The sequence below is a fragment of the Scyliorhinus torazame genome, chromosome 15, assembly GCF_047496885.1.
Source record: "Scyliorhinus torazame isolate Kashiwa2021f chromosome 15, sScyTor2.1, whole genome shotgun sequence".
Lineage (NCBI taxonomy): Eukaryota > Metazoa > Chordata > Chondrichthyes > Carcharhiniformes > Scyliorhinidae > Scyliorhinus > Scyliorhinus torazame.
In genome coordinates this window covers 168,161,162-168,737,877 of record NC_092721.1, presented here as the reverse complement: position 1 = coordinate 168,737,877, position 576,716 = coordinate 168,161,162, and the positions used below count along the sequence as shown (strand labels likewise).

General features: G+C 47.9%; 2 protein-coding genes, 1 non-coding gene and 1 pseudogene across 4 annotated transcripts; 3 read left to right on the top strand and 1 right to left on the bottom strand.

The window, feature by feature from the left end:
* Positions 1–93,899: 93,899 nt before the first annotated feature.
* cog6 (component of oligomeric golgi complex 6) lies at positions 93,900–271,753 on the bottom strand. The gene is made up of 19 exons (XM_072477070.1): positions 271,550–271,753; positions 258,049–258,192; positions 249,036–249,107; positions 244,066–244,124; positions 153,712–153,823; positions 153,543–153,625; positions 151,356–151,426; positions 149,020–149,113; positions 136,557–136,685; positions 136,385–136,476; positions 134,216–134,280; positions 118,136–118,227; positions 116,189–116,306; positions 112,597–112,728; positions 107,484–107,651; positions 102,817–102,924; positions 102,664–102,717; positions 97,851–97,930; positions 93,900–94,909 (listed from the first exon to the last, which is right to left on the bottom strand). Exons 1-19 carry the CDS (start codon positions 271,682–271,684, stop codon positions 94,762–94,764), a joined length of 1,956 nt encoding a protein of 651 aa, XP_072333171.1. The 5' UTR covers positions 271,685–271,753; the 3' UTR covers positions 93,900–94,761.
* Positions 95,232–95,422, top strand: LOC140392189 (U2 spliceosomal RNA). Its single transcript, XR_011935261.1, has one exon. It is a non-coding gene; the product is annotated as a U2 spliceosomal RNA (small nuclear RNA).
* Positions 271,754–310,352: 38,599 nt separating the features above from the next.
* LOC140391967 (LHFPL tetraspan subfamily member 6 protein) lies at positions 310,353–555,261 on the top strand. Of its 2 annotated transcripts, none has more exons than XM_072477068.1 (4): positions 310,353–310,701; positions 311,136–311,655; positions 547,875–547,973; positions 550,564–555,261. In XM_072477068.1, exons 2-4 carry the CDS (start codon positions 311,268–311,270, stop codon positions 550,680–550,682), a joined length of 606 nt encoding a protein of 201 aa, XP_072333169.1. In that variant the 5' UTR covers positions 310,353–310,701; positions 311,136–311,267; the 3' UTR covers positions 550,683–555,261. The 2 variants fall into 2 exon arrangements, with proteins under 2 accessions (XP_072333169.1, XP_072333170.1); XM_072477069.1 differs by having other exon boundaries at positions 310,358–310,443.
* On the top strand, positions 379,898–380,741 carry LOC140391452 (HAUS augmin-like complex subunit 2 pseudogene; annotated as a pseudogene).
* Positions 555,262–576,716: the final 21,455 nt, after the last annotated feature.

The window sequence follows — 576,716 nt, the reverse complement described above, 5'->3', positions numbered from 1 at the left end:
CTAGCAAACCTCAGTCCTCAACAGGATAATACACAGTCAGCCTGTGCCTGCGGAAGAAAAAATAGATTAGCTCTCACTGAGGGGGCCTTCCTTGAACATAGTGAAGAACAGAACTAATCCTAACAACCCAAGTCCTCCACCCCTCCTCCCACCCCCGCTGCTCATCAACAACATCGTGAGCAGCCATCCTCCATCGGAACACACCACACCGTCGGGACGAGAGGTCTCCCAAGAGCAGTTTGGTTGGAAATGAGAAAGCCCCAACCCCAACTCTTTCCAGCCACCATGAAGCAACGAGGATTTAAACATTTGTATCCACTCAATATTGCTGAAATATTGGCCAACAAACCTTGAGTCATAGTAAATATATGTATGCCAGCAAAAGACATAAAAGAAATGCGCAAACAGATTTTAAAAACGGGTTAAAAGAAGAGCAGAGTTGGAGCTCACGATTGATTGATTGACTGATTATCACGCGAACCGAGGTACAGTGAAAAGTATTGTTCTGCATACAGTCCTGGCAGGTCTTTCCATACATAAATGCACAGAACGTAGGATAATAATTAATAATTATAGAACATTCTATAATAACAGTTATAAAAGATGTAGGAAGAGGATCTGCAGGGGAGAGCTCGCAGAAACCCCCCTACACAGATGCCACATCTGTGCTGCTCTCTGAGATGCCTCCCTCTGCGATGCTCTGGTCTGTGGTCTCCAGAGGGCGCGAGGATTGTCCTGGCTGCTTGACTGATTGCCCTGCAAGGGAAGGGAGCTGGCATTAGTACATTAAGGGATATAAATGATTGGACAATGATTATCACATGAGGCTTGAAGTATGGCTGTGTGTCTTGACGGTTGTCACTCTTGTCTGCTGCTCCCACTTCACCCTCTGCATAGGTGTGGTCCTGCTCCTCACCAGCCAACTTAAGACCGTGAGGAATCTGAGGTTGGGCATGACTCCAGGTGACTGTGCCCATTCGCCGTTTATGGTCGCATTTGTCCTGCAATGAGACAGATGGAGGGGCCCGATCTACCACCCGCGTTGCACCCAAAAGACAGTGCGCTGCTGCCAGTAGTTGCCGAGAGTGAGACATAGAACATAGAACATAGAAAATACAGCACAGAACAGGCCCTTCGGCCCACGATGTGGTGCCGAACCTTTGTCTAGATTAATCATAGATTATCATTGAATTTACAGTGCAGAAGGAGGCCATTCGGCCCTTTGAGTCTGCACCGGCTCTTGGAAAGAGCACCCTACCCAAACTCAACACCTCCACCCAACACCAAGGGCAATTTTGGACACTAAGGGCAATTTATCATGGCCAATCCACCTAACTTGCACATCTTTGGACTGTGGGAGGACACCGGAGCACCCGGAGGTAACCCACGCAGACACGGGGAGGACGTGCAGACTCCGCACAGACAGTGACCCAAGCCAGAATCGAACCTGGGACCCTGGAGCTGTGAAGCAATTGTGCTATCCACAATGCTACCGTGCTGCCCTTAAGAACAAATAAATCTACACTTTATCATTTTACCGTAATCCATGTACCTATCCAATAGCTGCTTGAAGGTCCCTAATGTTTCCGACTCAATTACTTCCACAGGCAGTGCATTCCATGCCCCCACTACTCTCTGGGTAAAGAACCTACCTCTGATATCCCTCCTATATCTTCCACCTTTCACCTTAAATTTATGTCTCCTTGTAATGGTTTGTTCCACCTGGGGAAAAAGTCTCTGACTGTCTACTCTATCTATTTCCCTGATCATCTTATAAACCTCTATCAAGTCGCCCCTCATCCTTCTCCGTTCTAATGAGAAAACCTCAACCTTTCCTCGTAAGACCTACTCTCCATTCCAGGCAACATCCTGGTAAATCTTCTTTGCACCTTTTCCAAAGCATCCACATCCTTCCTAAAATGAGGCGACCAGAACTGTACACAGTACTCCAAATGTGGCCTTACCAAAGTTTTGTACAGCTGCATCATCACCTCACGGCTCTTAAATTCAATCCCTCTGTTAATGAACACGAGCACACCATAGGCCTTCTTCACAGCTCTATCCACTTGAGTAGCAACTTTCAAAGATGTATGAACATAGACCCCAAGATCTCTCTGCTCCTCCACATTGCCAAGAACTCTACCGTTAACCCTGTATTCCGCATTCATATTTGTCCTTCCAAAATGGACAACCTCACACTTTTCAGGGTTAAACTCCATCTGCCACTTCTCAGCCCAGCTCTGCATCCTATCTATGTCTCTTTGCAGCCGACAACAGCCCTCCTTACTATCCACAACTCCACCAATGTTCGTATCGTCTGCAAATTTACTGACCCACCCTTCAACTCCCTCATCCAAGTCATTAATGAAAATCACAAACAGCAGAGGACCCAGAACTGATCCCTGCGGTACGCCACTGGTAACTGGGATCCAGGCTGAATATTTGCCATCCACCACCATTCTCTGACTTCTATCGGTTAGCCAGTTCGTTATCCAACTGGCCAAATTTCCCACTATCCCATGCCTCCTTACTTTCTGCAGAAGCCTACCATGGGGAACCTTATCAAATGCCTTACTAAAATCCATGTACACTACATCCACTGCTTTGCCTTCATCCACATGCTTGGTCACCTTCTCAAAGAATTCAATAAGATTTGTAAGGCAAGACCTACCACTCACAAATCCGTGCTGACTATCCCTAATCAAGCAGTGTCTTTCCAGATGCTCAGAAATCCTATCCTTCAGTACCCTTTCCATTACTTTGCCTACCACCGAAGTAAGACTAACTGGCCTGTAATTCCCAGGGTTATCCCTATTCCCTTTTTTGAACAGGGGCACGACATTCGCCACTCTCCAATCCCCTGGTACCACCCCTGTTGACAGTGAGGACGAAAAGATCATTGCCAACGGCTCTGCAATTTCATCTCTTGCTTCCCATAGAATCCTTGGATATATCCCGTCAGGCCCGGGAGACTTGGCTATCCTCAAGTTTTTCAAAATGCCCAACACATCTTCCTTCCTAACAAGTATTTCCTCGAGCTTACCAGTCTGTTTCACACTGTCCTCTCCAACAATATTGCCCCTCTCATTTGTAAATACAGAAGAAAAGTACTCGTTCAAGACCTCTCCTATCTCTTCAGACTCAATACACAATCTCCCGCTACTGTCCTTGATCGGACCTACCCTCGCTCTAGTCATTCTCATATTTCTCACATATGTGTAAAAGGCCTTGGGGTTTTCCTTGATCCTACCCGCCAAAGATTGTTCATGCCCTCTCTTAGCTCTTCTAATCCCTTTCTTCAGTTCCCTCCTGGCTATCTTGTATCCCTCCAATGCCCTGTCTGAACCTTGTTTCCTCAGCCTTACATAAGTCTCCTTTTTCCTCTTAACAAGACATTCAACCTCTCTTGTCAACCATGGTTCCCTCACTCGACCATCTCTTCCTGCCTGACAGGGACATACATATCAAGGACACGTAGTACCTGTTCCTTGAACAAGTTCCACATTTCACTTGTGTCCTTCCCTGACAGCCTATGTTCCCAACTTATGCACTTCAATTCTTGTCTGACAACATTGTATTTACCCTTCCCCCAATTGTAAGCCTTGCCCTGTTGCACGCACCTATCCCTCTCCATTACTAAAGTGAAAGTCACAGAATTGTGGTCACTATCTCCAAAATGCTCCCCCACTAACAAATCTATCACTTGCTCTGGTTCATTACCAAGTACTAAATCCAATATTGCCCCTCCTCTGGTCGGACAATCTACATACTGTGTTAGAAAAGCTTCCTGGACACACTTCACAAACACCACCCCATCCAAACTATTTGATCTAAAGAGTTTCCACTCAATATTTGGGAAGTTAAAGTCACCCATGACCAAGTCACCCTGTGACTTCTGCACCTTTCCAAAACCTGTTTCCCAGTCTGTTCCTCCACATCTCTGCTACTATTGGGGGGCCTATAGAACACTCCTAACAAGGTGACTGCTCCTTTCCTATTTCTGACTTCAACCCATACTACCTCATTAGGGTGATACTCCTCGAACTGCCTTTCTGCAGCTGTTATACTATCTCTAATTAACAATGCCACCCTCCCCCACCTCTTTTACCACCCTCCCTAATCTTATTGAAACATCTATAACCAGGGACCTCCAACAACCATTTCTGCCCCTCTTCTATCCAAGTTTCCGTGATGGCCATCACATCGTAGTCCCAAGTACCGATCCATGCCTTAAGTTCACCCACCTTATTCCTGATGCTTCTTGCGTTGAAGTATACACACTTCAACCCATCTCCGTGCCTGCAAGTACTCTCCTTTGTCAGTGTTCCCTTCCCCACTGCCTCATTACACGCTTTGGCGTCCTGAATATCGGCTACCTTAGTTGCTGGACTACAAATCCGGTTCCCATTCCCCTGCCAAATTAGTTTAAACCCTCCCGAAGAGTACTAGAAAAGCTTCCTCCCAGGATATTGGTGCCCTTCTGGTTCAGATGCAACCCGTCCTGCTTGTACAGGTCCCACCTTCCCCAGAATGCGCTCCAATTATCCAAATACCTGAAGCCCTCCCTCCTACACCATTCCTGCAGCCACGTGTTCAACTGCACTCTCTCCCTATTCCTAGCCTCGCTATCACGTGGCACCGGCAACAAACCAGAGATGACAACTCTGTCTGCCCTGGCTTTTAACTTCCAGCCTAACTCCCTAAATTTGTTTATTACCTCCACACCCCTTTTCCAACATATGTCGTTGGTACCAATGTGCACCATGACTTCTGGCTGCTCCCCCTCCCCCTTAAGGATCCTGAAGACACGATCCGAGACATCCCTGACCCTGGCACCCGGGAGGCAACATACCTTCCGGGAGTCTCGCTCGCGACCACAGAATCTCCTATCTATTCCCCTAACCATTGAATCTCCTACAACTATTGCTTTTCTATTCTCCCCCCTTCCCTTCTGAACCCCAGAGCCAGACTCAGTGCTAGAGACCTGGTCGCTAGGGCCTTCCTCCGGTAGGTCATCCCCCCCCAAAAGCATCCAAAACGGTATACTTGTTTTGAAGGGGAACGGCCACGAGGGATCCCTACACTGTCTGCCTGTTTGTTTTTTTCCCCCTGACTGTAACCCAGCTATTCTTGTCCTGTACCTTGGGTGTGGTTACCTCCCTGTAACTCTTCTCTATCACCGCCTCAGCCTCCCGGATGATCCGGAGTTCATCCAGCTTCAGCTCCAGTACCCTAACACGGTCTTTGAGGAGCTGAAGTTGGGTGCACTTCCCGCAGGTATAGTCAGCGGGGACACCGGTGGTATCCCTCACCACCCACATCCTACAGGAGGAGCATGCAACTGGCCTAGCCTCCATCCCCTCTTACCTGACAGAATATAGCTGCCCTGTGGACTAACTAGATCTCCGCCCTCTGACTCTGCTCCCAGTCAGCTACACTTTCTGTAAACTCCTGGCTCTCTTCTCACTCTTTACGGAAATGTCGGAAACAAAATGAAAGCAGCACCTTACTCCCTCCTCACCTAACTCCCTCGGTCACCAAACTCTTACTATAGCACTCAAAATGCACCAAATTCAACACTCAGTGCAGACCTAGACAGCTAGTATCATTGTAATATGCAATCCCCTGATCTACCTGAGGTGTTGGGATCTAACCCCTTCGCCTCAGAGACCTTGGACGAGCGCTGTTCAGTGCTGGTTTCCACAAACGGGAACTAGATGGAACGGCACTCGTGGGGGTCTCCCAGGAGATTGGGAATGGGGTTTAGCATTTTGGCCATCCATTGCCGTCGGGAAACCCGCGGGCGTGATGCCAGCGGACCGGAGGAACCGGTGATGGACAATTCCAATGATTTTGTTTTCAAGAAGGAGTTAGATATAGCTCCTGGGGCGAAAGGGAATCAAAGGATATGGGGGGAAAGCGGGAACAGGTTACTGAGTCGGATGTCCAGCCATGACCATAATGAATGATGAAGCAGGCTGGAAGGACCGAATGGACCCTCCTGCTCCCATTTTCTCTGTTTATGTTTCTATATTGGCCTATCCTTGTTCTTAAGAATTCTTAAGTTTTTACATCCCCACGATACTTTGCTGGTTTTGTTTTCATTTTCCTCGGCCGTCACTGCTACAATGCATTTTTTATGTCCTAAAATTTCTTGCAGTATGAACGTTCACCTCTAAGTCGTGGCAGTGTCAGCTTCAGTGTGCATGTCATTTTACCGCAAGGAATTTTATCGCGACTAGGGGTGATGATGAACCAGCTTTATCTGGTGTAAAATGCTATTAATGTCAACCTGACCGCATGTCTTCCCTATTAAAATATAAAACTCCCACCTGTTTTGGATGAAAGTTTCCATTGGAAACTTGGGTGTGAAGCAGGCTTGGTGAGTAGCCAGCACAATGACCACCTATTTATGTGTTCCATTATGCCCTCTCTACATTTGCATCTGTAAAAGATATTAAGCTAATTTGAGGTGATAAATGTTAAAGAGAATTTTGATTCCACTTCTCAACTGTGTATTTATCTACTAAATTACTTACAGGAAAGCTTTTAATAGTCTCCTCAAAACATCCTATACTGCAAGTTGCACCCGTGACCCAGCTCCATGGGCTGTTATTTTAACTTCTGTTTTCTTTCCAAGCCAGACTTTCCTACATTAACTCATTTTGCACACCCACTATCCATGATGGTGCTCAGTCTTCTATGTAGCCTTTGATTTCCATGTTTTTTATGGCACGCACCAGATGTCTTCTCCTTACTCATGCTTTGCTCAGTTTTGCTTGAGGAAAACATCTGTGAATGCCTGAGCAGAAACTAAAGAATTCTATTTCTTATCTCTATGGAGTTGCATGTCCACTGCAAAATTCCTATGTTTTGTCCAGTTTCACACTATTTTTCAAAACTTGCCTATTATTGCTATTCCACCCCCAGTCTATTTCAGTAAAACTGGCTCACTTTACATTAAATAATACCCTTCCCGTCAGGCACTGCCTGTGCACTGTGAAATATTCCTTTGCCACCAGCATTATTTACCAACTTATTACAATTCTAACTGTTTTTTGAGATGATAATGTACAACCTGCCCTTGTTAAATTAGTCTTTTTGCTTAAAAAAATCAAATGATCTAAATAGTACAAATTAAGGCATTTGAATTAAACAGCAATGAACCGTTTAATGCATGATTTCGATTCACATCGATAGATAACCGAGTAAAGGGAGTTGGCATTAGATGTATAATTGCATGCTTATCAAGAATCTCTTCCCTTGTAAAATGTAGTGCAAGTGAGATAGATCTGTTTATTATGTTTATTTACTTTTTTCTGAAGGAACACTTGTCATCCTGTTTAAGGCTGACTGGACAGTACATCATTGAGCGTGATTCTCCATCCAGTGACACCGGAATTGCGAAACGCGATCGGACGGAGAATTGCACATCAAGTGCCGGGCACCCAACGGAATGCCATGTTCCGGCACCTCAACAGCACCTCAAATGCATTCCATGCCGCACGCCAGCTTGGGCATGCAAATTGTACAGTCACGGCCGTTAGCATATCAGTAATGGGCCTGACACGGTATTATCCAGTCTCCATGCCTATGGCTGGGGGGGGGGGCCGTGACCCGCTTGGCAGCCAGTTGGCTGCACACTCCACTGACTGCCCACTGTGCCATCCAAATGTCACATGGGTGCCGCCTCCCCCCAAGACAGACGCCACACCAGTGGCACCACCAGCCATCCCAACCTGCAGGAATACCAGCTGCCACCAAGCCCCACCTGCCCAATGCGCCCCAGCTCCCACCCACACCACCCCAGGACAGGATGTCACAACCAGTGTGCTGTCCGCAGGACCCATGGTACAGCAGAGCCAAGATACCCATGGGTGCCCACCAACTCCCAACCAGGCACCACCCACGTGGCCAGCCCAAGAGGGCACCCAGGTCAGACCACGTAAGGCTGACAGGGATGGGTGGCAGGACTGGAGGCTCCCTGGTGACAACGCTGGTGGGGCTAGGGGTGCGGTGCAGGAGGTAGGGCGTCTGGGACAACGGCTGGAGGTAGTGCTAGGACAGGGAGGGGGGAGTGAATGGGGGTGTGGGATATGCGGGGGGCAGGGGCTGCAGTGCAGGATCTGGCTGGGCACGGGTGTATGCTCCATGCCAATATGTCAGCCTCTAACCCCTGCAGAAAATGGATTTCAGATTAGAGCCAGACAATGTTGGCATCTGTTGTGCCGCTGCAGCCCTGGCAGATGCCCTGAGGCTGCACGAGCAGAAGTGCTCAGGAGGACCCTGCAGAACAGGAGCCTGTTCCAGAGGCGCAGGAGCCAGTAGGTGATGATGGAGAGCTGGCCGCCCAGCAAGCCGAAGGGGGGGAGGGAAGGAGGCGCCACATCAGGCCTCGTGTATACCGGCAGCGCCTGTTGTTCGAGGACCTGCTGAAGACTCTGGTTGAGCCAGGACGCTGTGCACCACCTGTGTCGAGTTATGCCGCATCTGCCACCGTGGGTGCAAGGTGAGAGCATCCGCTCCTGGGCGCCATCAAGATGACGGTTGCCCTGAACCTCTTCGCAACGGGGTACTTCAGGCGTCGAGTGGAGACCTGTCAGGGATCTCCCAATCCTCCGTGCGCAGGTGCATCGCGCTGTGACCTATGCCCTGTATGATGGGGCAGCGCATTACATCACCGAGCCCACATGGTTGCCCGGGCAACGGGATTTGGCACCATCGCCGGCATGCCCCAGGTCCAGGGGGTGATTGAGGGGTCACGTGTCCCCCTGTGGGCACCGGCACATGAGGGGTGCCCTTCATCTATACGAAGGGATTCCACTCCCTCAACGTGCAGCGAGTGTGTGATCACCACATACACATTGTGCACGTCTGCGGCCGATACCCGGGGGCAGCACGCACGATGCCTTCATCCTGGCGCTTTCATCGGTGTCAGAGACATCGAGGTGCCTCCCCCCCCGGATGAGGGGCTGGCTGCTGGGCGATAGGGGTTATCAGCTACTGCCGAGGCTGATGCGCCTATCTGGAGGCCACAGATTATGTCAGTGACATAATCATTTGGTCCCGCAGGAGCAGGTCAGTCGCCTCCAGCACGTGTTCAAATGCATACGTGAGCAGGGCCTACTCCTCAACAGGGCCACATGCTCTTTTGGTCAGACGGAACTCAAGTTCCTCGGGGACCATTGATGCGGAATCAATTACACTCAAGACAAAGGCAACCGACTGTTGGTCTGTGAGGAGAGTAAATCTCATGCCGGCCAGGTAATGCCTCCAATGTCTCACAGCTTCTACTATGGCTTGTGCCTCTTTTTCGACCGAGGAATGGCGAATTTCGGAAGCATGGAGGTTACGGGAGAGGAAAGCTACGGGCCTGCCCACTTGGTTGAGGGTGGCCGCCAGAGCTACGTCGGACGCTTCGCTCTCGACCTGGAAGGGGAGGGACTTGTTGATGGCGCGCATCGTGGCCTTTGCAATGTCTGCTTTGATGCGGCTGAAGGCCTGGCGGGCCTCCGTCGACAGGGGGAAGGTTGTGGACTGGATCAGGGGTCAAGCCTTGTCTGCGTAGTTGGGGACCCACTGTGCATAATAGCTGAAGAACCCGAGGCAGCGCTTCAGGGCCTTGGGGCAGTGAGGGAGGGGGAACTCCATAAGGGGGCGCATGCGTTCAGGGTCGGGGCCTATAACTCCACTTCGCACTACATAGCCTAGAATGGCTAGACGGTCGGTGCTAAACATGCATTTATCCTTATTGTATGTCAGGTTAAGGATTTTGGAGAAATTTGCGGAGGTTGGTGTCGTGGTCCTGCTGGTCATGGCCGCAGATGGTGACGTTATCCAGATACGGGAACGTTGCACGTAAGCCGTACCGGTCAATCATTCGGTCCATCTCTCGCTGGAAGACCGAGACCCCATTCGTGACACCAAAGGGAACTCTTAAAAATTGATAGAGCCGCCCATCTGCTTCGAAGGCAGTGTATTTGCGGTCACTATTACGGAGGGGTAGCTGGTGGTAGGCGGACTTGAGATCCACCATGGAGAAGACCTTGTATTGTTTACCTGTTTACCAGGTCATCTATACGGGAGAGAGTGTACGCGTCCAGCTGCGTAAACCTGTTGATGGTCTGGCTATAGTCAATGACCATCCTATGCTTTTCCTCGGTCTTTACCACCACTACTTGAGCTCTCCAGGGACTGTTGCTCGCTTCGATGACCCCTTCCCCCAGCAGCCTTTGGACCTCTGACCTGATGAAGGTCCGGTCCTGGGCACTGTACCGCCTGCTCCTGGTGGCGACGGGTTTGCAATCCGGGGTGAGGTTCGCAAACAGGGAAGGCGGGTCGACCTTGAGGGTCGCGAGGCCGCAGACAGTAAGGGGAGGTATAGGGCCGCCAAATTTAAAGGTCAGGCTTTGCAAATGGCATTGGAAGCCCAGCTCCAGTAGGGTAGCTGCGCAGAGGTGCCGCAGGACATACAGGCAGAAATTGTTGAATTTCCTGCCTTGGACAGTGAGGTTCGCTAGGCAGAACCCCTTTATCTCCACCGAGTGTGACCCGGAGGCCAGGGAGATCCTTTGATTTACAGGGTGGGTTACAAGTGAACAGCGCCTTACCGTGTCGGGGCGAACAAAGCTTTCCGTGCTCCCAGAGTCAATCAGGCAAGACGTCTCGTGGCCATTGATGAAGACCATCGTTGTAGCTGTTGCGAGTGTCCGCGGTCGACTTTGGTCCAGTGTCACCGAGGCCAGATGAAGCAATTGCGAGTTCTGATCGGGCAGCGTGTAGTCGGCCGTGCTCGGGGCCTGGGGCCCCATCCAAGATGGCTTCACCCATGGATCGCACATGGTGTCGAGGGTTGAACAAGGTGGCGGTTGGGATGGACAAAATGGCGGCACCCACCCGTCCAGCGTGGCGTCCGGGGGGCAAGATGGCTGCGCCCGTGGGTCGCACGTGGCCCTAGGATAGGGGGGTGGCGGTGAGCGCTGGCCGGTCAGGGCCTGAAGGGGGGGTTGCCGTGGCGGTCATAGTCGCTGGAGACCGCGGCCACGGCGCGGGCCTGGCAGACCCCCACAAAGTGGCCCTTCTTGCCGCACCCTTTACAAGTGGCGGTGCGGGCAGGGCAGCGTGTGCGGGGATGATTCGGCTGCCCGCAGAAGAAACAGCGGGGCCCGGCGGCGTTAGCGGGCCGTCTCGTAGCGCAGGCCTGCGGGTTCAGGGGGAAGGTCTGTGGGGCTGCCGCTGCGGGGTGCCACGCAGCCTAGGGGGCCGCCGCGCGGTCGGGCGCATAGGGCTGCGCGTTTCTGTAGGCAACGTCCATGGACCCTGCCAGGGCCCGTGCCTCTCTAAGTCCCAGAGTATCCCTTTCTATGAGTCTTCGGTGGATATCTGGGGAGCTCATTCCTGCTACGAAAGCATCCCTGATTAAAAGTTCCGTGTGCTCGTTCCCCGACACTTGCGGGCAGCCACAGTTTCGGCCCAGCACCAATAGCGCCCGGTACAAATCTTCCAACAATTTTTCGGGGCTTTGCCGTCTAGTCGCAAGCAGGTGACGAGCGTAGACCTGATTTACAGGGTGGATATAATGTCCTTCGAGCAGTTCGATCGCGGCATCATAATTCTCCGCCTCCTCGATAAGGGGGTAGATCCCAGGGCTGACCCTTGAGCACAGGAGATGCATTTTCTGTCCTTCTGAGGGGGTGCCTCCGGCCGTCTCGAGGTAGCCGTTAAAGCACGCCAGCCAGTGTTTATAAATTGCAGCTGAGTTCTCCGCGTGGGGGCTGAGTTGAAGGCAATCCGGTTTGATTCGGAGATCCATCCTTCCAGCTTAAGTCTCATGGATTAAATTGATGCGCAATCAATTACACTCAAGACGAAGTGATTTCATAACTAATAGGCTTTAATCTACTAGAACCTGTTCCCCAGCAGCTTCGATACAGAAAGTGAAGGCTGCTGGGATGGCACCCTCTCTTATACTCCGCCTTCAGGGCGGAGCTACGTAATACAGCCAATGGTAGACTCCTGGGTCTAACCAATGGTCATCAGCCTCTCAGGTACCGCAATACCTGGTACTACCACAACCACATCTCCCAGTTGGGTGTGCGGCCGGATGCGGACAAGGTGGATGCTATCACAGCCATGAAAACGCCAGAAGACAAGAAGGCAGGCCTACGATTTCTGGGCATGGTCAACTTTTTAGGGATGTTCATCCCTAACCTCGCCTCTCATACCACGGTTCTCAGGTACCTGGTCAGGAAGACGACAGACTTCCAATGGCTCACTGCCCATGACCGCGAATGGAGAGAACTCAAAACCAAACTCACCACGGCCCCGGTCTTAGCTTTCTTTGATCCAGCAAAAGAGACCAACATTTCGACCGATGTCAGCCAATCCGGCATTGGGGCAGTACTCCTGCAACGTGATGAGGCCTCATCATGGGCACCCGTTGCATATGCGTCACGTGCCATGACCCCCACGGAACAGCGCTACGCGCAGATAGAACAGGAGTGCCTGGGCCTTCTGACCGGTGTGGTTAAGTTTCACGATTATGTGTACGAACTTCCTCAATTCACCGTCGAGACCGACCATCACCCGCTGGTCAATATAATACAGAAAGACTTGAACGACATGACACCTCGCCTCCAGCGTATTCTTCTCAAGCTCCGGCGAAACGACTTCCAGCTGGTATACACCCCTGGCAAAGACCTCATAATTGCCGATGCTCTCTCCAGGGCAGTCAACACTCCATGTGACCCAGCGGGCTTCATCTGCCAGGTTCCAATCTACCTGCCACGGATGAACGCCTCGTCCAAATTTGCCACGAGACGGCGGCTGACCATTTGCTAGAGCGTGTCATGCGCCACCTAACAGACGGGTGGCTCAAGGGCCAATGCCCTCTGTTCTATAAAGTCAGAGATGATCTGGCGGTAGTAGACGGGGTTCTCCTGAAACTGTACCGCATTGTCATCCCGCATAGCATGCACCAGCTCATCCTGGAACAGCTACACGAGGGCCATCTTGGCATGGAAAAGTGCCGCCGACGGGCCCGAGAGGCAGTGTACTGGCCCGGCATTAATGAGGACATAGCCAACACAGTGCTCAACTGCTCCACTTGTCAGCGCTTCCAGCCGGCCCAACCATGTGAGACCCTGCAGCCCCATGAATTGGTCACGTCACCTTGGACCAAGGTGGGCATCAACCTGTTCCACGCGCTGGGCAGAGACTATGTCCTGATTGTGGACTACTTTTCAAATTACCCGGAGGTGATATGGTTGCACGACATCACATCGTCTGCAGTAATCCGTGCCTGTAAGGGCACCTTTGCTCGACACGGCATCCCACTCACGGTGATGTCGGACAATGGCCCCTGCTTCGCAAGCCAGGAATGGTCCAGCTTTGCCAGGTGGTACAATTTTGCACATGTGACATCCAGTCCCCTGTACCCCCAATCCAATGGCAAAGCGGAGAAGGGCGTCTACACAGTCAAACGACTCCTCTGCAAGGCTGCCGATGCTGGGTCCGATTTCTACCTCGCCTTGCTGGCCTATCGCTCCACCCCACTGTCCACTGGCCTGTCGCCAGCCCAGCTGCTCATGGGTCCATTCACATCCCAGACCTCGACCACATTCCGGTCCTTCGATGGATGCAGCTGTCTCGTGCACAGCACAAGGCGGCTCATGACTCCCGTGCAGCTAATCTCCCTGCTCTGGCTCCAAATGACAACGTCCGCATCCATCTTCCGGATGGTGGTTGGTCTGCAACTGCTGTGGTTCTTCGGCAGGTGGCCCCCCCGCTCGTTCCTGGTTCGTCTACCGGATGGTTCCATTCTGCGCTGCAATCGACGTGCCCTTCATCTCATTCCGTGCTCGCTACGTGATCCTCCACTGTCGCCTCGCCCTCCTGCTGACTCTGCCATGGACTATGCAGAGATCCCAGTCACTCTGCATCCTCCTCACTCTGACGCAGTCCAGCCCGCGGCTCCCGACCCACCCTTGAGGCGGTCAACCAGAATTCGTCGCCCACCTCAGAGACTTAATTTGTGATCTTTGTGGACTTATGGACTTTCTGATTTGTTCTGTTCTTCCGTTTAATTGTTTACGTGGTTTGTATATAGTGTTCATCTCGTTATTCTTGTTGCATACTGTTTTTCTGCACCAGGCACCTTCCCATGTAAATAGCTTAGTACTCATGTACATAGTCCTGTAAATATTTCGCACACACGTAGTCAGGGACATTCTCACCATACACTATTTATTGGCACACAGGTACATTTTTTATAAAAGGGGGGATGTCATAATATACACCAGTATATCATGGTGCAGACACACACTGATGGACACACAGTGGGACCAATCAACACACACAACACCGCAGCCAATCACCAGTTAGAGCACACGCACTATAAAGACAGGGGCATCAGAGTTCCCGGTCATTCGGGATGCAGCTAGCTAGGAGGACAGAGCTCACAGCCTGCAGCACAGACATTCACCATGTGCTTAGTGCATTGACTGGTTAGGACATGGCAAAGGTCTTTAGTTAAAGCTAGTATCGTATTAACCCACAGTCAGAGTATGTTAAATAGTTAATGTTCAATAAAATAGTGTTGCACTATATCAAGTGTTGGTGACCTGTATGTGATCCAGAACACCCAACACATCACTCCCTGGGTCAGGGTTCGGCTGGAGCAAGCTCCGAGGCTCCTCCGCTGCCTGGTTTTGCCAGTCCTGGGTGTTTCGCTCATGCGTCGAGCAGGGTCTCGATGTTCTTAGCCATAGAGTACAGTGACTGGGCCACGTCCCTCTGGGACTGTGCCAGGTCCCTCAGTGACTGTGCCAGGTCAGGCAGCGGCCAGCCACTGCTTTCGGCATTCACAGTCATGTTGCATTGTGACTGGACCATGCTCTGCAATGTGCAGCAATGTCCAGCTGCCTGTGTGATGGGGCCCCCCTGCCCTGTGCCTCAGCCGCTACTTGCACACTGTGCACCAGACCTCCGACATTCTGACCCATGGTCGGTACCTTCGCATCCTAGGCTTCCACCATGCGTGCCACACGTTCAGTGTTGGCTTGGGTAGCACACATGATCAGCACCACCTCCTGCCCTGCAGGGTAGTGCCAGGGGCATGTGGGTAGTGGCCCACCCGGGCCACCCTGAGGAGATCGTGCAGCTTCTACCTGCACTTCTGCCCAGTCCTGACGGTGGGTCCATGGCACTCACGGCCTCTGCCACCTGTGTCCAGGCCCAGTTGACATCCGCGGGTTGCAGCCCCATTCTTAACCAGACAACAGGGTGTCCCTCCTCTCCTCCACAGCATCCAGCAGTGTCTTGAGCTCTGCGTTGGCGAACCTCGAAGCTGCTCTTCGGGGTGCTATCTTCTTGGCTGGAATGGAAGTGTGCAGGGAATGGGGTGCTCATACGCAGCTCCAGCTTGTCAGGCTCTCTAGTGCCAACACCACACCAGCAAATTCGATGTCGGTGTTGGTTGGAATTGCACGAGTTCCGCGTGGCTCCGGTGCGGGCCAATTTTCATGCCCTGAATTGCTCCAGGACCGGCATCGTTAACGGGATCGTAGAACGCCAGTGACTCAGTCCCAGTGTCAGCACCTAGTCTGCAGAACGGAGAATCCAGCCCATGATTACCACATCCTCGCTCAATCTCACTTTAAGCGAAGAACATTTGAGTCACCATTTTATGGAAAGGAAGGATTTATATTTATATAGCGCCTTTCAAGCCGATATCTCAAAGTACTTCACAGTTGACAAATTACTTTTGAATTGTTATCACCGTAGACAAATGCAGCACACAGTTTGAAAACATCAACATTCTACAAATCTGACGAACAAGCTTGATCTAGTTTTGTCACAGTGTTAGTTGACGGATAAATATTGGCCAGGGCACCTCCTCGGCATATCTTCAAAATTTGCCTCGGATCTTTTACTCTACCTGAACATGTAAACAGATTGGAGGCCCTAGGCTGAATTCTCCGGTCACGGACGTCAAAATCATTGTCGGCGACTGGCCGGAGAATCCAAGTTTACGACAGAATCAGGGGCGGCGCTGCTTTCGCGATGCTCCACCCCTTCCAAAGCAGCGTACTCTAGGAGTACGCCGCCCCACGTATCAACGGCCTCAGGACATTGCCTGAAGCCCGCCCCATGATGCTCCACCCCTGACCGGCTGACTTCCCGACGGTGGGGTCTCTCATGGTCTAACCCGCCGGGTTCTCGGCATAACGGCAGCGGACTCTGTTCAGCGCCGCCATAGTCGGGGGAGGGCCGATCCGCGGGCAGGGGGGGACATTATTTGGGGCTGGGGGCACTGTGGGGGGGTTGTCTGGGGCGTGTGAGCCGGCCGAAGGGGGAAGCTATTTCGCCGGCTGGGTCTACGAGTGCCTTCCACCATGAAGCAAGGCACAGCCGCTGCAGGTTGTTGCCATGCGCATGCGTGGCCACGGATACGGCAACTCGCCGGGGCATATCGGCAGCGAGAGCCGGGTACTCTACTCTGCCGGCATGCTAGCCACCAGCAAAACGGGGAATCGATGGTCGTTTTGCGCCAGTTTTCCTGGGCCAGTTTCCACTGTTCCCACTGTCGCCCATACGCGAACTCGGCCTGGTGCCAATCCGGTGTCCGCAAGGATGGGAAATGCTGGGTTCGGGGGCAGGACTTTGAATTTTCAGCCATTTTCAGGATTTCCAACACTCAGTCGGGGAAAAAAATCCAGGCCCTCGTGTATCTCTTAGAGAAGATCACAATTTATGGTCAGAACACGGACAGACTCCCTGCAAAGTTCAACTTGTCCAAATATCATTCATCATAGCCAGCACAGCACAATGGGCCAAAGAGCCTCTTTCCATGCCACACGCATGATTCTATGATTACCTTGTCAGACTGAGTGGCATTTGGGATATTCAATCAACGCACTGTGCACATTTCTACATCCAAGAAGGGGAATACAAGGGTCAAACACAAAACAGAACAGATATGCATCGGTGAGTGACGTCTAAAATAGCAAACTCGACCACAGATTTATTTACTGGCAAGAGCCACTACATTTCTCATTCAAAAAATAACATAAGGTAATCGTTATCCCATATCTTGCTTCTTGCAGAGCAGTTTTTAATACAAAGTGTTGTTTGAATGTGTAACTTTTTCTTTGATAATTATTTGTTTTTGCAACTATTGCGTGGATACGGAATCGTGATACAATAACTGGTGTTACTTTCTCAATTTGCATTAAATGAGAGCCTGCCAAATAGAACACAATCAGTGCCCTGTGGATGACCCTGGCAGCGGTATGTATGCTGGTGTTCAGTGTGATTACTGGGGGAAGGAGATCAGAGGATTATTATTGTAAGCTAGCTCGGCCGAACTATACTGAGTCCTTGTTGGCTTATTTGAATTGATTTGGATATCATGTGTCTTTTTAACATTTGCAGTGTGGGGGTGGAAGTGGGTGTAGGGGTGGGGTGAGGCTGTACATGTTGTCTTTGTACACCCCAATCAACCATTCTGTGATTCTGTGAAAACTGGCAAAACCTATCCAACAGCATCACGAAAGCTGACACAATCCCATCCCCTTGCTCCTTCCCCCACTCCCCCTGAAAAGCTGGTAACCTTAGAATGGCCTTGATTATAAGCCTACGACTTGTGAACATTTTGTGCTGAATTCTCCAATCTGAGACTAAGTTCTGTGGTGAGGACTGGAACGTGGAGTGTTTCCCGCTGCCGAGGCCGGCGGGACAATACACTAAATCTTCCAGCCCCGGCTTCATTAATTAGACCACCGGGTGTTTTGCGCCATATTCAGCGGTGGGGCAGATCCGGATGGTGCGTAGTCCGCCGTCCTATCTGGGTGCCATATTGAAAAGGCGCCCAACATCACTGACCCACTATTGAAGAAAGAAGGAGGACCTCCTGAGAATGAAGATGGATCTCCAGAAATATTTTGAGGCTAGGAGATGGGCCCCCTCCATGACACCCAATCTGGAAGATCCACCTGCAGTTGCTCCACCCACCCACTGCTGTGGTGGGTTGCTGATGGCCTCCGTCCTGAACCCTGGGCATTGTTTAGGTGAGTCCGGACACCAGCACGCCATTTTGTTTTCGACGTGTTTACCGCTGACAACGCAGCGAATCAGGCATGAGTCATTGGCCCTTCATCCGCATTCTATTAATGGGATGCAAATCAGTCTCACACTGGCCTCCAGCAGATTCCCCGAGCTGTCATGTTGGGCATCAACTGAAGATCCCACCATAAATTCACGTTGGTATGAAATTCAGTTTAGAACGTCCCGCCAAATTTTCCCCCAGACCCCATTTACCATTGGACCTGCTAGCGGGGACTTGGGAGAATTCTGCTCTTTGTAACTTATGCACTGGACATGCCCAACATTTCTTCAGCTTTATTGAAGGGGATAAAAATAAATATATGAGAGGCCAATGGAGGAGGTCCAAAAGCTAAAGGCACAACATTGACCTGTCCATGAAAATGTTGTAATTTTTACATTATAGATGGTTCACATTGCATAAATAAGCCTAAAAGAAAAAATGAAGTAACATTTATACTATCAACAGACCAACCAGACCATGATTAAATTACCTTAACAGTCACCCTGCTGCATCCAACCCCTGTCTCTCTTACGAAGGCAAAGTCTTTATCCTCTCCAGATCTAATTCACAGAGACCCTCAGAGATTCATAACCCATCTGGCAACACGCCCTTTAACAGAGGTTCTCATCGTCAGCAACACTTCCACTTCATCACATTCCCATTTTCCTGATCCAGACAAGAGACTGCACAAAACCCAGAGAAGTTGATGATTAGATTTACTACAGCTGACAATTCAGAACACATTGTAAAACTGAAAAAGGACCTTGAGTAAAGTCCTGTGGCCTAGGCCTCTGCTTCAAGATAATTGAAGAAAGTAAATTTAATTATATTACTTGAATGGAAAGATTTTTATTGGTATTTTGTGATCATGTTTTGCAATTTTGTTTGTTTCATTTCTGTGAAAAGTAAAATTCAATGGCTTTATGTACGGCATATCTGCTATGTTCTTTGTATTAGCAGCAAAGAATCAGAGGGTACCAGGCTGGCAGTGCTAGGGTGCCTTGCTGGTCCCAGCAGATCTCACGAGTCATTGCGGGCTGGGTAGATCCCGGAAGCGAGGTTTCCTGGCTATTCTCGGCACGCTGCGCTGCGACAAGCTGCTTTTCGGGCACAGCATGGCCATTCGATCACGTCCTGGGACAACATTCACTGTCTGTGCGGAGTCTGCACATTCTCCCCGTGTCTGCGTGGGGTTCTTCCCACAAGTCCCGAAAGACGTGCTTGTTAAGTAATTTGGACATTCTGAATTCTCCCTCAGTGTACCCAAACAGACGCCAGAATGTGGCGGCCAGGGGCTTTTCACAGTAACTTCATTGCAGTGTTAATATAAGCCTACTTGTGACAATAATAAAGATTATTATTTTAACTGGCTTTTAAATCTCAACACTGGTATTTGAGTGAGATGTTCAACCCAGGTCCCAGCTCCCCTCTGAGGTGGTTGTAAATAGAGTAGGGGCGTTCGCTCCATTGTCGGTGTGTTAGCAGGGCTGGTTTAGCTCAGTGGGCTACACACCTGGCTTGTGATGCAGAACAAGGCCAGCAGCGTGGGTTCAATTCCCATACCAGCTGAGAATTCTGAATTCTCCTTCTGTGTACCCTGAATGTGGCAACTAGAGGCTTTTCACAGTGACTTCATTGCAGTGTTAATGCAAGCCTGCTTGTGACAACAAAGGTTATATTTAAATTGGCTGCTGATTTTCCTGCATTAAATCAGTGACACTTCAATAAAGTAGTTTGCTGGATGTAAAAAACTTTGTGGTGTCCAGAGGTTGTGACACGTGAATGTTCTTCCTTGATTTTATCCAATCAGTACTTCCTAATTTATTGTGTCTTCTTTTCAAAGAACAAAGAAAATTAGAGCACAGGAACAGGCCCTTTGGCCCTCCCAGCCTGCGCCGATCCAGGGGCGAAATTCTCCTGCCCGCCCCGCCACATTTCTGCCCCGACCGGCCGGCGGGAGTCTCCGTAACACCGGCCGGTCAATGGGGTTTCCCATTGTGGGGCAGCCCCACGCCGTCGGGAAACCCCCGGGCGCCGGCAAAACGGAGACACCCGCCGGCGGAGAATGACGCCCCAGATCCTTTATCTAAACCTGTCTTCTATTTTCCAACGGTCTACTTCCCTCTGTTCCCCGCCCGTTCATATATCTGTCTAGATGCATCTTAAATGATGCTATCGTGCCCGCCTCTACCACCTCCGCTGGCAAAGCGTTCCAAGCACCCACCACCCTCTGCGTAAAAAACTTTCCACGCACATCTCCCTTAAACTTTCCCCCTCTCACCTTGAAATCGTGACCCCTCGTAATTGACACCCCCACTCTTGGAAAAAGCTTGTTGCTATCCACCCTGTCCATACCTCATAATTTTGTAGACCTCAATCAGGTCCCCCCCTCAACCTCCGTCTTCCCAACAAAAACAATCCTAATCTACTCAACCTTTCTTCATAGCTAGCACCCTCCATACCAGGCAACATCCTGGTGAACCTCCTCTGCACCCTCTCTAAAGCATCCACATCATTCTGGTAATGTGGCGACCAGAACTGCACGCAGTATTCCAAATGTGGCCTAACCAAAGTCCTATACAACTGTAACATGACCTGCCGACTCTTGTACTCAATACCCCGTCCGATGAAGGCAAGCATGCTGTATGCCTTTTTAAAAAAAATTTTTTTAATTTAAAACAGATTTGTAACATTTACAGAGAAAAAAGGCCATATACAAAAGCCTTAACATATTGAAAACGAACAGTGGGAAATAATAAACATATTAGTAAGGCACTTCCCCTATCAGCTCTGTTTGCCCATGCCCCACGTGTTCAACTAAACTAAACTAATGCGGCTCTAACCCCCCCCCCGCCCGGGTGCTGCTGCTGTCGGTTTCTTACGCGGTTCCCTGCAAGCGACTTTCTCCCCCGGGGGATCCCTGGTCACCCCCCCACCACCACCTTGCCCTCAAGTCTTCTCTGCGCTCTTTCCCGGCTGCCCCCCCTCCTGCCCCCCCTCCCCCTCCCCGGTGCTCCCCCCCCCCCCCCCCCCCCCCGAGGCCTGACCTGCCAGTCCGCCCTGCGCTTGGCCCTAGCCCGCCCCTTCTCCTACTCTCCCTGGTGCCCCCTGACCTACGCTAGCTACGCTGAACCCTGACCTTGGCGCCCGACTGTCTCCCGCCCAAATGCTCGGGCCCTCCCCACACACACCAAGGACCCATTAACCTGATTGTATCTCCCCGTGCCCTTTCAAGTCCCTTAACCAGCCCCGAGCCCATCCCCCCATCAGAGGCCCCGATCTCCCGCCAAAAGATACCAAGTGCAGGGCCCCCCCTGCAGGGCCCCTCTCCGCCCCCCCCCCCCCCCCCCCCTCGTTACAATCTCCCAAAATCACCCTAAGAGGTGCACCCTCCAGCCCCCGCTCTCTGTCCAGGCTGAAAACAATCTTAGATAAAACATTACAGTACAGGATACTTTAACAGACCGCTGCCAAACAAAAGCTCTGTGAGCCCAGAGTCCTTTAGTTAAAGTCCAGCTTCTTCTTTTAATAAAAGTCTGTTCCTAGTCAAAGCAAGTTAGAACACTGAAAAAACTAAGTGCCGTTAGTTCAAGTCCAGCTTCTTCTCTTTAATAAAGGCCCAAACCTGTTCTGGTGTCTCGAAGTAGTGATGGAGTTCCACAAATGTAACCCAAAGCTTTGCAGGGTACAGCATTCCAAATCTCACCTCATTTTTGTAGAGGGCTGCCTTTACCATGTTGAATCCTGCACGCCTCTTGGCCAGCTCCGTTCCCAAGTCCTGGTAGATGCGCACCTCGCAGTTCTCCCATCTGCTGCTCCTCTCCGCCTTGGCCCATCGCAGCACACGATCCCTGTCAGCAAGCCGGTGAAAGCGAACCACCAAGGGCCTCGGTCAGTCGCACGTCCTGGGCTTCCTTGCGGGGGCTCTATGCGCCCCATCCAACTCCAGGGGTCGAGGGAAGGCCTCCGGTCCCATCAGCGTTCCGAGCATACCCATCACGTATGCGCCCGCATCCGATCCCTCACAGCCCTCGGGGAGGCCCACGATCCTCAGGTTCTGCCTCCTGGCTCTATTCCCCAGCTCTTCGAGCTGCTCCTGCATCCTCTTCTGGCGAGAGTTCAGCTCCTCCACCTTGTGCTCCAGCTCCGTTACCGTGTCCGCCTGCTGGAGAGCTTCACTTCGACCTCCCTTAGCGCCTTCTCTTGGACCGCCTGCGCCTCGACCATTTGATCCATCACCGCCCTCATCGGGTACCAACGTGTCCCTCCTCAGTTCGGTGAAGCAGCTCCTAAAAAACTCCATCTGCTGCTCCCTTGGCCAGTGAGCCTCCGCTCCCTGGTCCCTGCCTTCCGCCACGCTTCGCCGCCCGGCCTGGGGTCCCCGCAGCTCCTGCTTCGAACTTCGCCGCTCCACTCGACCACTTCTGGTCCAACTGTCCATACCCCGGGGGGGGGAAACCTCTTCCTTTTGTCCTCTCCACAGATTCAGGTCGCCAGGTCCCAAAACAATCCTGCGAAACAGGTCCGTTTGCCCATCGCGGGCGAGAGCGATCCGACCTGCGATCTGCTTCCTCGAGGGCGCCACCGGAAGTCCTGTATGCCTTCTTGACCACTCTATTGACCTACGTTGCCACCTTCAGGGTACAATGGACCTGAACTCCCAGATCTCTCTGTACATCAATTTTCCCCAGGACTCTTCCATTGACCGTATAGTCCGCTCTTGAATTAGATCTTCCAAAATGTATCACCTTGCCTGGATTGAACTCCATCTGCCATTTCACTGCCCAACTCTCCAATCTATCTATATTTTGCTGTATTCTCTGACAGTCCTCGCTATCTGCAACTCCACCAATCTTAGTATCATCTGCAAACTTGCTAATCAGACCACCTATACCTTCGTCCAGATCATTTATGTATATCACAAACAACAGTGGTCCTGCTTCAGAACCACTGAAGGTTTCTGCTTCAACCCAGGTGATGCCCGCAATTTAGCCCTTCAAACGTAACAATATCCCTCTCCAGAGGAAAGCCTTAGACTACAGGGCGAGATCGATGGGCTGGTTAGATGGGCTGACTAGTGGAGGGGTCGATAACCGGGGGGGCCTAGATTTAAGGTAAGGGGCAGGAGGTTGAGAGGGCATGTGAGGAAAGACTTTTTCTCCCTGAGGGTGAATGGAATCTGGAAAACCCTGCCTGAAAGGGTGGTAGAGGCAAGAACCCTCTCAACATTTAAAAAGTATTTAGATGGGCATACAAGGCTGTGGAAGTCTGTATTAAGGGTATTACGGTACCTAGGTTGGAGGTACCTGATACTGTAAGATCATTGGTGTTGGAGGTACCTGATACTGTGAGATCATTGGTGGAGCCTGCCTGCTGGTTCCGCCCAGAAAGGCGGAGTATAAGAGTCTGTGTTTCCCTAGCAGCTGCATTCTGTACCTGCGCTGCTGGGGGAAACATCTAGTTCAATAAAGCCTTCAATTGTCCTACAATCTCGCTTCGGGAGTTGGAGATCGTGCATCAATTTATTGAACTAGATTTGAAGAATGGAGCTCCGCATCAAGCCGGAGTGCATACAACTTAGCCCCCACAAGGCAAACTCAGCGGCGACCTTTAAACACTGGCTGGCGTGTTTCAACGGATACATCAGGACGGCCACCACTACACCCACGGAAGACCAGAAACTGCAGGTTCTCCACTCAAGGGGGAGCCCAGAAATCTACACGGTTTCGAGGCCGCAATGACCCTGTTAAAAGGACACTACATTCGCCAGTAAATCAGGTTTACGCCCGACGTCTCCTAGCTACCAGACGACAAATTCCGGGGAAATCGCTAGACGAATTCTACCGCGCATTGCTAGTACTAGGTAGGAACTGTGACTGTCCGCAAGTTTCAGCCAACGACCACACCAAACTTTTAATCTGGGACGCCTTCGTTGCAGGTATGCTGTCCTCGCAGATCCGCCAGCGGCTGCTGGAAAAGGAGATGCTGGGTCTCAAGGAGGCACGGACACTCGCAAGCTCCTTAGACGTAGCCTCCCGCAACGCACGAGCATACGTCCCCGACCGCGCGGTATCCCCATGGGCAGCGTGGACCCCACCCGCAACCGATCCCGACGCATCCCCCAACCCCCCACAAGCTTGTGCCGCGCAGCTGCCAGGCAACCCCGGGGGGCCCCGATGCTATTTTTGCAGTCAAGCCAATCACTCCCGGCAACGCTGCCCAACCCATTCAGCAACTTGCAAGGGCTGTGGGAAGAAGGGGCATTTTGTGGCGGTATGCCAGGCCCGGTCGGTCGCCGCTGTCTCCGCAGGTGAACCGGAGCCGCTGCCATTCCCCTCCTCACAGGCCCGTGGGCGCCGCCATCTTTGGTCCCGCGAGCCACGTGCAGACCCCGGGCGCCGCTATCTTGTCTCCCAGAGGCCACGTGCAATTCATGGGCGCTGCCATCTTGCCCACCCACGGCCACGTGCAACCCGTGGGCACTGCCATCTTGGCTGGAGTCTCAAGAACCCGATTCGGATGACCGCACACCGCCCGAGGAAATCCATCAGCTTCTGTCACGATTCGCCTCGGTGACACTGGACCAGTCTCGGCCCCGAACCCTTTCGACCGCTACGACGACAGTACTCATCAACGGACACAAGACATCCTGCCTGATCGACTCCGGGAGCACGGAGAGCTTTATCCACCCCAATAAGGTAAGGCGCTGCTCCCTCTATACACCCAGTTAACCAGAAAGTCTCCCTGGCCTCCGGGTCTCACTCTGTGGCGATCAAGGGGTACTGCATAGCTAACCTCACAGTCCAGGGAAGAGAGTTTAACAATTTCCGACTCTACGTCCTCCCTCACCTCTGCGCTGCCACACTCCTGGGATTGGACTTCCAATGTAACCTCCAGAGCTTAACTTTTAAATTTGGTGGCCCTATACCCCCTCTCACTGTCTGCAGCCTCGCGACCCTCAAGGTCGACCCACCTTCCGTGTTTGCAAACCTCACCCCCGATTGCAAACCCGTCGCCACCAGGAGCAGACGGTACAATGCCCAGGACCGGAACTTCATCAGGTCGGAAGTCTAGCGGTTATTGAAGGAAGGTATTATCGAGGCTAGCAACAGCCCCTGGAGAACTCAAGTGGTGGTTGTAAAGACCGGGGAGAAGCACAGGATGGTCATCGATTACAGCCAGACCATCAACAGGTATACGCAGCTCGACGCGTACCCTCTCCCCTGCATATCTGATTTGGCCAATCAGATTGCACAATACAAGGTCTTTTCCATGGTGGACCTCAAATCCGCCTACCACCAGCTCCCCATTCGCCCGGACGACCACAAGTACACTGCATTCGAAGCAGATGGGCAGCTCTACCACTTCCTGAGGGTTCCCTTCGGTGTCACAAATGGAGTCTCGGTCTTCCAATGGGTGATGGACCGAATGGTTGACCGGTACGGTTTGCGGGCCACGTTTCCGTGCCTCGATAACGTCACCATCTGCGGCAACGACCAGCAGGATCATGACACCAACCTCCGAAAATTCCTCCATACCGCAAAAATCCTTCATCTAACCTACAACAAGGACAAATGCGTGTTCAGCACCGACCGTCTAGCCATCCTCGGCTACGTAATGCATGATGGAGTCATAGGCCCAGATCCCGAACTCATGCGCCCGCTCATAGAGTTTCCCCTCCCCCACTGCTCCAAGGCCCTGAAATGCTGCCTGGGATTTTTTTCATATTATGCCCAGTGGGTCCCCAACTATGCGGGCAAGGCCCGGACACTAATTCAATCCACGGTTTTTCCCCTTTCGGCAGAGGCCCGCCAGGCTTTCAGCCGCATCAAAGCGGACATTGCAAAGGCCACGATGCACGCAATCGATGAGTGCCTTCCTTTCCAGGTCGAAAGCGACGCATCCAACGTAGCTTTGGTGGCCACCCTCAACCAGGCGGGCAGGCCCGTGGCCTTCTTCTCACGCACCCTGCATGCCTCCGAAATCCGTCATTCCTCCGTTGAAAAGGAGGCCCAAGCCATAGTAGAAGCTGTGCGGCATTGGAGGCACTATCTGGCCGGCAGGAGATTCACGCTCCTCACTGACCAACGGTCGGTAACTTTCTTGTTCAATAATGCACAGCGGGGCAAGATAAAGAACGATAAGATCTTACGGTGGAGGATCGAACTCTCCACCTACACCTGTATCATCCCGGGAAGCTAAACGAGCCTCCTGATGCCCTATCCCGCGGCACATGTGCCAACGCACAAGTGGACCGACTCCGGGCCCTCCACGAGGACCTCTGCCACCCTGGGGTCACTCGATTCTTCCATTTCATTAAGACCCACAACCTGCTCTACTCCATCGAGGAGGTCAGGACAGGCACCAGGGACTGCCAAATCTGCGCGGAGTGCAAACCGCACTTCTACCGGCCAGAGAAAGCGCATCTGGTGAAGGCTTCCTGCCCCTTTAAGCGCCTCAGCATGGACTTCAAAGGACCCCTCCCCTCCACTGACCGCAACACGTACTTCTTGAACGTGATCGATGAGTAGTCCCGGTCCCCATTCGCCATCCCCTGCCCAGACATGACTGCAGCCACCGTCATCAAAGCCCTCCACAGTATCTTTATACTGTTCGGTTTCCCCGCCTACATACATAGCGATGGGGGGTCCTCCTTTATGAGTGACGAACTGCGTCAATTCCTGCTCAGCAAGGGCATTGCATCGAGCAGGACGGCCAGTTACAACCCCCGGGGAAAGGGACAGGTAGAGAGGGAGAACGGAACGGTCTGGAAGACCATCCTACTGGCCCTAGGGTCCAGGAATCTCCGAGTCTCCTGCTGGCAGGAGGTCCTCCCGGATGCTCTCCACTCCATCCGATCACTGCTATGTACCACGACCAATCAGACACCTCACGAACGTCTCCTTGTCTTCCCTAGGAAGTCCTCCTTCGGGACCTCGCTCCCAACCTGGCTGGCTGCTCCTGGACCCATCCTGCTCCGCAAACACGGCGGGCGCACAAGTCGGACCCATTGGTCGAGAGGGTCCATCTCCTCCATGCTAACCCTCAGTACACCTACGTGGTGTACCCCGACGGCCGACAGTATACCGTCTCCCTACAGGACCTGCCGCCCGCTGGATCCCCACACACACCCTCACCATCAATCCCACCCTCCCTCCCACCGGCGCACCCCACAGCTGCCCCCTTCCCAGGTGTGTCGGTTCTCCCACTGGTCCCTTCTAGGGATGATGAAGCTGCCGAAGAAGCCGAAGTCCCGCTCCCGGAGCCACGGATGCCCGAGCCGGCGCCTGCATCACCGCCGAAACTGCGACTATCGCAGAGGATGACCAGGGCCCCCAACCGACTAATTGTTTCATTTTGAATGTAAATAAATACTGTAAATAGTTGCGACATGTAACGAGGCAAAACTCTGTACTAATGTATACTGGGTACCATGGTTGCTAACTTTTGGTTGGTTCAATTGGCTCTGTCTTATAACCTTTGCTCTCGAGTCGCCAGGTATCTTTATGATACCGCCACGAGGTTCAAGTTCAAGTAATGATCAATAACTCTATATACCATTGATTCAAATCAAAGCACATTTATTATACAGAGTAAATCACTACTCATGCATAAATTCTACTTCTAAGCTACTTCTACAACTAACAGGTTGATACTTAGCTTTGGACTGGCCCACCAGGTCAGGGGAACAAAAGGCCTTTTGTTTGGGTTCTGAGTCTGCGGGATTCAAAAGCTGGTATGGACTGGTAGCTAGGAGCACCTATCTCGTAGCGAGCGTTGACTTAAAACTTACGTTCTTTTGGCGGCAGCTGAACAGGTCACAGTCAAGGGTTGGTTCACGTTGCTGAGTGACCCTGTCAAGGATGATTTGAACTTGGGGGCTTAACTTTATAGTCCCCAGGGGCTTCCCGCCTTTCGGGGCGGACCCTGTACCTGGTTCCAAGTGATTGGATTTCTCCAATACTGGAGCGGTTCCCTGATCGATGGGCGGTCTTGAGGTGTCCGTTAACCTCTTTTGTGTTGTCTCCTACTGGCGCCGAGGGGTCTGGCTTGGCCTTGTTTATCCCAAATGTTTTGATTGTTCCCGGGGATCGCTCATTAGTATGTAGATGGCTGCTACATTATTATGCAGATGGCTGCTTGTATCGATGCTGTCTGGGTTTTTGCAGAGTTTAATGCACAGTAAACTTGCTACACCACCATAACCTCTACCACTGTATAACGCGAGACCACCACACCCACCGGACTGTTTTTTTAACAGGGGGTGAATGTGATAGTCGGTATTAGGGGTATTACGGTACCCAGGTTGAGGCTGTAAGATCATTGGTGTGGGAGGTACCTGAGACAGCAATATCATTGGTGAAGCCTGCCTGCTTGTTCCGCCCAGTAAGGCGGAGTATAAGAGCCTGTGTCCCCCTAGCAGCTGCATTCTGTACCTGCGCTGCTGGGGAAACATCTAGCCCAATAAAGCCTTCAATTGTCTTCCAATCTCGCTTCTGGAGTTACTGATCGAGCATCAGGGAGTTATTGATTGTGCATCAAAGGCTAAGTGCTGGAAAATGGGATTAGAGTAGATAGGTTCTCTTTGGCAGGCGTGCTGAAGTGCTGTAAAAACTATATGACTATAATTCTAAACAGTTTATGGTTAATTTCATTTCTTTATAAATCCATGCTGTGATGATATAAGGTGTGTTAAACCATACCACCCAGAATGATTTGGACTTAGTGTGGTAAACACCACTGGTATCACATTGCATGTATTACGGTACTGCCACTGTATTACAGGTACCACAGTAAATCCCAGCCTGCTGACTCCTCCCAGCAGGCGACGTATAAAAGTGTCTGCTCTCCTGCGCTGCTCCCATTCTGGTTCCAGCTGCAGGAAGCACAACATCCTGTGCAATAAAACCTCGATTGTTTCACCATTCTCGTCTCGTGGTAATTGACGGGTCATCAATTTACAGATTCTCGGTAGGAACTGTGACTGCCAGGCAGTTTCGGCAATCCAACACACCAAACTACTAATCAGAGACGCTTATGTCACGGGCATTAAGTCTACGTATGTTCGCCAGCGACTATTGGAAGGGGATACGCTCGATCTTGCAGGGACCGTGCAGCTTGCTAATTCCCTAGATGTGGCCTCCAGATTACACCTCCGACCGCGCGGCACCCTCGTGGGCATCGTGGGCCCCACCAGCTGCCGATTCGAGTACACCGCAAGCCTGCGCCGCGCGGCAGCCAGCCAACTCCGGAGGGCCCAAATGTTATTTTTGTGCCCAGAGCAAACATCCCAGGCAATGCTGTTCGGCGTGGAGCGTGATCTGCAACAGGTGCGGGAAGAAGGGCCACTTTGTTTCCGTTTGCCAGGCCCGGTCGGTCACTGCTGTTACCAGGCCCGGCATTGCTACACCCCCCCACGTGCGATCCAGGAGCGCTGCCATCTTCTCCACCACAGGCCACATGCGGCCCGTGGGCGCCACCATAGAACATAGAACATAGAATATTACAGTGCAGTACAGGCCCTTCGGCCCTCAATGTTGCACCGACCTGTGAAACCACTCTAAAACCCATCTACACTATTCCCTTATCGTACATATGTCTATCCAATGACCATTTGAATGCCCTTAGTGTTGGCGAGTCCACTACTGTTGCAGGCAGGGCATTCCACGCCCTTACTACTCTCTGAGTAAAGAACCTACCTCTGACATCTGTCCTATATCTATCTCCCCTCAATTTAAAGCTATGTCCCCTCGTGCTAGACATCACCATCCGAGGTAAAAGGCTCTCACTGTCCACCCTATCTAATCCTCTGATCATCTTGTATGCCTCAATTAAGTCACCTCTTAACCTTCTTCTCTCGAACGAAAACAGCCTCAAGTCCCTCAGCCTTTCCTCATAAGATCTTCCCTCCATACCAGGCAACATTCTGGTAAATCTCCTCTGCACCCTTTCCAATGCTTCCACATCCTTCCTATAATGCGGTGACCAGAATTGCACGCAATACTCCAAATGCGGCCGCACCAGAGTTTTGTACAGCTGCAACATGACCTCATGGCTCCGAAACTCAATCCCTCTACCAATAAAAGCTAACACACCGTACGCCTTCTCAACCTGGGTGGCAACTTTCAGGGATCTATGTACATGGACACCGAGATCTCTCTGCTCATCCACATTGCCAAGAATCTTACCATTAGCCCAGTACTCTGTTATTCCTTCCAAAATTAATCACCTCACACTTTTCCGCATTTAACTCTATTTGCCACCTCTCAGCCCAGCGCTGCAGCTTATCTATGTCCCTCTGTAACTTGTAACATCCTTCCGCACTGTCCACAACTCCACCGACTTTAGTGTCATCTGCAAATTTACTCACCCATCCTTCTACGCCCTCCTCCAGGTCATTAATAAAAATGACAAACAGCAGTGGCCCCAAAACAGATCCTTGTGGTACACCACTAGTAACTGGACTCCCGTCTGAACATTTCCCATCAACCACCACCTTTTGTCTTCTTCCAGCTCACCAATTTCTGATCCAAACTGCTAAATCACCCTGAATCCCATGCCTCCGTATTTTCTGCAGTAGCCTACCGTGGGGAACCTTATCAAACGCTTTACTGAAATCCATATACACCACATCAACTGCTTTACCCTAATCCACCTGTTTGGCCACCTTCTCAAAGAACTCAATAAGGTTTGTGAGGCACGACCCACCCTTCACAAAACCGTGTTAACCATCTCTAATCAAATTATTCCTTTCCAGATGATTATACATCCTACCTCTTATAAACCTTTCCAAGACTTTGCCCACAACAGAAGTAAGGCTCACTGGTCTATAGTTACCGGGGTTGTCTCTACTCCCCTTCTTGAACAAGGGGACAACATTTGCTATCCTCCAGTCTTCTGGCACTATTCCTGTAGACAAAGATGACTTAAAGATCAAAGCCAAAGGCTTAGCAAACTCCTCCCTAGCTTCCCAGAGAATCCTAGGATAAATCCCATCCGGCCCAGGGGACTTATCTATTTTCACACTTTCCAGAATTGCTAACACCTCCTCCTTATGAACCTCAAGCCCTTCTAGTCTAGTAGCCTGAATCTCAGTATTCTCAACAACATTGTCTTTTTCCTGTGTGAATACTGACGAAAAATATTCATTTAGCACCTCTCCTATCTCCTCGGACTCCAAGCACAACTTCCCGCTACTGTCCTTGACTGGCCCTACTCTTACCCTAGTCATTCGTTTATTCCTGACATATCTATAGAAAGCTTTAAGGTTATCCTTGATCCTACCTGCCAAAGACTTCTCATGTCCCCCCCTGGCTCTTCTTAGCTCTCTCTTTAGGTCCTTCCTAGCTAACTTGTAACTCTCAAGCGCCCTAACTGAACCTTCATGTCTCATCTTTACATAAGCCTCCTTCTTCCTCTTGACAAGTGTTTCGGCTGCTTTGGTAAACCACGGTTCCCTTGCTCGACCACTGCCTCCCTGCCTGACAGGTACATACTTATCAAGGACACGCAGTAGCTGTTCCTTGAACAAGCTCCACATTTCCATTGTGCCCATCCCCTGCAGTTTTCCTCTCCATCCGATGCATCCTAAGTCTTGCCTCATCGCATCATAATTGCCTTTCCCCCAGATATAACTCTTGCCCTGCGGTATATACCTATCCCTTTCCATCGCTAAAGTAAACTTAATCGAATTGTGCTCATTATCACCAAAGTGCTCACCTACCTCCAAATCTAACACCTGTCCTGGTTCATTACCCAGTACCAAATCCAATATGGCCTCGCCTCTCGTTGGCCTATCTACATACTGTGTCAGGAAACCCTCCTGCACACATTGGACAAAAACAGACCCATCTAAAGTACTCGAACTATAGCGTTTCCATAACAACTACCCTGTTGCTTTCGCTCCTATCCAGAATCATCTTTGCAATCCTTTCCTCTACATATCTGGAACTTTTCGGAGGCCTATAGAAAACCCCTAACAGGGTGACCTCTCCTTTCCTGTTTTTAACCTCAGCCCATACTACCTCAGTAGACGAGTCTTCATCAAACGTCCTTTCTGCCACCGTAATACTGTCCTTGACTAACAATGCCACCCTGTGGTAGTATGTATTACGGGTCATGTGGGACTGTGAAGCCGTGATGCTATTGGCTGACAGATCCCGGGTCCTGGTTGGCTGTTGACTCCTGGCTCCGCCCTGATGGCGGAGTATAAGAACCCGAGCTTCTCCCCGCCGCTCCATTCTGTTGCTGAACTGCTGGGGACAAGTCTCGCTTAATAAAACCTCATCGACTTCATCTCTACTCGTCTCTCTCGTAAGTCATTGTGCGCTACAATTTATTAAGCGAGCTTAAAGGACTATGGAGCTCCGGATTGCCCTGGAATGCCTGCGGATCAGCCCCCACGCAGCGAACTCGGCAGCAGTTTTTAAACACTGGCAAGCTTGTTTTGAAGGCTACCTCCGAACGGCCCCCGGCCGGATCACAGAAGACCAGAAAATGCAGGTCCTGCATTCGAGGGTAAGCCCGGAAATTTACCCTCTCATAGAAGACGCACAGGATTTCCCGACGGCGCTCGCAGCACTGAAGAGCATCTACGTTCGCCCCGTGAACCAGGTCTACGCACGCTACCAACTCGCAACGAGACGGCAAAGTCCCGGAGAATCGTTAGAGGAATTCTACGCCGCGCTGCTAATTTTGGGACGGGGCTGCAGCTGCCCACCGGTGAACGCGATTGAACACAGGGACATGCTAATTCGCGATGCGTTTGTGGCAGGTATGAACTCTCCCCAAATCCGCCAAAGACTTTTAGAAAGAGAGTCGCTAGGACTCTCAGAGGCACGGGCCATTGCAGCTTCCCTAGATGTGGCCTCGCAAAACGCCCGCGCCTACGGCCCCGACCGCGCGGCAGCCCCTTGGGCTCCGTGGACCCCTGTTGCGACAAACAACCCCCCTCCCTCACAGGCTTGGGCGGTTAAAGCGCCAGATCATCCCGGGGGGGCCCGCTGCTATTTCTGCGGGCAAGCGAAACACCCCCGACAGCGCTGCCCGGCCCGCGCAGCTATTTGCAAAAGCTGTGGCAAGAAGGGCCATTACGCGGCTGTGTGCCGGGCCCGGGGGGTCGCCGCAATCCCCGGAGAAGAACGAGCCCAGCGCATCCCAAACGCTCCCCAACCCCCCCAGCGCCCCATGTGCCCCCATTTTGGGTCCCGGGCACCACGATGGGAGGATGGGCGCCGCCATCTTGTGACTCCCCAGCCACGTGCGATTCATGGGTGCGGCCATTTTGTCCACCCCCGACCACGTGCGATCCATGGGGGCGGCCATTTTGTCCACCCCCGGCCGCGTGCGATTCATGGACGCCGCCATCTTGGATGACAACAAAGGAACCCAGCATCGACGGCTCCACGGGGTCCGAAGAAGACACCGAGACACTACGACCACGACTGGCTTCGGTGACGCTGGTTCAATCACGGCCCCGGACGCTCCAGACGGCGACAACAACGGTGCTGGTCAACGGACACGAGACATCATGCCTGATCGACTCCGGGAGCACCGAAAGTTTCATTCACCCCGACACGGTAAGACGCTGTTTTCTGACCATCCATCCAAGTACGCAAAAGATTTCCCTAGCTGCAGGATCCCACTCCGTAGAGATCAAAGGGTTCTGGATCGCGAACCTAACGGTGCAAGGGAGGGAGTTTAAAAACTACAGGCTCTACGTCCTTCCCCAACTCTGCGCGCCTACATTACTGGGATTAGATTTCCAGTGTAACCTGCAGAGCCTAACATTTCAATTCGGCGGCCCAATACCCCCACTCACTGTCTGCTGCCTCGCAACTCTCAAGGTTGAACCGCCGTCCTTGTTTGCAAACCTCACCCCGGATTGCAAACCCGTCGCCACTAGGAGCAGACGGTACAGCGCCCAGAACCGGATATTTATTCGGTCTGAAGTCCAGCGGTTGCTGAAGGAAGGCATAATCCAGGCCAGCAATAGTCACTGGAGAGCCCAGGTGGTAGTAGTAAAGACTGGGGAAAAGCAAAGGATGGTCATAGACTATAGCCAGACCATCAACAGGTACACACAGCTAGACGCGTACCCTCTCCCCCGCATATCCGACATGGTAAATCGGATTGCCCAGTATAAGGTTTTCTCCACCGTGGACCTCAAGTCCGCCTACCACCAGCTCCCCATCCGCCCAGGTGACCGCAAGTACACAGCCTTCGAGGCAGACGGGCGTCTATACCACTTCCTAAGGGTCCCATTTGGTGTCACGAACGGGGTCTCGGTCTTCCAACGGGAGATGGACCGAATGGTTGACCAGCACGGGTTGCAGGCCACGTTCCCGTATCTCGAACCATCTGCGGCCACGTTCAGCAGGACCACAACGCCAACCTCCAAAAATTCCTCCAGACCGCTAACACCTTGAACCTCACATACAACGAGGAAAAGTGCGTTTTTAGCACAAACCGGTTGGCCATCCTGGGATACGTAGTGCGCAATGGGATAATAGGCCCCGACCCCGAACGCATGCGCCCCCTCATGGAATTTCCCCTCCCCCACTGCTCCAAAGCCCTGAAACGTTGCCTGGGGTTCTTTTCATATTACGCCCAGTGGGTCCCCCAGTATGCAGACAAGGCCCGCCCGCTAATACAGACCACTACCTTCCCCCTGTCGTCAGAGGCTCGCCAGGCCTTCAGCCGCATCAAAGCGGATATCGCAAAGGCCACGATGCGCGCCATCGACGAGTCCCTCCCCTTCCAGGTCGAGAGCGACGCCTCCGACGTAGCTCTGGCGGCCACCCTTAACCAAGCGGGCAGATCCGTGGCCTTTTTCTCCCGAACCCTCCACGCCTCAGAAATCCGCCACTCCTCAGTGGAAAAGGAAGCCCAAGCCATAGTGGAAGCTGTGCGACATTGGAGGCATTACCTGGCCAGCAGGAGATTCACTCTCCTCACCGACCAACGGTCGGTAGCCTTCATGTTCGATAATGCACAGCGGGGCAAAATTAAAAATGACAAGATCTTAAGATGGAGGATCGAGCTCTCCACCTTCAACTACGAGATCTTGTACCGTCCCGGAAAGCTGAACGAGCCGTCCGATGCCCTATCCCGCGGCACATGTGCCAACGCACAAATAGACCGTCTCCAACCCCTCCACGAGGACCTCTGCCACCCGGGGGTCACTCGGTTCTACCATTTTATAAAGTCCCGCAACCTCCCCTACTCTGTGGAGGAGGTCCGTACAGTCACCAGGAACTGCCACATCTGTGCGGAGTGCAAACCGCACTTTTTCAGGCCGGACAGAGCGCACCTGATCAAGGCTTCCCGCCCCTTTGAACGCCTCAGTCTGGATTTCAAAGGGCCCCTCCCCTCCACCGACCGCAACACATACTTCCTGAACGTGGTGGACGAGTACTCCCGTTTCCCCTTCGCCATCCCCTGCCCCGACATGACAGCGGCCACAGTCATTAAAGCCCTTGGCACCATATTCACACTGTTCGGTTGCCCCGCATATATCCATAGCAACAGGGTGTCCTCCTTCATGAGTGACGAGCTGCGCCAGTTCCTGCTCAGCAAGGGCATAGCCTCGAGCAGGACGACCAGCTACAACCCCCGGGGGAATGGGCAAGTAGAGAGGGAGAACGGCACGGTCTGGAAGACCGTTCTACTGGCCCTACGGTCCAGGAATCTCCCAGTTTCCCGGTGGCAGGAGGTCCTCCCGGACGCTCTCCACTCCACCCGGTCGCTTCTGTGTACCACCACTAACCAAACGCCTCATGAGCGCCTCCTTGTCTTCCCCAGGATGTCCTCCTCCGGAACGTCGCTGCCGACCTGGCTGGCGGCCCCAGGACCCATCTTACTCCGGAAACATGTGCGGGCGCACAAGTCGGACCCGTTGGTCGAGAGGGTTCACTTCCTCCACGCGAACCCGCAGTGCGCCTACGTGGCGTACCCCGACGGCCGACAGGACACGGTCTCCCTGCGAGACCTGGCGCCCGCCGGCAACACACACACACCCCCGACACCGATCATCCCCTCCCTGCCACCGGCGCACCCCGCGACCGCCCCCTTCCCGGGAGGATCGGTCCTCCTCCCGTGTCCGCCCAGGAGTGAAACAGGAACAAACACCGAAACGTTCCCGGAGACGACAACGCCGGAACAAGCACCTGCACCACCACCGGGGCTGAGGCGATCGACGAGGAAGACCAGACCGCCCGCTCGACTCGTGGCATCGGCGTGACACCAAGAATGTTGTTGAACTGTAACAAAAAAAAAATTCTCTTACTAATATTGTAAATAGTTTCACAAACCTTGTACATAGCCCAGTGTAAGGCTAAAACTGTAATGACATGCCCAAAATTTTCCTCCCAGGACCAGCCTTGTAAACCCCTACCACCATGCGAACCACCACCCCGCCGGGTTCATTTTTAACACGGGGTGAATGTGGTAGTATGTATTAGGGGTCATGTGGGACTGTGAAGCCGTGATGCTATTGGCTGACAGATCCCGGGTCCTGGTTGGCTGTTGACTCCTGGCTCCGCCCTGAAGGCGGAGTATCAGAACCCGAGCTTCTCCCCGCCGCTCCATTCTGTTGCTGAACTGCTGGGGACAAGTCTCGCTTAATAAAGCCTCATCGACTTCATCTCTACTCATCTCTCTCGTAAGTCATTGTGCGCTAAACACCCCTCCCCCTCTTTTACCACCTTCCCTGAGCTTACTGAAATATCTAAACCCCGGCACCTGCAACAACCATTCCTGTCCCTGCTCTATCCATGTCTCCAAAATGGCCACAACATCGAAGTCCCAGGTACCAACCCATGCCGCAAGTTCACCCACCTTATTCCGGATGCTCCTGGCATTGAAGAAGACACACTTTTAACCACCTTCCTGCCTACCGGTACACTCCTGCAACTTTGAAACCTTACTCATGACCCCACTACTCTCAACCTCCTGTATACTGGAGCTACAATTCAGGTTCCCAAGCCCCTGCTGAACTAGTTTAAACCCTCCCGAAGAGCATTAGCAAATTTCCCCCCCAGGATATTGGTACCCCTCTGGTCCAGGTGTAGACCATCCCGTTTGTAGAGGTCCCACCGACCCAGAATGAGCCCCAATTATCCAGAAATGTGAAACCCTCCCTCCTGCACCATCCCTGTAGCCACGTGTTCAACTCCTCTCTCTCCCTATTCCTCGTCTCGCTATCACGTGGCACGGGTAACAACCCAGAGATAATAACTCTGTTTGTCCTAGATCTAAGTTTCCACCCTAGCTCCCTGAATTCCTGCCTTACATCCCTATCCCTTTTCCTACCTATGTCATTGGTACCTATGTGGACCACGATTTGGGGCTGCTCCCCCTCCCCCTTAAGGATCCCGAAAACACGATCCGAGACATCACGCACCCTGGCACCTGGGAGGCAACACACCAACCGCTCTCTCTCGTTCCCGCAGAATCTCCTATATATCCCCCTAACTATGGAGTCTCCAATACTCCTCTCCCCCCTTCCCTTCTGAGCAACAGGGACAGACTCTGTGCCAGAGACCTGTACCCCATGGCTTACCCCTGGTAAGTCCCCCCCCCCCCCCCCAACAGTATCCAAAGCGGTTACTAAGGGGAACGACCACAGGGGATCCCTGTACTGACTGCTTCCTCCCAGCCCCTCTCACCGTCACCTATCTATCTTGAGTTTGGCGGTATGGAGGAATTTTTGTAGGTTTGCGTCGTGGTCCTGCTGATCATGGCCGCAGATGGTGACGTTATCTAGGTACGGGAAGGTGGCCCGCAGCCCGTACTGTTCAACCATTCGGTCCATCTCTCGCTGGAAGACTGCGGTGCCGCCGAAGACCGATTGGTGCCGCCGAAGGGAACTCTGAGGAAATGATAGAGGCAGCCATCTGCTTCGAGCGCAGTGTATTGGCAGTCCTCCGGGCAGATGGGGGGCTGGTGGTAGGCGGACTTTAAGTCTACTGTGGAGAAGACTCGATACTGCGCATTCTGATTGACCATGTGAGATATGCGTGGGAGGGGATACGCGTCGAGCTGCGTGTACCGGTTGATGGTCTGACTGTAGTCAATGACCATCCTATGCTTCTCCCCAGTCTTCACTACCACCACTTGAGCTCTCCTGGGGCTGTTGCTGGCCTCAATGATCCGCTCCCGCAGGAGCCGTTGGACCTCCGACCTGATAAAGATCCTGTCCTGCGCACTGTACCGTCTGCTCCTCGTGGCAACGGGCTTGTAGTCTGGGGTGAGGTTCGCAAACAGCGAGGGTGGATCGACCTTAAGGGTCGTGAGGCCGCAGATGGTGAGGGGGGGCAGGTGTCTGCCGAATTTGAAAGTAAGGCTTTGGAGGTGGTATTGGAAATTAAGGCCTAGTAACAGGGCAACGCAGAGGTGGGGGAGGACATAGAGCCTGAAGTTGCTGAACTCTACGCTCTGAACGGTGAGGGTCGCGATGCAGTACCCCCGGTTTCAACGGAATGGGATCCGGAGACCAGGGAGATTTTCTGGGGGGCAGGGTATACCGTGAGGGAGCAACGCCTTACCGTAGCAGGGTGGCTGAAACTCTCTGTGCTCCCGGAGTCAAAGAGGCAAGTCATCTCGTGCCCGTTGATCTTCACCGTTGTCGTAGCGGGCGTGAGGTTGCGGGGCTGAGACTGATCCAGGGTGACAGAGGCGAGCTGCGGAAGATGCTGGGAGGTCCCGGGCTGATCAGTGGTGGCGGAGGTATCAGTAGGCAGCGAACGGCCTGACGAGCAGGGGTCCTGAGGCGCGGTCCAAAATGGCGCCCATGGCGGGCGGCATCAAAGATGGCAGCACCCACAGGCTGCACGTGGCTTGCGGTGGAGAAGATGGCGGCGCCCCTGGATCGCACGTGGGGGGTGTAGTAATGCCGGGTCTGGAAATAGCGGCGACCGACTGGGCCTGGCAAACGGAAACCAAGCGTCCCTTCTTCCCACACCCATTGCAGGTCGCGCTCCGCGCCGGGCAGCGCTGCCTGGGGTGTTTGCTCTGTCCACAGAAATAACAGTTGGGCCCCCCGGAGTTGGCTGGCTGCCGCGCGACGCAGGCTTGCGGTGAGCTGGAGTTGGCAGCTGGTGGGGCCCACGATGCCCACGAGGGTGCTGCACGGTCGGGGTTATCGGCCTCCAGATTACGGGAGGCCACTTCTAGTGAATTGGCAAGCTGCCTAGTAAGATCGAGCTTATCCCCTTCCAATAGTCGCTGGCGAACGTATGTAGACTTCATGCCCAGACTTCATGCCCAGACTTCTTACCCTTCAAAGCAGGCTAGCCAGTGCTTGAAGCGGACGTGGTGTTGGCTACGTGAGGGCTCAGCTGCAGGCGATCAGGCTTGATTAGGAAGTCCATCTTTTAAAATCTTGTGCAATAAATTGATGTACCGTCAATTACCACGAGACGAGAATGCTGAAACAATCGAGGCTTTATTGCACAAGGTTGTGCCTCCTGCAGCTGGAACCAGAATGGGAGCAGCGCAGGAGAGCATACACTTTTATACGCCGCCTGCTGGGAGGAGCCAGCAGCCTGGGATTTACCGTAGTACCTCTAATACACAGGCAGTGCCGTAATATATACAATATATCACTAGTGGTGTTTACCACAACAAGCTACACATATTCGTACCTGCATTTTGTATCAGGGTCTTCCAATTGACATAAATCAAAGATTTGCATAATGAAACTGCAAAAATATGCCCATGCTCCTCATCTTAGGTGGATTGGCCATGATAAATTGCCCTTAGTGTCCAAAATTGCCCTTAGTGTTGGGTGGGGTTACTGGGTTATGGGGATAGGGTGGCGGTGTTGACCTTAGGTCGGGTGCTCTTTCCAAGAGCTGGTGCAGACTCGATGGGCCGAATGGCCTCCTTCTGCACTGTAAATTCTATCTGACTTCAACCAGACTCAATATGGCATCAGTTGAACTTGGGATGTGAATGAAATTACTGAATAGCCCATCCAATTTCAGTGACTGCTTCCTGTTTCCAGGCACAAAATGGACAGCTACGAGTTAAATTTCTCTTTTAAATGGTCTGTGATATTTCAAACAAAATTCGCCTTTGGCAGTTCACACACTGGTCTTATTTGGAATTTTACTTTCAGCCTGTTCTATGCAAATACACAGAAAGCCAAATGTCTGATGTATAATTCTTTTTGGCACCATTAAGACATCATTTCCTTCGCTACTGTTACCTGGGTTACATGTGTTTTACTTTGTACATGATAGCCGACCACTTCATAGCCATTTATTTTGCTTTGCTCTTGCAGATGGCACTGAGGTTGGTTATTGCTGAGAACCATTCAATGACCTGATATTATTCTCCTGTTGTCACTAACTGGATGGAACCTCACTTCGGGCCATTATGGCTATCCCCCACTATTACCAGCACTGTAGTAACCCTTCAATACTAAATCCTCGATTTTAACTCTGGGGGGGTTTTGGGCAGAAGGGTAGCAAGCTGAGTTCAAAACTTTCCCGTTGCCTCGTCCCAAGAACAGGCCTGGGATACTTTAAATCGCAGACCTTGTTAAAATTGGACAGACTGATTTTCACTGAGCTACCCACTTTGTCAGCACAGTTTCTGGCAACTCAGCCAGGGGCCTATTAAAAGCCAGAATATACCCCTTAAAGCAAGGTTGCAATTCCTTCTGCACAATTTTGTTGAAGGAGCAATGGAGCGTGACCGAGCTAGTAGGCAAGTCCCCAGTTTCTCAGAGATCTCCCTGAAGAGGTGGGTGTGTACTGTAATGAGAATTCCTGCTGGAAAAAAATCAGGGTGTGGATAGAAGTTTTCTTTCCAGTCAGTGAGAGGTAGATCTCTCGACACTGTGCACAGGGAATATAGAGAAATTGTTGAAATTGCCAGCTCCAGAAGCATCCTCACCTCCAGCGACCGCCCCCCCCCCCCCCTCCCACCCCCGCCTCTACCGCTTCCACAGTTCCTAGATGCAGTGCTGGAAGAACTTCAACACCTTACAAGAGTGGTAAGGATGTGTACAGCTCCACGACTTTATCTCTTTCCACAGCATGTGTCACTTTTCCTCTTGCCCTTCCCTCGCACTCAGCATTTCCTTCCTCTCTCACAGGCTCCACGAGCATAACTACACCACCTCTCTCTCTCTCACACACTCACCTCTTCCTTCATAACACAAAAACAGAAAATATTGGACAACCTCAGCAGGTCTGACAGCACCTGTGGAGCGAAAAGGGGAGCTAACGTTTCGAGTCTGGGTGACCGTTTGTCAAAGCCTTCTTCCTTAATCTCTGCACCTCACCCACTTGCCAGCATTCTCTTCTCAATTGGCAGATTTCTTATGCACAATTACCGCTTCTTTCACACTTTACACTCTCTGCCCCCTTTGCATTTTACCTCTAAAACCCCTTTTGTACCTGCATAACAAGCAGAAACCCCTCCAAATGTGTGCATCCTATTTTCTAAGAGACACTCTTTGGTGGTATGTATTAGGGGTAATACGGTACCCACCATGAATGCCGAGGAGCTATTGGAGGACAGATGCTGGGTCCCGATTGGATCTGCCGCCTACTGGGCTCCACCCAGATAGGCGGGGTATAAGAACCTGGTTTACTCCCCGCAGCTGCATTCTGTGACTGAGCTGCCGGGGAACAAGTCTGAACAAGTCTGCTCAATAAAGCCTCGATTGAAGTTCTCTACGTCTCGCCTCGTCTGCGATCGATGGTGCTACAATTTATTGAGCAGACTTAAAAAGGAATATGGAGCTCCGGATCGCCCCGGAGTGCCTGTGAATCGGTCCCCAAGCAGCTAACGCAACATCGGCGTTTAAACACTGGCTGGTGTGCTTTGAGGGGTACCTCCGAACGGCCCCCGGCAGACCAACGGAAGACCAGAAGATGCAGGTCCTGCATTCCAGAGCGAGTCCCGAAATCTACGCACTCATCGAGGACGCGGAAGAATTCCCAGCGGCGATCAACTTGCTGAAACAGACCTACATTAGGCCCGTCAACCAGGTCTATGCACGCTACCAGCTCGCGACGAGACGACAAATCCCCGGGGAATCGCTGGACAAATTCTTTAATGCGCTGACGATCCTGGGAAGAAACTGCGACTGCCCAGCGGTAACGGCGAATGAACATACGGACCTCCTGATCAGAGACGCTTACGTAGCAGGTTTGGCATTGTCACAAATTTGCCAGACTTTTAGAGAAAGACTGTCTCGGACTCACAGAGGCACGGGCCCTCGCAGCCTCCCTCGACGTGGCCTCCCAAAACGCCCGCGCCTATGGCCCCAACCGCACTACAGCCCCTTGGGCTTCGTGGACCCCCGCCGCGACCGACCCCCGCACCCCCCACCCCTCCGCAAGCGTGCGCGGCCAGAAACCCAGACCACCCGGGGGGGGGGCCCCGCTGCTACTTTTGCGGGCAGCCGAAACACCCCCGCCAGCGCTGCCCGGCACGCTCGACCACCTGTAAAAGCTGCGGCAAAAAGGGGCACTACGCAGCAGTGTGCCAGTCCCGTGGGGTCGCCGCTATCTCCGGGGAACAAACGGGACCACGGGCTCAACCCCCCAGCGACCCACGGGCGGCCAACGGGCGCCGCCATTTTGGACCCCGGACACCACGAGGGGGGGATGGGCGCCGCCATCTTCCTACCCACGGGCCGCGTGCAATCCATGGGAGCGGCCATTTTGTCCACCCCCGGCTGCGTGCGATCCATGGACGCCGCCATCTTGGCTGACAGGCAAGGACCCCAGCGTGGTCGGCTCCACACTGCCTGAAGACAACGATCTGATGCACCAACCACATTTGGCATCGGTGACCCTCGACCAGTCGCGGCCCCGGACGCTCCAGACGACAACGACAAAGGTGCTGGTGAACGGGCACGAGACGCCGTGTTTGATCAACTCGGGGAGCAAGGAGAGTTTTATTCATCCAGACACGGTGAGACGCTGTTCCCTGGTAATTCGGCCAAGCACCCAAAATATTTTCCTGGCGGCAGGGTCCCACTCCATTGAAACCAAAGGGTTCTGCATCGCAAACCTAACGGTGCAGGGGAGAGAGTTCAAAAATTACCGGCTGTATGTCCTCCCCCATCTCTGCGCTCCCACTCTCCTGGGGTTGGACTTCCAATGCAACCTTCAGAGCTTAACATTCAAATTTGGCGGCCCTATACCCCCACTGACTATCTGCGGCCTCGCGACACTCAAGGTCGAACCGCCCTCCTTGTTTGCGAACCTCACCCCGGATTGCAAACCCGTTGCCACTAGTAGCAGACGGTACAGCACCCAGGACCGGACATTTATCAGGTCCGAAGTCCAGCGGCTGCTGAAGGAAGGCATAATCCAGGCCAGCAATAGTCCCTGGAGAGCCCAGGTGGTAGTAGTGAAGACAGGGGAGAAGCAGAGGATGGTCGTAGACTACAGTCAGACCATCAACAGGTACACGCAGCTAGATGCGTACCCTCTTCCCCGCATATCCGACATGGTCAATCGGATTGCACAGTACAAGGTCTTCTCCACCGGGGACCTTAAATCCGCCTCCCACCAGCTCCCCATTCGCCCCGGTGACCGCAAGTGCACTGCCTTCGAAGCAGACGGGCGGCTATACCACTTCTTAAGGGTTCCATTCGGCATCACGAACGGAGTCTCGGTCTTCCAACGGGAGATGGACCAAATGGTTGACCAGCACTGTTTACGGGCCACGTTCCCGTACCTCGACAATGTCACCATCTGCGGCCACGATCAGCAGGACCACGACGCCAACCTCCGCAAATTCCTCCAGACCACTAACGCCCTCAACTTCACCAAAAACGAGGAAAAATGCATGTTTAGCACCGACCATCTAGCCATCTTGGGCTACGTAGTGCGTAATGGAGTGATAGGCCCCGTCCCTGAACGCATGCGCCTCCTCATGGAGTTCCCTCTTCCCCACTGTGCCAAAGCCCTGAAACGCTGCCTGGGCTTCTTTTCTTATTACGCCCAGTGGGTCCCCCAGTATGCAGCCAAGGCCCGCCCACTAATCCAGTCTACTACTTTTCCCCTGTCGACAGAGGCCCACCAGGCCTTCAGCCGCATCAATGCAGATATCGCAAAGGCCACGATGCGCGCCATTGACGAGTCCCTCCCCTTCCAAGTCGAGAGCGACGCAGCCGACGTAGCTCTGGCGGCCACCCTCAACCAAGCGGGCAGACCCGTGGCCTTTTTCTCCCGGACCCTCCACGCTTCAGAAATTCGCCACTCCTCAGTAGAAAAGGAGGCCCAAGCCATAGTGGAAGCTGTGCGACATTGGAGGCATTACCTGGCCGGTAGGAGATTCACTCTCCTCACTGACCAACGGTCGGTAGCCTTCATGTTCGATAATGCACAGCGGGGCAAGATAAAGAACGACAAGATCCTGCGGTTGAGGATCGAACTCTCCACCTACAACTATGAGATCTTGTACCGTCCCGGAAAGCTGAACGAGCCGTCCGATGCCCTATCTCGCGGCACATGTGCCAACGCACAAGTGGACCGCCTCCAAGCCCTCCACGAGGACCTCTGCCACCCGGGGGTCACTCGCTTCTACCACTTTATAAAGGCCCGCAACCTCCCGAACTCCGTCGAGCAGGTCTGAACAGTCACCAGGAACTGCCAAATCTGCGCAGAATGCAAACCGCATTTTTTCAGGCCAGATAGAGCGCACCTGATAAAGGCTTCCCGTCCCTTTGAACGCCTCAGTCTGGATTTCAAAGGCCCCCTTCCCTCCACCGATCGCAACACGTGCTTTCTTAACGTCGTTGACGAATACTCCCGTTTCGCCATCCCCTGGCCCGACATGACCGCGGCCACGGTCATCAAAGCCCTCTGCACCATCTTTACCCTGTTCGGTTTCCCCGCCGACATCCATAGCGATAGGGGGCCCTCCTTCATGAGTGACGAGCTGCGTCAATTCCTGCTCAGCAAGGGCATAGCCTCGAGCAGGACAACCAGCTACAACCCCCGGGGGAACGGGCAGGTAGAGAGGGAGAACGGAACGCTCTGGAAGACCATCCTACTGGCCCTACGGTCTAGGAACCTCCCAACTTCCCGCTGGCAGGAATTCCTCCAGGATGCCCTTCATTCTATCCGGACCCTGCTGTGCACCACCACGAACCAAACGGCGCACGAGCGCCTCCTTGTCTTCCCTAGGAAGTGCGCTTCTGGAACGTCACTTCCGACCTGGCTGGCAGCCCCGGGACCCATCCTGCTCCGGAAACATGTGCGGGCGCACAAATCAGACCCACTGGTGGAAAAGGTACATCTACGTCACGCCAACCCGCAGTACGCCTACGTGGACACGGTAGACATACGTAGACGGCCGAGAGGACACGGTCTCTCTGCGGGACCTGCCGCCCGCCGGAGCTCCCCACCAATCACCACCCCCTCACTCCCACCGGTGCACCCCACAGCCACCCCCTTTCTGGGGGGATCGGTTCTCCTCCCAGGCCCGCCCAGGAGTAAGGAAACAGAGAGGGACAGCATGATGCTCCCAGAGTCGACCGGACCCGAGCCAGCACCACCACCACCACCACCACCACCCGGGCTGCGACGATCGGAGAGGGCGACCAGAGCACCATCTCGACTCATCGAGTCGACTTGAGATGTATAGAATTCAGTGGCCCAGTGAAGCGGCATTGTTGTAAATAGTTAACGCTGCTAATCGGGTAAAATGTGAATAATTCAGTGGCCCAGTAAAAGCGGCATGATTGTATATAGTTCAATGGTTAAGGCACCGACCCTATAAACCCCGACCACCATACCACCCACCACCCCGCTGGGTTCCTTTTTAACAAGGGGAGAATGTGGTGGTATGTATTAGGGGTAATACGGTACACCATGAATGCCGAGGAGCTATTGGAGGACAGATGCTGGGTCCCGATTGGATCTGCCGCCTACTGGGCTCCACCCAGATAGGCGGGGTATAAGAACCCGGTTTACTCCCCGCAGCTGCATTCTGTGACTGAGCTGCTGGGGAACAAGTCTGAACAAGGCTGCTCAATAAAGCCTCGATTGAAGTTCTCTACGTCTCACCTCGTGTGTGATCGGTGGTGCTACACACTCATTCTCCTCCTGCATTGTGTCTGGTGCAAATCTCACAATGTCGGCAGAATTGCAGGAGAACCCCGAAACACCGCTCGCAATCAGTTTCCGATTTTCCCGGCCCATCTCCAGCTTTGGCGTCCTCCCCACAGCGGGAAATCACCCGGACGCGAATCACTACTGGTCCCTAAAAGTGGGGAGCAGGAGGTGAGTAACCCTCTCCATTTGCTTCCAGAGAGCACAAGGGCACAGCAGCTGCTGGCCAGATGCCGCGGGGGTCCTTCAAGGGAGCTGGGTGTTAGGGTCTGACGTGCGTCCTAAAAAGAGCATGTGCGCAATCTGAGTACTTTTTTTTTAGACTGGATATTTTTCAATCTCTGATGCCTGAACAACATGCCTGCACTGGGGGAATCGTCCCACCATACAAACAGCTGCCACCACTCAGACATTGAAGTGCAAGGTTCCTCAATGAGGACCTTCTCACAGCCACTGTTGAATTCATTGGATTTACCAGATGACCACACCTGGGGAGGGCCATAGGCCTTTGTAGAAATATGGTTAGAAACATGGCTGGACAGTGCCCTGGCAATGTCCCTGACACCTCGGTAGTGCAAACCTGGCAGTGCCAATCTCTGAGAGCCATGTTGGCACTGCCAGCATGCCAGGAGCAGTGCGGGGTTGGCACTGTCAGGAAGGGACCTGAAGGAGGGCAGAGTGGGGTGCTGAAGGGGGGCACCTAAAGAGGAAGTTTGAAGGGTGGGGTGCTTGAAATGAAAGCCGGTGAGGTTGCATGATCCCTGAGGGGGGACCCTGAAGCGGGGACCTTTAGCGACCTCATAGTGGGGTGTCGTTCACTTGCTGGATGGGGGGCTGATGACAGCAACTGGGGGGGGGCATCTTTCTGGCAAGAAGGGGTGGGGGCCTTTGCTGGTGAGAAGGGAAGGTCAAAATGGAAACCCGTTGGAAGAGCCCCGATGCTAGCAATTCTTGCGGGGGTGAGGGGGGTGAGAGGTGTTGATGCCAATGAGGATTGGTGGGAGTGGGCACTGAAGCCCCAATGCCGACTATGTTGAGTGGGGGGGGGGGGGTAGTTGCCTGGACTGTCACTTTGAGATTGGGGTGCCTCGGGGCATGATGTAATGATTTGTCGCGTCCAACACGGGACCAGCCAAGGTCCTTAAATCTCACAAGAGGTGTCTTGTGAGATTTACAACACTCGTTAGATCTCGCGAGGCGTTGCGGTCAGGATCCCGCCCTCAGTGGGCGGGATCCAAATTTGCAAATTTCAGTGTGCAGTTAAGCTGGAGTTACCCAAGGCGCGAGGCCTAACAGTCTCGCCTCGGAGACACAGATTGGCAGTGCCACTTGGGCACCCTGGCAATGATACCTTGGTGCCACTGGTGTGCCAAGGTGGCACTGCCAGGATGGCATGGGCACTGCCAGGGTTGTCCTGTCCTTATGAGGTGGGGTGCGGGGGTTCTAATTGGTAAGTTGAGGTGTTAGGGGAGTCCATAGGCCATGGCGCAGTCCAGAGGTCCATTTTTATATGGTGCCCCGATCTCTTCCTGCACTGGCGAGGGTTTCTCTGAACAAAGTCACTGCTCGTTACTTGCATCCCTTCCAGAGCCTCACTACACTAAGCTTCATTGAGATGCCAGGCATCTGTTACTGCCCAGCCACTAAATGCCATCCTTACTTTCGTCCCTTTTCTCTTTTCTCCAAGTACTTCTCAGCAGCTTCAAATTACAGAAGTAGATACCTCCGGGGAGGAGAGTCCTTCTGAGGAGCTGTTTTCACTTGCTGTACTACGTTGCTGGCACTGGCATCCAAACTGGGCTGGAGGGTAAGTTAAAAGTATCTGCACATGGTGATGCACCCAGAACCAGTGAGAAGCAGCTGGGATTGGTGGCGGAAGGGACAAACCAAGGAACAGCCTGTGGGTTGTCCTCTCTGAGCTCCACCAACGATAGGACTTCATGAGGCCACCAATGTGAAGGAAACTGCTTATCTCTCACGAGCAGTTACATCAGGCATTGGAAGATCTGCCAAGGAGTTTCAGCAGCATGACTGACCACATGGAAAGGTCAGCTTTTAGCTTGTGCTCTGTCATTTTCAGCATTCTTCAATCTACTTTGAAGTGTGTTTATACTTGCGGGACACTGCAGTTGGGCCAGTGGTGGGTAGCCTGTGGCCCAGGATCCACGTATGACACATCTGGGTTCTGAGTGCAGCCCAGAGACACTTTTTTGACGATTGCCCACGCACAGGTTTGCCACATTTCGCTGATTTCCATCCACATTGTTTTTTTTCCTACCGGTATGACTGAAGCGGTGCGCACATAAAGCAGCGGCAAGTGAAGTGAGGTGCGTTCTGATTGCTCACAACATTGACTGTGAGAGCCATGCGCTCCCTCTGCATCCAAAGAATAAATATTTATTTTGTTTATACCATTTGAGGTTGATGATATTCTATTAATATATAAATGATTAAGCATTTTCTACAACTTGGTATGAAATATTCAGTGTGCATTAAATATATTCAATCTTATTTACGGATCATAGTTGGTGAACATGCCTGATTTTCACTGAGATGAAGGAGGGCCACACATGCAGCCCACTCACTAGCCTAGGTTGTCCATCACGGAGATAGGCCCTCACAATGAAAGTCAATGCATATAGCCTTTGCAGCTTTGGCGTTTTCTCAAACAGCTGCCATGCGTACGCTGAAAGACAAATGCCCACTATGAAGAGATTAGTCAAAAAGACAGAAGCTTTGGAGGAGTTACACATCTTCTCCCACAGGTCCAAAGATCCTCTAAGTCTAATCTGTCGGTAAGACATTGAGATGAAGATGGGTTGAGTTAAAACTAGGACCTTAGTGTATTTGAAAGAAAGAAGTGAGGGATATTGTCAAAATTTGGCTCCAACTCCATCTACACGTTTGCTGACGACACAACCATAGTGGGTTGGATCTTCAACAACGATGATTCAGAATACAGGAGAGAGATAGAGAGCCTAGTGGAGTGGTGTAATTACACCAATCTCTCCCTCAATGTCAGTAAAACTAAAGAGCTGGTCATTGACTTCAGGAAGCAAAGTACCATATACATCTCTGTCTGCATCAACAGGGCCGAGGTGGAGATAGTTGACAGCTTCAAATTCCTAGGTGTGCACATCATCAAAAATCTGTCCTGGTCAACGTACGGCGAGGCTACGACCAAGAAAGCACAACAGCATCTGTACTTTCTCAGAAAACGAAGGAAATTCAGCGTGTCCACATTGACTCTTACCAACTTTTACAGATGCACCACAGAAAGCATCCTATCTGACTGCATCACAGCCTGGTATGGCAACTGCTCAGCCCAAGACCAGTTGAAACTACAGAGAGTCATGATCACCGCCCAGTCCATCACACAAACCTGCCTCCCATCCTTTGACTCTGTCTACACCTTCCGCTACCTTGGGAAAGCGGGCAGCATAATCAAAGACCCCTCCCACCCGGCTTACTAACTCTTCAAACTTCTTCCATCGGGCAGGAGATACAAAAGTCTGAGAACATGCACTAACAGATTCAAATACTGCTTCTTCCCTGCTATTACCAGACTCCTAAGCGACCCTCTTATGGACTGGTCTGATCTCTTCACACATCTTTTCTACTGAGTAGTACTACACTCCTGGATGTTTCATTCGATGCCTGTGTCTACGTATTTATATTGTGTATTTTATGTTTGCCCTATTATGTATTTTCTTTTCATGTACAGAAATGATCTGTCTGAGTTGCACGCAGAACAATACTTTTCACTGTACCTCGGTACAAGTGACAATAAACAAATCCAATCCAAACAAATCCAATCCAATCTTTTTATTTGAATTATTTACTTTGTTTAGTGAATGAAAATCCCCAAATAGAAAAATGCAAAGCGCATTGCAACCGTTACAATTCTGCTCCGCCCGACAGTTCAATATCAGTTATTTACAATGTATTAAAAAATGAAAACATGGGCGCAAGGTGGCACAGTGGCTAGCACTACTGCTTCAAGGCACCAAGGACCCGGGTTCAATATCGGCGCTGGGTCACTATCCATGTAGCGTTTGCATATTCTCCCCATGTCTGCGTGGGTCTCACCCCACAACCCAAAGATGTGCAGGGAAGGTGGATTGGCCACGCTAAATTGCCCCTTAATTGGAAAAAGAAATGAATTGGGTACTCTAAATTTATTTTAAAATATGAAAAAAGATGTGTTTTTATTTCCCTATTTGATGTTCCTTACTCTTGTTGATCATGGTATGTAGATAGAGATAGCAGACAGGTAACATGTTTCAAATCCTCTATTGACTTACCTACCAAGATTTGTGTGAGAGCAGCCTGTGATGACATGCACTCCAGTTTCTCTTTCTTCGCTGTGGACCTTTAATCTGCATCTTTCCCAAAGGCACACAAAGAACTACAGGCATGAATCCATGTTACGCCACTTAACAATGTGTTGGAACACACCCTGCTATGTTACCTCACCATCAAGGTATTTCACTGGTTCAATTAATTGTTAAAATGAAAAATTCAAAGAAATGCAACTCTCAAATGATTAACCAAGGCAAGATATGTGGATTATGACTTATAACAGATCAAAAGTGCGATAGGTAAGATAATCCATCACACTTGATCATAGTGACCTCAAAAGAACATGCACAAGGACTAGTTGAGACAAATAGCATAGATGCATTTAACAGGAAGCTAGATAAGTGCGTGAGGGAGGAAGGAACAGAAGTATAAGCTTATAGGGTTCGATGATGAGGGGTGGGAGGAGGTTTGTGTGTAGCATAAACACCAGCTCGTGTACTAAACCAGTTGGGCCGCATGCCCGTCCTTCTGCGCATTTGCCTCAATGTAGCTGGATGCCATTATTCTGCAAACATAGAACATAGAACATAGAACAATACAGCGCAGTACAGGCCCTTCGGCCCACGATGTTGCACCGAAACAAAAGCCATCCAACCTACACTATGCCACTATCATCCATATGTTTATCCAATAAACTTTTAAATGCCCTCAATGTTGGCGAGTTCACCACTGTAGCAGGTAGGGCATTCCACGGCCTCACTACTCTTTGCGTAAAGAACCTACCTCTGACCTCTGTCCTATATCTATTACCCCTCAGTTTAAAGTTATGTCCTCTCGTGCCAGCCATATCCATCCGTGGGAGAAGGCTCTCACTGTCCACCCTATCCAACCCCCTGATCATTTTGTATGCCTCTATTAAGTCTCCTCTTAACCTTCTTCTCTCCAACGAAAACAACCTCAAGTCCATCAGCCTTTCCTCATAAGATTTTCCCTCCATACCAGGCAACATCCTGGTAAATCTCCTCTGCACCCGCTCCAAAGCCTCCACGTCCTTCCTATAATGCGGTGACCAGAACTGTACGCAATACTCCAAATGCGGCCGTACCAGAGTTCTGTACAGCTGCAACATGACCTCCCGACTCCGGAACTCAATCCCTCTACCAATAAAGGCCAACACTCCATAGGCCTTCTTCACAACCCTATCAACCTGGGTGGCAACTTTCAGGGATCTATGTACATGGACACCTAGATCCCTCTGCTCATCCACACTTTCAAGAACTTTACCATTAGCCAAATATTCCGCATTCCTGTTATTCCTTCCAAAGTGAATCACCTCACACTTCTCTACATTAAACTCCATTTGCCACCTCTCGGCCCAGCTCTGCAGCTTATCTATATCCCTCTGTAATCTGCTACATCCTTCCACACTATCGACAACACCACCGACTTTAGTATCGTCTGCAAATTTACTCACCCACCCTTCTGCGCCTTCCTCTAGGTCATTGATAAAAATGACAAACAGCAACGGCCCCAGAACAGATCCTTGTGGTACTCCACTTGTGACTGTACTCCATTCTGAACATTTCCCATCAACCACCACCCTCTGTCTTCTTTCAGCTAGCCAATTTCTGATCCACATCTCTAAATCACCCTCAATCCCATGCCTCCGTATTTTTTGCAATAGCCTACCGTGGGGAACCTTATCAAACGCTTTGCTGAAATCCATATACACCACATCAACTGCTCTACCCTCGTCTACCTGTTCAGTCACCTTCTCAAAGAACTCAATAAGGTTTGTGAGGCATGACCTACCCTTCACAAAGCCATGCTGACTATCCCTGATCATATTATTCCTATCTAGATGATTATAAATCTTGTCTCTTATAATCCCCTCCAAGACTTTACCCACTACAGACGTGAGGCTCACCGGCCTATAGTTGTCTCTGCTCCCCTTTTTGAACAAAGGGACCACATTTGCTGTCCTCCAGTCCTCTGGCACTATTCCTGTAGCCAATGATGACATAAAAATCAAAGCCAAAGGTCCAGCAATCTCTTCCCTGGCCTCCCATAGAATCCTAGGATAAATCCCATCAGGTCCCGGGGACTTATCTATTTTCAGCCTGTCCAGAATTGCCAACACCTCTTCCCTACGTACCTCAATGCCATCTATTCTATTAGCCTGGGGCTCAGCATTCTCCTCCACAACATTATCTTTTTCCTGAGTGAATACTGACGAAAAATATTCATTTAGTATCTCGCCTATCTCTTCAGACTCCACACACAATTTCCCATCCCTGTCCTTGACTGGTCCTACTCTTTCCCTAGTCATTCGCTTATTCCTGACATACCTATAGAAAGCTTTTGGGTTTTCCTTGATCCTTCCTGCCAAATACTTCTCATGTCCCCTCCTTGCTCGTCTTAGCTCTCTCTTTAGATCCTTCCTCGCTACCTTGTAACTATCCATCGCCCCAACCGAAACTTCACACTTCATCTTCACATAGGCCTCCTTCTTCCTCTTAACAAGAGATTCCACTTCCTTGGTAAACCACGGTTCCCTCGCTCGACGCCTTCCTCCCTGTCTGACCGGTACATACTTATCAAGAACACGCAGTAGCTGATCCTTGAACAAGCCCCACTTATCCAGTGTGCCCAACACTTGCAGCCTACTTCTCCACCTTATCCCCCCCAAGTCACGTCTAATGGCATCATAATTGCCCTTCCCCCAGCTATAACTCTTGCCCTGCGGTGTATACTTATCCCTTTCCATCATTAACGTAAACGTCACCGAATTGTGGTCACTGTCCCCAAAGTGCTCTCCTACCTCCAAATCCAACACCTGGCCTGGTTCATTACCCAAAACCAAATCCAACGTGGCCTCGCCTCTTGTTGGCCTGTCAACATATTGTTTCAGGAAACCCTCCTGCACACACTGTACAAAAAACGACCCATCTATTGTACTCGAACTATATCTTTTCCAGTCAATATTTGGAAAGTTAAAATCTCCCATAATAACTACCCTGTTACTTTCGCTCATATCCAGAATCATCTTCGCCATCCTTTCCCCTACATCCCTAGAACTATTAGGAGGCCTATAAAAAACTCCCAACAGGGTGACCTCTCCTTTCCTGTTTCTAACTTCAGCCCATACTACCTCGGCAGAAGAGTCCCCATCTAGCATCCTCTCCGCCACCGTAATACTGCTCTTGACTAGCAGCGCCACACCTCCCCCTCTTTTGCCTCCTTCTCTGAGCTTACTAAAACACCTAAACCCCGGAACCTGCAACATCCATTCCTGTCCCTGCTCTATCCATGTCTCCGAAATGGCCACAACATCGAAGTCCCAGGTACCAACCCACGCTGCCAGTTCCCCTACCTTGTTTCGTATACTCCTGGCATTGAAGTAGACACACTTCAAACCACCTACCTGAACACTGGCCCCCTCCTGCGATGTCAAATCTGTGCTCCTGACCTCTATACTCTCATTCTCCCTTACCCTAAAACTACAATCCAGGTTCCCATGCCCCTGCTGCATTAGTTTAAACCCCCCCAAAGAGCACTAACAAATCTCCCCCCCAGGATATTTGTGCCCCTCAGGTTCAGATGTAGACCATCCTGTCTGTAGAGGTCCCACCTTCCCCAGAAGAGCCCCAGTTATCCAAAAATCTGAATCCCTCCCGCCTGCACCATCCCTGTAGCCACGTGTTTAAATGCTCTCTCTCCTTATTCCTCATCTCACTATCACGTGGCACGGGCAACAACCCAGAGATAACAACTCTGTTTGTTCTAGTTCTGAGCTTCCATCCTAGCTCCCTGAAAGCCTGCCTGACATCCTTGTCCCCTTTCCTACCTATGTCGTTGGTGCCAATGTGGACCACGACTTGGGGCTGCTCCCCCTCCCCCTAAGGACCCGGAAAACACGATCCGAGACATCACGTACCCTTGCACCTGGGAGGCAACATACCAAACGTGAGTCTCTCACGCTCCCACAAAATCTCCTATCTGTGCCCCTGACTATAGAGTCCCCAATTACTAATGCTCTGCTCCTCTCCCCCCTTCCCTTCTGAGCAACAGGGACAGACTCCGTGCCAGAGGCCCGTACCCCATGGCTTACCCCTGGTAAGTCGTCCCCCCCACAAGTATCCAAAGCGGTATACTTGTTTCTCAGGGGAACGACCGCAGGGGATCCCTGCACTGACTGTTTTTTCCCAGTCCCTCTTACAGTTACCCACCTATCTCCAATCTTTGGTGTAACTAATTCCCTGAAGCTGCTATCTATGACCCCTTCTGCCTCCCGAATGATCCGACGTTCTTCCAACTCCAGCTCCAGTTCCCTAACTCGGTCTTGGAGGAGCTGGAGATGGCAGCACTTCCTGCAGGTAAAATCAGCAGGGACACTAACTGCATCCCTCACCTCAAACATCCTGCAGGAGGAACATTGCACTCCCTTCCCTGCCATTCCTCTAACTTTCTACCAAGATCTGGCTAAAAAATAATAATAATATAATAAAATATGGTACTTACCTCAGACCAATGGGTTTTATTATTAGGTTAGAGGAGGAGGGCGGGTGGGAGACACTACACGTGTAGTGTCTCGGGTTTCCTCTCCACCAGAATTTATTGGGGAGGGTCTTCCCAGACGTCCGCGGGTCGACTTCCTGTTCCCGCCTAAGAAACTAATTTAAAATAAAAAATAAAAAAAAATTCTCAGCTCCTGCTGAAATTGACTAACCAGCCAGCTGTTCTCACGCCGCCGAAATCGACTGGCCTGCCCCTGCAAAGACAAGTGCTTTTAAAGGTTGACTTACCTCCCAGCAACCTCCTTCCGCAATGCTCCCGCTGAAACTGACTCACCACTCACCAGCTGTTCTCCCGCCGAAATCGACTGGCCTGCCCCTGCAAAGACAAGTGCTTTTAAAGGTTGACTTACCTCCCAGCAACCTCCTTCCGCAATGCTCCCGCTGAAACTGACTCACCACTCACCAGCTGTTCTCACGCCGCCGAAATCGACTGGCCTGCCCCTGCAAAGACAAGTGCTTTTAAAGGTTGACTTACCTCCCAGCAACCTCCTTCCGCAATGCTCCCGCTGAAACTGACTCACCACTCACCAGCTGTTCTCCCGCCGAAATCGACTGGCCTGCCCCTGCAAAGACAAGTGCTTTTAAAGGTTGACTTACCTCCCAGCGACCTCCTTCCGCAATGCTCCCGCTGAAACTGACTCACCACTCACCAGCTGTTCTCACGCCGCCGAAATCGACTGGCCTGCCCCTGCAAAGACAAGTGCTTTTAAAGGTTGACTTACCTCCCAGCAACCTCCTTCCGCAATGCTCCCGCTGAAACTGACTCACCACTCACCAGCTGTTCTCACGCCGCCGAAATCGACTGGCCTGCCCCTGCAAAGACAAGTGCTTTTAAAGGTTGACTTACCTCCCAGCAACCTCCTTCCGCAATGCTCCCGCTGAAACTGACTCACCACTCACCAGCTGTTCTCACGCTGCCGAAATCGACTGGCCTGCCCCTGCAAAGACAAGTGCTTTTAAAGGTTGACTTACCTCCCAGCAACCTCCTTCCGCAATGCTCCCGCTGAAACTGACTCACCACTCACCAGTTGTTCTCACGCCGCCGAAATCGACTGGCCTGCCCCTGCAAAGACAAGTGCTTTTAAAGGTTGACTTACCTCCCAGCAACCTCCTTCCGCAATGCTCCCGCTGAAACTGACTCACCACTCACCAGCTGTTCTCACGCTGCCGAAATCGACTGGCCTGCCCCTGCAAAGACAAGTGCTTTTAAAGGTTGACTTACCTCCCAGCAACCTCCTTCCGCAATGCTCCCGCTGAAACTGACTCACCACTCACCAGCTGTTCTCACGCCGCCGAAATCGACTGGCCTGCCCCTGCAAAGACAAGTGCTTTTAAAGGTTGACTTACCTCCCAGCAACCTCCTTCCGCAATGCTCCCGCTGAAACTGACTCACCAGCTGTTCTCACGCCGCCGAAATCGACTGGCCTGCCCCTGCAAAGACAAGTGCTTTTAAAGGTTGACTTACCTCCCAGCAACCTCCTTCCGCAATGCTCCCGCTGAAACTGACTCACCACTCACCAGCTGTTCTCCCGCCAAAATCGACTGGCCTGCCCCTGCAAAGACAAGTGCTTTTAAAGGTTGACTTACCTCCCAGCAACCTCCTTCCGCAATGCTCCCGCTGAAACTGACTCACCACTCACCAGCTGTTCTCACGCCGCCGAAATCGACTGGCCTGCCCCTGCAAAGACAAGTGCTTTTAAAGGTTGACTTACCTCCCAGCAACCTCCTTCCGCAGTGCTCCCGCTGAAACTGACTCACCACTCACCAGCTGTTCTCACGCCGCCGAAATCGACAAACAGCTTGACATACGATTTTTAAAAAGGCACGTTTACTTCAAATACTTAGGGCGCAATTCTCCCATCGGGAAACTAAGTCCCGACGCCGGAGTGAAAACCGGGGTGTTTCACTCCGGCGTCGGAGGCCGCTCCCTGCCCCCTATTCTCCCGCCCTCGGGAGACTAGTAGCAGCATCGCGTCATTTGCGCGCGCCGGGCCATGGCGCCGCGTAAAAACGGCGCCGCGTAAATGACGTCAACTGCGCATGCGCGGTTGCCGTCCTCCCCGAGGCCGCCCCGCAAGAAGATGGATGGATCTTGCGGGACGGCGGAGGAAAGGAGCTCCTCCTTCAGAGAGGCCGGCCCGCCGATCGGTGGGCACCGATCGCGGGCCAGACCCCTTTTGAGGCCGCCCCCGATGCAGGAATCCCCCTCCCCCCCACAGGCCGCCCCCCCCCAGTATTGCCGCGCTGTTTCCGCCGGCAGCGACCAGGTGTGGGCGGTGCCGGCGGGAAGCCGTCGTGTTGGGCAGGACGCTCGGCCCATCGGGGCCGGAGAATTGCCGCTCGCCCATTACAAACGGCGAGCGCCGATTCTCCCAGCGGCCAGCCGTGATTCTCGCATCGCCGGTTTTGGGGGGGGGGGGGGAATCGAATGCGGGTGCCGGGGCGTCGTGGCGGGACTCCTACGGCGCCCCAGCGATTCTCCCACCCGGCGTGGGGGGGGGAGAATTCCGCCCTTAGTTCTGCAGAGCAGAGGCAGCATCCAAAATTGTGCAGTGTTCGGGTCAGATGTGTACCGTTGTCACAGCGTGTTGCCAGGCTCCAAGCTGTCTGTGGTCCTTTGTAACAGCTATGTGTACCAAAGAATGAAGAATGAATACACTCCAAATGATATTAGGCTCATGTGTAACAGCAATGTTGAGAGTGTAAATAGAGCAAGAATGCTGTGGGTTTCATAATAAGTATCAGTACGGGAGAGGAAGCCAAAGGAAACATTTGAAACTAATTCCTTTTTTTAAATGCCACCTTTGCCAATGTAATCGATTCCCTTTCTGGGGGGAGGGGGTGGGACGGAATTGGGGGTCCCACCCCCAATCCCGTGGAGGTGGTGGTGGTGGTGGGGAGGGGTGTAATATGATCCGTTACATTTTAAAAGTCACTCCACCCCCTTTCATATCTCTCACCATAGCCATCACAAACCCACAAAATAATGGCATGGTTTGAGCAGGGCCATTGAAGTAGTTCTCTCATTTGCATACAATACTCCCAGTTCATATAACAGCGAATATCTTGTACACCTGATATTATTTCCAGTGGAAAATCCCAGAGGCAGTAGCAGTGAGCAGGTGGAGCGGTAATCAAAAAAACTCCCACTCCAATCCACTGGAGTTATGCCAGCAACTCAAGTGGAAAATCTAGGCTTTAATTTATAACATAATAAACAGGCAAATAACAATTCTCAAAAGGAATTGCTAAACTTAGTTATGTTAGAAATACCTGTAATTTTCTATGCATGGGCCTATCCCTTTTACTTGGGACCACTGATGGCACTTCAGCACATTTCTCGATAGTTGTGCTGGGTTTTTCTGAGCACTTAACAAGCTACACTTTTATTCAAATAAAAGCAAAATACTACAGATGCTGGAAATCGGAAATAAAAACAAAAATGGTGGACAAACTCAGCCGGTCTGGCAACATCTGTGGAGAGAGAAACAGACTTCATGTCAAGTCCACATGACCCTTCTACAGAAGCTCTGTCGAAGGGTCACATGGACATGAAACATTAACTCTATTTCTCTGTCCGCAGATGCGGCCAGACCTGCTCAGTTTATCCAGCATTTTCTGCTTTTACCTTACACTTTAATTCAGTCCTTTTCTGTAGCTTGTGATAAATAGGAGGCTGCCATTTTTATTCCTGGCAAAACGAGAGAAAAATCACACTCTCCACAGCAAATATTAATACATTCCAACGTTCTTGCGGGGAAGTTTATTTAAGTTGCTGCTGCCCAAAGAAAGAAAATGTGTTGCAAAGTTATGAAGTGGATTAACAGGCAGTGTTCTTAATCTGTCACCAGATGTTTAAATTACTAACTTGCACAGTCATGGTTGAGACCAGAACGCAATGACATCAAATCTGTAATAAATAAAGCATGGGAAATTGCAAACAATCACAAATAATTCCTCTGACTGGTTAAAAAACATCCCCGATTTGATCCAATGGCGCCTTCGGTTGCCAATTCCCTGATCTCTGGAATTCCACCTCCAGAACTCTCAGCATCTCCACCTTGTTTTCTTCCTTTAAGACATTCCTCAAGAACTGTCTAATTGACCAAGCTTTTGGTCATCTATCCTGGTATCTTGTTGTGTAGCTTGATGTCATATTTTGTGTAATAATGTCTCTGAGAAGCGCCATAAGAGATTTTATGACATTAAAGGTGTGATTTAAAACAAGTTGTTGTCGGGTTTTTCATAGGAAGTCTTTTGGAACATACTAAGTCGTAAATGTAATACAAAGTGTGCAATACTGGATTTGTTAGTACATTGTGGACATTTTTTTAACCAGTCAGAGTAATTATTTGCATTTGTTTTCAATTTCCCCTGCTTTATTTATTACAGATTTGATGTCATTGTGTTCGGGTCTCAACTATGACCATGTTGCTTCCTGATTTCCAACTTTGGATTCACACCAACTTCCCAGTTCCCAACAGAACCACACAGATCCTTCGTAACACTTTTTCGATTTTGCCCCTTCGGGACATCAATAATAATCAATTCAATTAGAGTGCAAACAACACAAACAGTAGGAAGTACAAATTAAATTGTATTTTGTCAATAATATTATTGTGATAATGCATGTTATTCAAAGTCTGAAGTCTATGTTAATCAAAGACTTGCCTCTGTGTGGATGTGACTGGCTGTGATACAGTACTTTAGTGTTGTAGAGTTCCCTGGACCAATTGAATCACTGAACTAGGAACCATTACCTATTCAACAAATTGTCTGATCGTCAGTACTGATCGTTTACAAATCAGTTGATCCTACTGTTGGGCGCGATCTAACGGCCTCGTCATGCCCAACCCGGAACGTGACAAGGCCGGTAAATCTCGCGAGAAACCTCTTCCTAGTCTAGGCTGTCTACAATGCCACCTAACCTTGTATCATCCGCAAATTTGGATATGTGACTTTCTCTGCCATCACCCAAGTCATTAATAAATAGTGTGAATGATTGAGCCCCCAACACAGATCCCTGTGGTACCCCATTAGTCACCCCCTGCCAAATTGAGTAATTACTCATTATCCCCACTCTCTGTTGCCTGCCATTCAACCAGTTTCCAAACCATAAAAACTCTACGGTGTAGAAGGAGACCATTCAGCCCATCAAGTTGGCACCAATCCTCCAAAAGGGCACCCTGCTAAGGCCCTCGTCCCTGCCCTATCCCCTATAGCCCCACCTAACCTTTGGACACTAGCACAGTGGGCTAAACAGCTGGCTTGTAATGCAGAACAATGCCAGCAGCGTGGTTCAATTCCCGTACCGGCCTCCCCGAACAGGCGCCGGAATGTGGCGACTAGGGGCTTTTCACAGTAACCTCATTGAAGCCTACTTGTGACAATAAGCGATTATGATTATATTAAAGGGCAATTTAGCATGGCCAATCTACCTAACGTGCACATCTTTGGACAATGGGAGGCAACCGGAGCACCCGGAGGAAACCCACACAGACATGGGGAGAATGCGCAAACTGCACACAGTCACCCAAGGCGAGTGTCCATGGCGCTGTGAGGCAGCAGTGCTAACCACTGTACCATTGCACTATAATTTGCTCTCAACTCCGTAGGCTTCCACCTTAGTTAACAGTCTCTTGTGTGGGACTTTATCAAATGCCTTCTGGGAGTCCATATAAATGACCTCCACAGACATTCCCCTGTCCAGTACCTTAGTCACCTCCTCAAAAAATTCAGAAAGATTAGTTAGGCATAACTTTCCCTTCACATAACAATGCTGGCTCTCCCTGATTGACCAAAAGTTTTCAAGGTGTTCAGTTCCCCATCCCTGATTATAGACTCCAGTAATTTCCCCACCACAGATGTTGTGCTAACTCACCATAGAATCCATACAGTGCAGAAGGAGGCCATTGGGCCCATCGAGTCTGCACCAGCCCCTGGATAAAGCACCCTACTTAAGCTCACACCTCCACCCTATCCCCGTAACCCAGTAATCCCACCAACCTTTTTGACACTAAGGGGCAATTTAACATGGCCAATCTACCTAACCTGCACATTTTTGGACCATGGGAGGAAACCAGAGCACCCGAAGGAAACCCACACAGGCATGGGGAGAAAGTGCAAACTCCACACAGTCACCCGGGACTGGAATTGAACCGAGAACCCTGGAGCTGTGAGGCAGCAGTGCTAACCACTGTACCACCGTGCCGCCCGTACTGGTCTGTAATTCCCTGGTTTCCCCCTTTCACCCTTCTTGAAAAGTGGGGTGAAATGTGCAATTTTCCAATCCAGAGGGGCGACTCCTGAATCTCGGGAACTCTGGAAGATTACAGTTGGGGCATATTCAATGTGCTCCTCTACTTCCGTTAACATCCTTGGATTGAAACCTTTAGGTCCTGGGAATTTGTCACTCTTTAGTTCCATTAATTTCCTAGTTAGTAGATCTGTACTTACGTTAATTGTATTAAGTTCTGGTCCTCTATCAACTATTATATTTTTACGGGACTTCCAGCAAGTTATCCTCCTATTCTACTGTAAATACTGAGGCAAAGTATTTGTTCGACATGTCTGCCATTTCCCCATTATCACTGACAACCTCCATTTCCAGCTTTTAGTGGGCCCACATTGTTCTTCACCACCCACTTTCCCTTTATAGAACCATAACATTTCTTCTTATTGCTTTTGATGTCCCTTGAAAGTTTTCTTTCATAATCCCATTTAGTAGCTCTCATAAGCTCCTTTGTGCCCCTTTGCTGGTCCTTGTACCTATCCCATTTGTCCAGATCTGTGCTATGTCTTGCATTTTTGTAAGCCCTTTCTTTTAGTTTTATGATGTCCCTAACCTCTTTAGTTATCCTTGGCTTTTTTTGTGTGAAACGGAGCCTTTTCCACTCAGGGGTATGCATATACTTGCTCTGTATCTCGTTAAATGTTTCTTTAAATATTCCCCACTGATCTTCAGTCATTTGACTCATTAACAGATCTTCCCAGTTTACCATGGACAGTCTCTGCCTCATCCCGTTAAAGTCAGCCTTCCCACGTCTAAAATTCTAGTATCTGAAACGTGCTTTTCACTTTCAAACGCTACACTGAATTCAATCATGTTGTGATCACTATTTGATAAATATTCAAGCACAGTTAGGCTACTAATTAAATTTGGCTCATTACTCATAGCTAAATCTAATATTGCTTGTCCCCTTGTGGCAACCAGAACATATTGCTGCAGGAAACGATCCCGGACACATTCCAGAAATTCACTACCTTTCTGACAGGTGTTTGTCTACCTCTTCCAATCTATGTGTAAATTAAAATACCCCATTAATACTACTCTGCCTTTGCTATACACTTGTCTAATTTCTGCCTTTATACAATCTGGCACCTCAGAACTGCTACCAGGGGGTCGATACACAACATCCATTACAGTTTTAGATCCTTTTGAGTTCCTCAGTTCCATCCATATGGTCTCCACTGGATGCTTTCCCCTCATCGTATTCTCCCCCACCATTGAGGTGACTGTACGTCTAATCAGTAAGCCAACTACACCCCCTTTGTCACCTTTCCTGTCCGTCCTGTAAATTTTATAACCAGGTGTATTTAGATCCCAGTCCCAACCATCCTGCAGCCATGTCTCAGTAATAGCAGCTACATCATAACCTTCAATTTGCATTCGTGCCTGCAGCTCATCCATTTTATCCCTTACACTCTGCGCATTTATATATACAATTCTTAATTGGGCCATTCCCCTGACCTGTCCCTCAGCACTGATGTTTTATTTGGTTGTTTATTTTTCTCTTTTGGTTTAACCCAGTGTTCTTCAAACTTTTTTTCCGGGGACCCATTTTTACCAACCTTCGGGACCCCCGCCGGCCGACCTTCGCGACCCACCATTTTCTCTTACCTTGTTTGCTGCTGACAAAAATGGAGGAAATGGTTTTGGGTCCCTTTGGCCCTCGTACACGCTCCTCCAATGGAACCTGTTGGATGAAGGTGAAGCCTTCCGGTGTCGGAAAGTATGGAGTCTCCATCTGTCCAAAGTTCTGCATTTTGTTCCTGTAAACTTTTATCAAATAAAACCCCCCTGAACTTGTGAAAAAAAATAAAATGAATAAAATAAATGAAAAAAGGAAAAATTAAATGAATAAAATAAATGAATAAAATGAATAAACCCTCCCCCCGAATTTGTAAAACAAGAAGCTGCAACCGTTTAAGAAAAAACGGCTGCATTGTGCATGCGTGCCCATCATCGGCGCGCTTGCGCATAGTTTAGCGCATGTGCGCCGATGATCTGGCACGCATACGCAGTGTGGCTGCATTTTTTAAAACATGTTCGTGGCCATTTTGAAGGCCACTTGCAGCCGGCGTTATTAACAGCTGGCTGCTGCGGCTGTTGCGCGCAGATATGTGCGATCGGGAGCACCATGACGGGCGACTCCACGGCCCGACACCCGCCCGTGACCCACCCTCGAGTTTGACAATGCCTGGTTTAACCAGTATACTTGTAGTTTTGCCATTAGCCACATGTTTACTTCCCTAATTTCCTCATCCTTAAACCAATTTACACGTGGCTTGGGTAATAATCCAGAGATCAGAATCCTTGAGGACAGCTTAGATGAAATAAAATTGCAAGGAGATATTGACAGAGCAGAGTACTTTCTAAATGGAAAGAGGTTCGGTGCAGTGGATGTTCAAAGAGACTTGGGGGTTCAGGTGCATAGATCCTTAAAATGGCAGGAACAAATGCAGAAAAGAATCAAAAAGGCGAATAGAATGATAGCCTTTATATCTAGAGGATTGAAATATAAAGACACAAGTTATGCTGCAACTATATAAAACTCTGGTTGGACCCCACTTGGAGTACTGTGAGCAGTTCTGGGCACCACACCTTGCAAAGGACATTTTGACCTTGGAGGGAATGGAACGTAGATTTACAAAAATGATACCTGGATCACAGGAGTTGAGTTACAAGGAGGGATTGCTCAAATTAGACCTGTTTTCGCTAGAAATTAGAAGGCCAAGGGATGATCTGATCTAATGTTCAAGATATTTATAGGCAGGGTGGATAAAGATAAACTATTCCCACTGGTTGGAGATTCTAAAACTAGGGGACATGATCTAGGACGAGACCATTCAGGAGAGATGATAGGAAAAACCTCTTCACTCAAAGGGTGGTAGAGGTTTGTCCAACAAACAGTATTTGAAACTAGGTCAGTTGTTAATTTTAAATAAGAGATAAATAGATTTTTGTCAAGCAAAAATATTAAGGGATATGGGCCAAAGGCAGGTATATGGAATAAGGTCACAGATCAGCCATGATCTCGCTGATTAGCAGGACAGGCTTGAGGGGCTGAATGGCCTACCCCTGTTCCTACCTGTTATCATCTTATATACCTCAATTAGATCTCCTCTCATTCCTCTTAACTCGAGAAAGGAGAGGCCTCAACTATTCAATCTCTCCTTTCACATTGCATGCGGAGGGGCTATCACTAATTAATTATATTTTCACCCCTCACCTTTCGTTGCTCCTGCTCTCTCCACTTTACCTCTGGAATGTTGAAATTTCACTTGCTTCTTGAAGGTTAGAATACTGAATGTATTAAAATATTGCGTACATTGTGAAATGCCTGGGTTTTATGAGGAATGCTAAGTTAGACTGCATTTGCCAACAAAAGACAGTCTTTCAATGACATTCTATAGCAAATAATCAGGAGATTTAGATTCACCCTATGTTCGCCATCGTGAATACCTCTCTATCAGTATTGCTAATACTACAATTTGGGTTGAACAGCTGAGATACTTTTTCTCTGTTCAGCCCAGTACAATGCTGCCAATTCCAGAACAACGCGCAGAGATTGTGCTGAACATTCAATACAATTAATGTTGTGTGAACTGCATAGAGGACCACAGCAAAGTTCTTTGCTTACTGCTATGATGACAGCGAATTTAAATTAAATCTAATAAAAGCGGAGGAGGCTGGGAGGAAGGATAGTTAACTCTGAAAATAATCTGTTGAAGGGGTTCACAATTGAGTCGTGGTGGTCCTCCAACGCTTCTGTAAAGCATTGAACAAGCCAGTTTCAGCCATCTGTACCTTTGTACTGTTCACAGATAAAATTACAGGTGGTACTTCTTTTCAAAGGACCGAGCAGAGAGTGAGTCTCTAAAAAAACAAAATGTTTTTTGAAAATAGACCGAGCATAATGTCACTAATGGTCGGAAATGTCCGTGCTCTAGGGGGTAGGGGGTGTATACGGGTTGCCTTTGGCTGATGTTGTTGGATTACATCCACTTCACTGCCATTGAGCAAATGGAGAAACTAATTAGGTTCTACTGGGACTTTCAATTGTCATTATTTTTTGACATTTTTCAGGGGAGGGGAGCGTAATTATCTCGGGGTAAATACTTCATTTTAACAGTACATATCCTTTGTTGAGACTACAATCTTTCTGGCTTCCTCACCTCACATTCTTACTCCGCTCCATGGACAGACAGAGTGAGACGATTATGATTATTGGTTAGTGGGAAAGACCTACTGGGTTCTAAACTCAATCCCAAGACTACACTGCAATCAAATTACATGTCCGTCTCGTTTATTGAGAAAATAAGGCTCTGCGTAATTTTTTTTTCTCACAGTATATATATTAGGATTTTACATTTTAGAAATTGACGCAACAAAGTTACAAAAAATACCAAAGATAAAAAGAAAGCAAACAAAAATAGAACAGGGAATCAGTATCTAACCCACGCCCCCAATTTCCTTGTCAGCCTCCTGAGACACGCCAATGAGGAGGAGAGCCAGCCACCATTCAATAAGGGAATCAGACCTACCCCAGGGGGAAAAAAAACAGGATATCTATCTATTACGTACAGCGCTCAGCCCATCCACAAATTGCCATGCACCCCAGGACTAAACCCAGACTCTCCAGGCCCCCCTCCCACCCCCCCACAGACTCCCTCAAAAGGGGCACCTCCGATTCTTGGGGACAACAGGATACCAACCATGGCACGGGGCCTGGCCGAGCCCAGCACCATCCAAAAGGAAAATTCAGGAGATTATGTCCCTAGGACCTCCCACACATCCCCCAAACCCACACCCCGCCGAGTCTGCACCCTCCCAGTTAAGTGCAGTGCTCCCACTCACGGAGCGGAAATGGCACTCGCCAGCCAGGAGTGGATCCCAATCCAGGTGAAGGAGAACCCTCAAGCCAACCATCATTAGGGCATCCTGGGAGGGAGGGCGGGGAGGCTCGCCCTCCCCCGAGAACCCCCACCCACTCCACCGGGCCTGACCAAAACCAATGCTCACCCAGATGTCCCACCCTAGGGACATAATTTCCTGAATTTTACGTAGATGGCACCGGAGCGAAGCGACTTTCTGCGAGCTCTCCCCAACAGATCCACTTTTTACTTAACTTACAATCGTTCTAATCTTTTAAAATTTAATTCTAAGATGAACATTATTACTAACCACGACCTAGAAGCAGATCAGGCCCAAACCGGAAGTGAAGCCCCAACCTCGATTTAGAGCTGACCCGGAACTCGGAGCTCCCAACCCGGCCTAACAACCGACTCCAGCCCCGGATCGCCTGGCCTAGTCCCGGAGCTCCCGGCCCGACCCCCGGCGACGGGACCCGGCCCAACTCGACCCCGAAAGGCCCGCCCAGCGACACGACCCAGGGAGGCCTGCCCAGCAACCCGACTTATTTGGAGATGGAAGAAAGAAAGATCCACTTGGAGGCCCAACCGGGTTTACTTCAAGACCCGACCCCAGGAGCGCCCAAGGAGGGGACAGACCATGGGATACATCCAAAACTGCCTCAGGAAGTCCCTGCCCACGACCCAGGACCCCCAAAATGGCAGAGACCCCACGCGAAGACCCGATCACGCTGCTAGGTATTCCCGTGCCCGCAGAATGCTGGGACCCGTCTGGATCGCAAACATGCCCCCCAGCAACCCTTCTACCTCAAACAGCGCCCGGGACCCTGCCAGACGCGACCCCGGGAACGGAACCAGTGCCCTGGTCCCCGCCAGCGCCCTGGACCCCGCCAGACGCAACCACCTACCTTCCACAAGGTCAGACTGCTCCCATCGGATCCCAGGACCATCCAATCACAGGCCGCCGACCGAGGAAGTGAGGGAAACGCGGCGGTCTGCAGGTTAGACTGAAGCAACGCGGTTTCAAGACCCCTCTCCCCAGCATACTCCTGGCAAACGTCCAAGTGATCGAAAACAAGCTGGATGAACTTAACGCTAGACTTACCTCTCAGAGGGAAGCAAGAGACTACTGTGTGCTCTGTTTCACAGAGACATGGCTCACCCCCGCCTCACCGGACTGTGCCATACAACCTGAAGGCTTCTCAATTCACCAGACGGACTGCACCGCGTCATCTAGCAAAGCAAAGGGTGGAGGGGTTTGCCTCCTCATCAACTCCTCCTGGTGCTTGGATGTGGCGACCCTGGCGACCTACTGCTCCCCAGACCTGGAATACCTGACCATGAAGTGCTGCCCATACTATCTTCCACGTTGGTTCACTTCAGCCATTATCACAGCGGTCCACATCCCACCCCAGGCAGAAGTGAGGAAGGCGCTGGACGAACTATACACAGTAATAAACAACTACGAAACAGAACACCCGGAGGCCTTGTTCATCGTGGCCGGAGACTTCAACAAGGCCAAAATTCCACCAGCACATCTCCCGTCCCACCAGGGGCGACAACGCTCTTGACCACTGCTACTCAAAAATCAAGAGCACCTACCGTTCCATCCCCCGACCGCACTTTGGGAAATCAGGCCATAAGACAGTGCTCCTTCTCCCGGCATACAAGCAGAAACTCAAGCGGGCGAATCCAGCTAAGAAGGTCGTGCAGTGTTGGTCCGAGGAAACAGAAGAGCTCTTACGTGACTGCTTAGAGACAGTGGACTGGTCCATATTTAAGAACTCAGCGACCAACTTAAATGAGTATGCCACCACCGTCACAGACTTCATCAGCAAATGTGTGGACGACTGCGTGCCAAAGAAAGCAGTACTTACGTTCCCCAACCGGAAACCATGGCTCAATCGCGAGATTGACTCCCTACTGAAGGACAGATCTGAGGCGTTCAAGTCAGACGACCCTGACCTATACACAAAATCCAGGTACGACCTCTGCAAAGCCATCCGAGATGCCAAGAGAGAATATCAAACCAAGCTAGAGTCACAGACAGACTCTCGGCGGTTGTGGCAAGGACTAAACAACATAACGGGCTACAAAACGAAGCCGAGCAGTACCTCCAGCAGCAGCGCACCGTTCCCCGATGAACTCAACGCATTCTATGCTCGGTTCGAGCAGGAAACCAACAATCCGCTGTCGAGTGCCCCAGCAGCCCATAACTCACCCAACCTACCATCACAGCTTCCAAAGTCAGATTGGCCTTCCTGAAAGTGAACCCTCGGAAGGCGACGGGCCTGGACAGGATCCCTGGTTGTGCACTCAGAGCCTGCGCGGACCAGCTGGCAGAGGTGTTCGCGGACATCTTTAACCTGTCTCTACTTCACTCTGAGGTCCCCGCCTGCTTCAAGAAGACCATCATCATACCGGAGCCAAAAAAGAACCAGGCAACGTGCCTCAATGACTACCGTCCGGTGGCCCTGACTTCAGTCGTAATGAAGTGCTTCGAGAGGTTGGTCATGAAGTGCATCACCTCCATACTCCCAGAACGCCTTGATCCACTGCAATTCGCATACCGCTGCAACCGGTCTTCAGCAGTCGCCATTTCCCTGGCCCTACACTCATCCCTAGAGCATCTCGACAACAAGGACTCCTACATCAGACTCCTATTTATTGACTGCAGCTCCGCCTTCAACACCATAATCCCAGCCAAGCTCATATCAAAACTCCAAAACCTAGGACTTGGCTCCCCACTCTGCAACTGGATCCTCGACTTTCTGACCCACAGACCACAATCAGTAAGAATAAACAACAACACCTCCTCCACAATAGTCCTCAATACCGGGGTCCCGCAAGGCTGCATACTTAGCCCCTTATTCTACTCCCTGTATACACACAACTGCGTGGCAAAATTTGGTTCCAACTCCATTTACAAGTTTGCTGATGATACGAGCATAGTGGGCTGGATCTCGAATAACGACGAGTCAGAATACAGGAAGGAGATAGAGAACCTAGTGGAGTGGTGCAGCGACAACAATCTCTCCCTCAATGCTAGAAAACTAAAGAGCTGGTCATTGACTTCAGGAACCAAAGTACTGTACACACCCCTGGCAGCATCAACGGGGCCGAGGTGGAGATGGTTAGCAGTTTCAAATTCCTAGGGGTGCACATCTCCAAATATCTTTCCTGGTCCACCCACGTCGACGCTACCACCAAGAAAGCACATACTTCCTCAGGAAACTAAGGAAATTTGGCATTTCCACATGAACTCTTACCAACATTTACAGATGCACCATAGAAAGCATCCTATCGGGCTGCATCACAGGCTGGTATGGCAACTGCTCGGCCCAGGACCGCAAGAAACTTCAGAGAGTTGTGAACACAGTCCAGTCCATCAAACGAACCTGCCTCCCATCCATTGACTCCATCTACACCTCCCGCTGCCTGGGGAAAGCGGGCAGCATAATCAAAGACCCTCCCAACCGCTTACTCACTCTTCCAACTTCTTCCATCAGGCAGGAGATACAGAAGTCTGAGAACACGCACGAACAGACTCAAAAACAGCTTCATCCCCGCTGTTACCAGACTCCTAAATGACCCTCTTATGGACTGACCTCATTAACACTACACCCTGTATGCTTCATCCGATGCCGGTGCTTATGTAGTTACATTGTTTACCTTGTGTTGCCCTATTATGTATTTTATTTTATTCCCTGTTCTTTCCATGTACTTAATGATCTGTTGAGCTGCTCGCAGAAAAATACTTTTCACTGTACCTTGGTACACGTGACAATAAACAAATCCAATCCAATCCAAAAGGAAAAAAGATACCCCCAGATAGAGTATACCAATCAACTCAAAATAACCATCGTCAAATGAAGGATACCCAGGGCTACTCACATCCCCAATCCTCAGCCACGAATACCACTTCCACTTCAGCCTGCTCTAAAAAAAAGGCAAGTTTAAATTCAAATGTAAAAGAGAAAGGAAAAATCCGAAACGGATCAGCTCCAACTGGGAGGGCTATCCCCAATCACAGTGAGGACGAACTAACCCGACCAACCCCAACCTTGCATCCCTCTTACGCTCCAGCTCCACCCATCTTCCTTTTAAATGAGACGGGACTGATAACGAAGAATCCCTCCTTCCCGCAATCAAAATAATTGTAAGACACTATATGGCATAATTACAATTAGGAGTGGAACTGTGCACAAATCCCATTTCCCATTTGCTTAATCAGGAGAACCAATGGTACCAGCCATCACATCCCTGTTTCACACTCCCCTGTAGGAAAAGGCAGCATCAAGAAAAGAACAACAGGGTGTAATGTTCAGGATAACAGATGAGTTGCAGGGCACTCCTCAGGATAAAGACATGTTCCCTGTCACATGAAGACAGCTAAATCCAAGGATAAAGCAGGATCAACGGGCACTCTTCATCACCTCTCAGGATTCTGGTGATCAAAGCACAAGACATCATTACTTCCACCATGCCATCTCACCAACACCCAGGCAACCTGTGTGTGTGGGGGGGGGGGGGGGGATGTCTTGACCAGTTTGGTCACCTCCAACCCCTCATAATGAACATCAGGAACTGGACAACACAGGACCAGCGATCCGTGGGCCAGACCGACCCCTGACCTGGAAGATAGGATGCGTCGTGCTCCATCGAATCTGATCCAAGCAGCCGCAAATCAAGATTACCGAAACATGGGAGACAATTTTCAAAGTCACTCAGGAACGCCTCCGCCACCTCTTGCTAGGTCCAGAGGTGCACCCTGCTCGGTCTCTCCTTCCCCCGAACTCTTCAGGCTGGAAGACAAACCATGGAGAAGGATCCTGACAACAGGAGGCAGATCCCACCAGGGAAAGTGCTCTCTCAAATACAAGAACCTCTTCGTGATCATCGATCATCTCCATAAAAGTACCCCGCAACTCTTGGTAATGAGCCCTGACTCCCTGCACCGCAGAGAAGAGATGTTCAGCAAAGAAAATCTATCCGTTAAAGCCATCATCCGATGCACTCAGCACCGCTAAGGCGAGAGTCCGCGCAATGGCAACTGCACCACTGCAAGCAGCGCCCCACCCCACCCTACTTCAACCGCCATGAGTAAACGAGGATTTTAGCATTTTCTCTCGGCTCATTCTCACCAAGACACAAACCAAACAAAGCACAAGCCATGGAACTCAAGAAAAGACAATTAAGAAATATGCACCAGGATGTAAAGACAGATTAAAAGATGTGCAGAGCCGGAGCACGCGGAAACGCAGCCGCTCCCGCGTTCACATCACGTGATCCCCGGTTCTGTGTAATATTAAAACCACCGATCCAAAATTTAGATGAGTTTTCCTTTTGTAAATAATAAATGAAACACATCCCCGTGGATCTACTGATCAAAGCCCCAGTTAAACCTGTATTAACTGTGGTACTCCACTGAAATGCGTACATTTAGCAAGATGATACACTTAAGCTAAACATAGAAATATAGTCATGCTCTGGGTTATGTCACGCAAAACAACTTGCATAAGAGATAAAATGCATCATCTAGGTGCCCTCTAGTGATACACACTGCATGAAAAATATTGATTGCAATATGTATTTAGTAGCATACATTTTGAATGAGAGTTGAAAGAATCTAAGGAGGTGCTGAAAGAAATGCGCAGGATCATATACTGTGTGAGGTGTCTTTAAGTGTCAAACGCACCTTTAGATTATGCAGCAGAATTCATGCATGCTCCCATCGCAAGTCTCCAAACAAATTACCTGTGCGTGTGTTTGTATGTATTATTATACACCTTCAGCGTGCAGTCATCGGCAGGGAATTCTCAGCTTGAGAGATGGCTAGCGGGACCGAGGCTGATGATGATCCGGGGGAATCATAGATTTGAGCTGGGGAGGATGGATGCGAGGTTACAGGGGATGGGAAGAGAAGGGGGTGAAGAAGATGAAGGATTTGTTTGTGGAGGGGCGGTTCTTAAGCTTGGAGGAGTTAAGAGGAAAATTTGGGTTTTCACATGAGGAGGGTTTTTGGTATATGCAGGTGGACGAGGACTTGCGAACAGGGTGGGAGAGGCCCAGCTAGCCATTTGCACATGTTCTGGTTCTGCACGAAGTTGGAGAGATTTTGGGGGTCATTATTTAGCACCATGTCGGCGATCTTGCATGTGGATTTGGAGCCGTATCCCCTGGGGGCCTTATTTGGTGTGATGGACCTGCCAGAATTGCAGACGGGAGCGGGAGCAGATGTTTTAGCCTTCACCTCATAAATCGCTCGTAGGTGGGTTGTTAGGGTGGAGGTCAGCTTCTCCATCCTTTCCTCGGCTTGGCTGGGGAATCTAATGGAGCTCTTACATCTGGAGAAGGTAAAATTTGCCCTAAAGGCGGCACATGAGGGGGGGAATTCTCCACCCCCACGCCGGGTGGGAGAATCGCATGGGCGCCGCGTGAGTCCCGCCACGTCGTCCCGACGCCCGCACGCGATTCTCCCACCCCCTCCAAACCGGCGCGGCGTGAATCACGGCCAGCCGCTGGGAGAATCGCCGCTTGCTGTTGGTAATTCTCCGGCCCGGATGGGCCGAGCGGCCTGCCCAACACGACAGGTTCCCGCTGGCGCCATCCACACCTGGTCGCTGCCGGCGGGAACAGCGCGGGAACGCTGGGGGTGTGGCCTGTGGGGGGGGCGAGGGGGGTTCCTGCACCGAGGAGGGGGGCTCAAAAGGGGTCTGGCCCGCGATCGGTGCCCACCGATCGGCGGGCCGGCCTCTCTGAAGGAGGACCTCCTTTCCTCCGCTGCCCGGCAAGATCGATCCGTCATCTTCTTGCGGGGCGGCCACGGGGAGGACGGAATCCGCGCACTTACGTCATTTACGTGGCGCCGGTCGCGTCATTTACGCGGCGCTGCTTTTACACGGCGCCAAGGGCTGGCACGCGTAAATGACACGGCACCGCTCCTAGCCTCCCGGGGGCGGGAGAATAGGGTGCTGGGAACGGCCTCCAACGCCGGAGTGAAATACTCCGGTTTTCACTCCGGCGTCGGGACTTAGTCTCCCGATGGGAGAATTGCGCCTGAAGAGTTCCACAAGAGATGGGATTTGTTCATTTTGCATTTTGAAGTGCAGGTTACCGTCAACTGTTATTGAGGGTGGGGGTTGTGGGGGGGGGGTTTTGTGCAGGGTTTATTTTATTTGGGGTATAATGTTTTTGTTTTGTTTTGTAAAATATTAAAATGCGAAAAATGTGAATAAAAATACTTCTGAAAAAAAAACTTGAGACGTTGGCTTTTTAAAACAAGGGGGGTCATTCTCCGACCCCCCCCGCCGGGTCGGAGAATGGCCGTTGGCCGCCGAGAATCCCGCCCCCGCCGAAGTCTCCGGTACTGGAGATTGGGCGTGGGCGGGAATCGGGCCGTGCCAGTTGGCGGGACCCCCCGCTGGATTCTCCGGCCCGGATGGGCCAAAGTCCCGCCCAGAAATTGCCTGTCCCGCCGGCGTAAATCAAACCTGGTATTTACCGGCGGGACCAGGCGGCGTGGGCGGGCTCCGGGGTCCTGGAGGGGGCGCGGGGCGATCTGACCCCGGGGGGTGCCCCCACGGTGGCCTGGCCCGCGATCGGGGCCCACCGATCCGCGAGCAGGCCTGTGCTGTGGGGGCACTCTTTCCCTTCCGCCACGGCCTCCACCATGGCGGAGGTGGAAGAGACTCTCCTCACTGCGCATGCGCGGGAAACTGACAGCGGCCGCTGAAGCTCCAGCGCATGTGCCGGGAAACTGACAGCGGCCACTGACGCTCCCGCGCATGCGCCGCATTTCCGCGCCAGCTGGCGGGGCAACAAACACCATTTCCGCCAGCTGGCGGGGCGGAAATCCCTCCGGCGTCGGCCTAGCCCCGACATTGAGGGGCTAGGCCGCCAAAGATGCGGAGCATTCCGCACCTTTGGGCCGACGCGATGCCCGTCTGATTGGCGCCGCTTTTGGCGCCAGTCGGTGGACATCGCGCCGTTGGGGGAGAATTTCGCCCAAGATTTCAGCTCATACACTGAGACTGGGAGAAACACCAAAGATCAAATCGATAATATTGGCAAAATGCTTCAAGCAAATCCTAAACAACAATAAGTAGGTTGAAATAATACTTCTAGCGGTAGCACGGTGGCTAGCACAGTTGCTTCACAGCTCCAGGGTCCCAGCTTCGATTCCCGGCTTGGGTCACTGTCTGTGTGGAGTCTGCACGTTCTCCACTTGTCCGTGTGGATTTACTCCGGTTTCCTCCCACGAATCCCGAAAGACGTGCTTGTTAGGTAATTTGGACTTTCTGAATTCACCCTCTGTGTACCCGAACAGGCGCCGGAATGTGGCGACCAGGGGCTTTTCACAGTAACTTCATTGCAGTGTTAATGTAAGCCTACTTGTGACAATAAAGTTTATTTATATATTATACAGTTCCTTCCTTCTCCAATCGTCTTCTCCTCTATTGTCCTCTCATATTTTACTTTGCATTATTTTGTATCTACCTTTTCTGTTCTACTTTATTGCCTATCTGCATTGTATTCGCAAATCTATTTGCTTTCTTGTCACATATCTGAAACACTTTTGAGCTGACTCAACAGTCTCATGGCAGAACAAAGCTGTCGGTGGATTGATTCAGATGTGGGCTAAGGCAGACTGAGTTAAATTGCCAGTGGTGTTTCAAAGATTAAGCAATGTTTGCAGAATTTGGTGACATAGATGATATGCGGCCCAGTGGAGGGTGCAGGAATGAATAGCTGTCTGAGCCTGACGGATTTCAGGGGCCTAACTGAAGTCAAACCAGAATCGGTCGGGTGAGAACAGTCATCTCTTCCAGACCTGTACATTCCTGCACTTCTTTACCAGTGGGGACTTGCATCCTCTTGAGTCTAGCTGACTAAGGGGTGATTTATTGGACGCCTTTCAAATGATAAAGAAATTTGATAGGCCAGATACGGCGAAACGATTTCCTCTCGTGAAGGAGTCCAGAAGGGGTGACATGGTGGCACAGTGGTTGACACTGCTGTCTCACAGCAGTGAGGAACCTTGGGGGACTGTCTGTGTGGAGTTTGCACTTTCTCCCTGTGTCTGTGTGGGTTTCCTCTGGGTAGTCAGGTTTTCTCCCAGTCCAGAGATGTGAAGATGGTTGTGTGGATTGGCCATGCTAAATTGCCCATTAGTTGCTAATTTTCCCCATAATGTCCAAAGATGTGCAGATTTGGAGGGGTTACGGGGATAGGGTGGGGAGAGTGGGCCAAGGTTTGGCTGCTATTGCAGATGGTTGGTGCAGACTTAATGGGCTGAATGGCCTCCTTCTTCACCAGAGGAATTCTATGGCTTTATAACCCTTGACATCAAGGCAGTATTTGACCGGTGTGGCACCAAGGAGCCACTTGGAGTCAATGGGAATCCAATTGGAGCCAACTGGAGTCAATAGGAATCAGGGGGGAAACGCTCTGCTAGTTGGAGTCCTACCTGGCACAATGGAAGGTGGTTGTGGTGGTTGGAGGTCGATCATCTCAGCTTCAGGACATCACTGCTGGAGTTCCTCAGGCTAGTGTCCTAGGCCCAACCATTTTCAGCTGCTTCATCAATGACCTCCTTTGCCATCAAAGGCTAGAAATCCAATGGCGAGTAACTCACCTCCTGACCCCCCCAAACCTGTCCGCCATCTAGAAGGCATAAGTCAGGAGTGTAATGGAATACTCTCCACTTGCCTGGATGAGTGCAGCTCCAACACTCAAGAAGCTCAACATCATCCAGTACAAAGCAGCCTGCCTGATTGCTTCCCCTTCCACAAACATTCAAACCCTCCAGCTCCAATGAACAGCGGAAACCATGCTTACCATCCACAAGATCAACTGCAGTAACTCACCAAGGTTCTTATAGAATAGAATATAGAATAGAATTTACAGTGCAGAAGGAGGCCATTCGGCCCATCGAGTCTGCACCAGCTCTTGGAAAGAGCACCCTACCCAAAGTCAACACCTCCACCCTATCCCCATAACCCAACCCAACACTAAGGGCAATTTTGGACACTAAGGGCAATTTATCATGGCCAATCCACCTAACCTGCACATCTTTGGACTGTGAGAGGAAACCGGAGCACCCAGAGGAAACCCACGCACACACGGGGAGGACGTGCGGACTCCGCACAGACAGTGACCCAAGCCGGAATCGAACCTGGGACCCTGGTGCTGTGAAGCAATTGTGCTATCCACAAGGCTACCATGTTCTATGAGACAACACCTTCTCGACCCACGACCACTACCATCTAGAAGGACAAGAGCAGCAGATACCTGGAATCCCCACCACCTGGAGATACCCGTCGAAGTTACGTACCACCCTGACTTGGAAATATATCTCCGCTCCTTCACAGTCGCTGAGGCAACACCCTGGAACTTCCTTCCTAACAGCACAGTGGATGTACCTACACCTCAAGGATTGCAGCAGTTCAAGAAGGCAACTCACCACCACCTTCTGAAGGGCAACCAGGGATGGGCAATAAATGCTGGTCAAACCAACCATACCCACATGCTGTAAATGAATTTTTAAAAACTTAAAAATAGAGCCTTGTGTGAAATCAGGAAGCATCTTTTCATATAAAAGGATACTGGAGATCTGGACCTCTTTTTCCCAAAAGGCCATAAAAGCTGGATCATTAGTAAGTTTCAACACTGAGATCGACAGCTTTTTAGTAGGGAAGGGTATTAATTGAAAATTAAGTTAAGGTACAGATCAGCCATGATCCAATTGAGTGGCAGAACAGGTTTGGGGAGGCCTGAATGCCCCACTTTTATTTCTATGTACCTATGGTTCAGTGGGTTATCAGTGTCCTTTAAAGTAACAATGGTCAATTGAAATAAATTATACTGTCTGTATGTTGTGTCATTACTTAGTTAGGTAATAAAATAAATACAAAATGCTAGGAATCTGCATCTGGTTAGTTAACTATTACAAAAGAATGATTGGTTGCATCCAAAATATTACGTTTTTAGCAGAACAGACCTTACAGGTGAGTATCTATTAGATATCACACTTTTATAAACAACTGATAGTTCAGCTGGACAGGCAGCCAAATCCATTACTTGGGCCATAAACCATATTTTTTTGGATGCCTTGACCACTGGTCAAATTTCTTGGGGGAGAACTTCTGTTTGTGTGTACACAATTGGGAAAATGTGCTCAAAAGGCGCATGGAATGGTTATTAGGTTAGGCTACAAAGCCGTGTCTGCTTGGGTTTCACCCCCAGAACTCAAAGATGTGCAGGGTAGGTGGATTGACACTAAATTGTCCCTTATTTGGAAATAAAAGGTTAGGCTACAAGTTTCGGCTAAAATACATTTGCATCATCACAAATCTTCCATGAATGTAATAGAAAGTAATATGCTTTACCTTTCCATTGTGACATATCCATTGATGTATTAGAGAACTGTAATGTACTGCAGTTTTGTTAATACAGTTGAAAATGGCTTTAACACCAAAAATTATTTGATTATATTAAATATTTGATTTAAAATGTGCTTGAAAAAACGACACTGAACCATTTATTAGCTTTTTGGTGCACATTAGTCAATTGCTTGGTAAATTAGATATATTTTTTGATGTGAGTAAAGTTTTAAAACATGCCTGCTAATGCCTGTGTGGATACCGAAGAAAAGGAGTGCAATTTCAGTAGCATTCTTCAACCAGGATTATTGTGGCTACAAGATCAGATTAAAGACTGGGAATTCTGAGGCAAGTAACTGTCTTCCCAAGAGCTTGTCCGCCAAGGCAGGAGGGCCTGGATGAGTACGACTCTAACAACACTCAAGAAACTTGGCATATTATCCTGGACAAAGTAGCCTGTTGCATCGGCACACCATCTACCATCTTAAAAATTCACACCTTCCACCACAAATGCATAGTGCCAGCAGTGTGCACCATATACAAGATCCACTGCAGCAACTCACCAAGGCTCCTTTGACAGCACTTTGCAAACCCACAACCTCTACCACCTAGAAGGGCAAGAGCATCAGATGCATGGGAACACCACAACCTCCAAGTTCCTCTCTAAGTCACATACTAACCAAGGAACATCACCACCTGTACGATACCCCCAAGTTACATACCATTCTAACTTGGAAATACTTTTCTGCCTTTCTTTCACTGTCAATGGATTCAACTCCTGGAACTCTCTTATTCAGAGCACTGTGTGAGTGTACCTAGGTTCACCTTCTCAAGAGCAATTAGGGGCAACAATTGCTGGCCATGCCAGAAACTCCCATATCCTAATATAACATTTTTTTTTAAAGCTTCCTCTGCAAAGACTCAACACTAAGGGGCTGGTTTAGCTCACTGGGCTAAATCGCTGGCTTTTAAAGCAGACCAAGGCAGGCCAACAGGATGGTTCAATTCCCGTACCAGCCTCCCTGAACATGTGCTGGAATGTGGCGACTAGGGGCTTTTCATAGTAACTTCATTGAAGCCTACTTGTGACAATAAGTGATTTTCATTTCATTTTTTTTCACTGTGCCTCACCCCAAATTCAAAGACTGCATCAATGTGGTTTCTTCCATTTCCCACACTAATTCCTTTAAGTGAGTTGTCCAAATAATACAAACTGGGAACTGATTGAACTGTCGGCCCAAGCTTACTTAGAACGGGATTGAAATGTCACATTTCATACAGGATCCTTTAAGGTAGAAGCAGCTTTATTGTAATCAATTTTTGTTGGATTTACCAAACATGCATTACCAGCTTATCTGTGGACCCTGTCCTATCACTATCTAGGTGAGGCACTCAGCACATGGTGAATGTCTGAGAGGCAGGCTGTGAGCTCTGTGCTCTGAGCTGGCTGCTGCTAGAATGAGCGGGAACTCTGGTGTCCCCTGTCTTTATAGTGCGTGTGCTCTCACAGGTGATTGGCTGCGATGTTGTGTATGCTGGTTGGTCCTACTGTATGTCCATCAGTGTGTCAGTGTGTGTGTGATTGCACCATGATATGCTGATGTATATTATGACATCCCCCTTTTCGCAAAGAATATGTGCCTACATGAGAATAAATAAAGTGTAATGAGTGTGTCTGATCATGTGTGTGCATTATTTACATCAATATGTACATGTGGCTATGCTATATACACGGGAAGGTACCAGGTGCAGAGGAAAACTATGTTACACCAAGAACGAAACAAATGCTATTAACAAACGATGAAAAACTCTTAAACAGTACGGCAGAACAAGTCAGTGAGTCCAATAGTGCACGGTTTATAAATCAAGTCTTTGAGGTGGGCGACGAATTTGGGTTGACCGCCTCAAGGGTGGTTCAGGATCCACCGGCTGAGAAATGGGCCGGGCCACGGTTGAGTGAGGAGGAGGCAGGGTATCCGGAAGCTCAACAAAGTCCATTTCAGGGACAACAGGAGGGCGTGGCACCGGTGCAGAATTTCGTAGCGAGCGTGGAACCAGACGAAGGGCACGCCGATTGCGGCGGCGAATGGAGCCATCAGGCAAACGAACCAGAAACGAGCGGGGAGCCACCTGTATAAGAACCACAGCGGTTGCCGACCAGCCACCCTCTGGAAGATGTATGCGGACATGATCTCCAGGCACCAGGGCAGGAAGATCAGTCGCCCGAGCATCATGAGCCGCCTTGTGTTGCTCACGCTCTTGTTGCATCTGCCCAAGTACCGGAGCATGGTCAAGGTCTGGGATGTGAATGAATGGCACAGTGGTCCTGAGGGTGCGATCCATAAGCAGTTGGGCTGGCGATAGGCCCGTGGATAGTGGGGCCGAGCGATAGGCCAGCAAGGCAAGGCAGAAGTTAGATCCTGCATCAGCAGGCTTGCAGAGGGGCCTTTTTACAATGTGGACGCCATTCTCTGCTTTGCCATTTGACTGAGGGTGCAGGGGACTGGACGTCACGTGTGTAAAGTTGTATGCACTAGCGAAGAAAGACCATTCCTGACTCGCGAAGCAGGGGCCATTGTCTGACATCACGGTGAGTGGAATGCTGTGGCGAGCAAAGGTCTCCTTACAGGCCCGGATAACAGCCGATGACGTGGTGTCGTGCAGGCGTATGACCTCTGGATAGCTGGACAAGTAGTCGATGATGATGATGTAGTCCCTGCCGAGCGCATGGAACAGGTCCACGCACACCTTCGACCACGGGGACGTGACCAACTCATGGGGCTGAAGGGTCTCACGTGGTTGTGCCGGCTGGAACCGCTGACAGGTGGGGCAATTGAGCACAGTGTTGGTAATGTCCTCATTTATTCCCGGCCGTATACAGCCTCTCGGGCCCTCCGTCGGCACTTCTCAACGCCGAGATGGCCTTCGTGCAGCTGTTCTATGACAAGCCGGTGCATGCTGAGTGGGATCACGATGCGGTCCAGCTTCAGGAGGACACCATCCACGACTGCCAAGTCGTCCTGAATGTTGTAAAACTGTGGGCATTGTCCCTTGAGCCACCCGTCCGTCATGTGGCGCATCACACTTTGCAGAAGGGGGTCAGCCGCAGTCTCACGGCGAATGTGGGCAAGGCGTTCGTCAGTGTCTGGCAGATTGGCAGAAGTGAAGGTTACATGTGCGTCGACTTAGCCAACGAACCCCTCTGGGTCGGACGGAGAGTCGACTGCCCTGGATAGAGCGTTTGCTATGATGAGGTCCTTACCCGGGGTGTATACAAGTTGGAAATCGTACCTCCGGAGTTTGAGCAGAATGCGCTGGAGGCGAGTGGTCATGTCATTAAGGTCCTTTTGGATGATGCCAACCAGCGGGCGATGGTCGGTCTCCACAGTGAACTGGGGAAGGCCATACGCATGGTCGTGGAACTTGTCAACGCCAGACAACAGGCCTAGCCACTACTTCTCAATTTGCACATAGCGCTGCTCTGTGGGGGTCATGGCACGTGACGCATAGGCGACAGGGGCCCATGGTGAGACATCATCTCGTTGCAGGAGGACCGCCCCAGTGCCGGATTGGCTGGCGTCAGTCGAGATCTTCGTCTCCCTTGCAGGATCGAAGAACGCCAGTACCGGGGCGGTGGTAAGCTTGACCTTGAGCTCCTCCCATTCACGCTGGTGGGTGGGAAGCCACTGGAATTCAGTTGTCTTCCTGACAAGGTGCCGGAAAGCTGTGCTGTGGGAAGCGAGGTTAGGGGTGAATTTTCCCAGGAAGTTGACCATTCCTAGAAAGCGTAGCACCGCTGTCGGCTTCTGCATAGCCGTGATGGCTGCCACCTTGTCGGTATCCGGCTGCACACCCAACCGGGAGATGTGGTCCCCCAAGAACTTGAGCTTGGTTTGGCCAAAAGAACATTTGGCTCTGTTAAGGCACAGGCCCTGGTCCCGTATCCGTTGACAGACACGTTTGAGGCGACTGATATGCTCCTGCGGTGTGGTAGACCAAATAATGATATCATCCACATAGACGTGCACGCCTTCGATGCCCCCCATCATCTATTCCATGATGCGATGGAAAACTTCAGAGGCCGATATGATTCCAAATGGCATCCTATTGTAGCAGTATCTGCCAAATGGAGTGTTGAAGGTACACAGCTTCCTGCCGGACTGATCCAATTGAATCTGCCAGAAGCCCTTTGAGGCATCAAGCTTGGTGAATATTTTTGCCCGAGCCATCTCGCACGTGACCTCCTCATGTTTGCATATAGGGTAATGTTCCCTCATTACATTGCGATTTAAGTCTTTCGGGTCAATACAGATCTGGAGCTCGCCGGAAGGCTTCTTGATGCACACCATGGAGCTGACCCATGCAGTTGGCTCCGTCACCCGGGAAAGCACTCCTTGGTCCTGAAGGTCCTGCAGCTGCTGCTTGAGGCTGTCCTTGAGGGATGCTGGGACTCTGCAAGGTGCATGAACTACCGGGGTGGCATCCTGTTTGAGCAGGATTTTGTATGTGTAGGGCAGTGTACCCATGCCCTCGAAAGCATCCTGATTGAGAGAGGATTGAGTTTAGTTGCGCCCTGAATTCCGCATCTTGGAAGTCAGACGTGCCTTCTGGAGAGAGAGTGTACTCGCTGAACGAGGTGGAGGAGTTTGCACGCCTGTGCGCCTAGCAGAGAGTCCTTTGAAGAGCCCACAATCTCGAAGGGTAGGATGGCTTTACGCGAGTTGTGCGTCACTTCGAGTTGGCACGACCCCGTGGCGGGGATGACGTTGCCATTATAGTCGACCAGTTGACAGATGGATGGAAGAATTGCTGGCTTGACCCTCAGGGTTTGAAGTGCTGACCATGCGAGGAGATTTGCGGAAGCACCCGTGTCCAGGCGGAATGTGATCTGGGATCGGTTGACCGTCAGGGTGGCACACCACTCGTCGTCCGGATCAATGCTGTGCACCGACGGTGGCTGGTGCGTTCGACTCGGGGACAGCCTGTTCTTGTTGATGACAGAAATGCGGAAAGGCTCCCTGTCCTCAGTGTCACTGGTCTGTTTGATGTCAGGATCGGACTCGGTGAACGTGGGTAGAATTGCCCGAACATTTCTGCGAGGCTGGTTAAAGTGTTGCGAGTTGGCAGGCTGAGGTGCTCAACAGCAGGCAGCATAGTGGACAAGCCTGCCACAGCGTAGGCATTGTCGCGCTTTGGCCGGACATTGCCGCTTTAAATGGGCGAAGCCACAGTTGCCGCACGTCATGGCGTCAGTGCGTTCGTTGCACCACCGCGCATGTGTGGTGCGGTCTTAAGTGCACTCCTGCGCATCACGTTCCTCCGCATCAACGTCCCCTCTTTTGGCGTGTACAATCGCGGGAGGCCTCGGAAAGCGCGCGAAACGGCCGCCCTCCTCCGGGCCGCGGGCCAGGAGGTACTCGATCGTCTGGACCTGCTCTGCCTTGTGGGGCCCCTGCCGCGCCGTTTCAGCCGCCTAGGTGTGTGAGTACCGGCTGGTGGCCTTCTCATGCAGGACGCAGGTCTCGATGGCCGTTGCTCGGGTGAGTTGCTTGATTTTAAGGAGCTGCTGGCGCAGGGTGTCCGACATGACCCCGAAAACTATCTGGTCGCGTGCCATGGAGTCAGAGGTGGGCCCATAGCCGCAGGACTGTGCGAGGATGCGGAGGTGCATTAAATAAGACTGGAAAGGCTCGTCCTTACCCTGGAGGCGCTGCTCGAACAGGTACGTTTCGAAGCTTTTGTTAACTTCAACGCTGAAGTGTTCATCAAATTTTAGGAGCACCATCTTGTATTTTGTTTTGTCCTCGCCGTCCGCGAATGTAAGGGAGTTAAAGATGTGGATGGCGTGTTGCCGTGCCGTGGAGAGAAGAAGGGCAATCTTCCTGGTGTCTGATGCATTCTCCCTGTCTGTGGCCTCTTGGTAGAGCTGGAAGCGCTGTTTAAAAAGCTTCCAATTCACCCCGAGATTGCCAGCGATGCGTAGCGGCGGTGGTGGGTTGATGTTCTCTCTGCTGTAGGATGGCAGATTGCTAATAAGATGCAGGTAGGTCTCACAGGGGCTAGTATGCGTCCACTCCTGGAACCATGTCGTGTTGGGTGTTCTGGTCTACAAACAGGTCAACACGGCTGGAGATGGTGTAACTCTATTTTATTAATAACTCAACTGTAATAACATACTGTAAGCATGGGTATGTGCATTACCAGCTTATCTGTGGACCCTGTCCTATCACTAGCTAGATGAGGCACTCAGCACATGGTGAATGTCTGAGAGGCAGGCTGTGAGCTCTGTGCTCTGAGCTGGCTGCTGCTAGAATGAGCGGGAACTCTGGTGTCCCCTGTCTTTATAGCTCGTGTGCTCTCACAGGTGATTGGCTGCGATGTTATGTATGCTGGTTGGTCCTACTGTATGTCCATCAGTGTGTCAGTGTGTGTGTGATTGCACCATGATATGCTGATGTATATCATGACAATCCGCAAATCCAGTTACATTTTTAAGCCCTCGTACAAACATGACCAGTCTGTCCCTTCGTTGCTCTTGTCTTCTGTGTTTTAAATTTAGGTCTGAGTTTTACTTTGTTGGCTAGTTGTATGTGACATGCTGAAAATCATCACCATGCTTGGGTTTTCAAGGCAAAGGAATGAGGATCCTACACAGGTACTACTTGTGTTTATCTGATATAGTGTGTACTCTCTCTTGCGTCGAGGGCACACTCCCAAGTCCAGAGTGCTGACGTAGAAGCCAAGGTTTAAGAGCCACCAAGTAGCCATATGGATATCACTAAGGTTTAGTCAGCCAAATCGCTGAAACCTGCATGCAGAGAATACTGATTAGTTTCCCATTTGTCCAATCAGGACAATTTTGTGATTGTGACCCCTTGTTCTAGGTTTGCCACTAGAGATAATAGTTTACTTGTATCGCCCCTATCAAATCCTTTTATCATTTGAAAGTTTTATTAGACCACCCCTGTGGGCAGCATGGTAGCACAGTGGTTAGCACTGCTGCTTCACAGCGGCAGGGTCCCAGGTTCGATTCCTGGTTTGGGTCACTGTCTGTGTGCGGAGTCTGCACGTTCTCCCTGCTCTGTGTGGGTTTCCTCCGGGTGCTCCGGTTTCCTCTCACAAGTCCCAAAAAAGATGTGCTGTTAGGTCATTTGGACATTCTGAATTTTCCCTCAATGTACTCGAACAGGCGCCGGAATGTGGCGACGAGGGGCTTTTCACAATAACTTCATTGCAGTGTTAATGTAAGCATACTTGTGACAAAAAAGATTATTATAAAACATTCTAAATTCAAGGGACTATATATGAATTATATGCAACAGATCCTCAGAATTTAATTCTGTAAGCCTCTGAATTATTTTAGTGTATCTATGTTTTAATATGCCAAGGCTAAAATTTATCTGTAATGACTCCACAATCCCTTTGCCCTCTCCAGATTCTAGTCTATTGAATTCAAAGTAGATAACACCATTGAACTATGGATTTGGCACTCTCTCCCATTATTTGTTCCTATACCCAGCTGCATAACTAACTGTATCCCCCCGATTCAGTGCCATCTACACACTTGGATATAGAACTTGTCGTTCTTTTATCCAAGTTCTTCACTTGGTTATTCAGTCTGGTAGTAAAAAAAAAGAAAACTGAACAGATGTAAAACTTTTAAATGTTGATGTTACTGTGCATTCTTTACTGTTTCATGGAATGTGGGGGCCGCGAGCAAGGCTAGCATTTGTTGACCATCCCTAATTTCCCTTGAGCTGAGTTGTAGTTGAGAGTCAACAGCATTATTGTGGGTCTGGAGTCACGTGTAGGCCTTACCAGGACAGCAGATTTCCTTTAGACAACCAGATAGGTTTCTACATGGTCCTCATTAGCCTTTTAACTTCAGGTTTCACTATCCACTGTGATGGGATACAAACCCAGGTCGCAAGAACATTACGCTGGGTCGCTGGATTACTAATCCAGTGACAATACCGCGATGCCACTGCCTTCCCATTGGAGGGCATGTAGGAACAGAAAGCTATTAGGAAGGCAAATGACATATTGGCTTTTGTTTCAAGGGATCAGAGAAAGAATATGGAAATCTTGTTACAATCTTGTTATAGGACTTTGGTGAGACCATGCCTGGAGTAGTGAGCAGCTTTGTGAAAGGATATATTTGACTTTGAAGGATTTCCATAGAATCCCTACAGTGCAGAAGGCCATTTGGCCCATTGAGTCTGCACCGACCTTCTGAAAAGGCACTAGTAGCGAGGCCAACTCCCCTGCCCTATCCCCGTAACCCACATGCATTGATCATCTCCAATCCACCTACCTGGACATCGAGGCCCAATTTAGCATGGCCAATCCACCTAACCTGTACATCTTTGAACTGTGGGAGGAAACTGGAGCATCCGGAGGAAACCCACGCAGACACGGGGAGAACGTGCAAACTCCACAGTCACCCTAGGTCAGAATTGAACCCTGGTGCTGTGAGGCAGCAGTGCTAACCACTGTGCCACTTTTGTTTGCCCTACTTTCCCCGTTCAAAGGAATATCCCTTGCCTATTTTTAAAAATTCATTGATGGGATGTGGGCGTCACTGGCTCGGCCAGCACTTACTGCCCATCTCTTATTGCCCTTGAGAAGGTAGTGGTGAACTGCCTTCTTGAACCACTGCAGTCCATGTGGTATAGGTCCACCCACGCTGCCACTGTGCATCAGTGCTGGAGGGAATGAAATTTTGTGGATGGTTTGCCAATCAAGTGGGCTGTTTTGTCCCGAATGGTGTTGAGCTTCTTCAGTATTGGGGCTTCACTCATCCAGGCAGGTGGAGAGTATTTCATCGCAGTCCTGATGTGGGCCTTGTAGATGGTGGACAGGCTTTGGTGGGTCAGGAAGTGATTTACTCAATTGCTAACCTCTGATCTGCTCCCATAGCCATAGTATTTACATGGCGAGTCCAATTCAGTTTCTGGTCAATGGTAATCCTCATGATATTGACAGTGGGAGATTCAGCGATGGTAATGCCATTGAATGTCATGGGGTGATGATTAGATTCTCTCTTGTTGGAGATGTTTATTGCCTGGTACTTGTGTGTCATGAATGTTACTTGCCACATGTCAGCCCAAGCCTAGATATTGTCGAGGGCCTGCTGCATTTGAACATGGACTATAAGTATCCGAGAAGTTACAAATTCTTCTGAACGTTGTGCAATCATCAACAAACATTCCCATTTCTGTCTTTATGATGGAAGGAAGGTCATTGATGAAGCAAAGCAAGATGGTTGGGCCTAGGACACTATCCTGAGGAACTCCTGCAGTGATGCCCCAGTGAAAACAAAAAAAAAATCTCACATCCCAAACTTCACCACAGGTGAAACCACCCAACACATCGAAATGTGGTCCCACAGTCCATACTTCTTGGTAAAGCTGTTCACCAATAATGGTTTCTAGCCCCATACATGACCCACAGGCGGGCCAGGTGCACCCTCCCTAATTTTAACTTTGCTCTTATAAAGAGCCAACTTGGCCTTATTAAAGACGGCTTGCCTTTTCACCAGCTCTGCTCCCAAGTCTTGGCGTGGCCTTCCCATCTGCACTCTCGCATCTCCTTCACCCATCTCAGGATCCTTTCTTTATCCAAGTAACTGTGGAGTTGGACAATGATCGCACGCAGTGGCTCCACGGTCTAGGCTTCTTCCTCAGTAACCGATAGGCCAGGTCCACTTCAGGAGGGTGTGCCAAGACTCCTTCCCCCACCAGCTGCCCGAACATCTTTGCCACCTACTCTGTGGCCTTCGCTGCTTCTATGCCCCTGGGAAGCCTGACGGCCCTCAAACTTTGTCGTCTGGAGCGATTTTCCACATTATCAATCTTTCCTTTCATTATCTTTTGCCTGACTGCAATTATCATCACCTCTGCTTCCAAGGAGGCAATGCAACCATCATAGAAATATAGAAAATGGGAGCAGGAGGAGCTATTCGGCCCTTCAAGCCTGCTCCGCCATTCATTATGATCATGGCTGATTATTCAACCCAATAGCCAAATCTTGCTTTCCCCGCACACCCTTTGATCCCCTTTACCCTAAGTGCTATATCTAACTGCTTCTTGAAAACATACAATATTTTGGCCTCAACTACTTCCGGTGGTAACGAATTCTACAGGCCGACCACAGGTGAAGAAAGTTCTCATCTCTGTTCTAAATGGTCTACCCCGTATCCTCAGACTGTGACCCCTGGTTCTGGAACAGCCACCATCATCAACATCCTTCCTGCATCTACTCCGTCGCGTCATGTAAGAATTTTACAGGTTTCTACGAGACCCTCCCTCATTCTTCTGAACTTCAGCGAATACAATCCTAACCAATTCAATCTCTCCTCATACGTCAGTCCTGCCATCCCAGGGATCAGTCTGGTAAAACTTTGCTGCATTTTCTCCAGAGTAAGAACATTCATCCTCAGATGTGGAAACCAAAACTGCACACAATACTCCAGATGTGGTCTCACCAAGGTCCTGTATAATTGCAGCAAGACATTCTTGCTCCTGTACTCGAATCCTCTCATTATGAAGGCCAACATACCATTTGCCTTCTTTAGCGTCTGCTGTACCTGCATGCATACCTTCAGCGACTGGTGTACGAGGACACCCTGGTCTAGTTGCACATTCCCCTCTCCTCATTTATGGCCATTCAGGTAATAGTCCGTCTTCTCATTTTTGCTACCAAAGTGGATGACCTCGCATTCCTCCAAATTATACTACGTCTTCCATTAATTTGGCCACTCACTCAACTTACCCAATTCATACTGAAGGATCTCTGCATTCCCCTCACAGGTCACCCTCTCACCCACTTGGTGTCATCTGCAAATTTGGAGATATTACAGTTTGTTCCTTCATCTAAATCATTAATATTGTGAACAGCTGGGGTCCTAACACTGATCCCTGCAGTACCCCACTAGCCACTGCCTGCCAATTTGAAAAAGGCTCGTTAATGGGCAGCACAAGTGGATAGCACTGTGGCTTCACAGCACCAGGGTCGATTCCCCGCTGGGTCACTGTCTGTGCAGAGTCTGCACGTTCTCCCCGTGTCTGCGTGGGTTTCCTCCGGGTGCTCCGGTTTCCTCCCACAGTCCAAAGACGTGCAGGTTAGGTGGATTGGCCATGCTAAATTGCCCTTAGTGACCAAAAAGGTTAGGAGGGGTTATTGGGTTACGGGAATAGGGTGGAAGTGAGGGCTTAAGTGGGTCGGTGCAGACTGAATGGCCTCCTTCTGCACTGTATGTTCTATGCTCTAATTCCTACTCTTTGTTTCCTGCCTGCCAACTAGTTTTCTATCCTTCTCAATACACACCTAATCCCATGCGCTTTAATTTTACACATTAATCTCTTATGTGGGACTTTGTCAACGACTCTACTAGGTACATCCTCAAAGAATTCTAGTAGATTTGTCAAGCATGATTTCCCCTTCATAAATCCATGCTGACTCTGTCCGATCCTGCCACCATTTTCTAAGTGCTCAGCTATAAAATCTTTAACACTGGATTCTAGAGATTTCCCCATTACTGACATCAGGCTGACTGGTCTATAATTCCATTTTTCTCTCCACCTCCCTTTTTAAATAGTGCAGTTACATTAGCTACCCTCCAATCTGCAGGAACTGTTTGAGCCTATAGAATCCTGGAAGATGACTACCATTGCATCCACTATATCTGGAGAATTCCCTTAGGAATACTTAGGAAAATTCCCTAAGTATTCTGGGATGTAGATTATCAGGCCCTAGGGATTTATCAGCCTTCAATCCCAACAATTTCCCCAACACCATTTCTCAACTAATATTTATCTCCTTCAGTTCTTTCCTCTCACTAAACCCTGCAATCCCCGGCATTTCTGGTATCTGATTTGTGTCCTCATTTGTGAAGACAGAATCAAAGTATGTGTTTAGTTGCTCAGCCATTTATTTGTCCCGTTATACATTTCCCTGTTTCTGACTGTAAGGGACCTATATTTGTCTTCAAGTACCTATAGAAACTTTCAGTCAGTTGTTATGTTCCCTGCAAGCTTTCTCACATACTCTATTTTCCCCTTCTTAATCAATCCTTTGTCTTTGCTGAATTCTAAACTGCTCCCAATCTTCAGATCTACGGCGTCATTCTCCGACCCCCCGCCGGGTCGGAGAATGGCCGTTGGCCGCCGTGAATCCCGCCCCCGCCCCCGCTGATGTCTCCGCTCCCGGAGATTGGGCAGGGGCGGGATCCGGCCGCGCCGGTTGGCGGGACCCCCCGCTGGATTCTCCGGCCCGGATGGGCCGAAGTCCCGCCCAGGAATTGCCTGTCCCGCCGGCGTAAATCAAACCTGGTATTTACCGGCGGGACCAGGCGGCGTGGGCGGGCTCCGGGGTCCTAGGGGGGGGGGCGCGGGGCGATCTGACCCCGGGGGGTGCCCCCACGGTGGCCTGGCCCGCGATCGGGGCCCACCGATCCGCGGGCGGGCCTGTACCGTGGGGGCACTCTTTCCCTTCCGCCTCCGCTACGGCCTCCACCATGGCGGAGGCGGAAGAGACTCTCCCCACTGCGCATGCGCGGGAAACTGACAGCGGCCACTGACGCTCCCGCGCATGCGCTGGGAAACTGCCAGCGGCCGCTGACGCTCCCGCGCATGCGCCGCATTTCCGCGCCAGCTGGCGGGGCAACAAACGCCATTTCCGCCAGCTGGCGGGGCGGAAATCCCTCCGGCGTTGGCCTCGCCCCTCAATGTTGGGGCTAGGCCGCCAAAGATGCGGAGACTTCCGCACCTTTTTGCCGGCGCGATGCCCGTCTGATTGGCGCCGTCTTTGGCGCCAGACGGCGGGCATCCCGCCGTTGGGGGAGAATTTCGCCCCTATTGTTTTTCTTGGACATTTTGTATGCTTCTTCCTTGGAAATAATACTATCTCTAATTTCCCTTGTAAGCCATGGATTGGCCATCTTTCCCGTTTTACTTTTGTGTCAGACAGGAATAAACAATTGTTGCAGTTCCCCCATGCGCTCCTTGAACGTTTGCCATTGCCTATCCACTGTCATCTCTTTAAGTAAAGTTTCCCAATATATCATAGCCAACTTGCGCCTCATGCCATTGCAATTTCCTTTATAAAGATTCAGGACCCTAGATTCAGAATCAGCTACTTCACTCTTCATCTTGATGAAAAATTGTCACTCACCCCCAAGGGGTCTCACAGATTGTCAATGATTCTCTTCTCATTATACAGTACCTAGTCTGGGATGGCCTGATCTCTAGTTGGTTCCTCATGATCCGAGATCGTCTCCTCCACCTTCTGATTGACGAGTTCTATTCCTCCAACCCGCTGTCCCACCCTTTCCAGAGCTGCCCGAATTGGCTAAGTCAGATTTGCCAGATTGTCCATGACCGCCGGTGTCTGCTTTCTAAATTCCCCCGTCAGAAACTCCACCAACTTCTCAGTCGACCACTGAGCGGGTAATGACGCCACAGGTTCTTCTGCCATATTTTTCCCTCCTGCGCCACCCGTGTTTTCTGAGTCGGATGAGAGCGCTTTACTCGGCAAACTCCTAGTCTGGCAAGCTTTAGACATCCCACACCATAGGAGGAATCCTAACTCTTCCACTATATCACTTTTTCATCTGCACAGCACCCGATAAATGGGCTAAAAGGGCCAAAAATCAGCTCCGCAGGAGCCCCTTATGGGCGACCACGCACTTGGGGCCGGGATTCTCCGAATTCCCGGCTAAATATTGACGCTGGAGTAAACACCGGAGTGTTTCACTCCGGCGTCAACAGGCCTCTTGGCCCAGCGATTCAGTGGCCCACAGGGGTCCAGCACGGCGGCGGAGTGCTGCACGCAGCTCCCTCGCCGATACACGGCCCTGCACTGCCGGCACGGGTTTGCGCATGCGGGTGGTAGCCTTTTCCGCACGGACACCGCGCAACATGGCGTAGCGACACAGTGGGCCCGCGCGGAAGAAGGTAGGCCCCCCCCCAGATCGTGCGCGCCCACTGATCGGTAGCTCCCGATCGCAGGCCTGGCCGTCGTGGAGACCCCCCCAGAGTCTGATCCCCCGCCCCCTCATCAGGACGACCACTGCAGCCACGGATCCGAGCTCCCATCGGTTGGTGCCATACGTGAACCACGCTGGTGGAACTCGGCCGGTATACCGCGGAGAATCACCGCGGGGGCCACTTTCAATGGCCCCCGACCGGCGCGCAGCGACTGCCGCCGATTCTCCGGTCGCCAGTGTCAGAACGGTGTGGCAGGAATTTTCGGCATCAATGCCGATTCTCCAGCCTGGCGCGGGCTCGGAGAATCCCGGCCCATGGCTGCCACCGGAAATCTGATCCCATGGAGATCTATGGCGTTTTAATTGGTTCGTTGCCTCACTGCCAGGAAACCGGCTGTAGATTCTACCAGCAGGAAGGGCAGGTAAATCCTGCCTAATATCTTGATCAATATGATGGATGACATTATATACGCTGACAATTCCGGTCTATCCTAAAATGTTGCAGCACTTCTTTTAACAGATGATGTTGTGTTGCTGGTAGCATTAGCCAGCAATCTAGTCTCAAAATCAAACTACTTGGAAATGAGTTTCTGTTTGCTGAATATAGAATGTGCTCACTCTTACCTGGTAAAAGAAAAAGGCTTTAATTTATTTTATACCTTTCAGATCTTCAGCTTCAGGATGTCAGTCAAGTGCTTCACAACCATTTAAGGACTTGTGAAGTGTAGTCACATTTGAAAGTAGGATGAACACATCTCACCTAGCTTATGCGCAAACCCTTAAGTGTGTGCAAGGGTAGTTTGAGGTTAAATCAGCTAAAACTACACAGTTGGCCAGTACAGATTACTGGTAAGCTACCTGTTGTCGGTCCAGCAAGGACTACCTCAGCCATAGGGCCACTGGCTTGGAGCCAGATGGCAAAAATCTGAGTCCCAAGTGCCAACCATGACTTAATTAGTAGGATTCAGTTGGTGAAGGATCGAGAACCGGAGGACACCAATTTAAGATGAATGGCAAAAGAACCCAACGGCAACATGAGCAATATCCCTTGTATGCAGAGAGTGTTTGGATCTCTAAGCATTTCCCGAGAGTGAGAGTGTGGGGAAAGCATATTCAATCACGGCTTTCAAAACAGAACAGGAAAACTTTCTGCGCAGAAAAAATGCAGGGCAATGGGGAAAGGGAGAGTGGGACTAGCTGAGATCATAGAATCATAGAATTTACAGTGCAGAAGGAGGCCATTCGGCCCACCGAGTCTGCACCAGCCCTTGGAAAGAGCACCCGTCCTAAGACCACACCTCCACCCTATCCCTGTAATCCCACCCAGCCTTTTTGCTCACAAAGGGCAATTTAGCTTCGTCGATCCACCTAACCTGCGCATCTTTGGACTGTGGGAGGAAACCGGAGGACCCCACACAGACACGGGAAGGTGCAGAATCCGCAGTGACCCAAATGGGAATCGTACCTGGGACCCTGGCACCGGGAAGTGACAGTGCTAACCACTGTGCTACTGTGCTCTTGCAGACAGCCAGCATGGAAAAGACAGGCAGAATGGCCTCCTTCTGTGCTGTACGTATTCTATGATTCTAAATGTATCATCCATGAGCTAGTCATTGGACTACACTGATGGACCGGCAAAAAGGTTTGCTGCTTAGAGTGCCCCATCCTTCAAGGTGATAGTGATGAAAAGGCAGAAAATTAAATAAAGGTAAATTAAAATGACATAATTTTTAAAATTCCAAGTTACCTGTAGGAGTAAAATATCTCAGGCAATAGAGACATTAGCATAAATTTAGATATTCTTACAAACTTATTTTTTACAAAAATGTTCCTGTTATGAAACTTTTCACACCAGTATTGCCTGTGAGGATGAGAAAATAAAATAGACATTTATTCTTGAACAGTGCTAACTAGCAACTGCTTTTGGAAAGGACGAAAACTGGTTTTGATTGTTACCTCTAATCAAGCAAAGTTTCAGCAAGACAATTAATTGCCATTTAGACAAATAACGGGCATTTTATCTGCACATATCAGCTGGATTTAATGGTTTTTCCATTTCTTGTCTTTGCCAACCCCCCAATCCCACCCGCCTCCAATGCCACCACCACAACTCCCCCGCAGTCCTTCCCAACTAAGACCCCAACATCCCCCACCAAATGCACTGCCCTTCCCCTCCCCCTGCAGAAGGCCCCTTCAACTCTGTTTCCGCTTTCTTCGGAAAACATAGGAATGAAGTCATATATTCCGACATTCAAAATACTGTTTAACGTTGTGGACAAACTTGACAGGGTAAATACCGAATGTATTTGCTTAACCAAAATTTTAATTTAAGATTTAAGGCAGATTTTTTACCAGATACTATACCATCACCTAATGCAAGATACAAAATACTTCTGTCATTTCAAATCCTGAAGATAACCATTTTAAACAAGAACATTGAGCCCCTTTTACTCACAATATATTTTCTGTCTTTCTTTCTACACTACTTTTAAACAGGAGATTTGAAAGATGCATATCATCTACAAAATGGCCAAATCATTTGGGTGAAAAGGATTTTTTTTTTCTTCTGGTGGAATATATAACCATTTCTTTTGGTTTCCTTTGTTTTATCATATGCATTATATATTCCAATGAATTTGCAAACGGTTCCCCCTCCCTTTTTAGCCAATGAGGTCTCTTGCATTCTGTTGAAGTTTGTAGTTGTACAGTTTAACACCTTTCCTCACTTAAAACCCAATAAAACAGCAAGCGTAGATTATACGTTCGCTAGTTTAGTACTGAAGCAAAATTGCAGCATGACAATTAAATGCCAACTACACAAAAAACTGTATAGTTTTGAGGGCATAAATGTTTCCAGTCACAGAGTCACCTGCATAGTAGCAGGAAAATGGTGCAAAGCACTTTTTAGTATAAATTGCACCAGATGCATAGTAATCTGAAAACTCTTCCCCTCCAAATACATATCGTTTTGAAAATCAGATCATGATTAAATCCATTCTCTCTCCTCCTGTGATATGAAGTTATTGATATTAGCTGGATATTGATCGCAAATACATAAAGGAAACATGTTAACAAAATCCAAAGCAAATTTTGATAGATTATAGAGGGAAAACAAAACACATTATGTACAGTGATTGGGGTGAACTAATCCTGTTGGAATTGTTTAAGACAGCAACGTCTGCACTTGTTGTGGAGATCTTTGCAGGATTGTTGCTGGTTCCTTGTACTCATTGGTTGGGTTCATAACCGCTGTGTAGATGTTGCTGTAGGCACCACACACCAGCTCTGTGGATCGCTTGAAAATTTTCTCCCTGAATGTTAGAGCAAAAATGGTCAAAAATTGAAATATCATATCAAAGTATGATCAGACTATATGACTTCAGTTATACCAAGAGGAAAAATGGCTACACGGATGAAAACCAGAAGAATATGGCAAATCTGAGCTCAGGCGACGATCAACAAACGTCTTGTGGGCCGCACTCAGAATCCTGGTAAATACAGGTATAATTGTGCCAGCAGCTATGCAATATTGTAATACCTTTGCTTTTGGAATATTAGTTTTACTAAATGAGCCAAGCTATTGATCCCGGGCAGCAGCTGAATATTCTAAGCTCCATAAGAGTATAAGCAGCAATCGCTTCTCAGCCTTTTGGCTAAGATTAAGTGTAGTATCTGTTCTTATCAGTTTAATATCTGATACGTCTCTTATCTGGGGACCATATATTAAATTGATTTTTGGAGCAGGGTGGTGGAATAGGGACGTGCTCCGCCCACTCCACGCATCGACCCGGCATTGCAGTATCTCCGGGAACGGTGCAAACAAAAAAAGAAAAAAAAAGAATAGAAGCATGAGTTGGCCACGTGGCCCACTGAGCCCGCTATGCAATTCAATGCGATCATGGTGAACTTGGACTTCAACTCCATTTTCCTGTCCGCTTTCAATATCCCTTAATTCTCTGACAGACCAAAAATCTGTCTTCCCAGCCTAAAACATATTCAACAATGGAGCACCTGGGTGGAGAATTCCAAAGATTCACAACTCTTTGAATGAAGTAATTTCACTGCATCTCAGTGCTAAATGATCAGCTCCTCGGGCGCGATTCTCCGACCCCCCACCGGGTCAGAGAATCGCCGGGGGCTGGAGTGAATCCCGCCCCGCCGTGTCCCGACTTCTCCACCACCAGAGATTCGGCGGGGGCGGGAATCGCGCCGCGCCGGTCGGCGGAAATCACGCCAGTCGGCGGGCCCACCCCCGGCGATTCTCCGGTCCGCGATGGGCCGAAGTCCCGCCGCTGTCAACCCACGTCAGCCGGCGTGGATTGAACCACCTTTCGAACGGCAGGACAAGGCGGCGCAGGCGGGCTCCGGGGTCCTGGGGGGGGGGCGCGGGGCGGTCTGGCCACAGGGGGTGTCCCCACGGTGGCCTGGCCCACGATCTGGGCCCACCGATCCGCAGGGGGGCCTGTGCCGTGGGGGCACTCTTTTCCTTCCGCCTTCGCCATGGTCTTCACTATGGCGGAGGCGGAAGAGACCCCCTCCACTGCGCATGCGCGGGGCTGCCGTGAGCGGCCGCTGACGCTCCGGTGCATGCGTTGCGCGGCAAAGTCATTTCCGCGCCAGCTGGCGGGGCGGAAATCAGTCCGGCGTGGGCCTAGCCCCTCAAGGTGAGGGCTCGGCCCCTCAAGATGCAGAGAATTCCGCACCTTTGGGGCGGCGCGGTGGCGGACTGATTCGCGCCGTTTTTGGCGCCGGCCGGCGGACATTGTGCTGATTGCGGAGAATCCCGCCCCTCATCCTGACACTGTGCCCCCCACATTTTAGATACTCCAACCAATGGAAACAATCTCTCAATCTCTATCAAGTCCTTCAGAATTCTGTAGGTAAGAATGAGATCTCTTTTTATTCTTCTAAACTCCAGGAGAATATAAACTCAACTTACTCAGCCTCTCATTATAGGACAACCCCCTCATCCCTGGGACCATTTTAGTGAACCTTCACTGTACTGCCTCCAATGCAAGCATATGCTTTCTTAAATGTGGAGATCAGAACTGCACACAGTATTCTAAATGTGATCTTTAGCTACTCTCTTCCTTTTTAGAAACTTAGAAAAGCTCTTACAATCTGTCTTTTCTTTTCCTGGTTAGTTTACTCTTATTTTCTATTTTTCCCCCTTTTTATCAACTTTTTGGTGGCCCTTTGCTGGATTGTAAAACACTCCAAGTCCTCAGATTTGTTACTACTTTTTTAGCAACATTGTAAGTTTCATCTTTTAATCCAATACAGATGGACAACCTAGGCTAGTGAGTGGGCGCATGAGTGGCCCTCCTTCAACTCAGTGATCTGTAATATTGAAATCGGGCTTGTTCACTAACCGTGACCCTTGAATAAGATTGAATACAATTAATACACATTGAATATTTCATAAGCTATAAAAAATGCTTAATCATTCATATTATTAGAACTGTCATCAATTTCAGGTGGTAAAAACAGAAGAAATATTTACGCTCGATTGGATGTAGATGGAGCGCATGGCTCTCGCAGTCAATTTTGTGTGCAATAAGCACGCACCTCACTTCACAAGCCCTGCTATATGTGCGTATCACTTCAGTCATACCGAGAGGAAAAAAGGCTACACGGATGGAAACCAGAAGAATATGGCAAATCTAAGCTTAGGTGACGATCACCAAATGTCTTGTGGGCCGCACTCAGAACCCTGATAGGCCGCATGTGGCCCCTGGGCCACAGGTTGCCCGCCACTGACCTAATACTATCATTAACTCCCTAAGTGAGCCATGGATGAGTTCACCTTGCAGAGCTTTTGTTCTTCAGAGCAATGTATTTTTTAATAAATATTTTGAATTATTTTTTTAAATGTTTCCCACTGTTCATTCACCTCCATTCCTTTCAGTCTACTTGCCCAATTAACCTTAGCCAGTTCTCCGCTCATACCTATGTATTTGGCTTTGTTTTAGATTTTTGTTTGTGATATGGAATATCCCTGTTCAAATCGCTCGTCTATTTTTCACCTTCAGATTTTGGCTGACCTGCTGTGCATTTCCAGCATGTTTTGTTTTTATTTCTGATTTGCAGTACTGGTTCTTTTTTGTAGCCTTATCTATATTATAACAGTGTACGTGAACTGCTTTCCACTTGGGTCATAAATTTCCATTCCCCACCAAAAGGCTTAAAATCATTAGCATGAGTACTAATACATTTTCAAAACATTGCTGTGAATCTTTCACATATACTCACTTTAGTGTTCCACTCAAAATGAAATTCAACTGTGGCATTAATAGGCTATCTGGAGAGGACAGATAGCGATCAAACTGGACCTACAAAACACATTCAACCAATTCAATTAGTCATAGATATTCAGAAGTTTGCACTAATGATTTCACAATAACTGAAGTAAAGGATTGAATTTTCTTAATTTAGCTAGATAGGTGGAAAATAACTTATTCACATCAATACTGATTTCATAACATTAGAAGTAATATGTGAAAAAAAATCTATATGAAGGAGAATTTGTGTTGGTAGTTTTGTTGTGCTATCATAGGCAGTATATAGTCTCCTACTGTGCATTGTTATTCTATGAACCAGGGAGTGAGGGATGTCAATAATAGGAAATTAACATTCTCCCAGTTTCAATGTCAATATCAGGGAGATCCAGCTCAACTACTGCTCATATCCCGGATGTAGTGTCAAGCTCCTCTATTTCATCATTACTGTACCCTAATCACAAACTCATAAGAGTGATTTTTATTCCACCAATGTTAATACTGTAAATTCCTAGAGTTGCTACTGTGATGGCCACGGATTGTAATTGGTACAGTTGTAAATTGTTGCCAGTATTTTGTTGCGGGAGTGAGAAATTATTTCACTTGGGACCCTTAAGCCAGCAGAGAAAGTGAGAGGTGATTAATTCAACAGTCTTTTCCTGAAAATATATCCCAACAACTGCTGTCTTCCAAATCCCTGGAAGACTCAAATATTCTCCCACAAGTCTCCCAGCCTTTTGGTCACTGCAATCAGACAGCCATTGTTAGCTCTTCAAATCAATGATGAAGAACTCGCTACTCACTAAGGTTCACTCTTATCTCGACTTTTTCCAATTTTATTAGCTCTATCGAGAAAATAAATACTCAAAATATCTTTTTAAAAATAGGACCCCTTGTTTGTTGTCTTTTCCTATGACAAATTACACAAATTGCTTATGTGTAATCTATTTTCTCTTGTGCAATCTTGCTCCGGAGTCATGCAGCAGAGATATGATTCTATAATGTTAATAGAATTCAAACCTTTTTATGGGTTTACCGTACTGCTGTTTGCTTTACAGCACATTCTGGAGATAAGGTGAAACTTGTGTAATGAGCACATACTTTCAAAATTAAAAGTCAGAGTTTGTATAGGTACATGTCCTTTTCAAAAACACAATCATGCCCAGCCTTCAGCTGGGCTTCTGCTATTTGTAAATTTATAGCATATGCCTTGTTGAATTTTAAACTCCTCATTTACATTAAGTGCTTAAGCGGAAGTATTCGTTGATGAAGGATTGAGCAATTTTCAACTTAAATTGTGACAAATACAATTTAAGGGAAAATCAGCAAGGTGGTTTCAATGCTGAAAAGGGCTCCAACTCTGACCTTCATGGCTCTTCAATAGTGGAAGGACAAGTAAATAGAAACATGCCAGAGTTGAGTTGGGAACCGAAGTTGGTATAGCTCGTGAAGGGACTTGTGTTGTCCTTGGCATCGTTTTTTCAGTAGCTCTGCAAAGCACCAGCTCATTGTGGTTTCAAACAAAGATCCCAAAAATGTAATGAGAGTGTCTGATTCCTCTGTCATCTAATGAAAGGAGTCCACTTTGACTAGCATTAAATATGTCAAATCCTCATGAAAAAATGCCTGTCTTCCCAAACTTGGGAACCAATTAACGAGGCAACATAACCCATTCAATGTCTACACATGTAAAAAGGTAACCCCATTAAGTAAACACGGTAAAAGAATGAGTGACCTTATTTAACTCAGATTTCCCTTCAGTGTTTTTGTGTTGACATGCTGGAATTCCAGCAGAGACGTCAGGAAGGAAATGGCCTCATATGGCACAACACAGTTGCTGAAGCCATTTCCTCTTCACAATGACTAGACAAGTGCTTTGTATATTTTGTGAGGTTAGGTTAGATTTTTGATAGCTGAGAGAATAAAAACATACTTTACTCATCTTAAGTGGCAATATTTGACTTTATAATTATTAAAACTGTGTTCCACACAGAAAGTGATTCATTAACATTGCCTGCTGTACAGTAAATAGAGTGGGGTAGGTGGGTAATGATCTGTGTCACAGCAAAATTTGTTGCCATCTTAAAGCACAAAGGAAACACATTTTAATCATGACACAGATATAGTGACCTGGCTCACAGGAGCATCCCCTTTTCATTTTTTTTGCTCAGCTTTCCTGTAATTTATTTTTGGATGGGGAATGCTTTGTAGCTGAACCATTTTCAGCAAATTACCAAAAAAACTTCATTTTGGGATAGAAAAGAACTATTCAATGGAAGTCAAAGAGGTATCTGCTTCAGTTGCCACATCACAAGGTGAAAAGGAAGCTGGCCAATTCTGAATAGATTTGGAGACATGTTTCTATGCAGTTATCACACAATGAGATTCATAAGTACCTCACAGGGCCAACTGGCAAGGCAAACCACTGTACCTTTACCACTGCTCCTGAACACATTCCTGCATGATACTGTAAGACAGGGGATGTGCCAAAATCCCAATTTTATCCCTGTAACCATATCTGTGTGAAATGATTCAAAACTGAGCTAGCACAAACAGTTAATACAACTGCTGATCAGAAATATGTGTGGTGTGGTCTTTATTCAATATGTGTCATACTGTAAAGAGCTTGTCGTATGAGGAACGGTTGAGGACTCTGGGTCTGTACTCGTTGGAGTTTAGGAGGATGAGAGGGATCTGATTGAAACTGACAGGATACAGCGAGGCCTGGATAGAGTGGACATGGAGAGGATGTTTCCACTAGTAGGAAAATCTGGAACCAGAGGACACAATCTCAGACTAAAGGGACGATCCTTTAAAACAGAGGTGAGGAGGAATTTCTTCAGTCAGAGGGTGGTTGAATCTATGGAACTCTTTGCCCCTGAAGGCTGTGGAGGCCAAATTACTGAGTGTCTTTAAGGCAGAGGTAGTCAGGTTCTTGAATAATAAGTGGATCAGGGATTATGGGGAGAAGGCAGGAGAATGGGGATGAGAAAAATATCAGCCATGATTGAATGGCGGAGCAGACTCGATGAGCCGAGTGGCCTAATTCTTATGGTCTTATGGTCCTGCACCAAATCTTTGGACCCACTAAACCTCAGACTTGGCTCAGTGGTGGAAATCTTGCCTCGCAGTCAGAAGATTGGAGTTCGAAAATCCACACCAAACACATTTTTCAGTGCAAGTTTGAGAGTGCACTGCACTATCATAGATGCCTTTTTTCAGATGAGACATTAAACTCTGGCCCCATCTGCCCTCCCTGGTAAATGTAAAAGGTTCCACGGCATTATCCACTGAACAGCAGAGGAATTGGACCAATACTTATCTCTCAACACCATTCCTAAGGCAGGTTATCTGACAATTAATCCCCTAGTGTTTGTCGGACCTTGCTGTACATTGGCTTCCATATCTCTTTACATTGGAACACTGGTTACACTGCATGATAGCTAATTGGCTGTACAGCATTTTGGGATGTCCTGAGGTGTGAAAGGTTTATGTAAATATAAATTCTTTATTTATTACCTGTAGTAATCTATTGTGAAAATTCCACTAAAATGTTTATTAATTAAAAAATGTAGGGCTTACATTAATACTTAAAAATTGATTTCAATAAACTTGTACCTAAGTATTCAAACTATTAAACTTAAAAACTGTCAAGACAATGATTAATAATATTTACTTCCTTGAGATGTTATTTTGCTTGTTTTACGAAGTGACATGAAACATAAGCCAAATTAAATGTACTTTTGCTATGTTCTGAAACATAGAAAACAGTAGTATTCTGCACATTGGTTTAAAAGATATGGTTATTTCTTCCCTTTCGGGTTAACTGAACTTAGTTTCAATCATCCTTTTAGTCTAAAAGTTATTATTTAAAAAAACATTTTCACAAAAATAATGTTGCGATCCTGTGTTGCTGGTGAAAAGATGGAGGAGGAGCGCAGTCGTGAAAAGATTGAATTGTGATTGAATATTCTGGAGCTTCACTCATTTACCTTAGGAACCCAATAGGAATTCTGCAAAACTACTGCATAGAAAATTTAACAGGGAAGAACGAAGAAAAGAGTCATGAAGCTGCAGCTTGTACATTGTTTGCCGAAGGAATGGGCTCGATGAGCTGAACAATCTTTTATCACTCCATTCATTCTAAAGTCAAATTCTTTTAACAAGTATAATTCATACTTTAGCAAAGCATGGAATATGATATAGCGCATCAACCTTTAGTTCGCAATCTTCAACAAAATAATATCGCTAACCTGCACAACAAAAAAAGAAATGAATTCCAGGGTGAGAATGGATAGAGATTTGAGTTGAGACAGATTATAGTTGCCTTGCAAAATATGATGCAAATACATCTCTGCGATGAACATGTGCTGTAGAACGTTGATTTTGATTTATTTACTGTCCCATGTAACGAAGTACATGAAAAGTATGTTTCTGCAGGCAAGGAAACATACACAGTAGAGAGGAAGAAATAGTAGATAGTTACAGTGAATGCAAAAAAGTACACAGTACATCTACAAATAAATAATCAGTTACAGTATGGAACAAGGGCAAAGTGACAAAGCAAATATGACATAAGCAAGAGTAGCATAGAGCGTCGTGAATAGTGTCTTATAGGGAACAGATCATTCCGAAGGCGAGTCGTTGATGAGTCTGGTAACTGTGGGGAAGAAGCTGTTTATAAGTCAAGATTACGGGTCTGCAGACTTCTGTAACTTCTGCCTGATGGATTGCACTATTCTATTGCTCATCAACAATAACAATTTTGTTTTGAACTTCACACTTACCATGGCAGCTTTCAGTGACCCGCCATCCATGTTAGGAAGATTGGATAAAGGACCCTAGCACATGGAACAAAATGAAAGTTTTGAAATGTGACATGTACAGATGTCCTGGTCTGGCATGAATTGGAGTAGCCAACTGCGTACACAGGTATTTACCTGCTCTGGTTTGTGTTGTTGTACACTGTTGTAAATGTAACTCAATCCTGCCCTGGTTAATACAAACGAAGCCTGTTCATTTATTAAAGTATCTAAGTGAGCTTCAATCTGCAGAAAGAAATGAAAAACACGTAAACACATTTTTAACAGGGGCCTGAATCTCCTCTACAGAGTATTAAGAATAAAGCATATGGATTGCCAAGATGCGATCAAACTTGCATTCCATGATCATATCAGTTAAATACTTTTCAGATCATGTTATGGGAGCCGTCCATGCATGCCCTCCAAACAGCTCCATTCAATAGCAGAGAATGTCCTGAGCTGAACTATAAAGTGTGAGCAACACTCAAGTTCGTAGCAGATTTTTGGAGCCTCCTCAGCTAACCCAGCACTTTAAGGCACACTCTGATTGTATTTGTGACATAAATTAGTCAGATGATTCAGATGAGAAAACAGATTTAACATATTTATTTCTTCTGAAATGGATACTCAATTAAAATAAGTACAGTTTCTACCAATTAGGAGTTATCCTACTTAAAGTAAGTAAAGTTGCCATAGTCCCAGATGATCATAAACTGCTTTCCCCTTTGGAAGAGAGAGCTGGCTGGTGGTGATTTAATCTGAGGATCACCACACCTCAGGCGATGGGCAAGGTTGAAAAGGCAGGACCTTCATGAGTAACCTCAGCCGGTACGGGATTTGAACCCATGCTGTTGGCCTTGCTCTACATCACAAACCAGCTGTCCAGCCAATTGGCTGCCATTTCCTACATTACAAGAACGACTACACCTCAAATGAACTTAAATACTTGTAGTGCATTTTGGGATCCTCTGTGATTGTGAAAAGTGCAATAGAAATTAAAGTCTTGAGCCGACCAAGGAACAGGCTTATTAAGGCCTGGTAATGTGTAATGAGAAATGATTAATGATCTCATAGTAAAGGATCCTGTAGGTAGGAGTGATCACAGCATGACAGAACAATATCACATTCAGTTTGGGGGTGAGAAATCTGGGTTTGAAACTAGTGTCTTAAACTTAATTAAAGGTAAATACAGAGTTGGCTGTTGTGGGCTGGGAAAATAAGTTAAAAGGTAAGCTGATAGATAAAATTTGGCAGATATTTAAAAAGATGTTTCATATTACTCAACAAAGATATATTCCATTAATAAAGAAAGACCCTATAAGAAGTATGTACCATCCATGGCTAACTAAGGAAGTTAAGTCAAATTGAAATAAAGGATGTGCGATGTTGCAAAGATTAATGGTAGTCCAAAAGACTGGGACAGTTTTAGAAACCAGCAAAGGATGATTATAAATAATAACGAGTAAGAAATTGGAGTGTCAGAGAAAACTATCAAAAACATTTAAAACAGATGGTAAAAGCTTCCGCAATGGATGTGGGAATTGGTTCCTTATTCAGATGAGACTGAGGAATTAATAATGGGAAACAAGGCAAGGGGCAGAGACTTTGAACAAGCAGTTTGTATCTGTCTTCACAATAGAGGACATAAAAAGCATCCCCAAGAATAGTTGAAAAGCAAAAGGAAGAAAGAAACAATCATATTCACGAGAGAAAAAGTACTAGGAAAACCTAGGCTGACAAGTCCCCTGGATGTGATGGCCTGCATCGTAAGGTATTAAAAGAAGTGGATGCCGAGATAATGGCTGCATTGGTTTTAATTTCCAAACTTCATTAGATTCAGGATGGGTCCCAGCGGATTGGAAAGCCACAAATGTAACACCACTAATCAAGAAAGGAGAGAGACCGAAAGCAGAAAACTATTTGTCTAGTAAGTCTAACATCTGTTATTGGGAACATGCCAGAATACATTATAATGGAGGTAATTGTAGGACATTTAGAAAATCATTATACAATCAGAGTCAACATAGTTTTATGGAAGTGAAGTCATATGTGACAAATATATTAAAGTTCTCTGAGAGCGTAACATGCATGATGGATAAAGTGGCTACCACATGATGGATAAAGACAAACAAATAGATGTACTTTATTTGGATTACCAAAAGGTGTCACATAAAACACTACTGCAGAAGACACTGCTCATTATGTCAAGGATGATATATTCGCATGGATAGATGATTGGCTGACTAACAGGAAATAAGAGTCAGCATAAATGAGGCATCTTCAGGTTGGCAAGCTGTAACTAGTGGAGCCCCACATAGATTAGTGCTGGGGCTCAACTATTAATGATCTATATTAATGACTTGGATGAAGGAATTGAATGTATTATAGCTAAATTTGCCGAGGGTACAAAGATAGGCAGTAAACCAAATTGTGAATAGATACAAGTTGTGAAAAGGATCTGCAAAGGAATATCGGTAGGTTAGGTGGGTGGGCAAAAGAATGGTAGATGGAGTATCATGTAGGAAATTTGAGGATGTCTACTTTGGCAGGAAGAATAGAAAAGCAGAATGTCATTTAAATGTAGAGAAACTACAGAATGCTGCAGTACAGAGGGATCTGGGTGTCCTTGTATATAAATTACAAAATGTTAGCATGGAGGTACTACAAGTAATTAGGAAAAGTAGGGATTAGGTAATTAGGAAAAGTAGTGCAGTCCTACAACTGTATGGGGCATTGGTGAGACTGCATCTGGTGTCCTGTGCATAGTTTTGGTCTCCTTACTTAAGGAAGGATACACTTACATTGGAAACAGTTCAGAGAAGGTACACTGGGCTGATTCCTGGCACAATTGTCTTATGAGAGAAGGTCGAGCAGGTTGGGCCTATGCTCAGTGGCGTTTAGAAGAATGAGGTTACCTTATTAAAACAAATAGGATTTTGAGGGAACATGACAGGGTCGATACTGAGAGGTTGTTTCCTCGAGTGGAGGAAGCTGGAGGTAGGGACTAGTTTTAGAATAAGAGGTCTCTCACTTAGGATGGAGATGAAGGGAATTTCTTCTCTCAGAATGTCATTCCTCTTTGGAATTCTCTTCCACATGGAGCAGTGGAGGCTGGGTCATTTGAATATATTCAGGGTTGAGTTAGACAGATTTTTAATTTACAATTAGACAGATTTTTAATTTACAATAAGTCAAGAGTTATGGAGTACAAGCAGAAAAGTGGAGTTAAAGCCACAATCAGTTCAGCCATGATCTTATTGAATGGTGGAGCAGGCTTGATGGGCCGTCTCCAGTTCCTATTTCTTATTATCTTAAGTCTCCCTTTCTATCAGAATACCTTTGAGCTCGGTACAATTACAAAGTGCAAAAAGAGGAAATGTGTGGATGCTATTTCTGGGTGTCTACCAAAGCCAAACATTTCAATTTAATTATGGCAAGGCAAAAATAATTGATAAGTGTAATGCTTTGGAATAACAAACCGTCAGATTGTGAGGATAGTATTGAAGACCTGGTAAAAATATCAAAGAAAAATTTGCTAATACATAAAATAAGTGGAAATGCACAACCTTATGTGGAATAAAAGTATCGCTGGGACCAGGGGTGCAGTTGAATGAGTAAATCATTAAAAATGCAAAACTAGTCAGTTGGGGGATAACGTCAGTTGGGGGATAACTAAGCACATTATCATTTTCTGTAAATAATACACTCGAGAGGGCAACACAGTAGCACAAATGGATAGCACTGTGGCTTCACAGCGTCAGGGTCCCAGGTTCGATTCCCCGCTGAGTCACTGTCTGTGCGGAGTCTGCACGTTCTCCCCGTGCCTACGTGGGTTTCCTCCGGGTGCTCCGGTTTCCTCCCACAGTCCAAAGAAGTGCAGGTTAGGTGGATTGGCCATGATAAATTGCCCTCAGTGACCAAAACGATTAAGAGGGGTTATTGGGTTACGGGGATAGGGTGGAGGTGAGGGTTTAAGTGGGTCGGTGCAGACCCGATGGGCCGAATGGCCTCCTTCTGCACTGTATGTTCTACGTTCTATGTTGAGAGGAGGGGGAGAAAAGTAATCTCAGTCCCTAACACTCTGAGACACCAATTCTTCACAATTGTGATTTCTCCACCAACTCGATTTCTCCACCAACTCCCTTGCTGAAAGGCTTTCCTGGCCCAATCCATGGGGCTTTTGGGTGCCCCATAGGTCATCCCCAAAATTCAAATGAAGTCAGGACCTCAAAATTACAAGAGTCTCTTCCACACCAGATGAAGGTTGACCAGCAGCGTGCCTAAAAATCAAAATCAATTGCATCTTCGGTTTTGATGCTAAGAGGAACCCTGAATGGCTTTGTAAAAGTACGACAGGTTTTAAAAGCCTGAAACTTTTGATTGTATTAGTAGATTTCCAAAACATAGTTGCACACCAAAGTCTCAAAGGAGGTAAAATGTGTGATTTTTGGTGAAGTATTTATCTCAGCTGAAAATTGCAATGGTGTAGGGAAATATGGTTGCAAATAAATAACAGGTGGAATTCCACAGGGCCTTCTGCATTAAAATGAAAAACATGAATCATGGAAATATGATATATAGGCAGAAAAGGCATGACATGCAAATCAGGTTAATTAACAAGCATCCAAGAAAGAAAGAATAGTTATTGCCTGACGCTTTGAGTGTAATGTTCTGCAGGCCTACTACATTGTTGCCTGCAACTTTAAATGCAATTCTCTAATATAGGTTTAGCCTAAAATGACAACTCTAGCAGAACTAAAATCTCCCCTAATTACAGTTACCTTTCAGAGCACTGAGAGACATACCTGAAATTGAAGCATTTCAAGCCGCTTATCAGTAAATTCAAAGAGGGACAAAGTTGTCTTCATCATGTATAGAGAGTTTACCATGTAGGTTGCCATGTCTGCGGTGTCAAGGTTACTTGCAGACACAGTGCACAACTGTAATAGTGGGTCCATTATGCAGGAAAGTACCTGATTGCAGAAAGTAAAATACTTTAACACATTAATAGATAAACAGCCTAAATGCTGTTCTACATCATCATAAAGTTTTCAGAGTTGACTTGTCACTATTCCTGTCTTCTTTTAATGCACCAGATTGTCTCCTAAATTATTTTGTAACCATTCATTTGTTGGTTGCCCTTTTTTTTTTGCAAGCAACGTGCCCTCCAGAACAGTTTTGTGCCTGTAAACTTTGCCTTGATTTTTAAAATCTTAGCCATGGTAGTTATGAGAGGCACTGAGTGGAGGCTGATTGAGTCCTTACATTTCCATTGAGAAGCAATGCAAGTGAGTGAAGCAGAATCATAGAGAATCATAGAATCCCTACAGTGCAAAAGGAGGCCATTTGGCCCATGGGTTTGAACCGATCCACTCCACCCCATACCCGTAACCCAACTTGCACATCCCTGGACACTAGGGGGCAATTTAGCATGGCCAATCCACCTAACCTGCACATCTTTGGACTGTGGGAGGAAACCGGAGCACCCGAAGGAAACCCACGCAGACATGGGGAGAACGTACAAACTCCATACACTCACCCAAGGCCGGAATTGAACCCGGGTCCCTGGCGCTGTGAGGCAGCAGTGCTAACCATTGTGCCTCCTGAATCATTATGTCTGCTATCAAAGAAGTAGTTAGATATTGGAGGAGATCCGGGAGTAGAACAGCAGCCCACCCTTTCGAAATTACTGGTGGCCCAGTAAAAAAAAACCTTGTGAAACTGTTAAAAGAATTAAACAAAAAGCAGACTTTAAAACTGCTTGTCTGCTATGATTCAACTCCACAGCTTTCACATTTCATTTTGCAACTTTGATTTAGTTCAACCTTTAAATTTGGAATTGCACACAGCAGCGAGTAGAAAATAAACTCTCTCAGGTCTTAAACAGTCAGCAAATGATAAAAATACTAGTCGTAAAAGTTAAACTGCTGAACCATAGAGAAGTGAATTTAAATTGGTGGTAATGTAATGCTTGATTAACTAAACCTTTATTGCTTGCAACAAGATGAAAACTTGGAACCTTGGGCTGGAGTTTCCTATGGGCTTGAAAAAACCTGAAATCTTATGAAAGGCACACCCAACCCATGTGTTACTTTGCCCATGACTTGTCTTTTCACACAGGGGTCAGGGTTGCAGTAAATTTTGAGAACTACAGTGTAATGCATGAGGAGTGTGGGTATGGAGGGGTCATTTAAAAGATCTGCCTCTTTTCATAAAAACAACAGCCCAGCTCCCAACGTTTATAGATCCTCTAAATCTCATCCCTCTTCGCCCTCACCCATCCACCCACTTCCATTCCCCCCTCAGGTCGTCCATGCCACGTCCATCTGCTCTACTTACACCCCATGCCACCTTCATGCCCCCTATATACCTTTGTCATGCTCAGTACAAGCATGAGGATATTGGATAATATGGGCTGTAAGATCATACTTTGTGCAAGTGACCACAAAACCTGTTATGTTTGTTATGAGAGGAAGATATTAGGGAAATGGGTCCAGACTGAGGGGAAAAAACTGTTAGCACGGAGCAGAGGGATACGCCCACGCCTGGCCTGAGTTACATTGTCCCATTCAGACTTAAACACGTTAGTGGGAGTACACGGGATGCCGCTGTTCAGCAAGGGTGATTCACTGGAGATCCATTGTCATTCGGGACATTCCTGTCTGACCAGCCATTAGCTCATTAGAGTCTGATGGCCTCCTTGTCCATCAATGGGAGGTTAGTTGCATATCAATAGCGTGGCTTTGGTCTTTTGTATAAACGGGAGTGGGAAATCAAAAAGCCGATATAACACTGATGGGTTCAAGTCTGGGCATCCCAGGAGAGAACCTTTGTTTAAGGAGCTGGGGAGAGCTCAGAGAGTGATAGCGAAAGAGTCCTATTTTGAATAGGAGAAGGATTTGAAAAGCCGAGAGAGGTCATGAAAAACAATCCCAGAGACAGGCTTTCAAAAAGGGTTCTAAAGAAACTTGACGAACAGCAGAAAATTGCTTCATAAATACAAGTATCATCTTTGCCTGCCGATGTAAGTGGAATGAGAGCTGTAAATTCACTTAAAGTGCTGTTTAATCGGAATGTGTGTGTTAGGGTTAAGGAACTACATGTAATCTGTTATTGTTGGGGTTGAAGTTTAAAAGTTTAAATAACCAGCCCTATTTCTTATATTATAATTTCTGGAATTAATTGATCTTTCTGCATCCCCGTAAAAGCCTAAAAATATTATGGTTCTGGTCCAGTCTGCTAGCCGTTGTTGAGGGCTAACAAGACATCCTTAACAAGCTAGCTGCAATTTAAACAGTGGACAGTATTCAATTCTGTGGCCAATATTTATTTAACATGAATTGGAAGAGGGAACTTCGCAGCCATTTGTGAAGTTTGAACATGTTACTTAAGAACGCATTTATGGGATGTGGGTGTCACTGGCTAGATCAGCATTTATTGCCCACGCTTAATTGTCCTTGAGAAGGTGATGGTGGGCTGCCTTCTTTAACCACTGCAGTCCCTGTGATGTCAGTGCACCCACAGTGCCGTTAGGGAGGAATTTTGACCCAGCAACAGTGAAGGAAAGGCGATATATTTCCAAGTCAGTGACTTGGACGGGAACTTGCAGGTGGTGGCATTCCTGTGTATATGTTCACTTGTCTGTTTAGATGGTAGTGGTTGTGGGTTTGTAAGGTGCTGTCTAAGGAGCCTTGGCAGGTTTCTGCAGTGCATCTTGTAGGTGGTCCACACGGCTGCCACTATTCATCGGTGGTGGAGGGTTTGAATGTTTGTGGAAGGGGGAGCAATCAAGCAGGTTGCTTTGTCCTGGATGGTGTTGAGCTTTTTGAGTGTTGTTGAAGCTGCACTCATCCAGGCAAGCGGAGACGGTACACATTGCTGTCACTGTTTGTCGGTGGTAGAGGAGTGAATATTTATGGATGGGGAGCTAATCAAGTGGGTTGCTTTGTCCTGGATGGTGTCGAGCTTCTTGAATGCACTCATCTAGGCAAATGAAGAGTATTCCATTTCATTATTTCATTCTTGACTTGTGCCTTGTAGATGGTTGACAGACTTTGGAGAGTCCGGAGGTGAGTTACTCCCCAATGGATTTAGGTCCCTGGCCTGTTCTTGTATGGCTAGTCCAGTTCAGTTTCTGGTCAATGCTAACCTCAAGGTGTTGCTAGTGACTGTGATTGTTTAAGGATGAGCCAGTATTTGAAGAATATCCGATCTTTAGACTGTTGGTCTCCCAGTGCCATATTGAACAAAGGAGAACATTTGAGTTCAGGATGGGGCAGAAATAAGAATGAATGACCATTGTCAACTTTATTGTATCATGTTGATCTGGAGCCCAGAAGTGTTAATCCTGCAGCCATGTGGCTAAAACTAAATTCCAGGGTCTGCCATTTACAATATCCCAAACAATGGTCATTCATTCTTATCTCTGCCCCATCTTGAGCCATATCTCCTGTCCAGAGCATAATTAATTATTCGTCTTGGGGTTTTGCGCCGCCTTCTCTGACGGGATGGGCTTGATTGCGTGCTTCTCACCAACATATCTGGGTGCATTATTTAAACGGTTGCCTATTTCACTGACTTGCCATTGAAGAAAGAATATGGAACTCCAGGAACACTCTGAGACTGGAAGATGAACCTCCTCTATGACATTGAATCCGGAAGATCGACAGCATGGGAGGATTAGGCCCATAGGTTTCCAGCTATGTTGCTCAAAACTGACAGAACAGAACAGAATGGTGTCGAATGTTTACCAAAATTGAAAGTTCCTGTCAATCAATAGAGAGGAACAAGTGTGGAGATTTTTTTTAACTTTCAAAGGCAGCTTTTTTAAACAGGCAGAGCTGTCAGTCAATAGAAATCACACCACAAGACATGGCAATAGAGGCTGACAGTATTTATTTTACATTTTACAAAAATTCATTATCGCATTTCCTGCACTGAAAAATTACATGCCTGTAATGCCTGTCAACACTGAGACAATAGTGATCAATACAAGGGTCAACTTACCTTTGGAGGACAGATTTTTATGATGAATCACTAAATTAAAAACTCATTTATTTTACAATTACAAAACAGCATCTCATGATATTTGAAGGGATCAAAACATTTTACACTTACTTTTCAGAATGTTCCCGACCCCTCAGCAGGCTTCCCCCAGTGGTCACAAACTCTCCAAGGTGGTGCTTTTTAAGGGCTTCCAAAGCCCACACTATCACACGAAAACTGTATGCAGGAGAACTTATAACTTTTCTGTGGTCATCACAATGGGGACCTCAGCCTCTGGAGAGCTGCTTGTGGGTCTAGCACTCAAGGTCCTCCCAACCCACGTGAAGGCTGCACGAAAATGGTGTGTGGTTGGGAAGACAGAGAGAAATTGTTTTTTACTTTGCTGAAAAACTAAATTCAGTGTTTTGCGACCCAGGTCGCACTCCATTAAGAGACAGAAATCCGGTGCTTGGATTTCCATTCCTGATGACCCAAGGTTTAAAATGGGAATGGTGAGGCTCATCATCTTCATGGCTCATTGAGTGCATCCCCACTCCGCAAGTTGCAGATACCGACTAATCTTGATGCTGCTATTGAAAGCTATTATCCACGAATTAAACAAATAATAGTTCTTCAAAACCTCCATGAAATTCACTCAAATTCAAAACATGAATGAAAAATAAGTGAAATCAGAACAGTTGGCTGGGCTGTTGGACATCCTGGATTAGAGAGGTAGAAACCTCTTTAAAGAGCAAATAAGAGTGAAGTGTATGAGACTAATGTGCTGAAAATTATGAACGGATATCAACGTATTCAAAACGAAGCTCTTGCCAATTCAAGAGCAGTATTTCTGCGTACATATTACTGGGGAAAATTGATACATTTGAAGAATTTCAAAGCTTTTGACTACATTTTTGGTAAGTATCAATTTACCTGGACAAAATCAGCTTGCCGTGCATCTAACGGCACAACTGAGGAGTCATGGCAGGAAAGAACTTCACGCAACAGAGACAAAGTGTGATTCAGTGCAGTAGTAGGTCCTAGGTCAGGAGGAGGGAGTTCAACCTATGTGAATTGAAATTCAAGCATTAGTTTCTTCCTTAATGGCCACTATAACAACAACAATATGCATTCACATAACACCTTTAATGTAATAAGATGCTTAACTCACTTCGCAGGAGGATTTTGAATACAATTTTGGCATTTGGATATTAGAACAATTTTGTCAAAGAGGTAAGAATGTCTAAAAGTAGGAGCGAGAAGTATAGAGGTGGTAGGTTGATGAGGAAATTCCAGAACTTAGAGCCTCAGTTGCTGAAGTCATCGCGAATAATAGAACATAGAACAGTACAGCACAGTACAGGCCCTTCAGCCCACGATGTTGTGCCGACCATTTATCCTAATCTAAGATCAACCTAACCTACACCCCTTCAATTTCCTGCTGTCCATGTGCCTGTCTAAGAGTCGCTTAAATGTCCCAAATGACTCTGACTCCACCACCTCTCTGGCAGTGCATTCCACACACCCACCACTCTGTGTAAAAAACCTACCTCTGACATCTCCCCTAGACCTTCCTCCAATCACCTTAAAATGATGTCCCCTCGTGACAGCCATTTCCACCCTGGGGAAAAGTCTCTGGCTATCCACTCTATCCATGCCTCTCATCACCTTGTACACTTCTATCAAGTTACCTCTCTGCCTTCTTCGCTCCAGTGAGAAAAGCGCTAGCTCCCTCAACTTTTTTTCATAAGACATGCCTTCCACTCCAGGCAGCATCCTGGTAAATCTCCTCTGTACCCTCTCCAAAGCATCCACATCCTTCCTATAATGAGGCGACCAGAATTGGACACAATATTCCAAGTGTGGTCTAACTAGAGTTTTATAAAGCTGCAGCAAAACCTCGCGGCTCTAAAACTCAATCCCCCTGTTAATGAAAGCCAACACACCATACGCCTTCTTAACAACCCTATCAACCTGGGTGGCAACTTTGAGAGATCTATGTACGTGGACCACAAGATCCCACTGTTCTTTCACACTTCCAAGAATCCTGCCTTTCAGCATTCAAATTCGACCTTCCAAAATGAATCACTTCACATTTATCAAGGTTGAACTCCATCTGCCACTTCTCAGCCCAGCTCTGCATCCTGTCAATGTCCTGTTGTAACCTGCAACACCCCTCAACACTATCTACAACTCCACCAACCTTCGTGTCATCGGCAAACTTACTAACCCACCCTTCCACTTCCTCATCCAAGTCATTTATAAAAACCACAGAGAGCAGAGGTCCCAGAACATATCCCTGTGGGACACCACTGGTCACCGACCTCCAGGCGGAATACTTTCCATCCACTACCACTCGCTGTCTTCTTTCGGCCAGCCAATTCTGTATCCAGACAGCCAAATTTCCCTGTATCCCATGCCCCCTAACTTTCTGAATGAGCCTACCATGGGGAACCTTATCAAATGCCTTACTGAAATCCATATACACCACATCCACTGCCCGACCTTCATCAATGTGTCTCGTCACATCCTCAAAGAATTCAATGAGGCATGTGAGGCATGACCTGCCCCTCACAAAGCCAATCTGACTATCTTTAATCAAACTATGTTTTTCTAAATAATCATAAATCCTATCACTCAGAATCCTTTGCAATATTTTGCTCACCACAGACATAAGACTGATGGGACTATAATTCCCAGGGATTTCCCTATTTCCTTTCTTGAATAGGGGAACAACATTTGCCTCCCTCCAATCATCCGGTACTACTCCAGTGGAGAGTGAGGACGCAAAGATCATCGCCAATGGCGCAGCAATCTCCTCCCTCACTTCCCGTAGTAACCTTGGGTATATCCCGTCAGGCCCAGGGGACTTATCTATCCTGATGCTTTTCAAAATTTCCAGCACATCCTCCTTCTTAATATCAACCTGTTTGAGTCTAGTAACCTGGTTCACACTGTTCTCATGGGCAACAAGGTCCCTCTCTCTAGTGAATACTGAAGCAAAGTATTCATTTAGGGCCTCCCCATCTCCTCAGACTCTAGGCACAAGGTCCCTCCACTATCCCTGATCGGCCCTACTCTCACACTGATCATCCTCTTATTTCTCACATAAGTGTAGAACGCCTTGAGTTTTCCCTAATCTTTCCTACCAGGGCTTTTTCATGCCCCCTTCTAGCTCTCCTCAGTCCATTTTTGAGTTCCTTAAATAATGGTTGAGCGGATGTACAGCAGGCCAGAATTGGAGGAGCAGAGGTCTCAGGGAGTTGTACACATTGTAGAATTTGCTACCACAGAAAGGAGTTGAGGCCAAAACATTGTATGTTTTCAAGGAGTTAGATATAACTCGAGGTGAAAGGGATCAAAGGGTATGGGGGGGAAGGAGGGAACAGGCTATTGAATTGGATAATCAACTGTGATCATAATGAATGGCGGAGCAGGCTTGAAGGGCTGAATGCCCTCCTCCTGCTCCTATTTTCCATGATTCACTGTGGCCACACAGCAGGGCAGAGCTAATCACATCGGGGACAAACAGGCCACACACAAGAAGCAGTCTCTTAAAAATTTACAAAGATGGAGAGTTCAAAGCCATGGAGGGATTCGAAAACAAGAATCATAATTTCTAAATCAGCGTACTACTGGACCAGTGTGCTCGAGGGTGACAGGTGAACAGGATGGGGATTTGACGTAAGTAATGATAGGGGCAGCAAAGTTTTAGATGAGCTCAAGTTTACAAAGGGTGCAATGTGGATGGTTTGTCAGCAGAGCTTTCTAATAGCTCAGTTCAGAAGTAACAAAAGCATGGATCAGATGTAAGCAGCAGAACTGACACAGGGGCAGATACAGGTGATGTATGGGGGTGGAAGTATGCTTAAAAATCACTTTTTAAGTGAAATTTCTAAACAAAGCAGTCACAATTGCTCTGACCCTTTAAAAATTTTTACTTGTTTGAGTAAACAAAAATGCTCCTTTATCCTAACGTATGTTTTCATTTACATACAGTAATTAAGAAATAATTTTCTTAGTTAACACTCAATAATCACAATTTTACAGAATGTAGCTAATTTGCTGGATAATTTTAATAATTATAGAATGCAGAAAGGAGGACAGCCCATGCCGGATCAGAGGATTTTGGATATATTACACATTATTACTATGAGTAAAAGGTGTGGTCAAGAATGTGACATTAAAACATTAGGACTTGTTCATTTCAGAGATTTTAAAAAGTTTGAATGGAAAATGGACATTATCCAAAATGAACTTCAGACCTTTTCGAAAATCTTGATTGAGTATATTACATGTAAAGTTAAGATTAGAGCTAAATTCCTTAAACTATCCCTTCTAATCTTCCATCTGCTCCCTTACAAAAATGTGTATTTTGGCAATAGAACTGAAAAGAATGCAAGAAGCGGAGTATAATTCCAAAGCCGCACACAGCTAGTTATTTTCTTTTGCCATCAGTTGATTTATACTGGAAGAGGATCTACTGAAGGTAACTGCAAAGATTGATGTTAGTTCTACAATTCACCTTATCCATTAATTTACTGGCATGAAGACCGAGGCTATTGAAGAACATTTTCTTGCTGAGGACATGCATTTCTTCGATTGTGGTCAGCAGTGTGGCTGCACAGTTTCCAACAATTCCACTGTGGAAAGGAAAGGAAAGTAATCAGGACTGCAAGTTTTGGTTGAATATTATCCATGAATTAATGGGTAAATGCACCATGATGTGATCCCATGCAATTAGGAAAGATTCCTAGTTGATACTGATAACACAGCTCGGGGTAGGACGGCAGTAGGAGCACTCCAATGGCACCTCAGCCACACTCGATCACATCGCTGCAATCACTGTGATGCCACTATAATTGGATAGATGACATATATTGTCTAGGCTTGCACAAAGAGTAACAGCTCAGAAGATTAAGTCTAAGGGCCATAGAGACATGAAAAGTCCCAGCTTTAAATCACATTTTGCTCAGTTACTTAAGAACATAAGAAGGAGGACAGGCATAGATCATATGGCTTCACACGCCCACTCCACCAGTTAGTAAGATCATGGCTGTTTTGATCTTGGTATAATTTTATTGCCTGTTTGTCATAACCCACGACTCCCATTCAGATCAAGGAACTGTCTATGCCAGCTTTGAATATTTTCAATGACCCAGCCTCCACAGCTTGCTGGAGTAGAGAGTTCCAAAGAATCATGACCCTCGGGAGAAGATATATTCTGGGCGGGATTTTCTGGCCACCCAGTGGTGTGTTTCTCGGCGGTGGAAGGGGGGTGCTTCATTCGCTGGCGGCAGGATTCTCTGTTATCGCTGCTATTAATGGGAATTCCTACTGAAGCCAGCCCACATCGCAGTGAAACCCATTGGGGGGGGGGGGGGGGGGGTTGCGGTCAGCGGCACCAGAGAATCCCACCGCCAGCAAACGGTCGATGGATTACGGTCTCTATCTCACTTTCATCCTAAATGGAAAACTCATTATTCTGAAAATATGCCCCTTCAAAAACGGAAACCAGTTGTGATGGCCATGCCGGGGGACTCGGAGGCCATTGTAGCCCTCCGGTGGTTGGGGAAATGGTTCAGTTCTGCCCTGGCACCTAACAGCACCAACCTGGTAGTGTCCGCACTGCCAGACTGGTATTGCCAGGGTGGCACTGGCAAGCAATGCAGTCCCTGAAGGGGGTGGTACCTTAGGCGACCTCATAGCGGGGTATCATTCACTTGGCGTTGCCCCGATGTCCCAATACCGTGGAGGATGGATAGAGGGAGTGTCGCCCTTATGTCTACGTTTGGAAGGGGGGGGGGGGGTTGACCCGGACATTTAGTGATGAGGAAGGGGTGAGGAGGTTGCCCCCCTGGGTTGAGGGTGTTGCCCATGACTGCGGGGGGAGGGGATCGCAATGTCCTTGGACCTTAAACTTAACTTTGAGATCGGACACCCTTTAAAATGCCGCCCTGATCTCTGAGGAGCTTGTCTTGCCGGCATCATTTCGTCCCCAGTCCAAAAAAATTCTAAACATGAGTGCTTTGCGGTTGGAATAGCGCTGCAACAGCCGGCAGGATTCTCATCGGTTTTCCCGCCCAAAATGATACTTAGACATTTTGGGGAGAATTCCAGCCTAATCTGCTCAGCCTTTCCCCATAAGACACTCCAGTAATCAGCCTACTGAATCTTCTCTGATCTGCTTCCAAAGCAAGTATATCACTCCCGATGCAAGAAACCAAAACTGCACACTGTACTCCAGGTATAGTGTCATCAATGCCCTGTTCAGTTACAGCAAGACTTCCCTACTTTTATATTCCAACCCCTTTCCAATCAAGGCCAACGTTCCACCTGCCTTAACTACTTGCTGTATTCTGATGCTGACTTTGACTATTAAACTTATGTTCCAGATTTGCAGTTAATTTGACTGCTTTTTAAACCTTCTTTGAATTGGTAACTAAATAGGATATCTTGTTTTCTTGCTTACCTGATGGTGTGGTGATAAAATTTGAGTAGATTGGAGAGTTTGTACAGCAGAACTGCACCTGGTTCTGCTACTATAACCTGTTCAATACGCACCTAAAACAGCATCAGACAAACACACCGAATAAATATTGCATCAGGTTTCTGTAACTAACTTAATGAAACAGTTACTCTAACCAAGGGCGAACCCAGGATTGTGGAATGAACCCCATGATTTTTCTTTAAACACTCAGATATGAATAACAAAACATTAAAGGTAAAAGAGGGGTCTCACATAATTCTTTGTTTTACATGTGATAATACAAAATACTGATAATAGAACTGAAATATTTACACTTCATTTAGTATGTGCATATTTATTTCAAACAGGGAAGCTACCAAGAGACATTTTCTGCTCATGAAGCTAGAGGAGGCAGAGCAACGAGTACATCCTGATGGGTACAGGTAGAGCTAAGATAATGCAATGTCTCTGAAGTGGATTACAGAGAAGAGACACAATGGAGGATCAAATATTCAACAGTGTTAAAGGTGGAGAAAGGGAGAACCACCCAGTCAGGTCACAGTGCTGTGGGTAAAGACTGATGCCATTTTAGTATGACCTGAGCCATACATAGTTGTTGGCAAGATAGAAATAGAGGCATCAAGAAAGAAACTTGGAGATAGGATCAAACCAGGATAAGAAGGGTAGCTTAAGAGTGTGCCTGCTAAGGAAAGGGAGTGATAATAGTGGTTATGAATCAGGTAGAGGTAGCAATAAGGTATAGAGATGGGTGGTTACGTTGTCAAGCATAGCTCAAGGATTCCTTCAGTAAGGCTTTTGAGAAGATCCCACATGGGAGACTGATAGCGAAGGTAAGAGCTCATGGGACCCAAGGAAATTTGGAAACTTAGATCCAGAATTGGCTGAGTGGCAGGAAGAAGAGGGTGATGATCGAGGTGTGTTTTTCTGATTGGAAGCCTATGTCCAGTGGGGTCCCGCAAGGATCAGTGTAATAATAATAACTGCTTATTGTCACAAATAGGCTTCAATGAAGTTACTGAGAAAAGCCCCTAGTTGCCACATTCCGGCGCCTGTTCGGGGAGGCTGGTACGGGAATTGAACCCGCGCTGCTGGCCTTGTTCTGCATTACAAGCCAGCTGTTTAGCCCACTGTGCTAAACCAGCCCTTGTTGGGGCCCCTTGCTGTTTGTGGTTTATATAAATGATTTAGACAGGGCAGCGCGGTGGCGCAAGTGATTAGCACGGTTGCCTCACGGCACCGAGGTCCCAGGTTTGATCCCGGCTCTGGGTCACTGTCCGTGTAGAGTTTGCATTCTCCCCGTGTTTGCGTGGGTTTCGTCCCCACAACCCAAAAGCTGTGCATGGTAGGTGGATTGGCCATGCTAAATTGCCTCTCAATTGGAAAAAATGAATTTGATACTCTAAATTTTTTTTTAAATGATTTAGACATGAATGTAGGTCAGATGGCATTGTAACTGAGTTGCTTAAAATGCCTGTCTAATAAACGGAAGATCCTGAGTTTGTGTATCAACAGTTTGGTTAATGAATGTAGGAGGGTTAATCAATAAGTTCATAGGTGATACAAAAATTGGTGGGTGGTAAATATTGAGGAGGATAGTCTTTGATTATGGGAGGATATAGACGGGCTGGTCAGATGGTCCGATTATTGGCAAATGGAATTCAATCCGAATAAGTGTGAGGTGATGCACTTGGGCATGACAAACAAGGAAATGGAATGTATAATAAACGGCAGGACCATGGGATGCACCAAGGATCAGAGGAACCTTGGTGTGCATGTACACTGGTCCCTTAAGGCAGCAGGGCAGGTGGATACAGTGGTTAAGACGACATATGGTATTGTTATGTGTCAGGAATTAGAGAATCACAAAGTGTATCATGGAGTTCACCTGACCCACAACTTTTAATAGATTGTGGTATGGGGAGCACACGGCCCACTCCATAAGTGTGGTACTTCAGAAAGGGAAAAGTTCTTTTTTAAAGCAAAACAATGTTTATTCTATGAACTCAAGTTAATCTTTCTAAAACAAACAGTGAACATCTTAGCAACCAGTAAATCAAATACACCCCCCAAAGAATGCAACACTAAGTAACCTGTATGCTGTCCTTTTACACCCAAAAGACTTATCAAACCTTTAAACAGAAGCACATCAGGGTTTACATTTAATACTGAAAACATTTAGAATTCTGAATTCACCAAATGATTACGAGATAGTCCTTCATGGCAGAGGGCTCAACAATACAGCTGCTTTGCTGACTTCAGCTGCAACACACTGAAAAACGAAACCAAAAGACACAGACACACCCAAGCTTTTCTCAAAATGAAACTATAAAGCAGAACCAGAGCTCAGCTCCACCCACACTCTGACATCACTGCAGTAACATGAGCAGCTAACCATTTCTTAAAGCGACATTCTCATGACAGTATACTTGTTTTCATTACCTGAGGCATAGAATTCAAGAGCAGGTAGGTTATGCTGGATCTGTATAAAACATTGGTTCGGCCACAGCTAGAATATTGTGTGCAGCTCTATAAGCCACACTGGGCAGCACGACAGCACAATGGTTAGCACAGTTGCTTCACAGCTCCAGGGTCCCAGGTTCAATTCCCGGCTTGGGTCACTGTCTGTGTGGAGTCTGCACGTTCTCCCCATGTCTGCGTGGGTTTCCTCCGGGTGTTCCGATTTCCTCCCACAGTCCAAAGATGTACAGGTTAGGTGGATTGCCTATGATAAATTGTCCATGATAAATTGCCCTTTGTGTCCAAAAATGTTAGGTTGGGTTACGGGGATGGGGTGGAGGCGTAGGCTTAGGTGAGGTACGGGCCGGTGCAGACTTGGTGGGCTGAATGGCCTCCTTCTGCACTGTAAATTCTATGATTATAGGAGAGATGTGATCGCACTGGAAAGGGTACAGAGGAGATTTACCAAATGTTGTCTGGGCTAGAGAGTTATAGCTATTAAGAGAGATTGGATAGACTGGGGTTGATTTCTTTGGAGCAGAGGAGACTGAGGGGGGAACATGATAAGAGATGTATAAAATCATGAGGGGCGTAGATAGTGTAGACAGGAAGAAGCTTTTCCCCTTGGTGGAGGAATCAATAACCAGGGGACATAGATTTAAGGTAAGTGACATGAGGTTTAGAGGGGATGTGGAGGAAAACATTTTCAGCCAGAGGGTCGTGGGAGTCTTGAACTCAATGCCTGAAAGGATGGTAGCCATGATGTGGATCTTTACAGATCCAGAGAGAGGGGTAATCACAGGTTAAAGAATTGTGAATTGTCTCAAAACAGGACAGTTGGTAGGATTGAGACAGTTGGTCCTGGTTTGAGACAATTCACACCTCTTTAACCTGGGATTACCCCTCTCTCTGGATCTGTAAAGATTTAATTACCTGCAAAAGCATTGTCTTGCATCTTTGACTTTGTTTATATATATGTTTCTGGAACCTACCTCTTCATTCACCTGAGGAAGGAGCAGTGCTCCATAAGACCATAAGACATAGGAGTGGAAGTAAGTTCATTCGGCCCATCGAGTCCACTCCACCATTCAATCATGGCTGATTTCAACTCCATTTACCCGCTCTCTCTCCATAGCCCTTAATTCCTCGAGAAATCAAGAATTTATCAACTTCTGTCTTAAGGACACTCAACGTCCCGGCCTCCACCGCCCTCTGTGGCAATGAATTCCACAGACCCACCACTCTCTGGTTGAAGAAATTTCTCCTCATCTCTGTTCTAAAGTGACTCCCCCTTTTATTCTAAGGCTGTGCCCCCGGGTCCTAGTCTCCCCTGTTAATGGAAACAACTTCCCTACATCCACCCTATCTAAGCCATTCATTATCTTGTAAGTTTCTATTAGATCTCCCCTCAACCTCCTAAACTCCAATGAATATTGGAATACTCCGAAAGCTAGTGATTTGAAACAAACCTGTTGGACTTTAACCTGGTGTTGTAAGACTTCTTACTGAAAGGATGGTGGAGGCAGAGACCCTAATAACATTTAAGAAATATTTAGATGTGCATTTGCGATGCTAAGGCAGACAAAGCTATGTTCAAGTGCTGAAAAATGTGAATAGAATACTTAGGTGGGTGTTTTTGACCAGCGCAGACACGATGGGCTGAAGAGCCTTTTCTGGGCTGTAGATTTTTATGGCTCAGTTATAGTATTGATGCATTGGAAATATACTCAACAGTTAAACTGAGAAAAATATCCCATACCCGATATTAGTATGAGCTTTTGCTATCTACTTTAGACTTCATTGTGGCCTCAGAATGTAAATTATAAATTAGTGCTTATATACCCAGCAGAATCAAGAACAGAATTTTTTTTGCCAGTTCAGCAAGACGACTCGCGGACTATCTTTCGACCCACCCCCCTCAACGGCCCCACTTGTTGGGGGGCTGTTGACCCCCCCTACACCAACTTGCCTCTTCCGGGGTCCTCGTGCCGCCCCTCACCCCACTTCTTATGGACATGGTACCCTGGGCCCCAATCCCTGGCACAGGCAACCTGGCACCTGGGCACCATGGCACTATCAAGGTGCCAGGCTAGCAGTATCAAGGTGCACAGGTGCGAGCAGGAGAGCTAGGATACCACCCTGCCCAATGACTGATACCTGGAGCTCCCCAATGGCCTGGGAGACACCCCCAGCTGCTGTTACGCTTTCTCCAAGTTTGTGTGGACCAGTGCTAAATGTCACTCTTACACGGTCTCCCAGGTGCCAGCAGATGCAGGTGCAAGCATATGAGGCTCTTTCAAATGAGGCTCATTTAAATATGCTAATCTGGATCATGCCAGTGAGGGCGAGGCCAGAAAATCGCACCCATTGTCTATTTTGTCACTTTATCTTTAGATGTTCAGTGTCATAGATTCATTCATTTCAAAACAGTAACGCATTTTCACTGACGTACATTTTTTTTTTAGGAAAGAATGAATACAATGAAATTGACATGTCAGAATATCTTTACAACAAATCAATAGATAAAAAGAAAATTAAAATTATTTTCCATTTTCTACTAGAAAATTCTAGAAAATACTAGAAATATTCAACATGTCTGACAGCATCAATGGAGTGAAAAACAAGAATTAATGATTCATTTCGATGACCTTTCATCAACATTTTTTCTCATGGTGCAAAGACAAAGGAACAAGTACAGAAACAACAGGTAGAACCTTCTCTGGCTGAGGCAGGAAGACCAGCGTGCAGCTCGCTGGCTACACAGTCAGCTTTTCCTGCCACATCGTGCAGCACTATAAAAATCAGTGAAGTGGCCCACGCCATGAGGCTGGAGGGTTAGCGGGGCCGGAAAAACTTGCAACACCAGGAATTCTAGGAAAGTGCACTTTATCTTTGAAGAAAAACAGGAACCGCCCCCCACGCATATGGGGAAGCCACCTATATGGACATGAGGGCAGTGCCAGGGTTCCTTGCCAGGGGCAATACTGGAGCAGAGGCAGGGTCTGGCATGTCTCCCGCCACCCCCACCCCAGGGGCTATACTTTCACAGCCAGCCCTGGCGGGTTCCCACCACCTGGTTCCTGTTTTTAAAAACTTGAACGACATGACGTCCCAATGTGGGAACACAGTGCGGAAGCCTTTAGTGACAATATTGTCGTGTTAATCACCCTGGGGTAACACGGACTGCAACTGGATGCAGTTGTACTTGAAAGTAGACTCCAAACTTTGGTGTTGGTTCAATACGCTTTATTGAACTTGTTAAGCAGTGCACACAGTTCGCTGTGGGTTTGACACTCTACTAATCTAAGCGTGCTTACTATAACTAACTAGACCAGACTAGCTCTGAGCCACGTGTAGAAGGTGCTAACTGATATATACACCCTGATTGTCACTCCAGTTGTCACCAGTGGAAAGAGGCAGAGTGTTGATGCCTCATGTGTTTTATAGTGGGAGACCGCCTTCTAGTGTTCTGCCTGATGATTGGTTGTGTTCTGTCCTGTGTGTTGATTGGCTGTACTGGGTGTCTGTCACTGCCTGTCTGTATCTCATTATGTGCATGAGTGCATATCATGACAATTATAATTTCTTTAAATTAGGTTCCCACTCTTGCTGGGTGGGAACCTCATTTGTCACTGGCATGGGCAGGAAAAATCTTAAAACGAGCTCTCACCAGCGAGATTTCTGTTTTCTGTTTCTTGGGGGATTTTGCCCCCACGTCACAGTTTGTGCCTGCAATTGCCACAGGCAAAAAATCGCCGGCCAATGTGTCTAGAGGAGGTGTGAATGGCAGGACCCCAAATAGCTGCTGTCCAGTCTTGAACTGGAAAATTTTGTTGACTTTGCTTCCAATTTCAACTTTTCTCTTGCATTTGTTTTTTAAATTCATTTTTCTTACAGGATGAGGGCTTCGCTAGCTAGGCCAGCATTCATTGTCCATCTCCAATTGCCCTTGAGAAGGTAGTGGTGAGCTGCCTTCATGAACCACTGCAGCCCATGTGGCGTAGGTAAGGAGGGAGTTCCAGGATTTTGACGCAGCGACAGTAAAGGAACGGTGATATATTTCCAAGTCAGGATGGTGAGTGAATTGGGAGGAACCTCCTGGTGGCGGTATGCACATGTATCTGCTGCCCTTGTTCTTCTATTTGGTTGTGGAAAGTGCTGCCTAAGGAGCTTTGGTGAGTTCCTGCAGTGCATCTTGTAGATGGTACACACTGCTGCTACAGTGTGTCGATGGTGGAGCGAGCGAATGCTTGTGGAAGAGGTGCCAATCAAGTGGGCTGCTTTGTCCTGGATGATGTTGAGCTTCTTGGATGTTGTTGGAGCTGCACTCATCCAGTCAAGTGGGTAGCATTCTATCACACTCCTGACTTGTGCCTTGTAGAAGGTGGACAGGGTTTGGGGAGGTGAGTTACTCGCTGCAGAATTCCTAGTCTCTTTGTGACCACAGTATGGCAATCACCAGGATGTTGATTGTGGGGGATTCAATGATGGTAATGCCATTGAATGTCATGGGGCAATTGTTTGATTCTCTCTTATTGGAGATGGTCATTGCATAGCACTTACTTGGCGCAAATATTACTTGCCACTTGTCAGCCTAAGCCTGGATATTGTCCAGGTCTTGCTTCACTTGCACCTGGATTACTTCAGTCTCTGAGGGGTCGCGAATGGTACTGAACATTGTGCAATTATCAGCGAACATCCCCACATCTGACCTTACGTTGGAAGGAAGGTCATTGTTGAAGCAGCTGAAGATGGTTGGGCCTAGGACACTACCCTGAGGAACTCTTGCAGTGATGTCCTGGAACTGAAATAACCGACTTCCATCCACCATAACCATCTTCCTTTGTGCTAGGTATGACTCCAACCAGTGAAGAGTTTTCCTCCTGATTCCAGCTTTGCTGAGGCGCTTGATCAAATGCTGTCAAGCACAGTCACTCTCACCTCAGCTCAGGAGTTCAGTTATTTTGTCCCTATTTTAACCAAGGCTGTAATGAGGTCAGGAGCTGAGCAACCCTAGCAAAGCCCAAACTGAGTGTCAGGGTGCAGGTCATTGCTTAGTAAGTGCTGCTTGATAGCACTGTTGATGGCCCCTTCCATCACTTTACTGATGATTGAGAGTGGACTGGAGTGGTAGTTGGCCAGGTTTGATTTGTCCTGCTTTTTGTGTACAGGACATACCTGAGAAACCTTCCACGTTGCCGGGTAGATGCCAGTGTTGTAGCTGTACTGGAACAGCTTGGCTAGGGGCGCAGCAAATTCTTGAGCACGTCTTCAGTACTATTGCCGGAATATTGTCAGCAGTACCTTCAGACATTTCTTGATGTCACATGGGGTGAATTAAATTGCCTGAAGACTGGCATCTGTGATGCTGGGGACCTCTGGAGGAGACCAAGATGGATCATCCACTCGGCACCTCTGGCTGCAGATTCTTGCAAATGCTTCAGCCTCGTCTTTTGCCCAGATGTGCTTGGATCCTCCATCATTGAGGATGGTGATATTTGTGGAGCCTCCTCCCCCAGTGAGTTGTTTAATTGTCCACCACCATTCACGACTGGATGTGGCAGGACTGCAGAGCTCAGATCTGATCCGTTGGTTGTGGGATCACTTAACTCTGTCTATCACTTGCTGCTTATGTTGTTTGGCATGTAAGTCGTCCTGTGTTGTAGATTCACCAGGTTGACACCTCATTTTTCGGTATGCTTGGTACGCTCCTCGCATGCCCTTGCACTCTTCATTGAACCAGGGTTGGTCCCCTTGTTTGGTGATAATGATAGAGTGGGGGATATGCCGGGTCAGATTGTGGCTTAGTACAACTGAAGATGAGGTCTTGAATGTTTTTCTCTCTGGTTGGTACTCTCAGTACCTATCACAGACCCAGTCTAGCATTATGTCCTTTGGGATTCGGGTAGTGGTGCCTCCGAGCCACTCTTGGTGATGGACATTGAAGTCCCCCATCCAGTGTACATTCTGTGCCCTTGCCACCCTCTGAGCTTCCTCCAAGTGGTGTTCAACATGGAGGAGCACTGATTCATCAGTGGATGGTGGCCAGTACGTGGTAGTCAGCTGGAGGTTTCCTTGCCCATGTTTGACCTGAAGTCATGAGCCTTCCTGGGGTCCGGAGTCGATGTTGAGGACTCCCAGGGTAACTCCCTCCCGACTGTATACCACTGTGCCGCCACGTCTGCTGGTCGTCCTTCCGGTGGGACAGAAAATACCCAGGGATGGTGATAGTGGAGTCTGGAAGGTTATGTGTAAGGTATGATTCTGTCAGTATGACTTTGTCAGGCTGTTGCTTGACTAGTCTGTGAGACAGCTCTCCCAATTTTAACACAAGCCCCCAGATGTTAATAAGGAGGACTTTGCAGGGTTGACAGGGCTGGTTTGCTGTTGTCATTTCCAGTGCCTAGGTCGATGCTGGGTGGTCCGTCTGGTTTCTTTCCTTTTTATTGACTTCTTGGCAGTTTGATACAACTGAGTGGCTTGCTCGGCCATTTCAGAGGGCATTTAAGAGTCAACCACATTGCTGTGCATCTAAAGTCACATGTTGGCCAGACCAGGTGAGGATGCAGATTTCCCTCCCGAAAGGACATTAGTGAACCAGCCAGATTTTTTCCGACAATCGACAATGGTTTTATGGTTATCATTAGACTTTTAATTCAATTACCACCATCTGCTGTGACGGGATTCGAACTATTACCCTGGGTCTCTACCACTAGACCACCGACTCCCCTTCACATGGTCTATCGCCAATTCTTTCATTACTTTTGTATTACATTTGAGGTTGTTGTTGTGTTGTTGTGATAAAGAGTATTGAAACAATTACATGAAGAAAACCCAGGTATAGTTTGAATGAAGGAACCCACGAGGAGCTACTTTTGGTGGCCAGGAACCGATGCCCAGATTGAGGAAAAGGCAGGACTGTAAAAATCATGTGTGCGGGTAAGGAATGCACCGCTGTTGTCCCCATTGCATCCATGAGAGTGGCGTAAAATGCCTTGGCAACGCCTACGCATTGACTTTGCAAGGCCATGCGAGAAGCGCATGTTCATGGTTGTCACCAATGCACACTCCAAATGGCCTGAGGTGGTCCTAATGAACAACTGCAGAACAAACCACCGAAAAGCTTGATGAAACTTTCGTCAGGTTTGGGAAACCAGGACAGATTGTGAGTGATAATGGTCTACAATTCAAGGCTCAGGGTTTAGGAACTATCTAAAAATGAGTTGCATCCAACACATAAAATCAGCAAACTCCACCCATTCACGAATGCTTTAGCCTAAAGGTTTGTCCAGTCCTTGAAGCATGCACTGAAAGCCTCTAAGGATGCAGGAGACATCCAAGATAGTAATTCGCAATCAGCAGTCGCAAATCTCAAGAGAAGGTAATTCCAAAAGACGTCTGTTTCGACAAGGAGAGCAAGTTTTGTTGCGCAGCTATACCGCCAATAAGAAGTGGGTTCCTGCAACTGGCTCCTCCCACTGCGCAAGGCAATAGTGCGCTGAAGCCTCTGGCGGGGGATCGGAGGTCATTAAACCTGTTTTACGGGGAATGTCCATTCCTGCCCGATTGGGAATCCCGATTGTAGCGTTGGGCAATGGAGAATCCACCCCAACGCCTTTTCTTTATTTCTGTCTCCATTTATAGGGGTAGCTATTAACAAATATTCACGTAACCCTGCTGACTCCCATAGCTACCTTGATGACACTTTCTCACCTACCATTTTCCTGCAGGAACTCTATTTTATTTTCCTGGTTTCTTTACCTCTGCCACATCTGGTCTGACGATGCAACCTTCTACATGGGTGCTTCTGATATATCTTCCTTTTCTCTCAACTAAAGACTCCTCTCCCACCCTCACAACATGGTTGACAGGGGCCTTGTTTTTGCACATTTCTGCTCTCATCCCATCTCCTCTCTCCAAAACCAGAATAGAGTTCCCCTTTTCCTCACCTTCCATCCCCCACCAGTCTCCATATGCAATGGATCATCCTCCGCCACCTCCATTGTGAAGCCACCACCAAACACACCTTCCTCTCTCTCTTCAGCATTCTCAAGGAATCATTCCCATGTATTACCCTGGTCCACTTCTCAGTCACCACCAATACTCCCTCCACCTCCTATTGAATCGTTCTATGCAAGCACAGGCGATGCAGTACTTGCCCTTCCTTTAATCTCCTCCCTTCTCACAGTGCAAGGTTTTAAACATCCTTTCAGATGAAACAGCAATTTTCTTGCATTTCTTTAAATTTAGTATATTGCCTTGCACAATATATTCGGAGGCTCGATCAGTAAAACTATTACAGAATTGTTACAGCGCAGAAGGCCATTCGGCCCATTATGTCTGCCCAGTTCTCCGAGTAAGCAATTCACCTAGCTCCAATCCTCTCACTCCTTCCTGGAGCCCTGCACATTCTTCCTTCACAGATAATAATCCAATTTTCTTTTGAATGCCTCAATTGGAACCTGCCTCCACTGGACTTTCAGGCAGTGTATTCCAGATCTTAACCACTCGCTGCGTGAAAGGTTTCTCCTCATGTCTCCACTGCCTTTTTTTTGCCAATTACCTTAAATCTGTACCCTCTAGTTTTTGATCCTTCCACCAAAGAACAATACAGCACAGGAACAGGCCCTTCAGCCCTCCAAGCCTCTACTGGTCATGATACCACCCTTGGCCAAAACCCTAAGGAACAAAGAACAATAGAGTACAGGTACAGGCCCTACTAGTGGGAATGGTTTTCCCCTATCTACTCTATCCAGACCCCTCCTGATTTTGAATACCTCTTTCAAATCTCGTTTCCACCATCTCCTCGCCAAGGAAATCTAAGACAAACCAGATGTGCAGCCAGAAGATGCAAAACAATAGTTTGAGACCATTGTGTTAAAGAGAGGGGGAAAGCAATGAAATGGAATACAACTATTTTTAGCGCTGCTGACAACTTGCAATTCTCAAAGGGGTGAAACCGGTGTCTAAGTGAGAATCTTTATGTGCACTGAAAAGGTGCTGAACATGCCTTAGCGCTACCTCAAGGTGCCTGTTTTGGTGTTGCACAGGATTCCCTTTGAGAATTGATAATGTAGGCTCTGCTACACTGTAAACAAGTTCTATTAATGCGATTCCCCTCATTGTTCTCCTTTTCGCTTCATGCAAATACTTCATTCCCTGCTAAAGAGAAGGGAAGATTACTCTCTCTCATTCCTTCACTATTAAATTAAGAGGCACAGGGGAAAAAAAGGCTAAATACACACGGCTCCTAATTTTCTATTTATCTTCTTCTGCCTCACCAGCAGCCCAGCATTAATCAGGAACCTATCACATGTAGAATCATGAAATAAAATTGTGTCAATCGCTCTTTCACGCAGTATGTGTTTGCACCAATGTACCAGCCAGTCAAATTGCAGTATATAAATGGGTGCTTCGGGTCCCATTAGTATAGGTTACTTAATTTTCAAAAAAGATCTGACCTTTCTTGGGGTTAGAGATAAAAACCTATTCATTTTGCTCAAACTCACCAATTGCCTAAGCAATCGTAAAATAGCACTGACAGTATCTATTGGTACTTTATTGCTTCAATGTCACAATGGACAAGAGCACAGACATAAGTATTGGTGAAGAACAGGAGAAAATAAGCAAAACATCAAAATCTGAATCTGTTGCAAAGTAATTGCTTAAGGGGTGAATAAATTGCCATTACTCATGATTTAAAATGTCAACGTCTATATAAACTATTAAATCCCGCTGCTATTCAGCAACATTACTCAGAATGGAACATAAAATTTACCGTTATATATGATTTATTTATATACTCCTTTTCTTTAAATGCTCTTTACACACAAGACGTTATGAACGTTTTGAACAACAATGCCTTGGCCATTACTATGTGTAGAATCTGTTCCTGAAATTAGCTAGTTTTGCTCAATGAATGGAAGGTTAATTTCTAAATCTATAGCATTTAAATATTATGTAAGTATTAACTTAGAAACTTACCAAAAGCCAGAACAGAAATATACTTATTGTGAGTAGCATAAGTACAATATATAGAAAAAAGAGTCTACTACAACAATTTAGCACGTTGAGTATCCCCTTCTTGTAAAATATTTTTCCTTTCTTACTTATTTCCCGACAAACCTGCTTTGGCCTACGGCAGCCAGACAACTTGCTTCCAGACATCATAATTTCACCTCTACTGAGCTAGAATAACAGCAAAGCAGGGTGACTGACTTTCCTCCTAAATTCTTGGGCACGAATTTCCTCTCTATCTCCACACAGTATGTTTCTTGGCGACAAGGAGGCACCTAGCCACTGGTCGGCAGCAGATCTTCGGGCCCGGCCGCTGTCAATGGGATTTCCCATTGAATCCATGCTCTGCCGCTGGGAAACCCGTGGTGTGGGTTCGCTAACGGTGGAACCGCATGATCCCGCTGGTGGGAATGGCTGGAAAATCCCCTCCAACCCCCACCTTTGGTTCAAAACACAAGTCTAAATATTTGCTTTCTCATCATCTTTTTCTTGTCATGTTTCCTCCTTGCCCTCCTGGAGGTGCTTACTGCTTAGTAGGATATGATCTCGCTAATGTTTGAGGATTTGGGAATTTTTTGAGGATGTAACCAGGTATGTAGATGAGGGTAGTGCAGTTGATTGGATTGGATTGGATTTGTTTATTGTCACGTGTACCCAGGTACAGTGAAAAGTATTTTTCTGCGAGCAGCTCAACAGATCATTAAGTACATGAGAAGAAAAGAGAATAAAAGAAAATACATAATAGGGCAACACAAGGTATACAATGTAACTACATAAGCACTGGCATCGGATGAAGCATACAGGCGTGTAGTGTTAATGAAATCAGTCCATAAGAGGGTCATTTAGGAGTCTGGTGACAGTGGGGAAGAAGCTGTTTTTGAGTCTGTTCGTGCGTGTTCTCGGACTTCTATATCTCCTGCCCGATGGAAGAAGTTGGAAGAGTGAGTAAGCCGGGTGGGAGGGGTCTTTGATTATGCTGACCGCTTTCTCCAGGCAGCGGGAGGTGTAGATGGAGTCAATGGATGGGAGGCAGGTTTGTGTGATGGACTGGGCGGTGTTCACGACTCTCTGAAGTTTCTTGCGGTCCTGGGCCGAGCAGTTGCCATACCAGGCTGTGATGCAGCCCGATAGGATGCTTTCTATGGTGCATCTGTAAAAGTTGGTAAGGGTCAATGTGGACATGCCGAATTTCCTTAGTTTCCTGAGGAAGTATAGGTGCTGTTGTGCTTTCTTGGCGGTAGCGTCGATGTGGGTGGACCAGGACAGATTTTTGGAGATGTGCACTCCATGGAATTTGAAACTGCTAACCATCTCCACCTCGGCCCCGTTGATGCTGACAGGGGTATGTACAGTACTTTGCTTCCTGAAGTCAATTACCAGTTCTTTAGTTTTGCTGGCATTGAGGGAGAGATTGTTGTCACTACACCACTCCACTAGGTGCTCTACCTCCCACCTGTATTCGGACTCATCGTTATTCGAGATCCGGCCCACTATGGTCGTATCGTCAGCAAACTTGTAGATGGAGTTGGAACCAAGTTTTGCCACGCAGTCGTGTGTGTACAGGGAGTAGAGTAGGGGGCTAAGTACGCAGCCTTGCGGGGCGCCGGTGTTGAGGACTATTGTGGAGGAGGTGTTGTTGTTCATTCTTACTGATTGTGGTCTGTTGGTCAGAAAATCAAGGATCCAGTTGCAGATAGGGGAGCCAAGTCCTAGGTTTTGGAGCTTTGATATGAGCTTGGCTGGGATTATGGTGTTGAAGGCGGCGCTGTAGTCAATCAATAGGAGTCTGATGTAGGAGTTGATGTAAGTTGATGTAATTTATATGGATTTCAGCAAATTCTTTGACAAAGTCCCACATGAAAGACTTTTAAGAAGGCAAATGCACATGGTATTCAGGGTAATTTGATAAGGTGGATTCAAAATTTGCTTAACTGTAGGAGACAGAGGATGATGACAGGCGATTGCTTTAGTGTCCAGTGGCATACCACAGGAATCTGTACTGGGCCCCCTATTATTTGTTATTTATCTAAATGACATAGATGACTATGTGGGGGGTAGGATCAGTAAGTTTTCGGGTGACACAAAGGTTGGCCGGGTGGTTAACAGTTATGTTGCGTGTCCTGGGTTACAGGGAGAGATAGGCAGGATGGTCAAATGGGCAGAAAAGTGGAATAGAAGCAGATGGAATGTAACCCAGAAAGGTGTGAGGTGATGCACTTTGGAAGGAGTAATTTGTCAAGGAAGTATTCAATGAGTGACATGACACTGGGAAGTTCCAAGGAACAAAGGGTCCTTGGTGTGTTGTCCATAGATCTGTGAAGGCAAAAGGGCAGGTTAATGGGGTGGTGAAAAAGGCATATGAGACCTTTATCGATCGAGGTGGGGGTGGCACGGTTGCACAGTGGTTAGCACTGCTGCCTCACGGCACTGAGGACCCGGATTCAATCCCGGCCTCGGGTCCCTGTCCGTGTGGAGTTAGCACATTCTCCCCGTGTTTGCGTGGGTCTCATCCCCACAACCCAAAGGTGTGCAGGTTAGGTGGATTGGTCTTGCTACATTTCCCCTTAATTGGAAAAAAAAAGAACTCTAAATTTAATTTTTTTTAATCAATTGAAGCATGTTTACAAAAGCAAGGAGGTCATGTTGGAGTTTTATAGAACTTTGGTGAGGCCACAGGTGGAGTACTGTGTGCAATTCCGGTCGCCACATTATAGGAAGGATGTGATTGCACTGGAGGGTGTGCAGAGCGATTCACGAGAATGTTGCCTGGGATGGAGCATTTAAGTTATGAATAGAAGTTGGCTAAGCTCGGGTTGTTTTCGCTGGAGCAGAGAAGACTCAGGGGTGACCTTATTGAGGTGTAAAAGATTATAAGGGGCATTGACAGGGCAGATGCTGTTCTCCTTAGTTGAAGGATTAGTCATGAGGGGACACAAGTTCAAGGTGAGGGGCAGGAGGTTTAGGGGAGATTTGAGGAAAACATTTTTCCCCAGAGGGTGGTGACGGTCTTGAATGCACAGCCTGTGAGGGTGCTAGAGGCAGGTTGCCTCACATCCTTTAAAAAGTACCTGGGTGAGTACTTGAAATGTCATAACATTCAAGGCTATGGGCCAAGTGCTGGCAAATGTGAGTAGGTAGTCAGGTCAGGTGCTGACTCGAGGAGCCGAAGGGCCTCTTCTACACTGTATTATTCTGTGAACTTTACAGTAACTATTTCAAGAGTCAATTATTCCCATTAAACACACTATAGGCAGTAGCGTCATAGCCAGCCAGATGCACATGCACACACGCTTCCAGCAAATGCAACTGGTTAGTGATGAGAAGCAGGAAATTTGGTCAATGTTTCCTCCTTAATCCAGGAATGCTGAGGCTAAATGTACTGAGCCTAGCAATAACCATAGACCACGCTTCATCCAAATGTGTCTTGTATAGCTCAGCTACTCACTCATCAAACCCAAAGCTATCAGGAAGCCCAATACCTTCAAAAAATTGGAAGTCTGTGCCTTTCAGATTACATAAAATCTTAGATCTTCAATGCATTCTTAGCTCAAATGTATCAGATCAAGCATCTAAAAATTCAATCTGTACCTTTAAAGGTCTGCACACCCCTTCAGTGATGTGTCCTACCACCTGCTGAATATTATCCTCCACACCTGTAATAATAAAGAATGTCTTACTTTAAAGTACAGCTTACCTTAGCTGTAGCAAACCTTTTATTAACGTACATCTCTTCCATGATCTCAGCAGAAACCACATTTTTGGCAGAGGAACAGTTTATACCTCTGTGAGATGAAGCTCTGGAAAGAAAAGCTCCTCTGTACTTCCTTACATTTGTAATCACAATATTTAATTTAACCCAGTGTTAGTATTGAAATCAGTGCTGTATTGGTCAATGTTTGACTGCAAAACAGTGTGACAGTCTAAATAACTAAAATGGAGATGGAGAATAATTGTAACAAGAAATTGAAAATGAGCCTAATGGAAATACGTGGGTGATGCCATTTCATTGCAGATATAGTTCAGCCAACAATTGTTTCCAGGCTCAAGAGGTATTTCCTTCATTTGTGATGTTACAGGAGTTCCCTGCAGTCTTTGGAAATTTGACATTTATTTTAAGACTTATTAAGAAACATGTTTCGAATTATAATCTTTTTTGATAAATATTCCAAAATACCAGCTCCATGAACAAAAGGTTCCTATGACTTCTGCTGCACTTTTCTTTTCCTTAAAGCCAAGATTTCTGACTTTACAAAGGCACTTGAGTATCTATCACTGCAGGCCACCTAGAGAGTTTAAATTAATTTTCTATTTGCTAAAATCTTAAGCTGCAAACATGTCGTGGTATTCTGATTTAGGATTCATCAATTGAGCAACCAGGCCAAGATCTGCCCTTAACCAGCCTTTAGGCCACTGAAGTTTAAATGGGACAAATGGTAAGAGATATCAGCACAAACAGAACAGTTGTTTGGGCTTCAGGAGCTAGTTTCTCCTAGCTTACTTACTCCTGCTTCAAAGGAAAAATTTCTTCCCACACAGAATGACAAATGTGTAGACTGCCATCTAGTGTAATAAATTTTGAGTCAGCTGCAGTGTTGAAAAGGGAATTGGATCAACTCAGTTCAAGAGAACATTCTGAGCACGGTGTTGGAAAAAAAGGATACCAGTCACCGTCTATCCAGAAAACGTCATGCAACTCACATTGGGTGACAGTTGAAGCTTGAATACCTCATTTTAATTCCTACATGCATTGCTGATCAATAAATATATGAACACAGAATCCATATTTTTCTGTTTGGTCAATGACCCAGACTCTTGTAATGCTCTCTTAAATAAAGATAGTGAAGAGGAATTTTAAAATAAGAATTTATCACTAAGTGATGGAAAAATTCACAAGAATAAGTATTTAGCATTATATTCGGGCCTGCAGCACTCTGCATTTCAAAACGCTAATTACTCATTTTTCCACACCTCTGGTGCTGTGATTGCATCTCATTCTGCTACAGCTTCATATGGGCAGCACCGTAGCACAATGGTTAGCACAGTTGCTTCACAGCTCCAGGGTCCCAGGCTTGATTCCCAGCTTGGGTCACTGTCTGTGCGGAGTCTGCACGTTCTCCCCGTGTCTGCGTGGGTTTCCTCCGGGTGCCCCGGTTTCCTCCCACAGTCCAAAGATGTGCAGGCCGTGCAAAATTGCCCTTGGTGTCCAAAAAAAGGTTAGGTGGGGCTACGGGGATAGGGTGGAGGTGTGGGTAAAGGGTTAAGGTATGGGCTTGGGTAGGGTACTCTTTCCATGGGCCGGTGCACACTCGATGGGCCAAATGGCCTATTTCTGCACTGTAAATTCTATGATTCTATAATACATTTTTCAAAAATCTATCATTTAACATATTTTTAATAAGTACTTTCCTCATTCTTCTATAGGTCTATTTTATACTCTACATTTTCAGGGGTGCTAACTGATATTTGGCCTGTTCCCCAGTTCCCGGCAAATACTAAAAGAAATACCAAACATAAAACTTCCCTTTTTACATTTAGTGTAATGGAAAAATTGCTTTTGAGCTAAGATTAATTCTATATTTTGTTGGATATAACGAACACCTCACGATCAAGAACAAATCTGATGTCTGTGTAGAATTCTGTACAGCTTGTCATGGAAATTTACCTTGAAGTGCCATTAAATTTTAGGGATTGAATTATACAAATGGTTTCTGCATAATCATGGGAGAAGGCAGTCCACTTAAAGGATTAAACAATTACCTTGCATAGTTACGAGCTTCAGTAAAGCTTCAAGATGCTCTTTTTCTGAAGCAGCTGCCTGATGTAACCATGCCAACATATCCCCAACATACCTGAAAGTACAAGGTTTACTCAAATCAGGTTTAAGAAAACACTATTACCACACGTAAATTCAAAGTAACCAGTGATATACCTTAAAGGGTCATGCGAATGCATTTCAATTGGCCGTGGAGTTCCACCAGGCCCACCTCTGGTGAGAGCGTCTATAAAACCACGAACCACTGCACTCCTCCTGGCTGTGCCAAACTCATCAAGGATGTAGCTAGGGCAATAAATGCATATGCGAAATGTGAGAAGGGAATATAAAAACAGTGGAAAGGAGAATTAAATTTATAAAGCAAGTACTCATTGCTAAGCAGGCACCTTCATTTTCTAAAAAAAATTCTACATTAAGAAGGCTTTTCTACAGAGCCACAGAATCTTCCATTGGATCCATCCACAAGAGCAAATGTGCAAAAACCTTGGGGTGATGGACAGGGTAAGACATTAAAGGAAAAACCTGCTTTCTAGCATTAGTATTGATTAAAAAATATATCTTACTGTCCTTGATTGTGGAGAAATGACAACATAAATATTTTAAGTGGTGACTTACATTCAGGAGGTGAAAACAAATCAGCCAATCACATGAACAGCAAGGTTCTGAAGCAAACAATCCTCAAGTGAGTTCTCCTAAGATTATACAAACTCGCACCACGTCCAGGAAGGATAATTAGAATATGCAGAACACCTTCTTTTCTCTACCATAGAATTAGATAAAGATCATCTATTTGTCAGATGATAGATATTTTGAAACAAAGGCACCTTTATCTGCTCCTTGTGACCTAACAGGCTAAGATCCTTCACGGGAGTTTCTCACTTGATGATTTTAAGTAGCTATGGCTTCATACCTACAAATTAACACATTTGCACACCCCTGTCAATGAATTCACAATCTTAACCAGGCCGTCAGAGGAACATGTCAGGCTGTAGCAAGATGTTCCTTTAATGAGAGAGAAGGAAACCTGCCACTTTCATCTCCCACTTATTAGCTAGCTTCTGGGATAACCATATCTACACAACCTCCTGTTTGGTGCGTTGTACAGACATGGAGAAGGTAGAACATTCACTTTTCATCGCGGGGAAGTAATTCAAATCAGAAACTTGAGAAAGCAGGAATGGCATTTGAGAACTATTTGCTCTCTAACACCACAAATTCAAGACAGAAATTTATACAAATATTTCCTCACATCAGAGAATCTAGAATTAGGGGTCGCTTTCGAAAAATAAAGGGTCGCTCATTTAAGACACAAACGAGGAGAGCTTTTTTTTCTCAGACGGTCATGAGTCTCTGGAGCTCTTCCTGAAAAGGCAGTGGGAGCAGAGTCTTTGAACATTTAAGAGAGAGCGTGAAAGATTCTCAATTAACAAGTGGGTGTAAGGTTATCTGGGATAGGCAGGAATGTGGGGTTGAAATTACGAACATATCAGCCATGATCTCATTGAATGGCAGAGCAGGTTCAAGGGGCCGAATGGCCTACTCCTGCTCCTAATTCGTATGTTCGTATTTTTGTTGTGTCTAAGTGTTTAGAGTTTAACTCTACATTCATATTAAATGCTGGCAGTTTATGCCAAAAATAAATTGTAAATTTCTTTACATGATGGTTCCACCAGCAATTGACTATTTTATTATATAGTTCACCAGCAAGATTTAATATCAGCAAGCCACCAAAATGATTAGAAATTAGAAAATTATTGTAAATTGCATGCAAAACAATGCTGCTAGCTCTTTTGCACAAAATTACTTTTCTTCATCAGGCCTTTTGGGTGGTATTTATTTATTTCTAAATTAAGAGTACCCAATTTTTTTTCCCAATTATGGGTCAATTTAACATGGCCAATCCACCTATCCTGTACATCTTTGGGTTGTGGGGATGAGACCCACGCAGAAACAGGGAGAACGTGCAAACTCCACATGAACAGTTATCTGGGGGCTGGGATCGAACCCGGAGCCTTGGCGCCGTGAGACAGCAGTGTTAACCACTGCACCGCCGTGCCACCCCACTTAGGGTGATATTTAAAGGGGCTTGCAAGAGCAGGAAATGTGGTGCGTGGGGGAATCTTAATTAGGCGGGAGCCGAAATCTTGGTTTCCTGACGTCTGGTTGAGTTAGTGAGATAATGTGGCCAGCTGCAGAGCGACCCAACATGTCGCCAAGCACTGGAAGCCTATTTACCATTTATTTGCATACAATGAATACTCATTAATTGGGAAGCACACCCAACTCAGTCCTACCTTCAACATTGTCAGTGGCGCACAGGAAACTTGCTTAAAAATGGCAAGCACCAGGTGGGGTTGTTCAATCTTTGGATCTGAAGTGAGGTTTTGTCTTTGTCTAACTCAGCAGCAGAGGGGATGTTAGGCGGGGAAAGGATGAGTCGGAGGTGAAGGGTGTGGTGCTCGGGTCCTCAAGCAGCAGGACAGTAAGACACTGGGACAATTTAGGGCTGGGAGGCAGGAGGTGTCTGAAGAGATTCAATTTCCCCCTTTAGGGCGTGGTCCATTGTTGCAGTGGTCTTGTCCTGTGCTCTTGCGGGTCAAAGCCAGGGAAGGAACGTTGAGTTTGAAGCATGGCTGGTCCATCTGCACGTGGAGCAGGTCAATTGTCTCAGAGGGCGAGTCTAGATGAAGGCAGGTGATGGCTTGATGCTACAGGATGATTGGGGAAAGGGGTAGGGTAATATTGGGATGACCAAGGGAAATTGAAGGAAGTTCAAGGATAACAAAGGGGGGGTGGAGGTGGATGGGCTATAGCTAAAGAAATCGCAGTGCTAATGTTCATCGGCATAGCTGCTAAGAAACTGCTACCTTGATGGAGATCAGGTGCAGTCAGGAAACTTTTATCTCACAGGGAATCAGGTTGTTGTGGAAGGAAGGATTGGAGGAGTTCTTAGTGTGACTCATGGGACGGTCAATTCCCACTGGTCAACTGCAGCTGCACTAGGAATGAAAGCAATGTCAACATGAGCTACTCATATTATTGCTTGCCTTCCTCACAGTTTGCTTTGTGAATGAGCAATGTGTCTCACACATTCAAACAGGATGGAATTTTACCATAATCTGGCAAAGTGTCAGACTCAGACTGAAAACTGGAGTGAAACTCTTTTTTAAAACAAATTAAGGGGCAATTTAGCATGGTCAATTCACCTACTCCTCGACAAACTGATGTGTAACTCCCCATTTGCAAACACCAACACCAGATAGGGAGGCTCTTTAAAAATGAGAGGGCGTGATATACGCCATCACTCTGGCGGGGCGGAGATGGATAGAGCCAGGTGCCCGATCAGCACTACAACCTAACGGCCCCCAGCCTCCACCACAGAGGCACCAGGAGCTCTTCCCCCCGACAATCAGTGCCAGCATTCCAACCCCCCCCCGCCGCGGACGTATCACCAGCACCATTCCCGCCGCCCTCCCCACCTTCCAGTAGTGCCTGATCTCCCTCCCTGCCATACATAAATAACCCTTCCCCATTGGGTTCCGACTAGGCCACCCCCAGGCACAGACTGGCACTGCCAGGTTGCATGCTGGTTTTCTCATCTCAGCCAGCACTCTGTGCACAAAATGGAAAATTCCTCCCATAGAGAAAGAAAATTATTCTTAATTCATAAATCACTGGTTAAGTCTCAGCTGGAATACTGCGTAAAATTCAAGGCAACTTTAGAGTCACACAGTACAGAAGAGGCCCTTCAGCCCATCACGTCTGCACTAACATAGGGCGGCACTGGCGCAGTGGTTTGCACTGCCGCTTGAGGATGCTGAGGACCCGGGTTCAATCCCGGCTGGGGTCACTGTCTGTGTGGTGTTTGCACATTCTCCCCGTGTCTGGGTGGGTCTCACCCGCATAAACTCTAAGATGTGCAGCATAGATGGATTGGCCACCCTAAGTTGCCCCCTAATTGGAAAAAAAGGATTGGGCACTCTAAATTTACTTTAAGAAATATTCTGCACTGACAACATGACACTAAATCTACACTAATCCCACTTTTCAGCAATTGGCCCACAGCCTTAAATGTTATGACATTTTGAGTGCTCATCCACAAACATTTTAACGGTTGTGAGATATCCCGCGTCTACTGTCCCAGGAAGTGCACTTTGGATTCCGCCACTCTCTGGGTGAAAAACTCTTTCCTCAAATCCTCTCTAAACCTCCTGCCCCTCACCTTAAAGTTATGTCCCCTCATGTTCAACTAAGGGGAACAGTTGCTTCCTCTCCACCCTGCCCATGCCCCTCATAATCCTCTACACCTCAATCAGATGCCCCCTCAGCTCTAAAGAAAACAACCCGAGCCTATCCAGCCTCATTATATAGCTCAAATTCTCCATCCCAGGAAACATTCAGGTCAATCTCCTCTGCATCTCTCCAATACAATCACACTCTTCCTAAAATGAGGCGACCAGAACTGCACACGGTACCCCAGCTGTGGCCTAACCAAAGTTTTGTACAGCTCCAACATAACCTCTCTGCTCATATTGTCTATGCCACGACTGATAAAGGAAAGTGTCCCGTGTGCCTTCTTAACCATCCTATTAACCGGTCTGCTGCCTTCAGGGATCTGTGATCAAGAACCCCAAGATCCCTCTGTTCCTCTGAACCACCTAGCGCCCTGCCATTCATTGAATACGCCCTTGTCTTGTTACTCCTTCCAAAGTGCACCACCTTGCAATTTTTCTTTATCACTATTAACCATCATGCCAATCTTTGTGTCATCCGTAAGCTTACTCATCCACCCCCCAACATTCTGATCTATATCATTTACATATATCATGAACGATAAGGGACCAGCATCGATTCCTCTGATACGCCACTGGAAACCGGCCTCCAGTCGCACAAACAGCCTTCTACACCTCCTTCTGTCTCCTACCACTAAGCCAGTTTGGATTCAACTTGCCAAGTTATCCTGGATCCCATGTGCTATTGTCTTCTTTATCAGTCTCCCCTGTGGGGCATTGTCAAATCCATTTAACCTGTAATTTAATCTGTAATTCCCTGGTTTATCTCTTATCACCTTTCTTGAAAAGTGGAACCACATTAGCTGTCCTCTAATTCTCTGGCACCTCCTGTGTGGCCAGAGAATATTTAAGAATTTGGATCAGAGCCTCTCTAATTTCCTCCTTTGCTTCTCACAGCAGACTAGGATACAACTTATCCTGATCTGGGGATTTGTCCACTCTTTAGCCCGTCAAAACCTCCAATGCCCCCTCACTCAAAGGCTAAGAGGAGGTGCAGAAGAGAATTACATAGAATCATAGAAGCACTACAGTACAGGAGGAGATCATTTGGCCCATTGAGTCTGCACCGACTCTCCGAAAGAGCACCCTACCTAGGCCCATGCCCGCACCCTATTCCCATAACTCAGTCACCTCACATAACCTATCATGGGGCAATTTAGCATGGCCAATCCACCTAACCTGCACATCATTGAACTGTAGGAGGAAACCGGAGCACCCGGAGAAAAACCCATGCAGACACGGGGAGAATGTGCAAACTCCACACAGATAGTCACCCAAGGTCAGAATCGAACTCAGGTCCCTGGCGCCGTGAGACAGCAATGCTAAGTAACCATTGTGCCACCGTGCTGCCCTACAGAAATGTTACTGTGATGATGGACTTCAGAATAGATAACTCAGGATTGTTCTGCTTAAAGCAGAGAAGGGCAAGAGGCGATTCAAGAAAGGCGGTCAAAATTATGGGGCGTTTTGATCGAAAACTGTTTCTATTGACAATTAGGGGCTCAGTAACCAAGGGTCAGGATATAAGGTAATTGACAAAAGAATAAGGGAGATGAAGAAGGCAACGGCTGAAAATTCAACAATAAATTTCAACGGGAAAAATTTACAGGGCTATGGGGAAAGAGCAGGGGAGCAAAACTAATTGTATAGCTATATCAAAGAGCCAACAGTTACCATGGACCAAATGGTCTCCTCCTGTGTTGTATGATTCTATTAAAAGCCAGTTTTGACAGTCACATAACAAGAATATTGCAGATATAAAGGAGATACTCAATGTTGACCTCTAATATATCATAGAATTTCATAGAATTTACAGTGCAGAAGGAGGCCATTCGGCCCGTCGAGTCTGCACCGGCTCTTGGAAAGAGCACCCTACCCAAGGTCAACACCTCCACCCTATCCCCATAACCCAGTAACCCCACCCAACACTAAGGGCAATTTATCATGGCCAATCCACCTAACCTGCACATGTTTGGACTGTGGGAGGAAACCGGAGCACCCGGAGGAAACCCACGCACACACGGGGAGGATGTGCAGACTCCGCACAGACAGTGACCCAAGCCGGAATCGAACCTGGGACCCTTGAGCTGTGAAGCAATTGTGCTATCCACAATGCTACCGTGCTTCCCTATGGTTTTCTATGGTTGAAGTGGAAATGTCAGTTGCGAGTAATTTTACCAGTCAAAGTAAATATAGGGGGCGATTCTCCGATATGGAGACCAAGTGCCCACGCCGTCGTGAACGCCGTTGCGTTACACGACGGCGCGAACGGGCCTACGCCGCGGCCAATTCACTGCCTAAGAGGGGGCCAGCAGCGGCGCCGCGAGGAACCCGGTGTTCAGAGCGCTGGAGCGGCGTCGGCATCGCGCGACGCCACGGTGATGCCGCACCACGTATAAGGAATTGCGCAGGGCGCACAGAAACATCGGGGGACGACATGGAGGAGCCCCGTCACGCCGCACCCCGCTTCAGGGACAGTGACCTGGAATAAGCCTACTTGTGACAATAATAAAGATTATTATTATTCTTAATAAGAGATAGGCAATATTATTGCTGCTACTAACCCACACAAGGAGTGGTATTTAATGGGGCATGTAAAAGTGGGAAACACTAAAAGGAGATTTTACTTAGGTGAAATCGCGGTTTCCAGGCAGCAGGTTGAGATGCAGAGATTAAGTCAGTGGTGATGTGCTGGGGAATTAAGCCGCACGCCAACCAGTGGGGGAGGGAATTCCTATATTCATTTGCATCCAACTAATGCTCATTATCTTAACACTTTTTTGAATTAAGTCCCACTTTCATGATTCAGTCAGTAGGCACGGGAAACTCGAGCTTCCTGTTTTAATTAAAGGTGTTGTTTAAAGGTGGTGCGCACCGGTTGCGCTTGTGAATTTGGATCTGAGGTGACTGTTTTAATGGAAATTTCCAGTGGGGGAGGGGTGCACCATGCCGGCTTGGATGGAGGGTCAGAAGCGACAAGGGCAAGTCACAGGTGAGAAGGTTGGGACGGGACATCTATCTGCAGGGGTCAGAGATCTTCGAGGAATGGGAGCCGTGTTGTTGAAGCGTAGAAGTGCACAGCAGGAAGGGGCTGTCATCTTGGGTGCGGGATCACAGTCAGGAGATGCAAACCAAGGGGCCGAAAGGGAGTGTTTAGTACTGTACAGTTAAGTGAGGAAGCTGTCTGTCATGGGGATGGTCCACAATTACAGGGGAGTTTGATACAGCAGGAGGGCAGGCCCAGTCAGAGATGAGGACGATGGAAGGTCTCAGATGGTGAGACAAAGTACATTTCAAGGCTAAAGCGGGGATCAGAGGAGAAATGTCTACAGTGAGGGAGGGTAGGGGGTGAGATGGCATGTCCACTATCACAGGTTCAAGGATGGTGGTGGGAGGTTTGAAGATGAAAGCACATAGGGAAAGGTTCTGAGATCATGGCTCAAATTAAGAGGTGAAGGGGGATGGGCAGTGATGGGTTCCAGGTGGGCCCTAGCCATTGCTCCAAACTTATGATTAAGCTGGCAGGAGTCCAAGTGAGAGGAAGTCACTGTATGGGTGTGGGGGTTTGCAATTTTGGGCATTGCTGTATGGACAAAAGCCATGAACAGAGACGCTCATATCACTGCCTGTCTTCTTCACAAAGTTAACCTGCTGGATTCACTATGCATCTGACACAAACTTGCTTCTTACAGTCTCGGGAACTGGAGGTTAAGTTATAACAAAGGAGGGCTGTTTCCATCCAACAACACAGGCTGGGGGCCAGCAGCAGGCAGTACCAGATGGGGACGTTGGCCTGGAAGTCAGCATGCAGGATGTGTAATTGCATGTCCACTACCGCCCAACATACAAGTAGAAGTGTCTCCACGTCCGGTTCTGCCACAGGAATTCACATTCCTTTTATTCAATTCTACAAAGGAGTGATGTTAAAGATCACATTTAGACAAAGGAGATCTATATTCTAGTGGTTTATGCTCAGTGGTCGCGTGTACAGCCCTACCTAGAAGTGCACTTTTACAGTGAATGTTGTCAGGAATGAAGAGAACCAATTGTTTCTCTATACTGCATAATGCACATGATTTTTGTTCATGCGTTTTTATCCAGATCCTGCTGCAAATCCTTTTAAAAGCTACTTCGATCATGCTCTTTAAGAGAAACAAACAAATAAAACATTAATTTCCTTACAGGAATAACTGGTTAATACTCACAAGAATCACCTATAACCAGGCTGAGTTTTGGCCTTTAACCAATTTGGTCACTTGGCTCACTCAGTATATGGTATCAAGACATTAACATATCAGATTTAGCCCAGTAAGCAGTCTTTTTCTTATGTGACACTCAGTTAGTTAGCCCAAGTCACTTTCAGTGCTACTGCTATCTGCACTATAACTCATCTCATGAGATCTATTTTACCAGAATCACCACCTAGTGTGGAGCTGTATGGAAGCACGAGTCTCAGAATTAGCTTCTTAGTATAATAGCCCTAGTTACAATCCATATTCCATGCTCAGTACCTCACTTCACATAATTATCTCTACATCCAAAGGCTCGTTCCAGATATAGCTCAGGCTATAAAGTACAAATGAGGTTTATTCGACATAAACATTAAACAGTGGCAGAGAGTCAACACAGCAGATTTCACTTAATTACAGAATGTTTAACTAGACTCCCTTGGGTACAAAGTAATAAAGGACGTGACAAATCTCAAATTTTGTTGATAAAGCTAAAGCTGGATCAACTTCCATAACACATAATTTATACGTGTGGTTTCTTCCATCCACCATGGAGTTTACACATGCCCACTCAACATGAAATGCAGTACCAATGCCCAGGACAAACTTGCTGCTGGGTGCCTAAAATACGCTCCTCACCTCAAACTGGATCAACAATAATCCAGACTTGACAAAGCTTTCAAAATAAAATGACACGACCTGAACTTCAGCAAGATGTTGAGGTTCAGACAATCTTCCCCAATTCTATTCCACATATTCTATTCTTATGGACAGAATAGGAAATCACTCATATCTCAAATTGTAAACATCCATATTTTTAATATTGTGAAAGATTATCTTTAATTGGTTCCAAACTTCTTCATCTTAAAAAGTCAATCCTGTAATCTGGGACTGAATTCATGTGTCGATCAGGCTGGGTGAAATGGTGTGGTTACTTTCCTGCAGATCATTAGCAACCTAGTCGAGTTTTCACAACAATCAGACAGCTTTCATGATTGTTTCCTGTGATGACGGTCACACATTACCATTTTTATTGAATTAAATTTCACAATTTTCTCTGGTGGGTTTTCAGCTCGCAACCTCTAGTTTGCTGGTCCAATACAATAGCTACTAAACTATCTGCACATTTTGTCAATCCGAACCAGAGCGGTTGTCAGCTTATTTTATTCTGGAGTGCATCAGAGACAATAACAACCCTGTTCATAGAGTACAATATTCAAGGGGCGCTGGATAGCTTAAACCAGGTCCTGGTTCTATCATTCCCTTGTTAAAAGGAGCTAAGGCTAATTGTAGCACCCTTTCGTGTCCCTAAAGAGCCCAGTTAGTACAAGGGCATCAGCCTCTTAGTTAAAGAATGTCCTTCTGCATTTAATTCCAACTCCTGCCAACGGAGTATAAAATTGCAAATTGAACAAAAATGATATTTCTAAAAGTATTGAAAACAGATGACACTCCAGTACTCTGATTTGTGTTACATGCAGGAGTCTATTTCTATCTTTCATTGTTCAAATAATGCTTCACAAAGATTGCCATTCTCCTTGAAGGCTAGTTGGGATTAGTATGGTTGTATGCTTCTGATCACCTGAAACCAACTCAAATTCATAATTGGCACATGGTCAGAGAGAATAAATTTAACATCATGATGTGACCTTTACGTGACACATGGATGAAGATGGGTCTACAAAGTTGAAGTGGTTGAACTAAATGTGCTCAGCAAATACCTAAAACAAAATTTATTTTTCCTTTTGCAAAATTAAACACAACATATGGCTGACCACTTTTAACAAAAGCATATTTTTTCAGCTACACCTTATAACTGTCTGCAAGAAAATAACATTCATAATTTGGATTTTTCTTAGAAATTGGTGGTTCAAAATCTGGGGCGAAATTCTCCGTAATCGGCGCGATGTCCGCCGACTGGTGCCAAAAACGGCGCAAATCAGTCCGGCATCGCGTCGCCCCAAAGCTGCGGAATCTTCCGCATCTTGAGCGGCCGAGCCCTAACCTTGAGGGGCTAGGCCCGCGCTGGACTGATTTCCGCCCCGCCAGCTGGCGGGAAAGACCTTTGGGTGTCCTGCCAGCTGGCGCGGAAATGACATTGCCGGGCGGTGCATGCGCGGGAGCGTCAGCGGCCGCTCACAGCATCCCCGCGCATGCGCAGTGGAGGGGGTCTCTTCCGCCTCCGCCATGGTGGAGACCATGGCGAAGGTGGAAGGAAAAGAGTGCCCCCACGGCACAGGCCCGCCTGCGGATCGGTGGGCCCTGATCGCGGGCCAGGCCACCGTGGGAGCACCCCCCGGGGCCAGATCGCCCCGCGCCCCCCCCCAGGACCCCGGAACCGGCCCGCGCCGCCTTGTCCCGCCGGTAAGAGAGGTAGTTTAATTCACGCCGACGGGACAGGCATTCTAGCAGTGGGACTTCGGCCCATCTGGGCCGGAGAATCGCTGGGGGGGGGGCCCCGCCAACCGCCGCGATTCCCGCCCCCGCCGAATCTCCGGTGCCGGAGAATTCGGCAACCGGCGGGGGCGGGATTCACGCCAGCCCTTGGCGATTCTCCGACCCGGCGGGGGGTCGGAGAATCTCGCCCCTGATTTCTCTCCTACCTCAACCAAAAAAGATACACTATCCAGACTAACATGAATCTTCAGAGATTGTGAAATATATTTCACACAAATTGACATTCTCATCATTGCAAAGGTCAGCAACTTCTCTGAAAAGAGCACTAGACAAGATAAATATGTTTTCGCTTTAAACATAAAAAAGCACTTTCAAAGAACAAAGAAAAGTACAGCACAGGAACAGGCCCTTCAGCCCTCCAAACCTGTGCCAACCATGCTGCCCGTCTAAACTAAAATCTTCTACACTTCCTGTTCCGTATCCCTCTATTCCCATCCTATTCATGTATTTGTCAAGATGCCCCTTAAATGTCACGATCGTCCTTGCTTCTACCACCTCCTCCGGCAGCGAGTTCCAGGCACCCACTACCCTCTGTGTAAAAAAACTGCCTCGTACATCTCCTCTAAACCTTGCCCCTCACACCTTAAACCTACGACCCCTAGTAATTGACCCCTCTACCCTGGGAAAAAGCCTCGACTATCCATTCTGTCTATGCCCCTTATAATTTTGTAGACCTCTATCAGGTCGCCCCTCAACCTCCGTCATTCCAGTGAGAACAAACTGAGTTTATTCAACCGCTCCTCATAGCTAATGACCTCCATACCAGGCAACATCCTGGTAAATCTCTTCTGCACCCTCTCTAAAGCCTCTACATCCTTCTGGTAGTGTGGCGACCAGAATTCAAACCTATACGCCAAGTGTGGCCTAACTAAGGTTCTATACAGCTGCAACACGACTTGCCAATTCTTATACTCAATGCCCCGGCTAATAAAGGCAAGCATGCCGTATGCCTTCTTGACTACCTTCTCCACCTGTGTTGCCCCTTTCAGTGACCTGTGGACCTGTACACCTAGATCTCTCTGACTGTCAATACTCTTGAGGGTTCTACCATTCACTGCATATTCCCTACCTGCATTAGACCTTCCAAAATGCATTACCTCACATTTGTCCGGATTGAACTCCATCTGCCATCTCTCCGTCCAAGTCTCCAAACGATCAACCTTTGATACTTTCATCTTCCTTAAATGTAACCTTTCCTTCGAATATAAGACCGTCATTATAAACGAAGGCTAGAGGATTAACTTGTATCTCTCCATTGCGTAGTTCTTGATTTCCAAATCCACATTTTAAAAAAATGTTCAAGGAGCCCTCTACAGGAGGCCACACTGAAATTTTGGATATGCTGAAGAAAACGGTGGATTTGAGAGAAGACGACAGGAAAGAGAAAGGTTGAGGGGGAAGGAGAAATGAATATGCTGTCTAACCTCCTGTTTACACAACGTTGGACGTTATTAAACTGAGTGGCTCAAAATAAGATGCGAGTCTGACAGTGCATTTACCACAGAAGCAGCCAAAAGATTAATCTGAGTTTAAAGAAAGGAATTCAGGCAATAATTGAATATTTGTTTTACATTTCAAAAACTTAGTTAAGAGTAACATAGTGAATTTAAATTAGAGCTAATTACATAAAACAGTACTAACTTGTAGACCACAAGCCTGTCTTGCAGAGCCTCCATAGCTTGAGTTTGTGCTGGTGAAATATCACAAGATTCCTGAGTCAGGGTTCTACATTCAGCTGCAAAGAATTTTTTTAAAAATCAAAACTTTTTCATAGTTTTATTGCTTGAATTTTAAAATTCAATACTCACATAATTGTCTGAGCAGGCCATTCAGCCCAACAGGTCCATGCCATGACCTGCATGCGTCCTTCCACCCAACCTAACCCCATCAACATATCTTTATATTCCTTTCTCCCTCATGTTTATCCAGCTTTCATTTAAATCTTCCAATATTATTCGACTCAACTGATCCTTGCGGTGGTGGTGTGTCCCAGATTGTAACCACTCTCCAGGTGAAGGGATTTCTTCGAAATGGCCTACTGGATTATCAGTGGCTGTCTTATATTTATGTCTCCTGTGTGAACTGGAGATGTCCTGGCCGAGATATTAACTCAGCATAGACCAGGGATGAAACAGGAGGGGCGGGATTCTCCGAAATGGAGGCAGAGTGTTCGCGTCGTCGTGAACGCCGTCGAGGTTCACGACGGCGCGAAACGGCCCCTATCCCGACCGATTCAGGGCCCGATAATGGGCTAGGAGCGGCGCCGCGTCATTTACGCGCGCCAGGCCTTGGCGCCGTGTAAAGGTGGCGCCGCATACATGACGTGGCTGGCGCCGCATAACTGGCGTCACCCGCGCATCCGTGGTTGTCGTCCTCTCGGAGTCCGCCCCGCAAGAAAATGTCTGACGGATCATGCGGGGCTGCGGAAGAAAGGAGGTCCTCCTTCAGAGAGGCCGGCCTGACGATCGGTGGGCACCGATCGCGGGCCAGACCCCATTTGTGGCCCCCACCGGTGCAGGATCCCTCCTCGCCCCCCCGCAGGCCGCCCCCCCCAGCATTCCTGCGCTGTTCCCGCCGGCAGCGACCAGGTGTGGGCGGCGCCGGGGGGAACCTGGCGTTTTGGGCAGGCCGCTCGGCCCATCCGGGCCGTAGAATCGAGGGGTAACGGTGAATTGCCATTTTGGCTGTCTCGGGCGATTCACTGTACCGCGCCGCGCAAAACGCGATTGTGCCGATCTGGCCGCTTCCGTGAAAATTTGGCGACCCAGGCAATTCTCTCAACCGGCGTGGGAGCGGAGAATCGCACCCGAGGTCTTTCGGCCTTACATTGCTCAGTTTCACTCTGGGCAGAACATTAACCGACTCAACCACTGGGGAGTTCTCTACAAATGTGCTGAAAGAATAAAGAATGTCCTGGTGGAGCTCCTCCAACTAACCTTGTCCCAGAAATGAACATGAAACTTCTAATGGTATCTGATCACAAGATGCAACAGACAAGCTGGCCACATCTCTCTGCTGCAGAGAATGATTTCCATTCCTTCGTTGATCTGAAATATTTTGTACTGTAGTGATTCCATTAAAAATCCTCTTCAACCCAATTTCTGGGGAGTGAGAGGCTTTGTAGAACATTGAAATTACTGATGACGAGTAGGGCTAGGCGCTCTTGAGAATTTCCCTCTTATCAGCATATCCAGACGTCTCCCTTTCTACAACACTGATTGCATGGGATTACATAGATAGAATTTACTGTGCAGAAGGAGGCCATTTGGCCCATTGAGTCTGCACCGGCCCTTGGAAAGAGCACCCCACTTAAGCCCACACTTCCATCCTATCCCCAGTAACCCCTCCTAACCGTTTTGGACACTAAGAACAATTTAGCATGGCCAATCCACCTGACCTGCACATCTTTGGACTGTGGGAGGAAACCGGAGCACCCGGAGGAAACCCACGCAGACACGGGGAGAATGGGCAGACTCCGCACAGACAGTGACCCAAGCCGGAATCGAACCTGGGACTCTGGAGCTGTGAAGCCACAGTGTTAACCACGGTGCTACCGTGCCGTACGAAGTTAAGAACTTGACTGTCTAAACGGAGAAAGTGTGCATCACCTTTCGGAGTAGAGGTGAATGGTTAAAAGCCTACCTTCAAAATTATTAACAGTATTGTTGCTGGAACTAGCAGCCATAATCAAGAGAACTCAGTAGAAAGGATAAGCAACTGAAATGATCTGACAATGGTAAAGTTGCAACTACAGTACAACTTTGAGATAAGCACAGCAAACTGCCTCTCATTTCAGAAATTATTCAAAATTATTCATTGTGACTCACTTATGAAAAGCAGGTTTCAATTAATTTTTGCCAAACATTATTGAGAATTCGTAATGTTTGAGTTCTCTACAGTAGATGGATGCATTCTTCATAATGCATACAGAACTTTGCAATTCCTTGCATCAGAAACTTATTGGACTGGTGACATACCTTGTGCCCATCTGTAAAGCTTTTCATACGATGTCTCTTGGAGGAGTGCCATCTGTTCCATGATTTCCAAACTTTAAAACAACAGAGAACGTAATTTATTATTCTGAAGCACTTACTGTTATTATGGACTTATTTTGCTGATCACTGTATGCCACCCACTAGAATACAATATTCCATGACAAAGTACTATATTTACACGTACCGTGTTCATAGCTTTGTAACGCGATCAACTTTGGCTTAAGGTATTTTCTGCCTGATTAATTGGCAAGCTATATTTGTATGATCATCTAGTGAACAATGCAATATACCACTTCAAAGCAACTTTCCAAGAACCTGGATGAAAACTTCAAGCAACCAGCAATTTTCTGATTGACTCAGCCTCTAATTCAGACTAAATGCTAATGGAATTTAAATTTTGGTAAATTCCCAAAATAAATCTTTGGAAATGTCAAATTCCTTATCATTCAAATTGTTTTAATGATTTTTACTTTGAACAGTTACTGAAAATTCAACGGCAGTGATTGTTTGAGAATTTTATTAAAAATGTGGTTCAATTTTCAGTAGCACAGAGCAGGGAACTTGTCTGGTGAGTAAGTGGGCAGGATTGAGTTACCAGTTACTGGTAACTAATTCAGTACCAGTGCTAAGCTAAAGTTGGATCTTTACTAATTTGCATGGCTTTAGTAGCACAAGAGGTAGTATTGAGTCCTGAGTATAGCTACAGTCTTCTGAAATTAATTAGAATCAGGTACTTAGTTCCCCTTGAAATGAGAATGAATCTTATGGTGTTGAATGTATGGAGTGCAACACTGTTTTCAATTTTGAACTTCCAACAAGCAACCCTGAGTAAATTAATCTGTTTGAGATTACCAGTGGGATAACAAATGCACAAATGATGGAATCAGTGCTCAGAAAATAAAGGCAATTAATACTGTTGAAGGTAGGTTTTTAACCATTAACCCCTACTCCTAAAGGTGCACACTTTCGCCATTTAGACAGTCGAGTTCTTGGCTTGCTAATCCCATGCAATCAATGATGAAGAAAGGGTGGTGGCCGGACATGCTGTTACCAGTCATCAGTGTGTCATGAGTAAAATTATCTTAACAGCCTTCACATTCTGTCTTATGGAATGAAAAGTTGGCCAGGATTTCTGATCTCGATGCAGTAACCCCTGGACATAGATCCAGAAACAGGCTTGGTTGTGAAGTTACTCCAAATATCCTTATTTTACTGATTGTTAATGAGTGAAATGAGAAATTAGGCAGAAGCCTAACCAGTGAGGTCAGGTTTAGGCGGGAGGCTCAGATTCCAATTTTAAAAAAAGAGTAAAGATTATATCCCAGCTAACGGCATCTTTATCAACTGTGATCTGTTCCCTTGGCCTCAGCCCGAGATTCCATCCCCACTTCCAGCTCTAGAAATACTTTCCCTCTCAGGGGAGGCGGTGTCATAATGGTATTGTCACTGGACTAGTCAACCAGAAATCCAAGGTAATGCTCTGGTGACCCGGGTTCAAATCCCACCACGGCAGATGATGAAATTTGAATTCAATGAAAAATCGGGAATTAAAAAGTCTAATGATGATCATGAAACCTTTGTTGATTGTCGTAAAAAAACATCTGGTTCACTAATGTCCTTTAGGGAAGAAAATCTGCTGTCCTCACCTGGTCTGACTCCAGACTCCAGACTCTTAACTGCCCCCAAGGGCCATTAGGGATGGGCAATAAGTGCTGGGCCAGCCAGCGAAGCCCACATCCCATGAACGAATAAATAAAAAACCTCAACCCAACTAGCTCTTCTGCAGCTTTACACTCTGAATTTGCTTTCCTGTGAGCATTCTGGGCCCTGGAATTTCCTGTTAATTAACACCTCACAGGAAATCGGTAGCATTCCATTCCGGTTTCACTTCAGGCTTGGAGTCTTATTCCAGCTCCCATCAGACTGCTTTGTTACCCAGCTCCAAGCCGTTTCACCACTCTGCTCTTACACTTGATGTCTGTGTGCTCTACCTCTCTCCCAAATATTCTGCTCAAAAGCTTACACTCAAGATTGCATTTAAACGGTGGCATAACAGTTGGAATAGTTAACAACTATCCTCATTGCTTCCTGAACTCAACCTATGCTTACTACAAAAGTTACAGAAATAAGAACACTTCTGCAGGGGGGCAGTTTAAAAATATTCCTTACCCTGCAGTTTGCTGGTTCGTTCGTAACAGAACCTTGACGTCATTGTGAATTAACTTTACTTTTCCAAGTGCTTTGAAGAAGTCCTAAAAGCATATGAAGGGTTATAGATTTTGCGAGTGCAATACAGTGATTCTTCTACACGACAGGAGGCTGAAGGGCTGTGGATTACCTCTGTGATTGGTCCCTCTCTTGGACGTCGGAGGATATTCAATTCATCTGCATTTAGTTGAAACTTGGATAAGAAAGCATTTGCTACCTCAGCTCGGATTTCTAATCTTTGGCTGTAATGAAAAGAAAAAGTAAGATCAGAAGAAATGACTTTCTACTGCTTCCAAGTTTGCAGCTTAACTTACAGCCTTCAGCTTACCGGACAAACCCAACACACCATACGAATGAAAATAATTTGATCATGTCAGGCATGATTTGCTATAAAGTTGGTTAACAGTGTACCCACTATCGTTGAGGTGGTGGTATTGGACAAACCTGAATTGAAAATGATGGGGTTGGTATTCTCTTGACTAGTGGGTGTATAAATGGCAGTTGTCTCCCATTAAAATTGCAAACAAGGTTACTGCATTACGTGAACTGGTGTCTGCAGGTTCTGGGTTCCACCTTGGAGAGACAGCTGTACACCTTGGACAGGCTAAATTGTCAAGGGCTTTCAAGAAGCTGTTCATCTTCTATAGTCTGCTGACTTGCAGATCAACGGAAGAGATGATGCTCAGTCCCATAAGAATAACGGTGGTGCAATGGGACCATTATGTTTTGCTGTCTCACAAATTCCATTCTTTTGCCACCCCCTCAAATAACACCCATGGAGCCAGTACGTCAGCTGAACCAGACTGTTCACACAACAGCCGAGGTGAAACAGTCAGCAGCTAGGGCCTCGCAAGCTCAGGAACACAGAGGCCATCGGCCCTAGGCCTCTCAACGATCCCCACATGGGGAACAGCAGCTTTTCACTAGCTTTGCTGAGGCCACCGAGAGAGAACCGGTTAGGAGTAGCAGGGTTAGAAAATCTTCTTTCAAGAGAAAGCACCATGGGTGAGAAATGAATGAAAGTCATTTATTATGTCTGCAGTTTCATTCATCACTTCAGTCTGCAGTGTAAATGGAAAAAAAAGACTTTCATTTTTAGTGTCTTTCATGACCGTAGCAAGTTCCAAAGGCTTTTAAAGCCAATGAATTAGTTTGAAATGTAGTCAGTGTTGTAAGGCAGACTCAGTATAGGCAAGAATAAGTCAGTAATGTAATAGCAAATACCAAATGAGCGGGATTTTCCACACAACTCGTCGTGAGATGGCCTGCCATTGGCTGCGGCGGGATCTTCTGGTCCTGCCACTGTCAATGGTGTTTCCCGTTGAGTGCACCCTTCGTCGCCGGAAACCCCGTGGTGGTGGGGGGGGGTGCCGGCAGAACCGGAAGATCCCGCTGGCTTGAACAGCCAGAAAATTCCAGCTAATAGCTTTATTTTAAATATATATTTTTACTGGTTTTATATATATTGATAATAACATTCGCTAGGGCTATCACACAATAAAAAGGAATCTACAAAAATGGATATACAAAAAGGAAAAAATAAATGACAATCAAACAGGTACACAACCAAGAGTCATAAATGAACACGTGTGGGGCCCCTATTCTTGTGCCCCTGGTGGTTGGTTTCTGCAACCGCACTGTTTTAATTATGTACATGCCGCTTCCTGGTTCTAGAACATACATGGGGCTCATTTGGCGCTAACCGGGTGTGCCTTGGCATTGCTGTTGTGGTCATGCCCATGCATGTCCCAATTGCTTGTTCCTTTTGACTTCCTGCTTCTCCTGTGTTTTGCTTGATGTCCTCTCTCTTCCCCTCATATCTTCCCAGCCACCCCCACTGCCCCCCCCCCCCCCATCCTTTTCCTTCCCCTTCCGTTGTCCGTTTTGGCCCTCCCCTTCACCCCTCCGTCCCTATTTGTTGCTGCTGGTCACAAACAGGTCTTGGAATAGGCTGGTGAATAGCCTCCATGTATTGTGGAAGCCTGCCTCCGATCCCTGAATTAAGAAATGTATTTTTTCCCAATTTATGGAATTCTGGGAAATTGGACAGCCAGTCTGCGGCCTTGGGTGGTGCTGCTGATCTTCAGCCGAGCAGGAACCTCCGGCAGGTTATCAGGGAGACAAAGGCTAGGGCACCTGCCCCTCACCCTGTAAAGTGTTCTGGCTGGTCTGATACCCCAAAGACCCTAGTAGGCATGGCTCCACCCTCATCTCCAGCACCTTAGACATGGCCTCGAGAAAGGCTGTCCAGTACCCGACGAGTCTGGGGCAAGACCAGAACATATGGGTGTGGTTGGCTGGACCTACCTGGCACCGTTCGCATTTTTCCTCCACCTCCGGGAAGAACCCGCTCATGCGTGTTCTGGTTAAGTGTGCCCTGTGCACTAACTTTAGTTGCGTTAGGCTCAGCCCTGCGCTTGAGGAGGTGGAGTTTGCCTGATCCAGAGTCCTCCTACTATCTCCATGCCCAATTTCTCCCCCCCACTTCTCTCGTGTCTCATCCAGTGGTGACTGTATCACCTCCAGTAGTCGTCCATATATGTCTGCACAGCCATCGTCCCTCAGAGGTCTGTCCAGGAGGGGGTGTCCTGGTTGCTGGGGGAGTGTTGCTGTCTCCTTGTGGAGGAGGTTCCTTGTCTGTATTACCAGAGCTCGGTCCCTTTCATGAGTTGGAGCTTGTGCGTACGCTCCCCCAGGATCGCTACTCTGCTGTCTACTTATAGGTCCCCTACCGTCAGTACCCCTTCGTCCTGTCTCCACCTTTTAAAGAAGGCATCCATTGTCACAAGGGTGAATTTATGGTCTTGCCACAGGGGACATTGCAACCAGACCAAAGTGGTGTCTAAGTTGGTTCCACGTTCTTAGCACGGCCACTATCACTGGGCTTCTTGAGCACCTGAGTACCTGGCTGGGGGAAATGGGAGTGGGGCAATGGCCAATGGTCAAAGGGACATCCCCGCCCAGGGGTTCTCCTCCATTTTTACCCACTCCGCCCCCAGCTCTTTGACCCACCCCCATACTCTTACTGCAGTAGCGGTCCAGTGGTAGAATAGGAGGTTCGGGAGGCCCAGGATCCCCATATTCCTCCTTCTCTGACATACGCTTTTTTTCGGATAGTTGGGGATCGTTCCACCCCCCCCCCCCCCCCCCCCCCCGGCACAGAGTGAGACTCTGGGCTCCCTGTCTCCACTCTGGATGCCTCTCCACCCCTTTTCCACTCTAAGAGCGATAGTCAGTGGTTCGATAGCCAGTGCAAGTAGCAGCTGGGACAGCCGGCATCCCTGTTGGGTGCCTCAGTGCAGCCAAAGTATTCAGAACTGATGGCGTTTGTCCATACGCTCGTTGTGGGAGCGACGTACATTAGTTTCACCGACGAGGTGAACACTGGGCCAAACCAAAACTGTTCTAGTACCGAGGGTACCTCCATTCGATTCTGTCCAAGACCTTCTCTGCTTTGAGGGAGATGATCACTTCTGGTGTGGGTCATGACCACATTCAGCAGACGCCTGATAGAACATAAGAACATAAGAACTAGGAGCAGGAGTAGGCCATCTGGCCCCTTGAGCCTGCTCCACCATTCAATGAGATCATGGCTGATCTTTTGTGGACTCAGCTCCACTTTCCTGCCCGAACACCCAACCCTTAATCCCTTTATTCTTCAAAAAACTATCTAACTTTATCTTAAAAACATTTAATGAAGGAGCCTCTACTGCTTCACTGGGCAAGGAATTCCATAGATTCACAACTCTTTGGGTGAAGAAGTTCCTCCTATACTCAGTCCTAAATCTACTTCCCCTTATTTTGAGGCTATGCCCCCTAGTTCTGCTTTCACCCACCAGTGGAAACAACCTGCCCGCATCTATCCTATCTATTCCCTTCTTAATCTTATATGTTTCTATAAGATCCCCCCTCATCCTTCTAAATTCCAACGAGTACAGTCCCAGTCTACTCTACCTCTCCTCGTAATCCAACCCCTTCAGCTCTGGGATTAACCTAGTGAATCTCCTCTGCACACCCTCCAGTGCCAGTACGTCCTTTCTCAAGTAAGGAGACCAAAACTGAACACAATACTCCAGGTGCGGCCTCACTAACACCTTATACAATTGCAGCATAACCTCCCTAGTCTTAAACTCCATCCCTCTAGCAATGAAGGGCAAAATTCCATTTGCCTTCTTAATCACCTGTAAACCAACTTTTTGCGACTCATGCACTAGCACACCCAGGTCTCTCTGCACAGCAGCATGTTTTAATATTTTATCATTTAAATAATAATCCATTTTGCTGTTATTCCTACCAAAATAGATAACCTCACATTTGTCAACATTGTATTCCATCTGCCAGACCCTAGCCCGTTCACTTAGCCTATCCAAATCCCTCTGCAGACTTCCAGTATCCTCTGCACTTTTTGCTTTACCACTTATCTTAGTGTTGTCTGCAAACTTGGACACATTGCCCTTGGTCCCCAACTCCAAATCATCTATGTAAATTGTGAACAGTTGTGGGCCCAACACTGATCCCTGAGGGACACCACTAGCTACTGATTGCCAACCAGAGAAACACGCATTAATCCCCACTCTTTGCTTTCTATTAATTAACCAATCCTCTATCCATGCTACTACTTTCCCCTTAATGCCATGCATCTTTATCTTATGCAGCAACCTTTTGTGTGGCACCTTGTCAAAGGCTTTCTGGAAATCCAGATATACCACATCCATTGGCTCCCCGTTATCTACCGCACTGTTAATGTCCTCACAAAATTCCACTAAATTAGTTAGGCACGACCTGCCCTTTATGAACCCATGCTGCGTCTGCCCAATGGGACAATTTCCATCCAGATGCCTCGCTTTTTCTTCCTTGATGATAGATTCCAGCATCTTCCCTACTACCGAAGTTAAGCTCACTGGCCTATAATTACCCGCTTTCTGCCTACCTCCTTTTTTAAACAGTGGTGTCACGTTTGCTAATTTCCAATCCGCCGGGACCACCCCAGAGTCTAGTGAATTTTTGTAAATTATCACTAGTGCATTTGCAATTTCCCTAGCCATCTCTTTTAGCACTCTGGGATGCATTCCATCAGGTCCAGGAGACTTGTCTACCTTTAGTACCCATTAGCTTGCCCATCACTACCTCCTTAGTGATAACAATCATCTCAAGGTCCTCACCTGTCATAGCCTCATTTCCATCAGTCACTGGCATGTTGGAAATGATGTTCGCTATTAGTTGTCTGCCCTTGATAAAGCCCGTCTTCTGCTATCTGGCCCAAACTACCTCCAGCAGGCAACTCTCCAGTCGTCTCGGCAGGGCCTTCGGCAGAACTTTCGCGTCAGTGTTTATGAGTGGGAGGGGACTGTACGACCCACACTCCGTCGGGTCTTTGTCTTTTTTTAGGATTCAGTGATATCGAGGCCTGTGGCACCGTGGTTGCAGGGTCCCTCTCGGTAGCAAGTCATTGAACATTACCGCAGGTGCAGGGCCAGAGCTGTTGCAAAGTAGTTTTATAAGTCCACCAGGAATCCATCCAGACCCGGTGACGTCCCTGACTACATGGAGTTGATATTGTCCATGACTTTCCCCAGTTCTAGTGGTGCTTCCAGACCCTGTTTCTTTCCCTCCCCCACAACTGGTATGTCCAGCCCGTTGAGGAACCGTTTCGTCTCCGCGTCTCCCTCTGGGGGCTCGGAAGTGTACAGCGGTTTGTTGAAGGTCGCGAAGATCTAATAGCTTTATAATGTACTTTTGTAGCACGGTAATATTGCAAAGAATCCAGAAGGTGGCAGCAATGATCAGCACATTTCCAAACTTTACTCCTAAACAAAATGCAGCTTTGACCAATAAAAGTGCACTAAAATATGACTGCAAATTTGTGTTTAATTTAAGGCTGTCTTTATTAGTTCGCATTTTTCTTTCCTTAGCACCACATTTGCTCCTTGACAGGTGTCTAAAACCTCTCCTCTCCATCTCCACCCTAAGGACCTCACTCAATTGGATTTGTTTATTGTCACGTGTGCCGAGGTACAGGGAAAAGTATTTTTCTGCGAGCAGCTCAACAGATCATTAAGTACATGAGAAGAAAGGGGAATAAAAGAAAATACATAATAGGGCAACACAACATATACAATGTAACTACAAAAGCACTGGCATCGGATGAAGCATACAGGGTGTAGTGTTAATGAAATCAGTCCATAAGAGGGTCATTTAGGAGTCTGGTGACAGTGGGGAAGAAGCTGTTTTTGAGTCTGTTCGTGCGTGTTCTCAGACTTCTGTATCTCCTGCCCGATGGAAGACGTTGGAAGAGTGAATAAGCCGGGTGGGAGGGATCTTTGATTATACTGTCCGCTTTCCCCAGGCAGCGGGAGGTGTAGATGGAGTCAATGGATGGGCGGCAGGTTCGTGTGATGGACTGGGCGGTGTTCACGACTCTCTGAAGTTTCTTGCGGTCCTGGGCCGAGCAGTTGCCATACCAGGCTGTGATGCAGCCTGATAGGATGCTTTCTATGGTGCATCTGTAAAAGTTGGTAAGAGTCAATGTGGACATGCCGAATTTCCTTAGTTTCCTGAGGAAGTATAGGCGCTGTTGTGCTTTCTTGGTGGTAGCGTCGACGTGGGTGGACCAGGACAGATTTTGGGAGATGTGCGGTATAATGCGGTATAATTCTGATTAGACAGTGCTGCTCAACAACCCAGCCTAATTTTGTCCTTGTAATAACCCCCACAAGGCCCATTGGGAAATTGCAATTGATCTCCCCGTGGGGCTCGTGGAATATGAGTTTTCCCAGTAGTGGATGGAGGTTCACCCAGCTGGGGCTCGTAAGACTGAGCAGAAAAGCCAGCCCGAGCAGCATGTTGGTTATCCCAACGGGGACTGTGATTGTATATAGTTACAGCCATGGACAGACTTTATGTTACGTTAAATAAATCCTTTGCGCTTCCTATCGCTGGCTTCCTGGTCATTAAAGTCCTCAACCAACATCCCCATGCACATTGAAAAAGGGCAGGAGTATGAATCATGGCACCTTTTCCCCCATAAAGCAAGATGTGAATGCCTATAGCAGACTGCTCCAGTGGTTCAAGGGTGGAACTTGTGATTTTTCTGCATGGTATCATTGTGCATTTATTTAGCCAGGGCATCATGAGGGGATCTTTAGCTTCCATTTTTGTTATTCCTGCATAGTATTTTCTCCAAAGTTAAAGAGGACACGGTAGAATTTCACCAAAAAAAAGAGCTACCCTACCTAACAGCAATCGATCATAGCCAATACCACTAGTTTGCAGGATGCCTTTTCACAATCCAGAAACCCAACTGAATCCAGACCAAAGGGCTATATCTGATTAATTTTTCCCCTGCCCAAGTGCATGATATGGTGAAACATTCTTCCTGCAGAATACACAGTGACTTCTCAGCTATATATGAGAGTATATTATCCATATAAATTTTTACTGCTAAACATACAATTCAAGCAAATACAAAACTGTGCATATTAGCTTTTAAAATATAGGTGATAGCTTCATAAAGCATAAATATACTTCCCTTAGAATCTGATGAACAAATTAGGACAATCAGCTCCAGGTCTATGATTTTAACATAGAATCTCCAAAATATGCAGATAGAAATCAAAATCCTAACAGCATATCAGAATATCCAATTGATAGGTATAACATTTCTATATGCGACAAGGTAAGTATGACAATAGACTGGAAATTTAAAATGAATGCTATATAAATGTTGGTCTTTCCTAAATCTGGATTACTTCTGGATTCCAAGCATTGCTACACTGAATGGTAAAACAGATCTACAGCTACAATTTCTCAGACAGAAGGGGTGGTGGTGGCGCAGTGGTACTGTCACTAGACTAATAATCCAGGGACCCAAGTTAAGATCTGGTGACCCGGTTTCAAATCCCACCATTGCAGATAGTGAAATTTCAATTAAAATTTCAAAAAATCTAGAACCATTGCCGATTGTTGTAAAAACCCATCTGATCCACTAATGTCCTTTAGGGAAGGAAATCTGCCATCCTTATCTAGTCTGGCCTGCATGCGACTCCAGATCCTCAGAAATGTGGTTGTAGCGCAAATACCCTCTGAGGTGGATCTGAAATGGAGGGTAGTTAGGGATGGGTAATGAATGCTGGCCCAACCAGTGACGCCCACATGTCGTAAATGAATTTTAAAATAATACACGTTTTGGTGGGTTGTTTGAGGCATTCTCACTAACATCTTAGCTAGTTATTGTATGATATTCACAGAAACCAGGGAGAAAACATTCTCCCAGCCTTCTTAGACTACTTAGAAACTAAAAGACACACCTAGCTATCTGGCCCAAACTGCCTGTGTTAGTGTTTACTCTCCACATGGGCAAAAACTGTGCGCAGTCAGAAAAATGCAAAGAAAATGTCATCATTTCAGAAGTTTGATCATCACATCCACATTGCTGTTTGTGGATAATTGAGTAGAGAATTTGAGGGAGGGGAGGGGGGGGGGGGTTTAGCCCAGAGCTAAGGACGCAAGGGAAGCCTGAGTCAGGGCTGGGGGGGGGGGGGGTGGGGGGGGGGGGGGGGGGGGGGGGGGGGGGGGGGGGGGGGGGGGGGCAGGTGAAAGCTAAGGATCCAGGCATTAGAAAGTGAGATACACAAGGAACATCAAGAATCTGCTGAAAATTACTGGTGGAGGTTAGTTGTGATTTATCTCTTCCCTTCTTTAAAACTGTTGGATAGGCCGCAGAAATTGTAGCCGGAAAGCAGCTCAAGGGAATCATTTTCCCTTCTACTATCCGATTGTTACTAGTAAGAAAAGCAACCAATCAGAAAGCTCGGCTTCATCTGAACCGATTGGTTTATTGTTACTAGTAAGAAAAGCAACCAATCAGAAAGCTCGGCTTCATCTGAACCTATCAAAAAACTTGAACATGAGCCAATAAAGACACAAAAAAAACTGAACTACAAAAGTTTATGTGGCCTATATTGGCTTTGTGACCTAATCAGATTAAAAGAACATATTTTCCTCTAATCATAAATGGCAAAAAAAGACATGATTAGGGCATCTCAGCCATCTCCGTCATAAAGGAACATTTCAGCATTCAGTTTGTTCTCACACAATCTTTGTGGAAATGAATGAGAATGAATGATTTAATTAGCAAAAACAAATATCCTCTCATTTCATATGAACCAAGGAAAGCTTCATAAATAATAATTAAACGTTGATTCTTCCTTGTGACTATGCTTTAATGCCAAAAATACTCAATTCTCTGTTCTTTTTGACAAAAGTGCATTTTAACTGTTCAGCAGGTTTTTAAAGATAATGCAGTCACATTAAAATTACATCCTTCCATGGAGACAAACCTGTCTTTCATAGTGTGCCCTTCATACATAAACAAAAACGTGCAGAACATGGGAACTCGAGACAAAACTACCGCCCCGACACAGGAATGAAGCTGGAACACAAGCCTGCTTTATATTCCCAGGAGGAGTCCAGTGGAGCCAGAGAGCCAAACTATAATAGTTTCCAAGGCAATTGAACTTCAGTGAGAGGGCACTCATTCTGGAGTTGTTGCTAATGCCAGGCGTTCTTTCTCCTTTTGCACAATACAAAAGTGAACTGCTCTTTGGGATTATCACCCAGGTGCCTTGACGTTTAACAAAGAAAAGCGACTTTGCCCTCAACAAGAAAGTACTGGTAATTGTAATGTTCATTGTAATGTTGTCTTGAGTTTTACTTGGTACTTAAGATCTCAAGATGTAATGCTATGGAATACAGTGCTCTGACTTTGCTATATTAGGAGATAATAAGTGTTAAGTGGTATATTTTGGTAGGAAAAATGGGGAAAGTAAATATAAAATAAAAGGAGACAATTCTAAAGGGGATGCAATGGCCGAGGGACCTGGGGGTAAACATGCACAAATTATTGAAGGTGACAGGGCAGCGTGTCACGTGGCAAATAAAGGAGATGTGATCCCGAGCTTTATAAACTGAGGGATGGAGTACAAAATTTATAAAACACTGATTTGGTCTCCACTGCAGTATTGTATCCAATGACCGATACACAGTGGCAGTAGTGTGTGTCATATACAGGATGCATTGCAGCAACTTGCTATACCTCCTTCAATTGTACCTTCCAAAATCACAATCCTCCTAGAAGGACAGGGGCAGCAGATGCATGGAAACACCATCTCCTACAAGTTCCCCTCCAAGCCATACACCATCCTGACTTGGAACTATAAGGCCGTTCCTTCATTATTGCTGGGTCAAAATCTTAGGACCCTCTTCCGAACAGCACTGCAGGGAAAACAAAACTAGATGGGCTACGGCGGTTCAAGAGGCACTTCACCACCACATTCCTGGGGGCAATTAGGGATGTGCAATAAATGCTCGTTTTGCCAGTGGTGCTCACATCCCAAGAAAGAATGAAAAAAAATACTGGCAAAGTTGGAGTGTTCTCCTTAAAGAGATTACAAAGAAATTTCATACAAGTAGTAAAAATCATTAGTCTGAAGAGAGTAGTCAACATGAAAATATCCCCATTGATGTAAGGATCAAGAACCAAAGGACAGCAATTTATGGTAATTGCCAACAGAACCAGAGGCAATCTGAGGAAAACATTTTTTTACACAGCAAGTGGTTAGGATGTGGATTGTATTGCCTGATAGTGTGGTGGTGGCAGGGAGTGTGGGAATAACTGTGTTGCTATGAACATGGAACTAGCACAGACACAACATAAAGTTGTAACCCTTCTACGATTCAATTTGTCTGCAAATCTCTTGGATGATAAACTGTTCTACAATACAATCAAAAGTGACAATAAAAGATGGAAACAGCGTATGTGATAAAACCAAGAAACACATTTTCTGTTTGCTAGCATATGGCACAGGTGGCATTTATTGAAAGAATTAGTCCCAGTTAGAAATAATGTAATTATGGGATAATCCAAGGGTTGGGGAAGGAAGGAGGGAGGGAGAAATTAATTATATAATAATCTTTATTAGTGTCATAAGTAGGCTTACATTAACACTGCAATGAAGTTACTGTGAAAATCCTCGAGCCACCACACTCCGGCACCTGTTCGGGTACACTGAGGGAGAATTCAGAATGTCCAATTCACCCAACAAGCACTGGGAGAACATGCAGACTCAAACAGTGACCTGGGAATCGAACCCAGGTCCCAGGCGCTGTGAAGCAACAGTACTAACCACCGTGCTACAGAACCTGATTTGATCTGAAGATTAGCACAATACAAAAATGTTCTTGTTACATGTTCTTGAATGTACACCAACTATTTTGAGTGTACAATTTTGTATGCTTGCAGAGATAAAAAAGTTATAGAATAAAAATATTTTTACTCAATTTTTCCAACTGTACATCATTCCTCAGGATTTTCTTTGTGAATATTTTGCCATCATGAGTGCAACATTGAAGCACCAGTGTGTAAAGCTGCCAAATGCTGCTCACAGCATCTGCTGAGGGCAGATGTGCAAGTTGATATCCGCTGCAGTCCAGCTGGCGTAACTATGCCAACAGTGCTGTTAGCTGCATAACTACCATCATCAAAGAACATCAGGTCAAACTTGCTAGATATATACATATCCATTTAGCAAATAGCAATTAAAGGATGCTGCAATTATCCATGAATTTCTTTTTGTTCTTACTCATGCCAAGATGTGTCTGTATCACTGGCCTGGCCAGCATTTGTTGCCTATCCCTGATTGGCAACACCCTGCAATCAGGGTGGTGAAGGTGTTCCCGCAATGTTGTTAGTGATTACTAATGTATTTTTAAGTTTGTAACCACACACAAAAGCTATTAAAGTTAGTACCTATTTAGCATTTGATATTGCACCATCATTCAAAGTGTAACAATAGAAGGAGATTAGAAATGCAGATCTACACAGTTTAAAAAGCGAGGCATGAAATGGTTTAAAACATTTTAATCCCTTGCTCTCCACTGAAATCTGATAAATGGACCTCAGGGTCCTACTAACTTACACTTGTATTATTTTTTCACCCTCTTCCACCAAATAAATACATTTGGAATTAAAATTGCAAAGGTTTGAGAAAAGGGAAAGAACTTGGAATAGCCTCTTGCACAAATCTGGTAAGACAGTAATAAATAGAATGGATGAGATCTTCTGGTTGTTCACGCCAGCGGGATCTTCCGGTCCTATCAATGGCGCTTCCCTGCTGCGGGTTTCCCGGTGATTTGGGATGGATTCAATGTTTAATTGTATGCAGCTGAAAGACATTAGTTGGGATTTCAGTTGGGACACAGAAAGAGCATTTTCCGGCACGATTTTAGCGGTTTGGATCAGAAATTGGCAAGCTGTAAGAAGACAGAGGGTGGTGGTTGATGGGAAATATTCAGTCTAGAGTTCAGTTACTAGTGGTGTACCACAAGGATCTATTTTGGGGCCACTGCTGTGTGTCATTTTTATAAATGACCTGGAGGAGGGCATAGAAGGATGGGTGAGTAAATTTGCAGATGACATTAAAGTCAGTGGAGTTGTGGATAGTGCGGAAGGATGTTGTAGGTTACAGAGGGAGATAGATAAGCTGCAGTGCTGGGCTGAGAGGTGGCAAATGGAGTTTAATGCAGAAACGTGTGGGCTGATTCATTTTGGAAGGAGTAACAGGAATACAGAGTACTGGGCTAATGGAAAGATTCTTGGTAGTGTGGATGAGCAGAGAGAACACAGTGTCCATGTACATAGATCCCTGAATGTTGCCAACCAGGTTGATAGGGTTGTTAAGAAGGCGTACGGTGTGTTAGCTTTTATTGGTACAGGGATTGAGTTTCGGAGCCATGAGGTCATGTTGCAGCTGTACAAAACTGGTGCAGCCGCATTTGGAGTATTTAAAAAAAATATATATTTTATTCAAGATTTTTTGGCCAAACATAACAGTACGTAGTGTTTCTTTTACACAACAATAAAGCAATATAAATAACAGTGGCCAGTTTTAAACAAATAAATAAATAATATATGAACAGAAACAAAAATCAAACTAAATGGCAACTGCCTGGTCAAAAATAAATACTCTCCAAAGATACAATCCAACAGTCCAATATACATTACCTAAAACAAGTGCCTATACATATACAATAACATCCCTGAGAGTCCGTCCGATTCCTCCCCCCCACCCCCTGGGTTGCTGCTGTTGTCTTCTTCTTTTCCATTCCCTGTATCTTTCTGTGAGGTAGTCGACGAACGGTTACCACCGCCTGGTGAACCCTTGAGCCGAACCCCTTAGAACGAACTTAATCCGTTCTAACTTTATAAACCCTGCCATGTCGTTTATCCAGGTCTCCACACCCGGGGGTTTGGCTTCCTTCCACATTAACAATATCCTGCGCCGGGCTACTAGGGACGCAAAGGCCAAAACATCAGCCTCTCTCGCCTCCTGCACTCCCGGCTCTTCTGCAACCCCAAATATAGCCAACCCCCAGCTTGGTTCGACCTGGACCCCCACCACCTTCGAAAGCACCTTTGCCACCCCTACCCAAAACCCCTGTAGTGCCGGGCATGACCAGAACATGTGGGTATGATTCGCTGGGCTTCCCGAGCATCTCGCACACCTATCCTCTACCCAAAAAAATTTACTGAGCCGTGCTCCAGTCATATGCGCCCTGTGTAACACCTTAAATTGTATCAGGCTTAGCCTGGCACACGAGGACGATGAGTTTATCCTACGTAGGGCATCAGCCCACAGCCCCTCTTCAATCTCCTCCCCCAGCTCTTCTTCCCATTTCCCTTTCAGCTCATCTACCATGATCTCCCCCTCGTCCCTCATTTCCCTATATATGTCTGACACCTTACCATCCCCCACCCATGTCTCTGAGATCACTCTATCCTGCACCTCCTGCGTCGGGAGCTGCGGGAATTCCCTCACCTGTTGCCTCGCAAAAGCCCTCAGTTGCATATACCAAAATGCATTCCCTTGGGGCAACCCATATTTTTCCGTCAGCGCTCCCAGACTCGCAAACGTCCCATCTACGAACAGATCGCTCAATTGTGCTACCCCTGCTCTTTGCCATGCTCCAAATCCCCCATCCATTCTCCCCGGAACAAACCTATGGTTATTTCTTATCGGGGACCGCACCGAGGCTCCCGTCCTTCCCCTATGCCGTCTCCACTGCCCCCAAATTTTCAATGTAGCCACCACCACCGAGCTTGTGGTGTATTTCTTCGGTGAGAACGGCAACGGCGCCGTCACCATAGCTTGTAGGCTAGTCCCACTGCAGGACGCCCTCTCCAATCTCTTCCACGCCGCTCCCTCCTCTTCTCCCATCCACTTACACACCATTGAAATATTGGCAGCCCAGTAGTACTCACTTAGGCTCGGTAGTGCCAGCCCCCCCCTGTCCCTACTACGCTGCAAAAATCCCCTCCTCACTCTCGGGGTCTTCCCGGCCCACACAAAACTCATAATACTCTTCTCAATTCTTTTGAAAAAAGCCTTCGTGACCACCACCGGGAGGCACTGAAACACAAAAAGGAATCTCGGGAGGACCACCATTTTAACCGCCTGCACCCTCCCTGCCAGTGACAGGGACACCATGTCCCATCTCTTAAAGTCCTCCTCCATCTGTTCCACCAACCGCGTTAAATTAAGCCTATGTAATGTACCCCAATTCTTGGCTATCTGGATCCCCAAGTACCGAAAGTCCCTTGTTACCTTCCTCAACGGTAAATCCTCTATTTCTCTGCTCTGCTCCCCTGGATGCACCACAAACAACTCACTTTTCCCCATGTTCAATTTATACCCTGAAAAATCCCCAAACTCCCCAAGTATCCGCATTATCTCTGGCATCCCCTCCGCCGGGTCCGCCACATATAGCAACAAATCATCCGCATACAGAGATACCCGGTGTTCTTCTCCTCCCCTGAGTACTCCCCTCCACTTCCTGGAACCCCTCAATGCTATGGCCAGGGGCTCAATCGCCAGTGCAAACAATAACGGGGACAGAGGACATCCCTGCCTCGTCCCTCTAAGGAGCCGAAAATAATCAGACCCCCGTCCATTCGTGACCACGCTCGCCATCGGGGCCCTATACAGCAACTGTACCCATCTGATATACCCATCTCCAAAGCCAAATCTCCTCAGCACCTCCCACAAATAATCCCACTCCACTCTATCAAATGCTTTCTCGGCATCCATCGCCACCACTATCTCCGCTTCCCCGTCTGGTGGGGGCATCATCATTACCCCTAGCAGCCTCCGTATATTTGTATTCAGCTGTCTCCCCTTCACAAACCCAGTTTGGTCCTCATGAACCACCCCCAGGACACAATCCTCTATCCTCGTTGCCATTACTTTGGCCAGAATCTTAGCGTCCACATTCAGGAGGGAAATAGGCCTATAGGACCCGCATTGCAGCGGGTCTTTTTCCTTCTTTAGGAGGAGCGATATCGTTGCCTCTGACATAGTCGGGGGCAGCTGCCCCCTTTCCCTCGCCTCATTAAAGGTTCTCATCAGTAGCGGGGCCAGCAAGTCCATATATTTCCTCTAGAATTCAACTGGGAATCCGTCTGGTCCCGGGACCTTCCCCGCCTGCATGCTCCCAATCCCTTTCACTACTTCCTCCATCTCAATCTGTGCTCCCAGTCTCGCCCTCTCCTGCTCCTCCACCTTAGGAAATTCCAGCTGATCCAGAAAGCACATCATTCTCTCCTTCCCATCCGGGGGCTGAGCTTCATATAATCTTTCATAAAATGCCTTGAACACTCCATTCACTCTCTCTGCTCCCCGCTCCTTCTCTCCCTCCTCATCTCTCACCCCCCCCTATTTCCCTCGCTGCTCCCCTTTTCCTCAGTTGGTGGGCCAGCAACCTGCTCGCCTTCTCCCCATATTCGTACTGTACACCCTGTGCCTTCCTCCATTGTGCCTCTGCATTACCCGTAGTCAACAAGTCAAATTCTACATGTAGCCTTTGCCTTTCCCTATACAGTCCCTCCTCCGGTGCCTCCGCATATTGTCTGTCCACCCTCAGAAGTTCTTTCAACAACCGCTCCCTTTCCCTACCCTCCTGCTTTCCTTTATGTGCCCTAATGGATATCAGCTCCCCTCTAACCACTGCCTTCAGTGCCTCCCAGACCACTCCCACCTGAACCTCCCCATTATCATTGAGTTCCAAGTACCTTTCAATACACCCCCTCACCCTTAAACACACCCCCTCATCTGCCAATAATCCCATGTCCATTCTCCAGGGTGGTCGCTGTTCTTTTTCCTCCCCTATCTCCAGGTCCACCCAATGTGGAGCGTGATCCGAAATAGCTATCGCCGTGTACTCCGTCCCCGTCACCTTCGGGATCAGTGCCCTTCCCAAAACAAAAAAGTCCATCCGTGAATAAACTTTGTGGACATAGGAGAAAAACGAAAACTCCTTACTCCTAGGTCTACTAAATCTCCAGGTGTCTACTCCTCCCATCTGCTCCATAAAGTCCTTAAGCACCCTAGCTGCAGCCGGCCTCCTTCCGGTCCTGGACCTCGATCTGTCCAGCCCTGGGTCCAGCACCGTATTAAAATCTCCACCCATTACCAACTTCCCCACCTCTAGGTCCGGGATACGTCCTAACATACGCCTCATAAAGTTGGCATCATCCCAGTTCGGGGCATATACGTTCACTAAGACCACCGCCTCCCCTTGCAATTTGCCACTCACCATCACGTATCTGCCCCCACTATCCGCCACTATGGTCTTTGCCTCAAACATTACCCGCTTCCCCACTAGTATAGCCACCCCCCTGTTTTTTGCGTCTAGCCCCGAATGAAACACCTGCCCCACCCATCCTTTGCATAGTCTGACCTGGTCTATCAGTTTCAGATGCGTCTCCTGCAGCATAACCACATCTGCCTTAAGTTTCTTTAGGTGTGCGAGTACCCGTGCCCTCTTTATCGGCCCGTTCAGCCCTCTCACATTCCACGTGATCAGCCGGGTTGGGGGGCTCTTTACCCCCCCCCCCCCCCCCTTGTTGACTAGCCATCTCCTTTTTCAATCCAGCTCCTCACCCGGTTCCCACGTAGCTGTATCCCCCCCAGGCGGTGCCCCCCCGCCCCGACCACCCCACCCCATACCAGCTCCCCCTTCTCTCCAGCAGCAGCAACCCAGTTAACCCCCCACCCCCCCCCCCACCCCGCTAGATCCCTCACTAGCGTAATTGCACCCCCCATGTTGCTCCCAGAAGTCAGCAAACTCTGGCCGACCTCGGCTCCCACTGTGCGAGGCCCCCTCCTTCCTGCTTCCCTGTTCCCGCCATGATTACCATAGCGCGGGAACAAAGACCGCGCTTCCCATTTGGCCCCGCCCCCAATGGCCGGCGCCCCCAGCTCCTCCTCCTCCCTCCCCCCCCTCCCCCGCGACATGGGAAAGAGAGAAAAGTTACAGGGTCGCGGGGTTAACAACTTGGGAAATCATCTCTTCCCCCTTTTCCCCCTCTTCACCCCACATATTCGCCCCACCACTTTGTCCCAATCGTTCTTTTTCTAGCCCGCTTATTCCAGTTTCTCCTCGACAATAAATGTCCACGCCTCTTCTGCCGTTTCAAAGTAGTGGTGCCTCCCTTGATTTGTGACCCACAGTCTGTGCAGCACCGCCTTGGCCCGATTAAAGCTTGCCCTCCTTCTCGCCACCTCCGCACTCCAATCTTGATATACGCGGATCACCGCGTTCTCCCACTTACTGCTCCGAGTTTTCTTTGCCCATCTGAGGACCATCTCTCTGTCCTTATAATCGGAGAAATCTCACCACTATGGCTCGAGGAATTTCTCCAGCCCTCGGTCTTCGCGCCATAACTCGATAGGCTCCCTCCACCTCCAACGGGCCCGTCGGGGCCTCCGATCCCATTAACGAGTGCAGCATCGTGCTCACATATGCCCCGACGTCCGCCCCTTCTGCACCTTCGGGAAGACCAAGAATCCTTAAATTCTTCCTCCTCGCATTGTTCTCCAGCACCTTCAGCCTTTCCACAAAACTTTTGTGTTGTGCCTCGTGCATCTCTGTCTTCACCACCAGGCCCTGTATGTCGTCCTCATTCTCAGCAGCCTTTGCCTTCACGACCCGAAGCTCCTGCTCCTGGGTCTTTTGCTCCTCCTTTAGCCCTTCAATCGCCTGTAATATCGGGGCCAACAGCTCCTTCTTCATCTCCTTTTTAAGTTCTTCCACGCAACGCCGCAGGAACTCTTGTTGGTCAGGGCCCCATATTAAACTGCCTCCTTCCGACGCCATCTTACTTTGTGCCTGCCTTCCTGGCCGCTGCTCTAGAGGATCCACCACAATCCGGCCACTTTCCTCTCCTTTTTCCATCCGTGTCCAGGGGGGATTCCCTTCTGGTTTACCGCACAGTGTTTTTAGTCATTAAAATTGCCATTGGGGCTCCTATTAGGAGCCCAAAAGTCCTTTCCACCGGGAGCTGCCGAAACGTGCGACTTAGCTGGTCATCGCCGCACACGGAAGTCCGCATTTGGAGTATTGCGTGCAGTTCTGGTCGCCGCATTATAGGAAGGATGTGGAAGCATTGAAAAGGGTGCAGAGGAGATTTACCAGGATGTTGCCTGGTATGGAGGGAAGATCTTATGAGGAAAGGCTGAGGGACTTGAGGCTGTTTTCGTTAGAGTGAAGAAGGTTAAGAGGTGACTTAATCGAGGCATACAAGATGATCAGAGGATTAGATACGGTGGACAGTGAGAGCCTTTTTCCTCGGATGGTAATGGCTAGCATGAGGGGACATAGCTTTAAATTGAGGGGAGATAGATATCGGACAGATGTCAGAGGTAGGTTCTTTACTCAGAGAGTAGTAATGACGTGGAAAGCCCTGCCTGCAACAGTAGTGGACTCGCCAACATTAAGGGCATTTAAATGGTCATTGGATAAACATATGGATGATAATGGAATAGTGTAGATTGGCTTTAGATTGGTTTCACAGGTCGGCGCAACATCGAGGGCCGAAGGGCCTGTACTGCGCTGTAATGTTCTATTATGCACTTTAAAGTGATACACAGAGCCCACCTGACTAGAACCCAAATGAGCAGGTTCTTCCCGGAGGTGGTGGACAAATGTGAACGGTGCCAGGGAGGTCCGGCCAACCATGCCTACATGTTCTGTGCCTGCCCAAGACATGTCGGGTTCATATGGGGAAGAGGGCCGAAGCCCTGGCCTTTGCATCCCTAATCGCACGCCGGAGAATCCTGCTTGGCTAGCAATCGGCAGCACCACCCACAGCTGCAGACTGGCTGGCAGACCTGACGGAATTTCTCCATCTGGAGAAGATCAAGTACACCATCTGAGGGACGGACGAGGGCTTCCACAAAGCATGGAGGGCATTCACCAACCTGTTCCAAAACCTGTTTGAGGCAAACTAGGAAAAGGGGGGGGGGGGAGGGGGGAAGAGAGAGAGAAAGACAGGGAGGACACGTGCACAAGGTTTAACTCATTTGACTAGGTAGCTGGTTATTGATGCAAAGTGAGGCCAACAGCGTGAGTTCAATTCCTGTAAATGCCCCGCCTTCTCAACCTTGCCCCTCGCCTGAGGTGTGATGATCCTCAAGTGAAACCACCACCGGTCAGGTCTTCTCCTCAAAGGGGAAAGCAGCCGATAGCCATCTGGGACAATGCAACTTTACTTTACCTCGTGCTTTACTATTTAGACTGAGCCAACTTGTCATGATCTACATTACCTCGTCACTGTAGAATCCTAAAATCCTAAAAACAGTATTTATGTCACCTCAACCTTCTCTTTTCAAGTGGGAACATATCCAATTCGCAAAATCGATAATCAGAATCTAATCGCTCCATCCCCTCAATTATTTTGATTGCCTTCTGTTTGTTTTCAATAGTTGCAATTCCTGTCTTGTGCCGTGGTGACCAGAACTATACACAGCACTATTTGTGCAGTTGCCGTATTGATTTGTAAAGTGGTGGATGTGCTTCACTCTTTTGGCTCAATATTGATCTTTCAATACATATGCTATGCTTTACTCACTGCAACTGATAATTGTGATAACTTTGATATGTCAAACAGGACACGCACCTCTCGTGGACTTTTACTTACCTGGTTTATGACAGCTTGTGCCATAAGAAAGGAGGCATGGCCTCCTTCCCTTCAATGTCAGCTGCACTTATAAGCTAGGCCCAAGGGACGCACTGCACTGCCTGGATCTCCGTGGCCTGGATCTTCATGGCCTGAGTCGGAAAATCAGGCGAGAAAGGCTGGAAAAATAATTAAGTAAGAAAGAGGGAACAGGGTAGCAACTTGACACTGATTGCCACTCTGAGGAAGTTCAGGCCCATCGTTTCTTTTGGTTTAAGTAATAATAATTCCTCCCATATGAAGAATTATGCATTATTCAACATTGAAGTTCATCTACTTACTGCATAATTTCTTAATTATATTCAAATCCTCCTGTAGCTTACTCTGTTCAGCTTTGAAGTCTCCCACCTTAATTATTTTTTAATCACCTGCAAATGTAGCCACAGTACATGTGACCAATGTTCCCTCTAATGTGTTTTTTTCCTGAGTGTGTGGGTGTGGTGGTATGTATTAGGGGTAATACGGTACACCACGTGTCGACAGGCTATTGGTGGAGGGATGCCAGGTCCTGATAGGATCTGCCACCTACTGGACTCCACCCAGAAATGCCGGTATAAGAACCCAACTTTTCCCTCCATTTCCCTCAGCAGCTGCATTCTGTAACCACGCTGCTGGGGATAAAGTTCTGCTTAATAAAGCCTTCAATTGACATTACTTCAACCTGCCTCGCGTCATATTGACGTGCTACAGTGGGCAATTTCTTTAAGTGAATGGCCTCTTTAATTATTTTTGCACAATCGCACATGTGCGATAATTACAAGAGGCTGACTTGGGCATGGGCTGCTCATGGACATAGAAACATAGAAAATAGGAGCCTGCTCCGCCATTCAATATGATCATGTTTGACCCTCGATCTCAGTGACATATTTCCGCTTTCTCCCTATACCCCTTATGGGTGTGAGGCTGTCATTGCATCATTGAAACACATTTTGCCTCACGGGGGATTCTAGACTTGGCCATTTCAGACAATGGTGCCCTGTTTGCTAACGAATACTTCAGGGAGTTCACGGAATCTTATGGGTTTGTCCACATGACAAGCTCGCAAGAGATACACACAAGCTAATAGTGAGGCTGAAAGTGGAGTGATAACGATAAAGGTTCTATTAAAAAGGGACAATTACATTATCTGGCACTGTTACGTTATCGTTCTACCCCGCTTCAGAATTGTCTGATTTAGTGTGCCCCCCGATCGGCCGTGCGCCCGAGGATTCTTCCGGCCCAATCGCTGCCCCAGCCGCCCATAATGCCCCCCCGGGTGCTTGATCCCCCACCGATCCCCCCACCAGGGCTGCCACGGACTGAGTCCACAGCAGCCACGCAAGAGTACCGACCAGCCATACCACATTAGTTCCACGCCATCAGGAACTCGGCCGGTTGGGAGCGGAGTATCGCTGGGCAGGCCTCTGTGAATGGCCCCCTAGCCGCGCGGCGTAATTTGCGGATGCGCGGATATTCGGGGCCCGGAGAATCGCCGGATCGGCGCTGGACCCGATTCAATCGGGAACTTTGATTCTCCTCCCCCGCGCCAAACACGATTTTGGCGTGGGGCTGCGGAGAATCCAGCCCATAGAATTTACAGTGCTGAAGGAGGCCATTTGGTCCATCGAGTTCGCACCGGAAAGCCCAACCCACCTAAGCCCATACCTCCACCCTATCCCCACAACCCAGTAACCCCACCTAACCTTTTTGAACACTATGGGCAATTTAGTATGGCCAATCCACCTAACCTGCACATCTTTGGACTGTGGGAGGAAACCGGAACACCCGGAGGAAACCCACGCAGACACGGGGAGAACGTGCAAACTCTGCCCAGACAGTGACCCAAGCCGGGAATCGAACCTGGGACCCTGGAGCTGTGAAACAACTGTGCTAACCACTGTGCTACCATGCTGCCCACTTGTAGAGAAAGATGTCACTATAGTCTGCAGGAACAGGGAAGCACTAGTTTATACAAGAGTCAACCTTCTATTGAATCGAGTTGATCAGTTCTTCAGGAGACCTGGAAGATGGCCTTGACGGTGAACTGGTATCCTCTGACAATTCTCATTCTGCCCCACAGAGTTTGAAAGAATGCATGGAGAGCTCGAATTCTTAATTCTCTCCCAAAGGAGGGGAGAACATGATCGGGTAAACTGGTGAAATCCACATTGTAGTTCTCTCATGAATTAGAGATTAAGTCAGAGACTTAGGGGAGTTATAGTGTAAAGGGTTATCATGATTGGGTTCACTCTGCAGCTCTATGGCAAGAAGGAAGTCTCATTCTAGATGGAGTCATTCTTTGTTAAGTTTTGGATAAAGTTGATGTTAAATCCTACTCCTCAGACTTCAACAATAGTCAGTAACAATACCTCAAACACAAGAATATTAGAGCAATATTGTGTGCAGTTTTGGTTTCCTTATCTGAGGATGTTCTTTCTATAGAGGGAGTGCACCGAAGGTTTACCAGGTTAATTCCTGGGATGGCAGGACTGGCGTATGAGGAGAGATTGAGTAGCTGCATTATATTTGCTGAATTAGAAGAATGAGGGGGGGAATCAGGCTACTGTATTGGATGATCAGCCATGATCATAATGAATGGTGGAGCAGGCTCGAAAGGCCTACTCCTGCTCCTATTTTCATATGACCATGTAAACATTTTATCTTTATCCATCTTGAGTACCAATATCAAAAATGTTTTCCTTCCGAATTCAATAAGATCCATCACAAGATGTCCCATGGTCTGGATGGAAATGACTGCTCCTGGCGATGGATCACACAGGTAATGCAATTAGATAACATCTCTTCTAATGATTTGAAGAGCTCTGGACACCAGGCAGAATTTCTCACTCTGGCACAGCACTCCATGTTACTCAAGTGACCTTGATGTAACCTCTGAAATATATGAAGTTGTAAGATTCTAGGTATAACCGGTCTCTCATAAGTCAGTAAGTCATCTACACTGCGCCATATTCTTTGCCTCCAAATAGAATATTGTGGTATACATTGCACTATCCTCTGGCGCAGTACTCATGATTTGATTTTGTTGAAGTTTAGGATTGTAGCTTGTAGATATTTGGTCATTAGTGAAGTAAAGATCGCCACGTCTTCAACAAAATTTATATCTGCTTGTTGCAACCTTGCTACAGGAATACACGTTATAATCTACTTCTTCCCTTGCACATACTCAAATGTAGCATCAAATCTTATCGATCTCATCTGAAATTCTTGCACACTTAGTGACATCTTTGTTAATTCCTTCGCATTGAACAGAGTAACCAAAGGTTTATGGTCAGTCTCAATTGCGAATTGAAAACCCATGACATCATCTGCAAACTTCTCACAAGTCCAGGTTGCAGCTAAGGATTCTTTCCCAATACTGCATACCTCTGTTCTGTTTCAACCAAAGAACGAGATGCATTGTATACCGGTCTGGGTTTACCAGCCTCCTGAGTCTGGAAAAGTATAGCCCCCAATTCAGTCAATGTTGCAATGTGGCAACAATCGTAGGTAGCTCTGGATTATAATAAGCCAATATGTCTGGTGGTATTAACATTTCCTTGATCCTTTCAAATGATATCTGTTGGGCTTTTTCCCAGCACCAAGCCTGTTCCGGTCTTAGCAGCTGAATTAATGGTTCATTCGTGTTTGCTGAATTGGGTAAGGGCTTTCACCATCCCCATAAGCCGCTGGAGCTGTGGCATTTCAAGGAGGTGGAAATTCTTTGATTGCTCTATTTTCTTGAGGATCTGCAATGACACTAATGTCATGTACAATTTGCCCAAGGAATTTAATAGTTGATTACGGGAACTCACATTTGTTATTAAGGTAAGTCCTGCTTCTTTTTTTAAATAAATTTAGTGTACCCAATTAATTTTTTCCAATTAAGGGGCAATTTAGCGTGTTCAATCCACCTACCTTGCACATTTTTGGGGGCGAAACCCACGCAAACACGGGGAGAATGTGCAAACTCCACACGGACAGTGACCCAGAGCCGGGATCGAACCTGGGACGTCGGCGCTGTGAGACTGCAGTGCTAACCCACTGCGCCACCAAGCTGCCCATAAGTCCTGCTTCTTGTAGACATAGCACCATTCTGACTCTAGCATGATGTGCAGTTATAGTAGAACCCTGGATTAGGACATCATCCTTCTGGCAAATTACTCTCCCTCCAATCATTCCCGAATACATATTATCATCCTGTGCAAAATCTCAGATGCAGACACATGCCAAAAGGTAATCTGTTCAAGCAACATCTCCAAAATGGTGTAATAAAGGTTGTAAATAATTTGGATTCCTCACAATACGATAGCTTAGTGAATATTCAAACCTCTGCACAGCTTGCCAGACTCTCATCCACAGACAACATTGGATGAATTTCTCTTTCCCCATATTTATTCAACTTTGTGAGGTCTACACAGATTCTTGTGATCTACTTGATTTTGGACTGGACCATACCTGAACACCAACTTGTGGGTTTTGTTACAGGTGAGATTATTCCTTGCTATAACATTGAGTCAACTTCTTGCTTTACCCGCTGGAACTTTCATCAGTGTAAAGACACACACTGGTTTTGCTTTGGGTCTCAAGGTGATGAGATAAGCTGTTTTTAGCTTCCCAAGCTCTTTGAACAATTGTGGAAAGCCAGCTCTGAAATCTTTAGGCTGCTCGTGATTTTCTAATTCCTCCGGTCTGTAAAGCAATTGTAAATTTGTACAAGCTCTTCTGCATAAAAGTGAACAATCCTGGTTCTGGATTACGTATAAGATGTCACTGATTCCTGTGTCTTTATATTGAAGTGTTGCAGTCATCTGTCCCTTTAAGTAGCATGTCTCTTCGTCCATGTAGTTGTACACGGATGGTTGAAATGATGTGGAGATGCCGGCGTTGGACTGGGGTGGGCACAGTAAGAAGTCTTACAACACTAGGTTAAAGTCCAACAGGTTTATTTGAAATCACTAGCTTTCAGAGCGCAGCTCCTTCATCAGGTGAGGCTCTGAAAGCTAATGATTCCAAATAAACCTGTTGGACTTTAACCTGGTGTTGTAAGACTTCTTACTGATGGGTGAAGATCTTGCTCCAACCAGAATCAGAAAGAAATTTTAAACACGAGCTCCAGTGTCCAGTTTAAAACATGCTTTAGGTCCACCGGCTAAAATTTCAACACTCAAAAGCTTTTTTGAGTAGAGACCTGTTATCATAAGATGTCTGATATCTCAAGGAGATATGTGCAATGTTGTCATCAGGGCAAGCAAAGTGTGGCTCTTGACCAATCAGACCAAAGAATGCTCACTGAAGCACGCATAACCTAAACCAGGAAATAGAACATTTAATTCAATTTAAAATCATATGCAGAAAGTGGAATGAAGACAGTGAAAGAAAGATGATATTAAAAGAGAGAGATATAAGGAGTAGACAGACAAGTTAAATAAATGTATTTTTATTTTTTAAAATCTGCACCACTAATAAAATCCTGAAGGAACAAGACTCCACACTTGTAAAGTTACTTTCCTGTGCTAAGAGGTTATTTGGTAGTAACACACCATAACAAATTCATGTGCCCCTGAATACACCAGCCCCAACTTGTTTCTGGGTAGGCAGTATTATAATTTTACTCCTTTGCTAATTTCAGTGCTGAGTCTATCAGCGAGGTACCGGTACATCAGAACCTACAAAGGAGCAGTGTAACACAGATTGCAACTTCTAGATTTCCCTATTTAACCATGCACATGCATACTCTGAAGCTACTTCCTGATTTCCTTCATAGTAATAATTGAGTGCTGCTAACCTTCACTGTTACTCTCAAAACAATATCAAAAGTCTACCTAGATGTTCCACAATTTTATCTTTAATAAGGACTTCCATAATTTACATGCAATGAAGACCCACCTCATTGGTCTATCTTTTTCTATCTTTATATGTGCATATCAGGTCGGAGATATGATTAGGCTTGAGTGCAATTACTTTCAAGACTGAAAAGAATAGCTTGTCAACACACACAGGGCGCCATCTACCGTCCCTGTTGCGCCCGAATGGGAGCGTGACACGGCCAGTAGATATCGGGGGAGGCCTCCTGCAGGCATCCAGAGAACCAGTAAGAGATCTACCCAGGTGTTGCGAGGCGTCACGATCAGGATCCCACCCACAATGGGTGGGACCAAGCCTTGCACACTTAAGTAGGTTTAAAATCCATTTAGACATGTTGACCCAGGATTTATCGGGCTATTGGCATCTACCGGCCTTCCCAGGGATTCCTGCATTATTCAGTACTGGTCCATACAAATGTTCATCAGGCGGAACGGCACCCGGGGGCCATCGGAGATCTCTGGGTGGTCAGGGACAGGACAGGGTGGTCCCCTGGCCTTCCCTCTTGAACAAGGGAACCTGGCAATGCCAGTCTGGTTTGGCACCACCAAGGTGCCCGGGTGGCACTGCAAAGCCAGCAGGGGTACTTCCAGGGAGGCCAGTGCCAGGGTGACACTGCCAAGGGCCAGGGCCTGAGGGGGACTATGCACATGAAGGGAGGGTGGAAGCGGGGTATGAAGGGGGGGGGTGAGGGTCAAGGGTGGATGTGAAGGGGCCTCTGGAAGGTGGAGGGTATTGAAGGGCGGGGGGGGTTCCTGGAAGGGAGGGGGCTTGAAAATGGGTGTGAGAAGGCCTGAAAAGTGAGCCCCCAGTGATCCCATAGCGGGTGTCATCACTTGGGGTGTGTAGGGTAATGCCCATGTTTGTGGGGGGCTGACATTGCCCACGGGTGGGGGTCTGGGGGACTCCCAGGCCCACAGGGCACACTTTTAAAATGATGGCCTGATCTCGGAGGAGCCGGTATAGTCAGCGCGTTCAGATCCCCAGCGATGAAAATAATTCCAAGTGTGGGCTTGACCGGGGAGAAACATCCCAGGGCCCAAGAAAGTGACGAAGGTGTGGTTAGATGGCAGTGGGGAACTTGCCAACAAAGCCGGGGTGAAACACCCGGCAAAACCAGCCATACATGACAATTAAAAACATTTCCATTAGATCACGCCCACTGATTATGTACATGTGCAAAGACTGGCTTTGCAAGCTATTAGTGGAATGATACCACTAATGGAACCAAATCTCTGTTTACAAGAGGGAAACAAAAAATAAATTATTGCAAGTTTGTTTATTTTTTGAATTTCAAATCCAGAATAAACTTGATTCCAATCTGACTTCTAGCTTTTCTTTTCAATCAACGCAGATATTATCATAGAATTTACAGTGCAGAAGGAGGCCACCCGGCCCATCGAGTCTGCACCGGCTCTTGGAAAGAGCACCCTATCCAAGGTCAATCACCTCCACCCGATCCCCACAACCCGGCAACCCCACCCAACACTAAGGGCAATTTTGGACACGAAGGGCAATTTAACATGGCCAATCCACCCAACCTGCACATCTTTGGACTGTGGGAGGAAACTGGAGCACCCGGAGGAAACCCACGCAGACACGGGGAGGACATGCAGACTCCGCACAGTATATCTTTGATTAAAAATATATGGCATATTCGTAATCTTTGTTCACCGTATATACAAGTAAGAAAGTAAGACTCAGAGAACAATTTACATTTTTACACTTTTTTGTCAAGAGGTTAGGGTTTATTTTAATATTTCAAACTTAATATTCAGATTGGGTATTGCATTGCAGAATTTTTTTTAAAATATTTTTTATTCTCCTTTTTCATTTTCTCCCAAATTTACACCCAACAATAAACAACAATCAGTAACGAATGGAATGTCAATCCCCATATCAATAATAACAATCCCATCCTCCCACCAGATCCCAGACATTGGCCCGCATGTTAACATAAATAAATGACAAAAAGGAATCAGGAATCACCCATGGTCACCATTAACACATACAGTCCCCTCCCCGCAACCCTCCCAGCCCCCATGTTCGATGTGATCCAATTCTCGAAAGTGCATAATGAATAACGCCCATTAATTGTAGAATCCCTCCATCCTTCCCCTCAGTTCACATTTGACCTTTTCAAGCGTCAAGAATTCCAGCAGGTCCCCCGCCACGCCAGGGCACAGGGTGGAGAGGTTGATCTCCACCCTAACAGGATCTGCCTTTGGGCGATCAATGAGTCGAAGACTACAACATCTGCCTCCGCGCCCGTTTCCAACCCTGGCTGGTCCGACACCCTGAATATGGCCTCCCGAGGGCCCGGGTCCAGTTTCATGTGCACCACTTTAGAGATTACCCTAAACACCTCCTTTCAGTAATCCTCCAGCTTTGGACAGGACCAAAACATATGAACGTGGTTTGCGGCCCCCCCCCCACACACAAGGTTCACACACATCTTCTACCCCCTCAAAGAGCCGGGTCATCCTCGCCCTTGTAAGGTGCATTCTATACACCACCTTCAGCTGTATCAGCTCCAACCTTGCACTCGAGGTGGAGGCGTTCACCCTCCGGAGCACCTCACACCAGAACCCCTCCTCCATACCCTCTCCCAACTCTTCCCCACTTTGCCTTGATCTCTTCTAGTGGCGCCTTCTCCAAAAGAAGAAGAAATTATTGTAAACAGAAGGAAAAATAAACAATTATTATTTGGCAATGTGAAGCTTATACAGCACATGCCTTTTTAATTCAAAACATGTGAGATTTTCAGACAAGAGGAACAGTAAAACTTTTGGCACAGAGTTCAAGGAACTACGAAACTGAGCATGCCAACTGTGGAACTTTGATCAAGTTTGAATGGAGACAACAAATGACTCCATTTCTAGATCTACATAAATATGAGGAACAAAATACAACTGTTCACCAACTGCTTTTTTATCCCCACCTTAAGACGAGTTGATTTCCCCATAGTGCTGCTCACTAGAGATAAATAATTGTCTTTAATTGTAACAGCCTCTATGTTTATCTGGCAAAGTCTAAATTTGATGACTGCACATTTATAACACTGGCCTTGAAATTACATTGTGGATTAATAGTGTATGAATACTTAAAAGTGTTTATCTGAAACTCCACTCTTGCTTTAATGGATAAAATAATCAATTTACAATAATTAGATTACAGTTCCATTAAAATACGCAGAAAAGGGAATTTCAGACAAATCTACTATCCTTTCAAGGTCACTGTACTTAAAATGGAGTTCATAAATCTTGATAATGTAAGAAACGAAAATACAGCATTTAAAAATAGTAAAGAACATTATTACAAGGGCGGTGTGAGTGGAAAACAAGAAGTGACAGAGACAGCTGAACAAATTGCCTCAATCTTAGTGGCAAAGAAGCTCTTGAGTCCCTTGCACTTGCTGAAGGTGATAATGAAGGACACAGGGGAAGAGTGGTTTCAGAAGACAGTGTTGCAGATGAGAGCAGGAGTAGACAATAATTTATATAGTCCAACCAGATCGGACAGTGAATGAGTAAACCAGCTGTCCACCACCCTATTCATGTCTACATCCCTTGGACTTGAGAGCTGGGGGGAAATGGGCCAGTATGAGAAGGAACAGCTATGGTGAGAAAAGTTAATGGTTTTGGCGTCGATGACGGCATTGGAAATGGAGGTGAGGGTGTGATGGAACTGATTGGAAATGCAGAAAAGTCATGGCGCAAGGTGCCACTGACTCCGTGACACCTTCACTAATGGTGCCGACATCGAGCATCAGGCTCTCCACTGTGGTCGCCACCCTAGCAGTGATGGCCTCGGTGCCACACATTGCCAGCGACATCTCCAATGCCAGTAGTCTCTGGGACTCCTCCAAGTGGCTATGGGCCTCCTGGAGTGTTGCCCTTTGAGCGTCCCAGCTGCTCCTCATCATCTCCATCAGCTCCGGGATGATCACTTCCACAGGCTCAGTATCAGGCTGGACCCAGCTGGGTCCTGGGATCCAGCAGACCTCTGACTGCTGTCTCTCCTGGGGGTTCCTGCCTCTACCTGATGTGCATCATCAGATGTCTGGAGCTCACCAGATTGTGGCCCCGGAGCCTGTCCACTAACATTTTCCACCAAGCTGGTTGGAGGGTGGGATGACAGCTGTGGCGCAATTATTATGATGGCATCCATGGAGCTCTCCTCCGAGGTGTTCTCATAGGAGACGGGAGAGGCTGCTACCCGAGGATGGCCGGTGCCGTCGGCTGGAGGACTGCGGGAGAATGGACATGTGGTCAGTGGGAGGGAAAGGTCAGTCAGTAAGGGATAACAACTCACATGTGACAGGTCCTTTGGCTGCGGCCGATGGTTCCTCACCTCTGCGACGTCCGCCGGCCTGCTCATTGGTGACCACTCTGTCCTCAACCACACCAGTCACCTCCAGGGTCTGCCCCTCAAAGGAGGTGAGAATTCTGATGTCCGGCACACCACCGCCAGTCTGGGCTCTCTCCCGGCGATTGTGGGAGAGTTTTTCCTGATGCAACACAGAGGGCATCATTAGCCACATGCATGGTTCACAGTGGTGGCTGCAGGGGAGGGGTGATGGAAGGGTTGAGGGGGTTGAAGGGGCAGGGGGCGGCAGGAGGGTTGGGGCTCGCATGGAGAGTTGGGGTGGATGCTCACATGGGGGCGGAAAGGTCTCGGGAGTGGGGGGGTTGATGTCTACTCACCCGTGTAGGTCATTGACCTTTTTCCTGTACTGGAGGCCAGTTCTCCTGGTCACACTCCCGGCGCTCACAGCCGCCGCCACCTCGTCCCAGGCAGCACAGGCTGCCCTATGGCTGATCCTCTGGGACCCTCGGGGGAACAGGACCCTCCTGACCTCCACTGCGTCTAGGAGCCTGGCCAGATCTGCATCCCTGAATCTTGGAGCTGTAGCCATCTGGGATGGCCACTTCCAGAATTCAAAATGGATGATCGCAAAGACTGTAGGGAACTATGGACAATGTTAAGAAAGCAAGCAGGCACAGAGCCTGTATGCATATTGAAGAAACAGCTCCCAGACGGGACTGAAACTGTAGGGCAATTAACATATTGATGGTCCATCTCCGAGAACAAAGGAAAGACACTCAAGCAACCGATACTGTTTCAGACATATGCGGCGCCAGTTCCCCAAACCGAAAGCATAAAGAAAGCAAGGCCAACGGCCACATAGGACCCGCCCAGCCATCAGGGCACCACCCCTTTATTGGTCAAGATCAATACGAGTGACCAAGATACGGCCAAATTAATTGGGGCCAAGTTCAAGGCCCGCCCAAAACCCCTTCAGGTATACGAAGAAGGCCCCGAGAGAGAATAACTCTCTTGGAATTGGCTCTCCAAAAGTGGGGAGACCCTTCCACTAGCTGCACCAGAAGCAAGTAAGTCCAAGGTCAACGCTCGCTACCAGACGGACGACCTTAGCTATTCTCCTGTACCACTTCGAACCCAGCAGCCTCAGATCCAAACAACGGCCATTGTTGCTCTGACTGAGTGGGCACCCGAAGCTAAGTATAGGCGTTAGCGTTAGAGATAGTTTAGTTTGTAGTATTTTGTGCATGAGTAGATATTACTGTGTGTGTAAATAAATAGTATTGACTTTGAACTAACTAACTGGTGTATCGGCTCTTTGATCAGTATTCGGGTTTGAACCTTGTGGCGGTATTGATAGATACCTGGCGACTTAAAGCAAACATAATTAGGATTAAGGAAGGCGACCATATTGACTGCCATATTTAGAACCAAATAAAGATAGCAACAGGACCGCTCTCCTGGGTGCCATTGTTGCGAGCTGGTTGGGGTTGGCTGAACAAGTGCTGCTCGACCTCGTTAGCGGGGGGCTGGCGAGCACGGTGCCGGCGAATCGGCTGGCGAGCCTTCATTTGCAGCAAGAAGCTGCAAAGGCCTTGTTAAGTTTACCAGTTAACAATGAATAGTCACCTCACAAGGCCGAGTGCCAGGAAGCTCGCGGCACTTCCCGCTCGCTACCACACTTAGAAATCTTTCCGGAGAATCGCGCCCTTGAGAACCCCAAGAGGGGCATGGAGGGGAGTTGCTGGCTTACTCCCAAGAAGGAATCATGCCTGGAACAGCAGCAGGAGAGGATGAGGTCAACAAATCTGAAGGCTTGAAAAAGGTTGGGAGGGCAGAGAATCCAACAGGGGAGATACAAAAGGGGCATTATGACAGCAAAGGTCTAGGAGAGATAAAGAGAAAAGAAGTAAAATAGAGCAAAAATTTGTGGAAATGGAAGAGATAAGGTCAGGCTCCGGAGTGCAGCCATATCACATGCGAAAGGACACAGGAAAAACTTAGCTTTAAACATCTGGTTATATAGCAATGATTAGGATACATACATTGTGGTGGTAAACAGAGTACAATGAAGAAACAATAGGAGGGAGACAAGAATTAAAGTCAGGGGTCCTAAGGTGGGATAAAGCTGAAATGGGTGGACTCATCATAGAGATCGATGTAATGCTGTTCATCTTCGGTGAGCGAGTGAAGTCCCGAAGATATTTGAAGAGATGTTGGATTTAAAATCAGGATGGCACGCAAATTGATCACAGGGCAGGAAAAAAAACCGGTGGTGTGGTTGGAGATCTTCGTAAGATCCAGAAGCAGCCCGGGGAAGTGAATCTTTGGCCAGGAACAAAACCAATGCTAAAACTGAATACTAATAGAACCAGTAGGCCAGTCACAGGCTCAGTATGAAACAGGAGCAGTGGAGAAAACACTGGATGTTGATAAGTTACTTTAAGTTTTAAGCGGCAGACCAGAGGATTAGAGACACAGTAACTGAGCCTTATGGTATAATCTAGTGCAAAAACAAAGTCTTTGATGACCAGAAAAGCCAAGGAATTTGAAAGCCAAGTTTAAAAAAAGATCCAGTATTCATTGAAGAAGGCAGTGACCAGCAATGGTCTGGACAATGTTAGTTTAAACTGGCATTAACTTATAGTTAGAGCTAAAGCCAGGGGCACTTAAACAGTGGAAAAGAGGAGATTGGGGGAGAAGGGGCGACATATGGCAGAGGATTGCCAAGGACATAGATGCACAGTAATGAGCTCGCTGGGGAGCTGACTGACCAGGAGTCATCTCAAAAGCCCAAAAATGTTTACAATTACATTATGTGCAGCCGCATGCTGGCGCACCAGCTACAGAAGCAGGCTGCGTCCAGGGAAATATTGAAAATACGGACTGGGGCTGGTGATGTGGTTTCAGAGCCAGGGATGATAAATAAGACATTTAGAGAGTACTACCAGGCACTTTACAAGGTGGACCCAGGGGGAGAGGAGGGAGACATGGGGTGGTTTCTGGACGGCTGGAATTTCCCCAGGTGGATGAAGCAAAGAGGCAGGCGTTGGAGGAGCCCATGGGGCTGAGGGCGGTGCTGGATAGTACCAGGGGTATGAAGTCGGATGGGTACCCGGCGGAATTTTATTAGGAATTTGCAGCGGACCTGGCACATCTGTTTAATGAAGCACTGGAGATGGGGGAGTTCCAGAGACAATGACGCAGGCAGTAATCACACTAATCCCCCAAAAAGAGAAGGACCCGGTGGAATGTGGGTCGTATAGACCCACATCACTATTGAACATGGATGTGAAAGTATTGGTTAATTTGTTGGCGGGGAGGATGGAGGACTGTGTCCCGGGGGTGGTTGCAGAAGATCAAACAAGCTTTGTGAAGGGCAGGCAGCTTGTAAGTAATATGAAACGGCTGTTGAATGTGGTGATGAATCCGTCAGGGGCTCTGGTACCGGAGGTGGTGGCGTCCATGGACGCAGAGAAGGCATTTGATCGGGTGGAGCGGCGGTGCTTGCTCGAAGTTTTGGGAAGGTTTGGGTTTGGGCCGAGATTTGTGGCAGTTGCTGTATGTGGCACCAAAGGCGAGGGTGCAGATGGATGATATGAGTTCACAAAGCTTTGACTCACACAGGGGTACAAGGCATGGGTGCCCACTGTCGCCGTTGCTATTTGTGCTGGTCATAGAGCTGTTGCTGATGGCTCTCAGGGGGTCAGCGGAGTGGCAGGGGATTAGAGGGAGCATCGGGTGCCGATCTATGCCAATGACCTCTTGCTGTATGTTTCAGGTCCGTTGGCGAGTATGGGAAGGATTATGGGCCTGTTGGGGAGGTTTGGAGGGTTCTCGGGTACAAACTGAATGTAGAGAAAACAAGGTATTCCCGGTGAATGAGTTGGGACTGCGGGCTAATTTTGGGGGAATGCTATTTACGGTAGCGAGGGATAGGTTTATGTATTTGGGGATTCAGGTAGCTAGGGAATGGATGGGACTCCATAAGTGGAACTTAACGAAGCTGGTGGAGGAGGCCAGGGAAGTTCTTAGGAGGTGGGTACACTGCACTTAACGTTGGTGGGGAGGGTCCAAGTGGTGAAAATGAATATTCTGCCGAGGTTCTTGTTTATCTTTCAGGCTCTCCCGGTCTTTTCACCAAAGGTCTTTTTTCGGAAAGAGGACACGATCATCTCGGACTTTGTATGGGCGGGGAAGGTGCCGAGGGTGGGGAGGACCCTGTTACAGAGGCAGCAAGGGGGGGTTGGTGTTGCCGAACTTGCCAATGGCTCCAAGTAGTTATTCAGGGAGCCCAGTGGTGCAGTCTACGGTGTAGATATGGAATCAGCTGAGGAGGCATTCTAGGATGGAAGGTATGTCGGTGCTAATGCTGCTGTGCGAGAATCATGGGTTTTGAGCCGGGGGGATGGATAGTGTATTCAGAAGGTGGTGGGAAGTGGGGCTGGTCAAGGTGAGGGATTTGTATTTGGAGGAAGGATTCGCCAGTCTGGAGGAGCTAAGGGGGAGAGTAAAACTGCCGAGGATATGAGTTCAGGTATCTGCAAGTTAGGGACTTTGCACAAAAGATTTGGAGGGTGTTCCTTAGATTGCCGGGATACACCCTGCTGGAGCGACTGCTGCTTCCGGATATGGAAAGGGAGGGACGAATTGGGGATATATACAAGTTGTTGGGGGAGCAAGGAGGCGATCAAGTGGTTAAGTTCAAGGAGAAACAGGAAGCGGGGTTGGGAATGGAGATCAATTGGGGAGTATGGAGTGAGGCACTGCAAAGGGTAAACAGGACTTAGTCTTGTGCAAGGATGAGCCTGATACAGTTTAAGGTGGTGCACAGGGTGCATATGATTCGGGCGAGAATGAGTGGGTTCTTTCAGGGGGTACAGATGAGTGTGAGAGGTGTGGGCGGGGGCCAGTGAATCAGGCGCACATGCTTTGGGGGTGCGAAAAATTGGGAAGATTCTGAGCGGGAGTGTTCGTGGACTTAGCCAGGAGGAGGAGGTGGATTTGGACCCTTTGGTGGCGATATTTGGGGTTTCAGAGAAGCTGGGGCTCATGGAGAGAAGGAAGGCCGATGTCATTGCCTTCACCTCTCTTGATTGCATGGCGGCGCATTTTGCTGGAGTGGCAGTCGGCATCGCCACCGGGGATAGCGACATGGTTGGGTGACCTGTACGACTGCCTGTGGTTAGAGAAGATAAAGTCTGAGTTAAGGGGTTCAGCAGGGGAGTTTGAGAAAAGGGGATATTTGTGACTGTGTTTGAGGAGCTGTTCATCGCAGGAGGGTGTGGTGGGTGAAAAAGGGGGAAAACTGTGCAGACTGTATACTTGATTGTTGGGAAGCATGTTTCCCGGGTTGTTTATTTGCTGTAACCTGCTTTGATACATGTTTGCAACACAATACATTTTTTTAAAAACAATTACATTAGTGCATACTCAGCTTTTTTACCAATTGGGATCTGCTAGAAATGTTAAAGTCACAAATCGTTTATGTTACTTTTTATTCCAAAAGTATACTTGATTCATGAAATTAATAAAAGTACATGACAGGACTGTTCAAAGTTGGCATTAGATAAGGTGCAAAACAAATCAGTTTCTTCCAATACTGTATTTTAATCATTAAGTTTACAATGACAATTAATATTTACAATACTTATTACATGTCCCTTTTTTTTTTAACTGTTTCCAGCCCCTGGGTGTACTATGGCTGAAGGGTCTTAGACAGCAGCCTTTCCCCATTGCGCCTTTGTGGCAGCTGCCCCAAGCTTTAGTACATAAATCAGCACAGAGACCTGGACCTTGAAATGTGGTAGTCTGCAACATTTGGTCAACTGTCTGCACCGGAAGAGTAATAAAATTCCAGAATATTTTTCACCAAGTTGATAGTGCTGCAGCAGCAGCTAATGTCTGTAGTTCTACAGTTACTGCCTGCTCACCAGCATCTCATTTAAATGACCATAGTTTATTGGTAAGCCCACTAACTCTCTGACCATAGTAATGTCATCACAGCTGAGCTCAGCAGTAATCTCACTTGAAATTCACATTTAAACAATTTGCTACATTATGTATAAAAATGAATTTTTAAAAAGCTCTTAAAATTATTAAGGTAAGTATGATGAGGGGACCCTTTAAGCCTATGTGGTTTATCCTTCTACAACCAGTGTGTCAGCTGTGACTCAATTGCATGCACTCTCGCCTCTGAGTCATAAGGTTGTCAGTCAAGTCCCACTCTAGAACTTGAGCATAACAATCGGAGTTAACATTCCAGTGTAGTACCGAGGGAGTGCTGCTCTGTCAAAAGTGCCGGTTTTCTGTTCGCCCTCTCAAGTGGATGTGAAAGATCCCATGATACTATTTCAAAGAAGAGCCAGAGAGTTATCCCCCGTGTCCTGGCCAATATCTACTCTTTAATTTGTTTAATCAACATCACAAAAACACATTATCTTGACATTTGTGGAAATTTGCTGTGTGCAAATTAGCTGCCGCTCTTCCGACATTATAACAGTTGCTGTACGTCAAAGTACTTCATTGGCTTGTAAATCACTTTAGGGCGTCCAGTAGTTATGCAAAATGTAATATAAATGCAAGTCATTCTTTACCAATAACCTTCACTAATGGTTTTGGTAAACAATTGCCTTCTCTGATACAGCGCATATAAAAATAATTGAACTCAAGCTTGAAATTTTTCTTAAAAATCCACAACTTAATTCAAATAAACAAAACACGTTCTTTTTTTTAAAGTCCAGTTTCATACTTCTATTATTCTGCTAGCGAAATATGAGGGATTTGATTTATACATGGGTCGTGCTACATAACTGTGATTGGCAAATATTCATTTCACTTTCAGAGATTAGACTTCCATTCCATCTGTTTGGATGGAACTCCTATCCAGGTCCCAGGGCCAAATGAACTGTGTCAAAGTATCCTATGCCATTAAATCATTCAGTTTAATAAAATATCTGAACGATGCAGATTAAACGACAACTGTCTGCTTATAACCCAAGGAAATACTTGTCTGTAAAGTCAAATCTATAGGATTCCAATGTAACAATCTTCAACGGTGAAGCAATTCCTACTTTTCAACAAATTCAATTACTGAAAGGTTTAACAGAAAGAGCAGAACCCTGTGTGCTTATTTTGTGGGCAGCTCGCTACCATTACTTTCCTAACACATTTAGATTAGCAAATGATGACAGGCTGATGGATATTTATTTAATTCACACAACACAATGTGTACAAAGTACTCCCACTAACAATTTCTCACAGCTGACATTAACAGCGAAAGTCTAATAAGGCAGCACTCATTATTTGACAGGCGTATACTTCAGCCAAACAACAAAGCAGGGTGTAATTAAGCTGGACCCAAGTCGCTGACTGTGCTCTTGGTGATATCACCAGCTTTTATTAATACACTGTCAGAAGATAATGATGACAGATATTAGCTCTCTTTCCAAAAAAAAGGTTTCAGCTTCAAATTCCATTTCTTTCACTGAATACTCAATGTTAGGCTGATTAACACTGCTTATACTAGAGCCTAGAATACTACGTATTTATTGTATGGAGAACTTCTATTGAGCTAATGGTTGAGCTGATGAGTCAATAAGAACATTGGTCAGTGCAGGGTATTTTCAAAAGAAAAATCAGAGCTTGGATTTTAAGGTTCAATTTAAAAAATGGTACAGTTCCTGAAGAAATTATATTGGATAATAACAATGCCCAATCAGCATCCTCAGCACAACAAAAAAAATCAAAGGTTCAATCTCTGGCCTGTCCAAGTCAACTGATCCCAGTGGGTTGGAAATGGAGGGGGGTTTAAAATGCTTTATAATTGGTCTCAGTGATCCCAAATTTGAGAGACAATGAATAAACGGCCATATTTCCCCACTGTTACCAGACTCCTAAACGACCCTCTAGTGAACTGACCTGATTAACACTACACGCCTGTATGCTTCACCCAATGCTGGTGTTTATGGAGTTACATTGTGTACCTTGTGTTGCCCTATTATGTATTTTATTTTATTTTAATGTACTGAATAATCTGTTGAGCTGCTCGCAGAAAAATACTTTTCATTGTACCTCGGTACTCGTGACAATAAACAAAATCCAATCCAATATTTCCGTTAATTTCCTACTAGGTAGTGAACTTCGGGTAGGGCAGGATCGGGTTTGGCTGATGAAATCTCTGGATACTTACAACTTGCAGTATATAGCATCTTTAACACAGTAACACAGTCAAACAGTAACACAGGGCAGCACAGTAGTTAGCACTGTTGCTTCACAGCGTCAGAGACCCGGGTTCGATTCCCAGCTTGGGTCACTGTCTGTGCAGAGTCTGCACGTTCTCCCCGTGTCTGCGTGGGTTTCTCCCGGGTGCTCCAGTTTCCTTCCACAATGTACCCGAACAGGTGCCGGAGTGTGGCGGCTAGGGGATTTTCACAGTAACTTCATTTCAGTGTTAATGTAAGCCTACTTGTGACACTAATAAACATTATTAAAAAACAACATTTCAAGGTAATTCCCAGAGGTATTATGAAGTAAATTTTGACACTGAGTCACATAAGGAGATATTAAGGGTAGGTAAGCAAAGGCTTGCTCAAAGAAACAGATCTTAAATAGCATCTTAAAAGAGATAGGGGTAAAGAAGTGTTGCACTTTAAAGAGTCTAAGACCTTGGCAATTGACAGTATGACTGCCAATAGTGGAACAATTAAAACCAGAGGTGCAGACAATGTCAGAATTCAAGGAACACAGATACTTATGAAGAAGAAAATAATTTTAAAATGAAGGTTTACTTAACTGGGAACCGATATAGGTGAGGAAACACAGGGTTGATGGGACTTGGTGCGAGTTAGGACACAGACAGCAGAATTCTGGATGACCTCAAGTGGGAGGCTGGCCAGGAATAGCATTGGAATAGTAAAGTCCAGAGGCAACAAAGGCACAGATGTGGGTTTTAACATCGGATAAGCTGAGGCGGAGATAGCAGTTGGCTAATGTTAATGGAGGTGGAAATAGGTGCCTTGCCGATGGTGTGGATGTCTGGTTGGAAGATCATCTCGGGTCATGAACAATCGGGTTTAGCTTCAGACAGGGGGCTAGCTCAGTGGGCTAAACAGCTGGCTTATAATGCAGAACAAGGCCAGCAGTGCGGGTTCAATTCCCTTACCGGCCTCCCCGAACAGGCGCCAGAATGTGGCGACGAGGGGCTTTTCACAGTAACTTCATTGAAGACTATTTGTGACAATAAGCGATTATTATTATTACAGTTCTCAGCAACAGATGCAGAATTGTTCGCTAGGGAATGAAGTTTTGGACGGGAATCAAACACAATGGTTTTGATCTCAAAATATTGGAGCATATTTCTGTTGGAAGATTTACAAATTAGAAAAAGTGGAGAGGTTGAGAGAAGTGATGTGTGCCATGAGCATCGATGTGCAAATCCATGCCGTGTTTCTGGATAATGTCGCTGAGGGATAATGTGTAAATAAGAAATAGGAAGGCGCCAAAGATAGATCCTTGCGAGAAACGAGAAGGAATGGAATGGAGCAGAAAAATAAACCATTGCAGGTGAGTTCTTAGCTATAACTGGATGGATAAAAATTGAACCAGACGAGTACAGTCCAATTCAGTCAGAAGATGGTAGAGAGGCACTGAGGGTGTGTTCAACCAAATCATTGGCTGCAGGTAAAACAAAAGGACAAGGGGGTACAGTTAACTTTTTTGACAGTCACATAGGATATCTTTGGTGACTTTGATAAAAAGCTGTTTGTTTCTCTGGCAGAGGTGGAAACCAAATTGGAGATAATCAAACATGGAGTTCCAGGAAGGACAGTCATGGATTTGGGAGGTAACAAGCTCAAGGCCTTGGTTCACACATGATAAATAATTGATACAGTGAAATAATGGAGGGCTGTTGGTGCATTTGAAAAATGCAGACACATAAGCTGCAGGACAAAGTAGGCATGCATTTGAAATTAATTTACAGGGTAATGAATCCATTAACATCCTACTTATTACAGTACTTTTTACTCTTCAGCTCTAGGGCTAGATTCTATAGTTCCCCAGCTGCATGTTTCTCAGTGACATGCTGTTCGCTGGCGGTGGGATTCTATCTTCCTGCTGCTTGTCAATGGCATTTCCCATTGAAACCACCCCACGTCGCTGGGGGGGCACTGCCGGCGGGAAAAGTGAATCACACCGGTCGGAGAATTCCGACCCTTATTTGTTATTCTCTACTCTCTTCAATCACATAAAAGAATGCTTTCTGACTGATCCTAACAGAAATGAACATATCATTCACTTTCAGATGCTGAATGACTTGCTGTTTTTAGCATATTCTGCTCTTATTTCAGATATTTTGGGATTTGTAGTCTTTTTTTAATCTTCTGGGGCATATTGAGGGTGAATATCTCGATCATAACACAAGTTATTTGCAAATTGACAGCCTGATTTACATCCTGTTTGATTTTCTTTTCCAGGGTAGTCAGTGAAAAATCATCCAGGGTATAAAATGAGCAGGCAGGCAATTCACTACTAACCCTTTCCTGAATTGTCGAAGACCAAGTTCACCCCTGCTGATATTACATCTGTAAACTAGGATCAATGCTGTTGTACTAGAGGCTGGAATTACAATAGTTTCAGAAGGTAGTTCTTGCATGTAAGCTTATTTCAATTTTATATCGCAACAATGGTTTTTTTTGTGTTTTCCTATGTAAAGACTGTTAACAAGTTAACAGATGGACTTCTGGTTGCAGCTATGCAGAGCTAAGTCGCACGTTCGGCAGCTCCCGCTTGGAACGGACTTTTGGGCTCTTTTCAGGGCCCCCAACGGAATTTTTTTGACATTTCCCGGTGTGGGAAGAAGACTGCAATATTCCCCGACACTGTATGGCTTGGACCAGGAGCGGGCGACAAAAAAAGTGGTGGGGAAGCCAAAGAAAGTGTGAGGGAAGAAGAGCAAGATGGCGGCGGGTGGGGACCAGGCAGCGTGGATGCAGTGGGCACAGGAGCAGCAGGAGGTTATCCAGCGCTGCTTCAGGGAGCTCAAAGCGGACCTGCTGGAGCTGATGAAGGCTTCTATCAACAAGCTGCTGGAGACCCAGATGGCCCAGGGGGGTGACGATCCGCGAGGTTCGACAAAAGAACTCCGACAACGAGGACGAGATCTTAGGCCTTGCGGTAAAGGTGGAGGCGCACGAGGCGCTCCACAAGAAATGGTTCTAGGAGAAGGAGAATCGGTCGAGGCGGAAGAATTTGCGGGTCCTGGGCCTTCCGGAGGGGCTGGAGGGGCCGGACGTGGGGGCCTATGTGATCACCATGTTAAACTCGTTGATGGGAGCGGGGTCCTTCCAGGGGCCCCTGGAGCTGGAAGAGGCCCATAGAGTGCTGGCGAGGAGGCCCAAGGCTAACGAGCCGCCGCAGGCGGTGCTGGTGCGGTTTCATCGGTTCGCTGATCGGGAGTGCGTGCTCAGGTGGGCCAAGAAAGAGAGGAGCAGCAGGTGGGAGAACGCGGAAGTTCGAATATATCAGGACTGGAGTGCGGAGGTGGCGAAGAAGAGGGCCGGGTACAACTAGGCGAACGCAGTTCTGCATAGGAAGAGGGTGAAATTTGGCATGCTGTAGCTGGCGCGACTGTGGGTCACCTACAAGGACTGGCACCATTATTTTGAGTCCCCGGAGGAAGCGTGGGCCTTTGTTCAGGCCGAGAAGCTTGACACAAACTGAGGGTCGGGATGGGTGGTCGGGGATTGCTGTTGGTGTGTTACATTTTGAGGGGGGTTTCTTTTCTCTTGTTTCTTTTTGGTTTGGTGTGGGTGGTTAGGGTGGGTTGGGCACTGTTTTGGTTGGGTCTGTCGGGTGAACTCTTGGAGGGGGGTAAGTAAACGGGGTAGGGGGTAGATGGCCGGTAGGGGAGATGGGGCCCCGCGGGGGAGGGTGTGGCCCGAGTCGGGGGTGAGAGGATTGGGCCTGTAAAAGGAGCTGCGTCAGAGGTGGCGGGGCTGAGCAGGGGGAAAAAGGAGTCGAAGGAGAGGCGGGAGTGGCCAGGGTCAGCAGGAGTCAGCTGACTTGCGGGAGTGCAATGGGGGGAGCAAAGCAGCTAGGAGGCGTCCTAACTGGGGGGGTGGGGGGCGGGTTGCTGCTGGTATGGTCAAGGGGGAGCTGGCGCGAGTAGAGGGGGTTGGGACGGGGTTCTGCCGCCGTGGGGGAATGAGCCGGGCGTGGGGTGCGGGCACGTGGCTGGCCGAGGAGGGGTTATGGCTAGTCGGCGGGGGAGGGGGGGCGGGTAGCCCCCTGATCCGGCTGATAACCTGGAATGTAAGGGGACTGAAAGGGCCGGTCAAGCGGGCCTGGGTGTTCGCGCACCTGAAGGGGCTGAAGGCGGATGTGGTCATGCTCCAGGAGACACACCTGAAGGTGGCAGACCAGGTAAGATTGAGGAAGGGGTGGGTAGGTCAGGTGTTTCATTAGGGGCTGGATGCCAAAAATCGGGGGGTGGCGATCTTGGTGGGAAAGAGGGTGTCGTTCGAGGCGTCGAGCATTGTGACAGACAATGGCAGCAGGTATGTAATGGTAAATGGTAAGCTGCTAGGGGAGAGGGTGGTGCTGGTCAACGTGTACGCCCCGAACTGGGACGATGCGGGTTTTATGCGGCGTATGTTGGGTCGGATCTCGGACTTGGAAGTGGGGGGGCCTGATAATGGGGGGGGGGGGCTTTAACACGGTGCTGGATCCGGCACTGGATCGCTCCAGGTCTAGAACGGGTAGGAAGCTGAAGTGCTGAGGGGGTTTATGGACCAGGTGGGAGGGGTGGACCCATGGAGATTTACAAGGCCGGGGGCGAGGGAATTTTCATTCTTCTCGCATGTTCATAAGGCTTATTCCCGGATCAACTTTTTTATTATGAGTAGTTCACTGATAGCGAGAGTAGAGGATACCGAATACTCGGCGATAGCCATTTCGGATCACGCCCCGCATTGGGTAGACCTAGAGCTGGGGGAGGAGAAGGACAAGCGCCCGTTGTGGCGCTTGGAGGTGGGGCCGTTGGTGGACGAGGAGATGAGTGAGCAGGTCCAAAGAAGCATAGAGAGATACCTGGAGGCCAACGATAACGGGGAGGTCCGAGTGGGGATGGTCTGGGAGGCGCTGAAGGCGGTGGTTAGGGGAGAGCTGATCTCCATTAGGGCCCACAAGGAGAGGAGAGAGCAGAGGGGTGGCTGGTGGGGGAGATGGTGAGGGTAGACAGGAGGTACGTGGAGGTGTCGGAGGAGGGACGGTTGAGGGAGAGGCAAAGCCTCCAGGCCAAATTCGACCTGTTGGCCACCAGGAAGGCGGAGGCGCAGTGGAGGAAGGCCCAGGGGGTGATTTATGAGTATGGGGAAAAGGCAAGTCGGATGCTGGCGCATCAGCTTCGGAAGCGGGACGCAGCTAGGGAGATCGGGGGAGTTAAGGATAGGGGAGGGAATGTGGTGCGGAGTGGGGTTGGCATCAATGGGGTCTTCAGGGGCTTTTATGAGGAACTGTATCGGTCCGAGCCCCCACTGGAGGAGGGAGGGATGGGCCGCTTCTGGACCAATTGAGGTTTCCGAAGGTGGAGGAGGGACTGGTGGCGGGATTAGGGGCCCAGATTGGGCTGGAGGAGCTGGCCAAAGGGATAGGGAGCATGCAGGCGGGGAAGGCACCGGGGCCGGATGGTTTCTCGGTCGAATTCTACAAAAAATATGTGGACCTATTGGGCCCGTTGCTAGTTAGGACCTTCATGGGCGGGCCTTGCCCCCGACGATGTCCCGGGCACTGATCTCCTTGATCCTGAAGCAGAACAAGGATCCCCTGCAGTGTGGGTCTTACAGGCCGATTTTGTTGTTAAACGTAGATGCCAAGGTGCTGGCGAAGTTCTTAGCCATGTGAATTGAGGATTGTGTGCCGCAGGTGATCCACGAAGACCAGACGGGGTTCGTGAAGGGGAGGCAGCGAATGTGCGGAGGCTCCTGAACGTTATTATGATGCCGGCGATGGGAGGGGGCGGCGGAGATAGTGATGGCGATGGATGCTGAGAAGGCCTTCAATAGGGTAGAGTGGGGGTACTTGTGGGAGGTGTTGAAGAGGTTCAGGTTTGGGGAGGGGTTTGTCAGGTGGGTTAGGCTGTTGTACGAGGTCCCGATGGCGAGTGTGGCCACGAACAAGAGGAGGTCTGAGTACTTTCGGTTGCAACGAGGGACGGGGTAAGGGTGTCCCCTGTCCCCACTGCTCTTCGCACTGATGATTGAACCCCTGCCTATGGCACTGAGCGAGTCGAAGAACTGGGGGGGGTTGGTGCGGGGTGGGGAGGAGCATAGGGTGGCGCTCTATGCGGACGACTTGCTGCTATATGTGGTGGACCCGGTGGGGGGAATGCCGGAGGTAATGAGGATCCTCAGGGAATTCGGGGATTTCTCAGGGTACAAGCTCAACATGGGGAAGAGCGAGTTGTTCGTGGTTCACCCAGGAGAGGGGGACTAGCGAGCTCCCACTAAAAAGGGCGGAGAGGAGCTTCAGGTATCTGGGGGTCCAGGTGGCCAGGAAAAATAGACTTAATTTCACGAGGCTAGTGGAGCAAATGGAGGAGGAGTTTAAGAGGTGGGATGCGTTGCCGCTGTCCCTGGCGGGTAGGTTGCAGTCAGTTAAGATGACGGTGCTCCCAAGACTTTTGTTCCTGTTCCAGTGCCTCCCCATTCTTATCCCGAATGCCTTCTTTAGGCGGGTCAACAGGAGCATAATGGGGTTTGTGTGGGCGCGAGGGACTCCGAGGGTGAGAAGGTGTTCCTGGAGCGAAGTAGGGATGGGGGGCGGCTGGCACTGCCCAACCTCTGTGGGTACTACTGGGCCGCCAATGTGGCGATGGTGCGCAAGTGGGTGATGGAGGGGGAGGGGGCTGCATGGAAGTGGCTGGAGACGGTGGCTTATGAGGGTACGAGTCTGGAGGCGCTGCCGCTGCCGCTCCCTCCAATGAGGTATACCACGAGCCCGGTGGTGGCGGCTACCCTTAAAATCTGGGCACAATGGAGGCGGCACAGAGGGGAAGTTGGGGCCTCGGTGTGGACCCCAATAAGGGGGAACCACCGGTTTGTCCCAGGGAGAATAGATGGAGGGTTTTCGGGGTGGCACAGGGCAGGGATAAGAAGGTTGGGGGACCTGTTTGTGGATGGGAAGTTCACGAGCCTGGGTGAGCTGGAGGAGAAGTATGGGCTCCCCTCGGGGAACACCTTTCGGTATTTACAGGTAAGGGCGTTTGTCAGGCGGCAAGTGGTGGAATTTCCGCGGCTGCTGCCACGCACAGTACAGGACAGGGTGCTCTCGGGGGGTGGATTGGAGAGGGGAAGATCTTGGCAACTTACCAGGTGATGCAGGAGGAGGAGGAGGCCTCGGTGGTGGAGTTGAAAGGTAAGTGGGAGGAGGAGTTGGGGGAGGAGATCGAGGAGGGGACGTAGGCAGATGCCCTTGGGAGGGTGAACTCTTCCTCTTCGTGCGCGAGGCTCAACCTGGAGTTTAAGGTGCTGCACAGGGCACACATGACCGGGACAAGGATGAGCTGGTTCTTTGGGGGTGAGGACAGGCGCGTTAGGTGCTCAGGGAGCCCAGCAAACCACACCAATATGTTCTGGGCATGCCCAGCGCTGGAGGAATTTTGGAAGGGCGTAGCGAGGACGGTGTCGAGGGTGGTAGAATCCAGGGTCAAACCGGGCTGGAGGCTCGCAATATTTGGGGTTGCAGGGGAGCTGGGAGTGCAGGAGGCGAAAGAGGCCGGTATTCTGGCCTTTGCGTCCCTGGTAGCCCGGCGAAGGATTCTTCTTCAGTGGAAGGATGCGAGGCCCCCAAGCGTGAAATCTGGATCAACGATATGGTGGGGTTTATTAAATTGGAGAGGGTGAAATTTGCCTTAAGCGGATCGGTGCAAGGGTTTTGCAGGCGGTGGCAACCGTTCTTGGACTTCCTCGCAGAACGGTAGACAATGGTCAGCAGCAGCAACAGGGGGGGAGGGGGGGGGGGAATCTGAGGGGGTGTATATATTTGCTATGTTTGCTATGTGTTAATTCGGGTTAATTTATTATTTGTGTATAGGGGAGGGGGGCACGGGGGTTGTTTTATTTTGTTCTGTATTTAATCTATTGGGTTCCTTTTTCATTTTGTTGTTGATATTTTGTAAAAACCTCAATAAAAATTATTTTTTTTAAAAAACAAGTTAACAGATATGAAAATTATGCAGTGAGCTATAGAATTCATACATTAATTGATGCTTTTCCTCCTCTAATTTTTCTCTTTTCTTAAAATAAATATTTTATGGATGTATTTTTGGTACAGTAACAACAACCAAATAAACAATATACATGAAACCATAAACATAGTGCAAAAGCCATTGACCTCTTGTACAGGTCCCAACCTTATTAACCCCCTACTCTAATCTAAACTACTCTTCCCCCCTGTCTGCTGACGATTAATTTCCCGCAAAGAAGTCGACGAACGGTTGCCACCTCCGGGTGAACCCTAACAGTGACCCTCTCAAGGCGAACTTGATTTTCTCCAAACAGAGAAAGCTCGCCATGTCCAATAGCCAGGTCTCCGACTTCGGGGGCTTTGAGTCCCTCCATGCTAATAGCATCCGTCTCCGGGCTACCAGGGAAGCAAAGGCCAGAACATCTGACTCTTTCTCCTCCTGGATTCCCAGGTCTTCTGACACCCCGAAAATCGCCACATCGACTCGACGCCACCCTTGTTTTTAACACCGTGGACATGACGTCCGCAAACCCCTGCCAAAATCCCTCAAGCTTTGGACATGTCCAAAACATGTGGACATGTTTCGCGGGTCCTCCCGCACATTTGCGCACCTGTCCTCCACCCCAAAGAATCTTCTCATCTGGGCCACTGTCATGTGAGCCCGGTGAACAACCTTAAATTGTATCAGGCTGAGCCTGGCACATGTTGCGGACGCGTTGATTCTACTTAACGCGTCTGCCCATAGACCATCCTCTATCTCACCTCCCAGCCCTCCTCCCACTTGCGCTTCAGCTCCTCGGTCTGCGTCTCCTCCGACCCCATTAGCTCCTTATAAATATCCGAGACGCTCCCTTCTCCTACCCACCCTCTGGAAACTACCCTGTCCTGAATCCCCCTTAGTGGTAGGAGCGGGAAGGTTGACAACTGTTTACAAAGGAAGTCCCACACCTGCAGATACCTGAACTTGTTTCCCCTCGCCAACCCAAACTTTTCCTCCATACTCGGAAAGCTCCCATCTATGAACATATCCCCCATCCTCTCAATCCCTGCTCTCCGCCATAACCGGAACCCCCCCGTCCAAACTCCCCGGGGCAAACCGGTGATTATCACAGATTGGAACCAAGACCGATGCTCCCACTGCTCCCACATGCCGCCTCTACTGGCCCCAAACTCTCAGGGCCGCCACCACCACTGGACTGGTGGAGTACCGTGCCGGCAGGAATGGCAGAGGCGCAGTTACCAACGCCCCCAAACTGGTGCCCTTACATGAAGCCGCCTCCATACGCACCCATGCCGACACCTCCCCCACCACCCACTTTTTGATCATGGCTATATTAGCCGCCCAGTAATAGTTGCTAAAATTTGGCAGCGCCAGCCCGCCCTCTCCCCGACTCAGTTCAAGCATTACCTGCCTTACTCGCAGGGTCTTGCCCGCCCAGACGAAGCCCGTGATCACTCTGCTGACCCGCTTAAAAAAGGACCGTGCAATAAAGATGGGGAGCCACTGAAATACAAATAGGAATCTCGGGAGGACCGTCATCTTCACCGTTTGCACCCTCCCAGTCAGAGACAACGGAAGCGCGTCCCATCTCCGAAAATAGTCTTTCATTTGGTCCACCAGCCGGGCCAGATTCAATTTATGCAGCCAGTCCCATTCCCGCGCCACTTGGATGCCTAGGTACCTAAAGCTTCCCTCTACTAATCTAAACGGCAGCTCTCCCAGTCACCTCTCCTGTCCCCTCGCCTGGACCACAAACGTCTCACTCTTTCCCATATTAAGCTTATACCCCGAAAACCGGCCAAATTCCCCTAAAGTCCCCATGATTTCTTCCATCCCCTCTGTTGGGTCCAAGCAGGTCATCCGCATAAAGCGAAACCCTGTGCTCCTCCCCCCCCCCAGACCAGTCCTCTCCAGCCCCTCGAGGCTCTCAAGAGCACTCCGAAAACCGGCCCAATTCCCCTAGAGTCCTCATGATTTCTTCCATCCCCTCTATTGGGTCCGAAAAATACAGAAGCAGGTCATCCGCATAGAGCGGAACCCTGTGCTCCACCCCCCCCCCCCCCCCTCCACCCCCCTCCCCAACCCCCCGGACTCCTCTCCAGCTCCTTGAGGCTCTCAGAGCAATTGCCAACGGCTCTATAGCCAGCGCAAACAACAGTGGGGAGAGGGGGCATCCCTGTCTCATCCCCGGTGAAGTCTAAAATAGTCCGATGTTGTCCTATTCATCCGTACACTTGCCACAGGAGCCTGATACAGCAACCTGACCCAGTCAATAAAGCCCCGCCCTAATCCGAACCGTCCCAGTATTTCCAACAGATAGTCCCATTCTACCCGATCAAAAGCCTTTTCTGCATCCATTGCGATCACTACCTCCATCTCCCTACCTTCCGGGGCATCATGATCACATTTAACAGCCTTCTTGCATTGGCCACCAACTGCCTACCCTTAACAAACCACATCTGGTCCTCCCCAATAACGTCCGGAACACAATCCTCGATCCTGGAGGACAGGGTTTTGGCCAGCAACTTGGCATCTACATTCAACAGGGAGATCGGCCTGTAGGACCCGCACAGCTCCAGGTTCTGGTCCCGCTTAAGAATCAGTGAAATGGGGGCAGCACGGTGGCGCAGTGGGTTAGCACTGCGGCCTCATGCCGCCGAGGTCCCAGGTTCGATCCCGGCTCTGGGTCACTGTCCGTGTGGAGTTTGCACATTCTCCCAGTATTTGCGTGGGTTTCACCCCCACAACCCAAAGATGTGCAGGGTAGGTGGATTGGCCACGCTAAATTGCCCCTTAATTGGAAAAAATGAATTGGGTACTCGAAATTTATAAACAAAAACAAAAAATTAGCAAAATTGTTGCCTGTGACATCGTCGGGGGCAACACCCATCTTTCCCTTGCCTCATTGAACATCCTCAACAACACCGGCCCCAATATACCCGAGAACGTTTTATAAAACTCCACTGGGTACCTGTCTGGACCCGGGGCCTTACCCGCCTGCATGGCCTTCAAGCCCTCCACCATCTCGTCCAGCCCGATTGGGGTCCCCAGCCCTTCTAGCCGCTCCCCGTCCACCTTTGGGAAATTCAGCCCCTCCAAGAAGTGCCTCATCCCTTCCGGCCCAGTAGGGGGTTCCGACCTGTCAGCCTCCTGCAGAAATCCTTAAACGCCTTATTCGCCCCTACTGAATCACCAACCAGGTTCCCATCTCCGTCCTTTACTTTCCCTATCTCCCTAGCTGCCTCCCTCTTCCTAAGCTGCTGTGCAAGCATTCTGCTGGCCTTCTCTCCATGTTCATAGATCGCCCCCCCATCGCCTTTCTCAGCTGCTCCACCGCTCTCCCTGTTGTCAGCAAGCTAAACTCCACCTGTAACCTCTGCCGTTCCCTTAAAAGCCCCTGCCTCTGGGGTCTCCTCATACCTCCTATCAATCTGTAGTATCTCCTTTACCAGTCGGTCCATCTCTGCCCTGTCCACCTTCCCCCTATGGGCCCGGATCGAGATCAGCTCCCCCCTGACCACCGCCTTCAGTGCTTCCCACACCACCACTGCTGAAATTTCCCCCGTGTCGTTGACCTGCAGGTAGTTCTGAATACATTTCCTCAGCCGCTCGCTCACCCCTTCGTCAGCCAAAAGTCCCACATCCAACCTCCAGTGCGGGCGCTGGTTACGGTCTTTACTAACTGCAGGTCAACCCAGTGCGGAGCATGGTCTGAGTTTGCAATCGCCGAGTACCCCGTGTCCACCACCCCAACCAGAAAGTCCCTGCTCAAAATAAAGAAATCAATCTGGGAATACACTTTATGCACGTGTGAGTAGAAGGACTCCTTCACCCTCGGCTGCCCAAATCTCCATGGATCCACACTCCCCCCACCCTCTTAGTTCCTTTGCCATTGCTGGCACCCTGCCCGTTTTCGAGCTTGACCGGTCTAATCCAGGGACCATAACTGTGTTGAAGTCCCCTCCCATGACCAACCTATGCGAGTCCAGGTCCGGTATCTTCACCAGCATCCTCTTTATAAACTCCACATCATCCAAATTTGGCGCATACACATTTACTAATACCATCCATACCCATAATCTTCTCTCTTTACGAGTCTCGTTCTATGGTAACTATTAATGCCTGGGTGTGGCATGGATTCACACCCACCAACTCATTGCCCAAGTGGCAGCTCTTCTGGCAAGAACTGGACAAGTGCTGTGTGTGATTCACTACAGTGAAACATCACAGCTAAGCTTGATTCGTCCTTACACAATATCTAAAACTCAAATTTCCAGCAAGGCTACCTAACAGCAATCTGGAGTGGCACCCCTTTCTCATTCTTCCCCTATCTAACTGGAGAACAAAGAGAAAACTGCTTGCTCTGGTGCTGGGATCAGAGCAAAGTTACTGCCAGTGATTCTCTGGGAAAGCTGAGGTAAGAATGCAGCTATATGAGTGCCGTGTGATTACATTTCAGAAGTATTGGCTGTAAACACTTTGGGGCATTCTGAGGCTGTGAAAGGCAATGTATGAATGCAAGTTTTTTTTTCTCTATAAATTCTTTATTATAAAGATGGTAGACTGGCAAATTGTAAATGTGTGAATCATGCACATGAGGAGTTATCCACCAATACCACGGGTTGAATTTGACAGAACAATGCAAGTGGTTCTGTAAGACACAGAGCACACCATTTGGCGAGTGCAATAGCTGAACGGTGAACTCAGACCTCTGTAGTATTCGGTCATCGAGTTTGAGGAGCAGAAGCCTTCAAGTTTAAACTCATTATGATCTACTTGGAGAGCTTTCCTTCATTGCAATAACGACTCAGTTTCATTGGCTGCAAAGTGCTCTGAGATATCCAGCGGTCTAAAATTTGTGAAAACTATTCTTGTTGAACAGCTAGATTTATGCACATTTACAAGATTGAACACTGGAGTAGCCCTTAGCTTTTTTTTAGACTATATTGGCTTTTAAAAATATTTTTAAAATAAATTTAGAGTACCCAATTCTTTTTTTTCCCCAAGGGGCAATTTAGCGTGGCCAATTCACCTACTCTGCACATTTTTGGGTTGTGGGGGGTGAGACCCACGCAGACACGGGGAGAATGTGCAAACTCCACACAGACAGTGACCCAGGGCTGGGATTGAACCCAAGTCTATGGCGCCGTGAGGCAGCTGTGCTAACCACTGCACCACCATGACACCCTTCCTATATTGGCATGATGATGGCTATATGTCATACAGCAAATTTAGGTCAGTTTATACAGTTTATGACTGGCGGACTAGTATCCCTGGTTTCTGACAATCTGAACAACTCCAGCAGTAGCTGGAAAAGACAAATTTCCTTGGTGAATTATTTGGGATGTTGCAGAATACCCAGAAATCTGTAAGAATCAATGAGACTAAGTGATCATTACTGTTGACTCAAGTTTCATTACTAAGGATAAAAATGAATCACTTCAAACAGTTACTGTAACAAAACCACCTGTCCAATTATTTCAACAACCGTTTAATTGCTGTTTTGATTTGCACAGTGCGGTATTTAAATTGTTTTCAATGTGAATTGATCTAGTGGATGAGAACAAACCAGAATCCAAACAGTTATGTGGTGGTACTCTTATGTCAAAGCACAATTTTAATTTTAATGTAAATTAACCGACAATTTAAACTAAATGCCATTTCTTGCAACAAATTAACGAGTCCATTTCAATGACTACAATTCACATGCAAGAATGAACTTGCATTTGGGAATCTGGGCGGTGGCATAGTGGTAATGTAACTAGGCTAGTAATTCAGGTCCCAGACTTATCATTTAGGGATATGGGTTTAAATTCTACCATGGCAGCTGATGGAATTTAGATCTTGAATATAAAGCTGGCATTAATGCAGTTTAGGGAAAGAAATCTGCTGGCCTTAACCTGGTCAGGCATCCATACGATTCGCGACACACAGCAGTAAGGTTGACTCTTAACTGTCCTTTGAAATGGCCATGCAAGCCTCTCAGCTCAAGGGCAACTAGGAATGGGGAAAAAATGTTGGCCTTGCCAGTGACACCCACATCCCATGAAAGAATATTAAAAAATTACCCTCCCATTGTCAATGAATACTTATTACCCAGATAAATACTGGCCTAGCCAGCAACACCCACATCCCGTAAATGAATTTTAAAAAGAGGAAGTTAATTAAATGATTTGTTTTGGTGGTGTAAAATTTGAGGTTTAACCTTTGCCGTGGCCACTGCCAAAACTTCCTGTCATTCTAAAAATATGCAATGAGCTCTTTTCTATTTTTCCTTTTCAAAATCTTATCCAATTCCATTTTAAATTATGTAATAGTGCCTGTCTCAATGGTCAGTTGTGTTCGGTAAAGCATTCCATGTTCGGGCAGCACAGTGGCACAGTGGTTAGCACTGCTGTCTCATTTCGCCGAGGACCCGGGGTTCGATGCCAACCACGGGTAACTGTCCATGTGGAGTTTGCACAGTTTCCTCGTATCTGTGTGGGTCTCGCTCCACAAACCAAGGGTAGGTGGACTGGCCATGCTAAATTGTCCCTTAATTGGAAAAGATGAATTGGGTACTCTAAATTTATTTTTTAAAGCATTCCATGTTCTAAAAACCTTCTTGGTGAAAGGTTCTTACCTTACCTCTTCATTTTCAGTTTTCAGCTTATTCGCTCCTTATTACTAGCTCACTCACCAGAGGAAACAATCTTTTACCAACTCAACTTTCCAAAACCTCTCGATCTTTATTCTAAATATCAATGCAAGGTAAAAATGAGTGACTTCTCACTCCAATGCTGTCAGTTGTATAACATATTTTCCACTGATTTAAAGTCTGATATTGATGTTAAATGAGTAGCATGTCCCAGCTGCAAAAGTGTCAAACAGATGTTGCTTTGATTTGCAAATAAATTTGTAATGCTTACTCTTTTATCTCCGGTGAGAGGTGCTTGTTATTTGTTATACTTTACAATCACCGTAATTCCGTTTTTCCTGCCCAACCATGACTTATTCTTTAGTGTCAGTCATGTTTCAGCTGGAGCCAACTGTGCACTAAAATCTGATGATGCGAGTGTAATAATAATTCATTTTCACACTAGATGGAATCTGTGTGAAGTGAAATTTTAGAAACTGTCCTACTTTTATAATTTTTTTTAAAAAATATTGGTAGGGAGTTGCCAGCTCTATAGTAAGGTTAAAGTGTTACTGGCATCTTTAACTTCAGAATCTAGTTCTGGGTATGTTGCTTATATTCCTATACACTGCTTCGCTCTGCTGGTCGCACATAGTTGACTATATAAAGTGAGTCTGCAGTACTTGAGACAGATCTGGATCAAAACCAGTAGCTGCATTATAACTGCACCTCACCCTAAAGCAAACATCAGTCCAGGTATGAACATCATAAATGATCAATGTCGTCATCTGGCAGTTCCTACCAAATGGATTCAATTAAAGGGCAGTTCAAAAGCAGGGTGTCAGTGTGGACCAACATTTCACTCATTAAAAAAAAACACTTGGGTTGATATTACACCTTTCCCAGCCACAAGAAATCACAAAGCATTTTACAACAAATGAAGCACTTTTGTAGTGTACTTACTGACTGTTGTAAGGTATGAAATGTGACAGGCCGTCTCCACATAGCAAAGTCCTACTGACAGCAATGTGATAATAACTAGATAATCTGTTGTTGTGATGTTGATTGAGGGATAAATATTGGCCAGGACATTAGGGATACCTCACTTCCTCTTCTTCAAAATGATGCCATGGAATCTTGTCAAACTAGATTTTCGATTTCAAGTGTTGGAGTAGGATTTAAACCCACAACCTTCTGTTTCGGAGTTGAGAGTGCTACAATTGACATTGAAGGGCAAGTGATTGCAGTTAGTAGATGTCATACTTGGGCACGAGAACAACGGCATGGAGATGGAGAATACATTAATGGAGAAGTCCAAACAAAGAGCAGCACGGTAGCACAAGTAGATAGCACTGTGGCTTCACAGCACCAGGGTCCCAAGTTCGATTCCCCGCTGGGTCACTGTCTGTGCGGAGTCTGCACGTTCTCCCCGTGTCTGCGTGGGTTTCCTCCGGGTGCTCCGGTTTCCTCCCACAGTCCAAAGACGTGCAGGTTAGGTGAATTGGCCATGCTAAATTGCCCTTAGTGTCCAAAAAGGTTAGGAAGGGTTTTTGTGTTACGGGAATAGGGTGGAAGTGAGGGCTTAATGTGGGTAGGTGCAGACCCGATGTGCCGAATGGCCTCCTTCTGCACTGTATGTTCTATGTTCTAATGGAAGTATCTTACACCTCAAATTAAGGAGTAAGTAATGCACCTTGATTAGCAAATTGAGCAGAAAAACCTGCAGTCCGATGTCAACTCTAAGTCTCACCTTTAAAGTTCCACAGTACTGCATTTGAATTATAAATTTTATTCTGGAAGTTAACTCACATGAAAGACTGACTTTGGAATAAACTACTGAAAAAACCTTGGAATAAAGACTTTCAGAACTCTCTCAATTCAATTTGTAAAGACAAGCATAATATATTCCTGAATTATAGTGCACCACATGGTGCAGTTAATGAAGCAGTGAGCAGGAGACATGACTGGACAGCCAGTTATACTTCTGGTACACAATACTCTTCTCATTCTTGAAAACAGTGATCGATTGATACACATAATTGCCCTTCTAAATCATGTAGAGTTAAATGATTTAAAAGACAACTCTAAACCAGCAGTATTGGCAAACTAGATTGCCCTGACCATGCAGTTTATCTAGTAACATCAAACTGGGAATCTTTGAGAAACTGACAGCATCATACCAATAATTTGCCATTAGTGTGGTGTTAAAAGTTTGTGCCATACCATCACCAAATTAACTATATATGCATTAGATTATCTCATTTAATAAAGAAGCATGAATTATAGAAGGTAACACACAGAAGGAAGAAATTAGCTGCTGTCAATACATTATCACCACACGCACTACATAAATCACTGTAGTTTGAGCAGGATTTGTATTCATTACCTTAACTGTTTTGTCGTTTTTGATCATTATGTTAAACGGTGAGATCAAAATTATGCAAAGTAACCTAAACAAAGAAATGCTCCTAATATTTGTTTTTGTCTGTCTGATGTGCAAAATAGGTATTATCTTGATTGCAAACCTACTAAAGGAATAGCAGCTAAAAATCTAAAAACAAATTACACATAAAAATTATACATTCATCATGATTATGTGGGAAAAGTAGAATCATCAGTCGAGCTACCTAGCACAAAGGACAACCCCAGGATATTGCTGCAAAAGCTCCTCAAGAAAGTGATCTAGAGGGCAGCACGGTGACGCAGTGGTTAGCATTGCTGCCTCACGGCACCGAGGTCCCAGGTTCGATCCCGGCTCTGGGTCACTGTCAGTGTCGAGTTTGCACATTCTCCTAGTGTTTACCTGGGTTTCGCTCCCACAATCCAAAGATATGCAAGGTAGGTGAATTGGACATGCTAAATTGCCCCTTAATTAGAAAAATTGAATTGGGTACTCTAAATTTTTTTTTTAAATAAAGATAGTGTCCTAAGCCTGTCAGCTGTTTTGCTCCATCACAAGGTCAGAAGTGAGGATGTTCACTGATGATTGCACGATGTTTGGTACAACTTGTGACTCCTGAGATACTGAAGCAATCTGTGTCCATATGCATCCTGTAGGTAAGCACAACCTATTACCCTAGTGTTTAATGGTGTTCCAATCAAGTGGCTGAATCCTGAATTATGCCAAATTTGAGTGTTCTTGTAGCTGCAACCCTTCAGGCAGGCGCAGAGTATTCCACCACACTCGTGACTTGTGCTTTGTAAGTGTAGATGCTTTGAGGACAGAGGTGAGTCTTGCATTCAAAATATCCAGTAATGCTTTGAAGTTGCAAGGAGTTCCTTAGGGCATCTAAAGCATTGCAAATATATCGCAAGCTGGTTTCATAGTGACAGCAAGCTAAGAACTAGGAAACAGTAAAACATCTTCAGGCAGAGCTCCCAGTCCAAATTAGTATTCAGTGCCTGATATATGTTATGATGTGGCAATGCCGGCGTTGGACTGGGGTGAGCACAGTAAGAAGTCTTACAACACCAGGTTAAAGTCCAATAGGTTTGTTTTGGATCACTAGCTTTCGGAGCACAGCTCCTTCCTGAGGAGAAGGAGCTGTGCTCCGAAAGCTAGTGATCCAAAACAAACCAATTGGACTTTAACCTGGTGTTGTAAGACTTCTTACTGTGATCTATATTAGGTGAGGTTAAGCTCATTTCACTAATGCCCTCCATTGTAAAATAATATGTTGATACTCACTGTCTAAGCACAAATTAAGACAAATTCAGAGAGGTGGCAGAACAAGATAACAAGACCTTACAATGTGACATTTGGTCACATCTGAACTTCATTGTGGTGTAAATGCTTCAAACTTCCACATTATATGGATGGTAGCCACATTATATGGATGGTAGCCACATTATATGGATGGTAGCCACAATACATTATGGTGGAAAGAAAAATTGTAACGTATTACTTCAAAGTTTACTATTCAAAATCCAGTCAGAATAAATAACAGTAGAAAAATCCCTGATAACCTTCAAACCTATTGCAGGAATTCAGTTAACATGGAAAGTAGGTTAGTTTTACATTCTGAAGATAACAGGGGCACACCTTCATAAATAAAATGCCTGTCTAAATCTGATAACATTACGACATCCTGTAAGTCATATTTTGAAAGGTTATAGTCCATAAATAACTATCGCCTTGATCAAAAGGAAACCCTCAGTGGTGATAAAATACCAAGTATGTTTCTAGATGAGCAATCATCAAGATTAAAGGGCATTAGAAATTGGAAAATTGAAGACCAAATAATGGGCAAGCAACAGATACAGCTGTGGGGCAAAGGACTTCAACGACTCTATGAAAATATAATGCCTGATAACACTGAATAATTTTTAAAGATTGTAGAACTATACAGAGCGAAGTGCAAATAACTCCATTTCTCAAAGTTCTACCAATTTAAGTTCCATTAAAAATCAAGGCTAACTGATCACTCATCAACAGTGACATAAGAATTCTACAAGTCTCCCAGGTAAGTCTATGAGAGTTGATTAAGTTTCTAACTTCCACTGCCAGCAATGCTCTTTTGGGACCAACTCTACCCTTCTACATTTCCTGCTCTTTTCAGGATAATAATATTCTTCCACTAATTCCTAGTCAAGGGTAGTCAGCGTACCAAATTTCATTCTTCTATCACTTAATAACCCAAAGCTAGTTTGTGTAAGAGACATGCATGGATTGTTATTCTCTAAATATCTGCCTCTAGGTTGAGAGGCAGTGAACAATTAATGCTGACATGAGTATGATTGTTCAACTTTTTTCAAAAAATGGTGCAATTGGGATTCACTTCTTGGGCGGTTAGCAGTCTCGCCCATCAGTCAGGTGATTGTGGTTTCAAGTCCAGTTCTCACCTGAGCATATATAGCTGGATGCTGTGCTTCAGAGGTGACATCTTTTGGCTGGCATGGAAAACTTTACCTCTGCCCTTGTATAAGGTTGCAGTCCTCAAAGAACAGGAAGTTTTCCTTTCTCCCAACCAATATTGATTCCTCAAACAACATCACCAAAACAGATTTACTGGTCATTTGTGGAACCTTGGTATTAACAATTTGTTGCCACATTGGCCTACACAGCAACATTGGCTGCCCTTCAAAAAAACAATTGATTGGCTGTGCAGGTTTTGGGGTGAGATAATCTCCATGGTATTGCAAATCTTATATAATTAATTCAAAGGAGAAAGTTTTGCAAAGTCTTGTTCCATGCTTTGCTTCATGTACACAATACTCCAATTGTGGTCTCACTCGTGCCCCGTACAACTGAAGCATAACCTTCCTACTTTTGTATTCAATTCTTCTCACAATAAATTAGAACATTCTATTTGCTTTTGGCTGCACCTCCACATTAGCCTTTTGTGACTCATGTTCCAAGACACCCAGGTCCCCCTGCATCTCAGAGCTCTGCAATCTCTCACCATTTAAGTAATACGCTTCTCTTTTTTCCTTCCGGCCAAAATGAATTATTTCACATTTTCCCACATTATACTTCAATTGCCAGATCTTTGCCCATTCACTTAATCTACCTATATATTTTTGTATCATCCTCCTTTCGTCTTCTTCGCCGTTTATTTTTCTAGCTATCTTTGTGTTGTCAGCAAATTTGGCAACCATCCCTCCAGTTCGTTCACAGAAATTATAGAATACCTACAGTGCAGAAGTAGGCCATTCCAGCCCATCAAGTCTGCACCGTCCCTCTAAAAGACCCTTACCTCGGCCCACTCCCCCGTAACCTCACCTAACCTTTGAACACTAAGGGACAATTTAGCATGGCCAATCCATCTAACCTGCACATCTTTGGACTATTGGAGGAAACCGGAGCACCCAGAGGAAACCCACGCAGACACGGGGAGAATGTGCAAACACCACAAAGACAGTTACCAGAGGCTGGAATTGAATCGGGTCCCTGGCATTGTGAGGCAGCAGTGCTAACCACTATGCTACCTTCATGCAAGTCATTTATAAAATTCGTAAACAGTTGAGGTCCCACCATTGATCCTCATGGCAGACCACTCGTTACATTTTGCCAATCTGAAAAAGATTCATTTATGCTTACTGTCTGTTTCCTGTTAGTCAGTTAATCCTCTATCTCGGCCAATATATTACCCCCTACAACATGAGCTTTTATTTTCCACAATAACCTTTGATAATGCTTTTCATCAAATGCCTTCTGGAAATCTAAGTACAATACATCCACTTGTTCCCCCCTTTATCCACAGCACAGGTCACTTCCTCAAAGAACTCTAATAAATTGGTTTGACATGATTTCCCTTTCACAAAACCATGTTTACTTGACCTGATTAACTTGAGCATATTCACATGCCTTGCCATAACCTCTTTAATCATAGCTTCTAATATTTTCCCTATGAAAGATGTAAAGCTAACTGGCCTGTAGTTTTCTGCATTCAGTCTCACTCACTTTTTGGATAATGGAGTTACATTTGCTCTCTTCCAATCTAATGGGGCTTAACCCAAATCTGGGGAGTTTTGAGAAATTAAAAGCAATGCATTAACTATCTCACTAAACATTTATTTTTAGGCCCTAGGATGAAGTCCATCAAGATGAAGACTCTTATCAGCACGTAGTTCCAATCATTTATTCGGTACCACTTCTCTGATGACTGTAATTCTCCTGGGTTCCTCCCTCCCTTCCATTTCCTGGCTTAGTTGCTTCTGGAATGTTATTTGTACCCTTCAGACTGATGCAAAATACCTGTTCAATTCATCCCATTCTTTTCCATTATTAATTCTCCAGACTCACTGTCCATAGAACCAACGCTCACGTTGTTAACACTTTTCTTTTTTAAAATATTTATAAAAACTCTTACTATCTGTTTTTATATTTCTGGTTAGCTTTCTTTCGTACTCTAATTTTTCTCCCATTAATCTTTTAGTCATCCTTTGCTGTTCCTTATATTCTGTCCAATCATCTGACCAGCCACCTGTCTTTGCTCAATTATATGCTTTTTCTTGAAGTTTGATATTATACTTTCCTAGTTAACCATGGATAGTGAGTCTGCCCCTTGGACTTTTTATTACTTGTAAAGAAATTGTTCCTAACATATAGTAAAAGGTGGCAATGTTGGTTATATGAATCTACAATCATTCAAAATAAAACTCAAAATTAAAGGAATTGTTTTTAAAAAAATTAGAACAGGGGAAAAAATTAAGAAAGATTGTTCCCTGATATACTTAATCTCAAAGTAATTAAGTTGGCGTAAATTAAAGCTGCACAGTCTGGTACAATACAAGGATGTGCAGATTCGAAAAAGCTCGCAATGGAAAAACAATTAAAATCAGCCGAAGAAAGAAAATGCATTATCCATGAGAGTCTTATGAGTAAAAGTCACATAAAGCAACCTGCGAACACGTCTGTGCACCAGATCTACAATGTTTTTCTTAGCTGCCAGGAAATATAAAAATTTAATTTTTATAGCATTCTGAGTTCCACTGGATAATTATTTTGCAAGCTATTTATTACCCTTTTAAATGAGTGCGTGTGAAAATATAGCATGAAAAATGTTTCTCCCGGCCACAGTGCTTAAAAACTAGTATTTTTTTTATTTTAAAAATTGTCATTTGTACATGAAAACCAATAGTGCCTTTCTTCCACCAACTGCTATCGAACACATTGTCAGACATATTTATTGTATGCCAGAAAAAATGACTCTAAAGATGGCCCATTTTACTACCCTTATTTAAATGGAAGTAGTCCATTAATTAACAGGTTGCTGGGTACGATTTTAAAATAGAATGCAAATTGAATCCTCTGGTTCTACAAGGCATTTAGTAAAAGGCAATTCCATTATTTTGATTGCTCACATATGCTTAAGGGAGAATGAATAATAATCACAATATTTTTTACACCATTTGCAGGCTGAACATTTCAACTCAATCTTTTAGGCATTCTGTAATATTGGCCCGGGTCCTCCAATCAGTGTTGGAGAGGGTGCACCCAATGCTGACTCCAATTTAAATTGCCCGCTTACCATTTTACGTTGGAGCCTTTGTACCTTCCGATGCTAGCTCCAGCAGGGATACAGGAGCTAATATTATGGGCCAGGGTTTAGAGAAGTATATCATGGAGTTCACCTGACCCACAACTTTTAATAGATTTTGGTTATGGGGAGCATAAGGGCCCACTTTACAGGTGTGATGCAACAGAAAACTAAAAGTACTGTGAAACAAAAACAATGTTTATTCTATGACTCCAGTTAACATTTTATAAACACACAGTAAACAGTTTATCAAATACCAACCTGACCATCCCCCAAAACATACAGTATTCTATAGATCAGGCATTGTCAAACTCGGGGGCGCGACCCGCGGGTGGGTCGCGAGCGTGTGTCGGGAGAGTTGCGGAGCCGTCCGTCGCGGCGCTCCCAATCGTGCAAATCCGCGCGCAACAGCCGGCTTTTAATAATGCCAGCTGCAAGCGGCCTTCAAAATGGCAGGAACAGATAAAGAATATTCGGCCACACTGTGCATGCGTGCCTGATCATCGGTGCGCACCGCATTTTTTTTTATATGGTCGCAGCCTTTTTTTTTCCAAGTTCGGGGGGCCAAAGGGACCAAAGGGACAAAGGGACCATTGGGGTCAAAGGGACCCAAAACCATTTTCCTCATTTTTGTCAGCAACAAACAAGGTAAGAGAAAATGGTGGGTCGTGCAAGTCGGCCGGCATGGGTCGCGAAGGCCGGCCGCTGTGCGTTGCGAAGGTCGGCCTGTGTGCGTCGCGAAAGTCGGCTGGCGTGGGTCGCGAAGCTCGGCTGGCATGGGTCGCGAAGCTCGGCCGGGTTGGGTCCAGAAGGTTGGCAAAAATGGGTCCCCGGAAAAAAAGTTTGAAAAACACTGCTATAGATAACCCTTAATAACTTCCCAAACAACATCCATAAGTTAAACCCTTTTTAAATAAAGACAGCAGGTTTAAATTCTCTACAGAAACAGGTATTATTTTGAAATCATCAAGTGATTTAGAGACAGTCTTTAGATTGCAGAGAGATATACAGCTTCTTGTTTGAATGCAGCTCTCCAACTCTGAAAACAAAACTAAACACACACTGCAGCTGCCAGCTCAAAACAAAAGTAAAAAGGAGAGCAGAGCCCAGCTCCACCCACACAATGACATCACTGCAGCCATTTGATGAAACACACTTTTCTTAAAGGAACTCTCACATGACATAATACAATCAAGAGGCAATCTTTTTGGGTGTAAATCCAGTGCAGACACACCCCTTTTTTCCTGTCATGAACTGAAGACACATACTGTTATAACCTGCCTACTTACCATTGGCTGGGGACTAATGACAATCCCACAATCCTGTGGGAGTATGAGCTTCCCCAATGAGGGGGGCGGAGAAGCCATTAGTAAACTCCAAGTATAAATAAAGCTGGCCAGTTTGGAAACAGCAGGAAGGAGTGTGCAGCAAGGGAAGTTGCTGCTGTTATATATGTTATTGTAAATAAATGTTATTACTTTGTATCCTTAAAACTCATGCTGGATTCTTCGTGGCCCTCACAAAACTGGTGACGAAGGTTAAAGTGAATAGCTGTCTACACTGCTGAAGCCACCTCCCTGAATTTTGTTGGATACAGGTTGGAAGTTGTTTTCTATTATACCATGCCTCTGTACGGATGTTTGGATGTTTTTGATGCTGCGCTGGAAAGCTGGAACCAGTACACACAACGGATGCGTTACTATTTCCGGGCAAACAATATCACCGAAAATGAGCGCCAGGTGGTCATATTGCTCACCGCCTGCGGCCCGCATACATTTGGGGTGATTAGGAGCCTTACGAACCCAGCTGTGCCGGACACCAAAACGTTTGATGAACTTGTGAATATAGTGGGGCAACATTTTAACCCAACCCCGTCCACGATAGTCCAGCGTTACCGATTTAATACCGCTGAGAGGACCCCTGGAGAATCCCTTGCCGATTTTCTATCCAGGCTACGCAGGATTGCGGAGTACTGTGACTATGGTGAGACCTTGTCAGAAATGTTACGCGACCGCTTGGTTTGCGGTATTAACAATGCGGCCACCCAGAGAAAGTTGTTAGCTGAGCCAACATTAACTTTACAACAGGCCATTAAAATAGTATTGTCCCGAGAGAGCACAGAACGAGGAGTGCAGGAGCTACAGGGAATGGAAGTGCATGCCTTGGGGCGCAACCCCTTCCGTCCGAAAACGCCCCCCCGCACTCCTGCGGTACCTTGGGCGAGGCAACGTCCGGACCGACGCCAGTGGCCGTCGGACATTCCTCCCCGAAGGGAGCCTTCTCCAGAACCAATGGATGAGGAGCCATGTCCGTGTCAGACTTGTAGGCGCCGACCCCGTCGCGGACGGCGGTCCTGGGGGCGCCAGAGGCGCCGTCGTTCCGACCGAAACTGGGACCAGCCCAGGGGCCGTAACTGGGACCAGCCCAGGGGCCGTACCTTCCATGTGGATGAACCTGCGGCGACTACTCCTGAGGACGTGGAGACGGAGGACGACTGCCTGCAGCTGCATTGTGTTGCAGCTCCCCGTGTGGCCCCCATTAAGGTGGCAGTACGGGTCAATGGCCACCCGCTTGAGATGGAGTTGGACACTGGCGCAGCAGTCTCCGTGAATGCCCAGAGGACATTCGACCGCATCAAGCAGGGTATACAGACTCACAGGCCATGTTGGCCACCTACACGGGGGAACCACTGGACATTGCAGGAACTACAATGACCCCTGTTGTTTATGGACGCCAGGAGGGGCGTTTCCCACTTATCGTGGTGCGCGGCCATGGGCCCAGCCTGTTGGGTCGGGACTGGTTGCGCCATTTGCGGTTGCAATGGCAGCACATCCTCCAAACAGTTTCTGAAGGGTTGACTGAGGTGCTAGGACGATACCCAGATGTATTCCAGCCTGGTTTGGGGAAAATAAAAGCGGCCGTAGCCCGTATCCAAGTCGAACCAGGAGCCACGCCGCGCTATTTCCGAACGCGCCCGGTGCCTTACGCCTTGCTCAAAAAGGTAGAAGGGGAGCTCACTCGTTTGGAGAGTTTGGGTATTATTAGGCCCGTCCGTTTTGCTGACTGGGCAGCACCAATTGTACCTGTAATGAAGCCAGATGCCACAGTTCGCTTGTGTGGCGACTATAAACTTACAGTGAATACGGCTTCCCGACTCGACCGATATCCAATGCCTCGCATAGAGGATCTCTACGCGAAGCTTGCGGGTGGACTCTCGTTCACAAAATTAGATATGAGTCACGCCTACCTGCAGTTGGAGCTGGACCCTGCCTCCCGACCATATGTAACAATTAATACACACCGGGGCCTGTATGATTATACACGGTTGCCCTTTGGAGTATCCTCTGCCTGCGCAATTTTTCAACGTGTTATGGAGGGCATTTTGAGAGGTTTACCTCGTGTTGCTGTCTACTTAGATGACGTTTTGATTACAGGGACGTCGGAGCAGGAACATTTGGAAAATCTGGAGGCTGTCCTTAGATGCTTTTCGAAGGCTGGAGTCCGTTTACGTCGCACAAAGTGCATATTTCAGGCAAAGGAAGTAGTCTACCTAGGTTATCGGGTGGACCGCGAAGGTTTGCACCCCGTCGCAGAGAAGGTGCGTGCAATTCAACAGGCCCCCGCCCCGACTGACACTTCGCATCTTCGTTCTTTTCTCGGTCTCGTAAACTATTACGGGAAGTTCCTCCCCAATCTGGCAACTACGCTGGCTCCTTTGCACCTTCTGCTAAAGAAAAATCACACCTGGGTTTGGGGTCAGCCGCAAGAAACCGCTTTCCGGCGGGTAAAGCAACAATTGTCGTCGTCTGGGTTACTAACCCACTGTGATCCTGGAAAGCCTTTGCTCATCACACGTGATGCATCCCCGTATGGTATTGGGGCCGTCCTGTCCCACAAGATGGAGAACGGGGCCGAGCGACCGATAGCTTTCGCCTCCTGCACATTGACTGCAGCGGAGAAAAAGTACGCGCAGATCGAGAAGGAGGGCCTGGCAGTGGTTTTTGCGGTGAAACGCTTCCACCAGTACTTGTATGGCCGCCATTTCACTATCGTGACTGATCATAAGCCTCTGCTGGGACTTTTCAGAGAGGATAAGCCAATACCGCACATTGCTTCCGCACGGATCCAGCGCTGGGCTTTGTTGCTTGCTGCATACGAGTATTCTCTGGAGCACAAACCAGGTACGCAGATAGCAAATGCCGACGCACTGAGCCGATTGCCTTTATCGACCGGCCCCATGTCGACCCCCACGACCGTTGAGGTGGTTAAAACCCTAAATTTTATGGACACCTTGCCTGTCACGGCATCACAGATCAGTGAGTGGACCCAGATGGAGCCAGTCCTGTCAAAGGTTCGGCACATAGTCCTGTATGGTGGGCAGCATAGACAGCTCCCAGGCGAGTTGCGGGCATTTTCCTCCAAGCTGTCAGAATTCAGCGTGGAAGACAGCATCCTCTTGTGGGGGACACGTGTGATTGTCCCGGAAAAAGGCCAGGAGCTGATCCTAACGGACTTGCACAATGGGCATCCAGGTGTGACCAAAATGAAAATGTTGGCCCGGAGTTATGTCTGGTGGCCAGGCCTCGACACCGACATTGAGAAGGTGGCCCAAAACTGCTCCATTTGCCAGGAGCATCAGAAGCTTCCGCCGGCCGCGCCCCTACATCACTGGGAATGGCCAGGGCGGCCTTGGGCACGCTTGCATGCAGATTTCGCATGCCCTTTTCAAGGATCCATGTTTCTTCTATTAATTGACGCCCAGTCTAAATGGCTAGAAGTGCATAAGATGCAGGGGACAACGTCCTGCGCAACAATTGAAAAGATGCGTTTGTCGTTTAGTACGCATGGCCTCCCAGAGGTGGTCACGGATAACGGCACTCAATTCACGAGTGAGGAGTTTGCGAGGTTCACGAAGATGAACGGCATACGCCATATCCGCACTGCCCCTTACCACCCGGCTTCAAATGGGTTGGCAGAGCGCGCAGTGCAGACATTCAAAAGAGGCCTAAAGAAGCAGTCTTCCGGATCAGTGGACACGAGACTGGCTCGCTTTTTGTTTACGTATAGGACCACCCCCCATGCGGTGACTGGGGTAGCTCCCGCAGAACTCCTAATGGGCCGGAGACTTCGCACCCGCCTTAGTATGGTTTTCCCGGACATTGGCGCAAAGGTACGCCGCACACAAGAATAGCAGGGACAGGGATTTTCTCGGCATCGGCCGATTCGGCAGTTTGCGCCCGGTGACCCAGTGTTCGTTCGGCATTTTGCTGGTGGTGCCCAGTTGGTTCCTGGTGTATTCTTTCGCCAAACGGGCCCTATATCTTACCAGGTGCAAGCCCAGGGTCATTTCCAGCGCAAACATGTAGACCACGTTCGGTCCAGAAGACTATCCCCTCAAAAGATTCCCCGCCCCCGGAGCTCATTTCTACAGCCGCAGAGACCAGAGACAAGGGAAGGTAGTCCTCACAATCTTCCACTGGTGCCTCACTCGAAGCCTGCGCAGGTCGTTACAGAACCGAATGGAGATAGAGACGCTGACATGACGGAGGCAGCAGACTCTGACTCCGAGATGGAGACACAGGATGCATCAGAGGGGGAATCCTCGGGTCCACGGGCCGTGGATGTACAACCGTTGCGCCGTTCATCATGGAAGCGCCGGTCTCGTTACACGCCGCCTGATCCAGCGCCGCGTGCAAATGGTGCCCGGCCTGCGGCAAAACGAGTCCGACGCCCTCCTTCGCCAGGGTCTTCGGTGGATTCCTTGGACTTTGGGGGGGGAGGGATGTTATAACCTGCCTACTTACCATTGGCTGGGGGCTAATGACAATCCCACAATCCTGTGGGAATATGAGCTTCCCCAATGAGGGGGGCGGAGAAACCATTAGTAAACTCCAAGTATAAATAAAGCTGGCCAGTTTGGAAACAGCAGGAAGGAGTGTGCAGCAAGGGAAGTTACTGCTGCTGTTATATATATATATATATGTTATTGTAAATAAATGTTAAACATACCTTAAGGCCTATCTTCAGTTAGTGATTTACATTAATTTGGTATTTTAAATAGAGCGATGGGCAGCAACACTACACAGCCTCACCCTCAACAGTATTCATCTCCACTCTCACTCTCAAAATTGTTCACCACCCTCCTTCAGCCCCTCAACAATGTTCACGCCTCATACCTCACCCCTATCATTGTTCACCCTCTTCTCTCACTCCCTGCAGTGTTCACCACCCCCCCACCCCCAATGAAAGCACAAAAATGCTCAACACTTATGTTGACTCTTCCGACATTGGCCCTCAGAGACAGGGATTCGGCAGATGAGTCGAGAGAGGCGGTGCAGAAGGAAGTGACCGTTGTTTGGGGTGCAGGGGAGGGTGAGCACTGTCTGGCAGGGGTGAATTAGCATCTTCTGGGTATGCGGAAGGGGGGTGGGCAGGAGGATGAACATGGTCAGGACAGGCGAGGGGGGGCGCAGTGAACATTGCTGGGACAAGGGCTGAAAAGTGCTTTGGGTTCTGGAGTGCTTTGACAACTAATTAACATCAGTTTCACTGGTTTTATACCTACGATAGAAAGTTCTTAATAAATCCATGTAAAAATCAAGGTATGTATAGTGCGAACAGCAAAACAGTTGTTCTGGCCATCTGATCCCAATGCTGTTGGAATCACAGAGCAGTCCAGGCAGGTTAAAACCAGCAGTCAGAACTTTAAACATTCCGTGTAAGTATCATGGATATGCATGTGTTAGGACTTCTCCGGGTCCTGAAGCACATCTCCAATGCTGAGTCGGAGGCCTCTCCCTATATCAGAAGATTTGTACTATTGGGCTGGATAGGCTGCGGCATGTGTGAAACTAACAGAAAACACTTGACTTGGGGTGGGCCAGGAGCTGTCAATCAAAGCTTGATATTTATAAACATTGGGGTTAGTTTCATAACTGACTACTTCAAAGCCACTCAAGCATGAAGGGAGATGAAAGGAACAGTATAGACAGTTGGGTGTGTGTGGAAGCTGTCAATCACACCCTAGTAAAATCAATATCAAAGAGAAATAAATAGGGGTGGCATAGTAGCGCAGTGGGTAGCACTGCTGCCTCACGGTGTTGAGGACTTGGGTTTGATCCCGGCCCAGGGTCACTGTTCTCCTGGAGTTTGCACATTCTCCCTGTGTTTGCGTGTGTCTCACCTCCACAACCCAAAAATATGCAGGCTAGGTGGATTGGCCACGCTAAATTGCCCCTTAATTGGAAAAAAAAAAGAATTGGGTCATCTAAATATATTTTTAAAAAAGAAAAGAAATGAACAAATGGGCTGGGATTCTCCCCTACCCGGCGGGGCGGGGGACTCCGGCGTAATGGAGTGGCGGGAACCACTCCGGCGTCGGGCCGCCCCAATGGTGCGGAATTCTCCGCACCTTTAGGGGCCAAGCCCTCACCTTGAGGGGATAGGCCCGCGCCGGAGTGATTTCCGTCCCGCCGGCTGGCGGGAAAGGCCTTTGGCGCCACGCTAGCCGGCGCCGAAAGGACTTCGCCGGGCGACGCATGTGCGGGAGTGGTAGCAGACGCTCATGGCATCCCCGCGCATACGCAGTGGAGGGGGTCTCTTCTGCCTTCGCCATAGTGGAGACCATGGCGAAGGCGGAAGAAAAAGATTGCCCCCACGGCACAGGCCCGCCCGCTGATCGGTGGGCCCCGATCGCGGGCCAGGCCACTGTGGGGGCACCCCCGGGCCAGATCGCCCCGCCCCCCCCTCCCCCCAGGACCCTGGAGCCCGCCCGCGCCATCTGCCCCCACCAGTAAGGTAGGTGATTCAATCCACCCCAGCTGGCGAGGGTTGACAGCGGCGTGACTTCGGCCCAGCGTGGGCCAGAGAATCGCCGGGGGGAGCCCGCCGACCGGCGCGGCGCGATTTCAACCCCCGCCGATTCTCTGGTGGCGGAGAATTCGGGACACGGCGGGGGCGAGATTCCGTCAGCCTCCGGCGAGGGGTCGGAGAATCGTGCCCATGGTGTGCCAATCAAAGTTCTGAGGAGGTTTAAACCCAGCTGACTTGTTTCCGCTTTCCAGGAATTGACAGGTGCTGCTTCGATGGGCCTGGCTGCTCGGCGGGCGTGCTGGACGGCGTGGTGCTACCCTGACCTGCCCGCTCCCCACCAGATGCGCCAGGGACGGAACGGGGGAGGCCGAGTGTACCGAGACGTCCCTTGATGGAGCTACCGGGACGGGCCCAGAACCTCCTCCTCCCTTGGGGAGCCCGGTGGCCCCCGGGCCTCACTGTGGGACGGAGATGCGCTCGGAGACATGCCCCGTCGCACCACCGACACTGGCGCTGCCAGTCCTGGAGGCCTGCAGCGGTATCGACCACGGTCCGAATGTTCGGCGAGACGGAGCCCAGGGAGTGCCACGTTCCTGCCAAGGACTGTGCGATCTCGACCTGTGAGTGCGCGATGCCATCCATCAGGTGCGCCAGGCGGTCAATGCTCTCCGCGACCGACTGCTGGGACTGTGCCATCGCTTGCTGGGACCGGGCCATGGCATGGTGAGACTCAGCCAGGGCCGCGAGAGCGGCGGCAATGTCCTGTTGGCTCTGTGAGCTGGCTGCCTGTGAGAGGGCAGCCCTCTCCTGGGCCATGGATGACGCATGTACGTTAAGCCCAACGCCTTGCAGAACCTGACCCATGGCCAAAACCCTTTCAACCATTGCCTCCACCGCGGACGCCACCCGTGCGGTGTCGGCCTGGGTGGCTGCGATGAGCGGCACCACTCCCTGCTCCTGGACGCGGATAGACTCCTCCAACTGCGTGTGCAGGTCCTGGAAGATGGCCCTCATCCCGTTATTCAGTCCCTGGGTGTCCACATGCATCGGTTGTCCGGGTGGGTCATCCAGGAACCCGGGAACCGTCTGGGTGGCAGCTGGCTGCTGGACCTGGGCTGCCCTCCGACCGTCCAGCCCCTCAGCTGCTCCAAATCCACCTGCTGTACCGGCTCGGCTGTGGGGTGTGCACCAGACAGTGACCCGGGAGCCTCATCACTTATATGCCCAACCGAGGTGGGTGTCTCTGTGATGGTGAACGGTGTGGGAGACAGCAGTGCCGCAAGCTCGAGGTCATCATCCGTCAGGAAGTCTGGTGTGTACTGGTCCCCCTCATGGCCCGGCGCAAGCTCCATGCGGGCCATGTCGTCTTGACCTCCAGGTGGATCCAGCGGGTGTGTGGTCGTGATGTGCGCTTCGACATGACTATCCACCCTGTGCCCCTCACTAATGTCTGTCTCGGTGGTCTGAGCGTCCCGGTCCTGCGTCCCAGACTGAGGGGTCTGCCCTCCTGTCCGACCGACTGCCAACCTCTGGCTTGCGGCCCTGAGTGCAGTTGCGGTTGGTGATGTTGCGCTGTTTCCTGGGCGAGATGACCCTGAAGGTTCGGCGGGTGGCTCTGGGGAACATAAAGATTTGGGGTTTGTTAGACACGGTGGGCCGGGTGTATGGTGGTGGTGGGTGCACAGTGTGAGGGGGGAGGGGATCGGTGGTGCAATGGCCAGAGTGTGAGGGGGGATGGGATCGAAGGTGCAGTGGCCAGAGTGTGAGGGGTGCGATGACGGGTTGGGGGCGGGGAGGACATGCAGGGTTCTCTCACTTGCTTCTGCGCCTCTGACCTGGCATGGCGCGACCTCCCGGGTGGCGGATCCCCCAGCGAGGTCCAGGGTCCTCTGCTCGTGAACGGTTATGGGGTGCAGGACAGGAGAACCCCCTCCGGTTCTCATGCGCTCACGCTGGTTGTGCGGGGTCCTGGAGCTCATGTGGGTCGAGTAGATAGTTGGGCACCATGACCCCCCCCCCCCCAACCACCACCGCCCCTGATGTCCCCCCACCACCGCCCCTGATGCCCCAATCCCCCCCAACACTCCCAACCCCCCCCCCCACAACCGCCCCTGATGCCCCAATCCCCCCCAACACTCCCAACCCCCCCACCACCATCGCTCCTGATGCCCCAATCCCCCCCAACACTCCCAACCCCCCCTGACCCCCTACCACCACCGCCCCTGATGCCCCAATCCCCCCCAACACTCCCAACCCCCCTGACCCCCCCCAACACCGTCCCTGATGCCCCAATCCCCCCAAACACTCCCAACCCCCACCCCACTTTCCCCCCCGTGCCGGGGGGGGGCCTGGGGGCACCCTCATGGCACTTACCCTGGCAGCCCGGGTGAGGTCGTGCAGCTTCTTGCGGCACTACTCCCCCGTCCGGGGGGTCTGCCCCACAGCACTGACTGCGGTGCCAACCTCCCGCCAGCCGCGCCGGATGGCTGGCGATGCCCACATCTTGGGCAGAGGGTGCCCTTCTCTGTTCCCACCTCACCCACCAGGGTGTCCAGGTCCGTGTCCCGGAACCTCGTGCGGCTCTTCGGGGCTCAGCCATCTCCTCTCTTCTCCTCCAGGTCCTCTGTGCACGGATCGCGCCATTTATGATGCAGTGCCGCGTCATTCGGGCGTCGCGCGGTGACGACGCGGCCATCGCGACACTCCCCCCAGAGTTTCTCACGGCCCCGATCCTAGCCCATTTTCGGGCCCTGAATCGGTCGGGATTGGGGCCGTTTCGCGCCGTCGTGAACCTCGACGGCGTGGGCACTTCGGCGCGGGAGTGGAGAATCGCGCCCAACATCTTTACTTTTGAACTCTATACCTTTATCAAGAAAAGGCCTTTGATATGCCTTTCTTTAAAACAGCTTACTCAACTTGTCTTTCCACCTGCAAAGGCTTACGTATGTATTCCTATTAGGGTCTCCCTGATCCTGCACCCCCTTAATTGTTGTTAACAAAGGTTAATCTGCGCTGTGTTTGTCTATCTCACTTGTCTGTCTGTCCTCCTGAGATCTGTTACTATCCTCCTCGTGGTTTACCACATTTTTAACTTTTGAGTCAACTACAAACTTTGAAATTATGCCCAAAAGTGTTTCCAAGTGAGAATTGCAGGATCGTATGGCAATTGCCAGGGAGTGCAAATTGTCCTAACTGTCCGAACCCCAGCCCCACCCTACCTGTCTGACACAAACTGTCCTAACTGTCCGACCCCCAGCCCCCACCCCACCTGTCCGTCTCCCCTCTGACTGTCTGATCCTCTGACTGTCCGAACCTCCTCCACCACCAATTGTCCGGCCCGCATGCCCTGTCCCCCTGACTGTCAGACATCCCCATAACTGTCCTTCTCTCCCTCTCCTCACCGATTGTCCTCCTCTCCCCCCACCCAATGTTCCACCCCCCCCCCACCACCACCAAAACCTCTAACCACTTATCTGACAAACCTACCTCCTCCCTGCTTTGAAAGTGGCTGAATCTTTAAACGTACCAATTTATGGCAGTCAATACCATAAAAAAGAGGCCTGTCCTCCTTCTGTCCAATTCTGCAGCACTCAACAGGAGGCCATAGTAGCGTACTGCCCTGAACAGTCCTCGCTCAGCCCGAGTTAGATCAGGCGTGACAGGATCAAGAGGATTTCCAGGTAAAAAGATAGGAGTGTCAACCTGACTCTGATTGCTTCTCCATGGAAGTTCAGGCCCGATGTATCAAAAAGAGCAATGGTCCTAACACTGACCTTGGGGTCAATCCATACTTCTCTTCAGTTTGAAAAACAGTCTTTCAATCTACATTCTGCTTTCGCTACCTTCGCAAACTTTATATCAATGCAGACACTGCCCGTTTAAACCCATGGGTTTCAATTTTGCTATCCATTGTGTTGTACTTTAACATCATCTTTTGAAAGTTCAACATAACCGCACTCACCCACTGTATTACTTAATCAAAGAACTCAATGAAGTTAGTCAAACAAGATTTGGCTTAACAAATTCTATGCTGCCCTTCATTTGTTAACCAATATTTTTCCAAATGCAAATTAATTTTGTTCCAGATTATTGTCTCTATAAATTTCCCCAACACCGATATTAGGCTGACTGAACCTTCATTGTCGGATTTATTCCTCACCCCTTATTTGAACAATGATATAGCACTTGCAATTCTCCTGTCCTTTGGTACAGCTCGCAGGAGGATTGAAAGTTGTGGGTGATAGAGCCTCTGCAATTTCTATCATTACTTCTGGCAGCAAACTAAGAGGAATCCCATCTGCACCAGAGTTTTCTACTTTGAGCACCATCAGCCTTTTTAGTACTTCTCCTTTATCTATTTTTATCCCATCCAATTTCTTTACTGTGGCATTGGCAGCATGCTCTTATTTTAATGAAGACAAATGCAAAGTAGTGATTTAGTGCCTCAGTCATGCTTTCTCCCTCCAAAAGATGATCTCCTTTTTTGTCAGTAATTAATCCCACCCTTCCTTTAACTACCCTTTCATTATTTGTATGTTTTAAGAAGGTTTTTGGTTCTCTTTTATGTTACCCGGTAATCTATTCACATATACTCCCTTTAGTTTTCTTTTTCAATTCCCTTCTGTACTTTTTATATCCAGCTAGCTTCTATGGTGAATAATTAATCTGGCATAAGCCATAATGACAAGCCTCCTTCTTTTGTCTTATTTTAATCTCTTTAGTCATTCAGGGAGCTCGAGCATTGGATGCCCACCCTTTCCCCCTCGTGAGAATCAGCCTAATCTATTTCCTCTGAACGTCTCCCATTGCTTATATACAGTTTTACCTACCAATTTTTGATTCTAATCCACCTGGGCCAGATCCGTTGTGAACTCTCCTGCAGTTGAGTACTTAGATATTTACTTTGTTCTAGCCCCTTTTTCATAACTAATCTAAACCTAATGATATTGTGATAACCTTTTCCCAAATGCTTCACCACTTGCCTCACTTTATTTCCCAAAACTAGATCCAGCACTGCTTTCTTCCCCTTTGGGCTAGAAAAACAATGTTGAAACTCCTTTTGTACCTCTTCCAGGAATTCCTCCCTTTCTTTAGCCTTTTACAACATTATTTTTCCAGTCTAAATTAAGATATTTGAAGTGCCCCAATATCAATACGCAAAAGTTCTTGCATCTTTCTGCAATCTGCCTGCCAAATTGCCCCTCTATCTCCTTTCCATTATTGTATACACACAGCAACATAAGGGCTGCTCTACTGTTCCTTAATTCTAAGCAAATAGATTTTGTTTACAAATTCTCACATGCATCATCCTTTCCCAGCTTTTTGCTCTCCCGTCCAGTAATGAATGTTGAGCTACAATAGCATCCTTGGATATGAGAATGATATTCCAGCCCTTGATGCCCTCAAAATTCAAAGTCAAGAGGTACCATCCATTGTGGCAATAGCTATACAGAACAAAATGCCCCACCACCACCGCCCCTACGGTCTATGCTGACAAAGCACATTTTAGCAAAGATAGTAGATAAGGCACCTGAATTGGGTTCAGTGAACTACAAGGTTCTAAGCAGTCAGTTTCTTTGCTCCTGATTGCAATGTATTCATTCTTGTTGGAAAGCGACCATGTGCAGACCTGAAATGAGAGCAAGATGATCGCTCACTTGTGATATCCCCACAGTTTATTAGCCTACTGACACTCAGACTTGGATTTTCACAACAATGGATTGTTGTGAAAGTGGCAGAACAGACTCAAGTCCAGAAGTTCCAACCCCAAACATGGCGCCTACCATTTACGCAGGAGTGGGAATGAGCCCAGGTTGGGATTTGTGCATTTCGCAGAGCAGCTGCCTAGAAGTCAGCAGCTGCCTCCATTTGTGTGATTTTGGTGGCCCACGTGTGCAAAAATCGCATGTGCAAATTAGATCTGGTAGGAGGTCTGAATCTTGTGGGTTCATTTGGATAGTCGAGGGTACCCTTTCAGAGAGATGTGGATGCTTCTTTGGATAGAGTCCTGGGACATCTTTTGGGGAGGTCAGATGACCTTTGGGAGAGTTAAGGGGCCCTTTGGGATTAGTAAAGGTAGGCATGAATGTGTTTTAAAAATGCACACATTCAATGGAACTGTGAAGCTCACAAAAACTGTCCACACAACTGTCAAGCTTCAAGATGAACTGTGAAAAGGATATATCAAAATATACTGCAGAATGTGCCACGTTGAACTGTCAAGCTATCAAGGCATTTAAAACTTGCGCCCTTTAACACTGGAAAAAAAACTGGAGTATTAAAAAAATGACTATTTGCTCTTTCCTTCTGTCTATTGACATAAATCCTAGGACTGCTTTTACTGGATTAGTGCTTCATGACTCATTTCACAACTGCCCATTATCATAACAGGGTGCTTTCCTTTTCAGTTTGATTGACAACCCCAGGTGATTATAAACTCTTTGAAGTGGGACTATGAATTCCACCGCTTGTTTTATAAGGGATTATGCAATTGAATGAAACATAAGTGTAGTAAATTTGTTTTCATGAATGTGAGTGTTTTGCTTTTAAATAAAGTCTGCATTAGCCACTTGGAACTTTTATTTAATCTCAGCATAGCTCCTGAGGTCTGACCATGGTAGATACTGAGTGAGTTGACAAAGTAAATGTGAGATGAAGATTGGTGGGTGGGGTGGTAGAAGTTAGTACTAAGTTGGAATAAAGGCAATAAAGGGCCATGGGGGTTGATGGGGAGGGGGGGGGGCGGGCTAGGTTGGATGGAGGGTGTGAGGAGCTATCGGAGTGGGCAGAAGGGCAGATATTGGCAATGGGAGTATAAGGGGCCCTTGGAAGTGGGTGGGGGCATAGGTTGGAATGTCATGGATGGGACATGGAGAGTTTGTGGTGACGGGGTGTGGAGGACTACTTTGTTTTTCTGGTAACTTCAATACAATATCGGTGCACGGAGGCTCTTCCACCCAGCCCATCTCCATGCCTGGCATCATTCTGGAGTCACCCGACCCAATTCTTGGGGAACACTGCCATCTTGGAACGAACATCCAATACTCTGGACCATTTTCTCCTGGTCCAATTTGCAGAGTCAGGAAATGTTCCAACTCCACGCTCCCAACCCGGGAGCGAAATCCAGGCCTCAGAAAATCTGGGCCCACACAGGAATAATGGATGGGACTCACCCATCCCGCGGCAGAGTGTCCATGGCGTCATAAGCTCCGTCGCGTTTTACGACGGCGTGAACGGGCTGCTGCCAGGACTAATTCTGGCCCCTACAGGGGGCCAGCACAGCGCTGGAGCAGTTCACGCCGCTCTAGCTGCCGATCCCAGCGTGAACTGGGCGCCGCGGGATCCGCGCATGAGCAGTGGCCTCCTTCAACGCACCAGCCCCAACGCAACATGGCACAGGAGTACAGGGGTCGGCGCGGAAGAAAAGAGGCCAGGGGACAGAGAGGCCGGCCCGCCGATCGGTGGGCTCCGATCGCGGGCCAGGCCACATCGGAGGCTCCCCCCCTTCCCCCCACACAGGCCACCCGACCCTTCCACGCAGAGTTCCTGCTGTGAGCAGGAGTGGACGGCGCCAGCGGGACTCAGCGTTTTCACTACGGCCACTCGGCCCATCCCGGGCCGAGAACAGGCAGGCCGGCCGCGTAGAGCGGCCCACGATCAGCGCTGCGCCAACCACGCTGGCACCAATGGCGCCGATTCTCCGCTTTGCAGAGAATCGTGTGCCACCATCGGGGGGGGCGTGGCTCGGTCGCGGGGATTCTCCGGCCCGGCCCTGGGCTGAGAGAATCCCGCCCAATATGTAATTGGTCATACAGGGCTGCCAGTGGTTAGAGAGCCTCGCTGCAATATGAGCCATGCCGCCAAACAAACTGAGATGCAAGTAACAAACTTCGCTGTGAGAAGCTAATAAACATCTCTTGAATTCACATGAAGGCACTTTTCCTTTTGCAATCAATTTTAAATGCATTTATTTGGTTTGTATGGGATGATATACAAAATCCTAAATCTTCCCCCATAGCATTCTGATTTGTGAATTGACCATTTACAAGTCAATGGTTATACATAGATACATAGAAGATAGGAGCAGGAGGAGGCCATTCATCACGATTATGGCTGATCATCCAACTCAATAGCCTAATCCTGCTTTCTCCCCACAGCCTTTGATCCCATTCTCCCCAAGTGCTATATCCAGCTGCCTCTTGAATATATTCAAAGTTTTAGCATCAACTACTTCCTGTGGCAATGAATTCCACAGGCTCACCACTCTGTGTGAAGAAGTGTCTCCTTATCTCTGTCCGAAATGGTTTCCCTGAATCCTCAGGCTGTGACCACTGGTTCTGACACACTTCCCTGCATCTACCCTGTCTAGTCCTGTTAGAATTTTATAAGTCTCTATGAGATCTCCCCTCATTCTTCTGAACTCCAGCGAAAACAATCCCAACATAGTCAATCTCTCCTCATATGACAGTCCCGCCATCCCTGGAATCAGTCTGGTAAACCTTCACTGCATTCCCTCGAGAGCAAGAACATCCTTCTTCAGAGAAGGAGACCAAAACTGCCCACAATACTCCAAGTGTGGCCTCACCAAGGCACTGTACAATTGCAGCAACACATCCCTGCTTCTATACTCAAAACCTCTTGCAATGAAGGCCAACATACCATTAGCCTTCTTTACCGCCTGCTGCACCTGTATGCTTACTTTCATCAAATGATACACAAGGACACCCAGGTCCCACTGCACACTCCGCTCTCCCAATTTACAACCATTCAGGTAGTAATCTGCCTTCCTGTTTTTGCTTCCAAAATGAATAACCTCACACTTATCCAAATTATACTGCATCTGCCATTGGTTTGCCCACTCGCCCAACCTGTCCAGGTCTTGCTGTAGGATCTTTGCATCCTCGTCACAATTCACCCTCCCACCTAATTTGGTATCATCTGCAAACTTTGAGATGTTACATTTTGTTCCTTCATCCAAATCATTAATATATATTGTGAATAGCTGGGGTCCCAGCACCGATCCAAATGCATTTGTAAAAATAAAAACTGATAGAAATTAATTATAAAATAATTTAGCATTTATATCACAATTGAACATGTAAAAATTTGAATATTTTAAAATTTGGAATAGAAAATGGAAATGACCAGAACAAAACTAAAATGCATACAATATCAGGAATATGAGCAGTCTTCTGCTGGCAATATAATTCCAAAACTCTGAAAGTTAGGAGTCATATTAATTATTTGTTGTTCTCAATGACCAAAGATGTGCAGGTTAGGTGGATTGGCCATGCTAAATTGCCTTTAGGTTAAGTGGGGTTACTGTGGAGCTTGGGGTGGAGGTGTGGGCTTAAGTGGGCCGGTGCTGACTTGATGGGCCAAAATGCCTCCTTTTGTACTGTAAATTCTATGATTCTATTTTATCAGCAATGAAACCTGCACCCTGTCAGTGGTGGATGCAGTAGCAACTGCTCCTCACAAATGTCATGGGAATGTCACTTTAAGAAATGTTTGTCTTCTCAAGTAGCTGCAGTGATGTCATTGTGTGGGTGGAGCTGGGCTCTGGCTCTGCTATTTACTTCCGTTTTGAGCTGGAAGCTGTTTTTGGCTCTGAGTTTTAGTTATGTTTTCAGACGGAGAGCTGCATTCAAACCAAGGAGGTGTATTTTGGTCTTTCTCTCTGCATGCTAAAGAATGTCACTTGATGATTTCAAAGTACACAGACACACAGACACAGAATTTACAGTGCAGAAGGAGGCCATTCGGCCCATCGAGTCTGCACCAGCTCTCGGATAGAGCACCCTACCCAAGCCCACACGTCCACCCTATTCCCTTAACCCAGTAACCCCACCAAACACTAAGGGCAATTTTGGAGACTAAGGGCAATTTAGCATGGTCAATCCACCTAACCTGCACGTCTTTGGACTGTGGGAGGAAACCGGAGCACCCGGAGGAAACCCACGCAGACACGGGGAGAACGTGCAGACTCCTCACAGACAGTGACCCAGCAGGGAATCGAACCTGGGACCCTGGCGCTGTGAAGCCACAGTGCTAACCACTTGTGCTACCGTGTTGCCCTTAAAACTCTGAAAGTTAGGAAAGTAATACCTGTTTCTGTAAGGAATGCAAACCTACTGTCTCTGTTAAAAAGGGTCTTTGATTTATAGATGTTGTTCGGAAAGTTACTAAGGGTTACCTACAAAGTACTGTATCTTGTGGGGGGGGGGGGAATATCAGTGTTGGTAGTTGATAAGGTGTTTACTGTGTGCTTATAAAATGTTAACTGGATTCATAGAATAAACATTGTTTTTGTTTAAAAAGTACTTTAGATCTCTGCTGCATCACACCTGTAAAGTGGGCCCTTGTGCTCCCCATAACCAAAATCTATTCAAAGTTGTGGGTCAGGTGAACTCCATGAAATGCTTTGGTGTTCTCTAAACCCTGGCCCATAATACATACATCCAGCTTTCACATACTCCTAGATATAATCACAAAACCATTAGGATCTGATGAATTTGACTGTGACAGCCTCAGATATGTTAAAGCGAACTTTTCATTTTTGGATCTGACTCATAGAATCCCTACAATGTAGGAGGCCATTCAGCCCATTGAGTCTGCACCGACCAATTGAAAGAGCACTCTACCCATGTTCACTTCCCTATCCACCCTCCCTATCCCAGTAACCCCAACCTAACCTGCACATCCCTGGGCATAAGGGGCAATTTATCATGGCCAATTCACCTAACGGACACCTCGTGGGAGGAAACCGGATCACCCGGAGGAAACCCATGCAGACACCTACTAATTGAGATTATGTTCAATGTGAAAAAAGAACAGATCTTAAAACATAGAAACGTCAGATGAAATAAATTCTGAGGGTGGAGTGAGTGAGTTTGGGAATCAGTGCTGCATTTCAACAAGGCCTCGGTGACCTTGGGCGAACGCCATTTGGTACTGGCCGCCACAAACGGGAACCAGACAGAACGGAACTCCTGGGGGTCCCCAAAGGGAATGGAGGACCCCAGCTGCATGCCCTTTGGGCAGGGTAGTGCCCTGGCATTGCTGGAGCCACCTGGCTACCCTGGAAGTGCCAGCCTGGCACTCTGGCTGCCAGTCTGGCACTGCCAAGGTGCCCAGCTGGCATTTTTTGTGTGCCGCGATTGGGCCAGGGTTGCCCACTGTGGGTGTTGGGGTCTGTGAGGGGGGAGCCCGGTGACCCTCCCATGTTGCATAGGAGCTGAGGGGAGGTTGTTTTTTTTTTTTGGTGGGCCTTGGAAAAAAGGGGCAGCACGGTAGCCTTGTGGATAGCACAATTGCTTCACAGCTCCAAGGTCCCAGGTTCGATTCTGGCTTGGGTCACTGTCTGTGCGGAGTCTGCACATCCTCCCCGTGTGTGCATGGGTTTCCTCCGGGTGCTCCGGTTTCCTCCCACAGTCCAAAGATGTACGGGTTAGGTGGATTGGCCATGATAAATTGCCCTTAGTGTCGAAAATTGCCCTTAGTGTTGGGTGGGGTTACTGGGTTATGGGGATAGGGTGGCGGTGTTGACCTTGGGTAGGGTGCTCTTTCCAAGAGCCGGTGCAGACTCGATGGGCTGAATGGCCTCCTTCTGCTCTGTAAATTCTATGATAATCTATGAAGGCAACTTTCCAATTCGATCTTACTTAACTCAAACTGTAACCACGTCACTCAATTAGCTGAAAATAAAAGCAAACAAATGCTGGAATAAAAGCAGGACAGGCAGCATCTGTATAGAGAAACAGAGTTAACATTTCAGGTTGCTGATCTTTTTTACCTCAGTGCACCCTGAGATTAGGAGAAAACATGAGAATTCATTCACAACTCTGTTGTGTAGCAATTCCTGCCGTAAAGCAAATGTTCATGGCCGCTAAGGAGAAGATCAAACACCATTCAGATATTCCCCACAGTTAAATAGTCTGTCAATACTTACCGTGAAGGTTTACACATGAAAAATTGTGGCTTGGGTGAGCTATCAAAATATGACTTGCATCCATGCAATCACACCCCAGCAAAGGGTAAATGCATTTTAAGGAGCAAGATGAGAAAAATTGACAACGACATTAGAAGGCTGCGCCATGCCAGAATAATAGGTACAGCTGGTCATAGTAAAGATTTAATGCTTAGCATGACCATTAAAAGAGGAACTTGATGGCCACTTAAATTAATGATCCATTTAAAAAAAGGAGCTGATTGTCCTATTATGACTCAATCATTGTTTCACCCCTCAAACTTCATTATGAACATCATAGAGCAGTTCAAATAACTGCAATTATGCAACTGCTTTCAGATCAAGATGATGTAACAGAAGAGCATTGGGTGTACATTGCAAAAGCATTAATGAAGTTTGGAAGTCAGGCACTGATTGGCCTGAGGCAAGTAAATGTTAGGTTGCCTATTGTAGCTCAGTATGCTAGAATAAGCTAGTGTTTTCGATCAACTGTTGTGTAACTTCAGCCTGGCATGGAGCCAAGATTCAATGCTGAAGCGATCTCTTGAACACATTTATGTTGGAGTTGTTTTGAGTTTGGTGTAAGCCCATGCTTTCTTATTTATAATTAGCTGGCTGAGGCGGTGATCAATGTGCATCCACCTTTGCTCTCTCTTTGCTAGGCAGTCCATATGGTGCAGCATTGTACACTTGTCTGTCTAATAAAAATCTGCTGCTCGTGCACTGCACTTTAAAGATACTGGGACTGGGCTGAGACTGACAGAAAAGTGTCAGTGCAGTATCACAACAAAAACAAGACAACAGTGTGTATCAACAATAAATTAATCAAGTTCAGTATAATAAGATTTTCTGGAACATCGCCATTTCTGTTCAGATTAGACCCATCACAAAAGCCATGGTTTCAGTTCTAATCTCTGCCAAGTTAGCTGATCCTAGCTGGGACAGTACCCAGGGTACTGCCATTCCATAAAATTTTATTGTTAGGAAAACAATGATGGTTTCAAGGGATTTAGATTTGTATTGGTAAACATTAGAAATAAGGTATAGTTTAAAGTGGGTTTAATTTAATGATTCAGTTCCTGGAAGGGTAGAAGCTATGGTTAGATTCATGCTGAACAAAGGTATTTGTATGTGAGGGGATTGGTTTCAATTCCAACTGGGATTCTGTTATGTTTAAAGAGTGCTACGGTGTGAAGACTAAAACTTAGCAACTGGGGCCTTGTAACGAGAGAAGCTTTTTTTAAACTACTTTTATTCAAACAAGAGTACACATAAACATGAACACATAACATTGCAAAAATATAACACAATTCCCACAGTTTGACATTTTTCCCTTTTTCTCCTCTTAACACATCTCACCTGCTGGCAACAAACAAGTCCTCAAACAGGAAAAAGAACAACCTCCATCTCACCAAGAGGTGGAGAAGCTTACGTTTTAGTTTTGCTATTTTGATTGCAGTTGGACAGGGGTAATGAGAGAGAAGGCAGCTCTTACAGCTCTGCTGGAAGCAATTGGTTTTCGAAGGCTAAAGAGGAAACAATTCTTGCAGCCTTGCTAGCAGAAAAGCCATTTGTGGAGTAATGGCTAAGAGAACAGATGCCGGAAATCTAAAGTCCAGCTAATTAAGGAAACTAGAGAAATGAAGAGAAATTTTCAAGATGGCGAGAATTAACGGAACTTAGGAAACTAGAAACCAGAACAGATTACTGTTCAGTACAGTCAAAGTAAGTTGAAAAGGCATTGGATCGTGAGAGGCCAGAAAGATATCTGCAGTAGTGTTAAGGTTGATGAGAAATTACTACCGTTTGGGAGACATTATTTGAAATAATTGTGGAAATCGGTGGCTGGACCTCGGAGTTTGTATAAAAGCCTTTAAGACAAAGGAAATCTGAAGTGAGAGGTGTAAAATCTGAAAGTGAAACTTTGATGGATGCAGCAGAGGGAGAGCATAATTTAAAAGAAGATTTGAAAGTGTGACTTTTGAAAGCAGAATTTGAAATCACTCCTGTGAAATGAAAATTGCTTATTGTCACAAGTAGGCTTCAAATGAAGTTACTGTGAAAAGCCCCTAGTCGCCACATTCCGGCGCCTGTTCGGGGAGGCTGTTACGGGAATTGAACCGTGCTGCTGGCCTGCCTTGGTCTGCTTTCAAAGCCAGCAATTTAGCCCTGTGCTAAACAGCCCCTGTGGAAGCTGGAGTTCAGTGAGACAAGGTGGCTCATGGTATTTTGAGGAGAAATCCACAGACATTCACTTGGATTCAGTCTTACCACAGTCATCTTGCGTGCTTAAAGGGACTTTGTTAATGAGACCATTGTAGCTTAAGATGTACTTTGCAATCTATGTTAATGTTAAAATCTGTGTGTAATTGTTAAGCTAAGGGGGGAGTAAAGGAGTATCACATCATAATCCAATTTTTTCATGTTTACTAAATGTTTTTTTTCCTGTTGGTAAAACTAATTCGCAGTTTCATAGAATCATAGAATTTACAGTGCAGAAGGAGGCCATTTGGCCCATCGAGTCTGCACCAGCTCTTGGAAAGAGCACCCCACCCAAGGTCAACACCTCCACCCTATCCCCACAACCCAGTAACCCCACCCAACACTAAGGGCAATTTTGGACATTAAGGGCAATTTATCATGGCCAATCCACCTAACCTGCACATCTTTGGACTGTGGGAGGAAACCGGAGCACCCGTAGGAAACCCACGCACACACGGGGAGGATGTGCAGACTCCGCACAGACAGTGACCCAAGCTGGAATCGAACCTACCTCTGGAGCTGTGAAGCAATTGTGCTATCCACAATGCTACCGTGCTGCCCCAGTTCTGTGACTCTGTTCCCCACATTTTATGAAATAAAGTAAAAATAACGGTCTTTCAGCCAGGGTTCCATTCTGGGATCTTCCCATTCAGTGATAACATCAACTGGGATTGTAACATTATCCTCCCTTCAATTTACTCATTGTCCCTATAGGGACTGCTGGTTTGGTCACTCGAGACATGATACAATTAAGCAGAAGTTGTGTATTGCAATTTCTGCCTACCTATATGTAAATTTCAATCAGGGACATACAACCAGTGTGAGATACCTCCTTTGCTCATGCAAGGCAGCCAAGTCTTGTATCAAGAGAATGCCCCAGACACTTAAAAGTCACCAGTTTCTAGTTGGCATCTGGCACATTTTAGAGCCATACTATGTGCAGAAAGTCGTTCGCTGAAACTCATTTCCCAAGCTTCCCTTTGTGGCCAAAAGACCAGTGAAACAATGTTTAATTTCTCCACCATCAGAACAAGTAACAACAATTTTTTAGAAACAAATTAAATTAGATTTACAGATCACAGGAGGAGTGAGGCATAAACTCTGACACGGAGGCAAGAGTGAAATTACTAAGCTGGGGCTAACACCAAAAGTATTAAAGTATTTTAGGACCTTCCCTGCTGTATAGTTAACAGAACAGGATTGCTCTGCACTAGCGAGCGAGTCACATATTTTATGTAAAAAGTTGCAATTTGATAGAGGTTTATTACTTTTATTTTGATCAGGATGTTTGCCAAGACCCTAAAACTTTGGTCCAAATAGCAAATTTCAATACTAAATTTAAATAACATCACCCACTTAAGGGTCATACAACACAGAAAAGGACAACCGTACCATTGCCTCTGCACCAGTCAAAAGCAACCATCTAATTATTCTAATCCCATTTTCCAGCACTTGGCACATAGCCTTGTATGCCTTGGCACCGCACATCTAAATGCCTCTTAAATGTTATGAGGGTCTCTGCCTTCATCACCCTTTCAGACAAAGTTCCAGACTCCCACCACCCACTAGGTGAAAAAGTTTCCCCTCACATCACCTCTAAACCTCCTGCCAATTATCTTAAATCTATGCCCCCTAGTCATTGATCCCGCCACCAAGGGGAAAAGTGTTCTCCTGTCCACTCTCTATAGTGGGTGAACTTCAGGAAATGTCTGAACTGAAAATTCTATAGATTGTTGTGTGTCCTGGGTTCTAGTTATGTAAATATGTTAATATATCACAGCAAAATTGTACACACAATACAGTTTCTTCATTCCTTCCTACGTGCTTTTAATTGGCAAAAACACAGTGCCAGTCTACACATATATATATTTCTGAAAATTTAGATTCAGACACAATAAATGTAACAAAGTACTGAAATTACTTAAGTGTATAGGATTTAAAAAGAGCAACAGAATTCATTTTATTCCATGTCCAAACTGTTGCTCTGTGCATTTCATGGGATTTATTTCAACATAAAGTAATATTTGAACATAACATTATTTAAAATTTAAAGATTGCAATTTCTGGCTTTGATTTAGTAATTTAATTATTTCCTGCTAACATGCAACTGAAGGATAAATATGTGTACAGCAAATCCTATAAACAAACTGTGACATTTTATGAAAATACAGGCCAGTTACATTACATCTGTTTTAGGGGAAATGGCTGGAATCTATTAAATATTCACAGAATCCCCACAGTGCAGAAGGAGGCCATTTGGCCCACCGAGCCTACATTGACCCTCTGAAAGAGCACCCTACCTAGGCCCACTCCCCACCCAATCCCCGCAACCCCACCTATCTTGCGCATCTTTGGACACTAAAGGGCAATTTTAGCACGGCAAATCCACCTAACCTGCACATCTTTGGACTGTGGAAGGAAACCGGAACACCCGGAGGATACCCGCAGACACGGGAGAATTGTGTAAACTCCACACTCACAGTCACCTAAGGCCGGAATTGAACCCAGGTTCCTGGCGCTGTGAGACAGCACTGCTGCCGCACTGTGCCACCGTAGGAGGTTAGTGAGGCATTTCAGAAATCTCAATGTAATCAGGCAGAGTCAACATAGTTTGCAAAAGGGAAAACATGTTTGACTAATTTATTCAAATTTTCTGAGGAAGTAACAAATAGCGTGGATAAAGGGGAACTTGTGGATCCACTATACTTAGATTTCCAGAAGCTATTTGGCAAGGTTCCTTGTCAAAGTTTACTGAGTATTACAGGAGCTCATGATGTAGGGGGTAACATATTAGCATGGGTAGAGGATTTGTTCGCTAACAGGAAACAGAGTAGGCATAAATGGGTAATTTCTAGGTTGGCAAGATGTGATGTGTGGAGTGTCACAGCAATCAGTGCTGGGGCCTCAACTCTTAACAATTTCTATCAATAACTTGGATGAAAGGACCAAATGTATGGTTGCTAAATTTGCTGAAGACACAAAAATAGGAGGAAAGTAAGTTATAAAGAAGGCACAAGGAATTTGCAAAAAATTGAATGGGCAAAGATTTGGCATATGGAGTGTAATGTGGGAAAATGTGAACTTATCCACTTTGGCAGGAAAAACAGAAATTATTTACTAAAGAGAGATTGCAGAACTCGGAGATTGAGGGACCTGGATGTCTCGATGCATGAATCACAAAACGTTAGTATGCAGGTGTACAGCAGGCAAATGGCTGTTATTTATTGCAAGGGGAATGGAATATAAAAGTAGGAATGTTTTGCTAACAGCATTGGTGCAACAATATCTGGAGTATTGTGCACAGTTTTGGTATCCTTATTTAAGAACAGATATAAATACTTTAGAAACAGCTCAGAGGACGTTCACTCAACTGATAACTGGAATTGGGGGAGTTACCTTATGAGCAAAGCGTGCACTGCATCAATTGGAGTTTAGAACAATGTGTGACTGAAACAATTAAGATTCTGAGGGGACTTGACAGGCTTGATGCTGAAAGGATGTTTCCCTTTGTGGGAGAGACTAGGACATGAGGACATAGTTAAAAATAAGCAATTTCCTATTTAAGGCAATAATGAGAAGATTCTTTCTCTCTCAGAGGGTAAAATCTTTGGAGCTCTCTTCCTCAGAGAGCAGGAGAGACAGGGTCATTGAATATTTTTAAGGCAGAGATAGATCGATAGATTTTTCTTTTCTTCTTTTTTAAATAAATTTTGAGTACCCAATTCATTTTTTTCAATTAAGGAGCAATTTAGCTTGGCCAATCCACCGATCCTCATATCTTTGGGGTGTGGGGGTGAAACCCACGTAAACATGGGGGGAATGTGCACGCAGACAGTGTCCCAGAGCCAGGATCGAACCTGGGACCTCGGCGCCATGAGGCAGCAATGGAGAGGTTGATAGATTTTTGATTCACAAGGGTGTCAAAGGTTATCGGGAGTTGGTTATCGAGCCATTATCTTACTAAATGCAGGGAAGGTTCAAGAAGTTGAATGGAATAATTCTGCTCCCAATTCGTAAATTTGTAAAAATGAGTATCACTTTCACACTTCAAATTAATTGCATTTCCAAAAGCACTGATATTAAGCTTGTGTTTTCAATTATTCTCAGTATGAAACTAATAAGAAAACCCATAGTGCAGAAAGAGAATGGTTGATTAGTAGTCACAGATCTGTAAGAACATAACAAATAACTTAATTTACAGAATAAATTAGTATTATCTATTAAACACGGAGGAACTTGGTTAACACATTACTCAAGCGTTTCATTCAACCACTCCCAATAGTTTAGCTTCTTTGGAATATTAGCGGAGTTTGGGAATAAGCATCGTAATCAATAGTTTGATAGCTACTCTAAAGGTAAAAAAAAATAACCACTGCAACCCAGCGGAGCTCTAACAATCTTTAGATTACCGTATTTAATCTGTTTCAGTAAATCTGATTAATCAAACCATAAATGCATACGTTCATTTTTTTCTTTGCCATTGCAGTTAAGTTACCAAGTCCAGAACCAGCCATGGAGACACTCACTTCATCGTCATTTAAGTTTGAAACAAATGACATTTTGGCAGATGAGCGGTTTTCAGAGAAATAGCATCTCGTACAACTCTGATCAAAATTTGCCAGATTTCTTATGAACAGTAGTCAGGAATTCTCTTTACCCTTTTCACCGTGTCTTCTTTAATACTGGTCTTAGCAAATCTTTCTGTTTTAAGATGAGATGAACAACAAGATAGGCACTTCAAGAATCAGCAGCTCCATACCAACAATGGTCAAGAATTTGTCACAATTCAAATCAGAAAGAGCCTACCTACTTCAACATCTATTCAGGATTTATCCAGTCACTTTAAGTTTGGTTATTGCATGTTGGGAGAGAATCTTTATTGTTTCAATTTACTTGATGCTGCTGATTCATCATCCACATGTTGAAGCAAATGCAAACCTTCACATCAAATGCATTACTTTTCTGCAAAAACGTTGCATATTGCAAAGCAAGAGAAACCATCTGATATGGTCTGATGCTTTGTATCAAAAGTAAATAAAGTCAAAGCAATGAGTTTAGGTCTAGAGTCGAGATTGAGTTTGGGAAACCAGAACCTGAATTTGATAAGCTTTGCTCAGCAATGAAACACACTGCGTTTTCTGTATTCCAGATTTAAACTGTAAAAGAGTACCAAAAGCATATTCCATACAGCAAGTCCCAGCTCAAGTTACCCAGTGCTTACAGTTACATCTATCCCCTAAAGTAATCTCCAGCATTTGTGTTGATATATGAAAATGTATGCAATAATATAACAAGACTTCATATCAATGTCAGTTTTGTACCAAGGTATCCCACTAAAACAGATGTCAATGGGAGTCAAAGGGAAGGCTCCAGTGACTAGACTCCGAAGACAATTGAAATTTATCATGGGTGTTGGAGGTCATTCAACATAGCCTCAGCACATCACTACATGGGTTCCTCACAGAAGTGTCCTCTGCCCAACTCTCTTTACTTACAATATCATGAACTTCATCTTTAAGTCTGGACTGAGGTTGCACAATGGCAATTCCACATCATCTTGCTCCCTTCACCATTACTAGCATTTTAAAGAGCGTTCAGGAGGACCTGGACACAATTCAGACTTGGACTGACAAATGGCAGCTAAGATTTTCTAGGTAATGACCAGTTTAAATAAGGTAAATCCTACTCTTATCTCCGCTGACTTTTAAAGGCACCACCACTTCTGACATCCAATAACATCTTGAGGATCACCAGAAATTTACCTGGACCAGTCAGATTAACAGATTGCCTATAAGGACTGAGGCTGGGTGATCTACCTTGACTGGCTCACCTCCTGACTTCTCAACGTGTGTATATCCCCTACAAAGGCTCAAATGGTGAGCGTGATGGAATTCTCATTATTCACATGGGTGTGTACAGCTGCAACAACACTCAAACTTGAAACCAACCGGAAGAGAATTGTTTGCTTGATTAGCTCCCCAGCCACTGAAATCATGATGCACTCCCTCATCACTAGCACCGTAGCAACAGTTTATTTACTTATAGGATTCACTACAGAAACTCACCAAGCTTCATTGAATCATGCAAGACAGAAGGAGACCTATCATCTGGTTTATCGTGCCTCTGTCATGTGCTTGAAAGAGCTATCCAATTTGTGACAATGCCAACAGCACCTCCTTTGCTTAGTGAACTAACCACCAGATGTACAGGAAATATTATATTGTGGTAACCTCTAAATTCCTCTTCTAAGTCCATATTAACCTGATGGACACATGCTGTTGTTCCTCCATTTGTTGTTTGACCAATGTTGTAAAATTCCCTAACCATCACTCTATGAGTACTACAGGAACTACATGGAGATCAAGGAGAAGACCCACCAACACTTCCTGTGATAACGAGGGATCGGTCATAAAGTGGCATGGCCAAAATTTATTAGAATAAAAATCTAATAGAACTTAGATAAAGGTAAAGTCACCATCGTCCCAGATGACCATAGCCTGCTTTCCCCTTTGAGCAGGAGGGCTGACTGGTGGCGATTTAACCTGAGGATCACCACACCTCATGAATAACCTTTGCCAGTACAGGAATTGAACCACGAATCAGCTGTCCAGCCAACTGAGCTAAACGGGTCCATAAAAACATATCCGGCTTTATAATGGATTCCTTAGTTTCGAAATTACAGTAAGAAAAACGATGGATGATTTGGAGAGGTAGGCTAGATAAAACAATGGTATTCTCCTGCCCAAATCTTTACTCAGCCATTATGTGCGAATATGTAGAACTGCTTCAAATAAATCAGTTTCTGCTTTTCTGATCTTTGGGACTTGCCTCACTGATGACTGCGGCCACACAAATAAATGGCAGCAAATGACAGCGTTTCACAACATCACTCTAGCTCTGCTACTAATACTTCCAAAGCAATTTACACTCTGCCACTAGCCCTAATTTAACATAACAAACTGTCAAAGTCGAGGCAGCCCACAGCAACAGCACTATGGTGTTCAGACAACCTTTGACCCACTAGTTTTTGTGCATTGGCAATGACCAACATCGGCCAGCCTTCGAACAAAGAAAATTGCTCACCATTCCAAAGGAAACTTAAAATATTAAAACAAAAGGTGATTAAAGGAGTCCCCACAGTGTCCACCAGGCATGGGAGGCCTCAACGGAACCAACGGACACCACATGGTCCCTCTCCAAGGACACCCGGGAAACACACTTAATGGTGCACAAGAATTCTCATTGGATATTCAGAGCACAATGACATGCAATGTAGAACATATCTTTAAAGTGGCAGAGCTAAGCATAAGAAGAAAGTCACAATAGCCTCCATGGCCTGTAAATGACGTGCATTACTTACTTTTCTGATTGAAGCTTAGTAGTTTTAATGATCAGGTCTTGTGTCTGTTCCTTTGCTAGCTGGAAATGAAAACATAAAACTTGTGTTTTACTGTTAGGTACTGGAGGAAAGTCAAATATATCCAAGGTCTAACATCTTTAGAACACATCAACAATTTCTACACAAATAGATATTTTACTCATATCACAGAATCCCTTCAGTGAAGGAGGCCATTCAGCCCATCGAGTCTGCACCGACCCTATTCCTATCTACCCATATCCACTTCCCCCCCTATTCCTGTAACCCCATAACCTAAGCTGCACATCCCTGGACACTAAGGGACAATTTATCATGGCCAATCCACCTAACCTGCACATCTTTGGACTATGGGAGGAAACAAGGGCACCCGGAGGAAACTCACACAGACACGGGGAGATCATACAGACTCCACACAAACATTGACCCAAGCTGATATTGAACCCTGGCGCTGTGAGGCAGCAGTGCTAACCACTGTGTCACCCATTTATACAAACCTAAGTCAAGAATGAAAGTTACATTCACGCATATGGTTTTTCCAGCCAGAACACAGCTTTAAGCTTCTCCTCACTCCCATCTCACTTAAGGGGAAGGGAATGAGTAGCTTGCTCTCAAGCGTATGTGAGTGGCATTTGGAAAGTTATATTAGGAGGTTATGTCAGAGCAACCCAAGATGACTGTCTTCCAAATTTGAAAAAACAACTATTTGAGAAAGCAACTGCTGTTGCCACACTACCAGAAGGATGTGGAGGCTTTAGAGAGGGTGCAGAAGAGATTTACCAGAATGTTGCCTGGTATGGAGGGCATTAGCTATGAGGAGCGGTTGAATAAACTCGGTTTGTTCTCACTAGAACGAAGGCGGTTCAGGGGCTACCTGATAGAGGTCTACAAAATTATGAGGGGCATAGACAGAGTGGATAGTCAGAGGCTTTTCCCCAGGGTAGAGGGGTCAATTACTAGGGGGCATAGGTTTAAGGTGAGAGGGGCAAGGTTTAGAGTAGATGTACGAGGCAAGTTTTTTACGCAGAGGGTAGTGGGTGCCTGGAACTCGCTACCGGAGGAGGTGGTGGAAGCAGGGACGATAGTGACATTTAAGGGGCATCTTTGACAAATACATGAATAGGATGGGAATAGAGGGATACGGACCCAGGAAGTGTAGAAGATTGTAGTTTAGTCGGGCAGCATGGTCGGCACGGGCTTGGAGGGCCGAAGGGCCTGTTCCTGTGCTGTACATTTCTTTGTTCTTTGTTGTCTCCAACCAGCAACAAAAATAGAAACTCATCCTGTGGAGTTTTGGCAGGTTCCCATGTTCTATTACTCAGCCCCCCTCCTCTCCCAACTTTACTTTCCTTCTGTGTCCACCCCTACAAAGTAACTTGCAACAGCACCTTCACATTCCCAGTTGCATAATCTTGAGCCCTCCATTCACTTTGACATATCTGCCAAACTAAACCTTCGTCTTCACCTTTAATTTGCCTTTCCTGGGCGGCACGGTGAAGCAGTGGTTAGCACTGCTGCCTCAAGATGTCGAGGACCCGGGTTCGATCCCGGCTCCGGGTCACTGTCCGTGTGGAGTTTGCACATTCTCCCATGTCTGCGCGAGTCTCACCCCCACAATCCAAAGATGTACAGGTATGTGGATTGGCCACGCTAAATTGCCCCTTAATTGGAAAAAAAAGCATTGGGTACTCTAAATATATTTATTTTTTAATTTGCCTGTTCTCACAAAAACTAATACACTCTCCCTATCCATCCACTGTGATACAACCTGAATCTTTGCTCCATGAGATCTAAGGGACTCAATCAATTTATGGCAGAAGTTATTTGGGCTAAATCGTTGTGGAATGCAGAGATAATACCTGACTTGGCTTCATAACAAATCACCTTTTTAAATCAGTCTTCCATGCCTCCTGATTTGATACTGCTAACAAACAAAATTCATGGATTTCTTTGTCACTATGATTGAGACCATCTGTGCAGCTAAGTCTACTGCTTCACTCCCTTCCCCTGGCATACAAAGGCAAACTTCCCCTAAGATCAATGAACATTCAGTAATCTTCTTCTTAGGCAGTCCTCGGGATCGAGAATGATTTGTTCCCACACTAAAAATGAGTTCTCAGGTGACAGGGGAGCACAATCTGTGACCTAGAGTCTCTGTCATGGTGGTTGGAGAAGCAGGAGGGTGGAGAAGCAGGAGGGTGGAAAAGCAGGAGGGTGGAGAAGCAGGAGGGTGGAGAAGCAGGAGGATGGAGAAGCAGGAGGGTGGAGAAGCAGGAGGGTGGAGAAGCAGGAGGGTGGAGAAGCAGGAGGGTGGAGAAGCAGGAGGGTGGAGAAGCAGGAGGGTGGAGAAGCAGGAGGGTGGAGAAGCAGGAGGGTGGAGAAGCAGGAGGGTGGAGAAGCAGGAGGGTGGAGAAGCAGGAGGGTGGGCTGCCAAGGTTGCCACCCGTTCTTTTCGCTGTTGACACTTGACTTCGTCTTGATCTTGGCAATGAAACTCGAGTTGTTCAGCTCCTTCCCAGAGGTTTTTCATCCATAAATTTGTATGGCGAGGGATACTGAATTGCTTCCTGATCTGCGTTCCTGCAGTTCCAATTCACCTCAGGCAGGAGAACATTGTCTCCCAAATGGACAATCCTGACCTGAGTCTCTGTTAAGGAAGTCTTTGAAGTGTTCCTTTCAGCGGGCACTAACTACTTCTCTGTTCCTGAAGAGCACCTCTCCATTCTTGACCTGCAGCAGGGTGGGCCCATGGGTGCTTGACTGTGCTAAAGAAATCTCACGCGTCATGATTGTCAGCGAAGTGCTGGATCGCCTGTCCTTTCTCCATCCACCATCTGTTCTTTAGGTCACGGGTTTTTTTACTCAGGCTTCAGCCATCTGTAGAATGCTTTATTGCTCTCGAGTTGGGTTGCTGTTTCAGGTTCAGAAAAGCCTTGCGCTTGTGGTTTATCAGCTCCTGGATCTCTGGTCCAGTGGTTAGGGGACCAAGGCAACTGGAGACCAGGCTCCACTGTATGGGCCTACAACATACAGATCATTTTCTCTTAAATGAGGCTCCTAAGATCCTACAGTGAAGGTCAGGGGAATGGGTTAAAGTATTTTCTTTTCATATTTTGAATCAAGAATGATCTCTCCCTGTTCACTTGTAGGGTGAACCACTCAGTAAAGCTTTACTGGTCAACAAAGTGGTTCTGTGAGCCCGAAATGCACATTTCCAAATCACAGGGGAATTGTTTTCTCATAGCTCTTAGTGGTCTGGAAACCACACAAATATAATCACTGGAGAATTTCCAAAGCATCAAGGCCCTAAGGTATTAAACAGCAATTAAAAATTTAGAATTAATATTCAAATTATCTCACTGCCTATGCATTAATATTGCAGTTAATAATAATCTTTATTAATGTCACAAGTAGTCTTATATTAACACTGCAATGAAGTTACTGTGAAAATCCCCTAGCCGCCACACTCCGGCAAATATTCAGGTACACGGAGGAAGAATTCAGAATGTCCAATTCACCTAACAGCATGTCTTTCAGGACTTGTGGGAGGAAACTACAGCACCCGGAGGAAACCCACGCAGACACAGGGAGAACATGCAGACTCAGCACAGACAGTGACCCAAGCCAGGAATCGAATGTGGGTCCCTGGCGCTGTGAGGCAACAGTGATAACCACTGTGCTACCATGCTGCCCAGGTTAGTACCGTACAATTTAGATGCCTGCTGCAACGTTGTCAGGTGGTTATCACTGTTTAAATTTTCTCCATGTTCAAATCTCTCAATGGCCTGCCCCTGTCGGTCTCTGTCACGTCCTCCAGATTTACAATCCTCAGAGAATTCCACGTTCCCCCAGTTCGCATAATTTTTGTATCCTTCAGTTCCTTCACGCCAACATTAAGTATTCACAGGCCTCAGGTTTTGGAACTCCCTCTCTAAATTAGTCTATTTCTCCACCTCCTTTAAGGCACCCATTAAATAGTATGCCTTTACCATGCTTTGGTCACCTGTACTAATGCTGCTTTGTCTGGCTCATATCAATTTGCGCCTGATTATACACCTGTAAAGTGCCTTGGGATGTTTTATTCTCTTAAAAGTGCTACATAAATGTAAGTTGTTTAACATTAAGCCAATGTGAAACAATAAAATATAAGTTAAAAAAATACTCAGAATCTTGTGTTTCTGAAGTGTAAATTATGTTTAGTCACGAAATACAAGAAGCTTGACACCATCCAGGACCAAGCAACCCGCTTGATTGCTCCCACTTCCACAAACATTCAAACCCTCCACCACCGACGAACAGTGGCAGCCATGTGCACCATCTACAAGATGCACTGCAGTAACTCACCAAGGTTCCTCAGACAGCATCTTCCAAACCCACAACCACTACCATTTAGAAGGACAAGAGCGGCAGATACTTGGGAACCCCACCACCTGGAGGTTCCCCTCCAAGTCACTCACCACCCTGACTTGGAAATATATCGCTAATCCTTTACTGGCACTGGGGCAAAACCCTGGGACTCCCTTCCTAATAGCACAGTGGGTGTACCTACACCACAGGTACTGTAGCGGTTCAAGAAGGCAACTCACCACCACCTTCTGAAGGGCAACTAGGGGTGGGCAATAAATGCAGGTCAAACCAGCTACACCCACATCCCATAAATAATTTTTTTTTAAACTCCTCCAAAGCAGATAGAATCCACAGGCAATGTACATCTTTATTGTTATTCGACTGGCAGAGAATGGTCTCCCGCTTTAACCTCATCGTAGTTGTGCACAAGTCATAGGGTAATGGAAATCATCTGCCAGCACTAATCCCACTTAAGAAATGCAAAAACATAAAAAACACATGAAAATAGAAAAGTTAACAGTAGTAAGTGTCTATTAGTGTGCTGTGTAATATTAACTCAGCCATGTTCCTGTGCGGACTGTGAGAGGTGTTTTTTTTGTATTTCTTACCTTTAAACGGCTGGTCATATCCTGGCAGCAGGCACTCATTGCTTGGACATCTTCATGAACCCCCTCCAGTTCCTAGAAGTGTGAAATCAACATGCTATTTAGATAATAAAATCAAAATACTGCTGAAAATCGGAAATAAAAACTTTAAAAATGGAAAATCTCAGCAGGCTTTGCGGCATCTATGGATCGGTTCCGAAGAAGTCATATTGGACTGGACACATTAACTCTGATTCTCTCTCCATAGACACAGCCAGACCTACCATTTTCATAGCTGCCATAAAGGAGAAATGTTATCATAATGGGATTTTGTTTCTGTTCAAAATAAAATTATACTTTGATTAACTGCATAATTGGTTAAAAAAAAAACAACAGAGGATAAAGAAAGATTGGATGAAAACTCATCACTACGAACAGCATCGGCAGAATCACAATGCCTGTTAGTGGCGTTTGGCTCAGTGAAACCAAAAACAACCACCTACAATTATAGACATTATTCGAGCAATGAGTGTCTGAAGGTACTCCACAGAGGCAAAAATAACGGCAAGTGATAGTTACAAATTTAGTAGAAGTGACAAAATCATGACCAAAGAGTTCGGATTTGAGGTAGATGGCTAGAGAAGTAGTAAGATAGAGAACAGTGATGGATCAAGGTGACCAAAGTCCCTACCACCAAGGATATGGTAGAGAGGGTGGGGAAAGGGATCATAGGTGCAAAAAGAGATCCAAATCAGAAAAAGCAAAGTGTAAGTTTTTTAGGGTGAAAGACCATTTCAGGACAAGAATTTTGAATTAAATGTACTGAAGGAGAGGAAAAGAAGTCCAGGCAATGGAAAAAAGCAGGGGAGTGGGACTAATTAGATTTTGGGCCCGATATAACGGAAAGTTCTGAGTGTGGTAGCGAGCAGAACAGCCAAGTGTTTCCCGACGGCCGGCCTGGCGAAGTTGTCACTGGATCTGACGTTAATTAGGGAACTTAATGATGTCCCCGGGCTTTATGCCTGAAAAGATTGTCCCACCAGCTGATTTGCCTGGACCGTGTTCGGCAGTTCCCCGCGAATGAGGAGATACAGCTCTTAAACCGATCCCACAGAGCAAACCCCAGGCAGCACACAGAGTAGCCCTATGATTCTGAGATGCTGTCCTCGCCAGACTGTTGGACACAGTGGAGTCCAGACGGGATACCCTGTTCCCCCTAGGGGGTCGGAACATAAGAACATAAGAACTAGGAGCAGGAGTAGGCCATCTGACCGCTCGAGCCTGCTCCGCCATTCAATGAGATCATGGCTGATCGTTTTTGGATTCAGCTCCACTTTCCGGCCCAAACACCATAACCGTAATCCCTTTATTATTCAAAAAACTATCTATCTTTATCTTCAAAACATTTAATAAAGGAGTCTCAACTGCTTCACTGGGCAAGGAATTCCATAGATTCACAACCCTTTGGTGAAGAAGTTCCTCCTAAGCTCAGTCCTAAATCTACTTCCCCTTATTTTAGGGCTATGAACCCTTGTTCTGCTTTCACCCGCCAGTGGAAACAACCTGCCCGCATCTATCCTATCTATTCTCTTCATAATTTTATACGTTTCTATAAGATGCCCCCCGCATCCTTCTAAATTCCAACGAGTTCAGTCCCAGTCTACTCAACCTCTCCTCGTAATCCATCCCCTTCAGCTCTGGGATTAACCTAGTGAATCTCCTCTGCACACCCTCCAGCGCCAGTACGTCCTTTCTCAGGTAAGGAGAACAAAACTGAACATAATACTCCAGGTGTGGCCTCACTAACAGCTTATACAATTGCAGCAGAACCTCTCTAGTCTTAAACTCCATCCCTCTAGCAATGAAGGACAAAATTCCATTTTCCTTCTTAATCACCTGTTGCACCTGTAAACCAACTTTTTTGCGACTCATGCACTAGCACACCCAGGTCTCTCTGCACAGCGGCATGTTTTAATATTTTATCATTTAAATAATAATCCCTTTTGCTATTATTCCTACCAAAATGGATAACCTCACATTTGTCAACATTGTATTCCATCTGCCAGACCCTAGCCCATTCACTTAACCTATGCAAATCCCTCTGCAGACTTCCGGTATCCTCTGCACTTTTTGCTTTACCACTCATCTTAGTGATGTCTGCAAACGTGGACACATTGCACTTGGTCCCCAACTCCAAATCATCTATGTAAATTGTGAACAATTGTGGGCCCAACACTGAACCCTGAGGAACACCACTAGCTACTGATTGCCAACCAGAGAAACACCCATTAATCCCCACTCTTTGCTTTCTATTAATTAACCAATCCTCTATCCATGTTACTACTTTACCCTTAATGCCATGCATCTTTATCATATGCAGCAATTTTTTGTGTCAAAAGCTTTCTGGAAATCCAGATATACCACATCCATTGGCTCCCCATTATCTACCGCACTGGTAATGCCCTCAAAAAATTCCACTAAATTAGTTAGGCACGACCTGCCCTTTATGAACCCATGCTGCGTCTGCCCAATGGGACAATTTCCATCCAGATGCCTCGCCATTTCTTCCTTGATGATAGATTCCAGCATCTTCCCTACTACCAAAGTTAAGCTCACTGGCCTATAATTACCCGCTTTCTGCCTACCTCCTTTTTTAACAGTGGTGTCACGTTTGGTAATTTACAATCCACCGGAACCACCCCAGAGTCTAGTGTATTTTGGTAAATTATCACTAGTGCATTTGCAATTTCCCTAGCCATCTCTTTTAGCACTCTGGGATGCATTCCATCAGGGCCAGGAGACTGGTCTACCTTTAGCCCCATTAGCTTGCCCATCACTACTTCCTTAGTGATAACAATCATCTCAAGGTCCTCAGCTGTCATAGCCTCATTTCCATCAGTCACTGGCATGTTATTTGTGTCTTCCACTGTGAAGACCGACCCAAAAAACCTGTTCAGGAAGGTCAGCCATGGGGCAGCCAGTGCCGCCTGGGAGGCAGTGGCAGTGGCTGTCAGCGCAGAGAGTGTCAGCAGGACTGCCACCCAATGCCGCAAGAAATTCAATGACATATACTGGGCTGCACGATTGAGTTGGCATCCCGCATGCACCCCCCCCCCTCCCCCAGCAACCCTGCAATTAGCACTGCAGCACCCCCTCCCCACCCAGCACAATATCACGCGCACTTGCTCACCCCATCCATGCCCAGCAACGGTGCCCATGCCTGACCCCTGCAGGATCTCTATCTAATGGTGCCGGACAATCCAAGTGCCTCCCCACCTCTCGCTTTCCAAGAGAACACCTGGGAGGAGAGCTCCGAAGATGCGATCAAAAAGGTGTCACAGCTGTTATTCCCTCCCTCCACCAGTGCAAAGATGCAGACTTTAGTGGCCAATGTAATGGACAGGCTTCTGGGGCACAATCTGATGAGCATCACACAGCTGCTGATGCACAGCTGGAGGAGGCATAAACGTTGTGGGAAGACAGCAGTCGGAGGTCTGCTGGATCCAAGGACCCAGCTGGGTACCAGTCAGATGCTGAGCCTCCGGACCAGGTTATCCCAGAGCTGATGTAGACATTAAGTTGCGGCTGTGTTATTCTCCCAAGAATTTTATGCATAAACCTGTAAGCCACTGAGTGCTAACTATATTAAGAAGTGGCATTTGGCCTGTGTGTGTGGAGTTTGCTTCATTTAAAGTTTAGAAGTAGATTTAAAAAGTAAGCTCAAAGACAAAGAACTATTTAACTGTTAATTATAAAGCTGTTTTTTTTCTTGGCAGTTAATGGGGTTAATCCTGTGTTAATAGTAAAGTTTGTTTAAACAAGATTCCTGGGTTGTCAGTGGAATCACTCCTGGAGAGAAGTATCCTTTCCTCAGTTTACAAATTGAAAAATATTTGGTGTTTCAGCTGGTCTCTTAATATAAATTGGGGTCTGGTCCAGGTACCATGATACCACATAGAGGTTCTTATGATGCTGTAACTTCTTGATGGAATTCATATAGGAAACATTTCTCAGCGGCATTTTTACGGCTTCTGACATGTTCTAAACTCCATATATAATTAAGTTCAAGGCTGAAGATAATTAGAAAAATAAATTATGTACGCACTTCAATTCCTCTACTCTCAGTACAGCTGCATGAAAACAGGTGCAAAAATATTTCTTAAATTCAAATGTGATGAGATACGCAAGCATGAAGCCTTGTTCTGTTTGTTATGAGATTTTATTCAGAATAAGATTGCCCAAAAACCACAGACATCAAATGTCCGAACTTTTATATCACGTCTGCCAATCCAAGCCTCTGAGTCGCCAGAATTTCCTGATTCCACAACTTCCCAATTATATTTTAAAGAAATCATTGTACCACGTCAACGGTGAAGACACTTTTTAGAGACAATCCTGGGAACCTGTGCGAAGAATTAGGAGTGGTCTGTAGACTTATGGCTAGAAACTGTTTAAAATCAAAGTCAATAAAACACTAAACATGCTAGCAACACGATGTATATCGTTATCTCCCTTCCTACCACCTAATGCACCCTCTTCACAAGAGAACATTAGAAATTCCTATTCAAACATGCTTATATATGGGGCTCTCAAAGAGTGTTAATTGAAAAGTTTACTACATTAAAGCAAATGTATGCTGGTTTAAAACTAAACCCTTTAACATTAATGAAAATACAACTTTGCATTGTGGGTTTGTAAAGGTAACTAGTCCACATGTACACCAAGGTCAGAAAGGCTATAATCTGAGATGTCAGAGGTAGGTTCTTTACACAGAGGGTGGTGGCTGTGTGGAATGCACTGCCAGCAGAGGTGGTGGAGTCAGAGTCATTAAAGACATTTAAGCGACTCTTAGTCAGGCACATGGACAGCAGTAAATTGAAGGGGTGTAGGTTAGATTGATCTTAGATTGGGATAAATGGTCGGCACAACATCGTGGGCTGAAGGGCCTGTACTGTGCTGTACTGTTCTATGTTCTATCTATCTCCATAATGTAACTCTTGAAGTCTCCACTGAACTGATAAATCATAGTTGAGCCAAAACATCTACTACAGGGAAGTAAAATATATTGTGTTCATTATTTGGTGATCCCTTTTACAAATTCTCTGGACAAAGTTATTGGTTCTGATAAAAGAAAAATATATTGTCATCTAATTCTCAAGGATTCTAAATCAACCAACTCCTGCAAACAAGAAAAATAAGAAAAATATTTGAGGCATAAAATATTGTGTAAGTTGAGAAAGCTTCCTGTATAAGAACTAGCCTTAATGAAAAAGGGCCTCAACATTGCATTTCTCAATCCCTTCAGATAAAATTATCAGATATCTTTTCTTTGCATCAAGGACAACAGTAGGTAGATCACTAGTTTGTGCTTAACAACAATTAACAATTCAAGGTTGCTGAAACAGGGGGAGCAGTAGAAACATAACTTTCAGCAAAAGATTTGGAAAACGATTTTAATTGGTTGCCCTCAGTTGCACGGTGATTTAACAGCGACCTGGAAGGATTAATTGGCACACCACTTTCACAGTGCAGAAATTTAACAAATTGCATTTTTTTTTTTTTTTTTTTAAAGCAAACGGAAAGCTAGCGTATATAGCAGACATTTAGAAATTATGATTACATTTGGAGTGCAATTAAAGTGCCCATGTTAAGTGTCTTGTTTTCCAATAAAACTGAAGTTATAAATCTGGATTCAATATGGAGCCAATACCCAGTCACATCAGGTCCTGACCACAGAATTACACTACAACTGGAGCATTGGCACAAAGCAATCTTGCTCTGTATAAACATAACAATTGTCATGCAATTGTAGCCTAAGTGCCATTATTTTTTTGATTAATTGATATTTATTGTCACATGTACCGAAGGCAGTGAAAAGTATTTTTCTGCAGCCAAGGGAACGTACACAGTACGTACATAGTAGACAAAAGAATAATCGGCAGAGTACATTGACAGTGGTGCATCAACAAAATAGTGACTGATTAGTGCGGAACAAGGCCAAACAAGAGCAGCATAGGGCGTCGTGAATAGTGTTTTTTCAGGGAACAGATCAGTCCAAGGTAGAGTCGTTGAGGAGTCTAGTAGCTGTGGGGAAGAAGCTGTTCCTATGTCTGGGTGTGCGGTCTTCAGACTTCTATACCTTCTGCCTGATGGAACAGTCTGGAAGAGGGCAAAGCTTGGGTGTGAGGGGTTTCTGACAATGCTGTCTGCCTTCCTGAGGCAGCGGGAGGTGTATACAGAATCAATAGGAGGGTTGCAAGCTTGTGTGAAGCGTTGGGCTGAGTTCACCACACTCTGCAGTTTCTTGCGATCTTGGGCCGAGCAGTTGCCATACCAAGCTGAATATGAGATTTTATAAGGTGATTATGTCTTGAGACATAATTCCAAGTAAAATGAAGGAATTAAGACGGTCTTGTGAAATGCTCTAAATCCTGTCTCACATGAAGCTTGGCTGCTATGGAGGCTTGGAGGGGTAGGGGCCAGGTTGACTTACTGGAAAGAAGTTGCAAGGTGTTTTCACCTTAAAACAAGGCAAGAACAGCAGTGCTGACAGCAGGTAGACTTTTAGGAAATGATTTAATGGAAAAGAAACAGAGTCCCGTTTTGAGTACATTTTGCGGAGAAAATGTTGGAGCATTGAAAAAGTTGATATTTTTCAACTTTCAACACATTTATTATAAAATTAAGCTATTTTGCTGCGAGTCATGAATAATTTCCATTACTCTGTCACGATGATGGAGTAAGAAATATGGAACTACTTCAGGAAATATTGGGCATAAGACCTGTCTTTAAATTTGAACATGCAAACCAAACCTGACTGAAGATGTGAAGTCAGCCACTGGCTGAATTCCTACAGGGTTGTTATAACCTGCCTGCTTACCATTGGCTGGGGTCTAATGACAATCCCACAATCCTGTGGGAGTATGAGCTTCCCCAATGAGGGGGGGCGGAGAAATCATTAGCAGACTCCCTGTATAAATAAAGCTGGCCAGTTTGGAACCAGCAAGAAGGAGTGAGCAGCAAGCAAAGTTGCTGTTGTATATATATGTTATTGTAAATAAATGTTATTTCTTTATATCCTTAAAACTCGTGCTGGATTCTTCGTGGCCCTCACAAAAAGGGTGATTCTCCAAGAGACAATAGAATCCCTCCCTGTTTCCAGACGAAGTACTTCCAAAGTATCCAGAAATTATAATCTCTGCTAGAGCAAAGAGACTTAATGGCCATCTCATCTCAAGAGATCTTGTGAGTAATGCCTCAATGGAATTGTGGATTCACCTTCCCAGATGGAATATGCAACGAATGGGTTAAAAGCCAGCTGAAAAGTTGCCTCAATGCCTGTCTGCCTGTGTGTGTTCTGTGCGACCAAGTGTTGCAAGCTGAAAAGAAGCCAGACAGCACAAAATAGCTTTTCTTGCAGGTATAACTTGAATCTCTCTCTCTCTCTGACTGTGGATGTCAGCTCCAAATAACAAAAGTGTTGCAACTAAAAAAATAACTAGGAAGCTTCTCTGCCAAACTACAGAACACTTGAATTGAAAAACTAACTATTGACCTGCTGAAGTCAACTCTACTGGAACCTCGAAACTTACTAGTCACCTATTGAAGCCAAGTCTACTGGAATCTCGAATTGTAATGGCCACCAGGGAACATCATCCACTCCTCGCGAAACTGTTCCATATACCCTTTTTCTTTTAGTTACTTACTTTAGGCTCAATTTTGAATCCAGGTGAATGTATATGAATGTGAATTACCATTCTTTCCTTACCTTTTAGTCATTAATAAACCCATTCGCTCTTTAAGTCATGAAAGTCTGGTTAAATTAGCTCACTTTTACAACATAACTATTGGGTCTGGGAAAAGGCATCTGTCGCTATCACCAGACGGGGTTAAATAAAGACAGGGAGCCAGTTCATCCCTCCTCATATGGGCTTGTAATAATTTGGTGGTATCCTAATCAGACGGTGACAAATCGAGGAGTCTTGCCCAGATTAACAACTTTGTGGTACCTCGTAACAACTCACACCTCCAGATTATTAGCCCAGGTCTCTGGACTCTGGTCCAGTTAACATGATCACTATGTTACCTGATATAGTCCAGTCAGATGCAGATATTAAAGATTCTGGAATGATTGAAGTCAGGGATATGCGGGAGATCAGAATTGAAGGAGCACTGTCGGATGAGCCAGCTGCGGATGAGACATTAAAACAAGACTGTCTGCCCTCTCAAGTAACATAAAAGATTCATTGGCATGGTATCAGTAAGGGCTGGGGAACTCTGTTACTGGTGCCCTGGCCAAACTTTTATCCATCTGCCAACATCACCAACTGATTGTCTACTCATTATTTCATTACTGTTTGTCAGATCTTACGGTGTCCAAATTGTATGCCCCATTTCTCCAGTTACAACAGTTTCTACACTTTAAAAGTAGTTCATTGGCTGTGTCATGAAGGGCACCATATTAATGCAAGGGGTTTCTTTCCCTCCTGCAAGAAAAAAAAATCACATTATTACTTCAAAGTACATCAAGGCAGTAGAGGACATAAATTGGTGAAAAATTGAGAATCAATGTGCGAGTAATCTGCCAGATTTGGTAATCAAGGTAAAATATTGGGATCATCCAAAATGGAATTATTCCACAGTGGGACAGTTAAAGCAGTAAAGGGATGACCTTTAATGGGTCAAATGGCCATTTCATGCACCCCCAACCCACCACCATTTCTTATCTCCATGTGATCACCCAGATTTAAAAAGTACAAAGTCTTGTCATGTCATCTCTTCTCTCGCTCTACCAATATGAAGAATACCATTTCAGAACAAGTTCCATGCAGCAACCTTGTTGAAAGCCATCAAAAACTTCCTAATGAATAGAGACATATTTAATTTTCGTTGAGATACAAACATGCAAAATGTGATCTTTTGTTGTCAGTTTACTCCAATTCCTTTTTAGTTTTTTTTAAAGACCTTCATTTATAATATCACTCAACACTTCACAAGTCGCAAGTCCTCTTCATTGTCAGAGATGTTTGACACGTACCTCTTTGACTTCTTTGAACACACGTACAAATTCTTCATTAATAGACAAGCTACGCCGCTCTATGTCTCCTCGCAGATTTCTCCTGGTACGTAAACTATTCTCAGTGAAGAATACAGACAGGGCTTTCAGAGCCTCCAACATGTCCTGTGAATTGAAAAGGTATATTTTATAATTTAGTAGGAAATGTACTGCATTGAGACTGTGCACTGTTAAAAATTTTAAATTACAAGTTGAAGAGCTGATTACTTTGTCTTTACTGTCCTTGCTATGGGGAATAATCATAAAACTCTTGTAAAGCAGCACGATTTTGTAACTTGACGCTTTAGACTTGCATTTAAAGCTGATAGTATAGTGAACCACAAGTAAATGCACAGCGTTCATAGGATGATTGGACTGCAGCTCTATTGCATTAAGTTTTTATAGTCCCAATGCTACAGGTTTTGTCATTTTAAAAATTAAATTCAAGGTCTCATCAAATCTACATTTAAATTAAGCTCAATCTGTCCCGACTGGTGGAACGAGTGAGGGAGGCGGTCCAGAGGTGGGATGCGCTCCCGCTGTCATTGGCGGGGAGAGTGCAGACTATTAAGATGACGATTCTCCCGCGGTTCTTGTTTGTTTTTCAGTGTCTCCCCATCTTTATCCCGCGGTCCTTCTTTAAGAGGCTGAATAAAATTATTCTGGGATTTGTATGGGCAGGGAAGTCCCTGCGGTTGAAGAGGGTGATGCTGGAAAGGAACAGAGGAGAAGGGGCTGGTCTTGTCGAACTTCAGCAACTATTACTGGGCGGCCAACATAGCAATGATAAGGAAATGGATGGTGGATGTGGGGTCGGTTTGGGAGCGGATGGAGGCTGCTTAGTGCAGGGGCACTAGCTTAGCAGCCCTGGTCACGGTGCCTCTGCCGCTTCCGCTGGCATGGTACTCCACCAGCCCGATAGTGGTGGCGGCTCTTCGGATCTGGGGCCAGTGGAGGAGGCATGTAGGGGAGGCAAGAGCATCGGTGTGGACCCCAATCTGCGGCAACCACCGATTTGCCCTGGGGAACATGTACGGGGGTATCGACTGTGGAGGAGGGCGGGAATTGTGAGGATGGGGGATCTGTTCCTGGAAGGGAGCTTTCCGAGCATGAGGGCGCTGGGGGAGATGTTTGGGCTGGCGAGTGGGAACGACTTTAGATTTTTACAGATGCGGGATTTTGTAGGCAGACTGGTGCCGTCCTTCCCACGTCTCCCGCCGAAGGGGAGGCAGGACAGGGTAGTTTCTAGGGGAGAGGTGGGAGAGTAGAGTCTCGGACGTCTACAAGGAGCTAATGGGAGCTGAGGATACGCAGACCGAGGATCTGAAGCTTAAGTGGTAAGAGGAGCTCGGGGGGGCGAGGGGGAAGATGGAGGACAGTGTCTGGGCAGAAGCCCTGAGCAGAGTAAACATGACCGCAACATGCGCCAGGCTCAGCCTGATCCAGTTTAAGGTCGTGCACCGGGCCCACATGACGGTGGCCCGGATGAGCAAACTCTTCGGGCTGGAGGACAAGTGTGCTAGATGCGCCGGAGGGCCGGCTAACCATGTACACATGTTCTGGTCGTGCCCTAAACTCAGGGGGTATTGGCAGGGACTATTAGGGTTCGCTCGAAGGTGGCAGCCATTTATTGACTTCTTCGCAGAGGAGTAAGCGTCAGCCGGGGGGGGGGGGGGGGGGGGGGGGGGGGGGCTAGGGGGAGAGTAGAGTAGAGTAGGGGGATATTGAGGCAGGTCCTTGCGTGAACAGAGCCGGGGTTTGCACTATGTTTAACTTGTGTCTTGACTTCTTTTTTTTTGTACTGTACAATGTCACTTTTTCTATATGCCTAAAATACCTCAATAAAATTATTTGTTAAAAAAAACTCTACATTTAAATAAATGAAGCTGTAGTAAAAAAAAAAAATCATCAACATCACATATTTTAGCAATACAGTACATCTCTGTATAAAACAATGGCTTTACAAGAAGCTCATTTCCAAGAATTTGGGACATGTCTGTAAGAAGCCTGTCAAAGCAAGTCCTTTTGAAAAATGAGATTGAGGAAATCCTTAGAGGAACAAGAACTGCCATGAATCGGCAAATTAATAGTTACTGGGAAATTCCTTCAAGATCTGGAGCCCCTATGAATCACTGTGACAAATGAAAGTATCACAGAGAACCAATGTATTTTATTGAAAATGGGTAATAAGGATTTCAAGGCTTTATTGATTGTTGGGTTAATGAATGTTTCTTCTGTAACAGTGTTAAGTCTAGTTAAATGCCTAGCTGTTTCAAACACAACAGTCACAACACCTCAACATCTCAATGGGTATTTATGGTATACAGGCCAAGACAGTTGTGGGATAGGCCCTTGGATTGTCTTGCTTTGGCTGAAGATTGGCAGGTGTGTATAGGTAAACTATTCTTGGCATCAACATGAATTGGTACAGTGAGTTCTTGCAATTGGTCTCCAGGAAGTGACCCTTGCTGGCAGCAAACATGTTTGGACAAGATCAGACTCAGGTATGCTAACACCATTCAGCATGAACTTTTACTTTAATGTACTTTATGGCAAACATGTGTAAAAACAGCAGCATATAAAATACACAATCCTTACAATCCATTCAATCACAGTCCACAGTGTGTACAGGTTTTCCCCTTTATTCCCCCCCCCCCCCCCGCCCACCCCCACCCCCAACCATCGCCTCACCTTCTCCACATTCACCACCCAATACTAGTGTAGCAGCTTCGGGAGCACCAACCCCCCTTTCTGTTTCTGCAACAGAGCCGTCTTTACCCTCAGCACCTTCTTTACCCATGTGAACTCCGAGATGACTGTCTCCAATCTCCAGAAGGCCTTAAGGAAAAAGATCGGGAAGTCTGGAGAACAAACAGGAACCTTGGCTGCATATTCATTTTTATCACCTGCACCCTCCCTGCTAATGTCAAGTGCAATGTATCCCACCTCTTAAAATCCCCTTTAACCTCCTCCACTAATGTTGTCAAGTTCCATCTGTGCATCATAGCCCATTCTCACGTCACCTGAATCCCCAAATACCTAAACCTCGCCCTAGCTACCTTAAATAGTAACACCTTCAAATTGCCCCCCCCCCCCCCCCCCCCCCGCCCCTCACCGGAAACACCTCGCTCTTCACGATATTTAACCTTTTCCCGGAGAAGGTCCTAAACCTCTCCAATAGTCCAATGATCCTGCCCATACTGTCCAGCGGTTCCGATACAAACACCAAAGGTCGTCCGCGTATAACGGCACCCAGTGCTCCCTGCTCCCCCTCACAATCCCCTGCTATTTCACAGACCCGCGTGTGGCCATTGCCAAGGGCTCAATCGCCAGCCCAAGCAGATGCATACAAAAGACCCATGCCACAAAGTTCGGCCCAAACCCAAACCTCACCAAAATTTCAAGCAAGTACCTCCACCACCTGGTCAAAGGCCTTCTCTGCATCCATAGAAACAACAACCTCCGGTGCCTGCCCCGCATAATGCAGTCATAACCACATTTAACAGCCTTCTAATATTGCTAGAGAGCAGTCGGCCCTTCACAAAACCTGTTTAATCCTCGAAAACCACCCCTGGCACACATCCCTCCATCCTGCGCCAACAACTTGGTCAGTAGTTTCACGTTCATATTCAACAACAAAATGGGCCTGTATGACCCACACTCCAACGGATCCTTCCCCTTCTTCAGGATTAGTGCAATAGATGCCTGTGTCAGCATCACTGGCAACTGCCCCCCCTCTCCGATGCCTCACTGAACATTCCAAATAAGTGAGGTGCCAACTCAATCACAAACAGCAGGAATCAGTGCATACTTTTGGAAAGAGATGAAATAACTAAATAGTAATCATGCCAATCTGCTGAAAATGCATCTCGATTTCAGCAGGAAAGAGCAGCTCAAAGTGAATGAAAAGGATTGTGACGGGTTTGAAGTATGCTATTGAAACTTTTCAAATGTGAGAACTTTTGCCCCTTAGGATTGTGGCGAGTTACCGCCCAGAAAAATAAAAGGATTATTGAAGTCAATTTTTCTTTCTCACAAAGCTGCTCATTTCTCCATTTCCACCGTGCAACACGATCACTAGATACGTTTCAGAGGCACCAAGAACAAATGCATGTCGTCACAACGGGACTTCAAAAAGCCAACTGCTTCTTCTGCTTCAGTATATTTTCAGAGTGCGTGAAAAAGTTTAAGACCCAATACTCAGGCATATCAAGAATCTGTACCTGGTGGAAGTTTCATTTTCTGCCATTAGCTATCTGCGTGGCAACAACACATTGTCTCCTCCAAATCGCAAACACCAAATGTAGACTGCGTGATCGCTTTGCTGAGCATCTTTGGGCTGTGTGCATTCAGGACCCTGACTTTCCTGTTGCTTGCCATTTTAACACAAGGCCCTGCTCCCATGTCCACATGTCTGACCTTGGCCTGCTGCAATGTTCCAGTGAAGCTCAACGCAAACTGGAGGAACAGCATCTCATCTTCCGGTTAGGCACGCTACAGCCTTCCAGTCTCAACATCGAATTCAACAACTTCAGATGATTAGCTCTACCCCACCTAGAATCCCGTTGTTTTGATTCTATTTCATTTTACCTGTTTTTTACCTTTTATTTCTTTCTCTTCTTTCTTTATATATATATTTTCCCCCCCACTCTTTCCCCCATCTTATCCTCCCTTTCCTTACCTTTTCTCCCCTTTTTTCTCATTTTACATCTCTCCCACTCGTGCCCACCCCCCTCCCCCCACATCTACATCTGTCACAACTTACCTTCTGATGTTTCTTTCTCTGCTGTTTGGCCTTTCACACCTTTTATTCTCTCTGGTGATTGCCATTAGCACACTTTTCCCTTGGTTTTTGTAGCTATGACTTATCTTTCATTACCTCACCACACAGTATAAATATCTCCCACTTTCTATGCCTTTTAGCTTTGACAAAGGGTCATCTGAACTCAAAACGTTACCTCTTTTCTCTCCTTACAGATGCTGCCAGACCTGCTGAGATTTTCCAGCATTTTCTCTTTTGGTTTCAGATTCCAGCATCCGCAGTAATTTGTTTTATACATTGTGCAATATAGTTTGATATTCAGCACAGGCCCTCCAATACCTTTGTTCTTCTGGGTAACAAGGGCGCTAAATCACAGTGGCCATTACAGATAAATTTGACTGTCTCTCACACACCATCAGAATCAATAATCTTGACTCATTTTTAGTAGGGCCAAAGCTAATTGCAGAGTACCCAGTACTACCAAACTGAATCAACTGATTAAGCCTGCTTCTGTCCTCCTGATCCATATGGAATAGCTGGTTAACATATAGCATGGTGCACTCATCCACTGAATCAGTTGAAAACTGTTACACAATTTTACTCATGTCTCTTACTTGGTTTTTTTTTGGACAATATTTTATGAAGAGATTTCTAATTTTCAATTTTTAAACAAAGAGATCCAACAAACACAACAGTAACATAACCCATCTCTCCCCAAGCATAAACCCTAACTATCATGGTCCATGTAACTACTGCATCTCACGGTTCTCCCTTCATTGGTTTTCCTACCCTTATTCATAACTTCCATGCCTCCCCTTCCCCCCCATCCCCCACCCCTGCTGACGGCCTAATTTTCCTTGAAGAAGTCGATGAACGGCTGCCACCTCCGAGCGAACCCCTGTAACTAACCCCTTATGGCAAATTTTATTTTCTGCAACCTGAGAAAGTCTGCCATGTCGCTGACCCAAACCCCCAACTTTGGAGGCTTTGAGTCCCTCAATCCCAACAGAATCCGTCTCCCGGCCACCAGGGAGGCAAAGACAAAAACGTCGGCCTCTCTCTCTCCAACCGCCCCCCCCCCCCCCCCCCCCCCCCCCCGGGCTCCTGGATCTTCCGACACTCCAAATATTGCCACCTCTGGACTCGGAGTCACACACCCTTCCAGGACCCCTGACATGACATCCGCGAATCCTTGCCAAAATCCCCGGAGCCTCGGACACGCCCAGAACATATGCACAGGATTCGCAGGGCTTCCCCGACACCGTCCTCACCTGTCCTCCACCTCCTCAAAAAACCTGCTCATCCGGGCCACAGTCATATGAGCCCTGTGGACCACCTTGAATTGGATCAGGCTAAGCCTGGCACACAACGAGGATGCATTAACTCTCCTCCCATAACCCAACTTCCAACTCCCCTCCCAACTCTTCCTCCCACTTCTTCTTCACCTCCCCTATTGGAACCCCTTCCCACTCCATCAGTTCCTTATATATTTCCAAGACCTTCCCCTCCCCAACCTCTGTTTTTAACATCACCTTGTCCTGTAGCCCCCTTAGTGGGAGGCGCGGGAGGCCCGGGACCTGCCTCCGAACAAATCCAGCACTTGCTAGTACCGGAATCCATTCCCACCTGCCAACTCAAAAACCTCCTCCAGCTCCTCGAAACTCGACCGGGCCGTTCCCGCCGCTTGGGAGAATCGCGGGAGGGCGCCGGACCGGCGTCCCCGGAGATTTTGGCGGCCCAGGCGATTCTCCCAACCGGCGTGGGAGTGGAGAATCGCGCCCCCTGTTTCCTCAGCTGATGCACCAGCATCCTACTAGCTTTCTCCCCATATTCATAAACCGCCCCCCTTACCCACCTCAACTGTCCCACCACCTTACCTGTGGACAGGAGCCCAAATTCTTGCTTATTTGGTATTTTTAAACGCTATTATTTAAGTTAGAATTAAGGACCTGTAACTGAGAACAACTGGCATTAACAGAAACTCAAAGCACACGCAGTTTTAGAAATATAAAAATCAAGTTGATAAAAAGCTTCTAAGAATATCAGAGGACAAGCAGTGGGCATACAATTCTGGTCAGAAAATGCTCACTGGTGCACTTATAAATCTCACTGGTCTCTTATTTTTACAAACATATGAACATTATAACAGATTGGATTAACTCTGGACAACAGGATGCCTGAGAATACCACGCACATTGCTCTCATGGTGGTCCCTTCCATCTGGCTTCTTTTGCAAGATTATTGCTTTCCAAATACCTCGTTCTTCCCACCATTTCCTTCCATCTGGTTCTCCCTCCTGCACACCATGCACTCCCTCACCTGCAGCTATCGGCTGTTTCCTCAATGTCACCCTGTTTTCCAATCAACCAAACTGCTGAATGACCTACCAGTATATTAACTCACATGCCACCAGTAAAATGAACAAAAGCATTTATTCTACCATCAAAACTACCAGTTTAGTTCTGTTGCTAAATTAACATTCATATTTTGTCTGAACAGGAATAAATGTATAAATCTAACAGAAAGACAGCAATGTATATTTAATATCAAAATTGTCCTTTCAGCCTTCCCTTAACTGCAGAACAGACATTTATGGGAAAAAAAACTAAGCACGTGCTATGGGAATGTATTTCAGTTGCTGATAAAACACATCCTTCCCAAGTGCTATATAATGCATCAATTCTGATGTCAGCACACACTTTCTCCAGCATTAGCTGACAAAATGCACAAGGAAGGCTGAGTTTGAGGAGTTGCCATCAAGCTTACAAAAGATTTTGCACAAGAATACTGACATGAAAACTATTTGCACACTTATTTTGTGTGGGCAGATTGAAAATATTTGCAAAAGTGGCTGGTCAACCTTCCGTTACTCGCATTAATTCAGTACAGCAAATCAGGGAAACGGGAGCAGCTCAGAAAATACTTGGGACTGTGCGCTACCTGGCTAGAGTCAATGCTGTTTCTAGACTACTTTTTAAAAATAAATTTAGAATACCCAATTATTTTTTTCCCAATTAAGGGGCAATTTAGTGTGGCCAATCCACCTACTCTGCACATCTTTGAGTTGTGGGGTGAAACCCACAGACACGGGGAGAAAGTACAAACTCCCGTAACAGCCTCCCCGAACAGGTGCCGGAATGTGGCGACTAGGGGCTTTTCACAGTAACCTCATTTGAAGCCTACTTCTGACAATAAGCGATTTTCATTTCATTTCAACTCCACACAGAAGTGACCCGGGGCCGGGATCGAACCCGGGTCCTCAGCGCCGTAAGCAGCAGTGCTAACCATTGGGCCACTGTGCCGCCCTGACTACTTTTAAAAGCAAACAAAATATAAATTCTTGCTCAGCAAGAACAACAGGCTCAGCAAAGAACAAATACCCACAAGCTTTGGTGCACTCTCCCATTGTTTTCCCAGTCTGAGCCAGACTCTCTGATTGCCTGCAACACACTAATAAACTGGCTCAATACCAGATCAATTACTGTGGTATATTCCAAATAACTTCAAGATTAGGATCAGAGCGAGTAGAAGTCTGTAAAACTTTCAGTTTCTTTCAAATGAGGCAACAGTAATCCTGAATTGTAGTTTATCCTACAGTGCCCCACGCTTGGCCGTGTGGTTCCTTTATGTAAGTAATGCGAAACCTGCTCTGGAGTTCAAATTCCACCATGGGGGGGGGGGGGACACGAGTTCAAATTCCACCATGGCAGCTGGTAATAAATATGTTAATAAAACTAGAACATAAAGTTGTGACAATGACAACTATCATCGATTGTTGTGAAAACCTATCTGGTTAACTAATGTCCTATAGAGAAGGAAATCTGCCATCCTTATCCAGACCCACAGCAACATGCTTGACTCTTAACTGCCCTCTGAAGTGGCAGGCCTAACAAGCCACGCAATTGTACCAAACCACTACCGAAATGCCAAAGAGGAGTAAAACTGGATCAACCATAGAGTATCCACTAAGCACCAGCAACGACAACAGGTGCCCTGTCGCAAAATCTGGGGGCTTGTGCCAAAATTGGGAGCTGTCCCACAGACTGGTCAAGTGATGGCTCGCCTTGCTAGCGATGCCGAGGTCTCATGAAAGATTAAATAAACGAAATGCTCGAGTTCTAATTTAAACCATCAGTTACATGATCGCCTAAACAATGCTATACTGAATTTGACTAACTATGAAACATAAATATTGGCATTACATGCTTCCACAAAGATCTTTATTTCCACCTATACACAAAGTTGCCAGTATCACAGGAACACAAGCAGGCCATTCAACCCCTCAAGCCTACTCTGCTTTTCATTGAGATCATAGGTGATCTGTATCCTAACTCCATCCAGCCAACTTGGCTCCATATCCCTTAATATCCTTGGTTAGCAAAAACCTATCATCACAGATTCAAAGTTATTAATTGAGCTCACATCGACTGAATTCGCTATGAAAGAATTCCACACTTGCAAATCCATGCTGGCTCTCTCGAATCAGCTCAAATTTCTCAAGGTATTCAGTCACTCAGCCATTAATTGTAGATTCAAGTAACTACTTATTAGAGGCTGGTAAAAATCTTTAATTGCCTATACTGACTTAATATATCAAAGCTGTCAATACTTGTGTCAGGAGTGACCTTTATGTCAAGAGTGATAGACATTGCAAACCCATTTAAACAGGGAAGTAACTTCTCTGGTGACTATGTTTTCTAAATTTTCTTCCATAGAGACATAATGGCACAGAAGAGGCCATTTGGCCCATCAAGTCCATGTGGCGTGCTGTAGAGCAATCCATTCAGTCCTCTTCTCCTGTTCTATCACTGTAGATCTGACCTTTCATTTTTTTCAAGTGTCCATCCAATTTCCTTTTGAAATTATTGATCCTGTCCTTTCACCATCCTCATAAGCAGTGAGTTCCAGGCCATTAACATTCAGTGCATGAAAAAGCCTTTTCTCACATCCGCCTGCATCTCTTGCCCAAAACATTACATCTGTGCCTGCTAGTCCTTGTACAATCAGCTAATGGGAACAGCTTTTTTCTGCCCACCTTTTCTTAACTTATTACCTGGTACTTTTATCAAATCTACTCTCGATCTCTTTTGGTCCCAGAACATCCTAGATTCCTCCACCTTATTGCTCATCCCTGGAACCATTCTGGTAAATCTCCTCTGCACCCTCTCAAAGATCCTTCCTAAAGTGACCAGAACAGGGCAGAGTTCTCTAGCTATGGCCTAAATGTAACTTTATAAAGATTCAGCATGACTTCCATGATTTATATTCAATACCTCGACTTATAAAGGCCATGGTCCAATAAATGACTCCCTCAATGCTTCCCACCTTCAAAGAACTATGCACATGAACCCCCAGGTGTCTTTGTCCTTGCACACTCCTTAGAACTGTGCAATTAAGTTTATATTGCATTTTCCTATTCTGCACTATTTGCCACATCTCCAAGTTTTGTATCATCTGCAAATTTTGAAATTTTACTCTACTCCAATCTCCAAGTCATTTATATATATCAAACAAGCAGTAAGAAACAAATATTGATTGGGATAGTATTAAAGTCCTTAATATCACCAATCTCTTATTTAGTTGCTTGGTATTGCAGAACTTGACTTGCTGAAAAAAAAGACTTGTTGTAGAAGCTTTATGTTTCACATTCATCAAGACACCTTTACTTCTGTACTCAAGTCCTCTTGCGATAAAGGCCTATATACCATTTGCCCTCCTAATTGCTTTCTGCACCTGCATGTTAGACCATAGATTATCATAGAATTTACAGTGCAGAAGGAGGCCATTCGGCCCATCAAGTCTGCACCGGCTCTTGGAAAGAGCACCCTACCCAAGGTCAACACCTCCACCCTATCCCCATAACCCAGTAACCCCACCCAACACTAAGGGCAATTTTGGACACTAAGGGCAATTTAGCAAGGCCAATCCACCTAACCTGCACATCTTTGGACTGTGGGAAGAAACCGGAGCACCCGGAGGAAACCCACGCACACACAGGGAGGATGTGCAGACTCATAGATCTATGAACAAAGACACCAAGGTCCCTTTGAACAGCAACACTTTACAATCTCTCACCATTTAAGAAATATCCTGTACCTCCGTTCCTTCTACTAAAGTGGATAGACAACCTCTCAATTATCCACATTATATTTCATCTGCCATATTCTTGCCCATTCCTCAACCTCTGCATCCTCCTCACAATTTACATTCCATCCAGTTTTGTGTAATCCCCAAAACATAGCAAAGACATCCCTTGAGGCTTCACTGAGAAACAAAGGAAGACAAATCAGCCATAGAATGAGAAGGTACTGGAGTGATAAAGAATTTGGTCAAATAAGTGGGGTTTTAGCTAACATATTTAAGGAGGTGGAGAGGTGAGAGTTTTATGAAGGGAATCCCAGAGTGAGAGGCCAAGCGCAGAAATACAATTACCAATTGTAGGATATTGGCATGCACAAGAGGCCATAGTTAAAGGAATGGAGAAGCTGAGGGGTGGCTGGTGTAAGATTAAGGTCTACGGAAGTTTCTCGGATAGGGACAAGCAAGGCCATTGTGGATTATAAACATTGTGGATTATTGTGAATTTTAAACTGAAAATATGGGGAGCTGAAAGTCAATGTACCTTAGTTAGCAAGGACAAAGTTTTTTTTATAAATTTAGAGTACCCAATTCATTTTTCCAATTAATGGGCAATTTAGCGTAGCCAATCCACCTAGCATGCACATCTTTGGGTTGTGGGGGCGAAACCCACGCAAACACGGGGAGAATGTGCAAACTCCACACGGACAGTGACCCAGGGCCAGGATTCGAACCCGGATCCTCAGCGCTATAGACAGAAAAGCTAACTACTGTGCCACCGTGTTGCCCAGCAAGGACAAAGTTGGTGCCAAAGCAAGACTTAACAGGGATGGGATATTAAGTAGCAATGTTTTGAGCAAGCTTAAGTCTATGCTGGGTGGACGGTGGGAGGTGATTCAGGAAGTGACAACAAATGAGAGTTTCAGCCACAGATGCATTGGACAGGGACAGAGTCAGTGTCTGGTGATATTATGGAGATGGATGTCGACAGTCTTTGTGACAAAGAAGATATGAGATCAAAAACTCAACTCAGGGTCAAGAGGGTAACAAGTTTGTGATCAGTTGGGTTCAGCATGAGACAGTAGCCAGGATGAGAATTAAAATTGGGGGCAAAGGTATGGAGTTTGTGGAGGAGGCCAAAGACAAGGCTTCAATCTTCCCAACGTTTAGGTGCCAGAGATTGTGCTCGTTCCAAACTCAGATAATATTTCAAACAAGCAGTCTCACAATGCAGAGGTAAATCAAGATATCAATACCAAACATGTAAAAACTGACCCCAATTCTGCAGATGATGTCACTAAGAACCAGCATGTTTATGAAGAATAAAAGGATCCAAAGATATATTGCCATGTAAGGCTGGGAAGAGAATCATTTTTAGAGAACACTGGATACATTTAGGGGCAGGAACTGATTGGAGAGGTTCAAACATGACATTGTGAAGAAGTGTAAATTTGGGTGGCAATACTACATTCAAAGTCCTCAGAAAGGATGTCAATATTGTATATAGGTGACAGTATGCAATTAAAGAAGGCATTTATTTTAAGATGAGGATAGTGACAGAGGGCAGCATGGTAACACAGTAGTTAGCACTATTGCTTCACAGCACCAGGGTTCAATTCCCAGCTTGGGTCACTGTCTCTGTGGAGTCTGCACGTCCTCTCTGTGTCTGCGTGGGTTTCCACTGGGTGCTCCAGTTTCCTTCCACAAGTCCTGAAAGACGTGCCTGTTAGGTGAATTGGTCATTCTGATTTCAATAAGTGAGGGCAGGGTGCAGTTTCTGCAGAGGGGGGAACCAGAGTTTTCAAGGGAATAGGAGGAGAATTTTATGGGCTAAGTGAGCTCAGAGAGGGCATTGGGGAAGATGGGAAATAAATTAAGAGGCGTGTCATATTTAGGGCCTAAGGAGAGCAGCACAAGCAGCCAAACAAATATTCTCAATCAAAGTAGCAAAAAAAATATATGAGCTCCTTTCATTGAGGAGCAAAGATGAAGTAACAGGAAGCAAAGGCAATTGAGAGTGGAGAAAAGTTCCAAGGATTATCTTCGCTCTCGAGGGTGAATCTGGACTAGTGAGTAGTTTTGAGGTGTGATAGCGCTTGATACGATTGGGGGATGGATAGCTGAACCAGTTGTGCACCAGATATGCTCAAGTCTGCACCCTCTAACTTGACCGTGTGGTCCGTACTGGAGGTAGGAAATTGGTGACCAAAGGAACAATTGCCCCATGAAGCTGTTTATATCTGAGTGTGAGAAACGTTTTAAATCAAGATGTAAACAACACCTGTTTCGTGTGAGAATGGACTGATTGTTACACATTATTAACTCATTTGAGCAGATGGAGCTGCGCCTTTTCTTTCACACTGACAGATCCAAGCAGGTTACATTTACAAAATGCTAGAGGAAGGTTGTCACTCCTAATCCGAGGCTCTCTATGTTGGAAACAATTATTGATCATTGCAATGTACACAGAGGGCTGTGCAGCTTCCATTCGGTAAACTGTTTTGCTTTAAATTGCAGGAGGCTTATTTTCTCTCCAACATAATTCTCACTGAACAGATAACGAATCTGATGCTTCAGTCGAGTGAAGCTGCTCACAAGTCAGTACATTGACAGCAGACTGACTGGCTGGTTGACAGCTCCCACCTTGTCATTGTCCAGCCGGGTCTCCAGGATTTTATTCAGCTTCCTGGCCAGCGGGTTATTATTGATCTGCGTGGCCCCGCCGCCGACCCCCGGCTCAGGGATCGGACTCGGTGCCTCCACTCTGCAGTCAGCCATCTCCCAGGAAAGCCGACCTCCCGCTCAGGATCGCTCGCCCGCAAACCGGGCCACCTCAGCCGGAAACCACCCAGATTAAAGCACCCCGGCCGCCAGGCGCTGCTGGCTCCCGCACAAGGTTCCGGGAGAAGGGGAAGGCGCTGAGTGGGACACACACACACAATCCACAGAGAGGACTGTCTGGAGTTACTCAAGGCCACTGTGGAAATGATCTACTCAGAGGGGGGGTTACCAACCCTTCCCATTAGACTGGAGTCTCCAGGAATTAAAGATCAATCTCCAGGGCACTTGTTGTACATGCAAATCTGGAGAAAAATTATGCGGTCTTTCTTTTGCCATTTTCTTTGCACATTTCTCTTTACCAGGCTGTTTGGCTGCCAGTCAAGCATCACCCAATTGGGTAATGGGTCTTTTTGCTTTCCATTTGGAATGAAAAGGCAGTACCTCACTAGGATAAATATATTGGCTGACTAATGGCTGGAGTGTGGGGGCAAGTCTTGCGATGTAACCTCCTGGAATACATTTAATCACTGTTTCGAGCCTTAGCAGTGGTAAAGCACTCCTGCCTCTGGTTGTGGGTTCAAATTTTACACCGTAAGAAGCATCTAGATTAGGGTGGTTGGTCACTGTCAGCGACGGGACTAACAGTCAAACTGAGGGTAAATCCCTTAAAATAAGGGACATTGGTCATCCTGTGCAGGTTTCACTGGCCCAAAAGGGTTGTTGCTGACTGGAGTCATGAGTATGTGATATGCAGACGGGCGATAATTAATTTGACTAGATCCTTATTGCAGTGAGTGGTGTTGGAATTGCTAGGCCACGAAGCAAGACCAAGTTCAATCCGAATGGAAACAAAGCGACTCTGCTGACCTGTCTCTTGGCTTTCCACGAACTGACTGTCAGAGCAAGAGTGAAAGCGGTTCAGGAGGAGGATTAGGAAGAATGGAGGGGAACTCTCACTTAAAAATAAAAATGGCAGAAAATACATTGTCCAAGCAGTGAAAATTGGGTACTGCAAGGGAACAAATAATCTGATAACTTGACTGTTTGGTGAAGAATTTACAAGATCAGAGCAGCTGTTGTCCCATGTTCCAAATTGGTTGCTGCTGGGAGCCCTTTTCCTGTATTTCGGGGACAGCAACATGGGACACTTCTATGGTGTCTCCTCTTTTCATGGTGCAAGTATCTTTGATTTCCACACATGCACAGTGTGCACATGGCATTGTGCTTTGTTGGCCCACTTACTTGGCCATGAAGTGGAAAAAGAGGTGGACCAATTGCCCAGGCTGCATGTATGTGCATGGAGAGAAGAAGCAAAATGTATTAGAACATTGAACAGCACAGTACAGGCCCTTCGGCCCACGATATTGTGCCGACCATTTATCCTAATCTAAGGTCAACCAAACCTACACCCCTTCAATTTATTGCTCTCCATATGCCTGTCCAAGAGTCGCTTAAATGTCCCGAATGACTCAGACTCCACCACCTCTGCTGGCAGTGCATTCCACGCACTCACCACTCTCTGTGTAAAGAACCTGTGGTGATATACATCACTAAGTACACAAAAGGTTAATGTACATACACTACACCTAGCTAGACACTAGAGGGAACACCAGAGACGTGACACACAGACAGGCAACCAATAGGTCAGTAAGATAGGACATGACCAATGGGCATTCAAGATACGCACAGCGGTGACACTACCACAGGAGGGCATTACACCAATCCATATAAAAGGACACATCACACATGCTCAGTCTCTTTCCAGTGGAGACTCTCAGTGAGTACAGACACAGGGTTGATTGAACATCACTCCCACCACATGGATTGTAGCAGACTGGTTCATCAGTCTGAGTAGCTATAGCAGGATTAACAGTAGCGTTGAATCTAAGTAGGAGAATCGTTAACAGTAATAAACGTGTTAAAGCTATCTCAAAGTCTGAACCTTCCTTTGTCAGAGTGCACATCAAGGAAGCAACCAATGCTACGACAAGAGCATAACAAAACATGGTTCCAGGAGTGACTGTTAAATCCATATAGTTTCAACTCAACAACACAGTGACAACCAGCAACAACACCCAGGCAAGATGTTCGGGATTCCGGTTCCACAGCGGCTCAGGTGCCACGGCAATCTCAGTGAAAACTGGTGTTGGTTCAGGCAGAGATTCGAGATCTACCTGGTAGCGTCCGACCTAGATGGCATGGCGGATGCAGTAAAAATAAAGCTTCTACTTACCATCGCAGGTCCAGAAGCAGGTGAAATCTTCCAGTCCTTCAAATAATCAAAGGGCAAAACAGGAGCGACTTCCAGGCAGTCCTGGACAAATTCCAAGAATTCTGCGAGGAACATACAAGAAGAAAACGTAAAAGAGGCGCCAAGACTCATCGCGAGGTAGGCTTGCAGCAACGAATGACAGTTTTGAATTGCAGCCATCTTGGAAAAGGTGCAAGAAGCCGCGCATGTGCAATTGAGAACAAGGCCCCAAGTAAAGGAACAGCGATCTACGCATGCGCAATCGCTTCCTACGCGCTACATCACACGAGTCATGACATCAGAGGCCCAGGACCACACCCACTTAAAGGGGAAAGGTCCCAAAACAGGGGAAAAAAAATGTAAAGCCTCAAAACCAGATTATTTCACCTGGAACGACAGCACAATGCCTGAAATCCGACCAGTAGCTGAAAGTAACCTCCGCAGAACCCTGCAACAAGCAGTTAGCACCGCCCATAGAGTTGATACAGTCCTTGAAGACTATGACTCAGACCTTGAATTCTTCTTTGGACATCGCGAGCCCAATGCCAGGTCCGACACAAAACGAGATGATATGGTCTTGGAAGACAACGACTCAGCCAAAGCTTTCACCTTGGGAGGCTACTCCAGTACCAAATCCGAACCGCAACTAGACGTGTTGCACATTGACAACCCCGCGACGAGTTCTTCAGATTTGAGAATCTTCAGTCCAGCAGATATGACATCCCGACTCGTGAATGCAGGATTATGCTGCGGCCTGACACCAAGAGACAGAGAGTGGTACAAGCCCACAGAGAGCGGCCTGCTGCCACACAGAGCGTGGTCCACGCACCGCAAAGAGTTCCCGACACCACACAGAGAGTGGTCCACACACCACAAAGGGTCCCAGCCTCCACACAGAAAGCAATGAAAGACTCCAGAGCGCAGTCCTTCATGAACAAGAAGTGATGACAGTTTCCACAGAGAGCCCAATGCACGATTCCACACAAGGAATGCTGCAAGGCTCCACAGAGGGAGTGACACAAGCCTCCACAGCGAGCTCGTGGACAGCCTCCACGCTAGAAGCAATGCAAGACTCCAAAGCGCAGTCCTTGCATGAACAAGACCATGAGGGTCTAGCAACCTCCTCTGAGCAACCAGCAGCAAACAATGCAAGTCTGCCACGCTCAAGTGAACAACAGGAAGACTCTGACAGTCTGCTCCGCTCAAGTGTACAGCAAGCAGACTATGACAGTCCACCCAGATTATTTGAGCCACCAGAAGAAGACTCTGACGGTCTACCCAGTTCAAATGAACGGCAAGAAGGCACTGAGGCTCTACCTCATACAGTGAGGCACAGTATGTGAGACAAGTGACGGTGGCATCCCACTTCCCATGCCAGATGTGCAACGTGACAGATCTCAGCTAGTGTGTACAGAGGCACTCGACAAGCACAGTGAGACTACTGGTGACCCCGGTGACACCACGTTACTTCAAACCTCATTCGCTCGATCCTCTCCACAAGCAAATGCATTCCTGAATGTTTTGACTCCGGACAGGGAGCATCAAGAAACCTCAGCTGACTCAAGTGAACCTGCAATGACTCCGGACGGGGAGCGGCAAGAAACCAAAGCTGATTCAGGTGCACCAGAAAGGGCTCCAGACGGGGAGCGTGGACAAACCAAAACTGACTCAGGTGAACCAGGCCAGACTCCAGACAGGGAGCATCGACAAGCCAAAGCTGATTCAAGTAAGCCGGACATGACTCCAGACGGGGAGCGCCGCAAACCAAGTGATGGCACGCTCAAGGAGACAGCAGACGCCACAAAGCACGCGAACATGAGTAACTGTGTGAAGGACTCGTATTATCCACAGAGTGTGGTCCTTGAGCGCAGCAAACACGGCAACAAAACCAACCACCACAACAACAACATCAAAGACAGTAGCAACAAGCGTACCAAAGGCAACAACGTCGACAACAAGCACAACAAACACAACGCCAATGGAACTACGACTGGTACAACATGGTACAACTCTGTAAATGAGGGACACTGTTACTGCTCAACTCAGTACAATGACATGCCATGGCAGGATGATGCATCTTACCAATTCACCTTTGCTGCACTATCAACAGGCAACCTGGCTTTCAGGACAGATGCCATCAAGAATTACCACCACAAGCATCGAAAGAAAAAAAGAGTCGAAATCAGACAATGAAGTGATGTGACCACTTCTTGGTTCCTTCAGCACAGGGACACTGATGGCGTTTACAATGCAATGCCACCATCAACATCACCAACTCACCAACCAAACAAGAAAGCCACTCGACCATAATAATTAATGAACTTTGGACTCATGCAAATGATTTGAACTTATTGTTTAATGATCGCTGTTATCATAATTTGTACAGAGTATCACTCATCTACCTAGTTTGTTCAATTTTCTTTAACACTGTACAAAAAATATGTGACACGAAAAAAGGGGTGTGTGGTTAACAAAGGGTTAATGTGCATACACTACACCTAGCTAGACACTAGAGGGAACACCAGAGACATGACACACAGACAGTCAGCCAATAGGTCAGTGAGATAGGACACGACCAATGGGCATTCTAGATACACACAGAGTTGACACTACCACAGGAGGGCATTACACCAACCCATATAAAAGGACACATCACACATGCTCAGTCTCTTTCCAGTAGAGACTCTCAGTGAGTACAGACACAGGGTTGATTGAACATCACTCCCACCACATGGATTGTAGCAGACTGGTTCATCAGTCTGAGTAGCTATAGCAGGATTAACAGGAGAGTCAAATCCAAGTAGGAGAATCGTTAACAGTTTAATAAATGTGTTAAAGCTATCTCCAAATCTGAACCTTCCTTTGTCAGAGTGCACATCAAGGAAGCAGCTTATGCTACGACAAGAGCATAACAACACAGAACCTACCTCTGATATCTCCCTCATACCTTCCTCCAATCAACTTAAAATTATGATCCCTCATGACAGCCATTTCCGCCCTGGGGAGAAGTCTCTGACTATTCCCTCTATCCATGCCTCACATCACCTTGTACACCTCTATCAAGTCACCTCTCTGCCTTCTTCGCTCCAGTGAGAAAAGCCCTAGCTCCCTCAATCTTTCTTCATAAGACATGCCCTCCAGTCCAGGCAGCATCCTGGTAAATCTCCTCTGTACCCTCTCCAAAACATCCACATCCTTCCTATAATGAGGTGACCAGAACTGGACACAATATTCCAAGTGTGGTCTAACTAGGGTTTTATAAAGCTGCAGCAAAACCTCGTGGCTCTTAAACTCAATCCCCGTGTTAATGAAAGCCAACACCCCATACACCTTAACAACCCTATCAACCTGGGTGGCAACCTCGAGGGATCTATGTATGTGGACCCAAGATCCCTCTGTTCCTCCACACTTTCAAGAATCCTGCCTTTAACCCTGTATTCAGCATTCAAATTTGACCTTCCAACATGAATCACTTCACATTTATCAAGGTTGAACTCCATCTGCCACTTCTCAGTCCAGCTCTGCATCCTGTCAATGTTCTGTTGTAACCTGCAACGGCACTCAACAATATCTACAACTCCCCCAACCTTCGTGTCATCGGCAAACTTACTAACCCACCCGTCCACTTCCTCATCCAAGTCATTTAAAAAAACCACAAAGAGCAGAGGTCCCAGAACAGATCCCTGCGGGACACCACTGGTCACCGACCTCCAGGCGGAATACTTTCCATCCACTATCACTCACTGTCTTCTTTTGGCCAGCCAATTCTGTATCCTGACAGCCAAATTTCCCTGTATCCCATGCCCCCTAACTTTCTGAATGAGCCTGCTATGGGGAACCTTATCAAATGCCTTACTGAAATCCATATACACTACATCCACTGCCCGACCTTCACCAATGTGTCTCGTCACATCCTCAAAGAATTCAATGAGACTTGTGAGACATGAACTGCTCCTCACAAAGCCATGCTGACTATCTTTTTAAAAAATATATATTTTATTAAAGTTTTCAAACACAATTTTTCCCCCTTACGAATCAACAAAAACGGTAACATGATAACTGATATATAACATTGTTTAAATAATATAGTAAACTAACCAAATAACACAAAATAATGCTCCCCCCACCCCCTCACCCCATCTAGAACACAAACAATTCCCCCCCCACCCCCCGGGCTGCTGCTGCTGGCTATCTATTTTCCCCCTAACGTTCCGCTAGATAGTCGAGGAACGGTTGCCACCGCCTGGTGAACCCTTGAGCCGATCCTCTCAGCGCAAACTTCATCCGCTCCAGTTTTATGAACCCCGCCATATCGTTTATCCAGGCCTCCATGCCGGAGGGTTTCGCTTCCTTCCACATGAGTAAAATCCTACGCCGGGGTACTAGGGACGCAAAGGCCACAATATTGGCCTCTTTCGCCTTCTGCACTCCCGGCTCATCCGCTACCCCAAATATAGCCAACCCCCAGCTTGGCTTGACCCGGACCTTCACCACCTTCGAGATCACTCCCGCCACTCCCCTCCAATACCCCTCCAGTGCCGGACATGACCAAAACATATGTGTGTGGTTCGCCGGGCTTACCCCGCACCTCCCGCATTTGTCCGCCACTCCGAACAACCTGCTCAACCTCGCTCCCGTTATGTGTGCTCTATGTAGCACCTTAAATTGGACCAGGCTAAGCCTGGCACACGAGGAAGAGGAATTTACCCTACTTAGGGCATCAGCCCACAAACCCTCCTCAATCTCCTCCCCGAGCTCTTCTTCCCATTTTCCCTTCAGTTCTTCTACCAGCTCCTCCCCCTCTTCTCTCATCTCCCGGTATATTTCGGACACTTTGCCCTCCCCGACCCACACCCCTGAAAGCACCCTGTCCTGGATCCCTTGCGTCGGGAGCAGTGGAAATTCCCTCACCTGTTGTCTCGTGAATGCTCTCACCTGCATATACCTAAAGATATTTCCCAGGGGCAGCTCATACTTTTCCTCTAGCGCTCCCAAGCTCGCAAACGTCCCATCTATAAATAAATCTCCCACTCTCCTAATTCCTGCCCGGTGCCAGCTCTGGAACCCTCCGTCCAACCTCCCTGGGGCAAACCTATGGTTGTTCCTGATCGGGGACCACACCGAGGCTTCCAACACACCCCTCTGTAGCCTCCATTGCCCCCAGATACTTAATGTTGCCGCCACTACTGGGTTTGTGGTAAACTTTTTCGGGGAGATCGGCAGTGGCGCCGTCACCAGCGCTTTTAAGCTCGTTCCTTTGCAGGACGCCATCTCCAGCCTTTTCCACGCCGCCCCCTCTCCCTCTATCATCCACTTACGAATCATCGCCAAGTTGGCGGCCCAGTAGTAGTCGCCCAAATTCGGCAACGCCAGTCCCCCTCTGTCTCTGCTACGTTGCAGGAACCCCCTCCTTACCCTCGGGGCCTTCCCTGCCCACACGAAGCTCATGATGCTCCTATCTATTTTTTTGAAAAAGGCCTTAGTGATCAATATAGGGAGACATTGGAACACAAATAGGAACCTCAGGAGGACCATCATCTTAATCGCCTGCACTCTGCCCGCCAGTGACAGCGGCTGCATATCCCACCTTTTGAAATCCTCTTCCATTTGTTCCACCAGCTGAGTCAGATTGAGTCTGTGTAAGGTTCCCCAGCTCTTGGCTATCTGAATCCCCAGGTATCGGAAGTTTCTTTCCACTCTCCTTAGCGGCAGGCCATCTATCCCTCTACTCTGGTCCCCAGGGTGTATCACGAAAAGCTCACTCTTTCCCATGTTAAGCCTATATCCCGAGAAATCTCCAAACTCCCTTAATATCTACATGACCTCTGTCATCCCCCCCACTGGATCCGCAACATACAGCAGTAGGTCATCCGCGTAGAGTGACACTCGGTGTTCCTCTCCCCCTCTAACCACCCCTCTCCATTTCCTGGAGTCTCTCAGCGCTATGGCCAGTGGTTCAATTGCCAGCGCGAACAGTAATGGGGACAGCGGGCATCCCTGTCTTGTTCCCCTATGTAGTCGAAAATACTCCGACCTTTGCCGATTTGTGACTACACTTGCCATTGGGGCCCCATAGAGGAGATTAACCCAGCTGACAAACCCCTCCCCGAACCCGAATCTCCTCAGCACCTCCCATAGATACTCCCACTCTACCCTATCAAATGCCTTCTCTGCATCCATTGCCACCACTGTCTCTGCCTCCCCCTCTGCTGGGGGCATCATTATCACCCCCAATAGCCGTCGCACGTTGACATTCAATTGTCTCCCCTTTACGAACCCTGTCTGATCTTCGTGCACCACCCCCGGGACACAATCCTCTATCCTCATTGTCAGCACTTTTACCAGCAACTTGGCGTCCACATTTAGGAGTGAGATAGGCCTATAAGACCCGCATTGCAGCGGGTCTTTATCTCGCTTCAAGATTCGTGATATCGTCGCCTCCGACATTGTCGGGGGTAGGGTCCCCCCTTCTCTGGCCTCGTTAAAGGTTCTTACCAGCAGCGGGGCCAACAAGTCCACATATTTTCTATAAAATTCCACCGGGAACCCATCAGGTCCCGGGGCCTTCCCAGCCTGCATATTCCCCAGCCCTTTGGTTACCTCGTCCACCCCAATTGGCGCCCCCAGGCCTGCCACCTCCTGCTCCTCCACCCTCGGGAACCTTAGTTGGTCCAGAAACTGCTGCATCCCCTCTTTTCCCTCCGGGGGTTGGGACCTATATGACCTCTCATAAAAGGTCTTAAACACCTCATTTATCTTCCCTGCTCTCCGCACCGTGGTTCCCGTTTCATCCCTAACTCCCCCTATTTCCCTCGCCGCTGTCCTCTTTCGAAGCTGGTGGGCCAACAGGCGACTCGCCTTTTCCCCATATTCATATCTCATCTCCTGTGCCTTCCTCCACTATGCCTCTGCCCTCCCTGTGGTCAGCAGGTCGAACTCCGTCTGGAGTCGTCGCCTCTCCCTGTATAGTCCTTCGTCCGGGGCCTCCGCATATTTTTTATCCACACTCAAAATCTCCCCCAGTAACCTTTCCCTTTCTTTGGCCTCTGTTTTTCCCTTGTGAGCCCTGATGGAGATCAACTCTCCCCTGACCACCGCCTTCAGCGCTTCCCATACTACCCCCACTCGGACCTCCCCATCATCGTTGGCCTCCAGGTACCTTTCGATACATCCCCGCACTCTTCCGCAGACTCCCTCATCCGCCAATAATCCCACATCCAGTCGCCAGAGTGGACGCTGCTCCCTCTCCTCTCCTAGTTCCAGATCCACCCAATGTGGGGCATGGTCTGAAACAGCTATGGCCGAGTACTCAGTTCCTTCCACCCTCGAAATCAGTGACCTTCCCAAAACGAAGAAATCTATCCGGGAGTATACCTTATGGACATGGGAGAAAAAGGAGAACTCTTTGGCCAGCGGCCTAGCAAATCTCCACGGGTCCACTCCCCCCATTTGGTCCATAAACCCCCTAAGCACCTTGGCCGCTGCCGGTCTTCTTCCGGTCCTGGATCTAGATCTATCTAACCCTGGATCTAGCACGGTGTTAAAGTCCCCCCCCATTACCAGGTTTCCTACCTCCAGGTCCGGGATGCGTCCCAGCATCCGCTTCATAAATCCCGCATCATCCCAGTTCGGGGCATATATGTTGACCAGCACGACCTCCATTCCCTGCAGTCTGCCACTCACCATCACATATCTGCCCCCGCTGTCCGCTACAATGTTCCTAGCCTCGAACGACACCCGTTTCCCCACCAATATGGCCACCCCTCTATTCTTTGCGTCTAGCCCTGAGTGGAACACCTGTCCCACCCATCCTTTCCTTAACCTAACCTGGTCCGCCACCTTCAGATGCGTCTCTTGAAGCATGGCCACGTCTGCCTTCAGTCCCTTTAAGTGCGCGAGCACTCGGGCCCTCTTAATCGGACCATTTAGGCCTCTCACGTTCCACGTGATCAGACGGACTGGGGGGCTGCCTGCCCCCTCCCCTGTTGACTAGCCATCACCCTCTCTGGGCCAGTCCCGCGTCCCGGTTCCGCGCACCCACCCGTCCCCCAGGCGGCGCATTCCCGCCCCGACCATTTCTCTTACCAGCTCCCTTTCGATCTCCGCAGCAGCAACCCAGTTGTCCCCCCCTCCCTCCCCCCTCCCCCCCACCCCGCTAGATCCCCACCTAGCATGGTTACTCCCCCCATATTGCTTCCGAAAGTCAGCTGACTTCAACTGACCCCGGTTTCTACCGCTCTCTCCTTGACCCCCCCCGTGTGAGGAACTCCCATCCTCCTTGCGCCTATCTTCCCGCCATCGTCTCTCTGACGCGGGAAAAAGAAACCCCGTGCTCTCTAGAACCATCCCGCCCCTCATGGCGCAGCTCCCCCTACCGCCCCATTCCCATTCCCCATCCCCCGCCTGTGTCTCTTCTTCCCCCCCACCGGCGCCCACATTTCTCAGTGTGTCCCCCTCCCCAATTTACATCTCTATATACATCAGCATTGTCGTTTCCCCTCCAACATCAGTCCCTCAGTTCTGGTCCAGTTTCTCGTTTTGAATGAAGGTCCATGCTTCTTCCGCCGTTTCGAAATAGTAATGTCTATCCTGGTGCGTGACCCACAATCGCACCGGCTGCAACATCCCGAACTTCACTTTCTTCTTGTGCAGCACCTCCTTGGCTCGATTGAAACTCGCCCTCCTTCTCGCCACCTCCGCACTCCAATCCTGATACACTCGTATCACCGCATTCTCCCATCTGCTACTTCGTACCTTCTTGGCCCATCTCAGAACCACCTCCCTGTCATTGAAGCGGTGAAATCGCACGATCATCGCCCTAGGTGGTTCTCCAGCCTTTGGTCTCCTCGCAGGGACCCGGTGGGCCCCTTCCACTTCAAAGGGGCCCGGGGGGCCTCAGCGCCCATTAGCGAGCGTAGCATCGTGCTCGCGTAAGCCCCGCCGTCAGCTCCTTCCACTCCCTCGGGGAGAGCCAGGATCCGGAGGTTCTTTCTCCGTGATTTGTTTTCCAGGACTTCAATCCTTTTGATGCACTTCTTATGGAGCGCCTCGGGAGTCTGCATTTTGACCGCTAGATCCAGGATCTCGTCCTCGTTGTCCGTTACCTTCTGCTCCACCACACGGAGCTCTATCTCCTGGGCCTTTTGTGTCTCTTTAAGCCCCTCGATTGCCTGTAGCATCGGGGCCAGCACCTCCTTTTTTAACAGCTCCACACACCGTCTTAGAAACTCATCCTGGTCCGGTCCCCATGTCGCCTGGGCTCCCTCCGCCGCCATCTTGCTCCTTTCTTCCTTCTGCCGCTGCCCTCGAGGATTCTCCGAGATCTGGCCGCCGCCGCCCATATTTTTCTTTTCCGCTGAGGGGGACTCCCTGTTGCCTCACCCCACACCGGGTTTCGTCCCGAAAAAATTTCCCGTTGGGGCTCTTAAAAGAGCCCGAAGGTCCGTTCGAGCTGGAGCCGCCGAAACGTGTGGCTTAGCTGGTCATCGCCGCAACCGGAAGTCTTTTCCATGCTGACTATCTTTAATCAAACTATGTTTTTCTAAATAATCATAAATCCTATCTCTCAGAATCCTTTCCAATATTTTGCTCACAACAGACATAAGACTGATGGGTCTGTAATTTCCAGGGATTTCCCTATTCCCTTTCTTGAACAGGGGAACAACATTTGCCTCCCTCCAATCATCCGGTACTACTCCAGTGAGAGTGAGGACGCAAAGAACATCGCCAATGGCACACCAATCTCCTCCCTCACTTTCCCTAGTAACCTTGGGTATATCCTGACTGGGCCAGGGGACGTATCTATCCTGATGCTTTTCAAAATTTCCAGCACATTCTCCTTCTTAATATCAACATGTTCAAGTCTATTAACCTGGTTCACACTGTTCTCATGAGCAACAAGGTCCCTCTCTCTAATAAATACTGAAGCAAAATATTCATTTAGGGCCTCCCCATCTCCTCAGACTCTAGGCACAAGTTCCCTCCACTATCCCTGATCAGCCCTACTCTCACTCTGATCATCCTCGTATTTCCCACATAAGTGTAGAACGCCTTGGGGTTTTCCCTAATCCTTCTCGCCAGGACTTTTTCATGCCCCCTTCTAGCTCTCCTAAGTCCATTTTTGAGTTCCTTCCTGGCTACCCTGTAACCCTCAAGAGCTATGCCAGATCCTTGCTTCCTCAACCCTACGTAAGCTTCCTTCTTCCTCTTGACTAGAAGATCCACTTCTCTTGTCATCCAAGGTTCCTTCACCTTACCATTCCTTCCTCATCTCAGTGGGAAAAAACTATCCAGCACTCACAGTAAGTGTTCCTTAAACAACCCCCATATTACTGTTGTGCATTTTCCCAAGAACAATTGTTCCCACTTTATGCTCCTCAGCTCCTGTCTAAAAGCAGTATAATTTCCCCTCCCCCAATTAAATACCTTCCCATACTGTCTGTTCCTATCCCTCTCCATGACTATGGTAAAGGTCAAGGAGTTGTGGTCACTGTCACCGAAATGCTCTCCCACTGAGACATCTGACACCTGGCCTGGTTTGTTGCCGAGCACCAAGTCCAATATGGCCTCCCCCCTAGTCGGCCTATCTACATATTGAGACAGGAAACCTTCCTGTAAACACCTGCCAAAATCTGCTCCATCCAAACCATTTGCACTAAGGAGGTTCCAGTCAATATTAGGGAAGTTGAAGTCACCCATGACAACAACTCGGTTACTTCAGCACTGTTCCAATATCTAACGCCCAATCTGTTCTTCTATCTCTCTGCTGCTATTGAGGAGTCTATAGAAAACTCCCAATAAAGTGACTGCTCCTCTCTTGTTTCTGACTTCCACCCATACTAACTCAATAGACAAACCCTCCTCAACGACCTCCTTTTCTGCCAGCTGTGATGCATTCCCTAATTAACAGTGCCGCGCCCCCTCCTCTTTTACCTCCCTCCCTATTCTTCTGAAAACATCTGAACCCAGGAACACCATTCCTGTCCCTGGGAAATCCATGTCTCCATAATGGCCACAACATCGTAGTTCCAAGTACTGAACCATGCTCTCAGTTCATCTCCCTTATTCCTGACATTCCTTGCATTGAAACAGACACACTTTAACCAATTCCACTGAGTGCAACTTTGCCCGATCAACTGTCTATCCTTCCTCACAGACTCGCTGCATACTATTTCTGTCTGTTCAACAGCTACCCTATTCTCTGATCCATAGCTCTGATTCCCATCCTCCTGTCAAATTAGTTTAAACCCTCCTGAAGAGCTCTAGCAAACCTCCCACCCAGGATATTGGTGCCCCTCCAGTTTAGGCGCAATCCGTCCTTCATGTACAGGTCCCATCTTCCCCAGAAGATATCCCAATGATCCACATATCTGATGCCTTCCCTCCTGCACCAGCCCTGTAGCCACATGTTCAGCTGCACTCGCTCTCTATTCCTTGCCTCACTTGCACGTGGCACTGGTAGCAATCCTGAGATCAGTACTCTGCTTGTCCTGTTCTTTAGCTTCCAACCTAACTCCCTAAAATCACTTTTTAGATCCTCATCTCTTTTCTTATCTATGTCGTTGGACCCTATGTGCACCACAACCTCTGGTTGCTCCCCTGCCCCTTAAGAATCCTGTAGACTCGATCCGAGACATCCCTGACCCTGGCACCCGGGAGACAGTATACCTTCCGGGAGTCTCGTTCGTGGCCACAGAATCTCCTATCCATTCTCCTAACCATTGAGTCTCCTATCACTATTGCTTTTCTATTCTCCCCCCTTCCCTTCTGAGCCACAGAGCCAGGCTCAGTGCCAGAGACCTGGCCCTAGGGTCTTCCCCCGGTAGGTCATCCCCCCCAGCGCATCCAAAACGGTATAGTTGTTTCGAAGGGGAACGGCCACGAGGGATCCCTGCACTGTCTGCCTGTTCCGTTTCCTTCCCTTGACTGTAACCCAGCTACTCTTGTCCTGCACCTTGGGTGTGGCTACCTCCCTGTAACTCCTGTCTATCACTCCCTCTGCCTCCTGGATGATCCGAAATTAATCCAGCTCCAGCTCCAGTTCCCTAACGCGGTCTTTGAGGAGCTGGAGTTGGGTGTACTTTCCGCAGGTGTAGTCAGTGGGGACACCAGTGGTATCCCTCACCAGCCACATCCTACAGGAGGAGCAAGCAACTGCCCTGGCTTCCATCCCCTTTGACCTGAACTCCTAAAGAGATTTAAAGGGAAAAAAAAGAAAAGATTAAACACCCATTCAGCCCTTTAAACAAAAAATATATAAATACTGCTGCTACTCTCCCAAGTGAACCCTCTAAAATTGGTGATTATGCTAAATAATACAAAGATAGCTTGCTGCCCCCAAAAAACAAAACATTAATTTTTTTTTAAATAACAAAAAAACAAAAACAAAAAACTCTTACCTTACAGAATGTAGCTGCCCTGTGAACCAACTCGAACTCCGCCCTCCGACTCTACTCCCAAGCAGCTGCACTCTCTGTAAACTCCCGGCTCCCTTCTCGCTCTTCTTATAACCCAAACAGCAACTTTTAAGTTAATTTACCAAAATAATATAGAAACTCGACTTCAGATAAAAATAAACTCTTGATATCCCTCAGTCACCAAACTCTCACTACAGCACTCAAATACACCCAAATTCAGCACTCAGTATTACACGGTGGCACAGTGGTTAGCACTGCTGCCTCACATCTCCAGGTTCCCGGGTTCAATTCCAGCCTCGGGTGACTGTTTGGAGTTTGCATTTTCTCCCCATGTCTGCGTAGGTTTCCTCCGGGTTTCCTTTCACATTCCAAAGATGTGTGGGTTAGGTGGATTGGCTATGCTAAATTGCACCTTAGTGTCCAAACGGTTAGGTGGGGTTAAGGGGATAGGGTGGAGGCATGGGTTTGAGTCGGGTGTTCTTTCCAAGGGCCAGTGCAGACTTAATGGGCTGAATGGCCATTTTCTGCACAGTAAATTCTATAATTCTAACTTTTTTTAAACAACTTGCAGAAATGTATAATAAAAACAAATTGTTATTATTGTCACAAGTAGGCTTACATTAACACTGCAATGAAGTCACTGTGAAAATCCCCTAGTAACCCCATTCCGGCTCCTGTTCGGGTACACGGAGGGAGGATTCAGAATGTTCAATTCTCCTGACAAACATGTCTTTCAGGACTTGTGGGAGAAAACCGGAGCACCAGGAGGAAACCCACGCAGACACAGGGAGAACGTGCAGACTCCACACAGACAGTGACCCAAGCCAGGAATCAAACCTGGGACCCTGGTGCTGTGAAGCAACAGTGCTAACCACTGTGCTACCATACCACCCATGATAAGCAAAATACTGTGGATGCTGGAGTCTGAAACAAGAACAGAGGATGCTGGTAAAACTCCGGCAGCAGCCAATTTGGAACATGGCACAATAGCTGCAATTACAGCATGATCCTGTAAATTCATGACAGGTTATTTAACTGAGTTCTTCACCAAACAGTCCAGTTAGCAGATTGTTTGTCCTCTTGCAGTAACCAATTTTCACTGCTTTGACAATGTATTTTCTGGGGGCACTTTTATTTTTAAGCGAGAGTCTGGCAGCATCTGTAAGAGAAAACAGAGTTAACGTTTCAGGTTCTTTTGGCTCTTTGTCAGAACTGAAGAGAGCGAGAATGTGTTCAAGTTTTGAGAGATGGCAGCAAGAAGTAGTATTTTTCAGAACAAACGATAGATAAGACCATAAGACATAGGAGCAGAATTAGGCCACTCGGCCCATCGGGTCTGCTCCGCCATTCAATCATGGCTGATATTTTTCTCATCCCCATTCTCCTGCCTTCTCCAATTAATCTCCGATCCCCTTATTGATCAATAACCTATCTATCTCTGTATTAAAGACACTCAGTGCACCTGGAGGAAACCCACATGGACACATGGAGAACATGCTAATTTCATAAAGACAGTCATTCAAGGCTGAAATTTAACCTGGGACCCTGGTGCTGTCAGGCAGCAGTGCTATCTACTGTGCCACCCATGCTTGTTGGCATGGGAGAAAGGTGCTGAGTTAAAATGGCAAGCAACAGGAAGTTTAGGGTCATGCTTGTGGACAGAGCAAAGGTGTTCTGCAAAACGGTCGCCCAGTCTTCCCTTGCAAACGCAGAAGGTGCAACATCTGCCCCATTACCTCTTTGTTCCTACCCATTCAATGGCCCAAACACTCCTTTTAGGTTAAGCAGCATTTCACCTTCACTTCAAAGAACAAAGAACAAAGAAAAGTACAAGCACAGGAACAGGCCCTTCGCCCCTCCAAGCCTGTGCCGACCATGCTGCCCGTCTAAACTAAAATCTTCTGCACTTCCAGGGTCCATATCCCTCTATTCCCATCCTATTCATGTATTTGTCAAGATGCCCCTTAAACGTCACTATCGTCCCTGCTTCCACCACCTCCTCCGGCAGCGAGTTCCAGACACCCACTACCCTCTGTGTAAAAAACTTGCCTCGTACAAAACTTCCTTCAGTTTGCTGCTCCCAATGCGGACTCCTCTACATTGGAGAGACTAAAGTGTTTAAATCAGTAGTATGTCTCTGAATTTGTTCTCCAGTAATGTAACCACTGTTCCACTGTACCCTGTTTTCATGTGTAAACCCCTAGTTTCCAGCTCTTTCACCCACTTGAAAATGGTACTATTTAATTTATATAGCCTCACTCACTCTTGCAAAATGCATCATTGCACATTTCCTTGCATTAAGTTTAACCTGCCATCTGTCTACCCATTCCACAATTCTTTCCATGTCCTCTTGAAGTCAGTTGCAATGAAAGAACATGGCTGTGAGAGTTTGTTCTGGACTGTCAGCATTGATAGCCATGGCTGGGACAAAGCTATCAGTGTGGGGGATATAATAGCAGTAAGATTCATTGCGGAATAGACTTGGTGAGCTGAATGGCCTCCTTCTGTGCTGTAAATGACTCAATTAATCATAATTGGGTGGTAACAAAATAGTAACTTTGCAAAGAGAATTGAATCTATACTTGAAAAGGAAAAAATGTACAGGACTTGGGAAAATACACAGGCAAGTAGGACTAATTGGGTAGCTCGTTCGAAGAGCTGGGCAGCCACAGCGAGCTGAATGGACTCTTCCTATGTTGTGTGATTTAAGAATCAGATGATTTATATATTCCGCTATAATAATAATAATCGCTTATTGTCACAAGTAGGCTTCAATGAATTTACTGTGAAAAGACCCTAGTTGCCACATTCCGGAGCCTGTTCGGGGAGGCCGGTACGGGAATAGAACCCGCGATTCTGCCTTGTTCTGCATTACAAGCCAGCTATTTAGCCCAGTGTGCTAAACCGGCCCCTATCATTATGGGAATAAGTGTGACAGCAATTTCTATCAGACAGAAAAATGTCACCTGAAAATTTCCATATGACTTGACCTCATTTGCTTTCAACAGCTTTCATTTGATATCAATTGTTCTCAAATGCAATCATTTTGTCATCATTTGACATCACTAATGCTCACAAGCAATCATCTGGCTATCATTCTATTTCATTTTCTCTCAGAACTGACCACTTAGCTATTATTTTCACATAGAACCATACTTGCAACGTCAAATGATAGTTATCAACTGACATCATTGCCATCAATTTGACATTCTGCAATTGAATTTTAAAAAGTCTAGGGAATAAAAAGCTAACATCAGTCATGGTGACCATACAATGACCCGATTGTCATAAAAATCCAACTGATTCATCTGCCATCCTAACGCAGCTAGGCCTTTATGTCTCCAGGCTCACAGAGGTGTGGTTGACTCTGAATTACTCTCTGAAATGGTCTAACAAACCATTCAATTGTCTGACTAAACAATGAATAAAATTGGCAGACCACCGGACATTGATTGGACATCAGACACAACAATGCCACAACCAGCCAAGTCAACCACACCTCTGTGTTTAGGGAGTTAGGAGTTAAACTAAAAAGTAGGGCCTCAAAGGTAGTAATCTCAGGATTGCTACCAGTGCCACGTGGTAGTCAGAGTAGGAATGACAGGATAGATAGGATGAATACGTGGCTTGAGAGATGGTGCAAGAGGGAGGGTTTCAAATTCCTGGGACATTGGGACTGGTTCTGGGGGAGGTGGGACCTGTACAAATCGGACAGTCTGCATCTGGGTGGGACCGGAACCAATGTTCTCGGGGGGGGTGTTTGCTAGTGCAGTTGGGGAGGGTTTAAACTAATGTGGCAGGGGGATGGGAACCGATGTAGGAAGTCAGTGGGGACGGAAACAAAAGGCAGGAAGGGAGAGTGTGTAAAGCATGACCAGAGAAAGCAGGGCAGAGAGCAAGGAAAGTCTACATTAAACTGCATTTATTTCAATGCAAGGGGCCTGACGGGCAAAGCGGATGAACTCAGGGCATGGATGGGCACATGGGACTGGGATATTATAGCTATGACTGAAACATGGCTAAGGGAGGGGCAGGACTGGCAGCTCAATGTTCCGGGGTACAGATGCTATAGAAAGGATAGAACAGGAGGTAAGAGAGGAGGGGGAGTGGCGTTTTTGATTAGGGAGAACATCACGGCAGTACTTAGAGGGGATATATCCGAGGGTTCGCCCACTGAGTCTATATGGGTGGAACTGAAAAATAAGAAGGGAGAGATCACCTTGATAGGACTGTACTACAGGCCCCCAAATAGTCAGCGGGAAATTGAGGAGCAAATATGTAAGGAGATTACAAATAGCTGCAAGAAAAATAGGGTGGTAATAGTAGGGGACTTTAACTTTCCCAACATTGACTGGGACAGCCATAGCATTAGGGGCTTGGATGGAGGGAAATTTGTTGAGTGTATTCAGGAGGAATTTCTCATTCAGTATGTGGATGGACCAACCAGAGAGGGGGCAAAACTTGACCTCGTCTTGGGAAATAAGGAAGGGCAAGTGACAGAAGTGTTAGTGAGGGATCACTTTGGGACAAGTGGCCATAACTCCATTAGTTTTAAGATAGCTATGGAGAATGATAGGTCTGGCCCAAGAGTTAAAATTCTTAATTGGGGCAAGGCCAATTTTGATGGTATCAGACAGGAACTTTCAGAGGTAGATTGGGGGAGACTGTTGGCAGGCAAAGGGACGGCTGGTAAATGGGAGGCTTTTAAAAATGTGTTAACCAGGGTTCAGGGTAAGCACATTCCCTTTAGAGTGAAGGGCAAGGCTGGTAGAAGTAGGGAACCCTGGATGACTCGAGATATTGAGACTCTGGTCAAAAAGAAGAAGGAGGCATATGACGTACATAAACAACTGGGATCAAGTGGATCCCTTGAAGAGTATAGAGATTGTCGAAATAGAGTTAAGAGGGAAATCAGGAGGGCAAAAAGGGGACATGAAATTGCTTTGGCAAATAATGCAAAGGAGAATCCAAAGAGATTCTACAGATACATAAAGGGGAAAAGAGTAACTAGGGACAGAGTAGGGCCTCTTAAGGATCAACAAGGACATCTATGTGCAGAGCCACAAGAGTTGGGTGAGATCCTGAATGAATATTTCTCATCGGTATTCACGGTGGAGAAAGGCATGGATGTTAGGAAACTAAGGGAAATAAATAGTGATGTCTTGAGAAGTGTGCATATTACAGAGGAGGAGGTGCTGGAAGTCTTAAAGCGCATCAAGGTAGATAAATCCCCGGGACCTGATTAAATGTATCCCAGGATGTTGTGGGAGGCTAGGGAGGAAATTGCGGGTCCCCTAACAGAGATATTTGAATCATCGGCAGCCACAGGTGAGGTGCCTGAAGATTGGAGAGTGGCGAATGTTGTACCCTTGTTTAAGAAGGGCAGCAGGGAAAAGCCTGGGAACTACAGACCGGTGAGCCTAACGTCTGTAGTAGGTAAGTTGCTAGAAGGTATTCTGAGAGACAGGATCTACAAGCATTTAGAGAGGCAAGGACTGATTTGGGGCAGTCAGCATGGCTTTGTGCGTGGAAAATCATGTCTCACAAATTTGATTGAGTTTTTTGAGGGGGTGACCAAGAAGGTAGATGAGGGCAGTGCAGTAGACGTTGTCTACATGGACTTTAGCAAAGCCTTTGACAAGGTACCGCATGGTAGGTTGTTGCAGAAGGTTAAAGCTCACGGGATCCAGGGTGAGGTTGCCAATTGGATTCAAAATTGGCTGGACGACAGAAGACAGAGGGTGGTTGTAGAGGGTTGTTTTTCAAACTGGAGGCCTGTGGCCAGTGGTGTGCCTCAGGGATCGGTGCTGGGTCCACTGTTATTTGTGATTTATATTAATAATTTGGATGAGAATTTAGGAGGCATGGTTAGTTTGCAGATGACACCAAGATTGGTGGCACAGTGGATAGTGAAGAAGGTTATCTAGGATTGCAACAGGATCTTGATCAATTAGGCCAGTGGGCCGACGATTGGCAGATGGAGTTTAATTTAGATAAATGTGAGGTGATGCATTTTGGCAGATCGAATCAGGCCAGGACTTACTCAGTTAATGGTATGGCGTTGGGGAGAGTTATAGAACAAAGAGATCTAGGAGTACAGGTTCATAGCTCCTTGAAGGTGGAGTCGCAGGTGGACAGGGTGGTGAAGAAGGCATTCGGCATGCTTGGTTTCATTGGTCAGAACATTGAATACAGGAGTTGGGACGTCTTGTTGAAGTTGTACAAGACATTGGTACGGCCACACTTGGAATACTGTGTGCAGTTCTGGTCACCCTATTATAGAAAGGATATTATTAAACTAGAAAGAGTGCAGAAAAGATTTACTAGGATGTTACCGGGACTTGATGGTTCGAGTTATAAGGAGAGGCTGGATAGACTGGGACTTTTTTCCCTGGAGCGTAGGAGGCTTAGGGGTGAACTTATAGAGGTCTATAAAATAATGAGGGGCATAGATAAGGTAGATAGTCAACATCTTTTCCCAAAGGTAGGGGTGTCTAAAACGAGAGGGCATAGGTTTAAGGTGAGAGGGGAGAGATTCAGAAGGGCCCAGAGGGGCAATTTCTTCACTCAGAGGGTAGTGAGTGGCTGGAATGTGCTGCCAGAGGTAGTAGTAGAGGCAGGTACAATTGTGTCTTTTAAAAAGCATTTAGATAGTTACATGGGTAAGACGGGTATAGAGGGTTATGGGCCAAGTGCGGGCAACTGGGACTAGCTTAATGGTAAAAACTGGGCGGCATGGACTGGTTGGGCCGAAGGGCCTGTTTCCATGCTGTAAACTTCTATGACTTCTATGATTCTATGATTCTAACCCTGCAAAGTCTTCCTCACTAACGTCCAGGGAATTCAAAATCTGCCAAAATGAGCAAACTTTCTTATCGATTAGTTCAGCAGAGACATGACATTATCATGTTTACAAAATCATCTCCTTCAGCTTCTGTCCCAGGCTCATCAATCACCATACCTGAGTTTATCCTGTCCTACTGGCAGGGCACACCCACCAGAGATGGCGGGACACCACTACTGACCCAGTTGGCCAAGTCCTGAAAGACCTATCTGCTAGGCTGGACCTGCCACAGATGTTGATAAAATTAACATGAGGAAATAATTGAATGTACTTGGCCTTGTTCTTACCAATCCACCTGTTGCAGAAGCATCCATCCATAACAATATTAGGAGAGGTGACCATTGCACAGTCCTCATGGAAATTAAGGATCATGTCATGTAACACAACCACCATGCTGAAATGGATAGATTCAGAACACATCTAGAATTTCAAACTGGGCATCAGTGAGGTACTGTGGGCCATCAGGAGCAGCAGGATTGTATTCCCACCACCACCTGTACCTCATGACCCTGCATATCTCTCACTCTGCAACACCTTCAAGCCTGGAGACCCACACTGGTTCAAGAAGGATGCAGGAAAGCAGGCTCGGTGCAGAATCAGGCATCGATAAAAATGAAGTGGCAATCTGTTGAAGCTACAACACAGGACTGCTGAATACCAGAAGCAGCATATAGATGGAGCTAAGCGATCGCACAGACAATGAATCAGATGAAAGATTTTCAGTCCTGCCACGTCGAGTCATGAATTAAACAACTAACTGGAGAAGGAGCTCCCCAAATATCCCCATCCTCAATGACATTTGCAAGCATCTTCAGACAGAAGTGGCGATTGAATGACGTATCATGGCCTCCTCGTGTGGTCCTTACCATGACGTGGAACATGTTGTACACAAATAATAATAATAATAATCATTTTATTGTCACAAGTCGGCTTGCATTAACACTGCAATGAAGTTACTGTGAAAAGGTGGTGGAATGAGAGATGATCAATGATTTGAAAAGGAAATTGGATGGGTGCTTGAGGGAAATTAACCCGTGGGGCGAAGGGGATAGAACACAACCAAGACTGTAGGATTATTCTACAGAGAGTTGGCTCGGACTTGGTGGGCTGAATGGCCTCCTTCAGTGCCATAATAACTCTTTAACTCTATGATTCGTTTAGGAGAGAGTTTAACCACCTCCACATGACATTCAATGGCTTTGCCATCACCTAATCTCCCACCATCAGCATTCTGAAGGTTACCATTAATCAGAAAATTAACTGAACCAGCCACACAAATGCTGCAACTGCAAAAGCAGTGCAGAAGATGGGAGTGCTTGGAAAGACACAAGTCAGGAGTGTGATCGAATACTTCCCATTTGCCTGGATGAGTGCAGCTCCAACAACACTCAGTTCACTTGATTGGCATTCAACCATCACTATAAACATTCAGTCCCTCCATCACTAGCATACAGCCGCAGCATTGGGCAGTGATATACCCTCAATTATGACACGAGAGAGTGTACTCGTAAAACAAAGGCTTTAATAAACAGAGAACTTCGTCAGCCGGAGAGATGAGTGCTCACTGAGCGCCGCCCACAGGAAGTCACCTTATATCCGGCCCCTGGGAGGTGGAGACGGAGGCGGAGTCCCCCGGGGTTCCAAACCCGGTCTTAAAGGGACATTACATGCATGATCTTAAAGGCACATTACCAATTCATCACATTCACCCCCTGTTTAAGAAAAACACACAGTCCGTCGGGGGTGAAGTGGGATTACGTGTCCATTCTCTTTGGAGGCCTGATCCTTGTCGACCTTCTCAGCTCGGGCAGTGGTGCGGCGGACACGGACGTCTTCGATGAGGGTACATCCGGGAGCACGGTGGTCGGAGCTTTTGTGCGGTGCGGAGTAGGGGGTTGGGGAGTAGGGAGGGTAGCTGGGGGTGGCGGTGACATCGCAGGCGTGGAGGAAGGCGCGGGGGGGGCACGGTTGGTTGCGACAGGCGGTGTGGGGGTGCAAGGGAGAACATTGGCGAGGGGGGGAGCGTCAGTAGGGGAACCAGCGGGTGCCAGATCCCGCAGGGAAACCGTAACCTGCCGTCCGTCCGAGTGCGCGACGTAGGCGTACTGGGGGTTTGCATATAGCAGCTGGACCCTCTCAACCAGAGGGTCTGTCTTATGGCTCCTCACGTGCCTCCGGAGAAGGACAGGTCCCGGAGTTGTCAGCCAAGGTGGAAGCAAGACCCCGGAGGTGGACTTCCTGGGGAAGACAAACGAGCGATTGGGTCTCGTTCGTGGCCGTGCAGAGGAGCGACCTGATGGGGTGGAGTGCGTCGGGTAGGACCTCCTGCCAGCGGGTGGATGGGAGACTTCTCGACCATAGTGTCATAATATACACCAGTATATCATGGTGCAGACGCACACACACACTGATGGACATGCAGTGGGACCAATCAGCATACACAACACCGCAGCCAATCACCAGTGAGAGCACACACACTATAAAGACAGGGGACAGGAGAGTACCCGCTCAGTCTAGTAGCAGCCAACTCGGAGCACAGAGCTCACAGCCTGCAACACAGACATTCACCATGTGCTGAGTGCATCACCTAGTTAGGACTAGGCAAGGGTCAACAGTTAAAGCTGGTATTGCATTTACCCACAGTTCAAGTATGTTAATATGGTTAACCTTATAATAAAATAGAGTTGCACCATTTCCAGTGTTGGTGACCTGTTTGTGATCCAGAACACCCAACACATCATGGTACAAGGAGTTGTTGCATACTAGCACTTCTGAGACCCACCTGCAACGAATCAGCATTCCGGCATCCTGAAGTATGGAGAACATCAACCCGCCGCCGCCGCTCCCACATCGCCGGCACCTCAGCATACAGTGACAACCAGCAACGATACCCAGGCAAGATGTTCAAGATCCGGGTTCCGCAGCAGCTCCAGTGCCAAGGCGATCTCCTCGAAAACTGGTGGGCATTCCGGCAAAAGTTTGAAATCTTCCTGCTGGCAGCCGAACTAGAAGACGTGGCCGATCCTGAAAAAAACAGAGCTTCTCCTCACCACCGCCGGCACCAGGGCAGAAGAAATCTTTTAAAAATTCAAATTCTCCAAGGGGCAAAACAGGAGCGACTTCCAGGCAGTCCTGGACAAATTCGGCAAATACTGTGAGGAAAACACACTCCAACCAGCAAGGAAAGGTAAGAGAAGTGCCAGTACTCACCTCGAGGCCAAAATCCCAGAGCAGAGAACGATTTTGGTCGGCGGCCATCATTCTAAAGGGACTGCACTTGCGCAGTTGTGCGACGCCGCACATACGCAATTACGAAAACGGCCATCAGTAAAGGAACCGCGATCTGCGCATGTGCAAACGCCTCCTACATGCTACATCACGCGCGTCATGATGTCAGAGGCCCCGGACCACATCCATTTAAAGGGGAAACGTCCCAAATCAAAGAAGAAACCTTTTAAAGCTGTAAAACAACCTTCCTTCACCTGGAATGACAGCACAATGCCTCAAATTGAACCAGGAAAAGAAATAAACCGCCGAAGAACCCTGCAACAAGCAGTTATCTACCCCCAAACCGAGTCCGATTCCGACTTCCCGCAGACCAGTGACACCGAGGACCCGAGGGAGCCTTTTCGAGTCGCTGTTATAACAAAGAACAGACTGTCCCCGAATCAAAACCACCAGCCGCTGTCGGAAAACAGCATTGATCCAGACGACGAGTGGTGTGCCACCCTGACGGTCAACCGATCCCAGATACTATTCCGCCTGGACACTGGTGCTTCCGCTAATCTCCTAGCGTTGTCAGACTTTCAGACACTTGGGGTTAAACCAACCATTCTTCCGTTGACCTGCCAACTAGTGGACTACAATGGCAACGTCATTCCTGCTACCGGTTCATGCCACCTCGAAGTGACGCACAACTCGCGAAAAGCCATCCTTCCCTTCGAGATCGTGGGCTCCTCGAAGGACTCTGCTAGGCGCACAGGCGCGCAAATTCCTAAACCTCGTTCAACGAGTACACTCTCTCTCTCCAGAGGACACGTCTTCCAGTATGGGGACTTCAGGGCGCAACTCAATGCCATCATCGACCAGCACCGCGACGTTTTCGAAAGCATGGGCACGCTTCCATACACTTACAAAATCCTGCTCAAACAAGACGCCACGCCTGTGGTTCATGCACCTCGCAGAGTCCCAGCACCCCTCAAGGACCACCTCAAGCAGCAGCTGCAGGACCTCCAGGACCAAGGAGTGATCTCCAGAGTGACGGAACCAACCGACTGGGTCAGTTCCATGGTGTGCGTAAAGAAGCCTTCCGGCGAGCTCCGGATCTGCAATGACCCAAAGGATCTGAATCGCAACATAATGAGGGAGCATTACCCTATCCCCAAGCGCGAGGAGATCACATGCGAGATGGCTCGGGCCAACATCTTCACCAAACTTGACGCCTCGAAAGGATTCTGGCAAATTCAACTAGACAGGTCCAGCAGAAAGCTGTGTACCTTTAATACCCCGTTTGGCAGATACTGCTACAACAGAATGCCGATTGGGATTATATCGGCATCAGAAGTATTCCACCGGATCATGAAGCAAATAATGGAGGGCATTGAGGGTGTGCGCATCTATGTTGACGACATCATCATTTGGTCCACCACCCCGCAGGAGCATATCAGTCGCCTCCAGCGCGTTTTCAAACGAATACGGGACCAAAGCCTTCGCCTCAACAGAGCCAAATCTTCCTTCGGTCAGACGGAACTGAAGTTCCTAGGGGACCACATCTCCCGGTTGGGTGTGCGGTCGGATGCGGACAAGGTGGCAGCCATCACGGCCATGCAGAAGCCAGCGGATAAGAAGGCGGTCCTCCGATTTTTGGGCATGGTCAACTTCCTGGGGAAGTCCATCCCCAACCTCGCCTCCCATACCACAGCTCTCCGGAACATGGTCAGGAAGACGACAGACTTCCAATGGCTTCCCGCCCACGGGCGCGAATGGGAGGAGCTTAAGACCAAGCTTACCACGGCCCCGGTATTGGCATTTTTTGATCCCACGAAGGAAACAAAAATTTCAACGGATGCCAGCCAATCCAGCATTGGGGCAGTGCTCCTGCAACGCGATGAGGCCTCATCATGGGCCCCCGTTGCATATGCGTCACGTGCCATGACCCCCACGGAACAGCGCTACACGCAGATCGAAAAGGAGTGCCTGTGCCTGTTGACTGGGGTCGACAAATTTCATGATTGCGAGTACGGCCTCCCCCAATTCACTGCCGAGACCATCCATCGCCCGCTGGTCAACATTATACAAAAAGACCTGAATGATATGACCCCTCGCCTCCAGCGCATTCTGCTCAAACTCTGGCGGTAGGATTTCCAGCTCCTATACACTCCGGGCAAGGACCTGATCATAGCCAACGCTCTGTCCAGGGCAGTCAACACCCCATGTGACCCAGAGAGGTTCGTCTGCCAGGTTGACGCCCATGTGGCCTTCACGGCCTCCAATCTGCCGGCCATGGATGAACGCCTTATCCACATTCGCCGCGAGACTGCGGCTGACCCCATACTACAGCGTGTCATGCGCCACATGACGGACGGGTGGCTCAAGGGCCAATGCCCGCAGTTCTACAATATCAGAGGCGATCTGGCAGTAGTCGATGGTGTCCCCCTGAAGCTGGACCGCATCGTGATCCCGCCCAGCATGCGCCAGCTAGTATTGGAACAGCTACACGAGGGCGTCCTTGGCGTGGAGAAGTGCCAATGGAGGGCCCTAGAGGCTGTGTACTGGCCTGGCATCAATGAGGACATCGCCAACACAGTGCTCAACTGCCCCACCTGTCAGCGGTTCCAGCCGGCCCAACCACGTGAGACCCTACAGCCCCATGAGTTGGTCACGTCCCCTTGGCCGAAGGTAGGTGTTGACCTGTTCCATGCGCTCGGCAGGGACTATGTTCTGATTGTAGACTATTTTTCGAACTACCCGGAGGTCGTACGCCTGCACGACATCACATCATCGGCGGTCATCCGTGCCTGCAAGGAGACCTTTGCTCGTCACGGCATCCCACTCACTGTGATGTCGGACAATGGCCCCTGCTTCGCAAGCCAGGAATGGTCCAACTTTGCCAGCAGGTACAACTTTGTGCATGTGACATCCAGTCCCCTGTCCCCCCAATCCAATGGCAAAGCGTAAATGGGCGTCCACATCGTCAAACGGCTCCTCTGCAAGGCTGCCGATGCAGTATCCGACTTCTACCTCGCCCTGCTGGCCTATCGCTCGGCCCCACTATCCACTGGCCTGTCGCCAGCCCAGCTGCTCATGGGTCGCACCCTCAGGACCACGGTGCCGTCCATTCACGTCCCAGACCTCGACCACGTTCCGGTCCTTCAGCGGATGCAACAGTCTCGCGCATAACACAAGGCGGCGCATGACGCTTGGGCGACTGATCTCCCTGCTCTGGCGCCGGATGACAACGTCCGCATCCATCTTCCGGAGGGTGGCTGGTCTGCAACTGCTGTGGTTCTTCGGCAGGTGTCTCCCCGCTTGTTCCTGGTTCGTCTACCAGATGGTTCCATTCGCCGCCGCAATTGCCGTGCCCTTCGTCTCGTTCCACGCTCGCTATGTGATCCTCCACCGGTGCCACGCCCTCCTGTTGTCCCCAACCTGGACTATGTGGAGATTCCAAATACTCTGCATCCTCCTCACTCTGCCGTGGCGCAGCCCGTTCCTCAGCCGGTGGCTCCTGACCCACCCTTGAGGAGGTCAACCAGAATTCGTCGCCCACCTCAGAGACTTGACTTATGAGTTTTACGATATTGGACTCTTTGATCTGTTCTGTTATCCTGTTTCATCGTTCCAGTAGTTTGTATATAATGTTCATTTCGTTGTTGGCGTGGCACCCTATTTGTCGGCACCAGGCACCTTCCCGTGTAAATAGATTAGCCTCATGTACATAGTCATGTAAATAACACGCACACACCTAGTCAGGTACATTCACTACACAATATTTATTGTCACGCAGGCACATATTCTTTATATAAAAGGGGGGATGTCATAATATACACCAGTATTTTATGGTGCAGACACACATACACACACACACTGATGGACATGCAGTGGGACCAATCAGCATACACAACACCGCAGCCAATCACCAGTGAGAGCACATGCACTATAAAGACAGGGGATAGGAGAGTGCCCGCTCATTCTAGTAGCAGCCAACTCGGAGCACAGAGCTCACAGTCTGCAACACAGACATTCACCATGTGCTGAGTGCATCACCTGGTTAGGACTAGGCAAGGGTCAACAGTTAAAGCTGGTACTGCATTTACCCACAGTTCAAGTATGTTAATACAGTTAACCTTATAATAAAATAGAGTTGCACCACTTCCAGTGTTGGTGACCTGTTTGTGATCCAGAACACCTAACACATCACGTAGGGCCAAAAGGATGGCCTTCCAACCTGTCACGTTCTCCCTCTCCACCTGCCTGTTTCCCCGCGGGTTGTAGCTGCTCGTTCTGCTTGAGGCGATACCCTTGCTGAACAGGTACTCTTGCAGCTCATCGCTCATGAACGATGTACCCCGGTCGCTGTGGAGATAAGCGGGGAAACCGAACAGGGTGAAGATGCTATGCAGTGCCTTTATAACGGTGGCCGAGGTCATGTTGGGGCAGGGGACAGCGAATGGGAAGTGGGAGAACTCGTCAATGACGGTTAAAAAATAGGTTTGCGGTTGGTGGACGGGAGGGGCCCTTTGAAGTCCATGCTTAGTCGCTCAAAGGCCTTTACCAGGCGAGCCTTGCCTGGTCGATAGAAGTGCGGTTTGCGCTCTGTGCAGATTTGGCATGCCTTGGTCATTGCCCTGACCTCCTTGGTGGAGTAGGGTAGGTTGCGGGACTTAAGAAAAAGGGCGAGCCTGGTGACCCCCGGGTGACAGAGGTTGTTGTGGATAGCCCGCAGGCGAGCCTTCTGCGCGTTGGCGCATGTGCTGCGGGACAGGGCATCTGGGGACACGTTGAGCTTCCCTGGTCGATACTTAATATCGTACGTGTAGGTGGTGAGCTCGATTCTCCACCTCAAGATCTTGTCATTTTTGATCTTGCCCCGCTGCACGTTATTGAACATGAAGGCGACCGACCATTGGTCAGTGACGAGGGTGAACCTCCTATCGGCTAGGTAGTGCCTCCAGTGCCGCACGGCCTCCACAATAGCTTTTGCCTCCTTCTCGACTGCAGAGTGCCGGATCTCGGAGGCGTTGAGGGTTCGGAAAAAGAATGCTACTGGCCTGCCTGCCTGGTTGAGGGTAGAAGCCAGGGCGATGTCTGACGCTTCGCTCTCGACCTGAAAAGGGATGGTTTTGTCCACTGCGTGCATAGCGACCTTGATGATGTCGGCCTTGATACGGCTGAAGGCCAACCACGAAAAATCGTAGTCTTTATGAGTGGGCGGGCTTTGTCCACGTATTTGGGGACCCACTGGGCATAATAGGAGAAAAGCCCCAAGCACCATTTAAGGGCCTTGAGACTATGGGGTAGGGGGAGTTCCTTGAGGGGGCGCATGCGATCGGGGTCGGGCCTAGGACCCTACTTTCCACGACATAGCCGAGGATGGCTAGTCGGGTTGTGTGGAAAACACATTTTTCTTTGTTGTAGGTCAGGTTGAGGGCCCGGGTGGTCTGGAGGAACTTTTCAAGGTTTGTATCATGGTCCTGCTGATCATGGCCGCAGATGGTGACATTGTCCAAGTACGGGTAAATAGCCCGCAGCCCGTACTGATCCACCATTTGGTCCATCGTCCTCTGGAAGACGGAGACCCCATTAGTAACGCCGAATGGGACCCTAAGGAAGTGGAAAAGTCAGCTGGCTGCTTCAAAAGAAGTATAGAGGCGGTCTTCCGGACGGATAGGGAGCTGGTGGTAGGCAGCTTTCAGGTCGACCGTGGAGAATACCCGGTATTGCGCGATCCGGTTGACCATCTCTGTTGTGCGGGGGAGGGGGTACGTATCGAGCTGCGTGAAGCAGTTTATGGTCTGGCTGTAATCCATGACCATCCGTTTCTTTTCCCCAGACCGGACTACCACCACTTGTGCCCTCCAGGGGCTGTTGCTAGCCTCGATGACCCCCTCTTTCAGTAAACGCTGGACCTCTGACTTGATGAAAGTCATATCTTAGGCACTGTACCGCCGGCTCCTGGTGGCGACGGGCTGACAGTCGGGGTGAGGTTCGCGAATAGTGAGGAGGGTGCAAATTTCAGTGTTGCGAGGCTGCATACCGTGAGGGGGGGCAAGGGTCCGCCGAACCTCAGGGTCAGGCTTCGGTGGCTACATTGGAAATCCAGGCCGAGCAGCAGGGGGGCGCAGAGGTGAGGGAGGATGTACAGCTTAAAACGGGCATATTCAGCTCCCTGGGGATCGCGAGATTCGCAATAAGTACCCCTTGATTTGGACCGAATGGGACCCAGAGACGAGGGCAATGGTTTGGGATGCGGGATAGGTGCGCAGGGAGCAGCGCCTTACCGTTTCTGGGTGCACAAAACTCTCCGTGCTCCCGGAGTCAAAAAGGCAGGGAGTGTCGCGCCCATTAATCTGGACGAGCATCATGGAGTTCCGCAAGTGCTTTGGCCGCGACTTGTCGAGGGTGATTGCTCCCAGCTGTGGATAGTCTGAGTCATCTGCCGAGTCGGAGTCACAAAATGGCCGCCCCCGTCGGTCGCACGTGTCAGATTTAGAAGATGGTCTGGGCGGGTCGCCGCGCGGCACAGGCCCGTGGCGTGGCCGAGTCTGGGGAAGGCCGAGAGGGGCTCGCAGAGTCCGCGGGATACGTGCCAAAGTTCTGGTAGGCCACCTCCAGAGAGGTGGCGAGCGTTACCGTTTCCCAGGAGTTGCTGCCTAATATAGTTCGATTGGATTCCAGACACATAGGCGTCGCGGATGTGTAGGTTCATGTGGACCTCCGCGGTCACATCTTGATGGTCACGGTTTCTAGCGAGCATGGTGAGCTTTTCCACGTACTCGTCCAGCGATTCCCCTGAGCGCTGCCGGCGAGTAGAGAGCAGATGCCGTGCATGTACCTCATTGATGGGTTTTACGAAACGCTTCCTCAGAATCTCGATCGCCGCGCTGTAGTTGGCCGCCTTCTCGATCAGGCCGGAGATTCTGTGGCTCACCCGGGCGTGGAGTAGGCGCAGCTTGCGAGGCTCGGTGACGGGGTCTGCCGAGGAGTCCAGGTAGGCCTCAAAACACCGAAGCCAATGTTCAAAAGATTCTTTGACTTCCGGCGTACATGCGTCCAGGTCGAGCTTTTCTGGCTTGAGACCTCTGTCCATCCTATCGTAATCTGTATATTAAATTGATATACCCTCAATTATGACACGAGAGAGTGTACTCGTAAAATGAAGGCTTTAATAAACAGAGAACTTCGCCAGCCGGAGAGATGAGTGCTCACTGAGCGCCGCCCACAGGACGTCACCTTATATCCGGCCCCTGGGAGGTGGAGCCGGAGGCGGAGTCCCCCGGGGGTTCCAAACCCGGTCTTAAAGGGACATTACATGCATGATCTTAAAGGCACATTACCCATTCATCACAGACAGCATCTAGCAGATCCTCAGGTTAAACCACCATCAGTCAGCTCTCCCCCTCCAAGGAGAAAGCAGCCTATGGTCATCTGGGACTATTGTGACTTTACATTTTTACACATTGCTGCCACTGTTCGTCAGGTGGAAGAATTAAACATTTGTGGAAGGGGTAGCAATCAAACAGATGCTTTGTCCTGGATAGTGTCAAGCTTCTTGGGTATTGCTGGACCTGTACTCATCCAGGAAGAGTATTCCATTACACTCCTGACTTGTGCCTTGTAGATGGTGGACAGACTTTGGGGAGTCAGGAGGTAAGTTACCCGCTACAGTATTCCTATCCTTTGACCTGCTCTGGTAGCCACAGTATTTATATGGCTAGTCCAGTTCGGTTTCTGGTTAATGGTAACCCCCCAGGATGTTGATAGTAGGGGATTCAGTGATGGTTATTCCATTGAATGTCAATGGGCGATGGTTAGATCACCTCTTGGTGGATTGTTAGAGATGGTTATTGCCTGGCATTTGTGTGACGCAAACGTTACTTGCCACTTGTCAACCCAAGCCTGGATATTGTCCAGGTCTTACTGCATTTGGATATGGACTGCTTCAATATCTGAGGAGTTGCGAATGATACTGAACATTCTGCAGTCATCAGTGAACATACCCAGTTCTGACCTTTTGATGGAAGGCAGGTCATTGATGAAGCAACTTAAGGAGCAACACAGTGGCGCAGTGGTTAGCACTGCTGCCTCACGTCGCCGAGGTCCCAGGTTTGATCCCGGCCCTGGGTCACTGTGTTTGTGGATTTTGCACATTCTCCCCATGTTTGCTTGGGTTTTGCTCCCACAACCCAAAGATGTGCAGGATAGGTGGATTAGCCACGTTAAATTGCTCCTTAATTGGAAAAATTTATTGGGTACTCTAAATTTATTTTAAAATGATGAAGCAACTGAAAATGGTTGGGCCGAGGACGCTACCCCGAGGAACTCCTGCAGTGATGTACTGGAACTGAGATGATTGATCTCATCCATCTTCCTTTGTGCTAGGCATGACTCCAACCAACCAGCAGACAGATTTCCCCCTGATTCCTATTGATTCCAGTTTTGCTAGGGTTCCTTGATGCCATACTTGATCAAATGTTGCCTTGATGTCAAGGGCAGTGACTCTCACCTCACATCTGGCATTCAGTTCTTTTGTTCATGTTTGAACCAAAGTTGTAATGAGGTCAAGAGCTGAGTGGAACCCTGGTGGAACCCAAACTTTGCATCCGTGAGCAGGTTATTGCTGAGAAAGTGCCGATTGATAGCGTTATTGATTACCCCTTCCATCACTTTACTGATATTCGCGAGTAGACTGATGGGGTGGTAATCAGCCCGGCTGGATTTGTCCTGTTCCTTATGCACAGGACATACCTGGGCAATTTTCTACATTGCCTGGTAGATGCCAGTGTTATAGCTGTATGGGAACAGCTTGGCAAGGGTTGCAGCAAGTTCTGGAGCACAAGTCTTCAGTACTATTGCCGGCATATTGTCAGGGCCCATAGCCTTTGTAATGTCCAGTGCCTTCAGCCATTTATTGATATCATGTGGAGTGAATTGAATTAACTGAAGATTGACATCTGTGATACTGGGGACCTGCGGAGGAGATCGAGATCGATCAGCCACTCGGAACATCTAGCCGAAGATTGTTCCGAATGCTTCAGCCTTATATTTTGCACTGATGTGCTGGGTTCCTCCTTCATTGAGGATGGGACTATTTGTGGAGCCTCCTCCTCCAGTGAGTTGTTTAATTGTCCATCACCATTCACAACTGGATGTGGCAGGACTGCAGAGCTTAGATCTGATCCGTTGGTTGTGGAATTTCTTAGCTCTGTCTAATACTTGTTGCTTATGCTGTTTGGCACACAAGTAGTCCTGTGTTGTAGCTTCAGCAGGTTGACACCTCATTTTTGGGATGGCTGGTATTGTTCCTGGCACGCCCTCCTGCACTCTTCATTGAACCAGGCTGGATCCCCAGGCTTGGTGGTAATGGAAGAGTGGGGGATATGCTGGGCCGTGAGGTTACAGATCGTGATTGAATACAATTTTGCTGCTGATGGTACACAGCACTTCATGGATGCCCAGTTTTGAGCTTCTGGATCTGTCCCAAGTCTTTCCCATTTAGCTCGGTAGTAGTGCCACACAACACGATAGAGGCTATCCTCAATGTGAAGACAGTACTTTGTCTCCGCAAGGACTGTGTTGTAGCATACCGATACTGTCATGGACAGAAGCATCTGTGGCAAGCAGGTTGACAAGAATGAGGTTACGCATGTTTTTCCCCAAGTGGGAGGAAGTGTTGGGAGAGGGTATGGAGGAGGGGTTCTGGTGTGAGGTGCTCCGGAGGGTGAACGCCTCCACCTCGTGTGCGAGGTTGGGGCTGATACAGCTGAAGGTGGTGTATAGAACGCACCTTACAAGGGCGAGGATGAGCCGGCTCTTTGAGGGGGTAGAAGATGTGTGTGAAAGTTGTGGGGGAGGCCCCGCAAACCACGTTCATATGTTTTGGTCCTGTCCAAAGATGGAGGATTACTGGAAGGACGTGTTTAGGGTATCTCTAAAGTGGTGTACATGAAACTGGACCCGGGCCCTCGGGAGGCCATATTCAGGGTGTCGGACCAACCAGGATTGGAAACGGGCGCGGAGGCAGGTGTTGTAGCCTTCGCCTCGTTGATCGCCCGAAGGCGGATCCTGTTAGGGTGGAGATCACCTCTCCACCCTGTGCCCTGGCGTGGCGGGGGGGGGGCCTGCTGGAATTCTTAATGCTTGAAAAGGTCAAATTTGAACTGAGGGGAAGGATGGAGGGGTTCTACAATTCATGGGTGTTATTCATTATGCACTTTCGAGAATTGGATCACATCGAACATTAGGGGGGTTGGGGGCTGGGAAGATTGGGAGGAGGGGGGCTATATGTGTTAATGGTGACGATGGGTGATTCCTAATTCCTATTTGTCATTTATGTAGGTTAACATGCGGGCCAATGTCTGGGGTTTGGTGGGAGGATGGGATCTTTGTTATCAATATGGGGATTGACATTACATTCATTACTGATTATTGTTGGGTGTAAAGTTGGGAGAAAATGTGAAAAAGGAGGAGAATCAAAAAAATGTATTTTTAAAGTATGTTTTTCCCCTTGTTGTTTCCCTTACCGCCTGTTGCATTCCCAGTCTAACACCCGGTTTGTGGTGGTGCTACCGAGCCACCCTTGGTGATGGACATTGATGGACATTGAAGTCCCCCACCCAGAGTACATTCTGTGCCCTTGCCTCCCTCAGTGCTTCCCACGAGTGGTGTACAACATGGAGAAGTACTAATTCTTCAGCGGAGGGCAGGCAGTACGTGGTAATCAGCAGCTGCTTTCCTTACCCATGTTTGACCTGGTTCTATGAGACTTCATGAAATTTAAAAATCTTCTTGACTTGAAGATTAAAAATTTGCAGGGCAATGGGGGGGGGGAGAGAATAAACAGGGGGAGTGGGACTAATTGGATAGCTCTTAAAAAGAGCCAACTGAACATCCTCCTTTATGTGTTGTAAGATCGTAAGATTCTATGAATCTGTTAGACTGCACAGAGACTGAACTGGATACCAACCCAAATCCTGTCCCTTCATGTTTGCTCCATATCTGCCGGCTGCATTCAGAGCACAAATTTTGAGGACAAACAACTCCAAGATAGTAGATGGAGAATGTTACGGAAAAAAGTTATAAAAAAGATATAATCACTCAGCCGTTTAAATTAGTAAATCTGACATGCAGACAAGGATGGGGGAGAATGGGGGGCGGTGGGGGGGAGCGCAGTTCAGTTTTCACACAGTCTAAATATCGTGTGAGCTGGCCTTAGCTAGAGAGTTTGTTAGAGAGCAATCTGCCTCCCTAACCACAGTTTCCTTGACTGAGGTCAGCAAACACAACACAGATGAGAGATCAAAACCATCCATTGGCATCAACATGTGTGGTTCCCAGTTAGAGCAGAGCTGGGTTTGACGTTGATATCTCTGCAGCTGAGTCACCTGCTAACACTTGTTGTTGCATATGAGAAACATGGCCAATTGTGCGAGGTACGAGGTAGTGCCCCATGACACAACAATGTATAATGTAAGAAGTATTATTTGCCATAAATAACTTTCATATCCATTAATGCTAATGAATGTGATTATGTAGTATAATCCTGTTGGCTCGCTGTCAAAGTTGCTCTATTTTTACTGCCTGGTAGATTTGACAACAATACAGATGAAAATTATCTGAAGTTGCAATCACAACTTTAGTTGCATTGGACATGCTTGAATTTCAAGCAAAGTCATCATGATCATTTTGCCAGTTTGTCTGTGGGTCTTTCACAGCTGCCCTACCAAACTGATCTTTACCTGAATTCCTTTTGGCCGCCTTATCTCTAATATACACTTACCTAACAAAAATTGAAAGTACCAATGATCCCACTATCTGCAGCCTTTTGGGGACAGGATTCCCAATTTCTGTTACCCTTTGTGGGAAAATGTGCTCCATGATTTCTCTCCTGTATGGGCCTAGCTCTCACTCTAAGATTATTCATTCTTCATTTCCCCACCAGAGGAAACAGTTACTCTGAATCTATTCAATCATAGAATCACAGTGCAGAAGGAGGCCAGTCGGCCCATCGGGTCTACACCAGCCCTTGAAAGAATATTTTTAATGTTTTAAACACGTTGTTTGGGCCACCCTCCATTTTATACACTCAAGAGAAAATGAGGCGAGTTTATGTAGCCTGCCCTCATAAATTTTTTTTTTTTAACCCTGGCTTTATTCTGGTGAATCAGCACCGCACTCTCTCCAAGGCCAATATATCCTTCCTGGGATGCTGATGATAATTGTCAGTTTTCAATTTTGTTCACTGACAGTGACATCGATTTAAGACTTTCTCTCAAGGAGAGTCTTGATGTTTCTGACAGTACTCTTGCAGGAATAATGTCGGCTGCGGCGCTGAGGACCCCGGTTTGAATCCCGGCCCTGGTCACTGTCCGTGTGGAGTTTGCACGTTCTCCCCATGTCTGCGTGAGTTTCACCCCCACAACCCAAAGATTTGAAGGGTAGGTGGATTGGCCACGCTAAATTGCCCCTTAATTGGAAAAAAATAATAATTGGGTACTCTAAATTTATTTTTTAAAAAGGAATAATGTCGGTGCTCGCAGGTTGATCTGTCAGGGGAGGATTGAGCTTGTCCCCTCATTTTTCTTGTCTCGGCCATTTTGCAAGCTAACCACAGCCGAGCTGAGCTACCTCTTCATCAGCAGAGGGTGGCAATGCACCTTATCGCCATTCTCTCTCCACAGATGCTGTCAGACCTGCTGAGATTGTCCGTCATTTTCTGTTTTCACTTTCAACACTGTTAAGCTACAGAGCCCCCCATCTAAAGTGTAGAAGGAAACTTTGCAGCAGCATACAGGGACCGTTACCAAGTATACCTCTATGGGGTGGCACAATGGCAAAGTGGTTAGCACTGCTGCCTCACAGCTCCAGGGACCCGGGTTCAATTCCGGCCTTGGGTGACTGTCTGTGTGGAGTCTGCACTTTCTCCCTGTGTCTCCGTGGGCTTCCTTCGGGTACCCCGGTTTCCTTCCACAGTCCAAAGATGTGCAGGTTAGGTGGATTGGCCATGTTAAATTGCCCTTAGTATCCAAAATATTAGGTGGGGTTACTGGGTTACGGGGATGGGGTGGAGGCGTGGACTTAAGTGGGGTGCTCTTTCCAAGGGCTGGTGCAGACTGGATGGGCTGAATGGCCTCCTGCACTGTAAATTCTATGATTCTATGATAAACAGGGAAGAGTCAGCAGTTACAATGAGGCAACACCAATGGTGGCAACACAAAGTTTGTCCGGGAATAAATGTATCGTCAAGGATTCATTCACTGCACAAGTGTACACAAAAACTCCTTCATTGTGTAATAAGTCTGCAACCAAATAAAGAATTGACTACACAATAAATGTACAGTCAATGGTCCATTCGCCTGCACCGCCACAATGGACTGAATGGCCTCTTATCCTCTGAGATACGGCGATTGAGACTGTAAGGGATAGAAATGGTTACTTCTTGGGCTCGCAGCTTTGTCACTTCTTACTTTGCTGTGATGTCCCTGTGCACTGACCGTGTGTGTGTGCCAGTGAGTGGCACTGCTGCCTCACAGCGCCAGGAACCCGGGTTTAATTCCTGCCTTGGGTGACTGTGTGGAGTTTGCATATTCTCCCCGTGTCTGCGTGGGATTCCCCCGGGTGCTCCAGTTTCCTCCCACAGTCCAAAGATGTGCAGGTTTCGGTGGATTGTCCATGCTAAAATTGCCCCTTAGTGTCCAAAAAAAGATGTGCAGGGTAGGTTAAGGGATCATTGGGATAGGGCCGGGGTAGTGAACTTGGGTGGAGCGCTCTTTTCAGAGGGTCGGTACGCATTCCATGGATTTTGCATTGTACGGATTCTGTGACTTGCTATACCGATAAAAATGTTAAGAGACTCTCTCTGAAATTCACGTGTTCCCCTGTGAGGGGCTGGGTGGGCGGGTGGCTGGCTGTGTAGGCGGGGTTTGACTCTGGGAGTTTGTGTGTGATTGACCGCGCCGGGTTGAGCTGACAGGAACATTCATTTCTCTCTCTCTCTCTCTCAGTCTCTCGCTCTCCTCCTCGGAATGTGAGTGCAGAACATTTCCTGTCGGGATTGCGGTCGAACAGAAGCGCCACAGGACGGGGATTTACTTGGGAGGGAGGGAGAGGGTGTTGGGTGGTTACTGCTTCAGGCGTTTAGAGATCCGGGAGGCAGAGACACACAGAGAGTACAGCGATTCTTGTGGGGGCACTGGGATCACAACGGAGGCAGCCAGCCTGTCCTAGATCAAGTCCTTTCCAAAAATTCAATCTTTTCGCATCCCCGGCAGGTTTCGTGGACGATGTAAGTAACAATTAGTCAATTTCATCAACTGGGTGAATGGAAATGCCACTTTTTGCTAACGCCACGTTAAGAGTTATTTTTAATCGAGCGATTGTTAGGATAAAACATCCCAGATAAACATCTTTCAAGTTTGTATTAACTTCCTCTGCCTGGTGTGAAATTGAAAGCGGCTCAGCCGGGCGCGGGTGGGTTTCCCCCAAAACAATCGCTTCTCAGCGACTTGCTCCCGAATCATTTTCTCGACAAGCGGCGATTCCCACCCTCTGGTTTTTGTTACCAAAAAAAACTTGTATAAGGTCGCGCTCCTTAAACATTCTGCTGCTGTCAAGCTCAGAGTCCAGAGTATTTCAGACACACTTAAAGTGCGAGTGGGAACTTTAAAAAAAATAATGATAAAAATGCAATGTGATAAATTTGCTCCATTTCCTTAACAGGGTCTGTCAGAGGGGAGGAATGCAGAATGCTTAAGGATCTGCTTTGAAACCACTCCGAAGTTCAATGGGATAATTGTTGGTTGGAGGTAACCCTGCAGGAAAAGCCGCGGAAGTTGCTGGGGGGGTGGTGGAATGTCTTCCAGCTTGACCTGCGCCGGGATGCTGTGGACGCTGCTGTCCCTGCTCTGTGCTGCCGCCTCCTGCACCGGCTTCTTCATGCCCTACTGGCTGCTGGGCTCCCAGCTCGACAAGCCGGTCAGCTTCGGCGTGTTCCGCCGCTGCACCTACCCGGTGCGCCAGGAGGGCCAGCTGCAGTCCGTGGTGATGGTGGAGCAGTGCGGCAGATACGCCTCTTTCCTGGGCATCCCCAGCCTGGCTTGGAAGATCTGCTCGGTGGTGACCGGGGTGGGCTGCGGTCTCCTCCTGCTGGTGGCGCTCACCGCCCTGATGGGCTGCTGTGTTTCCGAGCTCATCTCCCGGACGGTGGGCAGGGTGGCTGGAGGCATTCAGTTCGTGGGAGGTAAGCACTGCCATCAAGTTCATTACTATAAACATATATCCATCTCCTGCTTTAACTGCATATTCAATATATGATGTATGATTGAGTTAACTACAGACTATCAGTCCATAAACTTGCTGTGAGGGCCACTAATTCTTGCGCAAACATCAGATGCACATCTATAGCAAATGCACAATGAAGCCCTCCTGATCTGTCCAGGTGATGTTCTGGATCTGAATTGCAATATCCATAATCACAATGCTAGAAACACTGGGCAGGTCAGGCAGCATTCATGGGCAGCAATAGAGTTTCTACACTTACAGATGTCCTTCCTTGCCTTCATTGGTATATTTAATTTTACTCCACAACTTTTCTCCGTTCATAAAAGTTGGTGTTGGCTCGATGAAGGAGCAATTTATCTCGTGCCACACCCTCGCCTTCTCCCCTTCACATTGTTCTTTTCCACCAAAATGATGATCCAAAGCCATCTTGAATGCCTCGTTTGATTGTGCCTCTACACGCTCTCAGGCAGCGTATTCCAGATCCTAACCACTTGCTGCGTGAATCACATTGATTCTTTTGCCAATTAACTTAAATCTGTGCCCTCTTATTTACAATTCATCCACCAAAGGAAACAGTCCCCCCCCCCCCCCCCCCCCCCACCTACTCTTTCCAGGCCCCTCATGATTTTGAATACCTCTGTCAAGCCTCCTCTCAACACCCACTTCTCCGAGAAAAACTTTCCCAATCTATCTATGCAACTAAAGGTCCGCGTCCTTGGAACCCTTCTTGTGAATCTTTTCTGCACTCCCTCTAATGCCATCTCATTGATGTTCAATTTTACTGGGTAAATTGGAAGCCCTGTTTGCCTACAACACAATAGATGTTACATTTCAAAAGTAATTCATTGATTTTAAAGTGCATTGGGATGTCGTAAAGGCATGAAAATATTTTTAAAATGCAATATCTTTTTTTGTAATACATTGGGAATAATGTTGATGTGGCAAAACCTTTGACATCCAATAGTTTCAGTCACATTTATTAAGATTGGTGGTAACTCTGCTGAAAAGCATTATGGGGTGTGAAATAGAATGGTCGAACAGAATAACAGTATTACTGAAGTTGGTTTGACGAGAGCTGGTAATGAGTCACTGATGAATAGAGGTTGACTAGGTTGGGAAGAATCCAAACTGCTTATATTGTCCTTTAGAAACTGGATGATGCCAGATCTAGAAAGCTCTGATTCCTAAAAGGTGGCAATCACCTTGCATTTTTGTTGCATTTGAAAGCAGTTTCTGTAATATCTGACTTTAATCAAAACTGAAGGAAACACAACTGTGCAATCAATAATAACATTTTTTTAAAGTTTGTGCAACAGAGTTATACCAAACTGAAAACTCCAATATTGACGCACAAATAGGATAGACTGCATGCACCATTATGTCTGGTTGTGGACAGAATTGCATGGATACAGACAGCTTGAGGTCAGTCGAAGCCAAACACTGTGGTTAAGTGTAGTAGATTGGAACCTGCATAAACACATGTAAGATCACAACATGGAATTCAGATGCAGCATTGCCAATGACTCACGCAATCGTATGAGTTTTCTTTGAAATTTATTTCTTGGTGAATACATCAAAGGTCTGGGAAGGTTATGATGTATATTGACACTACTTTTGAACGTCTCTCCAAAGCTCAGATGAAATGATATCCTTCAGTGTTAAATGAAGGATTTGATATGCATTGCCACATGCAGACTGCTGGGATAACATACGAGTGACATATCTACAAGTAAATTATAATCAACCATATGAGCTTAGATTGATAAGATCATCTTATTGGCTCTAACGTCTTGTGAAGTTTCAAAACATTTCTCCCCCCCCTTCCCCCACTTCTTAATTTTGTCACATCTTCTTCCAAAGGCTCTGACTTGTGATAGTTAGTAATTCTGGAGACGCTGTCTGCCCTATGACACCTTAGCCAAGTGAATTATTTTCACATGTGAGCCAGACAGTGAGTTATTCAAGCAATTAGCAGCAAGAACTCTGGAAAATCTTTCTGATATCTTGTCCAGAGATGTTGAGCTAAATTGTAACATTCCAACCCTCATTCCATGTAATCAGTGTTGTTTAGTGATATGTAAGTGATCATTGTGATATCTAAGTGATATATGTACCCTCTAAACATTTTGGGGAAATTGTGCATGAGTATTTTTGGAGTTTTTAAAGCTCCATATCATCAGCTTAAAGTTGCAGTGCAGTGTCAGTTTGTCACTGGTATTTTTAACCAAAATCCTATTTCCACTGTTAAAGTATAAAAATGACAAAGTGATATCACAATACAACTTTAACCGACCTTGAGCTTCAAAAACTACAAAATTCTAAGGAAATACAATACTCTTTCCCTCTAGAAAACCCCACATGCTAATTGCTGTCACTTTGATCAGTGGAATAGTGAATCTCAATAATAGTCCCATAGCAAAATTAATTAATTATACTTCCTTTCTGAATGTGATAAATGCGGATGTGATTTTCGTTTTGGAAAACTCACTTGGCAGCGTAGGCCTGGCTGTGGTTGATTTGCAAGCATTTCTGTTTCATTCACGCTCATTCTCAACGTTTGTGCTGGAGGATTAATGACAATGGATGATACTTATTGTTTATGTTGCTGTTTCCGCTGCGACTGCCAAGGTTGGATTCAATGGGGCAAGCATATGACCTTTATGCTTAGTTTTGCATTGGGTTAAATCAGCAACAGAACTTTCTTGTGTTCTTTGAGTGGGCTGGCTTACAACACAACCCTCATCTCTGGATCATTTTTTGCATCTTCCATTCGCTACACCTTTGAGATTTGAAAGCTTTTGGCATTTGAATTGTGCAATGAAAATATCCAAAAAGATGGTCAAAGTAGTTAGATCACAGAACTGAAAGGGAAGTGAACTATTTAACATCCCAGTATAAACACATTGATGCAACTGATATGCAATTAACCTGGACCTCTTGTGAGGGCAGGGTTATACATTCTCATTCAGGCCTTGATAAGGATGGATTTTGGAGTTCAGTTTGCATAGGATTTGCACCAATATGGATGACAATTCCTGTTCTGTACCAAAAATGTATTCAAATACTCGAGGCCAGATAGGGAGAGGTGGTAAGTCACGCTGATGTGAGGCAAAGGAAGTAGGTGGGTCGGGACATTCAGGTAATAGCTTACTAACAGGTTTTGTTCATTTTGAAATTGGATAGTTCCAAGATCGTTACAAATGAGTGAGATGTAGCCAGACACTAACATATTAGAAATTTGATTGTCAAATAATGCGTATGTAGGTTAATGAACAACCCAGTATTAACCAGATGACACTTGATTTTTTTTACAATTCAGCAACATGTATTAATTTCCTATCTCCACTTTTGTTGCATTTTCACTCTGGTGATCACACAGAAAAGTAAAGACACTGAAAAAATACAGTAAAGTCATGTAGTTCACTCGAAAAACCATTGATTTTGATTGAATTTCAGAGTTAACAATGCTTGACCTCAGAGTTATTTGGAGTTTTAAAGCACCGGATTTGCACCAGGCCGTCGTAAGCGCCTGATCTGAATTTCCTGCTGACTTTAGTTGGAAATCGAAACACTTTGAATGCATTGCACAGGGAATTTAATACCTTGCAGCTCATGAATTGACTCAGGCAGTCTTCTATATAAGGCCTGTGGGGAATATCATGTTCAGTTTGTGCCATGCTGCAGGGCTGAATGTATAAATTGGATTTAAGTCTAGCAGACAGTACAATGGGATGATACAGCAGCCTGTGACTTACTCTTATATATTTATAGCCAGTGTTGGAGACAGTTCAAGATTGTAGCCTTGAGGCATTCACCCCAATGGAAGGGAGCTGAGGGACTATGCTATAACACATGCTAATGATTTAGAAATGGCTGCCATATGTCTAGTTCAGTCCTTCCAATGTGTGGATTTCATTTTAATTATTAGAAAAAACATTAATTTTACCTGCAGGTTTTTCGAAAGAGCAAGGTGCAGCAGTGATGGTGACAATACTGATTTAACATAGACTTGTTGATTTGAGACCTGAATATCGTACCAACAGCTTTGCCCCTCCGTCGATGGGAGTGAGCAGAGAATTTCTGATTTCAAACTTGCGTTTACATCACAAATCACATTAAGTTTTCAACAAAGGTGCTTAGACTTGATGCATTTTTGAATATCTGCTGTCCTAGTCCACTTCCTGTGCCAGGCAACATGAAACATGGCTGCGTTCTGATTTTTGGCAGAGGGCAATAGGAGATTATCATAGAATCATTGAATTTACAGTGCAGAAGGAGGCCAGTCGGCCCATCGAGTCTGCACCGGCCCTTGGAAAGAGCACCCTACTTAAGCCCATGCCACCACCCTATTCCAGCAACCCCACCTAACCTTTTTGGACACTAAGGGACAATGTAGCATGGCCAATCCACCTAACCTGCACATCTTTGGACTGTGGGAAGAAACTGGAGCACCTGGAGGAAACCCACGCAGACACGGGGAGAACGTGCAGGTTCCGCACAGATGGTGAACCAAGCTGGGAATCGAACCTGGGATCCTGGAGCTGTGAAGAAACTGTGCTAACCACTGTGCTACCATGCCACCCTAATTTTCATTAGATACTTTGCACCAATACAGTATAGAAGCCTGAATTCAGAGATTAATAATAAAGGACTTATGCCATTTATGTTAGCAACTGTGAATTGATGGCTTTAGTGCAAATTCAGAGGTTTCGCTCAGTTGTGTTGCAATTCATTACATCTTTTGCTTCTCTACTTGAGTAAACTCAAGTACTAATTTACCTCTTGTTATTTCCTCTGTGTATGTCTATATGAATTAATCAATTGCTGGTGTAATAAACATTACCCTTTCAATTGTCCTTACATTGCAGCCTTCTCTCCTGTTTAAACCAGGAGCAATTAAAATTACCAGCAGCAGAACTCACTACAACATGTAAATAAAGCCGAAAATGAAGGTTAACAAAGAAGCAAAGAACTTTGTTATCTCATCAGTTTGTGCTACTCCTCATATTCCTTCAATATAGTTCAAAAATAGGAATGTAAATGGGCTAAGGGATTTCTATGTGAACCTGATTTCCCAATGGTTATTTCAGTGGAGATCACTTAGCTTTATTGAAATTAAAACCTCCATTCTCAATTATGCATAATTATGGGAAAGCAGTATATGCATATGTGTGCATGAACACTTCCCTGTCTGGATTTCATGCAGATGGATTGATGAAAATGTCTCCCCATCCGTATTCACACCATGGTTGTTTGCCAGCTTAACCTTTACCAAAAACTCTGATGTTGTAACTATAAAGCCCACCCTAATAAAGCTATGCAAAAGGTTGGCAAAATCAATTTTTGGAAACTGGTTACTGAAGCACATCCAATTTATTTCAGCGCATCTGTGCACTGGAATGAATTGGATTTTGTTTATTGTCACGTGTAACAAGGTACAGTGAAAAGTATTTTTCTGCGAGCAGCTCAACAAATCATTAAGTACAAAGAACAAACAAAGAACAAAGAAATGTACAGCACAGGAACAGGCCCTTCGGCCCTCCAAGCCCGTGCCGACCATACTGCCCGACTAAACTACAATCTTCTACACTTCCTGGGTCCGTATCCTTCTATTCCCATCCTATTCATATATTTGTCAAGATGCCCCTTAAATGTCCCTATCGTCCCTGCCTCCACTACCTCCTCCGGTAGTGAGTTCCAGGCACCCACTACCCTCTGCGTAAAAAACTTGCCTCGTACATCTACTCTAAACTTTGCCCCTCTCACCTTAAACCTATGCCCCCTAGTAATTGACCCCTCTACCCTGGGGAAAAGCCTCTGACTATCCACTCTGTCTATGCCCCTCATAATTTTGTATACCTCTATCAGGTCGCCCCTCAACCTCCTTCGTTCCAGTGAGAACAAACCGAGTTTATTCAATCGCTCCTCATAGCTTATGCCCTCCATACCAGGCAACATTCTGGTAAATCTCTTCTGCACCCTCTCTAAAGCCTCCACATCCTTCTGGTAGTGTGGCGACCAGAATTGAACACTATACTCCAAGTGTGGCCTAACTAAGGTTCTATACAGCTGCAACATGACTTGCCAATTCTTATACTCAATGCCCCGGCCAATGAAGGCAAGCATGCCGTATGCCTTCTTGACTACCTTCTCCACCTGTGTAGCCCCTTTCAGTGATCTGTGGACCTGTACTCCTAGATCTCTTTGACTTTCAATACTCTTGAGGGTTCTACCATTCACTGTATATTCCCTACCTGCATTAGCCCTTCCAAAATGCATTACCTCACATTTGTCCAGGTTAAACTCCATCTGCCATCTCTCCGCCCAAGTCTCCAGACAATCTAAATCCTGCTGTATCCTCAGACAGTCCTCATCGCTATCCGCAATTCCACCAACCTTTGTGTCGTCTGCAAACTTACTAATCAGACCAGTTACATTTTCCTCCAAATCATTTATATATACTACAAAGAGCAAAGGTCCCAGCACTGATCCCTGTGGAACACCACTGGTCACAGCCCTCCAATTAGAAAAGCATCCCTCCATTGCTACCCTCTGCCTTCTATGGCCTAGCCAGTTCTGTATCCACCTTGCCAGTTCACCCCTGATCCCGTGTGACTTCACCTTTTGTACTAGTCTACCATGAGGGACCTTGTCAAAGGCCTTACTGAAGTCCATATAGACAACATCTACTGCCCTACCTGCATCAATCATCTTAGTGACCTCCTCGAAAAACTCTATCAAGTTAGTGAGACACGACCTCCCCTTCACAAAACCGTGCTGCCTCTCACTAATACGTCCAGTTGCTTCCAAATGGGAGTAGATCCTGTCTCGAAGAATTCTCTCCAGTAATTTCCCTACCACTGAAGTAAGGCTCACCGGCCTGTAGTTCCCGGGATTATCCCTGCCACCCTTCTTAAACAGAGGAACAACATTGGCTATTCTCCAGTCCTCCGGGACATCCCCTGAAGACAGCGAGGATCCAAAGTACTTGAAAAGAAAAGGAAATAAAAGAAAATACATAATCGAGAAAATTCATAATAGAGAAAATACAATAGTTTGAAATGTTTGGAAGCATTGATATAGAGGTGATGGGACAGGTCGAGTATGGAGGAAGGGGTGACTTGTCAGAGCTGTGTCATGAAGGACATAGTTTTAAGGTGATTGGAGGAAGGTATAGTGGTGATGTCAGAGGTAGGTTCTTTACACAGAGAGTGGTGTGTGTGTGGAATTCACTACCAGCACAGGTGGTGGAGTCTGAGTCATTCGGGACATTTAAGCGACTCTTGGACAGGCACATGGACAGCAGTAAATTGAAGGGGTGTAGGTTAGGTTGACCTTAGATTAGGATAAATGGTCGGCACAACACCGTGGGCCGAAGGGCCTGTACTGTGCTGTATTCTTCTATGTTCTATATTCTATGTCACTAATCAGCAGGGATTTCACAGCAGAACAGCCTGCTGAGCATCACACACTGTGCATATTTCAGTTCTGATCTGATGCTTAAACATTTGGGCTGTGTTGGCAGCCAAAGTGCATGTCCTTGACTTCATTTTCCTATTTCTTTTCCACAAAATGATGTCCAATCAACTTAATGGGTCACGCCATGGCATCTTCTTCTCTTTAACTCAAGTTGGCAGACCATGATCTGAATACTTGGCAGGGGTCATTAGATTTGATTGGAGTTAGCTCTAGGCTCTTTATGGTTTAATAGTATTTCAGTCTTTGTGACTCGGGTATTTGTACTCCTTCACGCAATCTCATTTTTTGAACTAGTCAAGCAGAAATGAAAGTATATGCTAAATGTTTGGGAGGTTGTCTCTAAAATCTCAACTTCATCCACATTGATTTATGTTTGCTTTTTTTAATAATCCGCATTCTTTTTAGATATTTGGGTAATCCAGATAAATGTTTATTTTTGCTTTTTCGTCTAGGCAACTTTCTCTGACAGGTATCCCTGTACCCAATAGTAATCTACTCTTTGGTGATTCTGTGGTGTCAGCCTTGGCTCAGTAGTCGTACAGTCTTGCCTCTAAAATCAGAGGATATGGGTTCAAGCTGTACCACAGAGACTTGAACATGTAGTCTAGGCCGGCAGTTCAATGCAACACTGAGGGAATGCTGCATTTTTGGAGATGCTACTTTTCAGATATGCTAACTGGAGGCTCTGTCTGCACTTTTACGCAGAAGCAAAATATTCCATAGCTTTGAGGCGGAGCAACAAAGCTCTGCCAATGCTCTGGTTAATATTTATCTCAGAACCAACACTGCTGAAAAAAGGTTATGCTGTCTTTTATATCATTGCTTTTATGGGACCATGGTGTATGGAAGTTGGTTGACATACTTTTGTATGTTACAACAGAGACCACATTTCAAAAGTACTTCATTGGCTGAGGCCAGCCTGAGAAAGGTATTATATAAATGTATGTTCTTTCTAATGGATGCTGGGCACTGTCTGATACATTGGCCAAGGCAGCACGGTGGTGCAGTGGCTAGCACTGCTGCCTCACGGCGCGATGTCCCAGGTTCGATCCTGGCTTTGGGTCACTGTCGTTTGCACATTCTCCCCATGTTTGCATGGGTTTCGCCCCCACAACCCAAAGATGTGCAGGGTAGGTGGACTAACCATGCTAAATTGTCCCTTAATTGGAAAAAATGAATTGGGTACTCTAAATTTATATTTTTAAAAATGATACGTTGGCCAAGGGGCTATTATTCACGCTGGAGCATCAACAGGCAAGGGGACACCAGTGCCAACCTTAATCTTGCCCTCATCTGTCTTCTACCACGTATATAAATTTACAGTAGGAGCATTAATCAGAGCATGATATTTTTCCTTCCAAAGTTGCAATGCTAATTGTAATGTTCTTGAGGCTGCCTTAACCGTAAATAGCTATTTCAGCACAGGTTGGTGATTGAACTGGGGGCTTGCTGTATGACTCTGCTACTCACTGTACAAAAACTGCCTCATTAATTGAAGAAGCAGCTAGATAAATTTCAATTAACTTTTTGTCCAATAAGATATGCATGGGATCTCCGAGCAAGGCAGGAAAGGCCATTGGGAGAGCCAAATAATAAAATTAACATAAACTTTCCAGCATTGACAGGCACAACTTACTCTTAATTCAACGCTTCTGAACTCCCATTAGCTGATTGTTACAACTCAAATTCCTACTTTCTTGTGTTATTTATGTTGCTTAATTGAAATTAAAACACCAGCTTGCATTTGTACAGCACCTTTAACATAGTAAAAAGTCCTCATGCACTTCATTAGAGTATTATCTAACCGAGCCACGTAAGAGGATATCAGGACTGGTTACTGTGTGATTCAAAATTGCTAGTGAGAATAAATGGCTGATTGTAGATTGCACAACAGGCCATCTGTTTATTGTCTTAGTTGTGTGGCGTTGAGAAAATGAAAAGCCTGGAGAAAGTAAATTCCAGGTTTTGATGCGAAGGGGGAGCATGGAGGGAGGATCAATAAAAATGTAACAATTTACAGCCCATGTATATTTGACCATGTGGATGAGGTTCTCAGGAGGAAGCTCCAGGCAGTCAGAGGAAAGCTCGGCTTTGAGCTTGCTCTTTGCCATCCTGTTACTGTGTTTCACCACCCAACTCATCAGGACCACTTCTGTAAGATATCAGCTTGTCTCAGACGAGGTACTTTGTAAGCAAAGCATTGCAAGTAGGGTAGAATAGAACAATTAATAGGAGGCATTGTGAATGTCATAAACAAAACAAGTAACATGCAATGGCATTTTACCAATGGAACAAGGATCGCAGTGATAACACATTACACCTAACAAGTGGACATCAGCTCGAGATATGTGATATTGCAATTTTAGTTCAAGTATCAAAAGTTTTAAAAGGAACTTCAAAAATATGTTCTGAATCACAATTTTTGGTAACATTGCAATTATTGGTTTGCAACATGGTTTTCCATGATGCACAGCATGAATGGATGCTGTTCCTTTGTTCACTGTTTTAATGGAAGGCAGTTGGCCATTTAAAGTAAGTGGTCCGACAGGTCCTTTAAACAGTGTGTCATAGACCCCACAAAGACTACGTGTGATTCGTGCAGTACGAGATTCCTAGGTAGGGGATGGAGGCCACCCAGTTGGAGCTCGTTAAAGATTACACATAAAAGCCGGCCCAAGCAGGTCCCTCAGTTGGTGATTGTCCCAACAAGGATAGGATTGAGAGATAATTACTGCCATGGGCAAAGTATTGTACGTAGTTCAATAAATCCTTGTTCAACTATCGCTGACTTCCTCAAATCACTAAACAATGAACAAAGGATTGTCATATAATCGTATTGAATATTTTTAATGCAAAAAACACAAAATCTGTCATTCCAGGCATCTTGTTTTTAAAAAAAAAAATCAATTACTGCATTTCTTTCTGGGGGCAACTATTTGAGAATACATAATTGGAGTAAATCTACAGCTTACAATGAATTTGCCAGCAATTAGTCAGTTTGTGTTATTTTGTTCTGGCGCTTTAAAACATTTTACCTCTATTTAGCCTTTGTCTCAGAACGAACTGGGTTATTGTGTAATGATGCCGCTTCTTGATACCGTCGCCCCTGCCTGCTTTCGACTCAGTCTCATTCCGAGCTCATCTCCTTTCGTCACACTTCAAAGGATTTGCAGATTACAATGTTTCGGTTTTCTTTTAATCTTCGGAATATGTAAAGGAGGGTTTAAAAATCAAACTCGATGTGTAACAAGTCTGAATGCTTTGTTCCTAGAAAACTGATGTTAAAAGTGTTGTATGTTTCTGTACTTCACAAAACCCAGTTTGCAGTTTAAAGAGGGCATCTTGTATAATTGCCTTGATCCACTGCAATTCGCATACCGCTGCAACCGGTCCACATCAGACGCCATTTCCCTGGCACTACACTCATCCCTAGAGCATCTCGAAAACAAGGACTCCTACGTCAGACTCCTATTTATTGACTACAGCTCCGCCTTCAACACCATAATCCCAGCCAAGCTCATATCAAAGCTCCAAAACCTAGGACTTGGCTCCCCACTCTGCAACTGGATCCTCGCTTTTCTGACCAACAGACCACAATCAGTAAGAATGAACAACAACACCTCCTCCACAATAGTCCTCAACACCGGGGCCCCGCAAGGCTGCATACTTAGCCCCCTACTCTACTCCCTGTACACACACAACAGCGTGACAAAACTTGGTTCCAACTCCATCCACAAGTTTGCCGACGATACAATCATAGTGGGCCGGATCTCGAATAACGACGAGTCCGAATACAGGAGGGAGATAGAGAACCTAGTGGAGTGGTGTAGCGACAATAATCTCTCCCTCAATGCCAGCAAAACTAAAGAGCAGGTCATTGACTTCAGGAAGCAAAGTACTGTACACACCCCTGTCAGCATCAACGGGGTCGAGGTGGAGATGGTTAGCAGTTTCAAACTCCTAGGGGTGCACATCTCCAAAAATCTGGCCTGGTCCACCCACGTCGACGCGACCACCAAGAAAGCACAACAGCACCTATACTTACTCAGGAAACTTAAGGAAATTCGGCATGTCCACATTAACCCGTACCAAGTTTTTCAGATGCACCATAGAAAGCATCCTATCTGGCTGCATCACAGCCTGGTATGGCAACTGCTCAGCTCAGGACCGCAAGAAACTTCAGAGTGTCAAGAACACCGCCCAGTCCATCAGCGGGCAGCATAATCAAAGACCCATCCCACCCGCCATACTCACTCTTCCAACTTCTTCCATCGGGCAGGAGATACAGGAGTCTGAGAACACGCACGAACAGACTCAAAAACAGCTTCTTCCCCACTGTCACCAGACTCCTAAATGACCCTCTTATGGACTGACCTCATTAACACTACACCACTGTGTGCTTCATCCGATGCCGGTGCTTATGTATTTACATTGTATATGTTGTGTTGCCCTATTATGTATTTTCTTTTATTCCCTTTTCTTCGCATGTACTTAATGATCTGTTGAGCTGCTCACAGAAAAATACTTTTCACTGTACCTTGGTACACGGGACAATAAACAAATCCAATTGTTTTTGATGGTAATCGAGTTTACATAGATTACATAGATTACATAGAACATACAGTGCAGAAGGAGGCCATTCGGCCCATCGAGTCTGCACCGACCCACATTAATCCCTCACTTCCACCTTATCCCCGCAACCCCTCCCAACCCTTATGGACACTACGGGTAATTTAGCATGGCCAATCCACCTAACCTGCACGTCTTTGGACTGTGGGAGGAAACCGGAGCACCCGGAGGAAACCCACGCGGACACGGGGAGAACATGCAAACTCCGCACAGACAGTGACCCAGCGGGGAATCGAACCTGGGACCCTGGCGCTGTGAAGCCACAGTGCTAATCACTTGTGCTACCGTGCTGCCCAACAATGGTGGAGTTGACTTTACGACTACCTTACATTCTCATTTAAAAGTGCCAGCCTGGAGATTATCACTTGCTATATTGGTGCATGACGCACACCATGAATGGATGTCATTCCTTTGTTCACTGTTTTAATGGAAGGCACTCGGCCATTTAAAATAAGTGAACCAATATTTCCTTTAACAGTGAACAAAGGATTGTCATATAAACATATTGAATGTTTTTAATGCAAATACCACAAAAACTGTCATTCTAGACACCTTGTAAAAAAAAATAATTACAGCATTATTTGCTGGGGCCAACTATTTTGAGAATTGGAGGAGACAGAATACAGATTGCAGCTGTGCTTTCTAATACAATTTCTCACATAGCACATGGCACAGTGACAGATGCGATACTCATATTATCAAGTCTGTCACTACAGCTGATCTAGAGAGAGCTGGAACTCCGCAACGAGTGAGCTATTTAAAGTATCATATGAATAGAGTAGGACACAACATTAAGTCAGTTTACAAAAATATACAAAAAGTGAATAGAACTTCTTTAAAGTATTTACAATAGTTCAAAGTCAGTTATCTTTGTAGTAAGTCTGATTTAAAATATTTGCGTTGCTCTCCCACTGACCTTATGCAGGAGTGTCTGACCTCTTAGAGCAGTGAGTTGTATCAATGTGGCTTAATGTTTGGTTGAACCATGTCTGATTAAATAGATTTTGACTCGGGCAGAATCAGACCTAAACTCTACCTTTAAATCTCAGTCTATTTTATTTTTCATGGGATCATTGAGTCAAGCTACTTAAATCGCCTTCATACCTATCTGTCTACTTCTTTCTGCTTACTTTTACTTTTATTTCTCTTCTTACATCTTTTACCTCTATCTGGTTGTAAGCTTCTGTTAAATGTCTTTGTTCCTCTCCATCCCAGTCCTTTGTCTCTGTCTGCCCTTTTCTGCCTGTCTCTGTCTCCTGACCTTTAGTCTTTCTGTTTTCCGAGTTCACTTCAGTCTCTCTTCTTCAGTTCTGTTGTTCCCTGCCCACCCGCTCTTTTGCTTTTCTCTTTCTTTCTTCTTACCTTCCTCCTGTTAGTGTCATTTCGATTCTGTGACAGCATGGGAGCAACATCAGGACACAAGTAAGAGCAAAATCATCAGGATTTGAGTGAGTGGGTAATTTGGATTTGGATTTGGATTTTTTTATTGTCACGTGTACCGAGGTACAGTGAAAAGTATTTTTCTGAGAGCAGCTCAACAGATCATTAAGTACATGGGAAGAAAAGGGAATAAAAGAAAATACATAATAGGGCAACACAACATATACAATGTAACTACACAAGCACTGGCATCGGATGAAGCACACAAGGTGTAGTGTTAATGAGGTCAGTCCATAAGAGGGTCATTTTGGAGTCTGGTGACAGTGGGGAAGAAGCTGTTTTTGAGTATGTTCGTGCATGTTCTCAGACTCCTGTATCTCCTGCCCGATGGAAGAAGTTGGAAGAATGAGTAAGCCGGGTGGGAGGGATCTTTGATTATGCTGCCCCCTTTCCCCAGGCAGCGAGAAGTGTAAATGGAGTCAATGGATGGGAGGCAGGTCCGTGTGATGGACTGGGCGGTGTTCACGACTCTCTGAAGTTGCTTGCGGCCCTGGGCCGAGCAATTGCCGTACCAGGCTGTGATGCAGCCCGATACGATGCTTTCTATGGTGCATCTGTAAAAGTTGGTAAGGGTTAATGTGGACGAGTCAAATTTCCTTAGTTTCCTGAGGAAGTATAGGCGCTGTTGTGCTTTCTTGGTGGTAGCGTCGACGTGGGTGGACCAGGACAGATTTTTGGAGATGTGCACCCCCAGGAATTTGAAACTGCTAACCATCTCCACCTCGACCCCGTTGATGCTGACAAGGGTGTGTACAGTAATTGCACACCTGTGGACATTGAGATAGAATTTGTCTCGGTTGTTATGGTTTAACTGTCAATAAATGCAAGGTATCGGAGGATCACTGGCACTCTTGGAACTGTAACTCCCAAAAAGTTAGCTTCAGGACAGGAGGAAGAGAAAAAACCCCACAAGAAATGCCCTTTCAGAGTAGCTAATGACATTTAACATGCAGAGATTAATAACATTTTGAAGTACCTGTTGTCCATTATGTGGAGGGTTTATGTAATTGGTTCGTATTGCCCTGAAGTACTCAGAGGATTAATTAATTTCTTTTAAAGGGCCCACACTGTTTTGTAGTTCTTAGGGGTGATTGGATTTTTGAAGGATCCACAGTGCTGTTCAGTTCTTGTCCTGTATGGAGTGTAATGGCTTAAGGCCCTATATTGTAATATTTTAATCCAGTGGTTAATTGGATGTTAAGTGCCTTTGTTAAGGGATTTTGAGAGGAAAAGTCTTTTTGACCAAATGAAGGATAAGTCTAACAATGACACCTGTGTCAGTTGTCAATATTCCGATTTTGAATAATATCTGAAATTGTTCAATTCTTGTTACATAGATACATAGAAGATAGGAGCAGGAGGAGGCCTTTTGGCCCATCGAGCCTGCTCCGCCATTCATCACGGTCATGGCTGATCATCCAACTCAATAGCCTAATCCTGCTTTCTCCCCATAGCCTTTGATCCCATTCTCCCCAAGTGCTATATCTAGCCGCCTCTTGAATATATTCAAAGTTTTAGCATCAACTACTGTTCTGAAGGTTGCAGTCAATTATAGGGCATGATTTAATGTGGGTGATGGGCTTTTCAGCCACCAACTGGGGAGCACCTCGTCACAACCGTGCCTCGGGAGAGGGCATTACATTGCAGCCAAAGACTCTACTGCATGTTGGATTCCCTTGACTAGGTATCACAGTGTTTGCATGAAAGCTCCTTTATACTAAGTGTGCACAAAGTTTGTGACACTACATTAATAAGCAGATAAGACAGCTGAATCACTGTGTGTGGGTGTACAACAGACAAAACACTTTTTTTTAAATAAACATTTTATTGAGGCATTTTTGGTATTAAAACAACAACAAAATAAACATTGTACATGAAACTATAAACATAGTGCAAAAGCCGTCTCCCTCCCTTACAGGTCCCACCTTTATTGACCCCCTACTGTAAGCTAAACTAACCCCCCCCCCTTCTGCTGACGATTAATTTTCCGCGAAGAAGTCGACGAACGGTTTGTTATAAGCCCTTTACTTCAAGTGACTCACTTGAAGTAAAGGGCTGTTAGTCCTGTTAGTCCTTTGATGCATTCCTGAATAATAAGGCACGGATACAAATAAGAACAATTTTTGGATGGAAACTGGAACAGTCTTTGCCCGTTTGGAGTTTGTGTGTGTGATCTCATCAACAATCAACCATTTATCACACAATATACAGCAGTTTGTTTTTTTAACAATGACAACTGAACCTTCCGTGATCAACGCTATTCTTTTGCTTCCAGGTTGCTTTTGGTATATTATAAGAGTTTTATGTAGTTTGCTTATATGCTGCAAATTCAGTGTGACCCAACTGGTTTGTGCTGGTGTTTATGCTCCGCAGGAGCCTTCCTGCCCTCTGACTTCATGTGACCCTGTAAGCCGATCGTCCTTGTTCCTTTCTAGCTCGATATTTATCAAGCACCCCTTTAAATGCATTCACCTCAACTACTCCATGTGGTAACATGGTCCACATTCTAAATACTCTCACCAGTTTAAAAAAAAAAAGTTTCCTTTGAATTATTTAGTTACCATTAGATCCTGTAGTTCCACCAGCATGAGGAAGCAGTATCTCACGCTCACCCATGCCAACTGAGGCTGAACATAATCAAGCTTTCCTCCGTTGGCATTTAGAGAAGGTTCTAGTGTGTTCCTTTCCAGTAATAACGTGAAAAATAATTTCATTTGGCACCAACCCAAGGGGCAGACAGTGGCATGGTGGAAATTTCACTGGACCACGTATGGAGAGGCCCTAATGCCCTGAGGACACGGCCATGGCAGTTGGTGGAATTTGAATTCAATTAATTAATAAAAATCTGGAATTGATGAAAGCGAGTCTCAGTACTGCTGCTATAAAACAATCATTGGTTGTCATAAAAACCCATCTGGCTCCTTCATGTCCTTTAGGGAAGAAATCTACTGTCCTTCCCTGCTCTGGCTGATGGGTGATGCCTGACCCGCATCACTGGCCTCTGAAATGACCTAGGCCATTGGGAGGTGATGGCCTAGTGGTATTGTCATTTGACCTGTAATTCAGAGACCCAGGGTAATGCTTTGGGTGCAGGTTCGTATCTCCCCAGTGGTGAAATTTGAATTCGATAATTATCTGATATGGCCTAGCAAGCCATTCAGTTGTACCAAACTGCTATAGAGATGTCAAAAAGGAATAAAATTGGATCAACCATTTGACATTGACTTAGACACCAGAAACAGCACCCAGTCATGTCAGTAAAAGTCAACCGTATCAACATCTGGCAACTTGTGCCACAGTTGGGAGAGTTAGCTAAGTAACACCTTATATAGTCATACTTGCTGAAGCATGCAGCCTTCTAACCAATGTCCCAGACCAGCAGGCCAGACCCAGCAGAGGTGGCGGCACAGAGATATATACTTATGAGAGAGTTACCCTTTGACTTTGGACTCCATAGGGGTCTCATGGCATCATGCCAAACATGGACATGGAAACCTCCTCCCTCAGCTGGTGAATCAGCACACCTGCATGTTGAACAGCACCTGGAGGGTGGCAAGGGTTCAGAGCGTATTCTGGGTTGGGACTGCAACGTCCATCATTTAAGAGTGGCTCGGTAGCACCACTACTGATCGAGCAAGTCGGGTTCCAAAAAGCATATCCGCCAGACTCAGCCTGGGCACGTGGGTGAGAACCAACAAAGGAGAAAAACCTACCAGACCTGGTCCTTGCCAATCTACTTGTCTCAGATGTATCTGTCCATGACCGTATAGATAGGAGGGACCACTGCACAGGCTTTGTGAAGATGAAGTCCCATCTTCATCTTCACACTGAGCATGCCCATCCATGGTGTTGTGTAGCACTACTCCCATGCTAAATGGGATAGATTTAGAACAGAACTAGCAGCTCAAAACTGGAGTCAATGAGAACCGGCAAAGGGAGGGGAAGAAACTCTCCACTGATTGGAGTCATACCTAGCACAAAGGAAAATGGTTGTGGTTATTGGAGACCATTCATATCAGCTACACAAGCTGGTGTTCTAGGCCAAACCATCTTCAGCTGCTCCATCAATGACCTTCCCTCCATCATAAGGTCAGAAATGAGAATATTCGTGGATTGCACAATGTTCAGCACTATTCAGAAAATCTCACATATGTCTGTGTCCAGTCCATGTCCATGGCAACATGGAGCACTGTGGTTAGCACAGTTGCTGCACAGCTCCAGGGTCCCAGGTTTAATTCCTGGCTTGGGTCACTGTATGTACGGAGTCTGCACCTTCTCCCCGTGTCTGCGTGGGTTTGCTCCGGGTTTTCCAGTTTCCTTCCACTATCCAAAGATGTGCAGGTTAATACATTGGCCATGATAAATTGCCTTTAGTGTCCAAAAATGTTAGGTGGGGTTACTGGGTTATGGTGATAGGGTGGAGGTGTGGGCTTCAGTAGGGTGCTCTTTCCAAGGGCTGATGCTGACTCGATGGGCCTAATGGCCGCCTCCTGCACTATAAATTCTATGATATGCACAAATATCCAGACAGCATTCAGGATTGGGCTGATAGGTGGCAACATTCGTGGCAATGATGGACATAGAACATAGAACATACGGTGCAGAAAGAGGCCATTCGGCCCATCGAGTCTGCACCGACCCACTTAAGCTTTCACTTCCATCCTATGATTTAGCACACTGGGCTAAATCGCTGGCTTTTAAAGCAGACCAAGGCAGGCCAGCAGCACGGTTCAATTCCCGTACCAGCCTCCCCGAACAGGCGCCGGAATGTGGCGACTAGGGGCTTTTCGCAGTAACTTCATTTGAAGCCTACTTGTGACAATAAGCGATTTTCATTTCATCCCCGTAATCCAATAACCCCTCCTATCCTTTTTGGACACTCAGGGCAATTTAGCATGGCCAATCCACCTAACCTGCACGTCTTTGGACTGTGGGAGGAAACCGGAGCACCCAGAGAAAACCCACGCAGACACGGGGAGAACGTGCAGACTCCTCACAAACAGTAACCCAGTGGAGAATCGAACCTGGGACTCTGGTGCTGTGAAGTCACAGTGCTAGCCACTTGTGCTACCGTGCTGCCGTGCTGACATTGACCAAAATCTGAACTGGACCAGGCATATAAATATTCTGGCTACAATAGCAGACCAGAGGATGGGAATTTTGATGAGTAACTCACCTCCTGATCCTCAAAGTCTATCCACAAGGCACAAGTTAGGAGTGTGATGGAATACTCTCCAATTGCCGGGATGAGTGTGGCTCCAACAACTCTCAAGAAGTTTGCTACCAGCCAACCCACTTGATTGATGACCCATTCACCAACCGAGACATTCACTCCCTCCATCACAGACACGTAGTGGCAGCAGTGTGTACTAGCTACAAGAAACATTGCAGTAACTTACCATACCTTCCTCGAAAGCACATTTTAAACCTCTAGCTCTTTTAAAAGGACAAGGACAGCAGATGGATGGGAACGCCACCACCTGCAAGTTCCAATCCAAGCTGCACACCATCCTGACTTGGAACTGTATCGCCGTTGCTTCACTGTCGCTGGATCAAAATCCAGGAACTCTATTCCTCACCACACTGTGGGTGTACCTAACAGCACTGTGGGTGCAACAGTTGAAGAACTCACCACCACTTTCTCAAGGGCAATTAGACTTGGGCAACAAAAATGCTGACCTTGCCGGCGACACCCTCATCGCAGGAAAGAATAAAAGTTGTTGAACAAAGGCCAATGGCACAACTGCTAGGCTGAAACTGAGTGAGGGACCCATCAATAGGGAAAAACATACTTGACCGTACCTTACCAATCTGTCTGTGAGAGTATTGGTTAAAGTGACCACCTTGTGGAGACAAAGTCTCGTCTTCACATTGAGGATACCCTCCATTGTGTTGTGTGGCACTACCACCATGCTAAATGGGATAAATTTCGAACAGATTTAACAGCTGAAGACCGGTCATCCATAAGATGCTGTGGACCCTCAGCAGCAGCAGAATTGTATTCAACCACAAACTGCAATATGATTGCCTGGCACATCCCCCACTGTACCATTACCAACAAACCAGGGGATCAACCCTGGTTCAATGAAGAGTGCAGGAGAGCATACCAGGAGTAACAACAGGCATACCGAAAAATGAGGTGTCAACCTGTTGAAGCTACAACACAGGACTACTTGTGTGTCAAACAGCAGAAGCAGCAAATAATAGACAGAGCTAAGCGATTCCACAACCAACGCATCAGATCTAAGCTCTGCAGTCCTGTCACATTCAGCTGTGAATGGTGGTGGATAATTAAATAACTCACTGGAGGAGAAGGCTCCACAAATATCCCCATCCTCAATGATGGAGGAGCCCGGCACATCTGTGCAAAAAACAATACTGAAGCATTCGCAATAATCTTCAGCCAGAAGTGCCATGTAGATGACCAACTTCGATCTCCTCCGGAGGTCCCCAGCATCACAGATGTCAGTCTTCAGCCAATGCAATTCACTCCACGTGCTTTGAAGAAACGCTGAAGGCACTTGATACTGCAAAGGCTGTGGGCCCTGACAATATTCCGGCAATAGTACTGAAGACTTGCCCTCCAGAACTTGCCGCAGCCTAGCCAAGCTGTTCCAGTAAAACTACATACTGGCATCTACTTGGCAATGTGGAAAATTACCCATGTATGTCCTGCACACAAGAAACAGGACAAAACTATTATAGGCCAGGGTTTAGAAAACTCCAAAGTATATCATGGAGTTAACCTGACCCACGATTTTTAATAGATTTTGGTTGTGGGGAGCACAAGGGCCTACTTTCCAAGTGTGATGCAACAGAAACGTTAGGAATCTTTAAACAAAAACAATGTTTAATTTTATGAATCCAGTTAATACTTTATAAACACCCACATTAACATCTTATTAAATAGTAACACTGATACTTTCCTCAAAGATAATATTCTATATGTAACCCTCAACAACTTTCCCAACAACATCCATTAAGTCATAAACCCTTTTTTAATACAGACAGCAAGTTTGCATTCCTTACAGAAACAGGTGCTACGTTGAAATCCTCAAATGAGCTGAAAACATTCTTTAGATTGCAGAGAGAGATTGATACACATGTGCTTGCATTTACTGCAGCACTCCAACTCCCAGCCAAAACTAAAACATACAGGGCTACCAAAATGGCTTCCGGCTCCAACCAGTTTAATAAAAGACAGAGCAGAGCTCAGCTCCACCCACACACTGACATCACTGCAGCTATTTGATTAACACCCATTTCTTAAAGGTACACACACACATGACAAAACCAACCCAGCCAATTACTGTGCCATCTTATCAGTCTACCTTCCATCATCAGTAAAGTGATGGAAGGAGTCATCAAAGTGCTATCAAGTGGCATTTACTCAGCCAGAACCTGCTCATGGACACTCAGTTTGGGTTCCGCCAGGGTCACTCAGCTCCTGACCTCATTACAGCATTGGTTCAAACATGGATAAAAGAGCTGAATGCCAGAGGTGAGGTGAGAGTGACTGCCCTTGACATGAAGGCAGCATTTCGCCGAGCATCAAGGAGCCCGAGCTAAACTGGAGTTAATGGGAATCGGGGGGAAAACTTTCCGCTGGTTGGAGTCATACCTGGCACAAAGAAAGATGATTGTGGTAATTCGAGGTCAATCATCCCAACTCCAGCACATCACTGCAGGAGTTCCTCTGGGTAGTGTCCTAGGCCCAAACATCTTCAGCTGCTTCATCAATGAACGTCCATCATAAGGTCAAAAGTGGGGATGTTAACTGATGACTGCACAATGTTCAGCACCATTCACGTCTCCTCAGATAATGAAGCCGTCCATGTCCAAATGTACAAGACCTGGACAATATCCAGGCTTGGGCTGACAAGTGGCAAGTTACATTCGCGCCACACAAGTGCCAGGCAATGACCATCTCCTACAAGAAAGGATCTAATCACCACCCCTTCAAATTCAGTTGCATTACCATCACTGAATCCCCCACAATCAACATCCTGATCGGAAATTGAACTGGACTGGCCACATTAATACTGTGGCTACCAGGGCAGGTCAAAGGCTAGGAATCCTGCGATGATTATCTGACCTCCTGACCCTCCAAAGCCTATCCACCACCTACAAGGCACAAGTCAGGAGTGTAATGGAATACTATCTACTTGCCTGGATGAGTGCAGCTCCAACAACACTCAAGAAGCTCAACACATTCCAGGACAAAGCAGCCCGCTTGATTGCTCCTCTTTTCACAAACATTCAAACCCTCCACCACCGACGAACAGTGCCAGCCTTGTGTACCATCTACAAGATGCACTGCAGTAATTACCAAGGTTCCTTCGACAGCACCTTCCAAACTCATGACCACTACCATCTAGAAGGACCAGAGCAGCAGATACCTGGGAACCCAACCACCTGGAGGTTCCCCTGCAAGTCACTCACCATCCCCGACAAGAGTGATACAAACTTCACCAACCTCTAGAGATTGAGTTTTATTAACAGGTTCTAGTAACTTCCTGGAAATATCAATGTAAAACGAAGAGTGGGATTTTCCACTCTTATATCTCTGGAGTACTCCACATTTTGAGAGCTGGGTTGATTTAATAAAACCTGCCCCTGAACTCTGCAATTCTGTTCCCCCAAAAGTACAAAATTCTTGATACCGTATAGCGAGGACAGATCATACTAATTGGCCATTAAACAAGATAAAGCTATGTTTTATTAATTTAAGATCTTTAATCTGTCAAATTAAATTTTGATTTAAGTTATTGTTCTTAATTTCATAATTTTAAAGAGTATTTATGGACTTAGAACTGTTTTCAGTGAACCTTCCGTGGTTACTAAGTGCTCCTCAGCAGATAGATTGAATGAAGCTATTCTGGTTATAATCTGGGCTGAATATTCACTCTTGAGTCAGGAGTGCTGGGTTGGTAAAGTTCTGAGTGTTAATGGGAAATGGACCATCATTCTCAGAAACAGAACAGAAGCCACAGGGGCTGCAAGGTGCGGAGGCAGTTTGTGTGTAAGGCCGGCCTCAGTGCTCCAGACCAAATTTGAAATAGAATAAAACAAAAAACAGCTTTCTAACCCTTACCCCTCACACCCCCTCAGCTCCACACCGCCCCCCAGTGCCCCATCCACACTAGATTGTGCCACCTCATGTCCTCCATCCACCCCATGACACCTAAAATTCCCCCATGCCAACCTATGCCACTCTACTCACCCCATTGCCCTTTATAGCTCCATGTCAACTTCATGCAAACCCAAGTCCCCCACCCACCACCGTTTTCACTTACATCTCCATGCCAAGTCACTCGGTATCCGCCATGGCTGACCTCGGGAGCCATGTAAGATCAAATAAAGTTCTAAGTGGCTTTTGATGACAACTTGTTTTCTAACTCTCATTGGTAAAACCCATTCACTACATTAAAATTTATTCATCTACTTAATCCCTTATCAAAAGAAAAATTTAATCCTGTAAACAACAAGCATTTTATATTCATAGCCCCACATCAAAGACTTCATTACCACTTGGAGCTTTCAATCATACTGTGACATTGCCTGACTGTGATAATGATCGATTGTGAAATCAGCCATCCAGCACAAATCCAGTGTGTAATAATAATAAATGTCACATGTAGGCTTACATTTACACTGCAATGAAGTTACTGTGAAAAGTCCCTCGTCGCCACATTCCGGCGCCTGTTTAGGTACACTGAGGGAGAATTCAGAATATCCAATTTACCTGACAGCACGACTTTCAGGACTTGTGGGAGGAAACCAGAGCATCCGGAGTAAATCCATGCAGATACTGGGAGAATGTGCAGACTCCACACAGACAGTGACCCTGAAGCTGTGAAGCAACAGTGCTACCCATTGTACTGAGCTGAGGCTTATGTTACAGACAGAGTGAAATAGTAAGCAGTAATTTTCTTTAAATTGCAGACTTTAAAAAAATTAATGGACAGGAGATTTAAATACCCTGGCAGCTTGACCGTTACGATCAATTCATCCATTTCTTTATGCACAGTCATGTCTACTTTTAACAGTACTAAAAAGCACTTACCACTCCCAAAGGGCACCTTATGTCTCCAAAACAGTTCCCTAGACCTATCCAAAAGTATACTTTACCTCTCCAAGCAGCTACACTATCTCTCCTTAGAACTGGCAGGTTTAGACCATCTCCTGAAAAGGGTAAAGTCGCCCAAGTCATATTTCAGAAATCTCAGTGGCTGAAAGCAGCTGCATTTTTACATGTGCAATTACCTCTATGAACCACGGATTTGAAAACTACAACCTGCCCACATTCTCCAATCACTCCGCACCCACAACGAAAATAATGGGTGCCAGGTTTGGGATGACACTTCTGGAATGGGGACTCTGGTGCCATTTTGGCTAAACAGTGGGCTCTCTCCACCCCTGCGAAAATTCAGACCTTTGGTTTTCTTTCATTCATTAATGGGATGTGAGCATTGTGGGCAAGACCTGCATTTATTGCCCATCGCCAACTGTGCTTGAGAAGGACGGTGGCGAACCATCTTCTTGAACTGTTGTGAACTTTGCACCCTCAGCAGCTGGATAAAATGGAGATGCCCTGGTTGCATCGTGAACCCTCAGCAGGTAGATTTAATGGAGCCATCCTGAGGAAGTTGTGTACTCAGTGAGTGGATGGAATGCCATGGTTTATCTTGCTCTCAGACATTGATGGAATTATATAGTCTTGGTTATACTGTTGCTGTTTAACGATGGTTGGAGTGATGTAGCCTTAGACACAGTGCATGGAGTTGGTGGATGGAGTGGAAATATTCTACGTTAACTGCATTATTCTCTTGGTGGATTGAGTAGAAGTGTTCTATGCGCACTACGTACTCTTTTCAAGTAGACTACAGCAGCTTATGAAGGTGGCTCACCACCACGTGTTCAAGGACAATTAGAGATGGGCAATAAATGCTGGTCATCAACACCCACATCCCATGAAAGAATAAATAAAAGTGAATGGGGCGGAGCTGTCCTGGTTATACAGCATTCTCCCAGAGAGAGCTGAAACAGAGCTATCCTGCTTATGCTATCGACTGTCAGGTTAATGAAATAGAGCGGACCTGGGCATATTGTGGGTGGAAAAAGTGGAGCATACTTTTATAAAGCACTTAATGAGCATATTTTTTCCAGCTAGGGATTAATTTGTCATGGTATTAATACACAAGGAGCTGATTTTTTTTTTGGTCTTGCTTTGTGGCAAATTGTTTCCTGGTGCATTAAACAAACCCCATATCATTCATCACCGAGTGAAGTAAGGAGTATACTTTAGGCACACTAAACATGCCAAAATTTGGCAAGCTCTAAGATGACATCCTGTGACTTTGATTTCCAGCTTGCATTCTTGAATGCTTAAACAAATTACATTTGATTGACTCCCTGAATAGCATTAGAGTGCATTACCATTTGAGGAACAATAAACTATCCCTTTTAGCTTGTACTTGTAAACATGGGCCGCCAGTTTGAGCCTGCACTCGCCGCCCGTGGGATCGGGAAACGACTGTTCCCTGAATTTCCCCACCCCTCACCAGCACTCTCACGAGATTTGTGAACCTCATAATAATAAATTAGAATGGATTGTAATATTAGTAGCGCCCCCGCCCCTCCAAATGATCCCCCCCCCTCACTAAATATTCATGTTAGCGATGTTTACAACAGGTTGGGCCAGGCGTGAGGCAGTCAAGGGGATCCCTCCGGGGGTGCAGAGATAAGGATAGCCCCCAGGGAGGGAAGAGAGATATGCTCGGGCAGTGCCCAACTGGCAGTGCCAACCTGTGCTGGGCGCAGCTCCAGGAGGGGGGCCAAGTGGGGTGAGTTGATGTGTGATGCAAGGGGGAAGAGCAGACATGAAGGGGGAATGCCGATGATGAATGTTGGGGTGGGAGGGGTGTGTTGCCGGCAATGGGGGGGGAGTGGAGGGGGGCAGAGAGGTGGGGGAACAGACCTCCATGATGTGGGCTGGGGGCTGTTAGGCTGCAGCGCTTTAAAGATGGCGCCCCGATCACTTTGGAGACGATTGCTGGCTCTATGAGGCACCGCCCGCCAGAGTGACCGCCTAAACCACGGCCATTCATTGTCTTTCGGCAAAGGGGCTCAAGAATCCGTGAGAAAAGCGGTCTGTGCAACTGGAGAGTTACATGCCAGTTTTGTGTCTGAGTCTGATCCTTTGCCAAATCCTGGTAAGAATCCTCCCATGGAGTAAGAAACCTTCCCTCCAGATACTGTTTTTATAATCTGGCACGAGTGATTTACTTGAGAAAATACCTTTTATTTTTTTCCAGTTTTCTCTCATTTTCTCCATTACCATCTCTCCTTATGATGCAACCTCATTGTCACATTTGATTCCAAAATGGGCTTCTGATCACGTCTATATCATCACAAAGACTGCCTATTTCCACCTCCACAACTGTCCCTACCTCAGATCATTTGCTGCTGAAACTCTCGTTTGGGCCTTTGTTACCTCCAGACTTGACTATTCCAACATACTCCTGTCTAGCCTCCAACATGTAAACATGAGGGCATCCAAAATTCTGCTTGCTCTGTCTTTATACTTGCACCAAATTCCATTCACCATCAGGCCTGAATGACATTGGTCTCTTCGCAGATCCACACGGCTTCCCAGTCAAGCGGCACTTCAATTTAAAAAAAAAAAAATTCATATGCCCCCCCTCATAGCCTCCCCATCTCTGTAATATCCTGCAACCCCAAACCATCCACTCCTCTAATTCTCTCCTCTTGAGAATTCCTGATTTTAATTCCTCCACCATTGGGCCTTCAATACTGAAATTCCCTCTCTGCTTCTCTACTTCTCCTTCCGACTTTATGACATTCCCTAAAATCATGCCTTTGGCTCAGCTTATGGCTTTCTTCCCAATATCAGTGGCTCAGTGTCAAAATTTACTTTATAATGCTTTTGTGAAATTTGTGAAATGCCTTGGGGTATGTGTTGTGCTATGGGTGCATGTTGATGTTGTGATACAGTGGTGTGGACAGAATAAACAATTCTTTAGATATCGGAGTTGTCTCGTCACCCTCAAGGCAACTAGGCATGGACAATAACCGTAGTCTTTGCCATGTAATTTGTGCACAGCTCCTTAAAAGGGGGTGGGCTCCACAGACCATGTGACGGCTCAAGGCCAATCATGCAGGACGTGCAAAAGGAGTTTGCGCAGGGCCCTGGGAGCAGGGCCCCAGACAGTGTAGACCCCGGAGTCGAAGTGTTAAGACCTGCTATGTTGTGTTCTGTGTCTGTTCCCGTAACAGCCTCCCCGAGCAGGTGCCGGAATGTGGCGACGAGGGGCTTTTCACAGTAACTTCATTTGAAGCCTACTTGTGACAACAAGCGATTTTCATTTCATTTCATTTCACTTAACTGCCTTTGCCTTTCACCAACGGTAACTTACTGGAAGCCTCCAGTGGATGGCTCAAGCAACTACGTCATTCATGTCAAAAAGTGCAGATAAAGAACAGGTTGCCGAGGTACAATTTCGTAACAGCTATTTGGCATCTCATGCAAGTGGCTATTATTCATTTGTATGCCACAACAATGGGTTTAGCAGACTCTTACTGTGTGAGCATCTGATCAAGCCCTGTTTCTATCCTAATCTGACATCCAAATGTACACATTGCCAATTCATGGGAGGCATTCAGGACCTGAAGCCATAGCCATTTCTCTTTGGCCTCCCTAGCTTCAGGTTCATGCGGCCATATAGCGAGATAGATCCAGTGCCCTGTGTTCATGGTAAAATAAAAAAGTGGTCTCCATAAACAGACCCTTCCCATGGACCAAAACCTGCAATCTTACACACTTTATGAGCATATCATTAACAATTACCTCTCATTGAGGTATTGGCTAGTGTGTGTCACATGTCCTCCACGTCCGCTATCGAAAGACAAGAAAATACTGAACAGATTTAAAATGATCAGATATGTTTACAAATAGAAGATAAGTTACAGGAGCAATGAGATATGGCAAATTACCAAATGTAATTGAAAACACATAGGGAAGAATAAGGATAAAAATTGGGTTAAAATAACTTATTAAAATTATATTTCATGCGCAGCTTGATAATTGGCAGGATGTTTGGATGAAATAATCTTCTCTACACTTTCATGATTTGATGTTGCATTCAGGCGACATGATCCCCAGTTGACTAAAACGCTTGAGCAATCTGAATAATGATTTATGTCATGACAGTTCTTTCATGTCACAGCCAGTCTTTCAAGGTCATCTCGCACAACTTGTGAGATGGGGTGTTGATAACTGGGTATTATTATCTCACTTTACTTACTCAGCAAAATTTGAATTTTCCTACTCAAATTAAAATTTCACCGAAGCTGCTCCAGCCACCAAATGCCTTGTGTTTTCTTTAAACTTAATTCATTTCTGAACAAAGCCACAGGCACAAATGAAAAGGATCCAAATTATTGAGCATTTTGAAATGCACGGTGCAACCCATTTATTCACGGAAAATTTTGTTTAACAAATTTAATACATTTTTAAAAAGATTAAAAAATATATATATAAATTTAGAGTATCCAATTCATTTTTTCCAATTAAAGGACAATATAGCGTGGCCAATCCACCGATCCTGCACATCTTTGGGTTGTGGGGGCGAAACCCATGCAAACACGTGGAGAATGTGTAAACTCCACACGGACAGTGACCCAGAGCCGGGATCGAACATGGGAGCTCGACGCTGTGAGGTGGCAGTGCTATCCACTGCGCCACCGTGCTGCCCTTTTAAAAATAATTTTATCGGACACGCTGTGTATGGGAGAACATTCAATAAGTTGTCTCACGGAGAGTTGTTAAAAAATGAATGGAAAATAGTATTGGAGAAGATATAGCAACATGGTTAGAAAATTGTTGTCATGTAGGAAAAGCAGCAGCCAACATGCGCTTAGCAATCTCCCACAAGTAATGAGTGGATCATCCCGTCTAAGGTTTGGGCCAGGATACTAACCTGCTCTTCCTCAAATGGTACTGTGGGATCCTTTGTGCCCACTTGAGAGGACAGACAGGGGTACGAGTTAAACATCTCACCTGAAAGCAGACCACCCTGAAGTAATAATTCGGCAGTTTCATCAATACCTGACACCAGAGTATTTAAATATGGGTCTGGATCTTGTGAGTAATAGCGGTGTTAATCTTTTAATAAATTATGAATTGTTCAATAAAATATGAAGACACATGCCACATGGATGCACACATTGGGTTTACCTATATAATCTTAACTTTAGTTCAGTTGGCTGGACAGCTGGTTTGTGATGCAGAGCGGGTTCAATTCCTGTACCAGCTGAGGTTAGTCATGAAGGCTCGCCTTCTCAACCCTGCCCCTCGCCTGAGGGGTGGTGATCCTCAGATTAAATCACCACCAGTCAGCTCTCCCCATCAAAGGGGGAAAGCAGCCTGTGGTCATCTGGGACTACGGCATCTTTACTATTTTATGGCACACTGCCAATTTGTCAAAAAGCTAAATGAACAAATACTGATCTTTCTATCTTGTATCTACTTTGAAAGTAATGTGAATTCCAGTTACAAGTGTTGTTGAGTATAACTGCTTCAGTGCATAAAGAGCCTTCTGTGAAAGCCTGCTTGTTAATGACGGAGAAGACCTGAGCTGCATAAGCTTTGATGTCTCGTTGATCACTGCGCCTCATTTAACATTGAGTGCAATAAAATCATTGCTCAAAGCCCCATTCTGTAGTCAAAAAGTTGTTGACACTGCTTGACATTTGCAAATCCATCTCCCTTTCCCACCTGCTTGTTCCTAAATTGACTGAAGGTACCTGAGGGAAGTTGTTTGAACAGTGTTTCAATCATGAAGTCAGTGTTTATTGGTCTTGATAACTTCAATTAAGTCCACCTAAAAAAGATGACAAGTCATGAAGACTGACTCACATCCTGCTGCCTTGGCAGGCAATCTCAGTGAGGCACTTCAAAAACAGTGCTGGATTTTAACTTTGAATCCATCAAAATGAATTGTGTGGTAGAGGATGAATATATTTAGCCTTCTCCATAATTTACTTTGCTCTTTCTGACTGCATCCTGTAATATTAGTTTAACAGATGGCAGCAGCCATCTGGTACACTGAGACTCAAAATGGTGGGCATTAACAGGTGGTTTGACAATCTCTTTCCATGTAAACCTGCACGCACAGCAGGCCAGGATTTCCTGTTCCTGTTTGCGTCCGGGCGGGTTTGGTGGTGAGGGCGGTAAACATCATGAGAAGGCGTAAATCATGTTGCACGCCAGCATAAGTGCAGGATACGGTCGTCACCTCCTCCTGTTCAATGTTGAGAAGCTCATTGGAATACCTACCATATTGGGCCTGTACACAGGAATCATATCCCCACATCAAATAATGCATCCACGACGGAGAGATGTTGGAACAGCGCAATATATAATCGGGTTCAAAAGGCGTGGAACTGGCGAGCAGTACTCTTGAGGGGAGCTTGGAGGTGAGTGCAGTGCTTGCAGAGTGGCTCTGCATCTTCAGGGGAGAGTGGGGGGACAGGGGTTGAGTGAAGTGTGACGGGTGAGTCAGGGTGATGGGTCAGTCAGGGGTTTGGGATGAGTGAGGTGGGGATGAGGGATGTGCTGGGGGTGCGCTTGGGTGCAGAATGTTTCCTGGGTCTGGATTGGATTGGATTTGTTTATTGTCACGTGTACCGAGGTACAGTGAAAAATATTTTTCTGCGAGCAGCTCAACAGATCATTAAGTACATGAGAAGAAAAGGGATTTAAAGAAAATACATAATAGGGCAACACAACATATACAATGTAACTACATAAACACTGGCATCGGATGAAGCATATAGGGTGTAGTGTAAATGAAATCATTCCATAAGAGGTGGTGATGACCTCCCAGCGAACCTCAAAGTCTGCTAGCTGTGTGCAGGAGTGGCCTTCAAATATGGCACCCAGATCATCGAAGCACTGAGGTGATGACGGGGCCAACGAATCAGAGACTGTCTGCCAGTGATATGGCATGGAAGCCACGCCGCTATCCGAGGAGTCTGCGGTGTAAAGATTGCCAACGATTTTGACTGTCGCGGAGCCTTCCAGCTAGTAATAATTGGCTGGAGCTGGGCTTCTGCACCTCTGTTGGGAGGAAATTCTATTTTCGAGAGCTGCTGGAATCTGATTGGTAAACAGCTCTCTAGTCTCAGCTGCGCCATAAGCTTCAGTGGACAAACTTGGGACTTCAAGTATTCCCCAGAGTCAAAGTCCTGGGAGTCGAACACCATGCAAGTGTATGGGCCTTCCGGTGAGGCCTGGGTGCTGGCAGAGGAGGGGTGTGGGTGTTCATGGAGAGGCCGGGCCTGGAGGGAGCATCCTCAATGACCAGATCATTGGGGGGGGTGGGGGGTGCCTGGGTGCCTGCATGGGAAGGAAGTTGTTGCTGGAGTTGTTTGCCCCAACCACTGCGTGACCGAAGCCTGGACAGAGCCACGTTGCTGGGCTTTCCCCTGCCCCTAAACCCCTCATGCCTGACTGAAAATTGAGGCTCATTGGGAAATTACCAGTGAGTGCTTATTACGGATACGGACCCAGGAAGTGTAGAAGATTGTAGTTTAGTCGGGCAGTATGGTCGGCACGGGCTTGGAGGGCCGAAGGGCCTGTTCCTGTGCTGTACATTTCTTTGTTCTTTGTTCTTTGTTTGTATTAATTGATCACTCACAAGCCTCAATTGGCAAGAGCAGGCAGGCCAGCCTAGTCCTCACCTGTCCCTGGAAGTCAGGGTGGGCAAAGGCCATCTGAAGAATTTTACACCCACACCCCGCCGAAAACCCTCCGGTGGGTGAATATAAAATTCTGTCCCAGAGGTCTACCATATGTCCTATGTTTTTTCATGTATGGAACGATATGTCTGGCCTGTGCGCAGAACAATCCAATCCAATTGTTGGAAAACCAAGGGAAAAGTCACATTAGGCTACTTGTGCCACAGCATTGAAGTTGAACTCTGGCTGCGAATGGGACATGATGAGGTAGATTGGGGATCCGATTCTTGTTTAACTCATAAATATAAATGCTAGGCAGAAAAAACTGTAAATACACAGCTGGCCAACTCTCACCTGCAAAGGGAAAGGTTTAAGGTTTCACATGTGCATCCTTCATCAGAACTGAGAATTGAAGGGTGATAGGATGGAAGAGGGAAAAAGAACAGAAGATAGGAAGAAAAGAGGTATCAAATACCCTAAACAGTGAAAACTTGAAAACAAATGTCTTATAATATATTTGGACAGAGAAGCAGGGGCTTGTTAAATGATATGACAGTGTGGCGGTAAAAAGAGTTGAGAAGAATAAAATATCGCGCATATTGCCTGATGGTGAAAGGTACAACGAGTGTGACAATCACATTTGGTAGGAGTGCAAAACTGGCAGTAATGAAGTGATGCCTGTTCTATTCATTGAAGTCCATGCAGAGGAAAATAGGAGGGGTTTGGCCAGCTGATCCACTAACACCTGGGGCGCGATTCTCCCCTACCCGGCAAGATGGGCGGGACGGAGTGGCGTGTACCACTCCGCCGTCGGGCCGCCCCAAATCCGCACCTTTAGGGGCCAAGCCCTCACCTTTAGGGGCTAGGCCCCCACCGGAGTGGTTGCCGTCCCGCCGGCTGGTGTGGAAGGCCTTTGGCGCCACGCCAGCTGGGGCCGAAGGGACTCAGCCGGCCGGCGGAAGTCCGCGCATGCGCAGGAGCGTCAGCAGCTTCTGACGTCAACCCCGCGCATGTGCAGAGGGGGGTCACCTCCGCGTCGGCCATCACGGAGGCTATGGCCGACGTGGAGGGGAAAGAGTGCCCCCATGGCACAGGCCCGCCCGCGGATCGGTGGGCCCCGATCGTGGGCCAGGCCACCGTGGGGGCACCCCCCGGGGCCAGATCGCCCCATGCCCCCCCCCAGGACCCCGGAGCCCGCTCGCGCCACCTGGTCCTGCCGGGAAGGGAGGTGGTTTAATTCATGCCGGCGGGACCGGCATTACAGCAGCGGGACTTCGGAGAATCGTCGGGGGGGGGGGCTCGCCGACCGGCGCGGCGCGATTACCGCCCCCGCCAAATCTCCGGTGCCGGAGAATTCGGCGGCTGGCGGGGGTGGGATTCATGCCGCCCCCCGGTGATTCTCCGACCTGGCAGGGGGTCGGAGAATCTCGCCCCATTTCCATTCCAGCAAAGATCAAACTTTGGGTGGCTGTTCACGCCGGCAGGAAATTCTGGTCCCACGCCAGCGCACGGGCTTCCCAGCCACGAGGGGTGTTGTCAACGGTTGACAACGGTGAAACCGGTAGATCCTGCTGGCGGGCACCTCTGCTGGTGTAAGACACATGGCGGGCGAGTGGGAAAATCCTGCCCTTTATCTTCAAGGTTAGAAATGCTGGAAACATCACGGACTAGTCATTTGGGCTCTCAAGCATCCTCGCGCCCCCCCCCCCCCCCCCCCCCCCCCCCCCCCACACACACACATCATAATCTATGCATGGGTGGTAGTGTCAAAGGAGACCTGGAGATTGGGCCTTGGAACTAATTCACGTATCAGTGGTGGTGTTGGAGGGAACCATGTGGCTATGTCATCAAAGGCAGGGGTTGGGGCAACACAAGCATCAGGAAGGATTGAGTGATTGTTGAATAGGAGAGGGGTGCGGGCTGACACTGGTGTGGTGGGCAGAACATGAGGGCTGGCATCAGCCCGGACTGAGCCTGGGGCAAGGATGGTGGAACCAGATGGGGTGATTGTGTGTCATGGTCAGAACTGTCTGACTGTGGACCTTGGGAATGGGGCCCAGGTGGGAATGTGTTTCACTGGTAATGAACTTATATTTTACTGCAGCCTACCTTTAGGATTGATATTTATGAGGTCAATCTCAGGTCAGGTCATGTTGCATGGGAGCCTGAAGAAAGGGCGCCACGTGGTCCTTTGGTTATTCAGTTCTGAAAAGGAGTTTCCTTGAAAAGGAGTTTGCTAGTTTTGGGGTGTTCAATATTGAAGAAGGATTTATATCAGAAATGTTAACCTGCCTTTTCTCTTTCTAGAAACTGCTTGGCCTGCCTTTCCGGCATTTTCAGTTTTTATTTCTATCTTTTCTAAGTTTCTAATACAAATATTGGCTGGAAGCAGTGAGTGTGATTGAAGGCGAACAAAGCACTCTGTTAATAACTGGTTAGAATCGGGCATTAAGACTCCCATCTCCTCCTGCTTTCTTTGTTTGGAAGATGCAAAGCAAGAGGCTCACACCAAGGGCGTCATTCTCCGTCCCCCCAGAGGGTCGGAGAATGGCCGTTGGCCGCCGTGAATCCCGCCCCGCCGAAGTCTCCGAAGGGAGAAAAGTCGGCGGGGCGTTAATGGCGCCGCTGCCGTTGAGAATGTCACGGGTCTGCGCAAGGCAGCCGATTTTCGGGCCTGCCGATATTCTCCCTTCCGGATGGGCCGAAGTCCCGTCGACGTGATGACCGTTCACGTCGACGTGAATCAAACCCTCCTTTTCATCGGCGTGACCCGGTGCTCCAGGCTCACGCCGACTAGCGTGGAGGTGAGTGACGGCCTGGGGGGTTGGCTCTGGGCAGGCAATGGCGTGGCCGCAGTCTGATTGCGTGAGGAGAGGTGTGTCTCGGGTTGTGTGTGTGTGTGTGCGGCGGGGGGGGGGGGGGTGGGGGGGGGTGGTTAGAGGAGGCTGGGCTCCGGGGGAGTGCCGGGAGGGGGGTCCATGCCGGGGTGGAGGTTGGGGGGGGGGGTTCCGTGCCGGGGTGGAGGTTGGGGGTTGGGGGGGGGGGTCCGTGCTGGGGTGGAGGTTGGGGGGGGGGGGGGGGGGGGGTCCGTGCTGGGGTGGAGGTTGGGGGGGGGGGAGGGTCCGTGCCGTGCCGGGGTGGAGGTTAGGGGGGGTCCGTGCCGGAGTGGAGGTTGGGGGGGGGGGGGTCCGTGCCGGGGTGGAGGTTGGGGGGGGGTCCGTGCTGGGGTGGAGGTTCGGGGGGGGGGGGACCGTGCCGTGCCGGGGATGAGGTTGGGGGGGGGTCCGTGCTGGAGGTGGAGGTTGGGGGGGGGGTCCGTGCCGTGCCGGGGTGGAGGTTGGGGGGGGGGGGTCCATGCTGGGGTGGAGGTTGGGGGGGGGGGTCCGTGCTGGGGTGGAGGTTGGGGGGGGGTCCGTGCTGGGGTGGAGGTTGGGGGGGTCCGTGCCGGGGTGGAGGTTGGGGGTGGGGTCCGTGCTGGGGTGGAGGTTGGGGGGGGGGTCCGTGCTGGGGTGGAGGTTGGGGGGGGGGGGTCCGTTGCTGGGGTGGAGGTTGGGGGGGGGTCCGTGCCGTGTCGGGTTGGGGGGGGGGTCCGTGCTGGGGTGGAGGTTGTGGGGGGGGTCCGTGCTGGGGTGGAGGTTGGGGGGGGGTCCGTGCTGTGCCGGGGTGGAGGTTGGGGGTTGGGGGGGGTCCGTGCTGGGGTGGAGGTTGGGGGGGGGGGGTCCGTGCTGGGGTGGAGGTTGGGGGGGGTCCATGCCGGGGTGGAGGTTAGGGGGGGTCCGTGCTGGGGTGGAGGTTGGGGGGGGTCCGTGCCGTGCCGGGGTGGAGGTTGGGGGTTTGGGGGGGGGATCCGTGCTGGGGTGGAGGTTGGGGGGGGGTCCGTGCTGGGGTGGAGGTTGGGGGGGGGTCCGTGCTGGGGTGGAGGTTGGGGGGGGTCCGTGCCGTGCCGGGGTGGAGGTTGGGGGTTGGGGGGGGGTCCGTGCTGGGGTGGAGGTTGGGGGGGTGTCCGTGCTGGGGTGGAGGTTGGGGGGTGGTCCGTGCTGGGGTGGAGGTTGGGGGGGGGTCCGTGCTGGGGTGGAGGTTGGGGGGGGTCCGTGCCGGGGTGGAGCTTGGGGGGGGTCCGTGCTGGGGTGGAGGTTGGGGGGGTCCATGCTGGGGTGGTGGTTGGGGGGGTCCGTGCTGGGGTGGAGTTTGGGGGGGTCCGTGCTAGGGTGGAGGTTGGGGGGGTCCGTGCCGTGCCGGGGTGGAGGTTGGGGGTTGGGAGGTGGGTCCGTGCTGGGGTGGAGGTTGGGGGGGGGTTCCGTGCTGGGGTGGAGGTTGGGGGGGGGTCCGTGCTGGGGTGAATGTTGGGGGGGGGGGTCCGTGCTGGGGTGGAGGTTGGGGGGGGGTCCGTGCTGGGGTGGAGGTTGGGGGGGGTTCGTGCCGTGCCGGGGTGGAGGTTGGGGGTTGGTGGGGGGTCCCGTGCTGGTGTGGAGGTTTGGGGGGGGGGTCCGTGCCGAGGAGGGGGATGGGAGGGCAAGTGAGTTGGTCCACCTGGCCAGGTGCCAGCCTCCAACAGTTGGACCCATGCGGTCCATGCCACCTGGCTGGGGGGGAGGAGGGGATATGGGCAATGATGACATGTTGTCGTTCCCCTCCCCCCCCCCCACCAGGCCGTCATGTTTTCAGATCATCCAGCGATGTTGGCTGGATGAGGAGGAGGAGGAGGAGGAGCGTGCCAGAGAGGCGGCGCAGGCTGCCGCAGAGGGGCAGGCGGCAGCCGCCCAGGCTGGAGGGACACCTGACCGACAGGACGAGGAGGGGGGGGGAGAACGTCGCGGCCCCACGGCAACGGAGGCACCCGAGGGCGCCCCGTGTGTACCGGCCCCGGCAGTCATACCAGGAACCTCACGGACCGGGAATGCAGGAGGAGACTCCGGATGAGCCGGGAAACCGTGGCACACATCTGCCACCTGCTGGCACACCTGTCACCGCGTGGCACTGGCGGGGGACACCCTCTCCCCCGTGTCCGTCAAGGTTACGGTGGCCCTGAACTTTTATGCAACGGGGTCATTCCAGGCACCGAGTGGGGACCTGTCCGGCATATTGCAGACATCGGTGCATCGGTGCATCCGGGCAGTGACAGATGCCCTATATGCCATGGCGCACCGCTACATCCGCTTCCCCGTGGACCGGGCCAGCCAAGATTGCCCGGGCCGTGGGCTTCTCTGCCGTTGCCGGGTTCCCCATGGTCCAGGGCGCGATCGATGGGATGCACGTCGCCCGTGCGGCCACCTGCAGATAACAGGGCCGTGTTCACTAATAGGAAGGGGACCTATTCGATGAACGTACAGGTGGTCTGCGACCACCGCATGATGATCCCTGCACGTCTGCGCCCGTCACCCAGGCAGTGTACACGACTCATTCGTGTTGTCGCGGTCATCCATCCCCGGCATGTACGAGGGACGCCATCTCCGGCTGAGGGGCTGGTTGCTGGGCGACAGGGGCTACCCATTGCGATCGTGGCTGATGACGCCTATACGGAGGCCACGCAATGAGATGGAGAACCGCTACAATGATGCCCATGTAGCGACAAGGGGAGTGATCGAGAGGTGCTTTGGCGTGCTGAAGATGCGTTTCAGGTGCCTGGACCTCTCTGGGGGCGCCCTCCAGTATCGGTCAGATAGGGTCGGCCGCATCATTGTGGTGTGCTGCGTCCTGCACAACATAGCCCAGCAGAGGGGTGATGTGCCGCAGGCAGAGGAGGGCGGAGTGGAGGAGCAGCAGGAAGAGGCCCAGTCCTCCCCAGATGAGGGGGATGGGGGCAATGGTCAGGGCAGACGGGGTAGACACTGGCGGGTGGCTGTCCACCGTTACCGGCTGGCCCAGCGGGCACGGGACAGACTGATAGACGCCCGCTTCACTGACTCGATGGGCGTGGGAATCGGGTAGTATGGCCACAGACCGCACACATGGCAACAGCCGACCACCCACATCCCCACCCATCCACCCACCCAGCACCCTCATCCCCCTCCCCAACCCCACCCACCCCACCCGCATGCACACCACCCCCCCCCCCAATTGCCGATCCACCTGCGGCACAACGGGCCGGGCTCACACAGTTGCGGGTGGACGCGTGTCTATCGCAGGCCATGGAGGATGATGACAACCCGCCCTGCGATGAGCTCCTGGCTCTACATCGTTGGACTATGTCTGATCCATGGCCACAGTACCACCATCCACCCGGACCATCCCTGCATGCGGCTGTGACACTGCAGCGCACGGTCCCGTCCTCTGCCCGAGGGATGTTGATGGCGGCCCAGGGGGAAGGGGGCAGACTCACCTGGGGCTGAGGTAAGACCACCCCTCACACACACAGCTGCGCTCAACGTACATGACACCCCCGCACACTTTGGACAGAGCACAAAGGCAGCTTCTGTAGGTGTAACATTGACTTTAATAACCAAAGGAGTTCATGCACGTGTCCTAGCCCCTAAAACTCATCTGTGCCCTGCACCCGTGGCAACTTACTCAGTGTCTAATTGTTTGGCCTTACGGGCCCTTTGACTACGTCTACGTGGTTCCCCAGACGGTACAGCAGAACTGGAGGTGGACTCCTGTGATTCGTGCCCTCTGACACTGGATCCCTTTGGCGGCCGTTTCCTGGGGCGTCCTGGCCTAGATGGGCCAGGCTGCGGCCCGGGCGACTGGGATGGCGAGCTGCCAGCCTGTCCTGCCCGTTGCCCACCCGATGCACCTGGGACGTAAGGGGGGGAGTCCGAAGTGTCGCGGTGTTCCGGGACCTCCCCTAGAGGGGGACCCGGGACGGACCACACCACCTCCTCCTCCCTCGGGGTGCCCGATGGCCCCCAGGCCTCTACATGGGTGGGGGATGCGAACGGACTGGCCATCCGACGCCCCCCCCGATATCTGGCGCTGCCAGTCCTGGAGGCCCGTGCTGGTATCGACAGGGGTCTGCAGGTCTGCAGCCATGGAGCCCAGGGTGTTGGCAAACCCTGTCTGTGACAGTGCGACGCCGGCTCGCACATGGCCACTGGCGCCGATGCCCTCAGCGATGGCCTGCAGAGACTGGGCCATGGCCTGCTGAGACTGGGCCATGGCCTGCAGAGACTGGGCTATGGCGTTGAGCGCCTCTGCCATCTGGCGCTGGCACTGGCTCATGGCCTCCTGTGAGAGGGCAGCCATTTCCTGGGCCACAGACGCCGCCTGCACGGAAGGCCCCAGGCCTCGCAAACCGTTCCCCATGTCTTACACCGTCGCACCCATTGCCTCCACCGCGGACGCCACCCGTGCGGTGTCAGCCTGGGTGGCACGCATGACCGGCACCACTCCCAGCTCCTGGATGCGGGTGGACTCCTCCACCTGCGACCGCAGGCGCCGCAAGCCGCCCGTCACCCTCTTCGCTCGCCTCCGGGTCGGTGGTTGCATCGGATCTATGTGTGGGGTGTGGTAACTGCAGGAACCCGGGATCCATCTGGGCGACAGATGTTCGCTTGGGCTGGGCTGCCCTCCGACCGCCCGGTCCCTCTGCTGCTCCTACCTCCACCTGCTGTACCGGGACGGCTGTGTTGTGCGCACCAGTGAGTGTACCAGACGCCTCATCACTAAAGTGCCCAACCGTGGTGAGTGTTTCTGCGATGGTGGAGGGTGTTGGTGACAGCAGTGGCGTTGTGTCGTGCTCTTCGTCCCACTCTGAGTCCATGGCACTTTGGGGTGGGGGTTCGTCTCCACCCATCCACTCTGACTCACTGTCCGGTATTTCGTCTTCCTGGGTAGTGCTGTCCTGGGTAGGGGTGTCCTGGGTAGTGCTGTCCCGGGTAGGGGTGTCCTGGGTAGTGGTGTCCTGGGTAGTGGTGTCCTGGGTAGTGCTGTCCCGGGTAGTGCTGTCCCGGGTAGGGGTGTCCTGGGTAGTGGTGTCCTGGGTAGTGGTGTCCTGGGTAGTGGTGTCCTGGGTAGTGGTGTCCTGGGTAGTGGTGTCCTGGCTCGGATGTGACGGGGGCCTGTGGCTGCCCCCCTCATCGCTGGGTGGTCGCTCCCGCACGTGACGGGGGTGTCGTCTCCCTGTTGCTCCAGGTCTCTCCGTCTCCCGTTGTGTGCGAGGGGCATCCTGCGGGCGTCGCATGGTGGAGGGTCCGGGTCTCTCCATCTCCCGTGGTCTCCGAGGGGCATCCTGCGGGCGTCGCATGCTGGAGGGTGCGGGTCTCTCCGTCTCCCGTGGTCTCCGAGGGGCATCCTGCGGGCGTCGCTTGCTGGAGGGTGCGGGTCTCTCCGTCTCCTGTGGTCTCCGAGGGGCATCCTGCGGGCGTCGCATGCTGGAGGGTGCGGGTCTCTCCGCCTCCTGTGGTCTCCGAGGGGCATCCTGCGGGCGTCGCATGCTGGAGGGTGCGGGTCTCTCCGTCTCCCGTGGTCTCCGAGGGGCAACCTGCGGGCGTCGCATGCTGGAGGGTGCGGGTCTCTCCGTCTCCTGTGGTGTCCGAGGGGCATCCTGCGGGCGGTCTGCACCTGCGGGGATGGGTGCCTGGACGTTTGGTCCTGCGATACACAATGAAGCATGCATGGTTAGACATCAGGCAGTGATCAGGTGATACGGGGGAGGGGGATATAGGGGAGGGGGGATATGGGGACGGGCTGTTGGTGGCTCACTTGCTCGTGGGGCCCCGACCTCTGCATCAGCAACCTCCAGGTCCTCAGGTCCGCCAGCCAGTTCCAGGGCCCTTTCCTCGTGTACGGTCAGTGGCCTCTCATCAGCGGGCCCTCCTCCAGTCCTCACATGCTCCCTATTGTTGTGTGCGCGCTTCTCCTGTGGGGGGGTGGGGGGGGCAGGGGTAAAAGGCAACAGTGTTAGGCAGGTATATGAATGCACGCCATCGGTTGCACGTGCATTGCAGAGGTTAAGGTTAGGGCTGGATTCACTTGGGGATATGGGGGATATTGGGGAGGGGGGGATATGGGGGAGGGGGTATATGGGGGATATGGGGGAGGGGGATATGGGGGAGGGGGGATATGGGGGAGGGGGGATATGGGGGAAGGGGATATTGGGGATATGAGGGAGGGGGGGATATGGGGGAGGGGGGATATGGGGGAGGGGGGATATGGGGGAAGGGGATATGGGGAGGGGGGATATGGGGGATATGGGGGAGGGGGGATATGGTGGATATGGGGGAGGGGGGATATGGGGGAGGGGGGATTTGGGGGAGGGGGGATATGGGGCAGGGGGGATATGGGGGAGGGGGGATATGGGGGAGGGGGGATATGGGGAGGGGGGATATGGGGGATATGGGAGAGGGGGGATATGGGGGAGGGGGGATATGGGGAGGGGGGATATGGGGGAGGGGGGATATGGTGGAGGGGGGGATATGGGGGAGGGGGGGTTATGGGGAGGGGGGGATATGGGGGATATGGGGGAGGCTCACCCTGCCTGCTCTGACGAGGTCGTTCACCTTCTTGTGGCACTGGGTGCCTGTCCGTGGTGTCAGGGCCACAGCGGTGACGGCCTCTGCCACCTCCCTCCACAGACGCCGGCTGTGGCGTGGGGCAACTCTGCGGCCTTGCCCGGGATACAGGGCGTCCCTCCTCTGCTCCACCGCGCCCAGGAGCGCCTCCACATCGCGTGACTCGAACCTCGGGGCTGAGCGACGGCCAGCCATCCAGTCGGGTGTTGCGGTCGGGTGTTTTCCGGTCGGGTGGGGGGGAGCAGCGCGGCCTTATGAGCCGTCAAGCCGTACAGCGCGTATGACGCTGCACGGCGTGAACCACTGCGCAAGCGCGGATCCCGTTACGTCGCTGCTAGCCCATTTCGGGCCGGAGACTATCGACCCATTTTTCCGACGTGACGCAAGTGGGATTTGCGCCGTTTTTTGCGGCGATCGGCGGACTTTCCGCCGATAACGGAGAATTTCGCCCCATGTTCCTGTTAATAGCTGATGCATATCCCTTGTAGGTTTAAACCTGAAGACTGTACATTCGTTTTGGGTAGCTAATTGATTTCAGACCACCCTGGACAGTGAACTGTCTGTGGCAATGCATCAATGGGGGAAAGGAACTGGGCGGAACTGCATTTAGATCTGAGGATATTACTGGGGTTTGACAAGACACTGGAAACAAGAGTTTGCCAACAGGAAACAATATCAAAAGAACCCAGTCTGACAATTCTTATTTTAGTAACATTCTGAGCGTGACGTGATATCCTTGTCATCAGGCAGTTTTGCCACAGGGTACACCTGATCTTCTGCTGGAACCTCAGCCAATCTCCTCGGGAAATGGATAAAAGCAGATGTTTATGTTATCTCTCGGAGAAAGGGTTCCTCTGATCTAACCCTGGAATACTTCCAGGGAAATTCCAGGTCCCTGCCTTTTTTGAATCCGATTTCAACTTGTTTACCAAGTAGCCACTTTCTTTTTTTCCATTTATGTTTGTCACTGGGTCCTGCTGGAGGGTAGCCTTGATCCAATATACAAATGGGAGAATCCAATTGTACACATTAGATGATTGAACTTGCATTCAGCTAACTCTGTGATTTAACAGTGTGGCGATAAAAAGAGGTAGCATTTAGTTTGACAGCATACTTCAGAGGCTTCTTTTCTGTGGTGAAGTGGGTAAGCGGTCTTGCCTCTGAGTTGGAAGGTTGTGGAGTCAAGTCCCACTGTTGAAACTTTAGCACAGAATCAAGATTGTCACTCCAGTGCAATGCTGACATGCGCAGCACGGTGATACGATGGTTAGCACCGCTGCCTCGCAGCGCCAGGGACCTGGGTTCAATTCTGGCCTTGGTTGACTGTGTGGAGTTTGCACTTTTCTCTCCGTGTCTGCGTGGGTTTCCTTTGGGTGCTCTGGTTTCCTCCCTCAGTTCGGGGATGTGCAGGTTAGGTGGATTGGCCATGATAAATTGCCCCTTAGTGTCCAAAGTTGTGTCGGTTAAACAGTTAGGATGGGCAAGTGGGCCTACATAGAGAGCTCTTTCAGAGGGTTGGTGCTCACTCAATAGGCTGAATGGCTTCCTTCTGCACAGTAGGAATTCTATGAAGTGTTCTGGCCAATATTTATCCCACAATCAACATCACTAAAACTGATTATCTGGTCATTACCACATTGCTGATCATGGGATCTTAAATATGAAAATATGTTACATATCTAAAACCCTCCATATTAAACCAACTTAATACAGACACCAGGCCAGCTCTCGACAGTGGCTAAGAGATTGGACCAGATGCAATAACTTTTTAAAGTTTTAATGTGGTGCGGAAAGATCAATTTGTTCCAGGAGTGATAATGTAAGAAACAGGGCTTGATTATTTCATAAACAAACTTTATTAAAAGAAAAGAAAACAATATTTAAACTTTTACTTCAGCTCCAACACTAACAGATTACATGTAGTTTCTTAACCTTGACACACTAGTTCCCATTAGACATCACTTTAAATTTTCATGCCATTAACACAGACAGGTCAAAGCAATAATTGCATTTATGAAGCAATTTTTCTTTTGTTAGGGGCAATTGTTCAGAACCCTTCTACAAAGCCTGCCTCACAGGCAACTTTCATGAACTCTCTGGTCGATTTCCACAGCCTTCTGCCTGTACCTGTTCAAAACAGCATTCTTTCTCTCAGCTCCACCCATCCCCTCAAACAAAGGTTCTCTCCTGAGGTGGCCAGACTTGAATTCATTACCGCTGCCTTGGCTGTCTCGGTTCCCACTACCGTTTCTACAAAGGAACAGAGCTATGCCATTCATGTGCAACCAACCTTCCATTGCCGGGCAAATAGGTCATCAGACACTGTGTTGGGCAATGGCTGGTCAAACAAGGATGTCCCAAAGGACAATGGATCTTGAGGGGATCATCCTGGCTGAACGGGGGGAGCCTATGTAATCCCACTAATGTGGTTAAGCCTGAATGGGACAGGGTAACTCAGGCTGTGGGTGTATCCCTCTGACTCTGCTGCTAGCAGACTTTTCCACCAGTCTGTTTAATCCCTAATGTACCTTCTACCTCTTGGACCTCATTTATGGACCCAAGCACCTAATACCCCACCCTCATGACACACTTGACAAGTAATCGTTGATTCTATAGAGCTTTGGAATGTCGTGTGCACAAGGAAGGAGCTATATAAATGCAAACCTTTTATTTCTTTCCTTGCAATGCTGTTGGTTCTGTGCTGGCCAAATAGTTATTGTTTCTATGATCAACTGCACAATTATAAACACCGCATTGTGACAATAGGAGCGGGATTCTCTGGCCCTGCCCGGATTGTCCAGTCCCACTGAAAGTCACTGTGGCTGGGCCATTGCATTCTATGGCACAGCAGGGCTGGAAAATTCCGGCCAAGGTGTTTATCCTCCGGAGTTCTGGATTTTTTCAATTTCAAGTAAAAAGGGCTTAAAGATGTGGCCAAAAAGTCTCTCTTCTTTACCCTTGAATATTTATCATGCTTTTTTTGTTTGCTCTCATTTCTTACACCATTATAATAGAACTCCACACAGTCAAGGCCGGAATTGAACCCGGGTCTCTGGCGCTGTGAGGCAGCAGTGCTAACCACTGTGCAGCCCTACAGATTCATTACAATGCAGAAGGATGTCGTCCAGCCCATGGAGTCTGCACCGACCCCCCGAAGGAGCACCCTATCTAGGCCGACACCTTCATCCTATCCCCGTAACCCCAACTAACCTGCACATCTTTGATCTGTGAGAGGAAACCAGAGAACTTGGAGGAAACCCACGCAGACACGGAGAATGTGCAAACTCCACACAGACAGTGACCCAAGGTCAGAATCAAACCGGGTCCCTGGCGTCTTGAGGCAGCAGTGCTAACCACTGTGCCATTGTATTGCATCATTCACGTGGCCTTTCGCTAAATCCGTTTAAATTTATCCTTTAAAATGTTTACTCAATAGCCTTTTAAAAGCTATTATGAATTCAGTTTTAAGTACTAATTCTGGTGGGACTTTCTATGTTTATAACAAACTTCTTTGTAAAAATCCTGTTGTCTTAGTGATAATATTAAATTTCTGACCTCCCGTTATTAATTTTACTCTCTTTTTTTCTTTTTCAAAACCATTCATATATTTAACTGGGCAGGTCCAGTCTTAGTACAAAGAGTTAAATCTAACCATGGAACATGCATTCACTCAATCAATCCTGGCAGCTCTGCCCAGGGCTTTTCCTAAGGGTATCTAAATGGTAATGGAAAGTGGGAAAGAAATAGGAAACAGCGCAAGTGTTGCTTTGAAATGAAGTACAAAATCATAAAAAGAAACACATTAGTATTAAATTCTCCTGAATCTTCTTGGCTCTAATGAAAAAGGCCCCCGGTTTATCTAATCTCTTCACAAGCAACGCAGAAATTCTTGGGAGATTTGGATCCATTGGAGCAGCCAGGTGACATATCACATAGTGGAGGAGGGACACAGAGATTCACTCACCTTTCCCTATTCACGTTTATATTTACTGCTTTTCTGAAGCAACACAGTTTTGATCAGAGTTAGCAACATATAAGCTGCCAACAAATCTGGAAAGAAAGTCAATTAATTTTCAGCTGAGTACAAAGCCAAACAGGGACAAGAAAGTTAGTAACACGCCAATTACCCAAACAGCACGTTTAGAATATTGAGCCATGAATCATTCGTGCTGCATATCAGAAGCCTGACCTCACAGTAAGTAGATAATCAGGAAGGCATTAGCAAGGGAGCCCTCCACAACTTAATTTAATACTAATGTGTTTCTTTTTATGATTTTGTACCTCATTTCAAAGCAACACTTGCGCTGTTTCCTATTTCTTTCCCACTTTCCATTACCATTTAGATACCCTGAGGAAAAGCCCTGGGCAGAGCTGCCAGGATTGATTGAGTGAATGCATGTTCCATGGTTAGATTTAACTCTTTGTGCTAAGACTGGACCTGCCCAGTTAAGGATAAGGGAAGTGGTTCGCCTGTCATGTTTGCACATTGTGTGGACTGAAAGGCATGTGCAGGTTCTTGTTCTGCTCCGTTCACATGGCTTGCTACTCCTTGTGCTTTAACTTATGCCCCTTCTGCATGAATTGGGCTTCATGAGTATGAGCTGCACCTATAAAGCAAATTCCATTCCTGACACCACAAATTCAAATTGATTGGAAATCCAAAGCATGATTTACTGCATTCTTAAGTCACAAACCTATTTGGCCATAAACCTCACCATTAAAGTTTGTCTCCTGAGATGTCTGGATTAGTATCATTTATAACTATTTGAGTATAGTTCTTCCATATTTTTGTTATGAAATTCTTTGGGTCATCATCTCTTGTCTCAAACCGAGTGCCCATTGTTCTCCTTTCTAACCGCGGGGTGCTGGGGACAATAGGTGGACCCACACTGTGGGCGATCAGCTACTTCAACATAGTCCTGGCATTGAATATGGGAACTCCTTGCTCCTGTTCCTAAATCCCTCCATGGCCTCATTGCTCCCAACCTCCTGTCTCCCCCAACCTCGCTAGGTACCTGCGCTCCTCCATTTCTGGCTTCTTGAGCAGCCCCGATTTTCATTATTCCAGCATTGGTGACCAGGCCTTTAGCTGCTTGAGACCCATGTTCCAGAACTCCCTCCCTAAACCTTTCCATCCCTCTCCAAATTTATGATTCCCCGTAAGAAGAACCTCTTTGACAACGTTTGCAGTAATCTGCCACATGATCGCTGCGTATCAAATTTTGTTTTATCATGCGTGAAGTGGCTTGAAGCGTTTTATTGAATTGAAGGCAATCTAAAGATACAAGTTGTGTGGCTCAGCTTCTCACAAAGTAAACTCACCGAGCCAATGGGAATTCCCATTGACAGCAGCGGGAGCAGGGAGTCCGGTCGCCAACAAATGGCGCGCAGCCTCCCGCTGTCGAGGAACACGAGGCTGGGAGACCGAAGAATCCCCCCCTTATTTCAATGAAAAGGTGATCAGTGAGTTCCATCTTTGTGTTGTACAGTGCTAGTGCTAATAATGTGCTTTGGAAGACATGCTTGCTGCGATAGATTGGCAAGAATAATACTATATGTATTACCAGGTACAGAACCAAAAAGAGTTGGGAAACCTGTGCAAGAATTCAAAAGGCATCTTGGTATTAATTTCAGCTTGAGGTTCTAGACAGCTTTACTTCCCATCCTGAAATCCCCCCTCTGTGCTCTCCACAGCCCCGAGTAAGTAAATTATCGAGACTTATATCTCCCAGCAGTAGCATGACATCAAAAGCAGTTTGTTTCAGTGCAGAAGACATCAAGATGAATTGGACCAGTGGCACAGAAGAGAGTTGAAAACAGTAGAAAGCACCGTCTATGCGGAGACACATGTAATTGATATTGAATTAAAAGCCTGTTAAGAGGGAGCAGAACTGTTTAAGAACGAAGGGAGCTATGTTAATCCAAGGATCAACAAATTCAAAAGCTCCCTCAGGGTAGTCAGTCGAGCCCTGCAGTTGTAATAAAATTGTACATCCAAACTTAATGCTTTTGTCAACATCACTAAACTCAATACAAGACTTACAAGCAAAAATCTAATTTGTCTATTTGTCCTGTGTGTAAATCATAAAGATGGACTAGCATAGCATAAGTATTCTTTCACCACACCCTTTCTATTCCCTCTATGATTCTGGTACATTAACTCCTATGCTTTTTGTGTCAGCTGTGGTTCAGTTGATGATTTTGAATCGGAACGTTGAGTTCAAGTCCCACTCTAGAACGTGGGCACAAAAATCAAAGCTGACACTTATGTGCGATGTGGAAGCAGTGCTGCGCTGTCAAATGTGCTGTCTGAGACCTTGGCCGGGATTTTCTGGAGCTGCCCGCAAGCAGAGGGAATACCGATAGCCAAGTGAATTAGGCATCGGGCCAAAAACGGGTTTTGTGCCAGTCGAGAAACCCATTGCAAATTTCCCAGCGGCCCCGACAAGGTTCCCGCTGGCCCTGTTGAGGTCCCACACTCTCCCCACCACGAGACACAGGGTGAACATGAAAATAGCCCATTAGAGCTGTTTTGTATACTGATTCACGTGCCTCCTGGGTTGCTCCAGCCCCCCAGCTGAGGGTCCTGTTGGTGTGAATTGGTGCAAGTCCAGAGAAATGGGAAACTGATGGCTTATAGTCTGAGAGATGGCAAGGGGTTCAGTGGCCACCCTATAATTGTCTCCAGGGTGTCTGGGGGGGGGGGGGGGGGTGTTCGGGTCGTTCATGGGAGGTGGGGGTCAGGGGGGCTTGTGTTGGGCTGGAGGGGCCCAGGTTGGGGGTCTTTCCTGTGATGGGGACGTTTGTCGGCTCTTCCAATCTGCAGCCTCTAAATCCTTTAAAGAATGTGTCAGTATTTCAAAAATACAGTTCTGTGATTATAAAACGATGATCTGTACTCCTAAACTCTTTACACAGTCTATCATTATGCCAAGTTCAAAGATCTGTGAGATGAAGTATTCCCGTTGCAACTTTCAAAGTGTTTTTTTCACAGTCAATTTCATTGCCCTTTAACTTTTTCTAGCCTGTCTGTATGCCTTGGAACCTAAAGTCTTTGAAATGCATTGTTTACATTCAATTTCACAGACTATTGCCATTTACAAGCTTTCTGATTGACAGGTGCAGGCAATTTCAAAGGGAGGATTAAGATTGTGTATTTATTTGGCACTGTAGGGATCTATTAACTTAGAGGAGCAGCTGTTTTTTAAAGAGGCTGTCTCTTTGTTCTCAACAGCTACCAGGTGCTCTGAATGCCCTGTAATCATGCCATTGTGACCCCTCAAGAGTGCAAGCCACCGGGTTGGCACTACCAAGAGGCAGGGCCTGATGGGAAGAATGGGAGGTGAAAGGGAAGTGAGAGGAGGCTGATGGGGGCACACTAGGGAATGAGGGGGGGCTGATAGGGGAATGACGGACTCGGGGGGGCCTGATGTGGATAAATGTGGGGGGGGGGGATCTGAGAGGTGTCCCTTGCCAGTGGTTGGGGGGGGGGGGGGACTTTTCCAGTGATCCAAGCGGATCATTAAGATCAGGGTACCCTTTAAAAACTTTGCCCAAATTTTTGAGGAGCGGTACCTGTCAGAGAGATGACATCCCACCTCTCTCAGGTCCAGCAAGAACCCTGATGTGCCATTGAATGACAATGAAACCCTGATCCTGGGTAAAGAAATTTTGATGTGCCATTGAATGGCACGTTGGGTTAGCTTCTAGCAAAAACTTTGGTTTTCCAACTGGTGGGAGCACTTAGTCTCCAAACGGGAGAACATTGGCCCTCAAGCCAAAGCCCCCATCTGCCATTGTAGGTGGATGTAAAAAGCTCTGTGCTACCTGTCTGGATAAGGTGTCCTGTCCAATATTTATCCCTCAAGCAAAATCACATAAACAGATTAGCTAATCTTCATCACATCGCTTGTTTGTGGGAGCTTGCTGTGTGCAAATTGGCTGTCCAGTTTGCAACATTACAACGGTTACTATATTTCTCCCCGTGTCTGTGTGGGTTTTCTGCGGGTGTGCCGGTTTCCTCCCACAGCCCAAAGGCATGCAGATTAGATGGATTAGTCTTGCTAAATTGCCCCTTCGATGGAGTTACAGGCTTACAGACCTAAACGACTTCAAAAATAATTTTATGGCATCTCCCGTGGATGGGATTTTCCAGTCCCGTCGAAGTCAGTGCCCTTTTGAATGGCTGGCCATATTTTCAGGCCCCACCCTCATCCCAGCAGAGTTTGAGTAACTCATTACTTCCAGATGGAGTAACCTCCAGATAATTTGGTCTGTGGTTCATATACAGAGCCAGTACCATACAGTAATTACAAACTTTGCCAGTCTACAGCCACAAATCTTTAAGGATGCAACACCAAATGTAGTGACAGACAAGAGTTATTTGATGACTCAAATCAGCAAGTCCCGAGGGGATTAGTTGTTGGATTCGATTAGTAATTGTCATGCCATTCACAACACGGAAGCTCCGTCATAGAAGAAGACCAATTTAGATAGACACTGGTCATGTTTCAAATACAAAACAGTAATTGTCATGTTTCAAATACAAAACAGTACTCCAGTGTAGAGTTTTTCAAACTTTTTTCCCCGGGACCCACTTTTACCAACCGGCCTACCTTCGTAACCCACGCTGGCTGACCTTCACAACACACCATTTTTGCTTCTTGCTTTGTCATGACATATTACATTTCTGCTATGGACTTCAGAGGTTTGGCCTCTAACTCATCATGCTTAGTCTTCAAATGCCTTTGAAGTTTTGAGGGTTTTAAATTGTTATCTGCCAGTACTTCCCTGCATATAACACACATGGGCTTTGCATCTTGATTTGCATTAGCAAAATTAACAATGCCATACCTCAAGAAATCATCTTTATACTGCTATGTTCCTGATTTCAGTTTCTTAATGAGTTGTTCACCAGATGCACTGGAGCTCTGGATACAGCTCACATCAGCACTGCTTTGCCCTGCCATGGACTCCCCTGGGCAGCTCTCTCCAGATTCAATTGTGAGATCCTGGTCTGTTTGCATCACTCTTCCCTATTACAAAATGTAATTCAGTTCTTCACAGTCTTGTTGCTTGCTTGCTGGCAGCTACAAAATGGAGGAATCTCTCCTCCATGATTTTGCACCCAAAGCATGGACCTACAGGCACATGACATCATTGTATGTGCCGGGTGCATGACCTGTTCTTATCATAGAATTTACAGTGCAGAAGGAGGCCATTCGGCCCATCGAGTCTGCACCGGCTCTTGGAAAAAGCACTCTACCCAAGGTCCACACCACCTTATCCCCATAACCCAGTAACCCCACTCAACACTAAGGGCAGTTTTGGACACTAAGGGCAATTTAGCATGGCCAATCCACCTAACCTGCACATCTTTGGACTGTGGGAGGAAACCGGAGCACCCGGAGGAAACCCACGCACACACAGGGAGACTGTGCAGACTCCGCACAGACAGTGACCCAAGCCGGGAATCGAACCTGGGACCCGGGAGCTGTGAAGCAATTGTGCTATCCACAATGCTACAGTGCTGCCCCTGAACGGAACTCTGCTTTTTGCATGTTGAATCACACCTTATATGCAGGTTAAAATCACCCATGATTATCACTACCTTTCTGACAAGTTCCAATTATCTCTTAGACATAGAAGACATAGAACATACAGTGCAGAAGGAGGCCATTCGGCACATCGAGTCTGCACCGACCCACTTAAGCCCTCACTTCCCCGTAACCCACTAACCCCTCTTAACCTTTTTGGACACAAATGGGAATCTCTGCCGCCGCTTCTGGTGGGAAGACTCCAGCGTTCGCGTTTATAGGCCGGTCGCAGCTGGAATTCCTGCAATCGGGAACGCTGTGATTGATCGCTCCGTGACCCTCCTGACACCTGTCCCTGACCCCTTAAGTTTGAAAAATACTGCTCTAGTGTATCTTTTTTCTGGTAGGCTCCTCGTTATTCGATTATGTCCTAACTGTAAGTGGCTTCATCTTCTGTGCATCTTCTCATGGAAATTGATATGAATGTCCACAGATGTGCACCAGCACCTGCTGGACTGGAGCAATTCAAGAAGACAGCTCACTAAAGGGCAATGTGTGATGCCAGCGACGGACACATCCCACCAAAGGTTAAAAAAAATGCCATTGCAAGATGTAAATTAGTACACTAATTAAGCTTTTTTGTAGTTTCTTTTGGCAGTGCTATGATCCTTGTATTGTACTTTTGCTTTACTTCCAGCTCTTTTTACAGATCTAATGCCATTCACTTTCGGTTCCATTGTCTCGTTGTTCTTTTGCAAAGTTTTTCTCGATTTTACTAAAATATGCATGTTTGATGTGGCATTTTAAAGAAACATGAAAAGAAAATTTAATTTATATGGCAACTTTCACAACTGCTGAAGTGTAAATGTAATATAGACAAATGCAGCGCCAATTTGTGCTCAGAAAGGTCCCACAAACAACAATGAGATGCAAACCAGATAATCTCTTAATTAGTGACTTTGGTTAAGGGATAATCATTCACCAAGATGACAGGGATAACTCATCCACCCTCCAAATAGTGTAATGGAATATTTTACCTTCCGCTAAGAGGGCAGTTTGATTTATTATCTCTCCTGAAAGATGGCGCCTCCAACAACACTGCTCTCCAAATTTGAGGCTGAACGCAGACTCACAACCTCGAACTGGAAAGTGAGAATGCCACCTCTAAAATGTTGGTGCCATGGTTACTGCTTTTTTAACTGAATTCTACATTGTTCTCTGTCAAAAGTAGTAAGGAATAATTCCATTCACATGCTAGTTTTTTAGAAAATGTTTTGTAGGCCAGACCAAAGGGATCCAGGTGTTCATAAGTCACTTAATTAAATATGTAATTAAAAACCACAAGAATGTCTTCCTTATCTGGTGGCTAACTGACCCATAATGACAGGTCGGAATTTGCCCTGCACTGATTGAGTTGATTGCAGCTGCCTGAGGGGGAGTAAGTGGTCGAGGTGAGACAACAATTGGCCCTCATGCCCCTGGGCGAGGGAGCGAAACGTCATTAGTTCTAATAATCACTGCGCACTCGTGTACGGTCATTCATGATGGAAGTGTGAGTGCGAATCAAGTGAGAACAGATCAAGGTTCACTTCTGAACAATAGACACTTGGATAAAAAAGTTGGAGGGAAAAATAAATGAAATAGCTTGAGCGCATTTCCTTGATTCAGCATATATTTTACATTAACAGGTTTTATTGAGGAATGATTGGTTTGAACTCTATAATCGAATTGTTGCCTACTTGCATTAGCCCCAACATCAACTGCATGGCCCGAACGCAAGTAGGTTGCCATTTTTAAAATTTTTAATCAATATTTTTATTCTCCATTTTCACATTTTCCTTCAAAATGTACACCCCACCAACAGGCAGCAAACGGTAACAAATACAAAGTCAATACGCTTAACATCAACAACGATCCCATCCTCCCACCACCCCACACAATATATGCCTCAATAAAAAAAACCTCCCATGGTGGGAAAAAAAAACAAAGGCGAAAAGGAGAAAGGATGTCCGGAATCGCCCATTGGCCACCCATTAACCTATAGAGTCGTCGCCCGCCCGCCCCCGCCCCCCCCCCCCCCCCCCCCCCCCCCCCCCCCCCCCCCCCCCCCCCCGACGACACTCAATGCCATCCAACCTCCAAAAGAGTACCGTAAATGACACCCAAGAGTTGTAAACCCCCTCCCCAACTCCACCCCTCCACTTCCTCTTGTAAAACTCCTCCCCCAAACCTCAGTTCCTTCCCCCCCCAACTTTCCACCCCGGCTAGACCACTCGGACCTTGTTCTGCCAGGCTCCGATGGCTGCAGCCCCCCCCCCCCCCTTTCACTGGCCGGCTTAAACCGGCCAGCGTGGAGGCCCTCGCCCGGGTCTCTTTCCCCCCTTGCCCGGCCCCAGGAAAAACCCAGAAGTCCCCTTCAGCACACAAAAGCCGCATACACCCCCACACCCCCAAAGAACCCTCATTCTGACTGAAAGTCCCATTTCTTCCCTTGTCCAAATATGCACAACATTGGATCCTATAGCCCATACACCAGCACGCAGTGAAACAAAAAAGAAAAAAATACAGTCATGAGGCTACATCGGTGCATGACCATTTCTCAATTCTGCCACAGTCCTTCTGCCTTCGCAAACTCCTCCGCTGCTTCCGCCATCCCAAAATAAAAGTCCTTGAACTTGTAGGTCACCCTCAGCTTCGCTGGATATACAATGCCGCACTGCACCCTGCTAACGTACAGTGCCCTCTTCACCCGGTTGGAGGCAGCCCGCCTCCTCGCCAGCTTCACCGTAAAGTCCTGGTATATGCATATACCAGCTCCAGCCCACTGCACCACCCGCTTCTGCTTAGCCCAGCACAGGACCTTCTCCTTTATACTGTACCTACGGAAGCACAGAGTCACTACTCTTGGCGGCTCACTTGCCTTTGGTAATGGCCTCCACGACCGATGTGCCCGATCCAGCTCATATCGGGAGGGATCCTCCCCCTCCCCCAATAGTTTCGCCAACATCGTGGCAAAATACTCAGTCGGCCTTGGTCCTTCAACTCCTTTGGGCAGCCCCACAATCCTCAAATTCTGTCGCCTGGATCTGTTTTCCAGGTCTTCCATTTTGCCTCGCAGATCCTTGTTGATCTCCATCACCTTCCGCATCTCCTTCCCCATCGAGGTAAGTTGACCACTGTGCTGCAGTACTGTCTCTTCCACTTCCTTCAGCGCCTCGTCTTGCTCCCGCACCTCCACCACTGCGCTCGCCACCGCCGCCCTCACCGGGGTAATCGCCTCCTCCACCAGCACTTTCAAAACCGCCCCCATCTCCTTCCTCGTTGCCTCCATATGTTTCGTAAACTGCCTTTCGAATTCCACGGCCATCACCTTAGTTATTTCTTCAGCCGTAAGCAATGCTGCCTCCCCTGGTGCTCCAGCTTCCATTTTCTTTACTGACCCCGTGGTGACCTTTCCACTCCCCGACGGGCTTTCAGCTGCTTTTTTCACGGCCATTTTGTTTGCTGGCCTTCGACATTTCCCTTCATTGTGCTGTTCCCTGACTTTCACTGCCTTCGCTGGCCCTAGGACCTGGCGTTAACCCCCGACAATGCCGTTCCTGAACGGGAGCCCTCCAACGCGCGGCTGCCTCCCTCCCACCCGCCGTCACCGGAAGTGTGCGGTTGCCATAATGTTACAGGGGACAACACAAAGCACTCTGGGTGTTCCCAAAGCTGCTCCGCAGGCTGCATTGCTACCACAGGCTCTGCCAAACACTACTGGATCTCAATCTTTCAGACCATGGGCAGGCATGTCCATACAGACTAGCTTTAAAAGCTCAGAGAATATACAAGTCACTGGTGCTTCTTTCTGTTTTAACCCTGCTTAGCTTGTGTTGAAAAAGTTAATTCCCTCGAGGTGATGCTGGAGACATGTATGATGACTCTCACAGCTTTCCTCGGCAGCTTAGTCGGCTAATAGACAGATAATTGCTAGGGTCACAAGAGTTTTTGCTTGGTTGAGGGCCTTTGTGACCACAGGTAATTTTTATCATCCCAGGAAATGACCCGGCACTGCCTTTATGAAAACTCCGGTCGATCACAGTCATCATCTTGTCAGATGCTTCGCTGAGCATACACTCAATGATGTTCCCTCTCCTGGGGCTTTGTGTTACATTTCCCTTATTCTTAACTGTAGTGTGCAGTAGCAGTTTGCAGGGCTAATACTGTTATCTATCTGTGAATAATCTTTTCTATCACTTGCATGGGCTGTGCTTGGAGGTTGAGACATTTCTGGTTGCATATGGAGGCATCCACCTATGTCCCTTTCCTAGCTACTGGTGAATTAGTTGTCATTCAGGTAGGAGTGGACAGAGCAAGGGTGATCTTTCAAGAATTCTGCTTCCTCTGAGTCTGTGCCTGCACTTTACCCTGTCCAACCTCTTTGCTCCTTCAGCCTTTTAGACTTGCCAGACATGGATTGCGAAAGAAACTGTCTGTTCATGGGTTTGATCAATGGTGATGGTGGAGAGGGGGAGTGGATGTGTGTGTGTGTTGGGATGGGAGGAGGCTTATAGTGGTGTTGACTTTTTTGTACTAATCAGTCCAGCAGATTGTAGAGGCTGAAGCTTCCCCATTACCCAGGTCTCAGACAGCAGGCTGTTTGATAGGCTGGGGGGTGGGGAGGCTAATGGTAATGGTGGGCGGCTTGATTTTATTTGTGTTTAGGGAACCAGAATTTTTGCAATGCCTTGCACATTTGATGTGGAGATGCCGGCGTTGGACTGGGGTGAACACAGTAAGAAGTCTTACAACACCAGGTTAAAGTCCAACAGGTTTGTTTCAAACACTAGCTTTCGGACCACTGCTCCTTCCTCAGGTGAATGAAGAGGTATCTCTTCATACCTCTTCATTCACCTGAGGAAGGAGCAGTGCTCCGAAAGCTAGTGTTTGAAACAAACCTGTTGGACTTTAACCTGGTGTTGTAAGACTTCTTATTGTAATTTGAGTATGGGCAGTTTATTTTTCCTGAATGGGGGCGGGGGGTGGATCTTGCATGTTTTGTTTGTAGGAAAGTCAATGGTTTTGATATGTATATCAGGCCCCCATCTCCAGAATGTTGGGCATCCCAGATTTAAATGCTGCCACTACAGTACACTACATTCCAAGTGTGGATTTGTCTTTAAGTAACGCAAGTTATAAAACTAGACTTTGGAGAGTTTTTATTTTGCACCTCTGGGTGGTTTTTCTTAAGCTTCCCGTTCATTTGTTTGTTCCCCGACAGGTTTGCTGTACCTCTATTATTAGTCAATAACCAACCTTTCATTGTTTTGACTATGGTGCGTACGCACTCATGAGATAACCGAGACTATTATCTTAATGGCATGCAGTTACCAAACTGTCAGCTTCTGCTCACATTCTCTATTTCACTGGGTCTTCAGAATTCATTGGTTGCTCTCAGCTGTGACTTTGCAGTCTGAATTTCACGCCTGGTCAGGAGTGTCGAGCCAGTGCAATTCTGACACGGGAAAAGTGCCCAACTTAGAACCCGTCCCCATTCCTTTCCCCACAAAGCTGGTCGGAGGCCGCGTCAGGGGGCAGGGCCTCTGGATTGCGGCCTCCGCGACCATTTTCGCAATGACGGAAAAGCTCTTCATTGCGAAAATTCAGGCTGCACGTTTAAAATATCACACGAACAAAGCCATCAGTTCTCCAACTAATGGCAGCTGATTATTCAAGAAAGAGAGAATGATATTCAGCTTCAGTGAGATGCAAGAACTGGTCATGCTTTGTACATCCCGACTGATGTTCCTTTCCACCAAAGTAGAATTTTATCCCAGGCACTCCCAATATAATATCCATTTAAACTGGCTGCCTCCCAACTTAGTTTACCACATCCCCCACTCATGTACCATCTTATGTCTGCCAGGATAGTTAGCTGTTCCGTTACCTCAGCCTGTGCTCGGGGCACTGCGAGGCACACAAGGTAAAATTATCCAAGATTGGCCTGAAGTCTCCAGAAGTTGAAGGTCAATCTCCAGGACACTGCTTTGTGCAGCCCTGGAGAAAATTCGTCAGGACATTTGAAAAAAGTTTTTTTTGTCATTTTCTTTTAGCACTTGTTTTCAGATGAAAAATATTGAACATAGGGAAACTAAAGGCAATCTGGCTGATAATCAAGCATCATCCAATTGGGGAATGAGCCTCTTTGCTTTCCAACTGGCGTAGGAATACAGTGGGATGGAGGTGTTGGCCGAATAATAGCCGGAGTGTAGGGGGGGGGCGGGGGGGAAGTCATGTAACAAAACCTCCAGGTTTAAATTTAATCCCAGTTGGTGACCCTATGTGCGAGACTTGACAGGTCAGAATGTTTCAAATACAGGAAATTCATGAGTTCCCACTAACCCACAAAAAATACACACAATGCTAACAAACTGTGTAGCAATTTGAGTGTTAGGGATTCATGAGAACATCAGGTCAGAATCTAGTGAGTTAATAGGCCTGTCACCCCCTTGGCCTGATTTAGATGCTATGATCTGCAGTCAAAAGTGTTACATTGCAGGCTATGGGGGGGGGGGGGGGGGGGGGGGGGGGCGGGGAGAGCACGGTACGTGGGACTGATGGGATAGCTCAAAGAGCTGACATGAGCACGATGGGCTGAATGGTCTCCTTTTGTGCATCAAGCTTCCATGTTTCCAGTACCTGTGCTATGAAAGGCATGTTTTTGAAAATCAGTGGGCAGCTTTGTACACATTTTGTTACATAGTTAAAATATGCAGCATGTATGCTATTCCTGAATACAAAATACAATATGGCTGGGAACCAAACAATTCAATGCCGTTGATGGTGTACAGGTCATCCTGGGCCTGGGGCCGTGGACTGGGATTTTAGTAAACCGTTAAGCTCCTGTCCTGGGATTTCGGGGCTGAAAATCCACTCAGAGTAATATTAGGTATCCTTATATGAACTAGTGAACTGAATACATTACAGCATGTTGACAATTACACCATCACTAACATCATTGATTTCCTGTCACAAGCTCTTTTTTTGTGTAACCTACATCTTATTTAGGGACAGAAATCAATTGCATTAATTGGCCCACTGACCCTATTCATGGCTTGGAGCTATATAAAACACTTCCAAAGTTTTACTGGAATCTTATTTTTGTCAATTTTCCTTCCTTTTATTGGGCTGGATTCGCCGCTTGGGAGACTATTTTCTCCCGTTAGAACTGAATCGCTTCTGTTTTGCGCTGTCGCTAGGAGTGGCGTCCAGAAGCAATCTCCTCTCCCTTGCCATGCAAATATATGCATGCCGGGAAGTGCAAGGGATTCCTTTCTGAATCTCGCTATTGGGACGCCAATTTGAGTGTTTGAATGTTTGTGAAAGGAGGAGCAATCAAGTGGGCTGCCTTGTCCTGGATGGTATTGAGCTTCTTGAGTGTTGTTGGAGCTGCATTCGTCCAGAGAGTATTCCATTACACTCCTGACTTGTGCCTTGTAGATGGTGGGCAGGCTTTGCGGGGTCAGGAAGTGAGTTACTCGCCGTAGGATCCCTAGTCTTTGACCTGCCCTGATAGCCACAGTATTAACATGGCTAGTCCAGTTCAGTTTCAGATCAATGGTAACACCCCAGGATGTTGGTTGTGGGGGATTCAGCGATGGCAGTGCCATTGAATGTGAAGGGATGGGGTAGATCCTCTCTTGTAGGAGATGGTCATTGCCTGGCACTTGTGTGGCACAAGTGTAATAGTGTTTTGCCCGACATGAGATTCCCCGCAGTAGCGGGAACTCCGTTAGCAGAATCTCCGCAGCAGCGGGAACTCCGTTAGCAGTGGCGGGTGGCTGAGAATCTGCCCCATTATGTATGAATGTAATTGTCATGCGGAGTAGTACAAGTATCCAAACTGAATGCATTGTGAATGTCAATCTTTATGAATTCCATGCAGCAATAGACTTGCGGATAGATAAATGCATTGATTCAATGCCCCCCACTGCCCACACACATCACTACCACTCCTGTCCCACCCATCCCCATCCTGGCACCTGTTCCTGTTACTCAGCCTTGTGATTTTCACACTCTATTTTGTTGTTATAATGTTACTTGATCACTTAAGAGGATCTGACATGGTCTGAGCTGCAGATGTCAGCATGTTTTCCATGGGCTGCCTGCCGTTCAACAGTGGCCAATAATAGATTTGCTCAGTGAGGCAGGATATGTTTTTCTAATGAAATATCTCACTATTTTTACCTTGGTTGGAGAGGCTGACCATTGCAATCAAGCAGCTCTCCCAACATCTGCCAAAAAGTCTTTCTGTTTCTTGTAGCTTATTTTTCAGCCCCTTTGCCCTATTTCTCTGAACCATTTTAAATATCTGAATCAGGCTGAGGCTTGTACTTGTAGCTCTCCAATATCCAAGTAACCATTCATCATATGTTGGTCCAGACAGAGACTTCTGACAGTCTATTTGAGAATGGAGGCTAATGTCACTGGATAGAGATCAGAACCAGGAACGATGGCTGATTTTGCCTCGTACCTTGGGAATGCCTGGGCTACAGACTTCATTGCTGCCCCAGCTAAGATTGGGGCCTCCTTGTTCAGCATTCTTCAGTCCAGTACCACACAATGCCATCAGGAGAGCTTTTCCTTATTCCCATTTTCAATGCACTTATTCTCTGCATTTTCAGACATCACTGTGTCATCTACTATAATCATTAACCAAAAGCAGGCAGGTGGCCCGATGATGTCTACTTCCTGACAAACTGCTGCAATTTGCCCCGTGGGAGTGCTGAATACCCTTCAGGGACATCCAGCTTCTGCCTTTGCCTCGCTGAGCAGGGAAGCTCTTAGTTGAGGAGCAGCACTGACTATAATAAAATGGTTGATGAGCAAACAATGGAATCAGCTGGATTCTTGTTCGAACATTGTGAAACCAAGATTCATATCTCATTCTCAGGAATGCTGCAATTTTAATTAGGCAAGGATTCTCTCACTAAGGGTTGACTATAATCAGGAACTAATGTTTATGATTTGCAAATAAGCTGAAGACAAAAGCTTATGTCACAAGATTTGGAAAAATAGAGACAGTAACAGGGTTCCTCAGCACTGTTAGAAAAAATGGAAGAGTTTTTTAATAGATAATATCAATATTTGTGTGGCTAATCCTTTGCAGCTATCGTGGAAAATGTTTCCCAACTTTGAGTTTAATTTGAAAGCTGATGTGAAAGGAATTGCTCACATGACTGTGGTGTTCATGGTTTTGCTGAAGCCTTCAATTTTCAGTTCTCCCAGCTCGAGGATAATGATCCCGCCTAGTGTCCCTTTTGACTGAGCTCAGTTAACATTCACACATTCTTCATAAGTATTAAAAAAACATTATTCCATACTGCATTGTATCTTTAACCGGTGGACCTCATTTTTAACCTATCCTTTATTCCATCCTTGCTGTTAATCCTTTGACTGGCACTGATTGCAATCACACAGCAGCCTTGCACTATGGGTGGTGCTACATTCTGTTGACTTTAGACAATGGAAATCTTGAATAGTGCAACATTATACAGGGTAACCATGTGTTCTGATCATTGTTTTCTCTGTGTGATAGATCTCCTTAATTCATTTGGGGAAGAACAATGAGAATGCACAGACACTAGTCTTTTCAGTCAATGCATAAGAGATGACAACCCCAATAATTAGAAATAATACATTGGTCACGGTTTGTTGCTGCTATTCTCAGTTCATTAAAAATATATCAAGGTTGTAATTTTGTATAATTAGGATAATAGAGGATTTGTATATATTTTCTTCACCCGATAGTTTCGCGGAATTGCATATCTTTTCTTCGCCCAATAACTTTTTAAAGAGATTAGGAGCATTTTTAAATAAATGTGTTAAATATTAAGGGAACAGAGCTGGATCATGTTAATATTTTGTGCCGATTTTTCAGAGCCTCTTTGAACAGTACCTAAATCACTACACAGACTGTAGCGGTTTAGGAAGGTGGCAATTAGGAATGGGCAATGGTTTCTCAAGGGCAATGAAAATATTAACCTATCTGAGGTGGTGTGACGAGTTGGAGTAGCACAAGACCTCACGCTAAATAGCTTAGTGTCATTGACGCAACTCCTCTCTGTGCCTCAGCACCATTCCGACTGCTTCCATTACCGCTTCAGAACGGCAGCACTCAGTGCCATCTTTTTGTCCACAGAATCAAATAATCAATTTTACAAAACATTCTCTACGCGATCCTGTTTATTTAGGCCCATTCTGAGCACATCCGGTACCACTCAGTCCTACTTTCTGCACTTTCATTAGCGATGAAAATCCATTAAAAATATTATTTTGTGGAATGTGGGCATCGCTGGCTAGGCCAACATTTGTTGCTCATCCCTAATTGCCCTTGAGAAGGTGTTAATGAGATGCCGCCTCAGACTGCTGCTGCCCACCTGGAACAGTTATCACAGAATAATATCCAGGCTCCTCAGCCTCACAAGTCTGCATTGACACATGAAAGACATCTGACCTGCCTACCTAATCCCATTTGCCAGCACTTGGCCCACAGCCTTGATGTGTCAAGTGCTCATCAAGGTACACCTGCAGTGCTGCTGGGAAGGAAGTTCCAGCGTTTTGATTCCGCGACAATGAAGGAATGGTGATATAGTTCCAAGTCAGGATGGTACGTAGCTTGGAGGGGAACATGCATGTGGTAGAATTCCCCAGCATCTGCTGCCCTCTGGGTGATAGAGGTTGTGGGTTTGATTGGAAGGTGCTTTTGAAGGAGTCTTGGCGAGTTGCTGAAGTGAATCTTGTATATAGAACACACTGCTCCCAATGTGCATTGATGCTGCAGGGAATGAATGTTTAAGTTGGTGGATGGGATGCCGATCATGCGTGTTGCTCTGCCCTGGATGCTGCTGAGGTTCTTGAATCTTGATTTATGTGGGAGAAGGGGGCAGGCTTTGGGGATTCTGCTTCAGCATCTTGAGTACTGCTCTGTGTACCCAGTCTGCTCTGCGCAAATTAAGAACGTGGAAAAGTCAATACAGTCCAACCATTCCTCTCCTCAAATCAAGTACATTTTGTGTTATCGTAAGTCCCAAAGTTCTATAAGCCACAATCCTGGCACAATCCTTTCCAAGTGCAGGCGGCTCCTGATCCACCTCTACGGCGATCGACAAGAAATCGTCGCCCACCACAAAGACTAAATCTATAGACTGAACTCTTGTACATTTTGTGACTTCATCGCTTTAACCTCTGTAAATCTTGTTTCGTTTGCCATGTATCTGCACTATCGACACCTTCCTATGTATATACGTTCATCTAGACACCTTTTGTATATAGTCAGGCACATATATATATATATATACCTCACACACCCTAGTATTTATTTATCTAAAGAAAAAGGGGGGAGATGTCATAATATCTACTCATGTATATACTGAAGTGCAGACAGGCAGTGATTGACATACAGGACGACCAATAAGCACACAGCACAGTGCAGCCAATCACCAGACAGGACACTACCATTATAAAGCCAGAGGGCACTAGGTTTCCCGCTGTCTCTGGATCCAGCCACTGAGACAGTCAGAGTCCACGGGCTAGCCAGTGCAAACACCATGCGGTAGCTAGTAAGTCTGGTCAGGCTAATATAAGGTCTCCAGTCAGTTCAGTATAGTGTCGACCCACAGCTGAACATTTATATCAGTTCTATCGTTGAATAAAACAGTGTTGGATTTTCTCCAGTGTTAGACATCTGCTTCTAGCTTCCCTGCATCAAGTGCAGTCCACTTCAAACCAGTCAGCCTAACACATCATCCACCATATTAGGAAATTATATATCGATATTGATTTAAATCTTTTTTCCCCACTGATGTAACATTATCACCTCTTGGAATTGAATCTTTCCTACAAGTTAATGGGTTAGGAGGATAGTATTGTTACATATTGATATTTAAGCAAACATGAACGGGTAAGGAAAGTAGAATTATTTAGAAAAGAGAGAATTGGTTTTGGGTTTCAATTTTGAGATAGTTCAGTATCTCATGGAATTTTTTTAGTTGTTCACTGTTAAATGTACATTAAATATAGAAAGTATTTTTGCATATCGAGAAGACGTTCTTTGAGAAACATAAGGATGAGCTTTTCAGGGTAATACTGGGGGTTTGGACTCACCTAGAAGTTTGCAAGAAGCTCCTTTTGCAGTGATTTGGCTGGACTCGAGTAAATTGAAGTGCAGGAGAACTGCATGGGGGAGTGGTCTTTCATAATGTCACAGTGTGTTCACTACCTGTTTACAGCTAGTGCTGGCCATGGACATGTTAGTTAATTAGAGCATTCCAATACTTGTCATGAGAATGGAACTCCTTACCACATGCAATTGAAGCCAATCACAGGGATGAATTTAACTTGGATAGGGACTTGAGGGAGGAAGGAAGAGAAGGATATATCAATAGGCGAGGTGAAAGAAATAGATCAAGATGAGGCTCGTATGTAGGATAGATGCCAGAATTGATCAGTTAGGCTGAATGGCCTGTTTCTGATTTGGGAATGGGGGGGGGGGGGGGGGGGTTTGCCTCTATAAGATCACAATCTGGATACAGTGATCATATAGGAGAGAATAAGAAAATAATTACAGAAATAACAAAAGAAATGTTGAAATGAAAAGCTCACATATTCATGGGCTTGGTTTAGTCTAATCTTACTGACACGCATGCAGAGGAATGTTTATATTGCTGTCATCGCAAAGAGTGACAGGGACGTGTCAGTTTCGAATTCTGACATATTAGTAAAATCAAGGAATCTTTGACAGACTTGCAAGGTGAAGTTAATCCACCAAACTTGAATCTTACCAACTAGCGCATTATTGTTACCTGAGAGGGCCATGATGAAGGATGAGGTCAGCTCTGAATCCTTCATTTGGGAGGCATCATTAACATGTTCTCCTGTGCCACCAGTTGCTCACAACATCTGCTATATGAGCTCGGGAATGTAAGAACTGTTTGCAATTAAGCGATGAATACTTTTGTGAAGTGCCATTTGCTCATGGGTAGATGAAAGACATTTTTCGTTTATAAATACCTTTGCAGTAACTTCCAACTACATCAATTGGGGCGTTTTCTCTTTTCTAAAATCAGCTGTGCAAATTTTGAATCATAGAATTTACAGCGCAGAAGGCCATTTGGCCCGTCGAGTCTGCACCTGCCCTTGGAAAGAGCACCCGACCCAAGCCCATACTTCCACCCTATCCCCGGAACCCAGTAACTCACCTAACCTTTTTAGACACTGAGGGGCAATTTATCATAACCAATCCACCTAACCTGCACATCTTTGGACTGTGGGAGGAAACCGAAGCACCCGGAGGAAACCCACGCAGTTCGTGGGAGAACGTGCAGACTCCGCACAGACAGTCACCCAAGCCGGGAATTGAACCTGGGACCTTGGAGCTGTGAAGCAACAGTGCTAACCACTGTGCTACCATGCGGCGGGGTAGCACTCCGCCAAATGTGGAAAGCACATTTAACACTTATGTCAGGTGGGTGTACCTTTAAGAAATGGGTGTTTATCAAATAGCTGCAGTGATGTCACTGTGTGGGTGGAGCTGGGCTGTCTGTCTTTCACTTTCGTTTTGAGCTGGCAGCTGCAGTGTGTTTGGTGTCGTTTTCAGAGTTGAAGAGCTGCATTCACAGCAAGAAGATGTTATGATCTATCTCTGCAATCTACAGATCACTTGATGATTTCAAAGTAATACCTGTTTCTGTAGAGAATGTAAACCTGCTGTCTTTATTTAAAAAGGGGTTTAACTTGTGGATGTTGTTTAACTTGTGGATGTTTGGAAAGTTATCAAGGATTATCTATAGTGTTCTGTATCTTTTGAGGGGTGGTCCGGATTTGTAGTTGATAAACTGTTTACTGTGTGTTTATAAAATGTTAACTGGATTCATAGAATAAACATTGTTTTGTTTTTAAAATACTTTAGATCTCTGTTGCATCACACCTGTAAAGTGGGCCCTTTTGCTCCCCATAACCAAAATCTATTTAAAGTTGTGGGTCAGGTGAACTCCATGATACACTTCTCTAAACCCTGGCCCATAATGCTCAACTGTCAGAATGATCCTCAGGAGGCTTCCTCCAGTGACCACGAATGTTCAAACCTGGCTTTTTTGTTTAGGGGTTCCAAAATCTACACTAGCACACTAGTGGGGAAGGAGTTCAAATTTCCTATGGTCCTCACAGTGACAAAACTGACTTCAGAAGAGGTGTGTGTGGGATTCATAAGGACACAGGAAATAGTAGCTGGAGTAGGTTACACGTCCCCTTTAGCCTGCTCTGCCAATCAATAAGGTTGTGGTTGATCTGATTGTGGCCGTAACATCACTTTCCTGCCTGCACATCTTAATGGGAGATCACTTATTATTGAAGGGTGACTCCTAGTTCTACTTTCCCCTCTGCGGGGGAAAACATCCTGTCAAGCCCCCTCAGAATCTTACATGTTTCAATAAGGTCATCCTTAATTCTTCTAACTCCAATGAGTACAGGCCCAACCTGCTTAATCTTTCCTCATAAGATAAACTCTTCATACACCTAATGAACCGTGCTTCCAATTTAGTATGTCCTCCTTTAAGTAAGGTGACCAAAACTGTCCACAATGCTCCAGGTATGGTCTCACCAATGCCCTCCACGGTGGCAGCAAGACTTCCCTACATTTACTCCATTTCCTTTGCAATAAAGACCAACCTTCCTTTACCTTCCTAATTACTTGTTGTACTAGCATGCTGACATTTTGTGATTCATGTACAAGGCTACCCAGATCTCTATGTACTGCTGCATTTGGCAGTTTCTCTCCGTTTGAATAATATTCTTCTTTTCTATTCTTCCTGCCAAAGTGGGACAATCCTATCCGCTTTTACTATGCAATCTTAATTAATCCTATTTCATACCAGGTTCAAAATAGCCTGTCCCCTGGTAGTTTCCAGAATGTATTATTCTAAGATACTATTCTGAATACACACTGTGAACTCATTCCTTCAGGCTATCTTTGCCAATTTGATCTGTTCAATTGATAGGAAGATCAATGTTATCCATGATTGTAGCAGTCTGTTTAGAAATGGGAGCTTAACTGGTTCTGGGCTGAGGAGGAGGGCTCAATTTCCCAGCAGGCCAAGAGTTCTGAGCATGTGCAGAATGTGGCAGGCTGTGCAAGCTATGTTCTATTTTTGTGTTTTCAGTTAAAGGCTTTGGCCATCCTGGATATCAGGAGTACGCATGCACTATGCATTTATTGCATAGCACTAAAACCCAGTTTGGCACCATAACTATGACAGTCCCAGGCAGAGTGCATGAGCCCAGGGGAGAACCCAGGGAAAGGTACCAGAGATGGAGGACCCAGAAGGAGAGACCACTGAGGAAGGAGCCATCTTAAGGAGGAGACCACCAGTAGGAACCACTGGAGAGATAAATCTTTGGGGATAGGAGCAAAGAAAGAGACTCCAAGCAGCAAAAGTGCCGGGGTAAGCAGGATTCAGGTTGTGAGGGCCTGGGAAAGCACCAGGAGAACTGAAAAGGATGCGTAAGGTCAATGGCTCTATGACCCGGACCGTTGGGGCAAAGGGAACACTTTGGTGCAGTGGTGCTCTGCCCGACGTGGCTGAAAAGCTGGAATTGTGCCCATGAGTTGCTGCTGAAGTGCAGGCTCGGATTCCAGTGAAATGTAGTCTCAGGAGAAGAGATTAAACCAACAGGAGGCGGGATGTGGAGATGCCGGCATTGGACGGGAGTGGGCATAGTAAGAAGTCTTACAACACAAGGTTGAAGCCCACCAGGTTTAGGGCAGCACAGTGGCGCAGTGGATTAGCTCAACTGCCTCACACGCCAAGGTCCCAGGTTCGATCCCGGCTCTGGGACATTGTCCCTGTGGAGTTTGCACTTTCTCACCATGTTTGGGTGGGTCTCGCCCCCACAACCCAAAAAAAGATGTGCAGGCTAGGTGGACTGGCCACGCTAAATTGCCCCTTAATTGGAATAAATGAATTGGGTACTCTAAATTTATTTTTTAAAAGTCCACCAGGTTTATTTGGAATCACTAGCTTTCGTAGCGTAGCTCCTTCATTACTCACGTGCTGAAGGACTACGCTACAAAAGCTAGTGATTCCAAATAAACCTGCTGGACTTTAACCTGGTGTAGTAAGACTTCTTGCTGTGCACATCAGGAGGTGAGGAGTTGTTGAGGCAGTCTAAGTTGGGATGTCTTTTGGAGGGGAATTAGAGGGTAGATCTTTGAAAGTGAAAACATGAAATCCCTCATGAGGGAGACAGAGGTTTGTGAACACAATGAGATTGTGTAACTCACAGTGGACACTGACACCTGGGTGGGTTGCAAAGAAATCCACGAGATATGGCTTGGTCACATCTGCTATTTATTGTGCAGTGTATTGTATTTGACAACAGTTTGCCATAAATTCACATCTCGCTATTAACAGAGCTGAAATTATGAGGGACATATATAGGGTGAATAGGAAGGAACTTTTCCCCTTAATGGTGTGTCAGTAACCTGGGGGCATAGATTTCAGATGTGGAGATGCCAGCGTTGGTTTGGGGTGAGCACAGTAAGAAGTCTTACAACACCAGGTTAAAGTCCAACAGGTTTGTTTCAATAATAGGCTAGGAGCGGGGCTGCGTCATCTACATGTGCCAGGCCTTGTCGCCGCGTAAAGGCGGCACCGCATACATGACTCGGCTGGCGCCGCATAACTGCCATCACCCACGCATGTGTGGCTGCCGTCCTCTCCGAGTCCGCCCCGCAAGAAGATGGTAGAAGAATCTATGCACAGTAAGAAGTCTTAAAACAACTTCCAGCCACCTGAGGAAGGAGCAGTGCTCCGAAAGCTACGGTGCGATTCTCCACTCCTGCGCCGGTTGGGGGAATCGCCTGGGCCGCCAAAATTTCCCGCGACGCCGGTCCGACGCCCTCCCGCGATTCTCCCAAGCGGCGGGTACGGCCCCGTCGAGTTCCGCGGGCCGCAGACCGGAGAATCGCCCGAGACACCCAAAATGGCGATTCTCCGCCACCCCTGCTATTCTCAGGCCCGGCTGGGCTGAGCGGCCAGGCCAAAACGGCGGGTTCCCCCCGGCGCCGTCCACACCTGGTCGCTGCTGTCGGGAACAGCGCGGGAACGCTGGGGGGGGCGGCCAGTGGGGGGGGGGGGGGGGTGCAGGGGGGGGGAGGGGGGATCCTGTACCGGGGGGTACCTTAAATGTGGGGTACCCGCGATCGGTGCCCACCGATCGTCGGGCCGTCCTCTCTGAAGGAGGACCTCCTTCCTTCCGCAGCCCCACAAGATTCGTCTACCATCTTCTTGCGGGCGGACTCGGATAGGACGGCAGCCACGCATGCGTGGGTGACGCCAGTTATGCGGCGCCGGCCGCGTCATGTATGCGGCGCCGCCTTTACGCGGTGACAAGGCCTGGCACATGTAGATGACGCGGCCCCGCTCCTAGCCTATTATCGGGCCCTGAATCGGTCGGGATAGGGGCCGTTTCGCGCCGTCGTGAACCTTGACGGCATTCACGCCGGCGTGGGCACTTCGGCGCGGGAGTGGAGAATCCCGCCCCTAGTGTTTGAAACAAACCTGTTGGACTTTAACCTGGTGTTTTAAGACTTCTTACTGTGCATAGATTTAAGGTAATGGTCAGGAAGCTTATAGGAGATATGAGGAAACACATTTTCACCCATAGGGTGGTGGGAATCTGGAATTCACTGCCTGAAAGGGTGGTATAGGTGGGAACCCTCCTATTTAAGAAGTATTTAGATGAGCACTTGAAATGCCATAGGATACAAGGCTACAGACCAAGTGCTAGAAAATGGGATTAGGACCTCAGATATGCGCCGCGGAGTGAAGGTGGAGCGCGCGCGGGCGCCCATCTGCAAGTGAGAATGTAGTCTGCAAACCCATGGGAGCCAGGAGCAGCAAACCCAGCAGCCAGTTTCCTAAAGAAGTGCCTGAGAAAAGGATTGTTGACACAGAATAGTTTGGATTTGAATAAGATAGAGTTTGGAAACACAGTACCATTTGTTCAACGCTTCAGACTAATAGATGAAATTTCACACACCAAGGCAGAACTTGAGCAGAAATCTCTGGAGTTAAAGCTGCTGAAGTTGCAGAATGACACAGCAGATATCGCCCACCCGGTGTGTTTGACTGAGAAATACAGTCAGCTTCAGTCGATGAACAGCCACTTGGAGGCAGTCTTGCAGGAGACAGTGTCATTGAAGCAGCGTTTAGTTCAGCCTACTTGCCATCACTGCCTGCCTGTTGAAGCCAATTATCACAGGTATGTCTCTGAACTCCTACCTATGATGGTTAATTTCATTGCAAAACTCGACTTCAATCTGCAGCTGATAAACAGCATCCCTCAGGTGACCAAGAAAGTGAATCTGATGGAAAACCTAGTTGCCAGGATGGTGTCTGAGGTACTGAAGCTGAAGGAAACCATGGAATTTATTGTGAAGTGGAGAGAACAGCAGAAAACTGAATTGGAGAGCTGGCAAGCACATGATGCTCTCTGACTGGGAAGTCGCCACCCAGATGGTGACTAGAGCTGTTTGAGTTTCTAGAATTGAATATGTGAATTCACTGTAGATGGTCTTAGCAACAGAAATAAATCCGTGTTTGTGATTGGGCGACAACTCTGCTGTTTCCTTCGGTCATCAGTTGTGGGAATTGTCCGACAAACTGCCAATGCTGAGAACGCTCAGCATCTGTGGAATGAGCAGAGAAGCTAATGGGCGTCATTCTCCGCCGGCGGGAGTCTCCGTTTTGCCGGCGCCCGGGGGTTTCCCGACGGCGTGGGGCTGCCCCACAATGGGAAACCCCATTGACCGGCCAGTGTAACGGAGACTCCCACCGGCGGGTCGGGGCAGAAATGTGGCGGGGCGGGATGGAGAATTTCACCCAAATATGTCAGGTATGAACCCATGATCATTCCCTGTACTACAGTGTGCATCTCTGATAGGTTTTACTTGGCAGTGTCTGTGCCTGCTGTTGCACATGTAGTGACTATTTCTTGGGAACAATTCCATGGGTATCAATACTCCTCTGGTGTCTCACTCGAGCAACCAATCATCCTGTCAGCCCTCCTCTCCATGAGCTCCGGCTTCTCTGAAACCCCAAATATCGCCACCCAAGGGTCCGGGTCCACTCCCTCCTCCACTATCCTGGCTAAGACCACGAACACTCCCGCCCAGAATCTTCCCAATTTTTCACAACCCGAAAACATGTGCGCATGATTTGCTAGCCCCCGCCCACACCTCTCACACTCATCTGCGACCCCCTGAAAGAACCCACTCATTCTCGCCCGAGTCATATGCACCCTGTGCACCACCTTAAACTGTATCAGGCTCATTGAGGTACCCTCAATAATGATGCTTAGAGATTAAACTGTAAAGAAGGCTTTATTAGGCTAATAACTATGCTACAGATTTGGAAGAGAGCTGACTGCTATACAGACCATGAGGCAGGCCTTTATGTATGGCTCCCAGATGGGCGAAGCCAGAGGCGGAGTCCCCAGGGTTCCAAGCCTGGTCTTAAAGGGGACATCACCTTACATGATGATAAGGCAGTAACCGTTCATCGCATTCACCCCCTGTTTAAAAAGGAGTCCGGCGGGGTGAAGTGCCATCATAGGTCCATCCGTCTCGGCGGCCGGATCGTCCTCCTCGATCTCCTCAGTTCGGGCGGTGGTGCGGCGGGCACGGGCGTCCCGGTTGAGGGCACATCCGGGAGCACAGCGGTCGGAGCTTCGGTCCGGGTCGGGGCAGAGGAACTAGGCAGGGCCGGGGGTAGCGGAGCCGGGGCAGAGGAACTAGGCAGGGCCGGGGGTAGTGGAGCTGGCGCCGGCGGGGTGTGTAAAGGGGGGGCGCACGGTAGGAGCTCACCAACGGGTGGTAGGGCCGGAAGGGGGTGTGTTGTAGGGGGCGACGGGCCCTGCAGGGGAGCGGCGCGGGAAGGGGCGTCTGTGGTGGAGGATCCAGCGGGCGCCAGATCCCGGAGGGAAACCGTATCTTGCCTGCCGTCGGAGTACTCCACGTAGGCGTAACTGGGGTTGGCGTGGAGCAGTCGGACCTTTTCAACTAGGGGGTCCGTTTTATGGCTCCTCGCGTGCCTCCGGAGAAGAACAGGTCCCGGAGCCGTCAGCCAAGGTGGAAGCGAGACCCCGGAGGTAGACTTCCTGGGGAAGAGAAACAAACACTCATGAGGGGTCTCATTTGTGGCCGTGCAGAGGAGTGACCGAATGGAGTGTAGGGCATCGGGTAGGACCTCCTACCAGCGGGTGGTTGGGAAATTTCTCGACCGCAGGGCCAGAAGGACAGCCTTCCACACGGTCGCGTTCTCCCTCTCCACCTGCCCGTTTCCCCGTGGGTTATAGCTGGTCGTTCTGCTCGAGGCGATGCCTTTGCTGAGCAGATACTGACGCAGCTCATCGCTCATGAACGATGTACCCCGGTCGCTGTGGATATAAGCAGGGAAACCGAACAGGGTGAAGATGCTGTGCAGTGCCTTAATCACCGTGGCTGAGGTCATGTCGGTGCAGGGAATGGCGAATGGGAAACGGGAGAACTCATCGATCACGGTGAGGAAATAGGCATAACGGTTGGTGGACGGGAGGGGCCCCTTGAAGTCCACGCTCAGTCGCTCAAAGGGGCCCGAGGCCTTCACGAGCCGAACCTTGTCTGGCCGATAGAAGTGCGGTTTGCACTCCGCACAGACCTGGCAGGCCCTGACCATGGCCTTGACCTCCTTGGTTGAGTAAGGTAGGTTGCGGGACTTGATGAAATGGATGAGCCGGGTAACCCCCAGGTGGCAGAGGTCATTGTGGATGGCTTGCAGGCGGTCCTCCTGCGCGTTGGCGCATGTGCCGCGGGACAGGGCATCTGGGGGCTCGTTGAGCTCCCCTGGACGATACTTGATATCGTACGAGTAGGTGGAGAGTTCGATCCTCCACCTCAAAATTTTATCGTTTTTTATTTTGCCCCGTTGCGTGTTATCGAACATATAGGCGACCGACCGTTGGTCGGTGACGAGGGTAAACCTCCTACCGGCGAGGTAGTGTCTCCAGCGCCGCACAGCCTCCACAATGGCTTGTGCCTCCTTTTCGACTGCAGAGTGTCGAATCTCGGAGGCGGTGAGGGTTCGGGAGAAGAACGCTACTGGTCTGCCTCCTTGATTGAGGGTAGCAGCCAGGGCGATGTCTGATGCATCGCTCTCTACCTGGAAAGGGATGGTTTCGTCCACCGCGTGCATGGCGGCCTTGATGATGTTGGCCTTAATGCGGTTGAAGGCCAATTGGGCCTCAGCCGAGAGGGGAAAAGTGGTAGTCTTTCGGAGTGGGCGGGCTTTGTCCGCATACTTGGGGACCCACTGGGCGTAATAGGAGAAAAGCCCCAAGCACCGTTTGAGGGCCTTGAGGCTGCGGGGGAGAGGGAGTTCCTTAAGGGGGCGCATGCGGTCGGGGTCGGGACCTAGGACCCCGTCTTCCACGACATAGCCGAGGATGGCCAGCCGGGTGGTGTGGAAAACGCATTTGCCCTCGTTATAGGTCAGGTTAAGGGCTCGGGCGGTCTGGAGGAACTTTTTGAGGTTAGCGTCATGGTCCTGCTGATCATGGCCGCAGATGGTGACATTGTCCAAGTACGGATATGTAGCCCGCAAACCGTACTGGTCCACCATTTGGTCCATCGCCCTTTGAAAGACGGAGACCCCATTTGTGACACCAAAGGGAACCCTGAGGAAGTGGAAGAGCCGGCCGGCTGCTTCGAAGGCAGTATAGGGGCGGTCTTTTGGTCGGATGGGGAGCTGGTGGTAGGCAGATTTGAGGTCGACCGTGGAAAAGACTCGGTATTGGGCGATCCGATTTACCATTTCCGCGATGCGAGGAAGGGGGTACGCATCAAGCTGCGTGAATCGGTTTATGGTCTGGCTATAATCCACGACCATCCGTTTCTTCTCCCCGGACCGGACTACCACCACTTGCGCTCTCCAAGGGCTGTTGCTAGCCTCGATGACCCCCTCTCCCAGTAAACGCTGGACCTCTGACTTGATAAAAGCCATATCTTGGGCACTGTAGCGCCGGCTCCTGGTGGCGACGGGCTTACAGTCGGGAGTGAGGTTAGCGAACAGCGAGGGGGGTGCGACTTTCAGTGTCGCAAGGCAGCACACTGTGAGGGGGGGCAAGGGTCCGCCGAACTTCAGTGTCAGGCTTCGGTGGCTGCACTGGAAATCCAGTCCGAGCAGCAGGGGGGCACAGAGGTGAGGGAGGATATAAAATTTGAAACGGGTGTATTTGGCACCCTGGATCGAGAGATCCGCAATACAGTACCCCGTGATTTGTACCGAGTGGGACCCAGATGCGAGGGCTATGGTTTGGGATGTGGGATGGGTGCGTAGGGAGCAGCGCCTTACCGTTTCAGGGTGGATAAAGCTCTCCGTGCTCCCGGAGTCGAAGAGGCATGCAGTGTCGTGCCCGTTGACCTGGACCTGCATCATGGAGTTCTGCAGGTGTTTTGGCCGAGTTTGATCGAGGGTGATCGCACCCAGTCGCGGGTAGTCGGAGTCGTAAAATGGCCGCTGCCGTTGGTCGCACGTGTCGGGTCGAGAAGATGGCCGCCGACCCGATGGCCGCTCCCATGATTCGCACGAGGCTGATGACGCGTCAGAAGAGGACGTGTCGGGTCGGTGCGCAGCAGCATTGCGAGGCCTGCGGGCCTGGGAGCCTGATTTTCGGGCCGGCTGTTCTTTGTTTTTCTGGCCCCTGGGTCTGGCCAGGCAGACCCTCGCAAAGTGCCCTTCCTTCCCGCAGTCGCTGCAGATCACGGAGCGGGCTGGGCAGCGTGGGCGTGGGTGCTGGCCCTGCCCGCAGAAGTAGCAAGGTGTGCCCCCATGGTGAGCGGGTCGCCGTGTGGCGCAGGCCTGTAATACGGGCGAGTCTGAGGAAGTCCGGGGGGAGTCCGCGGGGTACGTACCCAAGTTATGTCGGGCCACCTCCAGCGAGGAGGCGAGCGTTAGCGTCTCCTGGAGGTCTTTTGCCCCGTTTTCGAGCAGTCGCTGCCGGATGTAGGTCGAGCGGATGCCGGACACGAAAGAATCTCTGATGTGCAGGTTCATATGGACTTCCCCTGTCACATCCTGATGGTCACAGTCCCTGGCCAGCGCGGTGAGTTTCTCAACAAACTCGTCGAGCGATTTCCCCCCAGCGCTGCCGGCAGGTAGAGAGCAGATGCCGGGCGTGCACCTCATTGACGGGTTTGACAAACCGCTTGCGGAGCAACTCAATCGCTTCCTCATAAATCGTCGCCTTTTCGAGCGTGGCGGAGATTCTGTGACTCACCCGGGCCTGGAGTAGACACAGCTTGCGTGGCCCCAGGATGGGAGTCTCTGCGGAGTCCAGGTAGGCCTCGAAGCACCGCAGCCAGTATTAAAAAATTTCCTTTGCCTCCGGCGTTCGTGCTTCCAGATTGAGCTTCTCTGGTTTTAGGCCTGCGTCCATCCTGAATCTAGTTTAGCCTAATAAATTGAGGTACCCTCAATAATGATGCTTAGAGATTAAACTGTAAAGAAGGCTTTATTAGGCTAATAACTATGCTACAGATTTGGAAGAGAGCTGACTGCTATACAGACCATGAGGCAGGCCTTTATGTATGGCTCCCAGATGGGCGGAGCCAGAGCCGGAGTCCCCAGGGTTCCAAGCCTGGTCTTAAAGGGGACATCACCTTACATGATGATAAGGCAGTAACCGTTCATCACACTCATCCTTGCACAAGAGGAGATTCCGTTTACCCTTCACAGTGCCTCACTCCATATTCCCCAATTGATCACCATTCCCAACTCCGCTTCCCATTTTTCCTTGATCTTCACCACCCGCTCACCTCCCTGCTCCCCCAGCCACTTATACGTATCCCCAATTCTTCCCTCCCCTTCCACATCCGGAAGCAGCAGTCGCTCCAGCAAGGTGTATCCCGGCAATCTAGGGAACCTCTTCCAAACCTTTCGTGCAAAGTCCCTAACCTATGGATACCTGAACTCACTACCCCTCAGCAGCTCTACCCTCTCCCTTCGCTCCTCTCACCTTATTTGCTGCAATCATGTTAGTATGCTCTATCCCTTCTTGTCACATTCTGGTTATAATTACCAGTATCATTATCCTGCATTATTGCCTTGTCCTTTCTCTTTAACTCTCCAAAGTCCCCATCGGTATTTAGTTTAAAACCCTCTCTACAGCTGTAGTTCCATGATTCTGCAGTACTCTGGTCTCGGTGCAGTTTAGGCGCAGGCCATCCCAATGGTACAGCTCCCGTTTTTCCCCAGTGCTGGTGCCAGTGGCGCAGTCGCACTCAAGGCCTTTCTGACCTGTGAAGGTCACTGCAAATTAAAATTTGCAGTCAAAAATCCGAAATGTTATATTTTTGTCACCAATATTCCAGCCCTCTGCTCCAGCTGCACGGAAATCGCTTTACTATTTGGTAGAACTAATTGGGATTTCATGGTCTGGCTCCCGATACATCTCTCATCCCAGTCGCTGACCTGTAACCTGTGGAAAGCCAGCTCTAAGAGACCAGTCTGTTAAAAATCAAAACCAAAACAAGTTCTCACGTATTTTATTTAAACCTTTGTGTATTTAACATGAGTGAGGAAGGTTAAAGGAAGTCTAAACTCTGGGCAAAAACAGAAAATGTGAGGCTACGATTTTTTTCTATCTGAGTCTGCAACGAGAAAGGACAGATTAATGTTTTTATGTAAACACTTCGACAGAAGTCCAGAAATTTCTGTTTTTAACTCAGATTTCTAGCAGTGCAACTTTAACCTCAGATCCATGAAATAGTTGTGAGATAATGGGGACAAGTAGCACAATGGTGTTGTGGCAGAGATTTGATACTATACAAATTCATAGACTGATCATAGTACTGATCAACAGAAGACAAAACTCAGCTTTACTAAAATATGCCTTTGGACATCTTTGACAAAAATAGCAGGGTGATTTTAACCTAACTCATCCAGACTAACCACTAACTTGAAACCCAAACTAATTTTCATTCCATCAAAGTCATGGGGCATGGTACAAATGAACAATGGTTTGGCTTTGAGGAGGAAGTTCTCAATACTTCACCTTTATACTGGTTGCTGTACAAAGGTTCTTTGGGAGCTCATTGCTTTATTTAAATGGTAGTAGAGAGATGCCAGCTCCTGCCAGCTCTTAACTAAATTCGATAACTTTTGGATATCTGTTGTTGGTCGACTGCACACACTTGTAACCATGTATCTATAGAACTCTGCAAGAAAGTAGCATACAGCTGAGAGTTTTACTCAGCTCTGCTGCTCCTCTTTCCATTGGTCTAAGCTGGCTAGACCCCAAAACCCTAAGGCCCATCTCTGCCATGACAAAAATGGTTGAAGTGACTGGAAATTATAAATCTTGCCCCTAAACGTGGCATTTCCCATTTTCTCAGTGGTAAGTATGGGACATTTCATACAGGCTGAGAATGTAAAACCTCAAGTGTGCAGGTTAGACCAGGTGGATCCCTTTGGATCTGGTCCCAGGTCACCTTTGGGGAGGTAATGTGTCCTTTTGTGGAGGTCAGCTACTCTAGGTTGGTGCCGTTTGGGATAGGTCAAGTGCCCTTTTCAATTGTTCTAAGTCTGCATAAATGTATGTGAAATGCACACAAACTCATTACAGTCAAGCTCATTGGAACTGTCAACCGACCTGTCAAAATCAACTGTCAAAACTGGCATAAGCACCTATCAAAGAGACCGGTTTAAGCGAATTGTCAAGTTGACAAGAAATTTAAAAGCCCTGCCCTTTAAATCATTGAGAAAGCTGTCTGGAGTGATTGCTTGCTATTTCATTTTGTCTGTTGACATACCCCCGAGGGCTTCCATTACTGAATTAGTGCTGCGTGACTGATTTCACAGCCATCCATTATCATATTAGGGTGCCTGCCATTTCACAGATTGATTGACAGCTACAAGTGGTTACAGAATCTTCAATGTGGGATTATAATTCCAATACTAGTTTCTATAAGGGACTGTGCACTTGAAAGAAATGTTTGTTGTTATAAGACTTTATTTAGTTGAAGGAATGTAAACATTGCAAATTGTTTTTTTTAATGAATGAGCACATTTTCAATGGAATGAAGCCCGCAATAGTTACTTGGATCTTTATTTTATATAACCGTATCTAATCTGTACATGGCTCCTGAGGTCTGCCAATGGTGGATACTGTGTGAGTTGGCATGGCACATTTAATGGACGGTGGATGGGGGAACATTGGTTGGCATGTGTTGACAGTAAGTTGGCATCAGGAAAAAGGGTAATGGGGGTGGGTGGAGGGCGATAGGTTAGCATGGAGTGTATTAGTGGGCATAAGGTGGCATGGGCTGGCATAGAGTGTTGGGAGGGCTAGAGGCATGTTGCATGGCTTGGGGTCGGATTCTCCAGCCCTACCCGCTGGCGGGATCTCCCAGTCCAGCCGAAGTCGACCCATGCCATGGGTTTCCTGGTGGTGGGATGGGCGATCATGCAAATTTCCATTGATTCAGGGGGACCGGAAGATCCCATCGGTGGCCAATGGTGATCCACTTCCTCCGTGAGGAAACCTGCCACGGGTAGGGGTGGGGGCTGGAAAACTCAGCCTTAATTTTCTCTACAAAATTTCAACACAGTGGCGGAGCCCCGAGGCAGGACTTCTGCCCAGGTCACCTCCTAACTTGCACCGTCCACAATTTTTCCTGGGTCACCCGCCCTGACTTCTAATCCAGTAATCCCTGAAAATCTGGGCCTAACTTTAGTAGTTAGGGAACCATCTAATATTTAATCCTTTCACTGCCCTACTACACTCATGCACAGGCAGCAAACTAATTTAGACGTCTGGCTTGATTGTTAACTTATAACATTTGAGGACAGCATGGTCGTGCAGTGGGTCAGCCCTGCAGCCTCACGGCGCCGAGGTCCCAGGTTCGATCCCGGTTCTGGGTCACTGTCCGTGTGGAGTTTGCACATTCTCCCCGTGTTTACGTGGGTTTCACCCCCACAACCCAAAGATGTGCAGGCTAGGTGGGTTGGCCACGCTAAATTGTCCCTTAATTGGAAAAAATGAATTGGGTACACTAAATTTTTTTTAAAAACTTATAACATTTGTTTGATAAATATCCTGATATTTTCAAATTATTAGCACCTTTATACAATGTTTATTTGAGAATGATACCAAGTCGGATATGTTATCGAGCCTTGTATTAACTAATTTTGACAATCATGTTAAATCATGTTTCCCAGGGTTTCTCAGCTCAAGGCAACCAATAGGACTGACACGCATACAGTTTAACCATGTCGCATTCTTGATTTAAAGGGAAATTGCAAAGTCCAAACTTGCAACAATGAAAAAGGGTTCACGATTCTGGATTTCACACAGCAATTTCAAAATCTCCTGGGATTTGCTGAACAGGAAACGAGGCCATTATGCGTATGATTTATTATTTTAAATGGGCTTTACTCCTGTACTGCTGTTGGGGGAGAATGAAGAGGTCAGTTGTTCATGTCTTAGAATAGGGTAAAGCTGCAATGAATGGGAGAGGCAGTGCTGTCTGCACAGGAAGATAGAAGTTAGTAATTATGGCAATATAATGTATACGAGAAACTAACTTTTCTGCTCATTCACAGTTAAGCATGACTCAGCGATACCATTGGTCTTAGTGTGGAGAACCAACGTACCTCCGGTTTACACCACAGGCTCAAAATATCATCAGCTCCATCCAATAATATAGAATTTTGAAATTACAACAGAAGTAAAGCATATCTTTATAGCCCTGGGATACATTGCAAAGAAAGTTCTTGATATTTTCCCCTTGTGTTTCTCCCATTCCATCTTGGTGGTGCTGCTACATTGTTCCATGACTCGTTGCAGTTTCCCATGTCCTTGCTGCCCATGAAATGAAAATTGCTTATTGTCACGAGTCGGCTTCAATTAAGTTACTGTGAAAAGCCCCTAGTCGCCACATTCCGGCGCCTGTTCGGGGAGGCTGGTACGGGAATCGAACCGTGCTGCTGGCCTGCCTTGGTCTGCTTTAAAAGCCAGCGATTTAGCCCAGTGTGGTAAACCAGCCCCTTGCTTCACGTGTTAACCCCGCCAGCAGGCTGTTCATTGTTAAAGGTTATCACAGCCAAACCAAATCCTTTTCTCCATTGATGTCTGCAAATATGAATTTTTACTCACGGCCATTGCCTAAAATTGGGTAACTCAACAACTGGGACTTCATCAGTCAGAATACCTCAACGGTGCAAAAAGATGCATTGAGCTTCAGAACCATTGAGGGACCTTGAAATATTATCATGTAAACATTGAAGCACTTGTCTTTCAGTTGAAGACCAAGGAACAAATTTGAAATTCATAGTAAATTATTTAAAGTACATTTGTAGGTTTTATGGCATAAGGATCTTTAAATGGATTGGATGGATCTGTAACCGCAAACAGGGATTTTCCTTCTTTACCAAGCTAATAACGGTGTTATTCAAAAGGTGCAGTGCTGTCATTCGGATACGGTCAAACAGGGGTGAAAGATAATGGCGGAATCCTACCAAAAATGATTACGGCCAAGATTCTCTGATCCGAGTTCGTCCCACCACTGCTGCCAGTGACGATGGAGAATTTGGCACTCAGCCAAAACTCCATTCGCTGCAGCGGGAACAGAGAATCGCGCCAGTGTGAAGGGGCAGAGAATTCTGGCCTAAGTGTCATTTTGGGATGGAAAACTGATGCAAATCGCGCCAGCACCATTTTTAAAGGTGCCCTAATCTCAAAGTGAGTGCAGGTTGCCCCCCAACGTCCCAGAAATCCAGGCTTCATTGCCCCCCCCCCCAACATCATCCTCGCCGTTATCAACCAACTCTTCCACCCCCTCCCCCCAAGGATCGCTGGCATTGGGGCCCTCCCAAAGGGCCTCCCATCAGGTACCGTCCAATTCTAGCTGTATCAGGCCTCTTTCCCCCCTCCCCCAATCAGCAGTACCAGCGGGCCCCCTCCCCCTCCAAGGTGAGCAGCACCCTGCTATGGGTTTGCCAAATCCCTTCATACCCCACCTCAATCCCTTCCTCATGTCCATGCCCCCATTCATGGACATGCCTTCTTTTCAGACCCTTCCCCTTGGTAGTGCCAACCTGTCACCTTCGGTTGCAACAGCCACGGTGCCTTAGGGCATTGCCCGGGTACTGTCCTGCCATTTCCCTGACCACCCGGGGGCTCCAATGATCTCCGAGACCCCTGGTGCTGCCATCACGTCTGGGCTGGAATTATCTGTCCGTTGGGATTCCCTTTTCCCGCTGGCAGCGCACCCCCACCTGCGGGTTTCTCAGCAGCACGGGTGACTTCAGTGGGAAATTCCATTGCCAAGCGGCGGGAAGAGAGAATCCCACCGTCAGCGTTCGGCACACCACCGAGAATATCACAGCTGTGGCATCAGAGAATCCAGCCCTTGGTATCTGGGATGGGGACCAGTGGTGATTCCAGCTGGCCTACGATGCATGGGTGGGAGCGAGAATACCGGGAAGCAGGGAACTCTGACTTTCAATACTCGGGGCATATTTTAATGCTCATTTAAATATGCTCATCTGTTTCACGCCCAGGGAGGGTGTGAACCAGAATGTACAGTGTCGTGGGCTGGGAGCATCGTGCTCCATTCAGCGGCCACCTTCAACCCTGTTTCGGGGTCAGAGACTCGCCCACTGAGCTTTGTAAAACAAAAATTTCTGATTTGTAAGTGGCTCCTTTCAGGAGAGTCTGTTTTGTTTAAACATCTGCAATCACTGTAGCTGTGCTGTCTGAAATGGTTCCCTGATTGTGGGCCTCCTTCATGTGCTGTGGAATATTAAACGGTCTGCTTCTCTGAGGAAACATGTGTTGGTGTTTTAGATGGCATTCCGAGATTTCCCCCTACCCACTCCTCCCCCTTCCAGGAAGTCATGTAGACTAGGGCCTTCCTTGTGCAAAGTATCTGCTTTGTTTCCTTCATCCAGCCAGTCATAATCATTTTGGCTGTGTTTTAATCTTTAAAGGATTAATTTTTCTTTTGCCTGCAGTTGCATTTGGCTAATCATTCTAATCATAACTCACAAACATTTGCAATATCTCACAACTTTCGAAAATGTTCATCTCCTCCTGTCCACACACTAATGTGGAGCAAGGTTAACATGTGGTGTTGATTATACAGAACAGGCACTGCAAGCAACCCAAGTGCCGAGGGTTGCCAACCGTAGTTAAATATATTCCTGGAGGTTCCATCACATGACTTGCCCCCACGCTCCAGCCATTATTCGGCCAACACATCCACCCTTGTGGCACACTGCCTTCTTATTGCAATTGGAAAGCAAAATAACCCAATTGGTGATACTTGACTGTCAGCCAAGGAGCAGTCTCACTCCCCCCCCCCCCCCGCCTCGTACCCACCGCCATGTCCATTTTCAATATCTTCATATCTGACAAAGAAAAATATTCAAAGAAAATTACAAATAAAAACTTCTTTCACACCCCGATGATTATGGGTGGGATTCTCCAGTCCCCCAGCCGCGGGTTTCCTGGCAGCGTGCCATCCGCTGGAGGCAGGATTCTCTCTTCACGCCATTCGTCATTGGGATTTCCCATTGAAGCCACCCCATGCGGCCGGGAAACCCACGGGGGTTGGGGTGCGCGGTCAGCAGGAAAAGAAAATCCCAACGGCTGGAGAATTCCAACCTATTTCTCCAACCAGTAACCAGCGCAACTTGCTGACCGGCTCATTGGACAGTGCCCAGTGTCACTCGTCTGTTAAAGTCACTCCCAATGAATGAACAAGAAACTTTCAAAGAAAATTACAAAAATCGTTTCAATGTCCTGACGATTTTTTCTCCAGGATTGCACACAGCAGTGCCCTGGAGATTGATCTTTAATTCCTGGAGACTCCTCTAAGATTGGTAATCCTGTAAGCACTTGAGTACTGAACTTTCGAGTGGGCCATATCAACCGGGTCATATTAACTTCTTGCAGTTTCTAAATGCAGCGATTTAAATTTTAGCATTGGGAGTGACTTTAACAGACGGGTGACACTTGGCACTGTCCAAAAAATCTGTCAGCTAGATGTGCTGGTTACTGGTTTTAAGCGGCCTTGAAATTCATTATTGTATTTAAGCTATGTTTCTGAACTGGTTCCAGGAACAGGTTACTGTATAAAATAATTATTTCCCACCACTTTGCTAGGCTTGTACCTTGGAGACGGCCCAGTTCAGTTACACATTTCATACAACACTTTGTGAATTCAGCTGAGGGTGAGGTACGGGTGATTGAGGACCTTGCTGAATTGCTGATATTTTGTGTAATATCTTTAAGTGACTCGTAGGTTTACACTTCAAGTACATTTTATGTAACAACCCCACCTTATCCCCTCAAAAAGCAAATTATCCCATTAGCAGCCCTCGTGCTGAGCCCCCAAGAAGAGGATAAAGAAATATAAATCATCTTCAATTTATGTGTTAAATACTACCACGCCCCACAACTTATCTGAAGCCCTGACTTAACGGGAAGGAGTGTAATGACAGCTTTGTGAGTAATTATATGTGTTAATTTTGACATTCCTATTAAAACCTCCAAGACTCCTTAACAAAAGATTTTTTTTCCACAAAACTGTAGAATACTTCAGGCAGATTGTCAAACTCAGTTTTTCCAAAACAAAGATTCTCCAGTGAGAAAAAAGGGCAGGAGGATGGAGGCAGATGGTATTGCTAATCATTGTGAAGAAGCCTCATGTAGAATCTTCCATTGGCAGGGAGGGACTCATCTGCCAGCTGAAGAGCAGGTGAGAGATCTGCCCTGTCTCTTCTTTGGAAGGCTCACTGGTTCTTTTTCAATCAGGCAGATCTGGGGACACCAATGGGCCTTCCTTCAGAATCAAATCCCCAGAGGCCATCAGAGGATGCTAGCTCCTGTGACCAATAGCGCCATGGAGGGGGGCTGTGGTTGCTGTCTGAACTGCAGCCCACGGAGTCCCAGGACCAAAACAAAAGATTGTAATAGGAGAGAGGAGAGGAGGGAGATATCCTCAGAATGGGGATAATGGGAAGAGGGGGGAAGGAGGGTCAGAAATAAGGATGTGGGAGTGTAGTGGGGTGGCTAAAAGTGGCCACCCTAATGCCCAATATCCATACCCTCGATCATGAGCAAATTAGTGAAGATCGAGGGACCACCTCCCTGCCCCACCACCTCCAGCAGACAATGCAGCACATGCTGTTTAACCAGTCATGCAGGCTGCATGTCAGCCAGCCCACGTGGAGCTGAGAAACTTGCAGCAGAGACGGAAAGAGGCCCTTAAGCTCCCATTAATTGGTAATTTAAGGGTCTCATGTGGAGGCAGCGCCGTAAGGTCAACCATGGACCTTCCTACCCAGGCCCTACTTGCAGTAGAGGTGGGAAGCATTGGGTATTGATCCCGATGGCCAGCCACTAAATTTTCAAGCCCTCCTACCTTCTTCCTCACCACCTGTGCAGATAGACGTTTCTGTCCTTTTATCACAATTATTTTCCTCCATTGCACAACCAAGCATTTTTTGGCTTGAAATACAGCATGCCCTAATTCTTGCACTAGCAGGAACCTTTATCCCCCTAGGATAAGGTGATCAAATGGTTCTTTTCTTTAATGTGTGTGTATATATATATATATCTTGTGAAACTAATTTTATTCATTCAATTTAAGAAAATACAGGAACAAATCTCCCCATCTCCAACCACCCACCACCTACTCTTGAGCCTGTTCTTCCATTTAATTAGATCATGGCTAATCTGTACCCATTGACTCACCTTTGATTCAATTCCCATGGTACCTTACCCAATAAAACTCAATCTCAGTTTCGAAAATACCAATTGACCCAGGAACCACAACCTTTTGGGAGAGAGAGTCACGGACTTGCACAACCTTTTTTGTGTGGTGGTGGTGGGGTGGGGTTTTGGGGGAATCATTCTTAATTTAAAAATAACCTTTCAATTAATTTTGCTTATCTAGAAATTGCTTGGAAGCAAATAAGTTTGATTTCTGTTGCAAAGCATTGAGAGGATCACTGCCTTTAAAATCTACTGTAATCTAATTCATTTGGGTGTAAAAGATGGCGAGAGGTTGTCACTTGTGCACTAACAAGGAAAGTCTTGCTGTGCTGGATCTGTAATTTTATGTAATCAATGCTTCTTTGTCAAGCTTCCAAGTCCCACAACAACATTGACTCTTTCATGTGATAACCGTCAGTAATACTCGCCAGCAATAGAGTAATTCTTCTCTCCTCCTTTCATCTCTGCATATTTACTACTCTTCTATCTTGTGTTCATGGAGATGCAAGGCAAACACTGTTTTGACAATAAAGCGATAATCAACAATTATACAGTCAGGGTTGCAGACACCTCCACGCTTTACAGAGATTAGTAATTCAGAACCTGCCTGAACAATGGTCTGCTTCACATTAATTTAAAATGCAGACATAATATCACTTGGTTATTTGGAACCCAAATCCAAAATCCATCTGTCTCAAAAGCAGGTTTGCTTTAAAATTATATTTTTAAGTGTCCATTTAAAAAAAATTGAAGTCAGCAGGCACCAGGGGCGTGATTCTCCGTAGCCCAACACCAAAATCGTGTTCAGCGATCGGGCGGAGAATGGATTTCCACGCCGAAATCGGGGCCGGCGCCATTTTAACACCGGTCAACCATGATCTGCCCCCTCCAACCTGGTGTCTTGTGACACGCGGTGCATGCCATTTCAATGGCATTGGCACGTTATCGGCCGGCCCACCCGCGATGCTCCGCCCCCGATGGGCCGAGTGGTCCCAGCATTCGTGAACCCGCGTGCCGGCTGCGGACTGTGTCCCACACTCGGCCGGGTTCTGGTGCCGCTGGTTGGTGGGGCTTCTGCAAGGGCTGGGACGACTGGTGGGGGGGTGGCCAGAGCGTGGGCTTTGGGGTCGCGCACGGCCGGCGTCATGTTATGCAGTGTGACCGCTGCAGGTCGTCAGCCGTGCGCATGTGTGGCTTGGGATACGGCCATTCTCCGGCCGTTTTCGGCACGGGAGGCGGGAGTTTCTGTCGCCGCCGGCGCTAGTCCCTTACCAGTACTGAATCAGTGGGGGTTTCCTGCTGATTTTCTGTTCGTGATTGACCGTACACGCTCCGCTGGCGTCAGCACTTAGTCTCAGGAACGGAGAATCCAGCTCTTTTTGTTCCACACATAGTCGCGTTAGGTTTAGAATCTAGTGAGTCTGACAGCATTTTTGGAGAAAACAAAATACAGAGTTAGCGCTTCAGATCGGTGGCCTATCATCAGAACTGAATCAACATGAAATGGTATCTCGGTTTGCCACTTCACAGATGCTGCCGGACCTACTGAATATTTCCAGCAGTATCTGTTTTGTTATTTTGGGATTTTCAGTAGCCACGGTATTTTGTTTTCGTATTGGAATGTAGTTATTGTCTCACAGTTGCTTTGCTGGAAATATAAAAGGTAGCTGCACTCAGATGGTTTGTAGTTGGGTCACGTCTGGCTATCTTAGGTGGGCTGGAATTTGAGGTTACAAAGCTGCTGGTCGCATATCTGGGAGCTAAAGTCTGTCTGTGCTATTGAAATATAGTTTAACTGTGGAGTGGTGCAATACAGTCCCTCCGGTTCTTTGTCTTCCATGACTAGCAATTGTACTAGTGAATACACACGAACAGCAAAACTTTGTAGGTGCCATTTTAAAGGTCGATCTTAAATAATGCAGGGCTGGACACAGTTGGAAGGAGCGAGCAATATCACAGAAGGTTTTGCTGAACATGGGGACTTGCAGGAGAACTCCAGCAATCAAATGTCATATTCGGTTAGTGCTTGACTGGTCAATGTTGTTGATTGGTCATTAGGCTGCCACAGGTCATTGAAGAGGATTCTGCCTTCATGATCCCTCCAGACCTTCTGCAACATTTGGTTAAGTATATATAAGCATATACCTAGTATATGTTAGCATTCCTTGGGACTAAATGTCTGCAAGGGAGAGAACTACATTCCAGCAAAACTGCGGGAATGCATCCGCCCAGGTTGTCTGTGAGGGACGCCACCAAAGTTAATGAGGTCTGCAACTTGCCAGAGTGCAAAGACCACAGCCCACTATCGGTTCTGGTGGGATTGTTGAATTTCCTTCGCCACAGGGAACTGTGATGTTCCCCCTCCCCACACCACTCATTGATACATAGGGTAGGTAAACTACTCCTTCCCTTAGGGGAAGTCCAGTCCAAAGTGGCACAACCATAAATTAGAGCTAAGCCATTCAGAGGTGATACCAGAGAGCATTTATTCACACAAAGGGGTGGGAATTTGCAGCACTCTCCACCAAAAAAGCCTTTGAAATTGGGTCAGTTAAAAATTTCATCAGTGAGATTGATAGATTTTTGTTGCTAAGGGTATCAAAGGATATGACAGAAGGCAGGGGAATGGAGCTGCGGTGCAGACCAGCCATGGCCTATTTAATAACGATATAGGCAAGAAAGGCTGAATGGCCTCTTCTTGTGCCAATGTTCCCTGTTATTAAATAGAGTGATTAGACAATTACAAAGTTGACAGGCTTCAAACTACTCCAGAGATTAGTAAATAACTTTCTTCTCACAGAAGCAGTAAATACTGTATATGAAATAGAGACTCATAAAAGCTGGTTAATAATAGTAGAGTAAATCCATTTAAAAGGAGTGGGGTGTCTAGTTATGAAGAGGATTGTGAGTTCCAGGGATAGCTATCACATACTTCAGAAAACACCATGACTACAGATCTTTCCTGACCTTTGGAATGTGAGTGTCTGTGTTGATGGATGTTATAAGATAACCCTAAATTTTTCACCAGATTGTGTTTAGAGTCAGGGGGAATTTTAGTTTTCCTTTGGGAAACATATCTTGTGCTTGTCCTCTCTCTGGAGCGGTTATGATACAGTTTTTCCTGCAGTTAGAGAAGATAAAGTATGAGTTAAGGGACTCAGCAGGGGAATGTGAGAAAAGGTGGGGGATGTTTGTGTTTGAGGAGCTGTTCGTCGCGGGGGGGGGGGGGGGGGGGGGGGAGGGGGATGGGGGGGGGGTGAAAAAGAAGAAAAATCTGTACAAACTGTATAGTTTTTTTTTATAATACATTTTATTGAGGTATTTCTTTGGCATTGTAACAGCAACAAAATCAACAATGTACATAACAAGGAAAATATAAACATAGTGCAAATTCCACCTCCCTCTCCCACAGGTCCTACCATTGCTTATCCCCCTAACCCGTGCTAACCTAACCGCCCCCCCCCCCCCTTCTGCTGACGATTAATTCTCTGCGAGGAAGTCAACGAATGGTTGCCACCTCCGGGCGAACCCCGACAGAGACCCTCTCATAGCGAACTTAATTTTTTCCAGGCAGAGGAAGCCAGCCATGTCTGAAAGCCAGGTCTCCGATTCTGGGGGCTTGAGTCCCTCCATGCCAGCAATATGCGCCTCCGGGCTACCAGGGAAGCAAAGGCCAGAACGCTGCCTCTTTCTCCTCCTGGATTCCCGGATCCTGCGACAACCCAAAAATAGCCACCTCTGGACTCATTGCCACCCTCGTATTTAATACCATGGACATGGTAAAAATCCCCTCAGCTTTGGACATGCCCAGAACATGAGGACATGGTTCGCTGCCCCCCCCCCCCGCCCCCCCACACTTCGCACACCTCACCTCCACCCCAAAGAAACGGCTCATCCAGGCCACTGTCACGTGAGCCCGGTGAACGACCTTAAATTGGATCAGGCTGAACCTGGCACATGTTGCGGTAGCATTGACCCTTCCTAATGCGTCCGCCCAGAGGCCCTCCTCTATCTGTCCCCCCAGCTCCTCCTCCCACTTTTGCTTCAGCTCCTCAGTCTGCGTCTCCTCCGAACCCATAAGCTCTTTATATATGTCCGAGACGCTCCCCTCCCCTATCCATCCTCTAGAGACCACCTTATCCTGATTCCACCTCAGCGGCAGGAGTGGAAAGGTTGGTACCTGTCTCCGCAAAAAGTCCCGTACCAGAAAAAAAAAGGAATTCATTTCCCCCGCCAATGCAAACTTCTCCAACGCCCCCCTACTCGGGAAGTTTCCTTCTAAGAACAAGAACCCCATCCTCTCAATCCCCCGCTCTCCGCCAAATTCGGAACCCCCCGTCCATCCTCCCTGGGGCAAACCGGTGATTATCGCAGACTGGGGACCAACGCCCCCAAACCTGTGCCCTTACAAGAAGCTGCCTCCATGCGCACCCACACCGGCTCACCACCCACCAGCCACCTCCTCACCATGGCTATGTTAGCCGCCCAGTAGTAGTTGCTGAAATACGTCAGCACCAGCCCCCCCATCCCCCTAACGCCGCTCGAGCATTGCCCTCTTCACCTATGAGGACTTGGCCCCCCCCCCCCCCCCCCCACAAAGCCCACGATAATCTTATTGATCCGCTTAAAAAAGGACTGCGGGATGAAGATGGAGTGGCATTGGAAGACGAATAGGGATCTCGGGAGGACCGTCATTTTTACCGACTGCACTCTGCCCGCCAGAGACAACGGGAGCGCACCCCATCTCCGGAAATCCTCCTTCATCTGATCCACCAGCCGGGCCAAGTTCAATTTGTGCAGCCTGTCCCAATCCCTCGCCACCTGAATACCCAGGTACCTGAAACTGTCCCCCACCACTCTGAACGGCAGTTCCCCCAGTCGCCTCTCCTGACCTCTCGCCTGGAACACAAACATCTCGCTCTTCCCCATATTGAGCTTATACCCCGAAAACCGACCGAATTCCCATAATTTCTTCCATTCCCGCCATTGGGTTTGAGACATACAGCAGTAAGTCATCCGCATAAAGCGAGACTCTGTGCTCCAACCCCCCCCCCCCCCCCCCCCCCCCCCATCGGACCAACCCCTTCCAGCCCCTTGAGGCCGTCAGAGCAATTGCCAGCGGCTCTATCGCCAGCGCAAACAGCAATGGGGAGAAGGGGCATCCCTGTCTCGTCCCCCGGTGCAGCCTGAAATAGTCCGAAGTCATCCTGTTTGTCCGTACGCTAGCGACCAGAGCCCGGTACAGCAACCTAACCAAGTCAACAAAGCCCCTTCCAAACCCGAACCGCTCCAGCACCTGCCATAAGTAATCCCACTCAACCCGGTCAAAAGCTTTTTCTGCATCCATCGCGACCACCACCTCAACTTCCCTTCCTTCCGGGGACATCATGATCACGTTTAGCAGCCTTCTTACATTGGCCACCAGCTGCCTGCCCTTAACGAACCCAGTCTGATCCTCCACTATAACGTCCGGTATACAGTCCTCAATCCTGGAGGTCAGAATTTTGGCCAGAAGTTTGGCATCTATGTTCAGCAAGGAAATCCCACACAACTCCGGGTCCTTGTCCCTTTTCAGAATGAGCGAGATCATGGCCTGTGACATCGTCTGGAGCAGAGCCCCTCTTTCCTTGGCCTCGTTGAAGACCTTCATCAGCACTGGCCCCAATATTCCAGAGAATTTTTTTATAGAACTCGGCTGGGTACCTGTCCGGTCCTGGGGCCTTGCCTGACTGCATGGCCTTCAGCCCCTCCACTATCTCCTCCAGCCCAATCGGGGCCCCCATCCCTTCTACCAGCTCCCCATCCACCTTCGGGAAAGTCAGCCTGTCCAAAATGTGCCTCATCCCTTCCAGCCCCGCAGGGGATTCCGACCTGTATAGCCTGCTTTAAAAATCTCGAAAAGTCTTGCACCCCCCCGTCGAGTCCCCAACTAAGTTCCCATCCCCGTCAATAACTTTCCCTATTTCTCTAGCTGCCTCTCTCTTTCTGAGCTACTGTGCAAGCATCCTACTGGCCTTCTCCCTGTGCTCATAAATCGCCCCTTCACCTTTCTGAGCTGTTCCACTGCCCTCCCGGTGGTTAACAAACCAAATTCTGCCTGTAGCCTCCGGCATTCCCTTAAAAGCCTTGCCTTTGAAGCCTCCGCATACCTCCTATCCCCTCGTAGTATCTCTTTTACCAGTCGGTCCGTTTCTGCCCTATCCGTCCTGTCCCTGTGAGTCCGGATCGAGATCAGCTCTCCTCTCACCACTGCCTTCAGCGCTTCCCAGACCACCGCTGCTGAGACCTCCCCCGTATCGTTTACCTGCAGGAAGCTCAGCATGCACTCCCTCAGCCTCTCGCACACCGCTTCGTCCGCCAACAGCCCTACATCCAACCTCCATTGCGGGCGCTGCTTGTTATCCATACTAACCTGCAGGTCCATCCAGTGCGGAGCATGATCCGAGATCGTAATCGGCGAATACCCGTGTCCACAACCCCCGCCAATAGGGCCCTACCCGCAACAAAGAAATCTATCGGGAATACACCTTGTGTACGTGGGAGTAAAAAGAAAATTCCTTGGCCCTCGGCTGCGTAAACCTCCATGGATCCAGCCCCCCCATCTGCTCCATGAACCCTTTCAGCTCCTTTGCAATTGCTGGCACCTTGCCCGTTCTCTAGCATGACCGGTCCAGGCCTGGATCAATAACCGTATTAAAATCCCCTCCCATGATCGGTGTCATGACCTCCAATTGGCATTATTGGTTGGCCAATTGGAGTATGAGCTCCCTCAATGATAGCTCATTGAGGGGGTCCAAATAAGCACCTGTGTAGGCTTTGTGAAGCAGTCTTAAGTTGACTGGAATGCTAGCAGCACTGTTTGGAGCTGCTCTTGGATATAGTTATTGCAAATAAATACTGGTGTAGTGACGGTACCCCTACCTCCTGTGGATTATTACGATCAGCCTGTGCGAATCCAGGTCCGGAATCTTCCCCAGCACCCTCTTTATAAAATCCATATTGTCCCAAATTGGCGTGTATTGACCAGCACTACCTTGATCCCCTGCAGCTTGCCACTAACCATGATATATCGACCTTCCACTTCTGAGACTATCCTCCCCACCTCAAATACCACCCGCTTGTTAATCAGAATCGCAGCCTCTCTTGTCTTTGAATCCAGCCCCGAGTGGAAAACTTTAAGATGTATCTCCTGCAGCATTACCACGTCCGCCTTCAGTCTCCTCAGGTGCGCAAACACACGTGCCCTCTTTACCGGCCCATTTAGCCACTGGACATTCCAGGTGACCAGCCTAGTTGGGGAGCAAAGTGCCTCTCCCACCCGCCGGTCAGCCATCCCCTTTCTTGGGCCCGCCTCCAGCCCATGCGCCACGCCTCCTCTGGCCCGCCCCATGGTGGTCCCCACCCCCGACCCACTCAGTGAACTTCCATCGAAGTCCCTCCCATGTCAGCAGAACCCATCCCCCCCTCCCCTCCCCCCCCCCCCCGCCCCAGCGACACTACTCTAAATCCCAACCCATCTAATGAACAAAGCATATACACCCCCCCATGTGCTTCCGTGAGCTAGCTCACCCAGCTAGCTTGATGGCCCCCACCCCGGCGCCAAGAAGTCTTCCACCTACTGTTCCCTCGCTCCCTTCCCACACCCATGTAATCAAATTCCCTCATCCAACAATCCCCAAACAAACATCCAGCTGCAAGAAAACACAAAAAACAAAAGCACCACCCACCAAAACTCAGACAAGCACGTCTCCATCCCACAAAAGTGCACATCAATAAGAACACACAAGAGAAAACACAAAGGGACATTGCCAATATCTACCAAGAAAAAGAACCACAAAAAAAACAGAAAATCGACTTTCCCCCCCCTCTTTTTTTTCCCTAAACAGAGTTCCAAAAAAACCCAGACACTAAACAATACGAGACGGCATAGCCAATTTAACAACAGAAAAACAAACCTCACCAAAAATCAAGGGGGGAGAAAAGAAAAACAGAAAAAACATAGAAAAACAGGAAAAGAAAGGGCCCAATATAGGCCAACATGTTGTCACTAAGTCCGAAAGTTCTCAAACTCCCACCAGTCCTTTTCTTTTCGCAAAGTCCAGCGCCTCAAAATAGTGATGTTGGTCCTCATGCGTAACCCAAAGACGCTCCGGGTCCAGCAGACCGAACTTCACCTGCTTCTTAAAGAAAATAGCCTTGACTTGGTTAAAGCCTGCCCTCTTCCTCGCCACCTCCAAGCTTAGGTCCTGGTACACCAGCGGGATGCTGTTATCCCACTTGCAACTCCGCGTGCGCTTGGCCCACCGAAGAATGCATTCCTTGTCCAGGAACCTGTGGAATCTCACCACCATTGCCCTCGGAGGGTCCCCCGCCCGCGGCTTCCGAGCAAGCGCCCGGTACGCCCTGTCCACCTCCAATGGTCAGGGGAATGCACCCTCCCCCAGCAGCTTTTCGAATTTACCTGCCACGTATGCCCCAGCATCTGCTCTCTCAGCTCCCTCCGGGAGCCTGACAATTCTTAGGTTCTGCCGGCGGGACAGGTTCTCAAGGTCCTCCACCTTCTCCAGGAGCCTTTTCTGCTGTTCCCGAAGCATCCCCACCTCCAGCTCCAGAGCTGTTTGATGCTCCTCTTGATCAAGCACCGCCTTCTCCACCTTCTGAATCGTCCGATCCTGGGCGTCCAGTCTGTTCGCTAGACGATCAATTGATTCTTTGATCGGGTCCAAGCATTCCCGCTTCTGCCTGGCGAAGCCATCCTGAATGGGTTGCATCACTGGGTCCGTTGGTCGCTGCACTGCCACCCCAGGGGTCCGGTCCTCGGCCATACTGTCTCCCGTTGCAGCTTCAACACAGCTCGTTACTGACTTCTTGTTTCTGCCCTTTCATGCACTTCTGGTCCTTTTCTCCCTAAACCGATGCGTGGAAACAATTTGAGTGTGGCAAATTCAATTTCTGATAAGTAAAACCTGAACCTGGGGCAGGATTCTCCGACCCCCCGCGCTGGGCCGAAGTCCCATTGCTGGAATGCCTGTCCCGCCAGCGTGGATTAAACCACCTTTTGAACGGCCGGACAAGGCGGCGCGGGCGGGCTCTTGGGGGGGGGGCGATCTGGCCCCGGAAAGTGCCCCCACGGTGGCCTGGCTCGCAATCGGGGCCCAGCGAGCCGCGGGCGGGCCTGTGCCATGGGGGCACTCTTTTTCTTCCGCCTTCGCCATGGTCTTCACTGTGGCGGAGGCGGAAGAGACCCCCTCCCCTGCGCATGCGCGGGGATGACGTCAGCAGCCGCTGACGGTCCCGCGCATGTGCGGACCCGCGTCGCCCGCGAAGACCTTTCGGCCCCAGCTGGCGTGGCGCCAAAGGCCTTTCCCGCCAGCCGGTGGAGCGGAAACCGCTCCGGCGCGGGCCTAGCCCCTCAAGGTAAGGGTTTGGCCCCTAATGGTGCGGAGAACCGCACCTTTGGGGCGGCCCGACGCCGGAGTGGTTCCCGCCACTCCATCACGCCGGGACCCCCCGCCCCACCGGGAAGGGGAGAATCCCACCCAAGGACTTTCCCTGGCTTCTTTGGCACACACTGAGTAACTTATTTACCTACTGACCCATTATAGAAACTTTTAATTTAACGTGGATGTTCACTGGGCGTGTGATTTCAATACACATTTGCACAATCTTTGCATGTGGATCTTAATCATTTTTGTACTTTTGTTAGTAAAATGGTAAGTCAGATAAAAGTTAATTTGCCAGTGTTTTGTTTGATTATTGTAAGAACTCCATTTCTTTGGTTATTGAATGACAATGGATATTTGCTTACTGAATTGTGAAGTGTGTTTACCTGTATTGTGTGAGTGTGGTGTTTTTTGCTAAAATTAGTGCATCAGATGTTGCTGTAGTTGTACCTGTGGTATATATCAGTGGTATATCTTGCACAATACTGACGAAGAGGGTGCCGGTGCTAAATCTGAAGTTGGGTAATCAAGAGCAGGAACTCAGGCTGATTTTTTTCCCCCTCCTTAATACAGGACACTGAAACTTCATGTAACTATCGATCATTTCCCAGGCTGGAAGCAAGTAATTCAGGTCAACATAAAAACTGAAACTGGAATTTCTCTGGTCTGAATGGCACACACTGAGTACTTGATTTAACTTTAATTTTAGAATAAAAACATGGCCATGGATATTCCTTTGATCTTTTGAGCTTGTCCATCTGCACTGTATTGAACTTTCCCAATTGCCTGAAAGAGGCAAATAAACTTCAATAGACCTTTCAAAGAGGCATGACTCTGAAATGCCTTCCTGATGACTCCAAGTAATGTAAAGAAAATCTAAAGCAGGACTAGACAACTCTGCATTTCAGCAGGACTTCAGAATCATGATGGGATAGAAACTACCCAACAAATGATTAATGTGTTCTTTTCAAATTAATGTTTCAACTACAGTAACAGAGGCATCGTCCATTTAATCTGGACCAGTTCACATCCTCGCTAAAATTGCAGAGAGGAATGTGGCACAAGCATGCTAAGTGTTTGCATGATGACTTCACTAGCAGTAATCTTTACCCTGTGGTGACTAAAGGGTTCTCCAAGCAAACATTTTCTGTAGGATCCAGTAAGCATGACCATGCTCTGCATTATCTTAAGCTAGTTCCTATTTTTTCATCAAGGCAATGAGAGTTGTTGGAAACCCACTTAGGGGTCTCATGAATCTCATAGAAACTTTAAAAATCCTAACTGGATTAGACAGGGTAGATTCAGAAGGAATGTTCGTGGCGGTGGTGGTGTGGGGGGTGGGGGGCTCATAGTTTGAGGGTAAAGGTCAACCTTTTAGATCTGAGGTGAGGAGAAATTTCTTCACCCAGAGAGTGGTGAATCTGTGGCACTCACTACCACGGAAAGCAGTTGATGCCAAAATGTGTCATTTCAAGAGGGAATTAGATATAGCTCTTGGGGCTAAAAGGATCAAGGGATATGGGGGGTAGGCACGATCAGGGTATTGAACTTGATCAGCCATGATCAGAATGAATGACGGAGCAGTCTCGAAGGGCTAAATGGCCTCCTTCTATTTTTTTTACGTAAACCAACTTAATATATAGCATAATCCAAGGAATTCTTTAAAATTAATGTCAACTGAAAGGTTACATTTCATTTGTCTTCCTGTGATAATAACAAGTAAACTGGCAAGTTTGGTTTTAAAGGAGTTTAGGGTACGAATGTTAACCAATAACCGGATTTGATTTTTTGACTGTGAGCATTTCCTTTGATTCTATTCAGATTTAAAACATACCCTCCCTACCCATTGTCCCATTCCCATCGCACTCGTGGCCTACTTATAAACCTTTCACACAATGCTTCCTGCCACAGGATAGTGGCAATGATTTCATGTGGAAACTGGAGTTGATCTTTTCCATCCCAAGAGCAGGGGAACTTTCCTCACTTTCTGAATTACCCATTCTGTTTTAATTGCTTACCCTACTCATTGTGTTTTCCTGTTAATTGGGATTATTGCCACTAGTTACTCTAACACAGATGGATTTTCCAGGGTAATGGGCATTGATTTTGCCCACATGTGACTGGGCCCCATGTTACTGCTCGTGAGGCCTAGCGAAAATCACACACCGAAGAAACTGTTTAAAAAAAAAAAGTGCTCCCACAACTCCTGTAACAACCCTTGTAGTACGATGAGGTGGGCAGGACTTGCATTGTCGGGGAAGGGGGGCCCTCTGATGAACATTGGGGGCACCTACCATAAATATCCATCCCCTTGGTCCACCGCGTCAGTGCCACGTTGGCAAATACTTGCATCAATCCACGCCTACATGAATCCAGACTCAAAGGGGCAGAGTATCATGGAAGCGTGGAGAATCCGATGTCCAGCCTGTTAATAGGATGTAAATGGCACATGGATCTCGATGTTGCTGTAAGCGGGGGACCGGAACATTGCAAACGGCGCCAATACCGTTTTCTTCCCTACGTAAGATTCCCCGCCATATCGGGAACTCTGCTACCAGTGGCGGAGAGTTCCCCCATGATATCAAGGAAAATTAAGGCCGGAATTATCCAGCCATTGGAATTCTCTGTTCCCGCCAGCAGTGCACACCCGCCTGTGGGTGGGTTTCCTGCCAGTGTGGGGTGGGTACAATGGGAAATCCCATTGACAAGTGATGGGAAGAGAGAATCTCGCTGTCAGTGAACGGCACGCCGCTGAGAAACACAAGGCTGGGGGACCAGAGAATCTCACTCAAAGTTGTTAAAATTTTTTAAAAAGTGAACGCTGAATTTTATTTTAAATAATAATCTTTATTACTGTCACAAGTAGGCTTACATTAACACTGCAATGAAGTTACTGTGAAAATCCACTGGTCGCCACATTCCGGCGCCTGTTTGGCTACACGGAGGGAGAATTCAGAATGTCAAAATTAACTAACAGTACGTCTTTCGGGACTTGTGGGAGGAAACGGGAGCACCTGGAGGAAACCAACGCAGATACGGGGAGAACGTGCAGACTCTGCACAGACAGTGGTCCAAGCTGGGAATCGAACCCCGGACCTTGGAGCTGTGAAGCAACAATGCTAACCACTGTGCTACCGTGCCGTCCCATAATTAATTGGTGGGAATAAAACTAGGTGCACAGATTCTACCAAATCTACTGAAAGGCAATTTTAAGACTGATATTGAATCGTAGAATCATAGAATTTACAGTGCAGAAGGAGGCCATTCGGCCCATCGAGTCTGTACCGGCCCTTACAAAGAGCACTCCACTCAAGCCCACGTCTCTACCCTATCCTCGGAACCCAGTAACCCCCACTTAATCTTTTTGGACACTAAGGGCAATTTAACATGACCAATCCACCTAACCCGCACATCTTTGGACTGTGGGAGGAAACCGGAGCACCCGGAGGAATCCCGCACACAAAGGGACAACGTGCAGACTCCACACAGGCAGTGACCCAAGCCGGGAAACGAACCTGGTACCTTGGAGCTGTGAAGCAACTGTGCTAGCCACTATGCTACCGTGCTGCCGTGATATAGGACTGGTTCATGGAAAGAAGGAACAATCCATGCAATAAATTTCCAGATATCATGATGGAAGCAAGAGCAGTGAAATCATTTGCAAAACATTCTGATGCTACTGTGGAGAAACGTTAGGATTTGTCTGGATGGATAAATTAGATTGTTGAAAGTTTTTCTTGCCTGTAATAATTTTGTGATTCGGAATGCATAATAAGTTCATAATATGCAACCAGATGAAAAGTTTTTTCCTCAGTACTCCAAAACTGTTGAAGAAACAAATTAATTTGGAACCTATTCTGATTGAAGGTTCAGTTTAAAATCAGTAATTAGCTGCTGTCTGCCGCGGCAGTGTGTGAGATGTTTAGACACTGCTGCAACGTGTTGTTCTGGGTTTATTAGACAAATAACACCACAGATTAAGTTATTTTGGGAGATGCAAGGCCTTTAGTCTGAAGACTTCTGATCATTTTAGGTGGCACATATTAATAGTACCTCTGAATACGTGATAAAAATATTTTAATCCACGACTTCGAGAAAAGCCCAATAATTAATGCATCATGGAGTCGAAGTTTTAGCATGCCACACTCTCATGTTGGAAGCCAAGTCAGGCACCATCAAGGTTTTTCTCCCCCCTGTCTTAGTAATAAGAGGGAGTCTATTCTAACGCTGTCAAACCTCCGAGCGGGCTATAATTTATATATTGAGTAGTTGTTTATCAGCACACCAAAAGCCTTTCAGAAATGAATGAGATTATCTAATCTTCTAAATGAGCACACTAATCTAATCTCAATGGAGACGGTGCATTTGTATGACTGACGGCGCTGCTGCTCTTGTTAGTACCTAAATGCTTTATGATTATGTGGGCTTCTGAAAGGCTTGCTTTCCCAGAAGGCTTGTCAGGGTTGTTCATCAAATTATTATGGTTTATTTTATCTCTGAATCCTTCCTAATGGCATGAGGAAGCACTTTCCACATCAAACACCAGATGGGGAGTCTTCAAATAATTTGTCCTTTCATCTCTTTTCTTCTCACTCCCCGAAGACTCGTGTTTGAAAAGCATCCCTCCCTCTTTCTTTCGCTTGCGTTTTCGGACATACCTTCAATAAGATGCCCACTGAGGTAATTACAGGATTGCTGCCCGCTTTTATGAGATTTAGATGCATTTTTCTCACTTTCTGGTTAGGACTTGCTTTCATCTTGCAGTGTCTGTCACTATCGACAAATGCGGTTGACTAAGCAACTGCCAGACTTTGGGAAGGGGGGGGGGGGGGAATTCTGTTACTTTAAAAAGCGACAAAATCAAATTGCAAGCTGCTGAATATCACAGCGCGGCTGCCTTTTGTTAATGACCCCCATCCCGATGGTGTGCATATACTATAGAGTGTTGTGGGGGATGGGCACAGACCACCGGTGTTAGGATGGGTTGTTCTCTGACATGCGAGTCACAATAGATTTCCCTGCTGGTTTGCCAGTGTTCAGTCAGAAACCCACAACGGCGAGTCAGCCGTTCATTGGAATTAATTGTTGAATTGCTTTGGGGGAATGTTCTAATTGTTTCCTCCTTTAGCTGTCCTTTGTTGTTCATTTTTACAAACTATATTTACCTTCCAGCTCAACACCCGCTGTTGAACTATGCTTGAATGCAAGAGGCTTGCCCAGGGGCAGTGGATTCGGTAACAAAGGCTCCGTGAAATCCTATTGAGTATGGACAGTGAGAGATTTATAGGAGTGTTTGCATCCCACAGTGTATTTAATGTTGTTTTCAGCCTCTTCCTGTGACTATTTGTCCAGATCAATTCTTTAACAGAATAAGCACAGAAAGTGATTTGAGGGGGGACAGACTCTCCTTTACCTATCCTTTGACAGTTGAAGAATAACAAATGATCTAAAGTTTCAATGACAACCAATCATTTCCATGAAAAAGATGAGTTGTATTGAGCAAGAAACCTAATAGAGGTTAAAGGAAAATCATTTTTGCATCCCTTTTAATAAGTGCTTTTGCAATATCGCCCCTCTTTGTTCTTGCCTTGAAACAATTATCTCCCATGTGTTTTTCTCTGCTTCTGGTGTCAGGAACTGATCTCCATCATTGTTCTAGGTTTTAGGATGAGACAGAAAGCAGAAAGGAATAGGATCAGCTCCTCTTATTTACTCTATTAGAATGGGTGTTGACTCAAAGGCAGATTCACCAACCTACATCTTCCCCAATGCCTACAGATTCTAACATTGGAATGACATTGGTAGAGCCATCTGCCAGTAACTGCACTCCATTAATGTAAAGAAAATATGGTTATCTTTTCTCCTTTATTCCCTTTTCTGCTCACCTCACCATCACTGACCCTACCCAGAAGCGTGACTTAAGATCACAAGGGCTATGTTATCCTCGCGGTTATGTTACTGGGCTAGTAATTCACAGGGGCCTGACAAATGTTTCGCAGATATGGGTTTCAATCCCACAATGACAGCTGTGAAATTTAAATTCTGTTAATTATATAAATCCCCAACAAAATACAAGTGTCCAGTAATGGTGACCGTGAAACTGGTGGATGGTTGTAAAGACCCATCTGGCTTCCGCATGTCATTTAGAGAAGGAAATCTGCCATCCTTACCCTCATCTACAGGTGTCCCCAGGCCTTCAGTAATATGGTCGGCTCTTAACTATCCTCCAAAATGGCCTAGCAAACCACTCAGTTCAAGGGCAATTAGAGATGGGCATTAAATGCTGGCATTACCAGTGATGTCCACATCCCATGAATGAATAATAAAAAAACACTTGACTGACTCTTTCTATTTTGCTAAAGCCCCTGGCCCCATTTGGATGTGTATTTAGCATGACGCAAGTGAATCATTAATTTTGTTGCCCCAACAAGCTCCCTCAAGCTATCAGGTGTGTAGGACCCAAGGAAGACATGTAGGCTATTCAGCTCTTGGGGCATGATGTGCGACACAGTGAAATCCTGGATCTTAACTCCATTTACCTGCCGTGGCTCCCTTTAAGCTTTTGTCTGGCAAAAATCTAATGATTTATGGTTTTAAAATATTTAAATGAGCTGGTAATCCAGATTTTCACTCCTGAGTTGGATAGCGGGAACAGGAAATGTTCTGGCTCTCCACGCTCACCTCTGGGGAGATTGACCTGAATGGCAGTATGGAGTCGGGATTGTCACCCCAGACGCAGATTGGTGGTGGGCGCAGGAACTGCCAAGTGCTGAGGCAGGATTGTTCAAAATGCCTTGACAAAGAGTCATCCAGACACAAAACGTTAGCTCCCTTTCCACTCCACAGTTGCTGTCAGACCTGCTGAGACTGTCCAGTATTTTCTGTTTTTGTTTAAAATGCCCACCTTGGGGCAGCACGGTAGCGCAATGGTTAGCACTGGGACGACGGCGCTGAGGCCCCGGGTTTGAATCCCGGCCCTGGGTCACTGTCCGTGTGGAGTTTGCACATTCTCCCCGTGTCTGCGTGGGTTTCACCCCAACAACCCAAAGATGTGCAGGTTAGGTGGATTAGCCATGCTAAATTGCCCCTTAATTGTAAAAAAAATAAAAAAATAAAATGCCCACCTTGGTTCTCAGACTTTATCCTAGTTGCTTTGTTAAATAGTAGGCCCTCTAACTCTTGGTACTCACACCTTCGCTCACTCCCTATGTGCCATTCATGTCAACCCATGCTAATTCATGCCTCCCTACTCACCCCAAATGGCTTCTCATACCATCCATGGCCACATGCAGTCTCCCTGCTATTTTAATATCAATTCATGTCAATTCATCCATCACCCTTTAGCTTTACATTCTGCATGCCAACTCACCCAGTATCAACTATGGGCAGACCTCAGGAGTCATGTTGAGATGAAGTAAAATGAGTTCTAAATATCTACTGCGCCTTTTATTACATCAAAAAAACTCCCATCCATGGAAGCCCATTCAAAACATTTAAATGCCCTCAAGCAATTAGTCAATTATCGAACTAATAGACTTGTATTCATAACCCCACATCAAAGTCAGCCAATCGTTTAATAACCTCTTTGAGCTGTAAATCAAACTATGAACTTAGTATCCCTACTGAGATAATTACAAGTTATGGAATATACCCGCGCATAAATAATGACATTATGATAGTGGTTGGCATAATGTCAACAAGTAGCTATTATAACTGTTAAAACAGATTTTCTTTCCAACTCCCACTGGCACAGGCAGCAGTTATTTTAAATGTTTAAATGGCTGGGATTTAAATAAATTCATAACTTGAGTTTTATTTTACCTCTCAGTCACATAGGCAGCTGTTTATTTTTTAAAGGGCAGGGAATTTAAATAACTTCACAGCTTGACAGTTCTACAGACTTTATCTGCCCTTCAAGTGCTTTAATGATTACAAAAATTCCAAACTCCCAAACTGCGGGTGAAGGCCCTTGCTCCAGTGATGATGATAATAATAATAATCTTTATTATTATTGTCACAAGTAGGCTTACATTATGCCTACTGCAAAGAAGTTACTGTGAAAAATGGGATCTTTTTGAACTCGGCACTGAATTTAGGTTTCCCACCAATGCGATTCACATACCTCTTTCTTTCTGCAGCCACCAAAAATTAGTTCTGTTGGAAATGGGGGCTGGACTTCTAAATCTAGAGTCCAACTGCCATTTTGGAGTTTCCCCTGTGGGAGTCAGTTCCACGTTTCTATCACCCCTTGTTTGAAGGACTGTCTTACAACCTTTTCTCTTACACATGGTCTGGCTCTGATTTGATGGCCATGTCTCCTTGTACTAGACTCCCCCAGTTGTTGAAAAAATGTTCCTCTCTACTCTATCCATTACTGTCAAAATCGTAAAAGCCTCAATCAAATCACCCTTTAAGGTGTTTTAGTGCTTTTCTTCCTTTCCTTGTGCAACCCATTCAAACTCCAAGACATTGTGCAACTAAAGCCATCGCATTATGTGGAAACATGTCTGGACAAGTTAAATAATGGTTGTTGTAGAAGCAGTCAATTACTAGAATTGTAGAAGATGACAAAAGAGCAGATTACAGAAGGGATTTGGCATGGTGGGGTGTGAGAATGAGGGAAGAACATAAGAGCAGGAGTAGACCATTCAACCTCTAGAGCCTGTTCTACCATTTAATCCAATTCTGGCTGGAGCCCATACCCAAAAGGTTACCGCATTGCTTGGGGCTGTTACGGAGATTGAAGCCTAAATTCAAAATGCTGTTGATCATCAGACAGATACCAATCTGTCAACATCGCCCTTAGATGATATGCAATTGAAGTATTTTCCTGCCCAATATTCCTCCTTTTATTGCTCATCTCCTGAAGGTACTGACTCATAGTCTTGGTACCTTACCTCACAAATAAAGGCCATATGGTTTATTTCTGAGTATGGACAATCATCTCCTCTCCTGACTCAGGTACAGCTGAGAGACACAGACCAAGAGTTTCCATGTCCGTTTTGATGCTGAGCTTATAGTTGTGAGCCAGGATGGTAATAAGACCACAACAATTGACATTCCACATCTTTGGGTTAGGGAAGAGAACAATTAGCTGGCATCCCTCCTCCAAATTGCTACCCAGCAATTTGTGCTGGGACATCTCTGTGTATGAACAAGTAGGGGGGAATTTTGCACCCCCATTTGAATAAAGAACAATACAGCACAGGAACAGGACCTTCGGCCCTCCAAGCCTGTACTGGTCATGATACCACCTTTGGTCAAAACCCGAAACATTTCCTAGTGCCGTATCCCTCTATACCCATCCTCTCCATGTATTTGTCGAGATGCCTTTTTAATGCCATTAATGTATCTGCTTCCACAAGCTGCTGTGGGAGTAAATGATGACGGGGGCTCAAAATCCCACAAGAGGCCCCAAAATGTGATTTGTGCCAGGCAATCACCCCCAACCCCACCAGCAACGTAGTGGGGTTCTCACCAAGCAATGACGGGAACCCCATTAAATATATTTGATTATCATTAATAGGCTTCCCCGCTGTATCTTATATCCACATTTGGATCTCCCCTGGCGAAGTGCCAGGGGCAGTGCTGGGTGGGGGGCTTTCTCTGGGGAAGTCCATGGTGATGGAGGGGGAGGGTTCCTTGTGTACATGGGGGAAGGGTTTCCCTATATCTACAAGGGGAGGGCGATTCTGTGTCCGAGGGGGCGGGGAAATCTTTGTTTTTATTTTTCGTTCTGTTGGAAAGGGCTCACTGATATTTGGATGGCCAATGTTGCTTGTGGATCCTGATCCGCCTGTGTGACACGTGGGACGTGCCTGCGGCATTTTCTTTTTCCAAGTCTTTAAAAGCTTGGTGGGAAAAGATAGCAAAGGAGCCGGTGGGCTACACACCGCTTTTCTCACCTGAGACAGCACTTTGAAAGAAATCCGGAAAATTCCGCCAGTAGGGTGAACACAGAATGAGAATTAGCTCTAATGCCTCCAGTGTTACAATAACCTAACATTCACTGTAAAGAATAGCTACTCGGTGAGATTCTGGAGGTTTTGCATTGCATGCGGAATTAAAGCATCAACATGATTCGACTGCTTTTTAAAAGGGGAGGAAATTGAGGATGTAGGGTTTTATAACTGGAAAAATTACTGAACAAAATAAATGGGAAAATAATCATCTTTATTGTCACAAGTAGGCTTACATTAACACTGCAATGAAGTTACTGTGAAAAGCCCCGAGTCGCCACATTCCGGCGCCTGTTCGGGTACACAGAGGGAGAATTCAAAATGGCCAAATGACCTAATAGCACGTCTTTCGGGACTTGTGGGGGGAAACCGGAGCACCCGGAGGAAATCCACGCAGACACTGGGAGTATGCCTAGACTCCTCACAGACAGTGACCCAGGCTAGGAATCGAACGTGGGGCCCTAGTGCTGTGAAGCCATAGTGCTAACCACTATGCTATCGTGCTGCCCAAGATTTTCAAATGTTTGTTGCAGTCCTTTTATTATCCAAAAGTGGCCTTTTCTACTTTGGATGCATAAATATATTTTAATATGTTAGTCGTCATAAAAGCAGGTAATTGTTACTCTGTAATTGCAATTGCAGGTCTTGATTCTTAGAATCCTGGGGCTTGATTCTCTGGCCGCCGACACCAGAATCGCGTTTGGCGATCAGCCAGAGAATCAAAGTTCCCCACTGAATCAGTGGAGGTGCCGCTTTCGCAAAGCTCCGCCCCCTCCTAAGTGGGGCGTACTCTGAGAGTATGCCGCGCGATGGATCGACGGCCTCAGGACATTGCCTGAGGCCCACCCCCCGATGCTCCGCCCCCGACCGGCTGAGTTCCCATGTGGTCTCATCCGTCGGGAACTCGACGTGGCGGTTGCAGACTCAGTCCAGCACCACCACAGTCGGGGGAGGGTCTATCCGTGGGCAGGGGGGGGGACTTTATCAGGGCTGAGGGCACTTGGGGGGGGGGGGGGGGGATGTGGTCTGGGGCGTGAGAGCCGGCCAAAGGGGGGTGCACTATTTTGCGGGCTGGGTCCACATGCGGCCTTCACCGTGCACGTGCGCGGCCACGAACCTGGCAGTTCTCCGGCTGCATCGGAAGCTAGATCCGGGTGCTCTCCGCTGCCAGCATGCTAGCCCCTAGCCAAGTGGAGGAACGGTGACCGTTTTACACCATTTGTTCTGGCATAAAACGCCACCGTTCCCACGCCGGTGTGGGGACATAGCCTCAGAATCGGAGAATCCAGCCGCTGGACTTTCAGAATATATCATCAGTCAGAATTTGTGACAGCTTAGGGAAAATAAGTAGAGTGGTTAGTAGCATGGGCGAAATTCTCCGGTATCGGCGCGATGTCCGCTGACTGGCGCCCAAAACGGCGCAAATCAGTCGGGCATCGCGCCGCCCAAAGGTGCGGAATCCTCCGCATCTTGGGGGGCCGAGCCCCAACCATAAGGGGCTAGGCCCTCGCCGGACGAATTTCCACCCTGCCAGCTGGCGGGAAAGGCCTTTGGTGCCCCGCCAGCTGGCGCGAAACTGACATCTCCGGGCGGCGCATGCGCAGGAGCGTTAACGGCCGCTGACGGCATTCCCGCGCATGTGCAGTGGAGGGAGTCTCTTCCGCCTCCGCCATGGTGGAGACCGTGACGAAGGCAGAAGGAAAAGAGTGCCCTCATGGCACAGGCCCGCCCGCGGATCGGTGGGCCCCGATCGCGGGCCAGGCCACCGTGGGGGCACCCCCCGGGGCCAGATTGCCCCGCGCCCCCCCCCCAGGACCCCGGAGCCCGCCCGCGCCGCTTTGTCCCGCTGGTAAGGTAGGTGGTTTAATCTACGCCGGCGGGACAGGCATTTTAGCGGCGGGACTCTGGCCCATACGGGCTGGGGGGGGGGCGGGCGCCAACCGGCGCGGCGCGATTCCCGCCCCCGCCGAATATCCGGTGCCAGAGAATTCGGCAACCGGCGGGGGGTCGGAGAATCTCACCCATTTTTCTGTAGTGACTTCAAATGATTATTAAATAAAGGTTGTAGCACAAAAGCTGACTATCGTTTGAGGTTCCAGCTTTTTCTCCTCAGTTGGCCATCCATGGGCATAAAGCATTCTGACATGGTGCTAAAGCTCTAAGGGGGAAGAGGTAGCTGAGAGGAGAATTTGGCTATGTCTGTACTGACGTTGACCTATTTGAAATGCTGCATGCAATAGCAACAGAGACACTGGCAACAGAAACCAGCAGGAATTATAGATTGAACTGGCTCCCATGACACAGCAGACAGAGGTCCCTGAAGCTGTTGATTTTAGGTCAATCCATATGCTTGTTTAACCATGTGTTCACCAATAGACGAGGCTTAAATTGTAAACAGTACCAGGGAGATGCAATTTCTGCTTCACTGTGAAAACTGGGAATTACAACATTTCTTTGTTGAAATGCTTTTAATGCAGCAAGTACAGTTTGGATATGCCCTTTGTCAAATCGGATGTGATGCACCTGGCAGACATCTCTTTCATTGAGCATGTAATGTGGTCAAGATTATAGTATAAAAGGGATGGAGTCATCCAGATGCTTTCAAACGCTGTTCTGCCAGGAATTTGAAAACACATAAATTGAATCAAATGGTTTCCACAACTTGATTACAGGCTAAAAGCAATGCATTGGCTTTATCAGTTTAGCCCTTTGTGTCGCCAAGATTTCTAATACTACCCGAGGCACTCTGTTATAGGGATGAGAAGCCAGCATGTTTAGTTTCCAATCTCAGACACACGCCTCTATTGATTTATTAGTCTGGCTTCCATTCCATGTAAAGTAGTGAAATTGATTACCAGAGGTAAACTCGGACATCTGTGCAAAAGCAGCACATCAAGGAGTAGTAAACGGGCTATAGTGCTTGATATGAAATAATGCTAACTGTCCTGAAAACCCAATATTTAAAGGGGGACCATCAGTAATTACCCTGCCTGTTTATTCCATGTCACATTTTAAGAATGTAATGAAGGTCTCAACAGTTTTCAGGAGACACACTGAGCCCTTGTTTCTCCATCCCTGGAAACATATAGGGCTGGATTCTCCCTTTCTGAGGCTAAGTGCGGAGTATCTGTGGCATTTTACTTGAAAAATATCGGCGGCGGCCCCTCACCGATCCTGCGACCGGTGAGGGCTAGCAGCCATCCCGTGTAAAGCCCCCGGCTCCTACGATATAAACAGCCGGAGAATGGCCGGGTCCGTGGCTGCGCATACGCACGGTGATGACCTGCAGCGGTGCACTGTAAAACATGGCGCAGGCCGTGCGCAGACCCCACCTGCCAGATAGTGCCCCCTGGCCACCACCCACCAGTCCACCCAGCCCTCGCGGAAGACCCCCAGCCAGCAGCATGGCTCCCGCCCGACTGTGGCGGCGTTGGACACTGTCCGCAGCCGCCATGCCGGATTCCCCCACGGTTGAGATCACACGTGCCCCGCGCCATCGGGGCCTCAGCCCATCGGGGCGGAGCATCGGGGCAGGCCTTCAGGTGACGTGCTGAGGCTGTCCCAATGACATGCGGCGCGATGATGCCATTTCAGAGGGGCGGAGCATACAAAACCTGCGTCAAACAGGCGCCGCCCCCGATTTCGGCATCAAATGGGGTTCGCTGCCCCATCGCTAATTAGGAAATCGGCATGGAATTACCAAGATGGTCGAAGATATGGGCTGGAGTATTTCAGAGTCAGCAGGAATCCCAGGACCGTAATCAGGGAGCAACCCCACTTTAGCAGGCAGCGGGACTGAGGGCATTTTAAAATTCACTGGCTGCTATTCTATTAAAGGTTGCGACTCAGTGCCTGGAGCTGCCAGCCCAACCACAGGGCCGGTAAGCTCAGCAGCACCACCACTGGCAGTGGCCATGATTGGGGTTGCACGGGCAGCACGGTGGCACAGTGGTTAGCATTGCTGCCTACGGCGCTGAGGACCTGGGTTCGAATCCCGGCCCTGGGCCACTGGCCGTGTGGAGTTTGCACGTTCTCCCCGTGTCTGCGTGGGTTTCACCCCCACAACCCAAAGATGTGCAGGATAGGCGGATTGGCCACACTAAATTGCCCCTTAATTGGTAAAAAAATAATTGGGTACTCTAAATTTATAATAAAAGAAAATTATTGGGGTTGCACCTCGAGGAAGAGGGCACATCAATGAGCGTGCACCCTCAAATAATGTAAGTGTGGTCTGCAGTGCCTGGACCAGTGAGGCAGGGCACAGTGAGGGGTTGGGGGAGGAGTTGCCGCTGAAGGCAAAACGACATGACGGCAGGAATTCCTGTGCCTTTTTGGCCTTATTCCTGCCTCCCAGTCCGACCCAAAATCCCCATGGAATTCCAACTCTTCCGAATGGGTCTCCCAATTTGCACTTGGCTGTCCTGAAAATCAAAGCTTCTGTGCTAAATGTACTGACTGAGTTGGCATATCACTAACTGGGTTAGTGATACTTTCAAACTCATGTTTGTGCTATACTGGTATTCGGTTTGTTATTACAGGGAGATCACAGATACTGAAATCATAGAATTTTACAGTACAGAAGGAAACTATTTGATCCATTTGGTCTGCGTTGACTCTTAAAATATCTGTTCAATTAGTCCCTTTGCCTTGTAGATTCTCCCATGGCACTGCATTTTTTTCCTTTTCAAATAGACATGCAGTTCTCTTGTAAAAGCTACAATTGAAGCAGCTTTCACCACTCTTTCAGACCATTATTTTTGGGATTGTTTAACTTGAGTGTCACGGACCAAAACTCAGGAATTCCACTCTTAAATCTCTTGCCCTCCTTACCTCTCTCTCTGCCTTTTAGATCCTCCTCAAAACCTGGGCAGGATTCTCCAATCAGCGGCAGAGTATCCACGCCGCGGCAGAGTGTCCACAGGCCGCTCCCAGTACTAATTCTGGCCCCTGTAGGGGGCCAGCACGGCGCTGGAGCGGTTTGCGCCGCTCTAGCTGCCGATCCCGGCACGAACTGTTGCTCTGGCGCCAACGAGGACATGCACAGTGGCGCCGGAGCCAACGCGCGCATGCGCAGTGGCCTCCTTCAACGCGCCGGCCCCAACGCAACATGGTTCAGGACTACAGGGGCTGGCGCGTAGGAAAGGAGGCCCACAGCCACAGAGGCCGGCCCGCCGATCGGTGGGCCCCGATCGTGGGCCAGGCCACATCGGAGGCCCCCCTCGGGGTCAGACCCCCCTCGCCCCCCACAGGCCGGCACCCGACCCTTCCACTCCGAGGTCCCCCCGGCCCAGAGTAGGTTAGAATGGCGCCGGCGGGACTCGGCTCTTTTCTTACGGCCTCTCGGCCCATTTGGGCTGGAGAATCGGCGGGCCTGCGACCAGCATGTCAACCATGCTGGCGCCAATGGCGCCAATTCTCCGCTCTGTGGAGAATCGCGTGCCAGCGTCGGGGCAGCGTGGCCCATTCGCGGGGATTCTCCGGCCAGGCCCAGGGCTGGGAGAATCCCGCTACGACCAAGCTTTTGGCCACCTTGCTTAATGTCTCCTTATGTAGCTCGGTGTCAAATTTAATTTCATAATCTTCCTGCAAAGTGACATGGGACATTTTACTCTGTTAAAAATGTAAGTTGCTTTTGATTATCAAATTTGTTGACGTCAATATGATCCTTATATGTTAGGCTTTATTAACCTGTTTTGCGGCCTTGGAAGATGGGTGCGCTTGTGCAACTTTATAAGCTCTGACCAGCACCAGCTGGTTGGCTGGCAAAGAGTAATTGAAAGGTGGTGTCATGAGAATGAGGAGTGCTCAATCCAGCCCCAGCATGGGCCACTGTCGCTCTGAGTCCATCCCTCCTCTGAGCCTGGCCCCTCTGGCCCAGAGCTGGCGTATTGCACAGTCTGCTCAGCTTCCAGCTGCAGCTACTGGCCTGTCCAAATAATGGGCCAGTCCCGAAAATCAAAAGGGCAGGACAATGGACAACTGCCTGCTGCGATCCAGAGCTCATCTGCCCAGGTATCGCTCTGGAGAGAAAAGAAAATCACCTCCTATCTTTCATTTCTTCCAAATGTATAGTGACCACTCATGGCGGGGTTGAGGAGATTACTCTGGAGGCGAGAAAAGTAAAATCTATACAATTTTTATTTGAATGAAATTTTTACTGAGCTTTCTAATGAAGACAAATGTCCTTCATTTTGACTTTGCAGTGCAAATCCAACCTCCAGAACCTATCTAGAAATGTTACAGAACCACTAAAGTCTGAAGTGCTCGTTGAAAGGGCAAGGCAAGGAAAATTAATGAAACTTTTCCAGAACACTTATGGTGAAAACACAATTTTGAACATCTCCAAAATCCAGTCAGTGGCCAAATTTCTGATTCTTCTTGCGATCATCCCAGACAGCTCACAGTCTGCAATCATCTTGTGTGCTAAAAATCTGTCTTCAAAGAGTAACCTTTGGGCTCTACTGTAGAATAACATTTCTCAACAACAAAGAGAACACTTATGTCTTTAACCACACTCTTTGATATGTAATTGTGAGCATCATTTCTAAAGAGTTGATGGTTTCAGGGAGGAGAGGGGTAAAGTGCAGTAGTTCAAACAAAACAATTTCCCTCAGTGCATCAGTTGTACCATCGGCACTGCCTATAATATGGACATTTCACTGCATCACCTTACAAATAAAGGTATCTAATGTTTGTCTTTGTGAGTTGCAGAGAAGCATATAGGGAGGGGAAAAATGACTTTACCTTCTTCACCTGTTATCGTCACAAGACAAATCCACAATATACTAATATCAAGTGTGGTTCGTAATTACAATCCCTACCCACATACAGGACAGACCCATGCTAATGGAATTTGCCTATTGTATGTGATGGACAGTAATACCATGTGACTGCGTTGCCCCAAGTCTCCACTTTCACACTACATTGCCTCTGGTAGCTGTTAACAGTGCAAATAGCTGAATGAAGTTTGCCATTTGCTCCTTTTATTATAATCCTCAGCCAATGCCCAGTTGCTAACAATTTGCCCCTGTTAAAAACAATCTATTACTGCTCATTCCAAAAAGCCCTTCAGAACTGAGAGCCTCAATAGATCGTCCTGTTCCTGTGAAAGAAATTTTAAAAAACGTTCTTCATGGATATAGGATGTAAAATTATTCTTATGAATCAAATACATCAATATTTTAAAAGAAGACGTGAAGAACTACTGCTGTTTTAGTAAAGACTGCCATGCCGACACACAAACCTTTGCGCCATACAACATTAGAAGCCTATTTGTTCCATCAGTACACATTCTGGAGTGACAGAGTAATGATGGGCAGCAGAGTAATGATGGGCACATACTTAATCGGCCCTCTGCAGATTTGCTAATGACTGCATCTCCCTGTTTTAATGTGGATCCCATGTTGTATAATTTAAAAAGAAATGTTGGCCCAAGAATGGGAAGAAAAAATTGCAACTGGGAAGATGAAGCCAAATTGTAAGTAATATTTGCATCTTCAACCCACAAGCTCTGGTTATCCATCCATTATCCACCCACCTTTCACTTCTCCTCCCTCAGATAAATTAAAGAAGAGGAAATAACACGATGAGCAGCGAATAAATCAGATCCACCACAGTCATTCTGAAATTCTCTCTGGGGATCATCCAGTGAATGTAATGATGCTCACGTAGATGAAAGCAAATTATTGTTTAAGTACACATTGGATCGATTAAAGGCAATAGATTGAAGTGCCTTCATTCTACACTGCTAGTTTGCTACGGGGCTAATTAGTCATGGTTCTTGTGCTGCAAGTTGCCGTCAATAACTCGAAGGAATTTATTGTCGAATCCAAAAAGAGGTGCTTGAGAGGTATATCTTTCCTGATATAAAAGCCAAACTCGTCTTGTTTCAGCTTCATAGCTCAGAATTTTTCAATATATATGTAAAAGAAATTAAATATTTCAAAGTCGAGGATGAGAATTAGAACTGAATGGCAATGAGGTGTTAATCCTGCCATTAATTCCCACACAGGACATATGCTATTCCAACCATCAATGTCATGCTTCTCGGACTTAATATTCAAATGATTGGTTGTTTTCGGTCTAAAGTGCAATTCCTATCTTATTTCTACTCAATTACTAATGGCATATATCACCTTTGGAAAGGTATATTACCCTATATTTCTCTCATTCTTTTTTATCTCTATGCACCCATGCAAATCCAGCAATTAGAAGGCTGGATAGGTAACACCTAGTTTTCAGCAGAAGCTGCACCACAGCAACACAAGGATAGTCTCTCTCCAATTTCTATCTACAGCACGGTGGCAGAGTGGAAGTGTTGCTGAATGAGTAATTCAGAGACCCAGGGTAATGCTCTAAGGAAATGAGGCAGGGACGATAGGGACATTTAAGGGGCATCTTGACAAATATATGAATAGGATGGGAATAGAAGGATACGGACCCAGGAAGTGTAGAAGATTGTAGTTTAGTCGGGCAGTATGGTCGGCACGGGCTTGGAGGGCCGAAGGGCCTGTTCCTGTGCTGTACATTTCTTTGTTCTTTGTTGAGATTCAAATCCAACCACAGCAACTGGAATTTAATTAATAAATCTGGAATTACAAGCTAGTCCAGGACCATGTTGTAAACAAAATTGAGTCCTTTAGCAAAGGAAATCTGCTGTATTTACCTGGTATGACTGACATGGTTGACTCTTAAATACCCTCTGAAATGGCCCAGCGAACTAATAATTGTTCCAAACCACTGGAGAAGTGTCAAAAAGGAATAAAACTGGATTGACCACCTGGAATTGACCTGGACGCTGGCAACAAGAGAGAAATCAACCATCTTTCTTCGGACAATCAATGACAATATAATTGCTGAAATACAAACTATCAACATCCTAGGGGTTACCATTGACCAGAAACCGAAGTGGACCAGCCATATAAATACCGCGACTGCAAGAGCAGGTCAGAGGCTGGGAATTCTGCAGCACGTAATTTACTTCTTGACTCTCCAATGGATGTTCAACGTCTACAAGGCACAGGTCAGGAGTGTGATGGAATTCTCTTTCCCCTCCCCCCCTGCCTGGATGAGTGCAGCTCCACCAACACTCAAAAAGCTTTGACACCATCCAGGACAAAGCAGCCTGCTTTGGCATCCCTTCCACAAACATTCCATAAACATTCAATCCCTCCATCACCGACACAAAGTAGCACTGTGTGTACCATCTACAAGATGTACTGCAGCAATTAGCCATGGCTCCTCAGAGCAGCATCTTCCCAACTCAAGACCACTACTTGGACCTGATGGGCTGCATCTCAGCATATTGAAGAAAGTAGCTACAGAGATAGTGGATGCACTGGTGATAATCCAATAAATCCTGGTGATAATTCAAAAAGGGAAAGGAGTCAAAAAATAGGTAACTATAGTCTAGTTAGCTTAACATCTGTCATTTGGAAAGTGTTAGGGTCCATCATAAAGGATGTAATAGCAGAGCATTTCGAAATACATGATATAATAAAGCAGAGTCAGCATGGTTTCATGAAGGGGAAATCATGTCTGACGAACTTTTAAAAAATCTTTGAGGTGGTAACGAGCAGAATAGATAAAGGGGGACCAGTAGATGCACTTGGATTTCCAAAAAATGTTCGATAAGGTGTCACATAAAAGGCTACTTAAGATATGAGCCCATGGTGTTGGGGGTTATATATTAACATAGATAGAGGATTGGCTAACTGATAGATGACAGTGTGTTGGGATAAGAGGGGCATTTTCAGGCTGGCAACCTGTAACTAGTGGAGTGTCACAGGGATTAGTGCTGGGAACACAAATATTTACAATAATTAATGACTTGGACAAGGGAGGCAAATGTAATATTGCCAAGTTTGTGGATTACGCAAAAATAGGTGGGACGGCAAGTGGTGAGGATGGCAGTTAACAGAGGGATATAAGCAGGTTAGGTGAATGGGCAAAACTTGACAGATGCAATATAATATAGGAAAATGTCAAGTTATGCACTTCAGTAGGAAGAATAAAGGAGCTGAATATTATTTAAATGACGAAAGACTGCAGAAAACTACAGCACAGAGGGATTTTGGGGTCCTCTTGCATCAATCACCGTTCAGCAAGTAATCGGGAAGGCAAATGAAATGTTGGCCTTATTTCAAAGGGAATGGAGTAAAAGCAAGGGAGTCCTGCTAAAACTATACAAGGCACACACCTGGAATACTGCAAACATTTTTGGTCCCCTTATCTAAGGAACGCTATACTGGCATTGGAAGCAGTCCAGAGAAGGTTCACTTGGTTGATCCCAGGTATGGAGGGATTTTCTTAGGAGGAGAGGTTAAGTAGGTTGGGCCTGCATTTATTAGAATTTAGAAGAATGAGGTGCAACCTTATTGAGACATATAGGATTCTCAGTAGGCTTGACAGGGTAGATTCTGAGAGGTTGTTTCCCTTATTGGGGAGTCTCGGACCAGAGGGCATAATCTCAGAGCAAGGGATCGCCTATTTAAGGCTGCACGGTAGCATAATAATAATAATAATCACTTATTGTCACAAGTAGGCTTCAATGAAGTTACTGTGAAAAGAAAAGCATAGTGGTTAACATAGTTGCTTCACAGCTCCAGGGTCCCAGGTTCGATTCCCGACTTGGGTCACTGTCTGTGCGGAGTCTGCACGTTCTCCCCGTGTCTGCGTGGGTTTTCTCCGGGTGCTCCGGTTTCCTCCCACAGTCCAAAGATGTGTGGATTAGGTGGATTGGCCATGCTAAATTGCCCTTAGTGTCCAAAAAGGTTAAGTGGGGTTACTGGGTTACGGGGTTAAGGTGGAGGTGGTGTGGGCTTGGGTAGGGGGCTCTTTCCAAGGGCCAGTGCAGACTTGATGGGCCGAATGTAAATTCTATGAAGACAGAGATGAGAAGGAATTTATTCTCTGAGGATAGTGAATCTGTGGAATTCTTTACTGCTGAGAGCTGCAGAGGCTGTCGTTCAGTATATTCAAGGCCGAGATAGACAGATTTTTAATTAGTAAGGGAATTGAGGGTTATGGGGGATAAGGAGAGGAAGTGAAATTGAGAATTATCATATTAGCTCAGTCATTATCTCAATAAATGGCAGAGTATACTCGATGAGCCGAATGGCCTACTTTTGAATTCTATGTTTTATAATCTATGGTCTAAGGACAAGAGCAGCAGATACATAAGAACACCGCTACCTCGATGTTCCTCGCCACGCCACTCACCATCTTGACTTGGAAATATATCGCCGTTCCTTCGCTGTGTCAAAATCCTGGAACTCCCTCCCTAACAGCACTGTGGGTGTACCTGCACCATCAAGAAGGCAGCTCACCCCAACTGATACAGGGTAATTGTGGGCAGGCAACAATTGCTGGCCTTGCCAGCAAAGCGCACATTCCATGAAAGGAGGTTTTAAAAAATAATAAAATCTGCTCAACGCATTTTCCCAAATTCAGCAGTTGGGACTGCACCTGTATCCGCCATCACAAGGTTCCATGAATAGGTGTGCTTATCTCCAAACTCATCTTACTGTATTGAAGTTAATATCTACTTTATGAGGTGATTGGTAAATTGATCAAATATTTATTTCAAATAACATTTGACCCATGGTGAGCCAACCTGTTAAATCACCTTAATAGACGATTACATAAAGTCAAAATGTGGTCAAAGAAAACTATCAAATGTGATGCTGATTGATCAGAATGGTCTCAGTTCAATTCCTGACCTGTGCTGAGTAAGCTGATCTCATCATCGGCAGTAGTAGGGCATCATGAGTGGCCTCAGCAGTGCCCCTGGCTTGGTGAGAGTTTCCTACTTCTGATGGACGTTCTGTGACCTGCAACTGTGACCTGCAACTGGTTTAGCCCAGTTGGCCGGGCAGCTGGTTCGTGATGCAAAGCAAAGCCAACAGCGTGGGTACCGACTGAGGTTATTCACAAAGGCTTTGCCTTCTCAACCTTGGCGATCCCCCCCCCCCCCCCCCCCCCCCTGCAAAAAGAGAAAATGTAAAATGAATGCACGAATATCAGCATCCGCCTGAGTTTAACAATGTTTTGCTTCATTTAGCCTACCTACCGGTGGGTAGTTGCAGCCTGTGGAATCAAAATGTAGCATGTGTCAGCACCTTCAAGAAATGAGGGGGACAAAAAAAAAACAGCGCCAAAATGCAACAACAAAAAAACTATTGAGCAAATATAATCCACGCAGTGGAACAGAGTCAACAGCGCAAAATCATCCCACCTACTCATTGCACAATCAGAATGGGAAGAGCAGCGATTAATGTCGATGAATATAATGGTAGATCTGTTTCTGCAACTTTAAGTGACCCGGTGGAACTATTTTCTCAGCACTGGTAGCAAAACGAATGTCGAATATAGTTATTCAGCTGCTCAAAGTCGGATAGACTTTTGATTGTTTCAGAAAATGTTTCAATCAATTCAAGGTGGTTCACTGTATCGATGTTAAAGGCCAAACACAAATAATCCAAATCTTAAATCACAAGAGCAGAGTTTCCACATTAGAGAATCATTCAGAGGTCAGTTCCTGGACTTGTCTGCCTGGTGCATGTGGCAGGATGAAGCAATCTTGCTCTGTGATATATGTTCTGCTCGCTGTCTGTGCCCCTTTCTGGTAGAATTTTAAATGGATTTTAATTTTGAAAAGAGATTTTAAAAATAGATGCATTATCAGTAGTTTAGTGGCATCATCATCACACCTTTGAATTGTTGCTTTTCTGCCTGTAAAAATATGGTCGAGTTTCTACATGTTACTATGGTTACACGAGCAATTAAGGTACAAATATTTTACAAAACTAAATCTGAGTACACAGTAGAGAAGAAAATGGTTCCAGCCACTGACCTCTTCAGGATAAATTATTTCCATACCAGTGTATAAAGAACCATAAAATTCTATTGTGCAGAAGGAGACTGAGGCATGATCAATTTGACTGGAGACGAAGTTGAATCCAAACTGAGGCTTTATTAGTATCAGATGTGTGGCCTCCCACAGCAGCTGGCGAAATGGCTGCGAGCTGGAGGCCACGCATATTTATACCCCGCCTCCTGGGCGGAGCTAACATGCAGGGGCCACAGGTGAACCTGTAGTGCAGATTCTACCGTACAACCACTAATATCAGAACACAGTGGTTTACCACATTCACCCCCTGTTAAAATTGAGTCCGGCGGAGGTGGTGGATAACTATATACAATTAGAAATTTAATATTTACAGAGCAGCAAAAAAAATGTCTCTTGGCATCCGGCGGGCTGGTCAGAGGTTCAGCCGGTCCGGTGCCTTGATGGTTCTTTGAGATCGGCAAAGTGGTGACGGCGATGTGGGCGCTGTCGTGGTCGAAGTTGACTCCGGGAGCGTGCCAAAATCCTCTTAATCGACAGGCGTGGGCAGGGGGAGGACAGACGGTCCTTGGGGGGGTGATGGGAGCGGCGGGGAGGGGAGGGTGGCGCCGGGGGCGACGGGGGTGGTGCGGGGGTGGAACCTGCCGGTGCCAGGTCCCTGTGAGAGACGGTATCCTGGGGGATACCATCTCCCTCAGGGGAACGCCACGTAGGCGTACTGTGGGTTTGCGTGGAGTAGGTGCACCCTCCCCACCAACGGATCCGCCTTGTGGAGCCGCACATGTTTACGGAGAAGCACGGTTCCCGGAGCTGTAAGCCAGGTTGTGAGCGATGCCCCGGATGTGGACTTCCTGGGGAAGGCAAAAAACCGTTCATGTGGTGTACAGTGTCATGTGTAGTGGCAGTGCAGAGTAATGAGCGAATGGAATGTAGTGCATCAGGGAGGACCTCCTGCCAGCGGGAGGCCGGGAGAGTCCTGGACCGCAGGGCCAGCTGGACGGCCCTCCATACCGTCCCATTCTCCCTTTCTACCTGTCCGTTTCCCCAGGGGTTGTAGTTCGTCGTTCTACTGGAGGCGATACCCCTGCTGAGCAGGAACTGACGTAGCTCATCACTCATGAATGAGGATCCCCTGTCACTGTGGCTGTCGGCGGGGAAGCCGAACAGAGCGAAGATAGAATTAAGGGCTTTAATGACGGTGGCAGATGTCATGTCGGGGCATGGGATGGCGAAGGGGAACCGGGAGTATTCATCGATCACACTGAGGAAATATGTGTGTCGATCGTAGGAGGGGAGGGGGCCTTTGAAATCCATGCTGAGGGGTTCAAAGGGGCGGGAGGCCTTCACCAGGCGTGCGCGGTTCGGCCGGTAGAAGTGCGGCTTGCACTCCGCACAGACCTGGCAGTCCCTGGTGATTGTCCTTCCTTCCTCGACGGAATAGGGCAAATTTCGTGCCTTAATGAAATGGTACAACCGAGTGACCCCTGGGTGACAAAAGGCTGTCGTGCAGGGTCCGGAGTCTACTTGGGCGCTGGCACATGTACCTCGGGATAGGGTGTCTGGGGGCTAGTTGAGTTTGCCAGGGCGATAATTAATCTCGTAATTATATGTGGAGAGCTCGATCCTCCACCGCAAGATTTTATCATTTTTGATCTTGCCCCGCTGCGTGTTGTTGAACATGAAGGCTACCGACCGTTGGTCAGTGAGGAGAGTAAATCTCCTGCCGGCCAGGTAATGCCTCCAATGTCGCACAGCCTCAACGATAGCCTGGGCCTCTTTTTTGACGGACGAGTGCCGAATTTCAGAGGCGTAGAGGGTGCGGGAAAAGAATGCCACGGGCCTGCCTGCCTGATTGAGGGTGGCAGTAAGGGCAACGTCCGATGCGTCGCTTTCTACTTGGAATGGAAGTGTTTCGTCCACAGCGTGTATTCCAGCTTTGGCAATATCAGTTCTGATCCGGGCGAAGGCCTGTTGGGCCTTGGCCGTCAGGGGGAAGTGAACGGACTGTACGAGTGGGCGGGCCTTGTCCGCATAGTTTGGGAGCCACTGCGTGTAATATGAGAAGAACCTCAGGCAACATTTGAGGGCCTTGGGGCAGTGGGGGAGGGGGAGCTCTATGAGGCGGTGCATGCGGTCGGGATTGGGCCCCAGAACTCCATTCTGGACCATGTAGCCGAGGATGGCTAAGCGGTTTGTGCGGATCACACACTTCTCCTTGTTATACATGAGGCTGAGGAGAGTGGCGGTGCGGAGAGATTTAGCGAGGTTGGCGTCGTGGTCCTGCTGGTGATGGCCGCAGATGGTCACATTGTCTAGGTACGGAAACGTGGCCCGCAAACCGTACCGGTCGACCATTCAGTACATCTCCCTTTAGAAGATCGAAACCCCATTGGTGACCTTAAGGAAGTGATATAGCCGGCCGTCTGCCTCTAAGGCGGTGTATGGATGGTCCGATTTACGGATGGGGAGCTGGTGGTAGACGGATTTCAGGTCCACCGTTGAGAAGACCCGGTACTGCGCAATCTGGTTAACCATGTCAGATATGCGTGGGAGGGGGTACGCGTCGAGCTGTGTGTACCTGTTGATGGTCTGGCCATTCGGCTTTTCTCCCCAGATTTAACCACTACCACTTGAGCTCTCCAGGGGCTGTTGCTGGCGTCGATGATGCCTTCCCGAAGAAACCGCTGGACCTCGGACCTGATGAAGGCCTTATCCTGGGTGCTGTAGCGTCTGCTCCTGGTGGCGACGGGTTTGCAATCTGGGGTAAGATTGGCAAAGAGGGAAGGAGGATCGACCTTTAGGGTCGCGAGGCGGCACACAGTGAGGGGTGGTAAGGGTCCGCCAAATTTAAGGGTCAGGCTCTGGAGGTTGCACTGGAAATCCAGGCCGAGGATAAGTGCAGCGCAGAGGTTAGGGAGGACGTAGAGGCGAAAGCCGTGGAACTCTATGCCTTGAACTGTGAGCGTAACCATGCAGTACCACCGGATCGCTACGCGATGGGATCCGGAGGCCAGGGAGATTTTTTGATTGGTAGGGTGTACCTTAAGGGAGCAGCGCCTTACCGTATTTGGGTGTACAAAGCTCTCGGTGCACCCGGAGTCTAGTAGGCAGGAGGTCACATGACCATTGACTTTCACGCTGGTGGATGTGTTGGTCAGATTATGTGGTCGCGACTGGTTGATTGCCATGGTGGCGGGCCGTGGTTGATCGTCGGGTAGTGAGGCAGCCGTTGAGTTGAGGTCCGGGAACGTCTTTGGTGTCCATGTGCTGCGGGGTGGACAAGGTGGCGGCGCCCGGAGATCCTGGGGGTTACAAAATGGCGGCGCCCATGGAACGCACATTGGGGGGTGGAGCAAGATGGGGGTGCCCATGAAACGCACGTGTTGCGTGGAGGAGAAGATGGCGGCGCCCATTGGTTGCATATGGCCTGGGGAGAGGAGGCAGATGGCAGCTCCCATTGTCCGGTACCGGGTGGGGGGGGCGACCGCGGCCGCTGAGCGAGCCTGGCACACCGCAGCGAAGTGGCCCTTCTTCCCGCAGGTCTTACAAAAGGCAGCGCGGGCTGGGCAGCGTTGGCGGGGGTGTTTTTGTTGGCGCAAAAGTAGCATCGGGCCCCCCCACCGAGGATCACTGGCTGGCGCGTAGCACAGGTGTATTGGGTGGGTAGCGTGCCCGCTGGTGTGGGGCCCATGAAGCATAAGAGGAGTGGGCCACGCGGTTGGGGGCGTAGGACTGGACATTGCGCAGAGCGACCTTCATGGAGAGCGCTAGTGTTTTAGTCTCTGCGAGGTCGCGCGTGGCCCCTTCTAGGAGCCGCTGCTTGATGATATCAGACCCAATCCCAGTCACAAAAGCGTCCCGCATAAGGAGATCTGAGTGCTCCTTAGCTGTAACGTCCTGGCAGTCACACTCCCGAATTAGTGGGATCAGGGCCCTCCAGAAGTCCTCGATTGACTCACCAGGTAGTTGAGTACGCGTTGCGAGCGCGTGTCTGGCGAAGAGCGTGTTCGTCTTCTGCTCATAATTTTCTTTGAGTTGAGTCATGGCATCAGCGTAATTGGGCGCATCCTGGATCAGCGGGAAGACTTTGGAGCTGAGTCTGGAGTACAATATCTAGATCTTCTGAGCCTCTGGAACAGGGGTCGGCGCCGCGTTGATATACGCTTCAAAACAAGCTAGCCAGTGCTGGAAGTCCTTTCTGGCGTCGCTTGAGTGTGGATCCAGCTGCAGGCGATCTGGTTTAATACGGAGGTCCATCTTCTGAATCTGATACTAATAAATTGAGGCACGATCAATTTGACTGGAGACAAAGTTGAATCCAAATTGAGGCTTTATTAGTATCAGATGTGTGGCCTCCGACAGCAGCTGGCGAAATTTATACCCCGCCTCCTGGGCGGAGCTAGCATGCAGGGGCCACAGGTGAACCTGTAGTGCAGGTTCTACCATACAACCTCTAATATCAGAACACAGTGGTTTACTACAGAGACCATTCGGCCTATCGAGTTTGCACCGACCCTCTGAAACAGAGCCCTACCTAGGCCCATGCCGCCAAGCTATCTCCGTAACCTACTTAACCTACACATCCTTGGAAACTAAGGGGTAATTGATCATGGCCAATCCACCCAACCTGCACATCTTTGGACTGTGGGAGGAAAGCGGAGCACCCGGAGGAAACCCACGCAGACATGGGGAGAATATGCAAACTCCACACAACCAGTTACGCATGGTGAGAATCAAACTCAGGTCCCTGGTGCTGTGAGGCAGCCGTGCTAACCACTGTTCCACCGTGTTGACCCATATGTAGGATAAGTTGTGGGGCAGACCGCCCCTCCATTTCTACCCAACCAATCTAACCCAGACCCCCACCATCGACCCAACCTCCTCAACCCATGCCCCAACCTCTGACCATCCCCAGCATCCTGAGATCCAACCCAAACCCCACTTTCCCACCAAGGGCATCCCACCGCACCCCCACCCAGGTCTGACCCCCCCCCCCCTCTCAAGACCTGATCCCCACCTGATCTCCAATCAACTCTGATCTCCGATCCCTCAAACTTTGATCACAACCCCGACTTCCGAGCCCCCTCAACATCCAAGCCCCTCAACCTCACTCCCCGCAACTCCCCAAATCCTATCCACTTACCTTAGATACTTACCTTCTCCCTGGCCTCATTTTCAATGAGACCTTTAAACGTATCTGGTTTACAGCAGCCTATGTCATAAATAAGGGGGTGTATCCTCCTTAGAATCATAGATTTTCCAGAGCAGAAGGAGGCCATTCGGCCCATCGAGTCCGCACCAGCCCCTGGAAAGAGCACCCTACCTAAGCCCACACCTCCACCCTATCCCTGTAACCCTGCAACCCCACATAACCTTTTTTTTTTGGACACAAAGGGGCAATTTAGCATGGACAATCCATCTAACCTGCATACCTTTGGACTGTGGGAGGAAACCGGAGCACCCGGAGAAACCCACGCTGACACGGGGAGAACGTGCAGGCTCCGCACAGACAGTGACCAAGCCGGGAATCGAACCTGGGGCCCATGAGCTGTGAAGCAACAGTGCTAACCACCGTGCTACTCTGCCGCCCACTGCTACCGTGCTGTCCACTGCTTCTGTGCCTCTTCAATCTGACTCTGCCAGACTGCGGTGCTGGGCCTTAGGGACTGCTGCCTGCATCTCCCTGGCTGGAGTCAGAAGGTCGGGAAAGACGGGCACAGAAGGAAATCCATGCAAGTAATTGGGCATGGAATGTCAATCCAACATTGAATGCCATGTTGAGGAAGTTATGGCACTGGTGCCTCTCCTGTTTCTGGGTGCTTATTCTCCACAACCCCCTTAACCCTCCTCCTCAATTATGCATGATTTTCTTCTCTTTCAATATTCATCAATCAATTCACCAAATAATCACACAGAGTCCTCAGTAAAACGAATATACCCATTGTTGGCATCTGGTAATAAATATATATATGCAGCACTGTCATTAGTATTAAAAGCAGCAACAATATAATGCAATGTTAATTTGTGTGCCCGATAGGTGAGCTCACCATGTCTTTTAGGCCAGAGAGTACAAATTTTACTTTGCGCAATGCTATAATGTTGTTAATTAGACAGGGAAATGTCCCATTAGTAATTTAGTACACTATAAAGAATGCAGATGATAACGCTGATTTGGGACTAATTACTGTTCTGCACATTGCACCATATGGACACAGTGACAGTAAATTCATATTTGGGGGGGGGAAGATCCAATACTTACAACCCAGATAAAGTGCACAAGATCTTTTCCATCCTGTCGAAGAAGTAAAAGGCTTTCTCTACACTATTGCCTGGAGGTGCTGAAGGCCTGCAGGGAGTTGAGCTCTCTCAAAAGAAGTTGGGAAGAGAACAGTCTGTACAGCCAAGCAGAAATGGAAGTGAATGGCTGAGGCAATTGGCACCAGAAGAGTAGCCTCTTCACCCTGGAGATCATGCTGATCCAGGATCTCAGGAGGCCATGACAGCTGACTGACATAATTTTTTCAGGTACCAAGTCCCACACTCTGGGCGGGATTCTCCACTCCCGCGTCGAAGTGCCCACGCCGTCGTGAACTCAGTCGAGGTTCACGACAGCGCCAAACGGCCCCTATCCCGACTGATTCAGGGCCCGATAATGGGCTAGGATCGGGGCCGCGTCATCTACACGAGCCAGGCCTTGTCGCCGCGTAAAGGCGGCGCCGCATACATGACGCGGCCGGCACCGCATAACTGGTGTCACCCGCGCATGCGTGGTTGCCGTCCTCTCCGAGTCCGCCCCGCAAGAAGATGGCGGACGGATCTTGCGGGGCTGCGGAAGGAAGGAGGTCCTCCTTTAGAGACATGGCCCGACGATCGGTGGGCACCGATCGCGGGCCACCCCACATTTGAGGTACCCCCCGGTGCAGGATCCCCCCCTCCCCCACCCCCCGCAGGCGGCCCCCCCCAGTGTTCCCGCTCTATTCCCGACGGCAGCGACCAGGTGTGGACGGTGCCGGGGGGAACTCGCCGTTTTGGCCTGGCCGCTCGGCTCATCCGGGCCTGAGAATAGCAGGGGTGCCGGAGAATCGCCATTTTGGGTGTCTCGGGCGATTCTCCAGCCTGCGGCCCGTGGAACTCGACGGGGCCATTCCCGCCGCTTGGGAGAATCGCGGGAGGGCGGACCAGCGTTGCAGGAAATTTTGGCGGCCCAGGTGATTCTCCCATCCGGCGCGGGAGTGGAGAATCGCGCCCTCTGTCTTTACCAGCATTCCCCTTCACTGCATTCCTCAGACCAACACATCTTGCAGCTTCACTCCTTCCTCTCTCTCCTAGCACAATCTCACATGCTTACCTGAGCAACTCAGACTCAACCTCAGCCTATTGCCTCTTGGTCATGCTCCGCAAATGTTAATCTTCCCTGCTTTCTACACAAATCATTATGACCACTCGCAACTCCCTGCTTTCACCCCTTGCGGGATAAGAGAGCCCATAACTTTCAGGAGTGGCAGAAACCAGGGTGGAGGGAATGATGTTTGGTCCTCCAGTGACAGGTCGGAAGCCACGGTGGCTTTCCGGAAGGATTTCTTCAGCGACTGGGAGAAGCCAGCTAGTGAGGATTCGGGCAATGATCTACCCGCAATGGAGAGTAGGGAGATTCTTCAGTAGTCCCCACAGTCTGCTTTGTCTCCTTTCCTGAAGATGTTGGCGATGACGGCATCCCCGAGGTCGGCAGGAATTTCTTCTCTTTCCCAGATTTTCAGGAAAGGCTGATGGAGATGATCTCCTCTCCTCCAAGTTTGTAAATCTCTGCTGGAATCTCATCCACTCCTGCAGCATTTCCATTCTTCATGTGTTTCATAACAGCTTTGACAGTATCCATGCTTAGTGGGATCCAAGATCATCTTTGATGGGGTGTCGGGAGTTTTGTTCGAACACATCCTCATCTACAATTGTATAATGGTTTGGAAGTTCTTTGAGGTGTTCTCTCCATCAAAGGCTGATGTTTTCTCTGTCTCTCAAAATGGTTCCATCTATGCTCTGCACCGGTTTAAGGCCCAGGGTGTGGTCTTGGTGGCACTGAGGAAGCCCCAGGTGTCACGCTTGTCGGAGAGGAGTTGTAACTCCTTAGCTTTTTCAATCCACCATTGGCCCTTGATTTCCCTAGTTCTTTGTATCTCTGCATTTGCTGTTTGATGAGTTCTCTCCTCTTTACCTTACTGGTGTTGACATTTTGCCAGACACTGGGAGCTTTCCTCTTCTTATTGATGAGGTCTTGGATGATGTGGTCATTCTCATCGAACCAGTTTTGGCGTTTCCTGGCCTTGTAGCCGATGGCTTTTTCTCAACTTGAAATGATGGCTGCCTTCAGCTCTTTCCTGTTTTCCTCCACTCCATTAGAATGAACACTTTGGAGATGTTGAGAAGACAGTGTTGAACGTTTGCTTGCATACTTGGCTCTTGAAGCTAGTCAACGTTGTTCCTTGTTCTGAGCTGTTTCTTAATCTGCCGCTGCTTCTGGTGGAGTTTGATGGACATAGAGAAGCAAATGAGTTGGTGGTCTGTCCAGCAGTCATCTGCACTGGTCATCGCCTTGGTGATGAGGGCATCCATTTAGTCGCGGGATCAGAATACGATGTAGTCAATCGTGTGCCAGTGCTTTGATGGTGAATGTCTCCAGGAAGTCCTCAGCTTGTTGTTTTGGTGGAACAGTGTGTTCGTGATGACAAGCTGGCGTTCCACACATTTGATGAGCAGAATAGCGCCTTTGGAGTTGCTATTCCCAACTCTTTCCTTTCCAAAGGCCCATTTCCAGAGTTGGGAGTCCTTTCCGACCCTGGCGTTGAAGGCCCCAAGGAGGATGATCTTATCCTCCTTAGGAATGTTGGAGAGTATGGTGTCCAGAGTGGAGTAGAAGCTTTCTTTGGACTCATCATTTGGATCAAGGATTGGGTCATAGACACTCATGACCATTGCCTGCTGATTCTTGGCAAGCTGTAGACCGAGAGTTATGAGGGTCCTCATTGATGCCGACAGGGAGCTCTGAAAATCGGTTGGCAAGTTTGTTCTTGATGGTGAATCCAGTTCATTCATCCTGGGCTTATCCTCTGATTTTTCTCTACAGAAGAAAGTGTAATCACCATCTTCTTCCTCTAGCTGCCCGTAGCCTGCTCTTTGGGTCTCTTGCAGGGCAGCGACGTCAATGTTAAAATGTCTTGAGTTCACGAGTAACAAGGGTAGTCGATTTTTTTGCTCATTATCCATGAGAGTACATACATTCTAGGTTCCAAGATTGAGGTTAACTTTGTTTTTCTGATCACTGGTAGATGAACCTGCTGGAGGTTGCAGATGGAATCGGCTATTTTTAGGGCACATATTCTAGTCCTTTCCCCATACGGGGAGAGCAGAGTGGATCCTGCAGAGGGCTGCTCAGTCGTGAAGAAAGCTGCCGAAATGCTCTCCTGTTTCTATTCCAAGAACGAGATGACTGAATCAAACTCCACGTGCCGGTCCGAAGCTAGGGATTGCCAGATCTCACGGTCCTGTCTCAGTCATCTCTCGCTGATCACTGCAGGGCGTGTCTGTGTGGGGATGTGTTAGTTTCCCACAAGGTATACACCTTGTGCAGGACTTGTTTTAACATGGGAATGATGTTGCACATCAGCAGATACATAATACTTGACAGAAGGTAGGTCCAGGTACAGTGGCAAGGGAACCTCGACGAGTGGGATTTCCCTACTGCTTCAGCCATCATCCACCATCAAAACCATTGATATCACATGATTATCTTCCACCTCATCTGCTGTTGAGGACTTGTGTTGGATTGTGCTTTGGTTCCTCCCCACGATCTTGCCGTCATGGGTGGCCCTGCCAGGCGTTAAAATTCCTGACGGCATCACTCTCGGGATTAACGGAATGCTCAAGTCTCTCCACCATGGCAAGGTGGCAATCCATGGAAAGAAGGTGGAAATTACATCGATCCAACAAGTTAATTTTCAGTTTAAAGTACCCAAATGCAATTATTTCTAATGAAGAGATAAAGCTGGTTTAGCTCAGTGGGCTAGTCAGCTGGTTTGTGATGCAGAATCAAGGCCAGCAGCACGGGTTCAATTCTCTGACCAGTTTACCCAAACAGGCGCCGGAATGTGGCGACTAGGGGCTTTTCACAGTAACTTCATACTTGTGACAATAAAAGGTTATTATTATATAAATAAAAGATAATTAGACAGAAGGCATTGAATATAGCATCAAACATAAATATTAGGAACAAAGTCTGCTATTTCTTACCCTTTCTGAAAAATAGCTTTATGTATTAATGTTTCAATTGGCAAAAGTCCTCTTTTCTTTAATCTTGAGTATCCCTTTCAGTATTGGCATTATTGGAATGGAAGCTTGATGTTTGAAATGTAATCTTACATTATTATCTTCTCCATTCGTCCAAATCCCAAAACTCAGCAAAACCTCAAACTCCCAATTTAAAAAAATCTTGATATTTCTTTTGAAGTCACGATTTCCAATTACTTGTGCAGTTGTGATTTGCATCGGAAATTGCTTATGGGTGGTATCCCAGCAAAGAGACAATGACCCTTAAGTTATGCTAGGCATTAACACATTATTATAATTTCAAATGAACATGTTAGTGAAAAGAAAATGCTTGCACATGAGTACCCAGTGGCACCGTTTCAAGGTCTGTATTTCCTGTTCAGACTCCATTCAACATTGTAGACAGAGCATAAGCCTAAATTTTCTGCCCACTGATTATAAATGGGAAGTATCTACGCAATAATAATATATTTCTGTCAGCTACAGCCACATTATATACATGAGTCTAGACCAACAGATTTAATAGTTAACAGGTGCAGCACAAAATTGGAAATTCCCTGCAAGTTGGAATTGCTGTTTAAATTGATGAACCCATCATAATAATGTGCCTGACTTTTTCACTCAAGCAGCTGTAAGCCTACGTGCTTTATAAAAGATCCAAGCACAATCCATATTCATGGCACTGACGCCTTTTCTTTTCAGTCTTTGTTGTTCTGGCCAGAGACATTCTGTGACATCAGGAGTAAGTCCAAACAGACCATTTTGACAACATAAAATGTACTTCTCCCCTGAATGATGGACTGATTGAGAACTCAGAGAGCACACAAACTGAAATGAAATGGCAGACTCAATACCAAGTATCACTGGTAGATATTTACAGCTGGAGGCAGGCACTGAAACCCATTCATTTTTTTTTTGTATTAAATTTCGAGTACCCAATTCATTTTTTCAATTAAGGGGCAAGTTAGTGTGGCCAATCCACCTAACCGGCACATCTTTGGGTTGTGGGGGTGAAACCTACACAGACACTGGGTGCAAACTCCACACGGATAATGACCCAGGGCCGGGATTCGAACCCGGGTCCTCAGCGCTGTAGTCCCAGTGCTAACCACTGCGCCACTGTGCTGCCCTCTGAAACCCAATCATAAGCAGCAAATCTGTGTCTCAAAGGGAAGATACAGCACATCACTCACACTGTAGGTTTGCCTCTGATACCATATTTCATGGTGGAGCTTCTGCTGTGTAAAGCAAATTGAGTATAAATTGAGACTGACCCCTTTAAAGTTAACCAGATTTCAAAAGAAAGTTTAGAATTAAAATCATTCTTCCTTCTGCAGGCCATTGAAGAATGCCCTGGGTCCATGGCGCTGACACTGATATCTATTATTAAATCCTCTTCTTAGGCAGCTCCTCAAGTTTGAAAATGACTTTCTCCCATTCCAGTCCGATGAGGTGGCTTACAAGTCCAATGTGCAATCTACAGACTCTTTGCTGCTTGCGGGGTAGCTGGTGCTTGGAAGGTTGGGTGGATGAGTTGTTCGGAAGTTTGTGCAATCACTCCGACATCTCGACTTTCCTTCCTGATGAACCTTCTCCATTTTGGTCAGCCTCAGGCCAAGGACTCCCATAAGTCAGTGGGGATGTTCAATCTCTTCAGGGATAACTTGGGGGCACCCCTAAAGTGTTTCTGCTGCCATGATTGAGTTCTGAATAGAGCGGTTATTTAGGGAGTCTGGTGGCAGACAACGGGGCTGATTTTGAGTGATTCATGCCTCAATGCTGGGCATGTTGGTTTGGCAGATGTAGCTGTTGTCGGACTGCATTTACTGCCACTAGACTTGGAGTACCTTGCAAAGACACTGCTGGTGTTACGTTTCCGGTGCTGGAGCTGCTTACTGTAGGTTGTTCAATTTTCTAAAGCATATAGGAACATGAGATCACAGCTGCGCGGAAAATCATGATCTCAGTCTCAGGTTTGAGATCCTCGTCCTCAAATATGCCTTTCCTCAGTTGGTTAAAGGCTGAACTGACACATTGGAGGCAATAATGAGGTTTGTTGTCTGCTTTCCTTCCTCGAGTGGAGGCTCCCAAGGTAAGGAAAATGGTCCACGTTTTCCAGGGTTTCAACATTGATCTTACTCAATAAGGGGAGGGTTGTGCTGTAGGAGCTGGTTAGAAGAGGACCTTAATTTTCACTGAAAGAATGTTTACTGAAAGACCCATTTTCGTATGGGCTTGGAGCAGCTGTCAACAATAGACGGCATGGAGCTCAGTGTCTGAATGAATGTACACACAAGCACCATCTGTATACTGGAGCTTAATGGCTGAAGTTGGAGTGATTTTGGCTTTGGATTGAAGGTAGTGTAGGTTGAACATTTTCTGTAAATTATCTCTATACCCATTGTAATTTTCTGGAGGTGAGACACAGTGTAGCAGTGAGTTGATGGAGAAGGAATGACACAGCATTGTTTGTCCCCAGTCTGGACTACCAGTGAGAGAGATGACGCCTCAGGGAAGTGAAAAGAAAGGACAGGATTGGTAGTACCTATCAAGGAAAATATTATACTTTTGCAGAGAGGCAATCTACTGCAGGGTTCAAGGATGCAATATTTTTGGTTAGAATTAAGGTACAACACAGGGGCTGTTACATTGCTGGGTGTTTGCTCTGAGAAGGAGATAGAGGAAGAGCAAATCCATTGGCACATTTCCAAGAAATGTAAAAGTGATATAGTGGTATTAGAAGATGCCTTTAGTTACCCAAATAAATCTGTGGGCGAAAAACTTTAAGGAGCTTGAAGAATTTCAAAAATATTTACGGAAAAACATTCTTAATCAGTACACTCCTGACACAATGAAGCAGGAAGCAGTGCTGGGTCTCATTTGCTAAATGAAGTAGGATGTTGCTGTTGGAAAGCACCTGGGCAATAGTGATCATAATATAAATAGGTTAAAATTAGTGACAGAAGGAACAAAGTCAAATCATTGGTGACAAAACTCACCTGGAAGAGAGTTGATGTTAATTGCACAAGAGTAAGAATCCTTTGTTTTTTCTTCCTAATTAATGAGAGCTAATTTAGATACTCTGACTGTATACTTCTTTAATTTAATTGTTACACTGAAGTATTTTTTATTCCAGTTTGTGATATACTGTGGATAAAAGCAATTGACCAGTGACTTGAAAGGAAATTGTGATTTGTGAATTCCCTTCCTAACAGCACTGTGGGTGTACCTACACCAAATGGACTGCAGCAGTTCAAGAAGGCAGCTCACCTTCTCGAGGGATATGAGAGATGAGACACCAAATGTTGGCTTTACACGCACATTCCATGAACAAGTTCAAAGATCAATGAATGTGCACGCCAGGTCCTTCTGTCCCACGCCCAAATAGTGATGTCTGAATTGTACTGCTTCTTCATGTTGTTCCTTCCAAAGCATATTGATTCACAGACCAAGTTACATTTACCATGCTCATTTGCGATGGAGTTCCAGATCAGGATGGTGTTTGGCTTGGAAGGGAATTTGTAGGTGGTGGTGTTCCCTGGCTTTGAAAGCAGACCAAGGCAGGCCAGCAGCACGGTTCAATTCCCATAACAGCCTCCCTGAACAGGCGCCGGAATGTGGCGACTAGGGGCTTTTCACAGTAACTTAATTGAAGCCTACTTGTGACAATAAGCGATTTTCATTTCATTTCATTTCATTTCATGTGCCTGCTGCCCTTGACCCCCTTGGTGGTCAAGGCACAAGTTTGGAAGATGCAGTCGAAGAAGGCTTGGCGAGTTGCTGCATTGTATCTTGTAAATGAGACACACTGCTGCTCTGTGTGTCGATGGTGGAAAGAGTGAAGGTTTAAGGTAGTGGATGAAATCAAACGGGCTGCTTTGTCCTCAATAGTGTTGAGCTTCTTGAGTGTTGTTGGAGCTGCACTCATCCAGGCAAGTGAAGAGTATTCCGTCTCACCCCTGACTTGTGGCTTGTAAATGGCGGAGTAGTTGGAGGGAGGGAGAGAGAGAGGTGAGTCTCTCCCGCTTTCCCTCATCGAACAGCTCTGAGGTATGGTTTCATGAGATTCAGCAGTCTTCTGGTACTTCACCAAAATCAAATGGTTTACTGTTCAAGCCGGCTGAAATTAGTTCATTGAGGATGGACTGGGCTTTGAACTGGGAACCTATCTGACCTTGTACAAGATGCTCTGCATCTGCATATTATCAGAACAAGAGAACCAAGAACATTATGCCTGAAAGAATTAAAACTGACTGAATATGGTGATGCAACAGTGGATCTGAGATGCAATGCCATGCACCAAGGTGCCATTCATTACTGAAACCAATTGTGGGAGCATATGTATTGCAATAATGTTGGCATGATATGTAAAAATGATCCAGCGCATCTTGATTATCTTTCATGCTTTTCTGTGTGATGATTAGCCGCTGAGGTAATTAACCTTGTTCCAGAGCGGAAATTCCAGGCCATATCTTAAATTAGCCGATACAGACATGAGCCGTGAAATTCATTTTACACAATATCCTCTTTCAACCTCCTCATAAAGTACAGTGTCTGTTAAATATTTAATGAATTGAGATGACAGTGTCACAGCAGATTCACCCGTTCCTTCACAGGCCAGTAATATGCTGAACCTTCAGGGAATATGTCGGCTGGAATCACTGCCACAAGAGTTTTTTTTTCCCTCAATGAAGAATTATACAGCACATATAAAAATACTTTCATCATTTCCTAAAGACATGGCTGCTTCTAGTACGGTATGAGAAACCTGGACACATAGCAGCCTATTATTTCATGAGGTGTAGAATGAGCTGTGCTTAATACTTTGATAAAACCCTGTCTGAAGCTCCTGATTAATGAATGACAACACAGACAGGGACAAAACCAGATCCTTGGGGAGCTGGATCACATTTGAACCGGTGAACCAAATCAAAATATTCCCTTTTATCATCCGAAAAGTATGAGTGAACAGGAATTGAAATTTGTAATTATCAGATCATCAATGAGGACAAACTGCTCTAAGAATCTCTCTGAATGGACTATTAGTTGAAAGTAATGATTTATGAATTCAAAAACCATCCACTGGCTAAGAATCAGGCAGAGAACTGATAAGGGTCATGTATTTATTTAAAAGATATTTTGGTATGGCATGGGCCAAGACATAGGTATAAAATCTTAACCGTGAAAGTATTTCTGATGCGTTTATAGTTTTGCAGAAAACCCCCCCAGAGAAACTCTCACACGATTGCTGTCCTCACCCCTGCCTTTCCCATCCATCTTCCCTGCCCTTTCTTTCTGAAGGCAGCGACTAATGCCAGGCTACTGTTTCAGGGGAGCTGGTAGCCCTCTGATACCAGTGGCTATTTTTCAGGTGGAGCCTTCATGCTAAGTATCAATAGTCTATTTTGACTGCTGGGAGCATCGTAGTCCATCCCGATTCTATTCCTTACTCAAAAGGGTGAATATGTTTCTCACTTCATAATTGGAATATGGGCGATGCAGGCAGGGGGACACGATTCTCGTCCGCACAAGGTCCTCTGCAAAGGTAGTGATGGGATGTGTAGAATTTGCAGCGTTTAGGTTTTACGTGAGGGTGGCTTGTTCGGCCATTTCAGGAGGTATTTTTAAAAACTGCCATATTTTGTGGGATTGGAGTCAGATTTAGGTCATACTGGGTAGCGGTGGCACGTTCCTTCTCCTGAAGGGCATTGGGGGATAAGTTGGGTTATTAACAAACCTTCATGATCATTTACCTTGTGTGCCAGCCCGTATTTCACCAGATTCATTGAATTCAATTTCACGACTCACCGTAGCGGGATTCGAACTCACAACCTCTGGGTCGTCATTCCTGCTCCATTGTTATCATATCCTGCACTTGGAACAACAGAATCCACACCTGCAGCAAGTGTGAATTGGAAATCAAGCTACAACACAGCCAGTGGTGCAGATTGTCGGAGCAAAACCTGCTTCAGTGTGTGACTCCTCGCTCTGACTATAAGAACATGGAATTGACCCTGGAGCCCACACTTGTGCTTTTTTAAAACTAGTTGGGACCAATTCCCAGCACTGAGGAATGCAAACCTGAGCTGATTGCTTTTTCTCCCTACCAAACTCAAGGGACACGAAAGCACTATTACAAGGTCCCCCCCACCGAAACCTCCTGCCACCCAGCTGTTTTCAGCAAACCAAGTGTAGAAGATTTTAGTTGTGTAGAAGATTTTAGTTTAGACAGGCAGCATGGTCGGCGCAGGCTTGGAGGGCCGAAGGGCCTGTTCCTGTGCTGTACTTTTCTTTGTTCGTTGTTCAAGCACGTGGCCAGGGTTGTATCACACTCATTCCCACTTCATGTGCCCCACTTTCGCAGGGCATTAGCCCTGATCTTTGTCCTTTAAATCATCTAATCTCAAGGCAACAGCTGGGAGAGTACAAGTTAGACACTCGGATGTGTCAAAGCTAGGGGCAAAAGAACAAATCCAATCCTCAAATCCACGTTAGTGTATGAATCGATAAAACTGAACTGGTTCAGCCTGTGTTCTTTTTGCTCTCGCTAAGTTACTTGCTGCAACTGAGCTGCAAAGAAGAAATATTAAACGCTGCCAACTGGATTTAACTCTGGTTTGATGAGGGTGAGGAACGCTAGCTGGAGGCTCAGGTACATTTTGATTGGCTCCCTTTGGACTTGTCTGACAGTTCCAAACATCCGGAATTGTAATAGTGACAGTAGCCCCGATTAAGGTGAATGTAATTCCGCTTAAGAGATGCTTTCTCCTGATTTTCCCACTGGTAGTAAATGTTGAAGCAGAGATGTAAACAGCACATGCCTGGATTTTTGTCATGGTCATGGCAGATTCCTCTGCACCACACATTAAATACTATGACAAGTCAAGTTCTATTTGAAGTGGTTCTGTCATTTAAACACGTTAATTAGCTAGATAAATAAAGCACAATGTTCAGTTAGCATTCATGTCGCGAGGGCTAGAATACAAGAGCAGGGATGTACTGTTGAGGCTGTATAAGGCTCTGGTCAGACCCCATTTGGAATATTGTGAGCAATTTGGGGCCCCGTATCTAAGGCAGTATATGCTGGTTTCAGAGAGGGTCCAGAGGAGATTCACAAGAATGATTCCCGGAATGAAGGACTTGTCATAAAAGGAGTGGTTGAGGACTCGGAGTCTGTACTCAATGGAGTTTAGAAGGATGAGGGAAGAATCTCATTGAAACTTACAGAACAATGAGAGGTCTAGATGGAATGGACATGGAGAGGATGTTTCCACTAGTAGGACAAACTAGAACTAGAGGACACAGCCTCAGGCTGAAGGAACGATCCTTTAAAACTGAGATGAAGAGGAATTTCTTCAGCCAGAGGCTGGTGAATCTCTGAAACTCATTGTCGCAGAAGGCGGTGGGGGCCAAATCACTGAGTGTCTTTAAGACTGAGATAGATAGGTTCCTTATTAATAAGGGGTTATGGGGGAAGTCAGGAGAATGGGGCTGAGAAACATATCGGCCATGATTGATTGACGGAGCAGACTTGATGGGCTGAATGGCCTAATATTGCTCCTGAGCCTTCTGGTCTAAGGGGAACCGCTGCTTCCTATTTACCCTGTCCAAGCCTCTCATAATCTTATACACCTCAATCATTCCCCCCTTGGCCTTCTCTGCTCTAAAGAAAACATTCCCAGCCTATCCAGTCTCTCCTTACAGCTCAGGCATCTCCGAGTGAATCTCCTCCGCACCACTCACCAGAGAAGTCATTTCCTTCCTATAGTGAGGTGACCAGAACTGCACGCAGTACGGCAGCTGTGGCCTAACTGTAAGGGTCCTTCCTGTTTATTCCCTTATTTTTCCTTTCTTTTATTTTGCTGTTGCACGTTTGATCTATGGATGATTTATAGACATCTCACTTAAGCTGTGCTCTGCCTGGTAACAAGTGTTGATTGGATCTGATCCCACTGATATGTGTTTTTATCGTCACAAGGCTTGAATTTAGTTTCAGTTTTGATTCTAGCAGCCCAGTGAAGAGATTCAACTAATACTCTCCAAAAAGATCCAGTTAATTCTCTGCAGAAGGCCACCGTGAGGGCTGACTCTCTCTCGAGCAAGCCTCTGCGTGCTGTTCTCTTGAGGTTGCAGAGTCCTGAAGACAAAACATGAGCTGAAAACTAAGTTTGATGTGAAATAAACTCTCTCCCCAGAAAGATAAGAGACCTGGGGCGACATTCTCCGAACCCCCGCTGGGTCGGAGAATCGCCGGGGGCTGGCGTGAATCCTGCCCCGCCGGTTGCCAAAGTCTCCGGCACCGGATATTCGGCGGGGGCGGGAATCGCGCCGCGCCGGTTGGCGAGCCCTCCCCCCCCCGCTCGATTCTCCGGCCCGGATGGGCCGAAGTCCCGCCAATAAATTGCCTGTCCCGTCGGCGTAAATTAAATCACCTACCTTACCGGCGGGACAAGGCGGCGTGGGCGGGCTGGGGGGGGGGCGCGGGGCGATCTGACCCCGGGGGGTGCCCCCACAGTGGCCTGGCCCGCGATCGGGGCCCACCGATCCGCGGGCGGGCCTGTGCCGTGGGGGCACTCTTTCCCTTCCGCCTCCGCCACGGTCTCCACCATGGCGGAGGTGGAAGAGACTCCCTCCACTGCGCATGCGTGGGAAACTGTCAGCGGCCGCTGATGCTCCCGCGCATGCGCCGCCCGGAGATGTCATTTCCGCGCCAGATGGCGGGGCAACAAAGGCCGTTTCCACCAGCTGGCGGGGCGGAAATTCCTCCGGTGTCGGCCTAGCCCCTCAATGTTGGGGCTCGGCCCCCAAAGATGTGGATCATTCCGCACCTTTGGGGCGGCACGATGCCCGTCTGATTGGCGCCGTTTTGGGCGCCAGTCGGCGGACATCGCGCCATTTCCGGAGAATTTCGCCCCTGATTGTGAACCTTGAGCTTAAGGCCCAGTTTGCTGAGAAATAAGGGGCGGGATTCTCTGTTTTGCCAGAACCTGGGGGTTTACCGACGGCGTGGGGCTGCCCCTCAATGGGAAACCCCATTGACCGGCCGGCGTAACAGGGAATGCCGCCAGCGGGTCGGGGCAGAAAGGTGGCGGGGCGGAGAATCCAGCCCAAGATGTCTCTCCAGAAAGCCTACTGCCTGTGAGTACTGCGTTTTCTAAACTACAGGGCTCCTGAATGAATGAATCGACAAATAAGACCACTACAGGTTGCAAGCTTGCTGTGAAGTGGTGTGCTAAAATAATAATAATAATTGCTTATTGTCACAAGTAGGCTTCAATGAAGTTACTGTGAAAAGCCCCAAGTAGCCACATTTCGGCACCTGTTCGGGGAGGCCGGTACGGGAATTGAACCCGCGCTGCTGACCTTGTTCTGTATTACAAGCCAGTTGTTTAGCCCTCTGTGCTAAACCAGCCCCAGTACACCATCTGAAGCAAAAAGACTTTCATCGTTATTACTTTCCATCCCTTGTCCATCTTGTGTGTGTGGGTAAAGAATGGGGCAGTTAAAGTGGGTAGTAGGTATTAGCTTGTCATTAACCAGTTGTATTTACTGCATATTTCATGACAGTTCTTGGAATAAATAAACAGTAATCATGTTTATATTTAAAAAGCTGGGGGCTGTAATTATTGGGCAGCCAAGGTACAAAGACTTTGGGTATTTTTCTAAGAATTATCGGTGAATTCACTTGTGTTGTGACTCCAGGGCACATGGGCCTGGAACTGACCGTGCACTAGCTCAGGGGGTCATAACCTAAACGGTATTCTTTACAGCTCCAACATAACCTCCTCGCTCTTATATTCTATGGTATGACTGATAAAGGCAAGTGTCCTATATGCCGCCTTAATTGCGCTACACACACCTGCTGGTGCCCTGTCATTAATTACATACTCCCTTGTCCGGTTTCTTCTTTCAAAGTGCATTGCTTGGCACTTATTAGGGTTAAATACCATCTGCCACTCCTCTGCCCATCTGACCAACCTACTTGTATCATCCTGTAACCTACGACTCTTTTCTTCACTGTTAACCACCCTACCAATCTTGGTGTCATCTGAAAAATAACGTATCATTTCCCCCAAGTTCTCATCTATATCATTTATATATCTATATAGGGATCCAGGTGTGCAGCCAGTGGGAGGAGATCAGTTACATCGTCGTCTATCAAATGCATTGATATTGGGTACGACTTAATGGGAAAACAAGAGTCCAGTTTTGGACATGAATAGCGGGGTGTTTCTCAGAACCTGCAGCGGCGAGAATGACCCCACTATCAAATGGGATTTGATTTTCTTTTTTGGCCTTGGTCAGGAACACTCCACCAAGGCCACACTCGTCAGTGCAGGAAGAGATCGGGGATCGGGGCACCATTTTTAAATGCCGCCCCAATCTCCATGATATCTGGACACCCCCCCACCCCTCCCCCTCGCTAAAGTTCCTGAGTGGCAGAAGGAGTGCTAGGGTACCACCCTTCCCAGAGCCCGACCACCCAGGGGCCTCCAATGGCCTGGGAGACCTCCCTAGGTGCTGTTATGCCTGATCCACAGTTGTGTGGACCAGTTCTAAATGGCGCCCGGTCGAGGCCTTGCGGGGGAGGCTGTGAGTTCCCGGGCGCTGTGATAATCCAGTGCAGACGTATTTACATGAGCCTGCTTACTAACTCATTGAAATATGTTAATCTGGATCTTGGCCAGTGAGGGCGAGATTCAGATCGTGAGAGGCCTGCCGCGAGATTTAACGGCCTCGCCATGTCACTGAGTTGAGCACGACTAGGCCATTCAAACAGGCCTATTATTTCAAATTGCCTTGCCTTTAGCAGTCTGAATAATTGTTGGAGGTCCAGGTTGGATGCCGGTCTGCTATTTGTTTTGCCTCTTGACCGTTTGTTTGGCCATTGCAGTGTGACCTTTTCCGTAAAATACAAATCGATAGAAAATGCCTGAAAATGGAACAGAGTCCCAGAAACCGCTTCTTTGTAAGAATGACAAGAATGTATAGATTTATATGCTACAGTTTTATGAATCAATACCTGCATTGTCTCATCAGTTATTTCAAAGTTTAAAAAAAAAACACTCTTTCACAGCTGTGGGGGCCTCTGGCTAGGCCTGCATTTATTGCATGTACCTAATTGCCCCTGAGAAGATCAACATTAAACACCAACTAGATATTAGTTCTTACATTGTTGGATTAACTGCAGTGCTAGAGGCTTTTATCTGATGTTGGATATCGACCATACAGCATTCAGAAATGCAGTTACTGTAGACTTATATTCATAATCTAGGTTGGTTTTCTTACAATTGCTTATGCGTCAATCCTAAGTGAATTGAAAATTTCTCATGCATTTGTTTCCGGCCTCCACCTCCAGTTCCAATAAATCAACAGTAATTGTTTTTTTAATCCCTTTTATATCTTTCCTTCTGATCCTCTGCCTCAGACCAGCCAGAAAAGAACCCAGACCCTAAACCCCTCCAGGGGAGTTGGCAAGGATACTCTGTAATCGGCTCCACCACAAGCTGACTATATGAGGCCGCAAATCCCAGAGTCTTGTTCTGCCAAGTGTGATCAATATTGTCATGATATCCATATTAACATATCATGGTGCAATCACACACACACTGACGGACAGGTAGATGGACCAACCAACACACACACAACATACAGCCAATCACCAGTGAGAGCACACGCACTATAAAACAGGGAACACCACAGTTCCCGTTCATTCTACCAGGAGATAGCTCAGAGCACAGAGCTCACAGTGCGCCACTCAGACATACACCATGTGCTGAGTGCCTCACTAAGGTAGTGCTAGGACTGGGTCCACAGGTTAGCTGGTGAAGTACGAACCACAGCCAGAAGTTAATAGTTATTATTATACAGAATAATAAAACAGAGTTATACCATTTACAACCGTGTTGGTTCGTTTGTGTATCGGAACACCCAACACGACATGATACCAGGACTGTAAACTCGCCAGCGACTGTGAGACCTACCTGCACCTCTTCAGAGATCCGCCATCCTGCGCCATGGACACCATCAGCCTGCCGCAGCCGCTCCAAATCGCTGGAAATCTCGGCGTCAACTGGAAGCTGTTTAAACAGCGCTTCCAGCTCTTCCTAGAAGCCACAGACAGGGAGCATGCATCGGACACCAGGAAAATCGCCCTCCTCCTCTCCACGGCGGGGCAACACGCCATCCACATCTACAACTCCCTGGCATTCGCGGAAGGCGAGGACAAGACGATGTACAAGGCGGTCCTTCTAAAACTTGAGGCACACTTCAGCGTGGAAGTTAATGAGAGCTTCGAGTGGTACCTCTTCCAGCAGCGCCTGCAGGGTAAGGGTGAGCCTTTTCAATCTTATTTGACACACCTCCGTATCCTCGCGCAGTCCTGCGGCTATGAGGCCACCTCCGACTCCATGATTTGGGATCAGATAGTTTTTGGGGTCACCTCGGACACCCTACGCCAGCAGCTCCTCAAAATAAAGAGCCTCACCCTAGCCACCGCCATTGAAACCTCCACGAAAATGCGACCAGCCGGTACTCCCAATTCCAGGCGGCCGAATCGGCACGGCAGGGGCCCTACGAGGCCGAGCGGGTCCAGTCAATCGAGTTGCTCCCGGAACGCGGCCTGGACGAGGGCGGCCATTTTGAGCGCTTTCTGAGGCCTCCCGCGCTTGTACGCGCCAAAAGAGGGGATGTCGACGCAAAGGGACGTGCTGCGCAGGAGCGCTCTATGCAGGACTGCACCATGCATGCGCGGTGGGGCAATGAACGCCATGACGTCACGACATGCGGCAACTGTGGATCCGCACACTTAAAGCGGCAATGTCCGGCCAAAGCGCGACAATGCCTCCGCTGTGGCAGGATGGGCCACTACGCTGCCTGCTGTCGAGCAGCTCAACCTGCCAACTCTCCGCAATTCCGCCAGCCTCGCAGGGACGTGCGGGCCATTCAGCCCCCATACACCGAGTCATACCCTGACGACGTGCAGACCGGTGATACCGACGACGGGAACCCTTCCGGGTTGCGGTAATAGACAGGAACCGGATGTCCCCAAGTAGGACCCACTAGCCGATGCCAGTGCACAGCATTAATTCGGGCGATGAATGGTGTGCCATCCTAACGGTCAATCCAAATTCATCGCCCACCTAATAGACTGGACTTATGAGCCTGTTTGCACATTGGACTCACTGAATTGTTGTGCAACAATGTTAACGTGTTTCTTTCTTGTCGTTCCAGGAGTTCTCTTTAGATATTTGATGATTGCACTTGTTTTGTTCGTGGTACAACTTCGTTGCTCTGTTGCACCTGACACCTTCCTATGTATACAGTTTAGCCTCATGTACATGTTGTAAATATTGCACACACATATTCAGCCGCACTCAGTACACACCAATATTTATTACCATGTAGGCACATATCCTTGTGAAAAGGGGGGATGTCATGATATCCATATTAACATATCATGGTGCAGTCACACACACACACACTGATGGACAGGTAGATGGACCAACCAACACACACACAGCATCCCAGCCAATCACCAGTGAGAGCACACGCACTATAAAACAGGGAACACCACAGTTCCCGCTCATTCTACCAGGAGATAGCTCAGAGCACAGAGCTCACAGCGTGCCACTCAGACATACACCATGTGCTGAGTGCCTCACTAAGATAGTGCTCGGGCTGGGTCCACAGGTTAGCTGGTGAAGTACGAACCACAGCCAGAAGTTGATAGTTATTATTGTACAGAATAATAAAACAGAGTTATACCATCCACAACCGTGTTGATTCGTTTGTGCATCGGAACACCCAACACGACAAGTAGATTTTCAAATTAGCAAGAATGATGATTAGCAGCGACACAAAACCCCGTTGCATTGCATGACTGGGCTTCAAAGAGCTTTCTGACACAGTATTTCACTAGTTGATGGAATGCCATGCTCTTTTGGGACCCACAACCCTGATGTGCAAGGGAGAGGTGGAGGCAGGACAGGTAGCTGTTGAAATCCAATGTTTGAGGAAAGCAGTGGGCAGGTGCGAAGCTAAGGGTAGGGGCAATTTGGGGCAGACTTCAGATGCACCAGGTATCCATCCTGACTGTAGAACAGCTCATATTCTGGGGGAAGAGAGCTGACAAATCTTCTGCTCCTCTACATTCACGGTAGAGGGCAATGTTTGGAGTAAGTCCAGGAGCATTCCGAGGGAACCCCAAGAATTTTGAATTGAAAGGCTTAGCACCAGTACTCTATTTATTGGCAGGGAGGAGAGGCAACACATGCTTTGAATTTGATGTGGTACTTGTGCCAAGGCACTGAGGAGGGGGCATGCCAGTTGGACACGGGGCTAGTCAGCATTACTCATGTTGCATATTTGATCCAGTGAACACTTAACATGCTATCCCTCACATGGGCATTCCACATTCGTCGCTGTGATTTGCTTGGTAATTCGGATTCCAGAGATCCGAAATATCTCTCGCAGTGACAGTGAGATTAACCAGTGAGTAACTTCACCATGCAATCTAGGGAGGTCCCCAGATAAATTCCACACGAGCACTGCGTTGTCTAATTCCAATCATGGCAGTGTGTATGTGTGTATTTGTGGGGGCGGCGTGTGGCGCAGTGGTTAGCACTGGGACTGCGGCGCTGAGGATTCAGGTTTGAATCCCGACCCTGGGTCATTGTCCGTGTGGAGTTTGCACATTCTCCCCATGTCTGCGTGGGTTTCACCCCCATAACCCAAAGATGTGCAGGTTAGGTGGATTGGCCACGCTAAATTGCCCTTTAATTGGAAAAAAAAAAATTGGATACTCTTAAAAAAAATTTTTAATGTGTGTATTTGTGGGATAAGGATGGGATGAGATTTGGTTTTCATACCCGCGCTCATACTCGCAGTCAAAGATCACATATATCATTGTTATTTGGGCAAGGCGCTGGAGGGCACCTGACAGCTGTGTGCCCAATAAGGTTGGAAAGGGGAGAAAAGTTAGCAAAAACATTCTTAAAAATTAGCACAACACAGAAATGTAGGCAGATTTGTTGGCATAATTTGTTTCTCATACAGCAATTTTTCTTGACGGGAGGGGGAAAATTGCACAATGCTTTTTCCGCATGCTTCCCATAAAGCTTTGTCATAGTGATCATTGGCTGAGGGTGGGATGTGGGCTTCCTGGCTGCTCTCACCAAGATATCATGTAGCGTGTGAAGCCCAGCAAAGGAAAAATAAGTCTGAGATTAAAAAATAAGTTCTGGGGGAAGAGCCATAATTAATTTGCTTCGAAGAAAGTTCCTGAGTCCAGTATTTCGGGAGCAACATGTAGTTTCGGTGCAGAGGTTACTCAAAGTGGTTCAGGCAGACCAGATTCATGTATTGCTTCCGTGTGGCTGCCACACTACCCCGTGCTAGTCAGTGCCAAATAGCGGGAGCAGGGCTTTTACATTGAGCGAGGGCTGCTTCGCTCAGTTGGCTGGACGGCTGGTTTGAGATGCAGAGTGTCGTCAGCCGCGCAGGTTCAATACCTGTACCGGCTGAGGTAACTCATCAAGGCCCCACCTTCTCATCTTTGTTCCTCGCCTGATCCTCAGGTTAAAATCATCACTGGTCATTTGGCATTATGGCGACTTTACATTGCGTCCTTCTGTCAGGTAACAGCATGTTTGATTAAATTTGTCAACCTGTGCCTTGTTCAACAAGCTTGGGAAAATCACTCGCACTTGTTGTGCCTTTGTAGACACCCTCATTAGAATGTGCCAACTTTCCAGACATGCCAAAGGTAAGAAATATGAAGCAATTTATAAATGTAATGCGTGGCCGAGAAGACTAGTTTTAAGGAGCACAAAGGAGAAAGGGGTCACTTGTATATGTTTTGGCCGATTTAGCATTCAATAAGGACCATTCATTTTCACAGCATACTGGAAGACTTTATTTAGTCCTAGCCTGCGTGAAACTGCTCCATTGTGTGACAAAAGTCCAACTCTACTGGCCACGTTTAACTGGTTGTGTAATAATTTTCAAACTGTTTGTTCTTCCAAAGCACCAGGAACTTTCAGTAAAATGCCCATAGCTAAAACAAATCATAAAATGTGTTCTGCTAATACCAAAGACATTACAAATCCCTGCTCTCTGCGTAGTAACTCCCCCAGTTAAATATTAGTGTATCTCTGTTTGTATAATTACAAACAGCTGGTTAAGAAACCAGCGGAAAATAGCTGAATTGCATTGTTGTAAAGAAAATGCATACTTATCCAATCTTTGTTTTATCCCTTCAAGTCATCTAAATGCTTACCGTCCTTAGAGAGCCAATGCTTACATTATTAACTTTAGTCCCATTTTCTATGCTCTGCTATTGAGATTTCATTTTATAAACAGCGCGGGATACAAGTTTGTCAAATATTCCAAATATTCCCTTTCTATAAACAAATTCTGCACTCCCTTTTTCTGATTCTGTGTTTGCTTCTTTTCCCTTTTAACAGGCAGTTGCACATGCTAGGGAAAGGGTGCATGTTGGTACATCATCCACATGCACTTTTGGCAGCGGTTATTAAATAATTAATACGATTAGGAATCGAGCTGGTGTTGCTCCTCCAGTGCAAGGGGGCTGTGGTTGATTTCAGGGCACCATTGCTGTTCTGATCGACCATTCAGCCCAAGCCCAGCAATTGCAACAACAACATTGGAGCTGCTTTCACCAATAAAGACCAGTGGAAATCGATTTAGATTGTGCGTGGTGTCGTGTTGGGTGTCCTGATACACAAATGAGCCAACATGGCTGTAGATGGTACAACTTGATTTTATTATGTTAACTAACAGATGCAACTAACTATAGACTTGGGTACGTTCGCTACCAGCTAACCTATGGACCTAGCCCTATCACTAATGTTGGTGAGGCACTCAGCACATGGTCTATGTCTGAGTGTCACGCTGCAAGCTCTGTGTCCTGAGCTGTCTCCAACCAGAATGAGCGGGACCTCTCGTGTTCCCCCTTTTATAGTGCGCGTGTTCTCACTAGTGATTGGCTGCGATGTTGTGTGTGTGCTAGTTGGTCCAAATGCCTGTCCATCAGTGTGTGTGTGATTGTACCATGATATGCTGATCTGGATATCATGACATGTGGCTGCCGTTTGACTCAGCGTGACAGGGGAAATTGAAGCAGTGTATGTTCAAACTGGAGATCCAGTACTGGATATGCCTCCAATTGAAACTTGCACTGTCCAATGAATTACCTTACATGACTGGGTGGCAGCTGGAGATCATGCCATTCTCGCTGTGACTGGCATGGGTATTGAACAATTAAATGTAGGATGGATTTTTTGATCAGAAAGCACCTATACAAACATGGGGCTGGATTCTCCAGTTCCCCAGACACATGTATCTCGGTGATGCACTGTTCACTAGCGGCATGATTCTGTCTTCCCGCTGCTTGTCAATGGGATTTCCCATTGAAGCCACCCCACGCCACCAGGAAACTCAGGGGCAGGGTGCAGTGCCGGTGGAAGGTGTGAATCGCAATTGCCGGAGAAATCCAGCCATTGTTCACAGAAAGAGTTCTTATTTTCTGTATTGATACTCTACTGGGAGAGCTTAAATTTTAAAAAAAGATTGAAAAATATCTCTTTGTGTGGGAACCTTTTACAATTAACCGTTTATTTGTTTTACATTTTGATCTAATTCAACTTTTCCAAACCATTGTGTGACCATCTATTTTCACCTCCAGGAAATTACTCAACATCACCCCTGAACTCCTCCCCCCCCCCCCCTCCCCCATCTTCATAGTCTCCTACAACCCCCTGATATATCTGCATTAATCTTAATTCCAATGTCTTGAGCATCAAACAAAAAACAAAGAACAAAGAAATGTACAGCACAGGAACAGGCCCTTCGGCCCTCCAAGCCCGTGCCGACCATGCTGCCCGACTAAACTATAATCTTCTACACTTCCTGGGTCCGTATCCCTCTATTCACATCCTATTCATGTATTTGTCAAGATGTCCCTTAAATGTCACTATTGTCCCTGCTTCCACCACCTCCTCCGGTAGCGAGTTCCAGGCACCCACTACCCTCTGTGTAAAAAACTTGCCTCGTACATCTACTCTAAACCTTGCCCCTCTCACCTTAAACCTATGCCCCCTAGTAATTGACCCCTCTACCCCGGGGAAAAGCCTCTGACTATCCACTCTGTCTATGCCCCTCATAATTTTGTAGACCTCTATCAGGTCGCCCCTCAACCTCTTTCGTTCCAGTGAGAACAAACCGAGTTTATTCAACCGCTCCTCATATCTAATGCCCTCCATACCAGGCAACATTCTGGTAAATCTCTTCTGCACCCTCTCTAAAGCCTCCACATCCTTCTGGTAGTGTGGCGACCAGAATTGAACACTATACTCCAAGTGTGGCCTAACTAAGGTTCTATACAGTTGCAACATGACTTGCCAATTCTTATACTCAATGCCCCGGCCAATGAAGGCAAGCATGCCGTATGCCTTCTTGACTACCTTCTCCACCTGTGTTGCCCCTTTCAATGACCTGTGGACCTGTACTCCTAGATCTCTTTGACTTTCAATACTCTTGAGGGTTCTACCATTCACTGTATATTCCCTACCTGCATTAGCCCTTCCAAAATGCATTACCTCACATTTGTCCAGATTAAACTCCATCTGCCATCTCTCCGCCCAAGTCTCCAAACAATCTAAATCCTGCTGTATCCTCTGACAGTCCTCATCGCTATCCGCAATTCCACCAACCTTTGTGTCGTCTGCAAACTTACTAATCAGACCAGTTACATTTTCCTCCAAATCATTTATATATACTACAAAGAGCAAAGGTCCCAGCACTGATCCCTGTGGAAGACCACTGGTCACAGCCCTCCAATTAGAAAAGCATCCTTCCATTGCTACTCTCTGCCTTCTATGACCTAGCCAGTTCTGTATCCACCTTGCCAGCTCACCCCTGATCCCGTGTGACTTCGCCTTTTGTACTAGTCTACCATGAGGGACCTTGTCAAAGGCCTTACTGAAGTCCATAGACAACATCCACTGCCCTACCTGCATCAATCATCTTAGTAACCTCCTCGAAAAACTCTATCAAGTCAGTGAGACACGACCTCCCCTTCACAAAACCATGCTGCCTCTCACTAATACGTCCATTTGCTTCCAAATGGGAGTAGATCCTGTCTCGAAGAATTCTCTCCAGTAATTTCCCTACCATCCTTGGCTTTAGGGCTCAATTCAGCCACCGCATTGCGCCGGTGCAGAGCCGGTCACAACGGGTGAATTCTGGGAGAATCCCAAATCTGGCTTTACGCCGGTGATCGCAAGTCACCCAAATTGCTAAGCCCGGCATAATCTGTATCATGCCCTCGCAGCGCGTGATCCAGATAATATTTAAGTGAGCCCCGAGGCCCCTAACAAGCACGGTTTAGGACTGGTTTCCACAATCGTGAACCAGTCATGATGGCACCTCGGGGGGGGAGCTTACGGGCCATTAGAGTCCCTCCAGGTGGTCGGGGACAGGCACGATAATACCCTTTGGCACCTTGGTAATGCCAGACTGGCACTGCCAGGATGCCGGAGCACAACCAAGGTTTCAGCTTGGTACTGCTGAGGATCAGCACTTGAGGGTCATGCTCCTGAAAGGGGGGTTTGTAGGGGCCGCAGAAAGGATAAGGGGAGGGCTGCAGGGGGAGACTTGTTGAGGGGGTGGGGGGGGGGGGGGGGTGTAGTGATTGGGGCAGCCTTTCCAAATGGTGCAGTTCCACCTGGCGACTTCAGCTCCCCAGTGGCGGAAAACGTTCAAAGTGTGGCATTGACCGGGAGAAACGCCCTGAGGCCCAGAAAAACAGCTAAATTCTGTTAGATAGTGGTGTTAATCTCAGCATTGCAGCTGTTGAGACATACCCCGCCCGATACCGGACTCAGAAGTTTTTACAGTGAATTGCTCCCTTAATTGCCCGCCATTAGTGGCTGTGTTTTCAGCTGCAAATTCTCTCCCTAACCCTCTCACCCTCTACTTGGTTTTCCTCCTTGAAGGTGCTGCCTAAAACTTAACTCTTTGACTGAGCTCCTGGTCATCTGCCCTAATATCTCCTAATTTGGTTTTGGTCCCAAATTTTGTTTGATGATGGTCCTGAAGGTGCTACATAAATGCAGGTTGTTGCGGTGAAGATAATCCTGACTCTGCTGCCATCTTGGATATCCTTGAGCAGCAACTTCGCTTTTTGCACGCGTACGTTCTTGCCTGACTAGTTTTAATGAAAAAGTTATTTCCCTGCTTGTTGTGCATTTTTATTCCCTCATACTTCGAATTTATACATCTGGAAGGCATACTTCTTCTGATACCTCATATGATAATTGTAAATAACTATGTTGAATATGAGGAGCTGTGTATGTCAAGCTGCAATGTCTTGTGGGACAAAATCTTCAAGGCAGAGCTTGCGCATCCCGCAGAATATAAATTGAAAAGTTCTGATGATCTTACTACAGTAATAATGATGACCTTTATTAGTGTCACAAGTAGGCTTACATTAGCACTGCAATGAAATTACCCTAGTCGCCACACTCCATGGCCTGTTCAGGTACGTTGAGGGAGAATTCAGAATGTCCAATTCACCTAACTTGCATGTCTTTCGGGACTTGCGGGAGGAAACCCGGAGGAAAACCACACGGGCACGGGAGAACGTGCAGACTCCGCACAGACAGTGACCCCAGCGGGAATCGAACCTGGGACCCTGGTGCTATGAGGCAACAGTGCTAACCACTGTGCTACCGTGCTGCCCATACCGTGCTGCAGTGCAACATTATGTCTGCCCTGGTTAGTCATTTCATCAAGAACATAGTGCATTGGGGTTGACTTCTGCTCCACATGATTCATCATCCTATTACCAGTGTTTTCTTTGTCTTCAAGTGTATGCTGATTAATTTTCATATAAATGGCTGCAGACCAGTAACAGCTTTACAGAGAGCTAGTGTTCACTTTCTGGGAAACTAAGCCTGATGGTGACATTAGCACCCTCGCAAGTCCCATGGAAGAATGAAAGAATGCAGTCAATGTGCCAAGAGTGGAACTTTAATAAACTATTCATTGGCGCTGGAAGCCAATCCAATGATTTACAGTAGTTATTCGGTGCTGGGACTGCTTTGCAGTTTCCATTACTAATGTTTCACTGTCCAATTGCCATGGGATTCTTTAACCCATGTTGAATAAACGGCAAACCATAATAATAAATCATTCAGGTATTTTTTCCGGAGTGGACTGAAATTAAAAAACCTTGCTGTTTATTTTGCAACATCTCAGCTCAATTTCTGAGGCTGGAAATGTTGATCTGGAAGTTTCTTTCAATGGATTTTAATAAAGTTGAAGTGAGGGGCAGGTGAAGTCTTGTCACAATTTGAACTGATGTGGAGCTGTGTGCCTGAGGGGTTATAACGGTTAGGACAGAATGCACAAGCTGGGGTACTACTGTCTAGAAAATAGAAGAGTTGCCTAATGGAGGGTTTTATAATTCAAGAGGGGTTTGATAAGGTAGATGTAGAAAAAATGATTCCACGAATCCAAAAAATTCATTCCATTTCATGAAGTAATGGTGGGGTGGACAGATCCCAGCCCCCCCACCCCACCGCGAGATATGATGTGCTTCAAGATATGCATATCTAATGAGCTGAAAAGTGGGCAATCTGGCACAGTGCTATAGCTGGTGAATTCTATGCCACCTTTCCCGCCAGCCACTGCACTTGGTCTCCACAGCAGAAACTTCCACCCATGTACTTAAAAAAGAGCATTCAGCAGGTGAAAAGAGTCAGGCTTACATTTCCTCCTGGCAAACCCGACCGTTTTTAAAGGATTTTGTCATCAGAAATTTGTGACTCAACAGGCCTAAGAATCTTTCATGTTGTTCTCATTCAATACCTTTTGTCGATCCTCCAAGCAGTGTCGTGCTGGAAACCTGCTCTCCAGAACACTCCATCATTGAAAGATGTGCTCAGGCTTGCGCTTTCCCACATGTTGAAGAAGCCAACCTGGTCAGACTAGGGCCAGGTACCTCCCCACACCTGTACCAACTGACAGATCTGCCAAAGGACTTCTAACCGAGTGCAGCACTGAGAAATAATTGGAAGGTTAAAACAAAGTCAGTTTAATCATCAGTTATGATACTGCTATAAGTTTAATTATTTTTCAAAGTTGACAATCTTTCTAATGATTCATTAGGTCTAGACATTGATGTTTAAAAAGCAAGGACATCCAAGCTGATGGCACTGTGACATAAAAGCATGGATTTATATTAATAATTCAGGCTAAATTTAACATCATAAAATTAGAAGTGTACAGTCAATAGTTAATGTAGCAATATTGACCTTTTCTGTCTTGTCCTTGTTTGCTGACATAAATTATTACTCATCCTTTTGATGCTGTGCCAACGTAGAACGCAGAAACCAAAGAGCTCGGTTTAAAAGGGTCTCAGCTACATTAAATCTTTAAGTTATGGCTTTGCACACATCATCAATGCCATTTGCCAAAGTTTGTTAAGATCCTACTTTGAGCTGATAATTGTAATGTGGTTTCAAGTGCACCTGGCATAGGCACGCCAGAGCTCCAGGACTATTGTCTTACTGGGATTACAAGCTTTATTTGGTTTAATCTGTTCCTAAATAAAACCTGTCCTGTAAACAAGTTTAGTTGACAGGATTTTTTTCGGCAGATAGAAGCGTTTCAAGCTTGGTAAAAACAAATAGTGAAGCAGGTTGACAAAGCTGATCCAAGCAATCAGTCGCTTATGGCACCTTGTCCAAAAGAAATGACACAAGTTATAAACTGGGAGGTTAGGAAAGAAATCAGATAGGGTTGTGGACTAAGATATCGGGGAATGGCATGGAAGTGAACAGTAATAATAGTTGAGATGCAATTAGATGCATTTTTGCAGGGAATGCAAATAAGTTATGGTGAGAAGATTGGAGCTGGTCTAATTGAGAGATAATAGCCTTTTGCAGTTCATTAAAATTTGTTTCGATATTGAGACCAATAATTACAAAGCTAGAAGTTATCCAGTGCTGACAACAATCTTTATAATTTGATGCATTGCACACAATCAAAGCTGCTGAAGCGAAATCCATTGGAAATGTCAAAACTGAGATTGACAGGTTTTGGCTGAGTAAAGGTATTAACGGTTACAGAATCAGGCTGGGTAGATGGAGATAAAATACGTATCATTCACGATCTAATTGAGTGCTCACTCGAGGATGAATGACCGATTCCTGTTGAGCTGGAAAAAAAAGAGACATGTTGAAGCTTTTTGTCTTGCACTCATCAGGTCACTTTGCAAGAATACCAATATAAGGGAAAAACAACATTTTGTACTGCATGAGAAGAGAGTGCTGATTGGTTGGCAAGCTTCGACATGTCTTTTTTTCCAGCAATACTTAAGTTCAGTGTGACCAAATGACTATCCCTGCAGCACTGTTTGTAAAAGTGCTCCCCTGTTAAATGATTAGCTTTGAGAATCGGGCATTCTGAAAGCAAACTGCATTTCCTCAACCTGTACCTGCAAAATTAATAAATTCATTAAGGCTGCATCGAGTTACCCTTTAGCTCAGTGGACAAAGGCAGTACGTGGTGGGGAACTCAGCATACAATCCAAAAGGGCCCCAGTCAGCTCTGTCCCAATTTAGTTGATCTGAATTGGAATAGCGTTGAAGGCACATAGTTGCCCTCAATGCTCCTGAGCGAGGGAGGCAGAAACAAATCAACCCAAAATCCCTGCTTTAATTGCTGTCTGGTGTCTCCAACTGTCTACTCATAAGAGTGCTGATGCAGCTAACAGTCAACATTCACTAGCTTGTCTCCTGCACAATGAATAGTCAGTTGACTGAGATACTGGATTATCACTCGTGCCTGTGAAGCCAAGTGCAGGAATGGGCACTTTCCAAAAATAATTAGCTTTGTGAGCATGCATCTACACCATGATGGTACCCAACTGCTGCATCCTTATTTGTTTGAAGCCTTTCTGGACAGTTTATGCTGTAAAGTGTATTTGACACTATCGCTGAAACCATTATAAAGTGTAAATGTTATAAAGCTGTACCTATCATACACAAAGGAAGACTAATAATCCCTGAACAGGTCTGCAACTTTTACAACAACAACCCAAACTTCTGCAGCTTGCTACAATTGTCGTCCTTGAGCTGAAAGGCTACATCAATGATTATACTGTGCAGATTGTGAATTCTGTCATTGATATATCCTCGTGCCAGTTTATACTGGCACTGCCAAACCTGATTCGCATTTACATTAGGGAACAGAATTCGGAGCACTGGTTGAGCTGATCACAAATGTGCTTTTTATTTTAAAAAACATCAAACCTACAAGATTCTGGCATGGAACCTCCCCAGTGTTAGAAGTCTCTGCCTATGTACACGATCTCTGCCTACAGTTGAAACAAAATGGCAGCCAGTGTTGTGCAACATGAGGTCGTTTTTTATGGGCTGCTGACGGGTTGATGCTCCCGCACAGGGAGTAAGCACCTTGTCTATAGCGTACAACCTCGCCTCGAAAGTGGAGGCTACTTTGGACTATGCCAATGCAGCAGAATTAACTGTGATCTACAATTAGCAGAGTCCTAGTCATGAGAAAAAGTTGCTTGCAATAGGGGGGTCTGTCAGACACTAAAGAATGGAAAGGCTTTGACAGAAAGAATGGAAAGGATTTGACATTCAACTGTTTGATGTACTGCTGCCTGAATAGAACAGTTTTTTTAAAAAAAAGACAATTAGGTTAGATCCTGGGAAAACTGTACTGAACTGTTATTGACTGAACTCTTTAAAGCGAGCACTGGTCTAGACAGTAAGTTGTCCCAAATAGGAACTAATTACCTCTTTGTGTCTTCACTGCATTCCAATCCATTCCAGCTAATGAATTATAACATGTATTACAGTGCAACAGATGTTTCCTTACTGTTTTCAACAAGTAAGTTATTTCTACTTATTTTACAAGTCTATGTCCAAAACTAGACACTGAATTAAGGCCTTGGTATGATTTTAGTTCTGAGTACATTTGCTTTTTTTGACAATCACTACCACCAGAATTTACAACTTGCTTTTTATTCCTACGAAACTACAGCAACAAAACTCAATGGAGCTGAAATTAATCATCTTGCACCCACCAGCATTATTTTAGATATTCATGGTGGGTGCTTGCACTGGTACCAGTGCACCGTGTGACCTGCTTGGTGGCTCAGGGGCACAGAGTATCCAGCACAGGACCGGTATTTTCAGGAGAAGCAATGCCCTCTGTCTAGAATGGCTTCTCTTGGATTGCACCACGATACGTCCCGCTGGTATCATGCCAACATTCAGTAGGCTCAAAGCACAGGAATCAGGAGCAGTCAGAATGCTGATGTATGACAGCATTCCAGTCTGTCCCACGGGCTTTTGATAAGTTAGACCATAAATGGACACAACTACCGCGTGTGGACGCACCTTCACTGCAGAGGTTGGGTATATGAATTTCAGTGTTGGTGTGATGCCAGGTTCATAGGCATACATCCCAACGACTGGCAGATGAAATAGCACACCCCTTTCTGCTGTTCCCAACAGACAGAGTACTGACTGTACACAACCAGCCCATGCTTGCAAAACTCAAATGTCTAACATTAGATTTGATTCCCTGATTGGGCAGCACATTTTAAACAATCCGAGTGTGCTAAGAACTATATGAACAACCAATTAGGATTATCTTCTTTTCTTAAAAAAATTCCTTTATCAGAGTTACAAAGCCAGAGCGGCGGCACGGTAGCACGGTGGTTAGCAGTGTCGCTTCACAGCTCCAGGATCCCAGGTTCAATTCCTGGCTGTCTGTGCAGAGTCTGCACCTTCTCCCTGTGTCTGCGTGGGTTTCCTCCGGGTGCTCCGGTTTCCTCCCACAGTCAAAGATGCGCAGATTAAGTGGATTGGACATGCTAAATTGCCCTTAGTGTTCGAAAAGGTTAGGTGGGGTTACTGGGTTAGGTTGGAGGTGTGGGTTTAGTGCTCTTTCCAAGGGCTGGTGCAGGCTCGATGGGCCAAATGGCCTCCATCTGCACTGTAAATTCTATGATTCTGTGAGCTCAGAGTATGGACAGGTGCAAATACGTAATCCAGCTGCTTGCCTCTCCAAAAACCAATTCAAATTGAATCCAATTCATGGTCCCCACAAGAGAGGCATACCAGATCCAGGCATTACACCTGATCTCACACTCAGCTTAGCCAAAAGGCCGAGAAGCGATCCTAATTAGGATTATCAATCAGGCTTGTGTCACTCATATTTGCTAGGAGCTACATTTTTTCATAGAATCCCTGCAGTGCAGAAGAAGGCCATTTGGCCCATCGAGTCGGCACCAACCTTCTGAAAGAGCTTCCAACCCAGTCACCCATCCTATCACTGCAACCTTGTAACTCCACTCAACCTGAACATCCCTGGGTGCTAAGGGGTAATTTAGCATGGCCAGTCCATCTAACCTGCATATCTTTGGACTATAGGAGGAAACTGGAGCACCCGGAGGAAACCCACGCAGACACGGGGAGGACGTACAAATTCCACACAGTCACCCAAGGCTGAAATTGAACACGGGTCCCTGGCAGTGTGAGGCAGCAGTGCTTATTCATATGCAGGAATATATGAGCAATATATTCATATGCAGGAATTTATCCTCTTCAGGCAAATTACATTTGTCCAGATATTGCAACTTCTTTGAATAAATAAAAGATTGTGGGACAACAGCTCCCTGGGTGTTAGCCATGGCAATATCCTGACCAATCAGAGCTGATTTTGCGAACCAATCAGCACCCCTTTTCTCATGCAGTGTACGTTCTTGGTCCCTTTGAAATTTGGCATTCTTGGGTCTGTACATATGGATGCAAGATGAAGAGTTTCAATAATGCATCCCTTTTTTCAGCAATTCTCAAATTCTGTACAACCAAACGACGATTAGAATTGGTACAGATCCGCTGGAAGGGATCAAGGCAAAGTGGGAGGAAGAGTTGGGAGAGGGTATGGAGGAGGGGCTTTGTTGTGAGGTGCTCCGGAGGGTGAATGCCTCCACCTCGTGAGCAAGGTTGGGGTTGATACAGCGGAAGGGGGTGTATAGAGCACACCTTACAAGGGCGAGGATAATCCGGCTCTTTGAGGGGGTAGACGATATGTGTGAACGTTGCGGGGAGGGGCCCCGCAAACCACGTTCATGTTTTGGTCATGTCCAAAGCTGGAGGATGACTGGAAGGAGGTTTTTAGGGTAATCTCTAAAGTGGTGCACGTGAAACTGGACCCGTGCCCTCAGGAGGCCATATTCGGGGTGTCGGACCAGCCGGGGTTGGAAACGGGCGTGGAGGCAGATGTTGTAGCCTTCGCCTCTTTGATCGCCCGAAGGCAGATCCTGTTAGGGTGGAGACCAACCTCTCCACCCTGTGCACTGGCGTGACAGGGGGAACCTGCTGGAATTCTTGACTCTTGAAAAGGTAAAATCTGAACTGAGGGAAAGGATGGAGGGGTTCTACAATTCATGGGTATTATTATTTAAACGGTAAGATGTTAAAACATGCTGCTGTGCAGAGGGACCTGGGTGTGCTGGTGCACGAGTCGCAAAAAGTTGGTGTGCAGGTGCAACAGGTGATTAAGAAGGCTAATCGAGTTTTGGCTTTCATTGCTAGAGGGATGGAGTTCAAGACTAGTGAGGTTATGCTGCAATTGTATAGGGTGTTGGTGAGGCTGCATCTGGAGTATTGTGTTCAGTTTTTGTCTCCTTACCTGAGAAAGGACATATTGGCACTGGAGGGAGTGCAGAGGAGATTCACTAGGTTGATCCCAGAGTTGAGGGGATTAGATTATGACGAGAGGTTGAGTAGACTGGGACTGTACTCATTGGAGTTTAGAAGGATGCGGGGGGATCTTATTGAGACATATAAAATTATGAAGGGAATAGATGGAATAGATGCGGGCAGGTTGTTTCCACTGTTCGGGGAAAGCAGAACTAGGGGGCATAGCCTCAAAATAAGGGAGGTAGATTTCGGACGGAGTGTAGGAGGAACTTCTTCACCCAAAGGGTTGTGAATCTCTGGAATTCCTTGCCCAGTGAAGCAGTTGAGGCTCCTTCTTTAAACGTTATTAAGAAAAAGGTAGATGCCTTTCTAAAGAATAAAGGGATTCGGGGATATGGTGTACAGGCCGGAGAGTGGAGCTGAGTCCACAAAGATCAGCCATGATCACATTAAATGGCGGAGCAGACTCGAGGGGCCAGATGGCCTACTCCTGTTCCTAGTTCTTATGTTCTTATTCATTATGCACTTTCGAGAATTGGATTACATTGAACATTAGTGGGGGGGGGGGGGGGGGGGGGGGGGGCAGTGGGAACTGTATGTGTTAATGGTGACTCTGGGTGATTCCTGATTCCTTTTTGTCATTTATTTATGTTAACATGCGGACTAATGTTTGGGGTTTGGTGGGAGGATGGGATCGTTGTTATTGATATGGGGATTGACATTGCATTCGTTACTGGTTATTGTTTATTGTTGGGAGTAAATTTGGGAGAAAATGTGAAAAAGGAGGAGAATAAAATAATATTTAAAAAAAGAATTGATACAGACCATTCAGCCCAACTGGTCTATGTCAGTGTTGATGCATCCTCATCCCCAATCTATTCTAACCTAATCCTATCAAATAATCCTATTTCTTTCTCCCTCACATACTTATCTAGCTTCTCCTTAAATACAACTTTGCTATTTGCCTCAACTGCTCCATGAAGGAGAAAATTACACACTTTAACCAATCTGGATAAAGGAAGTGTTACATGCAAACACACAAATGGAACAGGAGTAGGCCACTCAGCCCCTCGAGCCTGCTCCGCCATTCAATAAGATCTTGGCTGATCTGATTGTAGCCTCAACCCTACATTCCAGTTTACCGCCGATAACCTTGCACCCCTCCCCCCTTGTTAATCAAGAATCTATTCCGCTCTGCCTTAAAATTATTCAAAGACTTTACTTCACATTTCCTTTTGAGTTCCATGGCGGGATTCACTGTCGGCCGATGGCAAAATCAGGAAAGGCGATTGGGCGGAGAATCGGTCCTGACGCCAAAACCTTGGGCTGGATTCTCCGTTTGGGAGACTAAGTCCCCACGCCGACGTGAAAATGGTGGTGTTTTACGCCAGGAAATGTGGCGCAAAACGTCCACCGATTCCCTGCTCCGGGGGGGGGGGGCTAGCAGCCAGGCAGCATAGAGCTCCCAGCGCCTGCAGCGGCCGTGCTGTGCTTCATGGCGGATGCAGCCCACGGACCCGGACCTCAAAAATAGTCCGTCCCCCCCCTCTTCGGCCGCTCACGCGACCTGAACCATGCACTCCTCCCCCCCCCCTCCCCCATCAGTGCCACAGCATCAACATTCAGTCTCAGGAACAGAGAATCCGGCCCCAGGTGTCAGCTATTTGATGGGGAGGCAATGGGGCCGTGGTATTGTCACTGGATTGTAATCCAGAGACCCAGTGTAATTCTCTGGGGGACCCGGTTTAGAATTCAATGGCAGATGGTGAAATTTGAATTCAACAGGTGTCTGGAATTAAAAGACTAATGGTGATTAACTGTTGTATAACCCACCTGGTTGATTAATGCCCTTCTCTTATCCTTATCCGCTCTGGCCTATATTGCAATGTGGTTGACTCTTAAATGTCCTCTGAAATGGCCTAGCAAGCCACTCAGTTCAAGGATAATTAGGAATGGGCAATAATACTGACCTAACAACGTTAAGAGACTGTCTACTTTCACCGACTAAAACATTGGCTGTCTCTACTCTTGTTTAGGCCCCATCTGCCAAAACCATCACAGTTGCCATATGTAGACAACCCAAGCGGCCTCCCATTGTCCGTCTTCCATGAACTTCTGCTGCCCCCTGTGTCCTAATCCACACCAATGGCAGTATTTTCGGAAAACTGGGAAGATAGGTGTGTAGTTTACTGGCACTGTCCTGCCCACAGCTAATGCCTGCAGGTCGGAAGGGGGCAGGACCCGGCTACTTGCCTCCAAACCTGTCAAGATTATTAAACAATTAAAAACAATGATCAGAGACTAAATGGAATGTTCTTGTTGGTCTGGATGCCTTCCAGCAGTGCTGAGTGTGCGCCAGCTCTCTCCCTCCATAATCACAGTCCGGCAGCTGTGGCTGTTTTTGTTTCAAAAGTATTAAAAATGTTGAGAGTGTCTCAAAATGGAGATGCACTCTCTCTCTCTCTCTCCATTACCTGAACTGCAGTTCCTTCCATGCTAGTGAGGCTTCCCACTGCACCACCATCCTTAATTGCATTGTGAGCGTGTCTGACCACTAAATGCGAAATCTAGGCTAAGTCACTGTCGGGTTGCTGCTCCTGATATACTGCAGTGTCAGAACCCGCATTCGGCTGCGATGTCGGAGTCCTGACCCAAAATGCAAAATCCTGCTCAAGTCTCACTCACCCTCGCAAACTTGAATTGGCTCCTGCCCATTGTCATCCTCGAAAGCGAGGGAGTTTGAGACTTAAACACTGTTACAATCAGCAAATGGAGGGGATTTGCGAATGTGACTGACACTGAGAAGGAAATAAAATGGATCTCACTTGCAAGCCTCTTCTCGGAAATGCTATTTGTCAATCACATTCTTGTAGTTAAGCTGTTATTCAGCAGTCTTGTTTGGATCTATAACCACAAAGTGACAAGCTATCACAAGAGAATTACATGTCCTGAATAGTGAATTATGTCGACAATAGCAGTACGAACTCACTAGAAATTTGGGCAAAATTCTCCGCCTCGCGATATCGCAAACACAAACCGCGATCGGGCGGACAATTGGGCGTCGATTTGAACGCCATGCTCGGCCTTCATTGGCAATAATGAGGTTTGTGCTGGTGGTGGCATGCAAAACTGGTATTTGTATACATTTAGATGTGATTAGCGGGTTGGACAGACGTCCGCGATGCTCCCCTCCTCTCAGGCAGAAGCCCTGCGGCCGTGAATTACTATAAGTATTTGCAAAGTTGGACTAGGCGCCATGGCTGCAGAGGGAGAATGAGAGGTTGCTAGAACACTGAAAAACCGTTGAACACTGTCGGGCTTGCTGGGGAGATGGCTGCCCAGGCCTACGGCAGTGGCAGATAGTGATTTGGTGCCAAGTCCGTGCACTTGGGGTGTCCCCTTCGGGATAGGGATGGTCTGGCTCAGACCCCCATTGCTGCATTCTGTCTTTTAAATACACCCCTTTGGTGCTACTTAGAAGCTCCTGCGTGCTCGCATTGTTGAGTGCTGCCTGTGTCCTTTAAATGCTCAGAAGGGCTCTGGTCATCTGGGAGCCCACCCATCTGTCCCTCTGCATACCCACATTTATCATGAATGTCCAAAGATGTGCAGGTTAGGTGGATTGGCCATGCTAAATTGCCCTTCATGTCCAAAAAGGTTCGGTGGGGTTACAGGGAGAGGGTGGAAGAGTGGAGGTAAGTAGGGACTCTTTCCAAGGGCCACTGCAGACTCAATGGGCCGAATAGCTTCCTTCTGCACCGTAAATTCTATGATCTATGATAAAGGGCCAAGCTCAATCAAGAGCCCATCAGGTGTTAGCAATTGTCTGAAGTGCTGCCCCATTGCAGAGCAGGCAGGGGAATCAGCAGAGCTCAGCCCAACCACAGGCCAACAGAACCCTCCCTGGTTTTCTCTCTCATCAATGACCCCCACCCCTATGGATCACCAGCTAGTGCTGGCAGATTAGCAGTGCTGGCTGCCTCTGCCACCTCACCCAAGCAGTGTTCAGGAGTGCAGATTTGAGTCTGCGGCCCACACCAGGAAAGAGGGTGCCCCTCCCCTCCTCACTGGCATGGATCTATGGGTCCACCTCGGACTCCCAATCTTGTGGGGGTGGAGGCAGGTTTTCTCTGAGCCATCGGTGGCTGCAGTGAGTGTGGGGTGAGTCAAGTCCTTAAAAACAGCTCCAGCTGCCAGGCTCTTTGATGTAACTCCAGCCCCAGAAAAGTGCTGGCCTATTCGCATGTCCTGAATTGCTCCAGAAATAGCGCCCCCAACGGGAACATGAACCGAACTTAATTCAGTCCCTCTCGTCAACACTAAGAGCTTGGTTCAACTAAATGGGAACAAAGTCCCATTGCGAGCGCGCTTAGCCGCTTATTTCCCTGCGCTCGAAGCGCCAAGAAATACATGGCTATACTACGCGACTCGAATTGTATAAAGGGTCTCAGCATGTTGTATAAAGGGTCTCAGCATGTTGTATCAAGGGTCTCAGCGGGGAATGCATGGTCGAGGCCGCACAGCCCCATTTTGTACACTGGGTGGCAATCCGTTCTCTGAGGGCCCCGAAGCAATCCCTGACCACCCCCCCCCCCCCTCCTCCACCTCCCCCCTCCTCCACCTCCCCGGCCCGATCATGCATGTGTAAAAAAAATGCCAGCTTGTACCTGGCACCCTATCAATGCCCATGCCTGCTGGCAATGCCACTTAGGCACCTTGGCAATACCAGGCTGGCACCCATATGGCACTGCCAGGGTGCCAGGCTGACAATGCCAGTAGCACAGTGCACCACTCTGCCCAAAGGGCATGCAGCTGGGGGCTTACGATCCCCTGGGAGACCCCGCATGACTGCCGTTCCGTCTGGTCTCCGTTTGTGGGTACCAGTGCTGAATGGCGCTCACCTAAGGTCTCCAAGGCGAAGAGGATAGATCCCAAAGTCTCAGGTACCTCAGGAATCTGCACAGAGTGGGACTAGCTGTCTTGCTCTAATATACAGATTTGCCAAAAAGTGATTCACCCACAATTGGCGGGATTTACATTGCAACATCCCGTGAGATTACTTTGGATCTCGTGAGATGTTGCGAGCCAGGTAGATCTCGGGAGCAGGGAGCTTTTATCGGCCATGCTGCACCGCGGTGCAGGCGCAGTGTCGCCATTGGATCGGGCCCATAGTCTCCCAAATGGAGAATTATGCCCATTGTCTCTCACTTTGCAGAAAGTGCATATGCAGGATTCTGCATGTGGAATAGCATTAACAGAGATGGCAGCAATTACAGACAGCCTGCTTTCCGCTCCTTGACAAAAGATTATTGAGTGTAGTCTAGTTTCCAGCTTTTTGATGCTCAGAATAAATGGCACGAACAGTAGGTTATTCTGAAGAAGGGCTTGTTGTTGGCCAATATTTTCCCCCCCATGACTGCTGATGTGCTATGGTTATAGTGATGCAGTCTCCTTTCAGTACCACATCCTTGTCGCCTTCAAACGAGAACCTATACAGAGACCAGTGACAGTTCCAAGAAAGCTGAGCTTATTCCACATAAGTAAGTAAAGTCACCATAGTCTCAGATAGAACATAGAACATAGAACAATACAGCGCAGTACAGGCCCTTCGGCCCACGATGTTGCACCGAAACAAAAGCCATCTAACCTACACTATGCCATTATCATCCATATGTTTATCCAATAAACTTTTAAATGCCCTCAATGTTGGCGAGTTCACTACTGTAGCAGGTAGGGCATTCCACGGCCTCACTACTCTTTGCGTAAAGAACCTACCTCTGACCTCTGTCCTATATCTATTACCCCTCAGTTTAAAGTTATGTCCCCTCGTGCCAGCCATATCCATCCGCGGGAGAAGGCTCTCACTGTCCACCCTATCCAACCCCCTGATCATTTTGATGACCATAGGCTTCTTTCCCTTTGAGGGGGAGAGCTGACTGGTGGTGATTTAACCTGAGGGTCACCAAGATTGAGAGAGCGAGGCCTTCATGAATAACCTCAGCTGGCATGGGAATTGAACCCACGCTGTTGGCCTTGCTCTTTATCACAAACTAGCTGTCCAGCCAACTGAGCTAAACTGGCCTCCTCGTTCTACAGTCACGATGTGAAAGTAAATATGTAGGGGTAGAAATTGGAAGGCATAATGCTTGTTCTTTGGGCGTAAAATGGGCGCAACCTTTCATAGGCTGCCTGACCTTACACGGATGAGCTACCTGTGAAGACACGGCTGGCTCTGACAACTCACATGGAGTATATTGATGAGGCCTGAGGACCAATTTCCATTGACCCACGAGCACCTCAGTTCGGGTGCATGCTAAACGCCCAGTGCATTTGCAGCACAGAAAGTAGGATCGACTTTCCAGATATCTGTCATTTAACAGCTGAATTAAAGCAAAAATGGACAGTGAAAGCTTTTAAATTATATTAGATGAGCCCCTTTGTTATCAGCACTTCCATGCTTGCTTTAACAGATGTGCTTGCATTTATCTGTATTCTCAACAGCTGAGCAGGGCTCCTCAGAGCAAGCTCATGAGCCTATTGAAATGTGGAATGAACTGGGTGGCTTCCCTCCTTCTTAATTAGAGATTAAGATGTGGGTCCCATTGGAATCAACATTACTCACACTTTCGAGCACAGTCACAAAATCAAAGTTATGGAACAGGTGCTAACAGGAAGACAAATTAACACCATCAATATCTACCAAACACAGCACTGTATATTGCGGAAAGGAATGGCTTGAGAGCTGCATATTTAAATTCGCAAAGATGAATGTGCTAAGTGTACTGCAACAGATTATATTTTTCTACCCGCTTCTTTCTGTTCATGGATTCATAATTGAAGCTGTCCTGGTGATTTAATTTACAGCAGTATTTTGCTAATGTGAATTTCCTTTATTCAGCAAACACTTTGCGTTGACTTCTCTCTTGTGTTTCGCCCTGATAAATGGATGATAGATTGTGGGACATCAATTATCCAGTCAATGGGAGTGTCGGTGTGCTGTATGCACCGGTACATTGAACAGAGCTCAACACACTCAGCATCATTTTATTTAGTGAGAGCTGGAGTTGTAGATGCAGGATCTCATTGTTTACATGCTGGTTGGGTTAAGGAAAGCCGTGGCTTGCCAACAAAGTAATTTACAAATAACTTTCCCATTTATGGTTTTCCACTGACTAATCTGCCTCACGTTGGCTCGCTTCCACTCTGTGAAATCCGGCATGCAGCCCGTCAGCCTGCTGAAGAATCCGAGGAGGGGGCGGCAGTCCCAGGTTCTTAACTACAGGAAACAGCCTTTGGCATTGAGATGGATAATTTCCCATGACCTTAATGTTCACTCTGGAATATAAAAGACAATGCAAATATCTGACCAACAACAGCAAGAGAGAAACTGCAGAGTCTGTTTTTCTCAGACTTGACTCTTTAATAAAAAAGATTGAAGGAGCTCACTGCCATTGTTATTATTTCGTCAAGGCCTGGGTCAATTTAAATTGTTGTCATGTGAGAGTACCTTTAAGAAATGGGTGTTTAAGAAATGTGCCTTTAAGAAATGGAACTGCTCATGTTACTGAAGTGATGTCAGAGTGTGTGTGTGTGTGGGGGGGGGGGGGGGGGGGGGGGGGGGGGGAGCTGAGCTATACTTCTGCTGTTTGAGTTTCAGTTTGAGAGAGTAGCTTGGGTGTGTGTGTGTTTCCAGTGAGCTGCATGAAGAAAACAAAGGGGCTATAGCTGAAGTAACCAAAAGCAGCAGCACGGTTGAACCCTTTCTCACTACATTATTATTGAATGTAACCTAATGTGCTCCTGTTTGAACATTGGTTAAGTCTTTTGGATGTTAAAAGGACAGCTGAAACGATTACTTAGTCTTTGGGGGTTATCTTTGAATTAGTGGGTGTTAAGATATTCAATGGTTGTTTTAAAAAGGTTAACTTGAGTTGATAGAATAAACATTGTTTTGTTTTAAAAAACACTGTTTATACTGTATCACACCTGCAGAGTGCGCCGTGTGCTCCCCACACCACAATCTATTAAAAGTTGTGGGTCAGTTGAACTACATGCTACATTTTGGGGTTCTCTAAACTCTGACCCATAACAATTGTATTTATTTTATCCTTTACCAGGGAAGGGCGTTTTTAAAAATATATCCAAAAATAATTGGAACAGTAAAATGTGAAAAGGCCATTGACCTATTGAAGCATGTTTTTCCAGAATAATAAATTTGTTGTTGTGGAGCCCAATTTTAATTCTTGCAAGAGTTAATATCTCGCTCATGGTTCCCAAATACATTTTAACGAAAGAGGGCCACGATTTTGGTGTCGATAGACGCTCAATATTTTTTCAAAGGAAACCAGGAATGTTGGACAATAAAGATGCATTTAAATTATGACATTTTTTTTTTAAACCAGTATTTTTTTTTCCTTTTTTTTTTTTTTTTTTTTTTTTAAATCCCTCTGCTGCTAGAATTCACCTTTGATACAGGCCCTCAGGTCAGCTTGCAGCTTTAAGCTTGCCCTTCCCCCGCCTGCATGCTGGAAGAGGCCCTGTTTATCCTGTAGTTGCAGCCAAATCCTTCACTGTTTCTGCGTGTGTCTGGCAACCAAGAGACATACCCTTCCTGGGGGACACTGTCGGGGGAATATTGCCGCCTTCTTCCCACACCGGGAAATGTCAAACAAATGCCGTGGGGGCCCTGTAAAAGAGCCCAAAAGTCCGTTCCAAGCAGGAGCTGCCGAATGTGCGACCTAGCTCTGCATAGCCGCACCCGGAAGTCCTTTTTAAACCAGTATAATAGCAACATGTTATCTTCTCAAAGTTTGAAAAATTCTGCCAGCTTAGAAGGGATGTAAGCATTAAATATTGTGGATAAGGGCAACTGCAGCTGCTGTCTGTCTGTCTGACCAAAAACTTCCAGGACAGAGCCCTGTTCTTGGTTCTATGCTGAAGGTCACTTTAACTCCCTTTGACTGTGAGCAGCCTCTAGCTTCACAGCTAAAGGCTATTGCTAATGAGGAATTGGCCTTGTTGGTTGTGAGAGTACTTCACAGCTGCAGGTTGTGTTTGCTGCTTGTTCCTGCTCGTGGCTTCCAATGCCTGCAGGCTGCTGTTGTTGTTTCCTTCCTTTTCTGTAACCAGAAAGTAGGACAGTTTTTTCTCAGATACCTGGGACCTGGAACACTGAGCTCAGGGGGACGTACGAGTCCAGAAGGTAATCCGGTTTGAAGCAAGAAACTGCAACGGGACCTGGTGTGTGACATTGTTCCAAATGGGCCTCCTGCTAACCATTGAAGAAATGTTTTTACAGGTTGTTGATGCTTTTGATGCTGTTGTGGTGAGTGCTGCACATAACTGGCATGTCACCGTGAGTTAAACACGCTGGAAGTCAAAGTTGTTCAACTGCACTTGAGCGCCAGTGGAATATGTGGATGCCAGGATTTGGTTCTGGTGAGATTGGGCTGTGTGGGAAGGGCTGCACAGCTGCGGCTCCTGGACAGAAAATGGCACTGATCTGTGGAACAAGTAACACATTGATGGACAGATTATTTCTATGACTAAGTTCTGCACATGCTATCACATTGTCACACTTAGCTTCCGGGTCTGTTGAAGAACCTGCGAGTGGTGATATCTTGGACGGGATTCTCCCCTACCCGGTGGGGCGGGCGGTCCCGGCGCCGAGGAGTGGCGTGAACCACTCCGGCGTCGGGCCGCCGGAAGGTGCGGAATCCTCCGCATCTTCAGGGGCTAGGCCGGTGCAGTTGGCGTCGCGTCAGCCGGCGTCAAAGGGCTTGGCGCCATGCAACCGCCGCCAAAGGGCCTCCGCCAGCTGGCGCGAGTCGGCGCATGTGCAGGAGTGCCAGTGTGAGCTGGCGTCATCCCAGCGCATGTGCAGGGGGTTCGTCTCCGCACCGGCCATGCCGGAGGTCCACAGTAGCCGGTGCGGAGGGAAGGAGTGCCCCCACGGCACAGGCCCGCCCGCAGATCGGTGGGCCCCGATTGCAGGCCAGGCCACCATGGGGGCACCTCCCAGGTCAGATATCCCCCCCCCCCCGTGCATTCCCGAGGACCCCGGAGGCCGCCCGCAGTTGCTTAATGGCTAGTGTGATATGTGGAATGTTACGTAGTTGATTTTACAAATCTTTGTTACTGTTGTCCATTTAATAAACAAAATATCACTTGAGTGGCTTCTTGTGGGTACACGTGCCATGTCTCAGACGACGACTATCGCATCGCGTTTCAATCAAACTTCGAAGCCTGAACACTTCACCTGAACTCAGTACCATAGAGGCAGCAGCCAACAATCAAACACTCAAGAGCCGGGCTTCAGCACTGGGGATATCTTTGTGACCAAAGGGTGAGTGTGTGGATCAGGGGAGGGCACCTTAGCATGACCTCCTGAATGTTTCCAGCAGGGGTCTGGGGTCTAGGTGCTCCTGATGTGGCCGGGCGAATGAGTGTGCAGAGCGATGTTCTCCAGCACAACTGGGTCGTTGGATGCCACCCAGAAAAGACAGGACACATAGGAGGGGGGAGGCTTGGGGGATTTGAGGGTCCTGGGGTGGAAGCCCAGTGTTCTCGAAACGTGATCTGGACGTGATCTACCGGCCAGGTCCCGCCAAAACCAGGGCGAGACATGGCCGGTAGATGCTAGGGGAGGCCTCTTCCTGGACTTATCTGGCTCACTAAGCCTCTCGAGGTCTTGCGAGATGTCGCAATCTTGGGTGGGATCAGTATGTGGCAAATCTGCAAGTTAGAGTGAACAGCTAGTCTCACTCTAATATGTGCTCACCTGATCTCCCCGAGGATCTAACCCCTTCGCCCCGGAGGTATCAGGCGAATGCTATTCAGTACTGGTCCCCACAAATGAGGACCAGGCGGGACATCACTTCGGGAGGGTCTCCCAGGGGATTGTAGGCCCTCTGGTGATTGGCCTCTGGGCAGGTTGGCACCCTGGCACTGCTGGTGTGACTTGGACACCCTGGTACTGCCAATGCCACCTGGGTATCTTGGCACTGCCAGCCTGGCACCCTGGTACTGCTGGAAGGCTGGAAGGCAAACTCAGGTTGGCAATGTCAAGGCGCCAGGTCAGCATTTTGCCCACACAGGGAATCAGGCCAGGGGGTGCCCTGCCCATGTGAGGTGGGGTGCAGGGGGGACCCCAAGGACTCCCGTATAGGTGAGTTGGGCATTGGGGGGTACCGGGGATAGTCCGAAAGATTGGGGCGCCATTTAAAAATATGGGGCGGCACGGGGGAGGAGGGGTGGCATTCCCTGCTGGGCCACGAAAAAAAAAGTGCCGTCAAATAGCACTGCCGGCGGGAACAATCCTTCAACTCCTGCCCAGATTGTGCTCTCTGTTTTTCTCTCCCCACAGATGCTGCCAGACCTGCATTTTCTGTTTTTATTTCAGATCTCCAGCACTTGCATTTTTTCTTTTCTTTTAAGGGGCAATTTAGTGTGGCCAATCCACCTACCCTGCACATCTTTGGGTTGTGGGGGTGAGACCCATGCAGACAAAGAGAGAATGTGCAAACTCCACACGGACAGTGACCCAGGATCTTGACAGTGTGAGGCAGCAGTACTAACCACTGTGCCACCATGCCACCCCATAGTTTTAATTTTCTAAAACCTGTTACCATTTGATCTGTTTACTTCTTCTTTTACCCATCAGGAAATCATTATGCTAGCGTATTTTGGAATAGATTTTAGGCCAAAGCATGAATCAGGATTTTGGGAGGGGTTGATTTTCTGTACTTTTCATTTTAATGCACAAATTGGGGGTCTGAACTGAGAGTGTCTCCAAATTTCTCAAACGCTACCAGCGCATGTAGCAAGCACACTGCCAGCAGCACTAAAGCTGAACATTCTCCCCATTAAATATTCTAATGTATAATTCTTTCAAACTATCTTATCTAATTAATCAAACGTACCTTTAAAGAGGACAAATAAATAAGTTAATAAAGTGTATGGGACCTTTAATTCCGAGCACTCGGGTGTCGGATAGTATCAGTGATCCCGTTTGCTAGTTCAAGGGGAGGGAGAAACAAGAGGAATGTTTTGATAAGACAGCATTGTGCTTTGGGGGATATAAGTGCCTCTTCTTTGACCTAGCTAATTGCTAATTAAATCACATGCTAATTATTCTGGGGGAAAAAGGCTGCATCCAGGCTGTGTCTGACAGGCAGCCTCTTGAGGGAAGGCGGAAAGAGTCATTTATTTTAAAGGCTGGTAAACCTTTACATCTGGCAGAGGAAAGACAACATGTAAGCTGTAAACGCCAGACAGTTCTTTCCTGGAGACGGTGGTCTTTTACGTGTAAGCTGCAGAGCTGATTATTACTCTCCTTGTTTAAAGCTGGAATCACACTGCGTACGGTCCAAACTTTAGTCAATATGAGACTGCTGCTCAGAAGTGCTAAAAATTGCTTTGGCCTTTGTGAACGAGGAATTATTAAATTTATGATACTACCACGGCACAAACCTGGATTAATTGCTTTTTCACCGTTGACTTTTGACCCCACAAAAAGGAAAGGCAATTTAATGACAATTAGTAGGAGGATGAGGACCAAAAAGTAGCTGATTCTGTGCTCAAAGGTGATTTATAATTATTTAGTTTGGGCTTTAGGAAACTCACATCTGTGTGTCCAATAACTGTGTTCACAGCTTTTCCATGGATTTCTGATTCTTCAGTTGTGGACAACAGATTCCTATAAACTAAACAATTGGATTACATTCATGAAAGTAATTGCATATCTAAATGAAAAGCTCTTCATAAATATTGTTACTGGCCATGTACTTGGCAGTTTACTCCACCCAGCATTGTCAATTTATGAAATATTCTGAAATAGATGTGGTTACATGTGATGGTCTAGAAGACAAAGAGAGCACTGAAAGCAGCTCAAGTGAACCAAGTATGGTCCCCAGATGCCATTGTGGGTAAAGCCACTGAATTATGTGGTGCTGCTCTATACAGATGAGAAGCCCTGTGGTGTGTTCACTGGTTTCAGCCTGGGCAGCAAGTAGGATGATACTTCGACCGGGCTTCATCGACCAGGGTCCCGACCCCTGATTGCCACGTGGTGACCCCTCACAACATTGCACATGTGTGTGGATTTCAGGAACAGGCTGACCTGCTGATGCTTCCCATCCCACGGTCAAATAGCTTGCTGTCACTCATCTTCTGGACTCGTACACAAGGGATAGCCATTTGAATGGGGCGCAGGAAATCTGCCAATGCCCCTGGACCAGTTCTCCATAAAGGGACAGTGGCCTCAAAAGAGCAGGAAAGAACATTTAGGGCTCAATTCAACTAAATAGGAACAAAGTCCCATATTGAGCATGTTTAGCCGCGGGTTTCCGGCACTCGCAGCGCCGAGAAACAGCGCTGTTCTCCGGTCTCAGTAGGGAACATGTGGCTGAGGCCGCACATAGTCCTGTTTTGTACACTGGGAGCGCCGCTCGCCAGAACCCCCCAGTATAGCGAGAGAGGTAAATGGCATCCCGATCTCCGAGACCTCCGTGCAATCCCCAACCCATTGTCAAGTGCACTATGGGAACATCCCACCCCCACTCCCAACGCACACACAGCCTGATCGTGCATGCACAAAAAATGCCTGCTCGACACCTTGGCATTGCCAACCTGGTACCACCCTTGTCAACTGGCAATGCCATCCGGGCACCATGGCAGTGCCAGGCTGGCACCTTGGTGGCACTGCCAGGGTGCCCAGGTTGCACCAACAGTGCCAGGGCATCACCCTTCCCAAAGGGCATGCAGCTGGAGGCCTCTGACCTCCTGGGAGACACCCATGAGTGCCGTTCCATCTGGTCCCCATTTGTCTCCGAGGTGAAGGGGATGCTGAACCTCGGGAATCCGTACATTACAATAATCCTCGCTGTCCCGCTCTAATATGCAGATTTGCCAAAAACTGATCCTGCCAGATCGCAATGCCTCCCGAGATCGCATTGGATTGCACGAGGCGGTGCAAGCCCGGTAGATCCCGGGAGCGGGGTCTCACGGCTTTTATCGGCCACACTGCGCCCGAAAAGCAGCCATTGGATCGTGCCCTTTGGGAATAAAACATGAGGCTGCATTTATGACACCGTTACATTTCCTGTTGCATCAAAATCCTTATTCAGCAGGGCTGAAGATAAACTAGTTCCTCGTGAGCCATTAAAAGTCTCTGCTGTGGTACTGATGATTTGCCGAATAGGAAACAGATGGTTTCCTCTTGTTCTCATTCTCCCCAGGTATCAGTAAGGAATGAAATCTTAGCAAATGTGAACTTCTGAAGCTCTCAGTACATTTGTTGATTACCAACTTGTTCTTTGGGCCATAACTCATAGTGCACGGTCACTGAAGGAGGTGTTTTTGTTTTAAATGTTATTTCAGACAATAATTAGTTGACTGTTGCTATAGATAGTGATGGTGAAAATATGTACCATACATAAAATCGGTACAAAGCAGGACAAAAGTGTTGCACTATGATTTAAAGAGTACTACATAACCTTATTAAAAGTGGTGTCATTTGCGGAGACCTTGCAATAAGCAAATAAGAAACAGCATTAGGTTTCTGTTAACAAACTGCCACCTTAAAAATGCTGCTTGCCTTCGCTGTTGACTGAACTGGTTTCTATTAGGTAGGAATTTTGCACCACTGTGTTATAATAAACAAGCTACAATTTCATATCCTCCAGCCCAAACTTACCTCTCCTGAAGCTGTTGACATCTACTGGGCAGAGTTCCACCAATCTCGAATAATTCAATTGTTACACCAACCTTTCAGTGCCTCCGAGTAGCTTTATATCATGTGTGAATCTAGCCAGCAAATGCTGACAGATGATTGAACCATTGTGGCCATAACGGACCCACACAATCATCTCCTCACTTAGAGTCCACACGGATGCTCTTTCCTGCAAGCAGTCTAACATTAGGGGAACTGAGGCCAATTATCCCACTGTCACTGCTACAGTCCCAATCAGCTAACGCAGAGTGAACATATCGATTGAACCTGAGGGCACAATCTACCGGCCGCGTCCCTCCGGAAACAGTGCACAATGTGGAAGGTAGATCCTGGGAGACGCCTTTCCGGGATTTCCAACTGCTGTTACCTTCGCAAGATCTAGCCAAATCTCGCGAGGCGTCACGATGTAGGTAAGACCCAATCTCACATGGTGAAGTGCGTTTAAGAACCCACTTAGCCGTGGTTGCGCTGGATCTAACGGCCACCCAGCATCTATCGGCCTCGCCAAGGCGACCCCAGTCGGGTACCGTTCATTACTGGTCCCACAAATGGGGACCAGGTGGAATGGTAGCTGGGAGGTCTCTCAGGCGATCAGAGGCCCCCGCGTGGTCGGCCTCCAGACAGGGTGGCACCCTGCCACAGCTGGTGCCACCTGAGCACTTTGACATTTCCAGCCTGGAATCCTGGTAGTGTCATCCTGGCACCCTGGAAGTACCACCCGAGTGCCAGCCTGGCATTGCCAGGGTGCCAAGGTGACACTGCCAGGTTGGCAGTGCCAAGGTTCCAGGCTGGCATTTTGCCTGCTCTAGAATCCAGCTCTGGGTTGCCCTACCAGCGTGAGGTGGGTGCTGCGGGTGGGTACGATGACCCCCTTATAGGTGAGTTGGGGCGTTGGGGGGTGTAGGGGTTGAGAGATTTGAACGGGAGGAGCTCCACCCGCTGGAGCTCCTCAGTGCAGGAAATGACACTGTGTGGCCTCGTGGAGGAGGTGGGGGTATTCCCCCTCGGGGCACTAAAAACAGTGTGCTCCCGGGAACGACCTCGCTAATCCCTCCCAGAATAGATTCTCTTTTCTTTTAGTTAGATTGCGCCCTGAGGCTTTATGATTCATAGAAGATCAAACAGCAGCCATTCAGCCCATCATGCCCATGCTGGTTCTTTACAGAGTTATCCACTTAGCCCCATTCCCCTGCTCATTCCTCTGAGTCCTGCTAGTTTTTTTCTTTTTACACACATCCCCATCTCTCAATTCCCTTCCAGTAGTTAGTGTAGAATTTGCTTCCACCAGCCCTTCAGGTAGTGCATTCCAGAACGCGCGTCTTGATTCATAAGATCATTCTGCCTGCTCATGGGAACATCAGCTTATGGGAACAAAAAGGAAGTATTGGGAGAAAGCCCTGAATTCTGACTCATAATTAACCCTAAGGACAGGGGTAGGTCATTCAGCCCATTGAATCTGCTCCGCCTTTCAATCATCATGGATGATCCTCAACTCAATCACACTTACTTGCTTGAGTTCAACATTGATAAGCTGCCCTTGAGAAGAGTTGGTATCCAAAGGCTGGAGTTAGAAATGTGGTTGTGGAGAAGGATGGAGTGGGAGAAAACACAAGAATAATGAAGAACTTCTCAGGATGGTGGAAGAAGAAAGATGGTCAGTGGACAGCATCAAGAAAAGGTTGGATTGGCCATGTTCCGAGGCATGAGAACTTGCTGAAGGAGGTGATTGAAGGAAAGTTATAAAGGGACGTAGTCGAAGAGGGAGATAGGAAATGATATTGTTTCATAACTGGAAATTGAAAATGGAGAGGGGGGGGGGGGGGGGGTGGAGGGGGGGCTGATGGGGGCTCCTACGAACAATTGAAGAGGAAAGCCCAAACCGGGAACCACGGAGAATTGAACAGAGGACCTGAACTCACGCTATCATACCCTGACAAAGATCTATTGTTCGCAATCCTAAAGCTCCAATTGTCTGATCATCCATATAAGGACACCATTCCAGATTTCCAGTACCCTTTTGAGAGTAAAATTGTTCTTGATTTCACTCCTGAATGGTCTGGCGCTACTTTTAAGATTGTTACCCTCTTGTTCTGGATTTCACTGCTCCACCAGTGGAACTCCTTTCTCCGCGACTGCCTTAAAGCTGCCTTTTAAAATTTGTAATTTAAATGAAATTGGCCCTCAACCTTTGAAAGAGGCCTTGGGACACCTTACTGTGTTAACGGTGGCTATGTGAATACAAGTTGTTGCCACAGATGTTCTAATGTTCACACAGCAGATTGCTGGGGAGATCTCATTCCTGTTAACTTGACAAATGACTCCTGCTGCCGTGTCTAACAAATTGCAGATGATTCTCTGCTCGTCAGCCCACAGTTCACTATTACATGGAATATTGCATTGGCTCATCAAGCTGTTGTCGGGAACTCCAGGAGATTTTGCGAAATAAATTTGTGAACAGGAAGAGTTCAAATCTTAAAATGTTTAGGGGACAGTAAACTGTCTACTCTCGCAAATTCAGTGTTTCTTCTTATGCTAAAAAGTTAGCTATTCAGTAGTTAGTTAGAATAAAACTGCACTATAAACTGTTTTAGTGCAATTGTTCAGTAATTCAAGTTAAGTGACCTTGACTTAACAGAAATAGACTGTGGTCATCTCGACAGTGCTTTGTAAATAGAGTGAATTGGCATGGTAAGAGTTCTAATCCTTTTTAGTATTGTAATATTTTTGTTAAATTTAAATGTTAAGCCACCTGAATTTTAGTTCAGTTGCTGGCCTCAAAGGAATTTCAGGAAAGGATTATTTCCATTCCTTCATTTGTTGCTGGGCTGTTATCCCACAAATCCCTGCCTAGCAACATCACCAATTGGACTGCAATGGGCTCATTGAGAAGGCTCACCACACCCTCCTCAGGAACCAAGGGATAGGCACCAAAGAGCATTGTCAAACCCTGAGAACGCCTAATAAAGAAAGAGCAAGACCTGAACTAACTGCGGGCAGTTCCAGGCACTGCACCTTGGAAAGAATGAAGCAACCTTGGAAGCAGTACAGCATGGGTACATTGGTCAAAATAACTGGGCTCGAAGGTTAAATTACGAGGATAGTTTGCACAAAGCAGCATTGTGTCTCTTAGGCAGCACGGTAGCATTGTGGGTAGCACCAATTGCTTCACAGCTCCAGGGTCCCAGATTCGATTCCGGCTTGGGTCACTGTCTGTGCGGAGTCTGCACATCCTCCCCGTGTGTGCGTGGGTTTCCTCCGGGTGCTCCGGTTTCCTCCCACAATCCAAGGATGTGCAGGTTAGGTGGATTGGCCATGATAAATTGCCCTTAGTGTCCAAAATTGCCCTTAGTGTTGGGTGGGGTTGTTGGGTTATGGGGATAGGGTGGAGGTGTGGACCTTGGATAGGGTGCTCTTTCCAAGAGCCGGTGCAGACTCGATGGGCCGAATGGCCTCCTTCTGCACTGTAAATTCTATGAAATTACGTCTATGAAATTTAGAAGGTTGAGGAATGATAGGGTCAAAGTTTTCAAGCTGTCAAGGGGAACAGATAGGGCAGTTGGGGGGAAAACCTATTTCTGCTGGTTGCAGAGTCAAAGTGTGGAATTTTATTGCCAAGTCGAGTGTCGGACCGGTGGGACTGGACGCAAGCGGCACTTCTGCTCAAAAACAGGACAGCTGGCCATGTGCAATCAAGACAATGGCCAGCCAATTAGCTATGTCTGGTCAAGGGGCCTGGCCAATTGTGTGGCAGGGACGGGTAGGAAGTCACTGACCCCATCATTACCTCAAGGGTGTTGAAAGTTCAAACAACACCTGGACAGGCATCCGCTCCCAGAAGGCCAGCCTGCAAAATTCTGGCTGGTTGAGACGACCCCCCCCTTTGAGTTACCATGCACTGACCTTCCTGAACAACGCCACCGAAGCTCAGTGTAACAGCTCAGCCTCCTATCCCTGGTCCAATAAAGTTCTCCATACAAGAAAAGCCACTCTTACTCACTCCAGATCCTCCGGAAAGACTGCCTTACCTGCTGAAAGCTAGCTTTAACCAGTCATGAGTCTGTAGCCACTTGTTTCTTGTTTGCTGCTGACCCAACCACAAAGTTACAATATAATCTGGTGACCATGTGCTTTAATGAGTATGCATGACATACTAATGCATTAAAAACGCTGCCAACCTACTTCCCAACTTTAATCTTTTTTTTTTTATAAATGTTTTATTGAAATTTTTTTCCCAAACAACAATTTTTCCCCTCTTACAAAGCAAACGCAACAATAACAATACAGAAATTTTAAACAATACACAAGTAACAAAACCCCTTTATCTTTGACCTAAACTAAACCCCCCCCCCTCCCCCCCCCCCTCCCCCTGGGTTGCTGCTGCTGGTCATCTGTCTTCCCTCTAACGTTCCCCTAGGTAGTCGAGAAATGGCTGCCACCGCCTGGTGAACCCTTGAGCCGATCCTCTCAGGGCAAACTTTATCTGCTCCAGTTTAATGAACCCCGCCATATCATTTACCCAGGCCTCCAGTCCGGGGGGTTTCGCCTCCTTCCACATGAGTAGGATCCTGCGCCGGGCTACTAGGGACGCAAAGGCCACAACGTCGGCCTCTTTCGCCTCCTGCACTCCCGGCTCTTCCGCAACTCCAAATAGAGCTAACCCCCAGCCTGGTTTGACCCGGGCCTTCACCACCCGCGAAATCACTCCCGTCACTCCCTTCCAATACCCTTCCAGTGCCGGGCATGCCCAAAACATATGTGCGTGGTTTGCCGGGCTCCCGCCACACCTCCCACATTTGTCCTCCACTCCAAAGAACCTGCTCAATCTTGCTCCCGTTATGTGTGCTCTATGTAGCACCTTAAATTGAATCAGGCTAAGCCTGGCGCATGAGGAAGAGGAATTTACCCTGCTTAGGGCATCAGCCCACATACCCTCCTCTATCTCCTCCCCTAGTTCTTCTTCCCACTTTCCTTTTAGTTCGCCCACCGACTCCTCCCCCTCTTCCCTCATCTCTCGGTAAATCTCTGACACCTTGCCCTCTCCGACCCACACCCCTGAAAGCACCCTGTCCTGTATCCCCTGTGTCGGGAGCAACGGAAATTCCCTCACCTGTTGTCTAGTAAATGCCCTCACCTGCATATATCTCAAGAAATTTCCCCGGGGCAACTTATACTTTTCCTCCAATGCTCCCAAGCTCGCAAAAGTCCCATCTATAAATAAATCTCCCACCCTCCTAATTCCCAACTGGAACCAGCTCTGAAATCCTCCATCCATTCTTCCTGGGGCGAACCTATGGTTGTTCCTGATTGGGGACCCCACCAGGGCTCCCCGCACCCCTCTCTGTCGCCTCCACTGTCCCCAGATATTCAATGTTGCCGCCACCACCGGGTTCGTGGTAAACTTTTTAGGTGAGATCGGTAGCGGCGCCGTCACCAGCGTCCCTTTACAGGACTTTCTCTCCAGTCTTTTCCACGCCGCTCCCTCACCCTCCATCATCCATTTACGTATCATTGCCACATTGGCGGCCCAATAGTAATCGCCCAAGTTCGGTAGTGCCAATCCTCCTCTGTCCCTACTACGCTGAAGGAACCCCCTCCTTACTCTCGGAACTTTCCCTGCCCACACGAAGCTCGTGATGCTCCTGTCTATTTTATTAAAAAAGGTCTTAGTGATTAGGATAGGGAGACATTGAAATACAAATAAGAACCTCGGGAGGACCATCATCTTAATTGCTTGCACCCTGCCCGCCAGCGATAGAGGCTGCATGTCCCACCTCTTGAAGTCCTCCTCCATTTGTTCTACCAACCGTGTCAGATTAAGTCTGTGCAAGGTTCCCCAGCTCCTAGCGATCTGAATCCCCAGGTATCGGAAGTTTCTTTCCACTTTCCTTAGAGGCAAGCCTTCTATCTCTCTACTCTGGTCCCCTGGATGTATCACAAATAATTCACTCTTCCCCATGTTTAGCCTATACCCCGAGAAATCCCCGAACCCCCTCAAAATTCGCATAACCTCTATCATTCCCCCCGCTGGGTCCGACACGTATAACAATAGGTCATCCGCATATAACGAGACTCGGTGTTCTTCTCCCCCTCTAATCACCCCTCTCCATTTCCTGGAGTCTCTCAACACCATGGCCAGAGGTTCAATTGCCAACGCGAACAACAATGGAGACAGCGGGCATCCCTGTCTTGTTCCCCTATATAGTCGGAAATACTCTGATCTATGTCGACCTGTAACTACGCTTGCCGTTGGAGCCCCATAAAGAAGTCTAACCCAGCTAATAAACCCGTTCCCAAACCCAAACCTCCTTAACACTTCCCATAAATACTCCCACTCCACCCTATCAAATGCCTTCTCTGCGTCCATTGCCGCCACTATCTCTGCCTCCCCCTCCACTGGGGGCATCATTATCACCCCTAATAGTCGTCGCACGTTAACATTCAGTTGTCTCCCTTTTACGAACCCTGTCTGGTCTTCGTGCACCACCCCCGGGACACAGTCCTCTATCCTCGATGCCAGTACCTTTGCCAACAATTTGGCGTCCACGTTCAACAATGAAATGGGTCTATAGGACCCGCACTGCAACGGATCTTTATCCCTCTTCAAAATTAACGATATCGTCGCCTCCGACATCGTCGGGGGTAGAGTCTCCCACTTCCTGGCCTCACTGAACGTCCTCACCATCAACGGGGCCAACAAGTCCACATATTTTCTGTAATACTCCACCGGGAACCCGTCTGGTCCCGGGGCCCCCCCCGCCCGCATGCCCCCCAGCCCCTTAATAACCTCGTCCACCCCAATCGGTGCCCCCAGGCCTACCACCCCCCGCTCCTCCACCCTCGGGAACCCCAACCGGTCCAGGAACTGCCGCATCCCCTCCTCTCCCTCCGGGGGTTGAGACCTATACAGTTCCTCATAGAAGGTCTTGAACACCTCATTTATCTTTCCTGCCCTTCGCACCGTGTCTCCCCTTTCGTCTCTAATTCCTCCTATCTCCCTCGCTGCTGCCCTCTTTCGCAATTGATGAGCCAACAGGCGACTCGCCTTTTCCCCATATTCATACCTCCTCCCCTGTGCCTTCCTCCACAGTACCTCCGCCTTTCTGGTGGTCAGAAGGTCAAATTCCGTCTGGAGTCGTCTCCTCTCCCTGTACAATTCCTCCTCCGGGGTCTCTGCAAATTCCCTATCCACCCTTAAAATCTCCCCCAGTAATCTTTCCCTTTCCTTGGCCTCTGTTTTCCTTTTGTGGGCCCCAATGGAGATCAGCTCTCCTCTGACCACCGCTTTTAGTGCTTCCCATACCACTCCCACAGGGACCTCGCCGTCGTCATTGACCTCTAGATATCTCTCAATACACCCCCGCACTCTTGCACACACTCCCTCATCCGCCATCAGTCCCACATCTAATCGCCAGAGTGTTCTCTGCTCCCTTTCCTCTCCTAATTCCAGGTCCACCCAATGTGGGGCATGATCCGAAACCGCTATGGCTGAGTACTCAGCTTCTTCCACCCTAGAGATCAACGACCTTCCCAAAACAAAAAAAAAATCTATCCGGGAGTACACTTTATGGACATGGGAGAAGAAGGAAAACTCCCTAGCCCTAGGTCTAAGAAATCGCCATGGATCCACTCCCCCCATTTGGTCCATAAACCCCTTAAGTACCTTGGCCGCTGCCGGCCTTCTTCCGGTCCTTGAGCTGGATCTATCTAGCCCCGGGTCCAGCACCGTATTAAAGTCCCCTCCTAAAATCAAGTTTCCTACCTCCAGGTCCGGTATACGCCCCAGCATCCGTCTCATAAATCCCGCATCGTCCCAGTTTGGGGCATACACGTTAACCAACACGACCTCCATTCCCTCCAGCCTGCCACTCACCATTACATATCTACCTCCGCTATCTGCTACGATGTTCTTTGCTTCAAATGCGACCTGTTTCCCCACCAAAATGGCCACCCCTCTTTTCTTTGCGTCCAGTCCTGAGTGGAACACCTGTCCCACCCATCCTTTCCTTAGCCTAACTTGGTCCGCCACCTTTAGGTGCGTCTCTTGGAGCATAACCACGTCTGCCCTTAGTCCTTTCAAATGCGCGAGCACTCTGGCCCTTTTTATCGGTCCGTTCAGGCCTCTCACGTTCCACGTGATCAGCCTCACTAGGGGGCTACCTGCCCCCCTCCCGTGTCGACTAGCCATTACCTTCTCTAGGCCAGTCCCATATCCCGCCTCCGCGCTCCCGCTCGCTCCCCCAGCGTCGCACACCATCCCCGCCCACCCACTCTTTAGCCATTTCCTTTTGGATTTCCGCAGCAGCAACCCAGTTGTTCCCCCCCACCCCTCCCCCTCCCTCCCCCCCCTCCCCGCTAGATCTCTTTCTAGCATGATTGCTCCCCCCATATCACTTCCGTAAGTCAGCTGACTTCAACTGACCCCGGCTACTCCTGCTCACTCCTCGACCCCCCCCATGTGGGGAACTCCCATCCGCCTTGCGCCTGTCTTCCCGCCTTATTCTTTCTGGTGCGGGAACATCCCTTTACCTGACCCGCCTCTTATGGCGCAGCTCCCTTTCCCCTCCCCCTCCCCTTCCCCATTCTCCAACTATGTCCCGTCTTTCCCCCCTCACCGGCGCCCACATTTCCCCAATGTCTCCCCCCTTCCCTGTTTACTTCTCAATTAACTTCCACCGTAACATTAACAATAACATTTCCTGCAGCATCAGTCCCTCAGTTCCGATCCAATTTCTCTTCTTTGATGAAGGTCCATGCTTCCTCCGCCGTCTCGAAATAATGGTGTCTCTCCTGATACGTGACCCATAGTCTTGCCGGCTGCAGCATCCCGAACTTCACCTTCCTTTTATGCAACACCTCTTTGGCTCGGTTGAAGCTCGCCCTCCTTCTCGCCACCTCCGCACTCCAATCCTGGTATACCCGTACCACTGCATTCTCCCATCTGCTACTCCGCACCTTTTTAGCCCATCTCAGGACCTCTTCTCTATCCTTAAGGCGGTAAAATCGCACGATTATCGCCCTGGGTGGTTCTCCCGCTTTTGGCTGAATTTGGTGCATTTGAGTGAGAGTTTGGTGACTGAGGGAGTGCTGAATTTGGTGCATTTGAGTGCTATAGTGGGAGTTTGGTGACTGAGGGAGTTAGGTGAGGAGGGAGGAAGGTGCTCCTTTCATTTTGTTACCTACATTTCCGCAAAGCGTGAGAAGAGAGCCAGGAGTTTACAGAGAGTGCAGCTGACTTGGAGCAGAGTTGGAGGGCGGTGATCCAGTTGGTCCACAAGGCAGCTATATTCTGTAAGGTAAGAGGGGATGGAGGCTAGGCCAGTTGCATGCTCCTCTTGTAGGATGTGGGTGGTGAGGGATACCACAGGTGTCCCCGCTGACTATACCTGCGGGAAGTGCACCCAACTCCAGCTCCTCAAAGACCGTGTTAGGGAACTGGAGCTGAAGCTGGATGAACTTCGGATCATCCGGGAGGCAGAGGGGGTGATAGAGAAAAGTTACAGGGAGGTAACCACACCCAAGGTACAGGACAAGAATAGCTGGGTTACAGTCAGGGGAAAAAAACAAAACAGGCAGACAGTGCAGGGATCCCTCGTGGCCGTTCCCCTTCAAAACAAGTATACCGTTTTGGATGCTGTTGGGGGGGATGACCTACCGGGGGAAGGCCCTAGCGGTCAGGTCTCTGGCACGGAGTCTGGCTCTGGGGCTCAGAAGGGAAGGGGGGAGAATAGAAAAGCAATAGTTGTAGGAGATTCAATGGTTAGGGGAATAGATGGGAGATTCTGTGGTCGCGAGCGAGACTCCCGGAAGGTATGTTGCCTCCCGGGTGCCAGGGCCAGAGATGTCTCTGATTGTGTCTTCATGATCCTTAAGGGGGAGGGGGAGCAGCCAGAAGTCGTGGTGCACATTGGGAGCAACGACGTAGGTAGGAAAAGGGGTGTGGAGGTAATAAACAAGTTTAGGGAGTTAGGCTGGAAGTTGAAAGCCAGGACAGACAGAGTTGTCATCTCTGGTTTGTTGCCAGTGCCACGTGATAGCGAAGCTAGGAATAGGGAGAGAGTGCAGCTGAACACGTGGCTGCAGGAATGGTGTAGGAGGGAGGGCTTCAGGTATTTGGATAATTGGAGTGCATTCTGGGGAAGGTGGGACCTGTACAAGCAGGACGGGTTGCATCTGAACCAGAGGGGCACCAATATCCTGGGAGGGAGGTTTTCTAGTACTCTTCGGGAGGGTTTAAACTAATTTGGCAGGGGAATGGGAACCGGATTTGTAGTCCAGCAACTAAGGTAGCCGATATTCAGGACGCCAAAGCGTTTAATGAGGCAGTGGGGAAGGGAACACTGACAAAGGAGAGTACTTGCAGGCACGGAGATGGGTTAAAGTGTGTATACTTCAATGCAAGAAGCATCAGGAATAAGGTGGGTGAACTTAAGGCATGAATCGGTACTTGGGACTTCGATGTGGTGGCCATCACAGAAACTTGGATAGAAGAGGGGCAGAAATGGTTGTTGGAGGTCCCTGGTTATAGATGTTTCAATAAGATTAGGGAGGGTGGTAAAAGAGGTGGGGGGGTGGCATTGTTAATTCAAGATAGTATAACAGCTGCAGAAAGGCAGTTTGAGGAGTATCAGCCTACTGAGGTAGTATGGGTTGAAGTCAGAAATAGGAAAGGAGCAGTCACCTTGTTAGGAGTTTTCTATAGGCCCCCCAATAGTAGCAGAGATGTGGTGGAACAGATTGGGAAACAGATTTTGGAAAGGTGCAGAAGTCACAGGGTAGTAGTCATGGGTGACTTTAACTTCCCAAACATTGAGTGGAAACTCTTTAGATCAAATAGTTTGGATGGGGTGGTGTTTGTGCAGTGTGTCCAGGAGGCTTTTCTAACACAGTATGTAGATTGTCCGACCAGAGGAGGGGCAATATTGGATTTAGTACTTGGTAATGAACCAGGGCAAGTGATAGATTTGTTAGTGGGGGAGCATTTTGGAGATAGTGACCACAATTCTGTGACTTTCACTTTAGTAATGAAGAGGGATAGGTGTGTGCAACAGGGCAAAGTTTACAATTGGGGGAAGGGTAAATACGATGTTGTCAGACAAGAATTGAAGTGCATAAGTTGGGAACATAGGCTATCAGGGAAGGACACAAGTGAAATGTGGAACTTGTTCAAGGAACAGGTACTATGTGTCCTTATTATGTATGTGCCTGTCAGGCAGGGAAGAGATGGTCGAGTGAGGGAACCATGGTTGACAAGAGAGGTTGAATGTCTTGTTAAGAGGAACAAGGAGACTTATGTAAGGCTGAGGAAACAAGGTTCAGACAGGGCGTTGGAGGGATACAAGATAGCCAGGAGGGAACTGAAGAAATATCATAGAATTTACAGTGCAGAAGGAGGCCATTTGGCCCATCGAGTCTGCACCGGCTCTTGGAAAGAGCACCCTACCCAAGGTCAACACCTCCACCCTATCCCCATAACCCAGTAACCCCACCCAACACTAAGGGCAATTTTGGACACTAAGGGCAATTTATCATGGCCAATCCACCTAACCTGCACATCTTTGGACTGTGGGAGGAAACCGGAGCACCCGGAGGAAACCCACGCACACACGGGGAGGGTGTGCAGACTCCGCACAGACAGTGACCCAAGCCAGAATCGAACCTGGGACCCTGGAGCTGTGAAGCAATTGTGCTATCCATAATGCTACCGTGCTGCCCCAGGGAAAGGGATTAGTAGAGCTAAGAGAGGGCATGAACAATCTTTGGCGGGTAGGATCAAGGAAACCCCCAAGGCCTTTTACACATATGTGAGAAATATGAGAATGACTAGAGCGAGGGTAGGTCCGATCAAGGACAGTAGCGGGAGATTGTGTATTGAGTCTGAAGAGATAGGAGAGGTCTTGAATGAGTACTTTTCTTCTGTATTTACAAATGAGAGGGGCCATATTGTTGGAGAGGACAGTGTGAAACAGACTGGTAAGCTTGAGGAAATACTTGTTAGGAAGGAAGATGTGTTGGGCATTTTGAAAAACTTGAGGATAGACAAGTCCCCCAGGCCTGACGGGATATATCCAAGGATTCTATGGGAAGCAAGAGATGAAATTGCAGAGCCGTTGGCAATGATCTTTTCGTCCTCACTGTCAACAGGGGTGGTACCAGGGGATTGGAGAGTGGCGAATGTGGTGCCCCTGTTCAAAAAAGGAAATAGGGATAAGTCTGGGAATTACAGGCCAGTTAGTCTTACTTCGGTGGTAGGCAAAGTCATGGAAAGGGTACTGAAGGTTAGGATTTCTGAGCATCTGGAAAGACACTGCTTGATTAGGGATAGTCAGCACGGATTTGTGAGGGGTAGGTCTTGCCTCACAAGTCTTATTGAATTCTTTGAGGAGGTGACCAAGCATGTGGATGAAGGTAAAGCAGTGGATGTAGTGTACATGGATTGTAGTAAGGCATTTGATAAGGTTCCCCATGGTAGGCTTCTGCAGAAAGTAAGGAGGCAGAGGATAGTGGGAAATTTGGCCAGTTGGATAACGAACTGGCTAACCGATAGAAGTCAGAGAGTGGTGGTGGATGGCAAATATTCAGCCTGGATCCCAGTTACCAGTAGCGTACCGCAGGGATCGGTTCTGGGTCCTCTGCTGTTTGTGATTTTCATTAATAACTTTGATGAGGGAGTTGAACGGTGGGTCAGTAAATTTGCAGACGATACGAAGATTGGTGGAGCTGTGGATAGTGAGGAGGGCTGTTGTCGGCTGCAAAGAGACATAGATAGGATGCAGAGCTGGGCTGAGAAGTGGCAGATGAAGTTTAACCCTGAAAAGTGTGAGGTTGTCCATTTTGGAAGGACAAATATGAATGCGAATACAGGGTTAACGGTAGAGTTCTTGGCAATGTGGAGGAGCAGAGAGATCTTGGGGTCTATGTTCATACATCTTTGAAAGTTGCCATTCAAGTGGATAGAGCTGTGAAGAAGGCCTATGGTGTGCTAGCGTTCATTAACAGAGGGATTGAATTTAAGAGCCGTGAGGTGATGATGCAGCTGTACAAAACTTTGGTAAGGCCACATTTGGAGTACTGTGTACAGTTCTGGTCGCCTCATTTTAGGAAGGATGCGGAAGCTTTGGAAAAGGTGCAAAGGAGATTTACCAGGATGTTGCCTGGAATGGAGAGTAGGTCTTACGAGGAAAGGTTGAGGGTGCTAGGCCTTTTCTCATTAGAACGGAGAAGGATGAGGGGCGACCTGATAGAGGTTTATAAGATGATCAGGGGAATAGATAGAGTAGACAGTCAGAGACTTTTTCCCCGGGTGGAACAAACCATTACAAGGGGACATAAATTTAAGGTGAAAGGTGGAAGATATAGGAGGGATATCAGAGGTAGGTTCTTTACCCAGAGAGTAGTGGGGGCATGGAATGCACTGCCTGTGGAAGTAGTTGAGTCGGAATCATTAGGGACCTTCAAGCAGCTATTGGATAGGTACATGGATTACGGTAAAATTATATAGTGTAGATTTATTTGTTCTTAAGGGCAGCACGGTAGCATTGTGGATAGCACAATTGCTTCACAGCTCTAGGGTCCCAGGTTCGATTCCGTCTTGGGTCACTGTCTGTGCGGAGTCTGCACACCCTCTCCCTGTCTGCGTGGGTTTCCTCCGGGTGCTCCGGTTTCCTCCCACAGTCCAAAGATGTGCAGGTTAGGTGGATTGGCCATGATAAATTGCACTTAGTGTCCAAAATTGCCCTTAGTGTTGGGTGGAGGTGTTGACTTTGGGTAGGGTGCTCTTTCCAAGAGCCGGTGCAGACTCGGTGGGCTGAATGGCCTCCTTCTGCACTGTGAATTCAATGATAATCTATGATTAATCCAGGACAAAGGTTCGGCACAACATCGTGGGCCGAAGGGCCTGTTCTGTGCTGTATTTTCTATGTTCTAGACCTTATAGGAGTGAAATTATGAAACACATCTACACAGAAAGGGCGATAGAAGTTCAGACTTTTCCACAAATGGGCATTGATGCTGGATCAATTGTTAGATTTTTGGAAACCGCAGGTATTGAGGGAGGTAGGGCATAGATCAGGCACAATCTCATTGAATGGAGAACTGGCTCGGCTGAATGACTTGCATCTGTCCCTGTGTTCTGAGCAATGTAAAAACAGCCTTCGGAGACTTAGATGTGTAAAAGAGAGCAAATGTTTATCCAATTTTGATGAAAGGCCATCAGCGTTAAGTCTTTCCACAGATGCTGGTGTGTCTGCTAAGTATTTCTAGCATATTTTGTTCTTATTTCAGGTTTCCAGCATCAGCAATATTTTGTTTTTGTTTTCAAACAGCTCAGTCTGGGGTGGATCGGCTCACAGAAGAAAAATTGTTAATCCACTGGACCACCCAGTCCCACGCATCCAATATTGTTTTCATAAACTATCTGAACCTATCAATTAGATTACCACAGGATTTTGTTATTCTGCAAGACAAGATTTGTCTGGAAAGCAATTTTGTATTTAAGGAAGTTTGGGGTCATAGTCTCCTTGCATTTTTTTTTCCAACTGAAAAATTTGGCCCTGTACATTAGGCATAAATGGACGTTGAAACGCAGGCCAATCTGCACTGACATTTCCTCAGGGTCTCAGTTGCATCTGCTGGAACTTAAAAAACTGACACAAAACAAGTACAAATTCAGAGAACCATTAAGGGCCACGAGAAACCTGTGGAGAACCTTCCTTTTTTAAGTCCAGTGTTGAAACTATCAAAACATTATTTACGCACATTAAGCACTCCAGCATGTTGAGTTAAATGCAAGTATGGAAGTGTTTAGTTGTTTCAATGTTAAAGTCTCAAGAGTGGCATTTTGAAGCATTGCTATAAAGATATATCACATGGTATCAGTGAGAGAAATTTAAAGATGCAATTGCCAAGCCATTCACTGAAAAACTCCAGAAGTAACGTTTGGCAAATATTCAAAGGCTGAAACTTGCTTGTTCTATCAATTTAGGGTTCAGTGGGGAAGGTTTTAATTACATGTTTACACCCATTTTCAACACTAATGTAACTGCAGGAAACTCGCTATCTCTGTTTTTTTTTGCATGAGGATGAAGTTATGTGCATGAGCTAATTGAGGGTTCAGAGTATGACTTGAGAGTTGGGCAAGTGAGTCATTTTCACTTTTTGCAGTTCATAGAATCATGGAATCCATACAGCCCAGAAGGAGGCCATCGGCCCATGCACCAACCCTCTGAAAGAGCACTCTGCCCAAGCCCACTTCCCCGCCCTATCCCAATAGCCCTTTAACCTATCCTACACATCTCTGGACACTAAGGGACAATTTTAGCATGGCCAAACCTGTACATCATTGGACTGTGGGAGGGAACCGGAGAACCGGAGAAAACCCTCGCAAACATGGGGAGAATGTGCAAACTCCACACAGTCACCCAAGGCCGGAATTGAACCCAGGTCCCTGGCGCTGTGAGGCAGCGGTGCTAACCACTGTGCCTCCATGCTGTCCCCAGTTAGCTGCTCCACAGTAAACTGTCATAAGTCGGTGATGTGCGAATTTTCTCAGACAAAACTGATTCCAGGGATAAAGGACGGTAGCTATGAGAGGTTAAGACTGATTTCCTTGGAGGAACAAAGACTGAAAGGAGATTTGATAGAGGTATTCAAGCTCCTGAGGGGTGCGGACAGGGTAAATAGTGAAACTGTTTCCTCTCAAGAGAGCAGCAAGAACCAGAAGGCATAGATTAGCAAAGGGGTATTCAAGCTCCTGAGGGGTGCGGACAGGGTAAATAGTGAAACTGTTTCCTCTCAAGAGAGCAGCAATCTTGATGGGCTGAATGGCCTTCTACATGGCAGCACAAGTGGCTAGCACTGTGGCTTCACAGCGCCAGGGGTCCCAGGTTTGATTCCCATTTGGGTCACTGTCTGTGCGGAGTCTGCACGTTCTCCCCATGTCTGCGTGGGTTTCCTCCAGGTGCTTCGGTTTCCTCCCGCAGTCCAAAGACGTGCAGGTTTGGTGGATTGGCCATGCTAAATTGCCCTTAGTGTCCAAAAAAAGGTTAGGAGGAGTTATTGGGTTACGGGGATAGGGTGGAAGTGAGGGCTTAAGTGGGTCGGTGCAGACTCAACGGGCCGAATGGCCTCCTTCTGCACTGCATGTTCTTTGTTCTACACTGTTAAGATTCTGTGGTGGGCCACAGTTGTACCAAAGGTAATGTCAAAATTCCAAGCCTTTCTATGAAATTTTGCTTAAGTTCCCCCATCTTGGGGGGAGGTGTTGGTGTAGTGGTAATGTCACTGGACCAGTCATCCAGAGGCCCAGGCTAATGCTCTGAGGACATGGGTTCAAATCCCACCACAGTAGCCGGTGGAATTAAAAATTCAATGAATAAAAGCTGGAACTGAAAGCTGGTCTTGGTAATAGGTAAAGTCGCTATAGTCCCTGGTGACCATAGGCTGCTTTCCCCTTTGAGGGGGAGAACACACTGGTGGTGATCTAACCTGAGGATCGCCACACCTCGGGCGGGGGGGAAGGCTGAGAATACGGGGCCTTCATGAATAACCTCAGCCAGTACGGGAATTGAACCCACGCTGTTGACCTTGCTCTGAATCACGAACAAGCTGTCCAACCAGTTGAGCTAAGCCTGCCCCCTCAGTAATGGTGACCTTGAAACTATCATTGATTGTCGTGAAAACCCATCTGGTTCACTGATGTCCTTTAGGGAAAGGAAACTGCCATCCTTACCTGGTCTGGCCTACCTGTATCTCCTGGTCCACAGCAATGTGGCTGACTGTTAATTACCCTATGAAATGGCCCAGCAAGGGATGGGCAGAAAATGTTGGCCTTGCATCCCATGAAATAATTTTTGAAAAATCCCTGTTCATTCCAATAAAATCAATAATATAATAATAATCTTTATTGTTACAAGTAGGCTTACATTAACACTGTAATGAAGTTACTGTGAAAAGCCCCTAGTCGCCACATTCCGGCGCCTGTTCGGGTACACAGAGGGGGAATTCAGAGGGCGGGATTCTCTCCGCCCGGGGCCGGGCCGGAGAATCCCCGCGACCGGCACGAAACGCGCCACGCTGCCCCGAAGCGGGCACGCGATTCTCCGCCGAGTCCCGCCAGCGCCGGCCACACCTGCTCTCAGCCGGCGGGAACTCGGCGTTGAAGGGTCGGGGGTGACCTGTGGGGGGGGGCGACCGCGTGGGGGGCCTCCGATGTGGCCTGGACCGCGATCGGTGCCCACCGATCGGCGGGCCGCCCTCTCTGGCTGGGAGCCTCCTTTCCTACGCGCCAGCCCCTGTAGTCCTGCGCCATGTTGCGCGGGGCGGTGCGTTGAAGGAGACCACTGCGCATGCGCGGATCCCGCGGTGCACACTTTGCGCCGGGATCGGCAGCTAGAGCGGCGCGAAGTGCTCCAGTGCCGTGCTGGCCCCCTTTAGGGGCAAGAATTAGTCCTCGATTCGGCCCGTTCACACCATCGTAAAACACAACGGCGTTTACGACGGCGTGGACACTTGCGGCGGGATTAGAGAATCCCGCCCAGAATGTCCAGTTCACCTAACAACACGTCTTTCGGCACTTGTGGGAGGAAACCGGAGCACCCGGAGGAAACCCACGCACACACGGGGAGAAAGAACCTGCAGACTCCACACAGACAGTGACCCAAGTCGGGAATCGAACCTGGTGCCCTGGAGCTCTGAAGCAACAATGCTAACCACTATGCTCAGGTGTTGCCCATAGAATAAGTAGAATTAGGAAAAAAATGGTCAGTATTGTAGATTTACTTTTGAAAGGGGCAATTTCCTTTTGAGAAAGAAATGTTGCCGAATTTTGGGGGGAGACGCAGAAGAGATTTTGTGGTTTATCAGAAACCAGATTGGAAGAGTTTATTTGCTCTCTGTGCCTTGGGCCTCTACCTAGATAATTAGAAAATGATCCCTGCACTATTAATATCCTCGTTCCACCTTCAGTGGTCAGAAGTTCATAATTTTCGACGATGATTCTTGCAGAAACTTTACTTTATTTTGGCCTGATTGTAGAATTGTTTCTACTGCTGTGAAAGAGAAAAAAATGGAAGTATCTTGTTTGTAAGAAGACGAGGGTTAAACATATCCCCGTTTGATAGCCGTCTGTAGACCAGTGGAGCATAGAGAGGAGAATGATTTGTCTCTGTTGGAACAAATTTAAAAAAATAAAAATAGAGAAGTTCCTCTTGGCATTTTCACTTTTTCTTGAATTATTCAAGGAGGACAGTGCCATTTCCAAGGAGGATTGATTAGATTATTACTCAAACCTCATGAGGGGTTCCTTATGATGTGAAAACTGACTGCTCCTGAATCAGGTACAGGAAAAAGCTCATGTGAACCGATCAGAATAAAGTACCAACCTTTTTTTTTGTCTGCGTGATGGATGGAGGACTCTGTAATGGGGAATTTAACAAGAATATAAAAAATGAGCTGTCAGACGTTAAAATAGGCACAGCTGAAGTCAGTGAAACAAACAGTTGTAGGTCAAAGGTCTTCTAATTACTTCTAATGCCCTGACTCCTGCGCTTCAAGGCCTTATCCCTTGCATTGTGTTGGAGGATTATTTTGCCTGCTTTCCGACCATAAATTTAACACCGCTCTCTGAGGAATTTCATGTCGCCATCAGGGAACAGTTTTCAAGGCTCGCTAGTTTTACGGAGACAGGACAACACCAGCAGAGCAGTCACTGGGGGCTTACAGTTTGATTGCACTCAGATCTCTTGTCACTTTCCAGTGCAGCTGGCATTAGAGCACACACCACTGGTGCCCCAGACAGATCCGCAGATGGCAGGCACACGGAGAGAAGTTGATAACCATCAGTGCAGCGGAAACAGTGGATAACGCTAATGATTACTTTACTCGTCTCCCACTGGCAGGGTGTGAGGCGTTTGCTTTACACAAATTTAGCATGCAAATTCACACAAATTGCATTTACATAAAATATTCTGCAGGAGCTGCTTGGCTTGGCTATGTTCTGATTTAAAAATTCTTCCAAATTTAATCAAATCCTAAGTGTTTGCATTCGAATGCGGATTAGGATATCGCATGCTTGCAGGACCAGAGAAAAGGCAGATTTTCCATCAGATTACTTCAACAAATTTGAATTATATAGTTTTTAAAATTAGAGCTTTTTTTGTTCACGTAAAATGCAAGACCCCCCCAAAAAAAAAGATATTTAAAGCCCAGTGCTGGTGGATGTTCTTTATCATATATTCAATTTCTTCCTTCTGTCCTTCTTGTCTCTATTTCCCAATCCTTTACTGATTTCCTGAACAGGCTGACTGATTGCTGTAGTACAATTCCATGGCTGCCTACAGCATATGGCCATTCCTCAAGTGGGCATGGCATTAAAAGGAAGGCTGTTTGCCCACTGGCGGCTTTCACAGCCAAATAAATCCGCGCACACACATGCTTTCTACCTGAAGTCACCAGATACTGATCTAGATCAAGGACTCTGAGTGGTGTCTCCTCACCCTAACCTGATACTAACTGCCGTGTTCATACTGCTGTCAGAACTGGGACCGAGGCCTGAATGTTCACTCCCAGGTCAGAAGCGGAGAGTCGGGATAATTCCAGGCTCAACGAACCCGACCCGGGAGAGAGTGCCCCTGAAGTTGGGATTTTCATTCTTGTCTGGTGGGGTTCTCTGGAAGTCAAGACGGGCGACCTTGGAATGAGTATGAAAACAACTAAATCAAAAGATAGTCCTCTTGCCCTCACCCTTCACATCCCCTCACTCCACAAACTCTCTACACTTCATCTGGGCCGAACCATGCCCCTCCAACTACTCTACATGGCTCCCCATACTCTCCACGCCAATCTAAGCCCCTTTGCAAACCCCCATAGTCCCTTACAGCCCCTATGCCAACTTAGTGCCAACTCATGTCATCCTATGCCCCCCATCCACCGCCCTTTACCCTTACCCATGCCAATTCACTCAGTTTCCACCATGGGCAGGCCTCTTAAGCCATGCTGGCAGTAAATAAAATGAAGTCCTATGTGTCCACTGCTGAATTTTTAAAAAATCATTCTCATTTATAAAAGGCTACTTATTACATTTAATTTCCTTCAACTATATAATCTCTTATAGGAACAAACTTTTAATTCAAATGCTAATCCCTTACTAAAACGAGGATTGGAACGCATAGTCCCACCTCAAAGGGCATAATTTTATGTTCCCCTCCAACGGGTTTGGAGGAGGTTGGCAGTAAAATTCCTCAGATGGTCTTCCCACCAAGGAGTAGGGCACCCCAACCTTCTCTAATTGAGACAATCAAGTGGTCACTTCGCAACAAGCCTCAACTGTAATGCTGGTGGGAGGAGGTCAGGAGGCAGAAGGGAAGCCAAAAAGTGATACTGTTCATGTCTCGGGCAGGAATGGGCTGTCTCCATCAAGTGCCTTTATTCAATATTGAGAACCACCCCCCCACCAAAAAGGTCTGGCCCCTGTGGGATTCTGTTATTCTGTTCAACCGTCTAGTGGTAGGAGAGGTCCCCAGTGGATGGCTCTCTGTTTGGGAATCCTCTCTTTTTCCATTGGGAACCTGGCATGGAGGGTGTTGCAGGGTGACTCACAGACTCCCAGGTTGTGTGTCTTTTCTGTGTCCGATGGGAGTCCGTGTTTCATGGGCTGGATTCTCCGTTTTGGAGACTAAGTCCCCACGCTGGCGTGAAAATGGTGGTGTTTTACGCCAGGAAAACTGGCGTCAAAAGGCCACCGATTCCCTGTTTTGCTGTGGGATAGCAGAGAGGCAGTGTAGAGCTCGCAGCTTTAGCTACCGATACGGCCCTCAGCACTTCCGGTTCAGAAGCCGCCCTGCAGCGACCGCGCCGTGCTCAGCCCGCGGACCTGGACCGCCAAAGACCCCCCATCGGCTCTCGCACACCCCGGACCACTCGCCCACGTTGCCCCCAGCCCCGAATGAAGCCCCCCCTGCCCACGATCGCCCCTCTCCCGACTGTGGCGGCCCCGGACTGAGTCCGCAGCCACCACGCGAGGTTCCCGGACGGTGTGAGCACACGTAACCCACGCTATTGGGAATTCGGAAGGTCGGGGACGGAGCATCGTGGGGTGGGCCTCAGGCAATGGCCTGAGGCGGTGGATAATTGGCGCGGCGTACTCCTGGAGTATGGCGCTTTTCAGGGGGCAGAGAATTGAAAAACCGGCGTGCTCCCAACTTTGGCCGCAAAACGGATTCTCCGCCCCATCGCTGAATGCAATTTCAGCGTCTGAGAGGGGAGAATCCAGCTCCGTGTTTACATAGTTTGCCCAAGGTTGCAGCCCATTTCTCATGATTTGGACTTTTCTCTACACCTTGCTATAACTGACATTATATTCTGCAGTCTCTCCTTCCCTATGTACGGTATGCATTGTTTGTACAGCATGCAAGAAACAATACTTTTCACTGTATACTAATACATGTGACAATAATAAATCATATCAAATCAAATCAAATGATTTGCTCCTCAACATTTGGTTGCACTCCCTATGCACTCCCTATTGCCCTATGCTTCTAACCTTTGGTCACCTGGTACAGAGGACAGGATGGCCGGAAGAAGGAGGATCTTCTCGTAACCCTGCTCATGGGCCTGGGAAATTAGCCGTTAACAAGTCCAGGTAGCAGGCAGTTAAGCGGGTTTCCAACCCAACTCTCTGCCCCTCTACCATGGCTGCATTCACGGCCAGGTGCGGTGTCCACTGGCAAAGTACAGGCCTCCCATGACTGATGGACACCATGGGGGATGGGGTGCTTCACCACTCCTGGTAATGACATTTTGGTTTAGTTAGTTATGTTTCCTTTGCTATTTTGTGATAGTTACTGTGCTCCAACAGCAGCTGTCACTCTGCCATTTTTGTTTAATTGACTGATTTTTGGATCTAATCAAAAGTGTATAAAGCAACACTTATTCAATCTGTGGGAGGTTGGGTGAGAATCATAGAATCATAGAATTTACAGTGCAGAAGGAGGCCATTCAGCCCATCGAGTCTGCAATGGCCCTTGGGAAGAGCACCCTACTTAAGTCCACACCTCCACCCCATCCACCTAACCCAGCAACCCCACCTAACCTTTTTGGACACTAAGGGACAATTTAGCATGGCCAATCCACCTAACCTGCACATCTTTGGACTGTGGGAGGAAACCGGAGCACCCGGAGGAAACCATCGCAGACACGGGGAGAACGTGCAGGCTCCACACAGACCCAAGCCGGGAATCGATGCTGTCAGACCAGCTGAGATTGTCCAGCATTTCCTGTTGGTGTTTCAGATTCCAGCATCCACAGTCATTTGCTTTTATCTTCATTTATGACTGCTAGTCAGGCTTTCTTCTTTTAACAGGGATAAATGTGTGTCTTGACAGAAACAAAGTGGCAGCAGTGAAAATGATTTCCTGACAAAGCAACGTGAATGACATTAAAATCTATCCAGGCCAAAAACCTGCACTACTGTCTGTTTTCACAGTTCTGCGATGACGAGTATTTTTTCTTTGGACTTCCATATAGGGATTGTTTTCAACATGGCTGTTGTAAAAGATCCTTGGGGTCCAAAGGGTTTCACATGGTTGTTGTAAAATAACTTAAGATTTATACAATGGGTTCACATGATTAATATAAATTGTCCGCAGCGTCAACTGGGGGTAAACTATTATGGAGTTCTGGACATGCGTAGAGAGGAACTGTTTTTCTTTTGAGAGAGGTCGTATCACAGTGCAAATCTTTTTAATGGAATTAATACTGATGGTTCCTGGTAGAGGGAACAGAATGATACAAAGCATTAACAAAGCTCGAAATGTGAAAGGATGTGAATGTTGCACAGTGGCATGAAAGTAATGGCACTGAATCTCACGGATAAACTTCTTATTTTAAAAAAATTTGGGGGGATAAATTTAGAGTACCCAATTCATTTTTTCCAATTAAGGGCGATTTAGCGTGACCAATCCACCTACCCTGCACATCTTTGGGTTGTGGGAGCGAAACTCACGTAGACACGGGGAGAATGTGCAAACTCCACACGGACAGTGACCCAGAGCCGAGATCGAACCTGGGACCTCGGCGCCGTGAGGCAGCAGTGCTAAGCGCTGTGCCACCGTGCTGCCCCTTTCATGGGTCAACGTGATGAGAATATGTGTGGAGATGCCTTTGCCACAATTCCCCTGCTCTGCTGGCTGTGATTCCACTTTATCTGGCAGGGAAAGGGGAAAGCACTGAGTGTTGTTCTCATCATGAGTATTTGCTGATTGAATTTAACAAGGCAACAGCGCTGTCTTGAGCCAAGACCACGGATGCAGAATAGGATATTGCAGTGGACATAGATCGATAAGAGAATTGGACATCGACATGTCATAGAAACACAAAGGCAGTCAATATCTCATACCAACCTCTTAATTTGCTGGTGTACGGAAATCCGAGGAATGAGAGCTTTCTGAGTATTTGATTTATATCCTCGTGTCAATAAATGCACCTTTTTTCCCTGAGAATCCAGCACCCAATAAAATCTCATCAGTTCTGTGATGGAGAATGCATTATAGAAGTGTTACTAATCGATGACCAGTGCTCGGTTTTTTAATATTTATTCTTGGGAATGTGTGCCCCAACCCATAAGTGGGGGGCTTTCTGGAGAAGAGGAGGAGGTGGTGAAGTTGAATGAGCTTCTTTTCTATTACATCATTGCGATGCACATCTCAATAGAGGGAATTGTGTTGAGGCATCATGTCAGCACGGAAATGACACTTGGTAAGGTGTAGGTTGCCAGTTGGTGAATACAAAGGCTTTTTGTTTGGTTTTGAGGCCTGGTTGTCATGTGGGCGATGCAGGGGGGAGTGAGGGGAAGGGTGGTCAAAGGTGTTCTCTTATCCTTCACTGTCTCTTAGCCTTGGTGGTGTAGTTGCTTTGAAAGCTGGAAGATCAAAGGCTATGGAGGAAATACCAAAGGGCGCTGTCAGGTCCCCCGTGGTTCCTGCAGCAGTAATACTGAAAGCATTTATCTGAATTTCTATGGAGACACTTGGAGCCATTGCCAGGCAGTTATTGTTCGGCAGTCTGACACGGTGTCACAGTGAGATGACTGGAAAGTGTCAGTCTGCTACGCTCTGCTTACACTTGGACTTGATTTCCAGGCAATAAATAAAACTATAAGGGGCCTGTCTGCGATGTAAAGAACTTCAGCATAGGAGGCATGACAGCACAAACTGTTTTAAAAAAAAGTCTGACAGCCAGAGAAAAAGAAAATTCCCCCTTATTCTAGATTTATTTGCTTTCCATTGTCTTGCTGAACACATGTTGAATTACTATGTCCCACTGGGCAGAATGAGATACTCCAACTTTCATTTTGTATCAATAATGAAAGAATTGATGAAATGTGTGTTTATTTTGAACGTAATTACTTTTGCTGTGGAACACTGCAAACGTACTGGTGTTCATTTTGGCCAGCATCCAGAGTGGTGGAGGGTCAGAGGTCAGGGGCAGGGCCAACACAGCGTTGGGAAATGAGTTTTGAGACCGCAGGTGGTCAGAACACGGCTGCAGCTCATCAAACCTACATGATTTCAAGTTGGCAAGATGGAAGGACCAGAAACATTCTTTTGAGTTGCCATGGTATTTTTTAATCTTATAAAGAGACAAGATGAATGCTGCAGCAGGTTAGTTGTAAAGTTGTTGTGCTCATATTTGTACTGCTAAGCAACTCACCCTTGAACGGGTCACTTCTTTTAGGCAATGAAGTGTCACTGAGTCAAGCTTCTGCAATGCAAGTGTCATGTTATGGACCGCAGTCGATACTTTGGGTAGGATTTTCCATTCCCGCCGCAGTAGGTTCCCCCACGACGTATGTGGCGAGCCAGCCAAAGGTCCATTGAATAGGAGGGCCTGGAAGATCCCACTGATGGTCGGCACTAGAAAATCCCATCCTTTATATTTAAAAAAAAATACAGAAGTCCACAAAAATATGTCTGCCTGAGGATCACCTGATCTCTCTTGTGGATTGAAACACAAGAGGGAACAAAAGGGATTTTCCAGATTGGCGTTGACGCAATGCCTTTTCCCTGAACTAGTTCAAAAGAATAATTTCGAATTGAATGGGTCATTCAGTTACAAAGACACTAGGGGCGGGATTCTTTAATCCCGCGGCAGAGTGTCCATGCCGCCGTAAACGCCGTCGTAAAACGTGGGTCGCTGCCAGGACTGATTCTGGCCCCTTCAGGGGAACGGTGCGGCGCGGGATCCGCGCATGTGCAGCGGCGCACGGAGCCAACGCGCACATGAGCACTGGCCCCGGCGCCAACATGCGCATGTGCAGTGGCCCCCTTCAACGCGCCGGCCCCGACACAACATGACGCAGGGCTACAGGGTCCGGCACGTAGGAAAGGAGGCCCCCAGCCAGAGAGGCTGGCCCGCCGATCGGTAGGCCCTGATCGCGGGCCAGGCCACATCGGAGACCCGCCCCGGGGTCTGACACCCCCCCCCCCACCCCCCCCCACCCCCCCCCCCCCCTCTCCCCCCCCCCGCCACAGGCCGCCACCCGACCCTCAAAACCGAGGCCTCGCCGGCTCAGGGCAGGTTAGAACGGCGGCGGCGGGACTCGTTTTTTGCTCTATAGCCACTCGGCCGATTCGGGCCGGCCGTGTAAAGCGGCCTGCGACCGGGGTCACGCCGGCGCCAATGGCGGTGGAGAATCGCGTGCCGGCGTCGGGGCGGAGTGGCCCGGTCGCGGGGATTCTCCGGCCCGGCCCAGGGCAGGGAGAATCCCGCCCATGCTGTCTCAAACTCTCACGGTGAGAATGTCATCACACACAATGTATAATTCGCCTCACTCACCCCATTTGGAAAAGGGCTTTGGACTTAGAACAGGTCACAATGGTGAGACAGCCAGGTTTGTTACTTGCTTTTAGAACAGCAAGAATCAGCTCTGCAGAGACAGAGACCAGCTGCCAGCAACTAAGGAGCCAAGGTAATATACAGCAATACCTGGAAAACTGGGAAAAGTACGCTCCCCAACATGTTCCAACTTCAAGTTCACCTGAGAACCAACCTCCTGGAAATTCAACCACAAGAGGGCTTAGAGCTTAGTGAGAAGCCTCTGTTGTTAGTTTAAGTGAAGAACGTGTTGCCGCTGGGACTGAATACGATCTGCACTTCAGTTGGGGGCCCTATTCGGTCAGGAGATGCAAATGGGCCAACTCTCTGCCGACGTGAATTCAGAGCAATACCCCACCCAGCAGGCATTGTAACCACTGGGGCTGGAGGTAACGCTAAAGAGCTGACAGCTGCAGCTGTTTTTAAGCGCTCCATTTACCTGCAACCACAAAGATGGTTCACGAAAGACCATCCACATGACCAGAGGCCTTCTGAGCATTCAAAGGCAGCATTCATCAATGTGAACAGCCAGGAGCCTGTAAGTAGCATCAAAGGGGTGTGTTTAAAAGACAGACTGCAGCAATGACGGTCTGAGCCAGGCCACTCCGTTCCAGAAGGGGGCGCTCCGCGTCCATGGACTTGGCACAAAGTTGCTCCACACAACTTCCCCCAACCTGGGAAGCCCCCCTGCCCCCCAGCAAGCTCGCCAATTTGTGAGGATTTTCCAGTGTTTTTTCAGCCTCCCGCTCCCCCTCAGCATCCATGACGCCCAAGCCCCGCTTGTAAACACTTGTACTAATCCGCACCCGTGAGACCGCCGCCTAGGAGGTGCGGAGTATCACGGAAGGATGGAGCATGAAGTAACCAAACCGCTAATGATATTGAAATCCATGCAAATGACGGTCTGCATGAATCCACCCGTGTGGGGCACAAACATCAATATCGTCACTTGTGAGAGACCGGAGCATGGTGTCGGAATCGCAGCCGGGTGCAAACCTCTCTCTTATGATTACCTGCTATTCTCCGTCCAGCGTCGCAAAGCAGAGAATTCAGCCTCATATAAACATCAGCATATCTAAGAAACTACAGGCCTTCTACGAAAGAGAGACTGAGACAATTATACTTTGTAATATACTAGGTGTTTTTCTTGCTCTGTATCTAGTCTTTGTGTGAGTAACAGTGTGCATTGAGTGAGTGAGGTGCGCCATTTTTAAAGGCCAAGTGTGTGATGAAAAACAATAAAAAAACTTTTTTTTTAAAACTCATGAAAACACTTGCTTCTGGGATTATTTAAATTGTGATAACCATTCTAATGGTAAGAAATTACACAGACCTCAAATACAAACAGATTGATCACGGATAGTAAGAAAACACATAAAACGCTCTGCGTGTCACAATTATTGCTTTGCAGATTGTTGCATGCTCACCTCATTTCTTTAGCAGGTTTAATGAGAAAGTCTCCGTGGATTAGTCAGCTCATATGTCCTGTAAAATATTCCAGAATAAGATAATTTCACTGGCTGCAGGTTTGAGCCAGGATATTCTGCTCCCATTTTCATCGAGCGACTTATGCAATGGGAGTGGGAAATTTCATGAGATGTCCAAATCGCGTTTCACGGCGATGTAAAAGCGTGACATGATCGTCCCCTCCCCAGTGATGGAACCGGGTTCTCGACATTGAGTTCTCGACATTGAGTCCAAAGATGTGCGGGTTAGGTGAATTGGCCAATGATAAATTGCCCTTAATGTCCAAATTGCCCTTGGTGTTGGGTGGAGGTGTTGAGTTTGGGTAGGGTGCTCTTTCCAAGAGCCGGTGCAGACTCAAAGGGCCGAATGGCCTCCTTCTGCACTGTAAATTCAATGATAATCTATGATTAATCTAGGACAAAGGTTCGGCACAACATCGTGGGCCGAAGGGCCTGTTCTGTGCTGTATTTTCTATGTTCTATGTTCTGAACATCGGGAACAGGGGACTGGATTCTCCGATCTCCGACGCTGAAATCGGATTCAACGAGGGGGCGGGGAACTTCCAATGGCGCCCAATTTGGAGGCGGCGCCGCTTTCACGATGTGCCGCCCCCTGAAAAGTGGCATACTACGCCTTATCTGCGGCCTCAGACCATTGCCTGAGGCCCGCCCTGCGATACTCCGGCCGAGTTCCCGACGGCGTGGGACACATCTGGTCTCACCCGTCATGAACTCAGCGTGGCAGATGTGGACTCAATCCAGCGGCGCCACAGTCGCGGGAGGGCCAATCTGCGGGCAGGGTGGGGTTCAATCGGTGCTGGGGGCCTCGCAGGGGGGAGGCGGTCGGGGGCATGTGAGCTGCCGAAGGGGGGCCACTGCAGGCCGCCACCATGTGCATGCGCGGCCACAGATCTGCCAATTCTGCAGGCCATATCGGTAGCTAGAGCTGGGAGCTCGACACTGCCTCCCTGCTAGCCACCCCCCGAACAGGGAATCGGTTGTCATTTTGCGCCAGTTTTCCTGGTGTAAAGCACCACCGTTTTCACGCCGGCGTGGGAACTTAGTCTCCTAAACGGAGAATCCAGCCCATGACTTCCACGCACTAACATTTCATAATCAGGCCTCAATGCCTGAATCATTCCCCGTAGTAAAGGTCCATTCCCATCAGCATGAGGGCAGACTGACGTGAAACCCGACAGGTTTCCCAACGCATGCACCTGGCGAGCAGAACTTCCAGAGAAAAAGAAAGACTTGCACTTATAGAGCATCTTTCATAACTACCAAATGTCCCAAAGCACTTTACAGTCAGTCATGTACTCTTGAAAATTGGCTACAGTTGCAACGTAGAAAATATGACAGCCAATTTTCACACAGCAAGCTCCCACACACAGCAATGTGCTAATAGCCAGATAAACTGCTTTCATCACATTGATTGAGAGATAAATATTGGCCGAGACATCAGGTATAACTCTCCTGCTCTTCGAAATGGTGCCATGGAATATTTTGCAATCCACCTTTGAGGCAGTGGGCAAGATCTCGGTTTAATGCCTCATCCAAAAGACTGCACCTGCAATAGTGCAGCACTCCCTCAGTATTGCACGGGAGCATCGGTCTTAATTTTTGTGAGCCGTTCCTGGAGTGGATCTCGAACATGAAGTGTTCTGATTCAGACCTACTGAGATGTGCTGACACAGAGGGCTGGAGTTTACTGGCCTTCTAGGGGTGGGTTGCGTGCAGCTGGCCCATAAAATGGCGGGGGAAGGCGGGAGATGGAGTGTTTGTCGCCTTTCTGCTGTTTTACCAGCAACAGGGAAGGTGGAGGATAGCCCTTCCGCCCCAGTAGCGTCACTGAAGTGGCTCCCTGAAGCATTGTCTCAATTTTAAAATTCTAATCCTTATTTTTAAACTGCTCCATGGCTTCACTCTCATTATCTCTGTAGCATACTCCAGTCCTCCACAATTTCTGCGCTCCTCCAAATCTTGCCTCTTACACATTCCTGATTTTCAATGTTTCCACCACTGGTGCCTGTGCCTTTTTTGTGGCCTTGGTTTTAAACTCTGGAATTCCATTCCTAATCCTCTTTGCCTCTCCACCTCTCCCTCCTCCTTTTACGGTGCTTCTTCAAACTTAACTCTTTGATGAATTTGGTCACCTGTCCCAATATCTCCTTCTGTGGCTTTGTGTCACAGGCCGGAATTTTCTGGTTATTGGGTCCCCCTTTCCCCGTTGGCTGCGCACCCTCGCCTGCGGGTTTCCTGGCGGCTTAGGGTGGCTACATTGGGAAATCCCATTGACAAGCGGTGGGAAGAGAAAATGCGTGCCACCGAGAAACCCGTGGCTAGGGGGTGGGAGGATCCCGCCCATTGTGTCTGTTAACTCTCCTGCAAAGCAGCTGGGAGGTGGTTACTACATTAAAGGTGCTAGAGAAGTGCAAGTTGATGTTATTGTCTGCAATGAATGCTTTCAAGGAGCAGTATCAGTACAGTTCATTCAGCTGGGGATGAGTGCAGTCACACCATGATATCCCAACAACTGGATCCCTGACTTCAACAATGGCAGGGGATTGACTCCCCATGGGTGCACAGATACGTAGCAAATACAGTGCAGAAGGAGGCCATTCGGCCCATCGAGTCTGCACTGACCCTCTTAAGCCCTTACTTGCACCCTATCCCCATAACCCAATAACCCCTACTGACCTTCTTTTGGACACTAAGAGCAATTTAGCATGGCCAATCCACCTAACCTGCACGTCTTTGGACTGTGGGAGGAAACCGGAGCACCCGGAGGAAACCCACGCAGACATGAGGAGAACGCGCAGACTCCGCACAGACAGTGACCCAGTGGGGAATCGAACCTGGACCCTGGAGCTGTGAAGCCACAGTGCTATCCACTTGTGCTGCCGTGCTGCCCAAACAGGTACACGAGGAAATAAGAGCCCCATCACCGTGATGCTTTGGAACATTTCTCAACATCATGGACTGAATGGTCAGGGGTTGGTTGCTGGTGGTCTGACTGCTCCCTCATTGTGTGTGTTACCGCCCCCCCCCCCTTTCCCCTCCAGAAGACGCGGTGAGCCATTTAATCTCCATTCAGTTCTACGGGACTGTAATGTCCCCTCAGATGGGTTTGGCTGTAGAATCCTGGCCATTTAATGATTACAGCATAGAAGAGGGCCATTTGGCCCTTCATGTTTGTAATTTTTCATTGTGGCTTTGCCCTTACACTTTGTCCTCTTTAAATAATTATTCAATTCTCTTTTGAAGGCCTGATTGAACCGGCCCCCTCCATACCCTCAGACGGTGCACCTAACCACTCGCTGCATTAAAAAAATTCTTCCTCGCGTCACGTCGCTTATTTGGCCGATCACCTTTAAATGGCTGTCCTCTGGCTCTCAACCCTCATGTGGAATGGGAACAATTTCTCCCTCTTTATTCTGTCCAGACGCCTCGTGATTTTAAACACCTCCATCAAACCACTTCTCAACCTCCTCCAAAGAGAACAGCCCCAGCTTTGTTCATCTGCCCTCGTAACTGAAGTCCCTCAACCCCAAAACAATTCTCATCAATCTTTTCTGCAGTTAACCCGTCCCTTCTCAGATAACTGAGCATTCAAGGATAAAACCCGTACAACGCAAAACAAGCACATTTCTTTAAAGTGTAACGGACAAAACAATTTCTGTGAAGAGATCCATCTGCTGAATAGGGCTGTGTATTTTCTTGGAATCTTTGGTAAAATTTAAGTCTTCACACAGCCAAACAAGACAAATCATAAATAGACACAGTAAAAAATATAACAAATCAAAATGCATGTATTCATTCAAGACTCCTTATGGATTCATAAATCCTACAGTGTGAGAAAGAAAAACATGATCTATTATCTATTTGAACTTCAGCTGCCTGTGTAAAACTGTAACAATATTATTTTTGCTCCTACACCCACTCTAAATCATGCTGCCCCCTCCCCAAATCCAGCTTCCCCTCCCCAAATCCAGCACCCCCTCCCCAAATCCAGCTCCCCCTCCCCAAATCCAGCTCCCACTCCTCAAATCCAGCTCCCCCTCCCCAAATCCAGCTCCCCCTCCCCAAATCCAGCTCCCACTCCCCAAATCCAGCTCCCACTCCCCAAATCCAGCTCCCCCTCCCCAAATCCAGCTCCCCCTCCCCAAATCCAGCTCCCCCTCCCCAAATCCAGCTCCCCCTCCCCAAATCCAGCTCCCACTCCCCAAACCCAGCTCCCACTCCTCAAATCCAGCTCCCCCTCCCCAAATCCAGCTCCCCCTCCCCAAATCCAGCTCCCCCTCCCCAAATCCAGCTCCCCCTCCCCAAATCCAGCTCCCCCTTCCCAAATCCAGCTACCCCTTCCCAAATCCAGCTACCCCTCCCCAAATCCAGCTTCCCCTCCCCAAATCCAGCACCGCTTCCCAAAATCCAGCTCCCCCTCCCCAAATCCAGCACCCCCTCCCGAAATCCAGCTCCCACTCCCCAAATCCAGCTCCCCCCTCCGCAAATCCTGCTGCCCACTTCCCACATCCTGCTGCCCACATCCCAAATCCTGCTGCCCCCCTCCCCAAATCCTGCCCCCACTCCTCAAATCCTGACCCCTCCCACACCGCTCACAGATATCTTCCAGCCCCTCAAAGAGCCGGCTCATCCTCACTTTCCTGAAGTGCGTCCTATACACGACCATCAGTTTTTTTTTAATAAACATTTTATTGAGGTATTTTTGGTATGGTGACAACAACAAAAGAAACAATATACATGAAACCATAAACATAGTGCAAAAGCCCTCTCGTACAGGTCCCACCCTTATTGACCCCCTACTCTAATCTAAACTAACCCCCCCTATCTGCTGACGATTAATTTCCCGCAAAGATGTCGACGAACGGTTGCCACCTCCGGGTAAACCCTAACAGTGACCCTCTCAAGGCGAACTTGATTTTCTCCAAACAGAGAAAGCTAGCCATGTCCGATAGCCAGGTCTCCGACTTCGGGGCTTTGAGTCCCTCCATGCTAATAGCATCCGTCTCCGGGCTACCAGAGAAGCAAAGGCCAGAACATCTGCCTCTTTCCTGGATTCCCGGCTCTTCCGACACCCCAAAAATCGCCACCTCTGGACTCAGCGCCACCCTTGTTTTTAACACCACTTTGGACATGTCCAAAACATGTGGACATGGTTCGCCGGTCCTCCCGCACATTTTGCGCACCTGTCCCCAAAGAATCTGCTCATCCGGGCCACTGTCATGTTAGCCCGGTAAACCACCTTAAATTGTATCAGGCTGAGCCTGGCACATGTTGCGGACGCGTTGACTCTACTCAATGCGTCTGCCCATAGATCATCCTCTATCTCACCTCCCAGCTCCTCCTCCCATTTGCACTTCAGCTCCTCGGTCTGCGTCTCCTCCGACCCCAGAAGCTCCTTATAAATGTCCGAGACGCTCCCTTCTCCTACCCACCCTCTGGAAACTACCCTGTCCTGAATCCCCTTAAGACCACAAGACCATAAGACATCGGAGCGGAAGTAAGGCCATTCGGCCCATCGAGTCCACTCCACCATTCAATCATGGCTGATTTCAACTCCATTTACCCGCTCTCTCTACATAGCCCTTAATTTCTCGAGAAATCAAGAATTTATCAACTTCTGCCTTAAAGACACTCAACGTCCCGGCCTCCACCGCCCTCTGTGGCAATGAATTCCACAGACCCACCACTCTCTGGCTGAAGAGATTTCTCCTCATCTCTGTTCTAAAGTGACTCCCTTTTATTCTAAGGCTGTGCCCCTGGGTCCTAGTCTCCCCTGCTAATGGAAACAACTTCCCTACGTCCACCCTATCTAAGCCATTCATTATCTTGTAAGTTTCTATTAGATCTCCCCTCAACCTCCTAAACTCCAATGAATATAATCCCAGGATCCTCAGACGTTCATCGTATGTTAGGCCTACCATTCCTGGGATCATCCGTGTGAATCTCCGCTGGACCCGCTCCAGTGCCAGTATGTCCTTCCTGAGGTGTGGGGCCCCAAATAGCTCACAGTATTCTAAATGGGGCCTATCTAGTGCTTGATAAAGCTTCAGAAGTGCATCCCTAGCCTTATGTATATTCCAAGCCTCTTGAGATAAATGACAACATTGCATTTGCTTTCTTAATTATGGACTCAACATGCAAGTTTATCTTTAGAGAATCCTGGACTAGGACTCCCAAGTCCCTTTGCGCTTCAGCTGTATGAATTTTGTCACCGTTTAGAAAATAGTCCATGCCTCTATCCTTTTTTCCAAAGTGCAAGAACTCGCACTTGCCCACGTTGAATTTCATCAGCCATTTCTTGGACCACTCTCCGAAACTGTCTAAATATTTCTGCAGCCTCCCCACCTCCTCAATACTACCTGCCCCTCCACCTATCTTTGTATCATCGGCAAACTTAGCCAGAATGCCCCCAGTCCCGTCATCTAGATCGTTAATATATAAAGAGAACAGCTGTGGCCCCATCACTGAACCCTGCGGGACACCACTCGTCACAGGTTGCCATTTCGACAAAGAACCTTTTATCCCAACTGTCTGCCTTCTGCCTGACAGCCAATCGTCAATCCATGTTAGCACCTTGCCTCGAATACCATGGGCCCTTATTTTACTCAGCAGTCTCATGTGAGGCACCTTATCAAAGGCCTTTTGGAAGTCAAGATAGATAACATCCATTGGCTCTCCTTGGTCTAACCTATTTGTTATCTCTTCAAAGAACTCTAACAGGTTTGTCAGGCACGACCTCCCCTTACTAAATCCATGCTGACTTGTCCTAATCCGACCCTGCACTTCCAAGAATTTAGAAATCTCATCCTGAACGATGGATTCTAGAATCTTGCCAACAACCGAGGTTAGGCTAATTGGCCTATAATTTTCCATCATTTTTCTTGTTCCATTCTTGAACAGGGGGGTTACAACAGCGATTTTCCAATCCTCTGGGACTTCCCCTGACTCCAGTGACATTTGAAAGATAATAACAAACGCCTCCACTATTTCTTCAGCTATCTCCTTTAGAACTCTAGGATGTAGCCCATCTGGGCCCGGAGATTTATCAATTTTTAGACCTCTTAGTTTCTCTAGCACTTTCTCCTTTGTGATGGCTACCATATTCAACTCTGCCCCCTGCCTCTTCTGAATTGTTGGAATATTACTCATGTCTTCTACTGTGAAGACTGATGAAAAGTACTTATTTAGTTCCTCCGCTATTTCCTTGTCTCTCATCACTAGATTACCAGCGTCATTTTGGAGCGGCCCAATGTCTACTTTTGCCTCCCGTTTGTTTTTAATGTATTTAAAGAAACTTTTACTATCATTCCTAATGTTACTGGCTAGCCTACCTTCATATTTGATCCTCTCTTTCCTTATTTCTCTCTTTGTTATCCTCTGTTTGTTTTTGTAGCCTTCCCAATCTTCTGACTTCCCACTACTGTTTGCCACATTATAGGCTTTCTCTTTTGCTTTGATGCACTCCCTGACTTCCTTTGTCAGCCATGGCTGCCTAATCTCCCCCCTCTGATAACCTTTCTTTTCTTTGGGATGAACCTCTGTACTGTGTCCTCAATTACTCCCAGAAACTCCTGCCATTGCTGTTCTACTGTCTTTCCCACAAGGCTCTGCTCCCAGTCGATTTTCGTCAGTTTCTCCCTCATGCCCCTGCAGTTACCTTTATTTAATGTAACACCTTTACATCTGATTCTACCTTATTTCTTTCAAATTGCAGACTGAATTCTACCATATTATGATCACTGCCTCCTAAGTGTTCCATTACTTTAAGATCTTTTATCAAGTCTGGCTCATTACATAACACTAAGTCCAGAATGGCCTGTTCCCTCGTGGGCTCCATCACAAGCTGTTCCAAAAAGCCCTCCCATAAACATTCAATGAATTCCCTTTCTTTGGGTCCACTGGCAACATTATTTACCCAGTCCACCTGCATATTGAAGTCCCCCATGATCACTGTGACCTTGCCTTTCTGACATGCACTTTCTATTTCGTGGTGCATTTTGTGCCCCTGGTCCTGACCACTGTTAGGAGGCCTGTACATAACTCCCATTATGTTTTTTTTGCCTTTGTGGTTCCTCAACTCTACCCACACAGACTCCACATCATCTGACCCTATGTCGTTTAGTGCTATTGATTTAATTTCATTCCTAATTAACAAGGCAACCCCGCCCCCTCTGCCCACCTCTCTGTCTTTTCGATAGGTTGTGAATCCCTGGATGTTTAAATGCCAGTCCTGAACCCCCTGCAACCACGTCTCTGTGATGCCTACCACATCATACCTGCCAGTCACAATCTGGGCCACAAGCTCATCTACCTTGTTCCGTACACTGCGCGCATTTAAATATAGCACCTTTAATTCTCTATTGACCGTCCCTTTTTGTTTTCTTAGTGTGGTGGACCTTGGTTTACTGAGCCTTTCCATACACTGTGTCATATTTTGTGAGATGGGGTCTATCGTAACCTCTCCTGAGTTCTGTCTTTTCGTGCTTTTTTGTATTCCTAAGCAGCTATGCTTCCCACTGATTACTTCACCTCTTGGTTCCCTGACTTTCCCTTCCCCCATGAACGTTGCAGTCAAGTTCAAAAGTTCTCAATCCATCACCAGCCCTTTCTTTTTCGCAAAGTCTAACGTGTCCTCAGGCGACTCGAAGTAGAAGTGCTGATCCTCATGCGTGACCCAGAGACGGGCTGGGTACAACAGTCCAAACTTCACCTTTTTCTTAAAAAGGATCGACCTGATCTGGTTGAAGCCTGCTCTTCTCCTGGCCACCTCTACACTCAGGTCGTGGTAAACTCGCAGGATGCTATTGTCCCATTTACAGCTCCGTGTCTGCTTGGTCCACTGTAGAATGTGCTCCTTATCCGAGAACCTGTGGAATCTCACCACCATTGCCCTGGGGGGGTCTCCCATTCGCGGCTTCCTCGCGAGTATTCTGTGAGCCCTATCCACCTCCAGGGGCTTGGAGAATGCCCCATCCCCCAGCAGCTTCACAAACATATCTGCGATGTAATCCCCAGTGTCCGTTCCTTCGGACTCCTCCAGGAGCCGGACGATTCTTAAGTTCTACTGGCAGGACCTATTCTCTAGGTCCTCCACCTTCTCCAGGAGCTTCTTCTGCTAGTCTCTCAGCATTCCCACCTCCAGCTCCACCGCAGTCTGATGTTCCTCCTGCTCAGCCAGCGCCTTCTCCAACTTCTGGATCGCCCGATCTTGGGCGTCCAATCTAAGCTCCAGCCGCTCAATCAACTCTTTTATCGGGTCCAAGCAGTCCCGTTTCTGCGTAGCAAAGCCTTCCTGAATAACTTGCACCAGCTGCTCCATAGACTGCTGGGTCGACAAGCCAGAGGTCCGAACCTCTGTCTTCTGTTGCAGCTACAGCCCAAGACTTTGATGTGTTATTTACTCTGGGATAACACAGGCTGCAACCCGATGCAGCTTTGACCAAAAGATACTCCAGACATTGAAGTAAATTCAATGTGATTTTTTGAAACATTAGCACAGTTCTCTATGAGTTCGACTCTCCTGCTAATCTTGCTATAGTAACTCAGTCTAACTAACCAGTCTGCTCTAAGCCACATGGTGGGTGTGATGCTTCTAATCTGCCCCTGTCCTACTCTCTAAGTGTCGACTGTGGAAAGAGACAGAGCATGTGTGCCCTGTCCTTATATATGGGGTGTAGTGCCCCCTTGTGGTAGTGTCACCTCTGGGTGTCTTGACTGCCCATTGGTCGTGTCCTATTCTATGTGTTCATTAGCTGTATGTCTGCATGCCACGACGTCTCTGGTGCTCCCTCTAGTGTTTACTTAGTCATAATGTATTTACATTAACCCCTTGTGTATTTACAATGGTGCATATCACCACAGCCTTCTCTATCTTTTTGTTTCTGCCCTTATGAACACTTCTAGACCTTCTCTCCATGCACCGAAGTGGGAATTCAGTAAACAATTGCCACTAACATCCGTTTTACAATTCAAGTCTGGTAGAAAAACAGAGGTAAGGTCCAAAAGTCCGACCAGACCGGGAGCCACCAAATGTGTGACTTACTCCTTCATAGCCGCCACTGGAAGTCACATGACCATCAGTTGCATCAGCCCCAACCTCGCGCATGAGGTTGAGGCAGTCACCCTTCATAGCACCTCACACCACAGACCGTCTTCTATTACCTCACCTAACTCTTCTTCCCACTTGGCCTTAATCCATTCCATGGACACCCTGTCCTCCTCCAGGATCTTTCAGTAAATCGCCGATCCGACCTCTTCTCCAATCCCCCTGCCGACTGTACCTACTCCAACAACGAGGAGGCTGGTGCTATCGGGAAGCTCAGAAACTCCTTCATTACAAAGTCTCGGAGCTTCAGGTACCTAAACCCTTCCCCTTGCGCCAGTCCATACTCCCCCCCCCCCCCCCCCCAACTCCTGCAATCTCGCAAAACATCCCCCCAGGAACAGGTCTTTTATTACCTTGGTCCCCCTCTCCTCACATCTCCGAAACTTCCCATCCAACCACCCCGGCTCGAACCTATGGCTCCCCCTAATCGGCATCTCCCTTGACCGCACCACCCCCCTCCCCGCCCCCCAACTTAAAGTGTTGCCTCAGCTGCCTCCAAATCTTCAGCGATGCCACCACCACCAGACTCCCAGAGTACTTGCCCGGCGCCATCGGGAGCGGCGTTGTTGCCAACGCCCTCAACCCCGACCCCCTGCACAAACCTCTTCCTGCATTCTAACGCACCGGGACTCTTCCCCCTCCCCCGCCTGCAACTACTCCGCATTCGCCGCTCAACAGCATGACATTTGTACTAAACTGATCTGGGAATGAGTGTCCATTTGAACACAAATATTCAATCCATTACAGCTGGTTGTTAAAATAAATAGGCTAGGAGGCTCCTTCTCTTGAGCAACATCTTTTCAAGATGAACTTTGAATTTTTAGGTTGAGTGCATCCAGATATGCATTTCTTATTGACACTAATTGACGCTCTTGCTCAAACAGGCTAGAAAGGTACACAATGTGGATAATAGAATCGTTGAATTTATAACCCATTCCCCATTCTCTTTGAGACTTTTCTTTCCCAAATATATTTATTCACTTGCCCAATAAAAGATGTTTTACAGTCCTTAACACTGAGCTTGTTTCCCAATTAGTGCCAATTCACACAGCACAGTTACCTTCAACAATTGTATTTGTGTCCATTTGAACATTGGTTTACTTGATCAGATTGTAGCCATAATCAGGTTCAGCTTAAATATTTGTCATAACGTTGAAAAACTTTGAAAGACTGATTTTGTTTCCAAATAGTCAAAGTGATAACTCAATTAACCTCATCCTGTTAACACAGGCGTGTCCAAAGTACAGTCTACAGGCTGCATCCTGCCTGCCCAGCCCCTCTTTGCCAATTTTCAAAATTCATGTCAAAGAAGGGAGTTTCAGTAGAAGATTCTGCGTCGAGCTGCTTCTCCAATCACGGGCCATTCTTCTCCCGCGACTGCTGCTGATAGGTCACTGGTTAACAGTTAGTGTCGCTCAAATGCAAATATATCGAAAGTGTAAACTTCTGAAAACTTGAAACGTTTGTGAAATTTTTATGAGTGATTTACAACTTAAATCACAGAATAAAAACCGCAGGACCATAGCAGGGCTGTGAAACACCTCACAAAATGTTGATAAACTTATTTCGCTGTCCCATTTCCTCAGAGGTAAAATAGCCAGCCGGAACAACAGAGAGCAGCAAAGTGCCAGAACTCATGGTTAGTTCTTGCTGCGAGAGCTGATTGCAGCTGAAGAAACGATACCGCACCTGGGAATGTTACCATTCTGAATCAGGGAAGTTACAAAAAAAAAAACAGGCAGACTGCCCATTCCATCTTGCAATGCAGTCTGTTATTGAATGCATGTGGAAACTGAGTGTTTACAAGATTGAGCTTCGCTGCAATCTCGTTCAGTGGTCGTGAGGAAATTTGAGAGAAAGAGGTAAAAAAATGAGTTTGAACAACTTGCTTTTCATACACATTCTATGCATTCTTGACTTCAGACAGAGGTAGGCAAGGAATTGACCGCGAACATGGACACTTTGCTATGCTCCACAGAGCAACCCAGATTATAGAATTGGCACAAACTCCAAGGCACATTTCTACAACTTTACTATCAAATATATAAAGCAAACATAACACCTAATTAATATGTGAATCAAGACTACAGTTTCCTTTTGCACATCTTAATGGCCTCTCCTGTGGCTGGTTTGGAGTCATTCAGTCAGGTGGGAGGATTGTGCTTGGGGACTCTGCCACCTTGCAGCCTCCATCCCAATGAATTCCATGCTGGAAGACCCGTGAATAGTGTCCCCAACCTGCTGCCAATTGAGGCCCTTATATGGGCCCTTATCCTGCTGCCTCTGGTATTAACTCAGTGGGCAGTCGTGCAGGGAACACAAGCAAACCCGTGCAGACTTTTGGGATGGGGGAGCCCTCATTCAAAGTCCCACCAAGAGCTAATTCTTTGACGTTGCTGCCATGCACCCCCCCCCCCCGCCCCATCCTTCTCCCCTGCAACCCCCACCCTGCGATTCTTCGACCTACCATCATCCATCTGTGGCTAGGACTGACTTTGAGTAAGTGTCAATTTTGATTAAGTGTGAGGAAAAGTTATAAGCAGCAGTCTCCACCTCCTGACCAACTGTCTTTCAACAGAGCCTCTAATTAGCTGACAACTTCTAGCTCCCCGGGATCCTTGATCCCAGGTAAGGTCTGCCACTGTCCATTTAAGTACCATTGGCCTTCCCTTAAGAGAAGTGATGAGGAACTTTTGCTGGCTATCCAGCCTGGGAGCGGGGTGGGGGGCAGGATTCCTGTTTCTCCATTAAATACTACCCACAGTGGCATTGATGGCGACATCCGAAAGTTGGAGACCATAAACAATTTGAATCCATCTTGCAGAGCTACAGAAGGGTGTGATGGTTTTGTTGAAGGCAATAGGTTACTTTAATGGATTATTGGTAAAATTTTTTATCATATAATCCCTACATTGCAGAAGGAGACCCTCTGAAGAAGCACTCTACCCAGGCCCTCTCCCCTGCCCCATCCCCACAACTCCTTAACCTAACCTACACATCTTTGGACACCAAGGAGTAATTTAGCATGGCCAATCCACCGATCCTGCACATCTTCGGACTGTGGGAGGAAACCGGAGCACACACAGGAAATGCATGCAGACACGGGGAGAACGTGCATACTCCACACAGTCACCCAAGTCCGGCATCATCCCTGGCACTTTGATGCAGCAGTGCTAACCCCTGTGTCACCATGCCGTTGTGTTACTGCAAGAGATTCCCACTCCTGTTATCCAGGTATCCTGCAGCAAAGTGCCTGAGTGTGGGGGATTAGTTGAGGATGAGGATTCAGCTGAGATGCTCCGATGGCTTATTAGGCCACCCATATCGATTTATGCAAATTAGCAGAATGAACACTTGTTTTTGTTTTATAAATTTAGTGTACCCAATTCATTTTTTCCAATTAAGGGGCAATTTAGCGTGGCCAATCCACCTAGCCTGCACATCTTTGGGTTGTGGGGGCGAAACCCACGCAAACACGAGGAGAATGTGCAAACTCCACACGGACAGTGACCCAGAGCCGGGATCGAACCTGGGACCTCGGCACCGTGAGGCTACAGGGCTAACCCACTGCGCCACCGTGCTGCCCAGAATGAACATTTGTGATGATAATCACACCTATAATTGGTGTAATTTTAAGAAAGAGATTTTTCTAATGACAGCATTTCAGAAAATATAAATGTTACTCCTGCACTTTGACAGACCTTCAGAGACAATACAGTGCAGTGTAGGATATACTGTAGTAGTGGACAAAGCCATTATGATTGAAGAGGGCAGTTGGAGCTCCATCAATCCTTTATACTAACTGTTAAATTAGAGTTATTATCGTTGTCAACCTTGGCTCGATGGCAATACGCCCACCTCTGACTGGTTGTGGATTCAAGTGTCGCTCCAGAGATCTGAGTGCATAATTTAGACTGACGTCTCAGTCCTGCACTCGTGGATGCGCCATCATTCGGCTGACATTTTGTTGATCCTCTCCATGGACGTAACACATCCCATGACACTGTTTTGAAGAAAAGCAGGGAAGTCGTTCACCTGATGGTCTGGGAAACATTTATCCCTCTACAAAAACAAACAACAGATTATTTGACCATTGTCGTATTGCTGTTTGTTGGGACCTCACTGTGCACAAATCGGTGACCACATTTTTCAAATAGCAACAGTGCTTCAAACGTATTCCATTGGCTGTAAAGTCCTTTGGGAGGATGTGACGGGCTCTGTATAAATGCAAATCTTCCCTAGATGCTTACATAGAGGCTACATGATGAAAACATAAGCATTCTTTTTCGAAAACGACAGCATTTGATTTTGAGTTTATTATACTTGACCTAGTTGTAAAACTCATGAAACAAATCAAATGCAGAGCTTTTATAGCTTGAAGCAAGATAGAGCACTGATTCTATCACAGTATAAAGCCGGTTTGTAACTTATCCGATGCTCCAATTCTACTGTGCACCTGTAATAAAAACTACCAAACAGCTTTATTTATAAATAAATAGAAAAAATAAACCGTCAAATTGCAGTAATTGACAGCCATGACTAATGTTCTTCACGATGTAGAGAAACAGCAGTCGCACTAACACTCAGCCCAAAACTGGAGGCAAAATAGAATCTTTGACAATGACATGAAGCAGAGATTCACTATTAACTACATATTCACAGATTCACCAGCCTTTCTATCACAAAGTTTTTGGAAGAATGCTGACTTTAAGGTAGTCAGCCCAAGATAGATTTTTAAAATCCTTGAAGATTGATTGGGACAAAGTAAATTAAAAAGACATCTCTTAAACGCACGTGGCTCTGTCAGTAAAATTATTACTTTGAAAGGCCCTCATGAGGATTATTGTTTGAATTGGTGGCTTCCCCCATGGATAAAACGAACCTGTTACAAAATCTTCGGACAAACTGCGTGACCTTTTCTCACTGAAGAACATTCTCCAATGCTAGGACATTCTAGTTATCCCCTGCTGGTAACACACTTCAAGCACAACGAGCAATCCAGTTAATAAGGTCTCAACTTTAGATTTGTGTCTCCTTGATGTTTATATTAAATATATGGGCCTAGAAATTTGTTCATGCAACACCCATTCTTCAGGCACGAATGGTCTCCTCCAATATGGCGAACAGGAAAGCCCCACATGGTATCGACCAAAAGTCTGTCCCCCACAATATTAGTAATGGCCAAATCATTGACTTCACTGAACACATCTGAAACATGCAGTAGAACCTGTGTATATGCAAATAAGCGGCCTTATGCCAATTTGTGATCCTCAATACGAGACTGAGGCAGCCGACAAGGTACGGTTTTAAAACATACTAATCTGACTGTGGAGCCAGACAACGCGGGAGCATTTCTACATTCAAAGAGTGTGGGCTGCTGCCTTCCCCTGAAACTCCCACCATCACCCTCCCAGGGCCGACTGTTAACTCGGCCCCTTTCTTGCACAGTGGCTATCTTCCACCATCCACCCCTGCTAGGTCTTTGTTTCCTTCCCAAATCCACCTGTGAGTGAGATTGATTTTAGCCCATTATATAGCGTGACGTAACGAAAGAACCCAAAACAGAATTCAGTAAAGACAAAAGGCTTCACTGTTGTCACGGTCTCAAGAGCTGACCCACTTAACCAGTTACAGTCAGCAGGAAAGCTCCGCAGCAAAGCAAGGCAATATATTACTTCCATATATTTGTTAGGGATTTGAAGTGGCAATCTAACCTTGCCAGGTGAAAGAGTTCTCTTTCCCCCTGACCCCAGCTCTGCACTGCTGGAGAGGTGCACAAAAAGCAGCCACCAGGAGGCTTGCTAAATGCCTCTTTGAGATCAAAACAGCTGCAGATGTCTGAAACCGCAGGGAAACTGTGCATGTACCATTCGCAAAGATTCACAACAGTACCATTGTTCTTTATAATCAGACCAACGTCCCCCACACTCGGCCTTCATTAGTCCCACCCACAGCGCTTTATGACTGTGGAGGACGGGGGGGGGGGGGGGGGGCACGCCAATGTTGTTTCGGGGTAGGGGGGTACAGGGGGGAACAGGCCATCTGTGCCCCTGTATTATTCCACCTATGGTTAATACAAAATAATTTGAAGAATTATTTGTATATTAAATTAATCCAATAGGAAAATGAATTAAAAATCGACCAGCAACTTTCATTTTATTGTTTTGATACAGTTTGTTTTAACAAGTTTAGTGATTAGGCAGAGCTAATTTCTTGTTGTTTTTTTTAAAGCCATTTCCAAAAAAGCAACCCGTTTTGAAATGGATTTTATAATGATATAATAATCTTTATTGTCACAGTAGGCCTACACTAACACTGCAATGAAGTTACTATGAAAATCCCCTAGTCGCCACACTCCGGCGCCTATTCGGGTACACTGAGGGAGAATTCAGAATGTCCAATTCACCTTACAGCACATCTTTCAGGACTTGTGGGAGGAAACCGGAGCACAGAAAGCTTCATACACCCCAACACGGTAAGGCGCTGTTCTCTCCCCATACACCCAGTTAACCAAAGAATCTCCCTGGCCTCCGGGTCTCACTCTGTAGAGATCAAGGGGGTCTGCGTAGCGGACCTCACGGTCCAGGGAAGAGAATTAAAAAATTTCCGACTCTCCCTCACCTCTGCACTGCCACGCTCCTGGGATTGGACTTCCAATGCAACCTCCAGAGCTTAACCTTTAAAGTCGGCGGCCCTATACCCCCCCTCACTGTCTGCAGCCTCGTGACCCTCAAGGTCGACCTGCCTTCTCTTTTTGCGAACCTCACCCCGGATTGCAAACCCGTCGCCACCAGAAGCAGACGGTACAGCGCCCAGGACCGGACCTCCATTAGGTCGGAAGTCCAGCGGCTACTGAAGGAAGGTATTATTGAGGCTAGCAACAGCCCCTGGAGAGCTCAAGTAGTGGTTGTAAAGACCGGGGAGAAGCACAGGATGGTCATCGATTATAGTCAGACCATCAACACATATGCAGTTCGACGCATACCCTCTCCCCCGCATATCTGATTTGGTCAATCAGATTGCACAATACAAGGTCTTTTCCACGGTGGACCTCTAATCCGCCTACCACCAGCTCCCCATCCGCCTGGGCGACCGCAAGTACACTGCATTCGAAGCAGATGGGCAGCTCTACCACTACCTAAGGGTTCCCTTCGGTGTCACAAATGGAGTTTCGGGCTTCCAACGGGAGATGGACCGAATGGTTGACCGGTACGGTTTGCGGGTCACGTTTCCGTATCTCGACAACGTCACCATCTGTGGCCATGACCAGCAGGACCATGATACCAACCTCCGCAAATTCCTCCATACCGCAAAAACCCTTAACTTAACCTACAACAAGGACAAATGCGTTTTCAGCACCGACCGTCTAGCCATCCTCGGCTACGTAGTGCATGATGGAGTCATAGGCCTAGATCCTGAAAGTATGCGCCCCCTCATGGAGTTTCCCCTCCCCCACTGCTCCAAGGCCCTGAAACGCTGCCTGGGATTTTTTTCATATTATGCCCAGTGGGTCCCCAATTATGCGGACAAGGCCCACCTACTAATCCAATCCTCGGTTTTCCCCATGTCGGCAGAGGCCCACCAGGCCTTCAGCCGCATAAAGGCGGACATCGCAAAGGCCACGATGCACGCAATCGATGAATCCCTTCCCTTCCAAGTCGAGAGCGACGTGTCTGACGTAGCTCTGGCGGCCACCCTCAACCAAGCGGGCAGGCCCGTGGCCTTCTTCTCACACACCCTCCATGCTTGAGAAATCAGTCATTCCGCCATTGAAAAGGAGGCCCACGCCATAGTAGAAGCTGTGCGGCACTGGAGGCATTACCTGGCCGGCAGGAGATTCACGCTCCTCACTGACCAACGGTCGGTAGCTTTCATGTTCGATAATGCACAGCGGGGCAAGATAAAGAACGATAAGATCTTACGGTGGAGGATCGAACTCTCCATCTACAACTATGAGATCTTGTATCGTCCCGGGAAGCTAAATGAGCCTCCTGATGCTCTATCCCGCGGCACATGTGCCAACGCACAAGCGGAGGGACTCCGGGCCCTCCATGAGGACCTCTGCCACCCGGGGATCACTTGATTCTTCCATTTTATCAAGACCCGCAACCTGCCCTACTCCCTCAAGGAGGTTAGGACCGCCACCAGGAACTGCCAAATCTGTGCGGAGTGCAAGCCGCACTTCTACAGGCCAGGGAAAGTGCGCCAGATAAAGGCTTCCCATCCCTTTGAATGCCTCAGTATGGACTTCAAAGGGCCCCTCCCCTCCACCGACTGCAACACGTACTTCCTGAATGTGATTGACGAGTACTCCTGGTTCCCATTCGCCATCCCCTGCCCCGACATGACCGCAGCCACCGTCATAAAAGCCCTCCACTGTATCTTTACACTGTTTGGTTTCCCCACCTACATCCACAACGATAGGGGGTCCTCCTTCATGAGCGACGAATTGCCTCAATTCCTGCTCAGCAAGGGCATCGCCTCGAGCAGGACGACCAGTTATAACCCCCGTGAAACGGACAGGTAGAGAGGGAGAATGGAACGATCTGGAAGACCGTCCTACTGGCCCTATGGTCCAGGAATCTCCCAGTCTCCCGCTGGCAGTAGGTCCTTCCCGATGCACTCCACTCCATCCGATCACTGCTGTGTACCACGACAAACGAAACACCTCATGAACGTCTCCTAGTCTTCCCTAGGAAGTCCTCCTCCGGGACCTCGATCCCAACCTGGCTGGCAGCTCCTGGACCCATTCTGCTCCGCAAACACGTGCGGGCGCACATGTTGGACCCATTGGTAGAGAGGGTCCACCTCCTTCACGCTTACCCTCAGTACGCCTACGTGGCGAACCCCGACGGCCTGCAGGATACGGTCTCCTTACGGGACCTGGCGCCCGCTTGTTCTGGATCCACCCCCCCCCTTCCAACCCCACCCTCCCTCCCACCGGCGCACCCCACGGGTGCCCCCTTCCCAGGTGGATCGGTTCTTCCACTGGTCCCACCTAGGGGTGATGAAGCCACCGAAGAAGCTGAAGTCACGCTCCCGGAGTCACGGATACCCGAGCCGGCGCCTGCATCACTGCCGAAACTACGACGATCACAGAGGACGACCAGTGGCCCCCGATCGATTAATTGCTTCATTCTGATATGTACATGTAAAATGAATACTGTAAATAGTTGTGACATGTAATAAGGCAAAACACTGTATCCCTCGCTACCGTAAATATCATCCCCCCAGCACATTCACCGGGAATACCTCGCTTTTCCCTACATTCAGCTTGTATCCTGAGAACCCTCCAAACCTCCCCAACAGGCCCATAATCCTTCCCATACTCTCCAACGGATCCGAAATATACAGCAAGAGAACATCGGCAGAGAACGACATCCGATGCTCCCTCTGTCCTCTCATTATCCCCTGCCACTCTGCCGACCCCCTGAGAGCCATCGCCAATGGCTCTATGGCCAGCGCAAACAGCAGCGGGCACCCCTGCCTCATACCCCTGTGTAAGTCAAAGCTTTGTGAGCTCATATCATTCGTCCTCACCCTCTCTCTTGGCGCCACATACAGCAACCATGCCACAAATCTTGGCCAAAACCCAAACCTTCCCAAAACTTCAAACAAGTACCGCCACTCCACCCGATCAAATGCTTTCTCCGCATCCATGGACATCACCACCTCTGGTACCAGAGCTCTCGATGGATTCATCACCACATTCAACAGTCGTCTTATATTACTCGCGAGCTGCCTGCCCTTCACGAAGCCTGTTGGATCTTCTGCAACCACCCCCGGGACACAATCCTCCATCCTCCCCGCCTACAACTTAGCCAATACTTTCACATCCGTGTTCAATAGTGATATGGGTCTATACGACCCACATTCCACCAGATCTTTCCCTTTTTTGGGGATTAGTGTGATTACTGCCTGCATCATCGTCTCCGGCAACTCCCCCTTCTCCAGTGCTTCATTAAACGCCCCCAACAGATTTGGGCCAGGTCCACCGCAAATTCCTTATACAATTCTGCCGGGTATCTATCCGGCCCAGGGGCCTTCTCCGACTTCATACTCCTGATACTATCTAGCACCTCCCTCAGCCCCAGGGGCTCCTCCGACACCTGCCTCTTTGCTTCCTCCACCTGGGGAAATTCCAGCTCGTCCAGAAACCACCCCATGTCCCCCTCCTCTCCTCCTGAATCTGCCTCATAAAGTCCCTGGTAATACTCTCTAAATGCCTCATTTATCTTCCCTGGCTCTGACACCACATCCCCAGCCCCAGTCCGGATCTTCAATATTTCCCCGGACGCAGCCTGCCTCCGCAGCTGGTGCGCCAGCATGTGGCTTGCCTTCTCCCCATACTTGTATTGCACCCCTCTTGCCCTACGCAGTTGCCCTATCGCCCTCCCCCTTGTCAGCCTGTCAAATTGCCCCTGCAGCTTTTTCCTCCTCGCCCATCCCTCCACGGTGGGCACCCTCGAATATTCCCTGTCCACCTCCACTATCTCGCTCACTAGACAGTCCTGTTCCGCCCTCCTTTCCTTATTCGCACGAACCGTAAATGAGATAATTTCTCCCCGGAGCACTGCCTTCAGTGCTTCCCAAACAATGCCCGCCGACACCTCCCCATTCTGATTGAACTCCACATAATCCCTAATCGCCAACCGCACCTTATCACAAAAACCTCCATCCGCCAACAACCCCGAGTCAAACCTCCACTCCAGCCTCTGCTCTCGTCCCGTACTGAACCGAATATCCAGCCAGTGGGGTGCCTGGTCCGAGATAACTATCCCCGCAGACTCTGCCCCCTCCACCCCAACCAAAATCTCCCGACTCACTACAAAGTAATCAATCCTCGAATACACCTTAGAGATGTGTGAAAAGATGGAATACTCCCTTCCCCCTGGGTTCTGAAAGCGCCATGGATCCACCATACCCATCCTCTCCATAAACCCCCCCAGCTCCCTTGCCATTCGTACCCTACCCATTGACCTGGGGCTCGATCTATCCACCCTCGGCTCCAGAACATAGTTAAAATCTCCTCCCATGATCAACTGGTATGTGGCCAAATCCAGGATTGCTGCCAGCAACCCCCTCATAAAACCCACATCATCCCAATTTGGGGCATACACATTGACCAACGCTACTGGTGCCCCTTCCAATACCCCACTCACAATCACATATCTCCCACCTGGATCCCTCACCTCCTTCGCACTCACGAATCCCATTTTTTTGCTCATTAAAATCGCAACACCCCTCGATTTCAAATCAGACCCCGGGTGAAAAACCTGCCCGACCCACCCCTTCCTTAACCTAATCTGGGGCGAAATTCTCCGTAATCGGCGCGATGTCCGCCGACCGCCGCTAAAAACAGCGCAAATCAGTCTGGCATCGGGCCACCCCAAAGGTGCGGAATCCTCCGTATCTTGACCGGCCGAGCCCTAACCTTGAGGGGTTAGGCCCGCGCCGGACTGATTTCCGCCTCGCCAGTTGGCGGGGCACCAAAGGCCTTTCCCGCCAGCTGGCGAGGCGGAAATCAGTCCGGCGCGGGCCTAGCCCCTCAAGGGCAGAAATTACATTGCCGGGCGGCGCATGCGCAGGAGCGTCAGCGGCTGCTCACGGCATCCCCGCGCATGCGCAGTGGAGGGAGTCTCTTCCGCCTCCGCCATGGTGGAGACCGTGGTGGAGGCGGAAGGAAAAGAGTGCCCCATGGCACAGGCCAGCCCGCGGATCGGTGGGCCCTGATCGCAGGCCAGGCCACCGTGGGGGCACCCCCCGGGGCCAGATCGCCCCGCATCCCCCCCCCCCCCCGGAGCCCACCCGCGCCGCCTTGTCCCGCCGATAAGAGAGGTGGTTTAATCCACGCCGGCGGGACAGGCATTCCAACAGCGGGACTTCGGCCCATCCGGGCCGGAGAATCGCCGGGGGGAGGGGGACCCATGGTCCTTCACATGGAGGTGTGTCTCCTGCAAAAAGACAACCCCCGCTTTCAAGCTCCTGAGGTGCGCGAACACCCGTGACCTTTTAACCGGCCCATTCAGTCCCCGGACGTTCCACGTTACCAACCTTACCAGAGGCTTGCGCCTCCAAACCCCTCTACCATCCGTCAACTTCCCCACTTAACTCCTGCCCCTTTAATTCCACTCTGTACCTAGCCCATCCCAGATGGCCCCTTTCTTCACCCTTGACCATGTCATCTCTCACCCCCTGCTGCATCGCAGATACCCCGCCCCCACTTTTCCCCTTCTTCCCCCCCCACTTCCACTTTCACCCCTCCCCCGGCCACCCCTCTTGGTCTTCTCCCCCACCACCTCACTTCCGTTCACCAGCATAACCTGTTAGCGCAGCTGCCCCTGCCCAAAGGCACATCCTAATGACCCCCTCCTTCCCCCCCCCCCCTCCCCCACCACCACCACCTCCTCAGCTCAAATAAGAAGCTGGCCTTACCCTCCCCCACCCAAACAAGGACTTCTCCTGAACTCTAGGTAGCCTTCTCCAAAAGCAAACAAACAGATGTTAAACACAAGCAGTCCCATAAAACAGGAGGGGGGATGGGAACATCCATCCCCACATAAACTTTTCACCTCTACAACTCCTTACAATCTCAACATTGAACAGAACCCCCCCCCCCCCTCCAAAAAGCGAAAATCCCCCAATCCCTGCACCCACTTCAAACATGCGCCCGACCATTACATATTGCCAGCACCCCGGTTCTCAAGCATTGTCCACTCAGTTCTCCCCCAGTTTATGCTCCTTAATGAAGTCTTCGGCCGCTTCTGGGGTCTCGAAATAATACTCCCGGCCTCAGAACGTCACCCATAATTTTGCCGGGTAGAGCACCCCAAACCTGATCTGCCGCCGGTACAGCACCGCCTTGGCCTTGTTGAAACCTGTCGCCGTTTTGCCAACTCGGCTCCGATGTCCTGATAAATCCGGACGTTATTTCCCTCCCAGTCGCAGCTACGCTTCTCCCTGGCCCACTGTAGAATTTTCTCTTTCTCCACAAATTTATGGAGTGTCACGATCACCGCCCGTGGCAGCTCCCCAGCTCTAGGCTTTTGCCTCAGAGACCTATGCGCTCGGTCCACTTCAGGTGCCTTATCTAGCACCCCTTCTGCCACCCGTCCCTCCAGCATCCTCGAGACGTGGCACTCACACCTTCCACTCCTTCAGGCAGGCCCACTATTCGCAGGTTCTATCTTCTCGAGGTATTCTCCTGCTCCTCAACCTTTGCCTTCAGCGTTTTACAAAGGTCTCCTAGGAGCCCCACCTCCACCTCCAGAGCCACCACACGATCACTGTGGACTGAGATCACTCCTTTAATCTCCCGAATCTGTGACCCCTGCACCTCCAAACACCTCTCCATCCACTCCAAAGTACTCTTCAGGGGTGCCACAACTTCTGCAATGGCCTTTGCATGATCCTCATGCATTTCTTTCCTCTGTTTATGGAATTCCTCCTTGATAAAAGTAATCAGTTCCTGTATCTGGGGCCTTACAGCTTGCCCCTCCCCCACCTGCATGCTGGAAGAGACTGTCTGTGAAGCACAAGACTTTCAACTTTCCAGCCAAACCACTCAGCTTTCTGCCGGGTCCGGTGATCCGAAGACATACCATTCCCCGGGTAAACTACTCCTCTAACATTCACCTGTGCCTTTTCATCAAAATTCCACCCGGATCTGGGTAAAAAGAGCCCTTTTCTGTGACTTTGAACAGGAACAGCCCTTTATGTGACCAATCACTCCATGGTCACAAGCGGAAGTGAATGAACATGTTATAGCCAAAACTGTTACTTTGTTCTTATATCATAGCATTTTTTCATCGCAGAGGACTGAGTGACTTTCGTCCCAATTGTGATTTTAGTTGTATTTTAAAATTTTCTTTAAAAAATGGTGGAATGTTCCACTATTTCGCTGCACATATTTCTCCAAATATTTACCACCACTTACAATAAAAACACTTAAATTATGTTACGGCACAGCATATGGTAAGTACCAGGCTGCCAAAACCCCAAAGGGAAACTTGGAACAAGCTGCCAGACGGTTTGCAACTTTGTATATGATGAGGAGTTATCTGAAGTCATGATAAGTAATTTCCTGACCATTTCTGATGATTTTAAATATTAAATTTAAACATTTAGTAAAAGAAGAAAATAACATTTACAGACACAAGAACATTTTTACAGTTAACACTACTTTACAAACATTTCCTACAAGATATTAGATTTTTCTGGACGATAAACTTCCAGTATCATTACCAAACAATGGCCGGCTGCTCTAGAGGAAATCTCACACAGATTCCCCTCTTTGAGGATGGCAGCAAACTGCGGTTCATGGGCGCGATTCAGCGGACTGAAGTTAAAGTCTGCTGAACGACGCGTTTAGCGGGGTGTTTCTCAGCGACATGCAGCGCCGAGAAACATATCACTATCCAACGGCACTTTGTCATATTCTTTTGTCTCAGGGGGATTCTCTCCTCCGAGTCTGCACTTAGAGGAATTTCGTACTGGTGATCTGAAATGAAGGCACGATCCAAATTGGGCCGGCGGAGCGAGTCAGGTCAGTTGCGATCGCCCCACGCAGAGCCTGATTTGGGGCTCACGCGCGATTCATCTGTTGTGCCCGATTCTGCGGCGGGCGCAACAGTGTCACAAAATCGGATCCCATAGGTCTGGCTTCAATACACACCATATTGTTCAATATCTCCAAAGTCAACCCCAACAGCCTAACATCTCACTTAAAATATGTTTCTCCCTTTGATCTTCCACTCTGTTGTTTCTTTCCTTCCTTAGAAGTTCTTCTTCCCAGAATTGATCAACCTTCTTTTTATTACTTTAAAGCTACTATATTTATAAAGTAAACTTACTATTTTGCGTCACACATTTATGACCTCCCAATGCTGCAAGTTTCTTTTGAAATTTGCCAGTCAATTTTAAAGTAATTTCTCTTATCTACCTAATGTAAATTCCTGGTGAAGCTGTTTATTAGCATTTCAACCACTTGCCTTCATACCTATGTTGACCTTTGTAATCTGATTGTTTCCAGTTTAATTAACGAGTCATACCCATACTCACACACTCATGCTTGGTTCCCAGTATATGACAAGTTGACAATGATATTGCAAAAAGTATTATGAACTCACATTTGCCTAACACATACTTGAATCGTATTGAAAATGTGTAAGGTTTATGGCTGACAAACTGAAGGATTTTTAAAATTTCTTTATGCGATATGAGCATAAGTATCAAGGCCAGCTTTTGTTACTATCAATGGAGGCTTGGCAAGTTGCTACAGTGCATCTTGTAGATGGGAGACACTGGCACCACTGTGCACCAGTGGTGGAGGGAATGAAGTTTTATGGTGGTGCACAGGTAATAATTAAATGGGATGCTCTGGCCTGGGCGGTGTTAAGTTCTTGGTGTTGTTGGAACTGCGCTGATCTGAGTGACCAGAGAGCATTCTGTCATTTCATTTAAGACTGGTGATCTCTTTACAATCTTGTGCCAACAGCAGGTAATTTTCAAGATCTCTAGTGGTTGGGACTAGTTAGGATTTATGGATGGGGCACCGAATAGAGGAATGTTTCCCAAAAGCGGACTATATGGTTATACTCCTACACTGCTGGACCATGAAGGACGAAACAGAGAGGCAGAGAGAAAGTCAAATGTATTCAATTATTTCAGAAGAATGAAAGACTTTTAAGGAACAGGAATAGGCTATTAAGATGACAAGCCCCCCCCCCCCCCCCTCCTTTGACTATCTCACCCTTTCTAAACAGTCTAAAAATTGAACTGTGCCTTAATAGATGGAATTTAGCTGATGACTGTAAGGCCGGTGCAGAATTGTGCACTGCAACTTTCTCAACCCTGCCAGCTTTCCCTTCAAGGCAATAAAGAAGTTAATGGAAATACACTGTCACCTGGAGCAGAAATTAGAGGCACGTGTGTTCTGAGAAATACACATCATTAGATGAATGCGTCCATGCTCCAAGGTTACAGAAAGGAACCTTATAATTCTCAGCTTGTTCTGATACTTCTTCATTTATCTGTGATGAACACTCTAAATAGATATGGTGAGATATCAGGCTTTAATATTTTGAAATTACCACTAATGTGACAGCATATAACTTATAACAAACAGCAATCTCCAATAAAGTTGAAGTGCTTATAAATAAAAGTTGCGTTTCAGTAATACGGACGGACAACAACAAGGTAATTGGCTAAATAACCAGGGTGGATAATGAGGATTTATTTTAAAGCAGCGAGTTGTCATGATCAGGAAAGCATCACCAGAAAGGGTCATGGAAGCAGATTCAAGAGCAACTTTCAAAAAGCAGTTGTGCGTTTACTTGCAAAGGAAAGATTTTCAGCTCTGCAGAGTGGGGCCGTGAGACCACGTGGATAGTATTTTTGAACAGTCAGCACAAGCACGATGGGTCAAATAGCCTCCTGCTGTGCTGCTAGATGCCTTGTAAGTTCTGATGTGCCATGCCACACAACAGCAACTTGTTCGGGCTGTGATTGATTGTTCGGGCAGCATTCCTCATGTTCGGGCTGTGATTGAGATTAAAGTGTGTTCCAATGAGAAGAGAAATAACTCCAACATGGAGGGTTATTTTGGGAAGTTCTGAAAACTGCGCCGGGATCTGCAGCTGCAACGGCGTTTACGATGGCGTGGACACCCTGCCGCGGGATTGGAGAATCCCGCCCGGGATGTTGGCAGATGATGGTAAAGACCCTGAAGATTTTGTGGCGGAACAAAAATTATAGTTGCACAGAATATTGTTAGTGATTCATATCATTTCAACTTCAGTATTATGATGGGGGCTGAAGTCAAATTGGAGGATTTTGAACAAGACAGAGTGGGAGATGGCATAGGTCTAAGGTAACATGTTCCAAGGCAACAAAAGGATGGTGAGAGGTGTTAATTGGAGAAATTGGATTGGTTAAAGTTGGGTTTCTTGAGGCAGTGAGGTAACTAAAGTGATTAAAAGAAAAGGAAATCCCAAAGTTGTTAGCAAAGATGTACCTTAGAAGATGAATTGGACTGTGTGGGACCGGGTATGAGTGTGATAGTACTGCATAGAATCCCTACAGTGCAGAAGGGGAGCATTCGGCCCATCAAGTCTGCACCAACCCTTCGAAAGAGCAGCCTACCTAGGTCCACTTTCCCGCCCTATCCCCATAACTGCACCTAACCATTGGGCACTAAGGGGCAATTTTAGCATGGACAATCCACCTAACCTAATAGCTCATACTTTTGAGGCATACACTGTATTCACACTACTGTAAAATCAATGAAGAATCCCCTTGCAGGGAGATACAGAAAATTGAATGCATGCTGATTGCTATATTTACAGATTGGCATCGGTTGAGTCCCAGGACCGATGACTTAAGAGGGAAAGGCAGTATATACCTTACAGACTGCAAGGAGTGACTAATCTTCTTCAGTTCCATGCTCAAAGGCCAGACTTTGACACTTCTTCACTGAGCCATGGCAAATTGCAGTGATTTTTTTACTAGGGGTGAGGTGAGGAGGCAACCCGAGTACTTCAGCCAGAACAAGGGTCAAATCCCATGCTGTTGGCATTAACCTGATCCACACACAAGCCGTCGAGCCAACTGAGTTGACCGGCCCCTCCGCCCCCAAGAGTGGCGAACAAGGGCATAAAAGCTAGGATTTTAACTTAGTGTTCAAAATAACATCAAATGTAAGCTTCAGTATAAATTGTCTGAGCCATTTTATGTTAAAGTTTACAGTCGCTGTTATTTTTAATGCGGGGTTATAAATAACACCAATTAACTCACAGTTAAGGAAAAACATAGAAAAACATTCTGGTGTGCAAAAACCATTTAACTTGACAATTCTTCAAATACCAAGGGACAAGTAAGCTGTTCTACTGTCATCTTGGTACCAATCTCTTCCAAATCATATTGCCAACACAATGGATATATACACTTCTGGGGCGAAATTCTCCATTATCGGCGGAAAGTCCGCCGATCGGCGCAAAAAACGGCGCAAATCCCACTTGCGTCACGTCATAAAAATGGGCCGATATTCTGCGGCCCGAAATGGGCTAGCAGCGACGTAACGGGATCCGCGCTTGCGCAGTGGTTCACGCCGTGCAGCGTCATACGCGCTGCACGGCGTGACGGCTCATAAGGCCGCGCAGCTCCCCCCCACCCGACCGGAACACCCGACCGCAACACCCGACTTGATGGCTGGCCGTCGCTCAGCCCCGAGGTTCGAGTCACGCGATGTGGAGGCGCTCCTGGACGCGGTGGAGCAGAGGAGGGACGCCCTGTATCCCGGGCATGGCCGCAGAGTTGCCCCACGCCACAGCCGGCGTCTGTGGAGGGAGGTGGCAGAGGCCGTCACCGCTGTGGCCCTGACACCACGGACAGGCACCCAGTGCCACAAGAAGGTGAACGACCTCGTCAGAGCAGGCAGGGTGAGCCTCCCCCATATCCCCCATATCCCCCCTCCCCCAAATCCCCCCTCCCCCATATCCCCCCCTCCCCCATATCCCCCATATTCCCCCCTCCCCCATATCCCCCCCTCCCCCATATCCCCCCTCCCCCATATCCCCCATATCCCCCCTCCCCATATCCTCCATATTCCCCCCTCCCCCATATCCCCCCTCCCCATATCCCCCCCTCCCCCATATCCCCCCTCCGCCATATCCCCCATATTCCCCCCTCCCCCATATCCCCCATATCCCCCCTCCCCCATATCCCCCATATCCCCCCTCCCCCATATCCCCCCTCCCCATATCCGCCCATATCCCCCCTCCCCCATATCCCCCCTCCCCCATATCCCCCATATTCCCCCCTCCCCCATATCCCCCATATCCCCCCTCCCCCATATCCCCCATATCCCCCCTCCCCATATCCCCCCTCCCCCATATCCCCCCTCCCCCATATCCCCCCTCCCCCATATCCCCCATATTCCCCCCTCCCCCATATCCCCCATATCCCCCCTCCCCCATATCCCCCATATCCCCCCCTCCCCCATATCCCCCCCTCCCCCATATCCCCCATATCCCCAAGTGAATCCAGCCCTAACCTTAACCTCTGCAATGCACGCGCAACCGATGGCGTGCATTCATATACCTGCCTAACACTGTTGCCTTTTACCCCTGCCACCACCCCCCCCCCCTCCCAGGAGAAGCGCGCACACAACAATAGGGAGCATGTGAGGACTGGAGGAGGGCCCGCTGATGAGAGGCCACTGACCGTACACGAGGAAAGGGCCCTGGAACTGGCTGGCGGACCTGAGGACCGGGAGGTTGCTGATGCAGAGGTCGGGGCCCCACGAGCAAGTGAGCCACCAACAGCCCGTCCCCATATCCCCCCTCCCCTATATCCCCCTCCCCCGTATCACCTGATCACTGCCTGATGTCTAACCATGCATGCTTCATTGTGTATCGCAGGACCAAACGTCCAGGCACCCATCCCCGCAGATGCAGACCGCCCGCAGGATGCCCCTCGGAGACCACAGGAGACGGAGAGACCCGCACCCTCCAGCATGCGACGCCCGCAGGATGCCCCTCGGAGACCACAGGAGACGGAGAGACCCGCACCCTCCAGCATGCGACGCCCGCAGGATGCCCCTCGGAGACCACGGGAGACGGAGAGACCCGCACCCTCCAGCATGCGACGCCCGCAGGATGCCCCTCGGAGACCACGGGAGACGGAGAGACCCGCACCCTCCAGCATGCGACGCCCGCAGGATGCCCCTCGGAGACCACGGGAGACGGAGAGACCTGGAGCAACAGGGAGACGACACCCCCGTCACGTGCGGGAGCGACCACCCAGCGATGAGGGGGGCAGCCACAGGCCCCCGTCACATCCGAGCCAGGACACCACTACCCAGGACACCACTATCCAGGACACCCCTACCCGGGACACCACTACCCAGGACACCCCTACCCGGGACACCACTACCCGGGACAGCACTACCCGGGACAGCACTACCCGGGACAGCACTACCCGGGACAGCACTAGCCAGGACACCCCTACCCGGGAAGACGAAATACCGGACAGTGACTCAGAGTGGATGGGTGGAGACGAACCCCCACCCCAAAGTGCCATGGACTCAGAGTGGGATGAAGAGCACGACACAACGCCACTGCTGTCACCAACACCCTCCACCATCGCAGAAACACTCACCACGGTTGGGCACTTTAGTGATGAGGCGTCTGGTACACTCACTGGTGCGCACAACACAGCCGTCCCGGTACAGCAGGTGGAGGTAGGAGCAGCAGAGGGACCGGGCGGTCGGAGGGCAGCCCAGGCCAAGCGAACATCTGCCGCCCAGATGGATCCCGGGTTCCTGCAGTTACCACACCCACACATAGATCCGATGCAACCACTGACACGGAGACGAGTGAATAGGGTGACGGGTGGCTTGCGGCGGCTGCGGTCGCAGGTGGAGGAGTCCACCCGCGTCCAGGAGCTGGGAGTGGTCCCGGTCATGCGTGCCACCCAGGCTGACACCGCACGGGTGGCGTCCGCGGTGGAGGCAATGGGTGCGACGGTGTCAGACATGGGGAACGGTTTGCGAGGCCTGGGGCCTTCCGTGCAGGCGGCGTCTGTGGCCCAGGAAATGGCTGCCCTCTCACAGGAGGCCATGAGCCAGTGCCAGCGCCAGATGGCAGAGGCGCTCAACGCCATAGCCCAGTCTCAGCACGCCATAGCCCAGTCTCAGCAGGCCATGGCCCAGTCTCAGCAGGCCATGGCCCAGTCTCAGCAGGCCATGGCCCAGTCTCAGCAGGCCATGGCCCAGTCTCAGCAGGCCATAGCCCAGTCTCTGCAGGCCATGGCCCAGTCTCTGCAGGCCATGGCCCAGTCTCTGCAGGCCATGGCCCAGTCTCAGCAGGCCATCGCTGAGGGCATCGGCGCCAGTGGCCATGTGCGAGCTGGCGTCGCACTGTCGCAGACAGGGTTCGACAACCCCCTGGGCTCCATGGCTGCGAACCTGCAGACCCCTGTCGATACCAGCACGGGCCTCCAGGACTGGCAGCGCCAGATGTCGGGGGCGTGTCGGATGGCCAGTCCGTTCGCATCCCCCACCCATGTAGAGGCCTGGGGGCCATCGGGCACCCCGAGGGAGGAGGAGGTGGTGTGGTCCGTCCCGGCTCCCTCTGGAGGGGAGGTCCCGGTACACCGCGACACCTCGGACTCCCCCCCCTTCCGTCCCAGGTGCATCGGGTGGGCAACGGGCAGGACAGGCTGGCAGCTCGCCATCCCAGTCGCCCGGGCCGCAGCCTGGCCCATCTAGGCCAGGACGCCCCAGGAAACGGCCGCCAAAGGGATCCAGTGTCAGAGGGCAGGAATCACAGGAGTCCACCTCCAGTTCTGCTGTACCGTCTGGGGAACCACGTAGACGTAGTCAAAGGGCCCGTAAGGCCAAACAATTAGACACTGAGTAAGTTGGCACGGGTGCAGGGCACAGATGAGTTTTAGGCGCTAGGGCACGTGCATGAACTCCTTTGGTTATTAAAGTCAATGTTACACCTACAGAAGCTGCCTTTGTGCTCTGTCCAAAGTGTGCGGGGGTGTCATGTACGTTGAGCGCAAGTGTGTGTGTGAGGGGTGGTCTTACCTCAGCCCCAGGTGAGTCTGCCCCCTTCCCCCTGGGCCGCCATCAACATCCCCCGGGCAGAGGACGGGACCGTGCGCTGCAGTGTCACAGCCGCATGCAGGGATGGTCCGGGTGGATGGTGGTACTGTGGCCATGGGTCAGACATAGTCCAACGATGTAGAGCCAGGAGCTCATCGGAGGCGGGTTGTCATCATTCTCCATGGCCTGCGATAGACACGCGTCCACCCGCAACTGGGTGAGCCCGGCCCGTTGTGCCGCCGGTGGATCGGCAATTGGGGGTGGGGGGGGTGGTGTGCATGCGGGTGGGGTGTGTGGGGTTGGGGAGGGGGGTGAGGGTGCTGGGTGGGTGGATGGGTGGGGGGTGTGGGTGGTCGGCTGTTGTCATGGTGTGCGGTCTGTGACCATACTACCCGATTCCCACGCCCATCTAGTCAGTGAAGCGGGCGTCTATCAGTCTGTCCCGTGCCCGCTGGGCCAGCCGGTAACGGTGGACAGCCACCCGTCTGTGTCTACCCCGTCTGCCCTGACCATTGCCCCCATCCCCCTCATCTGGGGAGGACTGGGCCTCTTCCTGCTGCTCCTCCACTCCGCCCTCCTCTGCCTGCGGCACATCGCCCCTCTGCTGGGCTATGTTGTGCAGGACGCAGCACACCACAATGATGCGGCCGACCCTATCAGACCGATACTGGAGGGCGCCCCCAGAGAGGTCCAGGCACCTGAAACGCATCTTCAGCACGCCAAAGCACCTCTCGATCACTCCCCTTGTCGCTACATGGGCATCATTGTAGCGGTTCTCCGCCTCATTGCGTGGCCTCCGTATAGGCGTCATCAGCCACGATCGCAATGGGTAGCCCCTGTCGCCCAGCAACCAGCCCCTCAGCCGGGGATGGCGTCCCTCGTACATGCCGGGGATGGATGACCGCGACAACACGAATGAGTCGTGTACACTGCCTGGGTGACGGGCGCAGACGTGCAGGATCATCATGCGGTGGTCGCAGACCACCTGTACGTTCATTGAATAGGTCCCCTTCCTATTAGTGAACACGGCCCTGTTCTCTGCAGGTGGCCGCACGGCGACGTGCATCCCATCGATCGCGCCCTGGACCATGGGGAACCCGGCAACGGCAGAGAAGCCCACGGCCCGGGCATCTTGGCTGGCCCGGTCCACGGGGAAGCGGATGTAGCGGTGCGCCATGGCATAAAGGGCATCTGTCACTGCCCAGATGCACCGGTGCACCGATGTCTGCGATATGCCGGACAGGTCCCCACTCGGTGCCTGGAATGACCCCGTTGCATAAAAGTTCAGGGCCACCGTAACCTTGACGGACACGGGGAGAGGGTGTCCCCCGCCAGTGCCACGCGGTGACAGGTGTGCCAGCAGGTGGCAGATGTGTGCCACGGTTTCCCGGCTCATCCGGAGTCTCCTCCTGCATTCCCGGTCCGTGAGGTCCTGGTATGACTGCCGGGGCCGGTACACACGGGGCGCCCTCGGGTGCCTCCGTTGCCGTGGGGCCACGACGTCCTCCTCCCACTCCTCGTCCTGTCGGTCAGGTGTCCCTCCAGCCTGGGCGGCTGCCGCCTGCCCCTCTGCGGCAGCCTGCGCCGCCTCTCTGGCACGCTCCTCCTCCTCCTCCTCCTCCTCATCCAGGGCAACATAGACATGAGCGGCTGCCACCACGGCGGCCAACATCGCTGGATGGTCTGAAAACATGACGGCCTGGTGGGGGGGAGGGGAACGACGACATGTCATCATTGCCCATATCCCCTCCTCCCCCCAGCCAGGTGGCATGGACCGCATGGGTCCAACAGTTGGAGGCTGGCACCTGGCCAGGTGGACCAACTCATTTGCCCTCCCATCACCCACCCCAGCACGGACCCCCCCCCAACCCCCAACCTCCACCCCGGCACGGACCCCCTCCCCAACCCCCAACCTCCACCCCGGCACGGACCCCTCCCCCCCAACCTCCACCCCGGCACGGACACCCCCCCCCAACCTCCACCCCGGCACGGACCCCCTCCCCAACCTCCACCCCGGCACGGACCCCCCCCCCCAACCTCCACCCCGGCACGGACCCCCTCCCCAACCTCCACCCCGGCACGGACCCCCTCCCCAACCTCCACCCCAGCACGGACCCCCCCCCAACCCCCAACCTCCATCCCGGCACGGACCCCCTCCCCAACCTCCACCCCAGCACGGACCCCCCCCCAACCCCCAACCTCCACCCCGGCACGGACCCCCCCCCCCAACCTCCACCCCGGCACAGACCCCCCTCCCCCAACCTCCACCCCGGCACGGACCCCCTCCCCAACCTCCACCCCGGCACGGTCCCCCCCCCAACCTCCACCCCGGCACGGAACCCCTCCCCAACCTCCACCCCGGCACGGACCCCCTCCCCAACGTCCACCCCAGCACGGACCCCCCCCAACCCCCAACCTCCATCCCGGCACGGACCCCCTCCCCAACCTCCACCCCAGCACGGACCCTCCCCCAACCCCCAACCTCCACCCCGGCACGGACCCCCTCCCCAACCTCCACCCCGGCACGGACCCCCTCCCCAACCTCCACCCCAGCACGGCCCCCCCCCCAACCCCCAACCTCCACCCCGGCACGGACCCCCCCCCCCAACCTCCACCCCGGCACGGACCCCCTCCCCAACCCCCAACCTCCACCCCGGCACGGACCCCCCCCCCCAACCTCCACCCCGGCACGGGCCCCCCCCCAACCTCCACCCCGGCACGGACCCCCTCCCCAACCTCCACCCCGGCACGGACCCCCCCCCCAACCTCCACCCCGGCACGGGCCCCCCCCCCCCAACCTCCACCCCGGCACGGACCCCCTCCCCAACCTCCACCCCGGCACGGACCCCCTCCCCAACCTCCACCCCAGCACGGACCCCCCCCCAACCCCCAACCCCCACCCCGGCACGGACCCCCTCCCCAACCTCCACCCCGGCACGGACCCCCTCCCCAACCCCCAACCTCCACCCCGGCACGGACCCCCCCCCCAACCTCCACCCCGGCACGGACCCCCTCCCGGCACTCCCCCGGAGCCCAACCTACTCTAACCCCCCCCCCCCCCCCCCCCCCCCCCCACCCCACGGCCGCACACACACACACACACACAAGCCGAGACACACCTCTCCTCAGGCAATCAGTCTGCGGCCACGCCATTTCCTGCCCAGAGCCAACCCCCCAGGCCGTCACTCACCTCCTCGCTGGTCGGCGTGAGCCTGGAGCACCGGGTCACGCCGATGAAAAGGAGGTTTGATTCACGTCGACGTGAACGGTCATCACGTCGACGGGACTTCGGCCCATCCGGAAGGGAGAATATCGGCAGGCCGAAATTCGGCTGCCTTGCGCAGACCCGTGACATTCTCCGCGGCAGCGGCGCCATTAACGCCCCGCCGACTTTTCTCCCTTCGGAGACTTCGGCGGGGGCGGGGGCGGGATTCACGGCGGCCAACGGCCATTCTCCGACCCGGCGGGGGGTCGGAGAATGACGCCCCTGATCTATCACCAACAAGTTGCTGTCAAGTTATTTATTATTCTGCAAAAATACTTTCTATAAATGGTGGCTGCTTGCAGGCTGAATTTCTGTTCAAAAATTCACCCCCTCTTCGAGGTATACCGTCAATTGGGTGTTCTCACAGTAATGATATTCTTGTGAGCTGAGCAATTCAGCTCAAAAAATGACTACAAAGATACAAGTATGGGAAAGTGCGCAAATCTTTGGGAGTGAAACATTGACAATAGTTCAGACAACCTTAAAGAGTTACCCACTATGAAGCCTGCTGATAAGGGCCAAGGAGGAGGATGCTTTTTACTGAATTGATTTAGTTTGTCATCACTGCTGTAAGTAGTGTGACCAAAAGGACCGGAGGATTGGAGAATAGCCAGTGTTGTTCCTTTGTTTAAGAAGGGTAGCAAGGTTAATTCCAGGCCGGTGAGCCTTACATCAATGGTAGGGAAATTATTGGAGAGGATTCTTCGAGACAGGATATGCGCCCATTCGGAATCAAGTGGATGTATTAGCGAGAGGCAGCGTGATTTTGTGAAGGGGAGGTCGTGTTTCACTAGCTTGATCGAGCTTTTCGAGGAAGTGACAAAGGTGATTGATGAAGGTAGGCCAGTGGATGTTGTCTACATGGACTTCAGTAAGGCCTTTGACAAGGTCTCTCATGGCAGACTGGTACAGAAGGTGAAGTCACATGGGATCAGAGGCGAGCTGGCAAGCTGGATATAGAACTGGCTCAGTCATAGAAGACGAGGGAAGAAGTGGAAGGGTGCTTTTCTGAATGGAGGGCTGTGACTCGTGTGGTGGGATTCTCCGACCCCCCCACTGGCTGCCGAATTCTCCGGCGACGGGTTTTTGGCGGGGCGAGAATCGCGCCGTGCCGGTCGGTGACCACTGGCAGCGCCCCCACCACCCCCCGGCGATTCTCCGCCCTGCGATGGGCCGAGCGGCTGCCCATTTTCGGCCAGTCCCGCCGGCGTAAATTATGCAAGGTTCTTACCGGCGGGACCTGGTTCTGCGGGCGGCCTGGGGGGGGGTGGATCTGGCCCCTGGTGGGGCCACCACGATGGCCTGGCCCGCGATCAGGGCCCACAGATTTCGGGCGGGCCTGTGCCGTGGGGGCACTCTTTCGCTCCGAGCCAGCCGCTGTTAACCTCCGCGATGACTGGCGCGGAGAACAAACCCCTTGCGCATGCACTGGGATCACGTCAGCGGTTCGGCGCATGCGCCAGAAGACACTGGCACCGGCCTAGCCCCCGAAGGTGCAGAGGATTCTGCACCTTCGGGGCGGCCTGATGCCGGAGTGGTTCACGCCACTCCTCAGCGCCGGTAGGCCCACCCCGCCGTTGAGCGGAGAATCCCGCTCCTGGTGTTCCACAGGGATTAGTGCTGGGCCCTTTTGCTGTTTGTGTAATATATAAATGATTGGGAGGAAAATGTAACTGGTGTGATTAGTAAGTTTGCAGATGACACAAAGGTTGGTGGAATTGCGGATAGCGATGAGAACTGTCAGAGGAGACCTCAGGATATAGATCGATTGGAGACTTGGGCAGAGAGATGGCAGATGGCATTTAATCCGGACAAATGTGAGGTAATGCATTTTGGAAGGTCTATTACAGGTGGGAAATATACAGTAAATGGCAGCATCTTTAAGAGTATTGACAGGCAGAGGGATCTGGGTGTACAGGTGCACAGGTCACCGAAAGTGGCTTGCCTTCATCGGCAGGAAGGGACATTGAGTATAAAAATTGGCAAGTCATGCTGCAGCTGTGTAGAACCTTAGAACATAGAACATAGAACATAGAAAAATACAGCACAGAACAGGCCCTTCGGCCCACGATGTGCCGAACCTTTGTCCTAGATTAATCATAGATTATCATTGAATTTACAGTGCAGAAGGAGGCCATTCGGCCCATTGAGTCTGCACCGGCTCTTGGAAAGAGCACCCTACCCAAAGTCAACACCTCCACCCAACACTAAGGGCAATTTTGGACACAAAGGGCAATTTATCATGGCCAATCCACCTAACCTGCACATCTTCGGACTGTGGGAGGAAACCGGAGCACCTGGAGGAAACCCACGCAGACACGGGGAGGATGTGCAGACTCCGCACAGACAGTGACACAAGCCGGAATCGAACCTGGGACCCTGGAGCTGTGAAGCAATTGTGCTATCCACAGTGCTGCCCTTAGTTAGGACACACTCAGAATATACTATTCCATTCTGGTTGCCACACTACCGGAAGGATGTGGAGGCTTTGGAAGGGTATAGAACAGGTTTACCAGGATGTTGCCTGTTATGGAGGACATTAGCTATGAGGAGAGGTTGAATAAACTCAGTTTGTTCTCACTGGAACAATGGAGGTTGAGAGGCATCCTGATAGAGGTCTACAAAATTGTGAGGGGCATGGACAGAGGATAGTCAGAAGCTTTTTCCCAAGATGGAAGAGTCAATTACTTGGGACATAGGTTTAAGATGCAAGGGGCAAAGTTTAGAGGACATGTGCGAGGGAAGTGTTTTACACAGAAGGTAATGCCTGGAATTCGCTGCCAGAGGAGGTCGTGGAAGCAAGTATGAGAGTGATGTTAAGGGGCGTCTTGACAAATACATGAATAGGATGGGAATAGAGGGATCCGAACCCCGGAAGTGAAGAAGGTTTTAGGTTAGATGAGCCGCATGGTCGGCGCAGGCTTGGAGAACCGAAGGGCCTGTATGTGTACTGTACTTTTCTTTGTTTTTTGTTGTTCTTTGTTCAAAGAGGCTTGCATATCATAGATACAGGGTGGATCATTGACTTGCAATAAACACTCCCTGGGATTTTATTGCACACTTCAGCACAGATGATGCAATCATTGAAAAATGATCAGTGAGCATTCATTCCCTTGTTTCTTTTGGGTCGCTTTTTTGCTGATTATTGTGAGAGATTTCCGGCAACCAACGTCAGTATTGAGTAAAATCCAGGTATAACACAGGGTACATTTTGACTGCACTTACTGGGGTTGCCACCCAATACACCAGGTAGGATTGAATATTCAAGGCGAGGTTCATGCCCACCAGCTACGGTTGCAACCCCATGGTGAACATTTTGAGGAGGTCCAATGCAATTTAGCAAGGAACAGACATTTAGCAGGATAGCACTGGGCCTCCCGTTGAATTAAGTCAGTGTAGGTTGAAATCCTGATCTGCAGAGCTGCTGGTCAATCAGAGGCCGGCAGCACCTCAGTACCAACAGCACCACCAGGGGCAGAGGCCTGTATTGCACTCAGGACTTCTCCAGACTGATGCTAAATCCCTGGAGAGAGGTAAGTGGGATGTGTTGAGGGGTGCCAGGGGGTGGTTGCTGGCGTGGGATGGGAGGGGCTCACCAGCAAGTGCAGGGGTGAACCTTTGCAGAGGGAGGCTGATGCGACCATCAATTCACTCAAAGACACGTGGAGAAGTAAACCGTGGTTTTAATCAGCTTAGAACTGAGCCTGCCTGTGACCGGTACAACACTGAAGGCGGCCCCGCAGGTCAGCAGCTCTTATACTTCCTGTAAAGGGGGTGGAGCCATGGGCGGAGCCCGTACATGCCCCAACATATCCCCTGTGGGTGAAGCCCATAGGTAGAGCCCACAGGGTTAATAACATAACACAGTGCACTGGTGAATTATCAGTAATTATACATTCACCACAGAGGCCTCTCTTGAAGGCAGGTCCCTCAATTGGGCACAATGTGCCACATTCAAAGATGTGTAGGTTAGGTGGATTTGCCATGCTAAATTGCTCCTTAGTGTCCAAAGAGCTGCAGGATAGATGGGTTATGGGGATAGGGCAGGGGAATGGACCTAGGTGGGGTGCTCTTTCAGAGGGTCAGTGCAGACTCAATCGAATGGCCTTCTTCTGCATTGTAGGGTTTCTACAGTTCTATAGTTAGAACGAGGGAACCCCCCCTCTCCCCCGCCCCGCCCCAAGGAGGTTGCAGGAGTTTGATTTGTTGACCACCTGGTGAGTTCCTCGCCTACCACTGGTGGAATTCCAGTGGTGGTGGGATGAGGTCCTTGAGTAGCGACCAATTAATATCTTCAATGGCCTCTGGACACAAAGGTCAGCCTCCAATGGCTCTTGCAGTGAGGGGGTAGTCAGAAAGGCTGTAGGATCTCTCCATCCCTCCTGATCACATGGGCAGCCCGACCTCCCCACATCCAAACAAATTAAATTCTGTCCTTCAATTCTGCTTTCTGCAATCCAGGCAAGAACTCTGCATCAGTTCTTGCACTTTACCTGGAGTTAAACATCAAAGTGACAAAGATTGTGGTCATTTTGGTGGAAGAAGAACTTCAGCTGGTGTACATCCAAATGGCCAGCGACGAGGGAAAGGAAGTTTTTCTGAATTGTTTCTATTCTGCTGGTGTAGCGGGAGCAGCAATGAGGAATTTCCAGGCCTTGTTTTGGATAAAGACAGGCTGAGGCAGCACCTAACCCACGACCGCTACCATCTAGAAGGATAAGAGCAGCAGAAACCTGGGAACCCCACCCCTGGAGGTTCCCCTCCAAGTAACTCAGCACCCTGACTTGGAAACAGATCGCCGTTTCTTCACTGGGGCAAAATCCTGGAACTCCCTCCCTAACAGCACTGTGGGTGTACCTACACCTCAAGGACCACTATGGTTCGAGAAGGCGGCTCATCACCATCCCAAGGACAACTAGGGATGGGCAATAAATGCTGGTCCAGCCAACAACGCCCATATCCCATAAATTAATTTTAAAATAAAAGACTGGAAATTCTGTTCCGCCAAGCAAAGAGCAGACCGTCCACCTGCCGCTTAAGAGTTCAGCAGTAAAAGAAAGATAACGATGGACATTTTGAACATTGGAGATTCTGTGACCTGGCCTCCCCAGAAACTTGGCATTTGCTTGGCGAAGTTCCGTGTGGCATTGGTCGCAGGTCATGATAAATTGAGATAATAGAAGCCCCCATGCCCGGAAGAGTTTCGCTCCCTCAACGTAGATTTTCAAAAGGGACCCAAGAAAACCTTGAACGCAGTTTACATCTGGTTTTGCTCTGGGTATACCAAATAAAAGCAAAACACCTCCTCTTGAAAAAGTGCTCCACCGATCCTCCAAGCGAAACTTTGTGCTGAGGCAGACTTGATTGGATTCAAATCCAGTTCCCAGGCCATTGTCACTGCTGGGTGACAACCTCACTAATTGCCACGGTCCTGTCATTTAATGTTAGAACTTGATAGTCAGACGCTAGGCAACATTTAGTGAAGTAGAGTGAGGTGCATTGTGGAGCTATGGAGTGCGATGAATGTATTTGTGCTATGTGTTGTTGAATTTTCAGTATGTTATAAGAGTAATAATGTGCATTTATCTCCCAGTTTAATACATTGATGCTTTTTATTCGGCAGGTCTCCTGATTGGCTCAGGCTGTGCTCTGTATCCCTTGGGCTGGAACAGTGAAGAGGTGCAGCAGACGTGTAGCAATCTCTCAGACCAGTTTGAGTTAGGTAAGTGAACTGAACTTCCAGTCAGGCGCTTCACTTATATAAACCATTTTCAAATCCTATTGCATGTTGGGGTCAAAATATAGGCAGATGTTTGCAGCATATTCGACAATGAGTTGAGGTCCAACCCCACATGCTGTCCCTCACAAAGACTGCCAACTTTCATTTCTTTCAGCTTCACCTGATTCTGCCTCAGCTCATGCACTGAAACCCTCGTTGATGCTTGCCTATGCTGCTCTAATGCTGTCCTGACAGCTCATCCACCCCCTACCCTCTCTATACCATAGTTCACCCAAAGTCCTGCATTAACATCTATTTTTCCATCCACCCTTGCTGACGCCGGTTGGTTCTCAGTCTCAACCCTGTCCTTGCCGACACATGTTGGCTTTCAGTCTCAGCCCTATGCATGTCAGCTCTCAGTTTCCCCTGTGTCCAACCCTTTATGTTCTTATTTTTGTGTTTAAATCCATTCATTTGCGTTTCCACCTCCCCCAGCCATCCAACCACCCTCAACGCTTTGGGTGGGATTTTCCGGTTCTTTCTGCCAATGGAATCTTGCGGTCCCACCAAAGACAAGGGAGGGGGCATTGGAAAATCCCACTCTTGTTCCACTGAATTAATTTCATGCCTTCGGACTTTATCCTACCACTATTTGCTGTGCATCAATTGACTCGACTCCACTTTCAGGAATTCCACTTTGAACCTTTTCAACTTTCACCTCCAGCAACTCATTTTCAATCCCCTCCTTAAATGTTTGCCCAAGCTTTCAGACCATAAGACGTAGGCGCAGAAATAGGCCATTCAGCTCATTGAGTCTGGTTACCTCCTTCTGATATCTCCTTTGATTTATGCCCCATTATCCCCTCCTTGTGGTGCCTCAAATGGTTTTTCAACACAAAAGCCACTGAAGGGATGGATTTTAGACAGAATTTCAGGACAAGAGAAAAATACATTCACCTGAAAAGACAATCAGAGCATCCATGTAAGATCGGATCCAAAGCAGCACCTCTTAACAATTCAGCACTTCTTTAGTAGTACATTGAAGTGTTAGATACTGGATTGCATGTCCCTGGGGTAGAACTAGACCACGCAAGGGCAGCACGGTGGCACAGCGTCTATGGCGCTGAGGACCTGGGTTTGATTCCAATCCCAGGTCACTGTCCTTGTGGAGTTTTCACATTCTCCCTATGTCTGCGCGGATTTCACCCCCACAACCCAAAAATGTGCAGGTTAGGTGGATTGGCCACGCTAAATTGCCCTTGATTGGAAAAGAATTATTGGGTGCTCTAAAATTTTTTTTAAAAAGAACTAGACCATGCAACTTTCTGGTTCAGAGTTGAATTGTAACTGAACCAATTACTGACACTGATATTTATTTATTTTTCATTCATTCATGGAATGTGAGCGTTGCTGGCTAGGCCAGCATTTATTGCCCATCCCTAATGACCCTTGAGAAGGTGGGGGTGGGCTGCTTTCTCAAACTGCAGCAGTCCATAAATTAGAAACACATCTTGTTAATTACGTGTTCTGGGGTGATACGGTGGCACACTGGTTTGCACTACTGCCTCACAGTGCCAGGGACACGGGTTCAATTCCGGCCTTGGGTGACTGTCTGTGTGGAGTTTTCACTTTCTCCCCTTGTCTATGTGGGTTTCCTCAGGGTGCTCCGGTTTCCTTCCACAGTCCAAAGATGTGCAGGTTAAATGGATTGGCCATGATTAATGCGTGGGGTTCCGGGAATAAGGCGGGGGAGTGGACCGAGGCAGGGGCTCCTTCAGAGGGTCGGCGCAGACTCGATGGGCCGAAAATTCTCCTTCTGCCCTATAGATGCCATGGAATGTTAACCTTTACGATACAGGGCGGGATTTTCCGACCCTTACCGTCAGCGGGATCCTCCGGTCCTGCTGAAGTTGACCCCTACCATGGGTTCCCCGGTGGCGGGATACGCAAATTTCCATCAACTTTGGCAGGATTGGAAGATCCCGTTGCCAGCCAATGGCATGCTGCCTTTCCACAAGGATGGGGGGGTTGTGGGTGGGGCGGCTGGAAAATTCCGGTGCAAGTTCATTGCTATTCGGCTTCCAGAGGCTGCCAATGAGTCGTCTTGCCCAGCTGCAAGCTTTGTTGGATTTCCTCATTTAAGATTGTTGCAACACAATCATATTAATACCACTGTCTGCTATTTTAACAGAGCATTAGCCCATGTAAAATTAAGAGTTCAGCTCTTCCATCGAAACAACAGAGAAGAATTTGATATGAGTGCGACAAATACTTATATAATAACAGTGCCCACAGTAGTTCTTAGGCTTACGTTTATGACTATGGGGAAGTACCTGGTTTCTGTCTCATTCTGTACTTAGTCCAAATTCCATCCGTGACTGGGAACTTACTGTGTGACAAATCCAGTGGCACTTTGGAAAGCTCAGTTCTGTGGGTAGAACGTGTACGGTCTCACGTGTACGTGAGTGAAAGTTTCAAATAGACGTGGTAGTTGAATTTCTTACAGAAACTCGACATCTTTGACTCGAAAGCTGAACGTGAAGCCAGGTTTGGCACTATTAGAATTAACACAGTTGTATTTATTTATTTATAGGTACATGTCAGCTGGGATGGGCCTATTACTGTACTGGAGGAGGGGCAGCGGCTGCAATGCTTCTCTGCACTTGGCTGGCTTGCTTTGCTGGCAAAAAACAGAAACAGTATCCATACTGAAACCCCAAATAAGGACAGTTAAACCGCTCTGAGCAAGAGGTCTGTGGAGGAGTAAAATCACAGGCAAAACATTTCATGGAACTTTTCCAATGCTTCCTTCTTGAACTCATTCGTAATGGGATACAAAATCTGAAATGAGAAGATTGCAAGCTGCAAATCAATCTAAGGAAAAGACTTGAGGTCTGCATTTATGATATTTCTTTTCTTCTAAGCATTTGTCTCTCGGATGTATAGCGCCAATGCCTTCAAGATCATTAAAGAGGAAGGATTGCCTTGGACAAGTTCTCTCTGTACAGCGTGCCCCCTGCTCAAAATCCCTTATTTTACAGAATGGGCTCGCCGTCTAGTATTGTTGCTGAGTCAAGAACAAAGGGAGACCCTCGAGGAAGACAATCCTGTTTGTTTGGCCACTGGTGACACCATTGATGGAGAGCATCCTAAAATGGCCCCGTAGCAAAGAGTGGGTGAGAAAGAACTGATTACAAAGCAGCCAGTCGCTTGTTTTCCTGCTGTCGGTGGCCCAAGGGCTCCACTCAAGCTGCTTTAAAGTCACGCCTTCTGTTTGCTTCACGATTGCTTTGTAGGTTACAGAGAGCACCCGCTCCTCGGAGGGAGTCGGTCTCCTGGCTGGCAGTAATAGTCATAGTCGTTTTCTAGCAACAGTATTGCGGTGAGTTTTAGTCTTCTCTGGAAAAGATAGGTCAGTTTGAATGAATAGCTTTCCCATGCACCCTTCTTCATCTTTTAGTAACGTTCTTCAAAGGACCAATTTATAGTAAAAGCTTTTTTTTTATACATACATGTACATGATTATATATATAATTATATACCCATATTTACACATTTCCATTTTGGAAAAAAATGTATGTTTATAATTTGGTGACAATGTTAAAGCCTAGTAAATGTTTGTAATAGCAGTATTTTACATTGTGTATCATATTATCATGTCATGGTAGATTGTATCCAACACGTATACACTTCATTATATAAGTTCATACAGTACAAATTTGTGTCAGTGTTTTGCTGTTATAATATACAGTTAACAGTCAGTTTCTATGCAAATATTTAACAAATCCTGTGAAAATCAAAAAGAAAGAAGATTTAGGACTGGACTTTCCTCATTGCATCAAGGCAGGGGTTCTACCCAACACCAATCATGCCATGAATCCAGCCCAATTTCTTGGGTTAGGGATCATTAAGTCTGCAAGGTTGACTCGCGGTGACATTCTTATCAACAAGTGGGGGTCATCCCTTCCCCCAACCCACCGCAAACACGGAAAATTTCTGTGGTTCCGCAGCAAGACCACTGCTGCCACACCAGCTGACATGAAACCAAGGCTAAAGGGATCACAAAGATCAGAGGTAAAATTCACTATTGGGGCTCAAACTGAGCCACGTCCCAACAAAGCGAAGGAGTAATTGGAAGGAGAGAAAAGCACCAGATGCAGGGCTCTTTCCCTTATAAATGGTGATAGGGCAGTGTTGGAATGAGCTGCTGACCTAGGGATTACCATCACCCCTTGCCTGTTGGTCCCTAAAACGACTGAACCCATCGTAGACGACAGGGCCCAAGGCTTCCTGCGGTAATCTACCTGCAATGGGCATGGTGACACAGGTGGGGCGGGGCAGGAAGGCAGCGGCAATCCTCACTGCTTCATTTTCCCACCAGTTCCACCATTACCCCACCTGATTTGAGGGCTAAGGATGATCCAAGCCTTGTGTCTACTTACAACTTCAACAACCAAAAATTACACACTCCTGACTAGTCAGAAGTCATTAGTGCATCAATAGTACACTAAGAGGGCATGGAATAGAGAATACATGTCTGTACAGCAGAATCTATCTGGTAACCCTGGGTATTATGTCCGTCTTAGACAAAACTCCACAATCAACATTAACTTTACTCTGAGGAACCACCTGGCTTGCAGGTGTGAAAAGTCAATAGTCAGCCCCTTTGCCTGGACAGTTCAAATCAGGCTTGGACTAAAAACACACTGAGCAGCTTGCGGGAGCAATTAACATTTCATGTCCACGCCACAATGGAATTTTGGGTCCACAGTCGAGAGACAATTGACTGGCTCTTGCACCTTTAAGAAGTATCAAACAAATATTTGGGCTACCAACACTTGTTGAGTTGAAAATCCGCATGTGACTTGAAAGCCAAAGCTTTCTAATCCAAATTAAACTTCTGCACATCAACCAAAAAACAAATGTGAACACATGTAGATTAAGTAAGAACTAGGAGCAGGAGTAGGCCATCTGGCCCCTCGAGCCTGCTCCGCCATTCAATTAGATCATGGCTGATCTTTTGTGGACTCAGCTCCACTTTCCGGCCCGAATACCATAACCCTTAATCCCTTTATTCTTCAAAAAACTATCTATCTTTATCTTAAAAACATTTAATGAAGGAGCCTCAGCTGCTTCACTGGGCAAGGAATTCCATAGATTCACAACCCTTTGGGTGAAGAAGTTCCTCCTAAACTCAGTCCTAAATCTACTTCCCCTTATTTTGAGGCTATGCCCCCTAGTTCTGCTTTCACCCGCCAGTGGAAACAACCTGCCCGCATCTATCCCATCTATTCCCTTCATAATTTTATATGTTTCTATAAGATCCCCCCTCATCCTTCTAAATTCCAATGAGTACAGTCCCAGTCTACTCAACCTCTCCTCGTAAACCAACCCCAGGTTACCCTACAGGTAATGTCATTGTAATGTACAGTGATTACACTGTAACAATGAATTGAACAATTCAATTCTTTTGTAAATTCCTCGTAGTTGCCGAGCGAAATAGTAGAGTTAGAATTTCAAATGTGCGCTGACTAAGGACTAAGGTTTATCACAATGGACGCATATTGATCATGCTCAGAAACATGCCATCAAAGCACAATGTCAAATGAGTATTAAAAATATGAGGTCTGAAAATTGTTGGTGAGTTTGTTGAGGTCTTTCCAAAATCTTGGGTAAATTCCCAATCCTAGTAATGGCCTGGAGGAACACGAGCCAAATGATTAAGCATTTATACTTAGTATAGATGCTAAATCTGTCAGTGTTCATAATGGTCCCCGTTCCCCAAAGTAAGTTGATGATTTATAATATCTTAATATCACTAGCTGAAGATACTTAGCTTTGCTTACATTTTATTGGCCCTCCAATGTTTCCCAGACCTCAACGTGTGAAAACATCAATGTTACATTGTATATGAAGAGGTCACTGCCTCCCCATTAGTTTACCAAGTAATTATAGAGTAGTGTGCTTTTTAAAATCTCACTAATTCAGACTAGTGGAGAGAACAGAATTGAACGCAGCATATCATAGAATCTAGGTCATCACCAACAACTTGCTTTACATGTAGTATGGATCCCAGAAGACTTCAAAATTAGATATTGAGGATTTACAGGAAAGGGAAATTAATTTGAGTAGGACTTCGTAAGCATGGAGAAGTTGGTGCATTGAACCTCCCTTGAACAAGGATTTCACTGTGAATGGAAATCTCACGAGAACGTTGAACTATGTGAGGGTAAATTTTAACTTATGTTGACTTCAATGAAGGAAAAACCTATGTGCATAACAGATGGGTTATTAGTTAATGCCTATTTTGCAACCCCATCAATGTTTACTTTCTCCCCAAAACCTTCTGTAATCCCATCCACCGACTGTTTTCAGAACTCTAATATTTGAAAGGGCCAACATATCTCAAGATTGGCAGGATGGAGTGGTATATGTAAAAGCTTGGATGAAATATGCCATGAAGATTTGGGATGGGAATTCTCAACTGAAATATGTCCACTCATGCATTGCCAATGTCAGCCGTGCCGAGAGTGAAGGCAAAATGATTCACTATGGGGCAGGCGAGGATGGCTAATTAAAGGAACAGTCATGATCGGTCCAGCTCCTGGTGTCTGGTGAATAGTTGTGGGCAGAGAACATGGGACAGGTTGTCACTTTTGGCTGCAGTTACCCTATGGCTTGCTGTTGATTCGAGAAGCAGAGAACAAAATAACTTAAACAAGATGGGTGTGCACCTCACATACCAAGAAAATCTTAACATCTATTGCCCTCTACTGGTCCAGCTGGATACTGTTATAAGGTGGGATTTTTCTTCAGGCGGAGCAGGAGTTGCTGTTTTTTATAGTCCTAGACAAAAATGCTCTTACATGCATATATAAAGAAGTAGGTTTAAAGTAAAATTCTCATACGTGCAAATTTCTACATCAATAAGTATTGCCTCAATCGGGCTTTAGACATACTGACTAAATTACTGTGTGTAAAATGAAGATTTATGACTAGTAGGTCTGCCACTGAGGGACCACAAACATTTTTCTCTAACCTCTTAATTGTTTGTAAACTTTCCAAACAATCATTTCAAGGAATGTTGAAACTGAATGCAATTCAGAACCTAAAGTTATGTTTTCACCGTCTCTACTTGTGATTCTCAATGGTGTAATTTCAAATCTGTATTTCCTTCCAATTTGCAATTTTTAATACTCTGTAATAAGCCATTGCAACTGTCAGCTGACAGATTTGCAGCCAACACTATGTACTTTTGATTGGGCCATTAAAGTACCTACAGCTGCTTTAACTTTTTAGCGTCAAGGTTTCATTTATTGCAGAGCTGCCGTTTTGATGAAGTAATTTAAATGGGTTGCAATTAACCATATTAGTTTTTTCCACTGTCACATACAGGTGAAGAAGGGTGCAATGACTCCCCCTTTAAAATCATCGGTTGGTTGATCATACGAAGAAGCTGGATTCTCCAGTCTCCCGGCCGTGTATATCCCGGCGACGCGCTGTTTGTTGACGGCAGGATTCTCTACTCCTGCCATTTTGTCACTGGGAATCCCCATTGAAGCCACCCCGCCCATGGGTTTCCCAGCGGGAACAGAGAATCCCAACGGCTGGAAAATTCCGGCCAAGTTTTTTTTCAAACTTTATATGGACTAATGTGCCATTTCAGTTTGACGTGCTAATTGTAAAGATCTCAATCAGCCAGCGTTCCTTGAGTTTAAACCAAGAAGGGGTTGTTTTTTTTACTGTGCTAAAAACCCACTCAAGTAAAGATAGCTACATTTTTTAAAAGGTGAACACGCATCCCAAATGTCACAACGCACACATAAACACAAGCATACAAAAGTACAAGTTACAAATGGAGGAGGTTAACTTTCGGTCTAATTAATTTTCAACAAGATAAGACAAGTGCATTAAGAATTCACTGATTAAATGTCCTTTACGCTGTTATTCATGGCGGAGGCAGCTTTTAAAGCTGTAGATCTTGTTTTTTTTCTCTCCAGGAAATGATGCTTAGGAATTTGAACTCTTATTTTGAATTTCTTTGTCTGCTGTGTGATATCAGTGGGCAGGGTTCAAGTTAGTAGAGAGTGGGAGGGGAGGCAGACAACATTCGGCCTGCTGGTACCATCTGCTTTTCAGGTGTCACTTTTCAGACTGCGCCAAAGCAGGCAGGGTTTTACCACGGACGAGATGTCAAAATGCTGACTATGGTCACATGACCTCTATCCACGATGATCGAGTGTTTCACAGATGTAATTGATCAGCTTATGTCTGGGCAGACCTTGGCTATTATGTTCCAGACTAGGTGATTACTTTTTAATGCCCAAGCCATCAGGCGCAATTTAACAGAAACATTTCAAAGTGTCATTTTCGGCATGTTTGCTGGGGTGTTTATCACTATCTTTTTCGGTGAGATCCACACCAGTATTTACCCACACTTCGGGCAAAATCGAACGGATGTACCGCGTCCGACTCGGCGCAATGTGGGCGGTTAATTTTTACCCAGCTCGCTATCCCTCACGAGAACAAACAGGCTCTCACGAGACATCGCGATCAGGGGCGGGATTCTCCTCTACCCGGAGGGGCGGGGGTTTCCGGCGCCGAGGAGTGGCGTGAACCACTCCGGCGTCGGGCTGCCCCAATGGTGGGGAAGGGGCTTGGCGCCACGCCAACAGGCGCCGAAGGGTCTCCGCCAGCCGGCGCGAGTTGGCGCATGCGCAGGAGCGCCAGCGTGTGCTGGCGTCATCCCAGCGCATGCGCAGGGGGATTCATCTCCGAGTCGGCTATCGTGGAGGACCACAGCGGCCGACATGGAACAATAGAGTGCCCCCATGGCACAGGCCCGCCCGCGGATCGGTGGGCCCCGATAGCGGATCAGGCCATCGTGGGGGCACCTCCCGGGGCCAGATCCCCCCGAGGACCCCGGAGTCGCCCGCGCCACCAGGTCCTGCCGGTAAGGCCCTACTCTAATTTACACCAGTGGGATCGCAAAAAACGGATGGCCACTCGGCCCATCACGGGCCGGAGAATCGCCGGGGGGGACCGCTGCCAGCTGCCGCCGACCAGCACGGCCCGATTCCCGCCCCTGCTAAATCTCCGGCGTCGGAGAATTCAGCAGCCGGCGGGGGCGGGATTTACGCCACCCCCCGCGTGATTCTCCGACCCGGTGGGGGGGGCCGGAGAATCCCACCCCTGGATCCTACCCACAATGAGGTAAGACCTAAATTTAGTGGTTAGCACTGTTGCTTCACAGCGCCAGGGTCCGGGTTCGATTCTCGCTTGGGTCACTGTCTGTACGGAGTGTGCACCTTCCCCCCATGTCTGCGTAGGTTTCCTCCGAGTGCTCCGGTTTCCTCCCACAAGTCCCGAAAGATGTGCTGTTAGGTGAATTGGACATTCTGAATTCTCCCTCAGTGTACCCGAATAAGCGCCGGAATGTGGCGACTAGGGGCTTTTCACAGTAACTTCCTTGCCGTGTTAATGTAAGCCTACTCGTGACAATAATAATGATTATTATTATTACATTTGCATATTTAAGTATGCAGTTCGGCTGACTTGAATTTTTAAAAAACATTTTTATTTACAATATTTCAATATAACATCTTTACATGCATATACGTACAATAGTTTCAATATTTCAACCCTTCCAACCCCCCAAACCCAAAAGAAAGAACAACCAATCCCCTATGCTTCCCCTTTAGGCATACGGCATGCTTGCCTTCATTGGCCGGGGCATTGAGTATAAGAATTGGCAAGTCATGTTGCAGCTGTATAGAACCTTAGTTAGGCCACACTTGGAGTATAGTATTCAATTCTGGTCGCCACACTACCAGAAGGATGTGGAGGCTTTAGAGAGATGCAGAAGAGATTTACCAGAATGTTGCCTGGTATGGAGGGCATAAGCTATGAGGAGCGATTGAATAAACTCGGTTTGTTCTCACTGGAACGAAGGAGTTTGAGGGGCGACCTGATAGAGGTATACAAAATTATGAGGGGCATAGACAAAGTGGATAGTCAGAGGCTTTTCCCCAGGGTAGAGGGGTCAATTACTAGGGGGCATAGGTTTAAGGTGAGAGGGGCAAGGTTTAGAGTAGATGTACGAGGCAAGTTTTTTACGCAGAGGGTAGTGGGTGCCTGGAACTCACTACCGGAGGAGGTAGTGGAAGCAGGGACGATAGGGACATTTAAGGGGCATCTTGACAAATATATGAATAGGATGGGAATAGAAGGATACGGATCCAGGAAGTGTAGAAGATTGTAGTTTAGTCGGGCAGTATGGTCGGCACGGGCTTGGAGGGCCGAAGGGCCTGTTCCTGTGCTGTGCATTTCTTTGTTCTTTGTTCTTCCCCCCTCCAACATCTGACGGTGACCAACTTGCTGAAATAAGAAATAACTGGCTGCTACCTCAGATAGAACCTTTCAGCCGACCCTCTCATTACATACTTGATTTTTTTCCAAGTACAAAAACTCCATCAGCTCACTTAACTACGCCACGACACTGGGTGAGGCCACCATACCTCCACCAATCAGAACTCGTGCTCAGGCCTTTAAAGAAGAGAAGGTGAGTAATTCCATCTTCGCACCTGTCTGCAACTCTGGTAAATCAGAGATCCCAAAAATAGCCACCAACGGTCATCGTTCCAAATCAGCTCCAAGAATTCCTGATATGGTGCTGAAGAAGGAGACCCAGAAGCTCATAAGCTTAGTATATCCAAAAGAAACCACTCATTTGTGCCCCAGCCACAATGCCATACGCACTACCTTGAATTGAATCAGGCTTAGCCTAGTGCATGAGGAGATAGAATTGACTCTATAAAGAACCTCATTCCACCCTCCCCCAATCTCATGGCCCAACTCCTCCTTCCATTTCCTCTTAATCTCATCCAACAGGACCTTCTCCATTGACATCAGCTGACCATAAATCTCCAACACTCTCCCCTCACATATGGTTAAATGAGTCTAATGGCTCATTTAAGCGAGGGTGAGATCCAGATCACGGTATTTTGCGAGATCTGGTTAGATCAGTGAGGCGAGCGGTGCGTCATAAATCTCGCGAGTGACCTCTCGCAAGATTTAACAGCCTTGCTGCCTCAAGGAATCGGGCAAGACAGGGCTGTTTGATCACGTACATGATTTATGAATGACGCATTCAAGGACTTTCCAAATTTTTCCGCCCACCCATGATGATGCCCACCAGTGTTGGGTTTGGAAAAACCATGCCCTGAATCTAAAAAGAACATAGCAACATATTTCAAGACTAACCATTGTCTCTGTCGACTCTCTGGGTCTCCATTCTGACAAAGTGGAATGTAAATTGCATAGTGATGCAAGTGGTGGCCAATTTCAGTTTCAGTCTATCTTTGAAGTAATCCTTGAAATTCCACAGGAAGGCTGTCTGGACTTGTCCTTATTGTTATCCATATTGGTAACTTTCAGAAACTTGACCAACTTGCAGTTGTAGATGTCAGGTGACCTCTGGCAGCCATTTTAATGTCTTTGTTTTAACAATTGAAATGGCCTTTTTTTAAAAACCCATACATGAGTCCAGCAGATGAAATTGTAGTTTAATATTTATTTATTATCAACACACCTCTGTAACACCAAGTAAATATATTTTAATTTCTAATTAGATGAAACCAGTCAATTAAAGCATTTAATCATACTCACACCATGAATGGTGTTGAAAAAGCTAAAACTGAAGCAGAACCTAAGTTAGAAATATCTCAGTATAAATGGCTTGTTCCTATGTCATAATTTTTATGTACCAGTAATCCATCTGTCTTCATCAGTCAGCTTGTGATCACTTGAGGTTAAGAATTTTTCTCTGACTCCTGAGGGTAATCAAGTGAAAATCAGTTTAGCTCTCTGATAATTCAGCAAGTTTATTTAGTGTGTTATACAAACCAGAGAGGTGACAGATTTAATCTGCTGTGTTAAAGAAACGATTGGTTTCAACACTTGTTTATTAGGAGAGGGGAAATCTGTTGCAGCTCCTGCTTCTAACAGTTGCAACAATTCCTGTTGGAAGTCTGTTGATCCTTTTTTCTTTATTCTTTGCTGGGGTGTGTGTGTCCTTGAACTGAGTGGCTTTTCAGAGGGTATTTAAGAGCCAACCATGCTGTTGTAGATCTGCGATCACATGTAGGCCAGGCAAGGTAGGGACATCCCATTTCCTGCCCTCAATGGGCTTTATGACAATAGAAGTCAGCTGCCATTTGCATGTCGATGAAACCCAGCCCCATCTCCCCAATAACTGTCCCAAATGCCTCCATCGCCTCTATATTATCAGGTTGATTTACTGACCCACAATCTTGGATGAATTTCAATTGATTCAGCCCACTGCCTCTTTGATTGGCCACCAGCCCTCTCATGTCTTCTGTTAAATTTAAGAAGCTGTGGGATGAGGCCTTCGAGTGGCCATTAATTGCCGCCTTAAAGGCCTGAATTTGTGTAGGCCAGGTGGCCCTCCAGGTGCCTTGTCATCACTCATAAGACTGTGGGGAGGACGGGCAGGCAGTGGACGGGCAGGTTGCTGATATCTTGGTGCCTTATTTTATGGGTCCACTCGTTCGCTTTCCCCACTACAGCTGACCCCTAAAATCCAGCCCATCTCTTGAATGTCTTTAAGCAGAAGCACATTGATAAGGAAGAGAACATAATGGTGTAGGGGTTGAAGATGCTTTGGCTCTGATCTAAAAGTGAGTAGTTTAGGTAGCAGGGGTCCCATCAAAAGTGGACATTGGGGAAGAGACATTGAAGGGCGCTGGTGTGGTCGCCAGCTCAAAGATTGTAGAGTGATTGAGAAGGATGAGGAGTAATAATGCATCTCTGTCACAGTCACAGAGGATGTAATTTGTAAATGTTTATGTGCTATTCAACCACACGGCCTATGACAGTTTAGCCTAATCCTAACTTCACTAATGTTTACACATTCATCCTTTGCAGCATGGGCAATTAATCGAAGCAAGAATTCTGTCCGATTCCCCTGCCCTGCTGCCCACATAAAAGCTGCCTAATATCCTTATTACCATTAACCTGACTGAGATTACTGTTGGGAATGTTGGTGATGGGCGGGAGGAGGTTATTAATGTCATGCTGGCAGGGGTAGTATTTGGCTGTAAGGCCGTCGAAAAGTGTGTGACTAAATATTTAAGTAAAATTTTAGTCAGGACCACAAAAGATACCTTAAGAACAGTGTCATAGATATCATAGAATTTACAGTGCAGAAGGAGGCCATTGGGCCCATCGAGTCTGCACCGGCTCTTGGAAAGAGCACCCTACCCAAGGTCAACACCGCCACCCTATCCCCATAACCCAGTAACCCCACCCAACACTAAGGGCAATTTATCATGGCCAATCCACCTAACCTGCACATTTTTGGACTGTGGGAGGAAACCGGAGCACCCGGAGGAAACCCACGCACACACGGGGAGGATGTGCAGACTCCGCACAGACAGTGACCCAAGCTGGAATCGAACCTGGGACCCTGGAGCTGTGAAGCAATTGTGCTATCCACAAGGCTACCGTGCTGCCCCTAGTGTCCAGTGGGTAGCACGATGGTGCAGTGGTTAGCCTCGCGGCACCGAGGTCCCAGGTTCGATCCCGGCCCCAGGTCACTGTCCATGTGGAGTTTGCACATTCTCCCCGTGTTTGTGTGGGTTTCGCCCCCACAACCCAAAAAGATGTGCAGGGTAGATGAATTGACCACTCTAAATTGCCCCTTAATAGTTAACACGTGGCTGAAAGAGTGGTGTGGGAAAGAGGGGTTCCTTTTCATGGGACACTGGCATCAGTTTTGGGACAGGGGGGACCTATACCATTGGGATGGTCTCCACCTGAACCGAGCTGGGACCAGTGTTCTGGCGAAAAGAGTAAATAGGGTGGTCAATAGGACTTTAAACTAGAGATTGGGGGGAAGGGAAAATCAAAGAACCAAGAGGTGAAGTAATCAGTGGGAAGCGTAGCTGCTTAGGAATACAAAAAAGCACGAAAAGACAAAACTCAGGAGAGGTTACGATAGTCCCCATCCCACAAAATATGACACAGTGTATGGAAAGGCTCAGTAAACCAAGGTCCACCACACTAAGAAAACAAAAAGGGACGGACGGTCAATAGAGAATTAAAGGTGCTATATTTAAATGCGCGCAGTGTACGGAACAAGGTAGATGAGCTTGTGGCCCAGATTGTGACTGGCAGGTATGATGTGGTAGGCATCACAGAGACATGGTTGCAGGGGGTTCAGGACTGGCATTTAAACATCCAGGGATTCACAACCTATCGAAAAGACAGAGAGGTGGGCAGAGGGGGCGGGGTTGCCTTGTTAATTAGGAATGAAATTAAATCAATAGCACTAAACGACATAGGGTCAGATGATGTGGAGTCTGTGTGGGTAGAGTTTAGGAACCACAAAGGCAAAAAAAACATAATGGGAGTTATGTACAGGCCTCCTAACAGTGGTCAGGACCAGGGGCACAAAATGCACCATGAAATAGAAAATGCATGTCAGAAAGGCAAGGTCACAGTGATCATGGGGGACTTCAATATGCAGGTGGACTGGGTAAATAATGCTGCCAGTGGACCCAAGGAAAGGGAATTCATTGAATATTTACAGGAGGGCTTTTTGGAACAGCTTGTGATGGAGCCCACGAGGGAACAGGCCATTCTGGGCTTAGTGTTATGTAATGAGACAGACTTGATTAAAGACCTTAAAGTAAGGGAACACTTAGGAGGCAGTGATCATAATATGGTAGAATTCAATCTCCAATTTGAAAGAAAGAAGGTAGAATCAGATGTAAAGGTGTTACAGTTAAATAAAGGTAACTACAGGGGCATGAGGGAGGAACTGACGAAAATCGACTGGGAACAGAGCCTAGTGGGAAAGACAGTAGAACAGCAATGGCAGGAGTTTCTGGGAGTAATTGAGGACACAGTACAGAGGTTCATCCCAAAGAAAAGAAAGGTTATCAGAGGGGGGATTAGGCAGTCATGGCTGACAAAGGAAGTTAGGGAATGCATCAAAGCAAAAGAGAAAGCCTATAATGTGGCAAAGAGTAGTGGGAAGTCAGAAGATTGGGAAGGCTACAAAAACAAACAGAGGATAACAAAGAGAGAAATAAGGAAAGAGAGGATCAATTATGAAGGTAGGCTAGCCAGTAACATTAGGAATGATAGTAAAAGTTTCTTTAAATACATTAAAAACAAACGGGAGGCAAAAGTAGACATTGGGCCGCTCCAAAATAACGCTGGTAATCTAGTGATGGGAGACAAGGAAATAGCTGAGGAACTAAATAAGTACTTTGCGTCAGTCTTCACAGTAGAAGACATGAGTAATATCCCAACAATTCCGGAGAGTCAGGGGGCAGAGTTGAATATGGTAGCCATCACAAAGGAGAAAGTGCTAGAGAAACTAAGAGGTCTAAAAATTGATAAATCTCCGGGCCCAGATGGGCTACATCCTAGAGTTCTAAAGGAGATAGCTGAAGAAATAGTGGAGGCGTTAGTTATGATCTTTCAAAAGTCACTGGAGTCAGGGAAAGTCCCAGAGGATTGGAAAATCGCTGTTGTAACCCCCCTGTTCAAGGAGGGAACAAGAAAAAAGATGGAAAATTATCGGCCAATTAGCCTAACCTCGGTTGTTGCAAGATTCTAGAATCCATTGTTAAGGATGAGATTTCTAAATTCTTGGAAGTGCAGGGTCGGATTAGGACAAGTCAGCATGGATTTTGTAAGGGGAGGTTGTGCCTGACAAACCTGTTAGAGTTCTTTGAAGAGATAACAAATAGGTTAGACCAAGGAGAGCCAACGGATGTTATCTATCTTGACTTCCAAAAGGCCTTTGATAAGGTGCCTTATGGGAGACTGCTGAGTAAAATAAGGGCCCATGGTATTCGAGGCAAGGTACTAACATGGATTGACGATTGGCTGTCAGGCAGAAGGCAGAGAGTTGGGATAAAAGGTTCTTTTTCGGAATGGCAACCGGTGACGAGTGGTGTCCCGCAGGGTTCAGTATTGGGGCCACAGCGGTTCTCTTTATATATTAACGATCTAGATGACGGGACTGTGGGCATTCTCGCTAAGTTTGCCGATGATACAAAGATAGGTGGAGGGGCAGGTAGTATGGAGGAGGTAGGGAGGCTGCAGAAAGATTTAGACAGTTTAGGAGAGTGGTCCAAGAAATGGCTGATGAAATTCAACGTGGGCAAGTGCGAGGTCTTGCACTTTGGAAAAAAGAATAGAGGCGTGGACTATTTTCTAAACGGTGACAAAATTCATAATGCTGAAGTGCAAAGGGACTTGGGAGCCCTATTCCAGGATTCTCTAACGGTAAACTTGCAGGTTGAGTCCGTAATTAAGAAAGCAAATGCAATGTTGTCATTTATCTCAAGAGGCTTGGAATATAAAAGCAGGGATGTACTTCTGAAGCCTTATAAAGCATTAGTTAGGCCCCATTTAGAATACTGTGAGCAATTTTGGGCCCCACACCTCAGGAAGGACATACTGACACTGGAACGAGTCCAGCGGAGATTCACACGGATGATCCCAGGAATGGTAGGCCTAACATACGATGAACGTCTGAGGATCCTGGGATTATATTCATTGGAGTTTAGGAGGTTGAGGGGAGATCTAATAGAAACTTACAAGATAATGAATGGCTTAGATAGGGTGGACGTAGGGAAGTTGTTTCCATTAGCAGGGGAGACTAGGACCCGGGGGCACAGCCTTAGAATAAAAGGGAGTCACTTTAGAACAGAGATGAGGAGAAATTTCTTCAGCCAGAGAGTGGTGGGTCTGTGGAATTCATTGCCACAGAGGGCAGTGGAGGCCAGGACGTTGAGTGTCTTTAAGACAGAAGTTGATAAATTCTTGATTTCTTGAGGAATTAAGGGCTATGGAGAGAAAGCGGGTAAATGGAGTTGAAATCAGCCATGATTGAATGGTGGAGTGGACTCGATGGGCCGAATGGCCTTACTTCCGCTCCTATGTCTTAATTGGAAAAAATTAATTGGCTACTCTAAATTTAAAAAAAAAACAGTGTCTTGAGGTAACCATTCTTTTAAATCATCCAGCCAACCCGATGACAGAATGCAATGGCACAATAATGCGACAATACTAAGCACAGTGTGCCAATAAATACTTCATATAATATCCACTGTGCAGGTTGTGCTAGTTTCTCCGCTATTGTGTTCTCATATTATTTTAATTGAATAAAAAGAGAGAAGTAGGAGAAAAGGTGAAAATGAATCAAGAAATAATGATTAGGCAATGCTAAGTTTGAGTTTTAAAAGTATTTGGTTGACAAGAAATGAAAGAAGGACTTACGTGGTGGAGCTCCTGTGGTAGAGACTCCGAGAAACATTCTGAGTTCAACGCAGTGACAATGCAGAGTGATAAGATTCAAAATGGAATCCAATCTTTCTTTACAATAATATGTACAGAAGAGTTAATGAGCTCTCTTTTCCCTAAAAAGCTGGCAGTGTGGGATCTGCTAGAGAATGTACTAAAGGGCACTGCAGTCTTATAGGGTCTGACCTCAGAATCTTAATAATCAACTGTAAATAACTGAAAGTTAAACATGCCTCTGAGCAGGACTCCGCTTAAGTTGTGCGAGTGTGTGGTCCTATCAACCACAGACTTTTGTCAGATTGATTCAATAGCCGTCATAAGACAACATAAGGACAGAAGTTCAATTCATTGGGCCTTGTGGTGAATGATATCTGTATACACATGTATCCTTAATGCGTAGGCCCCTTTAAGATCGGGTTTGGAACCCTGGGGGACTCTGCCTCCAGCTCCGCCCCCAGGAAGCTGTATATAAGGTTACGTTCAGTAGGCAGCGTGCAGTGAGTACACTTCTCGGCAGCTGTCTGATCTTCTGGCTATTAAAGCCTTTGTATTATCAAACTCCTCTCCTGAGTCGTAATTGAGGGTATCTCAATTTAATTACCAGACTACATCAAGATGGACAGCGGTCTAAAGCCGGAGAAGCTCAATTTGGACCCTCGGTCGCCGGAAGCCACTGAAATTTTTAAATACTGGCTCCGGTGATTTGAGGCCTATCTAAATTCCTCAGAGACTGAAGTTGACGGACCTCACAAGCTGAGCTTACTACATGCCCGGGTGGGCCACCCACTATCCGCCGTGATCGAGAAAGCTACGACGTACGAAACGGCGGTCGAAATCCTACAGAAGCGCTTCGTAAAGCCGATAAACGAGGTACATGCCAGACATTTGTTCTCGACCTGCCGCCAGCGCTCTGGGGAAACGCTAGATCAATACTTGGAGACACTCAGCGCGCTCGTCAGGAACTGCGACCATAAAGAGGTGACGGCAGAAGTCCACATGAACTTACATATTCGTGATGCTTTCGTGTCCGGTAACCGATCCACGTACATCCGGCAGTGGCTCCTAGAAGACGGAGCGAAGGACCTCCAAGGCACGGTAAGGCTCGCCTCTTCCCTGGAAGCGGCCCACCATAATCTCCACACATACTCCGCGGACCTTGCGAACCCTTCTCGATCTCCTCCAGACTCGGCCACGCTTCAGGCCTGCGCCGCGCGGCAACCCGCTCACACCGGGGGCCCCCAATGCTATTTCTGTGGGCAAGGCCAGCACACACGCCAGTGTTGCCTGGCCCGCTCTGCTATCTGCGGCGAATGCGGAAAGAAGGGGCACTTCGCGAAGGTCTGCCTGGCTGGGCCCAAAGGCCAGAAACAATAGTCTCATCGGGCCCAGAAATCGAACTCCCAGGACCACAGGCCCCCCAAAGCGGCCGCGCGCCGGCCGGACATGCCTACTTCCGACGCGTCATCGGTCTCGTGCGAGTCATGGGGGCGGCCATCTTGACGGCGGCCATCTTCAAAACTCGAAACGTGTGACCGACGGCGGCGGCCATTTTGCGAGTCCGATTCAACCGAGGACTCTGACTGCCAGCAACTAGGAGCGATCACGCTCGATCAATCTCGGCCGAAGCACCTGTGAAACTCAATGATGCAGGTTCAAATCAACACCCCCTGCTTTTTTGACTCCGGGAGCACGGAGAGTTTTATCCTGTGCAGCCACCGAAGCCTGACCCTGAAGTTCAGTGGACCCCTGCCCCCGCTCACAGTATGTAGCCTGGCGGCACTCAAACCTCACCCCCGCCTGTAAGCCCGTCGCCACCAGGAGTCGGCGGTACAGTGCCCAAGACATGACTTTTATCAAGTCAGAGGTTCAGCGGCTACTAAAAGATGGGGTCATAGAGGCTAGCAACAGCCCTTGGAGCCCTTGGTAGTCCGCTCCGGGGAAAAACAACGTATGGTGGTGGACTATAGCCAGACCATAAGCCGCTTTACGCAACGCGATGCGTACCCACTTCCCCGCATAGCAGAAATAGAACATAGAACGATACAGCGCAGTACAGGCCCTTCGGCCCACGATGTTGCACCGAAATAAAAGCCATCTAACCTACACTATGCCATTTTCATCCATATGTTTATCCAATAAACTTTTAAATGCCCTCAATGTTGGCGAGTTCACTACTGTAGCAGGTAGGGCATTCCACGGCCTCACTACACTTTGCGTAAAGAATCTACCTCTGACCTCTGTCCTATATCTATTACCCCTCAGTTTAAAGCTATGTCCCCTCGTGCCAGCCATTTCCATCCGCGGGAGAAGGCTCTCACTGTCCACCCTATCTAACCCCCTGGTCATTTTGTATGCCTCTATTAAGTCTCCTCTTAACCTTCTTCTCTCCAACGAAAACAACCTCAAGTCCATCAGCCTTTCCTCATAAGATTTTCCCTCCATACCAGGCAACACCCTGGTAAATCTCCTCTGCACCCGCTCCAAAGCCTCCACGTCCTTCCTATAATGCGGTGACCAGAACTGTACTCAATACTCCAAATGCGGCCGTACCAGAGTTCTGTACAGCTGCAACATGACCTCCTGACTCCTGAAATGGTGAACCAAATCGCCCAGTATCGAGTATTCTCCACGGTCGACCTAAAATCGGCCTATCATTAACTCCCTATCCGCCCAGAGGACCGCCCCTATACAGCCTTCGAAGCAGCCAGTCGGCTCTTCCACTTCCTCAGGGTCCCTTTTGGTGTCACAAACGGAGTCTCCATTTTCCAAAGGGCAATGGATCAAATGGTGGACTAGTACGGCTTACGGGCCACATACCCGTACATGGACAACGTCACCATCTGCGGCCATGACCAGCAGGACCATGACAAAAACCTGAGGAAGTTCCTCCAGACCGCCCGGGCCCTCAATCTGACATACAATAAAGAGAAATGCGTGTTCCACCCAACCCGGTTAGCCATCCTCGGCTACGTCGTGGAAAACGGGGTCCTAGGGCCAGACCCCGACTGCATGCGCCCCCTTAAGGAACTTCCCCTCCCCGTAGCCTCAAGGCACTCAAACGGTGCCTGGGGCTCTTTTCCTATAATGCCCAGTGGGTCCCCAGATATGCAGACAAAGCCCGTCCACTCATTAAGACCACGGTTTTCCCCTGACGGCTGAGGCTCAGTCGGCCTTCAGTCGTATCAAGACCAATATCATCAAGGCCGCCATGCACGCGGTGGATGAAACCATTCCCTTCCAGATAGAAAGCGACGCATCAGACGTCGCCCTGGCTGCTACCCTCAACCAGGCGGGCAGACCAGTAGCGTTCTTCTCCCGAACCCTCACCGCCTCGGAAATCCAACACTCTGCAGTCGAGAAGGAGGCACAAGCCATAGTGGAGGCTGTGCGGCACTGGAGGCACTACCTAGCTGGTAGGAGGTACGCCCTCGTCCCCGACCAACAGTCGCCTTTATGTTTGACAACGCACAATGGGGCAAAATAAAGAATAAGTCCACGCTTTATTTGCTCAAAGGGCACCGGCACCAATCACCCTAGTCACCCCGGATACCCCCACTGCTCCAACGCGGGCAAAGGCTCAGACAACTGTGCTCCCGGATATACCACCACCGAAGACGACCGTATCCGCCGCACCACCGCCGGAGCTGAGAAGGCCAACAAGGGCAATCAGACCACCCAAAAGACTGAACTTGTAATTCCACTTCTCCCCCCCGATGGTCTATGCGTTTTTGTTTTAAACAGGGGGTGAATGTGGTGAATGATATCTGTATACATATGTACCCTTAATGCATAGGCCCCTTTAAGACCGGGTTTGGAACCCTGGGGACTCCGCCTCCGGCTCCGCCCCAGGAAGCTGTATATAAGGTTACGTTCAGTAGGCAGCGTGCAGTGAGCACACTTCTCGGCAGCTGTGTGGTGTTCTGGTTATTGAAGTCTTTGTATTATCGAACTCCTGTCCTGAGTTGTAATTGAGGGTATCTCAGGCCTATTCTCCCAAAACATGACTAGGGGCTGGATTCTCCATTTGGGAGATAAAGGTCTCCTGTTGGATTTGAAGCGCGGGCTAGGCAAAATACTGGTGATGAAAATGAACCAGCATGCTGTCCATGCGCCTTGCTAGCACCTGATTTGCTGGGGTCTGGATTTTTTCTGATAATGTGTAATTTGTTGGATATGAAGTATGAAATCTCAATAAAAAACATTTCCAAAAAATAAGCTTGACAAGTTGGAGCAGCTTTTAAGTGCTCCACTCACCACACACTCTCATTCCAGCTGCAGGCAGCCAGCCCCAGGTTTCCGGGAATCGGAGATAGAGCAACACTGGATGCTATTGAGGAGAGGAGTGACACCCTGTTCCCTAGGGTGGGGCGACGACTCAAGCCAGCCCTTCTCAACAGCACCTGGGATGTAGTGGCGAGGATGTCAGTGCTGGCAGGATCACCAGGGGGACCAGCATGCTATGCAGGAAGAAGATGAATGACCTCCTTACAGTAGCTCGGGTGTGTCGCCACCTCTGATCCCCTGGCAACTTGATGCAACCATCAATTCACTCGAGACAGAGAATAGAAGTGAACAGAGGCTTTAATCAACTAGAACAGTGCCTGCCTGCGACTGCTCTGCTATGAGAGCAGTCTACAGGGCAGCTGCTCTTTATACCTCCCCTCAAGGGGGCGGAGCCCACAAGGGCACCAACATGATACAATCAGTGTAGTACAGTACAATGGTCCATAGGTGGAGCCCACATGGGCAACAGCGTGATACAATGTAGTACAGTGGTGAATGGTAACTATAATACGTTCACCACATTCACCCCCTGTTAAAAAATTGAAGTCCGGCGGGGGTGAAGGGCTCACAGGTTCAGTTTGTCCAGTGCCCTGATCATGCGCTGCGATCGCCAGAGCTCTGGTTTCGCAGCGGGCACGGGCGTCAAACCCGTCGGTGCGGGCATGGGTGGTGAACCCGTCGAAGCGGGCACGGGCGTGGACTCCGGGAGCGTGTCTTCTGGAGCTTCGTTCCTGTCGGACGGTGAAGGGGGGAGGGAGTATAGGAGGGGGTGTAGAGGCCATGTAGGGGCGGGCCGCTGTTCAGTGTAGGTTGGGGGGGTAGATTGGGGTGATGGTAGGGGATCCTGCGGGTGCCAGGTCTCGAAGGGAGACCGTAACCTGTCGGCCGTTGGGGTGCTCTACGTATGCGTACTGGGGGTTGGTGTGAAGGAGTTGGACCCTCTTGACCAGGGGGTCAGGCTTATGGCTCCTTACGTGTTTGCGGAGTAGGACGGTGTCTTCAACCAGGACGGAAGTGAGACCCCAGAGGTGGATTTCCTACGGAAAACAAACAGGCGGTTATGAGGGGTCTCGTTCGTAGCTGTGCAAAGGAGTGACCTAATGGAGTGGAGTGTGTCGGGGAGGACCTCCTGCCAGTGGGAGACTGGGAAATTCCTGGACCGTAGGGCCAGGAGGTCATCTTTCCATACCGTTGCGTTCTCCCTCTCCACCTGTCCATTTCCCCGGGGGTTGTAACTGATAGTCCTGCTCGAGGCGATGCCCTTACCGAGCAGGTACTGATGCAGTTCGTCGCTCATTAACGAGGAGCCCCGGGTCACTGTGGACATATGTCGGGAAACCGAACAAGGTGAAGATACGATGTAGGGCCTTAATGACGGTGGCCACGGTCATGTCGGGGCAGGGGATTGCAAAGGGGAAGCGGGAGAACTCGTCAACGACATTGAGGAAATACGTGTTGCAGTTGGCAGAGGGGAGGGGCCCTTTGATGTCGATACTGAGGCGCTCAAAGGACCGGGATGCCTTCACGAGGTGGGCCTTATCCGGTCGATAGAAGTGCGGCTTACACTCCGCGCAGATTTGGCAGTCCCTGGTCATGGCCCTGACCTCCTCGGTGGAGTAGGGCAGGTTGCGGGCCTTGATGTAGTGGAGAAGCCGGATGACCCCCGGATGGCAGAGGTCATCGTGGATGGCCCAGAGTCGGTCACCTTGCGCGCTGGTGCATGTGCCGCGGGACAGGGCATCTGGGGGCTCGTTGTGCTTCCCAGGACGATACACTATATCGTAATTATAGGTGGAGAGTTCGATCCTCCACGTCAAGATCTTATCGTTCTTGATCTTGCCCCGCTGTGTGTTGTCGAACATAAAGGCTACCGACCACTGGTCGGTGACGAGGGTAAACCTCCTACCAGCGAGGTAGTGCCTCCAGTGCCGTACAGCTTCCACGATGGCTTGGGCTTCTTTTTCGACTGAGGAGTGTCGAATTTCGGAGGCGTTGAGGGTACGGGAGAAAAATGCTACTGGCCTGCTCGCCTGATTGAGGGTGGTGGCGAGGGCAACCTCTGACGCGTCGCTTTCCACCTGGAAGTGGACGGACTCGTCCACCGCGCGCATCGCGGCCTTGACAATATCTGCCTTGATGCGGCTGAAGGCCTGGCGGGCCTCAGCCGACAGTGGGAAGATGGTAGCTTTGATCAGTGGGCTGGCTTTGTCCGCATAGTTGGGGACCCGCTGGGCGTAATAGGAAAAGAACCCGAGGCACCTTTTCAGGGCCTTGGGGCAGTGGGGGAGGGAGAATTGCAGGAGGGGACACATACGGTCGGGATTGGGCCCTAGAACTCCGTTTTCCACGACGTAGTCGAGGATGGCTCGTCTGGTTGTGCAGAAAACGCATTTCTCCTTGTTATAAGTAAGGTTAAGGGCTTGGGCGGTTTGGAGAAACTTCTGGAGGTTGGCATCGTGGTTCTGCTGGGCGTGGCCGCAGATGGTGACGTTGTCCAGGTACGGAAATGTGGCCCGCAGCCTGTACTGGTCCACCATTCAGTCCATCGTTCTTTAGAAGACCGAGACCCCGTTGGTGACGCCGAAGGGGACCCGGAGGAAGTGGAAGAGGCGGCCATCTGCCTTAAAGGCCATGGTGGTGGCGATCGTCCGGCGGATTGGGAGCTGGTGGTATGCGGACTTCAGATCCACCGTGGAGAACACTCAGTATTGTGCAATCTGATTAACCATGTCCACTATCTGGGGGAGGGGTACGCATTGAGGTGCGTGTACCGGTTTATGGTTTGGCTGTAGTCTACAACCATCCGATTCTTTTCCCCGGTCCTGACGACCACCACCTGAGCTCTCCAGGAGCTATTGCTGACCTCGATGATTCCTTCCCGCAAGAGTCGCTGGACCTCGGACCTGATAAAAGTCCTGTTCTGGATGCTGTACCGCCTGCTTCTGGTGGCGACTGGTTTACAGTCGGCGGTGAGATTTGTGAAGAGCGGGCGAAGGTCAACGTTCAGGGCCGCGAGGCTACATACGGTGAGAGGGGGTAGGGGCCCGCCGAACTTCAGGGTCAGGCTCTTGAGGTTGCACTGGAAGTCCAGTCCAACAGAAGAGCAGCGCAGAGATCGGGGAGTACGTATAGCTTAAAGTTTGCGTATTCGACGCCTTGTGTCGCGAGGTTCGCGACAGTGTACCACCGGACCTGCACTGAGTGCGATTCGGAAGCGAGGGAGATTGTTTGAAGTGCGTGGGAGATTTGGAGCGAACAGTGCCTTACCGTGTCTGGGTGAATGAAGCTCTCCGTGCTCCCGGAGTCAAACAGGCGAGGCGTGACGTGTCCATTGACTCAGACGGTCATCATGGCGTTCCGGAGGTGCTTTGGGCGTGATTGGTCGAGGGTGACCGTGCCGAGTTGCGGGTAGCCGGCGTGGTCAGAGGTGGTTGGGTGATCCCAAGATGGCAGCTCCCGTCGGTTGCACGTGTCGGGCGGCATAGCAGATGGTGGCCAAGATGGTGGCCCCCATGAGTTGCACATGGCGGGCCGTGTGGGAGGCGGTGGCCAAGGTGGCGGCCCCCGTGAGTCGCACGTGTTGTGCGGAGTTGAAGATGGCTGCCTCCACGGACAACACGAGGCAGATGACGCATCTGGAGGGGGCGGAGCCGGCAGGCTCTGTGAGTCTGAGAGTCGGGCCTGCGATTTGGAGGACTTGGACCTGGCCAGGCAGACTTTGGCAAAGTGTCCTTTCTTGCCGCAGTCGCTGCAGTGCGCGTTCCGAACCGGGCAGCGTTGCCTGGGGTGCTGGAGCTGGCCGCAGAAATAGCAGGGTACCCCCCGGGTTGGGCAGGTAGCCGCGCGGCACAGGCCTGGGGTACTCTCTGTCGGGGATCCACGAGGGGGTCACGTGATCGGACGGGAAAGCATTGATGCTTTGGAACGCTACTTCTATGGAAGTGACTAGTTTTACCATCTCTTCTAGGTCAAGGGCGCCCTTCTCGAGCAGGCGCTGTCTGACATAGTTGGACCGGACTCCAGTCACGTTGGCGTCCCGGGCGGCGAGTTCCATATGTTGGGAGGCCATGACGGCCTGGTAGTTGCAGCTTCGCGCGAGGACATTGAGGTCGCATATGCACTCCTCCAGCGATTCCCCGGGGCGTTGGCGGCGAGTGGTGAGGAGATGCCGCGCGTACACTTCTTTCACTGACCTCACGTATCGGCGCTTCAGCATCGCAAGGGCGTCTGCGTATGTGGTCGCTTCCTCGAGTTGTACGGAGATTCGATGGCTCACCCGGGCGTGGAGGAGGCTCAGCTTCTGATCATCGGTGACGGAGGGCGAGGAGGAGGCGGCGAGGTAGGCCTCGAAACATCGGAGCCAGTGTGAAAAAATCCCTTTTGCTTCCGCGGCCTGTGGGTCGAGTTCCAGTCGGTTAGGTCTGAGTGCTGATTCCATTGCGGTGTTGTAGTTGATTAAATTGATGCGACCATCAATTCACTCGAGACAGAGAATAGAAGTGAACAGAGGCTTTAATCAACTAGAACAGTGCCTGCCTGTGACTGCTCTGCTGTGAGAGCCGCCTACAGGGCAGCTGGTCTTGATACCTCCCCTCAAGGGGGCGGAGCCATGGGCGGAGCCCACAAGGGCACCAACATGATACAATCAGTGTAGTACAGTACAATGGTCCATAGGCGGAGCCCACATGGGCAACAGCGTGATACAATGTAGTACAGTGGTGAATGGTTACTATAATACGTTCACCACACAACTCTCCCGTCCCTCACTCCTCACATCAGCCCCCAATCCCCTAGAAGCCAACCACACCCCACTTCCCTGCATGATCCTTACAACCCACTCTCCAACAAATCGCCCAACAGAGGTATTGTCCTCTTTGGCCAGGAGCCTTGCACACACATGCCACCAGCTACAGAACCCCACAGAACTCACCTCCCAGGGTCTCATTATGTCCATTCTGTGTGCCCGAAGAAATGATGGCCTATAATTGGTGGGAATGCCAGAAGACGGGAGGGACATCCCCGGCATTCAGTTCCTCACCCCGTCAGACGAGAGGGCCCTGTAACCCGCAGGGGAGATCGAGGAGGGGGCATTGGCTGCGTTGGAGGTCGCCATGCAGCACGCAAGTGAGAGCCCAATGTAATGTAGATGTCCCTATAGAAAGTGAGTCACCCATCTCCCATCTCCCACAGATCAGCCCTACCCAAGATCTTACCCCATGTCGTTTGTCTTGCAGGATCACCATCAAATGAGGCCGGACTATCCAGGGCCGCTGTCCCTCAGCCAGATATTCAGAGCCCCCGGAGCACCACTCCGGAGAAGACACCGACATTTCAACACTGCTGTAACATGCACCTTCCACCATTGCAAAGACTATCACCTCAGTGGGGAATGTTAATGATCAACCTCCTGGCTCACCCTCTAGGGAGCAGCACATCAGGTGGAGGCAGGGACTTCTGAGGGAGCATTCCACCCACCACTCCACCACACCACCACTCCCACATCGCACCCTCCGCCATACTATTCCCCCCTCTCCTCCCAGCCGGCCACCAGCCGGAAGAGGGGCATCACGTGACCCACCCAAAGGCAACAGCCACAGTAGCCCCTGCAGGAGGGCGTCGGACGGGGGTTGCAGAGAGTACCGCTGGAATGGGCAGCGCCAGCTGACAGTACCTCTGGAAGCATGGAAAGACGCCAGGGCCAACAGCCCCCCACAGTGTCGGGGAACGACAGGGCCTGGGGTGCAGAGATTGGGGGAGGGGAAATGTGGGGACAGGATCTGCAGTGCCAACCGGGGCCACCATGTAGCTCATTGGACTTGGTTGTGCACGGAGGTACGCACCATGCCTTTCACCCTCTGCAGACAATGGGTATAGGAATGAGCTGCGTGTATATCAGGACCTGGGTGAGGGGCTGGCTTAGCACAGGGCTAAAGAGCTGGCTTTTAAAGCAGATCAAGGCAGGTCAGCAGCATGGTTCAATTCCCGTACCAGCCTCCCCGAACAGGCGCTGGAATGTGGCAACTAGGGTTTTTTCACAGTAACTTCACTTGAAGCCTACTTGTGACAACAAGCGATTTTCATTTCATTTCATTTCAGATGTGCCAGGAACAGGGTGGCGGGGGGAGGGGAGTCCGAGGTGCTGCGGTGTTCCGGTATCTAGCCTGCAGGGATTACTGGAATGGGCTCCATTGCGTTCTCTTCCCTCGGGGTGCCTAATGGCCCCCGGACTACTGTATGGGACAAGTTTACATGCCCACGGCCTGGAGCACGGGGAGTGGACCACTACCATCTGGGACTGCGCCACATCACGCTGTGACTGTGTCATCACCTTCTGGGTGTGTGCCACATCAATCAGTGACTGCGCCATCTCCCGCTGGGACTGGGTCACCTCCCTTTGGCTCTATGCCATGTCGGCCATCACCTGGGCAATGCCACTGACGCTTTCAGCCAAGGCCTGCTGTGACTGGGCCATGCTCTGTAGCGTCTCTGCAATATCCAGGTGGCTCTGGTAGATGGCTGCCTGTGATAGGGCAGCCTTGTCCTGGGCCTTGGCCACCGCCTGCACATATTGCCCCAGGCCTTGGACATGTTGACCTACGGTAGAGACCTTCGCCTGCAAGGTCTCCACCGCCGACACCACATGTGCAGTGTTGGCCTGGGTGGCACACATGGTCGGCACCACATCCTGCTCCTGCAGGCGGTTGGACTCCACCAACTGCACCTGCAGGTACTGGATGCTGGCCGACAACCCCTCATGTAGTCCCTGGCTCTGCGATTGCACCTCCGCAATCGATGGAACTGTCTGTTCCAGAACCCGAAACCCATCTGGACGACAGCCAGTTCCTGGGTCGGCCCTCCCTCCAACCGTCCACCCCCTTGGGGGTTCCTACCTCCAACTGCTGTACCGGTGCATGTATGTGGTGCGTACCAGAGAGTATCCCAGGAGCATCTTCACTAAATTGTCCAACCGGGGAGAGTTTCTCTGCGATGGTGGAGGGTGTTGGAGACAGCTGTGACGGGAAGCCAGTGTCTTTCCCGGACTCGAGCTGTGAGGTGTCTCATAATGCGGGTCTAGGGCTCCCAAATGTTTCAGTCTCGTCTTCATCGCCGGTCGACACA

Excerpts from the sequence above, each read along its gene's own strand:
- LOC140391967 (XM_072477068.1), top strand. The coding sequence starts at position 311,268 with ATGTCTTCCAGCTTGACCTGCGCCGGGATGCTGTGGACGCTGCTGTCC. Across the intron at positions 311,656-547,874 it reads AGGCATTCAGTTCGTGGGAG|GTCTCCTGATTGGCTCAGGC; the intron begins GTAAGCACTGCC and ends TTTATTCGGCAG. Across the intron at positions 547,974-550,563 it reads CTCAGACCAGTTTGAGTTAG|GTACATGTCAGCTGGGATGG; the intron begins GTAAGTGAACTG and ends ATTTATTTATAG.
- cog6 (XM_072477070.1), bottom strand. The coding sequence starts at position 271,684 with ATGGCTGACTGCAGAGTGGAGGCACCGAGTCCGATCCCTGAGCCGGGG. Across the intron at positions 151,427-153,542 it reads ACGAACCAGCAAACTGCAGG|TTTGGAAATCATGGAACAGA; the intron begins GTAAGGAATATT and ends GTTGTTTTAAAG. Across the intron at positions 102,925-107,483 it reads TTGAAATGCTTCAATTTCAG|ATTGAAGCTCACTTAGATAC; the intron begins GTATGTCTCTCA and ends TTCTTTCTGCAG.